At 42.2% G+C, this 524,094-nt stretch overlaps 2 protein-coding genes across 2 annotated transcripts in view; one reads left to right on the top strand and one right to left on the bottom strand.

Annotated features, from left to right (window-relative positions):
- The first annotated feature begins 43,484 nt into the window (after positions 1 to 43,484).
- CENPV (centromere protein V) lies at positions 43,485 to 329,066 on the top strand. Its single transcript, XM_044054522.1, has 5 exons — positions 43,485 to 43,871; positions 113,264 to 113,362; positions 207,742 to 207,811; positions 257,365 to 257,479; positions 328,321 to 329,066. Exons 1-5 carry the CDS (start codon positions 43,693 to 43,695, stop codon positions 328,446 to 328,448), a joined length of 591 nt encoding a protein of 196 aa, XP_043910457.1. The 5' UTR covers positions 43,485 to 43,692; the 3' UTR covers positions 328,449 to 329,066.
- Positions 329,067 to 367,112: 38,046 nt separating this feature from the next.
- PIGL (phosphatidylinositol glycan anchor biosynthesis class L) overlaps positions 367,113 to 524,094 on the bottom strand; it is an 879,462-nt gene continuing 722,480 nt past the window's right edge. Inside the window, exons 6-7 of the mRNA XM_044054521.1 lie at positions 449,508 to 449,641; positions 367,113 to 368,897 (exon numbers count right to left, since the gene is read on the bottom strand). Of these exons, the coding sequence (XP_043910456.1) occupies positions 368,757 to 368,897; positions 449,508 to 449,641 (275 nt within the window). The 3' untranslated portion in view covers positions 367,113 to 368,756. The remainder of the gene's footprint in view (positions 368,898 to 449,507; positions 449,642 to 524,094) is intronic.

Here is a 524,094-nt window from a genome sequence, read left to right as displayed (position 1 = left end):
ACACACACACACACACACACACACACACACACACACACACACACACACACACACACACACACACACACACACACACACACACACACACAAACAAAACTCTGTTTAATTAAACATTTAGAATGGTAATTTTTTTTTTTTTTTTTTTTTGCTGGGACAAGGGGTAGAATAGTCAAATGATCACACTGTGCTAGCATTACAGTGAGGATTGGGAATTTGTCCTTTCCTTGCTGTTGTATGATCTCAGAGATGGTATATATAAGTAGAAGATTGGTATTTGTGTGTGTGTGTGTGTGTGTGTGTGTGTGTGTGTGTGTGTGTGTGTGTGTGTGTGTGTGTGTGTGTGTGTGTCTGTATATATGTTTGTTAGTGCATGCAAGCGTATGGTTAGCTGTTTCCATGAAAACACAAACTGGACATGTACTCCCATAGGTCATTACATACACCCTGGATCACCCTCACCATCTTTGTCATAGCTGTGGTATTACTAGTTTGTGCCTCCACTATGGTCCAGCACATACATTAGGTTACAACCACTGACACAATCTCAGGGAGAGGGTGGTAACCCCTCACCCACCAAAGTGTACACTTTTCTGCCAGCATAACCTAGGGGGAGATTCAGACATCTGACTATGGAGGACCAGCACACTTCCCTGATTGATAGTGTCCCCATCAACCTGTCATCTCAGTGACATCTGGGTAGCCTTGGTATCCACAGGCGTATAAGATGCATCCATGGTCTGTGCTAGGCATGGAGATGTCACATTCTTTGTATCCAGCCCGTGCGCGCGCGCACACACACACACACACACACACACACACACACACACACACACACACACACACACACACACATGACCTGAGCGGAGAAAGACACACCCCTGTTTCTATAAAATAAGTGGCTGTACAAACAGCACAGCAGAGACATTTGCCTAATGAGTGAGACAGACTGATGAGATCATGGACATCAGAACGTTAGTACGAAATAAATACGGAGGTAACTGCAAAGCCCTGGACTTAGATGTGTTAACCAAAGTGAGCTGCTATATGTTGAGTAGGACACTGAATTACAGTGCCAAAAAAATTAATGCATGCCGTTTGAAAAAAAAAACCTTAAAATGGTTCATTGATAAACTGTGAGAATTTTAAAGAAAAGATGAATATTTCATTTTACAAATTCAGACCCTCTGTGTTATGTGAAAGCTAATAATGAGTGTTAAAATATGGGGATTTTCCCCTCATTAAGGTTAACTGGTCCAGAAGGGCTGGATACATTTTGATAAAAACAGTAAAGACAGCTAATAATGTGTTCTTGCTGAGTTAATAATATTGAAAAAATATCACATGTGGTGGAACATTTTGGCAAAATTCAATTTCTTCTACCAGTAGTTACCATGAAAATGTATGAAAATGCTTCTGAGTTAATTTAAGCATAAAAAATAAAATTCAGTGTGTGTACTGAAATGGCATGAGGGGGGCAACCCTCCCAAAAGAAGTACTGTTGAATGAAGCCTTAACTGACAGACAGCTCAGTGGTGTATTCTTAAGAGATGTGTGTTACATTATGGTTACAAGCTGTGAAGCAAACTTTAATTGAACTTTTCACTAAACACAATGACGTGAATTTTTAAGCTGGTTATATGGTGCTAAATAGAATCTTCGGTTTTTCCTGCCTCACCCAAAGGCAAAGAGAGGCAATAGCAGAATCTGTGATACATGAGCTAATCCCTGAGAGTGAAGTAAGTCAACAATTCTTAAACCAAGTTAAAAAAAACAACTGCACGGCATGAAAAAGTAGCAAAATTTGCTGAATGCTTCAGCACAGTGATATAAAACTGCTGAAATTCTGTTTGCTAAGAGAAGTGCTGAAAGCTTGCTTACCAAATTGTGCACTGTGAATGATCTAAACTGTTAAAATAAATGTATCAGGAGAGTAAAATGTTATTGCAGTATAAAGCAGGTACTTAAAAGTACCGATGAAAGAAATCAACGAAGCTAGGAATGAGTATGGCAAAAACTGTGGTGAAATTTAAAACCACAAATAGTGGCTTACAGCATTTCAAATAAGTTGAAAAGAGTTGTAATGTTAAATTACTTGCAACTTAAGGGAAGCTGTAGAAATTCCCCAAATGTAAGAAAGTATTGTTAGTAAATGGAAACCACGGAAATAATGCTTAAGAAAAGCAAAGTAGTAACCTGATTTAAAAGCATTAGAAAACATTGTGATCAGGGACAATGAAGTTCTAAGGAACACTGATACTCTGCATTTCTGAAAAAGTAAGTCAGACAATATTAAAGTGAATAGACTGTTTAGCCAAAGGAAAAGCATTGCACTGGATTCTTCAAAAACTTAGACAATCTGTAACATATGCACTGAAAATGGTGACTAAAACTGCATGTTATAAACGAGAGTCTTAAGCACTGTTTGCAAAGGAATGTGCGAAGTTGTAAAGAAGTTAGACGTTCAGTAGTATGGGAATTCTGAAGCAGTTCAAAAGTACAGATGCACAGTGTGATGTTTGAGAATAATCTGCTACTGTTTTCTGAATCAGAATGTAACCGATATGTGAACTGTGTGTATGCAGCAAGCAAACTAACAATATGTAGTTTAATCTGCCATAGGTGTGTTTTCAGTGGCATAAACCACATGTGAACTTGTGCCCTTTTCATATGCAATGTAAAACTACAATGTGTGTGTTTCTAGTGGCATGGAAAGAAGTGTGAATTTCCAATCTTTTACTATGAAATATTTAAAAAAGGTACATGAAATGTGTGACTGAATTTTGGAACTGCTTTCAGCTAGGAATTACAGTAATTTATAACTATGTAACTTATGCTTTTTTAAGTAAAGTATTTTTATTCATTTTTAAAAAGCTTGCATCTGGTCATCTCTTTATTTCTTTATTGATTGATAAGACAGTAGTTACTGCTAAATTGTGACAAGTTGCTGATATCCACCTCTGATTGGTCAGATTGCTCTGCTACATATTATCATTTGTGATTATAATTATTTGACTTCTTAAAGTGAAACAATAAGTAGAAAATTTTGAACCTAGTAATCTGGGATGGTGGCAGTTTACTACATTGGGCCATGACAGAAAGCTGTAATGTATGAACAGTAACACAAAATCTATTTCCCTGGTGATGGAATCAAGGTGTCAGAACTCTATTTTAAAAGTTAACATAAAAAAAAAAACTTTTATTATAATTTGTTAAGCGCTTTCATCTAACAGTAACTAGATTTCCTCAGAACAAATGACTGCCTTTAGGCTTACAATATATATAGGGTGTGTAATTAAATAATTGTTTGATTAACCAATTTGATTTCACATCATTTAAAGTGCTAGTGCAATAAAAACCTTAGTGACAATGTTAATAATAGTATTAAAAAGTTTAAAATACATGCTCTGATTTAAAAAATAATGACATATTGTATAAATAATTCATTACATTTCCACATACTTATGATTTGTACATTTTCTAATACTTATATAAACTAAACTAATATAAATACAATTACTAAAAAAAAAATAATGAATAAGTGCATATTAATGGTCACTATAGTACTCATTTCTAATAAAATCATGGACCTAATGGGGGGAACCCTTACACTTCCACTATGTGTGAAACTTGATGTCAAGTGTAACTAATACAGTGAGGGTTAATACATTTCACATTATTACATTTTATTTTGTATTATGTAGTACAGTGATTTCAGTAACCCAAACTAGGGGCAAGATAAATGTTATATAAGGTGCCAGTCATTTCTCCAACTGGTATCACCCTCACTGTATTAGTTACACTTGACATCAAGTTTCACACATAGTGGAAGTGTAAGGGTTCCCCCCATTAGGTCCATGATTTTATTAGAAATGAGTACTATAGTGACCATTAATATGCACTTATTCATTAATTTTTTTTAGTAATTGTATTTATATTAGTTTAGTTTATATAAGTATTAGAAAATGTACAAATCATAAGTATGTGGAAATGTAATGAATTATTTATACAACATGTCATTATTTTTTAAATCAGAGCATGTATTTTAAACTTTTTAATACTATTATTAACATTGTCACTAAGGTTTTTATTGCACTAGCACTTTAAATGATGTGAAATCAAATTGGTTAATCAAACAATTATTTAATTACACACCCTATATATTGTAAGCCTAAAGGCAGTCATTTGTTCTGAGGAAATCTAGTTACTGTTAGATGAAAGCGCTTAACAAATTATAATAAAAGTTTTTTTTGATGTTAACTTTAAAATAGAGTTCTGACACCTTGATTCCATCACCAGGGAAATAGATTTTGTGTTACTGTTCATACTGTTGGACTGTTTCCTTCACTTTTGGATTTAGAAAGCTGTAATGTGTGAGAAGGCTACCAGCTTTCCCTGGAAATTAGTTTGAGAGTGAGAGTGAGTGAGTGAGTGAGTGAGTGAGTGAGTGAGTGAGTGAGTGTGTGTGTGTGTGTGTGTGTGTGTGTGTGTGTGTGTGTGTGTGTAGAGTTTAACATACAGTTGCTGCGGAACATTAAGGCACTAAGACCCACAGAAAACAGTGAGAAAGGGATCTGGAGAGCTAGGCTAAAAATTTTGCTTGGTGGGATGATCAGTTTGAAGCATATTATTTGATGTAGATGGTGTAAGTCCCATACCCAAGGCAACAGTGCATATTTTCTTCATGCTCTTGAAGCTGAGCTGCACTTAGTGAGTTATTTCTTGCTTAATACGCATGTTGTGTCTTTTTTTAAACTTTAATCTTTTGAGTCCCTGTGGTATGACTCAAGACCATATCCATGGTGGCCACCAGATTTAATATATTAAATAATGATAATTTACTGCTGGTCAGTGGGTAGATAGAAATACCATAGCTCCTGTTCATTACTTATTATTATTTTTTTTTTTTTACAAATAGAATTAAACCCACTAATATCTCTATATTTTGTTGTTTGTTCTTTAACTAGGAGTGATGCCGTACTAGTAAAGTCTTGTGGCATGCAAATGAGCTGTGTGTTGAAAAAGGGAACCCAACTGTGTAAGTCTTGTGCAGTAAAAGAAAAGTTGTTTTTTTGGAAAGAAGCAATACAAAGGAGTGGGGTCCTTTGGAGTGAAAAAAAGTCATTTTGGTTGTTGAGTGCAACGCTGATAGCTTTATGCTTTGTAGAGTGAAATCTTTACTAACTGCTGAAGCAGTTCAGAATTATGGTATCGTGCAATAGTGAAAAAGAATTATTGCTTATATGAAGTAGACATTTCTTGCATTTATGGCTTGCCTTGTGTGTAAAGCAAGTGAAAAGGAAATATACTGCTTATGTGAGCCAAATATTTCTTGCATTTGTGAATGGTCCTGAGTTTAAATCCAGTGTGCTGTTAGAAAACGGCACTTATAGAAAATGAAATGAGGCTTCTTACAAGAAATATACTTATGCTACAAGGGCAAACCAAGAACAGCAGAAAGTAAATGACCGAGAAGAAAAACCACACCTCTCTGACATGGAGGAGGCCACACACCCCTTCCTATAAAAGGAATGGGGTGTTCAGTGACAGAGAGAGAGACAGCGCAAGCGCAATACTAGCCTCTCGAGACAGCCTGAGTTGGGAAGCTCAAACAGGAAGGCTGCAACAGAAGCCTTAGATTTTAGCTTACCAGCACCAGTGATTCTTCAAAAATAGAGACAGTCTACGCTGATAAAGAATGAACTGTGAACACAAAACTAACCCCTTTGGGGTCTGTGGACCTGAGCCACATTTTATTTTAATTATGTGGTAATTTTGTTTTGAATCATATGCCTTGTAAAATCATTCTGGAAATGCTTTTCATTTCCAGTCCAGTTAATGTAATTATAAGTATATAAAACTGAGTGTGCTGAGTTTTCCCTAAGAAAACAAACTGAACATATCTTAAAGTATAAGACATGTATAAAGTGCCTACTGTTTGAATTAGTAATATAAAAACAAAAAAATACAATACCTACAAAATTAGGATGTAAAGGTTCACCAATCTTCTTATGTTTTGCCTTGCCATGAAGAAGATTTCTGCAAATAACCTCAAGCAGATTATATATTTTTGGTCTTTAGTATGACCCACAGTGTCCCCCCTCCTTGCATACTTCTTTCTTCTTTTGTTTTACTTTTCCAAGAGTAATTCAACACTACTCCAGTGAAGTCTAGTAAATGAAATGGCCCTGACATGTACTTGACATAGATGACAGGCACCAACACTGATTCTATCACTAAATGAAATGAAATTAAGAAAACCTGCACTGCAAGCAGGAAAGGCAGCATCTATAGAAAATAGCCAGGAATGGAAGTTCAATGTTCATACCACTTTAAAAAATTAGATGGATCAGTATCTACCTTGCATAACTGGAAAACATAATGTGCCCCAAAAGCAAGGTGTAAAACAGAGCAAAGAATGATTGGAATACACAGTATAACAGTGTATCATAATTAAGAACAAGAAAAGTAATTTTAATGACTCCATTGTTTAGTCAGACATTATCTACTTAATTCAGTGAGGTATCCCTGCAGTGGTAAGGAGGTTTCTCCTTACATCCAGGATTGTTCAGTATTGGGTTAGTATATTTTAGAGATGTTGGGGTGGGAGGTGCACCTTTTCTTTTCTGTAACCATGTTAAAGTAAACAATCTATGCTGTTGACTTAACAGATTCACTGATTCTTGGTGCACTGCTTTATGCTTTATGTATATAGGGTCTAGTATAGGAAGAACATCTAATATGAAAATAAGAAAGTGCACCTCTTTCTGCCATGATTTATAAGGATGCATGCTATGATTTGCAATGCTCATAGACTGAGAGGTATGATGGTCATGTGTGTGTTTATTTGTTTATACTCGGACACATGTCCCTTATTTTAAGTGGCCCAATAGCACTGCCTGGTTGAGTGACAGTCTCAAAGTCACACAGTATGCAAATGGAGGCTAAGGGACTCAAACCCTGGACTGCAGAAAGCCGATAATTAACAGCTCATATCCTTAGCAACTCATATCCTTAATCCTCTCTGCAAGTTTACATACCTTTAGTTATAGATTCAAGTGATTTCCCTCAAAAGGGTGCTAAAAGATTCAGAAAAACAACCAGCAGTGGCCCGAATAAAATGGCCAAAATGTTATATGGGAGCATATCTTTTCTCATATAACATATCTAGTAACAGCTCACTGACCAAATCAAACATTTCTAACCTCATACAGCAATATTATTAACACAGTTCCTCTCACTTACATCTCCAATTCTCTGCTACCAACTTACCTCATTCTACACCAGGCTAAACTGATTTTTTTTTATAATTACAGACACTCTACCACTTCCACTCAACTTCACCCCCTATCATATAAAATAGCCCCCAGCCTGCACCCCCACCATTATCCACCAAATGAACAATTATCACCCCCTACTGCAAACCCAAATATCCAAAATTAAAACTTAGAATAAAATATAAAAGTAAATGGCTTCTATCTAACCTATTCTTACTCATGTCTCTTCAAAATGTGGGGACATTCATCCCATCCCTGGACTTACTACTCCAACACAACATAGTCCTTCCACAACCAACTTAAATAAACCAATAAACATAAAGCAACCTACCAAAATCCATAACCTTCATCTATTTAATGTTATTCTCAGAAGTATCAGAAATAACATTGCAAACTTTCATGTTTGAGTTAAAGAAACTTGGCTCAGAAAAAGATATTAGAGATGAGGACATTTTGTTAACAAGATATAATTTACTTAGACAAGATAGAACACTCAAAAAAAAACTAGTGGTGTAGCCATCTTATAAAACAACTCACTCAACCTTTCACCCCCCACTACAAATGCATCTTTCAATAAAAAATGCTAAAATTCTTATATCTCAACTCAAACAAAATAGATTCAAATCAGTTTATGTAGCTGGAATACATACATCAATGGAAACAATGCAGACACAGCTGAAGAATTGCTTTTTTTTTTGGGCTGTAGCTAATATTAAATAAGAAGGAATTATAATGGGCAACCTAAACATTGACTGGTCATTCACTGACAGAAGCCTCATTAATAATTGTATAAACTTATATGGTTTCTAACAACTAATTTCCTTTCCAACTAGGTTCAACACACAGAATAGCAGAAAGTCCACCATTGACTGGATTTTGACTAAACACTTCTTGTAAAATCATTTTCTCTAGATCCTTTCAGACTGTCTTAATGACCATTTCACTACATTTGCCATACAAGATAGAAATAATTTTCACAAACAGCACCACTATAATGTTGCCTACAATATTTTCTCGTTCAAATTAAATACTTTCATATCAGACCTAAAATCTGTCAGTTTGGAATATCCTACCTATACTTCACTTAGATGGGGCTGTTGCATTATTTGACACCACTTTCTTAAATATATTAAATACACACACTCCAGAAAGATATAAAAGACTTAAAGCAAATCCTGCCTCGCTGCTAACTACAGAAACTAAACAACTTAATTCAGAGAGATAAAGCATGGAAAATGTGGATCCACAACAAAACCCAGTCCAACCTGCAAAAATACAAGTACCTCAGAGATGGCACTAAAAAAGATTAATACAGATGCAGATAAGAAGTCCTAATATACTAAACTCCAAACAGTAAACCATAACAATCTCAAGCTTTTCTGGTCGGCAGTAATCCATGTATTTAATCCTGCCGTATCTCTCAATCCACTTCCATAGCAAACAATCACCACAAAATCATCACTACCCACTTCACTGAAACTGTAGACTCCATTTCTAAAGCATAAACTACCTTCTCCCACTGCCCAATGCACATTGCAACAAAACTTTCTCATTCCAAACTATATCCGTGTACACTATAAAAAGCTACTTCTCGGGTAAAAGACTACCACTCTTACCCCTGACAGCTTACCTGGGAAATACCTCAAAACTGCATCCATTGCTGTGGCATACCCCATTTCCATCCTTAGAAACTGATCCATCAAAAAAAGTTTTGTTCCACCTATACAGAAAAAAAAACTTCAATCTAGCCTTGCATAAAGGCAGAAATTCTCCTTACAGACCCATCCCTATCTTATCTCCCTTATCAAAACAACTTGAAAAATGCTTCCAATCTCAACTAATTAACTTCATCACAGAAAAAAAAACTACTATCTTCTACTCAGCATGGTTCCTGTACCCATCATAGTATCACCATTCACCTCCTCAACTTTGTAACATCCGTCAAGTCGTCAACCAGAATAAGAACATCAGTAATTTAGTCTCTGTGGTATTCTTAAACCTTTCAAAAGCTTTTGATACTGTCTTACACAATGTATTAATCTACAAATTATTCTTTTTTGACCTACACTCAACAGCTCTCTCATGGTTCGACAGCTACTTATCCTGTAATAGATTTCCAATGGGGATCAATGTTTGGACCTCTCATATATAACATCTTTGTAAATGACCTCCATTTAGCAAGCAGACATGGAACTATAATACAGTATGCAAATAACACTGCTCTCATCTGCTCAGCCAAGGATTTGGGTAAACTACTACAAGTAACTTGGGAATCTTGCACATCAGTTGAGAAATGGCTCTCAGATTCACAACATCCTTTGAATCCCCAAAAATCTAAACTTATTCTATTTACTCTAATACATCTCTCAACCAAAAAAAATCTAGTTTTATTCTGTCCACTACTAATAACATCACAATAGAACTGGTGTTTCATACTAAATGTCTAGGTGTTGCTTTCAATGAAAATGTAAAATTCAACCACCACATGAAAGAAATTGTAAGAAAAAAACATTAAAAACTTGACAGCCTATACAGGGTAAATCCATTTCTAACAAGCAATACAAGAAAGGCATTGTCTCAACTTTCCTACTCCCAATTCTCCATTATGCCCCCTATTTTTGTTAATTTATAAGCAGCCCAATCAAATTTTTAGAACAATGCTGCAATAAAGTAGCAAACTTTGGTACAAAACTGCCATATAAAACCCACCACTATATAGCTCTTGAGTGACTCCACTGAATAGAACTAAGTCACTGCCTAACCTTGCCTCAGCTAACCATTACCCATAACCTTATTCACAAAACTTCAAAATGCCTTAGTTTAAGTCACCCATCTAGTTCTATTGAACTACTATGCCCTTACACTTGTATAACAAATCTCTACTGGTATTAACTAAATCTCATAACACTGCCAGAGATTCTACATACTCTTCCTGCATAGCTAAAATCTGAAACTCTATACCATTAGCACTCAAACAGCCAACATCAAATTCTTCAAAAATTCAACTCAAAACACACTTGAAGGATTCATGGATATGCTCCTTCTGCACAGAAGGACAATACTAACTCCTGCTCTGACTCTTTTTTTATCTCGCAATCATCTTTATTATTGTTTCTTACATTGATGGAACAACTGCTTATACTGACAAACTTGTCAGTGTGTCACTTGTACCCTCTTGTATTTCATCATTATAAATAAATGGCTAGTCACTGTTTTATTGGACTTTGTAAATATTTAGTATTACTAATGCATTCTTAATTTATGCTGAGTAAATAGTTATTGTGCTTTCTCTTATATGTATTGTATGGTGCTTTTCTCTCCAGGCCTTCCCTGAAAAGGAACTACCACTGAATGCCCATAGGACTATCCTGGTAAACAAATGCAATTAATCAATCAAGCAAGGAAGCAATCGTTTAATCAGCAAACAAATAAATAAAAATAAAACTGTAATTCCTATCTCCAAATCTTCTTAGCAACTAGAGTGAATCTCAGATCAAAACTGTACCTCAGTGAGTAAGCAGTAGGGCTAATTCTACAATACTACAGAGATCAGGCCCAAGGCATCCCCTATCATTTAAATACAGACATATAGATACACCAAAGACAGATTATTAGGGAGGGATCCATCTGACTTTCTCAAATAACTACAGGATCCCATATATGAAGTCTTTTCTATTAGTATTCAGAGTTGATGTGAATGATTATTTATTTATTTATTTATTCATTCGTTTGCTAGCTAGCTAAGTAAACTAGTCCTTCTTGAGCCTTTTCAGGTATAACTCTGGTGACAAGGACAATGATATAGGTGGACAAGTCACATTAACCAATTAACTACCATGCTTTTGGGAGGCAAAGAAACCAGAGTATCTGGGGGTTCATGGTACTGACTGCTGGGCTGCAGCCTCTCCATTAAAAAAGAAAGAAGGAAGAAAGAAACTGTAATTTTGTATTTATTTTTTACTATAAAATTTAAATTTGCCATTACTGTTATTCTATTGGAAGTTTGCGCATGCTGGAAAAAAAAAAGAAATTACTGACTCTGCTTGTCAGGCTACTTTCAAAACAGCCTTGCAGTATGTCTACTCCATATTGGGAATAAGACGGTCACCCCTTATAACATTTTTCCTCCCTTCTGTAGAAAGTTGAAACATCACAAAAAAGCATCTCATTGGGCAGTTTGAGACTGAAAGTCAAAGAAGTAATGGAGTACTACAGAAACACCAGTGCAAGAGCAAGTCTTTTTTTTAATTCAAGTCCTTCATGTGCCAGTTACCTAGTATGTGGAAAGGTAAATACCATGTATGTGCGTGTGTTTTTATGAGTAGAACATAGATGCTCTGAACTGTCCCTGATTTCACAAAATGCTATGATTTTGTCAGATAGTTTGGTCTGTTCTTTATCAAGTTTACATTTTTCCTGGCAGATCTGTGAGCATTGCAATCACTAATGAATGACTGTCATTTGAGATTCTGACTCAATAACCTTTAGAAAAAGAATGCTAAGTCAAAGCTTGTTTATTCTAACAAGTTTCTAAGTATATAAGGGCAATATATGTCCTTGATTTTGGTCCTTTGTCACTCATTATTTTTTAGCCATCTGCTTCATTGTTATGCTGAGGTCAAAAGGCATATGGAGGTAGAGGGAACTGTAGTACATTGCATACTGCATTCTGAGTTGTGAAGATACATGAATTAACTATCACACAGGAATGTTTATTCATTTGATCACAGTCAAACATCTGAAGCACACAATTATGGTGATTTAAGTGGCAATAATTGATGATGGTCATGTGTATGATATATGTATGCATGATACATGTATGTGTTGGGGCACAGGTACTCACAACTGTCCTTGATTTCACATACTGTATCTGGTTTTGCCTCATAGTTTGGTCTTTTCCTAGTAATGTTTGTGTTTTCTCTGACAGATCAGTGGGGAATTCAGTCACTAAATACTGACAGACATTTGAGTTTCATACTTATTAGCCTTCAGAAAAAGCATACTAATGCAAAGCCTATTTTGGCAACTTTTTTAAGTATATAAAGGTAGTATCTCTCCCTGATTTTGGTCCTTTGTCCCCCATTGTACTTTATCTTCCTGCCTGATACTTCAGCTAAGAGGATGAAAGGTCAGTGGGGAGTTTACATACTGCATTCTGACAACAGTAAGCTAAAAAGATGCATTCCAGTGTGGCAGCTATTAAAACTTCTGTATTGTACAGTCACAGTCATTCATATAGCTGTGATTGAGTGTCATCATAACTCTCAACTGCCATTATTTTGGCCCTTGTATTTAGCCTTGCTCCTGCTAGAATTTACTGATTTTCTCCTAAAGTCAGCCCTACTTATGGGGACATACCTTATTAAATAAATAAACTAAGCCTATACAAAGTTTCCCCATCATTTAGTATATAGGGTCTAGTATAGGAAGAACATCTAATATGAAAATAAGAAAGTGCACCTCTTTCTGTCATGATTTATAAGGATACGTGCTATGATTTGTGTGTGATCACAGATGCTCTGAAATGTCACTGATGTTGCATCATATTTAATCTGTTCCTTGTAATGTGTGTTTTTGTGGCAAATCGATGAAGTTTACAGTCACTAAACAATAATAGACCTTTGAATTTCAAACGTAGTAGCCTTCAGAAAAAGCACATTGTGCAAAGCTAACAACTTTTTAAGTAATACAAAGGCAATACCTGTCCCCTGATGTTGATCTTTTTCTCTCATTAATTTTTAGCTTTCTTCTTGATTCTTGAACTAAGAGGTTGAAAGGTCATTGGAGGGTGCAGTGGCTTGATCAATGTATTCTGACAGCAGGTACATTCTTGTGTGGTAGTTATTTATAAATGTATTCATTCACTGAACCTGCTGAAACTGCTGGGGTGTCAGTTACAGTCATACAAGCAGCTATAATTAACAGTATGTGTGTATGTGTTTACTATATGCATTTGGGGGTTATAGGTGCCCATAACTTTACCTGATTTTGCAGAATGTCTCTGATTTCGCTTCAAATTATGGTTTGATCCTCATAACATGTGTGTGTGTGTGTGTTTTTTTCTGGCAAATCAATGAAGATTGCAGTCACTAAATAAAGACAGAAATTGTAGTTTCTGACTTAATAGCTTTCAGAAAAAAAAACATATAATGCAAAACCTGTTATTCTAGCAGTTTTCAAAGTATATAAAGTCCATAAATGTACCTGATTTTGGGAATTCATCCCTCATTATTTTTTAGCTTCCTGCTCAATTCTAAGATGTTTTCAGGTAAGTGTGAGTTGCAGTGGGTTACACATTGTAGTCTGACAGCAGTTAACTGAGCAGATCCATTCCTCTGTGGCAGTTATTCATAGATTTATTCATTTGATTGCAGTCACACATCTGAGGTGTATAGTCACAGCCATACAAGTGGTTATAATTGATGGCTACGTGTGTGTGGTACGTGTAAGGTAAGTGGGCTTTGCAATGGGTTACACACTATTCTTATGGCAGTTAGCTGAGAAGATATATTCATCTGTGGCAATTTATATATTTATTCATTCATTTGATTGCAGTCAAACATCTGAGGTATGCAGTTACAGTCATATCAGTGGCTATATTTAATGACTGTGTGTGTGAGTGTATATGTCCACGCACTCACACATTTATAGGTTGATAGGTTGGTACTAGGCTATCAGCCCTAGGGCCTATACAAGCCTAGCCATAACAATTCCCTGGCTATTTCTTCCCACACTATTTACTTCCCTGGACCCCTGTCTAGCAGGGTGACTGACATGATCCCCAGGGTGAATTTCCTTTCTCCCATCCAATTGTCAAGGTTCCTTTTGAAGAGGGCCAAAGAGGCACTCTGCTTGACATGTATTGGGCAATCTATTCCAGACTCGGGGGAGTCTCTGGGTCAGGAACCTATCCCTCCAGCATGTTTTGTTTATTGTGATAACAAGGTTTAGATCTCTGGAGTGTGTGGCTCTGAGGGATTGGGATTTATTTAAGTGTAGCATGTCCAATAGCTCTGGGTTTGACATGGCCTTGTATGTTAAGCAGAGATCGCCTCTGAGTAGACGATAGGCGACAGAGTATAGCTGGAGTTTTTTAAGACGGTCAGCGTAGGGCATCTGCTTTAGGCCTGTGATTCTTTTAGTGAGGTATTTCTGCGGCCTTTCCAGTTGTTGCAGATGTCTTGAGAGGTACATACCAAACGGGGCGTTGTATTCTATAATGGGTCTAATGAGGGATAAGTACAGTGGGACAATGACCTCCTTTTTTCTGGATGAAAAGCCCTTAGTGATGAGGTGTGCCACATAGAAGGATTTCCTGACTGTTGTGGCGATGTGGTTATCGAAGGTGAGACCACTGTCCACCTGTGTCCCTAAGTCTCTTATCATACTTTCGGTGTTTAGTGTAAACCATTTGCAATGGTTTCTGCAATAAACTGAAATGTACTCAAGTATTTGATCTCAGTCAGATATCTGAATGTGCCACTCTGTGGTGTTGATATCTGAAATGTACACACAGCTATATAATTTGCTGTAACTGGTGGGGGCAGTGTGTTTTTATAGATGTAGGTGGGTTAAAATAAATTATTGCAGCCATTTATTTTAATTTTATTAGTCTCATATCTGAGGTCTACAGTCAACAAAAATGGCTTTAATTGTTGGGGATGGGGATTGCTTGTTACTGACCCTGCTGTTATTTGATCAATTCAAATATTCATTATTTTGACTTTGCAGAACAAATATGTCAGTTGGAATACTTTACTGTGGTTACTTTTTAATATACTCAGAGACCTTACTTGCACAGTCAATAAAATCACTATAATTGATAGATAGGGGTGTCTGCGATGAAAATAACTGTGTGAGGATTTCAATGTATCTAAAAGTTGCAAGTTGGCCATAACATTTTTCACTTTCCATCACAAACATCAGTATTACCAGTATTCCACATGAGTGCCTGTTTGTGCTTTTCTAGGCAGGATGTGTGTATGATATTGCAGTGAATAGCATTGCCATCTCACATACTGGGCTAGGTTATTTGGTTGAGTCTTTGGCTGTGATTCCATCTGTGTCGTGTCTGCATGTACATCTCTCTGTCTAGGTTTTATCCAGGTGCTTTGGTTTCCACTCTTATGTGTATAATGTATGCCTATAGCCATTTGTGCTTTTATTTTATCCCAGTCTAACATAGAGGGATACAAAAAAGGCATCTTTTTCAGGACGATTAGGTAGGCACCTTACCATAAAAGATTTATATACCTTTCCAAGCAGTTGTCATCTCAGTTTATTTTATTGAGATCTACCATTTTATTAGCTTTGAACACTGTGCTTTAGACACAACTTATTTTTCTTTAAAGAAAAGCCTTCTTTCCTTACTCATCATTATTGTTTCCACTGTAATTGAACCAAAAGTTTGTTAAAATTTTAAGATTCACACCAAAGAAGCTAGAACCCTATGACTTCTGTGAATGTAGTAGCCCCCAGGTCTCCAAATTAATTAATTAATTTACTTCTTCATACTTAGAGCTTTAGTAAAATAGGGTGCATTAAAAGGATGAAGGAAAACAACTACAAAGTAAAATAGTGTGAAACAATGAGAAAGTAGTAGCCTATCTGGGTGATATGGAGCCACAATGGGGGGGGGGGTGCACAAGAGAGGTACAGAGGACCAGTGTGCAATGGAAGGACATGAGGAACTACGTCTATTGTTCCATTTTACCTAAGGCTGGCCTCGTTGATTGCAAACATCCAAGGTATATATAGTCCATGCTTTGGAACAGGATTCCAGTCTACATTAGGCAGAGCCCCTCACTAACACTCTTCAAGAGAAACCTTGACGAGTGGATGGGAAACAGAAAATTTACCCTGGGGATCACTGCAGTGGCTCTGCTGGACACAGGCACAGGGAACTAATGGCTCTGCTGGACAGAGGCACAGGGAACTAATCTAAGGGGGCAGCGAAAGCCAACACATTCTGGCTAGGCTTACAGATGCCCTCGGGCAGATAGCCTAGTACTTACCTATGAACCTATAAAGTGGCTATAATGAGCAGGTACTGAGGCAGTCTGTTGATGACATATGACTATGATACAGTGTACACTTTGCGGTAACCTTTATAAATCTGGCCTATGGTGTAAATAAATATCAGGAGAATTTTGAAGAAAATTTACATAAAGATATTGAGCATAATAGGAAAATATATGCTGTGTGTGTGTGTGTGTGTGTGTGTGTGTGTGTGTGTGTGTGTGTGTGTGTGTGTGTGTGTGTGTGTGTGTGTGTGTATATATATATATATATATATATATATATATATATATATATATATATATATATATATATTTATTAAACATAGTAGGAGTAGAGATGTACTGATTTTAGATTCTAAGATGTATTCTAAACACAACAACACAACAGACTGTAGGTAGTTATAAAATCTTACGGAAAACATTTGGATAATTTGTGCTAGCAGCATCCAGATAACTTCAAATACTAAAACTAAACTAAATGATGTTAAAATGTGCTAGGCAAACTGGGCCCAAGCAAAGTACAGGGAGAAGATGGAATTTGTATGGTAATAAATGCCCCGAAACAATTCAGCATGAATTAGCAGTACCATTATATCTGTTATTCACTAGATTATTTAAGTATGGAAAGATTATTCAAGACTGGAGACCCACACTTGTTAAACCCATCTTTAAGGGAAATGGGACAAATCCAGAATTATGTAGACCTGGAAGTCTACTTTTTTGTTGTGGAAAATTATGAAGATTATTTTGGATAAATTATTATCATAATTGGAAAGGTTGGGGCTTAAAACCATATAACAGCATTCATATGTTAGAAATAGATTTATGACTCCCTGTAACATAATGTTCTATAATATAGTAACAGCTATACGTGAAAAAGTGTGCTGTGATGTACTTTATGCAGACTCATCTACAGCATTTGATAGAGTCATACAAAAAATACTGATCGATTAATTAGAACAATCAGGTATTAATGCAATCTTGATAATACAGATAGCTACATGGCTTACAAATAGGACATGGCAAGGATCATACAACAATTAGCCAGGTGAAATTCTAGGTCACAGTCTGGGTGTCCTGTACGGTTTTGTCCTAGGCCAATACTTGTTCAGGTTTCATCTTTCTGATTCTTTTTCATTTGGTGTGTTCTGCACTCTGTGCTAAGGACCTGAAAATGAGAAAGGTGACTACTTCTGTTATGCATAGTGCATGGCTACAAACTAACTAGACTAAATTTACTTGTTGAGCATACAAGAATAATATGCTGATATATACATAAAAATAAGCATATGAGATTTGGCAGACATATACTGAGGGATGTATATTTAATACAGTGCATATAGATTAAAACTATGGATTCATTAAAGATATGTTTATATTGGCAGATCCAGCTTACATCTTTTTCCTGATCATATCAACCAATTAGGTAATGTTAGTTATAAAACTATAGGGATGTCTAAAAAAAATTATGAAGTTTAGGAAATCAGAAATGATGAAATAATTGTTAGTAATGCCCATTAGACACGAAGTACAAAATAATAACATGCAAAGCTTGTAAGAAATTTAATATGAATCAGTGAAAATATACCAAGGGTATTCATGATTGTGAAATATTAAAATATCTGAACATGTACAATGTCTCATGTAGATATTTAAAAGAAGATCTTATTCAGGTATACAGAGCATTCATAGGCAACTACTTCTGGGAATCATCAGGGTTATCAAGGAATAGTGGAGAAGCACTGAACCATCTGTGTAGATTATATAGGAATGAGAGATGCTACAAACAGGTTTTCCAAGACAGTGGCTGACACTGAAATAAATTATCACATTATATTAAAGCAAGCAATAGTTTAGATATTTTTAAGAGCAACTTGTATACCTATTACTGGGAGGACTGCTTTGGTATATTGGCAGGCTAGAAGGGCATTATTGCCCATGCCTGAAATATTTGTATGTATGTATGTATGCATTCATAGTGATTGGTTCTTCAGTTTAGTGCTCATCTGGATTTTCTGTGCTGAAACTGCATATTCTTCCTCTCTCTTTCTGCATAGCTGTTCACTGAGTACTTATTTACTCACATCCCAAAAACATTTAGGCAGTGAACTGGCAATCATCCAACTGCCCGCAGTTGTGCATGCTACGCACACATGTGCATGTCTGTGTATGCATGCACGCACACATGGATTATCATCCTAATCAGCATTAGTCTTTATGCTTAGCACCCACTGAGTGATGCCAGGATAGGCCCTGTCTTCCTATGATCTTAAACTAGGTAACACAAGTAATCAGAATGAATTTACTTGCCTCTAACACAAGTAATCAGGGAATGAATTTACTTGCCTCTGTTCAGTCTTCACCCTTCATCAAGCATAAATATTCAAGAGCTCATACTATTATAAACTTGAAGTACAGGTCTGTTGTTTCTTCCTCTTTGGCTTACCACGTGGTCTTTGCAGGTACCGTATTGCTGTGACTTCCATCTATGCAATGCTTTACCATGCTTAGTTTTCTGACCAGTACTGCCTCTGTCCTGCAGCAGTGATAGTTTCTGACATCTTACTTGTTGTGATAATGGTTCCATGGTTCACAATTATCTGTCACTAGCACCACCAACAACACATTTTTGCTGTCATTTGGTCATCTTAAAATGATCAGCTTTTATCACTTGTCTGTAAGCTCCTGTAGCTTACTATGCTTTCTGCCTCACTGTGCTTGGTTTCTGGCATGCACCATCTCACTCAGTGTTTCAATATTTTTCCAGGAACATATTAGTCGATCAAAATCTGTCATTCAAAATAAGCACCATTTACTGTTTTTGTTGACAAACTCCTATACAGATTCTGCTAACATAACTTTGTAATGTGACTGCTCATATTGCAGCAAATATTGCTTCTTGCCTACGGGTAAAATGTCAGGTCAGGTACGTGCTTTAGACAAAGACAGGGCAATGCGGATTCAGGAGCAAGTCTTGCCATAAGTCAGCAACTGAGGGAATAATAAACCACACAAGAATGAAAATCCAGTGTGGGTGACATAGGACTACTGAGGAGTTTTAGACAAGAAAAGGGAGAGATGGGTATGAAGTGCAGGGTATCGGGCCACAGTATGAACTTTATGATGTTATGGGGAAACAATATGAAATTCACTGTGTTATAGGGAGGACCAGGATGTGGGAGTTGTAGAAGGCTAGGAGAACTGAAGATATAATCAAGAAGTTATCAGGAATGCTAGGCACAAATACAGTGCTTAAGTGGGGATGAGGTGCAAAGGAGCTAAGAAAGAAAGACAAAAAAAGTGTTGGAGATAGGAATATTTCAAGAAAAAGGAGTAAAGCAACAAAAACAAACACATGATGGCAGGATACTGGCAGAGAGAAATGATACAGGTTATGAATGACCAGCAAGAAGAAAATGAAAACTGTAGACTTACAGGTGAAGCTGAGGGATGTCAAGTAGAGAAGGAATATATCAAGCAGGATGTTTGTAGGAAATATGTGGAATAAAGAAAAAATAAGTGTAAGACAGAACCCATAGAAAGGAAGGACCTATGGAACAAACTGCTAGAAAAGAATGAAAAGATTTTAGGAAATGGGAAAGGAAACACTGGAGGAAAATGCACAGGAAATTCGCATTGGAACATTTGGTGTACTCATTCTAAGAGATTCTAGTACAAAAGGGGTCAAGTTGGAAAGTAAAGTATTGAGAAGACAGTGAGTGGTATAACTTGAAAATATTAAACTATTAAAAATACTAGAAATGAAAGGATTATTTTCTATAGATAAATCTCAGAGATGGAACACATTGGAAGGTGCAAAGAAGAAGAAGAAGGTGGAGACTAGGGAGTGGTGCAAAAAAAAAAAAAAGGACAGATAATTGAGAAGAAACTAGAGATGAGGAAAGAATCCACCTGCATATTCCTAGATTTGGAGAAAGCATATAACAAGGTCCTAAAAAAGCAGACTCGGGCTGTCCTTTGATGGTTTGAAGTCTCAGAAACACTGACAGAATTAATGCAGGATATGTACAAGGACCAAAAAGCAAAGTACAAACAGTGTTTGGACTCACAGCAGGGTTCCCAGTGTGACCAGCTGTGCATCAGGGTTTAACTCTGAGCCCACTGCTGTTCATACTGGTGATGGACTACATTTGATTTGTAATTCTGTTTAAATTGTACTGGGGGGCTTTTCTCCCCAGGCCTCCGATGAAAATGGGCTTGTACCCAGTCGGACTTTCCTGGTAAACAAATGTCAAATAAATAAATTAGCAAATAGATCGGAGGGGGCAGATCAACAAAGTTTATGGATGATGTGGCATTACAGGCAGACTCTCAACAAGAACTTCAGCAAAGGACAGGGGAATGGAATGCAAAACTGAAGGCACATGGAATGAAACTGAGTACAGATAAGACAGTTGTGATGGCAGCAAATTGGGGAAATCAGAAGAAGCTGAGAATTGAGATAGAAGGGAAAATAGTGGAACAAGTTAACAGCTTCAAGTACCTGGAAGGGGTGGTTAAAGACAAGGGAAGTCTGAATGAGGAGGTCAAAGCTAGAATCAGAGGGGGCTACAGCCAACTAGCACAGCAAAGAGGAATAGTGTATGACAGAATAAACCAAAAGAAGCTTAAAAGTAAGGTGTATGAAACAGTGGTGTGACCACCACTACTGTAGGGAGTAGAAACTTGGAGATTGAAGGAAGAGCAGATGAGGAAGCTAGAGGTGATGGAAATGAAGTGCCTGAGATGAGTGGTAGGATGCACACTGTGAAACAAATGAAAAAAATGAGGACAGGTTATGGTGGTTCAGGCACATGTGCAAGGAAGCAGAAGACAATCTGGTGAAGAATATTTGAAACAGACAGAAAGAAGGCAATAGAAAACAATGGCATCCAGCAAAGAGAGTGATGGACTGTGTGCAAAAAGGCATGTGGCAGTCAGGCATGACTGCAGAAGAAGGAAGAATACTGTTAGTGAATCGAGAAGATAGCGTCAGTTGACTGATACCCTAACCCCATGCAGAAAATGGGAAAAGGATGGTTGAAGATGACTGGTGATCTCATTCAAGGTGTTGTCAGTGCCACAAGCTAGCAATACAAGAAAAGAAAGGATACTGCAGTTCAATGGCTGGCTGACTAAATGGTGTAAAAAGCAAAGGGTGAGCTAGTGGGGAGGGCTATCTGGGAGGATTAGGACCTGCATGTTATAGACTGAAAGCACTTCAGTGTAAGAGGTAATTGGATGCTGAAAAGTGGACTGTATTAGGATAAGATATTTAAACTGAAATGAAAGAGGTGCATGTAAGTGCCCCTATTGAAGTTGCAGTAAATGTAATAGTGATATCCATTTGTTAACCAGGTAGGCCCAGTGGACACACAAACACTTTTTTAGGGGTGATCTGGGAGCAATGTCTGGTTAAGTGACTTGCCAAATTAACACAGTAGGCAACGGAGCGGAGGGAATCAAATCCTGTACCACAGAAAGTACAGCTCAAAATCTTAACCCTGTACATCACCTTCCTTGAATACAGTCAAAGACAAAAAATAGACAAAAAGGGGTCAATGCAGGTGTGCAAGGTGATGCTCTGCAATGCTAGAAAGCCAAATAAGTTAACTGCATGCTTCAGTTATAAAAGAAGAAACAGATGCTGTAGTTGTTAAATAAACCTGGATTTCCTTAATTATGACCTGGGATATAGTGTTATCAGGATTCAGTATGTACAGAAAAGGGACAGCAGAAGAAATGCCAGTAGTAGATCAGGAACAAAATAAATGTGCTGAGTAAAAGATCAGAGATGGAAGAGAAGGAAAAGAAAACTTAAATGTGCCTAAGGCTGGAAAGTGAAGCTAGACAGCATCAGTGGTTTGCAATCCGCTTCTGTGTACAAGATAACAAATGCAAGTACTAAAGCTGATGATGGATTTGACAATAAATTTAATAGATGAGAAAGCAAAAAATAACTCTTGTCTTGGGTAACCTTGATCTTCTAGAATTAAATTAAAAAAATGTCTTCTACAATAAGGGAAGGAAAATTGCAGTGGCGGCTGGTGACTTCAAATCATAGGGGGGCTGCAGGAGACAGCTGGATGGGTGTGGCCAACAAGACGGGGTGTGGCCAACAAGACGGGGTGTGGCCAACAAGATGGGGTGTGGCCAACAAGACGGGGTGTGGCCAACAAGACGGGGTGGCTATGGTGCAATGGGATCAATGCTTCACATACTTATTTACATGAAATAAATGCTCAGTCAGTATGGCACATGCTGAATAGTCTACACAGCACACATTATTACATACACACACATTGGTTTGAACACTTACCTCTGCGGTATACTGCAAACAGTAGTTCATACTCAGTTTCTGCACCTGAGGAGAAGCTGTCGTGCACCTTAGAAGCTGTGGTCTGGAACACATCAGGTCATACTGGATTTCTCCCACCCCCTTTTTCATGGAGGCTCAAAGGGACAGTTTTAAGTTTCCCAAAGCAAATAATATTCACATGACCCCCAGCTGGTTCCAAATAGGTGCTTGCAGTCTTTCAGTTGTTCCAGTTAGGGGTTTGCCACATCAGATCTGTTTCCATTGGTTCCTGTCCTCTGCATCTTGCTCTGTCACCACATCACTTCCTGTACCACATCCATAAATCTAATTACAAGTCCTTCCTTTTTTCTTCCCTGGCAGCTCCATCCTTAGCATCCTTCTCCCAATATACCTAGTAGCATATACCTAGTAGCATCCCTCCTCAGCACATGTCCAAATCACACTACCTTTGGGCATGCCTTCCCCTTCTTCTAGAGCCAACAGTAGCCTCCCCCCAATTTCTGCCTTCCCCCTCTTCTAGAGCCAACAGTACCCTCCCCCCAATTTCTGCCAGCACCCTTTTGGTAAAGTGTAGTACTGGTGGTGGTGATTGTTAACTTGGGGCTCGAACAATCCTGTAACAAAATCTGTATTGCCCCACAATTTTGTCAGGAGGTTATATGTGGTGATGCCCAGGCTTCCTGATATAACCCTCCCCATTTATCCGGGCTTGGGACTGGCACAAAGAAATGCACTGGCTTGTGCATCCCCAGTGGCTGGGTTACACAAGTGCTTGTAGCACTAGTATAGTACCAAATAAGTGCCTCTTGTGTTCTTCTGTATGGTGTTCCGTTTCCTGTTCCGTTTCCTGTATGGTGTTCCGTTTCCTGTATGGTGTTCCATTTCCATTACTTATAGATGAAGTCCATTCGTCTCTCTTTATTTTGGGCCTCGACCAATCCTGTAACAAAATCTGTATTGCCCCACAATTTTGTCAGAAGGTTATATGTGGTGATGCCCAGGCTTCCTGATATAACCCTCCCCATTTATCCGGGCTTGGGACCGGCACAAAGAAATGCACTGGCTGGTGCATCCCCAGTGGCTGGGTTACACAAGTGCTTGTAGCACTAGTATAGTACCAAATAAGTGCCTCTTGTGTTCTTCTGTATGGTGTTCCATTTCCTGTATGGTGTTCCGTTTCCTGTATGGTGTTCCGTTTCCATTACTTATAGATGAAGTTCATTCGTCTCTCTTTATTTTGTGCAAAATAATCAATAACCCTCTGGTTGAAGTTGGGTATACTCTGCATTAACTCCTTTCCTATGGAAAGCATAGCCAAAGCATTTAATCTGTCTTGCCCCATTGTAGAACGAAGAAATGTTTTAATCCTTTTCAGTGTTGAGAAACACCTTTCTGCCTCAGCAGTTGACATTGGTGTGGTGGCTATAACTGACAACACTTCGTAAGTCTGTGAAAACACACGGGTTAAGGAGTTGTCCAACAAGAATTTTAACATCTTCACTGCACTGCCAGCTGCTTTAAAGTCTTCACGTTGATACACCACTCCAAGTTCTGTTCTAAGTTGTCCCCTCATCAGGAATGGATAGCTGTCCATTGTTCCTGTGAACAGATTTTCTGGAAACTCTCTCATGTATGTTGAAAACTTTCCAGGCAGAAGTAACTGAGAAGCTTGAAGATGGCCGGTTTGTTGAAATCGTGATGTTGCCTGGAACCTTATGACATCACACACTTCCTTTGCAGCAATTGACAAGGTCTCATGCAGTGGTCGGGAAGCTGATGGCCCTCGTCTACGTTTTGACCGGATGTTCTCTGTATGTAGGTACTGTTCTGCAATACCATCGATACCCGATCTGACAATGTCAATTGCATCCAAAATGTACGAACATCCTTTTCAACAGCAGTTGCATCTGTGGTACGACACTGAAGTTGCCTGTACAGAACATCAACATGGGGCATTATACAATGGAAGACAGCAAGCCAAAATTTAAATTGGTCATCTTCAATTGATTGCAGTAGCCCATTTGCTTCCAGTACTGTTGCTGCACCAGATGTAGGATTCCTGCTCAAATAATCAAAGCACTCTTCCAGCGACTCCAAGTTCTCGTACACTGCATTTACAGTACGGATGTTAAAATTCCACTGTGTTCCTGACACTCTTGGCATGCATCGTGATACTATATTATCCAGAGCAGCTTGTCTTTGAGCTGAACGACTGAAAAAGGCTGGAATTCCACCAAGTGTTACAAAAAATATCCTTGCCTCAGTATTCTGTTGTGCGGCTCTTTGCATTACCAGATTAAGTTGGTGGGCATAGCAGTGTACATAGTAGGCATATTTAAACTTTTCTCTTATGATGGCCTGGACCCCATGCTGAATACCACTCATAACCGATGCACCATCATAACTCTGAGCAATCACTTTTTCATGCTGGTCTCCCACTACTTCCTTCAACTGTTGTTCTATCACAACAGCAATATGTTGTGCTGTCTGTCCAAGTGGTGTAAAGTATCCCCAAAACGTTCCACCACCTGTCCATTGACAATGTAACGGAACACAATAGCTATCTGCCACGTCGCAGCAAAATCAGTGGTTTCATCTGCAATTACTGCTATAAATTTTGCAGTACAAATCTCTTTTTTTATTTCTTCTCTGCATACTGTCAGCATGCAGTCCAGGAGTTCATTCTGAATAGTTTTGATGTTCCTTTGAAAACAGTTGAAGCTGTCATGTGGTCTAACAACTTCTTATCAAACTGGCTGACTAATTCTACTATTGCCCGGAAGTTTCCTGGATTCCTTGACTCTTCAGACTCATCATGACCTCTGAAAGCTAGTTCTTGTGCACCACACGTCTTCATGCATTCTATTAAAATAGACAGAACATGACGGTTGTCAGCCACTTTCTTGTTGTGTCTTTCTACTGATAACTGGTATCCACTACTTAACTGAGACCGGATATCCACAGTTCCCAACACTGCTAGACTCATTTCATTGTCTAGATGTTTAGCAGACTGTTCATGCCTTCTGGACTTTTCTTCCAGTCTCTTCAGGTCATCCATACCCTTTGATGTCCAGGCTTCCTCTCCACCAAATAACAAACATGGGAAGCAGTACAAGCTGTTTGTTTCTTCACAACCACAGATCCAAGTGTGTTTGTCATACACTGACCTGTTGAAGCTGCGTGTGTATGTTCTTGACCTACTTGTACCTGCAGACTCTATCTTCAGATCAGGTGTGGGTCTTCCAGTCCTCTTGATTCTTAACTTCTCATTAAGAGTCAACTCTTTAAAATTAATAGATTTCAGATAGGCCACTGTAACACTCTGCTCACTCTGTTCACTCATTCTGGTTGTAGTTGAGTTGTTGCAACTCTGAAATGAAGATATTGCAGAAATTATTTAAGTGCCACTGTTGTATACATGTAATGATTTACAGCTTCAGAAACAGCACTCATTTCATTGACAGTGCCACAGCCATGATCTACCAACTATCTGGCTTGGCCTTGCCAGGATTAAAGACTATTAATGCATTTGTGATGCACACACTGTCACAGCTTACATTGTCTTTGCAGGACTAAAAGGGGCAGTCATTCCATTGCCTCCACTATACTTTCTGCATTGATCCTTCCAGCATTAACATATATCTGCTGCACAGAGACTGTAGTCCCACAGCCTGTATGCATATTGCTTACTCCCTCACAGTTTTGCAAAGCCAGAATTACAACACTAAATGGTTATTTCATTCCAACACTGGCGACATGAGTCCCCATCCCAACAGCCTACCAAAAGTACCTGGCTCAAAAACCTCTGAAATCAGAAAGCAAACAGTAATGAACTGCAAATGGCTGCATTAATTTAGTCCATTGCACAGAAATGGTAGTTACAGGTTTGCCCAACATCAGACTTTACCCAAACAGTCATCTTGCAAAGCCATAACTGACAGTAAACAAGGGCAGTCACCTCAATGAATTCACAAACACCCCCCCTCCCATTACCTAATGAAGTAGCTGCTTTTTACTGGTCAGGATTAAAGTACAAATACTAACAACTGCATTGCATACTTTCATTTTGCTGACAGACTCACTATCACAGCTTGTGTGCATCAGCCAAGTACACATTTAATTTTACTTACCAGACTTTCTACAATAAAACATGGTTTAACAAAATTCCTTGACCCCCGCACCACCACACACATACAAACTGCCTGCTTATTTAGATTATTCTAATGCAAGCATTCTACCCTAATTGAAAATGTTGTTATGTTTTTCATTTTCTTATAATTATAGCTACTCTCAGACAATATAGAAGTGCAGTAGTAGTAGTGGTGCTAATGACCCACCCCCTAAAAATAATTATTTACACTCAGACGTCTTGTTCTGGGAAAATGTTAAGAGTACAACAAAGAAAACTGTAACACTGCAGTGCAAGTTTAAGAGGGAAGCACATCAGCTAACTTAGATAAATGTGTCACTGGACTGCTTGCTGTTGCCAAGTTAACCACTGAATATGATCACAAGTACACTAAAACAAACACATGAAACATTAATCCTCAGGGCAGGGTAAACACCTGGACTGCCATAAACCCATAAAAGTCAGCATTTTCTGCATGTTGTAACTACCAATCTATTCAGCCTGTAGACACTCGGTCTCCAACTTCATTTAAGAGTGTGAACTTTTTATAACTTAAAGCCATTTACTTTGTGCTGCTATTTTTGGGAGGAATAGAATTCCTAGCCTTCTGATCTTCCAGAATCTAATAAGGGTTATTCTGCTCTTAAGTTAAGAGTCTCTCCACACTATATAATTAATCTGCATCCTTTCTGTAAAGTTGGTGAAATCTGAAGTGGGTCTTGGGGGAGGGCCAAATGAATGTTTAACTACCTCAGACAGTATTGTTTTGCCAGGTGTAGCCTGAAGCCAGTATGATTCACTGGAGTGTATTAATCCATTGTATTAGTCAATCATTAAAATTTGTTCATTTCCAAGACATTAGCTTAAAATACTTTCAAAATAAAAATACACACACACACACACACACATATATATATATATATATATATATATATATATATATATATATATATATATATACACACACACACATATACATATACATATACATACATACATATATATATACATACACACACACGTTACACATATCCAGGTATACACAAGCACCAAAATGAAACATTTCCCAAACACTGACACAGTAATGAATCATTTTCCCCAGTAACCCATTCATTAGTTTGTATTGTGTATTGTATTGTGTATGCACAAGCACTGAAATGACACAAATTATTTTGCCCAGTGGTCACTTCAGCTGTCTGACCATGTATGCACAAGCACTTCCCTGATACATGAATGAATTTCCCCAAGCAAAATCTTCATTACTATGTCCAGGTATACACAAGCACCAAAATTAAACACTTCACAAATACTAACACAGTAATGAATAATTTTCCCAAGTAACCCTTCATTAGTTTGTACTCTGTATGCACAAGCACTAAAATGACACAATAAATTATTTTGCACAGTTTTCACTTCAGCAGTCTGACCATGTAAGCACAAGCACTTCCCTGATACACAAATTCCCTCATAAAATCTTCATTACTATGTCCAGGTATACACAAGCACTGAAATTAAACATTTCCTAAAAGAAAAAAGACCCCCCTCAGTAAAATCTTCATTACTATGTCCAGGTATACACAAGCACTGAAATGAAACATTTCCCTAAAAGAAAAAAGACCCCTTCAGTAAAATGTCCAATTACAATATACAAAAGCACTAAAATTAAACATTTACCCATGTGACCCCTTCAATAACATACAAGCACCAAAATGAAACATTCACCCAAGTGACCTCTTCAGAAAAATGCTGAGGTATCCCCAAGCACCAAAATGAAAAGTTTGCCCCTTTCCTTCAATAACATAAAGTACAATACAACACCAAAATCATAAACATTCACCCAAGCGACCACATCAACATAACTATAAGCATCAAAATGAAACACTTATTACCCAAGCAAGTAAATGTAATAACAAGAACAGGTGTAACACAAGATTAGTCAATAAACTAAATGCATTTGCACTTTGTACTGGTAGCTGCAATACATAACACTTCAGCACAACAGGCACAATTGGAAATCAATTGTTTGACCCCAATGTATTCCTCACAGTCGCCATCCTGGTAAAGGGAGCTTCACCATTCTACCCCCCATTCCAACTCCAAAGGGGTTCAAGCTACTAGTCAAACATGCTTTGTCTGATATCAGGGGAACTACAATAGAGAGTCAATTATCCAAGCTAACTGGGACCTAGGGTAGTTTGAATAATCAAACTGTTCAGATAATCAAACATACACTGAACTGGATATGAAACTTCTAAAATCCTGTTTTTTCTGCACACAGGGAATACACTTTTCAATGATTCAGCAATTCTAGTGGACAGTAAAGAATAGTTTTCACACGAGTGGGATACAAGCTCAAAAACACAAGCAAATACATATAATGTTTACATATTTGGACTTTATGATTTTTCCTACCACAAAACTTTTGAAGGCTGTGTTCGGATAATTGTTTCAGATAATCAGCATTCAGACAATCGACTCTCTACTGTAGTCAAACTTTGATCACCTGGACTGCAGTTAGGCCTTTATTTCTCTTCACCAAAGGAGCTAGCCATGATTAATAGTCAAGTAATGGTTAATTCTGCAAAAACAGTGGCTACACTGGTGTGTGCTACCATTCACCCTTTGTAGACTACTTACCCAACTCTATCTTCCTTTGAAATAATAACATTTTTCACATCTAAAGATCTAGGTGTAGCACTTAGTAGCATTTTGACAGTAAAGGACCAGGTGCCAGCAGTCATCAATAAAACTCTCTAAATATAATAATCAAATCATAAAAAAAATATTTTAAATTATTCAATTGCCTCAACTACAGGTTTGAGCTCAATTCTGACAGCTGTAACTGGCACTGCCCCACAAGGAAGCACGTCATTGAGTTCTGTAGTTACTCACAAAGTTCCTTTAATTTCCCTACGACTTCTCTAGGTTTGTACATCCTTGCTAACAACAACCTGTGCAATGTCCTACCCACCCCCCCCCCCGGTCATAACCTGGTTTTCCAGAATTTCTTCAATACCATCTAAAAACACTCAGTCTCCATGAACTCACCATATTCTTCCTACATCAGTGCCTTTCTGTCTGCAACAAGCACACCTGATGCCTTCCCAGCTATTTTGTCTCCCTCAGTCAAATCTGACAAGAAAAAGAACCCATCCTTGGTAAAGATAGACCGCCTGATGTTCCTTCAGCATAAGAACAACCTACTGGTCAACATTAGCAGCCATGCTAATTAGGATAAGGCAGTTAATCTGCTAAGCCTCCAGCAAAATTTAGACCAGTAACAGAAGACCTGGACTATTCACCAGTGAACCACCTTCTGATCAACAGTACAGGCTCACTTTAGTTGTAAGTTTACAAAATACTGTATTTGAAAAAGTCATTCTTTTCTAATAAAAAGCAATCATCCATCATATAAGATCTCTTCTTGAAAGTAAAGAAAGTTAATCATATTCCTTTGGAAAGAGGGTTTATTAGCTCATAGGAATTTTAGTGTTTTAATTCTATGGCAATATTGATCCTACTATTGAACTCCTATGCTAGCCTGGTTTACTTTACTACCAGTTAATTCTGGGGATCCCTCTGCTAGCATTTAAATAGAGGACAAATGAGCATTGTTTCTTTTCTGCCCCCTACTAACTACGTAAATAACTAATCCTTTTTGTTAGAAGTAGTATAATGTAACAAGTGGACTGCATCTAACCAATTTTACTTAGCAGAAGACCTTTTCATAAAGCAAACTCTTCAAAATTGCAATGGGTGACCAGACTATTCCTGTGGCCATAATGACCACTACAAGGAAGTGTGTGGCTTGCACAAAATAATATAACCCACACCCAGTAATACAGCTACCCTCATCTCATTCACTAAAATGTATTATTGTGAGCTTAGTAATATATACTTATTTGTCAAGTGGGTAAATGAACTGGTCCAAAGACATTTTTCCAGCCATGAACAGGGCCAGAGTCAGAAAAAAAATAATCATATAATCAAATCATAAAAGCAATATTAATTAAATTACAAGTAGGTACCTGAAGGAATTATTGACAGTTATTAACCTGAATCCACAGGGTGTATCCAACATTTTTGGAATTATACAACAATTTACAGACTGTTGCTCTTCCCTCCCAGTGCATACCCTTGAGTGATGTGCATGCCATCCAGTGTATACATCATTCAGCATGCTTGCCCACCTAAGTGACATGCACAAATGCCTGGTACTTTGAGAATCCTTTGTTCTGTCAGTCAAACCAGATTATAAACTGTATAATAGTGGTGCAAAGGTTATTCTCACATTTCTTGGTATTTCAGTTTGGTTCTTAGCTGGAGCGTCTTCTGTTTGAATTCTGCATATCCTCCCTTTGTCAATGTTGGCTTTTGTTGGGAGCTGCAGTTTCCTCCCATATCCTAAAGGCATGTTGTTAGGTGAACTGGCAATACCATGCACACTGGTGTGCATGTGTGAGTGGATTTTTTTGTCCCGCACACTGTTTCTCTATCTTAAACAGGTTGCTTGCAAAACTAGGGTGTGGATTGCTGTGAAAATTAATAAGATAATGCTCTGTGAAAATGAATAAGATAATGCTGTCATTGAATAATGACCAAATAAAAACGTGTACACAACATTTTAAACCACTATGTGAACAAATCTGCATCATGACTGAAAAGGGTCCATCTGACATAGAGAAATAGACAAAAGGGGAACCAGACAAGCACACACAAATACACCAATAAAAATATGCCGTACACATCAGTGCGCAATGCATACAATAAAAATAGAGTAACATAATGAGTGTAAACAGTGCAAGAGTTGCAGACGAAAATTGAACGAGCAAGGTAAAAAACGGAGCACATTATTAGTCCTTACTCACCTGTTGTCGTCGATTCCACTGATGAGAAGCACTGAAGCAGCAAATGATAAATCCACGGTCCACCACAGACTAGTCCTCCTGTCCGGATTGCCTCGCCTCCCCTCGCTACTTTAAAAGTAATTTATTTACTGGACTTCACAGAAAAAAAAAAAAAATGTTTTATTAACTAAACTCACTGGTATATAGGTGTGTAGGTGTAGTCATCCAACGCCGAAAAACGACTGACTGATTCGCGCTCTTTTCCCAGCACATACAGCCCGGGAAAAGAGCAAAAACCAATCAGCAGCATTTGCCCAGCAAGCACGTCATGACGTGCCTGCGGGCGTCGCAGTCCGAGCCCCTTCCATGTCTATGCGGTTTGTGTCTCAACCGCATAGACTTCTGGGAGGTTCTGGGCATCACAATGATGCCTTCTTGGCTCCTCTGGGCTGCAATGAAAATATTGCAGCAATAATTAGAAAAAAAAAAACGCGGTTGCGATTGATGCGCGCAATGCGCATGCGCGTAATTTCGAGTTGCGGACTCGAAATTTAAATGTACGAAGAATAGATTTTTTTTTTTTTTTTTTATATTTAAAAAAAACAAAATAAACTACTCAGCTGTCTAGCTGAGGGGGCTGCAGTCCAGCAGCCCGATGCCACGAGCCGCCCCTGAAAAATTGTGAAAATAGGATTTGAATAGGTAATGGCGAAAACAAGAAAATTTGCATTCTCCGTGCGTATTCAGTCCATCTACAATTACAGAATCTTTTTTTTTTTTTTTGTGAAGTACTTTTTTCATTGTCAACTGTTTCTATCAACTAAAAATCCTGAAAAGTGAATTTTTGCCACGTGTGCTGTCTTCAAACTTTAGTACTTTGATTTAGTGGCAAAGAATTATGAAAATTGTGCATTCTGAACAAATTTGATAAATATGTACATATGTGTATTGATATTTCATTGCTAAACGTTATTTTTTCTTTTTCTACTAAAATGTATTACAGCATAAGGAGACTTAAATAGAATTAATATTTTTCATGGTTTCCTTTCCTGAAAGTCAAACACTGCCACTGGTTTCCTGTTTAAGATCTAAGGAGTCAATCTGTGTTATCCTGGCAAATTGTACCTCTAATTGATAGAAAGACAAAACAAAAAATACACATTAATTATTTTTCCTTGCATGAACAAAACTATTGCCTTAATTCTGCACTCTGCCTGACAGTCATCAAGCTATGTAATAAAATGATTACTTCTTACCCTATCACAGAAATATGAACTGGTCTCCAAACACCCAGGACAGATTTTCTGTTTACTGACCCCACCCTCAGTGATTGACAAGCACATTTATAGACATGAAGACTTGCTACACATTCCTTTGTGGGTGCTTATGTGTGTCTTCATGCTCCTGTACATTTAATGAAAGCTGCTGTGTGTAGTACACCTATCTCAAGTAGATGCTTGCACTGCAGTGCGATGGAAGGCGGCCCTCTACCCTAGGATATCCAAGCCAACATCAGCTGCTTACTCTGTCTCCATTCCACCCTCATCAGCTCCTTGAGTTGTTAGGCAATTATTCCTTATCTGGACCACAGTCGGGGCTTTATCCCTCTACACCGCTAAGCTGGCAATTATTTCCATTTTCTTTGATAAGAAAAGAAAACATGAATTATATTTTGACTGCTATTTTACCACAAGCTATATTTTGCAGCATAACATAAAATAATCATCAGAATCAAGGGAAAAGTGTGTCCATAAAGAATGCCTTTATTTAGCATAAAGAATGGCAAGAATGACAATTGACACACTGAAGGAAGAATCACCTCCCTTGTTGGCTGAAATTTTGCCTGGACTTAAAGGGACATGAAGAGGTAAAAGCAGCATATTAATCAGGATACTGTCTTCTGATCATGCCTTAAGGGCTTGATGGCAGTTTAAAGAATGTTGCTAACAAAGTTAAGTTCCGTTAAAATAAGCCCTGGTGGTGTCCACGGAAGTGGGAGAATATGAAATGACATTGGTTGATAAATGAGAAAAATGAATGGAAAATGTTAGAAGACAGAAAAGAAGATATTTGAATCAGGTTTCATCCATCTGAGTCAGAGAATTAGTAGGAGGTTAAAAAGGGGATATTGAACATTGTGAATAATTCTTCAGATTCAGATATATGGACTAGATAAAGGCACATTTTGAACAAAAATATGTTTTGGATTTAGGAACTTATCAATATTCTGAAAATATTTTTTGCCAGCCATAATAATTATTTTAGTGCTTTCTAGGAGAAAACCTGCTTAAAAAATCCACCCAGGTGACAAACAGCTACAGTTTCAAGCACTTTATTTTTTCTGGGAAAAAAGTACACATTACAGTGAGACTGAAAATTCATTCAATGAGCCATCGATTTGGCAAAATGGGGAAAAACCCAAACTATGACATAGGTGATCAGAGCACAGATAGCAGGTCAGGTGCTTGGAGCTGGCAGAGGATCACTGGCATGGGTGGCGATGCTGCCTCACATAAACTGGGGATGGTGACTCCAGCTCACCACGTGGGTAACACCTAGTGGTAGCAGTAGTTGTTACACCACCAGGAGTTCAGGCCTAGCTAGCTGTGACACTGTAAGCCAAGAGAATTTAGTGTGTCGAGGCATGCGTCCCATCAGTGGGTAGCTATGGCACAGCTCATAAGAGCAGCTGTTGGGGGAGTACTGCACTGGGAGAGACGGTAGGCCACTCCTCAAGACCAGCAAGCTGACTTGCTCCCTAACACTTGACTCTTGCAGTGAGATGGATGGGCTCATCAGGATTCCTGGACAGGAATAAATGGACTGTAGGGCTTATACCTAGTCTTGGGATGCCCAGCTCCAATCTCCTCAGGATAAAGACCCAACTCGATGAAGGTGGTGGAACTATCAGGCAGGTCCAAGGGGACATAAAAAATGCATTCACTACATTTAGTATACAAATAGTACCTCCTAAGGATGGGTCAGGTTTTGCAACAGTTATAAGAATTTGATATGTTATGTGCCTGCCACATGCACATATAAGCACAAAATCTATGGGAAAAAAATGTGAAAATCCACAAACTGTAATTACATTAGATGACAGCAGAAACAGAAATAGCAATCATACTTTTTTTTATTTATTTTACATTTTGTTAACCAGGAAAGTCCGACTTGGAACAAGCTAATTTTCAGCAGAGGCCCAGGGAGAAATGCTCCAGATGCATGTCTTTGTAATGTGGGAGGAAACTGGAGCACCCAGAGGAAACCCACACGAATGCAAGGAGGACATGCAGACTCCACACAGAAGGCACCCCGACATCAAACCAGAGAACCTCTTGTTGTGAGGCAACAATGCTACTGATGCACCATACAGAGTAATTTCAGCATTTTTGCAGACATTAATGGTAGTGAGAATATAATCCCCTGTAAGTAAGGTTGCCACCCGTCCTGTTGTCAGCAGGACACTCACGGGTTAAGCCACCTTATCCCATTGCCCGCTGTATCAAGTAGTGGGACCTGAAAAGTTCCGCTTTTGCAATCGCACTGAATTGCTGTGGAAAAGTCGCAATTACTTCCGGCTTTTTCACGGTAATTCAGTTATGTCACCAACCTGGACCTGCAGGCAAAGCTGCTGCTTGTTAGGTGTGGGTGCTTTAATTCATGCAGCAATTGGCTGCAATTCATGAAAGGGGTGGGGATTGGGGCAGGAAGAGCCCTGCAAAGATTGTGGCTGTAGGAGCACTTTGTTTTAAGCGCTTCTACAGCCGCTAAAAAAATGACCGAGATTTTTTTTTATATATATATAACAAGCGATGCAGCCAGCCAGCCATCCTCCTCCATCCAGCCAGCCAGCCATCCTCCTCCTCCTCCTCCATTCATGCAGCCAGCCAGCCAGCCATCCTCCAGCCAGCCATCCTTTATATTGCATCCATCCAGCCAGCCAGCCATCCTCCATCCATCCATGCAGCCATCCATCCATCCATCCATGCAGCCATCCATCCATCCATTCACGCAGCCAGTCATCCATTCAGCCAGGCATCCATCCATCAAGTCATCCATCCAGTAGCTACTCCCACCAACCAGCTAGCCACTCCAGCCAACCATCCATCCAGCCTCCAGTCATTCATACAGCCAGCCATCCATCCATCCATTCATGCAGCCATACATCCATTCATTCAGCCATCCATCCATCAAGTCATTCATCCATCCAGCTGCTACTCCCACCAACCAGCTAGCCACTCCAGCAGCCATCCGTCGTACCCATAACAGCATCTCCTTCACCACTTTGGTGGTGATGTCACAGTAGAGGGTGTGGCCAATGTCATATCGGCCACACCCCCATGTCCCACTTTGGCCCACTTAAAAGGTGGCAACCCTACCTGTACGGACAGTAACCTTAAAACCTGTTCTTGTTAGAAACCTACTATTAAGATAAGAACTGTACAGGCTGCTCTGTGGTGTAAACACATAAAACTTTGATTGTGATATAGATGATATGGGGTCAATTAGCATCCTAGACAAAGAAAGAGACCAAAGGGGAAGGTGGAAGTAAGGGACAAATTCCAGCTTACCCATTGTGGGGAGATGAGTGGCTGCCTCATTTTATGCATTATTGTGTCACGGCAGTCACAGCACAAAAGGCCAGTTATGTCTTTATTCACCAAGCAATATGGTGATCTGCTATCATTAACAACTGGAGCACACACATTCCCCAGGGACTAATGTTAGAGAAAGGCACTGAGGTACTACAAGAGATCCAACAGGCCAGTGGAAAAAAACTAACCACCATCTATGGATGCCTGGATGATGGCCTTTCTCCTAGGCTATCCCAACCCAAAGCACAAGCCACCAAAGGGAGGTGCACTGAATGAGTTTCCAGTAGAGATAGGTAGCCCATTCATGGGTTGATGTTGGGTGAAGTGAGGATGGGGAACTAGAAAAAGAATTGTAATGCAGATGTAGAAGATGGCTGATGACCAGCGTGCATGAAGGCAAAAAGTACATAAGAAAAAAAGACATATATAAATCAGAATGACACATTTTTGACATTTTAAGCAAGAATCTAAAACGTGTTCATAGAGGCCCTTACCATGATAGAAACTACAACTGTTTGTTGTTTGCATGCTGTAGAGCTGTGTGGATACACTAATGCATGCATCTAATTTTTTTTTACGAACAAATATGATAGCAACACTTACTAAAATTTATGGTGGTAGGTGATGCAAAAGTGACCCTTCTTTAAAATGCCATAGATTTATTTCAGTAATCTCATTTTTTAATTCAGGACAGAAAGGTCTTGGGGAAAATGACCATGAATTATCAAATGCTAAAATAATGAACAACTAATGCGGTTACTGCTGTGCCGAACATTTTGATGTTTGTTGTAGGAAACTGTGAAAACCTAAGGATGATTGGCATGCAGTAATTTTTTTTTTAATACCTAGTGGTCCAGAACCAAAACTGGCTTACCTTTGAAATAAAATGACAAACCACATACAACCTGAATCTTGCTTGAACTGTTAGCCTGAGACCTGGCTAAATTCCTTCACTGTAGAGGGCTGGAATGTTTTTGAGACAAGGAGGAAAAGCATGTGTGATGAATATGTGATAATGACCTTTTTTTAATATAACCTATTAAGTTTAGGATTCTGCCAGTGAGATTTGTTTTTAAGAGTTTGTTTTCGGCTTACTTCTGATAGGTACAGCATCTATACAGCTATTTACATGGTTGTACAGGGTTTCTGTGAACAATTCCACATAGGCTGCCGTGAACTCAGGGTTAGGAGCGGCATTGAATTTTAACAAACTATCACTTAATAGGATGCAGTTTGATTTGGAATAGTTCCTAACTGTTACACTGACACCTTTAGGTTTCTTTGCTATGTTGGCAGGTTTCTTGGTGATGTTATAGTTTACTTGCTCACTTTCAGTTTTGTGCAGGAGTGGGCGTGGCCAGGGTGATTGACGAGCAAACCAGAATATGAAATGAAAAATGACTAGCATGCCATCCATATTAGCCACTGACATCATACATACAATGAATGTAGATGAGCAGCTGTGATTACTGAATGTAGCTAAGCAGCTTTGACTACTGAATGCTCCAATGCACTTGTTTAATAAGTTTTTTATGATGCTGAATGCTTTTCTTAGAGTTGTGTCATTTTAGGAGCACTAACTTTGTCTAACATCTGAGTGAAACAGACAAGATGAGTGAACCATCTAGCAATTCCTGAATAAAATAGAGGGAGGTGGTATCATCAGGGTAGATTATGGGCACGCATATAGACTTTTCACACCAGTGAAAGTTTCATGTTTCACTGTTTTATGATTGTAGTGTAACCATTTATCAAAATGTCCCATTTATTTAACTTTTGTATTATATGTGTTGTGAGAAGGGCAGTGATTCATATTTACTCAGTGCACATGGTTTTAATTGACCATTTGAAGTCCAGGAAGACTTTCATGGAACAAAAGTAGAATTTATAAAGCTTTAGTTGTTCCTGTGCCATCCTTTCTAAAACATTGGGATACAGTATACAGAAGATATGTGTGAGTCATCCACCTTTCTCACTATGTTCTTAAGGAGAACAGAGTAGTTATGGTTAGAGCAACAAGAAGCTTACTACTATGTTGGCCTTGAAAGAGCAAGAGTCAGTAGTTCATAGGTTCGTAGGTTGGTATTAGGCTATTGGCCTTAGGGCCTATACAAGCCTAGCCATATCAATTCCCTGGATATTTCTTCACACAATATTTACTTCTCTGGACCCCTGTCTAGCAGGGCGAATGACATGATCCCCGGGGTGAATTTCCTATCTCCCATCCAATCGTCAAGGTTCCTTTTGAAGAGGGCCAAGGAGGCGCTCTGCTTGACATGTATGGGCAGTTGATTCCAGAGTATGGGGAGTCTCTGGGTCAGGAACCTATCCCTCCAGCATGTTTTGTTCATTGTGATGACAAAGTTTAGATCCCTGGAGTGTGTGGCTCTGAGGGATTGGGATTTCTTTAAGTGAAGCATGTCCAACAGCTCAGGGTTTGACATGGCCTTGTATGTTAAACAGAAATCGTCTCTGAGTAGATGATATGCCACAGAGTATAGCTGGAGGTTTTTTTAGACAGTCAGCATAGGGCATCTGCTTTAGGCCTGTGATTCTTTTAGTGAGGTATTTCTGCGGCCTTTCCAGATTTTACAGATGCCTTGTGAGGTACATACCAAATGGGGCATTGTACTCTAATGGGTCTAATGAGGGATGAGTACAGTGAGACAATGACCTCCTTTTTTCCTGGATGAAAAGCCCTTAGTGATGAGGTGTGCCACATAGAAGGATTTCCTGACTGTTGTGGCGATGTGGTTATCGAATGTGAGATCCCTGTCCACCTGTGTCCCTAAGTCTCTCATCACACTTTCAGTGTTTAGTGTACTGCCACCTTTGTAGTAATTCATGGGTACATGTTTTGTCCCAAAGGGAATAACTATACATTTCTTGGTATTAAGCTTGAGCCCATGGCTCTGGCACCAAGCATCTCTTTCTGTAAGGCCCTTTTGTAGAATATCCACATCATTTGGGGATTCAATAATGGCTCCCAGTTTGCAGTCATCTGCAAACTGTGTTAGCCAGAGTCCCTTAGTGTTGGCCTGTACTTCAGAGAAGTAGATGCCAAACAAGAGCGGTCCCAGGACTGAACCCTGAGGTACTCCACTTGTCACTTGTCTGGAGCTGGATTTGGAGTCGACTACTTTTACAGTCTGGGTTCTGTCAGTAAGCCAGTTGGCAGTCCATCGAGTAACATAGGGATTTATGCCCAGCATAGTAAGTTTATCTATGATTCCAGGGTGGGGGATGGTGTTGAAGGCCTTGATGAAGTCCAGATAGGCTGTGTGGACCGCCTTACCCTCGTCCACAGCTCTGGAGACTGATTCGAAGACGTCAATCAGGTTCAGGAGACAAGATCAGCTCTTCATGAACCCAAACTGGGTGGGGTCCAGTGTTTGAAGGTTGCCAATGTCTTTGCTTATAAGTTCCATGATAATTGAATCATAGTACCCCCCCCAAAAAAATGGATATTCAAACGTCAGTATTTGCCATTGTTTGCACACTGATGTGACAAGCATACCTCCCAACTGTGCCAATTTACTTGGTTTTTACTGAGTTTTGGGGTCCAAATAATGGGGTGCCATGATTCCAGAGTGGCACCCCTTCATTTCTGATTTTTTTTCCATTTGTTTACTTTTTTCGGTGTTTCAGCTGATGTAATCACATGCGCAATTACATCAGCGCCGTCGGGGCTGCCAGCCTATCAGAACTGAGCTCAAGGGCTCACGTGCATGCATTTCCGGCTGGGCACAATATCTGTTCAAATGCTGTGTGAGCGGGAACAGTTATCGTTGACTGCAAATCCAGTAAATGAATATAGATTTTTATTGCATTAATGGAGTCAGATAAGGACCATGTTTCATGGACAAAGAACCGGTAAGGACATTTTGTTTGGATAAGGACCGTGAAACAGTTTATGGCTGACTGGACGAGTGTGTGTGTGTGTGTGTGTGTGTGTGTGTGTGTGTGTGTGTCTGTGTGTGTTTAATTAGCAATAATAAACACATTCCACTTTTTTAACATTGTTCCATTCTGTAAGTAGGACATAAGCATAAGGGAGGGAAATGCCGATCGTACCTGCATGCACACAATTATTGCTTACAACCCTAGTGTATGTTGACAGTAAAGTTTGTTTGATTACTGCATAAATATGTAAAGCTATTATAGATAACTTTTACATTCACATTATATTGCATGAGGCATTGTGTGGGAGAGAACTGTCATCTGCCCTGTATGGCAACTTTCATGCTGACTGTTGAATTAAACTACAGTGGAGACGTAAATGTATTTCAGCACTTTTTTTAAATTTCTAGAAAGTGTGTATATTATACCTTGCTCATTCTAGTATCCCAGTAGCAGAAATATGCTTTAAAGGCTTAAGTATTTTTACGTTTTAATGGCTGTACTTCAGCTTATTTTTACACGTTTTAATATCTGTACTTCAGCTGTTTGAAACCTATATGCTTGTTTTTGCTGATCAAGCATGGCCACTCAAGATAGAATTTGCACATTGCTTTGTTTATTTGTACATATTACAGCAATATGTGTATGCTGATCGAGCATGGTCACTCAAGACAGAATTTGCACATTGCTTTGTTTATTTCTACATATTACAGCAATATGTGTGTGCTCAAAACATTTTACTTTTTTATTGAAATCCAAGATCAAACCATTTTGGAAAAACTAAGACAGTTTTGTTCATTCCAGAGTGATTGCTCTTTTATCTGAACTACAGCAACCTCGTGGTATGACTATATTTAAGTGGTATGGAACAAAGCCTTCCACATGGATATTCAGATGGTCCTGCTTATGTAAAAATACTTGCTGTAGTTAGTGTGTGTGTGTGTGTGTGTGTGTGTGTGTGTGTGTGTGTGTGTGTGTGTGAGAGAGAGAGGATTTTTGTGACAAATCACTGAAGGATTGCATTCATTAAATAATGACAGGCATTTGAATTCCAGACTTCATATTCTTCAGAAAATAAATGGAAACACAAAACCTTTTATTCTAGCAATTTTCTAAGTTTATAAGATCAGTATTTGAAATTTGTACATATTTTGGGGCTGTATTCCTCCATTATTGGCTTTGTCCAGGTTTTTTGCGCTAAGAGGTTGAGAACTATGGTGAGAAGTGAGAAATGAATTCACTAAATGATTGCCATTTAAGTTTCAGTCTTCCTATCTTTCAGGAAACAAACTGCTGATTTGGCATAGTGGTATGTTGCTCTGACTATAGTGCACAGGGTCCTGGGTTCAAGACTTGCCAATGAAATGCATGGCGGTAACACACCATTTTATTCTAGTAACTTTCCAAAATTATACAAGCAATGTTTAAAATGTGTCCCTGGTTTTTGGCCTTTTGCCCCCCCCCCCAAAAAAAAAAAAACTTAAATTGAAAATAAGTGCAAGAAGCTAAGCAAAATGTCTATGGCTTACACTACTGTCATTCTATTTTTATATGTGTATATATATATATATATATATATATATATATATATATATATATATTGTGTGTGTGTGTGTGTGTGTAAGTAAACTTACTTTTATGATGGAAATGTTTTGAATTGGGCAGTTTTGTCATTGGTTCATGCATTTTGTTTCATTGCCTACTGGAAAAATGTTCAAACAATAAATTTAAAATGCACTCTAACAAGTATGCTGTATTATACAAGGACTATAATTTAATAAAGTCAGGAAGGTATATCAAAGAACACATGTATATTTCTTGTTTTGTGTGCAAGGGGACAATGATTTGAAAACAGCCCAAGGGTAATCTTTATCCACCACTGGCCATATGCATTTTCTTTGGATGTGGTGTGGGTTTCAATGCTGTTTTAATGAATGTGAGTTTTAAGGGCAGAGAAGTTTTAATACCAATTCTATTTTCATTGTGAGACAATATTGCTTTGTTTATCAGATATCTATTAGTGTTTGTGCATTGTGCTGTAAAGTGTAAAAATAAAATCCAAGTAATCATTGTAAAAGTAAAGCAGTAAAAGTAGTGTTTATGGTAAATGAGATGAAATAGCCAGGTAATGGGACATTGGAATGGCTGCAGGAGGGCTCTGGTGCCATATTTTGGTTGTCTGTTCTTCAGTTTGCGTTTGAAAGTTGGTATCCCACAATTTCATTGGAGTGGGTGTGGTTATGTAATTATGTATGCAGATTTTACGTTAATCAGCGTACAAATTGTACTTATTTTTCATGGGCCTTGTCCAGATTTGTGATGTTTCCAGGTTGAGAGGTATGGTGACAAGCACAACACCAGAATGGGTATTACCTTACACAATGGGACTGTCACTTATACATTTATTAATTCATTCAGAAATATTCTGTTTTGTTAGAAATGCAGCACAGATATAAAATGAATGTTCATTCCTGTTTGAGGCACATCGTAATGAATATTCATTAATAGCGACTGATGTAAACCTGCTTGGGCGGCGTTCGCTACTACGCTTCTAGTGAGCCAGTACACAACATTGTCTGCATTTTTGCCTAATATTTTTAGCCGCCCTCTTCTCTTTCGGCTTTTCCCAGTTAGGGGTCGCTAGTGGATCACCAGTCTGCAGATTGACTGGCAGTGGTGTTTTTATGGTGTCGAGTTGCCAGCCTGGTGCCCAGCCTTCACAGAAGGCGCACACATACACACGTGCACCTACCTACATGTCTTTTAAAACTCACTCGACTGCAGGGAGGACATGCAGACTCCATGCAGAAGGCGCTGCTGTCAAGAATCGAACTGTTGAACCTCTTGCTGTGAGGTGACCACTCTAACTGCTGCCTCACCGCGGCTGATTTACCTAATACTTTTAGCCTGTTCCTCGTAAAATTTGAGGATTTCTGGCAAATCATTGAGGATTAAAGTCGTGATGACAAACAATTGAGTTTCAGATTTCATACCTTTCAGAAAATGCATTTAACACAAAACCTCTTATTGTAGCAACTTTATAAGTTTAAAAATGGCAGTATTTAAAAGTTGACCATATTTTGGGTCTTTGTCCATATATAATTTCTGGCTTTGTCCAAATTTCTTGTGCTACGAGGTTTCGCGTATGCACACAATAACCCATACATATTACATACACAAGCACGTGATAGTATGCGACTGGGTAATACTGCTGGCTCCCTAGGCGTGGAAATGATAACCTACCACCTAGTTATTTTATCATGTTGTTTAAAAATCAAAACTAGGAAAGGCCGCAAGATACAACGCTGTTTATATTACACGCAACCAACGAATATTACCGTACCCACAACAAATACATCTTAAGAGCTATACACTTTCACATCATTGAACAAATGTCACTCTTCCAATCCAGAGAAAAGAGCAACCCTATGAACCCTGATACAGTGATACACGCTTTCACTTCGTTTAACCAATTACGCTGTGACACATCTTGAGAAAGTGTCACTATTAAATAGAGTGGTGCAGGCGAGAATAAATGAGCTCTAGTTTGTTACAAAACGGTACATTTGTGTTTAGGAAGTATTCTGAACACGATTAATTCCTTAAACATGCCGAAACAAAAACGTGCTACCAGTCGCAGTACTGTTAACGCAAAAAGCCGCAGAATCCCCGCAAAAGCAGGTGTAACGCGCTTGCGACAACCCACAAGTTGTAGAGCGGGTGCACAAGGCAAAACGCAAACAAAAGAAGAAACACAATCCGTACCTCCTCGAGAAGACAAAAGTCCGTAAGTATCCCGTAACAAAAACACACACATTTGGAGGAGGGGGTCAAGGGGAAGTTAAATTTAGTCGGTAGCTTTTACGTACTTTGAAAAACTGTAGTGCTGGACGAATGTTAAGTGTGAAATTTATCTGATGGGTCAAATTTTAACTGGAGTGGTAATTGTAAATAAATGTATAACACTAATACTATAGACGGTGCACTGTAACAATATTTCTGTGGAGCTTTTCTCTCCGGGCCTCCGATGAAAATGGGCTTCTGGCCCAGTCGGATTTTCCCGGTAAGCAAATGTAAATAATTTTACAAGAATTGCTTTTTTTTAGAACTGCACAGTTAGTACTATGTTTCCAAGCGAACCGGTCACTAGTCTTTTTTTTCTGCTATGTTATATGTGTAGTGCTATGAATTTTGTTTGTCAGATTTAGCCTTACCCCTTATAGATTTACTCATTTTCCCTCATAAAGTCAAACTGGTTTATGGATATGTTTGTTAAGTAAGTAAACAAAGTTTATAGAAATATTGCCCGTCACTAACTGTGCATGTTTTACATACTTTTCTTCTTCTTTGCTCTGGAATTCTGTACAAAACCAACAACAATTAATTAAAAGCTCCACAATAGAGTTTTTAAATATTGCTCAAATCAACAGGTTAGCCACTAAACAGTATGAAAGGCGATCAGACAGGAGTCCCCATGCACTTTTATGTTTGCATATGACATTGTGATCTGTAGTGAGAGTAGGGAACAAGTAGAGGAGACCCTGGAGAGATGGAGATATGCTCTAGAGAGAAGAGGAATGAAGGTCAGCAGGACTAAGACAGAATATGTGTGTGTGAATGAGAGGGAGGATAGAGGAATGGTGAGGATGCAAGGAGTAGAGGTGGCGAAGGTGGATGAGTTTAAATACTTGGGATCAATAGTTCAGAGTAATGGTGAGTGTGGAAGAGAGACGAAGAAGAGAGTGGAGTGAGTGGAGAAGAGTGTCAGGAGTGATTTGTGACAGACAAGTACCAGTAAGAGTGAAAGGGAAGGTCTACAAGAGGGTAGTGAGGCCAGCTATGTAATATGGGTTGGAGACAGTGGTATTGACAAAAAGGCAGGAGTTAGAGCTGGATGTGGAAGAGTTAAAGATGTTAAGATTTGCACTAGGTATGATGAGGGTGGTTAGGATTAGGAATAATTATATTAGAGGGTCAGTGGAAGGTTTGGAGGCAAAGCCAGAGAGGCAAGATTATGTTGGTTTGGACATGTGCTGAGGAGGGATGCTGAGTATATTGGGAAAAAGATGCTAAGGATGAAGCTACCAGGTAACAGGAAAAGAGGAAGGCCTAAGATAAGGTTTATGGATGTGGTGAGAGAGGACATGCCGGTGGTTGGTGTGACAGAGCAAGATGCAGAGGACAGGAAGAAATGGAAACAGATGATCCGCTGTGGCGACCCCTAATGGGAACAGCCGAAAGATGATGAAACTATATGAAAGGCGATAATAGAGAACTCTGGACCAAGTGCAAATCCAGAATACTGAGTGACGTGGTTAAGCGAAGGCCACATTCTCTTATCACCGAAAAGTGTTAATACTTAATAAAAATGATAAAAGTAAAAACCTTTTCATTATTGCTGAGCATATCTCTCTGCTGCTCATGACATTAATTAGAAACTTTCTTAACAGTGAATGTATAATTGAGCCCTTCAGATGTGGAACAGTGAAGAACATGGATTTTTTTACAACTCAAATTAAGTAACATTCCTAATTAATGAGGTCTCTTGAGGGAGATGAGCAACAGTAGTGGGTTTTTCTACCCATTATTTGTAGCTTTGCTATTGTTTATTGAGCAAAGAAGTTGAGAGCTGAGATGATATGCAGCAGCTCCTAGATGTCACGCAAAGCTGTGCAAAAACACTGGTGCGCTCCAGTGTTATCCATTATCCCCACTATGCTTCTACCATAATACTTCAACCGTCACACAAAGACCCTTTGTATTTCAGTTGTAATTATGGCACCACACTTTGTGGTCCACGTTACTTTGTAAATAAGTGCATTGACGTATTTAAACAAACAAGTAAATAAACCAACACTAGTAAAGTGATTTGTTACTTTTTTCAAAATAAGTAATTGCAGCATGCATTATAAATGCACATAGGCTGGCCGGTTTACTATCATTTAACTGAAGTGGAGTCAATCGACTCCACTTTAGTCAAAAACCCAAACTTCGAACGTTGGCAATGTCAAACTCCGGTATTGCCGAACTACAAATCTCGCCCCTATCTCGACCCATGTTAAAACCTGTCCCTAGGTTGCAATCGACATGTAATTCGGCAATTTCGGAGTTCGGCTGCGTAGGGTTGCTGCCCTTCTGTTTTTTTTCCAGACTATTCAGAAATCAAACTGATTCTCAGGTAGTCTGGAAAACACTGTAAAAACTCCGGTATTCTGTTTCAAAAAAGGAAACACTATCGGAGTTTGTAAATCGGCTGATTTACTATGCTTTTTTTTTACAGAAAAGCATAGTAAATCAGCCGAAAACAGGTAGCAAGAACGGAAAAAGAGGGTGTTCCCCACCAGGTGATGTAATTGTGACATCACAAAATGTGTGGGAGAGGGGTGGGTGGGGTTACTGGTGATGCGAGGGGTGTGGCTTTACCCGCAACAAAAGGTGTCAACCCTACTGCTGTGTGAGTTTTTGCAAGACGTCTGTCGATGATATGATCAGTCGACCACGTCCGTTTCGATTAACTGATAGTAAACCAGGCTGGCCTTAGGTAAAATGGTAATCTACCAGTGTAGTACCTCACAGGATGCGCAGTAGCAAATCCTGCCCCAAACACGCCTTCAGCCGTGGGGAGGCAGCATCCGCATGAATATTCACATGTCTCCAGCTGTGCGGAGGCAGCATCAATATGAATATTCATTCAGTCATTCGAGCACCAATGTAGCAATGTAATAAATAGCCACAAATAAATTACATTGCACAAACCCGCAAGTAAAGAATATTAAGCATTTGGCATTACATGACAGAAAAAGTCAAAACTGTGTTTTACTGAGAAGCAGCATTTCAGTTTATTCAATCAGTAACAAAAATTCAGTTTATTCAGACAATCAGCATTTCAAGCAGTAAAAATAGCATTTCAGTAAAATAAAGCATTTCATGCTGTGGTATGCCATCAACATCATGTGCACCATAATGTTAGCCGCTATTATTCCGGCCACCCAGTTCCTGCTCATGCAAATCCTGGTACTGTTTAATATGCCCATGCAGGCGCAGGAACAAATATTCATCCTGTTTGCTGTATTTTTCATGCCACACAAACTCATCTAAGTGGCTTTCTTATCATATGCCTAGTCCCATTTATCTGCCTCAATTGTTTCTTGCATCGAGACTACATGCCCTCAACAGTGTTTGTATGTGCGCCAGTCCATGGGTCTGCAAAATTCTTACTCTGGTTTACAGTTCTGTGGGTGTAACTCATTCTGGACAATTCAGAACCCTGTATGCAGCCCATAGTCATTGTCCCCGGTAACGCATGCTGTTTGATAATTGGGAGTAAAGTGGCTGCATTCCTGTTGTCAACGAAGGTGAGGTACCTACTTTTCGGACTGTGATCGTATATGCCAAATACCCACCGGTCCATTTTGGCCAAGGCTTGACCGTGGTTATACTTTGCTTTTACAAGTAGACATTTCATCTCTCTGAACCTCCTGACCTGGCCCACCCAGCAGCGTGGTGTCCTGCAGAAGTTTCCAGCTGCAGACATCCCTTAGAAACTGTTACCAGTCCACCAGGGAGGTGTTTGACACTGCCAAGTGCTCTGCAAGCCTGCAGATGGATAGCTTTCTTGACCACCAGTACAGGATTTTGATAAGGGTATCAAGAGGCAACCTTTTCTTATGGAAAAATGTGCCAGAAAGCATTCCCGTCTTGCTTCTAAACTTTCTAGCAGTGCATCTCCAAGCGAATTAAGCCCAGTGCCAAACCAGAGATGCCCTAGATCCACACAGGTGGCAGCATCTCTCCTTGTGCACAATGCCAACCGACTGAAGAAAGCTAATGACAGATGACAGAGAAGAAGTTATGCAGGACAGGTAGCAGTCATCTATTCTGTTCATTTTCGCCGAGGAAAAGAGGTTCCTGTAGGTTAAGCAAAAAGTACCTAAGAGGTAAAGGTTTGGAAGTGGCATCCATCCTTTATATAGGGAATGCAGGAGAAAAGATGTGAATCTTAACATGGCGAAGTTATGCAGAAGAAATAAAAGAATCCATTGTGCTGGCCGACAGTTGAAAAGGTGCTAATAATCTGTAAAACCAGCACTTTGTAAGTTTTTTGTGGCACTGAGGGGGTGCATTAAACAGGTGTTACTTTTCTTAAAGAATGGTTTTGTGTGTGATTATTACTGTTTTATTATGTTAAAAAGAAGGTAACAGCTCATGCTACTAGGGAATTAAGAATGGTATTGTATGTGATTATTAGCATTTTATTATGTTAAACCATTACACTGTTAATAGAATTAGTAGGATAAGCATTTTTATTTCATTGACATGGGGAATTGTGAGTAAACGCGTATCCTGTACAACGGAGGATTTCTAATAATGACGTGACATGGAAATTAGCATGCCTATCACTCTTCCTTGGTATCGCTTGCCAGTCACTAAGGCCACGCCCAAAGCTGCGCAGAACTAACTGCGAGGTACTACACTGGTCGATTACAGGTGAAATGGCACCTTAGGAGAAGGGCTACGTGGTGCCCCTCCTCCATCCACACACACACACACACACACACACACACACACACACACACACATATCTCTCAGTTTCTTCCCCCCTCATCCCCCATGATTGCCTACTTACATCATCCCGATTACTTTTTTCTACTTTTTCTCTCATTTGGTCTTATTCTTCAGCCTTTACCTGCATCCTTTCAACATACTTTAACTGAGCTAGACTGTACTTGTAATATGGACTAAATAAACTATTTAAGCCAAGAGTCTGGGGGCTGCTAAGCTACAAGAAGCATGGGGATTCTAGATGTTCTGAGGTACATTTTCACATTTTTTTCCAACCCTTCTGATTCATTGATGGCATGATCAAACATTATGACGAAGTCAAGAAATCCGATCTTATTCTTCAGGTTTGTTTTTCCTGAATCTTTTCAGTATATCCTAATTGCCCAAGAGTGCACTGTAATATCTTTGGAGTAAATAATCAAATTAAACCAGGATTGTGGGGGCTTCTAGGCCCACCAAAAGCTATGGGGCTGTAGACACTTGCATTTTAGACCAGTTTTCCAAAATGTTGATACGATGATGGCCTGAACAAAAAACATGAGCAAGGAAAGAAATTCACACTTTTTTTATTTCATGGAAGAAATGAGTTGCATCTGAAAAAATAACAGTTCACAATAATCTGAGAAGGCCCTTTCAAAAATAGAGTCATCGTCTGTGTTTTCCTCTGATATTGGACTGAAATGAAGGCACAAATGGCCACAGTGATATATCTCAAGTAGCTGCTGTCGGACATATATACATTATGTCTCCTCATCTCTCCCCTCAAAAGGCAGTTACCTTCTGTGTATCACTCTGATGTCAGAATGGGACAAAACTGAAAGCGCAAATGGAACACAGTAGCATATTTCAACCTGCTGCTCAGACTATTATAATAGCATGGCTCCTTTCTCCTTCCCCAAAAAGGAACCATCCATATGTGCATCTGATCTTGGTCAGAAAAGTGAAAAAGAACAATCACAGTAATGTATTCCATCCTGTTGCTCCTAAACAGTACACTGCCCCCTAGACAAATTATAGTAACCCATGTGTAACTGTGAGTTCCATCAGGAAAGTTAGAGAAATAGTGACCACACTGTTCACAGCCTCAGCACAAGCTTTAGCAAGTTCTGTGTATGCCTCAGAGGTTTGAGTGTAAGGACAATTAAAGTAGTAAAATTCACATAATCTCCAGTCACCACAAGTTTCAGGTGCCTTCTGTGCACACCTCTTTGCAGGTCCAGTTTTAGACTGGATAAGGTTCAGGACAGAGGTCACTACTCAGTCTGTGTTAAAATCCAGTTATAAAGCCCAAGGTACAGGGACCATCAGACCACCCCAGACATTCTGAGAGTTTAGCTGTTCTGTGATGCATTTCATACTGAGCAGCAAAGTGCTTCAGATTGAGCAGAATGCTCCACATTTAACATTCCCAGAGACCACTGTTCTACATTGAATAGTTGTAGCTCCACTCTGCATTTTTTAATTGGGTCATATACCACAATTATACCCAATTGGCATCACTGTATACGAGTCAATTCGATAACTCATAATACAAAGTGAGCCAATGAGGAGGCACACAAAGACATCCAGTCAAGTACTGCTACAATTTTTGCACCACTAAAATACCTTCAAAAAGGGTATCACAGGGCACTGAAGTTTACTTGGAGTTTTGGACTGGAATTTACAACTAATGAGGAAAAAATTCTTCTTTGATCATTGACATCGTAGGGATATATAGACAAACTGAAACGACCAGCTGGATCTTTTGGCAATCGCTACAGCCAGCATGCATTGCAGGAAACTACACTGTCACTGACCTGATCTGAGAAAAAAGCTATAGATCCATGGTAGTCTCATATTTCTAAAGGAGTGTGATTTGCTTTATGCAGACTGGGATGGTAGTGGTGATACTTCTGCTGGGCTGCTGAGTGCTGCTGTTGAGAGCAACTGTTTGCTGGATAATAGTGGTGAGATGGTCGATTCTTTTGGATTTTTTTATTCCTGATCCTGCCTGCCTTCTATAAAACATAGGGGGTTGTCGACTTGTGGAAGAGTTACAGTGGCAAGTCACTTAACTGGATAAAAAAGGCGAGCTGTTTAATACCAAAACTTGAGTATTTGATTTGATGGTATGGTATAAAAAATAATGATGGACTTTTATTTGAAAAATGGGTATGAAAATTTAAATGAAAGAAGGAAAGGATATGCAAACAAAAATAAATGCATGAGTATATACATATGAATGGAGCAATTTTATATTGCTTATATCACTGAATAAACTACAAGTCAAGAATAATATGACATATAAGGGGTATGAGAAAGAATGTCTTTTAAAGAAATATAAAGAAATATAACGTGGAAGAGGATGAATTTCTGAAAGAGTACTGGGAGAATATAGGTGATTTTATGGGGCAGCAGATATTAAACCTGCTGATATACATACGATTTTTCCTGGCAAAAAGAACTGCAGACATGCTAATAAATTGTTAGGTGTGTGTGAGTTGGTGTATGCATATGATATACAGGAGTAACAAAAGAAAGTTAAAAGAATCGTATGCTGTGTGAGATTTTTGTTTTAAATATTCACAATAAATAATCCTGAATCATATCCGTCACCCATGTAACTTTTTATAACTATATGAATCATATCAGTCATCCATATGACTTTTTATAACGATAAAGCAACACATTTTAACCATCCTCTGATTTTCCCAATTGAAGTTGTTAGTCAGTTTTCCACATTTTGCCTACTTATTCAATATTTTGGAGACAGAAGGTTGACAGTTGTAGTTGCTTTCTACGCTTAATTACGTGGAGATAAGTGGCTGAATTTTTTTTACATTTTATGGTGTCTACTGCCAAGATAGGAATAGGGTTTGTCTCTGACTGACTTAGTAAAGTAGATTTAGTATTTCCATATCTATTTATTTATACTTGATTAATGGGATTGTCCGACTGGGTAGGTGGTCTCCAGACCAGTCATTTGTGTAACAGAACACTTTACAGACTTAGATGGTAAAAGAGGAGATGTGTAGGAATTGGAAAAGCTGATGCATGTTTGTTTTTTTAATAGCCGAACTTGAATAATGTCGTTTAACCATTTTCTACTGAGTAAAAGTGTTCTTGCATTAGCGAGTGCATTTTTTCAAAGGTTTCTGCAGATATGATTTATTTATTTTATTTACTGATATTTGATTACCAGGAAAGTCTAAATGGGTAGTGTGAATTGTCTGCTTATTGTAAAAGAACAGAAGTGTTTTTGCAGAAGTTTGTACTGAGTACTGCTTAGCAAATGTAAATTGATGCAAAACTGTTGTGGGCTATGGTTTCAACTTTGTTAGATGCAGTTTCTTTTTTAAGACAAATAATGATCAGTAATGCCATTCTAGAGTATCATGCTTCTTGTATAGTAAATGTACAGTGATATAAATATGTTCTGTTAACTTTTTAAGTGAATTACAGTGCAGTCAGTAATTGTATTGCAGTATCATTGATGCCCAAGTAAAGAGGTTTGTACTTGTTAAGGCACTGTACTGTGAACTGATGTAAAACCTGTGGTTAACTGTGTACGTTAGTTTGGCCTTCCTGAAAAACCCATAATTCGAGAGGTGTCATGCATTGTGATGAAGAAAATATAGACTGAAGCAAACCTGTTGTAGTAACTTTTTAAATTAATCAGTCTTGTCACAAATGTTATTCTAATGTTTCATAAAGGCCAGAACATGTAGGTTTCTGTAAGATGTGTTCTATAATTACGATGCAGCCAATAAGGCTTCATGCTGAGTATTGTTTAGAGGATGTATTTTGATGCAAAACCTGTTTTATTTATTGATGTATTAACTGAGTTATGGGCTTTTCAGTAATGCAAAACCTGTTTTATTTATTGATGTATAAAATGACAAATTCAGTTTCAACTTTAGCCCCTCACAGTCCCAAAAGTACCCTCAAACATAACCCTTCCAAATATACTAGGGAGCATGTACTGGCTGCACTCACTAAAGCCAAGAACATTGCCTCAGTGGGCCCCAATCACATCCCAAGATGCCTCCCAAACACTCTAAAATATGATTTATCACGACCCTTGGAGTCATTATTTAACTGCAGTCTTAGAACAGGCTTTCTGCCTTGTGAATGGAGGACTGCGACTGTCATCCCCCTTCATGAGAGAGGACCTTCGACAGATCCTGGAAACTACAGACCCATAAGTCTGAGTAGTTTTATTTGCAAAGTCATGGAAAGAATTGTCATGGAAATTGTCAATAAGGGCATAGAGGACTTCCAGACACTGGATCAATCCCAGTTTGGCATTGTCAAAGGAAGGTCATGCTTACTGAATTTGGTGGACTTCCTTGAAAAGGTCACTAAAGCAATGGAAGAGGAGAAGACGGTGCATACTACCTACCTTGATCTGACTAAAGCATTTAATACAGCACCCCACTCAGGCATTGTCAGCAAACTTACAGAACTAGGTATAAACCCCTTTATAACACCCTGGATAGATAGATAGCTGGCTCACTGATAGGACCCAGGAGGTTAGACTCAGTGAGGCCACCTCCATAAAGAGGCTGGTTACCAGTGGAGTCCACCAGGGCTCTGTGTTAGGTCCACTCTTTTATTTGGCATCTACTTCTCCGATGTCAAAGCCAATGTTAAAGGCCTCTGGCTAACCAAGTTCGCATAGCATTGCTAACTGGGAGCAGTCGTTGTATCCCCCCAAGACAAGAACGCCCTTCAGGAAGGTCTAATACAGACACATGCTTGGTGCCAAAACCATCGCTTAAAACTCAGTACCAAGAAATGCATTATTGTATCTTTGGGAAGTCTGCCACAATGGGTAGCTACATCAACAGTAAAACACCCCTAAAGTTGATTGACTAGTCTGGGATCTGGGGACTCATGTAAATGTTAACATAGTCTTCAACCAAATTGTGTCCAAGGTAGATAGAAAACCATGAAGTCATAGATTTTTACTAGGCCAACAACCCAGAGGCCTGTTTAATCCTAGCCAAGTTTTCCCGAAAGAATAATGATATCCTGTATCCAAACAGGACAAATCCTTCTATGATGCGCAACTTGTAAGCAAGAGCATAGCATGTAGGTCCAGAGAGGTCTTCATACCACTGTACTCAGCCCTCATCAGAATCATCATAGAGTATAATTCCCTCTTCTGTATGTACTTGACCAGACACATGCAGCAACTGAAATGTCCACAAAGATTCCTTAAAAAAAAAAAAAAAAAAAAAAAAATAGGGATAAATACAATGTCCTATGCTGATTACCTCAAAGCCCTGTCTCTTTACTCAGTGCAATACAGACCTGTGAAAGTGATCTTTGCCAGGCATATAAGGCATCCCTGGACCCTGTTTTGATGAACCTTCTGCACATCCAGAAAACAAACAGCACCAGAACTACTAAATTAAAAGACCTAAATTTTGCTTGTGACATAAATAGGACACGTTGTAGATGCAGATACGTTTCTCAGAGAATTCCCATTCTTTGAAGTAGGTTCCCCATCCATGAGAAGCAAAGTTCTTCCCTATCCCTATTTAAACGGAGCTTGGACCAAAGGATGGGTAACCGAAAATTTGCTCCTGGTCTGATGCCTATGCTTCTGATGGACAAAGGCAGTCAGTAAATCTCTCTCTATATAAATCAAATTTGTGGGTCACATTTGGATCGCACAGCTAGGCTTATAAGGGTTCTAGTGGCCGTTGGCCTAGTATACACCTGTGAAGCTATGAGTTATGGGCCTTTCAGTAATGCACACTAGTTGCGTACATTATTATGGAGAAAATGTAAGTTGATGCAAACAGTTGTATTAACTTTTTAAATAAATTGTGTTCTTGTCACTAAATGCCATTTTTGAATGTAATGCTTGTTGCCCAGAAAATATAGGGTAATGCATGCAGTGGTTTATAGATTCATAGGTGTTTACTAAGCTAATGACCAGAAGGGGCTTTTTAAGCCTAGCCATGAATCCAAAATCTCTGACAAGTTCTGATACCCTTGATAAGTTTAAGTATGGGCCTGGGAGATGAACCATTTAGAGGTTACCTGTGACCATTAGAGACATATGTGCCAAACCAGGGATGAATTTCCGGTTTCCGATTATTGTTTATAAAATGTAGACTGATGCAAAAATGTGCTTCATTTAATTTTTTTTAAATGAATTAGAGTAAAACCTTGCCCCTGCTTTTGACAATGTAGGTTACTGAATGAAGTGACTCATGCTGATTACTGTTCAGAAAATTTAGGATAATGCAAAATGTGTCCCATAACATTTTTAAATAAATTACAATAAAAAAAATATTCCTGCTTTCAGCACTTTAACTCAACCTTGAGCAAGGGAGTTGAGACATGAGATGTGTAATAGTACAATCAATGTTTTACACTGATTTTATTAGATTGTGACAGACCACTGCATATGGGGCAGGTCTACAATACATCTGGATTGCTGATGGGGGTAGAGTACATGTGGTACTGAAGTGATTCTGTACTTAGTAGTTGATACTGCTTAGGTACATAGTGTTTCCTCTAGGTACAGCTCAGGATTCAGTTTGCAGAAGTCTTCTGCAAGTACAGTTGTTAAGGTGGGTTTCTTCATCTTGAACATGAATGTTAAAATAGAATTAGGGGTGTTTTAAGCAGTACTCTGTGCAGATGTCATCTCTGCAAAGAAAATTATACTCTTCCCTTCTGTATCACTGGTTAGATAGGCAAGTGAGTAGCAAAGGACTGCAAGTGTCATTGTGGTGGCAAAGGAGTGACAAATCCCAGCAAGCTAAAGTACACTTAATCTGATCATGCAGACCTTTATAGTGAGCAAAAGGAGCAGAAACAAACAAAAGAAGTTGGTGCATAGGCAGTAACTACCAGTGATGTAAGTAGGTTGTGGGCCTATTGTCCTATTTCTTTCATTTGAGGAGACAGTTAATTATACTTTTTTGCAGTATAGCCACATTTCTTTCTTTGGTCATTAACACCCTTGTTTTACAAACCTGCTAGGTACAGATTGCCTGGATCAAAACGGGCAGGGATATGGATACAGATGACATTCCAAAGAAGAGGACGAGATGCACAATTTTTCAACCAAGCTGGGCAAGTGCTTTTGACTGGCTTTCTGTGAGTAGGAGTGGAGTAAAATAGGCTTTCCAAAAGCCATGCAGCACAGACTTCACAATTAATCATGGTGGATGACATGATCTGCAGGGACATGCCAGCATTGAGAAATACTGACAGAATTGCAAACATGCAACTGGAAGGACTATAGCAGACGTCTTTGGACCTCAAGAATTTAATAAGTGCAAAAGTTTTTGAGACAAAGGTTGGTTTTGTGCCACTCCCTACTAAACACAACGTCATTTGTAGTAGGGGAAACGCATCCTTAAATTTATGAAAAAATGCAGAACGGTTTCAAATGTTATCCGAAAAATGACATGGAGCAACAAAGGCAGCCTGCATTCTGGGACCTCATTACCAAAATGAAGCTGCTGCCAATTGCCAGAAATCACTATTCTGTGAGCACAGGCATGGGCAATGACAAAAAAATATACTTGTTTTCCTGCCTTTCTAAGCTAGTATAGTCCAGTTTTCAGGTTAGCGCTGAATTCAGGGCGGTTACAAAATTCTGTGTTTGCCCATACCTTACTTGGATAGAAGGAAGTTTCTCTATTCACTGTGAGAGAGTGAGCTTTGAGCAGCCTATCTGTCCCTGGAGGAGTGGTTTCAGTCCACAAATTGGTAGTTTATTGGCCATTTTGGGCTAATTTCTCTCTCTTTCATTTCCCTGCTATAAAACCCGCATTTGCACGGTTTTTCCGCTAGTATACAGCTCAGCAAGCTCCTGCCTGGTGCCCTGCGGAGTTCTACAGCAGCAGAGATACAAAAGAGAGAGACTTTGGAGTGATTATCATTTTTCTGCATTTTGCTGCTGCCTTTAGCTAATTCCGCCTAAAATGCTGATTTTCTAGAGTTTCTGTGATTTAAAAAGCTTGTTTCAGCTACATATTGTACTTATTTTACTGCCTGCACTTTAACAAAGTCGTTTTTGTGTTTAAACTACCTCTTTTTAACTGTTGTAGGCTACACACTCACGTGTGATAGCCATTTCTGTGCATTTAAAGTGTTTTTTTGATTGTATCTGCTTTATTTTCTGAAAAAAAAAACAAATCTACTTGTTTTCCCACTTTTCTAAGCTAGTATAGCCCAATTTTCAGGTTAGTGCTCTATTCAGGGCTGTGTTACAAGTTTCTGTGTTTGCCCATACCTTACTTGGACAGAAGGAAGTTTCTCTGTTCACTGTGAGAGAGGGAGCTTTGAGCAGCCTATCTGTCCCTGGAGGAGTGGTTTCAGCCCAGAAATTAGTAGTTTATTGGCCATTTTGGGCTAATTTCTATCTCTTTCATTTCCCTGCTATAAAACCTGTATTTGCGTGGTTTTGCTCGCCGGGCAGCGCCGGTTAGCTAGAGTATAACTATTCCCGGCTCCAGAAAGTCTACTCTTCAATTTTTCTCTTGGAACTAGACAAACTTTCAACTTAGGCACTCAACCCATTCACCTCTCATCCATGCACTTGCTCAAAACTCATAGCAAGCACTAATAAACCTTAGCACTAGACCCCGCTATACTGTATTGATGGACAAGGCTCTCTATTCAACCTTACCAGCCAGTCAGTAAAACAGTTCACTGTACCTATCCAGGCATGTCCAAAGGGCAGTTTCAGGTGTACTCTCCGGTCCAACTGGTGAATCTGGGCATTTTGAGGCAATGTTACAATTGCCTCATGTACACAGACAACCCTCTCCTCCTTCCACCAGACACTAATATATACGAGAGATGCAGTTATACAGCCAAACTGAAGGCTAAGCTCTCTCAACCCAAGACTGGACCAGGCAGTCAAGTGAAGAAGGGAATTACTTGCATCACACCACCAGTCTCACATAGACCTATGAAACCAGCACCAGCAAAAAACACACATAAATACATGAAAACATACTCAGAGGCTCTAAATAAAAATCTGCAAAAGCAACAGAGACCTCCAAAGCAGACATCCAAGCAACCTCCACCCCCCAACACAAACCATGAAACACATACTTCACAAAACCAGTGTGCAAGGCAATCACAGCCCTTAAGGAAAAATAACATACCCAACACACTAGTAATATGTATAGTCAGGCACACTCATGTCCCACTCATTAAGCTGAACAAGGAGAAGGTTACTGTTAGCTGCCTGTCGGGTGCCAGGATCCACCACATAACACAAGCACTCAGGTCACTCCAGAACAAGTACAAATATGACTCTGTCATTGTCCATGTTGGTGTGAATGACCTGAGCCGTACCTCCCTGGACTACATGAAGAGAGACACGGAGGAGCTCGCTGATCACATAGCCCAGGCCAGTATGACCCTGACCCTGAGTAGCATCCTGCCCTCACCAAGAATGATACCACGGTATAGAGAAAAAAAATATCAATTTCAACAATTGGCTAAGCTTCTGGTGTCATTCAAAGAGGATCGAGGCACTCCTCAGTATGGAAAAAATTGATATATGTGCAGTAACAGAAACCTGGTTTAAGGCTTCAGAGAGCACCCCAGCACTACCAGGCTACAACTCATACCTTACATTTCGGCCACAAAACCCGGATCAAAATACAAAATGCGGGGGAGTAATCGTATTCATCAAGGATACCCACACCTCCAGATTAGTGGCACAGCATGATGCTTCAGAGATCATCCATGTGCAACTAGCAATGGGCAAAACTGCTATTCAAATTATAGCTTGCTACAGATCACCCACCATGTCCCAGGACCTCCACTCTGCATTCCTGTAAACACTGGGAAACACAAAGATCCTACCAAACACCCTGATATTGGGTGATTTCAATTACCCAAACATTAACTGGGAGAACTACTCAAGTACAAACTCCCTTGCCCAACATTTCCTAGAATTTATAAACTCAAATGCCCTGGATCAACTGGTCAACACCCCCACCAGAGGTGACAACATATTGGACCTGGTCATCACCAACATGGACCAGTGTTCCACAGTGGAGGTCAACCCCTCGCTGGTTAGATCTGACCATAAACTAATCACTCTGGATATCCACATTCCGCCACCACCCCCAGTCAAAGAAACCACCGTGAAAAACTTTTCAAAAGCAAACTTCACATTACTTAAGACCGAGGTGGGAAGTTTCAAAGCCCCCATGCTAAAGGATAACACTGTCCAAGCTGCAAAATCCTTTACTAATACACTCTGCGGGCACCTACAAGAATGCATGGATCATGCTATCCCAAACAAAACCAAGCCTCACTCCTCCAAGAAAAGGAAACCAGTCTGGTGGACCTCTGCCATAAACAAGCTATGCAATAGGAGGAAACTAGTACAGAAGAGAGTAAAATCCCAAGAAGGGAAGACATCCCTGATCAGTATTAGCAAGAAACTACGTTCCCTCATAAAAACATCCAAGGCTAGCTTCGAAAGAAAAATTGCCATAGACTCCAAAGATAACCACAAGGCATTATTTAGCTATGTCAAGAATCTAAGTGGCAATTCTCAGATCTGTTCGGAGTTAGTGCAGAATGGCACAAAGTACACTGAACCAACCAATATAGCCAGCATCCTGGCAGACAGGTTCATTGCAAACTTCATCCCCCTCTCACCCCCAAAAGGGCCCATAACTATACCAGAAGAATGTAGTGCCCCTGAAATCACAGACACTCAGGTTAAAACAGCCCTCTCCAAAGCCAGAAACACAGCATCAATGGGACCGGATGGTGTCCCAGGCTGCACCCTACACGAGCTCAAAGATGAACTAACGCCTCATCTAAACACACTGTTTAAACTCAGCCTCTCCACGGGCTACGTGCCCACATAGTGCACACAGCAACTGTTATTCCGCTTCACAAAGGTGGAGCCACAACATACACCGGGAACTATCGCCCTATAAGCCTGACTAGCTTGGTCTGCAAAGCTATGGAGCGCATTATCATGGATCTCATTAACAAGAGACATTGGGAACCTCCAAACACTGGACCCTACCCAGTTCGGCTTTGTTAAGGGCAGATCATGCCTCCTAAACCAGGTGGACTTCTTCGAGACAGTTACCAAGGCTATAGACGAGGGAAAGGTGGTTCACACAGCCTACCTAGACCTTGCAAAGGCCTTTGACATCATTCCCCACTCGGGTATTATAGACAAGCTCACCAGCCTGAACATAAACCCTTATGTCATGAGATGGGTTGGCAACTGGCTCATGGACAGAACCCACATGGTAAGAGTTGCGGGAGCTAGGTCTGACTCTAAAACGGTTACAAGTGGCATTCCCCAGGTCTCAGTCCTAGGATCCCTCCTGTTTGGCATATGCTTCTCACAGGTACAGGCAAGCACAGTAGGACTATGGCTGACCAAGTTCGCAGACTACTGCAAACTAGGGGCTATAATTGACACTCCGGCCGACACAGACATCCTCCAAAAGGGTCTCACTGAGACAGATACCTGGTGTCAAAACCATGGCCTCAAGCTAAATGCCAAAAAGTGCATAGTCATCCCCTTTGGAAAAAACAAAGTACCCACAAACTACTACATAGATGGTAGCCTCCTAAATATGGAAGACGTAATAAGGGATCTGGGGACCCAAGTAGATAGTAACATCTCCTTTGATAATCACATTGCCAGTGTGGTTAGAAACTCCTTCTGTGTGGCCCACCTAATCACAAAAGGGTTTGCATCCAGATCGAAAGAGGTCATTGGGCCCCTCTACGCATCACTCATTAGACCCATCATAGAGTACAATGCCCCTTTTGGGATGTACCTTGCAAGACACCTGCAACAACTGGAAAGACCACAGAAGTACCTCACCAAGAGGATCACTGGCCTCAAGCAGATGCCCTGTGCAGCTCGACTGAAGAAACTCCAGCAGTACTTGATTGCATACCGCCTACTCAGAGGTGATCTCTGCCGGACATACAAGGCCATGTCCAACCCAGAATTGATGGACATGCTCCACCTAAAGAAAACCATATCCCCTCTAGTCACATGCTCCAGTGATCTAAATCTCACCACAACAATAAATAGGACGTGCTGGAGGGATTGATTCCTATCCCAGAGACTTCCCATGCTCTGGAACAAGATTCCAGTCTACATTAGGCAGAGCTTCTCACTAACCCTCTTCAAGAGAAACCCCGACGAGTGGATGGGAAACAGAAAGTTTACCCCAGGGATCACTTCAATGGCTCTGCTGGACAGATGCACATGAAACTAATCTAAGGGGGAGGCGAAAACCAACACATTCTGGCTAGGCTTATAAATGCCTTTGGACAGATAGCCTTGTACCTACCTATGAATCTTTGCTGATCCATGTTGGTTGCCTAGACGAAAAGGCAGGCAAATATGTAATTTAGTTCCTTTAGATGCCAGAAAATGTGTTAGGAACTGAGCAAGCATTATTTGATGCTTTAATGCCCACTCTGACAAAATGTAATATTCCAATTTCTAACGTTGTGGGCTTTTCTTCTGACAGTGCTACCTGAATAAGTGGGAAGCACAATTCTGTGCTATCTCTTTTAAAGGAGGTGAAGCCCAACATTATTAATATGAGGTGTCTCTGCCATCTGGCAGATCTATGTAGTAAGGCTGATGTAAAAGCACTACAGTTATCAGTTGAAGAAGTTGTATCATATGTGTACTGTCATTTCGGTTCCAGTGCACAGAGACAACAAAAACGTAAGAATTTGATTTGTTACAGACCTTGACCATCTCAAGATTATTAGGCATGCACCTACTAGATGGAGTCTTGGGAAGGTCAGTACAAAACCCTGGGCATGTGGCCAGCCCTCAATTCATATTTTTTCTTCACAATCTTTTGAAATTAACTTAATTTGCTACCACCTGCAGAGTCATGAATTGCATATGATTTTTATGTTTCTCAAGTGTGCACTGGAACCTTTACTTGAACTCAACATTCTGCTTCAGAACCGAGAAAGTCAGCTACTTTCACTACATGATACTGTTCATAAACTCCTGCAGAAGTATGATGGCAGACTCCTGAGACCTGCACCTACTGACATTGCATGCCATTGTTCATAAACTCTTGCAGCAGTATGCTGGCAGACTCCTGTGACCTGCAGCTACTGACACTGCATGCTGCTGTTCATATACTCCTGTAGCAGTATGCTGGCAGACTCCTGAGACCTGCAGCTGCTGTCCTACTTATCAAACGCAGTGATGTTTCCATGCTGACTGACATTGGCTCTTTTCTTCCAGTCCGCTGCATATTGGCTTTGAGGTCAAGCAGTACATGAATAGCTGTGAGGAGAATATTTCTGGGACCGTGATAGAATTTAACTTTTATAAAAAGTAGCTTTTTACACTGCAGTGCTGCAGAAAATGGATAGCAAGTTTCCGATTCAAGACCATTTAATGAAAGATGCTGCATTTCTTTAATCCTGCTAAAAAATTGGATGTAACTTACGGACTTGTCGGGAATATTGTTTTTCATCTGGGTGACTGTGGAAATTATGCTGAGCCTGAACAATTAATTGATGAGTTTACCCAGTATTAGCTTGAGGACACAGGGAACCTAACAGGTCCAGGAGATTGGCCCCCACTCCTGTGTATGCAAGTACTAGGCACAGCTTCTGAATGACCTCTGTGGTGATGGGAAAATGCCACTTTTCAACAGTTGATGCTAACTTTGCTTGACACGTTCAAATGCAGAAGCTGAACAAGTGTGTACCATGGTACAGAATGTAAAGACTGAATTGCATCAGTCCCTCAATGTAAAACTATTGAACTGTTTTAACAGCAATAAAATAAAGAACTGAACTGCTACGATCTTAAGTATCCAGCATAGTTTAGGTACTGCTAAGAAAGACAAAGCAGTATACAATAAGTGTGTATCCCAAGTATGACAGGTTCATATTTCCATACTGAATGTTCAGGTGCAAACAACATGGAATCAGTTGTGTGAAATCTATCTAGAAAATATACTTCAGCCTTGTAAATGTAGTAGGAAGTGGTATTAATGAGCAGTTATTGTAGTTTGATTCTGTATAAAAGTGCTGTTTCATATTTAGTTATTTATGGCTTTGTTATGGTGTTTTTGCAGATTATAAAATTAGTTTTGGGTTTGAATCATAAGTGTGTTTTTATTGAATTTTACAAATGTGCAATATTCACTTGTGCTTGATATAAACTTGAACTTGATTTTGTCAGAAGGCTGATTTCAACCAGGCCACATGGAAATGGTACTTTCTGCACAGTTTGAAAATAGGGTGTTCCACATTTTGATTGTTTGTCACACATTGCTAGGGTCTGTTTCACATTGGCCTCTTAAGAGGTAGAGACCAATGATTTCATGCCTTAATTTTGAAATATAATGACTTGCTGTTTAACTGCTACCTAGAATAAAGTTGTGCATCTACCTGGCAATGTTGTGCATGCCAACAGAAAATATTGGATTGTTTTTCACATATACACACATACACATACACGTGAACAACAATGCCCCTGAAATTCACACAAGTAAACATATACTGGCACTGCCTCTGACAAACCAGGTTTATTACAAGATGCACAAACACACAGAAACGTACTAGATGCCTACCTACAGACAAATAGGAGGAACACCAGTGCGCCCACATCAAATCTTTGAGGTGTTGGAAGAAACCAGAGTACATGGATTAACCCCACACACAGATACAGGAAGGGCATACAGACTCTGCATAGAAGAAAATATAACCAAAAATTCAACCAGAGTTATAGACTGTGAGATGCCAATACTACTTACTGTGCCAATGAAAAGTTACTTTCACACAAATCCTGCTCCTGCCAGACCACCAAAGATACTCATATATGCAGTACTGTTGCTTATCCTTCTCTAACACATATAACAAGCAGGCAGGGGATTCATTTAGATGCTTTAATACATAGAAGCACATCAGGATGGATAGCGGCATCATAAAGTATGAAGGAACTAGTTAACAGACGGACCTTGCATACATACATACATGTTTACATCTCAACAGCTTACTACAAAGTGGCAGTCTAGCTTGCTCAGTATTTATACACTTGTGCGAGCCCTTGGATAGCTTCTTAAAGGTACATACACACACATTGATCTACATCCTCCTTCTTAAAAAGATTGCCCTTTGAAAAAATAGAGTCAGACATGCATTACTATATATATTAGAAACAAAACACAATGTTCCTGTCCAAGTTGCTTCATATCTGCTACAGGGTTTAGAGATGCAACCATATCTTGTAACATAACAGTGCTGACCAAATTTAGCAATAGGGACAGTGTGCGGTGCACAGCTCATATCAGGAACTTCTGGATTTGTCACAGGAATGGGAATGTCCTCTGGAACTTCCTCAGGAATTGGAACACTGGACAACTTACTCTGAGATAGTCTTTCTCACAGGCTATGTGCTGTGGTATAGGCTCAGACACAGGTCTCAAATGTTTCCGATTCTGCATAGAGTCTGCTCCTTGTGATTCCACAATGTATGATCTTGGCTCTGGACAAATATTCTTCATGAAGCCAATCCGATCATAACCTTTTGTCATCTGCATCCTTACCACTTCTCCTTCTCGTAATAGATTGAGCGGTTTGCTGGTTTTATAGTAGTAGGACTTCTGGGTTAAATGCTTCTTCAGCAGATTGGCTTTTAATGACCTGTTGTTTTTGACACATGGAAACAACAATTGACTAGTGATTGGTAACATGGTTCTGGTTTGTCTCGGCAGAATTCTCTTAGCAGGTGAACCAAGATGTTTATCACAAGGAACATATCTGAGATTAAAGATATTCAGGAAAACATCACTGCTATCTCATTTTGACTTTTCTGGTAACTGTTTTACACTTTGAACTGCACATTCTGCCAAACCATTTGACAACGGGTACTTAGGGCTACTTGTGACATGAGTAAAGTCCCATTCTTCGACAAATTTTTTGAACTGTTGACTTGTAAACTGCGTGTCATTGTTAGAAATAACTTTGTACGGACTACCGTGCACAGCAAAATGACGCTTCGTCTTGGTAATGACTGTATTGGATGCTAGGTTAGGAGCAAGTCAATCTCGAACAAATTAGAGTAAGAGTATACTAACACCAAATAATGGTGACCATTACACTCAAAGATGTCTGTGACTACTGTTGACCAAGGTAGTTACGGAATCTGCTTTAGCTGAAGTGGTTCTTTTTGTTGATGTGGCTTAGTGCTGTTACACACTGAACAAGATGAAAGTGCTCTCTCAATGTCTTGTGATGTAGAAGGCCAAAATACTAGTCCTTTCGCCCTTCTTTTGGTAGAATTGACTCCTGGGTGACAACGATACAAGATAGCAATATACCCTTGTTGCAAGGACTTTGGAACAATTACTTTCAGACCTTTCCTAATGATACATTTGTCAGACAAAATCTCATCTCTATATGGAAAATAAGGTTGCACTTCTTGAAGGTAAACTAGGTTGCTTTGACGGCCATCCTTGATTGATAAAGTGGTTGAGCCTTTGTAAAACTGGATCTGTAGCTGTGTGATCTCTTAACTCTTCAAGATGTGTGGAAGAAAGATTTCTCACTTCCATGACTCCAGAATCAAGGTTCTCATTCTCCTGCTGTTCTGTGGTGCTTCTGGGTGATCTGGATAATGTGTCAGCAAGATAAATAAGTTTGCCTTTCTTGTAGACAAGATTGAAATTATACTTTCGCAATTTCAGCATCATACATTGTAGTCAGGTTGGAGCTGAATGCATAGGCTTTCTCAATATAGTGACTAAAGTGTGGTGGTCTGTTTCAAGCTGGATAGATCTGCCATAAACGTTATCATGGAACTTCTAACATGCAAACACAATTGCCAACAATTCTTTGTCAATCTGGGCATACTGCATTTCAGTTTGGATAAGAGTTCTCAATGCATAGGCAACAGGTTGATCTTCTTGGAGAATGGCTCCACAAGGACCAAATTTCAAAGCCTCACAGGAAAGTGTAACTGGCTTGTAAACATCGTAATATCTGAGAGTTGGTGGACTAGCAATTCTCTGTTTCATAGGTGTGTACTAGGCTAATGGCCCTGGAGCCTTTACAAACCTAGCCCATAGGATTACCCTGACATCGTGCCACCCGACCTTAGTTCCCAGTGCCTCTGTCGAGTAGAGCCTCTGGAGTGATCCTCAGGGTGAATTTTCTATTTCCCATCCACTCATCAAGGTCTCTCTTGAAGAGGGCCAGTGAGGTGCTCTGTTTGACATGTATGGGAAGTCTATTCCATAGCAAGGGCAGTCTCTGGGTTATGAACCTGCCCCTCCAGCACGTTCTGTTGATTGTGGTAATGAGGTTGAGGTCACTGGAGCGTGTGGTGCAGAGGAATTGGGATTTCTTTAGATGTAGTATTTCTAACAGAGCTGGATCAGACATGGCTTTATATGTCAAGCAGAGATCGCCTCTAAGTAGGCGATATGAAACAGAGAATAGAGTTTTTTGAGTCCGTCTATATAGGACAAGTGTTTAAGGCCTAGGATCCTCTTTGTGAGGTACTTTTGCTGCCTCTCTAGTTGTTGCAGGTGTCTAGTGAGGTACATGTCAAATGGGGCATTGTACTCGATGATTGGCCTAATGAGGGAAGAGTAGAGGGAAACGATGACTTCTTTCTTCCTGGATACAAAACCCTTAGTAATGAGATGTGCCTCATAGAAGGACTTTGACCACAGTGGCAATGTGGTGGTCAAAAGAAAGGCTGATGTCAACCTGTGTTCCCAGATCTCTTATAACACCTTTTGTGTTCAGTGGACTACCATCGATGTGGTAATTCATGGGAACTGGGTTTTTCCCAAAGGGGAAGATGACACATTTTTTTTTGCACTGAGCTTAAGGCCATGGTTCTGACACCAGTCGTTGGTCTGAGAGAGGCCTTTCTGTAGGATGTTAACATCATTTGGGGAGTTAATAGCTCCCAACTTGCAATTGTTTGCAAACTTTGTCAGCCAGAGACCCTTTGTGTTGGCCTGGACTTCAGAGAAGTAGATACCAAACAGGAGAGGACCCAGGACCGAACCCTGTGGGATTCCACTCGTGACTGGTCGGCAGTCTGTCTTGGAGTCCACTACTTTCACACTGTGGGTTCTATCTGTGAGCCAGTTTGCAACCCACCTAGTGATATAGGGGTTGAAGCCTAGCTTAGTGAGTTTTTCTATGATTCCTGAATGGGGAATGGTATCAGATGGCTTGGCCAGATCAAGGTAGGCTGCATGAACCACCTTGCCTTCATCCACAGCTCTGGTGACTGACTCAAAGAAGTCGACCAAGTTGAGCAGGCATGATCTACCCTCCACAAAACCAAACTGTGTGGGATCCAGAGTTTGAAGATTCCCTATAGCCTTGTTTATTAGGTCCATGATGATGTATTCCATAGCTTTGCATATCAGACTCGTCAGGCTAATGGGGTGATAGTTCCCAGGGTCTGTAGTCGCTTCTCCTTTGTGGAGATGGATGACTGTAGCACTGCGCCATTCAGTAGGGACAAAGCCTGAGGTGAGGCTGTGATTGAACAGGTGAGGTGCCAATTCACTCTGTAATTCATGTAGAACACAGCCAGGGATATTGTCAGGTCCCATGGAAGCTGTATTCTTGGCCTTGGACAGTGCTGTTTTAAACTGTGCAGCAGTAATACTTGGGTATCTGGCAATCTACTGGTATTGTGATTGTTCCTCCGGGGGGGGGGGGGGTGATGTTGGCACTGAATCTGTCAGCCAATATCTGTTGGCTCGGTGTAGCAGGTACCATTCTGCAGTAGCTCAGACAAATCTGGGTATTGCCATGGAGATTCTTTACATAACTATAGAAGGCCTTGTGGTTGTTCGTACTATCTGCTGCAGTTCTGTTTTCATAGCTAGCTTTAGAGGATTTGATGAGGGACATCAACGTTTTGTTGAGGCTGTTAAGGGAGTTTTTCCAGTCTTGGCACTTCACCTTATTCCGCAGGACATCAAATGTTCTTTGGTGTTGCTCTAACCAAGACAAGGATACATCTTTATGTGTCAGCTCTCTTGAGTGGTGCTGATAGCTGGCTGAAGTCTGGAATGAACTTGCCTAGGTAGTTGACCATGCCAAGAAAACTTTGTAGGGCTTGAACATTGTCTGGAACTGGCATCTTGAGAATGTCTGATTCCTTAGAAGGGTCTGGTTATAGGCCTGAACTTGTAAATAAATGACCAACATAAGTAACTTCTTGTAGCCTGAATTTGCATTTCTGTAGATTGATTCACTTCATGTGCCCTTGTTAGAACTTTTCTGAGGTTTCCGTCATGTTCAGCTTCATCATGATCTCCTACTAGTATGTCGTATACTGTAATAGCACAAGGATACCCAGAAAAAAATTGCTTCATTGCACATTGAAAGACATCACTTGCAGAATTTATCCCAAATGGCATTCTCATAAATCTGTACCTGCCAAACGGAGTACTGAAAGTAGTGAGCAATGAGGATTTCTTGTCAAGCTAAATTTGCCAAAATGAACTCTTTGCATCTAAGACAGAAAAAATAGTGGCATTTGGTGTCAAGGCTGCAACTTCTTCGAATGTGCACATTGGATGATGAGGTCTTTTTAGTGCTTTGTTCAGATTTCGTGGATCAGGACATATTCTGATGTCATCCGAGCTTTTCTTATGAGCTACCTCTGTGGAAGATACCCATTCATTTGTTGTTGTAACTGGACAAATCACACCATGTCACGCCATTTTATCTAGTTCAGCTTTGACTCTGTCCTGCATGACTATTGAAACTTTCTGTGCTGGCCTGACAACTGGGTCTAACTTCATGGAGAACATGCCTAGTTTGTTGTCAAAAAGATCTACATAGGTAGAAAAAAATATAATGGGCGAAATTAAAGCAGTGATCTTTTAAGCTAACCTGGTGGACTTCCTTACTAAATGAAAGCAGTCCCATTTTCAAACTGTTTCTGAGCCCTAATAATGACTGGACGTGCCCATTGACCACACAAAATAATCATAGCTTCTTCCAGCAGAGTAACATGAAAGTACTACTGAGCCTTCAGTCTGAATTTCTTCACCTCTATAAGCAACAAGCTTCACAAACCTTGCCAAATCAAGCCTTTCACCTTTACACACACTGACAAATGTTTCTGCTGACATGACATTCCATTTGAAACCAGTATCAACTTTGAGCTGTATGGGTTTGCCATTTATCCAAACAGTACAAAATACTTCATTTTTTGCCCTTAAATCTACTGCATTAACTGTTTTATGAAGTACTGACACACCATCCACGTAAAGAGCAGGGTTGCAGCTCTCTAATTGACCAACTCGTTTCTTAAAATGTTCCCTTTTAATAGAATAATGTGGGCTTTTTGGTTTGTAAAACCTTTTGAAATGATTTCACTTACTGCATTTGTGGCATTGTTGACCAAAAGCTAAACATTTCTCCCTTTAATTTCATGACTTCCACCACAGTTATGACAGTTGGCAATGAAATTAGGCCGGGGCTCAAGCTTTGAGTTTGCTGACTCACTCTTATGCTTCACTGAGATTGTGCGATTTCCAAGGTTCACTTTAATACTTGCTAGAAGGTTCTGGGGTTTATCAATGAGTGCTATTTCTCAGGTCAGTTATATATGCTGCAAAAGTTTCACCAGCCTTTTGATCCCTTTTATAAAATAAGTGCCTCTCCATAGTAACATTTGTCTGGGGGGGGATTACACATTTCTCTAAATTTACATTTAAACCACTCAGAATAAATTCCTTTGTACAGTCATCTTTATCAGAAAGTGCAGCCTGTATGAAAATGTCGTACTCTTGCTCAAACCCTCTCTAGTTCTCAGCAATATTACTGTCAAACACAAGTGTACTGTGCTTTTGAAATCCATGTGCCATGCCCACAAAGTATACACAAAGACACTGAAAATATGGCCCTTGTAATTAAATAAGTGGACTTCTTTGAGAAGGTCACCAAAGCAATGGATGAGGGCAAAATTGTTGACACTGTCTACCTTGGCCTGGCCAAGGTATTTGACACAATACCCCACTCGGGCATTGTTGACAAACTCAAGAGGTTAGGTACAAACCCATATGTCACCAGGTGGATAGCCATCTGGCTTACAGACAGGACCCCAGAAGTTAGGACTGGGGAGTCCACCTCTACAAAGAAGTCAGTCACAAGTGGAGTCCCTCAGGAATCGGTCCTTGGAGTGCTCCTTTTTGGCATTTATTTTTCAAAAGTCAAGGCCAATGTCAGTGGTCTCTGGCTGACTAAATTTGCAGATGATTGCAAATTAGAAGCTGACATAGAATCTCACACTGACATAAATGTTCTCCAGGAGGGGCTGACACAGACAAACAACTGGTGTCAGGGCCATGGATTAAAACTAAATGCCAAAAAATGCATAATCGTATCCTTTTGGGAAGTCATCCATTCCTGGTAACTATCATACTGACAACACACCCCTTAGAGTTGACCCAGTAGTCAGGGACTTAGGGACACACACAGATAGTAATCTAGCCTTTGACCATCATGTGTCTACATTGGTGAAGAAATCATTCTGTATTGCACAACTTGTAAACAAAAGTATGGCATCTAAGTCCAAGGAAGTCATTGTTCCACTGTATTCGGTATTCATCAGACCTGTCATTGTGTACAGTGCCCCCTTTGGTATTTACCTAACCAGGCATATCCAATGATTGGAACATCCACAGAGGTTCCTCACTAAAAGAATACAGGGAGCAAGTAAAATGTCCTTTGCAGACTGCCTCCTACAGGCTTTTGAGGGGAGATCTATGCCTGGCATACAGGGCATTGTCAGACCCCACTCTGGCCCTCCTGCATATTCACAAAACAAACAGCACCAGAATTACCTGTTCTAAAGACTTAAACCTTGCCTTTGATATAAATAGGACCTGCTGGAGAGAGAGGTGTGTATCCCAGAAAATACGGGGCCTATGGAACAGGCTCTCCATCCATGTGAATCAGCGTTCCTCCCTAACCCAATTCAAGTGCAACTTGGACAGTTGGATGGGAAACTGGAAATTCATCCCTGGTTTGGCACCTATGTCTCTAATGGACACAGGTAACCTTTAAATGGTCCATCTCCCAAACTCTTGCTTACCCTTATCAAGGATATCTGAACTTGTCAGAGATTTGGGATGCATGGTTGGGCTTAAAAAGGCTTTTGTGGTTGTTAGTCTAGTAAGCATCTATGAACAAACAAACTGTTCTGTAAGCTTGTAATAACATTCAAATGCTCAATAAACTCTTCAAAATACTGTACTTTGCAAAATATGCTCTGTAATGGCTGTATTCTGCAAAATATGCCTTGCAATGGCTGTACTTTTGCTTTACTGTAACACTGCAGAAACATGCAAACGCTTTATGCACTTCATCTAACTCTGATATCTTTGCTTAATATGAAAAATATATGCTTTGCAAAAATGCTGCTGTTTCCCCATTTTTTTATTCGTTTCATGCAAATCAGACTTTATTTCAAACATTTTCCGTAGTAATTTGAATATTTTTAACAATATCGTACATATCAGTTTATGCGAATATCATTTAGAACATTCCGTATGTCTTGTTTCATATTTTGCAAAAAAGAAATAGTGCTGAGCAAGTTTTAATACCTGAAATTCTGACCTGTTTTGCGAAATATGCACATTTTAGGGCATTTTAGGGATGATTCACTCTTGTATATTCCACCAGTCCCAAGCAAGTGCCTTAAGTCATTTTAGCCGTGCTGCCTCTAACTTCATGCCCTTTAGACATGCCGCTCCTGACTCCATGTCCTTTTAGACATGCCACTTCTGGTACCATGTCGTTCGTCCTTCTCTAACACATATGACAAGCAGGCGGGGGATTTCATTTAGATGCTTTAATCCACACAAACACATCAGGATAGATAGCATCAGAAAGTATGAACAGACCAGTTAACAGCCAGACCTTACATATATACATGCTTACATCTCAACAGCTTACTACAAAATGGCGTCTAGCTTACACGTGCTCAGTATTTATACACTTGTGCAAACCCTTGGATAACTTCTTAAAGATACATACAATACACACACATTGATCTACAAGTACTAATGATTGTGATGGAAAGTGAGAGAAATTATGGCCAACGTGGTACTCTAAATACATTGCAACCTCCCACACCATACATATGTGTATTAAGTCATTGTAATGATACTTTTACACTGATTTTAGCAAACACATTGTTTGACACTACTCCTGTCATCAAAAATAAAGGGCAGCTCAAGCACATAAAATGAGCCAATTATACCAAAAAAAATAACCATCACCAATAATAGAGGTTACGTCATAAATTTATTTAATCAAGTTCACAACTTGATTGGTGGACTTGATTAAAGACATTTATAATATAACCTCCATGTTACTGGAGCCTGTTATTTGTTTTGACTAGTCTTGCCATGCCAGATCCGTGATTACTGGGTAATGATGATTAGACAAAAGCAAGGACAAGTCGCTTGCATCCACAGATGGCCTCTATACCCACCAATTACATTCACTTTACTGTGGACACCTCAGACATCAGATTGTGGTAAATTAGTAAAGTAAATAACAGTCACAGTAATAACGCATTCATTCTTACTTCACACAAATATACATCAGTCTTGCAGTGCCAGATCAGTGACTGTTAAACAGTGATTTGAGGGTCGCTTAGTTTCAGCCATAGACAGCTTCCACACTCACCCAGCAGTTATAAACATTTTCTAAGCTCTTCAGACAACTAATTGTCATAAAAGATATGGACAATGAATTTCAGTTTTGTTTCAAACAGCAGCTGCGCACAAAGTATTCCAAGATGCTTCAAGCAAATTACAATAATCCTGCAAAGGCAGAATAATGAGCAAACAACCATTTGTCATTTTTCTCCACAGATAGCCCCATCAATTATGGATAATTTGTGTATTTCTCAAATGTCCTACTCTTTATTAAAAATCATTTCTCAACTTCCTAGTGAAAAAAAATCAAGGACAACAAAAATATATTAAGAAAACAAAGGCCCAAATCAGGGACATAACTTAAATGTTTCTCTTATATATTTGAAGAATTGATAAAGTTAACAGGTCTGCACAGCATTGATTTTATGAGTGATCTAAATCAAAAACTCAAATGTCTGTCATTATTTTGTGTTCAGAAAATCACAACCTTTACTACACAAATCAAAAATACAGGCAAACTCAGGGACACACTCATAGTTCTCAACTTACTTGTTTAAGAATTAGAGGCAAAGACAAAAATAATTGGGGGGGGGGGACGACCTGGGATAATTTCTAGCCATTGCTCAAATTCATATAAACGTTAATAGAACAACAGGATTTATGTCAATATTCATTTTCTAAACAATAAGTACAAAACTCTAATGGTTGGCATTATTGACTGATCATAATTCACATAAAATTTAATAGAACAAAAGCCTTTGCATCCAAGTGCATTTTCTTAACAATAAGGATTATGAAACTCTAATGACTGTCATTATTGACTGATAGTAATCCTCACTGATTTATTAGAAAAATGAAAGATTTTATGAGGGGATAACAAAAATACAAATCAATACCAGAGACATTCTGCAAAATCAGAGAAAGCTGAGTGGAATGGGAACAGTCTGTGAAATCGGGGACCATTGGCAGTGGACTTATTTGTAAAGGAAATGGAGTACATGTCTGGCAGGTTCTCAGTTTGCCATGCAAATGTGTACATTGGTCATATCTAGTTTTCAACCAGGATTAAAACAAATGGACAGAATTTTTTTTTGTATTTTTTTATTTTGTTGAAAGTTCAAGGGAAAGATAGTGGGGATGACTGGAACAAAATTTTACTTTACAGGAAATTATTTTGGTAGTTGACATGCAAGTTTGACAGACCACCAGGACTTAATGAAAATCTATTCAGTAATAATCTGTTATGAAATAAACACAATTGTATTAATTCATTTCATTAGTTATTTTGGTATCATGTGATGTCTTGGAACCATTTACAAGGAGATGTTCAGTAATTGTATGTTATTTTGATGAGGTCTTTGTATCTAAAAGACAAAAGTGCTTAATTTCAATAAAACTGCTGCAGACTCGGACCAAGTTTTGTTATTTGTTTCATATTTTCTTAGCCTCAGGCTTAGTTATGACATTTATGTTTTTTACTTATTTTTTTTTAAACCTGTTTCATTTTTAGTGTCAGGATTCACAATACTGGGTGTCACACTTCTGATATGGAGATGCCTAGGTACACCCATGAGCGGCACCATCAACATTTCTGCTTTGTGAAATGGAAACTGCCATCCATACCTGCTTTCGCTGTAGCAGTAAATTAAGGCATAAAGACCTAATTGCTGGGGGGGGGGGGGTTACAATACATTCTCCTTCCCCTTAAGGCTATATTTCATATAATATTTTGCGCTATACTAAAAACTAAGCCAACACAAGAATGGAAAAAGGAGATTGTTGCCAATAGGGATGACAGCAATTGGCAATACAGAGAATAGGCAAGAGGGGGCTGGAATTTACTGGAAAAAACTGGCAAAGGAGCCAAGGTATTTGGGAGTAAGTAACTAGACAGGGAAAGGTAACAGAGTGGGAAGAGACCAAGAAAACATTTGGACTGCAGCTACAGACTGCCTCCCTATCTGGGACTTATATCAGAGAAAGGGATGGGGGGAATCTTAAGTGAAAGACCTGCTCTGGTAGAGTTTTTAGTTTAATCTAAAACAGAAGCTGCTGTTAAAAAAATGGATAATTAATAGGGTATTTAAAATATTGCATTATAACTGTAGGAACCAATCAGAAGCATTTAGAAAGGATTGGGAAGAGAGATTGGATAAGCAATTCACAAGGAAACAATGAGACGACATATGTATGACTCCCAGATATGCAACAAGGTCTAGAAGATTTAGGATTTTTGCTTGGAAGTGTTTGCAGAGGTATTTTATGTCCCAAGCAGACACACAAGAATTTTTCCTGAGGTAGATGCCAAATGGTGTGATGGGGAAGAAAGAGGTGACTGGAAACGTATAATGTTATGTAGTCCAATCTCGCCTACATTCTTACCCGTGGGTTCGGAGCCAAATATCAGCTCTGACTCTGCCAAACATTTCTAGTTCGAAGTCTTGTATTGGCTGGGCTAAGCAGGTATCCCATGCTGCACTGCTCCATATCCCCAGATCTCATTTGCCACTCGTATAGCTGGGATGTGGTCTCGCTTTTGGCTGTGGCTAAGTACCCTTTTTTTCTTGTATTCTGAGAAAAATACTTATAAACAAAAAGCTATTTTCATAGCTATTGTCCTTTTGGTGGTGTATTGGTTTTAGGTAGTGTGTTTGTGGTTTTTGGTATCCCGCTAACTGTTTTTTCGGGCTAGGCCCGCTTCAGTTAGAGGACTTAGTCCTCTTGTCCTGTGTTTTTTGCACTAAACCGTTTAAGTTAGAGGTTTAGTGTCGGTTTCCCTGTAGTATTCGTGGTCAATAAAAAAGTTTTAGTTAGAGGTTTTGGCCTTAATTGTCTCAGTGCTTGTTCCTTCTGAGGTTTGCTTGTGTGCTGTGCAGTATACAAAACTTGTTCCTGCGTTTTGTGGTGGTTGTGTGTCTGTGTCCTTCTTGTCAGACAGTGACTTGTGCTGTGTTGGTTTTTCGTGATTTCTTGTGGAAAAATGTCCAAGGATTCCAAGGAGCACAAACCTTCGGGTTTTAAAAAGTGCTGTAAGTGTGGTTACAAGATGTCCATCACCGATGGGCATTCGATTTGTGTTTATTACCTGGGAGCCATCCATCTGCAGGAGTCCTGCAGCTTCTGCCATGCTTTTAGTCCCAGAGTGCTCCAAGAAAGAAAGAATAAGCTGATTTTAAAGGGACTCTTGAATCCCTCGTTCGAAGAGGACATGGATTCTTCTCCCAGTTCTAAATCTAAGTCCTCTAAGTCAAAAAAGAGATCTCCGGCTCCTTCAGTTTCCTCGGAGCCACCGGAGAAAGTCACAAAACTTGCTTCGACCTCCTCGGCTCCACTGTCCTCGGGGCCGCAGGAAGTGTCGGTGTTGATGGAGCCGGTGTCGGCTCCAATTATATTGGAACCTCTTCGGAGCCGATCGCCCAGTCTTAGACCAGTTTCACCTGAGAGGAGATCTCAATCTCCCTCCCTGTCCTCCAAATCCTCCAGGACTCTTTCAGATGTGGATGTTGATAGGGTGGTGCAGAGGCTCCTCCAGTCACCAGTTTTGGCAAAATTGTTTTCGGCTCCGTCCCAGTCGGCTCCGGAGCCCGTCCCGACACCTTCGATCATTCCTCCTCCGAGTGCATCTCTGTCTTCGGAGCCAGAGTGTTCCGCTCCGTGTGATGTTCCTAGGTCAGTTCTGATGGCCCCTCCGGGCCTATCGGTACCGACGTCTGCTCCGACCCCGTTAGCTCCGTCCACGGGGTTCGGGACTCGGGATTCTTCAGTCAGGCCTGAGGGGGACATCTCGGGACATATTTCGGTTCCGAGTCTCCCGCTCGGTGCCTTGGCTCGAGGAACCCCGACTCCTGTCATGGTTTCGGAGGCTGGCCGGTCCTCAAACTCGGGGGGGCTGCCTTTGAGGCCATGCGGACGGCGCTGGCCAGATCGTCAGCTACATTATGTGGGTCGGTCATTCTGTCCCCCACCACTCTGGTGAGAGCCTCTGATCACCACCTATCCATAGACAGCCGAGCACCAAGGCCTAGGGATACCCCACGAGTGGTCCCCAAGTTTCTGAGGGCCCTTCAGAGTTTGTGCCTGAGGAGCCCCCTAGAAAGAAAACGTGCAAGAGGAAGCACATAGACTCCCAGGATGAGCCTCTCACCTCTGATACTGACCTCGAGGAATTGGAGGGGTCCCCCAAGTCATCCTCTGATGATGTTTCCTTCTCCAACATCCTGGAGATATTGAAACAAAGAGGTGACTGGCCGTCCAAAGCCCCCTCCGAGGAGGAGTCGGTCTTCCTTAAGGCTTTTGGTGCTCAGACCTCTGCCTCCTGGGTGTCCCCACCCTTCGATGAGCTCCTGGATTTAATTTGTCGGAGGGTGTGGGAAAACCCTGATTCTGTGAAACCCGTATCAAGGCATCCCAATAAGTTTCTTTCTGCTCCCCCAGGTAAGGAGTTTCTGTCCAAAGGAGTCCCTGTGGATGCCATGGTGGCCACTCAGAAGGAAGTAGCAGAGACTTCTTCCTCCATCCATCCTCCTAACAAGGAGTCTAGGACCATGGACCGGTACAGGAAGCGTACCCTCTCGTCAGCAACCTTTACCTTATGGTCGCTGAACTATTTGTCTCATTTTACTCTGCTCCAGAGAGATCTCCTCAAGGAGTTAGGAGATACTCTTGCGAGTAACGTTCCTGAGGCGGTGGCCCAGACGGTTAACGCCCAGGTGTCTACCCTCAATTTCATCATCAACTCCTCCATGCGGCTCATTTCATATGCAGCCGATGGAGCGAGTAGGGCAGCAAGCTCAGGAGTCACCCTTAGAAGGCAAGCCTGGATGCGCCTTTGTCATTTTGCGGAGGCCTTCAAGTCTTCTTTCACTGACACCCCCTTTGATGGTTCTTCTTTGTTCGGAACCAAAGTGAAAGACACCCTCACCAGGTGCGAACAAGAGGGAAAGACCCTGTCTGCCATAGGGGTCCATTTTTCCCTTCCCTCTAGACCTTACCCCAAGGCCCAGCGGGGTGGGAAGATGTGGTTCAAAAAATCAGAGGTTTTTTCCTGCCGCACAAGGTGAGTCCCCCTCCAGAGGCAGAGGAGGGGGAGGTTATTCAGGGAGATGCCGCCCTAGAGGCAAAGGGTGCCCCCGCAATTCGGGAGACCATGATTCCTTTTGCGGCTCTCCCTATTCTCGTTTCTGATGGAATGCTCGACTGTGCTTCTCCGGAGCCATTCGGGGGTCGAATATCGTTATACCCGGAAGCCTGGCAAAGCATCACCCAGGACCGATGGGTATTACGAGTAATTTCCGGAGGTTACGTCATTCCCTTTACGTCAGACCCCCCCCCCCCTTCAGTCAGAAAAATCCCGGATGTTCCACCCAGTCAAAGGGATCATGCAGCTTCAGAGGTTTCAAAGCTGCTAGGAAAGGGAGCCATCCAGTGTGTCCCCTCAGACCAAGTCAGATTAGGGACTTACTCAAGATTCTTTTTGGTGCTGAAAAGAACAGGGGACCTGAGACCCATATTAGATCTCAGCCAACTGAACAACTATGTACACAAGTCCAAGTTCCGTATGGTCACACTACAGTTGATTCTCCCATTGGTGGGAGAGAAGGTATGGATGTGCTCCATCGACCTCAAGGATGCTTACTACCATGTCAAAATGGACAGGGCATCCAGGAGTCACCTACGCTTCCAGCTGGGAGCCAGTCATTTCCAGTTTTGAGCCCTTTGGTCTCACCACAGCCCCCAGGGTGTTCACCAAGTGTATGGCGGTGGTGACTGCTCACTTGAGACATCAAGGATTGCAAGTGATGTTCTTCATCTCACATTGCTGCAGTCCTTACACTTGGGTAGTCCGCTGTCCTCGGTCGGCCCGAATATCAAAGTATAAGGCTGACGTCGGTCAAGGCGCATTTGACTGACATCAGGACGTCAGGGTACAAATGCGCATGACCGACGTCATATCCTCAGTCTTTTTTGCCGCATGGTCCGATGCAGAAGCAGCATTGCAAGTGCCGGTTGGCGTTCTGAAAATTTTTCGATTTCGGGGTTTCAGACCGAGTCAAAGTTGGCTAAGTACCCCGTTGGGGAATATTTTAGTTTTTTCTTGCCTCAGTGGTTTACCGGATGTCAGAAAAAGTGAATAATTGTATTTCTTGTGGGAAACAGATACCGCATAGAGACTTATCATACTTTGTGTATTCCTTGTTTAGGGCCTGAGCACGACGTTGTTGGGTGTCGCTCTTGTGCTAGATTCAATAAGCGCACTATAAAGAGAAGGTTAGATTGTGCCAGGTTAGTCTTCGGGAAGCGGTGCAATTATAAAATGCCGTCGGATGGTCAGACGCCCGCTTCTTCGAAGAAGCGCAAGGACAAAGCAGTTAAGCCTAGGCTAGAAGAACCGTCCGTACCGGACGCCGGTTCTTTAGAGGTGTCGGTGGAGCCGGTGGTTCCACCGGAGGTTTCTTTGGGATCCCAGGGAGAGACTTTGTTATTGCAGGATGTGGCCTCTCAGGAGGCAGGTCAGGCTGATGGGGCTTTTCAGGTTACTATACTCCCCTCCCTTCCTAGGGTGGTTAGGCCCTCTCCTTCTGTTTCCAAGGCTTCTTCCAGAGGCAGGCCGGGTTTAGCTTCAGTTGGTGTCACCCCTAGTTCTTCAGGAACTGTGCCCAAGAAGCATATGCTTAAAATGGCAGAAGATTTGATTACTTTGATTAGGGGTTCTTTGCCCCCTCCTGATAAGAGACCTAGGGTGGAGCCTGAGCTAGGGAGTTTTGAGCAGGCTTCGGATGTTTCAGAGTCTTCGGCTGAAGACTTGCAGGAGTACTCCCCTTATTCTGATTCTGATGTGGATGATTCTACTCCTTCTGCTTCTCCTCCTGAGGATTTTTCTTTTTCAGAAACTCTTCATTCCATGAGGGAGCATTTTAAGTGGGAAGGTCAGGAGTTCTCTGATTCCAGGAAAAGGCTTAGGAAATTTTGTTTTACCCCAGCATAGGCCTTTGGCTATACCTCCTGTTTTGGATGTGGTGGAAGATGTTTTTACAGAGGCTTCTCTTAATCCTGATTCTTTGCCTCCTGCTCCTGTTAAACCGGATAGGTATTACAGGGTGCCTGAAGCTCATAAGTATCTTTTTAAGAGTCCTAGGGCAGATCCAGAAACTGTTAGTCAGGGGCCTAAAGGTGTTAAGGCTTCTGTTGTCAAGAATCTGGTTCCTACAGATAGAGGCCAGGGCCTTGGATAGATGGGGAAAGAAAGTTTATACTTCTTCCACTCTAGCTATGAGGGCTTTGAATTGTCAGTTTCACATGTTGAAATACCAAAACTATCTCCTTTCACAATTGAAGTCTAAGGTTGATGCTCTGGCGGAAGGTATTGATTGTAAAGAGTTACAAGATTTAGTACATGTTTCTGAACAGGTGGGTAAGCATTCTTTGCAATGTGGTTTTGATGCTGTACAGGCCTCGTCTAGGGTGGCGGCCACTGGGTCAGTTCTTCGCAGGCACGCCTGGCTGAGGGATCAGAATTTATCTGACCATGTTAAAACGCGGATTTTAGATGCTCCTTTGCAATCTGATGTGTTGTTTGGTTCTCCTGTTGAGGCAGTTTTAAAGAAAATGGAAGACAAGGCTAAGTCTATGCAGACTGTTAAAGATTTTTTGCAAGTTCAGCCTCCAAAGTTTAGTAGAAATTGGCCTACTAAGGGGTGGACGTATCCTTCTTATGATTCCCAGTCTAGGGGTAGATCTAGACGTGGTAGGGGCAGAGCTCAGGGCTCTTTCAGGCCTAGAACAGGGAGTTCTCCTGCACAGTCTTCGGTGAGGGCAGGGGTCAGTCCTTTCGTAAACAGACCCAATGACCTACCTTTTCAGCTGCCAGAGCCTTCTCGTCTGGCAGCACCTTTGGGAGGAAGGTTGGCACTTTTCAAAGAAAATTGGAGTTTAATTACCCAAGACAGATGGGTATTGGATATCATACACCACGGTTACAGGTTTTATTTCCATACCTTGCCTCCTTTCAAAGGCATGCCAGACGTTCCTCCTCAACAAAGAATAGAGGCTCACAAGCAAATTTCTCTGTTACTCCAAATAGGGGCCATACAGCCGGTCCCTATGCCAGAAGTGGGCCTAGGATTTTATTCTCGCCTGTTCCTAGTACCAAAGAAAGGGAACATGTGGAGACCAATTTTGGACTTATCTATTCTCAACACTTATCTGGACATTCCCAAGTTCAAAATGTTGACGTTACAGCAGCTTTTACCTCTGCTGGGCAAAGATCATTGGATGGTAACTTTGGATCTCAAGGAGGCTTATCTTCATGTTCCTATCAGACTGAGTTGCAGGAAGTATCTGCGTTTTCGAGCTGGGACTTCTCATTATCAGTTCTCTGCATTGCCCTTTGGCTTATCTACTGCGCCCAGAGTGTTCACGAAAGTTCTGGCTCCAGTGATAGCTTTCCTCAGGTTAAAAGGAATACAGATCTATCCTTATTTGGACGATTGCCTGATTCTGGCTCAAGGAAGGGACAAGCTTCTTCATCATTTGGATTATGTGATAGCAGTGCTAAGATGCCTGGGGTATTCTGTGAACGAAATAAAGTCCAGTCTAGTACCCTCTCAGGACATGTGCTTTCTGGGTGTGAGACTGAATACAGCATCCCAGATGGCCTTTTTGACCCCGGACAAGCAAAAGAATCTTTCCCTTTACTTTCATCAGTTGTCTCATCAGTCCAGGCTGACTGCAAGGACAGTCCTTCAAGCCTTGGGGTTCATGGCATCTTGTATTCTGGTGCTTCCCAATGCCAAACTGCATATGAGGAAGCTAAAATGGTATCTCAAAAATGTATGGACACAGCACTGCCAGGATTTGGACACTGTCATTCAAATAATACCTTGCATTCAAAAGGAATTGTTGTGGTGGGCTCAGGAATGTCACCTAAACAAGGGACTCTCTGTGACCCGGCCAGAGGCGAGTCAGATTCTAACGACAGATGCCTCAGACAAAGCTTGGGGAGCTCATCTGAATGGAAAGTGGATACAAGACAAGTGGCCTGCCAGACTACAACATCTACATATCAACTTGAAAGAGATGTTAGCAGTCCAGTTTGCATTAGTAGCTTTCAAGGATTTACTTCTTCCAGGGCAGGTGTTGATTCTAACAGACAACACAACTGTCATGTGGTACATCAACAAGCAAGGCGGAACACATTCTTATCCTCTATGCAGGCAAGCAATGATTTTGTGGGAGACTGCTCTCAGTTTACAGCTAAATCTTCAGGCAAGGTTTCTGCTGGGAGCACAGAACTCCTTAGCAGATGTGTTGAGCAGACAAATTATGGATCCCCACGAGTGGAAATTGGATCCTCATGTATTTCAGAAATTGACAGTGTCATGGGGAACTCCAGACATAGATCTGTTCGCTTCTCCACTAAACCACCAGCTGCCAAAGTTTTGCACAAAAAGGTTTCATCCCACAGCTTGGAAAGTGGATGCTCTTTCTTTCAATTGGAGCAATCTTCATGTGTATGCCTTTCTGCCTCTGCCTCTCCTCCCAAAGGTACTACTAAAGGCCAGACAAGACAAGCCAAGGATGATTTTGATAGCTCCAGATTGGCCTCGACAGCATTGGTACCCATTACTGAGAAGCCTGGTACGGAAGCCTCCATGGCCTTTGCCTTCGATTCCACACCTGTTGTCTCAGGAGGACAGTCATTTGCTCAATGTCAAGCTTCACTCTCTGCACCTAACAGCCTGGCATATTCTGTTTTGAACCATAGTGGGCCTCCACTTCCACAGCAAGTTTTGAATGTTATTTTGGAAGCTAGAAGGCCTAGTACAAGGAAAGTGTACGCAGATAAATGGAAGAGATTTTTATTTTGGAGTGCAGCAAAGGATTTTGATGTTTCTGAGCCTAATTTAAGTGTGGCTCTTCAATATCTTACTGAGTTACTGGACAAAGGTTTGTCCTTCTCTTCTATTAAGGTTCATGCTGCAGCAATTTCGCTCACTATGATTGTGACCCACCATTGTTTTCTCATCCTTTGTTCAAGCAATTTCTTAGAGGGGCAAAGAATATAAGACCCCACGAAGAGCTCCTACTCCTGCTTGGGATCTCAATTTTGTGTTGGAGAAACTCACTCTACAACCTTTTGAGCCTGCAGCTACTACTGAATTAAAGTTTTTATCATGGAAGACTGCTTTTTGTTGGCTATTACCTCTGCAAGAAGGGTTTCTGAGTTGCAGGCCCTTATGGCGGTTGAGCCTTTCTTAATTTTCCATAAGGATAGGGTATCTTTACGTACTAATCCTTCCTTTATGCCTAAAGTGGTTTCTAGTGTGGCTTTAAACCAAACTATTCATTTGCCTACTTTTTATGCAAATCCCCAAAATCAAGGGGAAAAGATTTTGCACACTTTAGATGTACACAGGCAGTTGCGATATTATTTGGACAGAACTAAAGGGTTCAGGCAGTCTCAGCAGTTATTTGTTTCTTTTGCTTTGAGTTCTCAGGGCAAGCCTGTGTCAAAACAAACTATTTCTAAGTGGATTGGGTTTTGCATTACTTTCTGTTATTCCCATCATGGCAAGGAGATTCCAGCTGGGATTAGGCCTCATTCCACTAGGGCTACTGCCACTTCGACAGCTTTTGAGGGGGTGGCAACTAAGGATATTTTGGAGGCAGCTACTTGGAGTTCAGTGCATACTTTCTCTAGGCATTATCACCTACCACTTTACTCTAAATCCAGTTCTGGTTTTGCCACTGCTGTTTTGCAGGGCATTTTGGCAGCTCCTGCTTCCTTATAGTTTGGCCATCCTCCCTTACCTCTGCTTTGGGATTCTACCCAAGTGTAAGGACTGCAGCAATGTGAGATGAAGAACATAGTACAGTTTTGTACCTACCATAAATGTAGATGTTCGAAGATCCACATTGCTGCAGTCCAATTTACCCTCCCTCCTTCCCCTCTGTAGTTAGAGGCGGTTGTGTGGGTTGGGTTGTCAATATGATGTATATTGTATATATTGTACATATTTTTAGTGCTAGGAAGGTTGGTTGTTTGTTTGCTGTCTTTTGGTTTTGACCTTTATTTTTAGGGTCTTCTGACATCTGGGGCAAGAAAAGACTGAGGATATGACGTCGGTCATGCGCATTTGTACCCTGACGTCCTGATGTCAGTCAAATGCGCCTTGACCGACGTCAGCCTTATACTTTGATATTCGGGCCGACCGAGGACAGCGGACTACCCAAGTGTAAGGACTGCAGCAATGTGGATCTTCGAACATCTACATTTATGGTAGGTACAAAACTGTACTTTTCCGTATCTGGACGACTGGCTCCTTACCGCCCCCACCAGGCGTATACTAATCCAAACCAGGGACGCTACCATCACTCTCTGTCAACAGTTGAGCATAACACTAAATTGGGAAAAATCTGCCTTGTTGCCCTCATAGCGTGTCACCTTTATTGGCGCAGAATTAGACACCGTTCGCATGCGAGCATTTTTGCCGCAGGAAAGGATCAGAGTCTTACAGCAACAGGTACATGCCCTGATGCCCCTGAGGAAAGTGAAGGCAAGATGGTTTCTTCAACTCCTGGGGACCATGGCAGCAACAATTATGTTGGTCCCTCTTGCGAGATTGCACATGAGACTTCTTCAATGGTTCCTCTTTGCTTTTCCACTTTCTCACCCTATTTTTCTCACGGACAGATGCAAACAGGATCTCAGTTGGTGGCTCTGCACCAACAATCTGGACAGGGTAAAACCCTTCGTTCCACCCATCCAGGTTGCTACAGTGACCACGGACGCCTCCCAGATGGGGTGGGGGGGCATTATCTCGGCAGGACAGTCCAAGGCACGTGGCAAGATCGCGAGATACATCTGCATATCCACGTCCTAGAGATGAGAGCGGTGCTACTTGCGTTGCAGGCACTTCAGAGCTTTCTACCTCTAGGGGCGATTGAAATACACTCAGACAACATGTCAGTAGTGTGGTATCTGAACAAGCAGGGGGGAACCAGATCTTACCCCCTGTGCAGAGAGGCCATGCGAGTGTGGCAGTGGGCAGTATCTTCCCAACGGTTTCTGGTGGCAACGCACATTCCGGGGAAGTCCAACGTGATAGCGGACAGGCTAAGCAGAGCTATTCCGATGCCTTATGAGTGGTCCCTGAATTGTCTAGTCGCAGAACGAATCTTCAGCAGATGGGGTCAGCCTTGATGCGACTTTTTTGCCAGCCCCCTCAATGCCAAATGCAGCAGCTACTTCACACTGATCCTCCCATAGGGGGAGTCGCCCAGGGACGCTCTAGTTCACGATTGGCCCTCCGTTCTGCTTTATGCTTTCGCTCCGTTTCCCTTGCTATCAAAAGTGATTCAGAAAGCAAAATCCTTGGGAAGCAGAATGATTCTGATTGCTCCACACTGGCCTCGTCAAGTCTAGTTTCCCTTTCTCCAACCCTACATTGTGGACACTCCGTGGATTCTGGACCCACAGCCAGATTTACTGACACACATGTCGGGACAGTTCCACCCCTCTCTGATGACCCTCCGGTTGACAGCCTGGCTACTCCACTTCCATTGTTAGTTAGGCTTCATCACTTTTCACCGGAGGTAGTTCACATTTTATCTTCCTCTCATAAACCCTCTACTAGGAAGATTTATTCTAGCAAATGGAGGAGGTTTTCTATTTGGGCGCATACCCAAGGAATTGATCCTTGCACAGCCCTGATTGCTTCAGTCTTGGAGTTTTTGTCTATGCTGTTCCATCAGGGTTCAGCGTCAGCTACCATAAAAGTTCAATTGGCAGCGATTTCTAACTTTCATGTTGCTAATGAGCCTAGTCTGATGGCTCACAGACTCTGTAAGGCTTTCCTGAAGGGCACTCTATTACTCCGTCCTCCGGTCTTCGAACCTATCATGCCCTGGGATCTAAATTTTGTTCTACAAGCCCTTACCTCACCACCTTTCGAGCCTGCAGCTACCTGTGATTTGAAATTCTTGACCTGGAAAACAGCCTTTTTAATAGCAATCACTTCAGCCAGGTGAGTTTCAGAAATTCAAGCCCTTTCTATCAAACCTCCATACTTGATCTTCCATAAGGACAGGGTTTCTCTTAGACCTAACCCTTCTTCCCTTCTTAAAGTGGAGTGGCGTCCTTATCTAATCTTAATCAATCTATTGAGTTGCCTGTATTCTTTCCACATTTTTCAAACAAGCCAGAATTTAAATTTCATCAGTTGGATGTACACAAGAAAGTTACATTTCTATCTGCACCGAACAAAAGATATCCGAAAGTCTGATCAACTATTTGTCTCCTTTTCGGAAAACAAAATTGGGTCCCCAGTCTCTAAAATCACCCTATCCAGATGGATATCCAGTTGCATCTCTTTCGCTTACTCCGCAGCAGGAAAAGACCTGCTGTTTCCGGTCAAGGCTCACTCTACTAGGGCTGTTTCTACATCTACAGCCTATCAAGCCAGATTGTCGATGGATGATATATGTGCTGCAGCTACTTGGGCTTCTCCTCACACATTTGTTACTCATTACAAATTGGATGTGGTATCTAGGGGCAGGTCGTCCTTTGGTTCTACAGTACTCAGGAGTATTTTCCTATGAGCCACCCAGGATGTAGGTGCTAGGGACACTGTCCCACGGGTAAGAATGTAGGCGAAATTGGACTACATAACATCAAGAAGTTATGTACTCACCATAATGTTCGATGTATGTAGTCCATCTTGCCTCACATTCTTACTTACCCTCCCACCTTCCCCCTTCCTGGAGGATCTGGAGGTTAGGTTTTTATTTACAGAGTTCCCTTCACCTTTAGCTTATTCTTTTTTACCTGGATGGTGTTATGCATGGGGTATAAATGAGTGTTCGCAGCAAACTAGATCTGGGGATATGAAGCAGTGCAGCATGGGATACCTGCTTAGCCCAGCCAATAGAAGACTTCGAGCTAGAAAAGTTTGGCCTAGTCGGAGCCGGTATTCGGCTCCGAATTCATGGTAAGAATGTGAGGCGAGATGGACTACATACATCGAACGTTATGGTGAGTACATAACTTCTTGTTTTGGGAGTATGAGTTGTCAGACTTAAAAAAAATCCCTACCAAGTACTTTTTCAGAAATATTGGGTGAGCAAATGGGTATAACTAAGGAAATTATTTTTTTGAGCTAGGATACAGGATCTGAACTGCAGAGACGTAGTAAGGCCTTGCTAATTTAATTCTGGTGGCTGTCAAAAAACAATTACTAGAAAATGGAAATCAGAGTCTAAATCAACTGTATTTGAAGTACTGAATATTGTAACAGTGATAAAAGAAATGGAAGTGGGAGCTTTAGAAAAGGGTATGAGAAAATTACATAGGAAAAAAACTGAAGTTGTAGGAACAATACATGCAGAATAATGTTTGGAGGAGGGGTGAGGTTTAGGGGAAGGCAGGAATTCAGCAATATATTTAATGTTGTATTGATGATAGTTATACAAAAATACACGTGATATATAATGTTTGTAACTGGGAACATGTTAATATGGTTTGTTTTGTTTTATATAAATGTATGTTTGCTTATGTTGCAAGTGATAATTCAGTAATGGTGTTAAAAATACTTGTGCTGTAAATTTGCATTATAGAAGCCTATGTAAATTATGCAAACAAAAAAAAGCTCAACAGTGATGTCTGGGAGGTACATGTAGCCGTTGCCAAGTAACCCTGGTGGACTAGTAACGGTCTTGTGTCACTTGGCGCTTAACAGTTCATTATTTTTTTAGCCTGTCAAAAGACATAATAGCAGTGTCTCAGTATTCTGTACACCCACCTTTAAAATGGCCATAATATGATGCATTTAATCTCTGTTACATTGTAGTAAAGCAAATACTTTTCAAGGGCAGCTAAACATTAACAATATGAATTCTTTACATAATATACATTGCAGCAGAGGACAACATAGAAATAAGCTACTGGACATCATATAGTCTGGGGTTAAATTATCAGTAAATAAACCATGATGAAATCTAACACCACGTGTCAGCTTAGAAGATTTCTGCTGTTTTAACAGACTGCTTGGTTGCTCTTCTACTAAAGTAACCTTGTCTCAAAAAAAAATTGCATGTGTGTCTATGTGTATTAATCTTTAACACTAAAACCAAATTTGTGGAAATGAACAAAAAAAAAATAATGAAACCAACTAGCAAAATCATTCTAAAATGGAAACAGCTTAAGGCACCAATTGATTAACACTTTCATTCTATTTAATAGTAGTAATGGCTGAAGCGCCTTTTGTGTGGAGTCTGCATGTTCTCCCCGTGGTCGAGTTGACTTCTAAAGACATGCAGCTAGGTGCATGTGTGAATGGGTGTGCCTTCTTTGAAGGTTAGGTGTCGGGCTGGCAACTTGGCAAAGTAAAAATCCACTGCCAGTCATTAGCAGACCAGAGATCCGCTGTGGCGACCCCTAAGCAGGAAATGCCAAAAGACATTAGTTTTAGTAATGAAGTTCTACTATTAAAGAGAACAAAAGTGCTAATCATTTGTGGCCTTGAACTGTTTACATTTTAGAATGTTTTTGCTAGTTAATCTTTAACACTGTATAATAGCAATCATCTGTGGCAGATTGGCTGTGAATTATTCTGAAATTTACTTATGTCTGGACAGAACATTTGGTCGTTGGGGAAAAAACCTTACCAAACCTATTTAAGTTCCATGGTAATCCACACCACTTTTATTATTGCTTTAATATTTAAGTAAAGTGATCTTTCCCATTTGTGATAGATCCACACAGTCTACCAGTCTTTGTTATGCCTCGAGCCACATATCACTGTGTATGTTTAATTATTGCTAGATCTGACATGCCACTACTTCACTATATGCTTCTAATATTGTAACAATTCAATATACTTAAGAGCAGGCCTTGCTCACTGATTACTGGTATTACTGAACTTTTGTTAACCTATAAGTTGTTTATCAGCTTAAAAGATGTTTACCAGAATGTGGGGATTTCAAGGAGGAACTATATCACAAGTTTGTGAGCTAACTGTTCTTTGAAAAAGGGAAGTAAGGCATAAGACCAGACATTATGAGACTTGTTTACAACTTGGGAAATGATCTGTAATTTTCTAAAATATTCCATCAACTCATGATGATCTTATAATGTCATATTTTCTACAATATTCCATCAACTCATGATGAGCTTGTGATCAATATGTCATTAGGTGAACCTGTTGACCCTGTTGTTTGTTCAAGATTATAAAAAGCTCAAAGGCTAAAATGGAAATCATCATCCGGATTTGATCACAGCACCAGCCTGAACTGAGCTTAGAGCCATTTTGCCAGTGTCGGCCTTGCCTTGACTGAACAGATAGCTGCACTGGATAGGATTGAAGTCTCCCTATCAGTGCAAAGATTATTTTGTTTATGCATATGCTTGTAAGTACATGATATATTAGTCTTTTCCTGTTTATTTAGTAAGTTTTTATTTAATAAATTAAGTTTGAGCCTTGGTGTCTTGTGTCATTTCTAATTATGTATTAACCTCAAACTTTAAAGTAACAGACTAGTTCATTTGGCGCAGTGAGCAGGATCTGAGGTTTACAGTGGAAATGTCACAACAACCACCAATGTTTTTTCCTTTAAAACATATAGGCATAGGTAAGAAGGATGTTGTGTCAGGCACCTCAAATAAGTTGGGCGTTGATACTATGATGCCAGCATTATTTGGGAAGTGGGATCCTCTTGCTAAAGTATTAAGTCAAGTTTCACCCCCTCCTTCCCCAAAACCTTTGCAAGAAAGACCCAAGGCAGACCCTGATAGTCTAGCTAGAGCTTTATTGGAGCTAAAATTGGATGATAAGTGGAAAAAGGTGAAGGAAGGGGTGGGAGCAGCTGAATGGATGTTCTTTGAGGCATTTCAGAAATTAGGTAGAGATGTAGCGAAACTAAAAGAAAAAATCCTAGAGTTAGAAGAGCAATGTAAAGAACGCACGCATACACAGAGATTGGATAGAGATGCCTTGGAGAAGGCAAATATGGCACTTGTTAAAGTAGGAGAGGAAGCTGAACACTGGAAATCTAATTCAGTGACTCTAGCTACTCGAATAATTCAACAGCGTAGACAACTAAATGGGAGAAAACTAGCCATTTGCCCTCACGGCCTCGGGTTCGTGCTTTGCTGTGTAAGGCAGAGTTTGATCCTGAGAAGTGGGAAGGTGCTCTCCCCTTAACTGATGAGGGTGATAGTGATTTTGAAATAGTAAATTCCCCATCAGTGGGGGCACGCCCTGTTATTGAGAAAAAGGGACAGTATACTGGGGGAGCGGCGCCACAACAATGGGTTGAGGTGCGGAGTTATACTCGAGCTGGATTATTGAATGTAATCCAAATCTATAAGCAAAAGCCAGGGGGAAACTGTTTTAGCATGGTTTCTTCGGGTTTGGGACACGGGGAGAAGCAGTGTCTCTAAATGCTGAAGAGATGCACCAATGTGCATGTTTGGTGTTCCACCCACGTTTAAAGCAAATAGTAAACAATATGAACCATGATGATCCCCAGGTGAATACACTGGTGGTGTGGTTAGCCTCGGCTTTCCGAGCTACTTGGCCTGATGCTACAACAGTAGCTGATGAACATAAGCCTTGGAAGGCAATACAACAGTTAAGAGAAATGGCTATGTTGGCTACCATTTATTCATTGGAATTAAGGAATGGGGCATTAGTGCTTCCGAAAGGGCCAGATGCATAAATTATGACCAGCAATATGAGGAGTAAATTGATCAAAAATGCACCACAATGGTGGAAAGGGCAGCTGATGGCTACCCTGGCAGGCTGTGTAGGTCATCAGATATGGGATGTACTAGCCACTCTAAATCAAATGGCAGAACTAATGGAAGAAAAAGAACAGAGAAGACCTAGAAAGGCAAATGCAGAGAAATCAAAAGATAAATCTGGTGAAAAAGTTACAAGAAAGCAAATGTTTCTGGATCTATTAAGGTGGGGGGTAGAAGTTGCAGAAATAGATGGGATAGCTACTGAGGAATTATATAAAAAATGGAAGCAAAAACAAAAGGAGAAAGGCTCAGGCTCTGCAGGTAAAAAGCAAACCCCTACAAAAAGTCCAACCAGAAGTACCACTGAAGGGAAGGTAGGGTGGAATCAGTTATATCCTGACGTCCCTACTGATGAGGAGCTAGCACAGTGGCAAAGGGGGGAATTTAATGATGAGAGAGATTGGGGAGAAAAAGAATGGAGAACCCCGGTTAAAAAAACAGAGACAAATTGACTAGTAGACGGGTCCCTATTAGCTAGGGGTACAGTAAGAGCAATTACACCTGGGGACCGACGCCCTTACATACCCCTTACCATTTTTTGGAGGGGAGGGCCACAACATGTGATGGCTCTGGTAGACACAGGATCAGAAATAACCATTTTTGCAGGCAACTCCCGTAAATTTCGTGGACAATATGTAGAGATTGATGGTTATGGAGGGGCAGAAACACTAGGTACCAAAACCAAGGTTAAGATAGCTTTTGGGATGGTATTCCTATTTTCATTGAAGCAGTAATAGTTCCAGTACCTGAGCACATTTTAGGAATAGATGTGTTAAAGGGTAGAACCTTGGAAACCACTGTAGGGCCATTTAGGTTTGGAGTGCAGCATTGTTTAGTCAACGCAGTTAAGGCTGTAGTCCGAGGCAATGCTAAGTGGGAACCGCTTTATATTCCCGCACCTAAAACAATAGTAAACATCAAACAATATCGTATCCCAGGTGGGCACGCTTAGATCACTGAGATGATCCAAGAACTGCTTTGGGGTGGCATACTTGAGCCAACAGTGAGTCCATTCAACAGTTTGGTATGGCCAGTAAAGAAACCTGATGGATCATGACGGATGACTGTAGATTATCGAGGTCTGAACAAGGTGGCTCCACCCTTAGCGGCAGCTGTTCCAGACATTGTTACGATCGTGGAAAGATTGTCTTCATCTGCTGGACCATATCATGCAGTTTTGGACTTAGCAAATGCCTTCTTCTCCATTCCGATAGCAGAAGAAAGCAGAGCCCAATTTGCTTTTACCTGGGAGGGGAGACAGTATACCTTCCAAGTGTTACCACAGGGATATCTGCACAGCCCTACTCTGTGTCATGGACTAGTGGCTAGAGACCTAGCCAAGTTACAGCTGGACAAAGTGACTGTTTTCCATTACATTGATGACATAATGATTACTGGAGAAAAATCTTATGTGGATATTGCACTAAAAACTGTAATTCAGCACCCTCAGAACAGAGGGTAGGCTATAAATGAGAATAAAACACAACAAGGGACATCAGTAAAATTCTTTGGTATGATTTGGAATGGAGCGAAAAGGGAAATTCCTGCAGCAGCACTAGAGAATATTCAGAAAATTGCAGTCCCAAAAACGAAACAGCAGGCACAGGCCTTCTTGGGAGCAATGGGCTTTTGGAGAGCATTTGTACCTCAACTCGGACTGATTTTGCGACCCATTCACTATGTAACAAGGAAAAAATGTGACTTTCAGTGGGGTCCCAAGCTGCAAACGGTTTTCAAAGAAGCAAAAAAGGCCCTACAGCAGAGTGTGGGGCTAGGCCCAGTTGATCCACAGCAGCCTTTTATCCTTGAAGTAACAGTTGCTAATAATGTTATGTCTTGGGGGCTCTGTCAGAATGATGACACTGGGAAAAAGAGACCTTTGGGATTTTGGTCTAAATCCTGACTGGAGCGCAGGTGAGAGATAGCCCCCTTGAGCAGCATGTGCTAGCAGTGTACACAGCACTGATTCATGTGGAAGGAATAACTAAACAACAAACAGCGACAGTTAAGATAGACTACCCAATCCAGGGGGTGGTTACGAGATAATAATTTGATGAAAATTCTGATAGCACAATCTTCGACTGTACAGAAGTGGAAGTGGTATTTACAGGAAAGGGTCAACATTGTGCCTGGAGTATCTCAAGTACAACAGTTGGCTGGACTGGTAATTTTGGATGATGCTGATGTGACAGAACAACAGCAACACGAGCTTCCAAAATCCCCAATCACTGAAGCATTACCATTTGATAATTTAGATGCAGAAAAACAGAAACATGCATGGTTTACTGATGGTTCTGCCAAAATTGGATCAAATGGTAGGACCTAGACTGCGGTGGCTTATTGCCCACGAACAGAAACTGTGTTATTTGATGAAAGCACTGCCGGTTCAAATAATCAGGCAGAATTACGAGCTGTTGCCCTGGTCATCGACAGTTTTATCACCTGGAGATGAAGTATATATCTATACTGACAGCTGGGCAGTTTTTAAGGGACTGACAACCTGGTTACCTGCCTGGCAACAACAGAATTGGAAGATCCATGGCAGATCTCTATGGGGAGGTAAAGAAGACTGGCAACAGATTTGGGAAAAAGCTCAACAATGCAAAATCAGTGTTGGACATGTAGATGCCCATGCATCACTTGTAACAAATGAAAGGATGCATAACTGGCAGGTAGATAAGATGGCTGCAGTATGTGTTGCTGAAGAGAAAGCCGAAAGTGCTAACATGGCAAGATGGGCCCATGATCGGAGTGGGCACTTGGGAAGAGATGCAACAATAGAATGGGCACGAAGGCATGGTATGCAGTTGAATAAGAAAATAACTACAGATGTTATAAAGCAGTGTGAAATCTGTCAAAGAAATAAACAAAAGCAACTGCAAGCAGAAGCATGTGGACACATTCACTAAGGCAGTCGTCCAGCACAAATCTGGCAAATAGACTTTATTGGTCCTTTACCACTGGATCAAAATTAGCAATATTGCCTAACGGTGGACACTTATTCAGGATTACTAATGGTGTCCCCATGCAAAAAGGCAAACCAGCAAGCAGTGGTAAAAGGATTGAATAAATTATGTGACACATATGGGATTCTCAGTGAAATCCAAAGTGACCAAGGCAGCCATTTTACTGGAGCAGAGGTTCAAGAATGGTCAAAGGAAAATGGAGTTTGATGGGTGGTGCATATCCCATATCATCCTCAAGCTGCTGGTTTGATTGAAAGGTATAATGGGCTCCTTAAAGAACAAATCTGACAGAATACAAATGATGGAACGTTACAAGGCTGGGCAAAGGTATTAGAATTAGCTGTGAGCCAGCTGAATAATAGGCCTCGAAAGCATCAAGGAACCCCTTTGCAAATGCATATGAATGACATTCGATCCAACTGTTGTATTTTAAAACTAGAAAAGTTGAACCCAAATGCCATATACCCTCTTTTGACAAATACTGATCAAACTCGGTTCTGGCTATGTGCATTGACTGAATAAAGAGTACCAGCATAAAATATAGTATTAGTTGAGACAGGTTGGAAACTCTTTCTCCCAGAAACTTGGCACTGGGGGCAAAAAGGACTATTAGGAGAAAGTTAGGAGGTTTTTACATTATGGGAGCCAGAACGAGAAGTGATAGTGAAGGCTATCAATTTAAATAACAAGACACAGATGATTCAAAAAGGGCAACCTTTAGTAGAAATTTGTATGCATTAAGATGCTGTTCTTTTACTACAAGACCGTGATATTAAACCAAGCAAATGGCTGGGAATGAAAGTTATAGTTACCACACCCAATCAGCCAAATGAACATGGGACTGTGATTTGTGATGGACCTGGTGATACTGTTTTAGTATTACTTGATTCTGCTAAACAACCGTTGTACTTTCCTCGTCATAGATTATTGCCACTGTTTGGGAAGGCGCCACCCTTTTCCGACGACAACACTTAGATGGACCATATGACTGTCTTGATCCTATCCCTCTATTCGAAGAGGAAGATGTTGCAAATTTAACGGCGGACTGTGACTTTTATTGGAAATTGGGAGATCATCTATATGCAGTGACACCTAAACCTGCCTTAACTTGGAACATCACTCAGACTGAGAACATTACAACTGTATGTAGACTGAACTGTGATAGACATCCTGAAAAATGTGTTTCCAACCCTTTTGGAGGTTTATACCAAAGGCTAAATGAGTTGGGATTTCCACTAGCCAAGTATCCATTAGATTCCTCCTGCATAGCTGAATTTCAAAGGGAAAATGACACTGCAGAAACCTTTATCTCAGAGTTTGGAAATATATGCCATGGATAATAGTTCAACTGTATTGATGGTTTGGGACATGTGGTAAGGTATACAAGAGGATGTAAAACTGTAAGTAGTGCTAGAGTTATGCAACGTATTAAAATGATAGTCAACATGTCAGCAATTGATATTACTACCAGGTGTCCACATTGTAAAATTGTACAATTATGGCCTGTTAATTCTTTGCATGTCAAATACAGACATTACAAATATAAAAGGAGTAAACGTGATGTTACAGGTATTCTTGGTACTGCACTATGTGCAGTCGGAACAGGAACTGGATTCCTAAACAGTGTAGACATAGATACCCTATGTAGCAAATTGAGCTGTTTGGGCACTGAGCTAAATATGGCCTTTAAGCTACTAGCAGACCATGATCCCGAGCTGGGACAAAGAACTGTAGATGGTATTTTAACTCTAAGTGTCTTGTGGAGGTGGATTGAACATAGAAATACATATACAGAACAGATTTTAAATAACCTCACAGCAGAAGTAAATCAGACCTTTTGAATCTTATCTCAGTTAGCTGCCAACCAGCAATATTTGCAATTCACTCAAACTTGGGGGGCTAAAAAGGCAGCCCATTGGCAAAGGGAACTGCAACTATATCATTGGTTAAAGGCAATAGATTTTGCATGTGAAAATAAGTCTTGTATACTGATTTTTGACTATCTTGCTAGTAAAAAAGGGACAAAGCAGGTCTGTCCATTTGTTACATTGCCCTTGCAATTTGGAAATAATTGGTGGGTACCTCAAATTGAATCTACTTTGATTGATTATAATGATGTACCCATTGATGTGGCAGGTTGTGAAACCTGGCCCCAGGGGTGGGTATGCATGATGGTGAAAAGGAAGCCTCACCCATGCTTATATAATGGAACTGGGGAATGCACCTGGCACAGGTATGTAGTAAATGGTACAGACATCTACCAACTAAATTATACCACTGTTTTTTGTGATATCCTCCTGTAAATTAGCCTGGAGTGATGGGATAATCACAACTGGTGGAGCATACTGTAAAAGTAATATCATGCAATTATTGATTTTTGTACTGGAGAACTTATTAGACTGACTAGATGGATGGACGTCACATTTAATGCTAGCATAGAACCATTACACACCTTTAGATGGCCATCTCTAGTCCACCCGGACTTTCAACAGATTAAGTAGGAAGGACAAAGTGTTGCAACTTTTAAATAAAACACTAAATGATGCGCATCAAACAGTGATTAAAATGATTAAAGACAAAGGTACCATTGTAAAAATTGCAAATGAAATACAGGATATAACTGTTTCACATTGGTATATTTTTATGTGGTCATTTAAGGCTTCAGTGTGGTTTAATTTGTTATTGCATCCTTTGCTCTTGACCACAATAGTTCCAGTGTTATTTTGCTTAATATGATGCTGCATTTACTGTAAAGTGATGAGAAGGTACAAATTGATGTTGTCAGTTTTAACTCTTATAAGGGATACACAGCATACGTTGCTCGATGCAAGGGGTGGCCTGTGACAGATCCACACAGTCTACCAGTTTTTGTTATGCCTCGAGCCACATATCACTGTGTATGTTTAATTATTGCTAGATTGATTATTGCTAGATCTGACATGCCACTACCTCACTATATGCTGCTAATATTGTAACAATACAATGTGCTTAAGAGCAGGCCTTGCTCACTGATTACTGGTATTACTGAACTTTTGTTAACCTAGAAGTTGTTTATCAGCTTAAAATATGTTTACCAGAATGTGGGGATTTCAAGGAGGAACTATATCACAAGTTTGTGAGCTAACTGTTCTTTGAAAAAGGGAAGTAAGGCATATAAGACCAGACATTACGAGACTTGTTTACAATTTAGGAAATCTGTAATTTTCTAAAATATTCCATCAACTCATGATGATCTTGTAATGTCATATTTTCTACAATATTCCATCAACTCATGATGAGCTTGTGATCAATATGTCATTAGTTGAACCTGTTGACCCTGTTGTTTGTTCAAAACTATAAAAAGCTCAAAGGCTAAAATGGAAATCATCATCATCCAGATTTGATCACAGCACCAGCCTGAACTGAGCTTAGAGCCATTTTGCCAGTGTCGGCCTTGCCTTGACTGAACAGATAGCTGCACTGGATAGGATTGAAGTCTCCCTACCAGTGGCAAAGATGATTTTGTTTATGCATATGCTTGTAAGTACATGATTTATTAGTCTTTTCCTGTTTATTTAGTAAGTTTTTATTTAATAAATTGTTAAGTTTGAGCCTTGGTGTTTTGTGTCATTTCTAATTCTGTATTAACCTCAGACTTTAAAGTAATGGACTAGTTCACCATTTAGGAGGCAAGACTTTTCTTTCAATACATGTCATCAAATAAAGATCATCACTTGTATGAAAATAAAGAGCAGTCAAAGGTATAGCCATGCATATTTATTTTATTTTACATTTGTTAACCGGGAAAGTCCGACTTGGAACGAAGCCAATTTTCAGCGGAGGCCCGGGGAGAAAGGCTCCAGATGTATGTCTTTGCATATGCCACAGTGTGCAATTTTTAAAAATAATTTACTTTTGTGTAGTGAGATGCTATAATTTAAATAAAAAAGATGTGGCAGATGCATCATGGTTTAAGTAAGGTTATTTATTTTGATAAATTGCTTTGTTTTCAGAATTCTTAGTTTCCTTTTTTTGGTTGGGCTCATCATAGAAGGACCTTTTTCATTATTGAAAATGTAATACTGTCCAGAAATATGCACAATTTGGTTCTTTAGGACTAGTGGAGTACATTTTGGAAGTTATTGCACAAGCTGATTTACATTTCAAAAATTCTGGCTTCCTTCCTTATAAGACTTATGAGCATAAACTGAAGTATTGCTAAATATATTTTATCATATCTTGATTGATCTGTTAGGTAGCAATCAAGTTTGTGCTTCAAACTGAGTGGTTATCCCTACTTTATAACCTTATTGTATCCCAAACGTTATGGTGATGGCAGCCATATAGACTTCATTTTGTTCTTTTCAGGTGAGACATGGCAAGGCATTTTCTTCTCACAATGCATTGTGTCACTAAGTATGAAACCTTTTGACATTTGTTCTGTTTTAGCCTCCTACTTTCTGTACTGGATTAGAATGCAGATACTCTGAATTATTATGTTCTTTAAGTATATCTTTAGACTGTCATTTTCCAGTAGCTCATTTTAGTTTTGTTAGTTGCATGCTTCTAAAAAAATATTTTGGTTCTTTTTCAGCAAGAAAAAGTCATCAAATTAGTTGCTTTTGTAATAGTTCTAATGATCTCATTTGTAAAGTCAAAGTCAATGTAAACTTTACTGTCATTCAACAAGTGCAGTGTATCACTGGATGAAATTTTGTTACTTCAGGCTCATGTGCATTGAAAACAGTTTTCGTAAGAGGGTGAATGAAGCACATAATGGAAAAAATACTACATAGTACAGATATATGTAAATAGACATATAGATAACTTATCACCACCAAAGATGATAGCAGCATAGCAAAATTCACAGTTCCTGTACTTGTGCAATTAGTAATTTATTTCAGATTGCATAATTTAGATAAATATAATTTAATTGTATGACAGTAAAGATAATCCTGTTGCATTTATGTTGTTCTCACAGATTGAAGGATTGTTGACATTGTGAGGTTGGTTGTTCAACAGTCTTATCACTTGTGGAAAGAAACTATTCCTGAATTTTGATGTTCTACACTTGATGCTATTGTATTGTTTCCATGAAGACAGGAGGTGGAACAGTCCGTGTGTGGGATGATATTTGTCCCTTATCAGCTTCACGACCCTGCCGTAGCATTTGCAAAAGCAATGGCCCTGTAAAGACTTGGAGGTTTGATCCTGTGATCTTCCTGGCCTGGTTTACGACCTTCTCTAATCCCTTGCGATCTGCGGATGAGCAGTTTCTGTTCCAGACTATGATGTTGTTAGTACACTTTCAATCTTAGCCTGTAGAAGGTCATGAGGATGTGGGAGGGGAGGTTTGCTCTGCGTAGTCTCTGGAGGGAGTGGAGATGTTGTTGAGCTCTCTTTACAAGGCTGGAGGGGTTTCTTGTCCAAAAATCATCTGAGATGTGCACCCTTAGGAATTTGATGCTTTCTTCCCTTTCCACTGCCGTACCACTGATGGTGATGGGTGTGTGAGACCTTTGTTTCTTCCTGATGTCAACAATGATTTCTTTTGTCAATATTTAGTGCTAGATTGCTGTTGGTGCACCATCTGGTGAGTTGGTTCACTTTCTCTCTTCCATTCACTCACTGTCTCAGCTACATGCATGTCAGGTTTCATGTCATTTCTGCTTCTTCTTTGACTACTGCCCACTCACCTGTTTTATACTAACTTGTGACACAGCTTTCTTCATTGCACCAAATGAAGTGTTGCATGCTATAGCAAGTTCAAGAATAAAATAACAGCAGATTTTTATAGCCAACGTGGTATGTAGGGAGATTGCAGAATCGGGAAGAGAGAAACTGGGGAAAAGCACAAGTCTTGCTTTATTTAGTGGCATATCCCTTGTGCTTCCAAAGCATATGTTAAATGTTGATGGCTGACTGGGAAACCTCAACGAAAGAGAGAAATTCCTAGTAAATAGTTTAAGGTTAGTAAGTACCTGTGTTAAATCAGAACTCTTTGCTGGAACGCTACTTAGTAGGGCATTTTGTTCTGGAGTCAAAGTAACTGATGAAATATTGAAGACTAAATCATTTTTGTTTTGCTGCTTGAAGTTATTCGAGTGCAACTCTCCATTGATTGCTGTTTGTGATGTACACTTCCTCTCCTTGACTGACTCCGGATCTCTCTTGTCTGTGATCCATAACTATAAGGAGAGGCTCCTGTAGAGAAAAAAGAGGGGTATTGGTAGGAACAAGATGCAGCAGCTACCATCAGTGGTATACTAATATAGGTATTCTCATGACCAGAAGATATCTCAGATGGAACAGCATTGTCAGTTGTTGCATTTAAGGTATTTTCAGCATGTTCCATATTATCATTTGCAGATGTCAGTCTCCGTTCCTCCCTTGGCCACACAAAAAAAAAAAAAAAAAACATACCTCTCCAAAAATCCATAATGGTTCGCTGTAACTTCAATTTGGTGGCTTGAAGTCTTTTTTCAGTTTTAATGTAACAGGAAATAAAGTGTAGTATTTACCTAGTACTTTAATAATACAGGACAATAGAAGCACTTAAAAACTGGGTGTAGCCAAAGACTTATTTTTTATGTGGATCTGATGAGCATTAGGAAATTAATGTGAAAAGAGACTTTGATAACAGTCTGAGCAGAGGGGACAAACTTTTATTAACTGTAAGATAGAGTGTTGGAAATGTCATAAAACAGGGCATTTTGGTGTGGATTGTGATTTAAATAATACAGAGCATGTTCATGATGATTTGCTTGATGAAAAAAATGAAAATGAAGAACAATTGCAAGTTGATATTTAGGGTTGAAAGTGAGGCAGAACAAAAAGAAATAAATCAACAGTACGTGATGTCTAAATACGGTTACCACCCATCCCGTTGTCAGCGGGACACTCACGGGTTGAGCCTTGTCATCCCGTTGCCCACACTGTCAAGCAGTGGGACTTAAGTCCCATTTTCCAATACACGCTGAATTGCAGTGGAAAAGCCGAAAACACTACCGTTTTTTCCACAGCAGTCCAGTTACGTCAACAACCCGGACCTGCAGGCTGATGTATTCCCTGTTAGGTCCGGGTGGTGTAAATCATGCAGCAATTGGCTGAAAGGATTGAAGGGGGCAGGGATCGACTTGCAAGAGCCCTACAAAGGTCACAGCTGTAGAGCGGTGTTGTATTAGCGCGTCTACAGCTGCCACTTGATTAAAGGACTGAGATTATTTGCTAGCTATTGAGCCAGTCAGCAAGCCAGCCGGCCAGCCAGCCAGTCTAGCAGGTAGGGAGCCTGGTAACTAGCCAGCCAGTGCAGCAGGTAGGGAGCCTGCTAGCTAGTCAGCCAGCCATTCCAGCAGGAAGGAAGCCAGCTAGCCCAGTGAAGACTGTGATAGTGGTAAGTACATAGTATTTTGTGGCTTTGGTTATTTAAAATGGGAATATTGTGGTTTATTTAAATTTAAGTTTTTAATGTTTAGGGGTAAACGGGGGTGTAGTATGCAGTGTTTAAACCTGTGCAGTGGTAATTTTGAGATTTCCAAGTAGTACTAGTTTAAAATGGGAATATTGTGCTTTATTTAAATTTAAGTTTTTAATGTTTAGAGGTAAATGGGGGTGCAGTACACAGTATTTACATCTGTGCAGTGGTTATTTTGAGATTTTCAAGTAGTAGTTTTTAAAGGTATAAAAACTGTGTGTGTATGTATATGTAATTATAATTGTTGTGGTTGTTTGGGTATGATTCGGAAGTGTTACTTTTTAAAGGTGAAATGTGTATAGAAGTTTTGTTTATTTCTGGTGGGGGGCAGTCTTAAAGATAAATGTAGTGCGATATATTTCTATTGTTGTAGCTTTTTCAGGGCACTTTCTGTTTACAGATAAAAAATTTTCGAGCATAGTTTGCACTTTTTTGTGTGGAATTGTGTGCAATTTAATGCTGTTTTCAAGACGTTAGGATATATTGTTTGGGTATTTTTTTCTATTAGTTCTTGGAAGTCAATGTGCATGTGGTATAAGTCTACTTTTTGAGGGGGAATGTTAATAGGGAACTTAGTGCATTTATTACTCTAGTAGGTACATGCTGCCAACCTGCCGAAGCGGTTTCAAGATCGTTTTCATTTATAGTTGTAAATGTGTGCATTTTATTTTTATGCTGTCTTTAATAAGGTTAAAATGTCCTACTTTGCTTGTAATGTGAATATAGGTGTGTTGCTTTTACTCGGTCCTGTTTATTGCATCATTGTGCTGGGTAAATTACTGTTAAAAGTTTATTTTTATTTCTCTTAATTGCTATGTTTTGAGGTAAAAAGGGTCCATAAGGTCTGCCGTGCATTGTAGTTTATTTTAGCTGCTCTTGCAAGAAGTACTTTTAAAAAATGTTTATGTACTTTTTTTTTTGTGAATGCTTGTTCAGAAGTTAATGCAGTGCATTTGGGATTGTACTAAAACATGTCATCGTTTCAGGATAGTTTGCTTTTATAAGTGGTAAAGTTTGTATTTTGTTTTTTTTTCTTAACTGCTGTGGTCAAAGGGTAAATCGGATCTATGGTGTCTGCTGTGCATTTTCATTCATTTTAGAGTGGATTTTTGGTACAGTGAAAATGTGTTTAACTTTATTTTCATGAGGGGTGGGGGGCATGTTCTGTGGTAAACATAATGCATTTTGTTTTCTACAAGCTGTGTTAATGTCAGTTTTCAAGGGCCAAAATGCCCCCTACGTTACCTCATTTATTATTTTACCTTTTTTAAATGGTTTGTAATGTTAATTCTCTTCCGCTCCATTCCTCAGTTCTTTCATATGCCAATGTTTTGTAAACCAGTTCTTTCATATAACAACCAGTTCTTTCATATGCCAGTACTGCATCTCCTTCAACACTTCTGGTGATGTCATGGTGGGGGTTTGGTCAGTGTCATTGGCCACACCCCCATGTCCCACTTTGGCCTTGTTAAAAGGTGGCAACCCTATAAAATGAGGCTATAAATGTACATACTGAAAGTAAAACTAGTTGTTAGATGGGCAGGAAATTGAAGAAAGTAGTGAAGAGTTGAAATAGTTAGAAATAAACGTTGTCTAAGAAGGGTGAAAAGGTAAGTGTTGTTAACCAGTAAGATACAATCCTAAAATTGTTTCTGTGAATGTGGACAGCATTATTAGTGATACTAGAAGGCCACATGTGTTAACTGTAGCTTTGTTTTTTGAAGATCCATTTTTTACATAATGGTAAACAAAGCTGGTTTGAATTATCACAAAAAAAGGAGCTGTTATGGAATTTTGGGGTGGAATTGTGTTCAAGTATAACAATATTGTTTTAAAGAAGTTTTAGATTACCTGATGTTTTAGGTATAAGGAAGTATTTGCAGCCTATGGGAATAATATATGTACATATGAATTCTAATAAGAAAGAAAAGGAAGACCTTTTTGAAGAGCTGAAAATAACATATAGCAATTTATGCATGGAGAAGGAGAGAAAATATGCATGCCTCATAACAGCATTGGAAACGGAACTAATTATGCAATTTTTTTTTAAACATTACAAGAAATATAAGGGAGGAGTTTTGTTACAGGATTTATAACCCATCTGGCTGTTTGGGCTTTGCCACAAAATAATACAGATGTAATGATAAAAGGAAGGAGTGAATAAATTTGAGAGTCAAAATGTGAATGAAGAGATATTAAATGAATACATGAGGCAAGTGTGGAAGGATCATATTGCAGAAGCTGCTTTGTAATTTTTTTGGGCAGAGTGGTGAGAAAGTTATAAAAAATATACAAAGAATATCTGAGGTTGAGAAGACTTGCAAAATAAGAAAAATACAGAAGTTTGGTTAAAGAATTTAATGAAATGATGAAAGAAGAGAAAGATAGATATACAAAAGAACTGACAAAAAATTAGGCAGTGTTTTCACTTTTTAGCAAAGAAAGTTAGAAAAGAAAGATTCATTATAAGAACTGGAGAATAAGAATGGTGGAAATGTATGAGGTCAAGAAAAAATAAAGTAACTACAGGAGAGCATCCTGTCATTAAATGCAAAGAAAGGAAACCTATTCAACACTTTGGTTTTTTGATCGTGTGTGACACACTTGCTCGTTCTCTCTCTGTGTATATATTTACTTATTTGTACATACATAATATGTATACACACACACACCTTATCACTTAACTCAGCTCCTTTTTAAAACCATAGAGGAATGCCCAGATGCCCACACAACCACTTTATCTCGTGGTTGACATAACATTAATAACTAAAGGCCCTTCTCTCTTCTCTGCCTGCAGTCCTGAATACGAGAAATCACTGTTTCAAATCAGATTTAATAGTACTTTAACAGAAAATGTGTGCTTTGCCCAGAAGGGCACACATTCAGGGGAAAAATATAGCTGTACTTACTGATGACATTTCTGGACTTATGGAAATTGATATGTTTGTCCTAGGCTTAACTAAAGCTTCTGACAGTGTCTCCCACTTGCTATTTCTCAACTTAGCTACTGCACTTAGATAGTGAAGGTACAGTATATCAAATGTTTCACACTTGTCTAAAACAGCAGCATCAAATGAAGAAAACCAAGTCATCACCCCTGCCCACTGTCATTAGACTCCAACATGTTTCCGTCCTTAGCCTCTTATTTTTTCACATTTTTTCTCAACCCTTTTGTTGTTTCAAGTTGAAATTAAATTTCATGATCTGATTCAGTCACTTAATTACAGAGACATTTCTTCTTTGCTTCTTCTGCTTAATCTTAATGGTGGTTTGCCAGTTAGGTAGTCACTAATATCTGGTCATGTATTGATCTTTGACATGGGGTTCTCAATTTGCTCTATCATCTTTTCCCAACCTACCCACTGTAGGTAGTCAGAGAGAGTACAACAATTGCTTCATACTTGATGACAATCACTTAGTTTTATTATTTGCTTGTACTCCATGTGAGGGGTGTAAATACTCGTTAAATTTAGAGTCTAACCTCTCCCACATAACACTTTAGTAAGCAGCTTATCACTACATGAGATCCATTTTGCTGATGTTTTTAAGAAATCATTACTTAAGCAACATATAATAAGTTGAACTAACTCCAGGCACATAACACTACACACTCAAGCACATCTTACTTGCATCTTCATCTACAACAAAAGCAAGACACTCTGGTTCCATGTCTGCTGCCAAAAGGACTCATGGTGCTATAGCCACACATGGTAATGCATTAGCTATAGGTGACACACTAGTTAGCAGTGCTAATGTTCCACACACTAGGCTGTGTAAGAATATGGTCACAGTCAGCTAATGTCAGGCAACAGGATTTTGGATTTGACCAGGGCATTTGGGTCCATTCAGGATGAATAATCCAGAAAAATATGACTGAGCTCTTAATGCGTGTGTCTGAGGCATGTAAAATCTTTACCCTGAGAAGTATCTTGCTTTCTGTGAGAATGAGGCTACAATTTCAAACAAAAAAAAAGTGATTTCAAAAACTGCCTTCTTAACTAGAGTTATTCCAGGGGGATCCAGGGAGAGCCGTTGTGTATCGGCTTGGGAGGTGATTGACAGACCATCCTGCTTTTCAGTGAGGGCCATCACCTCTCTTCTCAAGGCTTTTGCCTACAGGTTTGATCTTTTCTTAGTGTACTATAAGGCAAAAGTGGCTGAATGAAAAATTGAATGATGCTGATTATTTCCAAAACTAAGCATTACAGGAACGGAAACCTTGGTTTTACAAGATTATTACTGGTAGTAGATCTTCATATCCACTTCACCACATGCCATTTAACAGTAAGACTCTTTGGCTACTCCCTTTAAAAGCTTTGTATTCAACCCATTTTCCTCCCCTAGGGACTGGAACCAGATATGATTAGCAACAGGCTTTTCTTTTCAAAGTGAGCCTTATGAACTTTGACTTACAAGGTAGAAGGAGGAGAACAAGGAAATTAGATAATAGAGAAGTTTTTTAAATAAAAACAACAAGTATCATAACAGCAGCTGAAATAGCACTACAGCAAACAGTCTTCTTCTTCTTTCGGCTTTTCCCAGTTAGGGATTGCCACAGCGGATCACCATCCGCTCATGATTGGCAGTGGAGTTTTATGGTGTCGAGTTGCCAGCCCGAATCCCACGTGACCACAGGGAGGACATGCAGACTCCGCACAAAAGGCATCCCAGCTGAGGATCGAACCAGAGAACCTCTTGCTGTGAGGCGCCAACGCTAACCGCTGCACCACCGTGGCCACCCACATTACAGCAAACAATTCAAGTACAAAATCAAACCATGCAGTGTTATAGCAGTCTCTTAATTTGCAACTGAGTTTTGCAGTAAAATATAGATCTTAATATCTGTTGCAATGTATAATACATTAATAGCTGGCTTTACACACTATATTTTGCTGTAGCATTCTGAAGGTAGTGTGATACCTAATTTCTGTGTCTAGCAGTTAGCACAGAGGATTAAGGCTATAATTTGTTAATGAAGTATATCCCGTAGTACAAGGTTTGATTCCGTCAGCCTTCATTTGCCTGCTAAGTGACCTTGAGCAGATCACTTAGCCAGACGGTGCTTTGGGGCAGTTAGGAATTTGGGCTAGGCTCTTCAGTAGCCTACTGGACAACATGCCTAGTAAATGTGTGTGAACCTATGAACCTGTAAGGGTGTGACTGATACCATTGATTGGGGGGTGGTCATTCTGCCCATGCCACTTGTCTTAGTCTTCCAAAGGTATTTGATATAATTTTTCCATGCAGGCATTGTTGATAAACATACCAGCTTAAATATTAAGCCCTGTATTATTCAGTAGATTGCTAATTAGCTGTCTGATCATACCCACAAGGTGAAAACTGGATGGTACCTTCTTATCTAATAGAGTAGTCACTTTGAGTCACTTGGAGCTCTGTGCAGGGTCCCCTTCTCTTTGGCATCCACCTCTGTGATGTGTAGATAAAATGCCAAAGTTTGTGGTTGACCAAGTTTTCAGATGACTGCAAACTGGTTGCCATAATTTGTCCCCTGACATACTCTTATATTCTCCAAGAAGGGCTAGGTACAGTCCTCACCTGGTGTTCTAATAATGGCTTTAGACTTAATGCAGAAAATGTAGTGTAGTCCCATTTGTGAGACATGCCCCCCACCACCGATTATTACATAAATGAAACACCATTTAAGGTCAGCACGTTCCTTAGAGATCTAGGCACTTTCATAAACAATGAATACCAAATATTAATTATATCAAGGAGATATTTTACCATTGTCCATTTAATTATCAAATGTATATATATGCTCAAGATCTGAAGGTGTCATAGTCCCCCTAAATTCTTCCATTATTAGGCTGACAATTGAATAAAATGCTCTGATTGGTATGTATCTTACCAAACATGGATTTCATTTTTAAGACACCAGTATTACCAGTGTTTCCTAAGAGAATCAAATGACTAGGCTGTCTTAGCTATCCAGATGTCTTCCTAATCAAATTTATAATTTTATCGGAAAATGCAAATGCTTCTATTGCCATGCTCATAATGTCCCAGCTTACTTTGTCAAATGCTTTCTCTGAACCAAGACCCACCAACAGTAGTGGTATTTTCTTACATTCTGCTTTCCTTTGGAGCCTGTCAAATGTTTGCCTCCCCTCTGTAAAACCACACTGATCCATATCTATCAATTTTGGCATCATGTTTGCTATTCTTTTAGTCATTATAGACATAAACACTTTATAATCATGGTTTAGTATTGAAATGGGCCTATATGAAGCTATATCTGATGGATCTTTACCCTCTTTAGATATTACAACTATCACTGCTTTCTTCTGGGATGTTGGTGCTTATTCTCCTCTTAAAATGCTGTTTAAACAAAACCTCCCAGATCTGTATCAGTTTTTTTCCCTCCTTGCTTCTAAACTTAAACAGGAATACCATCTATTCCTGGGGACTTTCCTGTAGATTATTTATACATAACAATTTTATCTCATGTCATCCTATCCTAACTGTTAGTAATTGAGCCTTGCCTACCTCTAATCTTGGAATATTTAATTATTACATACAGATTTCAGTTTGTACCTTTTTTTTGATTTCCATGTTTCTCTGCTTTATACAGACATTAACAGAATTTCTGAAATATTTCTAATACTTCTACAGGATCTCTTGTTATCCTCCTTGTTATAGACTCCCTAAGCTTGGCAACAGCCCTTTCTATTGCCTGAGTCATTTTGCTAAAGGTTACTTGCTAGAGAAAAAGCTGTATAATGTTAAATATTTATCATTTACTAGCTTTCTGTTAAAATGTATTACTAGATCAAGCTAGGGGCCTTAATCCAGTCATTCCCCCTATGCACGAATGAGAAAAAGCACACTAATTTTTATTTTGTCATTTTATTTTAACCAGACTTTTGTTTTTTTCTTTCTTTTTTTACTTTGCAATGCCTACATTTCTTAAAACTGAACAAGGAGAAAGAGGGAAGAAGAGAGAAAAAACAGGAGCAGCTATTTACATTAGTATCCCCATTACTCTTAAAAATAACTGAGAAAACTGTACTTTAGGGCATGCAAAGAAAATCATGCACTATGAAAACAGTACCATTAAGAAAACATTTGTTTTATTTACAGTTTACTTTCTTTACTTTTAAGTATTTTTTTCTGAACATAAATAACATGAAGTGGGTCATATGCGTTAGACTCCCGTATAAGTTTAACAAAGTCCAAAAGAGTCCAATATTTCCAGATTTTCTTGTTCTGTCATGTTTCACAAACACAATTATTGCTTTGTCGCCACATATTTGTCAATTCCCAAGTTACTGATTTTATTCCTGTTCATCTCCAACTCCCAAGTCCTGTCTGTTTCACTTCCAGTGTACTCTGGTTTCATCTAGTCAACTCTTGTGCTTTTTTTCCTTCTCTCAATCATTTTTCATTGAAACATTGGAAAAGGTTTCACTGGCACAGTCTCTCTGTGGTCTTTATTACCAGAAGAACAAGAAGCAGAATCTCTTTCTGTTTCACAGCTCACTATTTGTTGGACAAACTTTTGTATTTCTTCCTTAGCATGTACTTCATCAAAAAATTATTTTGTCATTCCAGGGAAGACTACTTTGAAGATAGCTGGGTACAACAGTTTGAAGCTCATGCCTGCTTCTTGACTTTTCCTGAATAGTGGAATAAATTTGCTCCTCCTCTGGATGGTATACAATAAATAATCATTCTCCACTAGCACTCTGCAATCTCCCACTTTTAGTACTTTATCTTTCTGCCACAATTTTGTAAGAATCAACTCCTTCTGCTGGTAGGATTGCATATTTACTATTAAAGGTCTAGGTTGTTTTCTGGTAGTCAGGTTTGGAGCATACGCACAATGTGCCCTTTCAGTTAACATCTCCTGCTGTGGAATACCAGTCCAGTTACTTATTTGTGCTTTCATAAAATTAGTACACATTGTTCCTTCCAGCTTCTCTGGTACAGCAGGAAAGCTCCGGTTTTCCTTATGTGCTTTGTCCTCTAATTCTGTTATTTTTGAAACATCTCTTCTTGAGCAGTCTGATATTCAGCCAGCCTTTTCTTCATTTTGATCTCTGATTTTTGCAGTTTTATTACCTCATCTGAATATCTGTTTAAAGCTTCCATCATTTTTCCAGCCTTGTGTTGTTTGAGTTGATATATTCCATCAGTATGCCATTTATTTTAATTAGGTTTGTACATAGTTATCATACTTTCCTCTAGGTTTCTGGGAGTCATGTCTGGAGCTTGTGCTTCTTTTTGATGAACAACTGCAGTACTTTTCCCAGTCGGTATTTTTTCTCACCATTTGTAGCAAATTTTCCTTCGGGTCCTCTGTATTTCTTTTTTCCTGGCACCCAGGCAGTGCACTTACTAACCAGTTACTGAAATTTATCCAGAAATATAAATCCACTGGCTTTCTCTGCTAAATTTCTGTTTTCACACTTAGAACTAGAATTAAGCTGTTACTCAATGTGCAGCCATCTTGAAAGTCCCCAAACTCTGAACTTCTAAGTTGACATAAATAGGAATTCTTAAACCGATAGATGCATTATCCAAATGATTTCCTATTTGTAGAACAAGCTTCCCTTGCATTGTTACATGATGTAACACCTTCAGCTTAAGTCTTGATGATTGGATAGATTTACTTACGTCTGCTGCAGGTATTAGTAGTGCGGCCCTTGTCAAAATGGGAGGTAGACCTGTCATCCCATGGTGCATGCCTATCCTGTACTAATTTGGGACCCTATGAACCTGTTTAATTACCAGGACCTTAAATCACATTATATGCAGATGATATAACATTACTAAGATCCATTAAAATCTAAGTAGATGTTAGTAAAGAACTGCATAATAACCTACTATTACTTGACAGGCATCTGCAAAACAAAATTAACTGCATGCAAAGGTCAGAGACATGTTGCTCATTTCTACAATGTCCCTGAAAATTCATATATACTCACAAAACAGTACTCTCACTGAAGCCACAACAGCACTGAAATAGTTGGCCTACGGTTTGACCTTTAGCATGTTTTTTTACCAACCATGTGTATACCCTAATCCGGAAATTAATTATTGACTAAATGACATTTTAAAGGATTCATGATGATTCCTTGAAGGGCAAATACTTAAATTACAAGCATACAAATGGTTTCACTGAATACATTCAGAAAACTTTTTTCACCCTCTCAGCATCCTCTGACTTATATTTACCAGTTCTGCGGTTACACAACATTGGAGAAACGGCAAACTTGCTTTCAGTTATGCAGTGTTTTCAGCAAAACCATTGTACATTTGAAACTTTGAGAACTGACAGCCATAGAGTTTCATATTCCATATTTAAAGCATTTACTGCTTACTGTCTCTCAAGGGTCCAATGTTTTCTCATCATATCATATGTAAGCCTAGCACATACTCCAATTTCTGCCATGCAAAATCTGTAAATCTGACAGTGTAGAGGATCAAACCTCTAATTTCTCAAGAAACTGCTTCCTGTAGCCAAGGGTAGATGGCTTGATTCTCTCCTCCTCCATTTGCTTATTTCATGACTGAGCAAGTCACTTGATTTCCATTTTCTAATAATGTATGTTTTTTTTGGCAGCCAAAAACATTAAACCTAGCAAGGCCTTACTGTGTCTAGGCAATTGAGCTCCTATATCCTAGCTTAAAAAGAGTCATTTCCATAGTTACAATCATTTGTTCCCTCAAAATTTCTAACAAATGAAATTTTTTTTTAAATCTGCCAACTCATTACATTACCAAAAACATGTGTTCCCTATTACCTATCTCTTTCTTATCACACCTCCAGCAGTTAGCATCTACCTGAGGGAAAAAAAAAACAAAACATTCTCTAAGTCTGCTTGGGGTATAAAAAATACCTATGCAAACACTTTTGTGTAAAATTTCTATACATTCCAGACTTTGTTTTGCATAATTAGGAACCATACAAATGTGATCCCACTGTTCCTTTGCATATTGCCTTTCCATTCTCTCTTTCCAATAATTTATAACTTATTTTGGTGAGAACCCATTCTGAAAGTTCTGGCTGGATACTAAAGTAAAGAATATTGACAGAATTGTGCTAGTTCCTCAAAGTAAGCTGGGGAGGTGGTAGAACATTCCTTTATCTGATTTCTTCTTGTGAAAGTTTCTAGCTGCTATCTTGTCCAATCAAGAAAAAGTGAGGTAGGAATTTATAGCTTCCAAATTCTAACTTCCTTGAGAGGAAAAGAGATTAATCCCACATACATAAATGAAATACTCAATTCCTGCTTCCCTGCATTGCAAACTTATTCACTGCTCAAGTATTTTAGTTTAGGAGCCAAAAATGCTCACAGGATAGAGCCTTGTTATTCATCCATGCACAGCCCCTTTTTCCCATTTGCATATGGGGTCAGGCTGTCACTTCAACAGTGACAAACATCTAGAGCCAAGGTTCACACTAATGGGTGGCTAGTCCTGCCACAGATGATCTATATCACACACTCGCATGTACACTCACACCTATGCCCAGTTTAGAGTGTTCGTTCCATCTACTGTATGTCTTTGGAGTGCCTTGATTCATATATCCATTGTGTGAAAATACGGACAATGCACTCATCTATTGTTATCATAAGTACATCATATGATTTTACTTTCTTCATTCTGATTGATGTCATTTGTCCTGTGGTAAAAGTAGTCACTGTAATATTGCTGCACATAGCAGACTACACATCAAGCTATTATTTCATAATTTTAAGATGCACTGGAAACATTTTTGTTAGCTATTTTAGTTAGACTGCCGTATGAAATATTAACTAAAATATGTAAAATACAGTAAAAGATGCCACCTCAATGCTGTAGATGAATAAAGCCCTGACTGAGTTGCAGACAGTCCAGAATCATTTAGTGACCCATGCACTGCAGGAGCTGGCCAGGGAGGGTAGAGTTAACAACCAATATCCACTTGCCCGTCTTCTGTGGAGGCAACCTGGCCCACTGCACAGCTAATGCCTTCTGTTAAGATGGATGGCATAGATTATCATACAAAAGGGCCGAGAGGTGTGTAATGTATAAACTTTTGATGCATCACGGGATTGGATGCATGTGCAAAAAGAGTATGGTTATTTGAGCCTGATGTTGTGGGAGTATGTGTGCCTCAGACTGCGACAGTGAAAGAGTTAGTGAAAAAAAGAATGTTCTCCTTGCAGGATGGTGACCACAATCCTTAGATCTTTCCTCAACTATAGTGACCTAGAAAACTGGGGAAAAAAAGGGGATGAATAAGCCAGTGGAGGAAGGGGAAGTTAATGTTCAACAACAGGGAGAGGAGAAGAAAAGAATGTAAAAACAGTATGTATACACACACAAACACATATATGTAAGTTTGTGTGTGTGTTTGTGTGTGTGTGTATATGTATATATATATATATATAATATTATATATATATATATATATATATATATATATATATATGTGTGTGTGTGTGGGTCCACTTTCTAATCTCGGAATACTGAAGTCTCAAATTTCAGTATTTTGAGACTAGAATGTCGAAACCTCAAAAACACGAAACTACAAAATTATGAACGATAAAAATATTGAAAATAAAACACAAATAAATATCCGACCCTCCCCCAAAAACAACATATGAACAGTAAATAACTAAAAATAACACCAGCATACATTTCTGTGGGGGTGAAGCCCCCTGCACCCCATGCACTCCAGTTACTAAAATATACCAACGCCGAGGCCGCATTAAGTCGAAAGAAAGAAACACAAACCTTCCTTTACTTGCCCTACACTCCCATTGCACACAGTCATATTTACACTCACTAATACACAGACACACTGCACATGTACAAAAATCATTACATTCAGCACTCACACATGTACCTACCCCAACCTACGTCTACCACTCCCCACAGCAATTAAACATTAACAAATTTCTGCCAAACCTCTTAAAAATCAAACACCTACCTGAATCTCCATACATAAATGAACATTGGCCGCCATACCACACTACCCTTAAAGAGACAGAACATACTCAGTTACACACCTAAGCAAATTTAGCAGGAATTCAGGAAACTGAGATTCGACAAAGTGCAGTTTCGAACAACTGCACTTTCGACATTCTAGTCTCGAAATACTGAAATTCAAGATTTCAGTATTTCGAGATTAGAAAGTGGACCCATATAGATATATATGTATGTATATCTTATCTGTGTGTGTGTGTGTGTGTGTGTGTGTGTATGTTTGCACACGTGTAAATCTACAGTAACAGGCATCTTGAAGTGACATTTTACCAAAACATCAAGGTTATGTTTTTTTTTTTTTTTTTTTGCAATATTTGGGTTGTCATATAACTTGCCATACATGGACAACCTTGGAAATTGACTAAATACTCCTCATTCATGTGGATGTCACCATGTTATTTTTATTAGCCATATTTGAAAGGATAAGAGGGGAAAAATAGCAGAATCGTTGGTGTACTGCTTGAAAAGGGTAAAATGCTTAATAATCAAAAGACAGAAAAATAGGGAATAAAGATGACTGAACAGAGATTTTTGCTCCTGTTAAATTTAACAGTGAAAACATCCGCAGATGGCCACCACAGGAAAAAGTAATCTTCTTAAAGGAAGTTTATTTTTGAGAGCTTTCATCCACAAGGGACTTCATCAGAAAAAAGATTAAATTTACCACTTTTTACAAAGTTTAAGATGGCCAAATATTTTTATTATATCTTTTCAATGTGATTTTTTTTTTAGAGAGCACCAAGATCTCATTAAATACACAGGAGGGTGCCACTGTGGAGCTGTTCGTTTTGAAGTCTGGGCTTCGAAATCTCTCCATGTTTTTGACTGCAAGTGAGTATCATTAGATACATGTTTTAAATGTTCAGCAGCAGTGTTGTACTTACTGTTTTGGTTTAATATGTTGCTGTTAGGTTAAGAGGCTATGAAAGAAGGATCAGCAATGGTTTCTCTCACCTTCCATCACTTAACCTTTGTCGCATGATGTTTTATTTTCCCTCTGACTGCAGGGATGTCCTTAATAGGCAACAGGTTACAGTTATAAAGGCAAATCCTTAAAATTAGATTCTCTGAATCAAAAACAGACAGATGTCTCTCTGAAACAGTACTTGAGTGGCAGAGGGTTTCCCCGACACCTAACCTACTCCATTGTAGCTTAAAATATGTACATAATTTTATCTATGAAATAGCCACAACCCCTAGGGAAAAATGTATTTTAAATATTGCAACAACTTCACAGTGAAACTGAAAATAGCCCTTAGCATCTTCTGAAAGCCAGCTGGATGGGACACACTTGAGATCTCCTGTCTGCAAAGCACAGTGACCCAGGTTTAGTTAACAACTATCTTGCTAAAGGATTAGGTAGGGAATGATCAAGGCTCATCATGTCATCCCTCATGCCTCAGGGGAAGGGAAGATTTTTGTGCTATCTACTGTTACTACCTAAGGGAAAGCAGGGGGGGGTCAGCAGTTGGTAGGTAACACGAATAGTGGGACAACAATAGATGTCTCCAGCAAAGTACTTTCACTGTAGTACATACAGACTTCTGAAATTCATCCTATTGAATGCTTCGTATCCTCAATGTAGACATAAGAGCTAAGTATGGAATATTAAGAAAGGAGTAATGCCTCAAAGAGGTCCCTGCTATACCATTTTTACTTGTCCCGCATAAGAGGCATATGCAAAAAAAGAATAAATGTGTATATTTTGGATCACTGATCATTGTCCTTTGGTCAAGAGGGAGGAAAGAACCAAAAAGCATTCTAGGGGAAAAGAAGTAACAACTCTTCCATTGTTTATCAGTCACTTTTGTTCTTCATAATGTCTTGCTTTGAGCTGTTACTGTAGCTTATAAGGTATTCATTGGCCAGCCATTCAGTGAAAACAGTCTATACAGAGGCACAGCACAAGAGCAGTACTTGTGTAATGAATGACATCGCTGATAATTCTTGGATATGAGGCAAGTCATTAGGTAGCTACATTGTGTTATGATTCATTATGTGGTTATGCTGTCAGCAAACAAAGCAGAAAACAACAAAAAATCAGTCTTATCAGTTATCTGGACTGAATGTTGTGAAAATTGAGAACAGGAAGATATGGGTAATATTTTAAGGTGCAAGAAAAATAGATTTGTTTGACAGGTGTGGAAAAGACTGAGATAGGTCTCTACAGAGTGATTCCTGAATCACACTGCAGAGTTAATTTAGACTTGCCACCATTTCCAAAGAAGAGCACTGGGCTTAATGGCATTAGCTGCCCAGTCTCTAACATTTACATGCATCTTCTCCAGTGAGTCTGCTAATTGTGCTATAGCCACTGCCAGCAGAAAACTATGGCAGAATAGTGGTCTTTGAATCACTCAGGCTTACCACGATGCAGAACCCTTTTGTATTATAGCTTCTGCATCATTATAAGCCTTTCTGAATTCCAGGCAAAGTGTATATACTGTGGTGATAGTGATCCATGCAATGGGATTTGCTCAGCAAGAGGAAAAGTATGCAGCATATGAAAGAAATTAAACCACTTTGCAAAGGTGTACAGGAGTATGGGGTGCACTGCAAAAATAAATACCCACAAACTGAAGCAATGTATATATTGTTATATCTTTGTGCCAGAATCACTCTACATTTCTTATTATATTTTAATTTGTTGTACCCTTAAATGGCGTTAATGGTTGCTGTTCTTGACATGCTTTTGTTTCTCAGTCTTTGTTTCCATAAAGCATTTTGTGACATGAACATATATAACACAGTCTAGACATAATAAATTAGGTGGTTTGATTCTGCACTTAGAGTGATAATACTGAGTCACAAACTTTTTAGACTGTGTATAGAACAGTTCCAGTATTTCTTTTCATTGAATTATTCTGATTTTTGTTAGTTGTATGCTGCTAAAATCTTATTCCATGCATGCATAGTAGGTGGATTTGCAGAATTGTGTGCGTTAGTTGTATTTCATTAAGTAACTTCAAGATCCTTAACCACACTTTTTAGGTGTCAAAGCAAGTTTAACAGTTCTTCTGATTCATCTGTGACTGAGTCACTTCAAGCAGCTATGTAGATAAATGTGCTTGTAATATTTCATACCATCCTTAATTTGCTGCCTTTACAAAGATAACACAGATAAAAGAAACGTTTCACTGGCCAAAAATAGGAGTCTTTATCAGCTTCTTAATGCAGTGTTGCAGTAGAGATGTACAGCCCTGAGATGTTTGAAAAAGAGCTACAGCAGGGACTGGCTTGGCTGTCAGACCCCATTAACACTCAAGCTAATAATGTGAAATAGGTAAACGATTATATTAAGCATAATGTATATTATCTTCATACATAGATGTTTCTCAACCTACAAATATGCTTGACAGCAAATAACATGCTTTTGTACAAAGAAGGAGATAAATGTCTTGCTAATTCTTAAATTCCTTATTTAAACTATATGCCTCTGACATTTATGATGTGAAGAAGCAGCACAGGAGTTCCGTATGCAAATCAGAAGATAATGACTGTTCCCTTTGGGAGCAACACTATGAAAGTATGGATGTTTGTTCACTTCTGCTGATCTGTTATTATCAGATTTAAAAATCAGTTAAAAGGTGAGACACAATCCCAAAAACACGTGTTTCTCTTAATTGCCACCTCTCATTTCCCCAACAAGTCAGTTTTCATAAAATTTATAGATGACCTCAGATCTCAACTCTGTCTGTTATTTCATTCTTTCCTCTTTATCTACACAAATACAACCCACTGTATGCATTTCATTTTTTCAACAGTATACTGCAAATTCCTACTGCCTATGTAGTCACTGTATATTTCTATTGATTTCTTACTCAAGTGCTTGTCTGTTATTTTGTCTGTATAAACTCCTTTATTATTTCATTTGTGTCCACCTTTTGTTATTTTTTTTTGTAATTAATTCAATTATGTATTGTCATGTTTATTGGAGCTTTTCTCCCCAGGCCTCCACTGAAAATGGGCTCATTCTGACCCAGTGGACTTTCCTGGTAAACAAATGTAAATAAACAATAAATAATAAATGAGCTGTAAATGGCTGGTATTCATAAACATGGTAGACAGTTGTGCAGGGCTGGTATGCGAGTCGTATTCAAATTCAAAAACATTCTGTTAATTTAGTGCTGATCTTAAACTTCTCCTTACCTTGGAGTCCAGGTACACACTAGGATAGCAAATTAAATTCCTCCCTGTGTTGTGTGATTCACAAATGTGTTAATTGTGGAGAATAGTGTGCAGGTATACATGAATGTTCTGGGGCTACAAGTGCAAACCATGCACATCTAAAACCGTACCAATTTACATCATTACCAAACTGCATTGATTTTAAGTTCAGCATACCATGGAAGAAGAACAGCATCACTATACAATTCATACAAATTTCTTTAAAAGTCAGTGCATATGTATAACATATAATGCACATTTATGTATATATTACACTTAACACCCCATAGGTAGGGGTATAGTGCACAGCAGCTGAGTGTATAGTTTACATCACAGAGCCCCACCAGTGGGAGCTACAGCACAACTGGATCCCCCTCATTAACATATTATACAAATGTAATCAACTCTACTGTCATGGCTGCAAAGACTGAAAACTGTACGAATTTCTCCTTGCCGTGACACTGAAGCAGGGAGCACTGAAGGCATTGTGCTGTGCTGCCATCTTTACCTCTCAAAGATGAAACAACTGCAACTGTAGACTGTGGTTGTTTTTTCTTTATGCAAAAATCTATCAAGCAACTGGGCAACACTGCAGCTGGTAATGCTGAGCATACTCTGAAAGTGTTTGTCAAAGCCATACCTTCCTCTATTCTAAATTCTGATTAATTGTTACATAAATTTATAGTTTCACTACTAATATAACATAGTCTGCATTGTGTTCTGTCATATTTACATACACAGCTATGCAGCATGAATTTGGACTTCACTATGATATACATAGGTAAATATTAAGCTATCAGTGTGTAGACTATTGAAAGCCTTAACAACCAGAAGTCAGAATCAAACCCTGTACTTCGCATCTGTGAGGTAAAGACCATAATCATTATGGCATCCCCTCTTCTGTGTATTACATGGGGATTTCTGTACAAGTCTTGAGTTTTATTATTAAAAGAGGTCACACCTACTGTTCATCTTATTTTTTTCAACAAGAAACATCTTTACCTATGTCATACACGATAATTAGTCACACATTTATATAAATGAAAACAAGCCATGCTGACATAATTTGTTGTAAACATTACACATCACAAACCATACTGACATCATTTTAATTGCAGCCATTATACATCACTTAGTCAAACATTACGTATCGCATTCAAATCCTGCCTTTTAAACCTCATTCCTCCTCTGCATGTATTCCCACAATTCCCATTTTTTCTATGTAATTTGTTCCTACCGTTTTTTAAAGATCCCAGTCTCAGTTGTTTTATCTCTGTTACTATATTCACTATAGTCATTTAGACTTTGATTTCCATTTTCTAGTAATTGCTTTTTTGGCAACCACCATAATTAGACTCGGCAAGGCCTTACTATGTCTAGGAAGTTCAGATTCTGTATCGTAGCTCATAAAAATAATTTCCTTATTTACACCAGTTTGCTCACCCATTATCTCTGACAGAGTAGTCTTCAGGGAATCTTTGAAGTCTGCCAACACGTTACACTCCCAGAAAATATGGCCTAGTTACCTCTTTCTTCCTCATTACACCTCCAACATTTGCTGTTTACCTGAAGAAAAATTCTTTGCAGTCTACTTGGGGTATAAAATACCCGTGTAAACACTCCCAAGCAAAGATCCTAAACCTTGTAGACTTTGTTGCATATTTTGGAGACATACATATGCCCCCATTGTTTCTTTGTGAATTGCTTACCCAGTCTCTCTTCCCATTCCTTTCTAACATCCTTTGATTGATTCTTATAGTTATCATGTAATATTTTATACGCTGTACTGATTATTACTTTTTTAATGGCAACTTATTTTCTAGATTCTACTAAAAACTCTACTAGTGCTGGTCTTTTGCTTAGGATCCCCCTATTTTTGTTTCATTGCCTATACTCTGATATCAATCCTTGATAAAGAAGGCAACCTCCAGCAAGCAGTGCAAATAAATTCTTGGCCTCTTCCAATCTATTACCTTTCCCTCTCTGATTATTTGCTCCCAATACCTCGGTTCCTTTGCCAGTTTTATCCAATAAATTTCAGCCCCTTTTGCCTGTTGTCTGCAGCCCTAATTCAATCATCCCTATTGGCAGACTCTCCTTTCTCCATTCCCATGTTGGCTTAGTTCTTAGAATACTTTCTGCTACTTTATGAATGTAATATTCTTTATGGTTATTATTATTCTCCTAAAAAATCTACATCCACAATCCCAGTCTGTGCTTGCTCCTTGAGCTTTTCCCCATTTTCATCATCATCATCACTTCCCATTTTGAATTATAGGTGTCTGCTTGTGCTATGTAGAGGAGCCTTAACCGTGTAGTTCTCAAATACCCCTTCAAATCAGGTAATCCCAAACTGCCTATATTGGAAAAATCAGCTTATCCCACTAACTCTTGACATCTTCCCCTCCCAGATAAAATCCTTCAGCTGTTTATTAATTGCTATCCACAACTTCTCTAGTTGATAAAAAATTTCCTAACCTGTGCATAAAACTTAAAAGGACTACAACATTTTAACTGCTTGTATCTTGCTATCCATTTCCATATAACAAAGCTTCCAATTTCTCAGTTTTTGTGTTGTCTTTTTAGTCTGTTCCCACATATCCGTAGTTGCCACACCAGAATCCTTCTCAATCCACACTCCTAAGTACTTCATTTTATCATGCCCCATAAATATGGATATTGTTGAACCAATTCTTGTGTGGGTACATAATTTACAGTTATTGCCTTTGTTTTAGCTTCATTAATTTTGTATCCCAAAAAAATTTGAAACTTCCTCAGAATGTTCCACAACACTAAAATGTCCTTTTCTGGTTTAGTCAGATATAAAATAATCTCATCTGCAAATAGAGCCAACTTTTCATGACTACCATACCAATTTTATCCTTGAATTTCTGAGTTCCTTATTTTCTTTGCCAATGGTTCTAAATATAATGCAAATAAAGGGGAAAGAGGACACCCCTGTCTGGTTCCTCTGCTCAAACAGAAATTTTCAGAGAGGAACCCACACACTTTAATTTTCACCTCCAATCCCTCATACAAACTCCTAATCATCCTTATAATTTTATCAGGGAATGCAAATTCTTCCATTGCCCTGCTCATAAACTCCCAGATTAATCTTTCAAATGCTTTCTCTGCATCAAGACCCACCAACAACAGTGGTATTTTCATATAGGTATTTCCTATGGATCATCAGTATTCTGTTAATGTCAAATGTTTGCTTCCCCATCCACAAAACCACATTGATCCATATCTATCTATTTTGGCATCACCTTTGTCATTCTTTTAGCCATTATCAATATAAACATATTATAATCATGGTTTGTGATTGAAATGGGCCTGTATGAAATTGGATCTGATGGGCCTTTACCCTCTTTAGGTATTACAGCCCCCACCACTTTCTACCAGGATGTTGTTGCTTCTCCTCCTCTTAAAATACTGTTAAACAAAACCTTTCATATTTTTATCAGTTTTTCCCTCCTACCTTCCAAACTTCCACAGGAATATCATATATTCCTAGATACTTTCCTGTGGATTGTGTTTATCTTGCCCCAGGATTTAATAAAATCCATGTAGGCACTGTGTAGAGCCTACACGGAATCTATCCATGTTCCTGGTCATGGTTCCCCCTCTGCAGCGCACCATGCCTATTAATGATGGTGCGTAGCTGAGGGAGAGCTGAGGAACACGGTTATTGAATCATTGTAGGGAGACGTGTAGTGCTAACTGTGGCTGCAGATGAGTATGAGACTCCCTGTAATGTCATTTTGTTTTATTTTTATTTGATTTTTTTTTTAAAGCATGTTTGCATGGTGCGGAGCACAGCAATGCCAAGCTGCTCTCACATATAAGATAGCAGACATCTGCCAGACATCTAAAAATAGAAACCAGATGTAATTAATTATTTATTTAAAGGTGTGTTTTAAGCATGCCTGTGTGTGTTTGCATGGCTCAACGAGGTGCTCAGCAATGCTTATAGGTAGCTCAGTGGTATATGTGAAAGTTTACCAGATTTTTTAATATCTACATAGCTAAATGGGTAGAGTAGGCTTCATGTGCAGTAGGTCCAGGGTTTGAATACATGGAAGGGAAAATATGTATTTAATTTTGATATACATATTATGCAGTCAGTTGTAAAATATGGCCCCACTGTACTGTACTAAGCTCTGCTCAACAATGCTTTGACCTGCTAAGCACCGCAGAAACATGGTAACGGCTACCAATGTTTGTGCACTGCTTGGCTGGTTTGTGCACTACTAAGCTCCACTAAGACTACGGTTCTGCAAGTTTTCACACTTCTCAACTCAGCTGGGCTGGTTTGCATGGTGCTAAGTGATGCAGCAATATTTGAATGTTGCCCAATGACGTATAAGCTCAGTAGGTGGGGATAAAGCAGACTCCATTGGAGCTCTATCAGCTGAAGGTATAATATGGCTGGCAGTGGTGGTGAAGGTGCGCACTTTCAGGGGCAGCTTTGGGGCATTCTGGAGTCCAGAGTCATGGTTGGACTCCTCATGAAAAACCATGACAACAGGCTGCTGCAGGGCGGCTTCCATGACTCAGTGTAAGAGGGAGGCCTGGGACCGGCTGGCCAGAGAACTCACCAGTGTTACTGGTATCCCCCGCACAGGTGAGCAATGTCGTTACCAGCACGATGACCTGAAAAGGCAAAAGAGGCGAACCTTGGACACTTGGGTCCAAGAAACGAAGGCTGGGAATGCCCCACAAGTATGTAAGTAATTTTACCTCTGTTTTACCAATGTGTAATATGAATGTCTGCAAAACTGGTATGCACAATGGTGTGCTTCTCTCCCAACAGCTGCAGCTGACAGGGCTAGCAATGTCAAGTCGCATGCTGGGGGCTTGGCCAGGTTGAGCTGTGAATGTGGTGAGTACGAATGTATTATGCTAACTGTAGTGAAATAAGCAAAAAAGGGTAAAGCATTAACTGCAACAAAGTATATACAGTAAAGTTTGTAGTGCAATACATTTGGACTTAGAGCTGTAGTGTAATAAATGGTGCCAACTGTAGTGCAGTAAAAACATGAAAGAATACTAATAACTGCATTAATGTATATACAATAAAGTTTGTAGTGCACTAAATGTGGAATTAGAGCTGTGTTGCAATAAATGAATAATGCCAACTGCAGTGCAATAAAAACATGAAACAATACCAGTAACACCAAGGAAAATGGTGTACATCAGGAGTGTGTTGTCATAACCATTGCAATAGAGCTGTATGCATTGAGGCTGTAAGCTAAGGAGCTGCAGTTAAGTATAACATAGTAATAGCTGTAGAATGTAAATCTGATAACTGTAAATTGTATTGGTTAACTCCTATAGCACTGTTCAAGGCTGTCTCTAGGCCAGTATTGCTCACATAATGCTCTGTTACCCACAGACATCAGGTAATAAAGGTATATGGGTGAGGTAGCCCACTCCATGAGCTGATATTGTTTGTTGACTTCACAGATACGATACTGAAATATAGCTTGTCTGCTATCTGTGTTATGCTTGTAGTTCATGCATGTGCATTCTACTGTCACTGCAGTATAGTATAACACAATGTAGTAGTACTACCAGGTCATATTTTGGTTCCAGGTGAGCTCTAGGCAAATATCACTCAGTCAGTAATCAGCAGTGACTCAGCAGATCAGTTTGTTAAATGCTCTGTATATATTACATTTTGTCACAAACAGTCCAGGGTTCAAATCCAGTGGTATGTAGCAGAAAATATTACAGTAGCAGTCACATAATGCTCACAATTTCTCTCTCCAGAGGAACTACAGGTAAATGGGTGAGGTAGCCCATATTACAAGTAGATAATTGTGTGTTTAAATGTCACAGACTATTAAAATGATTATCAAGAATGTGTTCATCAGCTGTGTTCAGTCAGAAATAAAATGTGTAATCCCGGTATGGCTGTATGCCTGCAGTGTCTGTTAAAAGTTGTTGCAGTCAATTAATACATTCTATATAGATGTCACCTGCAGTCACTGCTATTAGGTTATATTCCCATGCCTGCCAACCAAGGCATGACAGCTGTTTAGTGTCTGTACTGTACACATACATGTCTCTCAAGTGTCGCGATTTCATGTTATGTATTTAATAATGCGTAATCCATCTGTCACAGGATTACCATGGAAAGTATTACCTAGGTTTCAAAGTATCACCAAATCAGCCCAGAGAAGAACTAAGTAGTTATATATGTCCACGTGATGTGCAAGTGTCCTCTGTAGTTGTATACTAGCAGTTGTTACTGCTTGGCCGATAGTGTCCCATGCAAATAGCATGTGAGGTATGTATGTGCTACATCAGCTATAGGAGACTTGTAGTCACTGTGCACATAAAGAAAATACAGACCTGTAGAGCAGATAGTACCGTTGTCAAGGAAATAACATCCAATGTTACTAATGGACTGTTTTTCTCTCTCTCTCTCTCTCCACCCCTTATCTTCATTTATTTCTTATTGTTAAAATTGGTTCTGGTTTACTATTAACATGTAATATTAACTGTATTTTGGGACATGTTTTATTATTGTTATGTATTTTAACAGCTGCATGTTAACATATCATGTTAAATTACCTATTTTGTTGGTGTTATGCTGTAACTGTTACTGGCATGCTGTTAACATACTGACTGTTATTTATTGTTATGTTTCACATAATATGTATTGATATGTAATTGGATTATTTCCAATGTTCTGCCATGCTGTTATTACTAACAGTGATTTGTTCACAACTAACCTATACTTATTGCTATACCTCCATTACCACAGCACATCAGGGTGGGCCAGTTCCGGCTGATCTGCCTACCTTGCCTCAATTGGCAGTGGCACCAGGTCCTGGCATGTCTGGGACCCATTGTTGAAACACAGTAGTGATAGTACCCAGTTTCAAACCACAAACAAAGTTACACCAAAACCAGTTTATTCGATAAAGCTTTCGGGTCTACACCCTTCATCAGTATAATTTTATAACAGAAATGAGACATTTAAGTAGGGACCCAGACTGGTGGTGCCTCCTCCACTGTCCCTGCACCATCTGCGGCATCAGGTAAGACCACCTCAGGGGACGGGGCCCGGCCTCCCCCTGGGAGCTGTGGTGGAGAAGCCATTGTCACCCAGGATCAACTGCCGGTCATGGTGCGCAGGATTGTTCATCGCAGCTATGAACACCTCGTGCACCAGACTGAGAGCATGCTGGCCAACCTGGTGGGGCAGCTTCATTGTGGCGCCCAGCCTCCAGCACTGCCTACCTCGGAGCAGTGAAGGAACAGTTCTGACAGTCCCATGGATGTAAATGTGAGTCATGCTGTTGCCGTCTGGAGGCACGTGTGACTTGGATTCCACAACACCTTCCCCATCCAAAGTATTCACCTACCTCATATGTCGTACACTGCCCCTGTCTGCTGTCTTGTCTGTCTGTGAATGCATCCTTTCCTACCCAACTTACCTCCCCACATGTACCTATGTCTCTTCCCCAACATTCCACCTTAATAAAAAAAAAAAAAATGGGCACCTGTCCCAAAAAAAATATCGCCCCATACATAGCTCTCCATTTCACGGACTTGTCCACTGGACACAAGTAATTTGGTCCAATAGGCTTGACAACACAGTTATGTTGTCATCACTTCTCTCTCTGGGGTTTGATAGTCCACATTCATCTACAAAATCTGTCAAAGTGCACAGCTGTTGCTGTACATGAAATGGATAGCTGTGGTTCTTTTCTACACCCATTCTGCACATCCCTACCTTTGACTATGTTTATCCCCTGCTTGCCCCCATTTCACCACTTTCCTATCTCCCCTTTTTTTCTTTATATTTTTTTAGCACGGAGATGTGTGGCACACCGCACTGTGCAGCTTTGCTTAGCTGTGCTAAATAGAGATTTAATTAATAAATGTGTTAACAATATTGCTAAACACGTACAAAATAGACACCTCTGACATATTTCAAACCTGAGCACATCACACCCACAGCACACTGCATTAACCCGCCATGCCATGCAGATCTTATTTAAAACAGGTGATGTTCTGTAGTCCTATCTCACCTTCATTCTTACACATGGGTTCGGAGCCGATCCTTGTCTCCGACTCTGCCTATTACAAAGCTCAGTCTTCTAGTTGGCTCGTGGCTAGGTAGGTATCCATTGGTGCACCAGTATAATCCCCAGATCTCATTTGCCGAGTCGACAAGTTCAGATGTGCTTCTTCTTGGCCATGGCTAAGTTTGACACATTTTGCTATTTTTTCTATATTACAGTTTAACTTTTCAAGTTATATGGCTTTTGCTAGTGTTTAACAATCATTAAAGAAGTTTCAGTATTGCTGAAGTGTTTTCTTTAGATAATTATTGTTGAGAACTGGTTGCCCATTGGCCTTGTTGTTCTCTTTGGTATCCTTACTGGGCCAGTTTGTTCTATTTAATGCGCGTTTTGCCCTTTGTTGTTAATTGCTGTTCTTATTAACGTAGAAAGTTTGGTAGTTCATTAGTTTAATAAATATTTAGTGCTTGCTGTTAAGGTGTGCATTTGCGCTCAATTTAACATTTCCGTGTACAGTGTTCTTTAGTGTGCGGTGTTTATTAGTGTTAGTGAGTTAGCATTAGACTATTTCTGCCTAGATATTAGTCAGATATTTAGCTATTTAGTTGACAACGGTTCTTTGATATTTCCAACCCTTTTGGTTCTACGTCATTGAATTTGAGTAAAGTTCCTCTCAGACAGTTGGACCTTTCTGGCTCATACTTTGTGTGTGTGTGTTTGTGTACTGTATATTTGATAGTTTCTGATCTTTAGTCTTCTCTTTTCTAGGTCTGTTTAAGTTAGAGGACGTAGTTTTCTCTCTTTCTCTGCCCAGGGCTAGGCCCGTTTGAGTTAGAGGACCTAGTCTTCGCAGTGGTGTGACTGTTAGTGTGGTAATGGCTAGGCCCGTTTAAGTTAGAGGACCTAGTCCTCGTTGTGTTTGGGTTGTGTAATCTTTTGCAGCATCTCCGTGCCATGTCTAAAGAGGCAAAAGATCATAAACCCTTGGGGTTTAAGAAGTGTGTGAAATGCTCTCAGAAAATGTCTGTTACCGACGGCCACAGTAACTGTGTGTATTGCCTCGGAACCGTCCATCTGCAAGAACATGTTTGTTTTGCCATTCTTTCGGTGCCAGGGTCTTACAGGAGCGTAAGAACAAAGTAATATTAAAGGGTCTCCTTAAGCCTTCTTTCGAGGAAGACTTGGCCAGTTTGTCTTCTTCCTCCAAATCTCATGCATCTAAAAAAGAAAAGGCTAAACCTTTCAAGAGGCATTCCCCGGCGCCATCCGGTGCTTCGGAACCGCCTCCTAAACTTCTGAAACCAGACAAGACTTCTCCATCTTCGGCTCTACTGATCTTGGAACCTATCGAGGTCATTGATACTATGATTCCAGTATCGGCCCCATGCATTTCGGAGCCAACTACTGATAGCAAACATCGGAGCCAATCCAGAGATCCATTGCCAGTCTCCCCCAACTTTAAGGTCCCCTATCGTACAGAGGTCCATTTCTCCCACACTGTCTTCCAGATCTTCCAGGAGCCTATCAGAAGAAGATGTGGAGAGAGTATTGCTGAGATTCCTGATGTCATCTGCCTTGCCAAAAGTGCTGTTGGCTCAAACTCAGTCAGTCCCAGAGGCACTTGAGTCCATTTCCCCTACTGTGGTTCCTCCTCCGAGCCGTGCTGGGTTTTCGGCACAGGAGTGTTCGGTACCGCTGGTTGTGGAACCCTCGGCTCTAGCTCCCCCCGAGGTTGTCTCGGAGCCGAGTTCCACTCCGACACCTTTGGTGCCATCTGGGGTGTCTAGGGGCCGAAGCTCTCCAGTCGGCCCTGACAGGGACACTTGGACCTGGGCCTCTTCGGTTCTGAATCTCCCTCTCGGTGCATCGGCTAGCGTGAGCTTGGACCCTACATCTGTCTCGGAGCTGATGGCTCTGGAGCCGATGATCTTCTCGGAGCCAAGGAGGTCTTCGGAGCCAGAGAGGTCGGCCTTCGAGATGATGCGGAGTGTGCTGTCCCGTTCATCAGCTCCACCCAGGGGTACTGGCACTCTTCCCCCATGGGCACCGACCGCCGTCTCAGCACCTACTTCCTGTCGCAACAGCAGAGACCCGCAGCCTCAGGAGCCCCCGGCTGGTGGTCCCCACTCTTCTGAGACCTCCCCGGAATATCCTTCTGAGGAGCCCCCTCGTAAGAGGACATGCAAGAAGAAGCATGTAGACTCCCAGGATGAGTCTCTTCTGTCTGACACTGACCTCGAGGAGTCAAAAGGGTCCCCCAAGTCGTCCTCTGATGTCTGATGATGTGTCCTTTGTAGACATCTTAGAGATGCGGCTAGCCCACTGTTACCCCTTCTGATGAGTCAGTGTACCTGAAGGCTTTCGGGTCTCAACCTTCAGCCTCTTGGGTGTCTCCACTTTTCGACGAACTTCTAGACCTTGTTAGTCGAAAGGTGTGGGAGACTCCTGATGCCATGGAGCCAGTCCCCAGGAGACTTAGTAAATTTTTGTCCGCCCCCAAGGAGAAGGAATTATTGTCCAAGGGCGTTCCTGTAGATGCCATGGTGGTGGCGGCAGCCACTAAGAAGAAACTAGCGGAGACTTCTTCATCTGTCCATCCGCCAAACAAGGAGTCTCGAACGATGGATAGATATGGGAAGCGTATCTTTTCGTCAGCGGCATTCACTCTCAGATCGCTGATCTACCTAACACCTTTTACAAGACTTCAGAGAGATCTCCTTAAGGAGTTGGGAGAGACTCTGCAAGGTACATCTACTGAAGGAGTCCCTGATAATGTGTCTGCTCAGTTGTCCACCTTGAATTCCATTAACTCCTCCATGAGGCTGATTTCATATGCAGCCGATGGAGCGAGCAGGGCAGTGGCTTCAGGAGTTTCCCTTAGGAGGCAACCCTGGATGTGCTTGTATAATTTTGCGGAGCCATTCAAGTCTACCTTTACCAACGCCCCCTTTGATGATTCTTCCTTGTTTGGACCTAAGGTAAAAGACACACTCACCAGGTGCAAGCAAGAAGGGAAAATGCTCTCTGCCATGAGAGTACGTTTTACCGTCTCCTCTAGACCATATCCCAAGGGTCAGAGAGGTGGTAAAATGTGATTCAAGAATTCCCAGAGGTTTTTCCCGGATGCACAGGGTGACTCTTCCTTCAGAGGCAGAAGAGGAGGAGGAGCAAATGGTAGATATTGCCCTAGAGGCAGGGGCGGACTGCAAAACCAGGGAGGCCGCGATTCATTTCGAGGCTGACCCTATCAACGCTCTGCTGTGCTTCTCTGGAGCCAGTCGGGGGTCACATTTCTTTGTACCCAGAAGCCTGGCTAAGCATCACCCAAGACAATTGGGTACAAAGAATTATCACCAGAGGTTATTCCATACCCTTTTCTCTTCCATCTCATGTTCCCAAGAGGATCCCGGATGTTCCACCCAATCACAGGGATCAAGCAACTGTAGAAGTGAGCAAGTTGCTCTCCAACAGAGTCATCCAAACTGTCCCCCGCAAACCAGGTAGGATTCAAAGCTTAGTTCAGATTCTTTTTAGTGCCAAAACGTACAGGTGACTGGAGGCCCATCTTGGACCTCAGCAAATTAAATGAATCCATAAAGAAGGACAAGTTCCGGATGGTGACACTGCAGTCTATACTCCCTCTATTAGGGAAAGACACTTGGATGTGCTCAATAGACTTCCAAGATGAGTACTACCACATAAAAATGGACAGAGCGTCGAGGAGCCATCTGCACTTCCGGCTGGGAGCCAGTCACTATCAGTTTCGTGCTCTGCTTTTTGGTCTCACTACAGCCCCCAGGGTGTTCACCAAGTGTATGGCAGTAGTGTCAGCTCACCTGAGACATCTAGGATTCCAAGTGTTTCCATACCTGGACGACTGGCTCCTGACCGCCTCCCCCAGGCATCTACGTCTTCAAACCAGAGATTCCACTATCCAACTTTGTGCCCAGTTGGGGATTACTATAAACTGGGAAAAGTCTGCCTTATCACCCTCTTAATTTGTGACACTTATAGGTGCAGAAATAGACAGTCGCCATGTTAGCTCCATCTTCCAGCAGAAAGAGCACAGAACCTCATACAAGTCCTTCGGCTACTCCCCCTCTGGAAAGTCGAGACAAAGACAGTGCTGAAACTCTTGGGGACCATGGCCTCCACCATATTGCTAGTCCTTCTTGCCAGATTACACATGCGGATTCTTCAATGGCTCCTATCGCCCTAGTGGTCCTTCCAACAACTGCCTCTATCCCACTACATCATTTTAACTGAGTCCTGCAAAAAGGACCTCCGTTGGTGGATCCAACCCAGCCAACTGACGACAGGCACCCCATTCCTTCCTCGCCAACCCGTTGCTATTGTGACCGCAGATGCTTCACAGACAGGGTGGGGGGGCATTATCTAGTCAGGACTGTCCTAGGCACATGGCAAGATCATGAGGCTCACCTACATATCAGTGTTCTAGAGATGAGGGTGATGCTTCTGGCATTGCAAGCACTCCACGACCTTCTTCCTCTTGGGATGATAGCAATACAATCAGACAACATGTCAGTAGTATGGTATCTCAACAAACAGGGGGTAACCAGATCTTACCTCCTTTGTCGAGAGGCTATTCGTGTTTGGAAATGGGTGATATCTTCCCAGTGCTTTCAAGTGGCGACCCACACCCCAGGGACAACCAACATGATAGCCGACAAACTCTGCCAGGCAATTTTGATGCCTCACGAGTGGTCTCTGAAGCAGGAAATAGCGGAACAGATTTTCCGCAGATGGGGACAGCCTTGCTGCGATCTTTTCGCCAGTCCAATCAACTCCAAATGCAGCAGCTACTTTTCCCTTATCCCCCATCCGGGGGAGTCACCGAGAGATGCACTTGTTCATGATTGGCCCCTGGGTCTCCTTTATGCTTTCCCGCCCTTTCCTCTCGTATCCGAGGTGATTCAGAAAGCAAAACTTTTGGGAAGCTGATTGATTCTCATCACTCCTTACTGGCCTCATCAGGTTTGGTTCCCCTTTCTCAGGCCTCTTCTATTAGACGATCCATGGACTCTGGACCCAGTGCCAGATCTCTTGACGCACATGTCAGGCTCTCTTCATCCCATCCTCCACACCCTCAGTTTGACAGCCTGGCTGCTCCAGTTCCATCCCTAGTCAGGCTTCATGATTTTTCACCCGCTGTGACCCACATTCTCACATCTTTTCACAAACCCTCCATTAGAAAGTTATACACCAGCAAATGGAGAAAGTTTTCTAACTGGGCTGAGGAAAGGAATGTTGACCCTTACACCGCATCCATTCCAGTGGTTTTAGAATTCTTGTCTGAACTTTTTCATCAGGGTTCTGCTGCTGCCACAATTAGGGTTCAGTTGGCAGCAATATCAAATTTTCATTTGGGTCAATATGAGTCTAATCTGATGTCACACAGATTGTGTAAAATCTTCCTTAAAGGTGCTACTTTGCTGAGACTTCCCTTTCAGGAACCAGTAGCTTCATGGGATCTAAACTTTGTCATATCCAAATTAACGTCTCCACCCTTTGAACCTGCTCATTTGTGTTTGTTGAAGTTTCTGTCTTGGAAGACTTTGTTTCTGGTGGCCGTCACATTTGCTAGACGAGTATCAGAGTTACAAGCACTGTCTATCAAGTCACCTTATTTGATTTTCCACAAAGATAGAGTGTCTCTTTGCACAAATCCATCTTTTGTCCCTAAGGTGTGCTCTCATAATAACTTAAACCAAACTATAGAGCTTCCGGTATTCTTTCCTAATCATTCCAACACAGCAGAATACAGATTTCATCAGTTGGACGTTCACAGACAATTACGGTTCTATCTACACCAGATCAAGGAATTTAGGAAGTTTTTATCCTTCTCTGACTCCAGATTAGGTTTCCTAGTTTCCAAGGTGACCCTTTTGAATTGGATTTCCAGTTGTATATCCTACATTTATTCTTCCGATGGAAAGCCTTTGCCATTCAAGATTAAGGCTCATTCTACAAGATCCCAGTCTACTTCTGCAGCCTTTCAAGCCTGGGTTCCAATTGATAATATTTGTGCAGGAGCAACCTGGGCGACCCCTCACACCTTTATTATTCATTACAAATTGGATTTGACCTCTAAGGGTAAAGCCTCCTTCAGTTCCACGGTACTCAGGAGTATTTTTCCGTGAGCCACCCAAGAATAAGGTGCAAGGGACGCTGTCCCATGTGTAAGAATGAAGGCGAGAATAGGACTACAGAACATAAAGAAGTTATGTACTCACCATAACGTTCCATGTTTGTAGTCCATCTCGCCCTTCATTCTTACGAACCCACCCGCCTACCCCCTTCCTGAAAGGATCTGGAGACGGAAAAATTTTTCATAACAGGTGAAGACCTTTTATTATTGTTGTTCTTTCTGGATAGTTTTTGTTCTGTCTTTCTATAGTTTAGCAGCAAACAAGATCTGGGGATTATACTGGTGCACCATGGGATACCTACCTAGCCACGAGCCAACTAGAAGACTTTGAACTTTGTAATAGACCGAGTCGGAGCCGAGGATCGGCTCCGAACCCATGTGAAAGAATGAAGGGTGAGGTGGAATACAAACATGGAACGTTATGGTGAGTACATAACTTCTTTTTTTTCATCAAAACATAGTGATTGCCACTTAAAGTCATTAGGCATGTCTCAGTGGAGCTGTGCGCTTCGCTGCACCATGCAGACTGGAATTAAAAATTAATGGGTAAAATGGGAGTGTACCTTGGACTCTGGTGCAATAATACACCATTAGACAGCCAAAGACATAAAACTGGATATAAGTGAGGCCTGCAATCACAGGTAAATGTGCCCTTGTATCAGCAACATGTAGGAAGACCCCTGCTAAGGCACAATCAGTGGCAAAGAACATGTTCAACTTGGACCCTGGTGAAGAAGTACAGCCATAGAAAGTCATGGACATACTGATGTATGCAGACATTGTCTGTCACAGCCTGTATGTCTGGCACACATACCTTGCAAATACACCTGCTGTAGCAGTGACTCAGTAGCTCAGTCTGTTAAATTCCATGCATACAGTACATTTTGCCACACACACACTCCTGGGTTCAAATCCAGTCTTGTGTTGCCGTTCAATTACGTTATTGTGAAGACAGCAATTAGTGACTGAATCATGCAATCTTTATCCACACAGATTACTGCTAATTAATGAACTACTATCCAGTTTTGCAAGTCAAAGGCCTGCAGGTAGGGACACACTGCACATATCCATATAGCATAACTATATGTCACCTGCTACTCTGTTATTGGAACTGTTGCATAACAGATTTACCTTAATCACATGCCTCGACTGGACTGTAAAGGGTGCCCTTAGCCTGGCTCTGCCATAGCAACAGGGTTGCCACAGCTGCCACAGTTACATGTACAGCTTGTTGTCCTCCAAAGTGTTTACATTCCCCCCATGTGTTCTAGGCTGCAGCAGTAGCTGCAGCCTGTAGCACATACACCTGTATGTAAAGGTAGCTACTACAGACCTACCACACCTCCCAACTCCCTAGCACAAGGAATCCGGACACAGCCATACTTAATGGGGGGACAAAGGTCCAGAGATTGGGACATGTTTTACAGTTTGCTCCTACATAGATAGTAAGTTGATAGAATAACAGATATTGCATTAGCATGCATATTCTGAGGAATATGAAGTCTGACACTCAGATTTGTCTCTCTTCCATTACTGACATCAGCCCACGGTGTTTGCCAGTGAATTGCCAGATGACCACACTATCATGGGACACTAACCACACATATGAGGCAAAACTGTGGACATACTGCATAAATTTCTACAGTTGATAGTTATGGTACCCACCCCCTGCGATGCTGTAGTCTCTACACCTCAGTAATGTCCATCTTAACAGCTAAGAAAGGGCCCAGGTCTACATGAAGGCCTTATGTATTGCACTGCGGTGGCATGTCATTGGCTAATGACAGTGCAATTTAGCTGTTGTGGCTGCAATTACCATATCAGAGCCACAGATTGGTGTGGAGGCAAGTACCTTAAAAAGGCAAACTGCTGGTTGTGGTGAACAAGTTTGTATGAGACATACCTCACACAGAGAGCATATTTTCAAAATATTACAGGAAGCAAAGTTCAACAAAGGAGTTCTGCACTCCACCAGGTATGTAATTGTAATTAATTTCTCCATATAACAGGATGCAGATGGGAGGATGGAGGTATGGGGAATAGGGATTACACCAGTAAGCCTGTCTTACATCTATGGTAATGACATGTCATAGATACTCGGTTGTCCTACATCTACAGGCATGCCTCTCAAATGTCCCTGATGTCCACTCACATCTTAGCTCCGTCCCTCTTAATCCCTCCTACAGCAGTTGGCTGTTGTAGGAAAGCTAGTGAATTACACATAGTACAGTGACAATAAGTAAAGGTGTATACTCCTATAATGTCAGAAGATGTACACTAATTCATCTCCTCTCATTCTGTCATTGTCTCACATAAATAGTTGTAACATTTTAAAAAGTGTCCCTGATTGTCCCTGATCACTATGGCTAAATCAATGATTCTGTTGATGTTTGTCCCTGTCTGGTTGAGCGCCATGCCTAACATAGGTGTCAACCTGTCACAGCAAGAAATCTGAATAAAGCCATAATTAATGAAGGGAAAAAGGAAAAGTGAACAGAATAACAGATATAGTAACATAACTGTGCTCTGAAGGGTATGACGTCTTAAACTCAGATGTCTGTTTATTTTCTGACATCAACCATAAATGATTGGCCAACCTTTTGTTAGAAATCCACAATGTGTGAAAATGACCAAAAGTATGACGCAAACATTTTGACATTCTACAAACATCTATATAGTTGAGAGGTATGATGCCTACAGGGAACATATTCTACAGCAGATTTGCATTGTTTTCTGTCATTGTGGCACACTGGTGTTGCTGGACTGTCCCTGTATAGTGGTTGTAATAGCACACTGCTATTTGTCTGGCAGGCGCCATATGACATAGTAGTGGGAGGTTGCCCATAGGGGACACACCACAGTACACTGCAGTGCTGGGTGTAGGAACATACAACAGAATCTGTCACGGCACAATGGACATACCCCCATAGTGTTACTGTCTTCCTGGGATCCACACAGGTAGTATGTTTCCAGATTGTGGAGTATGATGTGTGGGAGCAGTGGATAGTGCAAGCCATTATGGGCATGCTGACTCTGTAAATAATGGGCGTCCATGTATCTGGCCCTTTAATGAGTTCCCCATTTGGTGTCTTTCAAGAACCATGAATCACATACGATATGCTCCCTTCTGCGCTACAGAGAATGAGGTAATAATGGATGCACTAAGGCAGCATCAGCAGATGTTGTTGTCCAGGGGGAGGCATAATCATGAACAATGAGCAGCATTGTGGGCAGACTTTGTGCAGGATGCCTGTCAGATTGGCCAGCAGGACAGGACCTATGAGCAGGTGCAACACAGAGCCACAGATATGGTGAATGTTGCACGATGAACACCAGCTGATGTTGCCAGGGACCATGCTACCACCAGTGGAGGCCCTGCAGTAGAACGACCACTCTTGGCCACAGAGGAATTTCTGGTGAACCTAGGAACCCACAACAGCTCCCAGGCATCCCATCATACCATACATTGTGGAGGCGGGTGCCACAGTGCCCCCAGCAGAGGACCATCCAGATAAACTTACTGTGGCCACCATTTTAATACTTTATCAGTCATTGTGGCAGGATGTATATACCTGTACATGGGTGTCAGGTCTATCTGCAGTGGGGGTGGGGTGGGGTTTAAGCTCAGTTGTGCACACATACTCTGAATCTCAGCAATGCAAACAGTGGCTACTGTATAAGTGGATATATGCACATATTACCCTGTATTGCTGCAACATATGGTGATGCTGGCAATACCTCTCCCTCACCCTTTCATAGGTCCATCAGGAGTTGCCCAAGCCCATGGTCCTGTACCTAATAAGCATGACACTGTTGTTTTATGAATCATATATACCCTATGAATGTTAAGGGCTGACATATTGTACTATGTACAAATGTTATGTTTAGCCAGATTGAAATATTTGTAACTACCATTCTGGAACAGTTGACTACAGTTCATAAACTGGGTAATCACAACTGTGTATTTGAATGAACATTAACAAGTTTGCACTTATAGTTATGAGTGACTACACAGCCTGGTATACATGAGGCAAGTAATCCAAGATGCCTGTTCAAACACAAAAGTTAGATGTTACATAACTGAGGCAGTGACACTAGTACTGGCATATCATTCTCAAGATAGGTGCAGTAGGTTTAATGTGCAGTTCTATCACGTGTAGTGTCATTTTGCATAACTTACAGGTAAAGTGTACTGGCAACGTTAACTGGATGTAGCTGATGTGCATGTTATAAAGGCTTTGACTTGTATGTTTATGTTGTGAGGTGCATGGGAGTGGAGATGAGAAGATGTGAGACTTGTAATGCAGTTCTGGATCCTCATTTGTATGAGTCTGTGTGGATTTCATACATAAAAGTGCAGGTAGTAATGTGCTGCTTTTGTCTTGTTTTTCACAGGTGACCAGGGGTGGGGGTTGGAGTCTGTCCCCCTCGCAAACTGATGTCAGTGTTTCATTGGACTCTTGATGATGATGGTGGCCATAGTGAGGCAAAGGTGAGGTTGTCGGTGGCTGAATCTGTCTCAGAGGTTGACATCCTACTTCTGCTCCCATTGTCTCTGCAGACAGTATGCCCACACATACGCAGACCCCAGAGGACATATATTGGACAGTCAGAGGGTGGACACATTAAACAGGGAAGTGTGGCAACTGTGGCTCCAGTGAGTTTAGACACTGGACATAGCCAGAGAGCTAGCAACATCCCACACAAGTAGACTGACAGTGGTGCTTGTAGGAGGCCTGCTGTCCATCCACCTTTTGCTAGTGTCACATCTTGAGTCACTCGACATGTGTTTCGGTCCGTCATGGAGGCACAGGCACGTTCTGAATGGAACACCAGACGTATGCTTAGGGTTATGGATGTAGCACAGTCTGACATCCGTGACTGCTTCCACTGCATTGAGGACACCCTGGATCAGTTCACCGATGCAGTATCTTGCGCTGCACATTGTCTGTGCTGGAATGTCTGGCCGGAGCTGGGCATCGGACCCATGGACGTAGGTCAGCAACACCAACTGCTGAGAGTCCACGTGGCCATGTGCAGCTTTGGTCCCGTAGTAGCAGTACCTACAGCACTAAAGAGGGAAGTGTGCTGTCTACACCACATGGCAGGCCATGGGCACATGATCCTGGACTGTCTTGCAGGGGACACAGACCCAGCTGACAGCAGTGACTGTCAGGCACTACCACCGCATCTGACCTTGGGCATGGTGATGCCAGTGCAACTCCTGGCAGAACCAGTTCCCATGTTCCTGGCCAGAGATGGTGAACTGTTCACTCTACCATGTACAGTCCACAGCTGTCCGACATACACACTTGTAGGGCTAGCACTAGGCATGACTGTGTGTACACACACATTCAAACACCACTGTCACATGCACGTCACCTACAGACACACACACGGCACCTCTCCATGGTCTGTCTAACCCCCATCCCTTCCTGAACACACATGCTGTCAACTGTTTGGCACAGCCTAGGCCTCCAGCACCCCCACACCACACCCTGTGCATGTGATGATACCTGTGCCACATCCCTGTCATCCTTGCCATCGATGCAGGGAAATGAAGCTATGTGTCTGATGCACAGGATGACTACATTACTTGACATGTACATGTGTAATGCTGTATTGTTTTACCATGCCACTTGTTGTGGTACACAACAGATACCGTATGCTCTCATGTGTCATGACTACACACCAAACTTTGTATACCTTATGTTGTATGATGTACTAGTGATAGTGTTACAGGATGACATGTGTCTCATGGACCTGTGCATGTTTCTATTCCAGGAGTCTGTGGGAATAAACTATGGACACATGGTGGCAATACAGCAGCACAGGATGTCATGGCAGCACAGCAGAAATGTGACATCTGCAAGGTAAGGCAGTATACATGCATGGCTGCCAAGGTGCATATGTTTATAACAGTCTAACAGGGACAATGGCGTCAGTCCATGTAATCATGCATTCATACTTTGTGATAGGCTCCCCTACCCTTGATACACGTCACCTGGGCTCTCTTGACTTATATCTACAAGGTGTAGTGATGGAGTTGACACATCTACAAATATCCTGTATGTAGATGTTATGTTTCCAGGGTTTGTCTCTGACACTTGCGTATACACCAGCTGACATACCAGTCTGTACATGGCATACACATTTGGCAGCATGCCCTGCTGTTGCTATAAACCTTGTCATGGCAGTCAGCAGGGATATGGTTGGGGGTACATCGGGGCATGCAACACCCAGACCGAGTCAAGCCATCTCACTGTACTGCCTGTTCAGGCAACATATACAAAGCACCCGCTTAGGTATCCACGATACTGTCAATGTGGGGGTCACTATGTGGCCCACTGATGGCAGACATACGCAACATAGGGACATCCAGCTCCAATAGCTGTTCTGAAAGCACCAGTGCTCATCAGGGCACAGTCATGGGTCCTCTACTGCTTGGACTGCATGTCTCCACAGTACATGCGAGTACTGACTGACTGTGGACAACAGTGTTGGCTGCTGCCTGGTACTTTTGAGCACTTGTACAGTCACTGTGTTATGTCAGTGTCTTGGATGATGGTATTACAGATACATGTCTGGTGACATAGTAGTGGCTATAAACCTCAATTGAATATATATGTACTATCCTTTCTATCGGGGACACCTATGTCCCCAGTTAGTAGCACGGCAGTCCCTACATGTGATGTACATATGTAGGGATGACAGACACACAGACATACAGACCCAGCCACACAGGTGTACAGCTCATGTGCCACACATCAGCATGTGTGAACACTGGTATGGCTGGATTCATATGGCATAGCTGCGGTCACAGTCGCCATTTGGTGACCTACCCATACCCTCCATATAATCCTCCCTCAGCATGCCACTATCTGGCTACAACGGCCATGTGTTGACATACTTTCCAAACTGTTTTGGCACATGCAGATGACTGTATGGCCCCTCGCAGGGTCCTATGACAGCATCAGTATGTGTTCACCACTGTTCATCCGCAATGCGTGTCAGTGCCGCCTGTGCCATTCAGCGTACTCATAGGTGATCTGTGCCATGCATACAGGACAAGGTGTGACCCTGCTTGATTGTATATGCTGCCTATCTCTAGGAAACATAGTAGATAGATTAGGCACCTTAAGGACATTGTGCCACTGTGTAACGTTACTAGCACATGCTTGTTGGTAACAGTTGTGTATCAGACGTAATGCACCCTTAACACAGACCCTCCATACTGGTACAGTACAGAGAGCACTTCAGTGCCCTTCCGTACATGCCTTCTATATGATTGGCTAGATGGATGTCATCTCAATACTAGGGGGTATGGCTGTGTCTACCGTGGACTTGGGCAATATGTGCTGTTCCTATGACGAGGGCTAGCAATGTCTCCAATTGTGACGGCTATATGGCCATCATGCTAGTGACATGCACATCTCCTTATTATTCTGTGATACGATGTGCAATGCTGTCACAGTGTGACACGCACACATGGCCACATTCAGGCTAGTAGCACTTCCACTCACTGCATACAGGACACATCATGGCGCACACACAGTGCATGTTGGCTGCATGCACAGTGGAAAACTTACCTATGTAGTGGTACATATTACAAAGGATAATACCAGATGCACACACCATGCCTCATGTCTGCTAGTACTATCCATGTAGGACACATAATGCTTGTTGATATAAGCACGCCATGTTATGGGCATTCATTTTTGAGGCCACATCACCCTCAACCATTAATATAATGCAAAACTCTACCAATGTGTACGTTACAAAGGTTATCATAAATACGTGGTATGTATGTATATACACACACACAGTGAGTTGGCTGCTGTGAGATTTGAACTCCTACCTATCTACTGTTACACACTATATAGTGCAATGAAATCGTATTTGCCCCCTTCCTTATTTCTTGTCACACTTAAATGTTTCAGATCATCAAACAAATGTAGATATTAGACAAAGATAACCCAAGTAAATACAAAATGCAGTTTTTAAATGATGATTTTATTTATTAAGGAAAAAAATATCCAGACCTACATGGCCCTATGTGAAAAAGTAATTGCCCCCTAAACCTAATAACTGGTTGTGCCACCCTTAGCAGCAACAACTGCAATCAAGCGTTTGCGATAACTGGCAATGAGTCTTTCACATCGCTGCTGAGGAATTTTGCCCACTCTTCTTTGCAGAATTGTTTTTAATTCAGCCATATTGGAGGGTTTCCGAGCATGAAACGCCTTTTTAAGGTCATGCCACAGCATCTCAATTGGATTCAAGTCCGGACTTTGACTAGGCCACTATAAAACCTTCATTTTGTTTTTTTAAGCCATTCAGAGGTGGACTTACTGGTTTGTTTTGGATCATTGTCCTGCTGCAGAACCCAAGTGCGCTTTAGCTTGAGGTCACAAACTGATGGCCGGACATTTTCTTGCAGGATTTTTTGGTAGAGAGCAGAATTCATGGTTCCATCAATCACAGCAAGTCGTTCAGGTCCAGAAGCAGCAAAGCAGCCCCAGACCATCACATGACCACCACCAAGTTTGACTGTTGGCATGATGTTCTTTTACTGAAATGCTGTGTTACTTTTACTCCAGATGTAACGGGATGCACACCTCCCAAAAAGTTCAGCTTTTGTTTCATCAGTCCACAAAATATTTTCCCAAAAGTCTTGGGGATCATCAAGATGTTTTTTGGCAAAAGTGAGATGAGCCTTTGTTCTTTTTGGTCAGCAGAGTTTTTCGCCTTGGAACTCTGCCATGAATGCCATTTTTTCCCGGTCTCTTTCTTATGGTTGAGTCAAGAACACTGACCTTAACTGAGGCAAGTGAAGCCTGCAGTTCTTTAGATGTTGTTCTGGGTTTTTTGTGACCTCTTGGATGAGTCGTTGCTGCGCTCTTGGGGTAGTCTTTGTAGGCCAACCACTCCTGTGAAGGTTCAACACTGTTCCATGTTTTCTCCATTTGTGGATAATGACTCTCACAGTGGTTCGCTGAAGTCTCAAAGCTTTAGAAATGGCTTTGTAACCTTTTCCAGACTGCAAGTTACTTTCTTTCTCATCTGTTCGGGAATTTCTTTAGATCGCGGCATCATGTCTTCCTTTTTGGGATCTTTGGCTTACCTCACTTTGTCTGACAGGTTCTATTTAAGTGAACTCTTGATTTAACAGGTCTAGCAGTAATCAGGCCTGGGTGTGGCTAGTGAAATTGAACTCAGCTTTCCCAAAAATGTGATTAACCACAGTTACTTCATGATTTAACGAGGGGGGGGATTACTTTTTCACATAGGGCCATGTAGGTTTGGATAGTTTTTTTTCCTTAATAAATAAAATCACTACTTAAAAAACTGCATTTTGTGTTTACTTGGGTTATCTTTATCTAATATTTAAATTTGTTTGATGATGTGAAACATTTAAGTGTGACAAACGTGCAAAAAAATACGAAAGCAGGAAGGGGGCAAATACTTTTTCATTGCACTGTAGCTCGCAGTACTTACTGTATACACCATGGAGTTTATCTGATATTAGACTGTCAGCCAGCACCCTTAAGGTGGATGACATCAGCAGGCCATGTAGAGGAGGCCAATTTAGAGGGCAGCAGCTACTCACAGGGCCAAAAAGTGCATAACCATTGTAAGGGGATAGCCCATAAGGGCATGTCTATTGTGCTGCAAGGGGATATATTTATACACACACACACACACACACACACACACACACACACACACACACACACACACACATTGAGTTGGCTGCTGTGAGATTAGAACCCCTACCTATCTACTGTTACACACTATAGCTTGCTGTACATATTACATGTGCCACAAATTACATCTGTTGGATATGTGATTGCAGGCACTGTACTTGTGGAGTGTGCAAAGTAGGCTGGTCTTGGACAGCATGTATGGCTTGCAGAGTGATATTGCTTTTTACTGTTATTGTATCTATTGTCCTAGGAGTAGGGTACCTGTTAATATCCCTGTTATGTGTGTACACTTACCAGTATGGCCATATTTGGCTGGCTGCAGTTATATAGGCAAACATGTGGCCAGAGACACTTTTCCCTGTTGAAGGCATGCGTTGGAACCATTATATATTACACCACCTGCTCACCTGTGTCTGTCTACATGGGTGATATTCCACAGGCACAAGGGTCTGAGGGTGAGTGGAATATGTACTGTTGCAGTGTTGGTTTAGTTCCTCTGGGCATCTGCATTGATGTGGGAGTGCAGATAACCGCAGCTTTCGTAGGGTATGTGGGGAATTCATACATCCCCCCCCACACACACACACACACACATATATACATAAATGTTTATAACAGGTTCGTCTCTGTAAATGTCACTCTGTGTGTACGTTATGTATATGTGTTATATAGATATATGTAGAGAGTCTATGTATCATTGTTATATATATATCAGTATTGTATATATTTGGGGTACATAGATACACTACTCATGTGAGTGGGGGATAGGGACAGACAGAATGTATACATAACTGTCTGTATGTACTGATGTATTTCCACATAACAGGTCTTTGTGATGGAGAGGCAACAGAATTGCACTCAAGTTAGCTAAGTGTAAGAGCATGCCTAGTGGGACTGTCAGTACATACAAGGTGACTCCGGGCCGGAGCTACCAGCACTCATGTCCAGGATTTTGTGTGCTACAATCATTGGTAGCTGCATCTGTTTCCGCAGTACAGCACTTCAGTGAACCTGTCCATGGCATTCCCCAGCTGTCTGCTGTACTTAATATGTGACTGGGGTACATAATGTAACACCACACACAGGGTGACAGTCTGCATACCTCTCACTGTACATGTTTTTGCAGAAAGTCCAGCATTTTGCTCCATATGTCTGGTCTGTTCCTTATACATTTGTGGTGTTATGGTAACTTACTGTATAATATAGTCACTGAGTACTACCTACAGACACATTTGAGTGACGGTCTTTACATCCTGCCGATATTCTGTTGTGATGCAACTCGCTGTTATACTAGCCAAATTCTAGGTTAATCAGTGCATGTGTAATGTCTGTCTGTAGTTATGGCCCTTTGTTCCCCACATTCTCTCTGACTTTGTCCAGCTTTCTTGCAGTAATAGATGGAGGGGTATGACAGTCTGTGGGAATACCACTATATGACTACCTCACATGCAAAAGATGTGGATGCAGCCCGATTCAAACCATCAAGACCATCCCCCATGCTAATGTCCCTAGCCCACTGAGCTACACAGGTCACCGGACAGAGATCTGACATTCATCACACAACCAACAACATACAGACATACATTATCATCCCTGCGTTATGTGTGACATCCAATGTGTGCCCAGGTTGTATGTCACAGCCCTGAGATTGGCTGGTCTGCTGATATATCATTGCTGACATACTGTTACAGCAGTTGTATGGGAACATTGATGTGATGGGTTTGGGGGACGAGCAGCCCATGATTTACTGGCATAGACTACGGTTATACTGGGCCTAAGTTGTGTGACTGTCCTGTGACCCCACTATTTACCATCTCCCTTGACATATGTAGTGGAAATTCCAGCCATGTGGCTTAGTGAATATTATGGAGCACATACTATTGGACTGGGTACCTGTTGTCCCACGTGGCTGTTAGATCTCTCCAAGTAGCTCAGTAGCCCAGTATATTCCCTTGCATACATGTGGCAGGTCCATACATATGCTACCATATTCTAGTACCCCTTACAAGTGGTGTATAGGTGAATGACTTACCTGGGGAATGCAGTACTTGACTGACTTGTAGTTTGAGGTTGACTCTGTCTGATGCATGCAGTACAAAGCCAATACATGGTTAGGTACAGGATGTGTGGGCTGTCTGGCATCATTTTTACGATATGTCTGTGAGTCAGAGTAAGGTGTCAGTCTCTAGGGCCCTAGGTTGTCAGTACATATGCTATGCATTGTCTCATGGCCAAGGCCAGGGTATACTGGGCACGCCTACATCTGTCTACAGGGACATCCTCTGAGTCCTGCTGTGGCTTTGGGGATCTAGGCACTGGTGAGGGGCTGAGTGTCCCTTCCTTTTGTTGATCCTGCTGCAGTTGTTTCTGCAGGATCATATTGTGTAGCATGGCATATACTGTGAACATCTGTGCACATGTGGCTGGAGAGTACTGCAGGGCTCCTCCAGATATATTGAGGCACCAGAACTGTGACTTCAGCAGCCCAAACACTATGTGTATAGGTGTATGATGTTCTTAGTTTGTGCATGTGCCTCATTATGACATTCTTCCATGGATGTGTGTGTGCATTTCTGATGGGTGTCATCATCCATGGTTCCAGTACGTAGCCAGCATCCCCCAGTAAATGGCTATGCGGGATGCTCCCTTAGCAAACATCTGGTACAGCTGCGATGTGTGCCAGAACTGGGAGTTGTGATAACTGCCAGGGCTGCCAGCACACACATTCATAATGCCCAGGGGATTGCACATGACCTGGCAGTTGATGGAGTGCTGCCCCTTGCGGTTGACATAGATTCTACTCTTCTCACCAGGTGGTGCCTTGATGTGTACATGAGTGCAGTCTATGACACCCAGTACCTCAGGGTACTGTGCTACATGGAAGAAGTACTGCATATTGTTGGCCCTCACCTCATGGGTGAGGGGAAAATAAATGTGCTCACTGGCATGTGGTAGCATGGCACCCAGGAACTGTTGGAGTGCCCTGGATGCTGATGCCTGTGAGACCCCCATCATGTTCCCAGTTGGTCTTTGTAAAGTGTCTGTGGCTAGTATCCTTAGAACCGCACATACCTTTGTGTCCACTGGGATGGGTTCCTCTCTGTTGGCTCTGGGTCTGCGTTGAGGGCGGCAGAGCTCAGTGAGTTGTTGTAGTGTCAATGTCCACCCTGAAAACCTCAGCATCTAGCACATACAGATGTAGCAGACCTGCTGCAGCAGTCTGTAGCATTCCTTCAGTTAAAATTCCCAAGTCTGTACTCCACTGGTGCAGAGTTTGGGGGGAAATCAGATTGTAGGGTGTATGCAACATTTATTGGGCTCTGTTGTAGGTGTAGGCTGTGTGATTGGCTACGCATGATGCATTCCACCTGCCAAGTACATTATTAAGCACATTAATGGCTCTAGTTTAAGTGAATCAGTAATTAATATATCATTGGCATTTGGGATACACTCAGCACTATGGCACTCCATGCAAACACGTGGAAACAAGCGCCCCAAAGGTAAACAAAGCTCAGCAGTCATTGTATACTCCCCATGAAAGGGCATCCTCAGCACGGCAGTGTGCCATGCAAACACACTGAAACACGCGCCCTGAAAGTAAACAAAGCTTAGCAGTGAGTATACACACCCCACTGCTAAGCACAGCGGTGTGCAGCGCAAATAGGTGCAGCTAAGCTCCATTGAGCTTATAAGTCCTCAGACACACACCCTTGTTGATGTCATCTACCTCTTCTGTGAACACTGACTTGGTTCTGTGCCTACATGGAAGGGATATGCGGACATGGATACCCATTTGCATAGGGCTCCGTGCACACAACCTGAAAACTACGCGGTTCCAGACCCTACCTTGTTAGCAACAGCACCATTCCAGCATTGTGGATATTGCACATAGCATCCTATACTACATTTCTGTCACATGTTAGAAATTTGTTTTTTCCACAATTTTTTATTTTTATTTTTTCATAACTAAGTTTGTGCACAACTTATGTCCCTTACATTTTTGGACACATGGTGGATAGTTTTGCACATATCTGTGTGTGATAGGCTGTTTCTGTCCATCTAACTGCACTTTTACAGCCCCTGTTGTCTGTTTAAAATCCTGTATATGGAATTTTTCCGTGTACACTACGGACACCAATACGGGGTCTGCAGGGCTGCCTCTCTGCTTGCTGGATCGCTCTACCTCCCTCATTTGCATGAAATTCACCTGCTTATGTGGTGATTTACACGCCACGTATACTTCCATGTTGGTACATGTGTGCTGCCCGGCTCTGTTTACTGGATCGCAAACCTGCTTACTTTCGTGTAAGCAGCGTGCCACAATGTCTACACGGTAAATAAGATTGTGTAGGCTTTTTAAATTCCACTCTTGGTTTTGATTAAGATATTCTAGTGACACACAAGCAGTCGAACAAATTATCTCCAATAATATGGAAATACTAACTAAACTGGTAAACGTTTAGTGTATAGTAAATCCTCCCAGTTTAATAAAACTTTGGAAAAGAGGATGTAGCTTTATACAGAAGAGAAGACAAAAACACATTTTGACACTTTTGTCCTAAACCTCAGTTGCTGAGAATTGTTTTCCTCTCTGCTGGTCAGATGTTAAGTGCAATGGTAATTGTACAAAAGGTCATATGTTTTCATTTTGACATTAGTTTAGTTGCCATTTGTGAATCCTGCTAATGTCAAGACTGGGTACAAGTAAAGGGACTAATGTGTGATGGCAATGCATTCACTGTGTAGGAATACCCTGCTTCATTAAGTCAAATGACCTTAACCAACACTTTTTTAATGCAGCCACAGAAATTTCTCATCATTCTCAGTATTCTGATATCCATAAAGACACATTTTTAGATATGTCTCCATATCAGTATATACTAATACTATAATATTATATTATATTATGCTAGTTGTTAATCATAAAATTTGCAGTTGCCTGTGCTTTGTAAAGTAAATATCTTGTGGCATTAATACAGGCATTTCCACCAACACAAATATTTTTAATGGACTTGAAATTTCAGACCAGAAGTTCAAAGTTTATTACATGAATATCCAAGAGCATTACTACAAAACAGTTTGCTGTATACTATGTAATAGTACAGTATTCTAATTGTTAATATGGGTTTGAGATTGTGCATTCTGGAATCTAAGCCTGGAAATTAAAACAAAAATCATTACTTCACAGGTTTTTAATATATAAAATGACATCATGAAATTCCACTAAAGAGTATAGAAAAGGGGAAACTCAACCAACCCAAGAATCTGATATAGTAGCTCACTTAAAAAAAATGTCTGCAGTGATAAAGAAAACAGTAGCTTGACATTTGTAAACAGCCTACGATATGTAGTAACCTGTGGTTTTCGAGTCATCATGTCAGGAGAACTGGACAACCTGAGAAGACTTAAGATTGCTCTACTTTAATGACTAGCAGCTGTTACTACAGTTGTAGTAGTACTGAAAACAAGAATTGCTCTTGCTGAATCATGATAACCAAACAATCTGAAGAATGTTAAACTTAATCCCCAATTCATTGTGAAAAAAATAACCGATTAAACTGTGCAAGTAAGTACAAAGATACTTTCTTCACTGGCTGATTCCCCTAACTGTGAAAACCAGGTAAATATAATATATGCAGAAGACTCAGTCCTCCTCATTAATCACCTTTAAGATGTCCATACTGAGAATCTGCTGACATAGGCATTACACTGGTTATGTATTTATCATCTTTATGCTGTTCATAACTGTGTAAAGTATTACCATATTGTCTTGGGTCATGCCTGAAAAAGATCCTTAAACCATTGCTCCTACCTGGTTAACAAAAGGTAAGTAAGTAAATGCACACATAAATAAGTGACTTATAAACCTTAAACTGTTTTTAAAATGAAAGAAAAAGGGTGCACAGATTATTTACTATACCAAGTAAGTTAAGCAAGGACTGTAGAATTACTAACCCAAGGAGATTTGGGATGCATTGACGTAGTAAACAACTGGAATTTTTTAAATCAATTATTAATCACAAGCTAAGTTTTTAAGACCTTGTAGACTCTGCGGAAAATTAGATGAATTACAAACTAGCAGTCTTATACCATGTAAAAAAACACCTGGCGCTAGAAGCCGAAAATCAGTGGCATGAACTGTACTTCTCCCAAAACTACTTCACAGGTCTGTAATTTTCTTGAGTCTAAGTCCACTTTGAGTGAGTTAGAAATGATGTACATTAGGAGAGCCTGATCTGCTATGATTGCAGTGACCAACAAATAACACTTGTAAATCTAGGTTGAATGAACCTCAGGGACCACATAATGGGTAACCAGTTAAATCTTGCTTTCATTCTTAAATACAAAGAACATACTGTGATCTAACATATAATTTGAGCTGCACTACCCAAACAAGGCATCTAAGTTCAGCGTGTATATTTAAATTTAAAAATAAATAAATAAATAAGAACACTAAACCGGATGGCAGATTGCCTAGGCACAACATAGCTTACCTAGTGAAAAGGCTTCCACCCAATCTGAGGCAGACTACTTCTCTTCAGTTTGAGTAATATTAAACAATTCTACCCAGCCATCTGAACTGCTAATACTATATAAAACCCCTTCTTTTGTAAAGAAACTATTCTGACATATGTACTATTATACAGAAATATGTCAGACTAGACACCCGGCAGTGTGAACATCATCTGTAGATGATTGCCATTGCTGAAGTGACACCCTGACCTCATGTGCAAAGAAAGGAAAAAGGGGTTGTGGGCGGATGCCATGCTGTAATAGAATTATCATCACAACTACAACAAACTAAACCATTCAATAAAGATTATTAGTTTTACTATTGCATATTACAGAATTATTGTCCTGTCTGTTGTAATATTCTGTGTAACTTATGTTTAAGTCAGGTCCAAGAGAATTTTAAGCAAACCTAGTTAACAAACTTTAAATGTAAACTTAACATTGCTCCCAGTAATGACAAAGCACATCAACACTGCTTCTTTTTTTGGAATGACAGTGCATTGACAGCCCAGTATATGGATATTTAGCAGTTTAACTTTTAAACATATAACTTTGCTCTCATCTCACTAGTGGCCAAAGGGCGGGACTCCTATAGGAATGGAAAGTAGAGGTTTGGAATCCAGTTAAAAGGACAGTAAATAAAAATGTAGAATAAGTACAAAAATTGTAAGCCAAAAAATTATTCTGTAAAAAAAAAAAAAAGTGTATTGTGCCACCAAATGTGGTTCCTTTTTATAGTACATTAACTAATTGGCCTGAATGTTTTCCCTGTTTCCTGTAAGACATTATATTGCTTAGTTCCAAGGGCACACTCGCTAAATGCGACTTTCCAGGTGGAGACTGGATAAACCACTTCTTGTACTTCAGGAGTAGGGTTGGGGATGTTTGAAGGAACACCCTTCCAGAAATGAGGTGGTTGTCCTTATTTTTCAGCCCATTGCATGTCCCCTACCTTATGCTTAGCTGAGTGTGCGGAGGTTGTTAGGGCAGAAAATAATCATGAACTTCCCCTGATGACTTCCTCAGTGATGGACTCTGGTGATGGAGAAGGAATGGGCTGATTAACCAAGAGGGAGAAGAGAAACATCCATAACTGCACTGTTCACCCATCTCATGCTCATATACACAAAACTAATTTTGGAAGAATAGAACTTGAAAATATACAATCAATTTCCATTTCAATTAAACCAACAAGAGAAAACAGTGAATGTACCATATACCTGCATACATATGTAGAAACAGAGGTTGTCTTTTCTGTCTGACTCAAGCAATGGGGTTACTAGATACAAATGGATCTGCCATTATCTTTTTTTAAGCTGTTGGATCCATGGCTATAGCTCTACCCTTGTAACTGCCTGTTACTTGGTAATTCTTGACTTTTTCACCTTTTTCCAAAATTTTGAGGAGCGTCCTTCCCACCCTTTCTCCAGTACCTTCAAAGGGAAAAAAAAGATAATTTTTCTATTAGTATTTATTATATTATACAAGCATATGTATATATATATATATATATATATATATATATGTACGTATGTATATATATACATGGATCCCCCTTTGAAACGTCAAAAGCCCAAATACCCGAACTGCATTTTCTCAAGACAAAAATGGCAAAACATTACATACCTGAATTACAAATTTTTCCCAGGGCAAGTAAATACTTGTTCAGCGTGCTCTTTTCTCCACTGTAGTGCGATCCCGAAGTTGGTAAATATAGTTGGGGGGGCACAGCCCCCCACCTTGTTGGGATTTATTTACTCCAGTGTATGTTTTGTTGAAGTTTGGGCAAGTATTTACTTGCCCATATATATATATATATATATATATATATATATATATATATATATATACACACACACACACACACACACACACACACACACACACACACACACACACACACAGTGGTCTCAAAAAGTCAGTGGCAACTGATTTTCAGTCACTGGGGCAAGCCATGCTGCAATCTTTTCAGTTCCCACCTGAACACCAAGTGTAGCATCTACTTTGCCTTGATCCCCTGTGAGTGGCAGTCACCAAGCGATGCTGTAGACCTCAGTTTGCCCCCAAGTCTTTTGTACGTATTTTTACCCTTTCCCCCATAACCAGATTTCTACAGATAGTCATCAGGTGAAAGGCAATGGTGATTTTCATTGCCCCTTTGTGGCCTTAACAGGTCTGGTTTCTCTTCTTCTGCCATCATTTGAAAACTCTCCCTGGGTGCTGGACCCTCTTCCACACCTTGTACCGTTCCTGTCTGGTCAGCATCACTGAGACTTGAAGGCCCTGAAACTAACCACATAGTTCCTCCACTTCCAGTGATGGCCAGGAATGCTAGCCTTTCCACTTCAGTTGTTCACATTGCATCTTTATCACATAAACTGAACATGATGAAAATTTATAAAAGTAAGTGGAAAAGGTTTGCTATTTGGGCATCCTCTACAGGCTTGTATCCTTTCTCAGCACCCTTAAATTTTTGAGGGGATTTTCTGGTGGGGTTGTTCCAAGAAGGTGCTAGTTTTTCAACAATTAAGGTTCAGCTAGCAGCTATATCCAACTTTCATGTGGGAGAAAACTATAACCCCATTGCTTCCTTAGGCATTTTTAAAGGGAACTTTTCTTAGACCCCTTATCAGAGGTCCATTTCCTCCTTGGGATATTACCTTGATGCTTTGGCCTTAATGTAACCCCCCCCCCCTTTGAATCAGCAGCATCAGCAGAAATGAAGATGTTCATCGTGTTACACTGCTGCAGTCATTACACTTGGGTTATCCTGCCGTCAGGCGGTCCCGCAGTCGGCCTGAGTTCCAACGTCTTGGTCTGGCGTTGGTTGCTGTCTCTTCTTCCCTGACGTCAGTGCGCCAGGGGTATACAAGATGCACCCAACGCCATTTTCTTCAGTCTTTCTTGTCGCGCGGTGCCCGAAGCAGAAGCAGTTCGCAAGTGCCGGTCAGCCGACTCTTGAGATTTTCGAAGTCGAATTTCAGATCCGAAGTCTTCAATAAAGCTAAGTACCCCGTTGGGGAAACTTTTTTCTTGAGGATCCAAAAGGGGTTAAGGCTTCCATTGCAAAAAATCCAGTACCCTCTAACAGAGATTCCAGAGTTTTGGATAGATGGGGGAAGAAAGTATACACTTCTGCAACTTTAGCAGTAAGAGCTTTAAATTGCCAGTTTCACATGCTTAAGTACCAACAATATTTAATGGCTCAGTTAAAACAGAAAATGCTTGCAAGCTCAGAAGCTCCTGATTGTAAAGAAATGCAGGATTTATTTAATGCAGTTGAACAGGTGGGAAAACATACTCTGCAATGTGGTTTTGATTCTTTAGAGGCCTCCTGTAGAGCCGCAGTTACAGGTTCTGTGATTCAAAGACATGCGTGGTTAAAAGAACAAAGTTTACCTGATCATGTTAAGGCAAAATTATTGGATGCTCCTTTACAGCATGATACCTTTGTTTGGTGTTAAGGCAGAAGAGATGATAAAGAAAATGGAGGATAAAGCTAAATCTATGCAAACAGTCAAGGATTTCTTACAGGTACAGCCACCTCGGTTTAGCAGAAATTGGCCAGCAAAGAATTGGTCCTTTCCAGTGTCAGACAGGCCACAGAGAGGGAGATATAGACGCCCAAGGGGCAGATCTCAACCCCAAGGCTCAAACAGACAGTGACAGTGGGGCACCTCAACCCCAAAAGGTGGTGAGGACAAGTCTCAACCTTACAGGAAACAGTCACAATGACTTTCCCCTTCGTATGCCAAACACGTCCCTTTTGGAAGCCCCCTTAGGGGGAAAACTAGCACTTTTTTCTCAAAACTGGCAAATAATCACCCAAGACAAATGGGTCCTGAATATTGTGTCTCAAGGTTACAGATTCCACTTTCATACTTTATCAAGGCTAAAAGGAATGCCAGACCTGCCACAAAATCAATGGGCAGAGGCACAAAAACAAATTTCAGCTCTCATGAACATGAGAGCTATTCAAAAAGTACCACAACAGGAGCAAGGACAAGGATTTTACTCAAGACTCTTCCTGGTCCCCAGAAAGGACAAGGCCTGGAGGCCCATACTAGACCTTTCAATTCTGAATACTTACCTGGATATTCCAAAATTCAAAATGTTGACATTACAGCAGCTTCTACCCATGCTGGGCAAGAAGGCTTGGCTTGTTACTCTGGACCTCAAAGAGGCATACCTGCATGTCCCTATCAGACAAAATTGCAGAAGATACCTCAGATTCAAAGCTGGTACAATGCACTACCAATTCTCTGCACTACCCTTTGGCTTATCTACTGCGCCCAGGGTCTTGCAAAGTGCCTGGCACCAGTAATTGCATTTTGCAAACAAAAAGGAATTAAAATATATCCATACCTGGACGACTGCCTAACTCAAGCAGAGACAAAGGACATTCTTCTACAACATCTGGCATTTGTAAAAAGGTTGCTAATTTCTCTAGGGTACACAGCAAATGAAAAGAAGTCAAAACTAGTGCCCTCGCAACAGATTATATTCCTGGGTGCCAGCTTAAATACAATGGCCCAGATGGCTTACCTCATGGCAGACAGACAAGTTCAACTAACTCAATATTTTCAGTTACTGGCAAGAAAGTCCCATCTCCCTGCAAGAAAAATTATGCAGGCCCTGGAATTCATGGCATCCTGCATACTACTAATACCATATGCCAGACTGCATATGAGGAAATTACAATGGTACCTGAAAAGTGTTTGGACTCAACACTCTCACAGTTTAGAAGCAGTAATACCAATGATTCCCTGCCTACAACAGGAGTTTCGATGGTGGGCACAGGCATGTCACCTAAACAAGGGTCAGCCTTTTACCCAACCCCCACAGCCAGGCAAACTCTAACAACAGATGCTTCGGATTATGCCTGGGGAGCACACATGGCAGGAAAATGCATTCAGGGCAAATGGACCACAGACCAGATGCATATTCACATCAATCAAAAAGAGATGTTGGCTGTTCAAAATGCCCTAACAGCTTTCAAGGACCTCCTACAGCCAGGACAATTATTACTAAAGACAGACAACACCACAGTAATGTGCTACATAAACAAGCAAGGGGGCACTCACTCTTATCCCCTATGCAGGCAAGCCATGACCTTGTGGAACACAGCTCTAACATATCAAGTTCACCTGCAAGCACAAGTCCTGCCAGGAAAGAAAAATACTCTGGCAGACGATCTAAGCAGAAATGTCATGGACCCTCACAAATGGAAATTGAATCCACAAATCTTCAGTATGGTAAAGCAAAAATGGGGATGCCCAGACATAGATCTTTTTGCCTCCCCACTGAATTGCCAACTACAAAAATTCTGCACAAGGACTTATCACAAATAAGCATGGAAAGTGGATGCTCTTCTGTTCAGCTGGAAAAACCTAAAAGTTTATGCCTTCCCGCCACTGCCTCTCCTTTCAAAGGTACTCCTAAAAGCCAGACAAGAAAAACCACAGATGATCCTGATTGCTCCAGACTGGCCACGCCAGCACTGGTACCCTATCTTAAGGAACTTGGCTCAAGGCCCACCATGAATTTTGCCTCACATTTCACACCTTCTGACTCGACAAAACAATCAGATCCTGCACGGTCAGCTCAAAACCCTAAACCTGGCTGCATGGCAGATACATTAGTCAAACAGGCAACACCTCTCTCTAAAGCTGTTATGGATGTCATTTTGGCGGCCAGGAGGCCTAGCACCAGGAAAGCTTACTCAGAAAAATGGAAGAGATTCTGCGCCTGGAACCAGGCTCAAAACTTTGACCCTCTTGTTCCAAATATTCCTCAGATTTTACAATACCTAACTGAGATGCCGGACAGAGGCCTATCCTTCTCATCAATTAAGATCCACGCCTCTGCCATTTCAGCACATTACAACACGGATCCTCCTTTATTCTCTCATCCCTTGCTAAAGCAGTACCTCAGTGGGGCTAAAAACATTAGACCGTCCCGGAGAGCACCAACACCAACTTGGGACCTCAACTTTGTTTTGAAAAAACTGACCTTACCACCTTTTGAGCCAGCCAGTACAGCCGATCTAAAATTTTTATCATGGAAAACAGCTCTGCTCCTGGCAGTAACTTCAGCACAAAGAGTCTCAGAGCTACAGGCATTAATGGCAGTGGAACCTTTTATAATTTTTCATCAGGACAGGGTATCTTCAAGGACAAACCCTACCTTTATGCCAAAGGTGGTATCTAGTGTGGCTCTTAAGCAAACCATCCATTTGCCCACTTTTTATCCAAATCCCCAGAATAAAGGGGAGAAACTTCTGCATTCTGTGGACATACACAGGCAGCTATGCTTCTACTTGGACAAAACAAAGGCTTTCAGGAAAACTGAGCAACTGTTTGTAGCATATGCTGCAGGATCACAGGGCAAGGCTATCTCAAAGCAGACTATTTCCAAATGGATAGGACACTGTATTCGGTACTGCTACACACACCATGGAAAATCAGTCCCAAATAATATTAGGCCACATTCCACCAGTGCAACCGCCACTTCAACAGCCTTTCTCAGAGGAGTACCTACCAAGGAAATTTTGGAGGCTGCAACTTGGAGTTCAGTGCACACCTTTACCAAGCCTTACCACCTGCCTCTTTACTCTAAATCCAGAGTAGGCTTTGCCACTGCAGTCCTGCAGGGCCTGATAGCCAAGCCTAACTCTTTATAGACCAGCCACCCAACCTCAGCTTTGGGATTCTACCCAAGTGTAATGACTGCAGCAGAGTAACACGATGAACATAGTACAGTTTTGTACCTACCATAAATGTAGATGTTCGAGTGTTCACACTGCTGCAGTCCAGGTTACCCTCCTTCCATCCCCTCTGAGCTAGCTGGAATTATCTATGCCTTTCTATCCTATACAACCTTTGGGGTGTATTTGCTGGTAACTGAAACTATTGTTTTATTTTATATGTATATTTCTGATTAGCAATATGTATTGCCTTCCTACATGGGGGCAACTGACATCTGGGGCAAGAAAAAATGAAGAAAATGGCATCGGGTGCATCTTGTATATCCCTGGCGCACTGACGTCAGGGAAGAAGCGACAGCAACTGACGCCAGACCAAGACTTTGGAACTCAGGCCGACTGCGGGACCGCCTGATGGCAGGATAACCCAAGTGTAATGACTGCAGCAGTGTGAACACTCGAACATCTACATTTATGGTAGGTACAAAACTGTACTTTTCTGTCTTGGAAAACTATTTTCCTAGCAGCTTTCACATCAGCTTGGGGAATTTATGAATTACAAGCCTTATCATGCAAACCTCCATACTTGATTTTTCATAAAGATAGGTTATCCCATCAGATAAATCCACAATTTCTTCCTAAAGTGGTCTCGGAAGTTACTCAACTACTAATTAACTTACCAGTTTTCTTTCCAAATTTTTCTAAAACAAGGAGACTATACCTTGCACTTGACAGATGCTCACTGACAGTTGAAGAATTACCTGCATTGTACCAGGTCATTAGGAAAACAGATAAGCTTTTTCTTTCCTTCTCAAGGTCATGATTGGGCCAGGGTGTTTCTACAATTACTTGTCCAGGTGGCTCTTTGATTGTATTGCTTTTGTCTGTAAAGAAAATGTATTGGTTCTGCCACAAACCCAAGATGAGATGTGTGCTGCGGCTGCTTGGTCTACTCTTCATGCCTTTGTTTCTCATTATAAGCTGGACGTGCAGTGTAGATGCTGTGTATCCTTTGACTCTGCCATTCTTTTGAATATCCTTCAGTTAAACCACTTAGAGTTATTAGTAGCTTGGGAATCTGCCTCATCCATTGAGGCAGATGGAAAATGTAACACCAGACACAAAAGTTATTTAATTGCCATAATATTAGATCTGTGTTGTCTTCTTCTATCTGGCTTAACTTGTATAAGTCTACTCTGCCATGTTGTGTCTCTTGACTGATAGAATGTACCTGTCCAGGGCCTTGTCAAGTATTCAGTCTTGAGTTGACTTCTCACCCTTCTCATGACTGAAAGACTATTCAAAAATATTTGTGCCTTTTAGATAGTGTTAGTAAAAGCAGGCAGACTCTACCTGAGGTATTGTAGGGACAAAGGGGAATTGTGGATGGAAGAGGAACCTGAGGCCTGGATCCAAGAACTTGAAAAAAGATGCCAAAATCAGATATGATCAGATCCAATAACTATCTGCTGAGCTGGATGGAAGAACACAGCCTGGACCTAACATTATGGTAAATACATAACTTTTGTTTTCTTAACTAATACAGTCTACCTCCTTACGAGATGTAAAGGAGGCCTGAATCCCAGACAGTGGTGCAGTCAAACAGACCCAGTAAAATGTATTTATAGATTAATATAACAAGTGGTGGACAGCTTGAAGCATTTTGAATACCAACTACAGAAAAATTAGAAAGAAATGAAGCAGTTAGACACAGTTGCCTTAAATGTGTTTATTGTAATGATCGTGTAGCTTTGCATGTCTTACACTATTTTAGCAACTTTGTTAAAAATGCTACTTCTAGAAGAGCCTGACATTTAAGTTGCAGACTATAAGTTGAAATTCATGATTCTTAATTCTTCCATACTTACCACACGTAGATGGCACACCAGCAAACACAGCAAGTTCTTATTTACCAGAGAGGTTAATGAAGACAGTGATTCAAATTAATATGGGCATGGTTTCATCTGCATGTATCTTGATGCATATGCTGACTGTTTTGTTTCTGTTAACGGATCCTTGCCTTCCCTTTGTGCATGCCATACAATAACACCTTCTCTTTACTCTGAGATGATGAGTACATGACCATAATCTTCCCAATCAGATCAGTTTCCACTTTCCCCTTTTAAATTAAATTAGGGTTATTGTGGATCACATGGCAGACCATCCATATCAATGAAAACAGTCAAGTCAGTTTTAGAATAAAAAAAAATCTCAACTGAGCAGTAGTAATCAAAACAAAAATGCAGTACTTATGTAAATACTTGTCTTTACGTGTTTGGCACAGCATCTAAAAACAAGTCATTGTTGTCAAGAAAATTATACCTGTGATACCTTCCTTTATATTCTTTTTACATATAACTTGTGTCTTCCTCAAAACTCATAAATTCTCATTTTGTGGAAACCGTAAACAAAGAAAACGTGTGTGTTGCTTATGGGAATGTTTGACTTGGAGAAGTGTTTTGTTTTGTACTCATCAAAAAACAAGGAATCTAATCTTGTGATGCCTTCCTTTATATCTTTTATCACCAACTTTAGGGTTTTTCTCCCTCACAACTGGTAGATTTTCTACTTTATACATTCATTTTTCTTCATCCAAACACCTGCACTTCTTTTTCCAATCTGCAGACAATCTTCCTCTTCCTTGCAGTTGGTATCATCCAATAAAATCTTTGGGCACACAGTTTACACAGCTCATCAATTAACTTGGGTCATTCAGGCCTCAACTGCTCCCATCTCCCTGGCAATCACAATGTTTAGTAATATGGAAGATGGGCCTATGACTGCATTAGTCTTCACAGGCCTTAGGAAAGCCTTTTGAGTTTGCTTCTCATCTGCTCCTCCTGAAGCCCATGGTCTGAGCACTACAGCTCAAGGAATGTTGCCAGTGACAGTGCACGACAAAGTCTCCAATCTGTTCTTTTCCACAAATAGACTGTATGGGGTTATTTCTTGTGTCCTTTCATATTTTTGCCTTTACACATTACGATCCCATTCTTAAGTCCTAAAGGAGCATGCTATTCACTTATTTATTTGCTAATCTATCTATTTACATTATTTTGACAAACTTAACCAGATTAGGGTTAGGTCAGTCATTAACTTTGACATGAAACATGATGTAGCTAACCACTTTCTCTTCAACTGACTTTTCAGCAAGTGGTTTACTATAAACCTTGAAAGTAATAACACAGATCGTGCTGTTTGGCATAGCTACAAGGTGGACTTCACTACTATTCAAGTGGGTTATTCTTTCTTCCTTTTCCTGTCCCCCTAGAACCCACTGATTTCTGTAAATGCTTACATGTCCTTCCAGACATAACCGTATCCATCTGATAACATGACAGAATAACCCAGAATATATTGTTTTACAATGTTCAAGGCCTGCCAGTATGAAACCATGTTTTTCACATCTGCAACATGCTTAGTACTTTGGATACATTTATTATCTTAGGAAAATGGACTCCCTTTACATTCTCTAATTAATTCCAGTATTTCTAGACAATACTGCACACAGTGCATTCCAAAGCCAAGAAAATGGAATACACAGACTATGGCAGAACAGGGTCTTCATCCTGCTACTGTCATCCCACCATGCTGAATTCCATGCAGTCATGGTATGCAGATGGACCCCATCACTGCCTTACTCCTCTAATCTGTCAATCATTGATCAGTATGCTTAACCATAGCACAGCACACTGGTTCTATGATGGTGAGGCCATACTCCATCGATAGGCATGAAACTGTTTCTAGGGGTATTTGAGCAAGTCTGGAAATTGTGTTTACAGACTTAACAGTACAATATCTGTCTTCTATGGGTTCAGGCTAACTGCAGAAGGATAATAGTCAGTGATTATGCGTCTCTGACTCCAAATCAACTGAGCATAAATAACATACTCAGCTAAATGTGTTATTTCATATCTATATGGATTTGGTGGGGATTGCCTGGGTCAGCCTGTTTTCATACAGTAGAGCTTATGCAATTTTTTGTACAAACTACATTTTGTGTGTGTGTTTTTGTGTGTGTGTGTGTGTCTTTGGGGGGGGGGGGTCTGAAGAATTGTTCTGTAATTTGATGATGGCTTATTGTGAAATAGTCCAAGAGTACCCGTGGGCCATAGAAGAATGCACGTGATGTAACATCATTCATTGTACATCAAGTCCCTTTAAATACAGCATTTGGCAGAGCTGGAGCTGCTTAGGAACATTATAAAGCACATCTTTGTATATTCAGTTAAGCTTGAATAGAATTAAGCTCTCTTGTAAAGTTATAAATGCTTCAGCCCCAATTTGTCTCTTACTCAAGTAAAACATTCAGCACTGTCCACTGTATTCACCCCACTGTCACCATCACTATGTGTTTTGCACATGGAGTCTGTATTGACACTGTATTTGGTTGATTTTGTCCATGACTTTTTCAACACTGTTTTTCCCTTAGGATTATCTGCAGTCTGCAGAAATACAGGTAATCTAGAAGACTTCATTGTTATGGGACTAGTTCAGTTGGCAATTATGTTAATATGGGACTGGATACCACAATGAACAATTTGTAAGTTCATTGCAAACTGTTTTTCAAACACAAACGGTGTAAATAAAAGAAGCGTATAATTTACGTTGTTAATATTTTCTGCTGTACAAATAACCCTTCCCCTAAACTAGTGAAACCAGAGCTCTCAGACTACAAACAGCCTAATGTAAACAGTAGGATCACATGATTTAATCACCTTACCAAAATAATGAGGGGAATAAAACAAAATCTTGACACAGTCCCTTCAGTTTCACTAGCACACCTTCAGTTTCAAATCCAACTTTATTTCATGCTTCTATTCCCTAAATGTGAACAAATACCTATTCATACCTTACGCCTCCGTATACTCCCTTCTTCACTCACTTCTTTACTTCTATCAATTTCCGTTCCCTGGCTTTCCCTCTAAATATAGCATAAGCCTGCTTTTCTCTCACTTATATAGCAATTCCTGTTTGTATTATACAAATTTACCTTTAATTTCTCTATAAATTGGCTACATTTCTCTAAGTATTAATCATTGTTATATAACTTGTATCTATTTTTAACAAATGTTTTCAAATTATGCCTAATTTGGTATAATTACGTAAACTGTAGTTGTTTTTGTATTATTTTTAAAGATTGTAAAATTATTGTTCTTAAAATGTTTTGTAATACTTTGAAGCTTTTCTACCCGAGCCTCCTCTGAAAATGGGCTTCTACCCAGTTGGACTTTCCTGATAATCAAATCTATCCATACATCCTCAACCCCTTTTTCTCATTTTGAACATGGGGTCAGGGTGTCACTTCAGCAGTGACAATCATCTTGTGCCAAGGTTTACACCATCGCATGGCTAGCCCTGCCACAGTAGTTCATTCATACCACTTACTTGCACACACACACTCACACCTATGGCCAATTTCGTGTGTCCAATCCACCTACTACATGTGTTTTGAATGTGGGAGAAAACCCATATGACCACATGGTGGACATACAGGCTCCGCACAGAAGGCACCCCAACCGATAATCAAACTGGCAAACCTATTGCTGTGAGGTGACAGCTGTAACCGCTGCACCACCATGGCTACCCTTTCCCAGTAATCAAATGTCAGTAAATAAATATAGTGAAGTACTTGTTATCCTGTAACCACTTTCTAGGGACAGGGCTGCATTGCTATATCCACCTCCATTGCAGGTGAACATGTAAGACAAATAGGGGTTGGTCAGGACACAGGTGCAGCCAACGAAATAGGACAATAAGTTGGCAGTGAGTGGAGTCATGCAATTCTCTGTCTGTTCGGTGAGTGATAGCAAAACCCTTTACAATAGGAAGGGAGGAGATGTGATCTGTTTACATTCCTATCTCAAAATCTATGTGGCACACTGCAAAGCTTTCAAAACCAAAAGGTACTGACTAGACTGTACACTACTAGAAAATCACCATGTAGAAGTTTGATTCACTTTTTTTTTAACTGTGTATACTAATACCTCATAGAATACACCTGTCAATCTTTGGCTTTTCTGTAAGTAGGAGATCAGTCTAGTTATGCCTCTTATTCAAAGGAATACTATTTCATCTACATGAGTAAGTGTCTCATTTATACATCAAGCCCTCACAGTGCTGCATTCCTCATGCATTCTGACTATGGTCATAATGTAGCATTTAACAGCAGGTGTATGGTATATTTGAGCTGAAAAACTGGTATCCCTCAAAAATAAATGTATATGCTATGACTCACATGATAATTGATTTTCTACATTCATGGCACATTTTCTATGATTTTATTTTTTTATAATATTACACATTTTGCAAAATTACTTTTTTTTTCAGAATGCAAGGTTGGCTTTTTTGCTTGGCATTTCATTTCAGGATTATATTTATTGCAGCATTAAAAATGCTATGATATCTAGAAAATTGTGCCATCTGTGGAAGGTAGTAGGGAAACTGCGTTTAGGGAAAAGGTACATTATTAATGTCAGTGTATGGCCTCAAAAATCCTAACTACATTCCTGATGTAGAGTTCTAAAAGAAGACACGCTGCAGCAATTAAAATAAGTGAAATCACCAGCATGAAGGGGGAAAAAAAGCATATGCTGTAAACCTCACTCCATTACCTCAGTAAGGCATTACATTTATTTATTTATTGTTTACTGGGAAAGTCTGACTGGGCACAGGTCCCATTTACAATCGAGACCCAGGGAGAAATGCTCCATGAGAAATGCTCCATTTAAAAGAATGAGTAGAAGGCAGATATACAAGATTTACACAGTAAATGTACATATACACATACATGGAATAGTAATGATTTGACAGTTAATCAGAATAATAAATGGACATTGATAGAATAGTAAATGAACATACAAAGTTGATAGATGATAGTGAATGATATTTAACTCTCTGTAGCTTTTCTCCACAGGCCTCTGCTGAGAATGGGTATTTATTATCCTGTTGGAATCTCCCAGTAAACAAATGTCAATAAATAATAGAAGATGAACAAACACATAGAATAGTAATGACATGACAGTTAATGAAAGCATGACAGTTAAAACAAGAATACAGTAAAATATTAGTTAATATCAAGCTTCTAAGAGTTTAGATGTGAAGTTGTTCTATCTCGCTGTTCATTCTTACAGATGGGTTCAGAGCTGATCCTCAGCTCTGAGTCAGCCTGCTACAAAGCTCGAGGTCTTCAGATAGCTCGAGGCCAAGTCCCTATCCCATGATGCACCTAGAGTTACCTCAGATCTAGTTTGCCGCTACAATAGATCGGAGGTTCCCGCTAGCTCGGGCCAGTAAAAAAACTTTCTTTATTCAAAATGTCTGATATTTTTCATAAATAATTTCTGTTTTGTATTTTAGATAAGCTCTTGTAGCTTTGTGTAGTTTCCTTCCCTTGGTGTGCACCTTTTCTTTATCTTGTATTTAGCTCTCTTGGCCTCGTTTATTTAGGCCTAATTTAGTCTTTATTAGTGCTTAGATTTAGTCTTAAGAGTTAAAAAAGTGACCTTTCTGTCACAACTTTAAAATACATTCTCTTAGAGTTTGGGTAAAGTGTGTGCATTAGTAGTTTAATAGTTGTGTGCATTTATAGAGTGACTTTCCTGTCACAACTTGCTTATATTTAGTCCTTCTACAATTTAGACAAATAGTTTTGTATGTGATTAATATTTAGCCTGTAGTTTTAGAAAGGCTTGTTGTTGTTTAATTGTTGTTGGGTGTGTCTATTTTTTTACAGCACTCTATTGGCAATGAGTATTTGAAATGGCTGATAAACACCCTAAGTCAGGGTTTAAAAAATGCCCTAAATGTGGGCAGAAAATGTCTGTCATTGACAGTCATGTTAACTGTGTTTATTGTTTGGGAGCATTGCATCTCCAAGAAAGCTGCTCCATATGTCATTCTTTCTCTTCTAGGGTTCTCCAGGAGAGAAAGAGAAAACTGATCGACAGAGGTTTACTTAAACCTTCATTCCAAGAAGCTTTGAGTGACCAAGATGGATCCAGTAAGTCCACAAAGTCTTCCAAGACTTCTGAGAGTAAGAAATCTCAAAAGCCTTTGACGCCGGTTCCACAGACATCGGAGCCGACCGTCTTATCCTTTCGGAGCCGGTCCACAGTTTTGGAACTGGTATCCGAAGTGCCTATGTCTCCACTCCTACAGTCGGTACCACCTTCTATCCACTCATCTCAGTCTTCAATTAGCCTTTCTGATATGGATGTGGATTGTCTGGTGCAGAAGCTTTTACGAGCACCGGCCTTTGCTAAATTCTAATCGGCTCCGACCCAAGCGGCATTGGAACCGAAGACCATCTTACCCGCTACTACTCTTCCTGCTCCGAGTCATACCGGTCCTTCGGAGCCGGAGTCAGACTTGTTGATGGTGGAGCCTTCGGAGCTGAAGCCTGCTCCAGTGTCCTTGGTGCCGATCAAGGAATCTAGGAGCTGACACTCCCTGGTCAGGTCTGGGGAGGATAGTTGGAATGACTTGTCGGTTCCGACTCTGCCTCTCGGGGATTCAGCATGGATGAGCTCGGCTTCTACCTCTGGCTCAGAGCCCACTGTCCCGGTGCTGGGGGTATCGATGGTTTTCTCGGATCCGTCGGTCACTTCACATTGGAGCAGGGATGCCTTTCGAAGCCATGAGGAGCGTCATGTCTCCTAAGACATCTTCAACTTCAGGTCCAACTACCTCCTCTCCAAAAGCACCTGTGTCTGCTTCTGCTTCACAGATCCTTGCCAAGTGTAGAGACCCAGAGCCTCAGGAAGCCCCTTTGGGTGGCTCCTGCTCTTCCGAGACCTTACCAAAAGCCCCAACAGCTGAGGTTCCCAGGAACAGAATCTGTAAGAGGAAGCATCTAGACAACCCACAGGAGTCCCTGACATCTGATACCGACTTGGATGACTCAGAAGGGTCCCCACAGTCCCCCTCTGAGGATATCTCATTTGCTGAGATATTAGAAATCCTTAGGCAGAGGGCTGACTGGCAGTCCACCAACCCTACTGAAGAAGAGTCTGTTCTTCTGAAGGCTTTCAGGTCTCAGCTCTCCACCTCTTGGGTGTCTCCACCCTTCCATGAGCTTATGCAGCTGGTCTCATGAAGGGCATAGGAGTCTCCGGACACAATGGAGCCTTTCCCCAGGAGGCCTAATAAATTTCTCTGTGCTCCCCAAGACAAATCTTTTCTGACCAAGGGTGTGACAGTTGATGCCATGGTGGTGGCGGCAGCTACCAAAAAGGAAATTTCAGAAACTTCCCCTTCTATCCATCCTTCTAACAGAGATTCTAGGATCATGGATAGATATGGGAAGCACACATACAGTTCAGTGACCTTTGCACTCCATTCGCTCAACTAACCCATTTTACTAGACTGCAAAGAGATCTCCATAAAGAGCTGGGAGATACTCTTTAGGGTACAGTAGCTGCAGGAGCTTCAGATAAAGTTGTCTCCCAGCTTGCTACCCTCAATGCCATAGTTAACTCGTTCATGCGCCTCATTTCGTATACAGCTGATGGAACGAGCAGGGCAGCGGGTACAGGAATTGCTCTTAAGAGACACTCCTGGATACGCTTGTGTTCCTTTGCAGAGCCCTTCAAGTCATCCTTTGTAAATACCCCTTTTGATGGCTCTTCCCTTTTCGGGCCCAAAGTTAAGGAAACTTTGACCAGGTGTGAGCAGGAAGGAAAGACTCTAGTCTGTCGTCAGAGTCCGTTTTTCCACCCCTACCAGACCCTACCCCAAGAGTCAAAGGGCAGGGAAGATGTGGTTCTGAATAGCCCAAGGAGCCTTTCAGGAAACACGTGGTAAACCCCCCTCCAGGGGCAGAGGAGGGGGCAATAATGGAAGGCAGAGGGGGTCCACAAAACCAGGGCAACAGAGATCACTTCTTTGGGAAGCCCTACCAGTGCTCCTGAAAGGAGGCCTGACTGTCCTACTCTGGAGGCAGTCGGGGGTCGGTTATCTTTGTAGCCAGACGCCTGGCTCAAAAATTATAAACGACAACTGGGTACAAAGTATAATTTCCAGAGGATAATTCATTCCTTTCGCCAAATCCCCTACACTGACAAGAAAAATCCCGGACGTTCCACCCCAATTACAGGGAACAGGCAACAATAGAGGTCCAATTGTTGCTAACAAAAAGAGTCATCCAGCCAGTCCCAGCAGACCAGATAGGATCAGGAACTTAGTCAAGATTCTTTTTAATTCCAAAAAAGACAGGGGACTGCAGACCTATATTGGACCTCAGCAGACTAAACAGATCTGTCAAGAAAGAGAAGTTTTGGATGGTTACACTTCAGTCGATACTTCCCTTTTTAGGGGAAAGACAATTGGATGTGCTCGATAGATCTCCAGGATGCGTACTACCACATAAAAATGGCCAGACCGTCTAGGGATCATCTGCGCTTCCGGCTGGGAGCCAATCATTACCAGTTTCAAGCCCTGTCCTTTAGTTTCACTAGAGCCCCCAGAGTGTTCACCAAATGCAAGGCAGTGGTCACTGCTCACCTAAGACGTTTAAGATTCCAGGTGTTTCCGTACCTAGACAATTGGCTCCTCACCACCACCACCAGGCATCAACTCATTCAAGCCAGGGACACCACTCTCTTTCACTCTGCAGCCAGCTGGGCATTACGATAAACTCAGAAAAATCTGAGTCGTCACCATTGCAACATACCGTTTTTATCAGAGCAGAATTAGACATCACCACCACCATGCTGAGACTTCCAGTAGAAAGAGTCTTACTACTCCATCAGCAGGTCCGCAATCTGATATCCAAAAACAAGGCTCCAGCATCAGAAGTACTAAAATTGTTAGGCATGATGGCAGCTGCAATTTTGGCCATACTGCTGGGTTGCATGCACATGCGGATTCTGCAATGGCTGTTGTTCACTCAATGGACTTACCAAGAGCTCCCAATGTCTCATCTTATAATGAACACGAATTCATGCAAAAAGGATCTTCAGTGGTGGTTGACCTCTCCATGTCACGATAGGTCGTCCCTTTATTTTACCCCCTCCAACGGCCACAGTGACCACGGATGCTTCCCTGATAGGGTGGGGGGCATTTTCATGGAAGAACAGCCCAAGGCACATGGACCGATCAAGAGACACATCTGCATATCAGTGTCCTAGAGATGAAAGCAGTACTTTTAGCGTTGCAGTACTTCCAGGACTCTCTTCCTCTGGGTACAATTGCGATTCAGACAGACATGTCAGCGGTCTGGTACTTGAACAAACAAGGAGGAACTAGGTCCTACCGCCTTTGTCGTGAGGCCCTAAGAGTATGGCAGTGGGCTATATCCACCCAGCGCTTTCTGTTAGCAATGCACATCCCGGGGAAATCCAACGTGATAGCAGACAAGCTGAGCAGAGCAATTTTGTTGCCTCATGAGTGGCCCCCCAGGAAAGAAATAGTGGACAGGATATTCCGCAGGTGGGGCCAGCCTTGCTGCGACCTTTTCACCAGCCACATGAACACAAAATGCAGAAGGTACTTTGCCCTGATTCCCCGTCTGGGAGAAGCCCCAAGGGACGCACTCATACACGATTGGCCCCCAGATCTCCTCTATGCATTCCCACCAATTCCGTTGATACCCAGGGTACTACAGAAAGCAAAAGCCCTGGGAAGGACCATCATTCTAACAGCCCCTCATTGTACTCGTCAGATTTGGTTCCCCTTCCTTCGACTTCATCTTTTAGAGGACCCTTGGATTCTGGACCCAGTTCCAGATCTTCTGACGCACTCGTCGGGGGAACTTCATCCCTCTCTTCAATCCCTGAAAGTGACAGCTTGGCTGCTCCAATTCCCATCATAGCCAGGTTCCATAACCTTTCTAATGAGACAAAGCAAATTCTCATATCCTCTCATAAATCCTCTACGAGGAAGCTATACCTTAGCAAGTGGAAAACATTTTCTATATGGGCCCCTCAAAACAACACTGATCCCTACCAAGCCCCTAGGGCCTCTATACTAGAGTTCTTGACCATGATATTCAACAAAGGAGCTGCAGCAGCAACATTTCTTTTTCAGCTTGCTGCCATTTGTAATTTTCACCTTGGATTTGAAGGGTTGAACAGTATGTCACACAAACTATCCAAAGCCTTTCTCAAAGGGACCTTTCATCTCAGACCACCTGTGAAATCTCCCTATACCCCATGGAATCTAAATTTTATGCTTTCTCGCACTATTCTCCCTCCATTCGAACCAGCTTCCTCATGTGACCTCAAATTTTTGTCATGGAAGACTATCTTTTTAGTAGCTATCACTTCTGCTCGCAGAGTATCAGAGCTTCAAGCCTTGTCCATTAAGCCTCCTTATTTGATTTTCCATGCTGACAAAATCTCATTTCGAACTAACCCCTCTTTTTTGCCTAAAGTTTGCACTGAAGCTAATCTTAATCAAATTATTGATTTGCCAGTTTTCTTCCCCAATCACTCCAACAATTTAGAATATATGCTTCACAAACTTGATGTTCATAGACAGCTCAGATTTTACTTGGATAGAACAAAAGATTTTAGGAAATCTAAACAGCTTTTCGTCTCCTTTTCAGACTCCAGGAAAGGTATGCCAGTGGCTAAAACAACTCTGTCCAAGTGGTTATCTGATTGTATCACATTTGCTTATTCAGCTGCTAATATGCCCTTACAACATAAAATTAAGGCTCGCTCCACCAGAACAGTGTCTACATTCTCTGCCTTTTCTGCCAGACTTCCTATAGATAACATTTGTACAGCAGCCACTTGGTCAAGACCTCATACTTGTATCCCTCATTACAAAGTTGACAGGGCCTCCTTTGGGTCTACTGTCCTGAAAAACATACTCCCGTAAGCCACCCAAGATAGATGGTGCTTGGGACGCTACCAGAACAGCAAGATAGAACAACTTCATATAAAGAATTTATGTACTTACCATAACGTTCCATGTGAGTTGTTCATCTCTCCTTCATTCTTACTTCCCACCCTCCTTACCCCTTCCTGGGTTTTTCGAAGACCGAGATGCTGGATTCTTCCTGGTTGCTCAACCCTTCTATAGCTTTCTTTTATGGAGTGATAGAATGACATATGGTATTATTATATGCAGCAAACAAGATCTGAGGTAACTCTAGGTGCATCATGGGATAGGGACTTGGCCTCGAGCTATCTGAAGACCTCAAGCTTTGTAGTAGGCCGACTTGGAGCCGAGGATTGGCTATGAACCCATCTGTAAGAATGAAGGCGAGATGAACAACTCACATGGAACGTTATGGTAAGTACATAACTTCTTTTTTTTTTTTTCATATGGAATCATCTGAAAACAGATACTGAGTTGGAGACAGTGAAGTAATTATAGGATGAGGATGGTTACAAATTATGAAGGAGTACTGAGGAGGTCCTGGTAAAAGGGAGATAGGGATAGTGGTAAATGATAGATTGTGAGGAAGTAGCTGTATTATGGTCAGATACATAAGAGTGGTGATAGTAAGGGTTTTGAGATTATCCAGGGACATCACATGTTCAGAGATGGTAACTGTGTACGTAGGACTTAAAATGACCTTTAAAGGAATTTAGGGAGTGTTCTTGTCATACAGCTAGTGGGATGGAGTTCCAGGATTTAGCAAGGTGGTGGAAGAGAAGTATTTTGCCTGAAGAATTGTTGGGTTTTGATACATGTAATGGGTATTTGTCTAATGAATATAGTGGCCTGGTATATTTGTATGAGGCTGGAAATGGATGGACAGTTGTTAGGTTTATATAAAATATTATGAATTTGAGTAAGTTGTGATGTTTTACAGTCATACCAAATCACCAAACCAATAATATCCTCGTTCTGCTGTAGGCTGTCCACTTAAACCAATATTGTCAAACTCATAGGTTCATAGGTGTTCACTAGGCTAATGACCACAAGGGCCTTTTTAAGCCTAGCCATGCATCCCAGATATCTGACAAGTTCTTATAACCTTGATAAGTGCAAACACAGGCTTGGGAAATGACCACAACTCCTGGCCTCTGGGTCATTTGCATCTAGAGAACATTGTTAATTTTGACCACAAAAGTTTTTTCCAGACTTAATTATTTAATTACATTATAAAAGTCTAGTTTCCAGCTCAGAGATGTGCCTGCAGGTTTTGCGTGGATGAGTCCATAGCTACATTTCTTGAAGGGGGTGAGCTTCATAATTCCTTGATGGTGTTGTTCTCCCCATGCTTGGATTTGTCCAACACCAGACAAGAGTATTGTTGCCTTTGGGGAGTTGCGTTTGTTGTGGAGCAGTAAACACAGTAGCTTTCTTTTTTGTTTGCAGTATACAAAAATAAAATTATAATTAGTATTACTAGCGGTTTCTTGGGTTCGTTTTTTATAATGAAAACTGGAGCATAAGTTGCAAGTAAATAAGAAAAGGTCCTATTTTAGCTGGTCTGGGAGAAGGCGGCTACTTGTTTCAGATAAGGAGAAGAGGTGCTTTGGCTGATTTTGACATACATATTTTGTTTGCAGTATAAAAGTATCTGTATTAAAATATGGTCAAAAACAGTACACTTTCTTCTGCAATACAGCCTTTGTCCATAATAAGAAGTTATGTACCTACCATAACGTTCCATGTTAGTTGTCTTCTCTCGCCTTCTTTCTTGCTTGATGGGTTCGGAGCCGATCCTCGGCTCCGACTCGGCACTTGCTAAGCTCGAGAGTCACTTTTACCAGCTCGAGGCAGCCCCATATCCCATGATGCAAGGCGGTAAGTACCCAGATCTCGTTTGATGACAAAGGGCAATAGCACCAAGCATAAAAACACTTCCAAAAGGAAGAAAGAAAACTTACAGGATGGAAGAATGACCAGGTCTGAATGGTCTTCAGCATAATAATTTCTTATAGAAAGGTCTGTCCAGGCCTGGGGGAAGGAGGGAGGGTCGCAAGAAAGAAGGCGAGAGAAGACAACTAACATGGAACGTTATGGTAGGTACATAACTTCTTAATGTTAAGTTGTCAATCTCGCCTTCATTCTTGCTTGATGGGACCGCGTCCCTAGTACCTCTATCCTGGGTGGCTCAATGGAACAGACTCTTGAGGACTGTAGAGCCAAAACTGGCTCTGTCCCTGGAGGCCAAGTCCAATTTGTAGTGGGAAACAAAAGTATGAGGAGTGGCCCAAGTGGCGCTGCACAAATAGTGTCTAAAGGAAGTCTAGCTTGAAAGGCTGTAGAAGTAGCTAAGCTCCTAGTTGAATGTGCTTTAGGTTTTGAGCACAGCTGTTTTCCCCTGAGCAGATAAATTTCAGAGATGACCGAAGAAAGCCATCTAGACAAGGTCACTTTAGAAACAGGAAGGCCTTTCTTATTATCCGCATAGGAAACAAAAAGTTGATCAGATTTCCTAAATTTTTTGTTCTGTCCAAATAATATCTGAGTTGACGGTGGACATCAAGATAATGTAGTTTTGTTCGGCTCTGTCTGAATAGTTTGGGAAAAATACAGGAGATCAATGGATTGATTCAAATTGGTCTTTGAGGCGACCTTAGGCAAAAGGTCGGATTAGTTCTCAATGATACTCTGTCTTTGTGAAAACCAAATAGGGGGTCGAACCGATAGAGCATGAAGTTCAGACACCCTCCTGGCCGATGTAATAGCCACTAGGAATAAAGTTTTCCAAGAAAGAAATTTCAGGGAACAAGAAACAGCTGGCTCGAAGGGGAAGAATCAAGGATGTCAGCACTAAATTTAGATCCCACTGAGGAGGAGGATTCCTGATTGGCGGCTTTAGCAGGAAAATTCCTTTCAAGAAGGCCCTGCAGAGCCTATGGGACATAATATTGTGATCTGCGATCCCGACATGAAAGTTCGAGATAGCAGCCAATTGAACTCTGACTGTGGAAGAAGAGGAGCCTGCATGAAAAATCTCTGCTAAGAAGTCCAGGACTGCCTGAACAGGGGCAGTGAAAGGATCAATACTCTTGGCCTTAGCCCAATAAGAGAAACGTTTCCATTTGCTTGCATAAATCCTCCTGGTAGAGGATTTTAAAGAAGCTACTATGATGTCTCTAACTGGGTTAGAGATCAGAGGAAGCCTGGCTAAGGAAGGAAGTGGAGCAACCATGCTGTGAGGTTGAGAGAAGGGATAGACCGGTGCAGCTGACCGGATTGGTGAATCAGAAGATCTGGCACTGGGTCCAGATGCCACGGCTGCACCAAAAGATGATGATGGAGGAACGGGAACCAAACTTGTCGAGGCCAGTAAGGGCCAATGAGAATCAATTTGGCTCTCAAAACGGTTGCCTTCTGGATAACTTGAGGGATCAGAGGAAATGGAGGGAAGGCATAAAGAAGTCCTTGGGGCCAATCCTGGGTCAGAGCGTCTCTGGGGGGATGGCCTGGAAGAGGGAAGAGAGAGAAGAAGTCTGGGCATTTGCTGTTTTGGGGAGTAGCAAAAAGATCGCAACATGGACGACCCCATTCCAGAAAAATCTCTTCCGCTATAGATTGCTTGAGAGACCACTCGTGTGGCATGAGAATAGCTCTGCTCAATCTGTCCGCTACAATGTTGGTTTTCCCAGGGATATGCGTTGCTACCAGAAACCGATGAGAGGAGATTGCCCATTGCCATAGTCTGAGCGCTTCTCGACACAAGGGGTAGGACTTGGTTCCGCCCTGTTTGTTGATATACCAAACTACAGACATGTTGTCTGTGTGGACTGCAATTGTCCCTACAGGAAGAAAGTCGTTGAGGGCTTGCAACGTTAAAAGCACTGCTCTCATCTCCAGGACATTTATGTGCAGGTGGTATTCGAACGGCTGCCACGTCCCATGAACCATCCTGCCCTGATAATGACCCCCCCACCCGATCAGGGAGGCATCCGTGGTGACAGTGGCTACCGGGGATGGGGGTACAAAGTGTCTGCCTTGGTGAACCTGGGGAGATGTGATCCACCAAGCAAGATGATCTTTGCAAGTCTGTGTCACCAGAATCTGGTGACGCATTGGAAGTTGTTGGTACGACCACTGTGTGAACAGCATCCACTGAAGAGGGCGCATGTAGAAGCGAGCCAGGGGAAGAAGAGTAATGGCCGCAGCCATGAGGCCTAATACCTTTAGAACCGTTCTGGCCTGTACCTTCTTGTTGGCTAGAATGATCCTGACTTGACTTTGAATGTCTGAAACTCTTTGATCTGTAAGGGTAGCTGACATCCGAACAGTGTTTAAGTTTGCGCCTATGAAAGTAATAGACTGGCAGGGCGATAAGGATGACTTTTCGAAGTTTATCGAGATGCCCAAAAGAGTACAAAGCTTTATTGTGTAATCCCTGGCTTGAATAAGCTGATGCCTGGTGGTGGCTGAAAGGAGCCAGTCGTCGAGATACGGAAACACCTGGAATCCTTGACGTCTCAGGTGAGCCGTGACCACTGCCATGCATTTGGTGAACACTCTGGGGGCTGTAGTGAGACCAAAGGGCAGGGCTCTGAACTGGAAAAGACTGGACCCCAGCCGAAAGCGGAGAAATCTCCTGGAGCGTCTGTGGATTTTGATGTGATAGTACGCATCCTGAAGATCTATTGAGCACATCCAGTTGTCCTTCTGTAAGAAGGGCAGAATTGACTGAAGAGTGACCATTTGGAATCTTGTCTTCCTCACAGACTTGTTGAGTCTGCTGAGATCCAATATTGGTCTCCAGTCTCCCGTCTTTTTGGGGACCAAAAAGAACCTTGAGTAGATTCCGGCTCTGAATGATCTGTCGTAACTGGCTGAATGGCTCTTTTTGCAGAAGTTTTAAGACTTCTAACTCTGCAATTTCCCTTAGACCGGGTGGTACATCTGGAAGGGAATTTGAGTGATAGAAAGGATTTTCCTCGAAAGGAATTTTGTAACCCTCGGATATGATCGACTGTACCCATCTGTCTTGAGTGAGGGAACGCCAGGCTTCTGGGTACAGCGATAGTCTTCCCCGACTGCCTCCAAGGATGGACAGCCGGGCAACATCTCAGGGATGCTGAAAGGGCTTGTCAGAGAGAGGCTCTCTGTTTCCCTGGTTTTGGACCCCTCTGCCTCTAGAGCGGCGTCTGTTGTTACCCCTCTGCCTCTAGGGGTAAACTGACCACGTGAATCCGGCGTGACTCCTTGGGATTTGCGGAACCACATTTTGCCACCTTTCTGTCCTTTGGGGTAAGGTCTAGAAGGGTGGAAAACGGACTCCTACGGCAGAAAGAGTCTTGCCGTCCTGCTCACACCTGGTCAAAGTTTCCTTCACTTGAGGGCCGAACAAAGCTGACCCATCAAAGGGAGAATTTGTGAAGGACGCCTTAAAGGGATCTGCAAAGTCACATAGCCGCATCCAGGCTTCGCGCCTAAGGGCCACCCCTGTACCTGCGCCCCCACTCGCTCCATCACCGCCATATCATATAAGCCGCATGGAGGAGTTTGCAATGGAATTAAGGGTTCCTAGCTGCGAAGCAATTTTTTCCTGAGCTCCAGCAGCTGTAGGATCCTGTACAACATCACCTAGCTCCTTAAGGATATCCCTTTGGAGTCTGGTGAAGTGACATAGGTAATTCAGCGAACGATAGCAAAGGTCGCTGAGGAAAACATCCGCCACCGCATCTATCCATGGTCCTAGAGTCCTTATTAGGAGGATGGACGGCACGGAAGGATCTGCAAGTTCCTTCTTGGTGGCAGCAGCCACCACCATGGCATCAGCGGGACACCCTTAGTGAGGAATTGCTTATCACACGGGCAGTAATAAATTTTGAAGGCCTCCTAGGGACTGGCTCTACAGAGTCAGGAGCAGCCCACGCCTTCGGGCAATAACTTGCATAAGGGGTCGAAGGCGGAGACACCCAGGAGGTGGAGGGCCGAGATCCAAACGCCTCTAGGTATACTGACTCATCCTCAGAGGGATTATTGGTGGGCCAGTTTCCCTCTGTTTAAGGAGTTCTAGGATGTCTGAGAAGGAGACATCCTCAGAGGGGATCTTGGGGATCCCTCTGACTCATCTAAGTCAGTATCTGAAGTGATAGACTCGGGAGTCTATATGTTTCCTCTTACAAGTCCTCTTTCTAGGAGGATCTCCCGAAACATCAGGAGAATCCTCGAAGAGGGGATATTCCCAATGGGGAAACCTGAGGCGGAGGATCTCTGGGTCCTGTAGCAAGAGAAGTGGCAGAGATGTCAACAGGCACTACAGAGGGAGGAGCTAAGGGAACAGACTGCTGGCTGATACCAGTGGCCAGCACACTCTTCATCACCTCGAATGCTCCCCTCCCAGGAAGGTCCGAGAGAACCCGTTCAAGAGCTAGGAACTCCAGGGACCACCGAAGGGAAGTCTCCGAGGCAGATGTCGGAGCAGAGCTCACCAAGGCCGAGGCTCCAAGGGGAAGAGCGGTTCGGACAAGGGTCCGATGCCACTCACCCCCTCAGAGGAGACCATGGAAGCCCGGCCACGAATCCCTCTAAGGAAGGTCTCAAGAGGAGATAAGAGTAGAGGCTGAAGGAACAGAAGGGGTATCTGTCCCTCAGCCGTAGCAGTAACCATTCGAAGACTCCAACTCCAAGCTCTGGGGTAGAGTTGAAGGAGGAACTGCAACGGGTGTGGACCAATAGTCGCCTGTTGAGACGGACTATGTAACATTTGGGCCAGTGCCTGTGACTTAAGTAATCTACTGACCACTCTCTCTAAATCATGGTCAGAAAGCCTGGATGACCTTGAAGATCGGCTCCGATGGTTCCGTTCCGAGAGGAGAGGTGAAGCCGGAGCCGAAAGTATCGGCTCCAAGGAAGGAGACCTAGACCTCTTCCTCGAAGGAGCCATCGGAACCGATGAAACCATTGAACCTGTCGGAGCCGACAACTTATCGGAGCCGACAGGTAGCCTCGATGCATCGGCTCCAGCCGGAGCCGATACAGCCACAAAAGTAACGATGTCGGAGCCGATCGGAGCCGACACCGATGCCTGAGCCACATGGTGGTCGGAACCGATCGGAGCCGACACCGAAGTGGTCGATGCAGAATCGGCACCAATAACCATCGGTGCCGAAGGCTTAGTTAAGCCAGAATAGGCTCCAGCCGGAGCCGATCTCGACTCAGAACAAGTCGGAGCCGAGGCCGCAGGCTTGGACACAGAAGCCTGGGCCTTGGAGGACTTAGCAGTCTTGGATGGAGCCGACTTAGCCGGAGAGCCCTCCGGCTTAAGAAGGCCCCTCAAAATCAACTTATTCCTTCTTTCCTGCAGGACTCTCTGGCTGAAAGAATGACAAATAGCACAGGAGTCCTGCAGGTGAAGAGGCCCCAGGCAGTACAGGCAAGAAGTGTGACCGTCTGTCAGAGACATTTTCTGACAGCACGAGTCACACTTCTTAAAGCCTGAGACCCTTTCTTTAGACATGGTGCAACACAGACACACACACCAGTCAAAGAAATTAAATTAAATATACCGAAAGGTATAACTACAAAAACACACACACACACCCTAACAGGGGGGGGATGGGATGGGAGAAAGTCTGACTAAAAAAATAAGAAGAGACAGTAAACTTTCTGTCAGAATATGTTTAAAACTAAAATAAAACTAACAATAAAGGGTTTTTTAGTTAAAAGGGGCTAAAATAGCGAAGTAGCAAATCACTTACCAGGAGCTGGTAAAAGGAGGACCTCATAAGCGAAGCGGCAAACGAGATCTGGGTACTTACCGCCTTGCATCATGGGATATGGGGCTGCCTCGAGCTGGTAAAAGTGACTCTCGAGCTTAGCAAGTGCCGAGTCGGAGCCGAGGATCGGCTCCGAACCCATCAAGCAAGAATGAAGGCGAGATTGACAACTTAACATTATTTGTTTACAATTATGAAAATAAAAAAATAGTATTGTGTTGCAGTGGTTACAAATAAATAGCTTCACTTTAGTATAATGTCATATTAATTATGAACTTATTTTAAATGGCATGTTACTTTACCTGCTAATGTACTTTGCAGAATACATAACACCACTGTGCAACTTAACTGTATTAGTGATCATTGCCCCATCTCTATATCCTTATCCTTCATCTCTTCCATGCCCCACTTCAAACTTCTTCAGAACAAATACTTCCCTGAATCCAAGGAAGACAACCTTGCTGCTGTACTATAAACCACAGGCTGGGCTCCACTCTACCCTGAAAATGATCCAAACATAGCCTTAAAGACCTTTACAAACATGTTAGCCCATGCTCATAGTAACATTTACCCCCTTAAATTTAGAATGGTTTAAGGAAAGCAGCTGTCCCTGGCTTGCCTTCTCTATCAGTCAAGTTATCTAATCTTGGAATCTGGCAGGGAAAGCAAAGAAAAAGTCATTTCTTCATTCTGACCACAACTCGTCATACTTTGAGGGGAAAAAAGGAAACTTAAAATCATGGAAGCCAATGCCTGCTACCAAGAAACAAACCATAACAGAAGGAGTTGCATTGTGTTTTTGTAGACTTAGAGACAGCATATGACAGGGTGCCTAGAGAGGAGTTGTGGTATTGTATGAGGAAGTTGGGAGTGTCAGAAAAGTATGTAAGAGTGGTTGCAGGATATGTACGAAGGTAGTGTGACCGCGGTGAGGTCTGCGGTGGGAGTGATGGATGCATTTAAGGTGGAGGTGGGATTACATCAAGGATCAGCTCTGAGCCCTTTCTTATTTGCAATGGTGATGGACAGGTTGACAGACGAGATCAGACAGGAGTCCCCGTGGACTATGATGCTTGCAGATGACATTGTGATCTGTAGTGAGAGTAGGGAACAGGTGCAGGAGACCCTGGAGAGATGGATGCTCTAGAGAGAAGAGGAATGAAGGTCAGTAAGACTAAGGCAGAATATATGTGTGTGAATGAGAGGGAAGATAAATGAATGGTGAGGATGCAGGGTGTAGAGGTGGCGAAGGTGGATGAGTTTAAGTACTTGGGATCAATAGTTCAGAGTAATGGTGAGTGTGGAAGAGCGGTGAAGAAGAGAGTACAGGCAAGATGGAGTGGGTGGAGAAGAGTGTCAGGAGTGATTTGTGACAGACGAGTACCAGTAAGAGTGAAAGGGAAGGTCTACAAGAGGGTAGTGAGACCAGCTGTGTTATATGTGTTGGAGACAGTGGCATTGACAAAAAGACAGGAGTTAGAGATGGATGTGGCAGAATTAAAGCTGTTAAGATTTGCACTGGGTGTGACGAGGGTGGACAGGATTAGGAATAAGTATATTAGAGGGTCAGCCCAGGTTGGAAGGTTTGGAGACAAAGCCAGAGAGGCACGATTACGTTGGTTTGGACATGTGCTGAGGAGGGATGCTGAGTATATTGGGAAAAAGATGCTAAGGATGAAGCTACCAGGTAACAGGAAAAGAGGAAGGCCTAAGATAAGGTTTATGGATGTGGTGAGAGAGGACATGCAGGTGGTTGGTCTGACAGAGCAAGATGCAGAGGACAGGAAGAAATGGAAACAGATGATCCGCTGTGGCGACCCTTAATGGGAATAGCCGAAAGATGATGATGATGATGACGATAATGTTTAAAGACGCAAAATGCCTGCTTCTTTTCAAACAAAAAGCGTTTGCATGCATCTTTATGCTTGCAAACACTTTTTTGTATGAAAAGAGCATTTTGTAGCCTTTAGGAAAACAACTTTTAAATATTGCTTCAGAGCATAGAAGCCTAAACATAGTAAGCTGTGTTTATGCTACTAATATTCATGGGAGGGCAGGGGGAGGTTACATCATTCTGGGTGCAGCTCTAATAGTGCTGGATTAGTGTAGGTAAGTAATTGTAAATTAGTGATATCACCAAACTGTTAGTTTTCTGCCAAACTGTTAATTTATGTCATTTGAAGCAACGGTGGGGAATTAGTATAATAGAAGTTAGTGTAATACAAACAGGCATTGCAATATGAAGTGGAAGAAAAACAGGGTTATGGCATATTTAGACAGAGAGTCAGGAAGAGAAATTGATTGAAGTAAGCAAGCAAGTAAGTGAAGAGGGCAGGAGTAAGGTGGTGTGTGGTATTAATAGGTATTTGTCATGCCTGAAAAGGGTCGCTTAACCATTGCAGTTACCCAGTAAAGAAATATAAATATATATATTCATACATACACACATGCATACATAAATAAATAAATTCGTTTAATATTTTGGAGGGTTTTCATTAAAGATAGAGAAACTAGATTCAGTTCATACACTAGAAGGCTCCACATCATGTACTAAACCTGATTTGATGGGGGTGCCTGAGGAGTTTATACTTCTAAAAGTTGCTGCTTCTTGACCAGTTTGTGTAATATTCATGTTTAAGTCTCAGTGTATCAGCGCACTTAACAGAACAAGGTAGTCAGAAATATCCTTAAAATGATTTTGCTGTCCTATATTCATTGTATAACTAAAAGGGAATGTATCAGGTGGAACTTTTTTGCGTCACAAATTTAAGTCTTAGTACTTAAGACGTGGTGTTGGAAAAAGAGAGATTCTGTCTGGCAGTACTAATTAGCCAACATGGGTTAGTCAGTTAGTGCAACAGAGATAATCTCTGAGTCAGAGGTGTGGTAAAGCCAAACTTAGAACCTCGTTAGTGGCTCATTAGTATGTCTGTGAATTGAATACAGTTTTGTCAGACATGACTGCATTAGTGTTCTTCCTAGCAGCCAGTGCATTGCATTCACAAAGGAACCCCCCTACATGTACATACATATGTATTCACATGTGCACACTCACACATACATATGCAGCCCCCGTGCACATACACTCTCAAGCATTTACACACACACATATTCATTCAGCCACATTCATGCCCCCTACAGACATACATCCACATGTCCACATACGTGTGTGTGCACCCACAGCTCTGCTGTACTTACCTGTACCACGAGTAATCCCATAAGAGTGAATGGATGAACACTGTTAAAAGAGGGCATTCATTTTTTTTTCCTAAAGTAAAAATCAATTGCTCACTGAGTTAATCTGAGCTGTGGACATTTCAGGAGGAGATAGCATGGCTCATTAGCATTAGCCACTCCCCCTGGACTATAGTGTAGGCATGTAGCTTCCCCTGTGAGACTAACTGTGCTAAGACCCAGATGAAGGGAAAAAACACAGGTGTAAATCATTCTCCACCTTACTTGTCTTTCATAAGTCAGTGTGTATGATAGCATTGACTGTAACCTGTTTAACAAATTGTCCTAAGCAATTGAAGTGTTGCAGAAAACACAATACACATGACCATTTTAAGTACAACAAAATACAAACCCTTCAGTCAAATGACCCCAATAACATGCAACAAACATAACCTTGGCTTATACATTTCTGAATTACCATATTTCCAGGAGATGTCTAAAACCTACATAACTGTACATCTAGTAATCTCACACTGTGAGGTGAGCATTTCCACTGATACATATCCTCTTGCCTTTCAGTATCACAGTAACAGGATGTTAGTTGCACAGTGAATTTAGGACAGCAAAATAATTTTAATGTATGTTACCACATTTTGGTTTACCTATACTTTGCTGGTGGTTGTTCCATTGGTATTCTTTATTTTGAAATTTCATGCCACCACAATTTTTACCACAGTGTATTGAATATTGCAAGCTGGCAGTTTCCTTTTGAGGGTTGTTCCCCTCTCTCCACTCGAATGTGACCCTGGATCTCATATATAATTTAGGGGTGTGGGGGATGCAGGAGGAGGATCTGCTGCCCTACAAAAAAATTTTTTTTTTGCTTTTTATTGTTTTTTTTTTTTTGGAATTTATCTTTCAGAAAACTGTCAATTGAAGTAATGTAATGTGTTTTGATGGAACATAAACCCAATGTGCCCTGACATAGTGATACAAATATACATATGCAAATAAACCTCCAAGAAGCAACAGTTTTAAACAAAGTGAAACCTTGTTAGTAAGAGTAGTCTGAAGCGTACTTATTGCATATCTGTTTATGTGGCACTAAAACAACACTGCAAGGTTAAGCATTGTCCCATGTACAAAATTTGTCCTGTCTTAGCTTTCAGTGTCACAGTAACAAGCTTTCAGTTGCATAATGAATGCAGACCAGCAAGATCAGTTTTGAAGGACATTACTGACTGACTTGTTCCAAATAAGCACCCCAACACAGTGAGACACAAACATATATGTGTATGTACACCTTCCTAGAAGAAAAAAAAATACTTTATTACCAGGAAGCTATATTATTCATCTGGCAACAAGTCAACAGTGAGGCCAGCAGATGTATCTGACACAAAATACATTCCCTCTTGGTTTTCAGTACCATAACAACAAGCTTTTGATTGCACAGTGAATGTAGGACAACAAAATAAGTTTTTAAAGATGGTCTTAAGTGTCTTGTTCTAAAAAGTAATCTATTACAATGAGACACAAGTCTACAAATGTGTATGAACCCTTCAAGCAGCAACAATTTTAATTAATACAAACTGTTCAGGCAACTCCCCTAACCAGGTGGAGTTAGTGCAGTACTTAGCACTATACATGTGTATCTGTCTCCAGTTTCTCCTGATTTTGCTGTCTTTAGTGAAATCCTCTCTCAAAAAAAAAAAAAAAAAAACAACTTCTACAAATTCAGTGGTTGTAAGTATATAGGGTCATAATTACTATAACATCATGTTAACATGCCTCCACTGCAAACCTAATGCAACCTTTTGCTTTCATAACTGTCATCAAATAGTATGGAAAAGGCTATACCATGGAAGAAAGCATACAGCCTTTTGTCTGTAATACTTACTTTTTATACTACAAACAAATACACTGAAAAACAGGTGCCTCTATACTTGGCAAGTAGTTTTTAACTTTCAGGATACCAAAATGTATTACATCAGACAATTGTCCACCATTTCACATCACTGACATCAAAACAAACTCTATTTTAGTGAATATAAACTTAGATCATATTTCATCAAGTTATATTAATCATAACTGGAACCAATTCAAGTATCTAGTAATTTTATTAACATGTGAGCTCAGTAATACCATCCAGACAAGCTATGATCAGATTCTAGAGCATTTTAATACAATTATTTCTAAACAGAAAAAAATGTTTTACCTTTGAGGATAAATTGCAACAGATAAAAAAATAAATAAAAAAAAGGAATTTTACTACCAAAAATATTAAATAGTTTAACAATGTATTTTCACTACCAAAACATGTACTAGGAGAATAAAGAAGATATTTTCTTCCGTTACTTAATATCCAAATAAATCAACAACTGCCTTTAAAATTACATTAGAACCTGGAATAATGGATGTGAAAGTATACTGGACATTGAAACACGTATAATGGCCTCAATTTTTAAAATTCTAGTTCACTGGATTGATATTTCTTACACTCTTAAATGGAAAGACCTACATTTTATTTTATGCTCTGATTTAATGTTTGTTTGTGTCTTTCGGCTTTTCCCGGTTAGGGGTCGCCACAGCGGAACTCCGGTCCGCTAATGCTTGGTAGTGGATTTTTACGTACCGGGTTACCAGCCCTGACGCACAACCTTCAACGAAGGCACGCCCCATTCACGTATGCCTCCACACAGAAGACGCTCTAGCTGAGAATCGAACGGGACAACGTCTTGCTATGAGGCGACAACGCTACCGCAGCACCAGCACCGCAGTACTATGCTCTGATTTAATAAAAGCTAAAATATTGAAAAAAATATAACGATATCGGTTAACAGTTAAAACCAATTATTAGGAGTTGTGGTATTGTATGAGGAAGTCAGCATTGTCAGAGAAGTATGTAAGAGTGGCACAGGATATGTACGAGGGTAGTGTGACAGCGGTGAGATCTTCGGTGGGAGTGACAGATGCATTTAAGGTGGAGGTGGGATTACATCAAGGATCAGCTCTGAGCCCTTTCTTATTTGCTATGGTGATGGACAGGTTGACAGACGAGATCAGACAGGAGTCCCCATTGACTATGATGTTTGCAGATGACATTGTGATCTGTAGTGAGAGTAGGGAACAGGTGGAGGAGACCCTGGAGAGGTGGAGATATGCTCTAAAGAGAAGAGGAATGAAGGTCAGCAGGACTAAGGCAGAATATATGTGTGTGAATGAGAGAGAAGATAGATGAATGGTGAGGATGCAGGGTGTAGAGGTGGCGAAGGTGGATGAGTTTAAGTACTTGGGGTCAACAGTTCAGAGTAATGGTGAGTGTGGAAGAGCGGTGAAGAAGAGAGTACAGGCAGGACGGAGTGGGTGGAGAAGAGTGTCAGGTGTGATTTGTGACAGACGAGTACCAGTAAGAGTGAAAGAGAAGGTCTACAAAAGGGTAGTGAGACCAGCTATGTTATATGGGTTGGAGACAGTGGCACTGACAAAAAGGCAGGAGACAGAGCTTGACGTGGCTGAGTTGAAGATGTTAAGATTTGCACTGGGTGTGACAAGGATGGACAGGATTAGGAATAAGTATATTAGAGGGTCAGCCCAATTTGGAAGGTTTGGAGACAAAGCCAGAGAGGCAAGATTACGTTGGTTTGGATATGTGCTGAGGAGGGATGCAGAGTTTATTGGGAAAAAGATGCTAAGGATGAAGCTGCCAGGTAACAGAAAAAGAGGGAGGCCTAAGATAAGGTTTATGGATGTGGCGAGAGAGGACATGCAGGTGGCTGGTGTGACAGAGCAAGATGCAGAGGACAGGAAGAATGGAAACAGTTGATCTGCTGTGGAGACCCCTAACAGGAGCAGCCGAAAGAAGAAGAAGAAGATATACTCCCACAAATTCCTGATATGTAAATGTTGTTTTTCTTCCGGCTTTTCCCGGTTAGGGGTCGCCACAGCGGAACTCTGGTCCGCTAATGATTGGCAGTAGATTTTTACGGTGCTGAGGTGCCAGCTCAAAGCCCAACCTTCAACGAAGGCACGCCCATTCACGCATGTCTTTCGAACGCTATTCAACTGCGGGTTGGACATGCAGACTACACACAGAAGGCGCTTGCTGTGAGGCCACAATGCTACTGCTGCACCACCGCGGCTTAAATTCCTGATATGTAAATAATATTTTTAAATGTTTCAAAAACCTTATTATACATGTTCAGTGTTAACAATCTGCCTTTTTTCTTTGATTCATTTTTGTGCAACAGTAGGGTTTAGAGAAGGAGCTACAGCAGATATAATGATGGACTAGAAACGGGAACTTATTTTACTGATGCAGTTCTTTCTTTAGATAAGACAAAAGTAATGTCAACTTATAATATTGTTAATAAATATGTATTAAAGTCTGATGTGTGGATATTTGTTAGGAGTGTGAGAAATGTCTCAAAATTGAAGTATATTTATATTAATGATATTAAAGAATATCCTATTTTTCAAATTTTCAGCACTAATTTTATCTAACAACAAAAATCTAAGTCAACTTTATCCAGTTTATGGAAAATGCTGATAATATAAAAACAGCCTGTTTTGGATATGTAATTTTTAAACATGTGACACTATTTCTGACATTTCTGGCAAAGAAAAACTCTTAAGTTCACTAGCACAAACTAATTCTTCTCCATTTTGAAAATTATTCAAGTACAAATTCCTACATTGAGCCTTTTTATATCTCTGACTGTATTAGATTTAACATACATTTTCCCAACCCCGAGTGTTGGAGATGTAACATTTGCAAACACTGAATGGAAATATGTCTTTATGATTGTGCACCAGTGTCTGGCTTTTGGACAGATTTTCAGTCATCTGCACAATAATTCTGATTGGACAAATTTTTATTAACAGAATATCTTGCTTTAGGTAATGCTCTGAACCCTTCTTGTATACACAAGGATCAGATGTTCATCGTGTTACACTGCTGCAGTCATTACACTTGGGCTATTATGCCGTCAGGTGATCCCGCAGTCGGCCAGAGTTCCAAAGTCTTGGTCCGGCGTTGGTTGCTGTCGCTTCTTCCCTGACGTCAGTGCGCCAGGGGTATATAAGATGCATCCGACGCCATTTTCTTCAGTCTTTCTTGCCGCACGGTACCCGAAGCAGAAGCAGTTCGCAAGTGCCAGTTGGCCGACTCCTGAGATTTTCGAAGTCGAATTTCAGATCCGAAGTCTTCAATAAAGCTAAGTATCCCGTTGGGGAAACTTTTTTCTTGCCTCAGACCGATGTCAGAAAAAGTTAATAATTGTATTTCTTGTGGGAAGCAAATACCTCATAAGGACTTCCACTCTTACTGTATTCCATGCCTAGGCCCTGATCACGACGTCACTAGTTGTTGGTTTTGTGCTAGATTTATTAAACGCACTATAAAAAGACATTTTGATTTTGCTTTGGGCGAAGGTTCAATTATGCTATGCCGTCGGATCAACCGACGACCGCAATACCGAAAAAACACAAGGACAAGGATAAAGACAGGCATCCTAGGCCCAAAACCGACGACAAAACTTCTTCTAGGCCAGTCGCTGGTTTGCCGGCTCTCAGTGAGGCACTTTCGCAGCCCCTGACACCCGCTACCTCAGAGCCACAGGCCACCTCTGACTCCCACGTGGAGACAACTAGGCCTCTGGAAACTCAATGTGTTGGGCCTACGGAAACTAATCCCTCAGATGGGTCTGGAGTCGCTGAGCAGGCATCGGCTTCTGAGGGTGTTTTCAGACCTTCACAACTTACCATTAAAACAACAGCCAAGACAAAAGTACCATTAAAGATAAAGAAACAAGTACAGCATTCTCCTGGACAGTCCTCCATGCCTAAGAAACAGATGCTTAAAATGGCCGAAGACCTCATTACTCTAATCAGGGGTTCCCATCCTCCTCCTGAGAAAAGGCCTAGGCAGGATACAGACTATGATTCCTCTGATCAGGTTTCCATTTCATCTGATTCCTCTTCAGACCAGGGATACTCTCTACCCCCCTATGAGGACTCTGATGCTGAAGAATCTATCCCTTCAGCCTCTCCTCCTGAGGATTACTCTTTTGGGGAAACTTTACATACCATGAGGGAGCATTTCCATTGGGAAAGTCAGGATTACTCAGAATCCAAGAAAAGGCTCAGGGATTTCCTTTTATTGCCTCAGCACAAGCCCATGGCTATTCCGCCTGTGCTTGATATTGTGGATGATGTGTTCTCTGAATCCAACTTATCTCCTGACTCTTTGCCCCCTGCACCAGCCAAGCCAGATGGATATTATAGAGTCCCAGACTCTCACAAGTTTCTTTATAAAAACCCTTCGGCGGATCCAGAAACTATTTCCCAGGGTCCAAAAGGGGTTAAGGCTTCCATTGCAAAAAATCCAGTGCCCTCTGACAGAGATTCCAGAGCTTTGGATAGATGGGGGAAGAAAGTATACACCTCTGCAACTTTAGCAGAAAGAGCTTTAAATTGCCAGTTTCACATGCTTAAGTACCAACAATATTTAATGGCTCAGTTAAAACAGAAAATGCTTGCAAGCTCAGAAGCTCCTGATTGTAAAGAAATGCAGGATTTATTGCATGCAGTTGAACAGGTGGGAAAACATACTCTACAATGTGGTTTTGATTCTTTAGAGGCTTCTTGTAGGGCTGCAGTTACAGGTTATGTGATTCGAAGACATGCTTGGTTAAAAGAACAGAGTTTACCTGATCATGTTAAGGCAAAATTATTGGATGCTCCTTTACAGCATGATACCTTGTTTGGTGTTAAGGCAGAAGAGGTGTTAAAGAAAATGGAGGATAAAGCTAAATCTATGCAAACAGTCAAGGATTTCTTACAGGTACAGCCACCTCGATTTAGCAGAAATTGGCCAACAAAGAATTGGTCCTTTCCAGTGTCAGACAGGCCACAGAAAGGCAGATACAGACGCCCAAGAGGCAGATCTCAACCCCAAGGCTCAAACAGATAACGGTAGTGGGGCAACTCAACCCCAAAAGGAGGTGAGGACAAGTCTGAACCTTACAGGAAACAGTCACAATGACTTTCTCTTTCGTACGCCAAGCACTTCCCTTTTGGAAGCCCCCTTAGGGGGAAAACTAGCACTTTTTTCTCAAAACTGGCAAACAATCACCCAAGACAAATGGGTTCTGAATATTGTGTCTCAAGGTTACAGGTTCCACTTTCATACTTTACCAAGGCTAAAAGGAATGCCAGACCTGCCACAAAATCAATGGGCAGAGGCACAAAAACAAGTATCAGCCCTCATGGACATGAGAGCTATTCAAAAAGTACCACAACAGGAACAAGGACAAGGATTTTACTCAAGACTCTTCCTGGTCCCCAGAAAGGACAAGGCCTGGAGACCCATACTAGACCTTTCAATTCTAAATACTTAACTGGATATTCCGAAATTCAAAATGTTGGCATTACAGCAGCTTCTACCCATGCTGGGCAAGAAGGCTTGGCTTGTTACTCTGGACCTCAAAGAGGCATACCTGCATGTCCCTATCAGACAAAATTGCAGAAGATACCTCAGAGTCAAAGCTGGTACAATGCACTACCAATTCTCTGCACTGCCCTTTGGCTTATCTACTGCGCCCAGGTTCTTCACAAAGTGCCTGGCACCAGTAATTGCATTTTGCAGACAAAAAGGAATTCAAATATATCCATACCTGGATGACTGCCTCATTCAAGCAGAGACAAAGGACATTCTTCTACAGCATCTGGCATTTGTAAAAAGGTTGTTAATTTCTCTAGGGTACACAGTAAACGAAAAGAAGTCAAAACTAGTGCCCTTGCAACAGATTATATTCCTGGGTGTCAGCTTAAATACAATGGCCCAGATGGCTTACCTCACACCAGACAAACAAGTTCAACTAACTCATTATTTTCAACTACTGGCAAAAAAGTCCCAACTCCCTGCAAGAAAAATTCTGCATGCCCTGGGATTCATGGCATCCTGCATACTACTGATACCATATGCCAGACTGCATATGAGGAAATTACAATGGTACTTAAAAAGTGTTTGGACAACACTCTCACAGTTCAGAAGTAGTAATACCAATGATTCCCTGCCTACAACAGGAGTTTCGATGGTGGGCACAGGCATGTCACCTAAACAAGGGTCAGCCTTTTACCCTACCCACAGCCAGGCAGACTCTAACAACAGATGCTTCGGTTTACGCCTAGGGAGCACACATGGCAGGAAAATGCATTCAGGGCAAGTGGACCACAGACCAGATGCATCTTCACATCAATCAAAAAGAGATGTTGGTTGTTCAAAATGCCCTAACAGCTTTCAAGGACCTTCTGCATTCAGGACAATTATTATTAAAGACCGACAACACCGCAGTAATGTGGTACATAAACAAGCAAGGGGGCACTCACTCTTATCCCCTATGCAGGCAAGCCATGACCTTGTGGAACACAGCTCTAACGTATCAAGTTCACCTGCAAGCACAATTCCTGCCAGGAAAGAAAAATACTCTGGCAGACTATCTAAGCAGAAATAACCCGGACCCTCACGAATGGAAATTGAATCCACAAATCTTCAGCATGGTAACGCAAAAATGGGGATGCCCAGACATAGATATTTTTGCCTCCCCACTGAATTGCCAACTACAAAAATTCTGCACAAGGACTTATCACAAGCAAGCATGGAAAGTGGATGCTCTGTTGATCAGCTGGAAAAACCTAAAAGTTTATGCCTTCCCACCACTGCCTCTCCTTTCAAAGGTACTCCTAAAAGCCAGACAAGAAAAACCACAGATGATCCTGATTGCTTCAGACTGGCCACGCCAGCACTGGTACCCTATCTTAAGGAACTTGGCTCAAGGCCCACCATGGATTTTGCCTCAAATTCCGCACCTTCTGACTCAACAAAACAATCAGATCCTGCATGGTCAGCTCAAAACCCTAAATCTGGCTGCATGGCCGATTTATTAGTCAAACAGGCAGCACCTCTCTCTAAAGCTGTCATGAATGTCATTTTGGAGGCCAGGAGGCCCAGCACCAGGAAAGCTTACTCAGAAAAATGGAAGAGATTCTGCACCTGGAACCAGGCTCAAAACCTTGACCCTCTTGTTCCAAACATTCCTCAGATTTTACAATACTTAACTGAGATGCTGGACAGAGGCCTATCCTTCTCAACAATTAAGAGCCACGCCTCTGCCATTTCAGCACATTATAAAACGGATCCTCCTTTATTCTCTCATCCCTTGCTAAAACAGTACCTCAGAGGGGCTAAAAACATAAGACCGCCCCGGAGAGCACCAACACCAACTTGGGACCTCAATTTTGTTTTGGAAAAACTAACCTTGCCACCTTTTGAGCCAGCCAATACAGCTGATCTAAAATTTTATCATGGAAAACAGCTCTGCTCCTAGCAGTGACTTCAGCACTCAGAGTTTCAGAGCTACAGGCATTAATGGCAGTGGAATCTTTTATAATTTTTCATCAGGACAAGGTTTCTTTAAGGACAAACCCTACCTTTATGCCAAAGGTGGAATCTAGTGTGGCTCTTAACCAAACCATCCATTTGCCAACTTTTTATCCAAACCCCCAGAATAAAGGGGAGAAACTTCTGCATTCTTTGGACATACACAGGCAGCTACGCTTCTACTTGTACAAAACAAAAGCTTTCAGGAAAGGAAAACTGAGCAACTGTTTGTAGCATATGCTGCAGGATCACAGGGCAAGACCATCTCAAAGCAGACTATATCCAAATGGATAGGACACTGTATACGTTACTGCTACACACAGCATGGAAAATCAATCCCAAATAACATTAGGCCGCATTCCACCAGGGCCACAGCCACTTCAACAGCCTTTCTCAGACGAGTACCTACCAAGGAAATTTTGGAGGCTGCAACTTGGAGTTCAGTGCACACCTTTACCAAGCATTACCACCTGCCTCTTTACTCTAAATCCAGAACAGGATTTGCCACTGAGTTCTGCAGGGCCTCATAGCCAATCCTAACTCTTTATAGACCAGCCACCCAACCTTAGTTTTGGGATTCTACCCAAGTGTAATGACTGCAGCAGAGTAACACGATGAACATAGTACAGTTTTGTACCTACCATAAATGTAGATGTTCGAGTGTTCACACTGCTGCAGTCCAGGTTATCCTCCCTCCATTCCCTCTGAACTAGCTGGACTTATCTATACCTTTCTATCCTATACAACTTTTGTGGTGTATTTGCTTGTAAATGAAGGTATTGTTGCTATTTTTATATGTATATTTTTTATTAGCAATATGTATTGCCTACCTACTTGGGGGCACCTGACATCTGGGGCAAGAAAAACTGAAGAAAATGGCATCGGATGCATCTTGTATACCCCTGGCGCACTGACGTCAGGGAAGAAGCGACAACAACCGACGCCGGACCAAGACTTTGGAACTCTGGCCGACTGCGGGACCGCCTGACGGCAGGATAACCCAAGTGTAATGACTGCAGCAGTGTGAACACGCCAACATCTACATTTATGGTAGGTGCAAAACTGTACTTTTCCTTTCTTCTGATGCATTTTGGCTGTAGCTAGGAAATCAATTGCAGGAAAATGGACAAAGTCTTGTTCTTCTATAACTCTCCACTCCTCAGTCATCCAGTATGCAGACAACTCTACACTAGTCTCTGCCTCCTCTTCCTTACAGATACTACAACATCAAATTCAAGCTTCCTTTCTCTTTATCGAATCTTGGCTCGCTCACCACCAATTAATACTTAACCCAGACAAAACAAAAAGTACAGTTTTGTACCTACCATAAATGTAGATGTCCGATAGATATGCAACTGCAGTCCTGACATATGGGTTGTCCTGCCTCAGGCAGCCCTTCGGTCGGCCAGATTCCAAAGTCTGGGTCCGGCGTCGGCCGATGTCGCCTCCTCCCCGACGTCAGAGCAGCTGGAGTATAAAGGCATCCGCCGACGCCATCTTCTTCAGTGTTTCTTGCCCCAGATGCCAGGTGCCCTCCAAGGAAGGCTAAATTTTGTGAATGGATAAGCAAAAATTTTCAGACATGCACAACAGTAATAAACAGATACACCATAACAGATATCCCCAGCTAAATAGGAGAGGGGTAAAGGACCGAAGGGGAAAAACAGAGGGGTAGGAGGGAGGGAAAACCTGACTGCAGTTGCATATCTATCGGACATCTACATTTATGGTAGGTACAAAACTGTACTATGTCCTTCAAGAATGCAACTGCAGTCCTGACATATGGGTTGAATACCATAGCCAAGCTGGGGGTGGTAGGATCTAAGCAAGGGATGGTGTAGCTAAAAGACCCTGCAGGACTGCAGAAGCAAAGCCTGCTCTGGATCTGGAGTATAAAGGCAGGTTGTAGTGTCTGGTAAATGTATGCACGGAGCTCCATGTAGCAGCCTCTAGAATGTCCTTTGTAGCCACTCCTCTTTGAAAGGCTGTGGATGTGGCTATAGCCCTGGTTGAGTGTGGTCTTATATTGGCTGGCACACCCTTCCCATGGAAGGAGTAACAGAATCTGATGCAGTGTCCAATCCATTTTGAAATTGTTTGTTTGGAGACTGCCTTTCCTTGCACTCCGGCAGCATAGGCTACAAATAGTTGATCAGACTTCCTGGTGGTCTTTGTTCTGTCCAAGTAGTAGCGTAATTGTCTGTGTATGTCTAAAGTATGCAGCAGCTTTTCCCCTTTATTTTGAGGATTGGGAAAGAAAGTAGGCAGGTGACTTGCTTGATTTAGAGACACCCTGGATATCACTTTTGGCATAAATGAAGGATTGGTCCTTAGAGAAACTCTGTCCTGATGGAAAATGAGAAAGGGAGGTACTGCCATGAGGGCCTGTATCTCCGAGACTCTTCTTGCTGAGGTAACTGCCAACAGGAAGACTGTTTTCCAGGAGAGCAATTGCATTTCTGAAGATGCTGCTGGTTCAAAAGGAGAAAGAGTTAATTTTTCCAAGACGTAGTTGAGGTCCCATGCAGGAACTGGTGGTTTTCTGGGAGGTTTGATATTCTTTATCCCTCTTAGAAACTGTCTTAGCAAGGGATGCGAAAACACAGGTGGGTCACAGTTGTAATTTGCTGAGATTGCTGAAGCGTGGATTTTAATGGAAGAATATGAGAGGCCATTATGAAACATTTCTGCCAAGTATTCTAATATCTGAGGTATGCTCATCACTGATGCATCCTGTCCCTTTTTGCCATTCCAGATGATGAATCTCTTCCACTTTGCCGAATAGGTTTTTCTGGTGGAAGGTCTGCGTGCTTCCAGCAAGATTTCCTGAACCTTTTCGGAGAGGGGGACATGGGACAAAGTCATGGAACCCTCCAAGCTGTCAGTTGTAATGTTTGCAGGTTTTGATGAACAGTCCTGTAATTGTGTTGAGTTAGGAGCAGAGGCCATTGGGGCAAGGGCCACGGTTTGGTGTGAGTTATGCTCAGTAGCAAGGGATACCAATGCTGTCTCGGCCAATCTGGAGCTATCAGTATTCCTTTTGGTTGTTCTGCTTTGATCTTCAGTAACACCTTGGTCAGTAATGGTAGAGGAGGGAATGCATAGATTTTTAGGGTATTCCAGCTGAAGGAGAGAGCATCCGTTCTCCAGGCTAGAGGATGGTGTGTCCTTGAGCAGAACCTGTCCAGGTGGTGATTGAGATGAGAAGCAAATAGATCTATGTCCGGTCTTCCCCATGCAGTTGTTATTTGTGAGAAAATGTGTGGATGCAGCATCCATTCGTGTGGATCCACGAAATTTCTGCTCAACCTCTCCGCCAGTACATTGTCCTTGCCCGGAACAAACTGGGATTGCAAATGGATGTTCAGTTTCAGGGACTTTTCCCAAAGAGCCATTGTTAGTCTGCAGAGGGGATACGAGTGAGTGCCTCCTTGTTTGTTTATATACCACATGACTGTGGTGTTGTCTGTCCTTATTAGCAGATGGCCTTGTTGCAGAGATTTTCCAAAGGCTTCTATTGCATGCATCACTGCCAACATCTCTTTTTGATTTATGTGCAGAGGAATTTCCGTGGGAGTCCACTGACCTTGATTGCATCTGTCCTCCATGTGCGCCCTCCATCCATGATCTGAGGCATCTGTTGTAATGGTTTGACTTGCTTGAACTTTGTTGAAGGGCATGCCTTGGTTTAGATGGCTTGCCTGAGCCCACCACAAAAATTCCCTTTGCAGGCATGGAATGAGTGGTATTACGTCTTCTAGGTTGTGGCTGTGTTGAGACCATAAGCTTTTTAGATACCATTGTAGCTTTCTCATGTGTAGTCTTGCCAGAGGGATCAGAAGGATGCAAGATGCCATGAAACCCAGGGCCTGCAAGATCTTCCTTGCGGTCAGCTGGGTAAGTTTTGCTAGGCTTTTGAAGTAATCTGGTAAATGCTGTTGTTTCTCCTCTGTGAGGAAAGCCATTTGTGATTGTGTGTCCAGTTTGCTCCTAGAAAAAATAATTTCTTGGGATGGTAATAGTCTTGATTTTTGAATGTTGACTGTGTATCCCAAAGCCTGTAGCAACTGAATGACATAGTCCAAGTTTTTTATCAATGCTTGTTTGCTGTCTGCTTGTATGAGGCAGTCGTCCAGGTAAGGGTATATTTGAATCCCCTGGAGTCTGCAATGTGCAACTACTGATGCCAGGCATTTCGTGAATACTCTGGGTGCAGTAGATAAGCCAAACGGCAATGCTGAGAATTGATAATGCTCTGTTCCTGCAAGAAATCTGAGGTATCTTCTGCAGCGGTGTCTGATTGGGACATGCAGGTATGCCTCCTTGAGGTCCAGAGTAACCAGCCAAGACCCCCTTGCCCAGCATGGGAAGGAGTTGCTGTAAAGTCAGCATTTTGAATTTTGGCACAATGAGAAAGGTGTTTAGAACAGACAAGTCCAGTATAGGCCTCCATTGCTTTTCTTTTCTTGGAACAAGGAACAGTCTTGAATAGAATCCCTGGCCTTGTTCCTGAGGAGGAACCTTTTCTATAGCTTTTATTTGTAACAGCTTTGCAACTTGTAAGAGAGCCTCTGCCCTTTGATTTTGTGGCAGGTTTGGCATGCCTTGTCTCGTTGGTAAGGCGTGGAAGTGGAACCTGTAACCTCTGTCTATTATGTCCAGAATCCATTTGTCCTTGGTTAAAATGTGCCAGTTCTTTGAGAATAAGGATAATTGTCCACCTAGAGGTGCTTCTCTTTGAGCCTTGGTAGGCGGAGTGATAGTCAAGTCATTGTGATTGTCCCTGTGGTGCAGGTGAACTCCCTGCGCCACTTCTTTGATTTGGTGGTTGCCATTGGCGGCCCCTGTAGGAGCCTCTGTATTGCCCTCTACCTCGAGCACGCCTGTTCTTTCCCCTTTGAAACTTGCCTGAGTCTGGAAAGGACCAATTCTTAGAAGGCCAATTCCTGCTGAATCTGGGAGGCTGAACCTGGAGGAAATCCTTGACAGTCTGTACTGATTTTGCCTTTTCCTCAATAGACTTCAACACATCCTGTGCATTAGCACCAAAAAGCTTCTGTTTTTCCAGATGTGCATCCAGGAGCTTAACTTTAACATGGTCTGGCAGTGGCTGTTCTTTCAACCAAGCATGTCTACGTATAACGGCCCCTGTCATGGCTGCCCTACATGAAGCTTCCAATGCATCATAACCACACTGAAGAAAATGATTGCTAACCTACTGAGTGTTATGTACCAAATCCTGCAATGCCTTTCTATCTATAGGCTCAGGAGAGGCTAACATTTTCTGCAAATCATCCATTAAGTAATCCTGGTACTGAAACATATGAAAAAGGCAGTTGAGTGACCTCATGGCAAGGGTGGAAGAGGTATAAACTTTTTTGCCCCATCTCTCCAGGGACCTAGCTTCCCTGTCAGCGGGCAGAGGGCTTTTGGCCGAGGAAGAAGCCACTGCCTTGGGGCCCTGTGAAATAGTCTCTAAATCCTCAGAGTGGGCCTTAAAGAGATGCTTATGGGTTTCAGGGACCCTGTAATATCTGTCAGGTTTGACAGGAGCAGGAGGGAGAGAATCAGGCGAAGCACTGGAGTCTGAATATACATCATCAAGGACATCCAACACTGGAGGAATAGATAAAGGTCTGTGTTGGGGTAGCTTAAGGAAGGTACGTAGCCTTTTCCTGGAGTCAGAGAATTCCTGACCCTGCCACTGAAAATGTTCTCTCATGGAGTGGAGAACTTCACCAAAAGAAATATCCTCTGGAGGGGAGGCAGAGGGAATTGAATCCTCAGCATCCGAGTCCTCATAGGCCTGGAAGGATTCTTCCTGGGTATCTGAGTGCTCTGAATCCCCAGAGGCTTCATCTGAAGAAAGGGTGTCTGTCTGCTCAGTTCTAGGCCTTTTATCTGCAGGCGGCTGAGAACCTCTGTCTGGGTACAGCTGAGAACCCCTGATAAGAGAGATTAAATCTGCAGCAAGAGTCATGATCTGTCTATCTGAAGAGGGGCCCTGAGCAATAGGCTTAGGATGGGCCTTGGCCTGGCTGGCAGCCTTAGCACGTGCAAAGGCCTTGATGGACATGGATACCGGAGGCCTAGCTGCCCCACGTGCAGGGGTAACCTTGTCCACAGGAATGGTGTCGGGTAAATCCAGAACTTCGGTTTCTGGAGGAAAATCAACAACCAGCACCGGTGAAATCTCCGGGACCGAAGAACGCGTTAAAGCGGTGTCGTCAGCCTGGGGCGGTAGAATTACCACTTCCGAAGGGACCGAAGCACTCGCGGAGGGCTTAGGTGTGGTATCGGTGGAAGACGCGGGCCGAGGATGTCGGTCCCGGTCCTTGCGTTTTTTGGAAGATTGAGCTGTCGGTTGTTCCGACGGCATGATATAAGCGAAAGATTCGCCAAAATAGTCTTCGTCAAATTCTGCCCGGCGCCTGAGTGTGCGCTTATTAAAGCAAGCACAGGCAGCACAGGCCGAGACGTCGTGGTCTGGGCCCAAGCAAGGGAGGCAGTAAGAATGGAAGTCCTTATGAGGTATTTGTTTACCACAAGACAAACAATTATTAACTTTTTCAATTTTTTCTGACATCGGCTGAGGCAAGAAAAAATGTTCCCTAACGGGGTACTTAGCTTTTAGATGACTTCGGTAACTGAAAACACAGGAGCTGACCGACCGGCATTTGCGAACTGCTTCTGCTTCGGGCACCGCGCGGCAAGAAAGACTGAAGAAGATGGCGTCGGCGGATGCCTTTATACTCCAGCCGCTCTGACGTCGGGGAGGAGGCGACATCGGCTGATGCCGGACCCAGACTTTGGAATCTGGCCGACCGAAGGGCTGCCTGAGGCAGGACAACCCATATGTCAGGACTGCGGTTGCATTCTTGAAGGACATCTTATCTTCCAACCTACACAACATACCAATCCTAACCTCTCATTTAACATCATATCCAAAAACAAAACTACCACAGCTCCTGTTGCCCACACAAAGCTTCTTGGCATTGAGATTGATTGTAACCTGAAATTCAATATCCATACCTCCCTCACCATAAAGAAACACCACAAGAAAATAGGAACATTGTATAGAAATAAACAGATGTTCTTCGTGTTTCACTGTTGCAGTCATTACATTTGGGTTATCTGCTTGCAGGTAGCCCTCAGGCCTGATTAACAAAGTCTTGGGTCCTGCATCGGTTGCTGTCCCTTCTTCCATGATGTCAGGTCGTCAGGGGTGTAAAACATGCAGCCAACGCCTTTACATCAGTCTTTCTTGCCGTGCGGTGCCCGAAGCAGAAGCAGTTCGCAAGTGCCGGTCGGCCAACTCCTGAAATTTTCGTTTTCGAGTTTCAGAACTGAGGTCTTCAACTAAAGCTAAGTACCCCGTTGGGGAAACTTTTTCTTGCTCCTTTTGTCAGTAAAAGTTAATAATTGCATAACTTGTGGAAAGCAAATACCTCATAAAGATTTTCATTCGTACTGTATTCCTTGCCTAGGCCCTGACTGCGATGTACCTTGCTGTCGGTTTTGTGCTTTATTAATCAGCGCACTATCTGTAGTCGGTATATTTTCGCCTGTAAATATTTCAGTTCTTGGTTTAATTATCCAGAAATGTCGTCTGTTAGCTATCTGACTACCGGGATTCCGAAAAAAAACAAAAATAAAGACAGAGACAGGCCGCCGAGGTTCAAAACTGCCGATGATGCTTCTCTTAAGGCAGTCGCCAGTTCGCCGGTACTCAGTGTGGCTCTTTCGCAGCCCCTGATACCCGCTACTTCTGATTCACAGGCCTCTACTGAGACCCATTTGGAGTCTGCGAGATGCTTCAACTATGGAACCCGCGGATGTCTCTACCTTGGATGGGTCCGGAGCCGCTGTGCAGGCTTCTGAGGGTGTATTCAGGCCTATGGACTTACATATTAAACCGATGCCTCCTTCTTCTCTTAGGCCTAAATCTCGAACCATGCCTAAAAAACGATGCCCAGGCCACATGCTCAGGGCTCTATGCCTAAAAAACAAATGATAAGAATGGCTGAAGATCTAATAACTCTAATCAGGGGTAGCCAACCCCCCCCCCCCCCACCACCATTTCTAAGAGGCCTAGGACTGAAGTGATTTATGAATCTTCTGACCAGGATTCTGTTTTTTTCTGATTCTTCTGATGATTTGGATTTGCCCTTATCTACCTATGAGGATTCTGATGCAGAGGACTCCATTCCCTCTGCTACCCCTCCAGAGGATTTTTCTTTTGGGGAAACCTTACATACTCTATGGGAGCATTTGCACTGGGAAAGCCAGGATTTTTCTGATTCAAAAAAGAGGCTTAGGGATTTCTTACTCCTACCTCAGCATAGGCCTTTAGCTATTCCTCCTGTACTAGACAATGTTGATGATGCATTTTCGGAATCTAGTTTGGCCCCTGATTCCTTGCCTCCTGCTCCCAGAACACCATACAGATACTACAGGGTTCCTGAGTCACACAAGTTTCTTTTTAAAAATCCTACTGTGGATCCAGAGACTATTTCACAGGGGCCCAAGGGCATTAAGGTTTCTACTGCTAAAAATCCTACCCCTTCTGATAGAGACTCCAGGGCGTTGGATAGATGGGGTAAGAAGGTTTACACTTCTGCAACCTTGGCCATTAGGGCTTTAAACTGCCAGTTTCATATGTTAAAGTATCAGCAACATGTTATTGGATTGCTTAAACAGAAAATGATGTTGATTCCTGACTGTGTGGAAAATAAAGAATTACAGGATTTAATGCATTCTGCTGAAAAAGTTAGAAAACATACTTTGCAGTGTGGTTTTGATTCATTAGAGACCTCTTGCAGGGCCGCTGTTACTAGGTCTGTGCTCAGAAGGCATGCTTGGCTTAAGGAGCAATCTTTGCCTGATCATGTTAAAACTAAATTTTTGGATGCTCCCTTAAATCAGGACCGCCTGTTTGGCAACAAGGCTGAGGAAGTTCTTAAAAAGATGGAAGATAAAGCTAAATCTATGCAAACTGTTAAAGATTTCTTACAAGTTCAGCTTCCTAGACTTAGTAGGCACTGGCCTTCTAAGAATTGGTCCTTTCCAGCCCCTTCCAGGTCTTCTCAAGCCAAACCCATACACAGCAAAAAACCCAGGTTTCAGTCCCAGGGGACACACAAGACCAAGCAGTGGGGGGGTCTCCCACTTCTAAATCTAGGAGTAATAAGACTCCCCCCTATGGTAAACTGCCCCAATGCCTTCCTTTTAAAATTTCCAAGCACTTCTTAGCTGGCTGCCCCTTTGGGGGGAAAGATTGCTCTTCATGCAAAGAACTGGGAGCTCATTACCCAGGACAAATGGGTTTTAAATATAGTGTCCCAGGGATACAGATTTTACTTCCATAAGTTGCCAACATCAAGCGGGTGGCCGGACCTACCCCCAAATCAGCGGGCAGAGGCCCAAAAACAAGCACTTTCTCTCTTAAGCATGGGGGCTATTCAGCTGGTACCAGAAGAGGAAAAGGGACAAGGATTCTGCTCGAGACTTTTCCTGGCACCCAGAAAAGACAATTCATGGTGTCCTATCCTGGACCTGTCTACTCTAAACACCTTTCTTTAGATTACAAAATTCAAGATGCTGACTCTTCAACAATTACTTCCTATGCTAGGCAAAGATGCCTGGCTGGCAACGCTAGATTTAAAAGAAGCATACCTGCACATCCCAATCAGGGAATCTTGCAGAAGATACCTACGCTTCAAAGCAGGCTACTTACACTATCAGTTCTCTGCACTGCCCTTTGGCTTATCTACTGCGCCCAGGGTATTCACAAAGTGCCTAGCTCCAGTCATTGCATTTTGCAGGCAAAGAAATATTCAAATATAGCCATATGTGGACGATTGCCTACTTCAGGCAGAAAGCCAGGACATACTTTTGAATCATCTGGCCTTTGCACAAAGGGTTCTAACTTGTTTGGGATACATCCTAAACGAAAAGAAATCACACCTGGTACCTGCCAACAAATTATATTCCTGGGAGCAAGCTTAAATACAACTTCCCAGGTGGCCCACCTCACGCCAGAGAAACAAATTCATTTGACAACCTATTCAAACAAGTGGCCACAAAGACCCTGCTATCTGCAGGACAAATACTGCAAGCCTTGGGGTTCATGGCCTTCTGCATTCTTCTAATTCCATATGCAAGACTGCATATGAGGAAACTACAGTGGTATCTAAAAAGCCTATGGTGTCAACATTCTCAGGATCTAGAAGCGATGATTCCTATCATACCTTGCCTATGCCTAGAATTCCTTTGGTGGGCAGAGGCCTGCCACCAAAACAAGGGACTACCTTTCACACCACCCCCTGCCGCGCAAACCCTAACAACAGATACATCAGACTATGCATGGGGGGGGGGGGGCTTACCTGGCAGGGAAGTGCATTCAGGGCAAATGGAACCCAAGTCAAATGCACCTGCATATCAATCAAAAAGAAATGTTAGCTGTACAGAATGCTCTGACAGCCTTCAAGGACCAAATTCTTCCAGGACAACTAATGGTAAAGACGGACAACATCACTGTTATGTGGTACATAAACAAGCAGGGGGGCACACATTCTTACCCCCTCTGCAGACTAGCCATGGCATTGTGGAACACAGCCTTGAGCTACCAAGTGCACATACAAGCACAATTCCTGTCAGGAAAGTTAAATACACTGACAGACGGACTAAGCAGAAACCTTATGGACCCACACGAGTGGAAACTGGAACCAAGGATTTTCAACATGTTGACAAGCAAATGGGGGGAGCCCAGATATAGACCTGTTTGCCTCTCCCCAGAACTACCAATTGGACAAATTTTGCACAAGGACTCCCCACAAACAAGCCTGGAAAGTGGATGCTCTGTCCTTCGGTTGGAAAAACCTATCAGTCTAGGCCTTCCCTCCTCTGCCTCTGCTCTCCAAAGTACTAATAAAAATCAAACAGGACAAACCAAGGATGATTTTGATTGCTCCAGACTGGCCGCACCAACACTGGTACCCCCTCCTGCGCAGTGTGTCATGGTTATCCCCATGGCACCTGCCTCAGACTCCTTCCCTGTTGCCTCAACAGGAGAACCACATTCTGCACCCTCAGCTTCTAACACTGAACCTTGCAGCCTGGCTAATTACATAATCTCTCCTTTACCACCCCTCACTAAACCTGTTGATGGATATCATTTTAGAGGCAAGGATGCCTAGCACTAGAAAATCCTATGCTGAAAAATGGAAAAGATTCTGTGCCTGGAACCAATCTCAAGGGATGAGCATAGCAGAGCCCAATTTACCTCAGATTTTACGATACGTAACTGAGATGCTTCACAAGGGCCTGACTTTTTCCTCCATTAAAATCCACGCCTCAACCATTTCAGCTCATTATAACACAGAACCCCCCACCCCTTCTCTCATCCACTGCTCAAGCAGTTCCTCAGAGGGGCCAAAAATTTAAGACCACCCAGGAGAGCTCCAACTCTAGCCTGGGACCTTAACTTTGTTTTGGAGAAACTCACTCTACCTCCTTTCGAACCAGCTGCTACTGCAGCCCTAAAATTTCTTTCTTGGAAAACAGCTTTCCTTTTAGCAATCACTTCAGCTAGAAGGGTATCAGAATTACAGGCCCTTATGGCAGTGGAGCCTTTCATCATCTTTCATGCGGACAGGGTGTCTCTCAGAATCAATCCATACTTCATGACCAAGGTGGTATCCAGTGTGGCTCTTAATCAGTCCATTCATTTGCCAACCTTCTTTCCCAATCCACAGAACAAAGGAGAACGGATATTGCATTCCTTAGATGTACACAGACAACTCAGATTTTACTTGGACAGGACTAAATCACAAAGGAAATCTGAACAACTGCTGGTGGCATTTGCTGCAGGGGCAGAGGGGAAGGCTATTTCAAAGCAAACTATTTCTAAATGGATAGGCCATTGCATTAATTTCTGCTAAAAGCAGCATGGAAAACCTATCCCCCAGGGGATCAGACCTCACTTCACCAGGGCTGCATCTACCTCTACAGCCTTTCTCAGAGGCGTCCCTACCAAGGACATCCTAGAAGCTGCTACCTGGAGTTCTGTACATACTTTCACCAAGCATTACCATTTGCCAATTTTCTCTAAATCCATAGCTGGCTTTGCCACTGCAGTCTTGCAGGGCCTTATAGCTCGTCCTAATGCTATCTAAATTCCTCCTCCCAACCACAGCTTTGGGAATCTACCCAAATGTAATGACTGCAACAGTGCAACACGAAGAACATAGTACAGTTGTGTACACTTACCATAAATGTAGATGTTCAAGTGTTTTCACTGTTGCAGTCCTGGTTACCCTCCCTCCAGCCCCCAATTTCTTTTGGCTATACCTCTACTTTCCTTTACTATGCTTAAAAGCCTTTTTGGTATATTTGCTTTTTTGTTGGAGGTATTTCATTGTACTTTTATATTTAATTGCTCCCCATTTGGGGGGCACCTGACATCTGGGGCAAGAAAAACTGATGTAATGGCATCGGTTGCATGTTTTATACCCCTGACATCATGGATGAAGGGAAGCAACCGACGCAGGACCCAAGACTTTGTTAATCAGGCCAACTGAGGGCTACCTGCAAGCAGATAACCCAAATGTAATGACTGCAACAGTGAATGCACTCTAACATCTACATTTATGGTAAGTGTACACGACTGTACTTTCTTAACAAACAGTATTAGGGCCACTATTGCACACACACATCTCATTTCTACATTACTGTATGCCTCTCCTATTCTCACTAACCTTAGAAAATCTAACTTAAGCAAACTAGAAGCCTGCTACAATAACCAAATTCGCTACTAACTGTACTTATAGATCACACCACTGTCTACTTCTCATACAGCTTAATTGGCTTGAACTACCTCAACTACTTATCTATAACCAACTTGCCCAGTCACACACAATTCTATATCACCCCAAAAAAGCCCCAGTACTACAAAACCTGATAACACCATACTCTTGTACCAGAAACTTGTACTCCACTAATAAACTCCTCCTCAAAGTAACTAAAGAAAATAATGCCACCGGGTCATCCCTCTGCTCTAACACAATAGCCAAACAATGGAAAGAACTTCCCCTCTCATCACTGCAATAACATCCACACATGAATTTAAAAAGTCCTTAAAATTACATTTGATAAACTCATGGCTTTGCAACTGCAACAGTCCAGGCTAACACTACAAACCTTCCTTCTCTCACTCTGTCTCCATATCACTGTAACTCTTCTATCACTCCTTCATCCTCTACTCAATATTTCTGTCCTTATCTTTTAAACCTTTAATGCATACTTTTTCCCACTTCATATTTGCTGTTAAATGTAGCTACATGTCCTTACTCTGGATGTAATCATTGACAGCTGCAAATATGTAACGACTACTTTCTATTGAAACTAATATTTTAAAAATTATTAGTGCTAGTATACGATTTATGTCCTATGTCAATTTATGCTGTTGTCACTATGTAGTATAATGTGTGATCTCATAATGATACTGTTATTCTGTGTATAAATGTTATTTGTGGAGCTTTTCTCCCTGGGCCTCCGCTGAAAAAGGACCAATGTCCAGTCGGACTTTCCCAGTAAACAAACGTAAAGCAAATAAAATAAATACATTTCAGAATTTATTGGTTTAACCATCTTTATACATGAGAAGGCGAGATCAGTAGTATTTTATGAGAAAAAAAGCTCCTGTGGTTAACTATATTGTTTGGCCTAAGTTAATTTCTTATTAGGCAAGTATAGAAATAATACTCTACAGTACAACAGCAAGAAAAGAAATTCCATTCTAATCTGGGATGCATTATAGTAATAGCGATCTATTTTTACTAACATGATTGAAGGGAAATCTAATATATGTATATAGTTAGATTAGTTAGTTATTTTGTTGTACTATATTGTAGTCCATCTTGAGACTTTTATTATATTTGGTAATATATACTGCAGGTTTACACTTTTCATGTAACTTTATATTTATTTTGTTATGATGTTACAAGTTAATAATGTCCTAACTTTAAATAAAGGGGGAAGGAAAGGTTTACAGCTGACTTTGAAAAGATATCTCTACAAGTGGTCAAAAGTGAAATTCCCTAGATATCAGTTGCCCGAAGCATAAGACATTAAGGAACATCATCACCGTTTCCCATAGAAGATCACTGCCAGTGGGATTTGTAAGTGAATACCACTAGTTATTCCTTTTTTTTTTTGGGGGGGGGGAGGGGGGGTTCTCTTTTCTTTAAATTGATGTGACTCTGGATTTGATATTAAGTTCTGGGCGGTTGTCCCCACATTGGGAGATGCAGCTTGCTTTCCTCGCCACAAAAATAAGTTGCATTTAACTTTGTTTACCCTTCTGTATTTCAGGAGTTAGTTTTCAGAGTTTCTAATGCTTGTGGTTTTGTCATATGATGTTTTCATAGTGAAACTGATTGCAAAAGTTGTAAAACTGACAACACAAAAGATGTGGCATGGGAGCAACATATTTTCATGATGCTAAGGGGATGCAGAAGTGCCGTGCACCCTATTACAGATGTGATATCAGCTACCTTGATGTTTACTCACATAAAAATGATGTTCCATCTGTGGTGCAAAGAAACTGCTCAGGATGACAAGCTAGATATGTCAAAAACAGAATAAAACAAAAACAAAGGATGATTGTAAGAGACAAAGAGGAGCGGTTTTGAAACAGGATAGACAGTGTTGATGAAAAAGGTAAGACAATAAAAACATTTTTTTTCTATTTTTCAGAACCTTAAGCAGTCAAAGGTATAGATGGATGCTGTGAAAAGACACTGATCATTTATAAAACTTTTTGATAAACACCAACAAAATATAAATGTGACATGTAATCTTCCTTGTGATGATTATACACTGGAACTAGACACTAAATGGGATGCCTTATAAGTTTAAAATTGTAGATAGAATGTCTAGTAATGGAATTATGATGGTTTACATAATTACATTATTGTCAAAATGCAATCTACCAATTACAGTTCAAATGTATTTTCATTAAAGTGCAAGTATTTAGAATTTAAACTAATTGAACCTTATACCCAGTACTTCATTAATAGCCAAACTGCCAAGTGCAACCAAGAATACATCGACAGTGCTGAAGATAAGATTTCACACTGTGACATTTATGACCCGCAGTAGTGGTGCTGCGGTAGCATTGTCGCCTTACAGCAAGACGTTGTCCCGTTCGATTCTCAGCTAGAATGTCTTCTGTGTGGAGGCATGCATGAATGAGCGTGCCTTCTTTGAAGGTTGTGCGTCAGGGCTGGTAACTCGGCATGTAAAAATCCACTACCAAACATTAGTGGACCGGAGTTCCGCTGTGGCGACCCCTAGCCGGGATAAGCCGAAAGACGCAACAACTGTGACATTTATACACAGGACAGTCACTGCCTACATATATTAATTTCACCATTGAAATCTGTACCACCATATCACATGACAAACTTACCTGTAAATATACAGAACAACTCCACCCATTCCCATAATAACAACAACAACATAGAATAACACTATAAGCAAGTACCTGTTACAGGCGGAAAGCCCTTTTGCAGCCCCATACGTAACTTACATATATACCAACTCTGAAGTCACACAATAAGCATTCTAGTCCCACTGTACAAGAACATGGGGAACATTCCCAATTGTGGACAGTCTCAAACTCCTGTCACTTTGCATAAAAATGTTGGAAAGGGAGACTGAAAAACAAATTTAGAGAGTAATAGAAAGTAAGATGGGAGATGAGCAATTCAGATCAGGTTGCAGCACAACTGACTTGATATTTGCTGCGAGACAGATAGTTAAGATGCTAATGATGAGGAAAGAGTCCAACTGGACATTTCTAGACTTGGAGAAAGCATATGACAAGTTCCCAATTAATCCAATTTGGGCAGTCCTGCGATGGTTGGAAGTCCCATAAACATTGGTAGAGTCAGTGCAGGCTATGTACAGGGATAAAGTGACACAAGTGCAAAGTGTTCAGACTGAGAGAGGGGTTTCCAGTGGAAGTTACTGTGCAGCAGGGTTCAGCTCAGAGCCCGCTGTTGTTTATACTGGTGATGGACTACATTAACAAACAAGTCAGAGGGAACAGATCAACAAAGATGCTGTGGCATTACAAGCAAACACAGAACAAGAACATCAGCAAGTGATAGGAGAATGGAATACAAAACTGAAGGCAGATGGGATGAAGCTGAGTACAGGCAGGACAATTGTCATAGCATTAAATGGGTAATTAGAAGAAGCTGAACAACTGAGATAGAATGGAAAGCAGTGGAATAGGTTAACAGCTTCAAGTATCTCGGAGAGGTCGTTGAGAATAATGGAAGTCTTGAATATAATAAGGAGGACTGCAGACAGCTGGCACAGTGTCTGGGGTAGTGTATGACAGAAGAATTCCAAAGAAAATAAAAAGTGAAGTCTACAAAGCAGTTGTGCAACCTGTACTGCTGTACAGTGCAGAATCCTGGGCAGTGATGGCAGAGCAGTTGTGGAAGCTAGAGGTTAATAGAGGTGAAGTGTCCGAGATGGGTGGTAGGATGTACACTGTAGAACAGATGAAGACATGAGGACATCAGAGCAGAAGCCAAAGTAGCTCCAGCTGCAGAGAAGGCCAATGAGAACAGATTATAGTGGTTTAAGCATATGTGCAGGAAAGCAAAAGACAATCTCATAAGGAAGGGTTGGTAATGACAAGAAGAAGACGGTAAGAGAAAACAAGAGCATCCAGCAAAGAGATTGATGGATTGTGCGAGAGAAGATCTGTGACAGTCAGGCATGACCACTGAATCAAGAAAGATGAGGACAGTTGATGTGACATCCCAACCTCATGTAGAAAATAGGGGGGGGGGTGATGATTTGAGATGGCATGACCTTGGAGAAAGGGTAAACTTCCCATCACTGCTATACTCCAGTTGTACATATGGTATTACTGACATGTTCACAGAGAAAAAAATACTCAGTTAAGAATGCCCTTTGATACAGTCACAATTTAACCACTTCACTATTCAAGTAATATAACAAACCTTACAAAATTTTGTTGAATGTGACATTCAACCACAAATAGACTACCTTTAGTAGAATACAAATAAAAACACTGTTACCACTGCTAAAGTTGCTGAGGGAAGTGAAGAAAACTGCGAGTAGAACCTTCGGGAAACCACCACAGCTCTGCTGTTAAAGCAAATGCTTTAACCAACGTATTAACAGCACAAAGTAACAAAAACTGTTAAATAAAACAAAGAGCAGTGAGACAGTTAAATTATACACATTTAAAGGATTATATGTGCTATGAAGCTACTTGATGTCCTTATTCATACATGACACTTCTATGCATGTGTGTCATCACAGTTATTTTCTTTAAAATGCAATAAGGTCTACAGGGACTTGCTCAAGCTCTTTTCCTTGATATTCAGTTGCTTAAGATGCTTTTATTTTTTTTCAAATTAGTGGTACCTTGTTATCTGTTGTTCTGTATATTCTCTGCGTATTGTACTGGTGTGAAGAGGTTCAAGGATGTGTAAATTGTTATCTTCTCTGAGGTCAAAAGGTACAGGGGAATTAGTGATTATTATTTACACTGTACAGCAATAATTGTTGTGCTGAGTAGGAGCATCTTCATTTTAAGAATATGTAAGGGGGTGTAGGCAGATTGGCACTTCATATGGGGAGGGGTATAGGTTATACTGCTCTCTACATGAATGATTATTTTAGTGTATACACATTTCCACAAATTCCTGATATGCTCAGGAGCATGTATGTACACTTTACATGTACTGTTGGTAATAGTATTTGTGGTAAAATGCCATGAATCTGATTAGAACTCATAAATTTCAGGGGAACATAGTATAGTCATGCTGCATTATGTGACAAATTATATTTTTCAGTTCCTAGTTTATTTGAATGTTTACAGCATTAAATCATATAACAATTGTAGAAACATATTTGTAAAATAAATACATGAATGCATTGAGATGAACATTATAGAAATGTATGAAATTATGAAGTTCCCTTTTGTTAAAAAGGGGTGGTGTCATACACTGAAAAATTGTGGTACTCAATGCATCAAGACGGCCAATTTAATTTTAAGTTAAAGTTAATAGATTCTGTGTTGGCACAGTGACACAGTGGTTAGAGCTGCTTCCTCGCAGTGCTTGACTCTTGGCTGAGTGGTCTTCTGTACAGAGTGCACAAGTATTTTCTGTGTCTGCATGTATTTTTGGTGTGTGTGTGTGTGTGTATTATAACATCCATCTGCCTAATGTGCACTGACAAATTCTTACAATTTCCAGACGATTATGATGTGTGACCATCAGGCAGGCAGTAATAGTTGCCATGGCAATGGAAATCCTCATTTACTGTATTCATCAGTATATATATATATATATATATATATATATATATATATATATATATATATATATCCCCTTGTATCAATGTTTGCTTGTCTTGTGTTCTGAAAATGTCCTGTAATTCAACATTTTTAATTAGTTGATGAGTTAGCAGTTGGAAGGTACTGTTGCAGAGTAAATCTGAGTATATATGATTAAACATATTTATTATACTTTATGTATGGCCGAACATTTTTGAGTAAATGATCTTTTCAGGCATCTTTGCTAATAGGTAAAGAGTAGTTATTGGTTGATTGTTCTATACTGAAGTTGGGCACATAACTTTGGAATGTGGCTGGCTCACAGAATGATTACAGGATGCTAGAAATAATTCTGAGGTCAGCAGTTTGAGTGAATAAGTTTTGCAGCGACAGGCATAGCAACTTTATGTGCAGTGCCATGTTAGTTAATGTAGTTAATTAATATTGAAATCCTGGACTGTCGGTGTGGTTGGTTTTGTTATAGTGACTGCTTATTTGTTTGTAATGTATTATAGTGTTATATATGCTGTCTTTGCTCACCTATAGTTACACAACTTGTAGTCTAAGCAAGTACTTTATACAAAACAGCCACAATATTGACCTGTGATGAAAATACGACACTGAGAAGTAATCTGCCAGCTGTTCTGTGCTGTTAGACAAAATGGTCAGCTTCAGAGATGCCTGCATCAGTCTGAAGAATGATTTTGCTCTGGGAAGTTACAGTAAAATAGTGCAGGTGAAACACGGAATGATTTTATAAGTCTCAGTATAAACCAGAAGCTTAGCATGTAAACAAAAAAGTGTATAAAGTTGTAAAACAGTAGATGAACTGTAAATAAACAATGTAGCTCCTTGTTTTCACCACACTAAATTTCACTGCAGAATATCAGAATTTTCCATGTAGAATTGAACTTATGATATTGCTGCAGTGAAGTTGGTTGGGTTAAGTGGGCTGCATTGGTTGTAGATGTTTTTGTTTAAACCTCAGAATAATGCTTGCATAAAGTGTTACTCACAGACATTTTTTATTGGGTGAAGCAGCCTCAATGCCCTTTGGTACTACTGGTTAAATTGAGTTCAGACCCATTCATTACCTGTTAGCTACCATCCTGTCCTATTCTTGAAAACACCAGCAATCAGGTGGCTCACCATGCTTTTAAACAGAAAGTAGTTTGCAGTGGGTTAGGTTAGGCATATCAGCAGACCGGTTTCACCTCATTGGTGTCATCAGTGTGTCATGTTTTTTCTTCAGCAGCACTGAATAGTGCTCTTTTGTAGTTTGTTTGATGCCTGCTGGTTTAAAATGTAACAATTTGTTATAAGGATGTCATTCTAATGTATTTTGTGCACTGGTGAGATTAAAACTGAGATGTTTAAAAGGAAGCTTCTGGATATATCATTCCATGCTGAATTAACTGTTTGAAAACAGTAACTACTCTGAAGTCATTTATTATGAAGTTTAAAAGGAACTTTCTGGCTACATTTTTATGTAGATTTTCTGCTTGATAACAGTCGGCATTTGGAAATAGACTCTTGCATGATGCTGCATTATAACAGACTTTAGAGATATTTATATGAGTGCTGAATATTTTTTTGCTATCTGTGTGTGTGTATGTGTGTGTGTGTGTGTGTGTATATATATATATATATATATATATATGTATATATGTGTGTGTGTGTGTGTATGTATACATACACACACACACACACACACACATAGGTGTGTTGATACATACAAAGAAAACTTTGTAGTGAGGTACAAAGGTATTCCAGCCTTAGGGGGTAAAATGTCTCCTATCCTTAAGGAAAAACATTACACCACAGGGAAAAGTGGTACTTGAGCATCAAAGTTGCAACTAAGCCTCCTTAAAACTCTCCACAGGGATTCTACAACAGAAACAAGTGCTCCCCCCTTTCTCCCCTGAAGAGTAATGAGCAGGCAGAGTTGTATCACTCCTACCTTCCTGCAACAGCTCCACTAGGTACCTGAGCTGCAGTTCATACTCTGGTCACCTGGCTCACAACCAGGGCTTTATCCCTGTACACCAGTAGAACTGGCTATGCTTGAGACTAATTCTTTTTGAAAGCTGAAGTGGTTAAGTAAGACTTTAACAAGTGGTAGTGTATACAGAATTGTTTCTGTGCCAAATGGTAAGTAGAGGTTACATCTGTTAACAAATTTATTGGCCATTCACTGCACACATAGCCTATAGTATATGAACTGTGTTAATGCTTCTTTATTAACAGCTGCATTTTATATAATTTGTCTTTTATTTCTGGTGTACTAAGTTACATTCTGCTTTAACAGCTGCAGCATTTGTACGAAGAAGCAGAATCGGCACTTCATTGTGCCAGCATCTAGATTTCATCTACTTAAGGTAACATTTATCATACATGTATGGGTCGGGAAATGAGAAGCATGTACAAGATATGTCACACACTAGAAGATATAGTGTCACTATTTCCATGTATCTGTGATTTCTGCAATACCAGTTAGTTCCACTGCACTAACTTCTCCCCTACCCCTCACTGTCATCACTCTGGTTTAAGATGAGATTCACTTAATAAAGCTTTGGAAACACAGACTGCTGTAACAGACCAGCATCATCCTGTCCTTCAGCTATTTCTCCTCTATCTTTTTTTACTGTGGTTGTGCTAGCATTTAATGGTGCAAATAACCAGATTTTGTGTACTTCTGAATTACCCATATCCTTCAGTATTTTCTAATTTAGCAGTCCAATAACCACTGCTGGTATAGACTTTTAATTCCACTATGTAAATGTTGTCGTCCTCCTTTCTGAGTAGGCAACAGTGATCATTTTGTAGTAGCAATTCAGATCATCAGCTCAGCAGAGAACAAGACACATTACTGAGTTCGTATTCCACTGGACTAGATGGAAGTCTTTTAAAGTGAACATTATTTTAATTATTGTTTTCTAATTATAAAAAAAACTATGTATTAAGCAGATGTGTTGTAATGAAGCTTTTGCCATACTCAGTGGATTAGTGTCTGAATTTTTGCAGGTGACCCCTTTTCAGTACTACACTTGGGTCACTGGGGGATGAACTGACTGAAGTACAGAATTATTGGTCTTTCTGTTGAAAAGTGTCTTTAATCAAGCTTTGTTTTTTTTTTTTGGGGGGGGGGGGGCTTAGCCAGTGCCACAGTGCTGTCTTTTCCTTGACACCAGACTTGGCCATATTTTGAAACTCATTTTTTTGAGAGTCACAGGAGTGATTTACAGCTCTTCCAGTTGCAATGCCACACTTTGTGTGTGTGTGTGGGGGGGGTTGATATCTTCTCCCATTGTCTATATGCTACCAAAAAATGTTCACTGACTGCCTAGTTCTGTGGTGGCAGTTAGTCCCAGCTTTTGGGGGAAACTAGTACATGAGCACAGTATGGGGATGTGAAGCAACAATGAATCACAGCAGATGTCTCAAGAAAAGTGTCAAACCCCAAAACAGAGTCACTTTGTTTATATTTTTATACTTTTTAAGTAGATGTCATCAGACTTTGTAAACTATGTTTAAGAAAGTGTCTTTGAATATTGATTTTTATGTAGTGTGCAGTGTTTTTTGCCCATAACAAGTTCATAGGTGTGTACTAGGCTAATGATCCTGGAGCCTTTACAAGCCTATCCCATATGATTACCCTGGCATCGTGCCACCCAACCTTAGTTCCCACTGCCTCTGCCGAGTAGAGCCACTGGAGTGATCCCCAGGGTGAATTTTCTATTTCCCATCCACTCATCAAAATTTCTCTTTTTTATCTACTGTCTGCCTTTTTTCACTCTGGATATTGCTCTCTCACTTGGCCAGGTTTGTTCCCTCATTCATTCTTGGATTCCTGCTTTGTCATCTTCTGGATTTGAGGGTACAGTGGATCCTATCCCACTAACCAGTGGGTGTAAGGTATAGAATCAATTCTGGATGGGAAGGCAGTCTATTCTAGGATGCATACATACAAAGAGAATGACACACCACAATCATTCACACATTGACACAGCACACTACACAGGCACCTATAATCACTTTAGAGGCTCATTCTGCAAGGAAACCAGAGTACCTCGCCAAAGAATAAAAGATTCACATAGAAAGCAAGCGCTGTGAGCCAGTAATATTACCAGGTGTAGCACTGTGCTGCCCTAAGTATTAAGCAACTTGTGATGGTGTGAGGTACTCCCATCTGTGCCAGGGAGAATGTGGCGGTGCATGTATGACAAGCCAGCATGTTTGGCTGGATGGTGGTGCATGTGTGACATGCCAGCATGGTTGGCTGGAGTTTTGTGTCATTTGACTGTCACACTGACTTGTACAGGTGCTTGTGTTAAAAATGTATCAACAGTGTTGTTATAACTGATTAAATGTTTATGTTTAAACAATGAATTCTGGAAGGGAAGAGTAGAAGTTTTTGAAATATAGCTTTCTGATACTGCAACAGATCTTAGCAAAGCTGCGAGTGTGTATTGTACCAGAGTCAGGTGATCAAATGTGATGTCATTCCATAACCACGACTGAGAGGATGGAACTCGCACATCATTTTGTTTTGTTTTGCTTTCTTTGGAACCTGATATAAAATCTATGACAGTTATTATAGTCAGTTCAGTCAGTTGGAAGCTCATCACCTTGCCATGTGGAAATTCCCAGCATCTATTCTTGCTTTGCTGTATTAAGTTAGCTAGGGAACAGTTATCCCTTAGACAGTTAGGAAATTGTGAGATTAGTTAAGTAGTATTTTTCTGTATCTGTTTGAATCTGTCCAACTGTGTATTTTTATTTCTCCTGTGATTTGAAACTCTGGTGTTTACTGTACTTAGATATTTAGTATTCTCATGTTTTGCATTTTATTATTTATTAAATATTTTTATATCTTTCATTGTGGCTGGACTTTTACAGAATACTTTTAACATCTTGAGAGTACTTGTGCTTATTATAGTGATGCCTCAGCCACTCCGAAAAGCCTGGCTGCTTTAGTTACACTCTACCATTTATGTTAGTATTGATTTTATTCCATATAATTGGATGCCCTTGTAAGAGCCTGAGAGTAGTTTACTGGTGGTAGCGTAGTTACCTTATAGTCTGGGTAGAAGGAGTACAGTTAGTAAATATGTGCCAACCTTTCCCTTGAGTGTGTGTGTGTGTCTGAAAGTCAAATACCCAGGTGTGGGTGTGTCAGCTACTTGGGGCTGGGACACAGTGCTTGCCAGCCTTTCCCTTGAGTGTGTGTGTGTCTGAAAATCAAATACCCAGGTGTGGGTGTGTCAGCTACTTGGGACTGGGACACAGTGCTCCAAAGTGATCTTGTTTGGGATCTGGAGAGACAGAGAGTCCAGTCCCAGAGATAGAGCATGTTCCTTGTGCGCTGTTAGGGGAAATTGTGCTTGATGCAGACAGCTGCATTTGAAAATACTGTGTAAATCCATTTCTGTTCATAGTGACAGTCTCTTACTGAATTTAGTGGTGAGGATTGAGGCTCTTTGATTACTGGCCCGGGGAAGAGAGGCCATCACACAACTAATCATCATAATTTATGTTTGCATTTCCCTTTATGTTTAGTCATCCCAAGTCACTGTTTCACTGCTGCTTCATACTTTGCCTCACGTAAGTGCACTGCAACCAAGTTAATTTCAAAACTTTTTTTAAATGGATGCAAAATGTTTATTAGTATTTTGGTACTTTGCTGACTTTATATTCAGTCATCACTACTTGCAATGCTTTAACACTATGCTATTCCAGAAGTAACTTGACCAATGAATTGAGTAACCAGCATTATTCTGAGGGCTATAATAAGCTACTGCATTAGAATTAGCAGACTAGAAAATAGCCATTCTAATTCTAATGCAGTAGCTTATTACAACCCACAGAATACTGCAGGCAGCAATATCCAATGTACCAAAATACACAGTAAATATACTGATACCATATTATGTCCTACACCACTCCTTAATCCGTGGAGTGAACCTAACCAGAAAGGTCATAGATTCATAGGTAGGTACTAGGCTATCTGCCCGAAGGCATTTATAAGCCTAGCCGGAATATGTTGGCTTTCGCTGCCCCCTTAGATTAGTTCCCTGTGCCACTGTCCAGCAGAGCCATTGAAGTGATCGCTGGGGTAAACTTTCTGTTTCCCATCCACTCGTCTAGGTTTCTCTTGAAGAGGGTTAGCGAGGAGCTCTGCCTAATGTAGATTGGAATCTTGTTCCAGAGCATGGGAAGTCTCTGGAACAGGAACCTATCCCTCCAGCACGCCCTATTTATTGTTGTGGTGAGGTTTAGATCCCTGGCGCGTGTGGCTCGAGGGGATATGGTTTTCTTTAGGTGGAGCATGTCCATCATTTTTGGGTTGGACATGGCTTTGTATGTCAGGCAGAGATCACCTCTGAGTAGGCGGTATGCAACCAAGTACAGCTGGAGTTTCTTCAGTCGAGCTGCATAGGGCATCTGCTTGAGGCCAGTGATCCTCTTGGTGAGGTACTTCTGTGGTCTTTCCAGTTGTTACAGGTGTCTTGTAAGGTACATCCCAAATGGGGCATTGTACTCTATGATGGGTCTGATGAGTGATGCGTAGAGGGGCCCAATGACATCTTTTGATCTGGATGCAAACCCTTTTGTGATTAGGTGGGCCACATAGAAGGATTTTCTAACCACTTTCTCAATGTGATTATCAAAGGAGAGGTTACTATCTACTTGGGTCCCCAGATCCCTTATTACGTCTTTCATATTTAGGGGGCTACCACCTATGTGGTAGTTTGTGGGTACTTTGTTTTTTCCAAAAGGGATGACTATGCACTTTTTGGCATTTAGCTTGAGGCCATGGTTTTGACACCAGGTATCTGTCTCAGTGAGACCCTTTTGGAGGATGTCTGTGTCAGCCAGAGAGTCAATTATAGCCCCTAGTTTGCAGTAGTCTGCGAACTTGGTCAGCCATAGTCCTCCTGTGCTTGCCTGTACCTCTGAGGTGTATGCCAAATGGGGGGGGGGGGTCCTAGGACTGAGCCCTGGGGAACACTACTTGTAACCGGTTTAGAGTCAAACCTAGCTCCTGCAACTCTTACTATGTGGGTTCTGTCCATGAGCCAGTTGGCAATCCATTTCGTGACATAGGGGTTTATGTTCAGGCTGGTGAGCTTGTCTATAATACCTGAGCGGGGAATGGTGTCAAAGGCCTTTGCGAGGTCTAGGTAGGCTGTGTGGACCACCTTTCCCTTGTCTATAGCCTCGGTAACTGTCTCAAAGAAGTCCACCAGGTTTATGAGGCATGTTCTTCCCTTAACAAAGCCGAACTGGGTAGGGTCCAGTGTTTGGAGGTTCCCAATGTCTCTGTTAATGAGATCCATGATGATGCACTCCATAGCTTTGCAGACCAAGCTAGTCAGGCTTATAGGGTGATAGTTCCCGGGGTCCGTTGTGGCTCCACCTTTGTGGAGCGGAATAACCGTTGCTATGCGCCACTCTGTGGGCACTTAGCCTGTGGAGAGGCTGAGTTTAAACAGTGTGTTTAGGTGAGGGGTTAGTTCATCTTTGAGTTCATGTAGGACGCAGCCTGGGACACCGTCCAGTCCCATTGATGCTGTGTTTTTGGCTTTGGCTTTGGAGAGGGCTGTTTTAACCTGAGTGTGTGATTTCAGGGGCACTACATTCTTCTGGTATAGTTATGGGCCCTTTTGGGGGTGAAGTTTGCACTGAACCTGTCTGCCAGGATGTTGGCTATATCAGTCGGTTCAGTGTATTTTGTGCCATTCTGCACTAACTCCGAGCAGATCTGAGAATTGCCACTTAGATTCTTGACATAGCTAAAGAATGGCTTGTGGTTATCTTTGGAGTCCATGGCAATTTTTCTTTCGAAGCCAGTCTTGGATAATTTTATGAGGGAATGCAGTTTCTTGCTGATACTGATCAGGGATGTCTTCCCTACTTGGTATTTTACTCTTTTCTGTAATTGTTTCCTCCTTCTATTGTATAGCTTGTTTATGACAGGGGTCCACCAGACTGGTTTCCTTTTCTTGGAGGAGTGAGTCTTGGTTTTGTCTGGGATAGCACGAGCCATGCATTCTTTTAGGTGCCCGTATAGTGCATTAGTAAAGGATATTGCAACTTGGACAGCATTATCCTTTAGCATAGGGGCTTTGAAACTTCCCACCTCGGTCTTAAATAACGTAAAGTTTGCTTTTGAAAAATTTTTCATTGTGGTTTCTTTGACCGGCGGTGGTGGCAGAATGTGGATATCCAGATGTGTGCTCCACGAACTCAACGAGGAATTAAACCCACAGCTAGGACAGCTGTTTAATCATAGTCTCATCTCTGGATACGTACCCAGGGAGTGGCGCACTGCGACTGTGGTCCCACTTCACAAAGGCGGTGCTTCCACCGACCCTGGAAATTACCGGCCCATTAGCTTGACAAGCCTTATCTGCAAAGCCATGAAGAGGATCATAATGGACCTCATAAATAAAGACATAGGGAATTTGCAGACTTTGGATCCAACCCAGTTTGGCTTTGTCAAAGGCAGATCATGCCTTTTAAACTTGGTTGACTTTTTCGAAACAGTCACCAAAGCCATTGATGAGGGAAAGGTAGTCCATACAGCCTACCTCGATCTGGCGAAGGCCTTCGATACAATACCCCACTCGGGTATCATTGAAAAACTCATCAGCTTAAATGTTAACCCATACATCACAAGATGGGTTGCAAACTGGCTGAGTGACAGAACCCACAGGGTCAGAGTTGCTGGCGCCATGTCAGACTCAAAACCTGTCACAAGTGGTGTCCCACAGGGCTCAGTCCTGGGCCCACTCTTGTTTGGCATCTACTTTTCCAGTACAAGCAAACACAGGAGGGTTATGGCTGACAAAGTTTGCAGATGACTGCAAACTGGGCCGTAGTCGAAAACACATCTGACACAGATATCCTTCAGAAGGGTCTCACAGAAACGGATAACTGGTGCCAGAGCCATGGCCTAAAGTTAAATGCCAAAAAATGCATAGTCATACCCTTCGGGAAAAACAAGGTTACCCCTAGCTACCATATAGGTGGCAACCCACTGAGCACAGAAGAAGTTATCAGGGACCTGGGGACCCAGGTTGACAGTAGCCTGTCATTCGACACCCATGTAGCTAAAGTAGTTAGGAAAACCTTCTACATTGCCCACCTTATCATGAAGGGATTCACATCTAGATCAAGGGAGGTCATAGTCTCCCTATACTCATCACTCATCAGACCAATGATTGAGTACAATGCCCCATTCGGAATGTATCTGACCCGACACTTGCAGCAGCTGGAGAGGCCACAAAAGTTCCTCACCAAAAGGAAAATCTGTCCTATGCTGCCCAACTGAAAGAACTCCAGCTCTATTCAGTCGCTTACCGCTTGCTCAGAGGTGACCTTTGCCTGACATACAAGGCCATGTCAAACCCAGATTTGATGAATATGCTTCACCTCAAAAAATCTAGATCCGTCAGAGCCACAAGGGCGGGAGACTTAAACCTCGATACGGCTATTAATAGGACGTGCTGGAGGGATAGATTCATCACCCAAAGACTCCCTATGCTGTGGAACAAAATCCCGGTATATGTGAGGCAGAGCACCTCGCTGGCCTTGTTCAAGAGAAATCTTGACCAATGGATGGGAGATCGCAGATATACCCCAGGGATTACCTCAGTGTCACTGCTCGACAGAGGCACAGCAAAATAATGGGTATAGTTCCCCATACTAAAGGGGTGGCGTAAGCCACAAAACTATGGGCTAGGCTTGTAAATGCCCTCGGGCAGATAGCCTAGTATGAACCTATGGTCAGATCTAACCAGCGAGGGGTTGACCTCCGGTGTGGAACACCAGTCACCCATGTTGGTGATGACCAGGTCCAATATGTTGTCACCTCTGGTGGCGGTGTTGACCACTTGATCCAGGGTGTTTGAGTTTATAAATTCTAGGAAATGTTGGGCAAGGGAGTTTGTACTTGAGTGGTTCTCCCAGTTAATGTTTGGGTAATTGAAATCACCCAATATCAGGGTGTTTGGTAGGACCTTTATGTTTCCCAGTGTTTCCAGGAATGCGGAGTGGGGGTCCTGGGACATGGTGGGTGATCTGTAGCAAGCTGTAATTTGAATAGCAGTTTTGCCCGTTGTTAGTTGCACGTGGATGATCTCTGAAGCATCGTGCTGTGCCACTAACCTGGAGGTGTGGGTAACCTTGATGAATATGGATACTCCCCCACCTTTTGTATTTCGGTCATGGTTTTTATGACCAAAATGTATGGTATGAGTTGTAGCCTGGTAGTGCTAGGGTGCTCTCTGGAGTCTTAAACCAGGTTTCTGTTACTGCATATGTATCGATTTTCTCCATACTGAGCAGTGCCTCGAGTGCGTGCATTTTGATGTTTAGACTTCTGGCATTGAGTAGCATTACCCTCATTTTTTTGTTACTTGTGCTATTTACGGCGGTGGGTTTGTCTTTTGAGCCTTGCCTAAAAAAGGCACTATGGGGGTGGCAAGAGCCTTGGCCGTATTCGAAAGCCTAAGGGTGACAGGTGCAAGCTGTCTCTAGCGAAGCAGCGTGGCTTGTCGAGCATGTCATCCCAGGCTGACAGACACTGGATCCCCTTTGAATGACACCAGAAGCTTAGCCAATTGTTGAAACTGATATATTTTTCTCTATAACGTGGTATCATTCTTGGTGAGGGCAGGATGCTACTCAGGGTCAAGGTCATACCGGCCTGGGCTACGTGATCAGAGAGCTCCTCCATGTCTCTTTTCATGTAGTCCAGGGAGGTATGGCTCAGGTCATTCACACCAGCATCGACAATGACAGAGTCTTATTTGTACTTGTTCTGGAGTGACCTGAGTGCTTTTGTTATGTGGTGGATCCTGGCACCTGACAGGCAGCTAACAGTAACCTGCTTCTTGTTCAGCCTAGTGCGTGGGACGTCAGTGTGCCTGACTATAGAGTCACCTATTACTAGTGTGTTGGGTATGTTATTTTGCCTTAAGGGCTGTGATTGCCTGGCACACTGGTTTTGTGAAGTATGTGTTTCATAGTTTGTGTTGGGAGGTGGAGGTTGTTTGGATGTCTGCTTTGGAAGTCTCTGTTGCTTTTGCAGATTTTTATTTTGAGCCTCCGATTATGTTTTCATGTATTTATATGTGTTTTTTGCCTGTGCTGGTTTCATAGGTCTATGTGAGACTAGTGGTGTGATGCAAGTAATTCCCTTCTCCTCCTGACTGCCTGGTCCAGTCTTGGGTTGAAAGAGCTTAGCCGCAAATTTGGCTGTATAATTGCATCTCTCGCATGTATTAGTGATTGGTGGAAGGAGGGAGAGGGTTGTCTGTGTACATGAGGCAATTTTAACATTGCCTCAAAATGCCCAGCTTCACCAGTTGGACCAGAGAGTACACCTGAAACTGCCCTTTGGACATGCCTGGATAGGTACAGTGAACTGTTTTACTGATTGGCTGGTAAGGTCAAATAGAGAACCTTGTCCTCTACAGTATAGCGGGGTCTAGTGCTAAGGTTTATTAGTGCCTGCAATGAGTTTTGAGCAAGTGCAGGGATGAGAAGTGAATGGTTTGAGTGCTTAAGTTGAAAGTTTGTCTAGTTCCAAGGGAAAAATTGAAGAATGGACTTTGTGGAGTCAGTAATAGTTATACCCTAGCTAACCTGCATGCAAAACCACGCAAATGCGGGTTTTATAGCAGGGAAATGAAAGAGAGAGAAATTAGTCCAAAATGGCCAATAAACTACTAATTTCTGGGCTGAAATCACTCCTCCAGGGACAGATAGGCTGCTCAAAGCTCCCTCTCTCACAGTGAACAGAGAAACTTCCTTCTATCCAAGCAAGGTATGGGCAAACACAAAAACTTGTGACACAGCCCCGAATTCAGCACTAATCTGAAGACTGGACTATACTAGCTTAGAAAGGTGGGAAAACAAGTAGATTTTTTTTTTCAGAAAATAAAGCAGATACAATCAAAAAAACACTTGCACAGAAATGGCTATCAGACTTGAGTGTGTAGTCTACAACAGTTAAAACAGGTAATTTAACGCAAAAATGACTTTGTTAAAGTGCAGGCAGTAAAATAAGTACAATATGTAGCTGAAACAAGCTTTCTAAATCACATAAACTCTAGAAAATTGGCATTTTAGGTGGAATTAGCTAATGGCAGCAAGAAAATGCAAAAAAATGATACTTCAATCACTCCAAAGTCTGTCATTTGTCTTTCTCCTGCTGTAGAACTCTGCAGGGCACCAGGCAGGAGCTTGCTGAGCTGTATACTAACGCAAAAAACTCGCAAATGGGGGGTTTATAGCAGAGAAATGAAAGAGAGAGAAATTAGCCCAAAATGGCCAATAAACTACTAATTTCTGGGCTGAAACCACTCCTCCAGGGACAGATAGGTTGCTCAAAGCTCCTTCTCTCACAGTGAACATAGAAACTTCCTTCTATCCAAGTAAGGTATGAGCAAACACATAAACTTGTAACACAGCCCTGAATTCAGCACTTACCTGAAAACTGGACTATACTAGCTTAGAAAGACAGGAAAACAAGTATATATATATATATATATATTTTTTTTTTCAGAAAATAAAGCAGATGCAATCAAAGAAACACTTTAAATGCACAATAATGGCTATCACACTTGAGTGTGTAGCCTACAACAGTTAAACAGGTAATTTAAACACAAAAACGACTTTGTTAAAGTGCAGGCAGTAAAATAAGTACAATATGTAGCTGAAACAAGCTTTCTAAATCACATAAACTCTAGAAAATTGGTATTTTAGGCGGAATTAGCTAAAGGCAACAAGAAAATGCAGAAAAATGATACTTAATCACTCCAAAGTCTCTCTGCTGCTGTAGACAAGTCAAACAAGTAATACTTGAGCCTAAGTACTTTGCACTGAAAATAGTTAATTGTGTTAACAGATAAACAACATTTAGGTTAAAAAATTACTAGTTGCTAGTTGACTGCTGGAAGATCTTCATGAACCATTTAAATAACTGGGATTTCACCAAGCAGCTGGGCAGTCTTATATTATTTGAATATCTCTTGTAATATACTGGACATCCCTTACACATGAAGAGGATAGCTGCTTCCATTACATTTCTAAGGATTTTTAAGCTGTTAACATGAAGTGAGATATGAGTTTCCATTATTTTGAGCAGGTGCATAGCGTATCAATATCCTGTTATGAGCAGTTGTCCTTTCAGCTTTATCCTGTCTTGCTATAACCTGTGAAGAATACTTGGAATTAATCCTTTAAACTCTGCATGACCAGAACAGCACTTCATTTTGTCTTCCCATTCTTTTCCACATTTACACATAGTCCAGGTATCAGTTTAGCAAGTTTTGTGGAAGAACTGATGAAAACATTACCAAATTAAATATTTGAGCTTGTTAATATCAGTACATTTAAGAAAAACATCAGTAATATATATCTGCCCTTAAATTTAAGTAGTGCAGTTGAAATGAAGGAAATAAAATACTTTTGTTATAAACAGATCACACTAAGACTGTCATCTGGCTTCCACCTCTATAAAGAATAACTGCATTTTGTGCATCTATGATGAAACGTACCCTCTAACTAGCCGTGTCTCTGCATAGACCCTAGGCAGTGTGAATTCACATAGCGGTCTGGGCATTGAAAGAGCTTAGCATGATATAGGAGTGAGTAGCTGATACTGAATTGCCCATCCTGGGTGAGGGGTTGGCACATTTTAGGAGCACTGTCTGAGGAAAGATCTTAAATGTATATGGGGATGTAACCATATTTACTAGATATTCAGTCCTGTCCTATCAGCATGCTAATGAAAATAATGTATTTGCCTGGCATAACTGCACTGCAAATTACTGCTGCCTTGGGTCCCCATTACCCTTGTACTCAGCAGTCTTTTTTTTTTTTCAAAAGTGATTTCATCAACTTTTAAACTGAGTTCAAGCTTTGTGACATAGAAGTTTTGGCCCTAACTAAGATTAGATGTTCATCGTGTTTCACTGTTGCAGTCATGATTGTAGGGTTCTCCCCTGCCGGCAGGCAGTCCTCGGTCGGCCAGAATCCCAAAGTCTGGGTCCGGCGTCGGCTGTTCAACCATGCTCCTTGACGTCAGAGCATCAGGAGTACAAAGCTGACAGCCGACGCCATCTTCTCCAGTCTTTCTTGCCGTGCGGTGATAGCAGTTCGCAAGTGCCGGTCGGCTGACTCCTGACGATTTTTTTGATAAATTTCAGTCCGAAGACTTTCTTCTCCACTCAAAGATAAGTACCCCATTGGGGAAACCTTTTCTTGTTCCAGTCCGATGTCAGAAAAAGTTAATAATTGCATTTCGTGTGGGAAGCAAATACCTCATAAGGATTTTCATTCTTACTGTATTCCTTTCTTAGGCCCTAACCACGACGTAGCTAGTTGTCGGTTTTGTGCTAGATTCAATCAACGTACAATTAAACGAAGGTACGATTTTGCTTTTCATTACTTCGGTAGGCACTTTAACTACAAAATGTCGTCGGATACGGTTCCGGCTACCGGAGTTCACAAACGTCGCAAGGATAAAGACAGGCCTCCGAGGTCCAAATCTGATGATAGTGCACAAGCGGAGCCAGCTTCAGGTTCGGCCGTCGTCAGTGAGGTGCTTTTGCAGCCCCTGTCATCGGCCATTTCAGAACCGATGGCCGAAACGGACTCTCATGAGGAGCCAACAAGGCCTTTAAATATCTCTATTGCAGGACCTTCGGACAATGCTCCTTCGGACGGGTCCGGAGCTGCTGTGCAGGTACCGGCTTCTGAAGGGGTTTTCAGGCCTACTCAGCTTACAATAAAGGCAAAGCCAAAGACAAAGGCAAAGACTCCTTCTAAATCAAAGACTGTAACACAGGCCTCTTCTGAACCGACTCCCAAGTCACAGAAACAGTTACTCAAGATAGCGGAGGATTTACTTACTATGATTAGGGGTTCACGTCCTCCTCCAGATAAAAGGCCAAGGCAAGATGTTTATTATGATTCCTCTGATCAGGCTTTTGTTTCTTCAGTTTCCTCTTCTGACCAGGAATATTCTTTCCCTCCTTATGAGGATTCTGATGCTGAGGAATCTATTCCCTCAGCTTCTCTCCCTGAGGATTTCTCTTTTGGGGAAACTTTGCATGAAATGAGGGAACATTTCCACTGGGAAGGACGGGAGTATTCAGAATCTAAGAAAAGACTAAGGGATTTTCTTCTTGTCCCCCAACATAGACCCCTGGCTAGTCCTCCTGTTTTGGATATTGTGGATGATGCTTTTTCGGAGGCTAATTTAACCCCTGATTCTTTTCCTCCTGCTCCTGTCAAGCCAGATAGATATTACAGGGTTCCTGATTCCCACCAGTTTTTATACAAGAACCCTTCTACTGACCCTGAAACCATTTCTCAGGGCCCTAAGGGAGTTAAGGCCGCTTCTGCCAAAAATCCCATTCCCACTGAAAAGGATTCTAGATCTTTAGAAAGATGGGGCAAAAAAGTGTACATTTCTGCTACTTTGTCCATCAGGGCTTTAAACTGTCAGTTTCATATGCTGAAATACCAGCAATTCCTCTTGTCTGTTTTATAACAAAAGCTTACTTCCATTTCTGCCCGTGCAGATGATAAGGAATTACATGATTATTGCATGCCACTGAGCAAGTTGGAAAGCATGGTTTACACTGTGGATTTGATGCCTTGGAGGCTTCTTGTAGGGCTGCTGCCTCCGGCACAGTCATTAGAAGGCATGCATGGCCAGAACAAGTGAAAGCTAAATTATTGGATGCTCCTGTTCAGCATAATGTCTTGTTTGGATCAAAAGCTGAAGAAGTGATTAAAAAGATGGAGGATAAGGCGAAATCCATGCAAACAGTTAAAGATTTCTTACAAGTACAGCCACCAAGATTTAGCAGAAATTGGCCTTCTAAAAATTGGTCCTTTCCCACTTCAGATAGGCCTCAGAGGGGTAGATACAGACACCCCAGAGGAAGGCCTCAAACACGAGGTTCTTATAGACCAAGACAGTGGACTGCTTCCACCCCTAGGGGAGGAGAGGACAGGTCACAAACTCATAGGAAACAAACTCAATGACTCCCTCTGTTGGGCTGCAGGAACTTCTTGCCTGGAAGCCCCTCTCGGAGGAAAACTCTCTCTTTTTTATCAAAATTGGACTCGTATAACCCAAGACAAGTGGGTTCTGGATGTGGTTCTAAGAGGTTACAAATTCCATTTTCATACTCTGCCAAGGCCAAGCGGATGGCCAGACCTTCCAAAACATCAATGGATGGAGGCCTTAAACCAGGTGGAAGCTCTTTTGGCTATGAAAGCCATAGAACTGGTTCCACTTTCCGAGATGGGACAAGGTTTTTACTCAAGGCTCTTTCTAGTCCCCAGGAAGCAAAACTCATGGAGACCCATTCTGGATCTGTCAGTCTTGAACACCTTTCTAGAGATTCCAAAATTCAAGATGCTTACTCTACAGCAGCTACTTCCAATGCTGTCCAAAGATGCTTGGATGGTAACTTTGGATTTAAAGGAGGCATATTTACACATTCCCATCAGGAAAAAATGCAGAAAATACCTCAGGTTCAAGGCCGGATCGAGGTACTTTCAATTCTCTGCACTGCCCTTTGGATTGTCCACTGTGCCCAGGGTCTTCACCAAATGCCTGGCTCCAGTAGTAACTTACTGCAGACTCAAGGGAATTCAAATTTACCCTTATCTGGACGATTGTCTAATTCAGGCAGACAGCAAGGATGTCTTACTCCAGCATCTAGAATTTGTTCAGAACCTCCTCAAGTTCATGGGTTTCTCTGTCAGCATAAAAAAGTCAAATTTGACACCCTCACAACAGATAACTTTTCTGGGTGCTCTTCTAAACACCACAACCCAGATGGCATTTCTAACATCCGAAAAACAGTTACAGCTGGCTTCAACTTTCAAAACCTTGGCAACTTTAACTCAGCTATCTGCAAGGAGATTCCTGCAGGCTCTGGGTTACATGGCCTCCTGCATCCTTCTCGTACCATATGCAAGACTACACATGAGGAACATACAGTGGTGCCTAAAAAGTGTATGGTCTCAGCATTGCCACAGTTTAGACATACTGATCTCCGTCCTTCCTTGCCTTCAAAAGGAATTTCTTTGGTGGTCCAGGGCATGTGCTCTAAACAAAGGGAAACCCTTCTGTCTGCCTCCTGCCACTCAGATTCTAACCACGGACGCCTCGGATTATGCTTGGGGAGCCCATTTTCAGGGCAACTGTCTGCAGGGCCTTTGGACAAAGGACCAGAAGCATCTGCATATCAATTTAAAGGAAATGTTAGCCGTCCAGGAAGCTCTACTGGCCTTCAGGAATCTTTTACACCCAAGACAACTACTAATACGGACAGACAACACCACAGTTATGTGGTACATAAACAAGCAAGGGGGATCTCATTCCTACCCCCTTTGCAGACTAGCCATGGATCTATGGAACACAGCTCTAGCTTGCAATCTGGACCTTCAAGCTCAATTTCTACCAGGGAAGCTAAACTTCCTGGCAGACAGTCTGAGCAGAAACCTTTCAGATCCACACGAATGGATGCTGGACTCCAAAATATTCAGGATGATAACAGCAGTCTGGGGATGTCCTCACATAGAGCTCTTTGCATCCCACCTCAATCATCAACTACAGAATTTTTGCACCAGGACTTTCCACAAAGAAGCTTGGAAAGTGGATGCCCTATCATTCAGTTGGAGGAACCTTTCAGGATATGCCTTTCCACCTCTTCCTCTTCTTCCACGGGTATTATTAAAGATAAAACAGGACAAGCCCAAGATGATAATCTTGCTGGCCCCAAATTGGCCTCGACAGTTTTGGTACCCAACTCTGAAAAACCTATGTTTGGAGCCCCCTTGGGTTTTACCTAAGTCTCCGAACCTTCTGTCTCAACATCAGGGTCAGGTTCTACACTCTCATGTCAGAACTCTCAGCCTGGCAGCCTGGTTAATCCAGGGCCTTTGATTTCTTCTTTCCTACCCAAGCAGGTTATGGATGTAATTTTGGAAGCCAGACGTCCTAGTACTAGAAAACCTTATGCAGGAAAATGGAAAAGATTTTGTTCCTGGATGCAGGCTCAGAATTCTGATCCTCTTCTTCCGAACATTCCTTTAATTTTACTTTACTTGACAGATCTCTTACATAAGGGCCTCTCTTTCTCTTCCATTAAGATTCATGGTTCTGCTATTTCTGCTCATTATAATACAGACCATCCAATCTTTTCCCACCAGCTCATGAGACAGTTTCTCAGGGGAGCTAAGAACTTAAGACCTCCTAGATCTCCTTCCATTCCTGCTTGGGATCTCAACTATGTTTTGGAAAAATTGACCTTGCCTCCTTTTGAGCCTGCCGCCTCTTCTGACATCAAGTTTTTATCTTGGAAGACAGCTATTCTGTTAGCCCTAACCTCTGCCAGGAGAGTTTCAGAGTTACAAGCTCTTATGGCTGTGGAGCCTTATATTATTTTTCATCAAGACAGAGTGTCTTTGAGGACTAATCCTACCTTCATGCCTAAGGTGGACTCCAAAGTGGCTTTAAATCAGACTATCCACTTGCCTACCTTTTACCCCACTCCTCAAAATAAAGGGGAAAGGATCTTACATTCCTTGGATGTACACAGACAACTACGTTTTTACTTGGACAGAACCAAGGACATCAGGAAATCAGAGCAATTGTTTGATGTTAAGTTGTCTATCTCGCCTTCATTCTTGCTGGATGGGTTCGGAGCCGACCTCGGCTCCGACTCGGCCACTCTAAAAGCTCGAGAGTTGGTTCCACCGGCTCGAGGCTCCCCTTATATCCCACAATGCTAGGCGAGAGTTACCTCAGATCTCGTTTGCCGCTACAGCGATCGAGGTGTTGGTTTTCTACCGGCTTGTTGGTAAGTGTATTTTTCAGTGAAGATAGATACTTAAACCCATATATTTTTAAGTTTAACTACTTTTCCCTTAGTTTAGTGGATTTCTACCCCTGTTTTTCAGAAAATCCCGTTTTTCTTTCCCACAAGAACTTAAAAGTTCTCCCTCGGGCCTTCTGGCCTTCCCCCATTCCCTAGTGGTGTGTGTGTGTTACTCTTAATTAAAACTTTTAGCTATAGTTTTATTTTTTGAGTTTTAAAATAAGATAGTGTAATCAGTGTGTCTGACTGAGTGTGTGTGGTTACACTTTCTTGTTCTAGGATGTCTAAAGACACAAAGGTCTCAGGCTTCAAGAAGTGTGATGCGTGCTGTCAGAAAATGTCTCTGACAGACGGTCACACTTCTTGTGTCTACTGCCTGGGGCCTTTACACCTGCAGGACTCCTGTGCTGTTTGCCACGGCTTCAGTCCCAGGGTCCTGCAGGAAAGAAAGAACAAGTTGATCTTAAGGGGTCTACTTAAGCCTGAGGATTCCCTTTCTGTTTCTGGGAAGCCCTCTAAGGCATCTAGGTCCTCGGCTCCAGCTACTGAGCCGAGACCTAAGGTTGCTAAACCTCGTCTGCATCGGCTCCGGCTGGAGCCGATGAGTCTACAACTTCTGTGGTTCCTCGGCTCGGCTGGAGCCGAGGTATTAAAATCCTTGTCGGCTCCGACCAGACCTTGAGCCGACATCTAGGAAGAGATCTAGGTCACCATCCCTTGGCTCCGTTCACTCGGCTCCAGCATCTCCTCTGCTGTCTGAACGGAGCCACAAATCTCACTCCTCTAGGTCATCGAGGCTGTCGGATCATGACCTTCAGAGGGTAGTGAGTCGACTTCTTAAGTCCGAGGCACTGGCCCAAATGCTTCAGAGCCCGACTCATCAGTCGATGCCTGCCCCTGTCCATCAATATGTTCCTCCTCCGACTCCGTTGAGCTCGGAGCCGGGCCGTTTCGGTACCGAGACTGTGGTAGCGTCGGAGCCGATACAGATGTCTTCGGCTCCGCCGTCGGCTCCGATTTCTTCTTTCGAAGAATCTCGGCGCCGGACTTCCCTCGTCGGCTCCGAGGGGGTGAGTGGCATCGGACCCTTGTCCGACCCCGCTCTTCCTCTCGGAGCTTCGGCGCTGGTGAGTTCGGCTCCGACATCGGCCTCGGAGCCATCACTGTCGGTGCCGAGGGAGGTTCTCAGCTTCTCGGAGCGGGGACCTCTGGCTCTGCCTGACAGGGGTGCGTTCGAGGTCATGCGGAGTGTGTTAGAGCCTGGCTCTACTCCACAGTCGGCTCCATCCGCCCCTCCCTCTACGGTGCCTCAGGTCAAGTCGACTCACTCCCTCATCCCGGACCGCAGAGAGCCAGCTCCTCAGGAACCCCCTGTGGGATATCATCCTCTTCGAGGCCTCTCCTGATTTGTCAGAAGAGCCCCCTCGGAAGAGGAAGTGTAAGAGGAAACACATTGACTCACCTGAGTCCATTACATCTGACACAGATTTAGAGGATTCCGAGGGTTCCCCCCGTTCCCCTTCTGAAGATGTCTCTTTTGCAGACATTCTCGAAATCCTCAAACAGAGGGAAATTGGCCAGCCCTCAACCCTTCGGAGGATGAATCTGTGTACCTTGAGGCGTTTGGCTCTCGTCCTTCCACCTCCTGGGTGTCTCCCCTTTGACCCCCTCATGCAGGTGGTAGCTAAAGGCATGGACGGCTCCTGATTCAGTGGACCCCACTCCCAGGAGACCCTCAAAATTCATAACGGCACCAGCAGACAAACAGTTCTTGACAAAAGGAGTTTCTGTGGATGCTATGGTGGTAGCTGCTGCCACTAAGAAGGAACTAGCTGATCCTTCAGTACCTGTCCATCCACCTAACAAGGAATCTAGGTCCGTGGACAGGTGCGGGAAGCGGATGTTCACGTCAGCGACATTTACTATCGTTCGCTGAACTACCTGTGCCATTTCACTGCCTTCAAAGGGACTTGATTAAAGAAGCGAGTGACATGTTGAAGGACCCTACAGCTGCGGGTTTTCAAGATAAGATGAACACTCAGCTGGCTACCCTTAACTCCATAGCTAACTCCTCCATGCGCCTCCTTTCTTATGCGGCTGATGGAGCGAGTAGGGCCGCAGGGACAGGTGTGGCCTTACGTAGGCATGCCTGGATGCGGCTATGCAATTTTGCGGACCCCTTCAAGACGTCTTTCACTAACTCCCCGTTTGATGGATCATCTCTCTTTGGTCCTCAAGTGAAAGAAACCTTGACTAGGTGTGAGACTGATGGCAAGACTCTTTCTGCCGTCGGAGTCCGTTTTTCTACTCCTTCTAGGCCTTACCCCAAAGGCCAGAAAAGTGGGAAAATGTGGTTCCGTAAACAATCTCAAGGGACTTCGCCTGGCGACAAAGTCGTTTCCCGCCAGAGGCAGAGGCGGGAATAACAATGGTAGACGCCCTCGAGGCAGGGGCTCCATGAACCAGGGCAATCGAAGCCTTCTCTGATAAGCCCTTTCAGCATCCCTGAGGTGTTGCCCGACTGCCCACCTTCGGAGGCAGTCGGGGGAAGATTGTCACTGTACCCAGAAGCCTGGCTATCCCTGACTCAAGACAAATGGGTACAGTCCGCCATTTCCAAAGGCTATTCTATCCCCTTTCTTCGCATTCCGAACCAATCAAAAATCCCTTCCAGATGTTCCACCGCTCAAAGGGATCTAGCGGTTTTGGAAATTTCAAAACTGCTTGCAAAAAGAGCAATTCAGCCAGTTCCAGCAGACCAGCAAGGATCCGGAATCTACTCAAGGTTCTTTTTAGTTCCAAAGAAAACAGGGACTGGAGACCAATTTTGGACCTCAGTATCCTGAACAGAACAGTCAAGAAAACAAGATTTCGGATGGACACGCTGCAATCCATCCTTGCCCTATTGGGAAAAGGAAACTGGATGTGCTCTATAGACCTTCAGGATGCGTGCTATCACATAAAAATGAACAGACGCTCCAGAAGATTCCTCCGCTTCAGGCTGGGAACCAGTCATTTTCAGTTCAGGGCCCTGCCCTTTGGTCTCACCACTGCCCCCCGGGTGTTTACCAAATGCATGGCAGTGGTAGCTTCTCACCTGAGACGACAAGGATTCCAGGTGTTTCCATATTTGGACGACTGGCTCCTCACAGCTCCCACCAAGCATCTCCTTCTGATGGCCAGGGATTACACTTTTCGCATTTGTCAAAAGTTAGGCATTTCAATAAATTGCAAAAAGTCTGTTTTGTCGCCTTGTCGTACTATTACCTTCATAGGCGCAAATCTAGACACAGTAGACATGTCTGCGAGACTAACAGATCAGAGAATAACAGACATACACAAACTGGTCTCACTCCTTTTCAACAACAACAGAATCAAAGCCAGGTTAGTTCTGAAAGTGTTGGGAATTATGGCGGCGACCATACCTCTGCTTCCATTAGCCAGATTCCACATGCGGATCCTTCAATGGATGCTCTTTACACAATGGTCATACCAGCAACTTCCAATGTCCCACACCATTATGATCACGCACGCGCGCAGAAATCATCTCATGTGGTGGATGTCTTCCCCTCAGCTCTTGTTGTGAAGACCCTTTGTTCCACCCCCTCCGGTTGCTACTCTGACAACGGATGCCTCCCTGATCGGGTGGGGGGGGCATTATCAGGGCAGGACGGTCCAGGGCACATGGCAACCAAACGAATGCCACTTGCACATAAATGTTCTGGAGATGAGAGCAGTGCTTTTAGCGTTGCAAGCCCTTCAAGACTCTCTTCCCTTGGGAACGATTGCAATCCAGACAGACAATATGTCTGTAGTGTGGTACATCAACAAACAAGGCGGAACCAGGTCCTACCCCCTGTGTCGAGAAGCACTCAGATTGTGGCAATGGGCGATTTCTTCTCAGCGTTTTCTGATAGCAACGCACATCCCCGGGAAGTCCAGTCAAATCGCGGACAAGTTGAGCAGAGCTATCCTCATGCCTCACGAGTGGTCTCTGAAAGACTCTGTTGTGAGAGAAATTTTCCTCAAGTGGGGTCAGCCTTGCTGCGATCTTTTTGCTACTCCCCAAAACAGCAAGTGCAGAGATTATTTCACTCTATTCCCTTTACCAGGCCAACCCAGCAGAGACGCTCTAGTCCAAGTTTGGCCCGGGACTTCTGTATGCATTTCCCCCCTTCCCACTAATCTCTCAAGTGATACAGAAAGCTATCGCTCAGAAGGCCTCATTGATCCTCATTGCTCCTTACTGGCCTCGACAGGTGTGGTTCCCCTTTCTACATCAATTTCTATTGGGCGACCTTGGCATCTGGACCTAGTTCCAGATCTTTTGATCCATCAGTCGGGTCAGTTACATCGCTCCCTCCCCTCTCTGAACCTCACTGCTTGGTTCCTCCAGTTCCAACCTTAGCCAGGCTTCCTCAATTATCTCACTCCGTTCGAGATATTTTGATAGCTTCCCATAAATCTTCCACTCGGAAGATTTATTTGAGTAAGTGGAAACGCTTCACATATTGGGCTCAAGGAAGGGACATAGATCCTTTCACTGCTTCCATCCAAATAGTCCTTGATTTTCTAGCTGAACTCTTCCATGCAGGTTCATCTCCTTCTACTCTTAAAGTTCAATTGGCGGCTATTTCTAACTTTCATGTGGGTATTTCTGAGTCTGCCTTAATGTCCCACAAGCTCTGCAAAGCCTTTTTGAAAGGAGTTTTTCTTCTCAGGCCTCCTATAAGAAATCCTACTTCTCCTCGGGACCTAAATTTAGTTCTTACTTCTTTGATTCTTCCCCCTTTCGAACCTGCAGTCTTTAAAATTGCTATCATGGAAGACTCTCTTTCTGGTAGCTATTACTTCAGCTAGAAGAGTTTCAGAACTTCAGGCACTCAGCTGTCGACCTCCTTATCTATTGTTCCATAAGGACAGGGTATCCTTACGAACCAACCCGTCCTTTTTGCCTAAGGTAGTCTCGACGTCAAACCTAAATCAAAGCATTGACCTCCCTGTCTTTTTTCCAGAATATTCCAATAGGGCTGAACAAAAATTACACTGGCTAGATGTTCATCGTCAGTTGAGGTACTATTTGGACAGGACAAAACAATTCAGAAAATCTGACCAGCTGTTCGTCTCCTATGCAGAAGGCAGAAAGGGACTTTCAATTTCAAAGGTATCATTATCTAGATGGCTAACATCTCTGATTTCTTTTGTTTATGAAATTAGACACCAAAAGCTGCCTAATAAACCTAAGGCCCATTCCACCAGAGCTTTGGCTACTTCTTTAGCCTTCCAAGGCAGACTGCCTATTGACACCATTTGTGCAGCGGCTACTTGGGCTACTCCTCACACTTTCATTTCTCATTATAAGTTGGATTTAGCTTCTAGGCATAGAGCTAACTTTGGTTCCACTGTTCTCAGGAGTCTGTTCCTTTAGGCCACCCGGGACAAGGTGCTAGGGACGCGGTCCCATCCAGCAAGAATGAAGGCGAGATAGACAACTTAACATATAGAAGTTATGTTCTTACCATAACGTTCCATGTTAGTTGTCTTCTTCTCGCCTTCTTCTTAAGCCCACCCTCCTTCCCCCTGGCCTGGACAGACCTAGAGGAGTTGTGATTGTGACCTCTCTTTCTACCACCTCTTTTATTAGGCATATGCTGTTGTGCATATTTCCTGGATGAGGATATAGGTCACCCTTCTTTCTCCCTGGTTAGAGGTGGACTTTGTTTATAGCTATTCTGATACTATTATAAGCTGGGGTTAGCTTACAAACGAGATCTGAGGTAACTCTCGCCTAGCATTGTGGGATATAAGGGGAGCCTCGAGCCGGTGGAACCAACTCTCGAGCTTTTAGAGTGGCCGAGTCGGAGCCGAGGTCGGCTCCGAACCCATCCAGCAAGAAGAAGGCGAGAAGAAGACAACTAACATGGAACATTATGGTAAGAACATAACTTCTATTTTCTTATGCTTCAAGTTCCCAAGGTAAAGCCATTTCAAAACAGACCATTTCTAAATGGATTGCTCATGGAATCAGATTTTGTTATTCTCACCATGGAAAGCAAATCCCAGGGAGTATACGGACTCATTCCACCAGAGCTGCTGCCACTTCTGCGGCTTTTCTCAGGGGAGTTCCTACCAAGGACATTTTGGAGGCTGCAACTTGGAGTTCAGTGCATACTTTTTCTAAGCACTACAATCTACATCTCTACTCTAAGTCTAGGGCAGGCTTTGCCTCTGCAGTCTTGCAGGGCCTTTTAGCCGCCCCTTCTTCTTTATGACCACCTCCCTTTCTTTCAGCTTTGGGATTCTACCCTACAGTCATGACTGCAACAGTGAAACACGATGAACATAGTACAGTTGTGTACACCTACCATAAATGTAGATGTTCGAGTGTCTTCACTGTTACAGTCTGGGTTTCCCTCCCTCCTATCCCCTCTTGTTTTTACTTTTGTGTGGTTCCTTTTTTCACCATTCTTCTGAGGTGTATTTGCAAAGGATATGGGACCTTTTTCATTTTGGGACTCCTGACATCTGGGGCAAGAAAGACTGGAGAAGATGGCGTCGGCTGTCAGCTTTGTGCTCCTGATGTTCTGACGTCAGGGAGCATGGTTGAACAGCCGACGCCGGACCCAGACTTTGGGATTCTGGCCGACCGAGGACTGCATGCCGGCAGGGGAGAACCCTACAGTCATGACTGCAACAGTGAAGACACTCGAACATCTACATTTATGGTAGGTGTACACAACTGTACTTTGCTTTCTATTTGTGGTCAGACATTGTCAGAGCTTACCAGTAAGTGATGGAAGTGAGTGAAATCACCAGATGTCCTTCCATTTCACTGTTGCAGTATTCATTACATTAGGGATCCCCTGCTAAGGGCGGCCTGACATCTGGCCATTACACCAAAGCCTTTAGGTCGCTTTAAGGTACACAGTGTAGTGTAGGGCATAAAGGTAATGTCTGGACATACCATCCTCAGAACAGCTTTGCTGCCAGTCTGAATGCCATCTCTTGATTGGCATTCTGAATGCCCATTCCGTTGCTGGTTTACTAACCCAGTACAAATAAGTGCCCCACTGAGGTTTTCTCTTATCTTTCTTTTACTGTTTTGTTGCTTGTGGGGTTTCATGTCATCCAAGGAGGGTAAGTGCCAGTGTGGGAGACAGACTCCCCATAAAGACCATCATGAATAGTGTCTGTTTTGCCTTGGTGATTCGCACGACCGTACATCCTGTTCTGTCTGTCAGGCCTTTGTTCCCAAGACCCTTCATAGTAGGTTTTCTTCTTTAGCGTTTTATCTTGAGAATCAATGTCTTAAGCTTCTGGCTAAAGATACAATAGAGGGAATTTCCCACTCTGAGAGACAGCCATCTGGGAAGAAGGCCAAGAAATCTTCTGCTGTACAGCCTTTGCCGGACATCTGTCCTGAGGCGGGTGATAGCACTGCGGTTCACCTGGCTTTATTGTTGGATTCTTCTGGCACAACCGTGTTGAAGACTGGTGGGGATCCGACCTTAGGCACGTCCGAGGAGGCATTGCAGATGTCCATTTTGGACATTCAAGGAGCACCATGGCTGATTATCTCAGTGGGGCCTAGAGGTGTTCCTAAAATTTTAATCAGCGAGGTCCCTACTACAATTAAAGAATGCCGCCTGGGGTCAGAGCCTTCTAAATCCCACTGAAGAAAAAGCAAAAATCTAAGTATATTTCTTCAGCTCCTAAGGATCCACAAAGTGAATGTCAGTCCTTCACTCAAGGGTTGTTTAGTGCTCCGATGGCTTTAAAACCTCCTCAGGGTGTTTCCAGCCCCCACCCCCCGGTCCTCTGCCCCCTTAAGAGACCAGAGAACAGTATTCCTCTGAGTAGGAGGCAGATTTAGATGAGGAATCCCTTGCTTACTGCTCCCAGATTACCTCTCCTTTGGATTATGAATAGGAGAAAGAGGAATCTACCAGTCCTGATTCTCCCTTTGAAGAGATTTCTTTTGGTGATACTATCTCTAGGATGAAGGAGTTCTGTAAATGTGATTGTGCTCAAGTTTCTGAGATACAAAACAAAGTATTGAGAGCTCCCACAGACGGATTCTCCCAGACCTTCTGCTACCCCTCCTGTCTTAGCTGCTTTGTTGGATGCCTTTTTTTAATGCCTGTAGGACTGCAGATTCTCAGCCCCCTGCCCCAAGAAACCTGATGGGTTTTATAGGGTGCCTGAGGACTGTAAATTCTTGTACAGGTGTCCCCCTGCTGACCCTTCGGTGGTGTTTGTTACTTCTGACAACCATCTCCATTGCTTCCTTCTCCTAAGTTACTGCCTTCTGATAAAGATAACAGAATCATGAAAAGGCTGCTACATTGGCTTTTAGGGCTATTAGTTATCAGGACCATATGTCCAGGTGTTTATTGGCTCTTCTGTCCCAGGCATGTCAGGTTATTTGTGATCTTCCAGACTCTGAAGGTAAAATTTATGTCCTTTCTCTGTTGGGGACTTCCTCCTAGGTGGCTCATCATTCCATCAGGTGTACTTATGATGCAGCAGATACTTCCTTTAGGGCTGCTGCTTTTGGGTCAGTGATGTGGTATTCTTGGCTTCAACTTCAACCATTGCCTGATGATATTAAGGCTAAGTTGGTGGAGGCCTCTCTAGATAATAAACACCTGTTTGGCAAAGCTGCTGCTGCTTTGTTTAAATCCCTTCAGGATAAGGGCAAGGCTTTACAGGAACTTAAACATGTGTGTGTTTTTCCTGTGCCTAAATTTCAGATAAATTACCCCAATAAGCCAGCCTTTGTTCGGGGACAAACTCGCCCTCCTTCTAAGGGTGGCAAGTGGGCTCCTCCTGCAAAGGCTACTCAGACTTCTGTGCCTTAGAAGTCTCCTTTTCCTGATAAACCAGGTGCTGTCTGACTATCCTATTCTTCCCAGCCAATTTCCTCTTTCTGTTCATCTATGTTTCTCTTTCTTCCAGTTTGGCTAAAGATTACTAAGGATTCCTTGGTTCTATCCATTATCCACCAGGGGTATTTCATGGTCTGGAAATCTCTTACCCCTTTTATGGGAATTCCTCAACCCCCTCAGGAACAGCTGTCTTTCTTTCCAGGGTGTGCTTTGAGATCTTTTGACTCAGGGTACTTTTCAGAAGGTGCCTGTATCCCAAAGGGGGATGGGGGTTTACTCCAGGGTGTTTGTAATGCACAGGAAAGAGGGTACCTGGAGACCAATTCTAGACCTCTCTCATCTACTTTTCTGAAGGTGCCCTCCTTTTGAATGTTGTCCCTTCAGACTTTATTCTCTCTCTTGCTTCCTAATGCTTATATGGTGTCTCTGGATCTCAAGGATGCTTATCTCCATAGCACTATCTATCCCCTTTTCAGGAAGTTTTGATGTTTCTTTGTTGCTTCCTTGCATTTTCAGTACTCTGCTTTGTCCTTTGGCATTTCTACTGCCCCAAGGGTATTCACCAAATGCCTCGATCCTATGATTGCTTTTTGCAGGTTTCAGAGGATGCAAGTCTTTTCTTACTTGGGCGATGACCTATTTCAGGCATCCTTTCCAGAGATCTTGTTGCAAAATCTTTATTTTGCCACTTCCCTTCTGCAAAGCCTGAGGTTCACAATAAACTTCAGAAAGTCTTTACTGACTCCTTGCGAGGACTATATGTTTCTGGGGTGCAGGATCCAGACTTTGCATATGCTGGCATCCCTGCTTCCTCCCAAGGCCTTAACTCTCATTTCCTTTTTTCAAACTCTTCTTCTGGCCTCTATAACAGCCAGGGAGTTTGAGAGCTCTGGGGTTCATTGAGTCCAGCATTCTGAAGCTCTCACTGGCTAAACTCCACATGAGAAAGTGTCAGTGGTTTCTAAAGTTAGGTTGGCTTCAACATGCGCATCCCGTCAAATTTCTAGTTCCCCTTCTGCCTTGTTTCAAGAAAGATCTTCAGTGGTGGATTCAGAAATTGTCTCTAAATCCAGGGCTCCCTTGTTATCCCCTCTTCCCTCTCAGGAGCTGTTCATAGAAGGATCAGATGTGGGATGGAGAGCAGTATCTAGCTCCCTAAAGGTGCAGGGTGTTTGGTCATCCCTTCAACACAAAGGACACATCAGTGTCAAGGAGATGAGAACTCTTCTGTTGTCTCGTCAGGCTTTTAATCTTCTCTTTTCCCCGGCACCTCTCAAGGTGTTTACAGACAATACCACAGTGATGTGGTGTGTACACAAATGGGGGGGGGGGGTCAAGATCTTATCTTCTTTGCCATTTGGCACTCCTGGAGTGGGAGCTGGCTATCCAGTATCAAGTGACTCTTCAGGCAGTTTACATTCTCTCAGGTCAAAATATTGTGGCATACGCTCCGAGCAGGTACTTAACTCAGTCATATAAATGGATGCTTCACAGGGATCTGTTTCTGGATATTGTCCACCAGTGGGGTACTCCTCAAATAGATCTTTTTGCCTCCCCTCTGAACAGACAACTTCCTCTTTTTTGTGCCAGAGTCCAGGGTCCTCTGGTTTAGAAGGTAGATGCCCTCTCTTTTTCTGGGAAGGGGATATTTCTTTATACTTTTCCTTCCCTTCCCCTTATTCCGAAAGTCCTGTTCAAAATTCAACAGGATGTTCCCAAAATCTTGTTGGTTACTCCTTTTTGGCCGAGACAGCATTGGTTCCTTCCCTCCTCTTCTGCATTTAGCCAAGGGCAATCATCACAAGTTACCTCACAGGTTGGACCTACTCACACAAGACAGGGGATCACTCATCCATCCCCACTTGTCCAGTCTTCACCTGACACTGTGGGTGATAGGATTTTGATCCCACATAGACACATTTTTTTCTGAGGACGTGCTTAGGGTCCTGCAGGAGGCCAGGAAACCCAATACCAGGAAATCTTACTTATCCAAGTGGAAGAGATTTTCTGTTTGGTGTCTTTCTCATAACCTGGATTCACTTTCTGTGGATGTTCCTCTGGTTCTCTCTTATTTTTATGAATTGCTCAATGCTGGATTGGCTAATTCTTCTGTTAAGGCCCACTTATCAGCTATCTCTGCTTGTCTGCCTTTATTCTCCTCCTTTGGCTTCTAGATTTGAAACAAAACAATTACTTAATGGTGTCCTTCATATTAGACCTCCCAGGAAGCTTATTCCTCCTCCTTGAGATCTTAATTTTGTTTTGGAAAAATTGATTCAAACTACTTTACATCCTACAACTTCAGCTTCCTTGCAGAATTGTTCTTGGAAATCTGTACTTTTGTGAGCCCTTACTTCTGTCAGATGGGCATCTAAGCTTTAAGCTTTTATGGCTTGTCCTCCTTTTTTGGTGTTTCGTAAGGACAGGGTGTCCTTGTGTACTAATCCTTCTTTTATGCTCAAGGTGGTGAATGAGTTTTCTATTAGTCAGTCTATTCATCTGCCCACTTTTTTCCCTTATCTGCAATCTACCAGAGAGGAGATACTGCACACGGATGTGCATGGAGAACTCAGATTTATTTGGATAGGACTAAGACTATTAGACAATCTGATCAGCTCTTTGATTCCTTTCATCCTAGGTCCTTAGGATTAGCTGTGTCCAAGCAGACTATGTCTGCTTGGATCTCTAAAGTTATTTATTTTTGTTATTCCTTTCATGGTTAGAGCCTTCCCTACTCTGTTAAGGCTTATTCTACTAGAGATGTGGCTTATTCTGGTGCATTTTTCAAGGATTTGGATACTAACTTAATTCTTGAGGCAGCTACCTGGACATCTGTCCATACATTTACCAAGCACTACAAGTTGGATAGAATTTCCGGAGCTAGAGCTGGTTTGCTAGGACCATCCTTCATGGCTTCCTAGAGGGCTGTGCCAGTCCTTCCTCCTCCCCCCTCTCTTCTTCATGAGCTTTGACACTGTCCTTGGTGTAATAAATACTGCAACAATGAAATGGAAGGACATAGTACAGCTATGTAAAATCTTACCACAACAGTAGATATCCTTCTCTTCACCGTTGCAATATTCACCCCCTCCCTCCTCCCCCTGGTCCATTTCTTTTCTGGATATACTGAATACCTATTTTTTCCTTGGACTGGTGTTCCTACTAGGGCTCTCATTTTTGAGAATGGTATGGCTGGACGTCACCTTTATGCCCTATGCTAAACAAGGTGCATATGTAAGACACGCAGCGTACCTTAAAGCAACCTAAAGGCTTTGGTATACTGGCAGGATGTTGGGCCACCCTTGGCAGGGGATCCCTAGTGTAATAAATACTGCAACAGTGAAGGGAAGGACATCTACCACTATGGTAAGATTTTACACAACTGTACTTTCACTTCTGCCATGCTGGGAGAGGGAATTAGCCGAATCCCACAGCAGGAGCACCCTCTGGGTGAAGTTCTTGAAATGCAGTTGCTACATTAGTGGGACTCCAAGGAGAGTGAGTCCATTGAGAGTGTCTAACATTCTAGCATGTATGGTGTCCTTTCCTTTCCATTTCCAGCTACTGATATTGTATTGTGCGACTAAATTAGGGTATAGTCTAATTATATTTTACAGTTTGCATCTAACTTTTTATCTGCTATCTGCATTTTTTTCACTCTGGATATTGCTCTCCCTCTTGGCCAGGTTTGTTCCCTCATCCCAGCTGCTGCAGGCCAGCTAAGTGTTAATCCAGAATTGTGTGTTTTTTCTTTTCAGGTAGTAAAAGGTATAGGTATATGGACTAAGCAGTCATAAGGGACCAGGTTTCTACTGGATCATGCATCACAAATGTCCATATGTACACTATTTTATGCTTCCAACTAGCTCCAGTGAAATACATTTTCAATTTAGGATTCTTATTTTATTAGTCTCCGAGAGGCTGCATTTAACATATATTTTTCTAATATATTTTTGTTTTGTTTGTGTGTAGGGTATATTTGTGGTTGTTTGGGTTTCTTATACGTTTGTTGGTTTTAGGAGGTTCATACTCATGTTTTATTTTAGTATTTTTGTTTGCTTGGTTCATGTGGCTAGTGCTTTATATTGTTGACATTGGTTTGTCTACTGTACATCCAGTTTTGTGCTTTTGGTTCCTGCATAGTTTAGTTTTCTTTTTCCATAGCGAGTCACTGAGTGTGTATCCTCTTCTGTGTTTTTACTCTTATTTTTGATTTTCATGTTATTCGGCGGTCTCCTAGTGGTTTTTGGTGTTTCCTCAGTTTTTAGGGAACAAAATCAGTCAAAAATTCAACGTCAACATATCTTTATGTAGCCAGAGAGGAAATGATGCTTATTTTAATTCCGTGGCAAACTTCAGTGTTAATCACTCAATGAAAATAACTCAATCATGCATTGAAAATAGTTATCTGAGTTATTTTCACAGTTTGGGTAGCATTTTTACAGCAGTAGCTGGAGGACCAAGATTTTATTCATAAAAGTAAGTGTGCACCGTATGTGCTTATATTGCTTGGGTTAGTTTCCCAATGCTACAGTACATGTGTACATGTAAAGTACATGTGTACTTTTAATATTACAACAGATGTTAAGAAATTATACTAAGAAATGTTTGCTATTATTGAGTTTTGCATCATTCTAAAATTACAACTTGTACTCCTTTTGAATACGTCAAGAAAATATAAATACCTCACAACGGTTAGCTGCACTAAACCAAACAGTCAGCAGGTAAAAAAACAAGAAAAGTGCAGTTCCACGGCTGATAAGACGAAATTCCAAATCCAGTGTAGTCAAAAAGTTTAATGAAAAAGATGAGCGCTTTCACAATTCAAACAATTGCTTCTTCAGATCACAAAAAGACCAAAAAAAACCACATATTTAAATACTCCATCAATTAACAATAATTAGTCATGTGATATGTAAAACAGTAGTGAATGTGCTCAAGAAGAGAATTATTTAAAAAGACAACCACAGTAAAAAACATCCTTCATAAAAAACATATATATATATATATATATATATATATATATACACACAAGATTCATAAAAACTATTAAAAATCTACAACATTCTAAATAACCTGAAAATCTAGATATACTTAAATATATTTTTTAGATATGTTGTTTATGTTCATTATGTTAACCAATGTAGTGTAAATATTATATAAAATTACTTTCTCAAACCCCTGTCCTTTAATTCTGGTTTCAGGGGAACTACATCATTTAGACCGGAGCCTTTATGCACTCTAAGTCTGAGAATCCGTCTAGTTTCATTGCGTTCAGTGTTATTAATAATATCACCTAATCTCATATCAGTCCTGGTAACCTTCAGTACCTGTAAGGTAAATTTATGCTGACCCCCTTCCTGTGCTACATGTTTAGCAAGTGGCGCTGTACTCTAATCTTTTACTAATACAATATAAATGGTCTCTTATCCGTTCACGGAGACGTCTGTTAGTCTTGCCAACATAAAACTTTTTACATGTCATACACTTAGCTAAATATATTAGATTTTTGGTGTTGCAATCTGCTTTAACATTAAGCATAAACTTATGCCCAGAGTCAGGATGTATAAAGTTCGGATCTTCATTTATACTGATACAAAAATTACAAGCACCACATCTCTTAGTGCTTGTCAGTATATAGTTCATATCTTGCCCTTCATATTTAGGGTAACATAACTGTCTTAAAGATTTTTTATTCCTGTAAACAAAAGAGGGCTTAGATGTTCATCGTGTTTCACTGTTGCAGTCATTACACTTGGGTTATCCTACTGGCAGGCTACCAAAGTCCTGGTCTGGCGTCGGTTGCTGTCGCCTCTTCCCTGATGTCAGTGCGCCAGGGGTATAAAAGATGCAGCCGATGCCATTTTCTTCAGTCTTTCTTGCCGCGCGGTGCCTGAAGCAAAAGCAGTTCGCAAGTGCCGGTCGGCCGACTCCTGAGATTTTCAAAACCGAATTTCAGATCTGAAGTCTTCATTAAAGCTAAGAACCCCATTGGGGAAACTTTTTTCTTGCTCCAGACCGATGTCAGAAAAAGTTAACAATTGTATTTCTTGTGGGAAGCAAATACCTCATAAGGATTTTCATTCTTACTGTATTCCTTGTCTAGGCCCTGACCACGACGTTGCTAGCTGTCGGTTTTGTGCTAGATTTAACCAACGCACTATTAAGCGTTGGTTCGATTTTGCCTTTCATTACTTTGGCCGAAGATTTAATTATATAATGCCGTCGGAACAGCCAATGATCGGAGTTTATAAAAACGCAAGGAAAAGGACAGGCATCCGAGGTCCAAAACTGACAACGAGGCCTCTGCTAGGCCAGTCGCCGGTTCTCAATGAGGCGCTTTCGCAGCCCCTGACGCCCACTACCTCAGAGCCACAAGTCGCTTCCGACTGCCACGTGGAGCTGACTAGGCCTCTGGATACTCAAGGTATTGGACATTTGGAAACTATTCCCTCAGTTGGGTCCGGAGCCGCTGAGCAGGCATCGGCTTCTGAGGGTGTTTTCAGACCTACACAGTTATATGTTAAGCCAACCTCAGCTTCAAAGACAGAGACTAAAGCAGCTCTAAAGACAAAGAAACAAGTACAGTATTCTCCTGCACAGACTTCCATGCCTAAAAAACAGATACTTAAAATGGCCGAAGACCTAATTACTTTGATCAGGGGTTCCCATCCCCCTCCAGATAAGAGGCCTAGGCAAGAGACAGAATATGAATCTTCAGATCAGGTTTCCATTTCCTCTGATTCCTCTTCTGGACAGGGATACTCCCTTCCTCCCTATGAGGATTCTGATGCTGAAGAGTCTATTCCTTCAGCCAGCCTCTCCTCCTGAGGATTATTCTTTTGGGGAAACCCTTCACACCATTAGGGAGCACTTTCACTGGGAGAGCCAAGAATACTCAGAATCTAAGAAAAGGCTCAGACACTTTCTTTTACTACCTCAGCACAGACCTCTTGCTATTCCACCTGCTCTAGACATAGTAGATAATGTATTTTCAGAGTCCAGCCTGTTCCCTGACTCTTTATCCCCTGCACCGGTTAAGCCAGACAGGTACTACAGGGTTCCAGATTCCCACAAAATTCTATATAAAAACCCTGCTGCTGACCCAGAAACTATATCTCAGGGTCCCAAAGGGGTCAAGGCTTCCACTGCAAAAAACCCTGTCCCCTCTGATAGGAATTCTAGGGCACTGGACAGATAGGGGAAAAAAGTTTACACTTCTGCTACCTTGGCTGTAAGGACTTTAAATTGTCAGTTTCATATGCTTAAATATCAGCAATATTTAATGTCACTGCTAAAACAGAAAATGTTGACAAATTCTGAATGTGCAGATAACAAGGAAATGCAGGATTTGTTGCATGCAGCTGAACAAGTGGGAAAACATACTTTGCAATGTGGTTTTGATTCACTGGAGGCCTCTTGCAGAGCCGCTGTTACAGGTACTGTCATTAGAAGGTATGCTTGGTTAAAGGAACAAAATCTGCCTGATCATGTTAAAGCAAAATTATTGGATGCTCCTTTACAGCATGATATTTTATTTGGTGTTAAGGCAGAAGAGGTCTTGAAGAAAATGGAGGATAAAGCTAAATCTATGCAGACAGTCAAGGATTTCTTACAGGTACACCCACCTAGATTTAGCAGGAACTGGCCTTCAAAGAATTGGTCCTTTCCAGTGTCAGACAGGCCACAAAGAAGCAGATACAGACGCCCTAGAAGGCAGATCCCAGCCCCAAGGCTCATACAGGCCTAAACAATGGGGTGCTTCTACCTCCAAAAATGGAGAAGACAAATCACAGCCATATAGAAAACAGTCCCAATGACTTTCCTCTGCCAATGCCAAGCACTTATCTTTTGGCAGCTCCCTTAGGGGGAAAACTAGCACTTTTTACACAAAATTGGCATATAATCACCCAGGACAAATGGGTCTTGAATATAGTGTCCCAGGGCTACAGGTTCCACTTTCACACACTGCCAAAGGCAAAAGGTATGCCAGACCTGCCACAAAATCAGTGGGCAGAGGCACAAAAACAAGTTACATCCCTCATGGACATGAGGCCATTCAGCGAGTACCACAACAAGAGCAGGGACAAGGATTCTACTCAAGACTATTCCTGGTACCCAGAAAGGACAAAGCCTGGAGACCAATACTGGACCTGTCTATTCTAAACACTTTTCTGGACGTTCCAAAATTCAAAATATTGACTCTGCAGCAGCTTCTGCCCATGCTGGGCAAGAAGGCTTGGCTTGTAACTTTGGACCTAAAAGAGGCATACTGCATGTCCCAATCAGACAAAATTGCAGACGATACCTCAGATTCATAGCTGGATCAATGCACTACCAATTCTCTGCACTACCCTTTGGCTTATCTACTGCGCCCAGGGTCTTCACAAAATGTCTGGCACCAGTAATTGCTTTCTGCAGACAAAGAGGAATTCAGATATACCCTTACTTGGACGACTGCCTTATTCAGGCAGAGAACAAAGACATTCTACTGAAGCATCTGGCGTTTGTAAAAAGATTACTAATTTGCCTAGGTTACACGGTAAACGAAAATAAATCAAAACTAGTACCCTCTCAAGAGATAATATTCCTGGGTGCAAGCTTAAATACAACTGCCCAGATGGCTTATCTCACGCCAGACAAACAAAGGCAACTGACCTTTTATTTCGAAATGTTGGCAACACAAGACCCAGTTATCTGCAAGAAAAATTCTGCAGGCTTTGGGCTTCATGGCTTCCTGCATTCTACTAATTCCATATGCAAGACTGCATATGAGGAAACTACAATGGTATCTAAAAAGTGTTTGGATTCAACATTGCCACAGCCTGGAAACATTAATTATCCTCATTCCCTGCCTGCAACAGGAGTTTTGATGGTGGGCACAGGCCTGTCACCACAACAAGGGACAGCCGTTCACTCTACCCACGGCCAGGCAAACACTAACAACAGATGCATCAGATTATGCCTGGGGGGCCCACATGGCAGGAAAATGTATTCCAGGGAGCATGGCCAGCAAGCCAAATGCATCTTCATATCAATCAAAAAGAGATGCTAGCTGTTCAGAATGCCCTGACAGCCTTCAAGGATCTACTTCATCTAGGACATCTGCTGGTAAAGACGGACAATACTACAGTCATGTGGTACATAAACAAGCAGGGAGGCACACGTTCCTACCCCCTCTGCAGACTGGCCATGACTTTGTGGAACACAGCATTGACTTATCAAGTACACCTGCAAGCACAGTTCCTGCCAGGAAAGACAAATACTCTGGCAGACGAACTAAGCAGAAATCTCAAAGATCCGCACGAGTGGAAACTAGATCCACAAATCTTCAGCATGATGATAAGAAAATGGGGATGCCCAGACACAGATCTATTTGCCTCCCCGCACAACTCCAACTACAGAGATTCTGCACAAGGACTTATCACAAACAAGCATGGAAAGTGGATGCCCTATCATTCAGCTGGAAAACCCTTACAGTATATGCCTTTCCTCCACTGCCTCTCCTCCCCAAGGTACTCCTAAAAGTCAGACAGGAGAAGCCAAAAATGATATTGATTGCCCCAGACTGGCCACGCCAGCAGTGGTACCCAATCCTAAAGAGCTTGTCTCAAGGCCCAGCCTGGACATTACCCCAAATTCCTCATTTGCTGACCCAACAAAACAATCATCCTGCACAGCCAACTCAGAACCCTAAATCTGGCTGCATGGCTGATTATTTAACCATTCAGAGCACACCTCTCTCTAAAGCAGTTATGGGTGTTATTTTGGAGGCCAGGAGGCCCAGCACCAGAAAATCTTATACAGAAAAATGGAAGAGATTCTGTGCTTGGAACCAGGCACAAGGAATGGACGCGCTTGTACCAAATATTCCTCAGATTTTACAATACCTAACTGAGATGCTGGACAAAGGTCTATCCTTCTCATCAATTAAGATCCATGCTTCTGCCATTTCAGCTCATTACAATATGGATCCACCTGTTTTTTCACATCCACTGCTAAGGCAGTACCTCAGAGGGGCCAAAAACATAAGACCTCCAAGGAGAGCTCCAACACCTGCATGGGACCTCAATTTTGTCTTGGAAAAGCTCACACTGCCTCCTTTTGAGCCACCAATACAGCTGAGATAAAATACTTATCATGGAAAACAGCTCTGCTCCTAGCAATAACCTCAGCAAAAAGAGCCTCAGAGTTACAGGCACTAATGGCTGTGGAACCTTTTATTATTTTCCATCCGGACAGGGTTTCTCTAAGGACAAACCCAACATTTATGCCTAAGGTAGTGTCCAGTGTGGCTCTTAACCAAACCATTCAATGTTAAGTTGTCAATCTCGCCTTCATTCTTGCTGGATGGGTTCGGAGCCGATCCTTGGCTCCAACTCGGCACTTGCTAAGCTCGAGAGCTAATTTTACCAGCTCGAGGCAACCCTATATCCCATGATGCAAGGCGGAGACTACCCAGATCTTGTTTGCCGCTTCGCTAATGAGGTGCCTCTTTTACCAGCTCTAGGTAAGTTTTTTTTATAATAAGACTTTTAGTCTCATCCCTTTTATTTTTCATAACCTTAGTAGTTTTGTGAACTTTAACATTTATTTTAACCCTATTCCCGTTAGTGTTCCCTTTTTTTCGGGTTATTTATCCCCTTCCCTAGGTTAGGCCTTAGGCCTTTCCCTTTCCTAATTTTTCCTGTCAGGGATTTTTGTGTCTGTTTGAGTGTTGTATCCCTGTTAAGTTTAGATTTTTGGATTGGGTGTTATTTGTGTGTGTGTGTGTTTGTGTTTTTTCCTGTCAACTTGTCTTCCCTCGACACAGCTATGTCGAAGGACACAAAGGTCTCAGGCTTCAAGAAGTGTGACTCGTGCTGTCAGAAGATGTCTCTGACAGACGGTCACACTTCTTGTGTTTACTGCCTGGGACCTCTGCACCTGCAGGACTGTTGTGCTATCTGTCATGCCTTCAGCCCTAGAGTCCTGCAGGAGCGCAGAAATAAGTTAATATTGAGGGGCTTATTAAAGCCTGAGAGCTCCCCGACTAAGTCGGCTTCGGGGAAGCCCTCGAAACCTGTTAAGCCTTCGGCTGCAAGTCCCAAGCCGTCGGCTACTGGTTCAACTTCTTTAGTGTCGAGATCGGCTCCGGCTGGAGCCGATCCTTCCATGCTAGAAGTCACAGTATCGGCTCCATCCGGCGCCGATACTGCCAGATCTGGACACTCAGTGTCGGCTCCGGCTGGAGCCGACGTATCCTCGGCTCCACCTATCTCTAAAAAGAGATCTCGATCCCCCTCATTGGAATCGATACGTTTGGCTCCGAGATCACCCTTGCTGTCGGAGCAGAGCCATCGGAGCCGTTCTTCTTGGTCGTCCAGGCTGTCTGATCACGACCTCGAGAGAGTGGTGAGTAGACTATTAAAGTCTCAGGCATTGGCCCAAATGCTCCATAGCCCGTCTCAACAGACGGTAGCTATTTCACATCCACCTAACATTCCTCCTTCGACTCTCTTACAGAGCTTGGAGCCGTGACTGTTGTAGCTTCGGAGCCGATACCACCCCTTTTGGCTCCGTCGTCCTCTGCTCCGATTTCCTCCTTGAGGCCTTCATTGGAGGGATCCGGGCGTCTGGTCTCTCTCGTCGGCTCTGAGGGGGCGAGTGGCATCGGACCCTTGTCCGACCCCGTTCTCCCTCTCGGGGCTTCAAGCTGGTGAGCTCAGCCCCGACATCTGCCTCGGAGCCTTCCCTCTCGGTGAGGCCTGGAGTTTCTATCTCTTCGGAGCGGGAACCTTCTGGTCTCTCTGATGGGGGAGCCTTCGAGGTGATGAGGAGTGTACTAGCCCCTTGGCGTAGTCAACGGTCAGTTCCATCAGCTCCTCCCACTACAGTGCCTGCTGACGTCTCTTCCCACTCTCTTGCTCCCAGGCTCAGAGATCCAATGCCTCAGGTTTCCCCATTGGGAATGTCTTCCTCTTCCGAGGCTTCTCCTGATCCGTCAGGTGAACCTCCGCATAAGAGGACATGTGAGAGGAAACATCTAGACTCCCCTGAGTCTATTACATCTAATACTGACTTGGATGAGTCGGAGGGATCCCCAAGGTCCTCCTCTGAGGATGTCTCTTTCTCAGACATCCTTGAACTCCTTAAGCAGAGGGGGAACTGGCCCTCCCTTAATCCTTCCGAGGACGAGTCAGTGTACCTGGAGGCATTCGGATCTCGACCCTCCACCTCCTGGGTGTCTCCGCCTTTCGACCCTCTTATGGATGTAGTGGCTCGGAAGGCATGGATGGCCCCGGATTCGGTGGAACCTATTCCTAGGAGGCCTTCTAAATTTATTACAGCCCCACCAGATAGGCAATATTTGACAAAAGGTGTCCCGGTTGATATCATGGTGGTGGCTGCAGCCACCAAGAAGGAACTAGCTGATCCTTCAGTACCTGTCCATCCTCCTAACAAGGATTCTAGGACTATGGACAGGTACGGCAAGCGGATTTTTTCTTCAGCGACCTTTGCCATGCGATCGCTGAACTACTTGTGTCACTTCACCCGCCTTCAAAGAGATGTTCTTAAAGAGTTGGGAGAAGTTTTACAGGATCCGTCAGCTGCTGGGTCTCAGGATAAGAATAGCTCACAGCTAGGAATCCTTAACTCCATTGTTAACTCCTCCATGCGGCTCATTTCTTATGCAGCCGATGGAGCGAGTAGGGCCGCAGGCACAGGAGTGGCTTTAAGGCGTCAGTCCTGGATGTGGCTTTGTAATTTTGCAGACCCCTTCAAGGCGTCCTTCACAAACTCCCCTTTTGATGGTTCGACCTTGTTCGGACCTCAAGTGAAAGACACTTTGACTAGATGCGAACAAGATGGCAAGACTCTTTCTGCCGTAGGAGTCCATTTCTCCACCCCTTCAAGACCTTACCCAAAAGGTCAGAAGGGAGGGGAAAATGTGGTTCCGCAAATCTCAAGGAGTCATGCCTGACGCACGAGGTCAGTTTACCCCCAGAGGCAGAGGGGATAACAACAGACGCCGCCCTAGGGGCAGAGGGGGTCCACAGAATCAGGGTAGCAGAGAGCCTCTTTCTGACAAACCCTTCCAGCATCCCTGAGATGTTGCCCGATTGTCCACCTTCGGAGGCAGTCAGGGGAAGATTATCGCTGTACTCAATAGCCTGGCTTTCCCTTTCTCAAGACAAATGGGTACAGTCGATTATATCCGAGGGTTACAAAATTCCCTTTATTCAAACCCCAATTCAGCAAAAGGGAACCCTTCCAGACGTTCCACCCGGTCTAAGGGAACTAGCAGTACCAGAGATATCAAGACTCCTAGCAAAAAGAGCCATCCATCCAGTCCCAGCAGACCAAATAGGATCCAGAATCTACTCAAGGTTCTTTTTAGTTCCAAAAAAGACAGGGGACTAGAGACCAATATTAGATCTGAGCAAACTAAACAAGTTTTTAAGAAAGCAAGATTCCGGATGGTCACGCTTCAGTCCATTCTACCCTTTCTGGGCAAGGACAATTGGATGTGCTCGGTAGATCTTCAGGATGCGTACTATCACATAAAAATTCACAGGCGCTCCAGAAGATTTCTCCGCTTTCGGCTGGGGACCAGTCACTTCCAATTCAAGGCCCTGCCCTTTGGACTCACTACAACCCCCAGAGTGTTCACCAAATGTATGGCAGCGGTTACGGCTCACCTGAGACGTCAAGGATTCCAGGTGTTTCCATATCTAGACGACTGGCTCCTCACTGCCACCACCAGGCATAAACTTCTCCAGGCCAGAGATTACACCATTCACATTTGCAGAGGGCTAGGGATTTCTATAAATTTCGAAAAATCTGCCTTGTCGCCTTGTCAATCTATTACTTTTATAGGCGCAAAATTGGACACCGTACAACTTTCACAAAGTTAACAGACCAAAGAATCTTGGACATTCAAAGTCACGTCCAGGTGATTCTTCTCAGCTACAAAATTCAGGCCAAATTCGCTCTGAAAGTATTGGGTCTTATAGCGGCTGCCATAACACTTCTTCCCTTCGCCCGTTTTTACATGCAACTACCCATGCGTCACAGGATCATAATCACTCCAACTTGCAAAAGGCATCTGACCTGGTGGATATCGTCCCCTCAAGTCCATCAGGGCAGACCCTTTGTTCCTCCTGGTTACATCGGACGCCTCCCTGATCGGGTGGGGGGGGCATTATCAGGGCAGGATGGTCCATGGCACTTGGCAACCTTACAAATACCATCTGCACATAAATGTCCTAGAGATGAGAGCAGTGCTTTTAACGTTGCAAGCCCTCAACGACTCTCTTCCCCTGGGAACTATTGCAGTCCAAACAGACAATATGTCCGTAGTGTGGTATATCAACAAACAGGGCGGAACCAAGTCCTATCCACTGTGTCGAGAGGGTCTCAGACTTTGGCAATGGGCAGTCTCTTCTCAGCGGTTTCTGATAGCAACGCATATCCCCGGGAAATCCAACATCATAGCGGACAGGTTAAGCAGAGCTATTCTCATGCCTCACGAGTGGTCTCTCACACAATCAGTGACAGAAGAGATTTTTCAGGAGTGGGGCCTTCCTTGCTGCGACCTTTTTGCTACACCTCAAAACAGCAAATGCCCAGACTTCTTCTCTCTCTTCCCCCTTCCAGGCCATCCCCCCAGAGACGCTCTAACCCAAGATTGGCCCCGGGGACTTCTTTATGCCTTTCCCCCCCTTCTGCTGATACCTCAAGTAATTCAGAAAGCAACCGCCTTGAGAGCCAAATTGATTCTCATTGCCCCTTATTGGCCTTGACAGATATGGTTTCCGTTCCTACATCGTTATCTCTTGGTACAGCCATGGCATCTGGACCCGGTTCCAGATCTTCTGACCCACTAGTCGGGGCAGCTGCACCAATCCATACCTTCTCTCAACCTCACTGCTTGGTTGCTCCACTTCCATCCTTAGTCAGGCTTCCTATGATTTCTAATCCCTTCCGGGATATCATAGTAGCTTCCCTAAAATCTTCTACCAGAAGGATTTACACTAGTAAATGGCAACGTTTCTCCTTCTGGGCAAAAGCTAGGAACATAGACCCCTATACTGCTCCAGTTCATTCGGTCTTGGACTTCCTAGCTGAGATTTTTTATTCAGGATCCTCTTCCTCCACAGTAAAAGTTCAGCTGGCGGCCATTTCGAATTTTCATATAGGCCTTTTGGACCACAACATTATGTCACATAAACTTTGCAAGGCATTCCTTCGAGGTATCTTTTTACTTAAACCTCCGATTAGAGACCCCCCCACCACAGTGGGATCTAAATTTAATTTTAACATCCTTGATTCTCCCCCCTTTCGAACCTGCGACTGCCTGTTCGTTGAAATTTCTTTCTTGGAAGACACTCTTTCTAGTCGCCATTACTTCTGCCAGGAGAGTATCTGAGCTTCATGCTCTCTGCATTCGTCCTCCCTATTTAATTTTCCACAAAGACAGGGTATCTCTAAGGACTAATCCGTCTTTCTTACCCAAAGTGGCATCACAGATGAACCTAAATCAATCCATTGATCTTCCAGTGTTTTTCCCAAATTATTCTGATAGAGCGGAACAAAAATTACATTGTCTTGATGTTCACCGCCAGCTCAGATATTATCTAGACAAAACTAAACATTTTGGGAAATCTGAATCTGATCAACTGTTTCTATCCAATGCAGAGAACAGGAAAGGCCTTCCAGTTTTCAAAGTGACTTTATCTAGATGGCTGTCTTCTTTGATTACTTACATTTATCAGCTCAGAGGCAAAGAGTTGATTTCTAGGCCAAAAGCCCATTCTACCAGAGCTTTAGCTACATCTACAGCTTTTCAGGCTAGACTTCCAATAGACACTATTTGTGCAGCAGCCACATGGGCCTCTCCTCATTCCTTTGTTTCACATTACAAATTAGACTTGGCCTCCAGAGACAGAGCGAATTTTGGTTCCACCGTTCTCAAGAGTCTGTTCCATTGAGCCACCCAGGATAGAGGTGCTAGGGACGCGGTCCCATCCAGCAAGAATGAAGGCGAGATTGACAACTTAACATTAAGAAGTTATGTACCTACCATAACGTTCCATGTTAGTTGTCTTCTCGCCTTCTTTCTTCGCCCCCTCCATCCCCCCTAGCCTGGTCAGACCGAGAAGATTATGCCTCTTCTATTAAGAGGCTTTATCCCTTTTTCTAGCTAATCAGCTTCTAGTGTCACTAGATTAGGTTGATCCTTTCAGAGGATTATGATGATTATGATTGTCATTTTTAGTATTGTTACTTTTCTTCCTCCTTTACAGTTGGACGAATATATTCCTAATTTCCTTAGCTACCAAACGAGATCTGGGTAGTCTCCGCCTTGCATCATGGGATATATGGTTGCCTCGAGCTGGTAAAATTAGCTCTTGAGCTTAGCAAGTGCCGAGTCGGAGCCGAGGATCGGCTCCGAACCCATCCAGCAAGAAAGAAGGCGAGAGAAGACAACTAACATGGAACATTATGGTAGGTACATAACTTCTTATTTGCCTACCTTTTATCCAAACCCACAGAATAAGGGGGAGAGACTTATGCATTCTTTGGACATACACAGACAGCTACGCTTCTACTTGGACAAAACTAAAGTCAGAAAGACTGAGCAACTCTTAGTGGCATATGCTGCTGGATCGCAAGGAAAAGCTATTTCAAAGCAGACTATTTCAAAATGGATAGGCCACTGCATTCGTTTCTGCTATTCACAACATGGCAAATCCGTGCCCAAGGGCATTAGGCCACATTCAACCAGAGCAGCAGTCACTTCCTCAGAGGAGTACCAACCAAGGACATTTTGGAGGCTGCAACTTGGACTTCAGTGCACACTTTTACCAAGCACTACCACTTACCTCTTTACTCTAAATCCAGAGCAGACTTCGCCACTGCAGTTCTGCAGGGCCTCATAGCCACTCCCAGCTCTATCTAGGCCCAGCCACCCAACCTCAGCTTTGGGATTCAACCCAAGTGTAATGATTGCAACAGTGAAACACGATGAACATAGTACAGTTGTGTACCTACCATAAATGTAGATGTTTGAGTGTATTCACTGTTGCAGTCCAGGTTACCCTCCCTCCATCCCCCTTTCATTGCTGGGACTTATCTGTACTTCTCTATTCTATACAACCTATGTGGTGTATTTGCTTGTAGATGAAGGTAATGTTTATGTTAGTGCATGCTTTTATATGAGCAGAATTTTTAGCCTACCCTTTTGGGGGCACCTGACATCTGGGGCAAGAAAAACTGAAGAAAATGGCGTCGGCTGCATCTTTTATACCCCTGGCGCACTGACGTCAGGGAAGAGGTGACAGCAACCGACGCTGGACCAGGACTTTGGAATTCAGGCCGACTGCAGGTAGACTGCCAGCAGGATAACCGAAGTGTAATGACTGCAACAGTAAATACACTCGAACATCTACATTTATGGTAGGTACACAACTGTACTTTCCAAGGATCCCAGCTGTATTTTCATCAGTTTGCAAAACATGCCACTGTTTACTAACTGTATTCTTAAAAACATTGACTTCACTACTGTATATTAATTAAAACAAAATTTTTTGTCTCTAAATCTGTGGTTTGAAACATTTCTTCTCTGGGGTGAGGAAAAATAAGGTTTACCAAGATTTTTCCTCTCCTTCCTAATTACTTAACTCGTTTTTTGAATCTCAGTGCTATCGTAACCCCTATGTTCAAAATCTTTATGAGTTTAACCAAGCTCTCTTCAAAATCTGAATCATTAACTGTTAATCTTGAGGCACGTAACATTTGTCCCTTCATAACATTGGGGAATATATGTCCCAGATGCATACCATCTCTATGCAGGTAGGAAGGTACATAACATTCTTTCCTATAAACATTTGTGGAAATACTGCCATCTTCTTTATCCCGCTGTATTTGTACATCCAAATAATGTGAAAACTCAGAAGAGTATTCAAAAGTAAACTTCAGGAAACTGACTCTTGTGTTCACATAATCAAAGAACTGTAAAAGTTCTGCATCAGTTCCTTTCCATAAAAGGAAAAGATCATCTACAAAACGACAAATTAATACTATATTCTTCCCTAATAGGCCTTTAATATATTGGGATTCCCATTCTGCCATTACAAGGTTGGCGTAGCTATTAACACAAGAAGTGCCCATAGCTACGCCAGCCAATTGCAAATAATAATGGTGCTCAAAGATAAACACATTATGTTCTAGAGTCATTTCCAGCAAAAAATATATAAGGTCAAGGTGCTGTACACTGTATTCACTATTTCTTAAAACAAATGCTTTCATCATTTCTATTCCTACTGAAATGGGAATCATGGTGAATCGAGATACAACATCCATGGTAACAAAAAAATCAAAATCACAAAATTCTGTCGAATTCAAGTACAGATAAAGCTGTTCACCAATCCCTTCAAACTCTCCAGCTCACAGCTTGGTTACTCCACTTCCAACCTTAGCCAGGCTTTCCAGTATCTCCCCAGCAGTCCGTGATATTATTGTTTCCTCACATAAGTCTACTACGAGAAAAATGTGTTCTAGTTAAATGGAAACGGTTTTCTTACTGGGCAGAATCTAGAAATTTGGATCCTTTCTCAGCCCCGTCCATGAAATTCTTGAATTTTTAGCACAACTTTTTCATTCTGGTGCGGCTTCCGCTACCATTAGAGTACAGCTAGCTGCCATTTCTAATTTTCATATCGGTATGTTTAATTCTAGCATAATGTCTCATAAGCTATGCAAAGCCTTTATGAGAGGAACATCTCTTCTTAGACCCCCCAGTTAGAGATCCTCCTCCTCCTTGGGATCTCAATTTAGTTTTAGCTTCCTTAATTTACCGGCAGTATCATGTTCCTTAAAATTTCTTTCTTGTAAGACACTTTTTCTAGTTGCTATCACTTCAGCTAGATGTGTCTCAGAACTTCAAGCATTATGTGTTCATCCTCCTTACCTGGTGTTTCACAAGGACAGAGTTTCTTTGAGGACCAGTCCATCCTTTATTCCTAAAGTCTGCTCAGAGAACAATTTAAATCAATCCATAGATCTCCCAAATTTCTTTCCCAATTACAGCAGCAAGGCAGAGTACAAGCTCCACCAAACTGGATGTGCACAGACAATTGTGTTTTTACCTCCATAGAACTAAGAAAGTCAGACCAGTTATTTCTTTCTTATGCTTTCAACAAACAAGGCCTTCCAGTTTCTAAGGTGACCTTATCCAGATGGTTATCTGATACTGTTGCCTTTATTTATCGGTTACGAAATAAAGAGCTACCAGCTAAACCAAAAGGTCATTCTATTAGAGCATTAGCCACCTCTGTAGCCTTTCAGTCTAGGTTGCCCATAGACTCAATCTGTGCAGCTGCCACTTGGGCAAACCCTCATACTTTTATCTCTCATTACAAGGTGGATATGGTCTCCTGGAGCAGAGCTTCCTTTGGTTCTACTGTTCTGAAGAGTCTGTTCCAATGAGCCACCCAGGATTTTAGGTGCTAGGGATGCTGTCCCAAACAGCAAGAATGAAGGTGAGATGGACAACTTAACATAAAGAAGTTATGCACCTACCATAACGTTCCATCTTAGTTGTCTTCATCACGCCTTCCTTCTTGCGTCCCTCCCTCCTTCCCTCTTCCTAGAGGATTGAGAGGAGTTCCTTTTGTTTTCACTGGCTGAGTATCTTTTATTACTTCACATGCCAGGTAATTTATGACTCTTTCCTTGTTTAGGTGTATTGGACAACCAGTTTTTAGGTAACTGGTTACTCTACTTATGTCTAGTGTGCGCTATCACAAATGAGATCTGGGTAGCTGACGCTGGGCATTCTGGGATAAGGGGTAGCCTCGAGCCAGTAAACAGCTCTCGAGCTATAGAAGATGGCCGAGTCGGAGCCGAAGATCGGCTCCGGCCCCAAACAGCAAGAAGAAAGGCGAGATGAAGACAACTAACATGGAATGTTATAGTAGGTACATAACTTCTTTTTTTTTATGAAGGATGTTTTTTACTGTGGTAGTCTTTTTAAATCATTCTCTTCTTGAGCACATTCACTACTGTTTTACATATCACATGACTAATTATTATTAATTGATGGAGTATTTAAACCTGTGTTTTTTTTGGTCTTTTTGTAATCTGAAGAAGCAATTGTTTGAATTGTGAAAGCGCTCATCTTTTTCATTTTGAATACTCTGAACTACTTTCTTAGAATTTTCTAGTTTTGTCTTTAGTAGTGATTCATGCAAGATGTACTTAAGAGAGTGCAGCAACAATCAACACCAGGTACTGACAGTGTGAGCAACTGAAATCACATTCCAGATTTAGCATGCAAAAGAACAGACACCAACAAATTCAGTCCAAGAACTTCAGCCAAGTATGAGACACCGACAAGTTGTTTAAGCGCTTTCATTCACATTTAATGCAGAGTGAACTTCTTCAGAAACAACTTCAACATCCCTACAACTCTATTATATACACATAACAATTAACAAAATGAATGAAATTTACATAATTGATTGTCATCAATACGTTAAAGGCACATACATAGTGTCTCATTTAAATACTAGTAAATAACAATAGTAAAATCCACATTTGGAATATTCAGATGTATAAACAATACATAGTAAAGTTAAAAATGAGAAAGAATACAAATATATTAAAAAACATATTGAAATGTGAATTAATTAATGTTTTTGTTATAATTAATTATTTTTTAAAAAAACATTTCAAATTTATTACTTCATTGAGACCTGGGGCCCTATCGGCTCCTAGGTAAAATTGCCAGAAAGATTCTTTGCATTCTAGCAAAAGTTTAACATTACCACTAAATGGATTATTTTGCACACTGTCCAAGATAGAAAAAGTGAACTTTTTAAAAACATTACAAGTAACAGAGTGTCTAGCTAGTGCATTGTTGGGGTCTTTCTTTTTGATGGCTAGAAGGTGTTCACGAATTCTAACTTTGAATGCTCTAGTGGTCATACCTACGTAATAACTTGGACATGTCTGACACTGAGCTACATAAACTACCATCATACTGTGACATGTAAATAAATCTTTAGACCAGTGTGTATAAGAAAGGTGTGGAAAATATACAGAAGAAGAATTACTAACATATCTACACTGTTTACATGTGTGACAAGAATAAGTCCCTTTCGTGTTCATAATTCGTTTCTTGTCATTAGCATAATTATTGTCTTTGGTCTCCAAAATAGTTTTTAAATTAACCACCCTTTTAAAAATAAAATGAGGTTTTCTACCTATAGCATTGGTCAGATCTTGATTACCTAGTATTATTTTCCAGTTGTCCAAAATTATATCTTTAATCAGCCACATCTCATTACATATAGGTAAAATAAATGCACATGTGAACTCTTTCTTGTTGTTAGAATAAAGATTATAATTAGAATTGGATCTAATCAATGATAGTCCTGATTTAAGAATAGGTCCTATTCTGGTATCACGAAGTAAAGAAACTTCCTTTTCAATAGATAGAAGCCATGATTCTTGATACCCTCTGTGTAAAAAGAAACTTCTCAACATGCTCATTTCTCTGTGGAAAACTTCAGTGTCTGATGTCAATCTACTAAGACGGATGTATTGACCTTTCACTACTCCCTTCTTCATATGGTGAGGGTGTAGACTATTATTGTGTAAATATTGGTTAGAGAAGGTGGACTTTCTATAAATTTTACTGGAAAAATTCTGCATAGTAAAATCATAACTCAAAAACAAATCCAAAAAGGAAATACTGGTACCAAATGCACCAGTGGTAAATTTTAAAAAAATGGTGGTATTATTTAGGTACAAAACAAAATCATTGAAATCTTCAGCTGTGCCATTCCATAAAAAGAATAAATCATCAATGTAACGGGTGTAAAAAACGATCTTATCCGAGAATGCACTATTTTCAACAAACCTATTTTCCCAGTGGGCCATCACCAGATTTGCATAGGCAGGAGCAACACGTGCACCCATTGCCACACCAGAAACTTGTTTGTAGAAAATATTGTTGAATTTAAAAAAATTATTATCTAAAATTAACTCCATAAGTGTACAAATAGTATTGATTTTGATACCCCCAAAATCAGTATACTTGACAAGATATTCTCTCAAGTATTCAATACCAGTTTCATTTTCTATACTGGTGTATAATGATTGCACGTCCAAGGATGCCATTACAAAATTGGAAACTGGCAACTCTAATTCTTTTAGTTGTTCCAATAGGTGCCAAGAATCCTTCAAGTAGTATTTGGAACTTTGCACAACTGGATTTAAAATATAATCCAGCCAGATGGAGATATTTTCAGTTTTATATTTTGCTGCCGATATTATGGGCCTAAAAGGAGGCGTTAGTAAATCTTTTTGAAGTTTCGGTATGCCAAACATATTTCCCATTTTTGGAAACTCAACCTGTAAAAAACTGTATGTATTGTAATCAATTCCTCCTTGACTAAAAATGTCAAATAAACATACATCCAAGTTGGAAAAGTTTCTGTGAATTTGTGCACAATCAACTACCTGATATGTGGTGTTGTCCTTTAACAAATCCTCCATAGAGTGAATATATTGTGTGTTGTCCATTATAACAATTTTGCCCCCTTTATCTGCCTTCATGACTCTAATTTCTTTATTGGCTTTTAGCTCTTTTAAAGCCAGTAATTCAGGCTCACTTAAATTGTAGTTGTTAATGATGGGATGTATTTTCCTTATAGCATCCTCACTTATGTTTTGAAACGCATGCAATGTATTAATAAGTGGAGGGTTGTATGTGCTGGCCTTTCTAGGGCCTTGATGAGTAGCAGTACATTCTATATCCTGCATGATGTATTTTAAATTTAACTTCCTAAGAGTTAGTCTGAAATCAATAATGGTTCTAGCCTTATTGATATTGTTGGAGGGAATAAAAGAAAAACCTTTTCTCAGGAGATTGAAAGTATCACTTGAAAAACAGGTGTTAGACAAATTATGTACCTGTATTTCATAATCATCGTTACAGTGATAATCTACCATCTTTTTTTGGTTTTTTTTGTTTCTCAACCTCCCTATTCTTGTCACACATGTAAACAGTGTAGATATGTTAGTAATTCTTCTTCTGTATATTTTCCACACCTCTCTTATACACACTGGTCTAAAGATTTATTTACATGTCACAGTATGATGGTAGTTTATGTAGCTCAGTGTCAGACATGTCCAAGTTATTACGTAGGTATGACCACTAGAGCATTCAAAGTTAGAATTCGTGAACACCTTCTAGCCATCAAAAAGAAAGACCCCAACAATGCACTAGCTAGACACTCTGTTACTTGTAATGTTTTTAAAAAGTTCACTTTTTCTATCTTGGACAGTGTGCAAAATAATCCATTTAGTGGTAATGTTAAACTTTTGCTAGAATGCAAAGAATCTTTCTGGCAATTTTACCTAGGAGCCGATAGGGCCCCAGGTCTCAATGAAGTAATAAATTTGAAATGTTTTTTAGAAAATAATTAATTATAACAAAAACATTAATTAATTCACATTTCAATATGTTTTTTAATATATTTGTATTCTTTCTCATTTTTAACTTTACTATGTATTGTTTATACATTTGAATATTCCAAATGTGGATTTTACTATTGTTATTTACTAGTATTTAAATGAGACACTATGTATGTGCCTTTAACGTATTGATGACAATCAATTATGTAAATTTCATTCATTTTGTTAATTGTTATGTGTATATAATAGAGTTGTAGGGATGTTGAAGTTGTTTCTGAAGAAGTTAACTCTGCATTAAATGTGAATGAAAGCGCTTAAACAATTTGTCGGTGTCTCATACTTGGCTGAAGTTCTTGGACTGAATTTGTTGGTGTCTGTTTTTTTAGCATGTAAAAGCATGACTCTACATTGTGACCCAGCAACTCTGCATATATATTCACAATGGAAATGTCATTCAGTAGAAAGGATGGGCTGGTATTCTATGTTGGTAATAGGTTAGGCTTAAGATCTTCCAGTTGCAGACCTTAGTACATGAATGTGCCCTGAGAATTGGCATATAAGCACTACAGGGATATTGTGGAAATAAAAACAGAAAGCTGGAAAATTGAAGTGATCAAATAAATTAAACCTGAAATGTGCTTTTTTTATACATAGGGCGCAGAGAGTTTAACTACATACACTTTCCAAACTCGCATGGCTAAGCATACTTTCTGCAAGATCTGTGGAGTTCAGAGTTTTTACACACCTCGTTCCAACCCTGATGGCTATGGTAAGTATGAAAAATTAGAGGAAAAGTACAGTTATGTACACTTACCATAAATGTAGATGTTTGAGTGTATTCACTGTTGCAGTCATTACATTTGGGTTATCTGCTTGCAGGTAGCCCCCAGTTGGCCTGATTAACAAAGTCTTGGATCCTGCATCGGTTGCTGTCCCTTCTTCCATGACGTCAAGTCATCAGGGGTATAAAACATGCAGCCAATGCCATTACATCGGTTTTTCATGCCCCAGATGTCAGGTGCCCCCCTAATGGGAAGCAATTAAAACTATAAATACAAGGATATACCTCCAACAAAAAAGCAAATACACCAGAAAGCTTTTGAGCATAGTAAGGAAGAGTAGAGGTATAGCCGAAAGAAGAAAGGGGGCAGGAGGGAGGGTAACCAGGACTGCAACAGTGAATACACTCGAACATCTACATTTATGGTAAGTGTACACAACTGTACTATGTTCTTCGTGTTTCACTGCTGCAGTCATTACATTTGGGTAGATTCCCAAAGCTAAGGTTGGGAGGAGGAATTTAAATAGAATTAGGACCAGCTATAAGGCCCTGCAAGACTGCAGTGGCAAGGAATACTGTAAGAATGAAAATCTTTGTGCGGTATTTGCTTTCCACAAGTAATGCAATTATTAACTTTTACTGTCATCGGTAAGGAGCAAGAAAAAGTTTCCCCATTGGGGTACTTAGCTTTAGTTGTAGACTTCGGTTCTGAAACTCAAAAATGAAAATTTCAGGAGTCTGCCAACTAGCACTTGCGAACTGCTTCTGCTTCGGGCACTGCACAGCAAGAAAGACTGATGTAATGGCGTCAGCTGCATGTTTTATATCCCTGAGGACATGACGTTGTGGAAGAAGGGACAGCAACCGATGCAGGACCCAAGACTTTGTTAATCAGACCGACTGTGAGCTACCTGCAAGCAGATAACCCAAATGTAATGACTGCAACAGCGAAACACGAAGAACATCAACTCTTTAATCTGTCCTAGTAAGGTTGAAGCTGAGACAACCACTGCTGTATCTGCTTTGATATAAAACTAAGCTGTACTCTTTCAGAAATGATATGTATGAGACCATCTTTGCTGATCATGAATCTAATGAGTACTGTATGTGGGTAACACTGTTACTGATGATAGAAAAAGTAGGACACAGCTAGAGTTGCTGGGGTGTGGGTGGGTTAGGGCGGAAGCTTCTTAGAAATGTTCTGCCTCTGCAGGGAGAGACCACTTCATTTATTTTTTTATAGACACTGTGAAGGCAGAGTTACAGGTAAAGACGTATGGAAGCGTGCCTTCATAATGAAAACAGTGACATTATGATGTCAGTGGCTAAAGTAGCTTCAGAAACATTGGAGATGATATAGCCCAGAATCTCCATTGTGACAGTTGTTTGTCTATCATCCTTACACAAAGATATATTGACATTGTTGTGTACTATATGGTAATCCTATGTAGTATTAAACAGAGCCTGCTTTAAAGCAGGAAGTTAAGAGAGATTCAGGAAGTAGGAATAGTGGTACTGTGGCAGCCATAACAAGGGTTTAGAAAAGAAAGATATAAGCAGTGATGTTATGTGGTCCTATCTCACCTACATTCATTACTGATGGATTCGGAGCCGACAGTCGGCTCCAACTCGGCCGACTATTTTCTAGCACAAAGTCTCTAATTGGCTGGGCTAGCTGGTATCCCAGGATGCACCTCTCCCAAACCCCCAGATCTCATTTGCCGCTCGTTGAGTTAGGACGTAGTCTCGAGCTTGGCTGTGGCTAAGTACCTTTTTTTGACTAAAACTTTCTAAAGTTTTTATACCTTTCTGTGAAACAAAAGCTATTTTCATAGCTATATTGTGTTTGTGTGTGTTTGGGCTTGTTGCAGTTTTGTGGAGAGTGTGTGTGGATTCCCTCGTGTTTGGTGGGCTGGGCCCGTTTAATGTAGAGGGACCTAGTCCTCTCCTTCGTCTTTATCAGTGTTTTCTCTCGTCGATCCCTAGGAGCATTTAAATTAGAGTTCCTGTAGTGTACCCCGCCTTCCTATTGTTGTGTTGAGTGTTTGGAATTTGTTGGACATGTCTAAAGAGCAAAAGGAGCATAAACCGTCCGGGTTTAAAAAATGCTCAGTGTGCCTATAAAATGTCGATCACAGATGGGCATATGCCATCTGTGTTTATTGCCTTGGCGCGATTCATTTACAAGAATCCTACAGTGTCTGCCATTCCTTCAGTTCTAGGGTACTGCAGGAAAGAAAAAATAAACTGATTTTGAAAGGCCTGGTCAAGCCCTCTTTTGAAGAGGATATAAAGTCTGCTTCTTCTGTTGGCAGATCCAAATCCACCAGAACTAAGAAATGATCTCCGGCTCCATCTAGTTCCTCGGAGCCCCTGGAGAAGATTTTGAAGATAGTTACTACTTCCTCGGCTCCGTTGGCTTTGGAGCCGCAGGATAGGAGCTCTGTTTTGGATTCTGCTTCCTCGGCTTCATTGTTTTCGGGGCCGCAGGAGGTATCGGTGATACTGGAGTCGACCTTGGCTCCGATCATTTTTGAGCCGATTTGGAGCCGGTCACCCAGTGTTATACAGGAATCAATAGGTAGGAGATCCACCTCTCCTTCAGTTGCCTCCAAATCCTCTAGATTATCCGATTTGGACATGGATAGGGTGGTTCAGAGGCTCCTTCAGTCGCCGGTGTTAGCCAAATTGTTTTCGGCTCCGACCCAGTTGGCTCCGGAGCCTGTTCCCTTGCCGGTACCGATGATTCCTCCTCCGAGCATTGTGTCATCGGAGCCGGAGTGTTCGGTGCCGAGTGATGTCCTTATGCTGGCTCCGGTACCCCTGACGGATTTATCGGAGCCGTCATTGGCTCCAACCATTTCAGTTCCGTCATCTGGTTTCGGCACTCTGGTTTCCTCGGTCGGGCCCGAGGGGGATACATCGGGACTTCTGTCGGCCCCAAGTCTCCCTCTCTGTGCTTCGGCTACGGGGATCCGACTCCGGTTGTGGTCTCGGAGACGGATCGCTCCCTCGGATTCGGGGGGACCCGCTTTCGAGGCCATGAGGAGCGCACTGGCCAGGTCATCAGTGACATCACTTGGATCGGCCACTCCATCCCCATACACCCCGGCTAGAGCCTCTGACGCCCCTCTGTCAGTGGATTGCGGAGCTCGAAGGCCTGAGGACACCCCCATGAGCGGTCCCCAGCTATCTGAGGGCCCCTCAGAGTCTGTGCCTGAGGAGCCTCCCAGGAAGAAGTTGTGCAAGAGGAAGCACATAGACTCCCAAGACGAGTCCATCACCTCAGATACCAACCTCGAGGATGCAGAGGGGTCCCCTAAGTCGTCCTCCGATGACGTCTCCTTCTCCGACATCCTGGATATTTTGAGGCAGAGAGGTGACTGGCCTTTTAAGCCCCCCTCTGAGGAGGAGTCGGTATTCCTCAAGGCCTTTGGAGCTCAACCTTCTGCCTCCTGGGTGTCTCCACCCTTCGACGAACTATTAGACCTGATTTGTCGAAGGGTGTGGGAGCACCCTGATTCCGTGGAACCAGTGCCGAGCTGTCCTAATAAGTTCCTGTCTGCTCCCCCGGGGAAAGAGTTTTTGACAAAAGAGGTCCCTGTAGATGCCATGGTGGTGGCATCAGCCACTTAGCAAGAAGTTGCAGAGGCTTCTTCCTCCGTCCGTCCTCCTAACAAGGAGTCCAGGAGTATGAATCGCTATGGGAAGCATACCCTGTCTTCAGCGACTTTACACTGCGGTCTCTGAATTACCTTTGTCACTTTACTCGGCTCCAGAGAGATCTTCTCAAAGAGTTGGGAGATACCTTGACGGGTAACATGCCTGAGGCGGTAGCGCAGACTGTTAACGGCCAGTTGTCTACCCTTGGTTCCATTGTAAACTCGTCCATGAGGCTCCTATCCTATGCAGCTGAAGGGGCGAGTAGGGCAGCTAGCTCACGCTTGGCTCTTAGGAGGCAAGCCTGGATGCGCCTATGTCACTTCACGGAGGCCTTCAAGTCTTCCTTCACGGACGCCCCCTTCGATGGGTCCTCTCTTTTTGGACCCAAAGTAAGAGAGACTCTCACCAGGTGTGAACAGGAGGGTAAGACTTTATCTGCCGTAGGGGCCCGTTTTTCTCTTCCCTCTAGGCCTTATCCCAAGGCTCAGAGAGGAGGGAAGATGTGGTTCAAGAAATCACAAAAGTCTTTCCCAGCCACTCATGGTGAGCCCCCCTCCAGAGGCAGAGGTGGGGGGAAATATTCTGGAAGACGCCGTCCTAGGGGCAGAGGAGGCCCCTGCAATCTGGGAGACTGCGACTCCTTTCGCGGATCTTCCTATCAGCATCCCTGAGGGATCGTCCGATTGTGCTGCTCCGGAGCCAGTCGGGAGTCGTTTTTCGAGGCATCTTCAAGCCTGGGAGAGCATCACTCAGGATTGATGAATGCTTCGAATAATCACCGGAGGTTACACCATTCCCTTTGCTTCACCCCCTCCCCTAATCAAAAAATATCCCAGAAGTTCCACCCAGTCAAAGGGATCAAGTAGTGCTAGAGATATCAAAGCTGCTAAGAAAAGGAGTCATCCAACCAGTCCCCTCAGACCAGATCGGATCAGGAACTTACTGAAGACTCTTTTTGGTGCGAAAAAAACAGGGGACCTGAGACCCATCCTGGATCTCAGCCGATTGAATCACTACGTCCTGAAGTCCAAATTCCGAATGGTCACTCTTCAATCCATCTTCCCATTGTTGGGAGAGGGAGTATGGATGTGCTCCATCGACCTCAAGGATGCCTATTATCACATCAAGATAAACAAGGCATCCAGGAATCATTTACGCTTCCGGCTGGGAGCCAGTCATTTCCAGTTTCGAGCCCTGCCCTTTGGTCTCACCACAGCCCCCAGGGTGTTTACCAAGTGCTTGGCAGTGGTGACAGCTCACCTGAGATGTCTAGGATTCCAGATTTTCCTTACCTGGACGATTGGCTCCTTACCACCCCCACCAGGCGTCTCCTCATCCAAGCCAGGGAGGCTACCATAAACCTTTTTCAAAGGTTAGGAATTACACTGAACTGAGAAAAATCTGCCTTGCTGCCTCACAGCGTGTTGTATTTATAGGTGCAGAGTTAAACTCAGTCCTAATGAGGGCCTTTCTACCTCAAGAAAGGATAACAGTGTTGCAATCTCAGGTCCAGGCTCTATTGCCCCGGACGAAGGTCCAAGCCAGGTTAGTTCTTCAGTTATTGGTTTCCATGGCGGCGACCATCATGTTAGTACCCTTAGCCAGGCTACACATGCGGATCCTCCAGTGGCTCCTTTCAGTCCAGTGGTCCTATCAAAAATTACCCCTCTCTCACCCGATTCTCCTCACAGAGCATTGCAGGCAGGATCTCCGTTGGTGGCTATGTTCCTCCAACCTGGACAAGGGGAGGAATCTACTCCCCCTCTCTCCTGCTGCCACAGTGACCACGGACGCTTCCCAGATAGGGGGGGGGCATTATCTGGGCAGAATGGTCCAAGGCACTTGGCAGGATCACGAGGTACACTTACACATCAATGTCCTGGAGATGAGAGCAGTGCTATTAGCGTTGCAAGCACTTCAGAGCTCTCTTCCCCGGGGAACAATTGCTATTCATTCAGACAGCACGTCAGTTGTTTGGTACCTGAACAAGCAAGGGGGAACCAAGTCTTACCCCCTTTGCATTGAAGCCATGAGACTGTGGAATTGGGCAGTGTCTTCCCAACGGTTTCTAGTGGCAACGCACATTCCGGAAAAATCCAATGTGATAGCAGACAGGCTAAGCAGAGCTATTCTGATGCCTTACGAGTGGTCCCTGAACAACCGAGTTGCGACTCGGATCTTCAGCAGGTGGGGTCAGCCTTGCTGCGATCTCTTTGTCAGTCTCCTCAATGCCAAATGCAGCAACTACTTCACTCTGATCCCCGCACAGGGGGAGTCACCCAGGGACTCTCTAGTCCACGGTTGGCCTTCCGGTCTGCTCTATGCCTTTCCTCCGTTTCCTCTGTTACCAAGAGTGATTCAGAAAGCCATTCACTTGGGAAGCAAGATGATTCTGATTGCCCCACACTGGCCCAGCAAGGTCTGGTTCCCCTTCCTTCAATGGTACACAGTGGACGGTCCTTGGACTCTGGACCCAGTGCCAGACCTTTTGACTCGTATGTCGGGACAGCTCCACCCCTCCCTACAGTCCCCCAGGTTGACAGCCTGGCTGCTCCACTTCCATCGATAGTTAGAGTACATTCCCTTTCACCTGAGGTGGTGCATATCCTTTCATCGTCTCACAAGTCCTCCACCAGAAGAATTTACTGTAGCAAATGGAAGAGATTCTCCATCTGGGCTCAGTCTCAAGGCCTGGACCGTTTCACAGCCCTTATATCGGCGGTCTTAGACTTTTCAGCTATGCTTTTCCGACAAGGCTTTGCTCCCTCGACCATTAAAGTGCAGCTGGCGGCCATTTCTAACTTCCATGTGTCCTATGAGCCCGCTCTCATGGGCCATAAACTTTGCAAGGCCTTTTTGAAAGGTGCCTGGTTACTGCATCCTCCTGTGTCAGCACCCGTCATGCCATGGGTTTAAATCTGGTATTGTAAGCCATCACTTCTCTGCCCTTTGAGCCGGCTGCCACTTGCGAACTAAAATTCTTGTCCTGGAAGACTGCTTTCTTAGTGGCCATCACCTCAGCTAGAAGAGTATCAGAACTTCAAGCATTGTCCATTAGGCCCCCATATTTGATATTCCATAAGGACAGGGTTTAAGCCACGAAAACAAAACGTGGAAACGAAACAAAGCAAGCCACTGGTGAGCACACAGGCTGTTTATTGAAATAGTCAGTAAGCGCTTTCGGTGGGAGAAATAAACCCACCTTCTTCAGACTGAAACATTTACAAATGTCAACCACATCATTTAAATACTTAATTTAAAAACAATTAACCAATAGAATCTCCCATCTTTGTAAATGCATCCTAGTAATGTCTCGTTTATGTAAGAAACCATAATGTCTTATTTAACTTAAAATGTTACCAAACCAAATAAGCATCTGCAATTCCTGATTTAACATAAATGAAAATGAAACTAATAATGAAAGAAATAATGTGTTTCCTTATATAAAAATGTGTGTGTATGTGGGTGTATATATATATATATATATATATATATATATATATATATATATATATATATATATATATATATATGATTAATGTATGTGGACCATATTCACAAAACAAAAACTTGATTGTAAATTAAAAATGACCTGTTTTTGAGCCCTCCCATATTAATGCGACTGTTGTAGACTCAAATTGTATGTATATATATATATATATATAAATCTATTAAAATGTAAACTGTTTGGGAATATAAAGATACATGTATTGATAACCAATGTATGACAATTGAATGATATTCTAAAAACTAATGTTTTCCAAAACGAAAATCATTTCCACCTTTTAGGATTTTTGTTAGATATGACCCTCAATATTAATATGAAAACAACAATCATGTTTTTTAAAGGAAAGAAAATCTCTAAAAGTGATTTAGTTAAGCTCCCATATAAAAAACATCTAAAATATGAAAATATGAGAAAACCAGCTAGATCTAAATATAAACATAGACTATGCCTAGATCTGAAGTATGTTTAACTGTTGTTCCTTTTTATTATTCTTGTGTACTTTTTATTATTTTTTAAAATTATTTTTATGTACTTTTTGCTCCTTTAGCTTTTCAGAGCTCTAAGCTTAAGAATGCATTTTATTGAGACCGCCTCATTCAACCCTGGAGGGACATAGGCAGAAGTTCTTATCTGCCAAAATAACTCCTGCTCCTCTAACCAGAGTTGCCACGGACCCCCCCTGATGGTGGGAACCACTTGTTGAATGACTGTGAATGCAAAACTGTGGTCTGGATGGGAAAAGATGTGTTTAGCTAATGCATTATTCATGTCAGATTTACTAATGGCATAAAGATGTTCGTATATCCTTTTCTTAAGGGGTCTGTCGGTCTTGCCAATGTAGAATGCCGAGCATCCTCTACAAGTGGCTGCATACACGACCCCCTTAGAATCACAGTTATACTTGCCATTAATTGAAACTGTTTTCCCATTGATGTTTATCCTCCCACCAGGTAGAATATGTCTGCAATATGTGCACATACCACATTTTGTCGTCCCACTGTTCCCCCTGTTATTATTAGTGGCTTTGGATCTTTCGACCAAATTTTTTAAGTTACAACCTCTCCTATAAGTGAAACTAGGCTGAGTTCCAATAGATTTAAGCAAGGACTTGTCCTCATATAAAATTCTCCAGTTTCTAGAAATTATTTCCTTTATTGATTTAAAGTCAATGCAATAAGTGAAGAGAAACCTAATGGGGGGGAATTTGGGTTGAAATTATGCCATCTGGGTTTGAAATACTCCCCCCATCTAAGATGGGACGAAAATGACCGTTTCCCCTTTTAGTCACCACCTCTTCTTTGATTTCTTGTATGAATGTTCCTGGGTAACCTCTCTTTAAAAACATGTTACCCAAGAAGTCACATTCTACCTTGAAATCCTCATCATCTGAAACCATTCTTGCAGCTCTCACATATTGTCCCTTTACTACACTACGTTGCTGGTGAAATGCAGATAACAATTGGAGAATGTGGGTTTTCTAAGGACAGGGTTTCCTTGAGACTTAATCCGTCCTTCCTCCCTAAGGTGTCGTCTACAGTTAACCTCCACCAATCCATTGAGTTACCTGTGTTTTTTCCCAACTTCTCCAACAAGGCGGAGTTCAAATTTCATCAATTGAATGTGCATAGACAACTAAGATTCTATTTACGCAGGACGAAAAAAATCGGATCAATTGTTTCTCTTTTTCGGAGAATAGAACGGGTAGCCCTGTTTCCAAGTACACAATTTCCAGGTGGATTAAGGATTGCATGACTTTGTTTACTCATCAGCAGGCAGGAACTTACCTTTCCCAGTCAAGGCTCATTCCACTAGGGCGGTCTCGACTTCAATAGCATATCATGCCAGGCTTTCCTTGGACGACATTTGTGCAGCTGCCACATGGGCTTCTCATCACACCTTTATCTCTCATTACAAGCTGGACGTGGCATCTAGAGGCCGGGCTTTCTTTGGTTCCATGGTTCTCAGGAGTATTTTCCTATGAGCCTCCCAGGTTAGAGGTGCTAGGGACGCTGTCCCATCAGTAATGAATGTAGGCGAGATAGGACCACATAACATCAGTTAGTTATGTACTCACCATAACGATCGATGTATGTGGTCCATCTCGCCTACATTCTTGCGTACCTCCCACCTGCCCCCTGCCTGAAGGATTTGGAGGAAAATTGCTCTGAGACCCTTCAGAATCGGTTTATTCCCTTTTCCTGGTGGATGATATTCCTCTTAGTGAGGTTGGTGTATGTGGAGTGATTGCGATGTATGCAAACAAGATCTGGGGGTTTGGTAGAGGTGCATCCTGGGATACCAGTTAACCCAGCCAATTAGAGACTTCGTGTTAGAAAATTGTTGGTCGAGTCGGAGCCGATTGTCGGCTCCGAACCCATCAGTAATGAATATAGGCGAGATGGACCACATACATTGATCATTATGGTGAGTACATAACTAACTGTTTGTCTTGTTGGCTTTTCCCGGTTAGGGGTCCCCACAGTGGAACTCTAGTCCGCTAATGATTGGCAGTAGATTTTTTATGGTGCCGAGTTGCCAGCACGACGCCCAACCTTCAGCGAAGACACGTCCATTCACGCATGTCTTTTGGAGGCCACTCGACTGTGGGGAGGACATGCAGACTCCACACAGAAGGCACTCCAGCTGTGAATCGAACAGGAGAACCTCTTGCTGTGAGACCACGCTACCGCTGTACCACCGTGGCTTCAGAAAAGAAAGATAACAAGCTTGGTGCTGGGTCGAGAAGTATGAGTTAGGGCTATAATTATGTTTTTGAAATTGTACTGCAAGGTTTCAGCATTTTGTTTTTTAATTATTGCTTGTATCTTTCTTTCAGAAAAGAAAGATATAAGCAATAATTTTAAAAAAATGCTGAAGCCTTGCAGTACAGTTTCAAAAACGTAATTATAGCCCTAACTCATGCTTCTCGACCCAGTACCAAGCTTAGATCACACCAGATGCTAATACAAGTCCTCATAAATATACTGACTAGAAAATATTCATTAAAGTAAAACCACTGCAGAATTGTGACCCAGAATAGGCAACTGGAGTAACAGAAATACCAAGGGGAATTAGAGAACAGTTTTGTATGCTAATGTAAGACACATCTCATGTCTTGTGCTAAGATTTTTAAATATGTATCCCATTTAATGCATAGCTTTATTACTTATCCATTGAGCATGTGTGGCAAAGGAAAGGTCAGTGTTCATAACTGCGTCTTTATATTGCATTGCCTCCTTTAGCAGATGTTCTAGTAGATACACAGGCAAATGAACTGCAACCTTTCCAAAAACATTTACATTTGTCATAACTAAAATGTTTACCTATGTTGTGTGTCTAATCACCGATCTGTCTTATATAAGAATTTAAATACTCAGTATCAGGGTCATTTTATGCAGTGAACCCAATCTTACAAATGTCTGCACACTTATTTATCCAACATGTCTTAGATCTAGGTGTGCTGATGTGAGGTAATGACAGCTATGCCAGAGAAAGTAGGGCAGTAGATGTGTAACATGTGCTAGCATAGCTAGCTGAAGTTTTGTAAAGAACTGTATGTCATTTGTATATCAAACTGATTTGTACATGTTGAAAAACACACATTCACCAGCACATCACCAGTATCTCTTCTTTATTTCATTAGCGATCTGGTACCTCGGCATTTCGCCTTCATGGATCACAATACAATCACATTTTTAACAGATATATATACTTACTCACTCCAAATTATCACCAACAACTGACATTAATTAGCTAATTATTATATTAAACATTTAAAGCAACAGAATACATATCAATATTATATATAGTGAATAAATAAATAAATTCAATTAGTCAGTCTAAACTACTAAACTACAAAAATAAAAATTTTAATAAATATAAATATGAAATGTTAGGTAATAAAATATTAAATACCCAATTCTTGATTCAGACCACTATATATAATATTGATATGTATTCTGTTGCTTTAAATGTTTAATATAATAATTAGCTAATTAATGTCAGTTGTTGGTGATAATTTGGAGTGAGTAAGTATATATATCTGTTAAAAATGTGATTGTATTGTGATCCATGAAGGCGAAATGCCGAGGTACCAGATCGCTAATGAAATAAAGAAGAGATACTGATGATGTGCTGGTGAATGTGTGTTTTTCAACTATATTCTTTTGCTTGCTGGTGTTTTTTTTATTTGTACATGTGCTTGTGTTGAAAATGTATTTGTAAAGCTGCTTGTGTTAAAAATGCACCAACAGTGGGTCTTGCTGGACAGAAAAGAAATAAACCCGTACATCAGACTGTATTGTAACTGTTGAAATGAATATATTGTAACAGAAGATACTGGAAGAGAATAGGTTAATCTCAGTCTAACTAACTTTGAAAAATAGTTTGAAATTAAATTACCTGGTTTAGACCATAAAGATTGTATCTTACAGTTCTGATTGTAGTCAGAGATAAAATGTCTGTGCAAACCAGGACTGGGAATCCTAATGTATTGTCCTTAGGGGTGAACTAATTGCAACCCTGGAAGGATGAAACTTTTTGAAATGGTTTTATAGCTCCCAGATGCTATAACACATCTTAGCAAAGTTGTGTGTGTATGGTAACACGTATGTGCAAGATTCTGGCTCAGATGTTCATCGTGTTTCACTGTTACAGTCATCACGGTAGGGTTCTTCCTGCCGGCAGGCAGCCCTCAGTCAGCCAGAATCCCAAAGTCTGGGTCCGGCGTCGGCTGTTCAGTCATGCTCCCTGACGTCAGAGCGCCAGGAGTACAAAACTGCCAGCCGACGCCATGTTCTCCAGTCTTTCTTGCCATGCGGTGGAAGCAGTTCGCAAGTGCCGGTCAGCTGACTCCTGATATTTTTTCGTGCTTCAGTCCGAAGACTGACTTTTTCTTCACAAAGCTAAGTACCCCATTGGGGAAACTTTTTTCTTGTTCCAGTCCGATGTCAGAAAAAGTTAATAATTGCATTTCTTGTGGGAAGCAAATGCCTCATAAGGATTTCCACTCTTACTGTATTCCTTGTTTAGGCCCTGACCACGACGTAGCTAGTTGTCGGTTTTGTGCTAGATTTAACCATCATACTATTAAGCGGAGGTACGATTTTGCTTTTCACTACTTTGGCAGGCGATTTAATTATAAAATGTCGTCGGACACGCTTCCGACTACCGGAGTTCACAAATGACGCAAGGATAAGGACAGGCCTCCGAGGTCCAAATCAGACGACGTTTTACAAGCAGTGCCAGCTACAGGTTCGGCCGTCGTCAGTGAGGCGCTTTCGCAGCCCCTGTCGGCCATTTCAGAACCGATTGCCAAAACGGACTCCCACGAGGAGCCAACTAGGCCTTTGAGTACTCCAGCTGCAGGACCTTCGGACAATGCTCCCTCGGATGGTTCCGGAGCCGCTGTGCAGGTACCGGCTTCCGAGGGGGTTTTCAGGCCTACTCAGCTTCTGATAAAGGCAAAGCCAAAGACAAAGGCAAAGGCAAAGACTCCTTCTAAATCTAAGACACCAGCCCTCTTCTGATCCAGGACCCAAATCTCAGAAACAGCTACTTAAAATGGCGGAGGACTTACTAACCATGATTAGGGGTTCACATCCCCCTCCAGACAAAAGGCCAAGGCAAGAATTGGATTATGAATCCTCTGATCAGGCATCTATTTTTTCAGTGTCTTCCTCTGAACAGGAATATACTTTCCCTCCTTATGAGGATTCTGATGCTGAGGAATCCATTTCATCAGCTTCTCCCTCTGAGGATTTTTCTTTTGGGGAAACTTTACATGACATGAGGGAACATTTTCACTGGGAAGGACAGGAGTACTCTGAATCTAAGAGAAGGCTTAGGGATTTCCTTCTTCTTCCCCAACATAGACCCCTGGCTATTCCTCCTATTTTGGATATTGTGGATGATGCCTTTTCTGAGGCTAATTTAACTCCTGACTCCTTTCCTCCAGCCCCTGCTAAGCCTGACAGATATTACAGGGTCCCTGACTCCCACCAGTTCCTTTACAAAAATCCTACTGCTGATCCAGAAACCATTTCTCAGGATCCTAAGGGTGTTAAGGCCGCCTCTGCTAAAAACCCTATTCCGACAGATAAGGATTCTAGAGCTTTGGAGAGATGGGGCAAAAAAGTGTACACTTCTGCTACTTTATCTATTAGGGCTTTAAATTGTCAATTTCATATGCTAAAATATCAGCAATTCCTGCTGTCTGTTATGAAACAAAAGCTAGGTACCATTTCTGCATGTGCAGATAATAAGGAATTACATGATTTGATGCATACTACTGAGCAAGTGGGGAAGCATGGTTTACACTGTGGTTTTGATGCCTTGGAGGCTTCATGCAGGGCGGCTGCCACTGGCACAGTCATTAGAAGGCATGCTTGGTTAAAGGAACAAAACTTACCTGATCAAGTGAAAGCTAAGTTACTGGATGCTCCTGTTCAGCATAATGTTTTGTTTGGGTCTAAGGCTGAAGAGGTGATAAAGAAAATGGAGGATAAGGCAAAATCCATGCAAACGGTTAAGGATTTCTTACAAGTTCAGCCCCCAAGATTTAGCAGAAATTGGCCAACTAAAAATTGGTCCTTTCCCAGCTTGGACAGGCCTCAGAGGGGTATATATAGGCGTTCCAGAGGGAGGACCCAAGCACAGACCTCTTACAGACCTAGACAGTGGAGTGCTTCCACCCCCAGGGGTGGAGAGGACAGACCTCAATCTTACAGAAAACAGGCTCAATGACTCCCCCTGCATGGCTCCAGGAACTTCTCTCCTGGTAGCCCCTCTAGGAGGAAAACTCTCTCCTTTTCAACAAAATTGGACTTGCATAACCCAAGACAAGTGGGTTCTGGATGTAGTTTCAAGAGGTTACAAATTCCACTTTTCATACCTTGCCAAGACCAAACGGATGGCCAGACCTACCAAGACACCAATGGGCAGAGGCATTAAACCAGGTGGGATCCCTCATGGCTATGAGGGCCATAGAACTGGTTCCACAATCAGAGACTGGGCAAGGCTTTTACTCAAGGCTCTTTCTAGTTCCTAGAAAACAAAATTCATGGAGACCCATCCTGGATCTGTCAGTCTTAAATACTTTCCTGGAGATACCAAAGTTCAAGATGCTTACTCTGCAGCAGCTTCTGCCAATGTTGAGCAAAAATGCATGGATGGTGACATTGGATTTAAAGGAGGCTTACCTACACATCCCTATCAGACAGGAGTGCAGAAAATACCTCAGGTTCAAGGCCGGCTCGAAACATTACCAATTCTCTGCGCTGCCCTTTGGCTTGTCTACTGCGCCCAGGGTCTTCACCAAATGCCTGGCACCAGTAGTAGCTTATTGCAGACTCAAGGGAATTCAAATTTACCCTTATCTGGATGACTACCTTATTCAAGCAGTCAGCAAGGATGTCTTACTCCAGCACCTGGAATTTGTTCAAAATCTACTCAAGTACCTGGGATTCACTGTGAACATAAAAAAGTCAAATTTGACACCCAGACAACAGATAACTTTTCTGGGTGCTCTTCTAAACATAACAACCCAGATGGCATTCCTGACATCTGAAAAACAACTACAGCTGGCTTCAACTTTCAAAACCTTGACGTTAATGTCTCAGCTAACTGCAAGGAAATTCCTGCAGGCTTTGGGTTACATGGCCTCCTGCATCCTTCTCATACCAAATGCAAGACTACATATGAGAAAAATACAATGGTACCTAAAAAGTGTATGGTCCCAGCATTGCCACAGTCTAGACACACAGATTGCTGTCTTTCCTTGCCTACAAAAGGAATTCCATTGGTGGACCATGGCATGTCTTCACAACAAAGGGAAAGCCTTCAGTCTGCCTCCAGCCAGCCAAGTGTTAACCACGGGCGCCTCGGATTATGCATGGGGAGCCCACTTGCAGGGGAAAGGCCTGCAAGGTTTTTGGACAGAGGATCAGAAGCACCTACATATCAATTTAAAAGAGATGTTAGCTGTACAGAATGCCCTCTTGGCTTTCAGGGATCTTCTACAACCAGGACAACTACTGATACGGACAGACAACACCACAGTTATGTGGTACATAAACAAGCAAGGGGTTCACACTCCTACCCCCTTTGCAGACTAGCCATGACTCTATGGAACACAGCTCTAGCTTGCAAAGTGGATCTACAAGCTCAGTTCCTGCCAGGGAAACAAAATATTCTGGCAGACAGCCTGAGCAGGAACCTGTCAGACCCACACGAGTGGATGCTAGACACCCAAATATTCAAGATGATTACAGAAGCCTGGGGCTGCCCGGACATAGATCTATTTGCATCCCCCCTCAACCACCAGTTACAGATTTTTTTGCACAAGGACATTTCACAAACTAGCATGGAAAGTGGATACACTTTCATTCAGTTGGAGAAACCTCTCTGGGTATGCCTTTCCTCCACTACCTTTTCTTCCCCTGGTGTTATTAAAGATCAAGCAGGACAAACCCAAGATGATTTTACTGGCCCCAAATTGGCCTCATCAATTTTGGTACTCAACACTGATGAATCTATCCCAGGAGCCTCCTTGGATTTTACCTCAGATTCCAAATCTTTTGTCCCAACACCAGGGCCAGGTTCTGCACTCTCATATCAAAACTCTCAGCCTGGCAAATTCAGGGTCTATGATTAATCCTACCCTTCCCAAACAGGTCATGGATGTCATCTTAGAAGCCAGACGGCCTAGCACTAGAAAATCTTATGCAGGTAAATGGAAGAGATTTTGCACCTGGATGCATGCTCAGGATTCGGATCCTCTCATTCCTAATATCCCACTGATTTTACTTTACCTGACAGACATGCTACATAAGGGTTTATCCTTCTCCATAAAAATACATGCCTCAGCTATCTCTGCACATTACAATACAGATCCTCCAATCTTTTCGCATCCACTTCTGAAACAATATCTCAGAGGAGCAAAGAATTTAAGGCCCCCTAGGACCCCCCCCCCCCATACCTGCCTGGGACCTCAACTATGTTCTGGAAAACTCACTCTGCCTCCTTTTGAGCCTGCTGCCACATCTGATATTAAGTATTTATCATGGAAGACATCTATCCTACTCGCTTTGACTTCAGCCAGGAGAGTCTCTGAGTTACAAGCACTCATGGCTGTGGAACCTTATATTATTTTTCACCAAGATAGGGTGTCTTTAAGGACTAATCCTACTTTCATGCTTAAAGTGGTTTCCAAAGTGGCTTTAAATCAAACTATTCACCTGCCAACTTTTTTCACTAATCCACAAAATAAGGGGGAAAGGATCTTGCATTCCTTGGATGTACACAGGCAACTTCGTTTTTACCTGGACAGAACCAAGGATATCAGGAAAACACAGCAACTGTTTGTTTCTTATGCAACAAATTCCCAAGGCAAAGCTATTTCTAAACCGACCATTTCTAAATGGATTGCTCATGGAATCAGATTTTGTTACTCTCATCATGGAAAGCAAATCCCAGGAAAAATTAGGACTCACGCTACCAGAGCTGCTGCTACTTCAGCTGCCTTTCTTAGGGGAGTACCTACCAAAGATATTTTGGAAGCTGCAACTTGGAGTTCAGTGCATACTTTCTCTAAGCACTATAATCTCCCTCTTTACTCTAAGTCTAGGGCAGGCTTTGCTTCTGCAGTCTTGCAGGGCCTTCTAGCCGCCCCTTCTACTCTATAAAGTACAGTTTTGTACCTACCATAAATGTAGATGTTCGAAGATCCACATTGCTGCAGTCCTTACATATGGGTAGTCCGCTGTCCTCGGTCAGCCCGAATACCAAAGTATTAGGCTGACGTCGGTCAAGGCGCTTAAAACTGACATCAGGACGTCAGGGTACAAAAGCGCATGACCGACGTCATTTCCTCAAGTCTTTTCTTGCCCCAGATGTCAGAAGGCCCTAACAAGACAGGCCAAAGCCAAAAACCAGCAAAACCCAACCAACCACCCGTGCACTAACCATATTTACAATATGTACAACACAAACCACACCACCACCTTCAACAACAGAGGGGAAGGAGGGAGGGTAAATTGGACTGCAGCAATGTGGATCTTCGAACATCTACATTTATGGTAGGTACAAAACTGTACTATGTTCTTCATCTCACATTGCTGCAGTCCTTACATATGGGTAGAATCCCAAAGCAGAGGTAAGGGAGGATGGCAAAACTATAAAGCATTAGGAGCTGCCAACATGCCTTGTAAAATTGCAGTTGCAAATCCTGCCCTAGATTTAGAGTAAAGTGGAAGGTGGTAATGCTTAGAGAAAGTATGCACTGAACTCCAAGTAGCTGCTTCCAAAATATCTTTAGTAGCCACCCCTTAAAAAGCTGTAGAAGTGGCAGTAGCCCTAGTGGAATGAGGCCTAATCCCAGCTGGAATCTCCTTACCATGATGGGAATAACAGAAAGCAATACAAAACCAATCCACTTAGAAATAGTTTGTTTTGAAACAGGTTTGCCCTGAGAACCCAAAGCAAAAGAAACAAACAACTGCTGAGACTGCCTGAACCCTTTAGTTCTGCTCAAATAATATCGCAACTGTCTGTGAATATCCAAAGTGTGCAAAATCTTTTCCCCTTTATTTTGGGGGTTTGCATAAAAAGTAGGCAAATGAATAGTTTGGTTTAAAGCCACACTAGAAACCACTTTAGGCATAAAAGAAGGGTTAGTACGCAAAGACACCCTATCCTTGTGGAAAATTAAGAAAGGCTCAACTGCCATAAGGGCCTGTAATTCAGAAACCCTTCTCGCAGAGGTAATGGCCAACAAAAAACAAGTCTTCCAAGATAAATATTTCAACTCTGCCGATGCTGCAGGCTCAAAAGGTTGTAGAGTGAGTTTCTCCAACACAAAATTGAGATCCCAAGCAGGAGTAGGAGCTCTACGTGGGGGTCTTATATTCTTTGCCCCTCTAAGGAATTGCTTAAACAAAGGCTGAGAAAATAATGGTGGGTCACAGTCATAGTGAGCAGAGATTGCTGCAGCATGAACCTTTATAGAGGAGAAGGACAAACCTTTGTCCAATAACTCAGTAAGGTATTGAAGCGCCACACTTAAATTAGGTTTAGAAACATCAAAGTCCTTTGCTGTACTCCAAAATAAAAATCTCCTCCATTTATCTGCGTAAACTTTCCTTGTACTAGGCCTTCTGGCCTCCAAAATAACATTCAAAACTTGTTGTGGAAGCTGAGACCCTCCAGGGTTCAAACCAGAATATGCCAGGCTGTCAGATGTAGAGAATGAAGTTTGACATTGAGTAAATGACCGTTCTCCTGAGACAGCAGGTGAGGAATCAAGGCAAAGGCCATGGAGGCTCCTGTACCAGACTTCTCAGTAATGGGTACCAGTGCTGTCGAGGCCAATCTGGAGCTATTAAAATCATGTTTGGCTTGTCCTGTCTGACCTTCAGCAGTACCTTTGGGAGGAGAGGCAGAGGTGGAAAGGCATACACGTGAGGATTGCTCCAATTGAATGAGAGAGCATCCACTTTCCAAGCTGAGGGATGAAACCTTTTTGTGCAAAACTTTGGCAGCTGGTAATTTAGTGGAGAAGCGAACAGATCTATGTCTGGAGTTCCCCATAACACTGTCAACCTCTGGAATACATGAGGATCCAATGTCCACTCGTGGGGATCCATAATTTGTCTGCTCAACACATCTGCTAAGGAGTTCTGTGCTCCTGGCAGAAACCTTGCCTGAAGATTTAGCTGTAAACTGAGAGCAGTCTCCCACAAAATCATTGCTTGTCTGCATAGAGGATAAGAATGCGTTCCCCTTGCTTGTTGATGTACCACATGACAGTTGTGTTGTCTGTTTGAATCAACACCTGCCCTGGAAGAAGTAAATCCTTGAAAGCTATCAATGCAAATTGGACTGCTAACATCTCCTTCAAGTTGATATGTAGGTGTTGAAGTCTGGCAGGCCACGTGTCTTGTATCCATTTTCCATTTAGATGAGCTCCCCAAGCTTTGTCTGAGGCATCTGTCGTTAAAATCTGACTCGCCTCTGGCCGGGTCACAGAGAGTCCCTTGTTTAGGTGACATTCCTGAGCCCACCACAAAAATTCCTTTTGAATGCAAGGTATTATTTGAATGACAGTGTCCAAATCTTGGCAGTGCTGAGTCCATACATTCTTGAGATACCATTGTAGCTTCCTCATATGCAGTTTGGCATTGGGAAGTACCAGAATACAAGATGCCATGAACCCCAAGGCTTGAAGGACTGTCCTTGCAGTCAGCCTGGACTGATGAGACAACTGGTGGAAGTAAAGAGAAAGATTCTTTTGTTTGTCCGGGGTCAAAAAGGCCATCTGGGATGCTGTATTCAGTCTCACACCCAGAAAGCACATGTCCTGAGAGGGTACTAGACTGGACTTTATTTCGTTCACAGAATACCCCAGGCATCTTAACACTGCCATCACATACTGTAAATGATGAAGAAGTTCGTCCTTTTCTTGGGCCAGTATCAGGCAATCGTCCAAATAAGGATAGATCTGTATTCCTCTTAGCCTGAAGAAAGCTACCACTGGAGACAGAACCTTCGTGAACACTCTGGCGCAGTAGATAAGCCAAAGGGCAATGCAGAGAACTGATAATGTGAAGTCCCAGCCCGAAAACGCAGATACTTCCTGCAACTGGGCCTGATAGGCACATGAAGGTAAGCCTCTTTGAGATCCAGAGTCACCATCCAGTGATCTTTGCCCAGCAGAGGTAAAAGCTGTTGTAACGTTAACATTTTGAACTTGGGAATGTCCAGATATGTGTTGAGGATGGATAAATCCAAAATTGGTCTCCACGTGTTTCCTTTCTTTGGTACTAGAAACAGGCAAGAATAAAATCCTAGGCCCACTTCTGGCAGAGGAACCGTTTGTATGGCCCCTATTTGAAGTAGTAGAGAAATTTGTTTTGAGCCTCTAGTCTTTGCTGAGGAGGAACGTCCGGCATGCCTTTGAAAGGAGGCAAGGTATGGAAATAAAACTTGTAACCCTGGTGTATGATATCCAATACCCATTTGTCTTGGGTAATCAACATCCAATTTTCCTTGAAGAGTGCTAACCTTCCTCCCAAAGGTGCTGCCAGGCAAGAAGGATCTGGCAGCTGAAAAAGTAGGTCATTGGGCCTGTTTACGAAAGGACTGGCCCCTGCCCTCACCGAAGATTGTGCAGGTGAACTCCCTGTTCTAGGCCTGAAAGAACTCTGAGCTCTGCCCCTACCACGCCTAGATCTACCCCTAGACTGAGAATCATAAGAAGGATACGTCCACCCCTTAGCAGGCCAATTCCTACTAAACTTCGGAGGCTGAACTTGCAAAAATCCTTAACAGCCTGCATAGACTTAGCCTTGTCTTCCATTTTCTTCAAGACTGATTCCACAGGTGAACCAAACAACACATCAGACTGCAAAGGAGCATCCAAAATCCTTGTCTTAACATGGTCAGATAAATTCTGATCCTTTAGCCAGGCGTGCCTGCGAAGAACTGAGCCAGTGGCAGCCACCCTAGACGAGGCCTGCACAGCATCAAAACCACACTGTAATGAATGCTTACCCACTTGTTCAGAGACATGCACCAAATCTTGCAACTCTTTACACTCAATGCCTTCCGCCAGAGCATCCACCTTAGACTTCAATTGAGAAAGAAGAAAGTTTTGATATTTCAACATATGAAACTGGCAATTCAAAGCCCTCATAGCTAAGGTAGAAGATGTATAGACCTTCTTTCCCCATCTATCCAAAGCTCTGGCTTCTTTATCTAGAGGAACCGGATTTTTTACAGCAGAGGCCTTGACACCCTTAGGTCCCTGACTAATAGTTTCTGGGTCCGCCCTAGGACTCTTATAAAGATATTTATGAGCCTCAGGCACCCTGTAATACCTATCCGGTTTAACAGGAGCAGGAGGCAGAGAATCAGGATTAAGTGAAGCCTCTGCAAACACATCTTCCACAACATCCAGAACAGGGGGTATAGCCAAGGGCCTATGCTGGGGTAACAGCAAAAAACTCCCTAAGCCTTTTCCTAGAATCAGAGAAGTCCTGACCTTCCCACTTAAAATGTTCCCTCATAGAATGAAGTGTCTCTGAAAAAGAAAAATCCTCTGGAGGAGAAGCAGAAGGAGTGGAATCATCTGCATCAGAATCAGAATAAGGAGAATACTCCTGCAAGTCTTCAGCTGAAGACTCTGAAATATCCAAGCCTGCTCAAAACTTCCCAACTCTGGCTCCACCCTAGGCCTCTTATCAGGAGGGGGCATAGAACCTCTAATCAGAGTAATTAAATCTTCTGCCATTTTAAGCATGTGCTTCTTAGGCACAGACCCTGCTGAACTAGGAGTGACACCAACAGAAGCTGAAACTGGCCTGCCTCTGGGAGAAGCCTTGGAAACAGAAGGAGAAGGCCTAACCACCCTAGGAAGGGAGGGGAGTACAGTAACTTGGGAAGCCCCTTCAGCCTGACCTGCCTCCTGAGAGACCACCTCCTGCAAAATCAAAGTCTCCCCCTGAGATTCCAGAGAAGTCTCCGTCGGAACCAGCGGTTCCACTGAAGCCTCTAAAGAACCGGCGTCCGGAACGGACGACTCATCTTGCCTGGGTTTAACTGTTTTGTCTTTGCGCTTCTTCGCAGAAGCGGGCGCCGGAGAATCCGACGGCATATTATAATTGCACCGCTTCCCAAAGACCAGCCTAGCACAATCCAACCTTCGCTTAATAGTGCGTTTATTGAACCTAGCACAAAAGTGACACCCAACAACGTCGTGCTCAGGCCCCAAACAAGGAATACACAAAGAATGATAATCCCTATGCGGTATCTGTTTCCCACAAGAAATAAAGTTATTCACTTTTTCTGACATCCGGTAAAACACTGAGGCAAGAAAAAACCAAAATAATCCCCAACGGGGTACTTAGCCAACTTGGATTCGGTCTGAAACTACGAATTCGAAAAATTTCAGAACGCCGAACGGCACTTGCAACGCTGCTTCTGCATCGGACCATGCGGCAAAAAAGACTGAGGAAATGACGTCGGTCATGCGCTTTTGTACCCTGACGTCCTGATGTCAGTTTTAAGCGCCTTGATCGACGTCAGCCTAATACTTTGGTATTCGGGCCGACCGAGGACAGTGGACTACCCATATGTAAGGACTGCAGCAATGTGAGATGAAGAACATCCACCACCCTTTCTCTCAGCTATGGGATTCAACCCTACAGTGATGACCGCAACAGTGAAACACGATGAGTTGTGTATACTTACCATAAATGTAGATGTTCGAGTGTCTTCATTGTTGCAGTCTGGGTTACCCACCCTCCTGTCCCCTCTTATACTTTCATTAGTGTGGTTTCCTACTTCACCCTTCTTCTGAGGTGTATTTGCTACAGGGTATGGGGTTTGTTGTATGTCACATTTTTGTTTTACTATTAGCCTTCACTTTTGGACACCTAACATCTGGGGCAAGAAAAACTGGAGAACATGGCGTCGGCTGGCAGCTTTGTACTCCTGGCGCTCTGACGTCAGGGAGCATGACTGAACAGCCGAGGCCGGACCCAGACTTTGGGATTCTGGCCGACCGAGGGCTGCCTGCCGGCAGGAAGAACCCCACAGTGATGACTGCAACAGTGAAGACACTTGAACATCTACATTTATGGTAAGTGCACACAACTGTACTTTTCTAGTAAAGGGAGTAGTGTGGGAACCAGAAGTCAAGTGACCAGATGTATGTGATGCCATTTTGTAATCCAGCACTGAAATGATGTTTTAGTACTAGATGAGACAGAAGTCTCAGGGCAGTATGTTTGTGAAACCTGACAAAGAAAGAATCACTCACCCAGTTCATCTTGCCTTACTCTATTAAGTGAACTAAGATACCGTAATTCTTTAGAACAATCAGGAAAATATTGTGAGATTAGTTATGTATTGTTTTTCTGTATCCGTGTGATTCTTTCCATTGGTGCTATTTTTAATATTTATTGTGATTGAAATACTGGTGTTTATTGTAAATAGATATTTAGAATTTACATGTTCTTTTATTATTAAATATATTTAAACTTTTAATTCGGGCTGGCCTTTTAGAGAATATTTTAATCCTTGAGAGTACTTACATTTACTTGGTGACACTGTGGCCGCTCCTGAAAGCCTTGCTGCATTGGTCAAACACTACCATTCGTATTAGTACTAATTTTACTCCATATAACTGGGCACCCTTGTAAGAGCCTTAGAGTAGCTGGCTTTGGAGTGTTCTGGTGGCAGTATCTACCTTATAGTCTGGGCAGAGGGGGGCATACCTGATAATCTGTGCCAGCCTTTCCCAGGTGGGTGTGTGTGTGTGAAAATCAAATCTCAATGTGTGTGTGTCAGCTATTTGGAGTAGAGACACAGAACACTGGTTTCACAGAGAAGCTAGTGGAGGATTAGTTTGGAACAGTTGGCTAAGGACTCAACTCTACAGCTGTGTCAGTGGGGAGACTTATTTAGGAAATGGATAGAGATGAGGAAACTGAGCCGCAAGACTGTGTATGCTTTCAAGGGAAATTGTGCTTGGTGCAGAGAGCTGCATCTGGAAATACTTTGTGTATCTATCGTTGTTTCAAGTGAATGTCCCTCACCTGTGTCCATGGTGAGGATTGGGACTCCTTGATTACTGGCCCAGAGGTGGGATGTCACACTAGGAATAGATTCAGATACAATATTAAATAATATTGGTCCAAGAATCTTGCCTTTTGGAACTCCAGTATGGATAGGAAAGGAGTCAGAGTTTATGTCTTGTATCACTGTATATCGGGATCTATCAGTTAACCATGACATAATCCACTTTACCAGGAATATATTGACCTTGGTTTTGGTAGATTACATGGTGAGGAGGGGAGTGAAAGGCCTTGGTTAGTCTAACAAACTTAGTCCTCATGAGAAACCTAGATCCACAGCCTTAGTAAATGTATCATAAAAAACTTAATAAACTTATCAACATAGATCTACCCTTTACAAAGCCAGGTCCAAAAGTCCAAAATGGCAATATCTGCATTGCAGTATTTCAATAATACATCTTTCAAAGCATTTATTCAAAATAGAAGTAAGGTTAATAGGTCTATAGTTTTTATCATCACTTTTATTATCTTCTTTATATATTGGTATTATGGGCCCTGTTTGTAATAGCTCATTAAATATTATATGTAATACTGGTAGTTTGTAATTTTCAATTGTTAGTAACTGTATAGGAGATCAAATCATGGCCCACAAAAGTTGAATCCTTTATTTTGCTAAAAGGTATTTCTTTCTTTCTTCCTTCCCCTGACTTATAGTAGGACAAGTTGAACTGTCAGGAATTACTATTTTAGTTCATAATCTGTCAAAACTAGATCTAATAGTGAGCAGTGTTAGTGGAACAAATGTGCTACCTTCAAATGATCATTTATTATACTGCCTTCAGATTTTACAGTATTTACTGGCCGATAAGAATTCATGATACTATTAATGCACATATAAAATCTTTTTCTTGATATTAATACCCACAGTAAGTTTGTTTTCAAAACTTATTTTATCCATTCTTATTTTTCTCCTAAGTGATCTACTGATGTTATTAAAAATTCTCGTTTGCTATTGTTGGGTGTTTCGTGTATACAGTTTACAAAGATAAAGAAGTTATGTACCTACCATAACGTTCCATGTTAGTTGTCTTCTTCTCGCCTTCTTTCTTGCTGGTAGGGTTTGGAGCCCATCCTCGGCTCTGACTCGGCCATCTTCAAAAGCTCGAGAGCTGCATACTGGCTCGAGGCCACCCTATATCCCATGATGCCTGGCGCTAGATACCCAGATCTCGTTTGGTAAGTCTAACTGCAGACATAATAAGGAAAGGATCCTATCCTGGAATATATAAAACCTCCAGAGAGATTACTAGACAGAAAAGGAATAGCCAGAGAAGACGCAGCCAGTGAAAAAAAACATAAGCAACTCTTCTCTGTCTACAAGGATAGGGGGATGGAGGGTGGGACGCAAGAAAGAAGGCGAGAAGAAGACAACTAACATGGAACGTTATGGTAGGTACATAACTTCTTTATGTTAAGTTGTCTATCTCGCCTTCATTCTTGCTGGTTGGGACAGCGTCCCTAGCACCTAAAAACCTGGGTGGGTCATCGGAACAAACTCTTCAGAACAGTGGAACCAAAATCTTCTCTGTTTCTGGAAACCACATCCAACTTATAATGCGAAATGAAAGTATGCGGGTTGGCCCACGTAACCGCAGCACAAATAGATTCCATGGGCAACCTAGCCTGAAAGGCCACCAAAGTGGCTAAAGCCCTGGTGGAGTGAACTTTTGGTTTAACAGGTAAGTGTTTATTCCTCAGTTGATAGATAAATGTGATGATAGATGTCAACCACCTGGACAAGGTTACTTTTGAGACTGGAAGACCTTGTTTACCCTCAGCATAAGAAAGGAAAAGTTGGTCCGATTTCCTGATATCCTTAGTTCTATGTAAATAGAAACGTAGTTGCCTGTGAACATCTAACTGATGCAACTTATATTCCGCCCTGTTGGAGTGGTTGGGAAAAAACACAGGAAGGTCTATGGACTGATTCAAATTATTTTCTGAAGAGATCTTATGAAGGAAGGAAGGATTAGTCCTGAGAGCAACCCTATCATTGTGGAACACTAGGTATGGAGGATGGGTACAAAGATCTTGCAGTTCCAAAACTCTTCTGACTGAAGTAATGGCTACCAGGAAAAGAGTTTTCCAAGATAAAAACTTCAGGGAACAAGAAGCTGCAGGTTCGAAGGGAAATATTAGAGAAGCTAAAATCAAATTTAGATCTCATGGAGGTGGAGGATCTTTCACTGGAGGCCTGAGCAGAGAGTGGTCCCTTTGAGAAAGGCTTTACATAGCTTATGCGACATATTATTTCCCAACAGGCCAATGTGAAAATTTGAAATTGCAGCTAACTAAACTCTAATGGTAGCGGAAGCGGACCCAGAACGAAAGAGTTCCGCAAGAAAATCCAAAATGTGGTGTAAAGGGGTCTATACTCTTAGTCTCTGCCCAGGAATAAAAACGTTTCCACTTACTAGCGTAAGTTTTCCTAGTGGTAGACTTGTGTGATGATAAAATAATTTCCCGCACAGACGGGGAGATATCTGTAAGCCTGGCTAAGGTTGGAAGTGGAGCAACCAAGCAGTGAGCTGGAGAGATTGCAGGGATTGGTGCAGCCCGCCTGATTGATGGATCAGAAGGTCTAGAACTGGGTCCAGAGTCCAAGGCTGCTCGAGAAGATGATGATGCAGGAATGGGAGCCATATTTGTCGAGGCCAGTAAGGAGCAATGAGGATCAATTTGCAGCCCAAAACGGTAGCTTTCTGTATCAGTTTTGGAATAAGGGGAAACGGAGGGAATGCATAAAGAAGTCCCTGAGGCCAATCGTGGATTAGAGCGTCTCTGGGGGAATGTCCGGGAAGTGGAAGGAGAGAGAAGAATTTGTTGCACTTGCTGTTGAATGGGGTGGCAAAAAGGTCGCAGCAAGGCTGGCCCCATTTGCAGAATATTTGGTCCGCAACTACTTGATTCAGAGACCACTCGTGAGGCATGAGAATTGCTCTGCTCAGCCTGTCTGCTATGACGTTGGACTTCCAGGGATGTGCGTTGCGATCAGAAACCGCTGGGAAGAGATCACCCACTGCCAGAGTCTTGAGTGCTTCTCAACATAGGGGGTAGGACTTGGCTCCACACTGCTAGTTGATGTACCACACTACTGACATATTGTCCGTTTGAATTGCATTGGTCCCGGTAGGAAGAGAGTCCTAAAGAGCTAGCAACACTAGAAGCACAGCCCTCATCTCCAAGACGTTTATATGCAGATGGTACTCGTGAGGTTGCCAGGTGCCTTGGACTGTCCTGCCCTGATAATGCCACCCCCCCCCCCGATCAGGGAAGCGTCCGTGGTAACCGTAGCAACTGGGGGGGTACAAATGGTCTGCCTAGGGGTACTGATGTGGAGACCATCCACCATGCAAGGTGCTTTTTGCATGCTTCTGTGATCATGATCATGTGACACATGGGAAGCTGTTGGAAGGACCGTTGGGTGAAAAGCAGCCACTGGAGGATCCTCATGTGAAAACGAGCTAGAGGAACAAGTATGATCGCTGCTGCCATGAGACCTAGAGTTTGGAGGACAAACCTGGCTTGAATTCTCTTGCATGCTAATAAGACCTATACATGTTGGTGGTGCTGCGGTAGTGTTGTCGCCTCACAGTAAGACGCTGTCCGGTTTGATTCTCAGCTAGAGCGTCTTCTGCGTGGAGACATGCGTGAATGGGCATATCTTCGTTGAAGGTTGTGCGTCAGGGCTGGTAACTCGGCACGTAAAAATCAACTACCAATCATTAGCGGACCGGAGTTCCGCTGTGGCGACCCCTAACTGGGAAAACCTGAAAGACACAACAACATGTTGACGAATCACTAATACCCTGTCTGGTGGAAGGCTCGCTGACATGTCTTTTGTATTTAAATTTGCGCCTATAAAGGTGATAGACTGACAGGGCGACACTGCAGACATTTTGAAATTTATTGAGATACCTAGTCTGGAGCAAGTCTCGTTAGTGTAGTCTCTGGCTCGCAGAAGGTGATGCCTGGTGGTAGCAGTAAGGAGCCAGTCGTCTAGATATGGAAACACCTGGAATCCTTGCTGTCTCAGGTGAGCGGCAACTACTGCCATACATTTGGTGAACACCCTGGGGGCTGTGGTGAGACCAAAGGGCAGAGCTCTGAACTGGTAATGGCTGGCTCCCAGCCGGAAGCGAAGTAATCTTCTGGAGCGTCTGTCCATTTTGACGTGGTAATACGCATCCTGAAGATCTATAGAGCACATCCAATTGTCCTGACCCAGAAAGGGCATAATGGACTGTAGCGTGACCATCCGAAACTTGGTTCTTTGTACAGACCTGTTCAGTCTGCTGAGATCCAGAATGGGTCTCCAGTCCTCTGTCTTTTTTGGTACCAAAAAGAACCTTGAGTAAATTCCGCATCCTTGCTGGTCTGCTGCTGGATGGCCCTTTTTCTTAGCAGTTCTGAAATTTCTTGTACTGCTTGATCCCTTAGATTAGGTGGAACATCTGGAAGGGACTTGTTTGACACTACGGGAGTGCGAACAAAGGGTATTCTGTAGCCTCCGGATATAACTGTCTGTACCCATTTGTCTTGTGTTATGTCTTGCCAGGCTCTTGGGTACAGTGATAATCTTCCCCCGACTGCCTCTGTAGGTGGTCAGTCGGGCAACCCATCAGGGATGGTGGGAGGGCTTCTCAGAGAAGGATTCTCTGCTGCCCTGGTTTTGCGGACCCCCTCTGCCACGTGTGCGGCATCTATTATTGTTCCCTCCACTGCCGCTGGATGGAAACTCACCACATGTGTCCGGCAAGGCTCCCTGAGATTTCCGGAACCACATCTTTCCACTCTTCTGACCCTTGGGATATGGTCTGGAAGGAGTGGAAAAATGGACTCCCACGGCAAAGAGAGTCTTGCCTTCCTGTTCACACCTGGTAAGGGTGTCCTTCACCTGTGATCCAAAAAGAGAGGCACCATCAAAGGGGGTGTTGTTGAAAGATGCTCTGAAAGGTTCCGCGAAGTTACATAGCCGCATCCAAGCGTGTCTCCTCAGAGCAACACCTGTGCCTGCAGCTCTACTCGCACCATCGGCTGCATAAGAAATGAGCCTCTTGGAGGAGTTCACCACTAAATTAAGAGTCGCCAGCTGGGAGGCTGCCTTAGCCTCAGCTGATGGATCTTGAAGGGTATCTCCAAGCTCTTTAAGGAGATCCCTTTGAAGGCGGGTAAAGTGGCACAAATAATTCAGAGACCTCATAGAAAAGGCAGCTGAAGAGAACATCCGCTTCCCATATCTGTCCATCGTCCTGGACTCCTTGTTAAGGGGGATGGACAGATGAAGAAGTTTCAGCCAACTCCTTCTTTGTGGCCGCCGCTACCACCATGGCATCAACAGGAACACCTTTGGTCAAAAACTGTTTATCCTGTGGTGCCGTTATGAATTTAGTGGGTCTTCTGGGGGTGGGTTCCACTATGTCTGGAGCTGACCATGCCTTCCGAGCCACCACAGACATCAGGGGGTCGAAAGGCGGAGACACCCAGGAGGTGGAAGGTTGGGATCCAAACGCATCCAGGAATACAGACTCATCCTCAGAGTGGCTTAGGGTAGTCCAGTTCCCCCTCTGCCTAAGCATCTCAAGGATGTCTGAGAAGGAGACATCTTCAGAGGGGTATCTCGGGGACCCTTCCAAATCCTCCATAGGTTCATAGGTTGGTACTAGGCTATCAGCCCTAGGGCCTATACAAGCCTAGCCATAACAATTCCCTGGCTATTTCTTCCCACATTATTTACTTTCCTGGACCCCTGTCTAGCAGGGCGACTGACGTGATCCCTGGGGTGAATTTCCTTTCTCCCATCCAATCGTCAAGGTTCCTCTTGAAGAGGTCCAAAGAGGCACTCTGCTTTACATGTATGGGCAATCTATTCCAGAGTCTGGGGAGTCTCTGGGTCAGGAACCTATCCCTCTAGCATGTTTTGTTTATTGTGATGACAAGGTTTAGATCCCTGGAGCGTGTAGCTCTGAGGGATTGGGATTTCTTTAAGTGTAGCATGTCCAACAGCTCTGGGTTTGACATGGCCTTGTATGTTAAGCAGAGATCGCCTCTGAGTAGACGATATGCGACAGAGTATAGCTGGAATTTTTTAAGGCGGTCAGCGTAGGGAATCTGCTTTAGGCCTGTGATTCTTTTAGTGAGGTATTTCTGAGGCCTTTCCAGTTGTTGCAGATGTCTTTAGAGGTACATACCAAATGGGGCGTTGTATTCTATAATGGGTCTAATGAGGGATGAGTACAGTGGGACAATGACCTCCTTTTTTCTGGATGAAAAGCCCTTCGTGATAAGGTGTGCCGCATAGAAGGATTTCCTGACTGTTGTGGCAATGTGGTTATCGAAGGTGAGACCACTGTCCACCTGTGTCCCTAAGTCTCTTTATCACACTTTCTGTGTTTAGTGTACTGCCACCTATATGGTAATTCATGGATACATGTTTTTTTCCCAAAGGGGATAACAATACATTTCTTGGCATTGAGCTTGAGCCCATGGCTCTGGCACCAAGCATCTGTTTCTGTAAGGCCCTTTTGTAGAGTATCCACATAATTTGGGGATTCAATAATGGCTCCCAGTTTGCAGTCATCTGCAAACTTTGTTAGCCAGAGTCCCTTAGTGTTGACCTGTACTTCAGAGAAGTAGATGCCAAACAAGAGCGGCCCCAGGACTGAACCCTGAGGTACTCCACTTGTCACTTGTCTGGAGCTGGATTTGGAGTCGGCTACTTTTACAGTGTGGGTTCTATCAGTAAGCCATTTAGCAACCCATTGGGTGACATAGGGATTAATGCCCAACTTAGTAAGTTTATCTATGATTCCAGAGTGGGGGATGGTGTCAAAGGCCTTGGCAAGGTCTAGATAGGCTGTGTGGACCACCTTACCCTTGTCCATGGCTCTGGAGACTGATTCAAAGAAGTCAATCAGGTTCAGGAGACAAGATCGGCCCTTCATAAACCCAAGCTGGGTGGGGTCCAGTGTTTGAAGGTTGCCAATGTCTTTGTTTATAAGTTCCATGGCCTTGCAGATAAGGCATGTCAGACTGATGGGACATGTAGTTTCCAGGATCCAAGGTGGATCCCCCCTTGTGGATTGGGATAACTGTAGCTCTGCGCCACTCAGTGGGCACGAAATCTGAGGTGAGGCTATGATTAAACATGACACTTAGGTGAGGTGCCAGGTTGGTATCTGATGTAACAGACACAGGGGAGTCAACATGCTTCCTCTTGCATTTCCTCTTACGAGGTGGCTCCTCTGAATGATCAGGGGAGGCTTCGGAAGAGGAAGATACATCCAAGGGGGTGTTCTGGAGCGTTGGTTCCCCACGCTTGGGGTCTGGAGGAGGGACAGAGGCAGATGCAGGCACCATAGTGGGAGGAGCCGGTGGGGATGATCGTGGGGCTGACTCAGGGGCTAGCACACTCCTCATGACCTCGAAGGCATCCCTGTTCGGATGCCGAGAAGGTTCCGGTTCCGAAGAGACCGGAATCCCTCTCCGCACCGAGGGGGACAGCTCCAACGCCAATTTAGGAGCCGAGCTCACCTGCGCCGAAGCTCCGAGAGGGAGAACGGGGTCGGACAAGGGTCTGATGCCACTCGCCCTCTCTGAGCCGACGAGGGAGTCTTGGCGCCCAGACTCTTCCAAGGACGGTACCAAAGAAGTGATCGGAGCCGACGATGGAACCAAAGCAGAAGGTATCGGTGCCGACGGCTCCACGACCCGAACCCCAACGAACTCCGCTTCCGAGCTCAAGGAAGGAGTCGGAGGAGGAATAAATAGAAGTTATGTTCTTACCATAACGTTCCATGTTAGTTGTCTTCTTCTCGCCTTCTTCTTGCTGGATGGGTTCGGAGCCGACCTCGGCCCGACTGCCACTCTAAAAGCTCGAGAGTTGGTTCCACCGGCTCGAGGCTCCCCTTATATCCCACAATGCTAGGCGAGAGTTACCTCAGATCTCGTTTGTAAGCTAACCCCAGCTTATAACAGTAACAGTATAACTGTAAAACAGACTCCACCTCTAACAACAGGAAGAAAAAAGGGTGACCTACATCCTGAACCAAGAAATATGCATAATAGCATATGACTAAGAAAGAGGTGGTAGAAAGAGAGGTCACGATCACAACTCCTCTAGGTCTGTCCAGGCCGGGGGGAAGGAGGGTGGGACGCAAGAAGAAGGCGAGAAGAAGACAACTAACATGGAATGTTATGGTAAGAACATAACTTCTATATGTTAAGTTGTCTATCTCGCCTTCATTCTTGCTGGATGGGACCGTCCCTAGCACCTTGTCCCGGGTGGCCTAACGGAACAGACTCCTGAGAACAGTGGAACCAAAATTAGCTCTATGCCTAGAAGCTAAATCCAACTTATAATGAGAAATAAAAGTGTGAGGAGTAGCCCAAGTAGCCGCTGCACAAATGGTGTCAATAGGCAGTCTGTCTTGGAAGGCTAAAGAAGTAGCCAAAGCTCTGGTGGAATGGGCTTTAGGTTTATTAGGCAATTTTTGTTGTCTAATTTCATATACCAGGGAAATCAAAGATGTTAGCCATCTGGATAATGATACCTTTGAAACTGAAAGTCCCTTTCTGCTTTCCGCATAGGAGACAAACAGCTGATCAGATTTTCTGAATTGTTTCGTCCTATCCAAGTAGTACCTTAATTGACGATGAACATCCAGGCAGTGTAATTTTTGTTCAGACCTATTTGAATACTCTGGGAAAAAGACAGGAAGGTCAATGCTTTGGTTCAGATTTGATGTTGAAACCACCTTAGGCAAAAAGGACGGGTTAGTTCGTAAGGAAACTCTGTCCTTATGGAACAAAAGATAAGGAGAACGACAACTGAGTGCTTGAAGTTCTGAAACTCTTCTAGCTGATGTGATAGCCGCCAGAAAGAGAGTTTTCCATGATAATAATTTCAAGGAACATGAAGCTGCAGGTTCGAAAGGGGAAAGAATCAAAGAAGCAAGAACTAAATTTAGGTCCCAAGGAGAAGGAGGATTTCTTATAGGAGGTCTGAGAAGAAAAACTCCTTTCAAAAAGGCTTTGCAAAGTTTGTGGGACATTAGGGCAGATTCAGAAACACCCACATGGAAATTAGAAATAGCCGCCAATTGAACCTTAAGAGTAGATGGAGATGAACCTGCATGGAAGAGTTCAGCTAGAAAATCAAGGACTAGTTGGATGGAAGTGGTGAAAGGATCTATGTCCTTTCCTTGTGCCCAATATGAGAAGCGTTTCCACTTACTCAAATAAATCTTTCGAGTGGAAGATTTATGGGAAGCTATCAATATATCTCTAACAGAGTGAGATAATTGAGGAAGCCTGGCTACGGTTGGAACTGGAGGAACCAAGCAGTGAGGTTCAGAGAGGGGAGGGAGCGATGAAACTGACCCGACTGGTGGATCAAAAGATCTGGAAGTAGGTCCAGATTCCACGGTCGCTCCAAAAGAAATCGATGTAGAAAGGGGAACCACACTTGTCGAGGCCAGTAAGGAGCAATGAGGATCAATGAGGCCTTCTGAGCGATAGCTTTCTGTATTACTTGAGTGATCAGTGGGAAAGGAGGAAATGCATACAGAAGTCCCCGGGGCCAAACTTGGACTAGAGCGTCCCTGCTGGGTTGGCCTGGTAAAGGGAATAGAGTGAAATATTCTCTGCACTTGCTGTTTTGGGGAGTAGCAAAAAGATCGCAGCAAGGCTGACCGCACTTGAGAAAGATTTCTCTCACTACAGAGTCTTTCAGAGACCACTCGTGAGGCATGAGTATAGCTCTGCTCAACTTGTCCGCAATATGATTGGACTTCCCGGGGATGTGCGTTGCTATCAGAAAACGCTGAGAAGAAATCGCCCATTGCCACAGTCTGAGTGCTTCTCGACACAGGGGTATGATCTGGTTCCGCCTTGTTTGTTGATGTACCACACTACAGACATATTGTCTGTCTGGATTGCAATTGTTCCCAAGGGAAGAGAGTCTTGAAGGGCTTGCAACGCTAAAAGCACTGCTCTCATCTCCAGAACATTTATGTGCAAGTGGCATTCGCTTGGTTGCCATGTGCCCTGGACTGTCCTGCCCTGATAATGCCCCCCCCACCCGATCAGGGAGGCATCCGCTGTCAGAGTAGCAACCGGAGGAGGTGGAACAAATGGTCTTCCCGACAGGAGCTGCTAGGAAGACATCCACCACATGAGATGCTTTTTGCACGCTTGCGTGATCATAATGGTGTGAGACATTGGAAGTTCCTGGTATGACCATTGAGTAAAAAGCATCCACTGAAGGATCCGCATGTGGTATCTGGCCAATGGAAGGAGAGGTATGGCCGCTGCCATGATTCCCAACACCTTCAGAACTAACCTGGCTTTGACTCTGTTGTTGTTGAGAAGAAGTGACACCAATTTGTGAATGTCTGATATCCTTTGGTTCGTTAGCCTTGCAGACATGTTTATAGTATCTAAATTTGCCTATGTAGGTAATAGTACGACAAGGCGACAAAACAGATTTTTCGCAATTTATTGAAATACCCAGTTTTTGACAAACGCGAAAAGTATAATCTCTGGCCATCAGAAGGAGATGCTTGGTGGGAGCTGTGAGAAGCCAGTCGTCCAAATATGGAAACACCTGGAATCCTTGTCGCCCCAGGTGAGAAGCTACCACTGCCATGCATTTGGTAAACACCCGGGGGGCAGTGGTGAGACCAAAGGGCAGGGCCCTGAACTGAAAATGACTGGTTCCCAGCCTGAAGCGGAGGAATCTTCTGGAGCGCCTGTTCATTTTATGTGATAGTACGCATCCCGAAGGTCTATAGAGCACATCCAGTTTCCTTTGCCCAAAAGGGGAAGGATGGATTGCAGCGTGACCATCCGAAATCTTGTTTTCTTGACTGATTTGTTCAAGACACTGAGATCCAATATCGGTCTCCAGTCCCCTGTTTTCTTTGGAACTAAAAAGAACCTTGAGTAGATTCCGGATCCTTGTTGGTCTGCTGGCACTGACTGAATTGCTCTTTTTGCAAGCAGTTTTGAAATTTCCAAAGCTGCTATATCCCTTTGAGCGGGTGGAACATCTGGAAGGGATTTTTTTGACTGATTTGGAAAACGAAAAAAGGGGATAGAATAGCCTTCGGAAATGATGGACTGTACCCATTTGTCTTGAGTCAGAGATAGCCAGGCTTCTGGGTACAGTGACAATCTTCCCCCAACTGCCTCCGAAGATGGGCAGTCGGGCAACACCTCAGGGATGCTGAAAGGGCTTGTCAGGAAAGGCTTCCCGATTACCCTGGTTCTGCGGACCCCCCCCTGCCCCTAGGGCGACGTCTACCATTGTTATTCCCACCTCTGCCTTTGGTAGGAAAACGACTCTGTGCGTCAGGCGAAGTCCCTTGAGATTGTTTACGGAACCACATCTTCCCACCCTTCTGGCCTTTGGGGTAAGGCCTAGAAGGAGTCGAAAAACGGACTCCGACGGCAGAAAGGGTCTTGCCATCAGTCTCGCACCTAGTCAGGGTTTCTTTCACTTGAGGACCAAAGAGAGATGATCCATCAAAAGGGGAGTTCGTGAAAGACGCCTTGAAAGGGTCCAAAATTGCATAGCCGCATCCAGGCGGGCCTACGTAAGGCTACACCTGTCCCTGCGGCTCTGCTCGCTCCATCGGCCGCATAAGAGAGGAGGCGATGGAGGAGTTAGATATGGAATTAAGGGTAGCCAGCTGCGTGTTCATTTTTTCTTGGAAACCCGCAGCTGTAGGATCCTTTAACATTTCACTCGCTTCCTTGATCAAGTCCCTTTGAAGACGAAAGTGAAATGGCACAGGTAATTCAGCTTAACGCATGGTAAATGTCGCTGAGGAGAACATCCGCTTCCCGTACCTATCCATGGACCTAGATTCCTTGTTAGGTGGATGGACAGGCACTGAAGGATCAGCCAGTTCCTTCTTTGTGGCAGCAGCTACCACCATAGCATCCACAGAAACTCCTTTTGATAAAAAATTGCTTGTCTGATGGAGCTGTGATGAATTTAGAGGGTCTCCTGGGAGTGGGGTCCACTGAATCAGGAGCCGTCCATGCCTTCTTAGCAACCACCTGCATGAGGGGGGGGAGGGGGGGGGGGACACCCAGGAGGTGGAAGGATGAGAGCCAAACGCCTCAAGATACACAGATTCGTCCTCCGAAGGGTTGAGGGCTGGCCAGTTTCCCCTCTGTTTCAGGATCTCCAGAATGTCTGCAAATGAGACATCTTCAGAAGGGGAACGGGGGGAACCCTCAGAATCATCCAGATCTGTGTCTGACGTGATAGACTCAGGTGAGTCAATGTGTTTCCTCTTGCACTTCCTCTTCCGAGGGGGCTCTTCTGCCAAATCAGGAGAGGCCTCGGAAGAGGATGAAATCCCCACAGGGGGCTCCTGAGGAGCTGGCTCTCTGCGGTCCGGGATGAGGGAGTGAGTCGACTTACCCTGAGGCAGCATAGAGGGAGGGGCGGACGGAGCCGACTGTGGAGTAGAGCCAGGCTCTAACACACACCGCATGACCTCGAATGCACCCCTGTCAGGCAGAGCCAGAGGTCCCCGCTCCGAGGAGCTAAGAACCCCTCGGCACCGACAGTGATGGCTCCGAGGTCGATGTCGGAGCCGAACTCACCAGCCGAAGCCCGAGAGGGAGAGGGGGTCGGACAAGGGTCCGATGCCACTCACCCCTCGAGCCGACGAGGGAAGTCCGCGCCGAGATTCCTCCAAAGAAGAAAACGGAGTTACGACGGAGCCGAAGACAATTGTCTCGGCCCGGCAATCACAGTCTCTGTTCCGACACGACCCGGCTCCGAACTCAAAAGAGTCAAGGAGGAAAGAGTTGATGGACGGGGCAGGCACCGACTGATGAGTTGGGCTCTGAAGCATCTGGGCTAGTGCCTCGGAGTTAAGTAGTCGACTCACCACTCTCTGAAGGTCATGATCGGACAGCCTCGTTGACCTAGAGGAATGAGACCTTTGGCCCGCTCAGACAGCAGGGGAGATCCTGGAGCCGAATGAACGGAGCCAAGAGAAGGTGACCTAGACCTCTTTCTAGTTGTCGGCTCCGGAGGTCTGGTCCGAGCCGGCACGGTACTCAATAACCTCGCCCGCCGAGCCGAGGAGCCACAGAAACTGTGGACTGAGATTTATCGCTCCAGCCGGAGCCGATAAAGGCAAAGGTTGAACAACCTGAGGTCTCGGCTCAGAAGCCGGAGCCGAAGACCTCGATGCCTTAGAGGGCTTCCCTGTTGAAACTGACAGGGAATCCTCTGGCTTCAATAAGCCTCTCAGAATTAACTTGTTTTTCTTTCCTGCAGGACCCTGGGGCTGAAGCCATGGCACACAGCACAGGAGTCCTGCAGGTGCAAAGGCCCCAGACAATAGACACAAGAAGTGTGAGCGTCTGTCAGAGACATTTTCTGACAGCACGCATCACACTTCTTGAATCCGGAGACCTTTGCTTCTTTAGACATTTCCCTAACTGACAGGTGTACACAAACACACACCCAAACACACAAGTTATACCCTGTCAGGAAAAATAATAATTTTAGTAGTGAAACTAGAATTTAAAGTACAATAAAATTAAAGTAAACTACACAAACACTCCACTAGGGAAGGGAAGGCCTAAGGCCCAAAGGAAGAACCAAAGGTTCTTTAGTAAAGAAACGGGAAAAATTAGGGTCGGGGATAAAGTTTTGTGATCTACACTAATCTAAGAAGAATTTAACTTAAAAAGGGGTAAAAAGAGTAACTTTTAGAAGAAAAAGCTAACACTCACCAGGAACCGGTAGAAGCAACCAACCTCGAAGCTGTAGCGGCAAACGAGATCTGAGGTAACTCTCGCCTAGCATTGTGGGATATAAGGGGAGCCTCGAGCCGGTGGAACCAACTCTCGAGCTTTTAGAGTGGCCGAGTCGGAGCCGAGGTCGGCTCCGAACCCATTCAGCAAGAATGAAGGCGAGATAGACAACTTAACATCTGTAGATATGGATGGAGCAGACACCTGATGTGGGTGGCTGGACAACATTTTTGCTAGGGCCTGCGATTTTAACAGCCTACTGACCACTCTCTCCACGTCATGATCGGATAGTCTTGAGGACCGAGAAGAGTGGGACTGATGACTGTGCTCTGACTGGAGCAGAGGAGACCTCGGAGACGAGCGTATCGACTCCAGGGAGGGAGACCTAGATCTTTTTCTACTCCCCGTTGGCTCCGAAGGGAGAGTCGGAACCGACTGGGAGACAGGTAAATCAGTTCCGGCTGGAACCGAGGCTGAAGGAACAGCTTCACCCATCGACGGCTCCGAACTGGGAGCTGAAGATTTAGGTGGCTTAGAAGCCTTCACGGGCTGAGTCTTAGCCGGTGAATCCTGTTTAAGTAATCCACGTAGGATTAACTTATTTTTACGCTCCTGCAGGACTCCTGGGCTGAAGGCATGGCAAACCGAACAAGAGTCCTGCAGGTGCATGGCTCCGAGACAATAGACACAAGAAGTGTGACCATCTGTCAGAGACATCCTCTGACAGCATGAGTCACACTTCTTGAATCTGGACACCTTAGTATCCTTGGACATCCCCGAAAAGGAATTAGAAAAACCAAGGACAACACACTAAAGAAATTAGGATGTAACTACTACCACATACACACAGTTAAGACACCCAAAACACAGCCAAGAAAACTGACAGTATTGTGTAGATATACAAGTTAAATAAAACTAAGTAAGAGCTAAAAGTTTTTTTTTTTTTTTTTTTTTTTTTTAGGATAGAGAAAGTGAAAAAGGTTAGCCTCTAATTTAAATGGCTACCTAAGAAAGTGAAGGGGGAGGGGAAAACTCTCTAACTAAAACGAGTTTTCTGAAGGGATAGGGGAAGGTTAAGAAAGAATTATAGATACTACAAGTATATATATATATATATATATATATATATATATATATATATATATATATATATATATATATATATATACATACAGAAAGGTTAACTAGTATAAACAATCTACACTAACAACTATAAATTTTTTATCAAAAAAACGAGTAAATAATGAAAAAATACGACCTGAGTCAGTAAGACAACCTCGCAGCCGAAGCGGCAAACGAGATCTGGGTATCTAGCGCCAGGCATCATGGGATATGGGGTGGCCTCGAGCCAGTATGCAGCTCTCGAGCTTTTGAAGATGGCCGAGTCAGAGCCGACGATCGGCTCGAACCCTACCAGCAAGAATGAAGGTGAGATAGACAACTTAACATCTAAATTTCCCCATGGAGAAAATATATTTAACTGTAGATTCAAGGCTGTTAAGAAGTAAATAATGCATGCAAAGTGTTGCATCTAAAATTTTCTTCATGATTCAATAAACAAGTGCCAATCTCTTAACTGTACCGATTCTATAAAAGTCCTATAATTGATTCTTTTATAATTATATTTTTTATGAACACTTTGTGCAGGGGTCTATATTTATATCTATACATATTTTTAACTGAAACTTTAGTGAGTTGTGATCTGAAAGTCCAAGGGGTTCCTCAACTGTTAAGTTGTCAATACCATGGTTTCATCAGAACCAGATCAAGAATATTAGTCCCTTTGCTGCCTTCAGTGACAAGTTGCAATATATCGATAAATTCTCTTTCATAAATATGCCTAAGAAAGTCAAGGTAATTGAAGTTGCCCATTTGTATAATGCCTTTCATTTGTAAGTTGTAATTTAAATAAGATAATCCCAGTGTTTAAGTGCATCTATACTATACTGCAGTAACAAAGAACAATTCTAAAGGATTTACCTGATAAAAGATCCAAAATCTGAACAATTATACATTCTATCCCATTAAATTAATTCACATATAAAGATGGAATATTGTTTGAATCCATAATGTTACTACCTCACCCCTGGAATTCTGTCTTAAGGCATTCATAGTTTCTGTAATTTGGAATTGGTACTGCTAATATATTCTAAGATCCAACAATTGCTGTTATTGTGAAGTTATGTTCTGTAACTGTACCATTTCATCAAATGTGTTGCCCAAACTTTGTACACTGCAATAAAAACATCTTAAAGTTGTACGAAATCTTCTGTTTACTGGGTTGCTAGAAGGTGATGTGTCAGACTGCCTAAAAAAGATCTGATGTTGTATTTTCATTCGTTCCTCAACAATTGGGTATTGGATATGGGTCTATGTTCGCACATTAAAAAAATTAGAGAACCACTAGTAATTAAACATTAAACAGTTAAAGTTTTAACATAGCAAAAAATAATTCATCAAATGGCATAGTTGGCCAACATTGTGAACGTAGCCAACTAAGGTGGGGTGGGTGAACCCCCCCCCCCCACACACACACCCCCTAACTATATATACCAACTCCAAGATTGCACTACAGTGGGGAATAGGGCAAATTAAAAAAAAAAAAAAAAGTTTCCTTTGCTTACCTTATGCATCATGGTTCTTCCTGGTTGTTGGCCAACTATAGCCATGTGATTAATTTCTTTTCGCAGTAATTTTTTTTTTCAATGCAAGAACACAGACCCATAGGATCCGACTCCTCTGCATACACTATAGGTTCAAGGTAGGTACTAGGCTATTGGCCCGAGGGCCTATATAAGCCTAGCCAAAAATGTACCCTGGCTTTCGCCACCCAAGAAAATTATTTTCCTGTGCCCCTGTCGAGCAGAGCCACAGAAGTGATCCCTGGGGTGAATTTCCTATTTCCCATCCAATCATCAAGATTTTTCTTGAAGAGTGCTAATGAGGAGCTCTGTTTGACATAGATAGGTAGTCTGTTCCAGAGTATGGGAAGTCTCTGGGACAGGAATCTATCCCTCCAGCATGTTCTGTTTATTGTGGTGACAAGGTTAGGTCCCTAGAGTGTGTAGCTCGGAGGGATTGGGATTTCTTAAGTGAAGCATGTCCAACAGCTCTGGGTTTGTCATAGCTTTGTATGTTAGGCAGAGATCGCCTCTGAGTAGGCGATATGCGATGGAGTAAAGCTGGAGTTTTTTGAGACGGTCTGCGTAGGGCATCTGTTTGAGGCCAGTAATCCTCGTTGTGAGGTATTTCTGTGGCCTTTCCAGTTGTTGTAGATGTCTTGTGAGGTACATACCAAAAGGGGCATTGTACTCTATAATGGGTCTAATGAGTGATGAGTGGAGGGGAACAATGACCTCTTTTTTTCTGGATGAGAAACCTTTTGTGATGAGGTGAGCCACGTAGAAGGATTTCCTGACCACTGTGGCGATGTGATTATCAAAGGAGAGACTACTGTCCACCTGTGTCCCAATGTCTCTTTATCACATTTTCGGCGTTAAGTAGACTACCAGCTATGTGGTAGTTCATGGGTACAGAGTTTTTACTAAAGGGGATGACAATACACTTTTTGGCATTGAGCTTCAGGTCATGGCTTTGACACCAGGCATCTGTCTCAGTGAGGCCCTTTTGTAGTATGTCCACATCGTTAGGAGTTTCAATTATGGCTCCTAGTTTGCAGTCATCTGCAAACTTTGTTAGCCAAAGACCTTCTGTGTTAGCCTGTACTTCAGAGAAGTAGATACCTAACAGGAGAGGACCCAGGACTGAACCCTGTGGTACTCCACTTGTCACTGGTCTGATGTCGGATTTGGGGTTCTGCTACTTTTACAGTGTTGGTTCTGTCCGTGAGCCAGTTGGCAACCCATCTTGTGACATAGGGATTTATACCTAGTTTAATGAGCTTATCTATAATTCCAGAGTGGGGGATGGTGTCGAAAGCCTTGGCGAGATCTAGGTAAGCTGTGTGAACCACCTTACCCTCCTCTATGGCTTTGGTGACTGCTTCAAAGTCAAGTTTAGGAGACATGATCTGTCTTTTACAAATCTGAACTGGGTAGGGTCCAGTGTTTGGAGATTACCAGTGTCTTTGCTTATGAGTTCCATGATGATACGTTCCATGGCCTTGCAGACCAGGCTCGTCAGGCTAATGGGGCGGTAGTTCCCGGGGTCCATCGTGGCTTCCCCTTTGTGGAGAGGGATAAGTGTCGCGGTGCACCATTCAGTGGGCACAAAGCCTGAGGTGAGGCTATGATTGAACATGGTACTTAAGTAGGGTGCCATTTCATTCTGTAGTTAATATTGTCAGGTCCCATGGATGCTGTGCTCTTGGCTTTGGAGGGTGTGTTTTTTACCTGTGCAGCCGTGATTACAGGAACTTTGCATTCTTCCGGTATAGAGATGGGCCCTCTAGGGAGTGAGAGGGGGGTAAGGTTAGCACTGAACCTATCTGCCAGGATGTTGGCAATATCAGTTGGTTCTGTATATTTAGTGTCACTGTGCTGTAACTCAGAGCAGATCTGAGTGTTGCTATTGAGATTCTTGACATAGCTATATAATGCTTTGTGGTTGTCTTTAGAGTCAGTGGCAATTTTGTTTTCGTAACTAGCTTTGGAGGATTTTATGAGGGATCTCAGCTTCTTACTGAGGTTGACCAGGGAGTTCCTCCAGTCATGGAGGAACAAATTCCAAATTACAGAAACTATGAATGCCTAAACGTTCAGATCCTACTCACGAGCTCCTCCCTCTACCCATAATGCCCCAGTCAACTAGCAATACCTCAGATATCATTTGTCACCAGCTAACACAGAAGCAGATCCTTCTCTAAGAGCTATTTTAGGTATTGTTGGAGTTTTTTGTGAGTAGCAAATCTTTTAAAAGCATCTTCTATCCTTATCTAATTATACTTCCCTCTTCTAATTGTTACATTTTCAGGTTTCTTTTCCATTTGCCTTTTATTCCCTTTTTTTAAATATACTTTTTGGTAGTTCTGCGTACCATTATTCTTTTCTTTACTAATTTTTCTACCCTTGAGAGGGTATTCCTTCTACCATTGCTGGTAGTCTGCTTAAAAAAAAAAAACTTTACTTTCCATTCTCTAGGCCATTGCCTATTTCTTACAAATGGGTGAAAAAAACAACAGTTTTTAAAAAGTACACTTCCTGTGGGCATAAGATTCCAAACTCTGATGCCCACAGGGAGTGTCACACCTCATTTGATTGTTCCATCTGTGCTGCATTTAATTTTACACACTTAGTGATCAGCGTAATAAATTAGTGCTTAAGGGGATGCTGCTGCCTTCTTCCTTTTCTTCTTCAGCGACTCAAACCCTGGGAAAAACCTGCAAAATCTTCTCTGGAGGTGAGAGTGTCTCATAAGAGATCCCCCACCTGTTCTCCGAAGGCTACTATATCAACAGGGTCTTCTTTGGAGCCTCCTCCACAAAAAATTCTGAAACCATTGGATCCAACTTCTTTGGATCCTAAGAGAAAGCACTGTGATCCCATGCCCTCAGATCTGACTGTTCTCTTAACTAAGTCTCCTCAAACCCGCTCCCCCAGGTTCAGCATTGCACCAGTTTCTCCTCACCTCCATTCCCCTTTTCTCCAAATGACACAGAGGAGAGAGTTTAGGCCCCAATCACTTATCACTTCCATTATGTCCTCCACAAGTCTTTCTATGTTCTGATGTGGATAGGATGATGTGGAAACTCCTCAGATTCAGATGGGGGTTATTCCATCTCTGTCTACCATCAGATCAGTAAGGCTCCCATCTACGTCTCGCATATTGATCTCTCTTTCTCCAATCTGTCCCACAGTTTCACAGCCCTTGCAGGTGAGCTCCTTGATAATGTTGGCATTGATCCAAAGATGACAAGTTCAACTCCGATGGCCTCCCTGACTAGTTCCACTCTGATTCCTTTGGATTGGGATGAGGATCCAGAGGTCTGGGTTCCAGTCCAATATTATCAGAGCTGTCCTTGCCCTTTTGAGCTTCAGCATTGGATGGCACTGATCCGGGCAGGGTCGAGGCTTGGTAGATTCGGGGAGTTTGGCTCTGGTGCAGCTAGCCACAGATTCTCCCAGTCCATCTGCCTTCAAGGTAGTGGAGAGGGCTTTCTTTCGACTGAGAGGTTTGACTACTGTCTCATCCTTGGAGCCTACATCCATTCCTCCATTGGGACTGCACTGTGATCCTTTCCGGCCTACTTCACAGTCCCTATTGAGGGATTTCCCCTCTCTTCAGATACCTCTCCAGAGCATCCCACTGAAGAAGTTCCCCAAAAGAGATTGTGCAAAAGGAGAGAGACACACACAGATTCCCCTATAGAATCTCTCACTGAAGATACTGACTTCGATGAAGTGGAAGGGTTCCCCAGGTCTGCACCAGATGACGTCTCCTTCTCAAAGTCCTAGAGCTCCTTAAACAAAACGGTGGATGGTCTTCATACACTCCTCCTCCAGAGGAGTCCATTTTTCTTGAAGCTTTTGGGTCCAGCCCATTGGCGGATGAGCTTATCGATTTAATCTCTCACCGGGCTTGGAAGGAACTAGATCCTGTTGAACCAATTCCCTGTTGACAGATAAAGTTTTGGCACTGCTGAAAGATAGTTTACACTGGGGCAAAGGAGTCCTTGTTGATGCTATGGTTGTGGTAGCAGCCACTAAAAATGAGCTAACAGAGCAGAACTCTTCACTCCAGCCCCCTAATAGAGAGTCCAGAGCACTGGACAGGTTTGGAAAGTGCATTTTTGCTTCAGCAACCTTTGCCTCGAGGTCCCTGAATTACTTAGCACACTTCACAAGACTACAGTGGGATTTAACCAAGGAACTCTCCAAATCCAAGATGAGGTCCTCTTCACAGCCGGCCACTCATATTATCCATTTCCAATGCATCCATGAGGTTAATATCCCATACTGCGGAAGGGTACCTCATGGGCTGCTGGTTCAGGCATATCCATTAGGAGACATGCCTGAATGCAGTTATGCGACTCTGTGGAGCCTTTCAAGTCTTCTTTCATCAATGCTCCTTTTGATGTGGAACATCTTTGGCCCTACTGTGAAAGAAATGCTTTCCCAGAGTAAACAAGATGGAAAGACCCTGTCTGCCATAGGGATGTGCTTTTCTAACCCTCAAAGAGAAAGCAAGAAAATATGGTTCTGTACACCCCAAGGATCTTTCCAGGATTCATGCAGGGACAACTCCACCAGAGGCAGAGAGCAGAGTTAAAATGGAAGATGCCATCCTCTCAGCAGGGGATGCCTGCAAAATCAGGGTTTCCGAAATTCCTTTTTGGATAAACCCTGTCAGTGCTCCTGAAGGGCTGTCCCACTACCCACCTGTGGAGGCAGTATGGGGGCTATTTGTCTTTGCACCCAAATGCCTGGGCTTCTATAACAAAACATTCTTGGGTGCTAAAAATAATATCCAGAGGCTATTTCACACCATTTTTCCAGATCCCCCCAACCAAAAGAAGGCATCCCGAGATTCCACTCAGTCGGAAGGAAGCGGCAGCTCAAGAGATTCAGAAGCTGCTAGAGAAGAGAGTCATTAAGAAGGCCCCACCAGACTACAGATGATTTGGAACTTTCTCAACAGTCTTTTTAGAGCCTAAGGAGGCTGGGGACCTGAGACCAATTTTAGATCTAAGCAAACTGAACCAATTAGTGAAGAAGTCAACGTTCTGAATGGTCAAGGTTCAGTCCATTCTGCCTTTTTTACACAAGGATGATTGGATGTGCTCAACTGATCTTTGGGACGTGTACTATTACATCAAGATGAACATATGATCCTGAAGATTTCTGCACATTCAGTTGGGGTTCCGTCACAGTCAGTTCAGAGCCATGCTCTTTGGCCTCACCACAGCCCCCAAGTGTGTTTACCAAGTGTATAGCAGTAGTAGCAGCTTACCTGAGATTGCTCGGATTCAGAGTGTTTCTATATCTAGATGACTAGCTCCTCATTGCCCCAATCAAGCATCGCCTAGAGCAGTCTAGGGACTATTTGCTTCAACTTTGCCAAAGACTAGACATTTCAGTCAACCTCTCCAAATCTCATCTACAACATGTACAGAGCATGGAGTTCATAGGTGATGAGTTGAACACGGTAAGTCAGATAGCCTCTCTTCCTTTACATCGTGTGACACAATCAGGTTTCAGGTACAGCTGATTCTTGTTCATCCTTCTCCTCCAGCTAGACTTGTCCTTTAGGCTGTGGGTTAAAAGGCAGCAACCATAACCTTAGTTCAATGGCCATTTTTATGTGCATATTCTCCAATGGACTCAAGCTGTTCAGTGGTCTATTCTGCATCATCCCTTGTCTCTTCCAGTCAAACTCATTCGAGTCTACAAGGATCATCTTCGTTAGTGGATTCAGTCGGACAAAGTTTACCTAGGCTTTCCTTTTATTCTGTCCCCTCCACTAGCCATGGTGACAATAGATGGCTCCCAGTTGGGGTGGGGGACAGTTTTTTGGACACATGGTCCCCCCAAGAGACCAATTCACATATCAGTGTCATAGAGATGACAGCAGTTCTACTAACATTGTATGTCTTTCAAGATATTCTTCCTCTGGGGACCATTGTGGTACAAACCAACATGTCTGTGCTTTGGTGCATCAACAAATGGGGGAACCCAGTCTTATCCCCTTTGTCAAAAGGCAGTTAAAGTGTGGAGGTGGGTGATCTCCCCCAACCACTTTCTTATGGCAATGCACATACCAGAGAAATCCAACTTACTAGCAGACAAACTCAGCAAGTCTACTCTGAAGCCTCACAAGCAGTCTCTCAATTAATCAGTGGTGGAGAGGATTTTTCTTCATTGTGGCCAACCTTGTTGCAGTCATTTTGCATCTTCCCACAACAACAAATCCATCAGATTCTTTGCCCTAACCCCCCCACCCTTAGGGGGGAGTCACTGAGAGATGCTATAGTCCACTTTTGGCCTTCCAGTCTCCTTTATGCTTATCCTCATTACCTCTGATTCTGAAATTCTTAAAGAAAGTGCTTTCAGTGAAGAGCTCAGGTATCCTCATTGCCCCCCTTTTGGCCTTGCCAAGTGTGGTTCCCCCCTCCTTTGGTCTCACCTTCAGTATCCTCCATGGATACTGGACCACAGTCCAGACCTCTCACATCCCCGGCCTCAAAATAACCGCATGGTTTCTTCAATTCCACTGATAGCTAGATAACTCAGGCTTTCCTCCCAAGTCAGACAAATACTTCTATCTTCCAAGAAAGCTTCTACAAGAGTAAATGGAAAAGATTCTCAATTTGGGCTTTTCAGAAGGAAACTGACCGTTTCACTGCTCCTATATCTGCGGTTCTAGAATTTTTAGCATCTATTTTTCAAGAAGGTGCTAGTTTTTCTACAATCGAAGTACAATTAGCAGCTGTATCTAATTTTCACTCAGAAGAAAATACTTAATCTTTAGCTTCTAGCAAAAAGACATTTATAAAAGGCAGCTTCTTAATTATACCTCCAGTGAAAGACCCATCACCTTCTTGGGATTTAACAGTTGTACTCCAAGAGTTGACCCAGCAACGCTTTGAACCATCAGCAAAGTCTGATTTACAAGTTTTGTCTTGTAATAGCTGCTAGGAATGCTGTTTTCTATTAGCTAGGCAAATTTCTGAACTCCAGGCTCTATCTTACAAACCCCCTTACATTATTTTTCACAAAGATAGAGTCACTTTACAAATAAACCCATCCTTCTTGCCAAAGGTAGCATTTGACTCAAATATCAAACAATTCATTTTTCTGTCTTCTCTAATTTTTCTAATAAGGGAGAGTACATGCTACATATTTTAGATGTGCATAGGCAAATATTTTTATCTCCACAGAAGAAAAGATTTCAGAAAGTCGGAACAGTTCATTGTTTCCTTCTCCCCAAACAGGTTGGGATCACCAGTTTCTAAAGTTATCCTTGCCAAATGGATTACTGATTGCATTACTTTGGTTTATACTCAGCAAGGTCTCGCCCTGTCAAACCTCCTATAGCACTATATATATTGGGTAGGTTTCATTTGCTTCGGTTTGTTGTCGAAGTGCTGCTGGACAAGTGGTTCGTTTCCCGGAGTTATTTTACTGTGTTCTGGGTGTTCGTGAAAATACATCTTTGGCAACTTTGTCTCGGTGTTATAAAGTTCGACAAAGTGGGATTTCGATAAGTAGAAGTAGATATACAGTGGATATAAAAAGTTTACACACCTCTGTTACAATGCCAGGTTTTTGTGATATAAAAAAATGAGACCAAAATAAATAATTTCAAAACTTTTCCCCCCTTTAATGTGACCTATAACCTGTACAATTCAATTGAAAAACAAACAAATCTGTTGGGGGAAAAATATAAAAAATAAAAAATGTACAATATGCTGGTTGCATTAGTGTGCACACCCTTAAACTAATACTTTGTTGAAGCACCTTTTGACAATTACAGCATTCAGTCTTCTTGGTTACGCACCTGCCATCAGTTAAAGAGACTCTGATTAACCCCAAATAAAGTTCAGCTGTCCTAGTAGTATTTTCCTGACATCTACTCAGTTGCCTGTTACAGCAAAAGCCATGGTTCACAGAGAGCTTACAAAGCATCAAAGGGGTCGCATTGTTGAAAGGCATCAGTCAGGAGAATGGTGCAAAAACATTTCCACAGCATTGGATATACCATGGAACACAGTGAAGACAGTCATCAAAAAGTGGAGAAAATATGGGACAGCAGTGATGTTGAAAAGAACTGGATGTCCCTCTAAAATTGATGAAAAGACAAGACAAAAACTGGTCAGGGAGGCTGCCAAGAGACCTACAGTAACACTGAAGGAGCTGCAGGAATTTCTGGCAAGTACTGGTTGTGTACTATGTCACAACAATCTCCTGTATTCTCCATATGTCTGAACTATGGTGTAGGGTTGCAAGATGGAAGCCTTTTCTTACACAGAAAACCATCCAGGCCTGGCTAAAATTTGCAAAACAATACATCAGGTCTCCCAAAAGCATGTGGGAAAATGTGTTTTGGTCTGATGAGACCAATGGTGAACCTTTTGGACACAATTCCAAAAGGTACGTTTGGCACAAAAACAACACTTTGCATCACCAAAAGAACACCATCCCCACAGTGAAGCATGGTGGTGGCATCATCATGCTTTGGGTTTGCTTTTCTTCAGCTGGAACTGGGGCTTTAGTCAAGGTGGAAGGAATTATGAACAGTTCCAAATACCAGTCACATTTGGCCCAAAACCTTCAGGCATTTGCTAGAAAGCTGAAGATAAAGAGGAATTGTACCTTTCAACATGACAATGATCCCAAGCATACATCCAAATCAACAAAAGAATGGCTTCACCAGAAGAAAATTAAAGTTTTGGAATGGCCCAGACATAAATCCAATAGAAAATCTGTGGGGTAACATGAAGAGGGCTTTGCACAAGAGATGCCCTCACAATCTGACAGATTTGGAGTGCTTTTGCAAGGAAGAGTGGGAAAATATTGCTAAGTCAAGATGTGCCATGCTGATAGACTCCTACCCAAGAAGACTGAGTGTTGTAATTAAATCAAAAGGTCCTTCAACAAAGTATTAGTTTAAGGGTGTGCATACACAACACAGTATTAGTTTACGGGCATGCACACTTATGCATTCAGCGTATTGTACGTTTTTCATTTTTTTTATATTTTTCCCCTAGCAGATTTGTTTTTCAATTGAATTATACAGGTTACAGGTCATATTAAAGGTGGGAAAAGTTTTGAAATGATTTATTGTGGTCTCCTTTTTTTTAATATCACAAAAACCTGGCAATCTGATGTTGTTAATCTTCGTTCATTCCTTACTGATGGGTTATTTGTTCCGTCCTCGGAACCGAGCTGGCCTTATATCAAGCTTGCATCAGCCAAAAACTCTCGAGCCAAGACCTACTCAGAATGCTCTGCTCCCTGTTACCCCAGATCTTGTTTGACGCATTGCTGTACAGCCCTGTCAAGCCACTCTCTCTCAGCTAAGTGAATAATTTTTGAAAGTTTATATATTGTTAAAAGTTTTTCAATCGGTTACTTTTACTATACTACTACCCTATCATATCTTTAAGACTCTCTTCCTATAGTCTCTCTTTTATTACCTTTTTTCTTACCTTTGAGGTAATTCCTCCATCGTTGGTAATCCTTCCTTACCCTTCTGGGTAGTCTTTCTTTACTCGTTGGTACTGTCATTCTTCTCCACATCATTATGTCAGATAAGAAAAGTAGTGTTGGTTTCAAACAGTGTAAGGATTGCGGCCGTAAGTTACCTCTTTCAAATGGCCATGATTTATGTGTCTATTGCTTGAATGTCTCCCACCTTACTGTGGATCCCCGTGTGGGACTTGTAGAAATTTTTCGACCAGGACTCGTAATGAAAGAAAGAACAAGTTAATCCTAAAAGGACTCCTCAAATCTCCTTTCTGTGAGGCTATCTCTGGGTTGGAGGGCTCACACCCTCCTGCTAAATCCAGTAAGAGGCGTTCTTCTATTTCCTCATCAAGGTCACTCATGCAGGGAGTTGACTCATAAGAAAGTGAAAATTGCTAGTCATGTGCTGCCACCTGTGACCCTTTCGGCTCCAGGCACGGCACCACCCCAATTGATTCTTGCTCCAGCCATGTCCTCCTTATCGCCACCTGCGTTCCCGGTGCAGACACTTATGGCTCTGACAGTTTCGTCGCAGCCTTTACTGCCCCTGTCCCTGCAGGTACAGTCTCCTTTGGAACCGTTGAGGCAACCCCCTTCAGCCCCAAGTCTGACGATAACTGTCCTCCATGGTGCAGACACCTTCGACACCGACATGCTCTTCAGTGCAGTCCTTCTTGGCACCATCATTGTTACCAGTACAGACACCTTCCTTGACGGCATCGTACCCCATCGGTGCAGACACTTGCTTTTATGGCACAGACACCTTCGACTTCTATGGTGCTGCCTTCGTCGGCGCAGACTACCTCGACACCATTTTCCTCGGTGCAGACATCCTCGGTTCCAGGCTCTGCACCACTCGAACTAGCAAGGATCAAGTACTCTCCTTCTTTGGATCCGTTTGTTGGTAGCCAATATAGTCCTTTTCTAGAAAGACCAGAATCGCCTTCAGGCTTTTCTATGAGGTCGACCAGGAGCCTCTCTGAATAAGATGTGTTGCGGCTTGTTGACCAGTTGCTTGTGGCCAGGGGTCTCTTTCAACCATCTAAACCTACGTTCTCTCCTTCAGGTGAATGTATTTCTCCTCAAACTCCAATGTACACTTCTCCTTCAACTTCCACCCAAGCATTGAAGCTGCCTCTGACAGCAGCTTCCCTCCCTCCCACCCCAATAGTGGACCTCACTTTGGAGCCGGAGTTGTTCTTGTGGCCCTCGGTGCACTGGACATCGGGTTGTTCTCAGGTTAGTGGCTGTGCCGTGGGGGAGGGCTTTCTTGGTTCCACGTCGATTTTTTTCTATGGCACCCTCCAGGAATCCTCCCTCTCTCACACTCCACAGCCCTCTTGAGACTCCTGGTCTGGGGGTTGGCTCGTCAGAGCGGGGTGTGACCCCGGTTCTGAGGTTGTCGTGTTCAGTTCTGGGCTCCCATCCCTCTTTGGGCGGGCCGGCCTTCCAGGCCATGGAGAGGACGCTTGACTCCGCAGGCAAACTCCCCATGTTGGAGTCCTCCCCCCGCCTCTGTGCCACAACTGTCACAGGCCACAACTACCAGACACTGGGCACAAGGGCCTCAGGTTTCTCCCCCTCGAGACACCCCCTCTTTGCAGTCTTTCCCAGAACTTCCCACTGAGGAAGTACCTTGCAAGGCTTCGTGCAAGAGGAAGCACATGGACTCCACTGAGGAGTCTTTGACTGAAGATAAAGACTTTGATGATGGGGAAGGGTCCCCACGGTCACCCTCTGATGAGGTGTCCTTTGCTGATTTCCTCGAGATCCTTAGACAGAGGGGTGACTGGAAGTTCTCTAATCCTTCCTCAGAGGAATCTGTATTCCTGCAGGCCTTTCGTGCCCGGCCCCCTACCTCCTGGGTTACCCCACCGGCCAATGAGCTTTTCCAGCTCATCGTCCAGCGGCTCCTGACACCCTGGAAGCTATACCGCGGAGGCCTGACAAGATCTAATCTCTCCCAGCTGAGCATCCCCATTGGTCAAGAGGTCTTCCAGTAGATGCCATGGTGGTGGCGGCTGCAACCAAGAAAGACTTGGCAGAAGAGAGCCAAACTGTCCATCCGCCCAACAAGGAGTCCTGGGCAATAGACAGATTCGGGAATTGTGTGTTTGCTTTATCGACCTCGGGACATTTCAATAGATTTTATTAACATTGACGATACAACGAGAGAGAATTTAATTGTCAGGAAAGGTAATTTTACTATTTTCAAATTTACTGAACTGGCCCTCACAGATGAATATTTTGATTTATTTTCCAGAGGGTTTCAATATGTCCCTTCTCGACCTGGGGTAATTGCCAACACTCTGATTTAAAACTTTTCATTAGACAGCTTAATTTAAATATTTTGCTTAAGGGACAGACTCAGGATGGTCCTATCCTGACTAGGAAAAGTGTATTTAACCCCCCCCCCACCCACCCCTCTCTCAAAGTATTCGAATAGTTGGTTGAAAGAGACATTAGGACATGTGAACGGAGGACTGGGCTAGGTCCCTCTATCAACATTAATGATAAAGAGATGGAATTGATCGAACTCTTGAAACATGAAAGATGTAGAGTTATGAAACCAGATAAGGGGGGTTGGATTGTGTTAATGTACACAGTTATGACACACATTTATACAATTTATTACAAGACTCGGACAGTATGGATTAGTTTCCCTTAATGGGATAAACATTGCCTATGCTAAGATAAATTACTACTTGTATGACCACTTATTGTAAGGTACTATCGATGAACGATTGTATAATTATTTACATGTAGTAAAACCAAAACTTCCAGTGATTTTTGGAATTCCTAAGACACACAATGGTATCAATCCAATTAGATTTAGGCCTATAGTATCTGGGGCAGGTAGCATTACCGAACCTTTGGCGAAGTATGTTAACCATATTGTTAAAAATGTTATAACTTCTATTCTACACATTAGCAAAGACTCTTGGGACTTTCTGAAAGGCATAGATCAAAGTATATTTAATGTTGATATCCTTATGGTCACCATTGATATTACAGAACGATTCTCTAATACTCCACACTCAACTGGTTTAGAATGGTTTAGTGAGGTATTGGTGACGAAATCTAGTCTTGACAGGAACATTATTAATTTAATGGTCGAATTTATGGAAACTATTTTGGATAATAACTTTATACATTTCAACGGTGAATTTTACCAACAAAAGAAGGGAGTGGCAATGGGTGCCCCCTGCGCCCCACTTTATGCTAACTGTGTTTTATACTATTGGGAGCAGAGGTTTGTGCTACAAACCCATTGGTCTGAATTTATAGGGTACTATACGAGATACCTGGATGACATCTGTCTTCTATGGAAGGGTACGAGGGACAAACTAAGAGGAATTTCTAGTGTACATTAACAACAGTACTGAATTTTTGAGTTTTACACACAACATTGATGAACACATACTTAATTACTTGGATGTCACTATATATAAAGATTATGACAGCCAATGTTTTCAATCTAAATTGTTTAGGAAAAGTACGTTCTCCAACTCTTACTTACATTTTAACAGTGGACACCCTTTTTATCAGAAAAAGGGTATTGTAAAGGGCCAATTTATTAGAGCTTCGAGGATGACTAGTACTCTTGAATGTTTTTTAGAAGAAGTTGAAATTATTAAGACACTATTTGAAGAGAAGGGATACCCCACAAATTTGATTGAAAACATGAAAGGAGAAGTGATAGAAAACAGGGATTCCAAATATTCTCCCTTGTTAGGGATTGGGCAGATGACCACTAACAAGGAATCACCACTGGAGACACTTGGATTCAAAAATAATTTTATACACACCTTTTCGTCCACTTCTTATCAAGTAGAGGAGATTATATTGAAACATTGGCCAATTATAACTTTACAGGATGATATCAAAAACTACATTCCATTAGTCCCCGAATTTGTGAGGAAAAGAGATGTAAATTTGAAAGAACTCCTGGAGAGGAGTTCGTTAGCTAAAAAGAGCTTGAGTACACCAAAACTTGGTACATACAAATGCGGGACTTGTCAGCAATGTAGGTTCATGATAAATCAAGGCACAATTTCCACTCCTTCAAGAAGATTTACGTTTAAACCTACTAACTATTTTAATTGTGCAATGAAAGGGGTGGTGTACCTAGGTTTATGTGTAACTTGTGGCAGTTTGTCTGAGACAGTTTAGAAAAAGAGTGTATGAGCATATATATGATGTTGTCAAGGGCAAGGACACAAATGCTTTTTTTAAGCACTCCCAAGTTTGCAAACAAATGGAATTAAAATTTACAATTTTGGAACAGGTGGTTCCAGACCCTAGGGGGGGTAATTGGGAAGCCAGGTTGGAGTACCGTGAGCTGCTCTGGCAATTGAGGCTGGACGCAGCGAGGGCCCCAGGGTTGAACGATAAAATCAACATTAGCAGTGTTCTAAAATTAAGAGCTGCCGCTTATAAAATAAGCACATTATGCACCCACTCTTTGGTTTGATAACAAGTTTGCACATACATGCACGTATTTATTGAACATTTAATAATATTTAGGTTGCAAGATTTAGTTCAATAAACATGGTCATTATTCACGGTCGGGTTGAAATACATATATGGTTTGATTTTAGGTATACTTCAAAAAGTTGCGTACTGTAATTATTTCCTATGATAATGTTTTCATGAACACTGGTTTATGGTTGGTTTAGTATATTTCACATAACACATTTTTTATATTTCTTACATTAATGGATATTATTTTATTAGTTGTACATTTCTTGATTTTATTGTAACATTCTGGATTTATTTATTTATTATTATGATTAGTTAGGACTATTCGAACAATGTATTTTTATTTTGATAATAGCACCTTAAACTTTGATTAGTGAGGAAGAGCCAGGTGATTACGATTTTGTATTTAAGGATTGTCATGGTTGCTATTTGCTGTTTGTTCTGAGGAAGCTCGGTATTAACCGAGAGAAACTGCTAAACCTTTGTCTGGTTTTATGTGGAATAAAGTGATTGTTGTCTAGTCGAGACAGTGATATTTTCTTTATTGGAACCCGGATCCTGTGCTGTGTGGGCAGTCATTTTTCTTGGCAGAAGAGAGCCAAACTGTCCATCCGCCCAACAAGGAGTCCTGGGCAATAGACAGACACGGGAATCGTGTGTTTGCTTTATCGACCTTCGCCATAAGGTCTTTGAAGTATTTAGCACACTTTGCAAGGCTCCAAAGGGTTCTTATCAACCAACTCTCTGAAACCTTGGCAGGAGCTGTTTCTGATGAGGTCCGTGATAACGTAGCTTCTCAGATAGCGACCCTAGAATCCATATCCAATTCTTCCATGCATTTTATTTCACATGGAATGGAAGGAGTGGCTAGAGCAGCAGGCGCAGGTATAGTCACGAGATGACATGCCTGGATGCGCCTTTGTGAACTCCTTTAAGGCTTCCTTTATGAACGCCCCCAATCGAGGCCACTTCTTTGACCCTAAAGTTAAAGAGACACTGGCAAGGTGCGAACAAGATGGCAAGACCCTATCTGCCATTGGTGTCAGACATTCCACTCCTCAACAATTCTACTCCAGGAATCTGAGGAGCGGGAAGATGTGGCACAGGAAATCATAGGGCTCTTTCCATGATGCATGTGCTGAGTTCTCCCCTAGAGGGAGAAGGGGAAACTCCAATGGAAGACGCCCCTTTCAGGGCAGAGGAGGTCCCCAAAACCGGGGTTCCAGAGATTCTTTCTCTGGCCAGCCCTATCAGCGCTCATGAAGCGTTGCCTGACTACTCACCTCTGGAAGCGGTCGGGGGTCGTTTTGCCTTGTACCCCACTGCCTGGTGAAGCTTAACCACCGACTCTTGGATACAACGGATAATATCCAGAGACTATCACATCCCCTTTCATCTCTGTCCAACCTCATCCAGAGACTTACCTGACGTTCCACCCAGTCAAAGGGAAGCAGCAGCACACGAAATTCAAAAGCTGCTACAAAAAAAGAGTCATCCAAACGGTCCCCCCAGACCAGATAGGATCCATTTTTTACTCAAGGTTCTTTTTGGTGCCAAAAAAGACAGGGAACTGAAGACCAATTCTGGATCTCAGCACACTGAACAAATTTGTAAAAACAGAGAAATTCCAGATGGTCACGGTTCAGTGTATCCTTCCTCTTCTGGAAGAAGACGATTGGATGTGCTCTGTAGATCTTCATGATGCGTTTTACTATATAAAAATGGACAAGCACTCAAGAAAATACCTCCGCTTCCGCATAAGAGCCAGTCGCTACCAATTTCGAGCACTGCCCTTCAGTCCCTCTACAGCTCCCACAGTGTTCACCAAATGCATGGCAGTGGTCATCGCTCACCTGCAACTTCAAGGATTCCAGGCGTTTCCACATCTAGACGACTGGCTCCTCACCGCCTCCACCAAGTGCCTACTGGAAGAAGCCCTCACAACACAATACCTGGAAATCACTATAAACTGGGAGAAGTCCAACATGACCCCAGCACAGTCTTTAGAATTCATCGGGGTGCTGTTGGACACGAGGAATTGCACAGCATCTCTTCTGGATCACAGACGTCAAAGAATAAGACAACAGGTTCAGACACTGCTCTGTCACCACAAATCTTTCGCTTTGTCCATACTACCAACTCTTGGAGTCAATGGCAGCCTCTATCACCATTGTTCCTGTGGCAAGATTCCACATGAGACTTATCCAGTGGTTGCTCCTCACTCAGTGGTAGTCTCTTCAACACCCCTTGTCTTTTCAGATAAGTGTAACTCAGAGATGCAAGCAAGATTTGCTCTGGTGGACATCTCGAAACTCCCACCAATGTTCTCACCCCTTTAGCCCCCATCAACCGAAAGCCACTGTGACCACGGATGCCTCCCTGATGGAGTGGGGGGCTGTGTCAGGGAAACTTGGTCCAAGGCACCTGGTCGGAGACAGAGGCCCTTTTGCATATCAGTGTCCTGGAACTGAGAGCGGTGCTACTAGCATTGCAAGTATTCCATTCCATCCTTCGTCAGGGACTATTGCGATCCAATCAGACAACATGTCAGTGGTCTGGTACAGCAACAAGGAAGGAGGCACCACCAGATCTTATCTCTTATGCTGAGAGGCCTTGAGAATATGGCAATGGGCGATAGCTTCCAACCGCTTTCTAGTTGCAACGCACATTCCCGGGAGCTCCAACGTGATAGCGGACAAGTCAAGCAGGTGCATTGTACGACCTCACGAGTGGTCCCTCAACCCTGTGATAGCGGAAAAGTTTTTCAACCGCTGGGGTTAGCCTTGCTGCGACCTATTCACCTCCCCAACCAACTACAAATGCAGCAACTATTATGCCCTGATCCCCCCAAGGGGACAGTCACCGAGAGACGCTCTAGTCCACGCTTGGCCCTCAGGTTTACTTTATGCTTATTCCTCCTCTCCCAATTTCTGAAGAAAGCATGGCATTTGAAAAGCAAAGTGATCCTCATTGCTCCATGTTGGCCTTGACAAACTTCACCTTCCTCTAGCTTCACCTGCTGGATCGACCATGGATCCTCAATCCATCCGCAACGTTGATCTCCCATCCACAGGGTCTGACTCACCCCAATCTAAGAACCCTGAAGCTGACAGCTTGGTTTCTCCACTTCCAATGATTGCCAGGCAAGGTAACCTCTCGTCCCCAGTGTGCAATATTCTTATTGCATCTCATAAATTGTCCACCAGAGTAATCTATCTCAATAAATGGAAAAGGTTCTCTCTATAGGCAGTGAATAAACAATTAGACCCCTTGTCAGTCCCAGTTTCAGTGGTTCTGGATTACTTATCACATATTTTCCACTCTGGGGTGTCTGCCTCTACTATTCGTGTTCATTTAGCTATGATTTCAAACTTCCACATTGGTTTTCTGGATTCTTCACTGATGTCACATAGACTCTGTAAAATTTTCTTGAAGGGGGTTCTTCATCTAAAACCTCCTTTTAGAGAACCAGTACAACCTTGGGATTTGGCCTTGGTCCTACAAGCCCTAACAGCTCCCCCTTTTGAACCTGTGTCTTCATGTGATTTAAAATATCTGTCTTGGAAAACTTTGTTTCTGGTTGCAATCACATCGGCCAGACGGTTGTCAGAACTTCAAGCCTTATGCATCAAACGTCCCTACCTTATCTTCCATAAGGATAGAGTATCACTGAGACCTAATTCTTCCTTTTTACCAAAAGTGTGTCAGAGCGGTCTATCAACCAATCTATTGACCTTCCAGTATTTTTTCCTAATCATTCTAACAAGGGAGAGCATCGCCTGCACTCCCTGGGTGTTCATAGGCAAATATGATTCTGTCTGGACAGAACAAAATCTAACCATAAATCAGACCAACTATTTCTGCCCTTTTCTGGACCAAGACTAGGTCATCCTGTCTCAAAAGTTACATTGTCATCATGGTTTAGGAATTGCATTACCTTTATCTACAACAAGAACAATATCACCTTGCCTCACAGAGTGAAAGCACATTCTACAAGGTTTATGGCAACTTCAACAGTTTTCCTCAATGATATTTGCTCAGCTGCGAATTGGGCCAAACCTCATACTTTTATTCTTCATTACAAATTGGATTTGGCCTGCAGAGGTAGAGCTTCTTTTGGCTCCATGGTGCTCAGGAATGTTCTTCATGAGGGCCACCCAGGGATACAGGTAGCTGGGGACTCTGTCCCATCAGTAAGGAATGAACGAAGATTAACAACATTAGATAAAGATGTTATGTCTTACCATAATGTTCCATCTGTGTTGTTGATCTTTGTTCATTCATTACTCCCCACCCTCCATCCACCTCAGGAGCTTCCTGGTTAATCTCATATACTCCTTTACTGTAGGTCTGTTATGACCAGAGGTAGCCTCTACTTTTGTCTATCAACTTGCAAACTCAATCTGAGGTGACAGGGAGCAGAGCATTCTGAGTGGGATCTTGGCTCGAGAGTTTATGGCTGACTCGAGCTTGATATAAGGCCGGCTCGGTTCCAAAGACGGAACCGATAACCCATCATTAATGAATGAACGAAGATCAACAACACAGATGGAACATTATGGTAAGACATAACTTCTTATGTTATGTAGTCCTATCTCGCCTACATTCTTACCCGTGGGTTCAGAGCCGAATATCGGCTCCGACTCGGCCGATTTTACTAGCTCAAAGTCTCTCATTGGCTGGGCTAAGAGGGTATCCCATGGTGCACTGCTCCATATTCCCAGATCTCGTTTGCCACTTGTGTAGCTCGGACGTGGTCTCGCTTGGCTGTGGCTAAGTACCTTCTTTTTGCTATTTCTCTTAGAGAAATTTGTTAGTTCATACCCAAAAGCTATTTTAATAGCTATTTCTTGTTGCTGTCGCTGTGTTTGAGTGTGATAGTTGTGGTTTTGGTATCCCTAACTGTTCCAGCGGGCTAGGCCCGTTTTAGTTAGAGGACCTAGTCCTCCCCTCTGTTGTTAGATAAACTTTTTTGTGTGATTGTGTTGTTCTGTGTGTTCCCTAGAAGAACCGTTTCAGTTAGAGGTTCTTAGAGTGTGTCTAGTACTGTTTTTCTGGTGTTTCTAAATTGTGTGTTATTCCCGCCCTTTTTGTAAGTTGCGTCTAAGTGGTTTCGCTAGCTTTAGTTATAAAATGTCTAAGGATCAGAAGGAGCATAAGCCTTCTGGCTTTAAAAAATGTTCCAAATGTGGATATAAGATGTCCATCACAGATGGACACTCTGTGTGTGTTTACTGCCTTGGAGCCATCCATTTACAGGAGTCGTGTAGCTTTTGCCATGCGTTCAGTCCTAGGGTGCTCCAGGAGAGGAAAAATAAATTGATATTAAAGGGACTTCTAAAACCATCATTCAAGGAAGCTATAGACTCGGCTTCTAGTCCTCAGTCAAAATCTAAAGCTTCTAAGGCTAAGAAAAGGTCTCCGGCTCCATCTGCCACTTCGGAGCCTCTGGAGAAGATTACTGTTTTGGACTCTACCTCCTCGGCTCCACTGTCCTTGGGGCTGCAGGAGGTATCAGTGTTAACTGAATCGGCGTCGGCTCCTATTATTCTTGAACCCATTCAGAGCCGTTCGCCCAGTGTGAGGCATGGTTCACCTGACGAGATCCCAATCTCCATCGCTCTCCTCCAAATCCTCCAGGCTTTCTGATTTGAATGTTGATAGGGTGGTGCAGAGGCTCCTGCAGTCGCCAGTGTTGGGAAAATTGTTCTCGGCTCTGACCCTCTTGGCTCTGGAGCCAGTTCCTATGACAGTTTTGATGATTCCTCCTCCGAGCACATCCTTGTCGTCAGAGCCGGTATGCTCCGTTCCAAATGATGTTCCTGCGCCGGCTCCAATACCCTCTCTGGGTCTATTGGTGCCGACCTTGGCTCCAACCATGTCGGTTCCGTCCACAGAGTTCGAGACTCGGGTCTCTTTGGTCGGGCCCAACGGGGATACTTCGGGACATCTGTCGGTTCCAAGTCTCCTACTCGGTGCATCGGCTCGTGGGACCCCGGTCCCTGTCGCGGCCTCAGAGGCCGGTCAGTCCTCGGACTCTGGGGGACCTGCCTTGGAGGCCATGCAGAGCGCGCTGGCCAGATCATCAGCTACATCACCTGGGTTGGTCATTCTGTCCCCCACCACCCTGGCGAGAGCTTCTGACACTCACCTATCCATGGACAGTAGAGTGCCAGGCCCTGAGGATACCCCCACGAGCGGTCCCCAACTTTCTGAAGGTCTCCCAGAGTCAGTGCCTGAGGAGCCTCCTAGAAAGAAATTGTGCAAGAGGAAGCACATAGACTCCCAAGATGAGTCTCTCACCTCCGATACTGACCTTGAGGAATCGGAAGGGTCCCCCAAATCTTCCTCTGATGATGTTTCCTTCTCCGATATCCGGGAGATACTGAAACAAAGAGGAGACTGGCCTTCCAAAGCTCCTTCCGAGGAGGAGTCAGTATTCCTTAAGGCTTTTGGTGCTCAACCCTCCGCCTCCTGGGTATCTCCACCCTTCGACAAACTTCTTGTCCTCATTTGTTGAAGAGTGTGGGAAAACCCTGATTCTGTGGAGCCCGTGCCCAGGCGTCCCAACAAATTCCTGTCCGCACCCCAGGACAAAGAGTTTCTGTCAAAAGGAGTCCCTGTAGATGCCATGGTGGTGGTGGCAGCCACCCAGAAGGAAGTTGCAGAATCTTCTTCATCGGTCCATCCCCCTAACAAGGAGTCTAGGACCATGGGCCGGTACGGGAAGCGTACCCTATCTTCAGCAACCTTCACGTTACGGTCACTGAATTTTTTCTCACTTCACTCTGCTCCAGAGAGATCTCCTCAAAGAGTTGGGAGATACTCTTGCGGGTAACATACCTGAGGCGGTGGCTCAGACGGGTAACGCACAGGTTTCTACCCTCAACTCCATCGCTAACTCGTCCATGCGGCTCATTTCGTATGCAGCCGAGGGAGCAAGTAGGGCAGCAAGCTCAGGGTCGCCCTTAGAAGGCAAGCCTGGCTGCGCCTGTGTCACTTTGCGGAGGCCTTCAAGTCTTCCTTCACTGACGCCCCATTTGACGGTTCCTCCTTGTTTGGGGCCAAAGTGAAAGACACCCTCACCAGGTGCGTGCAAGATGGAAAGACCCTGTCTGCCGTAGGGGTCCATTTTTCCTTTCCTTCTAGGCCTTATCCCAAGGCCCAGCAGGGGGGGGGGGGTGTAGTTCAAGAAATCACAGAGGTTTTTTCCTGCCGCACAAGGTGAACCCCCCTCCAGAGGCAGGGGAGGGGGGGTTACTCAGAGAGACGTCGCCCCAGAGGCAGATGGGCCCCTGCAATTCGGGAGACCGTGACTCCTTCCGTGGCTCTCCATACCCTCATTCCTGAGGGTGTGCCCGACTGCGCTTATCCGGAGCCAGTCGGGGGTCAAATTTCCTTATATCCGGAAGCCTGGGAGAGTATTACCCATGACCGATGGGTATTACGGATAATTTCCGGAGGTTACCTCATCCCATTCTCTTCAGTACCCCTGCCAATCAGAAAAATCCCAGACGTTCCACCCAGTCAAAGGGATCAAGCAGCCTCAGAGATCTGTCAGCTGCTAGAAAAAGGAGCCATCCAACGAGTCCCCTCAGACCAAATCGGATTAGGGATTTACTCAAGATTCTTTTTGGTGCTGAAAAGAACAGGGGACCTGAGACCCATACTAGATCTCAGTCAACTCAACAATTACATACACAAGTCCAAGTTCCATATGGTCACACTACAATCGATTCTCCCATTGTTGGGAGAGGAGGTATGGATGTGCTCCATCGATCTCAAGGATGCTTACTACCATGTCAAAATGGACAAAGCATCCAGGAGTCACCTACGCTTAAGGCTGGGAGCCAGTCACTTCCAGTTTCAAGCCCTGCCCTTTGGTCTCACCACAGCCCCCCCGGGTGTTCACCAAATGTATGGCAGTGGTGACGGCTCACTTGAGACGTCAAGGATTCCAGGTGTTTCCGTACCTGGATGACTGGCTCCTTACCACCCCCACCAGGCATCAACTAGTTCACACCAGGGACGCTACCATCAGTCTATGTCACCAGTTGGGCATAACAATAAACTGGAAAAAATCTGCCTTATTGCCCTCACAGTGTGTCACCTTTATAGGAGCAGAGTTAGACACCATTCGAATGCGAGCATTCTTACCACAAGAAAGGATCACAGTATTACAACAAATACACATGCTGATGCCCCTGAGACAAGCGAAGGCAAGACTGGTTCTACAACTCCTAGGGAGCATGGCAGCAACTATCATGTTGGTCCCTTTAGCGAGATTACACATGAGACTTCTTCAATGGCTCCTCTTTGTCCAATGGTCTCTCCAAAGACTCCCACTATCTCATCCCATCTTACTCACAGACAGGTGCAAGCAGGACCTCCGTTGGTGGCTGTGCACCAACAATTTGAATGGGGGAAAGCCCTTCGTTCCACTTGTCCCTGTTGCCATGGTGACCACGGAAGCCTCCCAGATGGGGTGGGGGGGCATTATCTCGGCAGGACAGTCCAAGGCACGTGGCAGGAACACGAGATACATTTGCATATAAATGTCCTGGAGATGAGAGCAGTGCTTCTTGCTTTGCAGGCACTTCAGAAAGTTCTTCCTCTAGGGACTATTGCGATACACTCAGACCAACATGTCAGTAGTGTGGTATCTCAACAAGCAAGGGGGAACCCGGTTTTACCCTCTATGCAGAGAGGCTATGCGAGTGTGGCATTGGGCAATAGCTTCCCAACGGTTTCTGGTGGCAACGCACATTCCGGGGAAGTCCAACGTAATAGCAGACAGGCTAAGCAGAGTGATACTTATGCCTTACGAGTGGTCCCTGAATCGTCTGGTCGCAGAGCGAATCTTAAGCAAATGGGGTCAGCCTTGCTGCAACCTTTTTGCCAGCCCTTTCAATGCGAAATGCATCAACTACTTCACGCTGATCCCCCCACAGGTTGAATCACCCAGGGACACTCTGGTTCACGATTGGCCCTCCGGTCTGCTGTATGCTTTCCCTCCATTTCCCCTCCTCTCAAGGGTGATTCAGAAAGCGCAATCCTTGGGAAGCAGAATGATTCTGATTGCCCCACACTGGCCTCGTCAAGTCTGGTTCCCCTTTCTTCAACCATACATTGTGGACACTCCTTGGATTCTGGACCCTCTACCAGATTTACTGACACACATGTCGGGACAGTTCCACCCCTCTCTGAGGACACTACGGTTGACAGCCTGGCTACTCCACTTCCATCGCTAGTTAGATGTCATACTTTTTCACCAGAAGTGGTCCATATATTATTGTCCTCTCATAAGCCATCCACTAGAAAGATTTATTCTAGCAAATGGAAAAGGTTCTCTATCTGGGCACGTACTAGAGGCATTGATCCTTACACAGCTCCAATAGATTCAGTTCTGGAGTTCTTGTCTATGCTGTTCTATCAGGGGTCCGCATCAGCCACCATCAAAGTTCAGCTGGCGGCGATATCTAATTTCCACGTAGCGAATGATCCTAGTCTCATGGCACACAGACTATGCAAAGCATTCCTAAAAGGTACTCTGTTGCTTCATCCCCCAGTGTCTGAACCTGCCATGCCCTGGGATCTCAATTTTGTTCTTCAAGCCCTTACTCTACCACCATTTGAGCCTGCAGCTAATTCTTGACATGGAAAACAGCATTCTTAACAGCAGTCACTTCAGCAAGGTGGGTTTCAGAAATTCAAGCCCTTCTCCATCAAACCCCCATATTTAATTTTCCATAAAGATAGGGTCTCTCTTAGACCAAACCCGTCGTTCCTTCCTAAAGTGGCTTCCGTGTCTAACATGAATCAGTCCATTGAGCTGCCTGTGTTCTTCCCCCACTTCTCTAACAAGGCAGAATTTAGGTTTCACCAATTGGATGTACATAGACAGTTACGCTTCTATCTACACCGGACAAAAGATATCCGGAAATCTGACCAACTCTTTGTCTCCTTTTCGGAAAACCGATTGGGTTCTCCAGTATCCAAGGTCATGCTGTCTAGATGGATAGCCAGTTATATCTCTCATCTATCAGGCAGGAGGTAAAAATTTGCCATTTCCAGTCAAAGCACATTCTACTTGGGCTGTTTCTACATCCAAAGCCTATCAAGCTAGATTGTCAATGGATGATATATGTGCTGCAGCTACTTGGGCTTCTCCTCACACCTTTGTTTCTCATTACAAATTGGACGTGGTCTCCAGGGGCAGATCTTCCTTTGGCTCCACAGTTCTCAGGAGTATTTTCCTATGAGTCACCCAGGATGTAGGTGCTAGGGACGCTGTCCCACAGTTAAGAATGTAGGCGAGATAGGACTACATAACATCAAGAAGTTCTGTACTCACCATAACGTTCGAAGTATGTAGTCCATCTCGCCTCACATTCTTACTTACCTTCCCCCTGCCTGGAGGATTTGGAGGTTAGGTTGTCACCTGCAGAGTCCCTTTGATTAGTTAATGTTTATATGGATGTGAGGTGTGTATGGAGTACAAATGTTTTTTCGCAGCAAACTAGATCTGGGGATATGGAGCAGTGCACCATGGGATACCCTCTTAGCCCAGCCAATGAGAGACTTTGAGCCAGTAAAATCGGCCGAGTCGGAGCCGATATTCGGCTCCGAACCCACGGGTGTAAGAATGTGAGGCGAGATGGACTACATACATCGAATGTTATGGTGAGTACATAACTTCTTGTTTTTAACAGTGGTGTGTAACCTTATATGTGCGTGTGTGTATGTATGTATGTATATATATATGTATATCAAACAAATACGTCTTCACTGAAGGTAGGGAGAGAAAATGCAATAAAAATAGCCGAACCAGTACTTAGTGCTTTTGTTCCTTTACTCCAGTGTTAAGATCTTCTTCAGAAATAATAATAATAATGCAAGGAGTAGGACTGTTGTTATATAGAGACAGAATACAGTAAAAATGTAAAGTAACCAATGGGAAAGTATTGCATGCATAAAATAAAATGTATCATGTGTAAGACAAACTCATAAAATCAAAGCAACCAGCAACAGAAAGCAATAAAACCAGTAAAAAGGTGTAAATGCAAATGTGGCAGAATTGTTTCAAGTGACTTTGTCAAAGATGACTCATCTGGCCCACTATAGAGCGCTTTTAATATTTAAACTTTCATTAAGTCCTGGGAATGAATCTACTCCCTAATGCCACTGCCACTTTAATTCCTAAAACATTTAATCTAGTGTCAAAATCCCCAAAATGTAAATATATGTATATATAAGGAGAAGGTTACTGTCAACTGCCTGTCGGGCGCCAAGATCCGCAACATAACCCATGCACTCAGGTCACTCCACAACAAGTACAAATATGACTCTGTCATTGTCCATGTTGGCGTGAACGACCTGAGATGTACCTCCCTGGACTACATGAAAAGAGATATGGAAGAGCTCTCCAATCTTGTAGCCCAAGCAGGTATGACCCTAGCCCTGAGTAGCATCCTGCCATCGCCCAGAATGATACCGCAGTACAGGGACAAAATGATTGACTTCAACAATTGGCTAAGCTTCTGGTGTCATTCAAAGGGGATCCAGTATTTTTCTGCCTGGAACGACATGGTCTACAGACCAAGATGCTTTGCCAGAGATAGCCTGCACCTGTCGCCCCTGGGATTCCTGATACTGGCTAAGAGTCTTGCCGCCCTTATAGTGCCTTTTTTAGGCAAGGTTCAAATGACAAATTCACCACCATAACCGGAACAGGCAAGCAAAAACTGAGGGTAATGCTACTCAATGCTAGAAGTCTAAATCTCAAAATGCACTCACTCGAGGCACTCCTTAAAATGGAGAACATCGATATCTGTGCAGTGACTGAGACCTGGTTCAAGGCTCTAGAGAGCACCCCTGCATTACCAGGCTATAATTCATACCACACTTTTCTGCCATCTAACCTGGACCAGAACACCAAAGGCAGAGGTGTGTCCATATTCATTAAGGATATCCACACCTCCAGGCTAGCTGCGCAGCATAATGCATTCAAGTGCAATTAACTCTGGGCAAAACTGCAATCCAAATTGTAGCTTGCTACAGATCCCCCATCATGCCCCAGGATTCCCACTCCTCTTTTCTTGATATACTGGAAAATATTAGGGTTCAACCAAACACCCTAATAATGGGCAATTTCAACTACCACACCATTAACTGGGAAAACTACTCATGTACTTAACTCCTTCACTCAACGCTTTCTGGAATTCATAAATTCCAATGCCCTGGATCAACTTATCCACACCCCCACCAGGGGCAACAATATCCTAGAGCTAGTCATTACCAACATGAGTGACCGGTGTTCCACACCTGAAGTCACCTCCTCGTTGGTCAGACCCGACCATAAGCTAATCACCCTAGGTATCCGCATCCCACCCCCACCCACCATTAAGGAAACCATGCTAAAAAAATTTCTCCAAATTCAATTTCATGCTTCTTAAGACAGAAGTGGACAATGCAGATGGACAATACAATTACGACTGCTAAATCCTACACAAATGCACTCTATAAGCACTTATACGAGTTCATGGATCATGCTATCCACCAAAAAAAGGAAGCCAATCTGGTGGTCTCCTGCCATAAACAAACTCTACAAAAGAAGGGAGAAACTGTTGCAAAAAAGAATAAAATCCCATGAGTGGAGGAGCTCCCTGGTCAGCCTCTGTAAGAAGCTGAGATCCCTTACATGATCCTCCAAAGCTAGCTACAAAACAAAATTGCCACTGATTCGAAGGGCAACCAGAAAACATTCTATAGCTATGTCAGGAATCTCAATGGCAACACCCAGATCTGCTCTGAGTTAACAGCACAATGGCACGAAAATTACAGAACCAACTGATATTGCCAACATCCTGGCAGATGGGTTCAGTGCTAACTTTACCCTCTCTCACCCCCTAAAGGGTCCATATCTATACAGGAAGAATGCAGAGTCCCTGTAATCACATCTATGCAGGTAAAAGCTGCACTCTCTAAAACCAAAAACAAAGCATCCATGGGACCGGACAACATCCCAGGCTGAGTTTTACACCAACTTCAGACCGAACTGGCTCCCCAACTAAGCACCATGTTCAGTCATAATCTCACGTCAGGCTTTGTGCCCACTGAATGGCACACAGCAACAGTTATCCCACTCCACAAAGGGGGAGCCACCACTGATCCTGGGAACTATTGCCCTATTAGCCTGATGAGCCTGGTCTGCAGGACCATGGAATGTATCATCATGGAACTCATAAACAAAGACATTGGTAACCTCCAAACTCTGGACCCCACCCAGTTCGGATTTGTGAAAGGCAGCTCATGCCTTCTGAACCTGATCGACTTCATTCAGGCAGTCACCAAAGCCGTAGACAAGGGTAAGGTGGTTCACACAGCCTATCTTGACCTCACCAAAGCTTTCGACACCATCCCCCATTCTGGAATTATAGCCAAACTCACTAAACTAAGTGTAAATCCCTATGTCACAAGATGGTTTGCCAACTGGCTCACTGAAAGAAACCACACTGTAAAAGTTGCAGACTCCAAATCTGACTTCAAACCAGCGACAAGTGGAATACCACAGGGTTCAGTCCTGGGACCTGTTCTGTTTGGTATCTACTTCTCTGAAATACAGGCTAACACAGAAGGCCTCTGGCTAACGAAGTTCGCAGATGACTGCATACTAGGAGCCATAGTCGAGTCCCCAAATGATGTGGACGTCCTACAGAAGGGCCTCACCGAGACAGATGCCTGGTGTCAAGGCATGGCCTCAAGCTCAATGCCAAAAAGTGCATTGTCATCCCCTTTAGTAAAAACTCTGTACCCATGAACTATCACATAAACGGCAGTCTACTTAACGCCAAATGTGTGATAAGAGACCTTGGGACCCAGGTGGACAGTAGTCTCTCCTTTGATAATCACATCACTACAGTAGTCAGGAAATCCTTGTATGTGGCACACACCACCACAAAAGGGTTCTCATCCAGGAAAAAAAGGTCATTGTTCCCCTCTACTCGGCACTCATTATAGAGTACAACGCCCCTTTTGGAATGCACCTCACAAGACATCTGCAGCAGCTGGAAAGGTCACAGTAATACCTCACAAAGAGGATTACTGGCCTCAAACAGATGCCCTACACTGACCATCTCAGAAAACTCTAGCTTTACTCTGTAGCATATCGCCTACTCCGAGAAGATCTCTGCCTAACATATAAAGCTATGTTAAACCCAGAGCTGTTGGACATGCTACACCTAAAGAAATCCCAATCCCTCCGAGCTACACGCTCTAGGGACCTAAACCTTGTCACCACAATAAACAGTACATGCTGGAGGGATAGATTCCTGTCCCAGAGACTTCCTGTACTCTGGCACAAGCTACTCATCTATGTCAAGCAAAGTTCCTCATTAGTATTTTTAAAGAAAAATCTTGATGAGTGGATGGGAAATAGGAAATACACCCTGGAGATCACTTCTTGTGGCTCTGCTCAACAGGGGCACAGGAAATTAACTTTCTTGGGTGGCGTAAGCCAGGCAACCTTGTTGGCTAAGTTTACTTAGGTCCTTGGGCCGATAGCCTAGTACCTACCATTGAACCTATATGTATGTATCATACCTCACAACTGTCCAGATTTTCGACACATATTTTGTCTGTTCCTCATAAAATTTGTGTTTTACTGGGATGATCTGAGGATTAAAGTCACTGAATAATGACATGCATTTGAGTTTCAGACTTCATATCCTTCAGAAAATGTACGTTAAAACATATCCTGTTACTCTAGCAACTTTGTAAGTTTATAAGAGCAATATTTAAAACGTGTCCCTATTTTTGTTGCCCTTTGTTCCCCCATTTTGTTGGGCTTTGCCCAGATTTCTTGCAGTAAGAGGTATGATGTGTGTGTATGTATGTATATATATATATATATAGATATAGATATATAGATATAGATATAGATATACACATACATATAAAATGTGTATATAAAACAAACTTCTTTCTTATAAACTAAAAGAAAGACACTCGAAGGTAAAACTGATGCTAAGCTCTTTCATTCTTTAATGATATCTAGAACTGACAAAATTTAAAAAATACAAGGTATAAGGTAGAAAGAGAGAGAGAGAGACGTAACTGTGACAATAACATATAACTTCTGAGAACACAGTGAGGAAAAAATTAACCAATCAGAATCTACACATTTTGTACAACTGTATATACATTAAATATTAGTATAAACTGGGAGTGGTCAGACTCCCCATCTCAACGCACATTTAACATTCAGGTTTTCATGGAGTCCAGGAGGGGTCTCAGCATTAAGTACTAACTGCCATCGCAATATTTTCAATTCAAGCAAAGTCTCACAATTTCCAAAAAATTGGTTAACTTGTATTTACAATATTAATAATTTATATTCTTCATTTACGTTAGTTTTATTTTATATATATATATATATATATATATATATGTGTGTGTGTGTGTGTATAGTAAACTATTGTTTTGTCAGGTTTGATCATTAAGTCTTGGGCACAATTTACTTCTTCTTTGAAATCGTGATGTGTTTTGCTCCGCCCACTATTGCTATTGGATTAAGAGTTTGGGAAAATGTTCTAAAATGCACCCCAGAGCATCTATAACCCTTTTGTTTCTAGAGGTCCCTGCTTAATTAATTTCTAAGTGATTATTATTGTGCTGGCTTGGTCAGGAAAGATGCATTGAAAAAATGCAAGAAAAGCAAAAGTTGAACAGCAACAATGAATTTCTTTCCTTAATCATAATTTCTGTCCAAGCCATAACTGAATGAAGAGGTTGTGTATTAAAAAAGAAACTGTAAATTGTACTTTAGAGTATATAGAAAGTCATAGCCTCTTGAAAAAGCTGAAGAGTAAGGCAAAATGTGAGTAAAGGAAGAAAGTGCACTGTGCACAAAGTGGGGGTACAGAGGGTGCCACTGGAGGATGTGTGTGTGTTGTGGAGGGGGTAAAATAGTAGGCAGTGCCCGGGGCACCATTTCACCTAAGTCCACTGCTGTACACTCTGTTGTTGTAATGTATCACTGTTGCAACTAAATGCCAGTAAATGTGAATTGCCCCTCTGTGAGATGGGCCAACACAGCATGGTACACAGGCCTGTCTTAATTAATGTAAGAGCATTGTAGCTACAGTTGTCTGTGCAAACTACTCCTAGAAGCATGAACTAAAATGTTCCTTAAAATGGGTAGTGGTGATAGGGTGATACTTAGACTGGAAGTATCCAGGTGCCCCTGAATTGATATTTGTTAACATTGGCCCTGTTTCATTGTGACATAAAGTCAGCTTAACAGTTCAAGCTGCAGTGTTTTTCTTATTGTGCTACATTTAGAGTATGATCTGTTTGGATATGTGTCAGAGTTAAAAGTGTTATAATAATGTTATTATATATTAATAACGTTATGGGTTGGATATTTGTTACATTTTGGAACTGTGCAATGCACTCAGCCCTCCTGGTTCTGAACCACTAATTACGTCTGATGCAGGGAATGGCACTCAAATAATTTGCAAAAAGAGTACATCTTACGGAGTAGAAGTGAATTTTACTTCACGTACAGTTGTATGTTTCTGTTTCCTCATGTTTATCTTGTATCTTACTTAGGTGTGGCTCCTCATTGCCTTGACAAGGGAGAAGAAGAACCTGTTATCACCTTAGAATATTTCAATGGCAATGAATGGGAAAGTAGCATGGCACAACACAAAACTATCAAGGATATGTCAAAACTGTGAGATAACACTGTTTTCTCTGCAATGAAATGGAATGAGTCAGCAATTCCAATATTAACTGAATGTTCACATTATATGTTAATTTACCAAGGAATCAGTGCTCCAGTTAAAAGGACTACAAAGACAATCTAATTGGCTCCTTTTTTTCCCTAGAGTTCTCATTCCTTCCATTTATAGAAGATAACCAACTCACCGTGTTGATGAAACTCTCATTTGAAAGAACATCAGTTGTCTGTGTAACTAATATTTTTGTTTCATCCTGCATAGTACAGTAGAGAGTTGATTATCTGAACTAATTGGAACCAAGGGTAGTTCAGATAATCAAACATAATTGAATCGGATAAAAAACTTCTAAAAAAGTTTTTGATTAACATTAAACAAGAAAATAAAAACAAATACACTAAGTACAAAACGGTATAGTATATTATTGTAGTACAAGCTCAAAAAATACTCACAAGCGAATACATACACCGTTTACATAATCAGTCTTTACGATTTTTCCTGCATGAAAACTTTGGAAGGCTGCATTCAGATAACTGATGTTTCAGATAATCGTTGTTTGGATAATCGACTCTACTGTAATAAAAAAAAATCATCTTTTTAACAATTTGTGATTATTAATCACGCTACATGTTCTTTTACTCTACCATGTGAAACTGCTAAGATATATGTGATACAAGTGTTAACTCCTCTTGTAATGTTAACACTCAGGCAGTGTCACAAACAAAAACACTATTGACTGCAAAGGTAATATGTAGAGGGAATACAATCCATGTGTCAAAATGTAAAAATGATGGCTAGAATGTGGAACTCAAGCACTGGTATGGGGGGAGTAGCTTGCATTTAGTTTTATTTCTCACAGGTTGTGAATGCCACATTTTAGATTTGGATTTGTTTCTATGTGTTTCACTGCAATGTCTTACTTACCCAACCTGTAGTCCTCCAGACCGTCCCTAAACGCCTTCCTTTGTACCAGGTGACTAGGTTTACTTTTCCAAGCCTGCTGTCCCACCAACCAGATCCAGTGGCTGGAGAACCTGTGCAATATACAGGAGATGTATGTGTACTAGCAGGAATTTGATTCTTCAGAAAAGGGCCTGCTCAGTGGAGTTTTGGCACATTCAGCTATCTAATCTCTGACACAGAACACTATTTCACAGCACACTATTCCTTATTTAAGGAAACCTATTATTATTGCAAGCGTTTCTAGACTGCCTACCCAGCACTGTGCCATAAAGGGATAAAGCCCTAAGTATGGCTCAGGCTACCTGGGTTTGATTAGTGGCTTTAGAGTCTGAGGTACTGGCAGGGAGGGATGAACATGCTCACGTCTAGGTGTTTCCTGTGGGAAGGTATGTTCCTTATAGCGAATGGGACTAGCCCACGGCAGCAAGGATGGTGTGTGTTCCTGGGACACCGTAATGATCCTTGTTTGACCCATATTTGGTAAAGTCTGAGGGGAGATTAGAAGTGGTAGAAAGACCCGACATAGAACAGGAGCACTAGCTATGTGGGAGGGGGAAAAACATTTCTAGACTGCCAGATGGTCAATTTTATTTTCAGAATACAGTTGTCAGTTCTGCAGGTAGTGACGCCCTACAGTAATTTCACTGTGCATGTCTGTACTTAACTTATTCTTCTTTCGGCTTTTCCCGGTTAGGGGTCGCCACAGTGGACCACCTGTCTGCTCATGACTGGCAGTGGAGTTTTACAGTGTCGAGTTGCCATCCCGGCGCCCAACCTTCCACAGAAGGCACACACACGCACACACTCATGCCTGGGGCCAATTTAGAGTGTCCAATCCACCTACAGCATGTCTTTGGGATGTGGGAAGAAACCCACGCAACCACAGGGAGGACATGCAGACTCCACACAGAAGGCACCCCAGCCAAGGATTAATACTTGGTCTTCTGTCCTGGTTTTGCCTGTGGCAGAAGATAATGGTTTGTAAACCCTTTTGTAATGTGTGTCTGAATGCTTAATGTTGAAAAGACAGGATGAACTTCTAGCCTCCATGAAGTGTTTTTTTCAATCCAAATTTCAAAAAGGAATGTGCACCAAACTGCATGCCACTGTCTGTAGCAAAGCATCAGAAGTAAAGATATATACTCCATGTACTACATTTTGTTTTAGTTTTGAAATACATTTTTATTTCCTCAGATACAAATTATTTTGTATAATTTCAGATACATACTTTTTATACATACTATTTATTTTATTTACTTATGTTAACACCCACTTATTAACCTGCCTAATCAAATATTGGAAAATTATTCCTCTGCTATTACTGGGTACCCCAGAAAATGGGCAACCACTCAGCATGATTAACACAGTCAGCAAATCAGAAATGTAAATAAAATAAAGTTATATTTATTTATACATATTCTATGGTGTCCATACATTACACTGATTATTTTAAATTAACCTTAACTCTGCAATAAGTATGTAATTTTCTGTACAATGGTTTGTGAGCCATTTCTACCTGAACTTCTTAACAGTATTGTTGACAGCAATTTTTTTCTGTATCAGTACATATGTTGTGCATTACCCATAGGCAACAGGACTGTTTTCCTGCAGGATAACTGCTCCTACACCACTATGACCTGCATTAACTTGTAAAACAGCTGTCTTATTCACATCATAGTACCTTAATGTTGGAGCATCAATGACCGATTTTTCAACCATTTCAAAGCTCTCTTCCTGTTTATATCTCCAGTTCAACTTACAGGTTTTAGAGGCATGGTTATCTCAGACATATTAAATGTAAACTTTGCATGATACTGCATAATTTTAAATCTCTGTAATACCTGTTTGTTTTCTGGCCTTGGTATCTGAGCAAATGCTTGAGGTTTTTTTTTTTTGCTCAGATTTCAGTCCTTCTGACATTAAAATATGGTCCATGTATTACAGAGCTGTCATTTGGATTTTATATTTGTTTTGTTTAACCTGAAATTACATTGTATTAATCTATTCAGCATCTGTAGCAATCTTGTAATTTTTGTGTGTGTCTGACATATTCTAATAGATCATCAGTTATGACTACAATACATCTCAAGCCATCAGTTATTTGTAAAAGAACTCTTTGGAACACCTCTGGTACTGAAGAAATATCAAGCAGAGGTCTATGAAATCTTCAGCTTCCTAACTGGGTATTAAATGTATCCAATCAGAAGTTTTGTTTTTTGTAGCATTACCTGTTACAGACTTTAGCGTAGAGAAAAACTTAGCAATTTGGCATTCCTGAGATGATTACTTCATCAGTAAGCAATTGGTAATTGTGTCTTTTTATGCAAACAAACCTCACTCTTGACACAACAACCAGCTGTAAAAAATAAAATGTCCAAAAAAAGCAGCACAGGTTCCAGGCACAGCTGAATGCATCAATATTTAATGAAAACACAAAGAAACAGGGGTAAGCGCTTTCACAGATCAAAACTCCGCTTCATCAGACTATAATAGAACATTACAACTGTTGCTCAATATTTAAATGTGATACAGCCAATGAAATTCACACTTAGAAATTATGCAATAATTAAGGTTTATTAGTTCATACATAGATAATAAAAGTTAATAAAACTACCTAAACTATTTGATATTTTAGCCATTCCTAATATAATATATATACAACACTATAAAATAATAATACATATTATGATATGAAATATATGATTAAGACATAAAAACATAGAGACTTAGTTAACATGAGAATAAAAATAAACAGGAGGCCCAGTTGTCAGGGTACAATCTACAAAATAACTAAACCGGGCTAGTTAAAACTCATTAATGCTTCAAAGATCTAGCTCTTAAGAATGGTTTCAGTGACACTCTATTGTTCAAGTCAGGATATTTATCCGATTGTAATTTTAAAATCCATTTCTGCTCCACAGATTCTGTTCTGTTTCTATGATCTCCTCTTCTAATATTAGCATATAAAAGTTTTATGGCTAAAAACTTAAACTTATGATCACATCCTTCCTTCATAACATGCATAGCTAGGCATTAGACTCTTTCGAGTTCCTAATGTCTCGTAGATGTTCTATCTTTCAGAAGTCTGTTCGTTTTGCCAATAGCATAGCACGTAGTACAAAAACTAAAGCAAACCAAATTCTTTGTGTGACAGTCGGCATAAAAGACAGATTGTACCTAGAGGGCTGAGAGTCCTAACAATGCCTACATATGGCTCTACATATCCAGAATTACTTAGACGCTGGCAGGTGCTTAACGTAGAATGTAGTGCAAAATATATGCAACTACTGATTGATTTTTTTCAGACCTGAAGAGGTGGACTTATGTGCACGGATTGAAGCACTGCAGAATAAAATATATGAAACCTATCCGATGGACATTTTAGGTGAGAAGATGGATACTTTGAGAACATTTCCTCTTATGATAAAAGGCTCTCTAATGTTAAGACTAGGAAACTGATTTTGAAAAGGGTAACGTCTTCTCCTGGTCTCGAGACATTTCGACACAGAATACAGTATCGCAATGCCATACGGGAAATGGGTTGTACCCTGAGCATGCACGCTTTGTCGAGTCATATAGAGGAGACACACAGAGGCAACTGAGTGACCCTAAGACCTCTATCAGTAATTTGAATCAAATTGGAGTGGGAGTTAATGACATGAATGCTACTAAGAACAGCTCGACAGCTGTTCCCAACAACACCGTCTCTGTTAAACCCAAATTGCCAATAGGTGCACAAAGTAATTCATCTAAAGCCATTTTACCGCCACAAGAAACAGAGATAATGGATGTAGCAGGGGTTTCTACATCTTCTTTTTTACTGAAAAAACTGCTGCGGATACAAGGGAGGTCCAGGAATCGTTTTCAGAACCCCAGGATTCGACATATTCAGAGCGAAGAAGACACAACGAGGAGTGTAAAAAGAACCAAACAGGTTTAGTATATAATATATCATCTATCACGTTAACTGAAACTCAGATTTCAGTGTTAAACAGAGGGTTGACTTTCATACCTGCACAGAGAGCAGTTTTAACTGACGTTTTACAGGATTTACATATGTTTAGCAGGACCTTGACCTTGAAAATTATGTTTAAGAATGATGCCTATAATGACTATGTTTTTTAAAAAAATGAGTTTATTTGTGCCCCCACCTAATTCTACTATTGAGTTGTTTATAGATGTTTGTGATGGACAACTCGGACAGAAATTTATGGATAAGCACAATGACTGTTTTTTTAACTTAACTTACGATGGAAGGCAAGCTCTATCAGACGTGAAATGTTTAAACAGTATTGAAATAAGACCAGCTGATAAAGGTGGAGCTATAGTTGTGCTTGATAAATGTATTTATATTTCACAAATGATGGATTTATTAGCCAACACAGATACTTATGTTTCTATACCATTAAATACACTCACTGGAATCACTGAGAAAGTAGAGTTTTTAGTTTTTGATCTCTTGATCACAGGTTTAATAACAGAACCATTATTTGAGTATTTTAAAGTAGATAATCGTACCATCCCAATATTATATGGCCTCCCGAAGATACACAAAGATCTCTGTAGACCACCAATGAGACCCATAGTATCTAGTAGGGGTTGGCTGACAGAACCCTTGTCCATTTTTGTGGAAAAGAATCTTCGCACTGTTTTGAATGAATGTAATATAGTTTTGAAAGATACAAAGGATTTTCTCTCTCAGCTAACTAGCCAGCTTGGAAATATTACAGGTTCTTGTTTTTTTGTTACATTGGATATAGTTTCACTCTTTATTGTGTTACCCAATGATTGGGGGATAGAGAATGTTAGGTCTCTACTATATGCCCATAATGTATCTAATGATAAAATCAGACTTTTATGTAGTTTATTAGAAATTATTTTAGAGAACAATGTTTTTATTTTTAATGATGTACACTACTTGCAAAAGGTTGGCGTGGCTATGGGCACTGCTTGTGCCAATAGCTATGCCAGCCTTACTTTGGTTGGATGGGACAATATATTCTTTCTTACGATAGATATGGTACCTCAGTTGGCTGGTATATACGTTTTGTTGATGACATTTTTTGCTTTGGAAAGGGACTGAACAATTATTAGAATTCTTTCAGTATATTAATGGGATGAATGATTTTTTAAAGTTTACGTATAAATACTCATGTACTAAGACTGATTTTTTTTAGACGTACAAATAAATAGAGATATGCTAGATTCAGTTACTACCAGTGTGTACAGGAAGAGTGTGAGAAAGAATAGTATCCTGCACAACAATAGTATGCACCCTAATCATACTAAACGGAACGTCCTTAAAGGACAGGTTTTTCGTATGATGCTGATATGAATATTGCTCTAGCTTCTCTGAAAGATGAATTTTTAAGCAGGGGCTACAAGAGTGATAGTATAGATATTCAGATTTCAGAAGCTTGGAAAGAGAGGATGGGCAGATGTAGACCATTTTTTGGTACAAATTCAAATATAGAGTCTATGCAGATTTCTAATGACATAGATGAGTTTGGATCTGTGAACAGTACTGATAGAACCAGATTGAGAATGCCACTGACTTTTGCTAGTAATATTAACATGGTATGTGATGTTATCAGTACAAACTGGGACATCTTATTAACAATACCAGAGTTACGTGGAGTTATTAATAATAAACCAGATTTTACGTTTAGGAATAATAGATCTCTAAAGAAGCAATTGTGCTATAGACCCCTGAATCCAACTACTCATGTGCAGTCAGAGAGAGTTGGTACATTTGCGTGTAGGAGGTGCAAAGCCTGTACTTATATTTATTCAGGAGGTAGTTTTTCTCATCCGTATCTTGGTTTTGATAATAACCACTGACTTTTATGCCGATTGTCGCACAAAGAATTTGGTTTACTTTAGTTTTTGTACTACATACTATGTGTATTATACTGGCAAAACAAACGGACTTCTGAAAGATAGAATATTAGAACATCTGCGAGACATTAGGAACTCGAAAGAGTCTAATGCCTAGCTATGCATGCTATGAAGGAAGGATGTGATCATAAGTTTAAGTTTTTAGCCGTAGAACTTTATATGCTAATGTTAGAAGAGGAGATCTTAGAAATAGAACAGAATCTGCGGAGCAGAAATGGATTTTAAAATTACAATCAGATAAGTATCCTGGCTTTAACAATAGAGTGTCACTGAAACCATTCTTAAGAGCTAGATCTTTGAAGCATTAATGAGTTTTAACTTGCCCAGTTTAGTTATTTTGTAGGTGGTACCCTGACAACTGGGCCTCCTGTTTATTTTTATTCTCATGTTAACTAAGTCTCCTTGTGTTTTTATGTCTTAATCATATATTTCATATCATAGTATGTATTATTATTTTATAGTGTTGTATGTATATATATATATATATATATATATATATATATATATATATATATATATATATTATATTAGGAATGGCTAAACTATCAAATAGTTTAGGTAGTTTTATTAACTTTTATTATCTATGTATGAACTAATTAATCTTAATTATTGCATCATTTCTAAGTGTGAATTTCATTGGCTGTATCACATTTAAATATTGAACAACAGTTGTAATGTTCTATTATGGTCTGATGAAGTGGAGTTTTTATCCGTGAAAGCACTTACCCCTGTTTATTTGTGTTTTCATTAAATATTGTTGCGTTCAGCTGTGCCTGGAAAATGTCTTTTTATCACTGTATTCATATTAATAAACATATCAATCTTGTCTTTCTTCACAACACCGAATATACTTTTTGACCATTTTGTTTAGTTTAATTGCTTCTTAGTGACACTTAACCTTTCAACTGTCTTTACTCCTGTTCAACTCTTACTTTTGAGAGTTACATGTGCTTTTCTGGAAGCCTAAATCTTTGCCAATGCACTAGGTTTTATTTGTACATAGCATTCTCCTGGGAAGCTTTCTAGCCCAGTAAATACATTAACACAGTCATACAGGATATCAGTGCTATGGCCCTACACAGGTCTGAGATGTCCCCAATTTCTGTAGGACCTTGTGCTCTTGTAAATATTTTTTAATAACTGGCAATTTCTTTGGGGGCTGAAATAATCACAGATATTTTTCTTTACGTGCTTTATATTTTCTTCTTCTGCAGCACACAAAAATTAAGTACACTATATCTGTTCAGACTTAATCCATTTGCATTGAAGAATAAGTCAATTTTTTTGCTCCAAAGCTTGAAGTAAAGGCAACTATATACAGACACACGTGGTAAGAAAAAGAGGGAGAAGAGGAAAACCTGCCCACCTTCGCCAGTGATCACAAAATAAAGAAAAATGAGGACGGTGTAATACTGCATCAGTGATCAGTCTGACATCTATTGTTATGGTAAGTTCTTCCACAACTGTACTATGAACTTCCTTGGATCACTGTTGCAGTATTAGCAACTGATGGAAAGACTTCCAAAGCTACCTAAGTTGAATGGGAGATGGAAAAGCTTAGCTGAGATCTAAGATACCTTGAAGGCTGGATCTAACAAATCCAACTCTAGCCCGGAAAAAAACCCAGCAATCTTATATTAAGTAATAAGCCTTGGTGACTTTAGTAAAAGTGTTGACAGAAGAAGATGTAGCTGTTTTCAGAATGACTTTAGAATCCATATCTTTGAAAAAAGTACCAGAGGAGGCATCACCTCAAAGAATGGGTTGTAACAAGACCAGGAAGCTTTTTTCCATGAAAATAGTAAAAAAAAAAATCAATTTAGAAAATGTTTAAAGACTGCAAGCTCTAACTTACTGTCCTGAAAGGAAACAAAAAGTGATTAGATATTTTAATGCCCTTGGTTTTATCAAGGTAAATATATGAGTTGTCTTTGAACATCCAAAGAGTATAGGAGTCTGTCTCCTTTGCTTTGAGGAGATGGAAAAATGTGGGAAGACTAATGGATTTATTCAGGTTGAACTCCCTGACCACCTCACTCAAAAATAAAGGGCTACTCCTAATGGCTGCCTTGTTCTTCTGGAAGATGAGAAAACCTGTTCATAGGTTCATACTAGGCTATCTGCCCTAGGGCATTTATAAGCCTAGCCAGAATGTGTTTGGCTTTCGCCACCCATTTTAAATTTATTTTGCTATGCCCTTTTTCGAGGTTAGTATACTGTGCCTCTGTCTAACAGTGACACAGAAGTGATACCCGGGGTAAACCTACGATCTCCCATCCACTCATCAAGATTCCTCTTGAAGAGTCTCAATGAGGGACTTTGCCTAACCTGGACTGGGATTTTATTCCAGAGTGAGGGGAGCCTCTGGGTTATGAATCTGTCCCTCCAGCATGTCCTATTTATTTCAGTGCTGAAGTTCAAGTCTCTCGAGCGCATAGCTCAATGGGATTTGGATTTTCTGAGGTGAAGCATGTCCATTAATTCCGGGTTGGACATGGCTTTATACGTCAGGCACAGATCGCCTCTGAACAGGCGGTATGCCACTGAGTAGAGCTGGAGTTTCTTTAACCAGGCAGCATATGGCATCTGTTTGAGCCCTTTGATCCTCTTGGTGAGGTACTTTTGGGGTCTTTCCAGTTGCTGCAGGTGTCTGGTAAGGTACATCCCAAAAGGGGCAGTGTACTCAATTATGGGCCTGATGAGGGATGAGTAAAGAGGCACGATGACCTCCCCTGATCTAGATGTGAATCCCTTCATAATTAGGTGGGCTTTATAAAATGTTTTTCTAACCACTTTGGCCACGTGGTTGTCAAATGAGAGATTGCTATCAACTTGGGTCCCCAGGTCCCTAATTACTTCTTCTGTACTTAATGGATTACCACCTATGTGGTAATTTGTGGGCACTTTGTTTTTGCCAAAGGGATGACTATACACTTTTGGCATTTAGCTTGAGGCCATGGCTCTGGCACCAGTTGTCTGTTTCTATGAGGCCCTTTTGGAGGATGCTTGTGTCGGCTGGAGAGTCGATTATGGTGCCCAGTTTGCAGTCATCTGCGAACTTGGTCAGCCACAGTCCTTCCGTGTTGGCCTGTACCTCCGAGAAATATATACCGAACAAGAGAGGTCCCAGGACTGAGCCTTGTGGGACACCACTTGTAACTGGTTTGGAGTCTGTCATGGCTCCAGCAATTCTAACCATGTGGGTTCTGTCCTTGAGCCAGTTTGCAATCCATCTAGTGACATAGGGGTTTATATTTAAGCTGGTGAGCTTATCTATAATGCCCGAGTGGGGTATTGTATCAAAGGCTTTTGCGAGGTCCAGGTAGGCTGTGTGGACCACCTTCCCCTCGTCAATGGCCTTGGTGACTGTTTCAAAGAAATCAACCAGGTTTAAGAGGCAGGATCTGCCCTTAACAAAGCCGAACTGGGTAGGATCCAGTGTCTGTAGGTCCCCAATATCTTTATTTATGAGGTCCATGATGATCCTTTCCATAGCTTTGCAGACCAAGCTAGTCAAGGTTTATGGGGCGATAGTTTCCAGGATCCGTTGAGGCACCACCTTTATGGAGAGGGACCACTGTTGCTGTATGCCACTCTTTGGGCACATATCCTGTAGTAAAGGCTGAGATTGTGTAGTAGTTTTATGTTTGGGTTTAGCTCTTCTTGGAGTTCATGTAGGACGCAGCCCGGGACACCGTCTGGTCCCATTGATGCTTTGTTTTTTGCATTGGAGAAGATGGCTCTTACCTGAGCATCTGAGATGTCAGGGGGGCAGCACTCTGCTGGGATAGATATTTGCCCTTTTGGTGGGTGGGGGGGGAGAAGTTTGCGCTGAACCTGTCAGCTAGGATGTTGGCAATGTCTGTGGGTTCAGTGTATTTTTTGTCATTTTGGACTAATTCTGAGCATATCTGGGAATTACTACACAGGTTCCTAACATAAATAAAGAAAGCCTTGTGATTATCCTTAGTGTCCTGTGCAATTTTTCTCTCGAAGCTGGCCTTAGACAATTTTATGAGTGCCCGTAGTTTTTTGCTAATACTGATCAGTGATGCCTTCCCTTTTTGGGATTTTGCTCTATCATTTAGTAGCTTCCTCCTTCTATTGTATAGTTTGTTTATGGCTGGGGACAACCAGACAGGACATCTGCCTTTGGAGGATTGGGTCTTGGTTTTATTTGGGATCGCATGATCCATGCATTCCTGAAGGTGTTCATAGAATGCGTTTATAAAGGATTCTGCGGTCTGGGCCGTATTTTCCACAGGCCTGGGGCCTTTGAAGGATTCCACCTCGGTTTTGAGGAGTGTGAAATTTGCTTTAGAGAAGTTTTTCAGTGTGGTTTTCTGGGCAGGGGGTGGGGTCGGGACGTGAATATCCAGTGAAATTAGTTTGTCTGATCTTACCAGTGAGGGATACACTTCTGGTCTGGAGCATAGAGTCCCCATGTTGGTGATGATCAGGTCCAGTATATTTTCCCCTCTTGTGGGAGTGGTAACAAGTTGTTCCATTGCATTTGAGTTTATAAATTCTAGGAACCTTTGGGCTAGGATGTTGGAGCTAGAGTAATGCTCCCAGTCTATGTTTGGGTAGTTGAAGTTACCCAATATAATGGTGTTTGGAGAGACCTTCATATTTTCCAGTGTTCTCAGGAAGGCCGAGTGGGGTTCCTGGGTTTGGGAGGGTGGTCTGTAGCAGGCTATAAACTGGAAGGCAGTTTTACCCACTGTTAGTTGCACATGGATAGTCTCTGATGCTTCGTGCTTTGCCACCAAACTGGAGGTGTGGGTATCTTTGATGAATATCGATACTCCCCCTCCTTTTGTGGTTCGGTCCAAGTTTTGGGGCCGAAAAGCATGGTATGAGGTATAACCTGGTAGTGCTGGGGTGCTCTCGGGAGCCCTAAACCAGGTTTCTGTTACTGCACAGATATCGATGTTCTCCATGCTAAGGAGAGTTTCGAGTGCGTGCATCTTGAGGTTTAGATTTCTGGCGTTGAGTAGCATTACTCTTAGTTTCATATCCCTTGTGATACCTATGGAGGTGGGTTTGTCTTTTGAGCCTTGCCTAAAAAAGGCACTATGGGGTAGCAAGAGCCTTTGCCAATATCCGAAAGCCCAGGGGTGACAGGTGCAAGCCGTCCCTAGCGAAGCATCGTGGCTTGTCGAGCATATCATCCCAAGCTGACAGGCATTGGATCCCCTTTGAATGACACCAGTACTTAAGCCAATTGTTGAAATTGATCATCTTGTCTTCATATTGTGGCATCATTCTTGGTGAGGGTAAGATGCTACTCAAGGTCAGGGTCATACCGGCCTGGGCTACATGCTGAGAGAGCTCCTTTGTCTCTTTTCATGTAGTCCAGGGAGGTACGTCTCAGGTCATTAACACCAGCATGGACAATGACCGAGTCATATTTGTACTTGCCTTGGAGTGACCTGAGTGCTTATGTTATGTGGCGGATCCTAGTGCCCGACAGGCTGCTCACCGTGACCCTCTCCTTGTTCAGCCTGGTGAGCGGGACGTCAGTGTGCCTGATGATAGAGTCACCTATTACAAGTGTATCAGGTGCGTTGTTTAGTCTTAAGGGCTGTGACTGTTCGGCACACTGGCTTTGTGAGATATGTGTTGCACGTGTTTTGTTTTGGGGTAACGGTTGCTTGGGTGTCTGCTTTGGAGGTCTCTGCTGCTTAGGCAGACCTTTATTTAGAGCCTCCGAGTATGTTTTTGTGTGATTATGTGTTTGGTTTGCTGTAGTGGTAAGTCTATGTAAGACTGGAATTGTAATGAGTGTGGTTTCCTTCTCCTCCTGACTGGTTATGCCAGTACTGAGTTGAGAGAGCTTAGCCTCCAGTTTGGCTATGTGGTTGCATCTCTCACATGTGTTGGAATTTGTTGGGAGGAGGAGAGGGTTGTCTGTGTACATAGGCAGTTGTAACATTGCCTCAAGATTCACCAGTTGGACCGGAGAGGAGATTGACAACTGACCTTTGGACATGCTAGAATAATATTGGGAATTCCCTAATAATTGAAAACAAAGGCCAGTGGGGAGTGAGGGTGTAGTGCTTTTAATTTTTAGTGCTGACTTATATAATTGCTTTAGTGAGCAAGTGCCAGGTAACTTAAGTGCAATGTGTTACAGGTAACTTAAATGCAAAAACGACAAACAGTAACTTTCTTTCAAGTGAAACAAGGAAATAAGTACAGTAAGCAATGCAGATATCACTAGTGATCCACAGAAGGGCTGAGAAGCCGCGTATTAAGTGGAATTAGCGATCCAGGGAAATAACAAGCATATAAACAAAGCTAGATTCAGCAGGCCTGGATCTAGTCTATGCTACAGCAAACAAGGTGTACCAATTTCAGTAAGATACAGTTCAAATATTCAGGCACTATAAACCTTTAACCAGAAATTCCCAGCTCAGAAGGGCAGAGTCCAGCCTCTTCTCCCACAAGAGTGCAGACCACGAACCTTCTTAATGTAAAGTAACTGGCCTGAAGCCCAAGTGCTTAAACCAGAACTAATACACTTTAAGAAGAACAGTCACTGGGCTCTCAATCAGCAGTTCCCAACATAGAAGGATGAAAGCTACCTGTCCTGCCACCACAGTGCATGCCACAAACCTTCCTAATGTAAAACAACTGGTCTGAAGCCCAAGTGCTTAATCCAAAAGACTTAGAATGATAGCTACACTTTAATCAAGTTACTACCAAGCAGTAATAAATACAATTGAATACTTTAGAGAATGCCTGGATTAGTGCTCAAGTTACACAAACAAAGCTAGATCCAGCATGCCCGAATCCAGTCTATGCCACAGCAAACAAGGCGCACCAACTTCAGTAAGAAGCAGTTCAGATATGCATGCACTATAAGCCTTTAACCAGAAATTCCCAGCTCAGAAGGGCAGAGTCCAGCCTCTCCTCCCACAAGAGTGCAGACCACGAACCCTCTTAATCTAAAATAACTGGCCTGAAAGCCCACGTGCTTAAACCAGAATTAATACACTTTTAGAATAACAGACACTGAGCCCTCAATCAGCAGTTCTCAACCTAGAAGGATGTAAGCTACCTGTTCTGTCACTACAGTGCAGACTACAAACCCTCTCAGTGCAAAACAACTGGTCCGAAGCCCAAGTGTTTAAACCAAAAGGCTTAGAATGAGTTACACCAAGCAGTAATAAATACAATTGAGTACTTTTAAGATGATGCAAAAGTAAAATAAAGTAAGTAGAAACACAAGTACAGTAAAAGCAGATGATTTTTTTTTTTTTCTTAACATGTGCTGAAATCAAAGAAACAGATTTGAGTGCTGAAACTAGAAAACTGGCTAGTTATAAGAAAAAAAAATTAAGCTAGAAGGCTTCCCTCCAACACAGAAGGGCTTGGGGGCTCAGAAGCCTACACATAGTCTATACCACTTAACAGGAAAGGCAGGAAACAAGCTTAAATTTTTTCTGTTTCCCAGATGCTGTCTTTGTACACAGTAGGAGTGCATGAAATCAGAATATGATCTCACTACACTCAATTGAGTGAGCAAATGAGATGGTCCCAGAAGGAGTATCCATACACAAATTTACAAGAGGGACGGGCAGTTTCAAGGCCACTAAGATTAACACCAAAACAAAAACAGGGAGGGTGGGTGGGACTAACTGAAGAGCAGAGTCAAAACTTCCAGTTCAGTTAATATTCCTGCAACACAGTTAAAATCAATTTAAATACTGTATTTTTTGGGGAAAAAAGTGCAGATAAAGGAACTTGAATTCTCTTATACGTCCAGTTTAATACAGCAAGTTCTTAGCCGGCCAAAGCTGAGGTTTTTAAGCAGAAAATATTTCACACTGTACCACTTAAATAGGCAAGGACAGGAAATCAAAGAATGTGGCTACCCCCACACCTGTAATTACTAGCAAATAACAAAATTCAGCAAACACTGACTAACTTCCAGTTCAGTTAATATTCCTGCAACACAGTTAAAATCAATTTAAATACTGTATTTTTTTGAAAAAAAGTGCAGGTAAAGGTACTTAAATTCTCTTATACGTCCAGTTGAATACAGCAAGTTCTTAGCCGGCCAAAGCTGAGGTTTTTAAGCAGAAAATATTTCACACTGTACCACTTAAATAGGCAAGGACAGGAAATCAAAGAATGTGGCTACCCCCACACCTGTAATTACTAGCAAATAACAAAATTCAGCAAACACTGACTACCTTCCAGTTCAGTTAAGATTCCGGCAACACAGTTAAAATCAATTTAAATACTGTATTTTTTGGGAAAAAAAGTGCAGATAAAGGAACTTAAATTCTCTTATACGTCCAGTTGAATACAGCAAGTTCTTAGCCGGCCAAAGCTGAGGTTTTTAAGCAGAAAATATTTCACACTGTACCACTTAAATAGGCAAGGACAGGAAATCAAAGAATGTGGCTACCCCCACACCTGTAATTACTAGCAAATAACAACATTCAGCAAACACTGACTAACTTCCAGTTCAGTTAATATTCCTGCAACGCAGTTAAAATCAATTTAAATACTGTATTTTTTTGAAAAAAAAGTGCAGGTAAGGGTACTTAAATTCTCTTATACGTCCAGTTGAATACAGCAAGTTCTTAGCCGGCCAAAGCTGAGGTTTTTAAGCAGAAAATATTTCACACTGTACCACTTAAATAGGCAAGGACAGGAAATCAAAGAATGTGGCTACCCCCACACCTGTAATTACTAGCAAATAACAAAATTCAGCAAACACTGACTACCTTCCAGTTCAGTTAATATTCCTGCAACACAGTTAAAATCAATTTAAATACTGTATTTTTGAAAAAAAGTGCAGATAAAGGTACTTAAATTCTCTTATACGTCCAGTTGAATACAGCAAGTTCTTAGCCGGCCAAAGCTGAGGTTTTTAAGCAGAAAATATTTCACACTGTACCACTTAAATAGGCAAGGACAGGAAATCAAAGAATGTGGCTACCCCCACACCTGTAACTACTAGCAAATAACAAAATTCAGCAAACACTGACTACCTTCCAGTTCAGTTAATATTCCTGCAACACAGTTAAAATCAATTTAAATACTGTATTTTTTGGAAAAAAAGTGCAGATAAAGGTACTTAAATTCTCTTATACATCCAGTTGAATACAGCAAGTTCTTAGCCGGCCAAAGCTGAGGTTTTTAAGCAGAAAATATTTCACACTGTACCACTTAAATAGGCAAGGACAGGAAATCAAAGAATGTGGCTACCCCCACACCTGTAATTACTAGCAAATAACAAAATTCAGCAAACACTGACTAACTTCCAGTTCAGTTAATATTCTTGCAACACAGTTAAAATCAATTTAAATACTGTATTTTTTGAAAAAAAAAGTGCAGATAAAGGTACTTAAATTCTCTTATACGTCCAGTTGAATACAGCAAGTTCTTAGCCGGCCAAAGCTGAGGTTTTTAAGCAGAAAATATTTCACACTGTACCACTTAAATAGGCAAGGACAGGAAATCAAAGAATGTGGCTACCCCCACACCTGTAATTACTAGCAAATAACAAAATTCAGCAAACACTGACTAACTTCCAGTTCAGTTAATATTCCTGCAACACAGTTAAAATCAATTTAAATACTGTATTTTTTGAAAAGAAAAGTGCAGATAAAGGTACTTAAGTTCTCTTATACGTCCAGTTGAATACAGCAAGTTCTTAGCTGGCCAAAGCTGAGGTTCATTCTTGCAGGTCTGACACACTCTTGGCTGGTCGATGCCACAAGCAAAAAAGCCGTCCATATGCAAAATTTAAGAGATGAGGCAGAAGCAGGTTCAAAAAGAGCAAAAAATTAATGTTTTTCTAAAACATAGTTCAGATCCCAAGAAGGAGCATCAGATACTCTTGAAGGTCTAATGAGCACAGCACCTTTCAACAACTACGTGACCTTAACACATGTACATAATGGTGGACTTAAGGGCAGATAGGCAGCTACAGCTGACAGATGTGTTCTGATAGAAGAAAATATCAGTCCAGAACTGAGCAGCTCACACGAGATAGAATATCAGGAATACCCATTTGATAACTGTCCTGTTTCTTCTTGTGTCATCAAATAGAAAAGCTTTCTATTTGGAAACAAGATTTTTATAGTAGGTTTTCTAACCTCCTGTAGCACATCCTCTGAAGAAAGGTGCGTAGGTGGAATCAAAACCTAATCTTCCAAATGGTTAAGCACAGGATCTGGACATTTGGATGAATTAGAGAGCCCTTGAACTGGGTGAGCAGGTACATGCTGTGAGGTAATGTCTGGTCACTACCCCTGGCCTTGTGAAAGAGAAAGGTGAATCAGTGTTGACTGGGCCAAAAGGGAATCACCAACAAGACTGTGGACTTGTCCTTCTTGATTTTGAGAACAACTTTAGGAAACAAAGGAATCTCTCCTTCCACAAGAAAAAAACATGGTGTCCATCTTCTAGGCTTCTAAGCATGGTACTCTGGAACAGAGCAACCTGAGTTGCCTGTTCTGAGTGGAGGCATACTGATCTATTTGTAGAGTACCCCACTGATGAACAAGGTCTGGGAAGACCTCTCCTTTTAACATCCATTTCTGAGGATCTGCTGAAGAGGTCTGTCACTGTGCCCCTCTTGGATGGGAGGCATACTCCCTGAAAAGAGTGATTGTACTGGACAGCAGTGTGACAAGACGTCATGGTGAATCTGCATAGATGATAGGACTTTGACCCCCTCTTTTTTTATAAACCACTTCACTGTTGTGTTGTTTGTGTAGATTCAGGGAGGACCTGGGGATCAAAGATGGTTCAAGGACTGAAGTGCCAGAAAGAAAACCTTCCATTTCCTTGACATTTATGTTATCCATTCTATCGCTGATTGTTCAAACACCCTAGACCTTTGTGTTCTTGGAACATGCTCCCCATGTCAGGTTGGATCCAGCTGTATAAAGCTTCTGGCTGGGTTTGGGGGGACATACAACATGAACCAGTAATGGTACCCATGGAGTGAGAGAAATCTGGTTGATCCACAGTAAAAATTAATTTGTGAAGAAGGGCAAAAGAGGAATTTGAAAGTTCAGAGGGTGGCAGTGTGAGTCCAAACTGACTTGAAATACCACTGAATCTTCCTCATTTGGAGTCTGGCAAAGGGTGTAATATTAACTGTCGGTGCCACGTAACTCAGAGCCCTCAAACTCTGTCTTGATGAGGTCACATCCAAAGGTAGAAGGGACTGAAAATACTCCTTCAGGAACGGGACTTTTTCTGGAGGAAGGAAAGCCATCACAGATGAGAATAGACCTTGCATCCTAGGAAAAAATCAGGTTCTGGGATGGAGTCATAAGAGGCTTTTGAAGTTTAAGGTGAACTCCAAATGATGCAAGAGGGTCATTATGAAAGGCAAATCCTTCAGCAGTATTTCCTTTGAAGAAGTCAATCAAAAGATTGTCCAAATGAGGGAAATCTGAATCCCCTGAAGTCTGCAAAAGGCAATAACGGGAGAAGGGCAGTTTGTGAAAATCCTTGAGGTAGTGGAAAGGCCAAAGAGTAAAGCAGAAAATTGAAAAGTGAAGTAATAATGCATAAAAACTTAAGAATTTCCTGCAGTTTGGGTGACTGGGAAAATCTAGGTAATAGTCTATTATATGTAGTGTCACTAGAAAAGCCCAAGGAGGAATAATTAGAAACAAGGATTGTAGGGACAACATTTTGAAACCTGGAACCCTTAGAAAGAAGTTGAGAAAGAACAGATGCAAAAAGGGTCTCCATTTGCCCTCCTGTCTGGGGACAAGAAATAGTCAAAATAAAACTGCCTTCCCTGGTGGTGAGAAGGAACTGATTCTATTGTTACCTGAGAAAACAGGATCTAAAGGAATGGAAAAATTACAGCAGCCTGGTTTCATGGGGCTGAGGGATTCCTGAACAAACTAGAGGCACAATCCAAGACATTCTTAACCTTTCTGAATGATGGTGAGGGCCGATTTGTCTGCTGTTATGGATTCCCAAATGAAAAGAGATGGGGATAATTTCTTGGAAAGAGGAACAGAGGACTGACCAATGTGGGGAGGGGGAAGGCACAGGAGGAGAGTCATAAGGGGGCTGGCTCATCAGGAAAGGGGATTTAGATCCTCTTAAATACCTGTTGAGATGTATCTTGGAAATTCTTTTAGAGGACTTTTTTTTCCTTTTCAGGTGAGTTTTTGATCTTTTTGAAAAAGATGGACCAGCCTTGGAAGAGTAGTTCCTCCAAAACTTTGGGACAAGAGGAAAGAAAGAACAATTTGTTTGAAATCCTACATTAACTTGTCTCTGTCTCCTGTAAACTTTTGAAAATATATGTAGTAGGTCCAAACTAGGTGTTCTTTGTCCAGGGGAAAGCCAAAAAGTTTGGACTTAACATCTTGTGTTAAAAAACTGAAGCCTTAGCCAAGAGAATTTTCTTGGTATAGAACCATTAGCAGCTGCTGTAGAAAATGCATCAACTGCACTTAAGGGAGTGTCTAGCAACTTGAGAGGCTGAATTATTTGGTATGCTGGCTTGGACATACAGCTGTCCTTTGCAGGATATCCCATCAGTCAGTAATACTGCAACAATGATCCAAGAAAGGACTTCAGTGTGGTTTGGATAGGCGGCAACTGGGATTACAGGCAGGGCTGTGCAGTTTTGTTAGTGAGAGATGCTTCATGGCAAACATACATACTTGGAGACATGGCCAAAGGATGAAGGAAAGAGGTAAAGGGCCCTAGGTGTCTATCTTCTACAGGCTGAATAACAAAATAACCTAAATGGTGAAGGCCAACAGGACACTGAGCTACAAAGATCAGGAAATGGATTAATGAAAAACTAATGTCATCCCTTCATTATACAAAACACTCAAAGCCAAAGGATTACTATAGACAGTTCTGATGGCCATAGCAAAGAAAGTTGATCAGGCTAGCAGAAGGCATGCTACACCAACATACCAAAATAATGATGGAATTAGATTATACAACAACATTTGAGCAACTGACAATTCAATGTACTGCTGAAAGGCAAATCAAACAAATGGAGTTCAAAACAAGGGCAGATGGAGACAGAATGGGCCATGGGTAACAAATAGAAACAGGACAGCTCAAGACATGGAACAGGAAATAACACTTCTTGTAGAAGGTAAAAGGGCCCTAGATTCCAGTACCTGAACAGCAGTGCAGTGTATTAGAAGGGCTGATAGATGCTAGTGGTACAAACAAGAAGGAAATGTGTAGCAGTGTAGTACAGGCACTCATAGCACTAGTGTAAACTGTGAAGACTACAAGTCATCTTGCACCAACATCTTCACACGGTCACCTGTACTATCCTTTATCCCTTACTAGCTTCCCTACATGCATGTTCAACATGTCTTAACCACCAATTACAGCTTATGGGTATTCCACCAGCATCTTCACGCCTTCTCCTTTGTTACAATTCATCTCAAACAGCACCATAAATACAAGTCCAACATTTCTTCACCACAAATTATTGCTCAAGTGGGTTGGGTAGGTCATTGGTCTCCGAGAAACTCTTCTGCCAAACAGCCAAATTTTGTGAATTTTCCCTTATTGTAGTGCTACAGTGACAATTGCTAATTCCTCATTAATACCAAAGCTATTTACAAGAAAAAAAGGACAGGGTGTACTAAAATCAATCCTAACCTAGAAAGCACAGGAAATGCACACAGAATCAAACTAGTAACCAGTGATTAAAGAAAACACACTGGGTATGCTAAAGAAAATATAAAATTAGATACAGTACTTGTATAAGCATTTACATGCCTTTATGCAATGATGGGTATTCAGTGACCTCCTACTATCCAAGGAAGAGCAGCCACAAGAGTAGCTCCTAAGCTGCTGTGCATAAAAAGAAAAAAAAATGACACCACCTTGGCTGTTGTTTAATTTGCATGATATGCCAGAGTTGCCTACAGACAAAGCTGTACAGGTTTTGCTGGGTACCACTCCTCCCAAGTTAAGAAACATTTTCATTTGAAGGCACAGGACTTACAAAAGAACTCTTCCTAGCAGTCTCAAACAATTTTGGGACTTCTGGTAGCATATCCAGCATGATTAGGGGGGGTTTACATCTGGATCCAGGCTCTGTGGTGCAGCTGGAAGTCCTCCTAGATATGGATAATATCAGTGGCTACGTCCAGGTGAGTTTCTTGTGCTGCTACAGACTCAAGCCCAAAACCAAGCCATTCCTGATTGTGAATGGATGGCAAGTGTGAGTTTTGGTCTTTAGTCCTTGAACTCTGAAATGAAGCAAGGGATCAGTAGGAAAAGTGAGAGACAGAGAACTCATCAACAGCCAGGTCCCTCCTGACCTGTTAAAGCAAGCAGAAAAAGGGGAGGACTGCATTCTCCCAGACAAAAGGCCAATCTCAAAGACTTCACTTCCAGAAGACCTTAGCCAGCACATATCTGAATCTAGAACTCAAGGGGAGGACTGCAAGCCCACTTAGGACATCTAACAACAGATTAACTTCTTTCTGAATGTGAATTGCTGAGAGAATAGTACTCCATTCTGTGACCTAATGCCAGATGATTTTCACCTTTCTGCACAGGAGGCACGAGCTTCAGCCACCTTGCGTTTTTAGATACAACATGATGAACTGTCTAATCACAGAAGAAGACAACCTGGAAGAAGCTGTAACCCTAAGGCTTTCAGGGCCAGAAGCACTGCTGTTAGTTCCCAATGGTTGATGGCACATCCCCCTCCAGAGGTGTCATATTTCTTGCACCATGTGGGAGCCTAGGTAAGTTCCCTAACCCACAAATGAAGCCTCTATCACCGACAGCTGTTATAGTTTCAGCTATAAAAACAGCATCCCCAGAAGACGATTTGTACAAATCTGCAAGAACTGTCCACTACATAAGACCCCACAGACAAGGGTATAACACCAACAACAGATCCAAAAACATAAAGTGGCTTCTAAGTCACAGACGTCTCAAAGCTCACTGCAATGCTTGCTGTGTAAATGGGTATCATGATGTCTGTAGCAGCCATCAGGTCCAAAAAGCAGAGTCTACACTCTGAACCACATTTTCATGCAGATGGCCAAAGCCATGTCCTGCTGATCTCTATCCATTGCTAAAACAGGACTGCTCTTAAATGCACAAGTGCTCTAATTCTGCACTTATTACTGCTTGTTAGCAGCTTTATTAATTTGCATGCTATTTTAAGCATCTTAGTTTTGGTTTTAGCACTTGTGTTCAGGCCAGTTATTTTACATTTAGGGTTTTTGTGGAGAAGCCCTGCTCTCCCTAAGTCCACCAAGTATTCAAAGCACTATGTCTGGACAATTCCCATCAGTTTCCCCCGCCAGTCTGGTTAACGTGGGCATACTGAGACAGTGTAGCAAAGTACAGTTGTGTACACTTACCATAAATGTAGATGTTCGAGTGTATTCACTGTTGCAGTCATTACATTTGGGTAATCCTGCTGGCAGGTTGCCCTCAGTCGGCCTGAATTCCAAAGTCCTGGGTCCGGTGTCAGCTACTGTCGCCCCTTCCCTGATGTCAGATCGTCAGGGGTATAAAAGATGCGGCCAACGCCATTTTCTATAGTCTTTCCTTGCCCCAGATGTCAGGTGCCCCCTAAAAGGGTAGCAAAAATTTATATATATATATATATATATATATACATGCACCAATATAAACCTTACCTTCATCTACAAGCAAATACACCACATAGGTTGTATAAATCAGATAAGGGAAGATAGGTTCCATCAGAAGAAAAGGGGGATAGCGGGTGGGTAACCTGGACTGCAACAGTGAATACACTTGAACATCTACATTTATGGTAAGTGTACACCACTGTACTATGTTCTTTGTGTTTCACTGTTGCAGTCATTACATTTGGGTAGAGTCCCAAAGCTATGGTTGGGAGGCTGGAGCTAAACAGCATTAGGAGCGGCAATGAGGCCCTGCAGAACTGCAGTGGCAAAGCCTGCCCTGGATTTAGAGTAGAGTAGCAGATGATAGTGCTTTGTAAAGGTGTGCACTGAACTCCAAGTAGCAGCCTCCAAAATGTCCTAGGTTGGTACTCCCCTGAGAAAGGCTGCTGAAGTGGCTGCAACTCTGGTTGAATGTGGCCTAATGCCCTTAGGCACTGGCTTGCCATGGTGTAAGTAGCAGAAATGAATGCAGTGGCCTATCCACTTTGAAATAGTCTGCTTTGAGATAGCTTTTCCTTGTGATCCTAGATAGCTTTTCCTTGTGATCCTACAACATATGCCAATAGTAATTGCTCTGTCTTTCTGAAAACTTTGGTTCTGTCCAAGTAGAATCTAAGCTGTCTGTGCACGTCCAAAGAATGCAGAATTCTCTCCCCCTTGTTCTGTGGATTTGGATAAAAAGTTGGCAGATGAATAGTTTGGTTAAGAGCCAGACTGGACACCACCTTAGGCATAAATGTTGGGTTTGTGCTCAGAGAGACCCTGTCTGGATAAAAAATGATAAAAGGTTCCACAGCCATGAGTGCCTGTAGCTCTGAAACTCATCTTGCAGAAGTTATTGCTAGGAGCAGAGCTGTTTTCCAAGATAAAAACTTTATATCAGCAGTAACAGCTGGCTCAAAAGGAGGCAGGGTGAGTTTTTCCAAGACATAGTTGAGGTCCCATGCAGGCATTGGGTGATCTCCTTGGAGGCCTTAAATATTTGGCTCCTCTGAGGTACTGTTTTAATAAGGGATGAGAAAAGATTGGTGGCTCTGTATTGTAATGAGCCGAAATGGCAGGGGCATGAATTTTAATATTCATGTGGGGCGGCACAGTGGTGCAGTGGTTAACATTGTCACCTCACAGCAAGAGGTTCACCGGTTCGATTCTCGGCTGGGGTGCCTTCTGTGTGGAGTTTGCATGTTCTCCCTGTGTTCGCGTGGGTTTCCTCCGGGTACTCCGGTTTCCTCTCACATTCCAAAGACATGCATCTGGAGCATTTCTCCCCGGGCCTCCGCTGAAAACAGGCTCTGTGGAACCTAGTCAGACTTTCCCGGTCAACAAATGATAAATAAATAAATAAATAAATAAATAAAATAAATAAAAATAGATGAAAAAGATAGGCCTTTGTCCAGCATCTCAGTTAAGTATTGCAAAATCTGAGGAATATTTGGCACAGCTGTATCATTTCCTTTTGCCTGGTTCCAAGCACAGAATCTATTCCATTTTCCAGTATAAGCTTTTCTAGTACTAGGCCTTCTGGCCTCCAAAAGGACATCCATCACAGCTTTACTGAGAGGTGTGCTTTGTATGACTACATTATCCGCCATGCTGCCAGGTTTAAAGTCCTGAGTTGGCTGTGCAGGATCTGATTGTTTTGCTGGGACAGTAAATGAGGTATTTGAGGTAAGGTCCAAGCTGGGCATTGAGACAAGTTCTTTAGGATTAGAAACCAGTACTGGCGTGGCCAGTCTGGGGCAATCAGTATCATTTGTGGCTTCTTCTGTCTGACCTTTAGGAGTACCTTGGGGAAAAAGGCATATACTGATAGGTTTTTCCAGCTGAAAGATAGGATGTCCACTTTCCATGCTTGTCTGTGATAAGTCCTTGTGCAGAATCTTTTTAGTTGGTAGTTGTGAGGGGAGGCAAATAGATCTATGTCCGGGCATCCCCATTTCCTTGTTGTCATGCTGAAGACTTGTGGATCCAGCTGCCACTCATAGGGATCCATGAGGTTTCTGCTTAGTTCGTCTGCCAGAGTATTTTTCCTTCCTGGCAGGAAATGTGCCTGCAGATGTACTTGGTAAGTTAATGCTGTGTCCCACAAAGTCATGGCTAGTCTGCTTGTTTATATACCACAAGACCATGGTGTTGTCTGTCTTTATCAGTAGTTGTCCCGGATGAAGTAGGTCCTTCAAGGCTATCAGGGCATTCTGAACAGCTAGCATGTCTTTTTGATTGATATGTAGATGCATTTGGATTGAAGATCATGTGCCCTGAATGCATCTACCTGCCATGTGCCCCCAACCCCCCCCCCACCCAAGGCATAATCTGATGCATCTGTTGTTAGTGTCTGCCTGGCTGGGGGTAATGTGAACGGCTGTCCCTTGTTTTGGTGACAAGCCTTTGCCCACCATCGAAACTCCTGTTGTAGGCAAGGAATGAGAGTAATTAGAAGTTATGTACTCACCATAACGTTCCATCTGAGTAGGTGTATTCATTTGTCTGCAACCTGTGGGTTATGGATCCGATATCGGATCCGAACCGGCATGGTTTTCCAGCTATGGATCCAAGCTCTCAGCTCCTCCCCTCACCCATAATGCCCTGCTCTACCCTCATGACCTCAGATCGAGTTTGCCAAAGCAACAATACCCTAAAAAGGGTAACATAGAATATGCAGGAAACTGAAAGGCCAGGGGGATAGGAGGGCGGGATGGTTGCAGACAAATGAATACACCTACTCAGATGGAACGTTATGGTGAGTACATAACTTCTAAATCTGAAGTAGGATATTCATTTGTCTGCAACCTGTGGGACAGAGTCCCCAGCTACCTGAATCTTGGGCGGCCATCATGGAAGGATATTCCGGAGCACCGGAGCCAAAGGATGCTCTACCTCTAGATGCAAGATCCAACTTATAGTGGGAAATAAACGTATGAGATGAAGCCCACGTGGCTGCTGCACAAATATCATCTAGAGGAATCCTAGCCTTGAAGGCTGCCAGGTAGATACTGACCGGGTTGAATGGGCATGAACACCCTCCGGTGCGGGCCTTCCTGAAGCTTGATAAGCCAATAAAATGCACTGTGAAATCCAGCGGGACAGAGAAACTTTAGAGATTGGCTTGCCCAAATTGAATTTTGCAAAGGAAATAAACAGCTGGTCTGATTGCCTATGACCAGCTGTCCTGTTCAGATAAAATCTAAGTTGCCTGTGAACATCTAGTGAATGAAGCTTATATTCACCTTTGTTTTCATATTTAGGGAAGAAAACAGGGAGGTTAATGGACTGATTGATGTTTGCTTCAGAAGCGATTTTAGGAAGAAAGGACGGGTTGGTCCTGAGGGAGACACGGTCTGGATGAAATACCAAGTAAGGAGGTTTAGCTGATAATGCTTGAAGTTCAGACACTCTCTTGGCCGATGTAATGGCTACCAAAAAGGCTGTCTTGTAGGACAAGAATTTGAGATCCACCGTAGCCGCTGGCTCGAAAGGGGGGGCGGTCAAGGCCTGTAGAACCAAAGAGAGGTCCCAAGGAGGAACTGCTTGTTTTATAGGGGCCTGAGAAGAAAAGTACCTTTAAGAAAAATTTTACACAATTTGGCTGACATAAGAGGATTAGAGTCATGGCCAATGTGATAGTGAGAAATTGCCGCCAGTTGTACTTTGACTGTGGAACTGCTGGCACCATCGTTAAAGAGAGTGGTTAGAAAGTCAAGCACTAAAGGAAGAGGAACCGTGAAGGATTCAGGCCTTGCCGCTCCGCCCACAAAGAGAAACGTTTCCACTTGCTTCGTAAACCTTTCTAGTGGATGGTTTATGAGCTGCCACCAAAATTGCTTTAACCGGTGATGAAATACCGAGTCCTTATCAAGAGTGGAACTGGAGCAGCCAAGCGGTCAGCTTCAGGTTGTCCAGATTCGGAGGAGGAATGCAGGATGGATGGGATATCAGATCCGGGATGGGATCTAGAATCCAAGGAGGATTCACCGAGTGAGACCTTAGGAAGGGGAACCAGATCTGTCGAGGCCAGAATGGAGCAATGAGAATCATTCTGCAACCCACCCGAGAGGCTTTCTGAAGAACTTGGAGCATCAGAGGCAAGGGTGGATAGGCATACAGAAGACCGGGTGGCCAAGCATGCACCAGAGCGTCTCTTGGGGTACCTCCGGGAGGAGGTATTAGAGCGAAAAAACTGTCGCACTTGGTGTTTGAGGGAGAAGCAAAAGATCGCATGAAGGGTTCCCCACCGTGCGAATATGCGTTCCGCTACTTGACAATTGAGAGACCACTCGTAAGGGGTCAGAATGGTGCGACTGAGCTTGTCCGCTAGGATGTTGGACCGACCCGGAATGTGCGTTGCTATTAGAAAGCGATTGGTGGAGATTGCCCATTCCCAAACTCTCATGGCCTCTCGACAAAGAGGGTAAGACCTTGTTCCCCTTGCTTGTTGATGTACCAGACAACAGACATGTTGTCCGATTGAATTGCAATTGTTCCCAAGGGAAGAAAGTCCTGAAGTGCTAGCAACGGTAAGAGCACTGCTCTCATCTCTAGAACATTGATATGCAGTAAGGTCTCTGAATAGTCCCAAGTGCCTTGGACGGTCCGGCCCACAAAGTGCCCCCCCCCACCCGAGGCGGGAGGCGTCCGTGGTCACCGTGGCGAGAGGGGGAGAAGCACAAAATGGGCGGCCTTTGTGGAGATCCGGGGAGTGGAGCCACCACAAGAGGGACCGCTTGCAAGCCTTGCTGATCGCTATGGGATGATGCATGGGGAGAGCAAGGTATGACCACTGTACTAAGAGCGTCCATTGTAGAATGCGCATATTGAGCCTGGCAAGAGGAAGAAGTGCTATAGCCGATGCCATGGACCCTAGAGCCCTCAGGACCAACTCCGCCGGAACAGAACTTGACTGGAGAATGGCCCGCACCTGGAGCTGCAGATTTAGAACTCTGTCTGCAGTGAGGAAGGCTCGTAAACTCCTTGTGTCTAGCCTGGCCCCTATAAAATCTAAGAACTGTGTGGGCGCCAGGTTGGATTTCTTTGTATTTATTGTGATGCCCAGAAAGGGAGCAAGATGGAGAAAGGAGTCTCGCGCCAATAGAAGTAGATGCCTTGTTGGGGGAAAGAAGCCAGTCGTCCAGGTAGGGAAAGACCTGCACCCCTGAAGCCTCAGGTGGGCCGCTACCACTGCTAATACTTTGGTGAACACCCTGGGGCTGTGGTGAGACCAAAGGGAAGGACCCGAACTGGTAGTGACTGGCTCCCAGCCGGAAGCGGAGAAACCTCCTGGAGCGCCTGTCCATCAGGATGTGGTAGTACTCGTCCTTGAGGTCTATCGAGCACATCCAGTGATTTTCTCCCAGAAGCGGGAGAATAGATTGCAGAGTGACCATTCGAATTTTTCTTTGGGGACTGCCAGATTCAAGAGAGAGAGGTCTAGGATTGGTCTTAGTTCCCCGTCTTTTTGGCACTAAAAGAATCTGAGTAGAACCCTGATCCGATCTGGTCTGGGGGAACGGGCTGGATGGCTCCTTTCTTTAGCAGATGGCCAATTTCTGCCAAAGCGGCCTCCCGTTGACCAGGTGGGACGTCTGGGAGGGACTTCAACTTTGGAAGGTGAAGGAAAGGAATGCGATATCCTCTGGATATGATTTGGAGAACCCAGCGGTCCGATGTTATGGACTCCCATGCCGCTAGGTGCCCCGAACGCCCCGACTGCCTCCAGAGTAGAGCAGTCGGGCAACCCTCAGGGTTGCTGCGCGGGCCGTTCAGAGAAAGGTTCCCTGGACCCAAGTTTCTGGGAGCCCCTCTGCCTCTAGGGCGGCTCCTCCTGTCCTCCTCTGCCACGGAAGGACTGGTTGTCCGAGCAGGCTGGGACTGCTGCGACTTCGAACCACATCTTCTTCTGACCCTTTTGGTTCCTAGAATAGGGCCTCTGGGGTGCAGAGAAGCGGATTCGACGGCAGACAGCGTCTTCCGTCCTTTCGCTCTGGGTCAACGTCTCGAACGGTCTTGCCAAACAGAGCAGAACCATCAAAGGCGTTAACGACGCTTTGAAGGGCTCAGAAAAATCGAGGACGGAGCCAGGCCTGGCGTCTAGTGACCAGTCCTGTCCCGCAGCTCTAGCGGCGCCTTCCGTTGCATGGGAGAGTAGCCGCAGAAGTATTTGTAACTGACCTAAGAGTGGCCATACGGGTGGAGTGCAGAACTCTGTCCTCCTCCGAAATGGACTCAGGCGGGGATGCAGCGTATTCCTTAATAAGATCTCGCTGCATCCTAATGACATGTGCCAAATAGTTCAGCGCCCTTACCGAGAAGGTCGCCGAACTGAACATCCGCTTCCCCAAGCGGTCCATCATCCGAGACTCCTTGCTCGGTGGGTGGACTGAGGGACTCTCCTGAGCCAGTTCCCTCTTTGTGGCCGCCGTCAACATGGCATCTACCGGAGGCCCCTTACTCCAATGGGTCCGGTCGGATGGCGGACTAAGGATCCTATCCGGTCTCTTGGGAATTGGCTCCACGGTGTCCGGTTCCTTCCACGCCCTGGTGGTAATAAGGTCCACCAGGGGTCGGCAGGGGGACACCCAAGAGGTAGACGGGCCCGCTTCAAATGCCTCCAAGAACACGGACTCGTCCGAGGAAGACTTGGGGCAGACCCCCTTATACTGAGCATTTCCATGATGTCTCCAAAGGAGACATCCTCGGGGTGACCGTGGGGAGCCTTCCCTTCCTCCAAGTCCGTGTCTTCTGTGAGAGACTCGGGAGTCAATGTGCCTCCTTTGCGTATGCTTGCGAGGGACCTCCTCTGGGGGCTGTCAGAGGAGTCCTCGCAAGCAGCAATTTGTTCCATAGGAGCAACTTGGGGCACAGAAACGGGCTGTCCCAGGGGCCGGATGGTGGAAGCCTGGCCCAGTGCAGAGGGAGCGCGGGACGGAGCCGAACCAAGTGCCGGGGTCCGGAGACCCTCAACAGAGCCCTCTCCACTACATCAAAGCCGAAGGAGCCGACCTCGACCAAAGGATCCGACAATCGGCTCCCCTCGGATCCGAAGAGTGGACGGAGCCGGCGCGGCGCCGGATCCGGCGGGACAGTACGCCCGACACAGACGGCGCCGGCGAGCACTGATCCCCGGATCCGAGGCTCGGATCCAGGCTCCGAGGTCGGATCCGACGCACTCGAGGGCAGGGTCGGATCCGGTACCAAGTACTATCGGCGCCGACCCACCCCGCCCGGCTGCTCGGCTCCAGCTGCTCCGAACCCGGATAGCGGGTCGGAGAAGGAGCAATAGGCTTAAAAGGGTGTTGAGCTCCCCGAGGGGAGGCAAGAGCACTCCCATCTGCATCTGGGCCTGGATGAACCTTCTCATCATCCGGTCCAGATCAGCATCAGAAAGGCTATGTAGATCTCGGCGAGGCTACCGAGGTAGGCCTGGAGTGCCTCCTCGATAGCCTCGACGGAGATCGGGTCTCCTCCTCCTCAGGACCCGGTGAAAAGCACACAGGGGACCGGGGCCGAGGAGGAGACCGAGCCGACGGAGCCGGGAGAAGCCGCTTGGCTGGCGGGCCGAAACAGGGTCTCGGCCCGCCGCTTGTGGTGCTTCTCCTCCGGTCCTTTTTCTAGCATCCGTCTCCTCTCCAGAAACGGGAGGTTGAGTCCCAGGAGCAGGAGGGGGTGCCACAGGGGGAACAACCGTAGCCACAGTTGTACCCGAAGGAGCGGAGGCCGAGCCGAGTCTGGCGGTAAAAGACCCGCCAAGACAAGCTTGGACCTCCGCTCCCTCAGTGCCCTGGGGTTGAACCCTGCACAAATGGAACAACCAGATGTGAGGTGTTCAACCCCGAGACACTTAACACACCGAGTGTGGCCATCAGCCGGTGAGAGCTTATGGCCACACTCGGAGCATTTCGAGAAAATAGATTTAGGCTGATCAGCCATAATCTATAAAGCTACTAAAAGTAACTTAAACAAAAGACACACAGGCCCAACACACACACTCTACGCAACAGCGAGGGGAGGGAAAAAAAATTACTTAATTTAACTCAAAATAAAACTATCAAAGAGGGAAACCTAAACTTTCACACAGAAAAACCAAAAAAACTTTAAATTTTCTGTTTTAACAAGTAATAAATGACCACTTAGCTGAGAGCTATGAATACAAATCCAGTCACCAGCGCGGCAAACGAGATCTGAGGTCATGAGGGTAGAGCAGGGCATTATGGGTGAGGGGAGGAGCTGAGAGCTTGGATCCATAGCTGGAAAACCATGCCGGTTCGGATCCGATATCGGATCCATAACCCACAGGTTGCAGACAAATGAATATCCTACTTCAGATTCATTGTTTCCAGGCTGTGGCAGTTTTGAGTCCAAACACTTTTTAGGTACCATTGAAGTTTCCTCATATGCAGTCTTGCATATGGAATTAGTAGGATGCAGGATGCCATGAAGCCCAAAGCCTGCAGAATTTTTCTTGCAGATAACTGGGCCTTTGTTGCCAACATTTTGAAATAGGTAGTCAGTTGCCTTTGTTTGTCTGGCGTGAGATAAGCCATCTGGGCAGATGTACTTAAGCTTGCACCCAGGAATATTATCTCTTGAGAGGGTACTAGTTTTGATTTCTTTTCATTGACTGTGTACCCTAGGCATGTTAGAAGTCTTTTCACAAATGCCAGATGCTGTAGAAGAATGTCCTTGTTCTCTGCTTGAATTAGACAATCATCCAAGTAAGGATATATTTGTATTCCTCTTTGTCTGCAGAATGCAATTACTGTTGCCAGGCACTTTGTAAAGACCCTGGGTGCAGTAGATAAGCCAAAGGGCAGTGCAGAGAATTGGTAATGGATTGAGCCAGCCTTGAATCTGAGGTATCTTCTGCACAATTGTCTGATTGGGACATGCAGGTATGCCTCTCTTAGGTCTAGAGTCACCACCCAAGCATTCTTGCCCAGCATGGGCAGAAGCTGCTGCAAAGTCATCATCTTGAATTTTGGTATATCCAGGAATGTGTTCAGAATAGACAGAGGTCCAGTATTGGTCTCCAGGCCTTGTCCTTTCTTGGTACCAAGAACAGTCTTGACTAAAATCCTTGTCCCTGCTCTTGCTCTGGTACTTGCTGAATGGCCCCCATGTCCATGAGGGATGAGACTTGTTTTTCTGCCTCTGCCCATTGATTTTTTGGCAGATCTGGCCAGCTGTTTTGCTTTTGGCAGGGTATGGAAATGGAACTTGTACCCTTGTGACATGATATTTAGAAACCACTTGTCCTGGGTTATAATGTGCCAATTTTGAGAAAAAAGTGCTAATTTTCCCCCTAAGGGTGCTGCCAGGAGATAAGTGCTTGGTGCAGGCAGGGGGAAGTCATTGGGACTGTTTCCTGTATGGTTGTGATTTGTCTTCTCCAACTTTGGAGGTAGAAACATCCCATTGCTTTGACCTGTAGGTACCTTGAGCCTGGGATCTGCCTCTAGGGAATCTGGATCTGCCCCTTTGAGGTCTGTCTGTCTGACACAGGAAAGGACCAATTCTTTGTAGGCCAGTGTCTACTAAACCTAGGTGGCTGTACTTGTAAAAAAAAACCTCCTCTGCCTTAACACAAAAGTATCATGCTGTAAAGGTGCATCTAATAAGTTAACTTTTACATGACCAGGCAGATTTTGTTCATTTAACCAAGCATGCCTCCTAATTACAGAACCCGTAACTGCGGCCCTGCAGGAGGCCTCCAAAGAATCAAAACCACATTGCAAAGTATGCTTTCCAACTTGTTCAGCTGCATGCAGTAAATTCTGCATTTCCTTGTTTTCTGCACATTCAGAGTTTAATAACATTTTCTGTTTAAGCAATGCCATGACATGTTGCTGATATTTGAGCATATGAAACTGAGGCCCTTATAGCCAAGGTAGCAGATGTGTAAACCTTTTTTCCCCCATCTATCCAGTGCCCTAGAATCTCTTGTCAGAGGGGGTAGGGTTTTTTGCAGCGGAAGCCTCAACTCCTTTGGGAGCCTGTGCAATAGTTTCTGGGTCTGCAGCAGGGTTTTTAAAAAGGAATTTATGAGAGTCAGGAACCCTGTAATATCTGTCAGGCTTAACAGGAGCTGGAGGTAAGGAGTCAGAGGTAAGACTAGACTCCGAAAACACTTCATCTACAATATCTAACACAGGTGGAATGGCTAGTGGCCTGTGATGAGGTAGTAAAAGGAAATCCCTGAGCCTCTTTTTAGATTCTGAAAAATCTTGGCTCTCGCAGTGGAAATGCTCCTTCATGGTATGCAAGGTTTCCCCAAAAGAATAGTCCTCAGGAGGAGAAGCTGAAGGTATAGATTCTTCAGCATCAGAATCCTCATAGGGGGAAGAGAATATTCCTGATCAGAAGAAATAGAAACCTGATCTGAAGATTCATAGTCAGTCTCTTGCCTAGGCCTCTTATTAGGATGGGGATGGGAACCCCTGATTAAGGTAATTAAGTCTTCGGCCATTTTGAGCATCTGTTTTTTGGGCATAGAGGCCTGTCCATGTGGCTCTTGAGTTTGTTTCTTTGCTTTAGAAGGTGCTTCAGTCTTTGCCTTTGAAGCTGAGGTTGGCTTAATGTAAAGATGTTTAGGTCTGAATACACCCTCAGAAGCCGGTGCCTGCTCAGCGGCTCCGGACCCATCTGAAGGAATAGTATCCGAGGCTCCAATACACTGAGTTACCAGCGGCATGGCCGACTCCACGTGGGAGTCAGTAGCGGCCTGCAACTCTAAAGTAGCGGGCGTCAGGGGCTGCGAAAGCGTCTCACTGAGAACCGGCGACTGGCTTAGGAGAAGCTTTGTCGTCGGTTTTGGGCCTCAGTTGTCTATCTCTCTCCTTTTCTTTGCGTTTTTTTGTGAACTCCGGTAGTCGGATGGCTACCTGCCGACATTTCTGGATAATTAAACCGGCGTCCAAAACAGTTTAAAGCAAAGTCATACTGACGCTTAATAGTGCGTTGGTTAAATCTAGCACAAAACTGACAACCAGAAACGCTGTGATCAGGGCCTAGGCAAGGAATACAGTAAGAATGAAAGTCCTTATGAGGTATTTGCTTTCCACAAAAAATACAATTATTTATTTTTTCTGACATTGGTCGGGAGCAAGAAAAAAGTTTCCCCAATGGGGTACTTAGCTTTATTGAAGACTTCGGATCTGAAACTCAAACACGAAAATCTCAGGAGTCTACGACCAGCACTTGCGAACTGCTTCTGCTTCGGGCACCGCGCGGTAAGAAAGACTAAAGAAAATGGTGTTGGCCGCATCTTTTATACCCCTGACGATCTGACGTCAGGGAAGGGGCGACAGCAGCCGACGCAGGACCCAGGACTTTGGAATTCAGGCCGACTGAGGGCAATCTGCCAGCAGGATTACCCAAATGTAATGACTGCAACAGTGAAACACGAAGAACATCTGCCTCATGTTCACAGACAGTCCGCTTTTCCTAGCACACAATTCTTCTACTTGCGAGAGATGCATCTACATCAGTAAGCTGGAATGCATGTTCTCTCACACCACATTCAGTACTCCTGACAAAGAGGAGGGTGCCAGCACAAACACCACACCACCCACATCAGAGTTACACACCCACCTATGCAGGGGTCCTCAACAAAAACTTAACTAAACAACAGAGACTCCCAAAATACACTCTCAAACATTACACACACAATGCCAATCACATCGCACACAGTAGTCAACACACCACTGTCTCACAAACACAGCCCATTAGGCATAACAATAAACCAACGCAGTCCATAAAGCATAACAATAAACCAAACATACTAGTCATTGGCGATTCAATAGTGAGACACAATGATGTTCCTCCTCACCAGGCTCAACAAAGAGAAGGTCAAAGTCAGCTGTTTGTCAGGTGCTAGAATCCACCACATCACGCATGCATGCACTTAAGTCTCTCCACAATATTAACAAGTATGACTCTGTCATTGTCCATGTTGGTGTGAATATCTTGAGACGTGACTATATGAAGAGACACATGAGCTCTCAGACTATGTGCTCCAGGCTGGTGTGACCCTGGCCCTGAACAGCATCCTGCTTTCACCAAGAATTATGCCAAAATACCAACAAAAATTGATCAACTTCAACAGTTGGCTTAGTTTCTGGTGTCTTTCCAAGGGGATCCAGTATCTGTCTACCTGGGATGACATGGTTGAAAAGCCTCAATGCTTTGCCAGAGATGGCCTCCACCAGTCACCCCTGGGGTTCCGGATGTTGGCCAAGGCTCTTGCCTCTCCCATTGTGCCTTTTTTAGGTTATGTCCCAAAAACAAATCTTCCAACATGAAAGACCTGTCAAAAAGCAAATTGAAGGTCATGTTGCACAATGCCAGGAGCCTTAATCTGAAAATGCACTCACTGGAGGCTCTTCTCACACTGGAAGATTTTGATGTCTGTGCAGTCATGGAAACTTGGTTCAGGGCTGCAGAGAGCACCCCTGCCTTACCAGGCTATACCTCATTCCACACTTTCCAACCCCAAAATGATGAGGTCGGAAAGACTAGGGGTGGTGGAGTCCCTATCTTCATTAAAGACAGGCACACCTCCAGACTGGTTTACCAGCAAGATGCACTGGAATTATTGCAGGTGCAAATGACAGTTGGCAAGACACCCATCCAAGTTATAGCCAGCTACAGACCCCCCCCTCCATGTGTCAGGACACTCACTCCTCCTACGTGGACCTACTCGACTCCATCAAGGTACCCCCTAACACCCTGATCCTTGCTGAATTCAACTACCCCACCATAGACTGGGTGAACTATTGTTGCACTAATGCACTCACCCAACGATTCCTTGACTACTTCAGTTCTAACGCACTAGACCAGCTGGTCTCATTTCCCATGAGGGGAGATAACATACTGGACTTGGTTCTCACCAACATGGGTGACCACTGCACCACTCCCATAGTATGTTCTTCCCTGGTGAGATCTGATCATCATTCTGTCTCATTCGAAGTTTCTATCCCACCCAATCCCTCCCCAGCCATAACCAGTCTAAAACACCTTCTCAAAAGCTGACTGCACCCTCCTAAGGGAGGGTATCAGCAGTTTCACTCCACCTCAGAGGATGCAGACAACTATGCTGAACAGTACACCAGTGCAGTAAACAAGCACCTGTACAACTGCATGGACTCCGCCATACCCAACAGAACTGATACCTGCTCCTCAAGGAAACACAAACCTATCTAGTGGACATCCTCTATCAACAGGCTTTACAACAAAAGGAAGAAACTATTGTCCAAGGGTAAAAAGGAACAAATCCCATATCAGAAAATCTCCATTCTCCAACTCAACAAGCAAATTAGATGATTAGTGAAAAACTCCAAAGCCAATTATGAGTGGAAACTAGCCTCTGAAACAGAGGGAAACCACAAGTCCTTCTTCAGTTATGTTAGGAACCTCTATGGCAAAGCCCAAGTTTGTTCTGAATTAGTACTTAATGGTACCACTTACACTGATCCTGCTGACTGATAGGTCAGTGCAAACTTCACCTTATCACCCCCCTCCCCCCAAGGCCCAGTTGACATCCCCGATACTTCTCCCACATATCCATAGATCAAGTGTTAAAGGCCCTATCCAAGGCAAAGAATACAGCTTCCATGGGACATAATATCTCAGGCTGTACTCTGCATCATCTCCAGCAAGAACTAGCTTCGCTATTGAGCACCCTGTTCAACCACAGCCTAATTACAGGCTTCATTTCAGCAGACTGGAGAACTGCCATTGTCATCCTCTTGCACAGAGGTGGTGCCACTACTGACCTGGGAAACTATCACCCCATTAGCTTGACAAGTCTGATCTGTAAAGCCATGGAGCATATTATTGTGGATCTCATAAACAAGGACATATGAAATCTCCAAACATTTGACCCCACCCAATTCGGATTCGTCAGGGGCAGATCTTGCATACTGAACCTAGTTGATGTCTTTGAGACTGCCACCAAGGCCCCGGATGAGGGAAAGTCAGTAAATACAGCTTACCTTGACCTGGCAAAGGCCTTTGACAAATCCCCCACTCGGGCATCATCGAAAAGCTAACACAACTCGGTGTTGATTCCTATCTTGTCAGATGGGTGACCAACTGGCTCACAGATAGGACCCACAAGGTTAAAATAGGCACCACCACCTGCAACAGCATACCTGTCACTAGTGGTGTTCCCCAGGGATCTGTCCTGGGACCCCTACTGTTTGGCATCTACTTTTCAGCGATCCAGGCAAAGACAAAAGGCCTGTGGCTGACGAAGTTTGCAGATGACTGTAAGTTGGGTACTGTCATTGACTTTTGACGTTAACATACTGCAAGAGGGTGTCACAGCTACAAATAACTGGGGCCAAAATCATGGCCTTAAGAAAAACGCAAAAAAATGTATTATCATACCATTTGGCAAAAACATGGCCCCTACTGGTTACCACATCAATGGCAACTCCCTAAGCGCACAACCTGTGGTGAGAGACCTGGGTACTCATGTTGACAACAATCTCGCATTTGACCATCATGTGTCGGCAGTGGTCAGAAAAGCCTTTTACTTGATTCATCTCATAAGTAAAGGGATTGCATCCAGAAAAAAGGAGGTTATTACCTCTCTGTACTCCTTCATTCATTGGACCCACAATTGAGTACAACACCCCATTTGGTATGTACCTCTCCAAACACCTGCACCAACTGGAAAGGCCACAGAAATACCTCACAAAGAGAATCCATGGCCTCCAACACCTGTCCCATGCAGACAGACTCAAATCACTATCACTTTACTCAGTATCATCCAGATTGCTCAGAGGTGATCTGTGTCTCACCTACAAGGCAATATCGGACCCTGCCCTACTAGAGATGCTCCATATCTGTAAGTCTAACTCCTTGGGTATTACCCGCTCAATAGGCCTAAATCTAATGTGCGACATCAACAAAACCTGCTGGAGACAGGTTTGTCTCCCAGAGGCTGCTCTGTCTCTGGAATAGACTTCCCATGCATATCAAACAGAGTACCTCACTGACCCTCTTCAAGTGCAACCTTGATGAGTGGATGGGAAACCACAACTTTTGCCCCAGGGGTTCCACCTTTGTCCCTCATTGACAAGGGTGGCAGGTGTTGACTGAGGTTTAATTTTTTTGGGGATAAACTCTTGGCTAGGTTTGTAAGGGCCCCATGGCCATTAGCCTAGTAACATCCTATGATCAACAGAAACATGGAAGTTGTGGGGAATTTTAGTTGGCTACAGGTAAGGATACTGCAAAAGAGCCAGTCACCACTAAAAATTAAATACCACTGGTGTAGTGTCTGGGAATAGACCTGGAAGACACTTTTGCAAATAACTGTCAGGAGGGAAAAGCTAGATCATTAGTTGAAAGAAATAACTTTCAAACAAAAAGTTCTGTAGTCTCAGATGAGGAAATGTCACCTGGTCAACCAGGGATACAAAGATATCCACTACAGCCAGGTACTACATCAAAATAGACCAAGCAGTAGTAGTTTGTCAGACCATACAAGGAGGTTGTGACTGTGTATGTGGAATGAGGACCTATACCACAGCTAGTTAGAAGATGGAAGCCAGACAACTGGGAAAAAGAATATGAAACTACCAGTGCAGATCTACTGACAACCTCAAGCTGGTTAGAAGATGGAAGCCAGACAACTGGGAAAAAGAATATGAAACTACCAGTGCAGATCTACTGCCAACCTCAAGCTGGTTAGAAGATGGAAGCCAGACAATTGGGAAAAAGAATATGAAACTACCAATGTAGATCTACTGTTATTGCAAGAGTGTAGCTTTCAGTTATGCATCATAATCCCATTAAAATATACATAGAGGTAGATACAGCACATCTGTGGGTCAGTTTAATGGACTACTATGAGGAAGGGATCGAGGAACATCCTGTATCTACAGTGCCTTACAGTAATATGTTGAAGGAGCACTTACATCAAAAAGAAAAAAAAAATGATCCGCTTCTTCACAAAAAATACAGTCCAACCCTTTTACTTTTTTTTTTAAACCTTATTCTTTGGTTTTAAACCAAACTCAAATGCAGAACAAGTAAATAATTTTTGCATATGAGGTTATGATCCAAAATAAGTTGCACATGTTTAGTTCAAGTCCACTCAATGGTTTTACATCAGGGATGATGAAACACAACTACAAAGTTATTCAACTTCTGTTTATGATTTATTTGTTTACCCAGTCTTTTACAGAGAATTTCAGCACTATAACATCAAACAAAAATGCCAGTACATCCCCCCCCCCTCTTTTATACATGTGCAGACACTGTCTAATAACCACCAGTAAAAGCCTAGCATCATCCTTCTCCTAAAGTCTCTAGTCATGAGATATACTTGGGCCTACCCAAAGACAGATCTATCCAGACAGCAATTGAATAGTCCTTAGGGATAATGGCAAGAAGTGAACTGGAAATAGTTATGTCATGCAACATCATTCCCAAGATGGTATACTTTTGTCCTTTTAGATAAGGGCAGATATTCAGTGATCCCAAAATGCACTCACCAAGGGTCCTTGACTCCTTATAAGCTACACAGCCAGGCTTTCAAAGAAGAATAGCCATTACTGGATGATTTACCCTAAAATACACAACTGGTTCCTCAACCATAATTCTAGTCAACCAGTAATACAGAGGAAAAACAAGCAGCAGCGTAGGTAGGCTTGTTTGTGATACCACAGTCTTAGAATAAGTGAGAGAAAAGACAGCCTGGTGTACTGAACATTCAGTGTACATCTTTAACTGTAGGAATACCAGAACAAAAGTTGTAAGGCAGCTGATAATGTCCACTAACCATCACGGGGAATTACCACATGCACATGTAGCATACTCACAGCTGTTGCCAGTGCCATATAACTGCTTTGCTCAGAAAGTCGTCCTAGTACTGCAGATTCAATAAGTGAAGATTAAATCTTGGAAAACTTAAAAGGCGTAAAACATCAAACCTGTAGAAAATGTAAACCTATAGTAAACTTAACCTTAATTTACTTCCATTTTCGTGGACAGCTGAAACAGATTACTTTTGGAATGGACAGTGTGAAGTCAGGAATAGAATAAAACCTGATTAAAAAAACTACATCAGTCATTTCAAATAACTATTAAATGAAACTTCTGCAGTATATCCAGCACATACTGAAATATAATAATAATACTCCATATTTATAAAACTAATAACCATACAATTCAAAATGTAAGCTTCTAAAACTGAACAGAATCCAGTATTAAACATTAAGGATTAAGCAGGAATGCATTGTTAAAAAAACAGGTATGATAAACAGCATTTTTTTTTATTTATGTAGAAAAGTTTGTGAAGAGCACCATAGAATTCATTAAAGATAAGGCATAGTAACGTACTATTGGTGTGCAGTTTCAGAACATAAGGAATGAACTTAGTAGATCTAGCTGAAGAAACAAAAGTCAGTTTCACAGAATACAGTACTTAGGAAAGTCAGCACTGACAATGCTGATTTTTGTGAAGTTTACAAAGACGAGTTCACAGAATACAGTACTTACGAAAGTCAGCACTGACAATGCTGATTTTTGTGAAGTTTACAAAGACTAGTTATCTTCCTGGTGCTCTCATCACAATCAACTGTTGCTATGTTTAGCACAATGTCTAGAGTGCTTATAAGTCAGTAAAAGCTGTCTCTTGCACAAATGAAGACTCCACTGTCTTATTCCTTTAAAAAGATGCTTTAGGACTCCAAAAGTATGATAAAAGACAGCTCTCCTTATCGGTATTGTGCAGAAAGGTACTATGAATTGAGATCATGCCATGTCTGTTGAACAATAAGCATCAGCTTACATTCTCCCTGCAACAGACTATTCCATCTTCTCTTGGCATGAGATGCAAAGTGTTGATAAACATGTATCTTGAAAACAGCAAATAGAGGTGTCGGAACCACAGCAACTGACTTTTATGGCACTTCATGGCATTCTGAAATAGACAAAACATCAATAAATATATCTTTTGAAAGCACTACACATTTTGTCCATCTGATACTCTTCTTGCCTATAATGTGTCATTTAAAAAAGTAAGGCATACTGAGCTACTAAAGCTTTCTTTATGAAACAGTTTTCAAGTTAACACAGTCCAGCAAATGACTCACTTTCAAGGTGACTGAATGCAAACTCCTTCTAGCCTCTGTAAAAGGCAGGGATAGATTTGACCATTCAACTCTCACAAGGAGCCCTCATGTATATAAATAGTCTTTTGGCTTTTCTCGGTTAGGGGTTGCCACAGCAGATCTCTGGTCTGCTAATGATTGGCAGTGGGTTTTTATGGTGCTGAGTTGCCAGCCCGATGCCCAACCTTCAAAGAAGGCACACCCATTCACGCACATACCTACCTGCATGTCTTTCAAATGTCACTCGACCGTGGGGAGGACACAAGGCACTCCAGCCGAGAATCAAACAAACAGGAGAACTTCTTGCTGTGAGGTGACAAGGCTAACCGCTGCACCACCATAGATCTCATGTATGACATTTTAAATAGTCACCACACAGAGTGCTAAAGCTAAATGCCAGCTGATAGCTGAAAAGTTCTAAGATCCAATTGTGGATCAAGTTTTAGGGACAAAATTCTGCTCCAATTCTTTATCTAACAGTATCAGACTCTCATTTCCTCTTCAAAAAATATGGTGCAAAGTGAGTCATTAAAACATCTGCCTGTGCTGGACTAGGTGGTAAACCTGTAGCTTCCATCAAATCCCTGAATATCTACAATGATTTTCCTTCCTCTAAGACAACAGTTAGAATGTGGTTTAGTCTATATGATGATCCTTACTTCAAACACATTTCTGAATACTGGGTGCTAACAGCATAAACAGATGCTATGCTTGTCTCAGCCTACAAGATGGAATACAATGCAACATTTCCTTTATGATGAATGGGACAAAATCCAATTCTGCTGGCAGTAGTGTAAAAGCAGAAATGAAGAAAAAACAGAATGTAAGGTGGTTCAGGGTACACAACAGTTCTACAGAGAGTCTACTGCCACAAGTGACAAGACAACTCACATTACAGGCAGTACAGAACTGCCATTTTATTTTGGCACACCAGTGTAGGAAGCTAATGGCTCATCACTGCATCCTATTTAAAAGTACTTGTAGCGTAAAAAGTACAGTTTTGTACCTACCATAAATGTAGATGTTCGAGGATCCACATTGCTGCAGTCCTAACTATTGGGTAGTCCGCTGTCCAGTCGGCCCGAATACCAAAGTATATGGCTGACGTCGGTCAGGGCGCATTAGACTGACGTCAGTACGTCAGGGTACTAATGCGCATGACCGACGTCATATCCTCAGTCTTTTCTTGCCCCAGATGTCAGAAGACCCTGAAAAGATAAGGCCAAAAACAAAAACTCCCAAAATACCTGCACCAAAAAATATATATACAATATATACACAATTAGCAGAATATAACCTCACCTACACAACCACCCCTAAACACAGAGGGAAGGAGGGAGGGTAAATTGGACTGCAGCAATGTGGATCCTCGAACATCTACATTTATGGTAGGTACAAAACTGTACTATGTTCTTCATTCCACATTGCTGCAGTCCTAACTATTGGGTAGAATCCCAAAGCAGAGGTAAGGGAGGCTGGCAAATCATAAGGAAGCAGGAACTGACAACATGCCTTGCAAAATAGCTGTGGCAAAACCAGCCCTAGACTTAGAGTAGAGAGGAAGGTGATAATGCTTAGAGAAAGTATGCACTGAACTCCAAGTAGCTGCCTCCAAAATATCCTTAGTTGCCACCCCTTAGAAATGCTGTGGAAGTGGCAGTAGCCCTAGTGGAATGAGGCCTAATCCCAGCTGGAATCTCCTTGCCATGATGGGAATAACAAAATGTAATGCAACACGCAATCCACCTAGAAATAGTTTGTTTTGACACAGGCTTGCCCTTTGAACTCAAAGCAAAAGAAACAAACAACTGCTGAGACTGCCTAAAATCCTTAGTCCTGCTCAAATAATAACGCAATAGCCTGTGTACATCTAAAGTGTGCAAAATCTTTTCCCCTTTATTTTGGGGATCTGCATAAAAGGTAGGCAAATGAATAGTTTGGTTTAAAGCCACACTAGAAACCACCTTAGGCATAAAGGAAGGATTAGTGCGTAAAGATACCCTATCCTTATGAAAAATCAAAAGGCTCCACTGCCATAAGGGCCTGCAACTCAGAAACCCTTCTTGCAGAAGTAATGGCCAACAAAAAGCAGTCTTCCATGACAAGTATTTCAATTCAGCAGTAGCCGCAGGCTCAAAAGGTTGTAGAGTAAGTTTCTCCAACACAAAATTGAGATCCCAAGCAGGAGTAGGAGCTCTACGTGGGGTCTTATATTCTTTGCCCCTCTAAGAAATTGCTTGAACAAAGGATGCGAAAACAATGGTGGGTCACAATCATAGTGAGCTGAAATTGCTGCAGCATGAATCTTAATGGAAGAGAAAGACAAACCTTTGTCCAGTAACTCAGTAAGATATTGAAGAGCCACACTCAAATTTGGCTCAGTAATCTCCAAATTGTTTGCTGCACTCCAAAACAAAAATCTCTTCCATTTTTCTGCGTACACTTTCCTTGTACTAGGTCTTCTGGCTTCCATAATCACATTTAAAACTTGTTGAGGAAGCTGAGACCTGCTGTCTTTCAAAACAGAATATGCCAGGCTGTTAGATGTAGAGAGTGAAGCTTGACATTGAGCAGATGACCGTCCCTCTGAGACAACAGGTGTGGAATCAAGGGTAAAGGCCATGGAGGCTTCCTTACCAGACTCCTCAGTAATGGGTACCAGTGCTGCCGAGGCCAATCTGGAGCTATTAAAATCATCCTTGGCTTGTCTTGTCTGACCTTTAGAAGCACCTTTGGAAGAAGAGGCAGAGGTGGAAAGGCATACACATGAAGATTTTTCCAACTGAAAGAAAGAGCATCCACTTTCCAAGCTGTGTGATGAAATCCTTCGTGCAAAACTTTGGCAGCTGGTGGTTTAGTGGAGAAGCGAACAGATCTATGTCTGGAGTTCCCCATGACACTGTCAATTTTGAAATACATGAAGATCCAGTTTCCACTCGTGGGGATCCATGATTTGTCTGCTTAATACATCTGCTAAGGAGTTCTGTGCTCGGCAGAAACCTTGCCTGAAGAGTTAGGTGCAGAGTGAGCGCAGTCTCCCATAAAATCATTGCTTGTCTGCACAATGGGTAAGAATGTGTTCCCCTTGTTTGTTGATGTACCACATGACAGTTGTGTTGTCTGTTAGAATCAACACCTGCCCTGGAAGAAGTAACTCTTTGAAAGCAATTAATGCAAACTGAACTGCTAACATCTCTTTCATGTTGATATGTAGATGCTGTAGTCTGGCAGGCCACTTGTCTTGTATCCACTTTCCATTTAGATGAGCTCCCCAAGCAACATCTGAGGCATCTGTCGTTAGAATCTGACTTGCCTCTGGCCGGGTCACAGAGAGTCCCTTGTTTAGGTGACATTCCTGAGCCCACCACAAAATTCCTTTTGAATGCAAGGTATTATTTGAATGACAGTGTCCAAATCCTGGCAGTGCTGTGTCCACAGATTTTTGAGATACCATTGTAGCTTCCTCATATGCAGTTTGGCATTGGGAAGCACCAGAATACAAGATGCCATGAACCCTAAGGCTTGAAGGACTGTCCTTGCAGTCAGCCCGGACTGAAGAGATAGATGATGGAAGTAACTGGAAAGATTCTTTTGTTTGTCCGGGGTTAAAAGGCCATCTGGGCTGCTGTATTCAGTCTCACACCCAGAAAGCACATGTCTTGAGAGGGTACTAGACTGGACTTTATTTCGTTCACAGAATACCCTAGGCATCTTAGCACTGCTATGACATATTCCAGATGCTGTAGAAGATCTTCTTTTCTTGAGCCAGAATCAGGCAGTCGTCCAAGTAAGGATAGATTTGGATTCCTTTTAGCCTGAAGTAAGCTATCACTGGAGCCAGAACCTTTGTGAATACTCTGGGCGCAGTAGATAAGCCAAAGGGCAATGCAGAGAACTGATAATGAGAATTTCCAGCTCGAAACGCAGATACTTCCTGCAACGTAGTCTGATTGGCACATGAAGGTAAGCTTCCTTGAGATCTAAAGTTACCATCCAGTGATCTTTGCCCAGCAGAGGTAAAAGCTGTTGTAACGTCAACATTTTGAACTTGGGAATGTCCAGATAAGTGTTGAGGATAGATAAATCCAGAATTGGTCTCCACGTGTTCCCCTTCTTTGGTACTAGGAACAGGCGAGAATAAAATCCTAGGCCCCTTTCCGGCACAGGAACTGACTGAATGGCCCCTATTTGGAGCAACAGAGAAATTTGCTTGTGAGCCTCTGTCCTTTGAAGAGGAGGAATGTCTGGCATGCCTTTGAAAGGAGGCAAGGTATGGAAATAAAACCTGTAACCGTGGTGAATAATATCCAGAACCCATCTGTCTTGGGTAATTAAATCCCAATTTTCTTTGAAAAGAGACAGCCTTCCTCCCAAAGGTGCTGCCAGGCGAGAATGTACTGGCAGCTGAAAAGGTAGGTCATTGGGTCTGCTTACGAAGGACTGACCCCTGCCCTCACCAGAAGTCTGAGCAGGGGAACTCCTGTCCTAGGCCTAAAAGAACCCTGAGCTCTGCCCCTACCACGTCTAGACCTACCCCTAGACTGGGAATCATAAGCAGGATAAGTCCATCCCTTAGTAGGCCAATTTCTACTAAACTTCGGAGGCTGCACCTGCAAAAATCTTTAACAGTTTGCATAGACTTAGCCTTGTCCTCCATTTTCTTCAAAACTGCTTCCACAGGCGAACCAAACAACACATCAGACTGTAAAGGAGCATCCAAAATCCTTGTCTTAACATGCTCAGCTAAATTCTGATCTCTCAGCCAGGCGTGCCTATGAAGAACAGAACCAGTGGCAGCCACCCTGGAGGAGGCCTGCACAGCATCAAAACCACACTGCAAGGAATGTTTACCTACCTGTTCAGACACATGAACTAAATCCTGCAACTCTTTACACTCAATACCTTCAGCCAGAGCATCCACCTTAGATTTCAACTGTGAAAGAAGATAATTCTGATATTTTAACATGTGAAACTGACAATTCAACGCCCTCATGGCTAAAGTGGAAGAAGTATACACTTTCTTTCCCCATCTATCCAAAGCCCTTGCCTCTTTATCAGGAGGGACAGGATTTTTAACAACTGAGGCCTTCACACCTTTAGGCCCCTGAGAGACAGTTTCTGGGTCTGCCCTAGGACTCTTAAAAAGATACTTATGAGCTTCAGGCACCCTATAATACCTATCCGGTTTAACTGGGGCAGGAGGCAAAGAATCAGGATTCAGGGAAGCCTCTGCAAACACATCTTCCACCACATTCAAAACAGGAGGTATAGCTAAAGGCCTATGCTGGGGTAAAACAAGAATTCCCTAAGCCTTTTCCTGGAATCAGAGAAATCTTGACCTTCCCATTTAAAATGCTCCCTCATGGAATGCAGAGTCTCTGAAAATGAAAAATCCTCAGGAGGAGAAGCAGAAGGAGTAGAATCATCCACATCAGAATCAGAATAAGGAGGGTACTCCTGCAAGTCTTCAGCCGAAGACTCAAGCCTCCGAGCATTGCTCAAAACTCTCAAACTCAGGTTCCACCCTAGGCCTCTTATCAGGAGGGGGCATAGAACCCCTAATCATAGTAATCAAATCCTCTGCCATTTTAAGCATATGTTTCTTAGGCAAAGATCCTGAAGTACTAGGGGACACGCCCACAGAAGCTAAACTTGGCCTGCCCCTCAAAGAAGCCTTGGAAACTGAAGGAGAGGCTCTAACCACCTTAGGAAGAGAGGGAAGAACAGCCACCTGAGAAGCCCCCTCAGCCTGGCCTACTTCCTGAGAGGATACATCCTGTAACAGTAAAGTCTCTTCCTGAGACTCCAAAGAGACACCTGGCAAAACCTCCGGCTCCACTGAGCCTTCCAAAGAACCGACGTCTGGGACTGTCGGTTCCTCCACCCTAGGCTTTGCTGCTTTATCTTTGCGTTTTTTAGCCGAAGCCGGCGTCGGAGCATCCGACGGCATTTTATAATTACAACGCTTCCCAAACACTAACCTGGCACAGTCTAACCTTCTCTTAATAGTGCGTTTGTTAAATCTAGCACAAGAGCGGCATCCAACAACGTCGTGCTCAGGCCCTAAACAAGGTATACACAAAGTATGGTAATCCCTATGAGGTATCTGTTTCCCACAAGAAATACAGTTATTCACTTTTTCTGACATCCGGTTAAATACTGAGGCAAGAAAAAACCAAAATATTCCCCAACGGGGTACTTAGCCAACTTTGATTCGGTCTGAAACTCTGACTTCAGAAACTTTCAGAACGCCAACCTGCACTCGCAAAATTGCTTCTGCATCGGACCATGCGGCAAAAAAGACTGAGGATATGACGTCGGTCATGCGCATTAGTACCCTGACGTACTGACGTCAGTCTAATGCGCCCTGACCGACGTCAGCCATATACTTTGGTATTCGGGCCGACTGGACAGCGGACTACCCAATAGTTAGGACTGCAGCAATGTGGAATGAAGAACATCAATATATTTTTTTAACAATGTCCATCTGAAACAATCTTTTAGGCCCACTGAATAAAAATAAATCAAAAAGCTAATGTTAGAATGGTCTTCTACTCTGCCACTTTACAAACATCCTGTCGGTCAAACTCAGGGAAACACAAGACCCAGTAATGTAAAATTATTTTTTTGGCACTACGCATATATCCTGCCCCAACTCATGAATTAATTTAATCAGTTCTTCTCAAGCCTTTTCACAGTGAACTTATATTGAGACAAAATAAGTAATATATTCAAGAAGACTTTCTGCTCAAAATTTCACAACACAGTGTTTATAAACTGGCTCATTTCACAGTAAATTAAGCAACAACTCATATTATAACCCATAATGCTTCCCCTTATTTACTATAAACACAATGTATCAGCAGGAACACAAAGTGAAAGAAGATACGGACTGCTTCAGCTCAATTAATCTGTTCAAACCCCACTTTATGGAGAAACTGACATTTATAATAAGTTTATTCCTATCTTCAAATACAGCTTTGCCTGGACTTCCAAGATGGCTACACACTGATCAATAGCTTAATTTCAACATTCCCAGTGTGAAAACAGAAACAAAGAATAGGGAGCCAATGAAATTATCATTTTGGGTAAAATTCAGTTACTGGCTAGGAAGTAGACTGCCTCCTTGCCAGCAATGAAGAAATTTAGAGAACCTGAAAGAAAATCAACAAGAAAACGGGAAGAAAAAACACTGTCTAGGAAGAATCCTGCAGCTGTTCAGCAAAAAGCAGTTCAAGCTGCAGCTCAGGTGCAAGAGCTTGCTTCCAGTAATTTATACGAAAAATAAATCAAATTGACTCAGGTGATTTAAATACATGAAACATTGAAGGAAAATATCAACTAAAATAATAAAAGGTTGGAAAAATAGAAAAAGCTTTAACTAAGTATTCAGTAAACTGATAAAACTGCAAAAATCGGATGCTGAAATGAAGATAAGTATGACTGAGTATGAGGCGTCTCAATAAAAGCTATTTCAAAAATAGTAGAGGTTGAAAACAGAGCACACAGAGAAAACCTAAAATTTTCTGCTGTACCAGAGAAATTGGAAGGAGCAAACTATATTAACTTTATGAAAACATAGACAAGCAACCAGACTTGTGTTCCACCAAACCAAGATTACTTACACTGCCATTACATCTATTATTCACTAGGTCATATAAATATGGGGAGATTCCTCAAGATTGGAGACATGCACTTATTAAAACTGTCTTTAAGGGAAAGGGGAGTAGGACAAACCCAGAATCATACAGACCCTTAAGTCTACTGTGGAAAAATAATGGAGAAGGTAATATTGGATAAGTTATTGTCAGAACTGGATAGGATAGGACTTGAAACTATATATTAGCATGCAAGTGTTGAAGAGAGATCTACTATCACCTATAACAAGATAATAACAGCTATGAATGCAAAATTGTGATGTGATTTATATAGATTTAACTTCAGCATTTGACAGGGTCATGCACAAAACACTGATCAATAAATTTGTACAACTAGGTATTGATGTACTGTTGATAAGATGGATAGCTGCATTGCTTACAAATAGGACATGGCAAGTATCACACACCAAATGGACAGGTGAAATCCTTGGTTACAGTCAAGGTGTTCCACAGGGCTCTGTACTAGGCCCTTACTTGTTTAGATTGTATCTTTCAGACCTTACTTTTTCATCTGAGGTGTTCTACAGTCTATATGCTGACAACCTGATACTGGGTAAACTGATTGCAAGTGTTACAGATAAGGCATGTCTGCAAAATAATTTGACTAAACTGACGATTTGGGCACAGGAGAATAATATGTTGATAAATACACCAAAAACTAAGCACATGAGATTTGGGAGACATAAACTGAAAGGTGAATATTTAATACAGCACACACTGATTGAAACTGTAGACTCATTTAAGGACCTGGGTAAATGGGCAGATTCAGCTATGAGTTTTTCTAATCATATCAACCAATTGGCTAATGATAGTTATAGAACTATAGGTTGTACAAAAAGATTTATAAAGTCTAGGAAATCAAACATAATGAAGTCATTGTTTGTTAGGTACATTAGACCCAAACTTGACTATGGAATAACAATATGGAAACCCTATAGGAAAACAAGCATGAATAAACTGGAAAGAGTACAGTGGAAATATACTAAGGGCAACCATGGATGTGAAAATCTAAGTTATTATGAAAGACTAAAATATCTGAACTTGTACAGTGTCTCTTGCAGATATTTAAGAGGAGGTCTTATTCAGGTATATAAGGCATTTAGGGACAACTACCTCTGGGAATGTTTGGGGTTATCAAAAAGTACTAGAGAATCGTCAAATAACCTATGTAGAAGATTCTATAGGAATGAGAAGTGTACTAATTGATTCTCTGACAGAGTAGCTGATGTTTGGAACTGACTACCAAATTACATTAAAGCAAGTACTAGTTTAGATATTTTTAAGAACAGCCTGGACATGTATTGTGAGAACAAGTGTTTTGGCATATTGGCAAGCTAGAAGGGCTTTAATACCCGTGCTTGAAACATTTGTATGTATGTATGTAAGATTTATCTGAAAGGGCACAGAAAAAGTTGATCCTGACAAACCTCTGGCAGAAATGTAACTTGCTTCTGTCCAGCCTTTCATACATTGTTATAGTGTACAGTCTACATTTAAAAACTGGAGACAGCAGAGTATGGAAAATGATTATGCACTACACACCAGGCAGAAGAGAAACAACTTTATCCCAACAATCAGGGGATGTCAAGAGGCAAGTGTGAAATTCAAGCTGTTGTATCTAGCTGTCTTCAGAATATTTTTTCATGGAGGACCAAAGTTATTTTTGGATGCAGAACAGGCTAAGGAGGAAATAATAGGATCATAGGAGATTACTATGCTATCGACCCAGAGTCCAGCCATTTCATCCCAATGTAATACCATAGAAATGCTTGTCAATACCAAAGACTGCATTTAATGATAACTGCCCATGTCCAGAAGGGTTGTGGGCTCTATCCCCGGTAAGAATTTACAGTGCCCCATCCACTTATCCAGGTTCCTCTTGAACAGTTTCATAGAAATGGTCTGTTTCACATGAATTGGTAGCCTGTTCTAAAGATGCAGCAGTTGCTGGGAGACAAGTCTGTCCCTCCAGCATGCCATATTTAGGTCCCTGGAACAGGTAGCCCTAGTCCCATTTGATTTATTGAGATGCAGCAAGTTCAACAGGTTTTGGTCTTGAATTGCTCTGTAGGCCAGGCACAAGTCTCTCCTTAGAAGTCTATATGATATGGAGTATAGTGACAGGGACTTTAGTCGGTCTGTGTAAGACACGTTCTGGAGTCCCTTGATCTTCTTTGTTAGACCTCTGAGGTCTCTCTAGCTGCTGTTGGTGCTCAGTATGGTACATGCCAAACTGGGTGTTACACTCAGCTATGAGTCGGATAAGTGCCAAAACAGGGGGGCTATAACTTCTTTTGCTGTTGAGGCTATGTCTTTACTAATCAAGTGTGCTATGTAGAAAGCTTTCCTTACTACAGTTGACACATGGTGGTCGAAGTTAAGGTCGCAGTCACCATGTGATCCCAGATACCTTACCACTTCATGGGTACTTAGGGTATAGTTGATTTGATAGGAAATGATGATGCATTTCTCTGCACTCAGTTTAAGACTGTGACTAATACACCAGTCGATCTGCGTGAGACCCTCATGGAGTATACTGACGTCATTTTGGGATTCAATGATTGCACCTAGTTTGCAGTCATCTGCAAAATTGAGTAGGCACGACCCCTTAGTTTTAACCTGAACTTACAATACAATAGCTTTGGAGATGCACTATATAGTAGTTCAGTGGCTAAAAAATGGAACTCTGTCCCTACTAGCATTCAAAATACATCATCCAAAGCCTCTTTTAAAGACCTCATCAGGCAACATCTCAAGCAAAGTTGGCAGTGCCATGACTGCTCCCCAGGCTAGTGAAAGTGGATAACATATACATACTAAATCTAAAGCACTTGATAATAGTTTTCAATCTTACTCACAAACACTGGCTAATCAACAATGTATGTACTGTACCTTATTACTATGCATGTATTCTACCTATGTTCCAAATTTCAGCTGTATACCACAAATCTATTAATTACCTTTATTTTTAAAATTAATATTTTTTTGTTTGTTCTCTCCACTGGAACTGTTTATGTGCCGCATACCACTGTAAAAACATGTCTCTTGTAATTTGTGTGTATACTGATCATGTCTAAATTACTAAATGTGTCTGTAATTTTTTTTGTGGAGCTTTTCCCCGGGCCTCTGCTGAAAAAGGGCCTTTTCGGCTCAGTCAGACACCCCCGGTTAACAAATGTAAAATAAATTAAATAAATAAATAAACTTCTGAGAAGTAAGAGACCCAGGAGTGACCCTTGGGGCAGCCCACTGGTAACAGGTCTGCTGGTTGATGTGGAGCCACCACATTGATAGTGTGTGTCTGGTTTGTGAGCCAGGTGGCAACCTATCTCACAACAAAGGGGTTTACATTCAGCTCGCTAGTTTATCAGTAATGCCTGAATGTGGGACTGTGTCGAAAGCCTTTGCCAGGTCGAGGTACGCTGTGTGCACAGATATGCCCTCAGTCACATTTTTAAAGAAGTCCACCAGATTTAACAGACAGGACCTACCCTTCATGAAGCAGAACTGGGTAGGATCCAAGGTTTGGAGGTCACCTATGTCTTTATTTATGAGGTCCATAATGATAAGTTCCATGAAATTTCGGGAAGTAAATAAGAGATAGTATCCTCTCCAGCAGCCTTAATACTTTAATAGAACAATACACAATTTAGTTTTATTTAAAGGAAGCCTTTGCACTTTTTCTTAGGGATACAATTTAATGTTTCTATAAGCATGGAAGCTATGTTTTGAATTTGGGAGGGGAATACAACTAAGAAAAAAACAGAAACCAATCAGTGTAAGTGTGAACACCGGCTTTAACATGCACTATGGTATAGGTAACCTTAATGTCAGATTAAGTAATGTCTGTGGCTGCAGCTGTCAATTTATGCTGGAGGGCTGGTGTTCACAGGTTCATAGGTGTGTACTAGGCTAATGGCCCTGGAGCCTATATAAGCCTAGCCCAAGAAGATTCCCTGGCATCATGCCATCCAAAGTTAGTTCCTAGTGCCCCTGTCAAGCAAGGCCACTGAAGTGATTCCCGTGGTGAACTTCCTATTGCCCATCCACTCATCAAGATTTCTCTCAAAGAGGGCCAGTAAAGTGCTCTGCTTGATGTGAATGGGAAGCTTGTTCTAGAGTATGGGAAGTCTCTTGGTTAGAAACCTGTCCCTCCAGCATGTTCTGTTTATTGTGGTAATGAGGTTTAGGTCCCTGGAGCGTGTGACACGGAGGGATTGGGATTTCATTAAGTGTAGCATATCTAGCAGCTCTGGGTCAGACATGACTTTGTAGGTCAAGCAGATATTGCCTCCAAGTAGGTGATAAGAGATAGAGTATAGCTGGAGTTTTTTGAATCTGTCCGTACAGGGCATGTGTCTAAGGCCTAAGATCCTCTTAGTGAGGTATTTTTGTGGCCTTTCCAGTTGTTGTAGGTGTCTACTGAGGTACATACCAAATGGGGCACTGCATTCTATAATAGGTCTAATGAGGGACGAGTAGAGAGGGATTATGACCTCTTTCTTCCTGGATGAGAAACCTTTTGTAAAGGGAAGTGCCACATAGCCGGACTTTCTGACTACAGTGGCAATGTGGTTATCAAAGGAGAGGTTGCTGTCCACCTGTGTCTCCAGGTCTCTTATCACACCTTCAGTGTTTAGTGGACTACCGCCTGTGTGGTAGATCATGGGCACCAAATTTTTCCCAAAGGGAATGACAATGTACTTTTTGGCATTGAGCTTAAGGCCATGGTTATGGCACCAGTCATTGCTGTCAGTGAGAACTTTTTGTAGAATGTCTACATCAGTTGGAAAATCAATAATGGCTCCCAGTTTGCAATGCGAACATGGTTAGCCAGAGTCCCTTTGTGTTGGCTTGAACTTCAGAGAAGTAGATGCCAAACAGGAGAGGACCTAGGACCAATCCATGTGGGACACCACTTGTAACTGGTCGGTAGTCAGATTTGGAGTCCGCTGCTTTCACAGTGTGGGTTCTGTCAGTGAGCCAGGTGGCAACCCATCTTATGACATAGTGGTTTATGCCTAGTTTAGTGAGTCTATCTATGATTCCTGAGTGAGGGATGGTGTTGAAGGCCTTGGCAAGATCTAGGTAGGCTGTTTGAACTACTTTGCCCTCATCCACATCTCTGGTGACAGACTCAAAGAAGTCTATCAGGTTGAGCAGGCATGATCTACCTTTCACAAACCCAAACTGCATGGGGTCCAGAGTCTGGAGATTCCCTATGTCCTTATTTATAAGGTCCAAGATGATGCACTCCATAGTCTTACATATCAGGCTAATGGGTCAGTAGTTCCCAGGGTCTGTAGTCGCTCCCCCTTTGTGGAGTGGAATGACTGTAGCAGTGCGCCATTCGATAGGAACAACGCCTGAAATGAGGTGGGATTGAACAGGGTACTCAGGTCTGGTGCCTGTTCACTTTATAAATCATGTAGAACACAGCTAGGGATATTATCAGTTCCTATGGAAGCTGTATTCTTGGCTTCGGATGGTGTGGTTTTTACCTGTGTAGCCGTGATAATAGGGATTTGGCATTCCTCAGGTATTGTGATAGGCCCTTTAGGGGGTGAAAGGGGGGTAAGGTTGGCCAAAATGTTGGCAATATCAGTTGGTTCTGTATATGTATTGCCACTGTGCTGTAACTCAGAGCAGATCTGAGTCTTGCCATATAGATTCTTGACTTAACTATAGAATACCTTGTGGTTGTCTTTAGAATCTGCAGCTATTTTGTTTTCGTACCTAGCTTTAGAGGATTTGATGATGGATCTCAGTTTTTTTACTGAGGCTGACAAGGGAGTTTTTCCAGTCGTGGGACTTCATCCTTTTCTGCAACCGTTTTTTTCCTTCTGTTGTGGAGTTTGTTTATGGTCGGGGACCACCAGATTGACTTCCTTTTTTGGAGGAGAGCATCTTGGTTCTGTCTGGTATGGCCCGTTCCATGCACTTGTGTATGTGCTCATACAGTGCATTGGTGTATGATTCAGCAGTCATGCACCTATTTTCCATTTGCATGGGTGTCGTGAAGTTAGCCACCTCTGTTTTTAGAAGTCCAAAATTGGCTTTGGAGACATTTTTTACAGTGGTTTCCTTTGGGGGGGGGGGATATCCATGGTGATTAGCTTGTAGTCAGATCTGACCAGGGAGGAGTTGATTACTGGTGTAGAGCAATGGTTGCCCATGTTAGTAATGACCAGGTCAGGGATGTTTCTACCTCTGATGGGTGTAGGAATGAGTTGGTCCAGGGCGCTGGAATTAATGAATTCCAGAAAACGTTGAGCAAGTATGTTGGTACATGAGTAATTTTCCCAGTTAATGGAGAGGTAGTTAAAGTCTCCCAGTGTAAGGGTATTGGGTTGTACCCTAATATTTTCCAGTGTGTTTAGGAATGTGGAGTGGGAGTCTTGGGACATGGTGGGGAATCCATAGTAGGTTACAACCTGGATTGCAGTTTTACCTAGTGTTAATTGTACCTGAAGTACCTCTGATGTGTTATGTTGGGCTACTAGTCTGGAGGTGTGCATATCCTTTATGAATATGGAGACACCACTGCCTTTAGTGCTTCAGTCCAGGTTTAGGGGCTGAAAGGTGTAGTATGAATTATAGCCTGGTAGTGCTGGGGTGCTTTCCGGAGCCTTGAACCATGTCTCGGTCACTGCACAAATGTCGATGTTCTCCATTTTAAGGAGTGCTTTGGGCAAGTGTGTTTTGAGATTTAGACTTCTAGCGTTGAGTAGCATAACCCTCAAATTTCGTTTGCTTGTAGCTGTTGTGGTGGTAATTTTGACTTCAGGACATTGCCGAAAAAAGGCACTACAGGGGTGGCAAGAGCCTTGATCAGTATCCAGAATCCCTGGGGTGACAGGTGCAAGCCATCTCTGACGAAGCATTGAGGTCTGTCAATCATGTCATCCCAGGCACAGGATACTGGATCCCCTTAGAATGACACCAGAAACTTAGTCAGTTGTTGAAGTCAATCATTTTCAGCTTCTACTGTGGTATCATTCTGGGTGATGGTAGGATGCTACTCGGAGTTAGTCATACCTGTTTGGGCTACAAGATCTGAGAGCTCCTCTATGTCTCTTTTCATGTAGTCCAGGGAGGTACGTTTCAGGTCATTCACACCAACATGGACAATGACGAAGTCATATTTGTACCTGTTGTGGAGTGACCTAAGTGTGTGCGTTATGTGGCAGATCCTGGCACCCGACAGGCAGCTGACTGTAACTTTCTCCTTATTCAACCTAGTGAGTGGGACATTGGTGTGCTTTACTATTGAGTCACCTATGACTAGTGTATTGGGTAAGTTGTTTTGCCTTATGGGCTTAGGTTGAGTGGCACACTGTTTATGTGAGCTATGTGTCTCATGGTTTATGCTGGGATGTGGTGGTTGTTTGGGTTTCTGCCTCGGAGGTCTCTGTTGTTTGGGCAGATTTTTATTGAGAGCCTCCGCAAAAGTAGGTGTGTGTTTTGTGTTACTATATGAGGGTTGTGGTGGTGTATGTTCTGGAGGGCTGTGTGTTGAATGTGATGGGGTGCAGGTGTTAACGTTCTCCTCTTGACTGGCTAATCCAGTCTTGGCTGGAGAGTGCTTGGCTTCCAATTTGGCTATATATGTGCATCTCTCACAAGTCATAGTGTTGGCAGGTAAGAGGAGAGGTTTGTCTGTGTACATGAGGCAGTTGCTACATTGCCTCAGGATGCCCAAGTTCACCAGGTTGACAGGAGAAAGCACAAGGAACTGACCTTTAGACATGCCTGGATATGAGCTCAATATATTAAGTACTGAAGCCTTTTACAGAAAAAATGTCACTCAATGTGTCTGAGTTAGTTAAGTTTCATATGTTGAAAATGTACATAGTTGTGTTTGTTTGTTCTAAGTTAATAGGGAATGTTCTTAAAATGTTTTAGTTATTTTGTTTGAGGGTTTTCATTAAAGCAAAAAGTTCTGTAAAAATGTGACACAGGTTCAAATGGAGAAGAGAGGAAATGACTGCATGAAGGTATCAAATAAAGAAGAAATAACTGAATGAAGGTTTAAATGAAGACGAGAAGAAGTAACTGCATGAGAGATGAGCCTGCCATACAGTGTTATGTATTGTAAAGTTGGAAATACACATTCAGAAAACTGGCATGTAAAATAGGTGGGAACAATAACCTTTTAACATAATGCCTGCTCTATCCATACCATCTTGGAATGTGAATGATCTTACAAGTACAGACAAAAAGGAAATAGCACTGAATTATATTAAGAAATCCAGAGTACAGATAGCAATGTTGCAAGGGGCACATTTGGAAAGAAATGGACATGTGAATTTGACAAAGAAAGGATTTCAAGATGGCTGTTCAGCAAAATATTAGGGACAAAAGAAAAGGAGGCTAATAATACTGATTTCTAAATGGGCTCCAACAGCGACAGTGGAGGAAAAAAGATAGTAATGATAGATTTGTGGTAGTAAGGGGCTATTTGCAAAGGAGGAGGATTACAATGAAGTATATTTACATTCTACCAAATACTGCTATTATAGAGCTTAAGAATTATTTGGGAGAAATAATCAGCTTTCAGCAGGGAATATTATTTATACATGAAGATGTGAATCCTTCTACGTGGCACACCTCATCACAAAATGTTTCTCATCCAGAAGAAAAAGAGCTCATTGTTCCCCTCTACTCATCACTCATTAGACCCATTACAGAGTACAACGCCCCTTTTGGTATGTACCTCACAAGACATCTACAACAACTGGAAAGGCCGCAAAAATACCTCACAAAGAGGATTACTGACCTCAAACAGATGCCTTACGCAGACCGACTCAAAAAACTCCAGCTTTACTCTGTCGCATATCGCCTACTCAGAGGCGATCTCTGCCTAACATACAAAGCTATGTCAAACCCAAGAAAAAAATTTTGGACCTTCCCTACTGGGGACTGATACCAGAATACAAACAAAAAGAAAGGGCTACGAGTGAGAGACCTACAGAGATTTTATTTGCATTTAGAACAGAATCTGCTGTGAAAAGGGTGATAATTAGTTGAACATATTAAAAATTGCAGGATAACTGTAAGAATCCATCACAGGAGGTTAGAAAAGATTGAGAAGTCAAGACAGTGTAAGAAACTTCTCTGTGTGGAAGATTTTCAGTCCATATATTTCTAGTTAATCACTGTATATTAATCAGATCATACAACAGTAGTAGAAGTAGCGAACTTAAACTTGTCTCAAGTCAAAACAAAACAAAAAATAATAATAGAAAATATATAACTGTACAACATTACTAAGTATTCGAGCAAGGCAGGCAGTCTGTTTCCAGTCGAAAATCCTTTATTAAGTACACAGACAAGCAATCCAAGTAAAACATAAATAGAATAATAATTTCCTCACAAACTTTCTAAATATATATATACTTTTTATCAAGCATGGGAGTGGTTTATTGTGCTGTAAAACAAAGTGTTTTTGGTACACATGTTAAATTCACATCCCTTCCCCCATCATTGTGACATTCGAGCTGGTCCTGCCCTACTTAGTAGCTGTCATAATAGTATATAACCCTTATATACTTTAAATCAAATTTATAATGATGTGGAACCTCTTATTTAACCAGATTATTAAGTAGATTATTAAGTCTGTGATTTTACCCAAGACAATATATTACATGGCTGGAAATATGTCAAAGTTAGTTCATTTGGCAATCAAAAAATATATATAAATATATACATATACATTTTGCATGTAAAAATCAATTTCTATTTTCATAACCTATTGTTAACAAAGATCGCATTTGTCCTTCTAAACTTCTTCAGGTCTGTGTATAAGAACCCTAAAAACAATCTATAAAAATATATATAATTGTATAATTAGCTAGTATTGTTATTACATATCATTTTGAATAAAGTGGAAAAAAGAACCAGAAAAAAATTAAAAATAAGAAAAAATATATGTATGATGATGGAAACAAAATATACACTTACATTTCAACTGATTTAAAATGGTATTTAAAACCAATTTGTAGAATAAAATAAAATACAATTATTCATGTAAACAATGTGGCAATTTTCTAAGTTCTAGTGCACTTTTAATTGAACATTAGTAGTTTAGTCCAGGCTACCTAAAAGAGTTCAGCTTTAATTGCCACACGAGTTCATGAAGTGAGACAGGAAAAGCAAAGGTAGTAGGACATATGTATGGCTCCTAAGTGAAGAGGGGAAATTCATCCTGAATTGACAAACACATAACAATCTACAAAAAATTTAACCATGTAACCTCTGCAAACTATATACAATGGGGGGGGGCTGGTACGGCTACTGCAGCAGTGAGGAATTCAAATATCGGTGGTGCAGCGGTTAGCGTTGCCACCTCACAGCAAAGCAAGAGGTTCTCCGGTTCAATTCTTGGCTGGGGTGCCTTCTGTGCGGAGTCTACATGTCCTCCCTGTGGTTGTGTGGGTTTCCTCCAGGTGCTCCAGTTTCCTCCCACATCCCAAATACATGCTATAGGTGGATTGGACACTCTAAATTGGCCCTAGGTGTGTGTGCCTTCTGTGGAAAGTTGGCCACTGGGCTGGCAACTTGACACCATAAAACTCCACTGCCAATCATTTTGCGGACCGTTATTCTGCTGTGGTGACCCCTAACCGGGATAAGCTGAAAGGAGATGATGATGGGTAAATGTTACTTACACAACTGTACTGTACTCATCGATCTTACTTTTGCAGTAGCCATGGCTAGACTACTATAGCTTATCCAACCTAGGAGGAAGAAGGATAAGAATCCAGGATGGTCTGACTGAAACTGTTGCCCTTTCATAGCCTCAACATAAGCAATAAATAGCCAATATGCTTTTCTAAAGGGCTTGGTTTTGCCAAGATAGTACCTGAGCTGCAAATGGATCCCCAGAGTATTAGTATTTATTTTATCTATGATACTGAAGGGTTAGAATGGAACATTTGGGAAATTGATGGCTTGATTTATCTCTGAAAACTTTGGGCCCGAGTGCGGAATTAATTCTTACAGACATGGTATCCCAAACGCAAACCAAAAAAAGAGTTTACCAACCAAGACAGATTGCAACTCAGATACTAATCTTGCAAACGTCAAAGCAAATGAAGAATAGATTTCCATGTGAAGAACCTTAAAAGTGACAGCAGTGCAGGTTCAGATGTAAATGTGGTTAAGTTTTCCAGCGAAAAGTTAATATCCAAGAAAGAAGACACCTGTTTGCAAGGTTAAACTCAGGTGAAAACTTATATCAAAAAATGCTTCACTAAAAACTTTTAGGAAAAAAAAGGGATTGATGGGCAGACAAATTAAAGTGCCCTCCAGCTATACCTTGACAAAAGGGAATACATAGGTCAGAGGCTAGTAACTCACAACTACCTGTGCACCATTGCTACAATCCTAGATGTGGCCCTGCTTATTTAGGTTCACAAGTGTGTACTAGGCTAACAACCACTGGGGCCTTTTTAAGCCCAGCCATGCATGCCAAATCTGACAAGTTCTAGTACCACTGGCACGTATAAGCAGGGGCCTGGAAAATGAAACATTTAGAAGCAGAGGCCTGGGAGAGGGACCATTTACAGGCTACCTTTGTCCATTAGCGACACAGGTGCCAAACCAGGGAGGAATTTCCTATTCCCCATCTAACTGTCTAAGCTGCACTTGAACTGGGTTAGGGAGGAACTCTGTTTCACATAGATGGGGAGCCTATTCCTCAAAAGGGGTAGTCTCTGGGATACATACCTGTCTCTCCAGCAGGTTCTATTTATATCACAGGCAAGGTTTAAGTCCATAAAATGGGTAACTTTGGCACTGTTTTGCAGATATACATGAGTTCCGTCACAGTGGATTTTGACAATGCCTTGTATGCCAGGCACAGATCTCCCCTTAACAAATTGCAAGAAACAGAATACAGGGATAGAGGTTTGAGACAGTCTGCATAGGACATGTTATTTAGTCCCTGTATTCTTTTAGTTAGGAACCACTAGGGGCATTCCAATTGTTGGATTGGCCTGGTAAGGGGTATAACAAAGGAAGCATTGTATTCAATGACAGGTCTGATAAATGCAGACTAAAGTGGAAAAATTACCTCCTTGGACCTGGATGCCATAACTTTATTTATAAGTTGCACAACACAGAATGATTTCCTCACTCTGCAGACTGTCTACATGTGACCCCAAGTCCCCAACTACTGGGTCGACTTTTAGGTGTATGTTGTCAATATGATAATTACTGGGGTGGTTGACTACCCAAAGAATACTATTATACATTTCTTGGCATTTAATTTTAGTCCAAGGCTGTGATACTAGTTATTTGTATGTGTCAGCCCTCCTTGGACAACTTTAGTATTGGTGGGGGATTTTAAAACCGCTCGTAATTTGCAATCATCTGCCAGAGGCCCTTGACTTCAGAGAAGTAGATGTCAAAAAGCAGCAGTCCCAGGACTGATCCCAGAGGGACTTTGCTGGTGACTGGTCTCTTTGCAGAGGAGAATCCCTAATTCTAACTTTCTGGGCCCTGTGAGCCAGCTGGCTATCCACCAGGTGACATAAGGCCTTATACCCAATCTTTTGAGTTTAACAATGCCTGAGTGAGTTATTGTACAAAATGCCTTGGGCATGTGAAGACAGGCAGTGTGAACCTTTTTGTCCTCATCCACTGCTTTGGTGACCTTCTCAAACAAGTCCACCAGGTTGAGTAGACATGACTTGCCCTTGATGAAATCAGACTGGGTTGTCTGCAGTTTCCAGAGTATGTAGATGGCCAACCCTTGTGGTAGGCACCAACTACAGAAATCTTGAAAGTATCAAAGTAAGATTTCTTAGTAGCAGGATTTACTGCCTCTTTTATTACCTGCTCCACATCATAAAACAGTGCCTAAAAGGTATCAGAATCGAGGCAAAAAAAAAAAAATTAAAAAGCCAGATTGGCGGTTATCAACTGCTTCTGTCTTATGGGAGTAGATCCAGATAGCGGGAAAACTTGTGGTAATTGCCCTTGTCCAGTTCTATAAAGAAGAGAACCAAAATTTCCTAATCCAAGAGGGGTTCACCACAAATATTCTTTAGCAAATTCTTCTGAATATTTAGAATTACCCTAGGTAGTGACAGAAAAGAAATGTATAAAGTACATTCTCAAGGAACAGAATGAAATTTTGTATTTGTTTGGAAAAGTAAGATAGCAGATGTGATTAACGTGTTCCTCCCAAAACTGGACCGATACCTGGAAAACCCATCATTCAAAATGTATACGTAAGGGTCTGTCCTGGTTCATCTTTGTTTGTCTGCCACTTTGTTTTGCTCTGACAGAAAGAAATGTGCTTGATGGTTAGGGGGCAGATTAACAACAGTTCTTTAATGTAATTTGGCCGGGTAAGATAGTTCTAACATTTACTTTATTTCTGTTTGGTACAGAGTGAATAAAACATCGGGCATGGTATGAATTAGCCCAATTACTACTCACTATACTGTTCTCTAAGAAGGTAGCACTAAAAAATAGAAGCAAAATGATCTGCACTGTTTCCACAGAGATATAAATGATTATAGAATTGTTAAATTCAATCCTTCACAAGGTTACAAAGGGTACAGACAAAAATAAAGAAAAAAGTAGACACTTCAGCTACTGGGTGTTCCTAAAAATGACATGGTAACTGAAAGAAATTAGGGTTATGCAATGTCTTAGGTGTTTAGGTATTCAAGGAAGAGTAGATTAGGCCAGAGAAACAACTTGATGGAATTGTATGATGGCACAAAAAAGTACATATTTTGTTAACTGATAAAGAAATGAAAAGACTGTCCTCACCAAGCAGTAAACCAGGATAGATATTATCCTTAAAGTTGTCAGAAATTGTTTTTATAATTGCATGCTATTTGAACTTTGTTTATGTAGTAGTTCTTTCAGTTCTAATTATTTGTTCTTTTCTTTAGATTAAATAGTAGTAAACATGCCCTAGCAGAACCTCTAAGTTAGCTTGGCTACAGGGTCAGTAACAAAAGTATGACATACAGATCTGGTGATGCCACTCCATAAAGGCGGCTACTGCCAACCTCAGAGACTATAGGCCCATCAGCCTGATGAGTCTCACTTGTAATGTCAAAGGAAGATCCTGTCTAATGAATCTGGTAAACTTCTTTGAAAAGGTAACACAAGTTGCTGATAGAGGTTACATTGTACACACAGCCTACCCTTGATATGACCAAGGCATTTAACACTATTGCCCATGCTAACATAATTAATAAACTAAATACATTACAAATGGATTCTATATAGTAAGAAGGATAGCAAACTGGTTAAAAGACAGAACCCACATTGTGTGGGTGGCATGGTCACCATTCAAAAAACATGAAGGTGAGCAGTGGTGTCTTGAAGTTCTCAGTGTTGGAACCCATTCTGTTCAGTATTTACTTCGCTGACCTACAGACTTAAAATCAAGATCTATGGCTAACCAAGTGTGTGAATGACTACACTGGGCGTCATTGTCAAATCCCTCTCTGTCACAGAAGCCCTCCAGCAGGAACTTACACTTATAAATGACTGGTGTATTGAAAATGCAAAAATATGCAACACTGTCACATTTGGCAGACAAACCATTCTCCCAGCATATAGCATTGAACAATAACCCACTTCAAAATGAAAGTCTAATTAGAGAACTTGGGTTTTGATAATTCCCTCTCATTTGATTACCAAGTAGCAACAGCTGCCTTCCACTAGATGCAGCTGACTGCCAATGGAATATCATCTAAACTGAAATACATTATTAGTCCCTTCTATTCAGCACTGATTAGACTAGCAGTAGAATAACACACCTCCCTTTGTGATGCACCTCACCAGATATATAAAACAACTGGAAAGAAAGAGGAGAGTAAACTTACCATAACAGTATCAGTTCTAACAGAACACTGTTGCAGTAACCTGAACTATTTAGGTCCTACCCAGTGACCTGTCAGCTTTCAAAGCTTAAGGTCACCTTTCACAAACCGTACCTGTCAGGAACACAATGGGAGCTCCAAATACAAAGACACAGTGCTAAATTATTCACAGTTCATTACCTAGAAATTTGAGACAAAAGCCCTAAAAGAACAATGCTAGGAAACTACCCCCAAAGGTACACTATATACACAAGGGTCTATACAGCCACACCCTGGCAATATAAAAGCAGGAAAGCCAAAATAAGGGGTTGGAGGTTGGGGTGGCTACTGCAACAGTAATCTATTATAACATCTACTGTAATGATACAATGATACAACTGTACTGTGTTCAACATTTAGATCATTCTTCATAGGTGCCGGAAGCTGTTGAAGATTGAGGGGGGGGGGGGGCACTTGGTGTTCTAAAAAGGGCAATTTTTTATAATTGTTTAGTACAACAACATAGGTTCACTTAGAGGACATTTTAAGCTTAGCCAATTCCCTTTTGGTGCTTGAATTAACATTTTCTGATTGGGCTTACCTATCCCATGGCTAATAATTGTATATTAGCCCTAGTGAGAATAACTGTGATCATACCACAAATAATTTGAGGGGACCCATGTAAGGGATACAGCATTTAGGAACTGCCTCTATCCATTAGTGGCATGAGGGGCAATCCTGGAGTACATTTTCTATTACCCATCCTTAGATCCAAGTTGCATTTGAATTTGGACAAATGAGCTTTGTTTTATTTTTACGGATAGTCTGTTCTGGAACAGTGGTAGCCTGTGTGATATATATCCTTCTCTCCACAACATTCAGTTTAGATACCTGGACTGAGTATTTCTGATGCCATTTGACTTGCTGACGTTCAGTAGGTCCATCTGTACTAGATCGGAGGATACCTTGTATGCCAGACATGTCACCTCTAAGCACTCTGTAGGACACTGAGTATAGTAATAAATCTTTGACGTGGTCCATGCAAGACCTACTGTTTAGGACTTCTATCATTTTAGTAAGGTCTCTCTGAAGGTATTCCAATTGTTGCATGGGACTGGACAGACACATGCCAAAGTGGGCATTATACAAAATGATTGACCTAATGAGAGCTTTGTAAATGGACAACACCATCTCTAGATCTGGTCACAATCAATTTGTTTATAAACTGTGCAGTATAGAAAGACTTTCTTATGACTCTGGACACATGTTGGTCAAAAGTTAGGTCACTGTACACACAAGTTCCCAAATGCCAAACAATTGGGTCAGTTCTCAGAGGGCATTGTCATGACTTTGACACCAGCTACTATTTGGGACAAACCTTCTTGCATGATGGTTAAGTCATTTAGGGATTCAATAACTGCTCCTAGCTTGCAATCATCTCAAACTTAGCCGGCCAAAGCCCTTTGGTATTTCCTTTTACTTTTGAGATGTATATGCCAAACAGAAAAAGTCTCAGCACCGAACCCTGGGGGACACCATTTGTGACTGGTCTCTTCCCCTATTTTGATCTCCTGCACCCAGTAAGCAAGTTGGCAATCCAGCTAGTGATGGAAGTGTTTTCTCCTACATTATTCATCATTTGTAATATACCTGAGTAGGGGATTGTGTCAAAAGGCTTGGCCAGGTCAAGGTAATGTGGTGTGAACTGTTTTACCTTCATCCATTGCTTTGGTAACACCAGTACAGCTTAAAATTTGCCCATGATTTTGAGCCTTTCACACTTTCCTCGGATGTTTTCAAACAAATTTTTAGGGGCATGCATACATGTGTGCATTATCTGAATCACCTTCCTGACTGTATTAAATTATATTCCTTGTATAATACAGCACCAGTTGTTAGAATGAGTTTTAAATTTGTAGTTTGTAATAGTCTTCTAGTAAGCAATGAAACAAAATGTATGAACCAATAATGACAAAACTACCCACTTCTGAAAATTTCAACCATAAATAGCCACTCAAACTTCTGTCATTACAGTCCACCAATATTGGTAAATAAACAAAATCTGTGCAGAATTAAGTCATCTAAATAATTCCACATTAAAGGGAACTCAACTAATGAAGAGGTTGCTGCTAGGAAACAACTTTATATTTCATTGTTTCATTTACAAACAAAGTGGCTGTTGCCCTTGAAGAGTAAATTGCCCATGTTACATTAAAAAATAATAAGCTAGTAATATTGCAATAGGGAATGGATGGCTAACAGGTTCATAGTTACTAGGTAACTCCTCCAAAGGAGGACATTCACAGGACTGCAGCATCCACTCCCTTTAAAGTACAACACAGTACAGTATCAGCGATCTATCTGCATACTGTGGGAGTAGAACCCACACCACAGCCTTTTGCATCAAAAGAAAAGCTACTACCTGTTGTTCTACTAACAATGCAAACACACTTGCAATAAGCAGTACTAAACTTCTCTTCCCCCGAAGCTCTCAGCTCCTTGTAATTTTTTTTATTTATTTAACATTTGTTTACCAGGAATGTCCGAATTGGAACAAAGCCAATTTTCAGTAGAGGCCCAGGGATAAAAGCTCCAGATGCATGTCTTTGTAACATGGGAGGAAACCAGAGCACACAAACACAGGGAGGACCATACAGGCTCCACACAGAAAGCACCCCAGCCAAGAACTGAACCAGAGAACCTCTTGCTGTGAGGCAACAACACTACCACTGCACCATCCATCTGACGCATCTAAATCTCTCAATTTCACAGCAGAAGAAATCTGGAAAAAGCCAAAATTTATTGGGGGGGGGGGGGCAAAACCAGGGGCACATTTTAAATATTGCTTGTATAATCTTAGAAAGTTGCTAAACTAGTATTTTGTGTTACCATGAGTTTCCAAAAAAAGATAGGAAGACTGAAACTTAAAGCACTATCATTATTTAGTGAATTCTGTTCTCAGTGATTAATTTAGATGGTTGAGAGCTATGGACTCTACTCCCTGAATCAGATGTGGTGGTGTGGGTAGAGAATGCAGGCTGTTGTACCGGGTTTGAGCCTAGGTAATCCTACCCACCAGCACTAAATAACTGGGACATCACACACAAACACTGACGTTTTCCTTCTAAATGTTTTATTAACAAGGCGACTATGCCTCCTTCTTCACCCCTCCATTCATCTACACAATTTGTTAAAGCTCTATTATGTATATCCAATTTCATCATATTAGATGAATGTAAGTGTTCAATTCACATTAAAAAAAATAACATTCAGTCAACAATATTAGTATTTTTTCCCATGGAAAAGGGATATATAGCTGCATTCCAGTCTGGGAGTAAACATGTAAATGCACATGCATGTGCTTACCTGCAAAGTAATGGGGCACAAGACGGAATAGGTAGTTATACCATGATTTGTGCAAGAAAGCTTTACTGAATGAGCTGAAAAAATGATGTGCTTTAACAGCAGTTTCACTGTATCATTAAATTAAACACAGACTACAGCAAGCCTAAGGTTTCCTAGAATCTGTCCTATGTAACTGCAATCAGGCCTGATAACAGCCATCAAAACAATATCAACTAACCTTTTTGTAAGACATTAACAAACTACCTTCTTGTTTAATGACATAGCTTACAACTAGAGTATGTCAGGGGTCATCGTACAGGAACAACTGTCCCTGCACCACAATTAATACCTCTGGGCAGCTTAATTAATTCTACAGAGCCTGTTTTTCACTGTGTTGAAGGCTTTATATGCTTGAAACTACATAAATATTCTAAGATGGTAACACTTGCTGGTAAGGTTGATAATTAAGTTACTCTGACTGCCTAGTAAGAGTTGATTTTTTTTTTTAAAGAAAATTATTCTCTCTGTCTCACTCACACACACACACACACACACAAAATAAAATGGAGACCAGCAGTTTCACTGCATAAAACAGAGCCCAGCAGTTTCATTACATTGCATAAAACGGAGCCCAGCAGTTTCATTACATTACATAAAACAGACCCCAGCAGTTTCATTACATTGCATAAAACGGAGCCCAACAGTTTCATTACGTAAAAAAATGATAGTCCTTACTGTGGGTAACTCTGGCAGCAACACGCACATTTGTGTTTAAAATTCATGCGATGCATGCATGAGCCTTCCGTTGGGTCCTAAAACAGGTCTTGCAGCTGTAAAAGTGTGTGGGGGGGTGCTCCCTCCCCTTCGCTCTATGGTTCCAGCACCTATGTACACTGTTGCAGTAGCCTAAGCTATTTGAGTTGATTACTGTAACTTAGAAACTAAGAAGGGAAGATGAAAAATAAATTAAGAATCCAGGAGCCCCTGAAAATGATCCAGTAAAGCTTGTTATGGACCTGGAAAAGGATTCCAGTTTGTAGTGCTTTGTAAAAGTATGTAAAAAAATACCAAAATGCTGCCTCACTGGAATACTACTAGAATCCACTCCTTTCCAGGAAACCAAAGCCTGGGTAGAAAGGGCCCTAAACCTGTCTAGAAGTGGTTTATTACAGTGAGTATAACAAAAGGCAACAGTAAGAGACAACCATCTGGAAACAGTCTGCTTTGACATGGATTGTCCTTTCCCTCTTACCTTCATAGACACAAATACCTAATCAGCTTTCTTGAAGGCTTGAGTTTTGTTTAGGCAGTATATGAGCTGCCTGTGGACATTCAGAGCATGAATAATCTCTTCTCCTTTTTTCTTGGATTCAGGGAAGAAGACAGGCAGATTAATAACCTGGCTTAAAGTAAACTCTGGGACCACTTTAGGCATTACAGAAGGGTTAGTTCTCAAAGAAACACTGTCCTTCTGAAAAATAAGGTGTAGTTGACTCACCATAAGATCTTGTAACTCAGATACTCTCCTACCAAAAGTAAGAACAATGAGTAAAACAGTCTTCCATATCAAAAACCTCAATTCGGCCTGATGAGCTGGATGAAATGGAAGAAGAGTAAGCTTTTCAAGCACAAAGCATTACAGCAGTAATCTAAACAGTGGACATCACAGACTTAAAATCTCTACACTATCAGGAAAGACTAGAAGCACTAACCGTCCTTTCTGTGTCTTACAGGCACCTCAGAGGATTCCTATGTCTTGCTTTCTGAGCAATCAGGGACCTGTAATTTAGGATCTCTTGTGCCTTCACAAATAAAGCAGTCCCACAAATACCAGAACCAGGGATATAAACCTGATTCAGCAGATCGATAGAAAAAGTGGAGAGAGAGAGACAGAGACTTGTTATTCAACATTTCCTTCACATCTGGAATAGACTTCCCTTGCAGATAAAGCTGTGTGACACACCAACTTCCTTCGAACAGGACCTGCATAACTGGATGGGTGTTCATAAATTCACCCTGGGCTTGACTGGCATAACCTTTTTTGAAAGGGGAAATACATAGCAGGGTGGGAACTGGCAAGGTGTAATGGTCATGTGGCTCAGTAGCCTTGAGATTTAAATGATTCCTATGATCTCTCAACCTCTTAGCACAAGAAATCTGAACAAACCCTAAAATATGGTAGGAGAAAGGCGCAAAAATAGGGACAGATTTTAAATATTGTGCTTATAAAGTGAGAAAGTTGCTAGAATAACAGAATTTGTGACAACATGCATTTTCTGAAGGATATAGGTCCATAGGTGTTTACTAGGCTAACGACCACAAGGGCCTTTTTAAGCCTAGCCATGCATCCCAAATCTCTGACAAGTTCTGATACTCTGGGAGATGAATCAATTACAGGTTATGTGTGTCCATTAGAGACACAGGTACCAAACAAGGGATGAATTTCCAGTTTCCCATCCAATTGTCCAAGTTGTACTTGAATTGGGTTAGGGAGGAACTCTGCTTCACATGGATGGGTAGCTTGTTCCATAGACTGGGTAGTCTCTGGGATACATACCTATCTCTCCAGCAGGACCTATTTACATCACAGGCAAGGTTTAAGTCTTTAGAATGGGTAAGTCTGGTGCTGTTTGTTTTGTGGATATGCAGGAGGTCCAGAGTGGGGTCTGACATTGCCCTGTATGCCAGCCATAGATCTCCCCTCAAAAGCCTGTAAGAGATAGAATACCGGGATAGGGCCTTGATGCGGTCTGCAAAGGACATATTGCTTATTCTTTTAGTGAGGAACCTCTGTGGACATTCCAGTTGTTGGATATGCCTGGTTAGGTGCATATTAAAGGGGGAATTGTACTCAATGATAGGTCTGATGAATGCCAAATACAGTGGAACAATGACTTCCTTGGACTTAGATGCCATACCTTTGTTTATAAGTTGCGCAACATAGAATGATTTCTTCACCACTGTAGACGCATGATGATCAAAGGCTAGATTGCTATCTATTTGTGGCCCTAAGTCCCTGACTACTGGTTCATCTCTAAGGGGTGTGTTGTCAGTATGACAGTTACCAGGGATGGATGACTTCCCAAAGGATACTAGTATGGTTTTCTTGGCATTTAGTTTTAATCCAAGGCTCTGACACCAGTTGTTTGTCTGTGTCAACCCCTCCTGGAGAACATTTGTGTTTGTGAGACTCAAAGACGGCTCCTAATTTGCAATCATCTGCAAATTTAGTCAGCCAGAGACCACTGACAATGACCTTGACTTCTGAGAAGTAAATGCCAAAAAAGAGTGGTCAAAAGACTGATCCCTGAGGGACTCCACTTGTGACTGGCCTCTTTATAGAGGTGGACTCCCCAATTCTAACTTCTTGGGTCCTGTCTGTGAGCCAGTTGGCTACCCACCAGGTGACATATGGGTTTATACCTCACCTCTTGAGGTTGTCAACAATGCCAGGGTACTGTGTCAAATGCCTTTTCCAGGTCAAAGTAGGCAGTGTGAACAATTATGCCTTCATCCATTGCTTTGGTGACCTTCTCAGAGAAGTCCACCAGGTTGAGTAGGCATGATATGCCCTTGACAAAACCAAACTGTGTTATGTCCAGTGTCTGGAGGTTTACTATATCCCTGTTGATCATCTCCATGATAATTTTTTCCATGGCTATACATACAAGACTAGACAGACTTATGGGTCTGTAGTTTCCAAGATCTGTAGATGGCTCACCTTTGTGCAGAAGGATGACTGTGGCCTTTCACCATTCATGAGGTATTCAGGCTGTTTAGAGGCTACAGTTAAATAGTAATTCCAGAGGCCCTAACAAGTCATGTTTCATGCTATTTAGAAGGCATCCTGGGACACTGTCTGGGCCCATTGATGCAGTCTTATACAGAGCATTAAGGACTTGTTCCCTAGTGATAGTAGGGGGAGTTATATTTGATGATATTTCCTGAGAGAAGGTTGAGGGGGAGAGAGGTGTAAAGCTGGAGCTGAATTTATCAGCCAGGAGGTTTCCTATATTTTCTGACTCAGTACAGATGGCTCCATTTACAATGAGTTCTGCACACAATTGTGTACTGCCTTTGAGGTTGCGGACATAGCTAAATAATGCTTTGTGGTTGTCCTTGGTCTGGGAGGCCAAACTTACCTCAAATTTTAGACCATTTGTCCTCTGAATTGTTTATTTAGATGAGAATGCTTTTATCCTGCTGGGTGCTGCACCTCCTAATTTTTGCCATGATTTTCTTCCTCCTATTATACAGCCAACTGATTTTGTGTTTCCACCATCATGACTTGTTTTTTGAGTTAGATCTGTATGAAGTCTGAATCTCAAATGTATGATCTGATATTGTTAATCCTCGTTCATTCCTTACGCATGGGTATCAGTTCCGAGCTCGGAACCGAGCCGGCCATTTTCCAAGCTCACGTCAGCTTCAAACTCTGAAGCTAAACTCTTACCCCCAAGTCCCCTCTCCCTGTTACCTCAGATTTCATTTGCCGCATTGCCATCCGGTCGTGTCAAGCTACTTCTCTTGAGCTAAGTACATTCAATTGTTGTTTAATTGCTTTACAAATGACCTTTCTGTCAGAAAAGTTGATATTTTATTATTGCCCTATCGCATCTAGCGTTCATAATTTCCTCAGGTTTTTTTCTGTCCTTTACTTACCCTTTTTACCGCGAGGTAATTTTCTCCTTACCATCGTTAGTAATCCTTTTCCCTTTCACACCTTCGGGTACTCTTTTGTACCATTGTTGGTACTTTTCTATTTGTTAATATGGCAGATAAAAAGGGTAGTCCGGGGTTTAAGCAGTGTTCTGATTGAGCACACAAACTGCCTACTTCTGATGCACACTCTTTATGTGTTTATTGTTTGGGAGCTTCCCATTTATCTGTTAAACCACCTTGTACTATTTGTGAGAACTTTTTTCTAATAGAACTTTATTAGAAAGGAAAAACAAGCTGATACTGAAGGGACTTCTAAAATCTCCCTTTTCAGAGGCTATTTCTGGGTCAGAGGTCTCAACCCTTCCTAAAGCCCATAAGAAAATGGATGTTTCTACTAAGGCTACATCCTTGCCTTCGTCCCTGGCTGGGGACTCTCACAAACCAAGATCTAAAAAGGCTAAAATTTCGGCTCCGGAGCTCTCTCAGTCAGCCCCAGGGCTTTTGGTGCTCAGACCTTCGGCACCGAGGCCTTCGGCTCCATTAGTTATTTCGGCTCCGTCCTCTCCTGCAGCCTTCTACATATTGGCACCGAGGGGCTCCTCGGTTCAGACCATTACCACTGTATCGGCACCGACTGTTCAGTCGGCACAGACCTTAACTGCGTCGGCTCTGAGATCTTCCTCGGGACCGAGGCCTTTATTGTTGACTCCAGATGTTCATCGTGTTGCACTGTTGCAGTCATCACACTTGGGTTACCCTGCCGTCAGGCGGTCCCGCAGTCGACCAGAGTTCCAAAGTCTTGATCCGGCATCGGTTGCTGTCGCTTCTTCTCTGACATCAGTGCGCAAGGGGTATATAAAATGCATCTGACGCCATTTTCTTCAGTCTTTCTTGCCGCGCGGTGCCCAAAGCAGAAGCAGTTCGCAAATGCCAGTCGGCCGACTCCTGAGATTTTCAAATCGAATTTCAGACCGAAGTCTTCAATAAAGCTAAGTACCCCGTTGGGGAACCTTTTCTTGCCTCAGTCAGATGTCAGAAAAAGTTAACAATTGCATTTCTTGTGGGAAGCAAATACCTCATAAGGACTTTCATTCTTATTGTATTCCTTGCCTAGGCCCAGACCATGACATCACAGGTTGTCGGTTTTGTGCTAGGTTTAATAAACAAACTATTAAATGTCAGTTTGATTTCGCCCGACATTATTTTGGTAGGAAATTTAATTATACCATGCCGTCGGAGCAACCGACAACCAGAATATATAAAAAATGCAAAGATAAGGACAGGCAGCCAAGACCCAAACCAGACTCCAAGGCCTCTGCTAGGCCAGTCGCCAGTTCTCCGGTTTTCAGTGAAGCACCTACGCAGCCCCTGACGATTCCAGCTTCAGCACCAACCACCACTTTGGCACCAATCCCTGTGTCAGTGCAGACAATGACATCAGCACCAATGACTTTGGTGCAGACTACAGTAGTTCAGTCTTTCTTAGCACTGTTGTCCTCGGTGCGATCAGATGAGATGGGCACCGAGTCTGCCTCTTTTGTGGACAGGCCTGTTTCTCCCTCAGTCTCCGTGAGGTCCACTAGAAGTCTTTCTGAACATGATGTGTTGCGACTTGTGGACCAGGCTTTCTTGGCCAGAGGTATTCCAGCCCCTAGGAACTATCCTTCCTTGGGAGGTGATCACCCATCTCCAAAGACACCTTCTTATTCTACTCCTTCATTACCTTTGAGATCCATGGATATAGTACAGTCTTCCCCTTCTGCGGTTCCCTTTATGGATCTCACTAAGGAACCGCAGTTGCCTTCGTGGCAGGAAAGTTTTGCGACGACCCAGGATGTCGGCTGTGACACACATAGCTTGCTGCTCCACAGCCATCCAGGGTCTCCGAGTCCGCAGGCTGAGCCACTTAGGGGAAGAGTGCCCCCTGTCCTAGACATACACTCCCGACCAGCCTTTCAACTGATGGAGAAGGCTTTTGCTGCTGCTGGCGATACCGGACTGTCTATACCTCTGCCCTCCTCTGGTACACTGGTTTCACAAGTCGCACCTAGCGGACACCGGGTGCAAGGGCCTCAGGACATATTCCCTCAGGAATCCCCTTTTCCATTGGCTTCTCCTGTTGAGGAGGTTCACCGGAAAAGTTTGTGTAACAGGAAGCACATGGACTCCACAGAGGAGTCCCTTACCGAAGACACAGATTTCGATGAGGGGGAAGGATCCCCTCGGTCACCCTCTGAGGTATCCTTTGGCGATATCCTTGAAATCCTGAAACAGAGAGGTGACTGACAGCCCTCTAATCCGACCCCTGAGGAATCTGTGTTCCTGCAAGCCTTTCGCGCCCAGCCCCCTACCTCCTGGGTTACTCCACCTGCCGATGAACTTGTCAAGTTCATTGTGCAGCGTGCTTGGAAGGCCCCTGATACTGTTGAAGCTATTCCCCAGAGGCCAGATAAGATCTTGTCCCCTCCTGCTTCAGATCCTTATTGGTCCAAAGGTCTTCCTGTAGATGCTTTGGTGGTGGCGGCCGCAACAAAAAAGGATCTGGCAGAAGAAGAAAGCCAGACTGTCCATCCGCCTAACAGAGATTCCCGGGCCCTGGACAGAATAGGGAAGTGAACCTTTGCTTCAGCGACCTTTGCTTTCAGGTCCCTGAATTATATGGCACATTTTACCAGGCTTCAAAGGGATCTGGTTTCTGAGCTCTCTGAAACCTTGGCTGGTGCAGTGTCTGATGAGGTCCATGACAAAGTGGCCTCTCAGCTGGCCACCATTGAGTCTATATCTAACTCCTCTATGCGACTGATATCTCACACATCAGAAGGAGCAGCTAGAGCGACGGGTTCAGCTGCCGCCTTGAGACGACACGCCTGGATGCGCTTGTGCAACTTCACGGAACCTTTAAAGTCTTCCTTTCTTAATGCCCCCATTGAGCCCTCCTCGTTGTTTGGGCCCAAAGCTAAAAGCACACTGGCCGGATGTGAACAAGACGGTAAGACCCTTTCTGCCGCAGTTGTCCTTTAATCTTCCCCTCAACGTGCTTTCTCCCGAAACCAAAAGAGTGGGAAGATATGGTTCAAGAAATCTCAGGGTCCTTTCCATGACACACAGGCCGAGTTCTCCCCCAGAGGCAGAGGAGGAAACTCACAGGGAAGATGCTCCTTTCGGGGAAGAGGAGGACCACATAACCAGGGTTCCAGGGATTCTTTTCCTGGTCAATCCTACCAGCACTCCTGAAGAGCGGCCCAACTCTTTTCCTCTGGAGGTGGTTGGGGGACATTTCTCCTTGTACCCTGCTGCCTGGCTAACCATCAACACCGATTCTTGGGTACAAAGGATCATAACCAGAGGTTATCATATCCCCTTCGATCTTTGTCTCGTCCCTTCAAAAAACTTCCCGAAGTTCCACCCAGTCAAAGGGAAGAAGCAGCACTAGAGATAGAAAAGCTGCTAAGAAAGCGTCATCCAAATAGTCCCTCCAGACCAGATAGGATCCGGATTCTACTCAAGACTATTTCTGGTGCCAAAGAAAACTGGGGACTTGAGACCAATTTTGGATCTCAGTGTATTGAACAAGTTTGTGAGAGTACAAAAATTCCGGATGGTCACTATACAGTCTATCCTCCCGCATTTGGAAAAAGACGATTGGATGTGCTCAATAGATCTTCAAGATGCATACTACCACATAAAGGTGGACAAGCCATCAAGAAGATTTCTGCGCTTCCATGCGGGAGCCAGTCACTACCAGTTCACAGTACTGCCCTTCGGACTCTCTACAGCCTCCAGCATGTTCACAAAGTACATGGCAGTTGTCACAGCTCATTTGCGACTTCTAGGATTCCAGGTGTTTCCATACCTAGACGTCTGGCTCATTTCTGCCCCCACCAGACATCTACTGGAAAAAGCCCTGGCATACTCTCTCCTCGCTGCTCAAAGGCTAGGCATAACCATAAACTGACAGAAATCCAATCTCACCCCATCTCAGTCAACAGAATTCATAGGGGTTATCTTGGACACAAAAAACTGCAGAGCTGCTATTCCAGAGCACAGAATTTTAAGGATAAAGCAACAACTAATTCCAATCCTTTCAAAGGAAAAATCCGCGGCTCACTCTGTTCTACAGCTGTTGGGTTCCATGGCAGCCTCCATCACCATTGTTCCCCTGGCCAGGTTTCACATGAGGCTTCTACAATGGCTACTGCTCACCCAATGATATCTTTTTCAGCATCCTCTTTCAGCCATAATTCGAGTAATCCACAGGTGCAAACAGGATTTAAATTGGTGGATGACACACAATCTCTCACAATGGTCTCGCCCCTTTTCCCCCCAGCAACCCAAGGCCACAGTGACCACGGACATCTCCCTGATGGGGTGGGGGGGCTATGTCAAGGACAGGCAGTCCAAGGCACTTGGTCCCAACTGGAGGCCCATCTGCATATAAATGTTCTAGAGCTGAGGGCGGTGCTTCTGGAGTTGCAAGCATTCCATCCCCTGCTGCCGTCTGGGACAGTTGCGATTCAGTCAGACAACATAGTGGTGGTCTGGTACATTAACAAGCAAGGTGGAACCAACTCTTACCCCCTTTGTCGAGAGGCCATGAGGATATGGCAATGGGCGATGGCTACCAACCGTTTTCCTTCTAGCAAAGCACATTCCCAGGAGTTCCAATGTGATAGCAGACAGACTCAGTAGGAGCATTCTTCAACCTCATGAGTGGTCCCTGAATCCCTTGATAGCGGCGGAGATCTTCCACCGCTGGGGCCATCCTTGCTGCGACCTCTTTACATCCCTGACCAACTACAAATGCAGCAACTACTTCACCCTGATTCCCCCTCCGGGACAGTCACCCAGGGACACTCTAGTCCACGACTGGCCCTCAGGTCTCTACGCATTTCCACCCTTTCCTCTCATTCCCCAATTTCTGAAGAAAGCCTGGCGGTTGAAGAGCAAGATAATCCTCATAGCACCATATTGGCCATGACAGATTTGGTTCCCATTCCTTTGGTCTCACCTACTAGATCGACCATGGATTCTCCATCCAATCCCGGAGTTGATCTCACACCCACAGAACCGGATTCATCCCAACCTGAACAGCCTGAAGCTAATGGCTTGGTTACTCCAATTCCCTTGATTGCCAGGCAGAATGATCTTTCTTTACCAGTACGTGATATTCTCATTGCTTCTCATAAATCTTCCACTAGAATTACGTTTCTGAGCAAGTGGAAAAGATTTACCTGTTGGCTGAAAAATAAACAGGTCGACCCCTTTTTAGCACCAGTGTCGATAATACTAGACTATCTGGCCGACCTGTTTCAATTGGGTCTATCGGCCTCCACCATTAGAGTTTCATTTGGTTGCAATGTCTAATTTTTATGCGGGCGTCCAAGATTCCTCTCTTATGTCCCATAAATTGTGCAAGACCTTCATAAAAGGTGTGAATCATCTGAAGCCACCTTTTAGAGAACCTATTCAACCATGGGATTTATCATTAGTTCTACTTCTTCTCGGACAATGGCACCTTTTGAACCAGCCTCTTCTTGCAACCTCAAGTATTTGTCATGGAAAACCTTGTTTTTGGTCGCTATTACTTCTGCCAGATGTATTTCTTAACTTCAAGCTTTATGTATCAATACTCCATACTTGATTTTTCATAGAGATAGAGTGTCTCTGAGAACTAATCCATCATTTCTGCCTGAAGTGATCTCTGAAATGTCCATTAATCAAGCCACTGAATTGCCAGTTTTCTTTCCCAACCATTCAAACAGAGGACAGTATTGCCTACATACCCTAGATATACACAGGTAAATCCTTTTTACTTAAACAGGACTAAACCCTTTCATAAATCTGACCAATGATTTTTGGCCTTTTCTGGATCTAGATTAGGATTGGCTATTGCTAAGGTCACATTAGCTAGATGGTTGAAGGACTGTGACCTTTATTTACACACAACGTAATATTTTGTTGCCTACTACCATGAAAGCTCACTCAACAAGGTCGGTGGCAATTTCTGGTGCCTTCCATGCCAGAGCTTCTTTACATGACATCTGTGCAGCTGCAACTTGGGCTACGCCTCATACCTTCATCAATCATTACAAATTGGATTTGGCCTCCAGGGGAAGAGCATCTTTCAGTTCTATGGTGCTCAGGAATGTCCTTCCATGAGAGCCTCCCAGGAATAGAGGTAGCTGGGGACTCTGTCCCATGCATAAGGAATGAACGAGGATTAACATTATCAAATACAATCGAAGAAATAGTGTTTAAAACTGCGACAACGGATTTAAAATGAAATAAACACTATAGTGTGCCTGAAGGAAGACACACTCTATAAGCTATAATATGACCTGTTTAATAGGCAATAACAACTCTAAACATACGGACAGATAAAATTGGCAAACGGATCAAGCGCTTTCATCCACCCAGCATGTGGACTTCATCAGAATCAATTATACAATTACCTAAAACTAATTATACTTTTTTTGGCGCCGCAATGATAAAACCATTTAAAATGATACAGCCTTAAAATACCAAAGTATACATATTCAAGTCAGTTGCACTCAAATGAATCCATTAGTACATATATATTAAAAAAATCAAATGAATTTATGAACACATCCACTGCAACTAGTTCATTAATAATAAGTTGCATCAAAATAAAATACATACATGTACAGAGAATGTATAGATTATGTATAGGAGTTTCAAACCATTTATATTTTTATTTTTTTATATTTTTATATAAAGTTAAAATCCTATGGGAAGTGATTTAATACATGAACTAGACATAAAATTAAAATATCAAATATATACCTATAAAAAAGTCTCTGAATGACCAAAATAATTATTGCACATAAAACTACAGCAATTACAAAATGTATACAGTTAATGTTACTAATTCGTAAACTGCTGTGATATAATTCATGATGTCTTGTATCCAATACTCATACATCCTATACCTGTCTATTATGTCTATCATAAAGGTATAAAAAGTCTGTATCCTACCATTTAAAGTACTGTCACATAAATGACCATATGCATATCTATCACCTACTGTGACTTTTGTAAAATGGGTTTGATAGTAGTGTAATCATTTAATCCTGGTTTGGTGGATGCACATACCTCTCAACCCGGAAACATCAAAAATCTGGACAAGGCCCATGAAAAAGAGGTACAAATCTGCAAGCTGATTAGCATAAAAGTTGCATACATAATTATGTAACCCCGCCCACCCTGATGGAATTATGGGATACCAACTTTCAAAAGCAAACTGAAGAACAGACAACTAAAATATGACACCAGAGTCCTCCTGCAGCCATTCCAATGTTCCATTTACCATAAACACTAATGTGCATACTGCTTTACTTTTACAATGATTATCTGGATTTTATTTTTACATTTTATAGCACAATCCACTAACACTAATAGGCATCTGCTAAACAAAGCAATAATGTCTCACAATGAAAATAGATTTAACAGTAAAACTTCTCTGCCCTTGAAACTCACATTCATTGAAACATCCAAAGAAAATGCATCTGGCCAGTGGTGGATAAAGATTACCTTTGGGCCGTTTTCAAATCATAGACCCCTGGCCCTTGCATACAAAACAAGAAACATACATGTGTTCTTTGATATATCTTCCTGACTTTATTATAGCAGTGTACACAAGCTGAAAAAATGTAAAACATCAAAAGGGAGCACACATTATAACTCCTTAAACTAGCAGATTTATGACATTAATGCTTAAGATAAATGATTAAGGTAATGGGGAAACACAAAAATTAAAAAGAGCAGAGATTGTGCCACTGACAGCATCTTCCTGGGTCAACAAGGCACCTGCAAGAGGATGACACTGCAATAATCTGGTTTTAAAGCTAAATATGGAGATGAATTTTGGGGAGGAGGGTTTTTAATATCTGTGGGTTGTGGAAGTGAGTTTTATACTGGTATTAAAATTTATGACAAAAATCTATTCTAACAATATGTACAACAACACTTTGTGACATTAAGGTGTGATGAAAGGATTAAACATGAATTTGTTAGTTAATGGAGGGTAACAGGCAAGGCTTAGTAATTTGTAGTTTGCTGGGGGTAGCTAAGAAGGTAGCGCTATCAGTAAATGGAAACCAATTAGCATTTTGCAAAGACAAACAGTGATGCTGTCTACCAGGAAGTTAATATGAAAAGTCAAACGGCTGTCATAATACTGTCCAGGTTTATATGGCAACAATATTAAAACAAAACTGTGTAATGCACATACCTTTGCATTCTGCCAAAGGGGTCCATAAGTTCTCAACCACAGAGTTGTACAAGCCTGGTGATTTACCCCCCCCCCCAAAAAAAATGATTTTTCACTATCCCAGGTTACACACACACACATGCGCAGCACACACACACACACACACACATATATATATATATATATATATATATATAAAATAAACACAAAATGGATGAGAAATGTACACATTATTTGTCTCACAAGTACACAAAAATTTAGTCAATCCCTCCTATGACTTCATACACATTCTTTCCTTTTTAATTCAGAGTATTTTTTTAATTAAACAATTCAACAGAGTAGAAGCAGAGAATAACTAGGTATGATATACTTACATGTGACAGTAGGACATAAAGTCTGTTGTTAGTGTTTTGAAGTTTGCAAACTTTAGCAATACTTTCACAGTTAAACAAAAATGTGCACCCAGAAGTACTACAAAGCCTCAGTAACCTACTTGGTCCATATTTCTTCAAAAAGAACTTAAATTGGCTAACTATGGAAGATGACAAAAATTGGATGCCAGTCTGATGCTTAATATTACTGTTAGCAAAAGATATGTTCTTAGATGTGCCACAGGCCCATATTAAATCAGTCTGTCTTACTTTCAAACAATATATTCTTTTTAATATAACAACTCACAACATACACTGAACCAGCCAGTCCCCAAGTCTGTTCATAGTATTCATAAAGTGTATCATGGACAGGAAAGATGAACTGTGCACAGAATTTCACCTTACAAATCCACTGTCTAATTTAAACAACACACATACCTCCTGTCTTCACTCAGAATAAACATGTTTCCTTCCTACTTACTTCAGCCGAACACTTACAAAACATGTTTCTTACTTCAGCTGAATAACTCCGCTTTCAAGTGCTAGATACACCACCCAGTATCCATTTGAATGTGTACACTTGAATTAATGCGAATGCGCATTGCGTACACTTGAATAAATGCTCGCAAATCCATTTGAATGTTTCCCGCTCACAGATCCAGCGGAAATGTGTGCACTGAGCTGAATTCCGACAGGCTGGTAGCACTGAAGGACGTCAGTTCAAAAACAGGAAATAAAAATTAAAAAAATAAAAACAGCTCTAACTACTACACCACCACCAACAGTATTAATCTATTCTTCTAATCTAGAGTTCAACTTGTTAGTGTAGTGTGCGACTGCAGTGCGAGTGAGTGTGAGAGAGAGTGTATAAACTGTAAAAAGTGTGTGAATGTGAAGCTGTGAGTGTGAACACTACAGTGTGTGTGTGTGTGTGTGTGTGTGTGTGTGTGTGTGTGTGTGTGTGTGTGTGTGTGTGTGTGTGTGTGTGTCAGACACAGGCAGAGTGTCCCAGATACTCGACTGGTCTCTCTCACTTTACTACTATAATTATATAAAAATAATAATATGCAAACAAAGCGCCAAAGCAAATATGCTTGCATGCATGTATTTTCTTGTGTTTACGTTGCCTCAGCCTGCAGGGGACGGGAGCTGGGCGGGGGTATAATCAATGTGTATTTGATTTAATTTTTGACTGAATGAATGATGATGATTGACTTGTCGAATGTTGTTGACTTACTTGTTAGTGTGTGAGATGCATGTGATTCATTTGTGTTGTGCTTGTGTGTGCGACTTATGACTTTACTTTAGTTGTTTTAACTTGTTTGACAGTAGTAGTGGTCTAATGGACTAGCGTGGGCGGCCCTGCCTCCTCTTCACTCCTCCTCACTTCCTCAGCCCTTAGTTGTAATCCGACAGGCTGCTCACATAGCTGACGTCACCACGCACACCTCCACGTGATGACGTCAGTGTCAAAAAGTAGCCTGGAAATCGGAAATAAAGGGGTGCCACTCGGGAATCATGGCACTCCTCTATTGGGACCCCAAAACTCGGTAAAAACCGAGTAATTCGGGATGGTTGGGAGGTATGTGGATGCATCAGTTAAAATTTGCCATCTTGCTTCTTTCTCAGCCAAATATACTTTTATGTTTTCTCCTCTACTATTAATTTTTGCTTGTTCTAAGATGGCAAATTTGAATCTATGACTATTACCAGTAGCCTCTATATGTCAGTACAAAGCATTAGTACTGTCATTTTTCCTTATTGCATATAGATGATCATAAATTCATCTTTTAAACATTCGTTCAGTTTTCCCAATGTAAAAACCAGTACATGCTAAACATTTGGCCATATATATATAATAAAGCACTCAGAAATATGAGATGTTGCGAAGCGAACTTAAACAGTCTCAGAAATGAACCTGTCACAAAATGCAAGCGATCCACAAATGTTAAGACTCCACAGATTTATTGTTCCAGAAACAAACTTTGGATAAGCGCTTTCACTACAAATAGCTTCATCAGATCCTTTTCATAGTAACTAAAGCAGGACCTTACACATATATAGCAAATAAACCAATTAAAACAATTAAACAATTAACATCATTATAATTAAAGAAAAGTATTGTATTTAAAGTGATATGTTTAAAAAAGTGCATAAATGTATCCTAGGCACTTTTAAAAATATTACATAGAATAATTTAACAAACTTGATAAAAACTATACTTATAAAATATATGTATAGTAACTATACAAAAATATATATGCTAAAACAATTGTACTCAGTAGGTACAATGTATAGATATGCATGTCTAAGTATTACATATATGCATATAGTCTTATTTGTATTATGCATGCAAACTTAGATATTACTATATTATGTATAAGGCATGAAAGTCATTTCACATTCCTCCGCTGTCTTAATTTGGGTTTTATGGAGGCTATTTCATTGAGCCCAGACCCTTTATCAGCTCTTAACATAACTATCCATTCACTTTCCTTACTTTCTGTGAGGTTCCTGATATCTCCACCCCTATTACTGGGAGTCACAACCTCAAGAATTCTAAACAAAAAACTGTGTGATTCCCCAAATAATGTTATGTGCTTGGCCAATGCATTGTGGCTCGATCTTTTCCTGATGTGATATAAATGCTCACGTATCCTGTCTCTGAAGGTACGATTCGTCTTACCCACATAAAAAGACAGGCATACCTGGCATACTGCTAAATATACCACATTGATGCTCATACAATCAGCATCTGCATTGGTTCTAAATATAGTTTTTAAATCAGGGTGAAAAAAGTTGTATTAGTGTCTATGAAGGGCAGAAATTACAATGGCCACAAGGCTTGGTATGTCCATATCCCCTAGCTCCAATTTCAGATTTAGTGGAACATAATATTCTCTTCAAGTTCTTCTTATTCCTGAATAAAAAACGTGGCCTATCACCCACTATCTCTTTCAGGTCACTATCAACCTGCAGGATATCCCAATGTTTTGTGATAATCCCCCTTATTTCAAGATAATCCAAACAGAAGGGTGTTGTAAATTTGACATATCTATCAAAGTTATTCTCTTTAGTTATCCCATTAATACTATGGGGTCCAAAATAAGGTGTAGCTATAGATGAACGTAATTCATTGGCTTCTGCCAAATGTACCATTATTTCATTTGTATGGTATCCTCTATCTATCAACCTTCCCTTCAGTCATCCATTTCTGACATAAAACCTTCATCAGTGGGATTCAACCTGGAAGCTCTGATTGCTTGACCTTTCATAACATTCTTGAAAACAAAAGGTGGGTGCATACTTGATCTCAGGAGTAAAGAATTACTGTAACAAGCTTTGCGGTATACACCAATATTTATAAAACCATTAGCTAGTCTCTCCACAAATATATCCAAAAATTCTATTTTATGAGTAGAAAATTGCATTGTGAATTTGAAGCAATTTGTCAAGTTATTCATTACAAGGAAAATTGATTCTAGTTCATCTATACTCCCATTCCAAAGAATAAACAAATCGACAAAACATCGATAAAAAACAACATGCTTTCTAAATAGGGTTTCAGAAAAGAGAACATGTTCTTCCCAATGGGCTAAAACCATATTGGCGTAGCTATTGGCACAAGGCGTGCCCATTGCTACGCCATCTAGTTGTCTATATGTGACATCCTTGAACATAAATAAATTATTCTCCAAAACAAGTTCTAAGAAATGAACTATAAGGTCTATGGATACTGTGGTATAATCACTGTGTTCTTTTAAATAATCAGTTATATAAGCAAGTCCTAGGTTGTTGGGAATAACCATAAATAATGATTGTACATCAAAGGTGGCAAACAAAAATGTATCAGTGCTGTCAAATTGCTTGATGTTCTCATATAACTCAACTAGAAACTGTTTTGAGTCTTTTAATACAAATTTATTGTTGTTCAATACCCTTCCTAGATATTTCTCCGTATAAACGGATAAATGCTCAGTAACCCACCCACGGCCTGAAACTATTGGTCTCATGGATGGGTTATGAGCGTCCTTGTGTATTTTAGGTAGACCATTTATAATGGGAATCACAGGTATTTTAATGACTAGATAATCATATAGATCTTTATCTATTTGTCTGCTCTTATGGATATCAAGTAAAGTGTCCTTGACGTATCTAATTATATCCTATACTGCCTCTGTAGAAATGGGTTCATAATAGATGTCATTAAGCATGCACTCCATAGACGTCTTATAACTCTCAGTGTCCATCACAACTACTCGACCACCCTTGTCGGCTGGTCTGATGGTGATGGTTGTATCATTCTGTAGTTTCATGAGACTAATTCTTTCCTTGTATGTCAGATTGTCCTTCCTTCTAGCCCCATTTTTGGTGTTACCATTACCATGATATTTATGTATCTCATCCTCTGTTAATTTCGAGAATGCCTCTATGAGTGGGTGTTGTATGGGTACAAAATCACTTAGGTTTTAAAGGAAACTCTCTTGTGTTATCTGTCCCATTATTCTCTCCTTTATGCAAATACTTCAACATTACATTCCTACAGAATATTTTTAAATCTATAACAGTGTCAGCCAGTCTACTCTTGCTCCTAGGTATAAAGTTAAGTCCTTTACTCAATAAATTAATATCATCTGAAGTCAGCGTAACACTAGATAGATTATAAACTAATTTTTGCTGTTCCACATTTTCTTTAGAGTGTGATGGGGTTGTGGTTCCCCTGAGTATTTCCTCTTCTGCCTCCCCCTGCTCATGGACTGCGTTCTCCGTGGTCCCTTCTCTAATCGAATTGGGAGGGGAAAAGAAATATCAGTGTTATTCAATTTATCTGGGTGACCTTTCGTTGTTTTTGGTCTGACTACTGTCTCAGAGCCTTGTTTAGTTATGTCAGGTTTGCTTTTAATTATCTGTATCTCAGGATATAAATTACTATTGGATTCCATACAGGGATGCATCAAATGTATAACGTCAGTAGAATCTGTATTTAAACAAGCTGACTGAGCAGAATTGCTCTTACTGAGCTCATTCCCTATAGACTTATCAGGTACTGGACAATGTCTAGCCTGATTCAAATGTAATTGCTCAGGATTCGATGCTAGAGTAACAACACTGTTATGCATACTATCATTGATTATATCATCACTAGAGGTAGTTAAAACCTCTTCAAATCTAGTATTTCTATCAACCTGTCGTGGAACAGGTAGCCTTTCAAAAACAGTTTCATTAACATTCTTAGTGTCAATATTCAACATATTTTGTCCATTTCAAGGCCACATGAAAACGTGACCTAATTTAAAATAGTTAATGTCCCTGACAGCTTTGTGTCTCTTTTGTTGTAAAAGTTTACGCTCAAAGGCAGAAATGCCATCCAGAAGATTTTCAAAAAGAGGTTCAACAAGAGTAACAGGAAATTCCTTATAGATTATTCGTTGCACTCTATTTATGTTGGTAGTTAAAACAGCCTCTTCTGGTAAAAAGAAGTCTATGAGGAGCTGTAAATATTTACGGCTTACCTCTATATTAAGTTTTTGCCACTTCACAAGCAATTCAGGATATTCCCGTCCTTGACTGGGCATATTAAAGACTCGTAACCCACGAGGAATAATTTTCTTATCCAGACAGAACTGGAAATTAATTCTCTGTGCCTGAAGACGTTTTAATTTTAAAAAGTCCTTCTCCATCTCCTCAAACAGCTTATGCAGCCTCTCCATGTCGTCAGTCGTATTAGTGACATCATCAATAGCAGACAAGCTGTCAAAATGTAGCGTGGCAAATTCAGAGTCCATGAGATATTGTTTAAACCTTTTCTGAAGCACACTGTTCCCTTGGTCTTCACCTCTCGGGGTATAATCTAATTCTATGTCAGCCATAGCAAAAAGAAGTCTGTAATATAATGTAACTCGCTCCGGATAACAGTGGTAGAAAAAATTGAAATAACACAAGGAAAATACACCACCGTTGAATCTGGTAAACGCAACTGTCCCAATAAGTAATAAATAAAGCACTCAGAAATATGAGGGATGTTGCGAAGCGAGCTTAAACAGTCTCAGAAATGAACCTGTCACAAAATGCAAGCGATTCACAAATGTTAAGACTCCACAGATTTATTGTTCCAGAAACAAACTTTGGATAAGCGCTTTCACTACAAATAGCTTCATCAGATCCTTTTCATAGTAACTAAAGCAGGACCTTACACATATATAGCAAATAAAACAATTAAAACAATTAAACAATTAACATCATTATAATTAAAGAAAAGTATTGTATTTAAAATGATATGTTTAAAAGTGCATAAATTTATCCTAGGCACTTTTAAAAATATTACATAGAATAATTTAACAAACTTGATAAAAACTATACTTATAAAATATATGTATAGTAACTATACAAAAATATATATGCTAAAACAATTGTACTCAGTAGGTACAATGTATAGATATGCATGTCTAAGTATTACATATATGCATATAGTCTTATATGTATTATGCATGCAAACTTAGATATTACTATATTATGTATAAGGCATGAAAGTCATTTCACATTCCTCCGCTGTCTTAATTTGGGTTTTATGGAGGCTGTTAAACATATCACTTTAAATACAATACTTTTCTTTAATTATAATGATGTTAACTGTTTAATTGTTTTAATTGGTTTATTTGCTATATATGTGTAAGGTCCTGCTTTAGTTACTATGAAAAGGATCTGATGAAGCTATTTGTAGTGAAAGCGCTTATCCAAAGTTTGTTTCTGGAACAATAAATCTGTGGAGTCTTAACATTTGTGGATTGCTTGCATTTTGTGACAGGTTCATTTCTGAGACTGTTTAAGCTCGCTTCGCAACATCCCTCATATTTCTGAGTGCTTTATTTATTACTTATTGGGACAGTTGCATTTACCAGATTCAACGGTGGTGTATTTTCCTTGTGTTATTTCAATTTTTTCTACCACTGTTATCCGGAGCGAGTTACATTATATTACAGACTTCTTTTTGCTATGGCTGACATAGAATTAGATTATACCCCGAGAGGTGAAGACCAAGGGAACAGCGTGCTTCAGAAAAGGTTTAAACAATATCTCATGGACTCTGAATTTGCTACGCTACATTTTGAGAGCTTGTCTGCTATTGATGATGTCACTAATACGACTGACGACATGGAGAGGCTGCATAAGGTGTTTGAGGAGATGGAGAAGGACTTTTTAAAATTAAAACGTCTTCAGGCACAGAGAATTCATTTCCAGTTCTGTCTGGATAAGAAAATTATTCCTCATGGGTTACGAGTCTTTAATATGCCCAGTCAAGGACGGGAATATCCTGAATTGCTTGTGAAGTGGCAAAAACTTAATATAGAGGTAAGCCGTAAATATTTACAGCTCCTCGTAGACTTCTTTTTACCAGAAGAGGCTGTTTTAACTACCAACATAAATAGAGTGCAATGAATAATCTATAAGGAATTTCCTGTTACTCTTGTTTAACCTCTTTTTGAAAATCTTCTGGATGGAATTTCTGCCTTTGAGCGTAAACTTTTACAACAAAAGAGACACAAAGCTGTCAGGGACATTAACGATTTTAAATTAGGTCACGTTTTCATGTGGCCTAGAAATGGACAAAATATGTTGAATATTGACACTAAGAATGTTAATGAAACTGTTGTTGAAAGGCTACCTGTTCCACGACAGGTTGATAGAAATACTAGATTTGAAGAGGTTTTAACTACCTCTAGTGATGATATAATCAATGATAGTATGCATAACAGTGTTGTTACTCTAGCATCGAATCCTGAGCAATTACATTTGAATCAGGCTAGACAGAGTCCAGTACCTGATAAGTCTATAAGGAATGAGCTCAGTAAGAGCAATTCTGCTCAGTCAGCTTGTTTAAATACAGATTCTACTGACGTTATACATTTGATGCATCCCTGTATGGAATCCAATAGTAATTTATATCCTGAGATACAGATAATTAAAAGCAAACCTGACATAACTAAACAAGGCTCTGAGACAGTAGTCAGACCAAAACAACGAAAGGTCACCCAGATAAATTGAATAACACTGGTATTTCTTTTCCTCCCAATTCGACAGAGAAGGGACCACGGAGAATGCGGTCCATGAGCAGGGGGAGGCAGAAGAGGAAATACTCAGGGGAACCACAACCCCATCACACTCTAAAGAAAATGTGGAACAGCAAAAATTAGTTTATAATCTATCTAGTGTTATGCTGACTTCAGATGATATTAATTTATTGAGTAAAGGACTTAACTTTATACCTAGGAGCAAGAGTAGACTGGCTGACACTGTTATAGATTTAAAAATATTCTGTAGGAATGTAATGTTGAAGTATTTGCATAAAGGAGAGAATAATGGGACAGATAGCACAAGAGAGTTTCCTTTTAAAAACCTAAGTAATTTTGTACCCATACAACACCCACTCATAGAGGCATTCTCGAAATTAACAGAGGATGAGATACATAAATATCATGGTAATGGTAACACCAAAAATGGGGCTAGAATGAAGGACAATCTGACATACAAGGAAAGAATTAGTCTCATGAAACTACAGAATGATACAACCATCACCATCAGACCAACCGACAAGGGTGGTCGAGTAGTTGTGATGGACACTGAGAGTTATAAGACGTCTATGGAGTGCATGCTTAATGACATCTATTATGAACCCATTTCTACAGAGGCAGTACAGGATATAATTAGATATGTCAAGGATACTTTACTTGATATCCATAAGAGCAGACTAATAGATAAAGATCTATATGATTATCTAGTCATTAAAATACCTGTGATTCCCATTATAAATGGTCTACCTAAAATACACATGGACGCTCATAACCCACCCATGAGACCAATAGTTTCAGGCCGTGGGTGGGTTACTGAGCATTTATCCGTTTATACGGAGAAATATCTAAGAAGGGTATTGAACAACAATAAATTTGTATTAAAAGACTCAAAACAGTTTCTAGTTGAGTTATATGAGAACATCAAGCAATTTGACAGCACTGATACATTTTTGTTTGCCACCTTTGATGTACAATCATTATTTACGGTTATTCCCAACAACCTAGGACTTGCTTATATAACTGATTATTTAAAAGAACACAGTGATTATACCACAGTATCCATAGACCTTATAGTTCATTTCTTAGAACTTGTTTTGGAGAATAATTTATTTATGTTCAAGGATGTCACATATAGACAACTAGATGGTGTAGCAATGGGCACGCCTTGTGCCAATAGCTATGCCAATATGGTTTTAGCCCATTGGGAAGAACATGTTCTCTTTTCTGAAACCCTAATTAGAAAGCATGTTGTTTTTTATCGACGTTTTGTCGATGATTTGTTTATTCTTTGGAATGGAAGTATAGATGAACTAGAATCAATGTTCCTTGTAATGAATAATTTGACAAATTGCTATAAATTCACAATGCAATTTTCTACTCATAAAATAGAATTTTTGGATATATTTGTGGAGAGACTAGCTAATGGTTTTATAAATACTGGTGTATACCGCAAAGCTTGTTACAGTAATTCTTTACTCCTGAGATCGAGTATGCACCCACCTTTTGTTTTCAAGAATGTTATGAAAGGTCAAGCAATTAGAGCTTCCAGGTTGAATCCCACTGATGAAGGTTTTATGTCAGAAATGGATGACCTGAAGGGAAGGTTGATAGACAGAGGATACCATACAAATGAAATAATGGTACATTTGGCAGAAGCCAATGAATTACGTTCATCTATAGCTACACCTTATTTTGGACCCCATAGTATTAATGGGATAACTAAAGAGAATAACTTTGATAGATATGTCAAATTTACAACACCCTTCTGTTCAGATTATCTTGAAATAAGGGGAATTATCACAAAACATTGGGATATCCTGCAGGTTGATAGTGACCTGAAAGAGATAGTGGGTGATAGGCCACGTTTTTTATTCAGGAATAAGAAGAACTTGAAGAGAATATTATGTTCCACTAAATCTGAAATTGGAGCTAGGGGATATGGACATATCAAGCCTTGTGGCCATTGTAATTTCTGCTCCTTCATAGACACTAATACAACTTTTTTTCACCCTGATTTAAAAACTATATTTAGAACCAATGCAGATGCTGATTGTATGAGCATCAATGTGGTGTATTTAGCAGTATGCCAGGTATGCCTGTCTTTTTATGTGGGTAAGACGAATCGTACCTTCAGAGACAGGATATGTGAGCATTTATATCACATCAGGAAAAGATCGAGCCACAATGCATTGGCCAAGCACATAACATTATTTGGGGAATCACACAGTTTTTTGTTTAGAATTCTTGAGGTTGTGACTCCCAGTAATAGGGGTGGAGATATCAGGAACCTCACAGAAAGTAAGGAAAGTGAATGGATAGTTATGTTAAGAGCTGATAAAGGGTCTGGGCTCAATGAAATAGCCTCCATAAAACCCAAATTAAGACAGCGGAGGAATGTGAAATGACTTTCATGCCTTATACATAATATAGTAATATCTAAGTTTGCATGCATAATACATATAAGATTATATGCATATATGTAATACTTAGACATGCATATCTATACATTGTACCTACTGAGCACAATTGTTTTAGCATATATATTTTTGTATAGTTACTATACATATATTTTATAAGTATAGTTTTTATCAAGTTTGTTAAATTATTCTATGTAATATTTTTAAAAGTGCCTAGGATAAATTTATACGCTTTTTTAAACATATCACTTTAAATACAATACTTTTCTTTAACTATAATGATGTTAATTGTTTAATTGTTTTAATTGGTTTATTTACTATATATGTGTAAGGTCCTGCTTTAGTTACTATGAAAAGGATCTGATGAAGCTATCTGTAGTGAAAGCGCTTATCCAAAGTTTGTTTCTGGAACAATAAATCTGTGGAGTCTTAACATTTGTGGATCGCTTGCATTTTGTGACAGGTTCATTTCTTAGACTGTTTAAGCTCGCTTCGCAACATCCCTCATATTTCTGAGTGCTTTATTTATTACTTATTGGGACAGTTGCGTTTACCAGATTCAACGGTGGTGTATTTTCCATATATATATATATATATATATATATATATATATATATATATATATATATATAATGTTTTTAGTATTGCAATTACCATTGCTATAGGTAATTCTAGTCCTATTAATGTTCTCTAGGACAATCCCTTTGTCTTCTAGTATGACTTGACAATATCTACAACATCCACATTTTCTGGTTCCTTTGTACTGTGTACACATGCAGTCTACCCTATTGCTCCTCTCAAAGACAGACTTCAAATTTGTTCCCATTTTATATACAAAAATAGGTGCATCCCCTACTATTTCTTTTAATGCACTGTCTACTGTGAGTATATTCCAATATCGGTTTAAAATTTGTTTTATTTGTGTGACCTGAGGAGTATATTCCAATATACATGCTCGCTTATATTCAATAGTATGTTCATTCGCTATAATGCTGTTGGTAAGAGGTTTGCCCAAAACTGGGGAGAATTTATTTCCCCATTCCCCTATCACATAAGTTTTTATCTCATTCATTAATTTAAAGTGATATCCCCTAGTACTAAACAAACTACAAATGAAGTCAATTTCATGTAACATTTCCTTATACATGGAGGTCATTCAGGCAGCGCGAATGCACTGCCCCTTAAAGATACTCTTCTTGGTTTTATATGGGTGATTGCTTGTGTACTCCAAGTAATTATTAGAAAAAGTATTTTTCCTATAAATTCGGGATTTAAAACCATCTTTATTAGTAGAAACAAATGTATCTAGATACACAATTCCCTCACCACTATTGTTGTAGGTGAATTTTAGATAGTGACTAGTACTGTTCAAATACTTAATGAATTCTTCTATTTTGGTTTCGGGTCCATCCCATAATATGAAAATATCGTCCAGGAATCTCGTGTAATGTCTTATAAACCTAAAATATTCACTCAAACAATTTCTTAGTTTCCCAATCCAACATAACCAAATTTGCATGTATGGGGGCACAGGCAGCCCCCATAGCCACTCCCTGAGTCTGCTTATAATATTCCCCTTCGAAATATATGTAGTTATACTCAAGGATAATTGACATAAGTTCCATAATTAAATTTATGTGGTCCCATTTCAAATGTGAATACCGGCGAATGCTACTGCAAAAACTATCTAACCCCTCTTGCTTTGGGATACATGAAAATAAGTCAATAACATCTACTGTAATAAATATAATTCCTTCTTTCCATAATTGTGGTGTTAAATTCCAAAGAAACATCCAAGAGTCTTTAATCAAATGTGGTATTTTGTCATAAATGTGTTTTAGCCATGTATCAATGACTACTCCCAAAGGGAATGTTTTTGATCGGCTACCTGAAATTATTGGCCGAAATGGTGGATCACATAAGTTTTTATGTACTTTCGGAACTCCTACAACAGTAGCCAGTGTAGGATGTTCCACAATCAAAAATTTAAATATGTCTAAATTGATTCTTCCATCCAAAAAAAATTCCTCAAGGAACATGTCAATTCGTCTGTACCCAATATTAATTTCATTCACAGATACAGACATATAATTCCAGGACTCTACCAATATTTCGAGCATCTTGTTGTTGTATTCATTTTGGTCATATAATACAACTCCACCCCCTTTACCTGGCTTCATAATTCTTACTGTATTGTCATTTGTTAGCCGTTGAATTAATGAAAGCTCTTCCATAGTTAAATTACTTTTCTCCCTTTTGAAATTGATTTCATTCTTTAATAGATATATATACTTAGTAACTAATTTCCCATACATAGCTACGTTGGGGTGGGTGGGTGGTATATAAATGCTTTTTTTCTTTAATTTTATTTTCTCACCCACATCGGACTTATTGTTAAAGTGAATAGCTAAGTTTATCTTCCTGAGAAATTTCTTAATTTCAGTAATGCAATCCACTACCTGAATTTTTTTTCTAGGGACATATTTCATTCCCTTAGAAAAAAAGTGTAAAAAATGCATCGCTTAACTCCATTCCTGTGTAGTTAAAAATATTGAATCCATTCTTACTAACTACCTTCAATATCAGCTGTTTTGACAGTGGGGCTACTGTTCACTTCTAATAAACTGTTATTGATAATCTGTTCACCATTATTCTCTATTAGTAATATTCCCTCCATTCCTGGTTGTAGAAATGCCTCTGTCCCCATCCCTGTCTGTTTTTTCTCCATTTCCAATTCTTTTGCCAATTTGTCCCTACATTTTGATTCCTCCCCCCATAAAAATTTCCATTCTCTCTATTGGATCGATAATTTCCATTATTCCTCTCTGGACCCGATCTATCACTCATTTCAGCAGTATTTCATATTCCCTTTTTTCCAAGGGTATGCTAAGTTGTTTCTATAATCTGTCGATTCCCTCTCTATCTTCTTATGTTTCTTTTGTACTATACTATGTGCTTTTCGGTCTGCCTCCGTGAATTGTTTGTAATATAAACTCTCCCATTGTTCAAACAATAAATCATCAACTATGAATTTATTAAGTTTTTCTACTTTTTCAATTAGTTTACATAGTTTCTCATCATTCTTCCTTATCAAAAGTTTCATAAATTCATATCCAAACTGATTAAATAATACATCAAATTCTTCACAAATTTGGTCATTCAATAAAATTCCCTTAAGTTTTTTAAAAAAATCTTAGTCCCTTAGGGACTACTTTAAGTGCCAAACATTTATTTAAATATGCATTATCGATTTTAATTCCCCTGATTATGCTGAGATTCTTCCCAAATGCATAGATTAATTCCCGTAAAGTGCCAGTAAAGGTTTCGCTTGATAGATCTTTTGAATGAACTGTCTGTCTTACTTTATCAAAGCATATATCAGCTGCAATAAAATTATCCAGTTTATCAACTTTATAATTCTTCTTACTGTTAATATTAATCGTATTAACACCAGCTCTAGGACTAGAGCTGTGTCATACAGTACCTTGCTCATTGTGTCCCTGAAACACTGCAGAAGAATACGTTTTCCCAGCCATGAAGTGTTCTGGTTTAGTCCCTGTGCGCCTAGATTCATCATCAATATTATACAAAGAAAAATCAAAAGTAAACTCCTTATCAGTGAGTCTACTATTGTCCGGTCCCTTTCCAATAGCATCCATCGTGTTCTTGTGTGTGGATGCAATTGTTTTATAGTTCTGTCCGTTGGGTAACTCAAGTACAAAGTCACTGTCACTTAACCGTTCGCTCGTTCCCTTCTGCGAACAAAGTTCCTGCTGTTTCGGCTCAAATTGGGTCATCAAGTCCAGTAACCGAGTTACCTCTCCCTTAAGTGACGAGACTTCCAATCAAAGTCTCTTTAATTCATCCTGCTCTCCAGGCATACACTTAATGGTGACTGCTTCCTCCTGACTCTCCATACCAAATACAATCGAAGAAATAGTGTTTAAAACTGCGACAACGAATATAAAATTAAATAAACACTATAGTATGCCTGAAGGAAGACACACACTCTATAAGCTATAATACGACCTGCTTAATAGGCAATAACAACTCTAAACATATAGACAGATAAAACTGGCAAACGGATCAAGCGCTTTCATCCACCCAGCATGCGGACTTCATCAGAATCAATTATACAATTACCTAAAACTAATTTATACTTTTTTTGGCACCACAATGATAAAACCATTTAAAAAGATACAGCCTTAAAATACCAAAGTATACATATTCAAGTCAGTTGCACTCAAATGAATCCATTAGTACATATATATTAAAATAATCAGTGGTTAGAAAAACATTTTATATAGCCCACCTAATCATGAAGGGATTCACATCTAGATCAGGGGAGGTCATCGTGCCTCTTTACTCATCCCTTATCAGGCCCATAATTGAGTACAATGCCCCTTTTGGGATGTACCTTACCAGACACCTGCAGCAACTGGAAAGACCCCAAAAGTACCTCACCAAGAGGATCAAAGGGCTCAAACAGATGCCATATGCTGCCCGGTTAAAGAAACTCCAGCTCTACTCAGTGGCATACCGCCTGTTCAGAGGCGATCTGTGCCTGACGTATAAAGCCATGTCCAACCCGGAATTAATGGACATACTGCACCTCAGAAAATCCAAATCCCATCGAGCTACACGCTCGAGAGACTTGAACCTCAGCACTGAAATAAATATGACATGCTGGAGGGAGAGATTCATAACCCAGAGGCTCCCTTCACTCTGGAATAAAATCCCAGTCCAGGTTAGGCAGAGTCCCTCAATGACTCTCTTCAAGAGGAATCTTGATGACTGGATGGGAGATCGTAGGTTTACCCTGGGTATCACTTCTGTGTCACTGTTAGACAGAGGCACAGTATACTAACCTCGAAAAAGGGCATAGCAAAATAAATTTAAAATGGGTGGCGAAAGCCAAACACATTCTGGCTAGGCTTATAAATGCCCTAAGGCAGATAGCCTAGTATGAACCTATGAACCTAATTCTGAACACATACATTGCAACTAGTTCATTAATAATAAGTTGCATAAAAACAAAATACATACATGTACAGAGAATGTATAGATTATGTATAGGGAGTTTCAAACCATTTATATTTTTATTTTTTTTATTTTTATATAAAGTTAAAATCCTATGGGAAGTGATTTAATACATGAACTAGACATAAAATTAAAATATCAAATATATGCCTATAAAAAAGCCTCTGAATGACCAAAATAATTATTGCACATTAAACTACAGCAATTACAAAATGTATACAGTTAATGTTACTAATTCGTAAACTGCTGTGATATAATTCATGATGTCATGTATCCAATACTCATACATCCTATACCTGTCTATTATGTCTATCAAAGTGGTATAAAAAGTCTGTATCCTACCATTTAAAGTACTGTCACATAATAAAGATGATGTGTGTGCATATGACCATATGCATATCTATCACCTACTGTGACTTTTGTAAAATGGGTTTGATAGTAGTATAATCATTTAACCCGGTTTGGTGGATGCATCAGTTAAAATTTGCCATCGCACTTCTTTCTCAGCCGAGTATACTTTTATGTTTCTCCTCTACTATTAATTTTTGCTTGTTCTAAGATGGCAAATTTGAATCTATGGCTATTACCAGTAGCCTCTACATGTCGGTACAAAGCATTAGTACTGTCATTTTTCCTTATTGCATATAGATGATCATAAATTTGTCTTTTAAACATTCGTTCAGTTTTCCCAATGTAAAAACCAGTACATGCTAAACATTTGGCCATATATATAATGATTTTAGTATTGCAATTACCATTGCTAAAGGTAATTCTAGTCCTATTAATGTTCTCTAAGACAATCCCTTCGTCTTCTAGTATGACTCAACAATATCTACAACATCCACATTTTCTGGTTCCCTTGTACTGTGTACACATGCAGTCTACCCTATTGTTCCACTCAAAGATAGACTTCAAATTTGTTCCCATTTTATATACAAAAATAGGTGCATCCCCTACTATTTCTTTTAATGCACTGTCTACTGTGAGTATATTCCAATATCGGTTTAAAATTTGTTTTATTTGTGTGACCTGGGGAGTATATTCCAATATACATGCTCGTTTATATTCAATAGTATGTTCATTCGTTATAATGCTGTTGGTAAGAGGTTTGCCCAAAACCGGGGAGAATTTATTCCCCCATTCCCCTATCACATAAGTTTTTATCTCATTCATTAATTTAAAGTGATATCCCCTAGTACTAAAACTACAAATGAAGTCAATTTCATCTAACATTTCCTTATACATGGAGGTCATTCTGGCAGCGCGAATGCACTGCCCCTTAAAGATACTCTTCTTGGTTTTATATGGGTGATTGCTTGTGTACTCCAAGTAATTATTAGAAAAAGTATTTTTCCTATAAATTCGGGATTTAAAACCATCTTTATTAGTAGAAATAAATGTATCTAGATACGCAATTCCCTCACCACTATAGTTGTAGGTGAATTTTAGATAGTGACTAGTACTGTTCAAATACTTAATGAATTCTTCTATTTTGGTTTCGGGTCCATCCCATAATATGAAAATATCGTCCAGGAATCTCGTATAAGGTCTTATAAACCTAAAATATTCACTCAAACAATTTCTCAGTTTCCCAATCCAACATAATCAAATTTGCATATATGGGGGCACAGGCAGCCCCCATAGCCACTCCCTGAGTCTGCTTATAATATTCCCCTTCGAAATATATGTAGTTATACTCAAGGATAATTGACATAAGTTCCATAATTAAATTTATGTGGTCCCATTTCAAATGTGAATACTGGCGAATGCTATTGCAAAAACTATCTAACCCCTCTTGCTTTGGGATACATGAAAATAAGTCAGTAACATCTACTGTAATAAATATAATTCCTTCTTTCCATAGTTGTGGTGTTAAATTCCCAAGAAACATCCAAGAGTCTTTAATCAAATGTGGTATTTTGTCACAAATATGTTTTAGCCATGTATCAATGACTACTCCCAAAGGGAATGTTTTTGATTGGCTACCTGAAATTATTGGCCGAAATGGATCACGTAAGTTTTTATGTACTTTCAGAACTCCTACAATAGTAGCCAGTGTGGGATGTTCCACAATCAAAAATTTAAATATGTCTAAATTGATTCTTCCATCCAAAAAAAATTCCTCAAGGAACATGTCAGTTCATCTGTACCCAATACTAATTTCATTCACAGATACAGACATATAATTCCAGGACTCTACCAATATTTCGAGCATCTTGTTGTTGTATTCATTTTGGTCATATAATACAACTCCACCCCCTTTACCTGGCTTCATAATTCTTACTGTATTGTCATTTGTTAGCCGTTGAATTAATGAAAGCTCTTCCATAGCTAAATTACTTTTCTCCCTTTTGAAGTTGATTTCATTCTTTAATAGATATATATCCTTAGTAACTAATTTCTCATACATAGCTACGTTGGGGTGGGTGGGTGGTATATAAATGCTTTTTTTCTTTAATTTTATTTTCTCACCCACATCGGACTTATTGTTAAAACGAATAGCTAAGTTTATCTTCCTGAGAAATTTCTTAATTTCAGTAATGCAATCCACTACCTGATTTTTTTTTCTAGAGACATATTTCATTCCCTTAGAAAAAGTGTAAAAAATTCATTGCTTAACTCCATTCCTGTGTAGTTAAAAATATTGAATCCATTCTTACTAACTACTATACCTTCAATATCAGCTGTTTTGACAGTAGGGCTACTGTTCACTTCTAATAAACCGTTATTGATAATCTGTTCACCATTATTCTCTATTAGTAATATTCCTTCCATTCCTGGTTGTAGAAATGCCTCTGTCCCCATCCCTGTCTGTTTTTTCTCCATTTCCAATTCCTTTGCCAATTTGTCCCTACATTTTGATTCCTCCACCCATAAAAATTTCCATTCTCTCTATTGGATCGATAATTTCCATTATTCCTCTCTGGACCCGATCTATCACTCATTTCAACAGTATTCCATATTCCCTTTTTCCAACGGTATGCTAAGTTGTTTCTATAATCTGTCGTGTCCCTCTCTATCTTCTTATGTTTCTTTTGTACTATACTATGTGCTTTTCGGTTTGCCTCCGTGAATTGTTTGCAATATAAACTCTCCCATTGTTCAAACAATAAATCATCAACTATTAATTTATTAAGTTTTTCTACTTTTTCAATTAGTTTACATAGTTTCTCATCATTCTTCCTTATCAAAAGTTTCATAAATTCATATCCAAAATGATTAAATAATACATCAAATTCTTCACAAATTTGGTCAAAGTTTAAGTCCCAAGGCATAACAGGTTCCGATACCGGAGGAGGAAGTAACAAAGTGCCCATCAGGAAAGCCTTACAGAGTCTATGTGCCATCAAACTAGGTTCGTCTGCGACATGAAAGGTAGAAATCGCTGCCAATTGGACTTTAATGGTTGCGGCCGCTGAACCCTGGTTAAAGAGCATAGACAAGAACTCCAATACAAGTGAGATTGTAGCTGTGTAAGGGTCAATCTTTCTGGCATGTGCCCAGATTGAAAATCTCTTCCATTTGCTGTAATAAATCTTCCTGATCGAAGGCTTATGAGAGGAAATAAAATATGAACCACCTCCCGCGAAAATTGATGAAGCCTAACCAATGATGGAAGTGGAGTAGCCAGGCTGTCAACGCGAGGGTCCGAAGAGAGGGATGGAGCTGCCCTGACATGTGCATCAGTAAGTCTGTTTTTGGGTGCAGAATCCAAGGAGCGTCCATGAGATAGGGATGGAGAAAGGGGAACCAAATTTGACAAGGCCAGTGTGGGGCAATCAGAATCATTTTGCTTCCCAAGGATTGCGCTTTCTGAATAACCTTTAACAGCAAGGGGCCCGAAGGGAAGGAATACAGTAGACCGGAGGGCCAATTGTGGACTAGAGCGTCCCTGGGTGACTCCCCCTGAGGGAGATCTGCTCCGCAACTTGACAGTTCAGGGACCACTCTTAAGTCATCAGAATAGCTCTGCTTAGCCTGTCTGCGATCACATTGGACTTCCCCGGAATGTGCGTTGCCACCAGAAAACATTGGGAAGACAATGCCACACTTGCATGGCCTCTCTGCAAAGGGGATAAGACTAGGTTCCTCCCTGCTTGTTCAGATACCACACCACTGACATATTGTCTGAGTGGATTGCAATAGTCCCGAGAGGAAGAAAACTCTGAAGTGCTTGCAACGCTAGTAGCACAGCTCTCATCTCCAAGACATTGATATGCAGATGCATCTCGTGCTCTTGCCATGTGCCTTGGACTGTCCTGCCTAGATAATGCACCCCACCCCATCTGGGAGGCATCCGTGGTCACCATGGCAACCGGGGGCACAGGAACGAAGGGCTTTCCCGCATTGAGGTTGTCTGTGCAAAGCCACCAACTGAGATCCTGTTTGCACCTGTCTGTGAGTAGAATAGGGTGAGAAAGTGAAAGACATTGAAGAGACCACTGAGCAAAGAGTAGCCACTGAAGGAGCCTCATATGTAACCTTGCCAGAGGGACTAACATAATCGTAGCAGCCATTGTCCCCAACAACTGGAGGACCCATCTTGCCTTCACTCTTCTCAGAGGGAGTAAGGCGTAAATATGTTGTTGTAGGACTCTGATTCTTTCCTGTGGTAGAAACGCTTGCATGAGGATGGTGTCTAGTTCAGCGCCTATAAAAGTGACACGCTGTGAGGGCATCAAGGCAGATTTTTCCCAGTTCAATGTGATGCCCAACTGTTGACATAGGTTGATAGTAGCTTCCCTGGTCTGAAATAGTAGATGCCTGGTGGTGGCAGTAAGGAGCCAGTCGTCCAGATACGGAAACACTCAGAATCCCTGACGTCTCAAGTGAGCAGTCACCACTGCCATGCATTTGGTAAACACCCTGGGGGCTGTAGTGAGACCAAAGGGCAGGGCTCGAAACTGAAAGTGACTGGCTCCCAGCCAGAAGAGTAGGTGACATCTGGATGCCCTGTCCATCTTTATGTGGTAGTAAGCATCCTTGAGGTCGATGGAGCACATCCACACTTCTTTTCCCAACAATGGGAGAATAGACTGCAATGTGACCATTCGGAATTTGGACTTTTGCATATGGGTGTTTAATCAGCTGCGATCCATAATGGGTCTCAGATTCCCTGTCCTTTTCGGCACCAAAAAGAATCTGGAGTAAGTCCCTAATCCGATCTGGTCTGAGGGAACATGTTGGATGGCTCCTTTTTCTAGCAGCTTTGAAACTTCTGAAGCTGCTTAATCCCGTTGACTGGGTGGAACATCCGGGATTTTCTTGATTGGAGGGAGATTTGACGAGAAGGGAATGACATATCCTCTGGAAATTATTTGTAGAACCCATTGGTCCTGGGTGATATCTTGCCAGGCCTCCGGGTATAATGAGATTCGACCCCCGACTGGCTCTGGAAACACACAGTCGGGCCCTCCCATCAGGAGCGGCGGTAGGGAGAACCACAAAAGGAATCGCAATCTCCCGAGTTGCGAGGGCCTCCTCTACCCCTAGGGCGGCATCTCCCTGAATAACCACCTCCTCCCCTGCCTCTGGAGGGGGACTCACCTTGTGCACCAGGAAAAAACCTCTGTGATTTTTTGAACCACATTTTGCCAACCCTCTGGGCCTTGGGATAAGGCCTAGAGGGGAGGGAAAAATGGACTCCTACGGCAGACAGAGTTTTTCCCTCCTTCTCGCACCTAAGGAGAGTGTCTTTCACCTTGGTTCTGAACAAAGAGGAACCATCAAACGGGGCATCGGTGAATGAAGACTTGAAGGCCTCCGCGAAATGACAAAGGCGCATCCAGGCCTGCCTCCTAAAAGCAACTCCTGAACTTGCTGTCCTACTCGCTGGCTCGGCTGCGTAGGAGATTAGCTTCATGAAGGAGTTTGCAATAGGACTGAGGGTAGACATCTGAGCATTGACCATCTGGGCCACCGCCTCACAAACGTTACCCGTGAGAGTATCTCCAAGCTCCTTGAGGAGATCTCTCTGGAGTCATGTAAAGTGTGCTACGTAATTCAGTGACCATCAGGTAAAGGTCGCTGAAGAAAACGTACGCTTGCCATACCGGTCCATAGTCCTAGGACTCCTTGTTAGGGGGATGGACGGTGGAAGAAGTCTCAGCTAATTCCTTCTGGGTGGCAGCTGCCACCACCATGGCATCCACAGGGACTCCCTTAGACAGAAATTCCTTATCAGGAGGAGCAGACAAAAATTTATTGCGTCTGCTGGGGGACTAATTCCATAGAGTCAGGGGTTTCCCACACCCTTCGACAAACCAAATCCTGAAGCTCGTCAAAGGGTGGAGATACCCAGGAGGCTGAGGGATGAGCACCAAAGGCCTTCAGGAAGACCGACTCCTCCTCGGAGGGGGGCTTTGGATGGCCAGTCACCTCTTTGCTTCAAAATCTCTAGGATGTCTGAGAAAGAAACATCCTCAGAGGATGACTTAGGGGACCCCTCCAATTCCTCGAGGTCAGTGTCTGATGTGAGAGACTCATCCTGGGAATCTATGTGTTTCCTCTTACACGTTTTCTTTCTGGGTGGCTCCTCAGGCAAAAACTCTGAGGGGCCCTCAGAAATATGGGGACCACTTGTGGGTGTACCCTGAGTCCTTGGGGCTCTGCTGTCCAGAGAAAGATGGTGATCAGAGACCTGCACCGGTGTTGTAGGGGACAGAATGACCGACCCGTATGATGCCGCTGATGATCTGGCCAGCACGCTCTGCATGGCCTCGAAGGTTGGTCCTCCCGGATCCAAAGAACAACCAGCCTCCGAAGCAGAGACAGGAGTCAGGCTTCCCCGCGCCGAAGCGCCGAGAGGGAGACTAGGAGCCGAGAGATGTCCCGAAGCCTCTCCCTCGGGTCCAACCAAAGAATCCTGAGTCCTGAACCCCGTGGACGGCGCCAATGGCATCGGAGTTGACGTTGGAACTGATAAGCCCGGAGGGGCTGTCGGAACCGACCTAGGGACATCACACGGAGCCGAGCACTCCGGCTCCGAAAGCTGAGATGTGCTCAGAGGAGGAAGTATCAATGCAAGTTGAGGGACCGGCTCTGGAGCCGACTGGGTCAGAGCCGAGAACAATTTTGCCAGTACCGGTGACTGAAGAAGTCTCTGCACCACTCTATCGATGTCCACATCTGATAAAGTCCTGGAATATTTGGAGGATAGGGAAGGAGATCGAGACCTCCTCTCTGAAGGGGACCTGCGGAGGAGGGGATACTGGCCTAATGCTAGGTGACCGGCACCGAACAGGCTCCAAGAAAACTGGAGCCGAAGCAGGTTCCATAACCACAGACACTTCCTGCGGCCCCAAGAACAATGGAGCCAAGGATGTCGATGAAGACTTTGTTATTTTCTCTGGTGGCTCCGAGGAGACTGATGGAGCCGGAGATCGCTTTTTTGCTTTTGAAGATTTAGCCTTAGAGCTGGAAGCACTCTCCAGACCCCCTCGAAGGAGGGTTTCAGAAGTCCCTTAAAAATCAATTTGTTCTTCCTTTCCTGAGCACGCGAACTAAAGGCATGACAGAAACTGCACGATTCCTGGAGATGAATCAGTCCCAGACAGTACACACAAACCGAGTGTCCATCTGTAATGGACATTTTATAACTGCATTGGGAGCACTTCTTGAAGCCCGAGGGCTTATGCTCCTTAGTATCTTTGGACATAGTTAACCAACAAGTAACTCACTGAAAAAAATAGACCAACGGTCAAAAAAGTTACAAGCGCGGGAACAAGCCGAACAACAGACATAACATCGCAAAGATCTCTAATTCAAATGATTCTCAGACACAAATACAAGGGGGGGGGAGATAATTCCTCTAATTTAAACGGTTTTAGTCCACGGGGAAAACTTTAGCACACAAGGAAAGTATGGGGACAGACTAGGTCCTCTAACTGAAACGGGCCTAGCCCGTTGGAAACAGCTAGTGGGATACCACAGAATACGCAATCAAGAAAAAACACAACTTTTCCACAATACAGACAAGAACACACACAACAGCTATTAAAATAGCTTTTTTGCAAAAAACTTCTGATATAAGAAGAAGAAGGGTATTTAGCCACAGACAAGAGCAAGACCATGTCAGAGCTACACGAGCGGCAAACGAGATCTGGGGATAGAGAGCAGTGCAGCATGGGATACCATCTTAGCCCAGCCAATAGAAAGGCTTTGAGCTAAAAAGTATGGCCGAGTCGGAGCCGACATTCGGCTCCGAACCCACGGGTAAGAATGTAGGTGAGACTGGACTACATAACACCACTTTTTCTCCACTCCTCAGGCATCCTCTGACTTTCCAAAATTTCATTAAACAATCTGGTTAAAAATTCCACTGCCATTTCTCCTAAGCACCTCCATGCTTCCACTGGTATGTCATCTGGGCCAACAGCCTTTCCATTCTTCATCCTCTTCATAGCTGTCCTTACTTCCTCCTTGCTAATCTGTTTCACTTCCTGATTCACTATCCCCACATCATTCAACCTTCTCTCTCTCTCATTCTCTTCATTCATCAGCCCCTCAAAGTACTCTTTCCATCTACTCAACACACTCTCCTCGCTTGTGAGTACGTTTCCCTCACTATCCTTTATCACCCTTACCTGCTGCACATCCTTCCCAGATCTGTCCCTCTGTCTAGCTAATCGGTACACGTCCTTTTCTCCCTCTTTAGTGCCCAATCTCTCATACAACTCTCCATATGCCTTATCCTTAGCCTTCGCCACCTCTCTCTTTGCCATGCGCCTCATCTCCTTATACTCATGTCTACTTTCTTCATCTCTTTGACAATCCCACTCCTTCTTCGCCAGCCTCTTCCTCTGTATACCCTCCTGTACTTCCTCATTCCACCACCAGGTCTCCTTGTCCTCCTTCCTCTGTCCAGATGTCACACCAAGCACCTTTCTAGCAGTCTCCCTTACTAGCTCTGCTGTAGTTACCCAGCTATTCGGTAACTCTTCACTGCCTCCCAGTGCCTGTCTTAACTCTTCCTTGAACTCCACCTCACAATTACCCTTTTAACTTCCACCATTTAATCATTGGCACTGCTATCACACTCCTCCTCCTCTTCTTGATCAACGTCATCCTACAGACCACAATTCTATGCTGCTTAACTACACTTTCCCCTGTCACCACTTTACAGTCTCCAATCTCCTTCAGACTGGCCCTCCTACATAGGATATAATCCACCTGTGTGCATCTTCCTCCACTCTTGTACGTCACCCTATGCTCCTCCCTCTTCTTAAAATACATACTCACCACAGCCATGTCCATCCTTTTCGCAAAATCCACAATTATCTGACTTTCTGCATTCCTCTCAACACCATACCTACCCATCACTTCCTCATCCCCTCTGTTCACTTCACCAACATGCCCACTGAAGTCCGCTCCAATCACTAGTCTCTCATGCTTGGGTACACTCACCACCACTTCATCCAACTCACTCAAATTTTTCTTTCTCATCCATCATCTCATTCATCATAAAGCTTAAATCTGGACATTCTGCGAAATCTAGACAGTTGAGAAGTATGCCAATAATTCTTGCTAGTTGTATCTCTTATTTTTTCACAGTACACATTGTTTCTGGATTAGATCTCTTTATCATATTTGATAAGTACAAATTTTATACTCTGAATTGTAATGTAAAGCAATAATTTTGAAGTGCTTTAGTAAGATGGGAGTTTTATTTAACAATACTATGGATTCATTTATTTCAATTGGTTTGCAATACTGGCCGCACGTCTTAAGATACAGAACGCTTATAAATTAAAAAAGAGCTAATATAATGTTATGGCATAAAAATGTTTTCCCCTTAATCTGACTTACTGCAACTTCAAAATAATTACTTTCAGAGTACCCAAACTTCATATGCAGCAATTCTCAGTTTACAAATAGTCACTTTGCTTCTCTAGATTCTATTAGTTCTATAAATCCAAAAACATAATCAAATCTTTTTTTCTGCATTTTCGAGGAAATGAAGCAAAAAAATCCAGATGACCACCACGGCTTAAAACAGGATTATTTAAACAAACGCTGCCACGTAGAACAAGCCACGTTTTCTCAAGTCTTCAATAAAACAGTAAAAATCCCTACACATTTTATATCAAAAAGCACTATCAATCAATTAAATACATCATTAAAATAAGTTCACCCTTAAAATACATCAATTAAGTCTTCACCTAGTATTACATCTTATTCGAGTTTCTAGCTCAGGTTTAATGCAGACGTAGTTGTTCAGCCCAGGGTATACATGAGCTTGCAGCTTTAATGTCCACTTTAATTCAATTATTTCAATTAAGTTTTTTAAATTACCCCCTCTCTTGTCATTATTAACATTTTGTAGGACTCTAAACCTAAAATTATGTGAAGGGAATTCCACTGTATGCTTAGCTAAAGTATTTAATTTGTTGTTATTTTTTACATCATACATACTCTGATAGATTCTGTCTCTGAGCCGTTTCTGTGATGTTCTTCATGTTTCACTGTTGCAGTCATTACATTTGGGTAATCCTGCTGGCAGGTTGCCATTAGTCGGCCTGAATTCCAAAGTCTTGGGTCCTGCGTCGGCTGTCATCGCCCCTTCCCTGACGTCAGGTCATCAGGGGTATAAAAGAAGCAGCCAACGCCATTTTCTTCAGTCTTTCTTTCTGCGCGGTGCCCGAAGCAGAAGCAGTTCGCAAGTGCTGGTTGGCTGACTCCTGAGATTTTCGAGATCTAATTTCAGATCCGAAGTCTTCTATAAAGCTAAGTACTCCATTGGGGAAACTTTTTTCTAGCTCCAGAACCGGTCAGAAAAAGTTAATAATTGTAATTTTTGTGGGAAGCAAATACCTCATAAGGACTTTCATTCTTATTGTATTCCTTGCCTAGGCCCTGATCATAACTTTCTGGGCTGTCGGTTTTGTGCTAGATTTAACCAACGCACTATTAAGCGTTGGTATGATTTTGCTTTGAACTACTTTGGACGCAGGTTTAATTATCCAAAGTCATCCGACTACCGGAGTTCACAAAAAATGCAAAGAAAAAGAAAGACACCCGAGGCCCAAAACCGATGACGAAGCTTCTCCTAAGCCAGTCGCAGGTTCGCCGGTTCTCAGTGAGGCGCTTTCGCAGCCCCTGATGACCGCTACTTTAGAGTCACAGGCCGCTACCGACTCCCACGTGGAGTCAGTCATGCCACTGGAAACTCAACGTATTGAAGCCTTGGACGCTAATCCTTCAGATGGGTCCGGAGCCGCTGAGCAGGCTTCTGAGGGTGTATACAGACCCAAACATCTATACATTAAACTGACTTCAAAGGCAAAGACTAAAGCTCCTTGAAAGGCAAAGAAGCAAATTCAAGAGCCACGTGGACAGGCCTCCATGCCCAAAAAACAGATGCTCAAAATGGCCAAAGAATTGATTACCTTGATCAGGGGTTGCCATCCCCCTCCTGATAAGAGGCCTAGGCAAGAGACTGACTATGAATCTTCAGATCAGGTTTCCATTTCTTCTGATTCCTCTTCTGATCAGGAATATTCTTTTGCCCCCTATGAGGATTCTGATGCTGAAGAATCCATTCCTTCAGCTTCTCCTCCTGAGAACTATTCCTTTGGGGAAATCTTACATACCATGAGGGAGCATTTCCACTAGGAGAGCCAAGATTTTTCAGAATCTAAAAAGAGGCTCAGGGATTTCTTGTTACTACCTCAGCACAAGCCACTAGCCATCCCTCCTGTGTTAGATATTGTAGATGATGTGTTTTTGGAGTCTAGCCTTACCCCTGACTCTGTGCCTCCAGCTCCTGTTAAGCCTGACAGATATTACAGGGTTCCTGACTCACATAAATTCCTTTTTAAAAAACCTGCTAAAGACCCAGAAACTATTTCTCAGGGTCCCAAGGGAGGTAAGGCTTTGCTGCAAAAAGCCCTACCCCTTCTGACAGGGATTCTAGGGCACTGGATAGATGGGGAAAAAAGGTTTACACATCTGCTACCTTGGCTATAAGGGCCTTAAACTGTCAGTTTCATATGCTCAAATATCAGCAACATGTTATGGCATTGCTGAAACAGAAAATGGTGTTAAACTCTGAATGTGTAGAAAAGAAGGAAATGCAGAATATATTGCATGCAGCTGAACAAGTTGGAAAGCATACTTTGCAATGTGGTTTTGATTCTTTAGAGGCCTCCTGCAGGGCCGCAGTTACAGGTTCTGTAATTAGAAGGCATGCTTGGTTAAAGAAACAAAATCTGCCTGATCATGTTAAAGTGAAATTATTAGATGCGCCTTTACAGCATGATACTTTGCTTGGTGTTAAGGCAGAAGAGGTGTTAAAGAAAATGGAGGACAAGGCTAAATCTATGCAAACGGTCAAAGATTTCTTACATGTACAGCCGCCTAGGTTTAGTAGGTACTGGCCAACTAAGAATTGGTCCTCTCCTGTGTCAGACAGACCTCAAAGGGGCAGACCCAGACACCCTAGAGGCAGATCCCAGGCACAAGGTTCATACAGGTCAAAGCAATGGGTGCTTCTACCTCCAAAAGTGGAGAAGACAAATCACAACCTTACAGGAAACAGTCCCAATGACTTCCCCCTGCCTGCACCAAGCACTTATTTCCTGGCAGCACCCTTAGGGGGAAAATTAGCACTTTTTTCTCAAAATTGGCACATTATAACCCAGGACAAGAGGGTTCTAAATATCGTGTCACAGGGCTATAAGTTCCATTTCCATACCCTACCAAAGGCAAACAGCTGGCCAGATTTGCCAAAAAATCAATGGGCAGAGGCACAAAAACAAGTCTCATCCCTCATGGACATGAGGGCCATTCAATAAGTGCCAGAGCAAGAGCGGGGGACAAGGATTTTACTCAAAACTGTTCTTGGTACCCAGAAAGGACAAGGCCTGGAGGCCAACACTGGACCTATCGATTCTGAACACATTCCTGGATATTCCAAAATTCAAAATGTTGACTTTGCAGCAGCTTCTGCCCATGCTGGGCAAGAATGCTTGGCTTGTAACTTTAGACATAAAAGAGGCATACCTGCATGTCCCAATCAGACAAATATGCAAAAGATAACTCAGATTCAAGGCTGGCTCAATGCATTACCAATTCTCTGCACTGCCCTTTGGCTTATCTACTGCATCCAGGGTCTTTACAAAGTGCCTGGCACCAGTAATTGCATTCTGCAGACTAAGAGGAATACAAATATATCCTTACTTGGACGACTGTCTCATTCAAGCAGAGAGCAAGGACATCATTCTACAGCATCTGGCGTTTATGAAAAAACTTCTAACATGCCTAGGGTACACAGTCAACGAAAAGAAATCAAAACTAGTACCCTCTGAAGAAATAATATTCCTGGGTGCAAGCTTAAATACAACTGCCCAGATGGCTTATCTCATGCCAGACAAAGGCAACTGACTACCTATTTCAAAATGTTAGCAACAAAGGCCCAGTTATCTGCAAGAAAAATTCTGCAGGCTTTGGGCTTCATGGCATCCTGCATCCTACTCATTCCATATGCAAGACTGCATATGAGGAAACTTCAATGGTACCTAAAAAGTGTTTGGACTCAACATTGCCACAGTCTGGAAACTATAATTACTCTCATTCCCTGCCTGCAACAGGAGCGTCGATGGTGGGCAAAGGCTTGTCAGCAAAACAAGGGACAGCCATTCATATTACCCCCCAGCCAGGCAGACACTAACAACGGATGCATTAGATTATGCCTGGGGGGCCCACATGGCAGGAAGATGAATTCAGGGAACATGGACCTCAAACCAAATGCATCTACATATCAATCAAAAAGAGATGCTAGCTGTTCAAAATGCCCTGACAGCCTTCAAGGACCTGCTTCATCCAGGACAACTACTGATAAAGACAGACAACACCACGGTCATGTGGTATATAAACAAGCAGGGGGGCACACATTCTTACCCCCTTTGCATACTAGCCATGACTTTGTGGGACACAGCTTTGACTTACCAAATACATCTGCAGGCACAATTCCTGCCAGGAAGGAAAAATACTCTGGCAGACGAACTAAGCAGAAATCTCATGGATTCCCACGAGTGGCAGCTGGATCCACAAGTCTTCAGCATGATAACAAGGAAATGGGGATGCCCGGGCATAGATCTATTTGCCTCCCCTCACAACTACCAATAAAAGAGATTTTGCACAAGGATTTATCACAGACAAGCATGGAAAGTGGACGCCCTATCCTTCAGCTGGAAAGACCTATCAGTATATGCCTTTCCTCCTCTGCCTCTCCTCCCCAAGGTACTCCTAAAGGTCAGACAAGAGAAGCCAAAGATGATACTGATTGCACCAGACTGGCCCCGCCAGCACTGGTACCCAATATTAAGGAGCTTGTCTCAATGCCCAGCTTGGACATTACCTCAAGTACCGCATCAACTGTCCCAGCAAAACAATCAGATCCTGCACAGCCAACTCATGACTTTAAACCTGGCAGCATGGCAGATAATGTAGCCATACAAAACACACCTCTCAGCAAAGCTGTGATGGATGTCATTTTGGAAGCCAGAAGGCCTAGTACTAGAAAATCTTATGCTGGAAAATGGAAGAGATTCTGTGCTTGGAACCAGGCACAAGGAACAGATACAGCTGTGCCAAATATTCTTCAGATTTTACAATGCTTAACTGAGATGCTGGACAAAGGCCTATCTTTCTCATCTATTAAAATTTATGCCTCTGCCATTTCGGCTCATTACAATGCAGAGCCACCAATCTTTTCTCATCCCTTATTAAAACAGTACCTCAGAGGAGCCAAACATTTAAGGCCTCCAAGGAGATCACCAATGCCTGCATGGGACCTCAACTATGTCTTGGAAAAACTCACCCTGCCTCCTTTTGAGCTAGCTGCTACTGCTGATATAAAGTTTTTATCTTGGGGAAAACAGCTCTGCTCCTAGCAATAACGTCTGCAAGACGAGTTTCAGAGCTGCAGGCACTCATGGCTGTGGAACCTTTTATCATTTTTTATCCGGACAGGGTCTCCCTGAGGACAAACCCAACATTTATGCCTAAAGTGGTGTCCAGTGTGGCTCTTAACCAAACCATTCATCTACCAATTTTTTATCCAAATCCACAGAACAAGGGGGAAAGAATTCTAAATTCTTTGGACGTACACAGACAGCTTAGATTCTACTTGGACAGAACCAAAGTTTTCAGAAAGACAGAGCAATTACAAGTGGCATATGCTGCAGGATCACAAGGAAAGGATATCTCAAAGCAGACAATTTCAAAATGGAAAGGTCACTGCATTCATTTCTGCTACTTATACCATGGCAAGCCAGTGCCTAAGGGCATTAGGCCACATTCCACCAGAGCTGCAGCCACTTCAGCAGCCTTTCTCAGGGGAGTACCAACCAAGGACATTTTAGAGGCAGCTACTTGAGTTCAGTGCACACCTTTACAAAGCACTATCATCTGCCACTCTACTCTAAATCCAGGGAAGGCTTTGCCACTGCAGTTCTGCAGGGTCTCTTAGCCACTCCTAATGCTGTTTAGCTCCAGCCTCCCAACCATAGCTTTGGGAATCTACCCAAATGTAATGACTGCAACAGTGAAGCATGAAGAACATAATACAGTTGTGTACACTTAACATAAATGCAGATGTTGGAGTGTATTCACTGTTGCAGTCCAGGTTACCCACCCGCCATCCCCCCTTTTCTTCTGATGGAACCTATCTTTCCTTCTCTGATTTATACAACCTATGTGGTGTATTTGCTTGTGGATGAAGGTAAAGTTTATATTGCTGCATGTAATTTTATATATACATAGTTTGGCTACACTTTTAGGGGGCACCTGACATCTGTGGCAAGAAAAACTAAAGAAAATGGCGTCGGCTGCTTCTTTTATACCCCTGACGACCTGACGTCAGGGAAGGGGCGATGACAGCCGACTCAGGACCCAAAACTTTGGAATTCAGGCCGACTGAGAGCAACCTGCCAGCAGGATTACCCAAATGTAATGACTGCAACAGTGAATACACTCGAACGTCTACATTTATGGTAAGTGTACACAACTGTACTTTTTCCCTATATAAAAACATGTACATCCTATGCATGTTGCCATTTATATTAAACTAGTTGTTCTACAAGTAGCATAGAATCTAGGCTGAAATAGGACAAAATAGGGTGTTTAAATTCCTGTACATAAGAAACATATTGACACATTTTGCACTTATTGCAAGGATATGTTCCAAGCTTCAGTGGGGAGACAGTATTCTTTAGCCGATCGTTGCAAAGTAACTGTTTTAAATTGCTCTTGTTCTTATATGCAAAACTGGGTACTCTACCTATAACATTTTCTGTTTCCTTATCAGTTATCAGGAAATGCCAGTTGTTCTTAATTATATCACAAACCTTGCTAGTATCACTAGCATAGTTGGTACAAAATGTAATTATCATTATGCTTGGTTGCTTTTTACAGTTGCATTCACTGCTGGCTTTACACTGATAGAATTAATTCCTTTACTGTGAGCAGCAGTTTCATTCTTTACAGTTTGAAACACAGTTTTATCATACCCCCTCTCCAGAAATACTTGGTGCAAGTAGTTAACTTCTTTCCCTTTATCAGTTTGCACATTGCATATACTGCTAGCTCTAATTAATTGCCCTTTGAAAATATTTGGGAATATGTGCTTAGGATGCATACTGTTACAAACTAAGAAACTATTTTTCCAACAGGCTTTTCTAAAGAGCCTGGTATTGATTTTACCCAAACTGTCTCTATACACAGAGACATCTAAAAAGTCTATTTCTATGAGTGAGAAGGATGTTGTAAATCTCAAAAAGTCCGTTGTAGATTCCAAGTACTTACTGAAATCCAACAATAGTGATGGCTCCTCCTCCCACAGCATAAAGGTGTCATCGACAAAACGTCTGTACATCTTAATGTATTTACTGTACACACTATTAAATAAATACTGTTTTTCCCAATAATAAACTACCATGTTCGCATATGTGTTTGCACAGGGGGTGCCTATGGCAACCCCCCATTTTTGTAAATATATATTGCTATCATATACAAATATACTGTTAGATAATATTAAATCTAATAATGTGCCGATCAACATAATTTCATTTGTATCGCTGCTCCCCATTTCTTTCAATTCACTTCTTATTGCCTCAACCCCATACTCATTGGATGTACAAGTGAACAGACTTTGTACAAGGGTGACCATATAGCAACTACTTAGCCCTGGTGTTTCATTTAATCCCCTCAGATCTTTTAAAAAATGGGACGTATCTTTCAAAATGGTGGGAAGCTGCCTTACTATAGGTCCTAATTTACTCTCCACATATATCGAAAGGGGCTCTGTAACCCAGCCCCCTTCATCTACAGTTGGTGTTAGTGGTGGTTTGTCCAAACATTTACGTATTTTGGGCAACCCTTTGATGTAAGGTATTCTAGGGTAATCAACTGTGAAGAACCTATATAGCTGCTCATCTATCGGTTTTTCCTACGTAGAAAAGTACAGTTTTGTACCTACCATAAATGGAGATGTTCGAAGATCCACATTGCTGCAGTCCTTAAACTTGCCTTCCGCTGTCCTTGGTCGGCCCGAATATCAAAGTATTAGGCTGACGTCGGTCAAGGCGCTGAAGACTGACATCAGGACGTCAGGGTATAAATGCGCATGACCGACGTCATATCCTCAGTCTTTTCTTGCCCCAGATGTCAGAAGACCCTAAAAAGAAAGGTCAAAACCAAAAGACAGCAAAAAACAACCAACCACCCTTGCACTAATCATATGTACAATATATACAATATCCACAATATTCAAAACCCAAACCACACAACCGCCTCTAACTACAGAGGGAAGGAGGAGGAAATTGGACTGCAGCAATGTGGATCTTCGAACATCTACATTTATGGTAGGTACAAAACTGTACTATGTTCTTCATCTCACATTGCTGCAGTCCTTACACTTGGGTAGAATCCCAAAGCAGAGGTAAGGGAGGATGGCAAAACTATAAAGCAGTAGGAGCTGCCAAAATGCCCTGTAAAATTGCAGTGGCAAAACCAGCCCTAGATTTAGAGTAAAGTGGAAGGTGGTAATGCTTAGAGAAAGTATGCACTGAACTCCAAGTAGCTGCCTCCAAAATATCTTTAGTTGCCACCCCCCTTAAAAAAGCTGTAGAATTGGCAGTAGCCCTAGTGGAATGAGGCCTAATCCCAGCTGGAATCTCCTTACCATGATGGGAATAACAGAAAGCAATACAAAACCCAATCCACTTAGAAATAGTTTGTTTTGACACAGGCTTGCCCTGAGAACCCAAAGCAAATGAAACAAATAACTGCTGAGACTGCCTGAACCCTTTAGTTCTGTTCAAATAGTATCGCAACTGCCTGTGTATATCCAAAGTGTGCAAAATCTTTTCCCCTTTATTTTGGGGGTTTGCATAAAAAGTAGGCAAATGAATAGTTTGGTTTAAAGCCACACTAGAAACCACTTTAGGCATAAAAGAAGGATTAGTACGCAAAGATACCCTATCCTTATGGAAAATTAAGAAAGGCTCAACTGCCATAAGGGCCTGCAATTCAGAAACCCTTCTCGCAGAGGTAATGGCCAACAAAAAAGCAGTCTTCCATGATAAATATTTCAACTCGGCAGTAGCTGCAGGCTCAAAAGGTTGTAGAGTGAGTTTCTCCAACACAAAATTGAGATCCCAAGCAGGAGTAGGAGCTCTCGTGGGGTCTTATATTCTTTGCCCCTCTAAGGAATTGCTTAAACAAAGGATGAGAAAACAATGGTGGGTCACAGTCATAGTGAGCAGAAATTGCTGCAGCATGAACCTTAATAGAAGAGAAGGACAACCCTTTGTCCAGTAACTCAGTAAGATATTGAAGAGCCACACCTAAATTAGGCTTAGAAACATCAAATTCCTTTGCTGTACTCCAAAATAAAAATCTCTTCCATTTATCTGCGTACACTTTCCTTGTACTAGGCCTTCTGGCCTCCAAAATAACATTCAAAACTTGCTGTGGAAGCTGAGACCCTCCAGGGTTTAAAACAGAATATGCCAGGCTGTTAGGTGAAGAGAGTGAAGTTTGACATTGAGTAAATGACTGTTCTCCTGAGACAGCAGGTGTGGAATTGAAGGCAAAGGCCATGGAGGCTCCTGCACCAGACTTCTCAGTAATGGGTACCAGTGCTGTCGAGGCCAATCTGGAGCTATTAAAATCATCTTTGGCTTGTCCTGTCTGACCTTCAGGAGTACCTTTGGGAGGAGAGGCAGAGGTGGAAAGGTATACACATGAAGATTGCTCCAATTGAATGAAAGAGCATCCACTTTCCAAGCTGTGGGATGAAACCTTTTGTGCAAAACTTTGGCAGCTGGTAGTTTAGTGGAGAAGCGAACAGATCTATGTCTGGAGTTCCCCATAACACTGTCAATTTCTGAAATACATGAGGATCCAATTTCCACTCGTGGGGATCCATAATTTGTCTGCTCAACACATCTGCTAAGGAGTTCTGTGCTCCCGGCAGAAACCTTGCCTGAAGATTTAGCTGTAAACTGAGAGCAGTCTCCCACAAAATCATTGCTTGTCTGCATAGAGGATAAGAATGTGTTCCCCCTTGCTTGTTGATGTACCACATGACAGTTGTGTTGTCTGTTAGAACCAACACCTGCCCTGGAAGAAGTAAATCCTTGAAAGCTATTAATGCAAATTGGACTGCTAACATCTCCTTCAAGTTGATATGTAGATGTTGAAGTCTGGCAGGCCACGTGTCTTGTACCCACTTTCCATTTAGATGAGCTCCCCAAGCTTTGTCTGAGGCATCCGTCGTTAGAATCTGACTCGCCTCTGGCCGGGTCACAGAGAGTCCCTTGTTTAGGTGACATTCCTGAGCCCACCACAAAAATTCCTTTTGAATGCAAGGTATTATCTGAATGACAGTGTCCATATATTGGCAGTGCTGTGTCCATACATTTTTGAGATACCATTGTAGCTTCCTCATATGCAGTTTGGCATTGGGAAGCACCAGAATACAAGATGCCATGAACCCCAAGGCTTGAAGGACTGTCCTTGCAGTCAGCCTGGACTGATGAGACAACTGATGGAAGTAAAGAAAGATTCTTTTGTTTGTCCGGGGTCAAAAGGCCATCTGGGATGCTGTATTCAGTCTCACACCCAGAAAGCACATGTCCTGAGAGGGTACTAGACTGGACTTTATTTCGTTCACAGAATACCCCAGGCATCTTAGCACTGCTATTACATATTGTAAATGATGAAGAAGTTCGTCCTTTCCTTGGGCCAGGATCAGGCAATCGTCCAAATAAGGATAGATCTGTATTCCTCTTAGCCTGAAGAAAGCTATCACTGGAGCCAGAACCTTCGTGAACACTCTGGGCGCAGTAGATAAGCCAAAGGGCAATGCAGAGAACTGATAATGAGAAGTCCCAGCCCGAAAACGCAGATACTTCCTGCAACTTAGCCTGATAGGAACATGAAGGTAAGCCTCCTTGAGATCCAGTCACCATCCAGTGATCTTTGCCCAGCAGAGGTAAAAGCTGTTGTAACGTCAACATTTTGAACTTGGGAATGTCCAGATAAGTGTTGAGGATAGATAAATCCAAAATTGGTCTCCACGTGTTCCCCTTCTTTGGTACTAGGAACAGGCGAGAATAAAATCCTAGGCCCACTTCTGGCAGAGGGACCGGTTGTATGGCCCCTATTTGAAGTAGCAGAGAAATTTGTTTGTGAGCCTCTAGTCTTTGCTGAGGAGGAACGTCCGGCATGCCTTTGAAAGGAGGCAAGGTATGGAAATAAAACTTGTAACCTTGGTGTATGATATCCAATACCCATCTGTCTTGGGTAATCAAACTCCAATTTTCCTTGAAGAGTGCCAACCTTCCTCCCAAAGGTGCTGCCAGGCAAGAAGGATCTGGCAGCTGAAAAGGTAGGTCATTGGGCCTGTTTACGAAAGGACTGGCCCCTGCCCTCACCCGAAGATTGTGCAGGTGAACTCCCTGTTCTAGGTCTGAAGGAGCTCTGAGCTCTGCCCCTACCACGTCTAGATCTACCCCTAGACTGTGAATCATAAGAAGGGTACGTCCACCCCTTAGCAGGCCAATTCCTACTAAACTTCGGAGGCTGAACTTGCAAAAAATCTTTAACAGCCTGCATAGACTTAGCCTTGTCTTCCATTTTCTTCAAGACTGACTCCACAGGTGAACCATGATCCAGTGGCAGCCACCCTAGACGAGGCCTGTACAGCATCAAAACCACATTGTAAAGAATGCTTACCCACCTGTTCAGAGACATGTACCAAATCTTGTAATTCTTTACACTCAATGCCTTCCGCCAGAGCATCTACCTTACACTTCAATTGAGAAAGAAGATAGTTTTGATATTTCAACATGTGAAACTGGCAATTCAAAGCCCTCATAGCTAAGGTGGAAGAAGTATAGACTTTCTTTCCCCATCTATCCAAAGCTCTGGCCTCTTTATCTGGAGGAACCGGATTTTTTACAACAGAGGCCTTGACACCCTTAGGTCCCTGACTAACAGTTTCTGGGTCCGCCCTAGGACTCTTATAAAGATATTTATGAGCCTCAGGCACCCTGTAATACCTATCCGGTTTAACAGGAGCAGGAGGCAAAGAATCAGGATTAAGTGAAGCCTCTGCAAACACATCTTCCACAACATCCAGAACAGGTGGTATAGCCAAAGGCCTATGCTGGGGTAAAAGCAAAAATTCCCTAAGCCTTTTCCTGGAATCAGAGAAGTCCTGACCTTCCCACTTAAAATGTTCCCTCATGGAATGAAGAGTCTCTGAAAAGAAAAATCCTCTGGAGGAGAAGCAGAAGGAGTCGAATCATCTGCATCAGAATCAGAATAAGGAGAGTACTCCTGCAAGTCTTCAGCCGAAGACTCTGAAACATCCGAAGCCTGCTCAAAACTCCCCAACTCTGGTTCCACCCTAGGCCTCTTATCAGGAGGGGCAAAGAACCTCTAATCAAAGTAATTAAATCTTCTGCCATTTTAAGCATGTGCTTCTTGGGCACAGATCCTGTAGAACTAGGAGTGACACCAATAGAAGCTAAACCTGGCCTGCCTCTGGGAGAAGCCTTGGAAACAGAAGGAGAGGGCCTAACCACCCTAGGAAGGGAGGGGAGTACAGTAACCTGAGAAGCCCCTTCAGCCTGACCTGCCTCCTGAGAGGCCACATCCTGCAATATCAAAGTCTCCCCCTGGGACTCCAGAGAAGCCTCCGGAACCACGGTTCCACTGGCGCCTCTAAAGAACCGGCATCCGCACGGACGACTCTTCTTGCCTGGGTTTAGCTGCTTTGTCTTTGCGCTTCTTGAAGCGGGCGCCGGAGCATCCGACGGCATATTATAATTGCACCGCTTCCCGAAGACCAACCTGGCACAATCTAACCTTTGCTTAATAGTGCGCTTATTGAACCTAGCACAAAAGCGACACCCAACAACGTCGTGCTCAGGCCCCAAACAAGGAATACACAAAGTATGATAGTCCCTATGCGGTATCTGCTTCCCACAAGAAATACAGTTATTCACTTTTTCTGACATCCGGTAAACCACTGAGGCAAGAAAAAACTAAAATATTCCCCAACGGGGTACTTAGCCAACTTTGACTCGGTCTGAAACTCCGAATTCGAAAAATTTCAGAACGCCGAACGGCACTTGCAACGCTGCTTCTGCATCGGACCATGCGGCAAAAAAGACTGAGGATATGACGTCGGTCATGCGCATTTATACCCTGACGTCCTGATGTCAGTCTTGAGCGCCTTGACCGACGTCAGCCTAATACTTTGATATTCGGGCCGACCGAGGACAGCGGACTACCCAAGTGTAAGAACTGCAGCAATGTGAGATGAAGAACATCAGGACCATTTTGTACATTTGGCCAGGTATACCACATGTTGTGTGCGACAGCTGCCATTCTGGAAGGTTAAAAATAGACTGACTAATGTTGTTCAATTTTAGCGTGGCTACTTCCATGATTGCATAGCACTGATTATAATTACCACCCCCTCCCTAACTCCATTCTTTGCATTATTGATCTTCATCTCAAATTTATTCTTAAGGTTAAAACCTGTTTTATAAACAAAAATGGTTGCTTCCCTATTAACTTGTAAATATTGTCTTCGGATTTCAAGATGTTCCAATTGCGTGTAATTACATTATGAATATCCTTAGCAAAATTTCCATACTGTACTATACATGCCCATTGGAATTGATTCTGATTCTCTGAGGCTCCAATACCATTATTCTGTAAATTCACAGTCCCCCTTCCTAAGAGTGGTGTATATTTGTTACCCCATTCGTCCTTTACATACTTTATAGTACTTTCTATAAGGTTGCTGGGGTAACCCCTTTTGGAGAACATATTTTCAATAAAGTCAAGTTCTTTAATCATATCGTTAAACTCAGAAGTCATTCTTGCTGCCCTAATGCATTGTCCCTTAATGATACTGGCCTTTTGCTTGTAGGGATGACAGCTAGAATATTGGATTCTTCTAATTTTAGAATTCATGAAAGCAGTTTTAAAATATAATTACATTTTTTACGAAGGAGAATATTACAGACAATGTAATGGGGTAGCAATGGGTGCAGCTTGTGCACCCATTTTTAGTAACTTAGTATTACTCAACTGGGAAGAGGAATGTGTGTTTCAAAGTAAGTGGAACACGGTAATCAAGTGTTATGTCCATTTTTTATTCGACATTTTTATTTTATGGAATGGATCCAAGCAAGAATTGGAGGTATTTATGGACTATTTAAACAAGTCTAGTGAATATTTAAAATTCACTTACAAATGTGACATTAAGGGCATTTCCTACTTGGACACATTTATTTATATAGAGAATGATCACTTTGGTTCCAAAATACACAGAAAAAGTATGTTTAGTAACACATACTTACGGAGTATTCTAGCTGTCATCCCTACAAGCAAAAGGCCAGTATCATTAAGGGACAATGCATTAGGGCAGCAAGAATGACTTCTGAGTTTAACGATATGATTAAAGAACTTGACTTTATTGGAAATATGTTCTCCAAAAGGGGTTACATCCCAGCAACCTTATAGAAAGTACTGTAAAATATGCAAAGGATGAATGGGGTAAAAAATATACACCACTCTTAGGAAGGGGGACTGTGAATTTACAGAATAATGGTATTGGAGCCTCAGAGAATCAGAATCAATTCCAACAGGCATGTATAGTACAGTATGGAAATTTTGCTAAGGATATTCGTAATGTAATTACAGGCAATTGGAACATCTTGAAATCCGAAGACAATATTTACAAGTTAATAGGAGAGCAATCATTTTTTTGTTTATAAAACAGGTTTTAACCTTAAGAATAAATTTGAGATGAAGATCAATAATACAAAGAATGGAGTTAGGGAGGGGGTGGTAATTATAATCAGTGCTATGCAATCATGGAAGTAGCCACGCTAAAATTGGACAACATTAGTCAGTCTTTTTTTAACCTTCCAGAATGGCAACTGTCGCACACAACATGTGGTATACCTGGCCAAATGTACAAAATGTTCATGTTCTGAGGAGCAGGATATATGATCATTTTTATTGTATAAGGAAAAAAGACGAAACTAACGCTTTATACAGACATTTGGTCAAAAGTCCTGGATGTGATGAATTTAAATTTGCCATACTAGAGCAGGTGAGAGGAAATCCTAGAGGGAGATCTATTACTAAGAAATTAAATGAGAGAGAATCTAGATGGCAAATACTATTAAACTCCACGGTACATCCTGGCATAAATGACGGTATATCCATCAAGGCCATTCTGGAATCTAAAGTGTGATTTTACTATTTATTATTATTTATTAGGTTTACATGTTACTTAATCAAATTGTGAAAGGTATTGATGTATATGTTGCAACTACATATACGATTTATTCATACACATTTTATTTAGCATTTGCACTTTAAGAGGACGAAGTTATGTATTAATTATTTGATTAGTTTATGGAGCTGATTGGTTAATTTTACTATTTAAACCATCATGTCATACAAATTGGTGTTCTGATGAAGTCTATACGATAGATGAAAGCGCTTAACCACTACAGTTTTTATTTTTAAGAAAGTGTTTTTTAATAAACTTTTGGAAAATTACTCATAATTGAAGAAGATTTCTTGGATCTGGACACCCCACTCTGCAGAATATGAAATAAAATGGAGTCTGCATTTATAGGCAGACACTGCTGTTTTATCAGATGGGGGTGACAAGGTAAGGCCTCATGAGTGGCTCACTAAAGAGGCCTATACAGAAAAAATATAAACCCTTTTGTTTCATCTGAGCAGTAAGATGAATATTCAAACAAGGGTGAATCACTTGAAGAAGGTAAAAAATTGACTAATACAAATGCAATTACTGAGTTAATAGAATCCATTCTAAACAATGGCAGACATTTGAACCCTAAATTTCAGACGTTTACCAGAAGTGAGCTTTGGAGTTTGTACCCTACAGAAAAAAACAACTTGGCAGAGGTAAACAACAGGTCTATATACTTTAAAAAGCTAATATATAACTTATACAGACCCCAATATTTTGACATTATCCATACCATCCAAGTTTAAAAACAGTAGCCATAAAATACACATACCGAATTCTTGATCACTGCAAAAAACACCTCCAGAATAACAAGACAAACACTCTGACTAGCTAACCCAAAACGCACAATCCAAACTGTAAGACTTCCTTCGAAAACAATTAGTCTGATTTCAGGCTTTCATAGAGGTCAAGTCCAAACAGTAGATGCATTATGAAGCACTGTAGGAAGAGTTCACAGTGCTGATGCCTCTTACCTTGACTTTAATGTACTCCTTTAGAGTTAGGGCAAAAAAGATCTCCTCACTATGAAGCCAGCTGAGTGGCAGATCAAAGAAGGATATATACTTCCTTAAAATATTTATGGTTTCCAAAGTAAGAACACAGCACCCTGTTTAGGAAAGAAAAAAGAAAGAAAGAAACGACATATGAGACACTGTACAGATTGTTTTTATAAGTAAACTTGGTCTAATAATCCCTTTACTTCCTAACATCATACACCAAGTTTGATTATTTTTTTTAAAGAAACACTTATGAGTAATGATTAAAAAAAAAAAAAAAAAAAAAACTATTGGAAAAAGTCACCAGTTGCAAATACATTCCTTACACTATGTCAACTCATACAGACGTCTCCTCAGGATCTGAAAACCTGTAGCAATGATCCTTGCACAACTCTTACCCATATTATTAGTGTCTTAAAACTGCATTTCACCTTTAGATGACTGCTGATTACCCTGATGTTCCCATCACCTCAGATCTAACTTTCAAGGTGTTCCGAGTCATCCGTTTTCTTTGGGTCAGTCTCGCAGTTTCAGACAAAGTGAGTTCAATGAGCTCTAAGCACTGCCCTGGCAGCCTGTTACAGTACCTGTTCCTTCACTTGCATGCCAACCACCACTAGAGACCAGCTCCACAGCAGAACACACAGATCTCACTTCCCCCAAGAAGGCATTGGCTTGTTATTCTCCTCTAGCCTAGAGGAGGTCTCCAGTGAAAGGGACTTAATTTCAAACTAGAGTTACCAGACAGAAGTGAAAACTTTTAAGTTCTAGTAGATCAGATAAGAAACATACTACAAAAGAAAATCTGGAAAAAAGTAAGCAGCATGGTTTTGGCCAGATTATGCATCTCTGTGTGTAATATCTAACTATGTACTTAATATTTACTTGCACTGTACCTGATTCAAAGAACACTTTTCTGTTATAACTTGAACTAAATTTGCAGTGAATAATAACATCTGCTCAGGATTCCGGGAAAGCTTACTCACCTGTTCACTAGGTGGAGTGTGTACTCATGTGGCCTTCCAAAATGGTCGCATTTAGTGTACTTCTGTAGTCTCTCTCATTCAGACAATATGCAAAAACGGCCACCCACTACTACTTTACAACATATGCAAAACAGAACAGATATCTCAAACCCAAATATATTTAAACAGGTTACAGCAGAGTACACTGGTTAGAGATGATTGGTAAAGAATCTGAGAAAACATTTCTCACACTAGACATACCCTTCTCTGTAGAACAATAAAAAAATCAAGTCTGAAAGGATATAACTGACATGCATCCAATATAGACGAAGCAAATTTACTGCACACGGTCCATTCGCCAATATTTTTGATTTTTTTTCCATAATTAGAAGCCGCAGTGGTACAGCGGTTGCGTTGTTGCCTCACAGCAAGAGGTTCTCCTGTTCGATTCTTGGCTGGAGTGCCTTCTGTGTGGAGTCTGCATGTTCTCCCCACGGTCGATTGGCCTCCAAAAGACATGCGTGAATGGGCGTGCCTTCGCTGCAGGTTGGGCGTCGGGCTGGCAACTTGGCACCATAAAAATCTACTGCCAATCATTAGCGGACTGGAGTTCCGCTGTGGCGACCCCTAACCGGGAAAAGCTGACAAACAAACAAGTATACAGTTTCCCATTATTAAAAAAATCAGGATTTTCTTAACATCCTTTTCTTCATTTAAAGTAACAAAAAAACTTTTAGGTTACCTTTCTTCTAGGTACCTCATAACTCACAACGTAAGTCATGCTATCTTTTATTTTCTTCCCTGGTAACTAATAATCTTGTTTTTCCCCTCCTGTAACAACTTTAAACAACCATTTAAATCTTCTTTTTTTTTTTTTTGACAAAGAAACCTAGGAATACGATGGGAGTATAAAGTAGACGTATATGTCTCTGATTCCTGATGTCTGTTCTTTTACATTTGTACATTAGCTTCATGTGATATGTTCCAAAATTTATGGTGTCAGAATATTCTTTTGCACAAGATATTATTTTCTGCCGTAAATTAAATCTGAAGTTATACTTTGAAAATTCTGAACCTGGTGCTGCAGGTATACACACCTTTAGGTTTAGGACTTCAACATTTGTACCTCCTATGAACAAAAATGTAGCCATTTTTCAGACTTTAGTATTGAAGGAATTACACTTTTCCAATGTTAAATATGCAGAGTATAATCAGGACAATATCACAAAAGATGAACGCATGGCTTTATAAAGATTGAGCAGAAATAAGGATGTAGTTATTAATCAAGCAGACAAAGGGGGAGCAGTGGTAGTTTGGGATTGGCATATGTACTATAATGAGGCTATCAGCCAACTTTCAGATCAGCAATACTACCAGTGCTTGGACTTGGACCCAGTTAGTATTTTCAAACAGGAAAGAGATAATTTTCTTACTTTGGCTTGTGAAGAAGGTATCGTATCTAAGTAGAATAAACATCACTTAACTGTGGTAAGCCAAGTCAGACAAATCTTTTACATGCTACCCAAAATACGTAAAAATTATGATAAACCTCCGGGTAGACCAATAGTGTCAGGGAGAGGATCCTTGACAGAACCTATGTCAGAATATCTGAAAAAATATTTGAAACCTCTTTAGGCACATGTAAGAGCACGAATTCAGGATGCCACACAATGTTTGAACATAACAGATAACATGTAGTTAGAAAAGGGTTGGTTATTATGCACGTTAGATGTTAGTGCATTATATACAAATATTCCACACTGGGCAGGTCTACTGGCATTGGAGTTTTAGCTCTCAAGAATTTCCGTATACTCACCAGGATTTAACACATTCCTCCAATGTCTAACAGAACATGTGCTGACAAAAATGTCTTTTATTTTGACAATGTATGCTACTTACAACTGAAGGGTACTGCAATGGGAGCATCTTTCGCTCCTATTTATGCGGATTTGTTCATGGGTTTTGTGGAACACTACTTAATATATGATGCCAGTCACAATTTATATCTTGGGGAGATTGACATCTGGTGCCGCTACTTAGATGATTGCTGGCTAATCTGGTGTTCAGATGAGCAATATTTGAGGGAGTTTGTGGAGTATCTCAATGAAAACAAATGGGGATTCAATTTACACTTAATTACCATCTGGAGACCATCACCTTTTTGGATGTTGCGGTTAAAGTATTGGAGGATGGTACACTTTGTAGTAATGTTTACAGGAAATATTCCCAGTTCAATAATTTATTGCATGCTTCCAGATGTACTTCGTGTTTCACTGTTGCAGTCATTACATTTGGGTTATCTTGCTGGCAGGTTGCCCTCAGTCGGCCTGAATTCCAAAGACTTGGGTCCTGCGTCGGCTGCTGTTGCCTCTTCCCTGACGTCAGGTCGTCAGGGGTATAAAAGATGCAGCCGACGCCATTTTATTTAGTCTTTCTTGCCGCGCGATGCCCGAAGCAGAAGCAGTTCGCAAGTGCCGGTCGGCCGACTCCTGAGATTTTCGTGTTTGAGTTTCGGATCCGAAGTCTTCATTTAAAGCTAAGTATCCTGTTGGGGAAACTTTTTTCTTGCTCCAGTCCGATGTCAGAAAAATTTAATAATTGTATTTCTTATGGGAAGCAAATACCTCATAAGGACTTTCATTCTTACTCTATTCCTTGCCTAGGGCCTGACCACGACATTGCTAGTTGTCGGTTTTGTGCTAGATTTAATCAATGCACTATTAAGCGTCGGTACGATTTTGCATTAAGCTATTTTGGGCGAAGATTTAATTATACAATGTCGTCGAATAGCCATCTGACTACCGGAGTTCACAAAAAACGCAAAGAAAAAGAAAAGGACAGGCAACTGAGGTCCAAAACCGACGACGAAGCTTCTCCTAAGCAAGTCGCCGGTTCTCAGTGAGGTGCTTTCGCAGCCCTTGATGCCTGCTACTTTAGAGTTGCAGGCCGCTACCGACTCCCACATGGAGTCGGCCAGACCACAGGAAACTCAATGTATTGGAGCCTCGGAGACTATTCCCTTAGATGGGTCCGGAGACGCTGAGCAGGCATCAGCTTCTGAGGGTGTATTCAGACTTAAACAATTATATATTAAACCGATTTCAAAGACTAAGACACCTTTAAAGGCAAAGAAACAAGTTCACCAGTCACAATAACAGGCCTCCATGCCCAAAAAACAGATGCTCAAAATGGCCGAAGACTTAATTACCTTGATCAGGGGTTCCCATTCCCCTCCTAAGAGGCCTAGGCAAGAGACAGACTATGAATCTTCAGATCAGGTTTCCATTTCTTCTGATTCCTCTTCTGATCAGGAATGTTCTCTTCCACCCTATGAGGATTCTGATGCTGAAGAATCAATTCCTTCAGCTTCTCCTCCTGAGGACTACTCTTTTGGGGAAACCTTGCATACCATGAGGGAGCACTTCCACTGGGAGAGCCAAGATTTTTCAGAATCTAAGAAAAGGCTCAGAGACTTCCTTTTACTACCTCAACACAGGCCTCTAGCTATTCCACCTGTGTTGGACATTGTAGATGATGTGTTCTCGGAGTCTAGTCTAACCCCCGACTCTTTACCTCCAGCTCCTGTTAAGCTGGACAGATACTACAGGGTCCCTGACTCTCATAAATTCCTTTTCAAAAACCCTTCTGCAGACCCAGAAACTATTTCTCAGGGTCCAAAAGGGGTCAAGACTTCTACTGCAAAAAAATCCTACCCCCTCTGACAGGGATTCCAGGGCTCTGGATAGAGGGGAAAAAAGATTTGCACATCTACTACTTTGGCTATAAGGGCCTTAAATTGCCTGTTTCATATGCTCAAATATCAGCAATATATCATGACTCTGCTTAAACAGAAATGATGGCAAATTCTGAATGTGCAGAAAACAAAGAAATGCAGGGTTTACTGCATGCAGCTGAACAAGTTGGAGAGCATACTTTGCAATGTGGGTTTGATTCTCTGGAGGCCTCCTGCAGGGCCGCTGTTACGGGTTCTGTCATCAGGAGGCATGCTTGGTTAAAGGAACAAAATCTTCCTGACTATGTTAAAGCAAAATTATTAGATGCTCCTTTACAACATGATACCTTGTTTGGTGTTAAGGCGGAAGAGGTGCTAAAGAAAATGGAGGACAAAGCTAAATCTAAGCAAACGGTCAAGGATTTCTTACAGGTACAGCCACCTAGATTTAGCAGACACTGGCCTACAAAGAATTGGTCCTTTCCAGTCTCAGACAGACCTCAAAGGGGCAGATCCAGATGCCCTAGGGGCAGATCCAGATGCCCTAGAGGCAGATCACAGCCGCAAGGATCCTACAGGTCTAAGCAGTGGAGTGCTTCTACCTCCAAAGGTGGAGAGGACAAATCACAATCATACAGGAAACAGTACCAATGACTTCCCCCCCTGCCTGCGCCAAGCACTTATCTTCTGGCAGCACCCTTAGTGGGAAAACAAGCACTTTTATTTCAAAATTGGCACATTATAACCCAGGACAAATGAGTTCTAGACATAGTGTCACAAGGCTACAAGTTTCATTTCCATACCCTGCCAAGGACAAATGGTTGGCCAGACCTGCCAAAAAATCAATGGGCAGAGGCTCAAAAACAAGTCGCAGCTCTCATGGACATGAGGGCTATTCAACAAGTACCACAGCAAGAGCAGGGACAAGGATTTTACTCAAGACTGTTCTTGGTACCCAGAAAGGACAAAGCATGGAGACCAATAATGGACCTATCTATTCTAAACACTTTCCTGAATATACCAAAATTCAAGATGTTGACCTTACAGCAGCTTCTGCCCATGCTGGGTAGCAAGGCTTGGCTCGTGACTTTAGACCTAAAAGAGGCATACCTGCATGTCCCAATCAGACAATCATAGGTTCATAGGTTGATACTAGGCTATCTGCCCTAGGGCATTTACAAGCCTAGCCAGAGTGTGTTTGGCTTTCGCCACTCTTCTTAGATTAGTTGACTGTGCCTCTGTATAGTAGGTCACAGAAGATAGCCCATTTAAGGTTAGTTTACCATGCCTCTATCTAGCAGTGACACAGAAGAGATCCCAGGGGTAAATTTACGATCTCCCATTCAAACGTCAAGATTCTTCTTGAAGAGGGTCATTGAGGGGCTCTGTCTGACATGGATTAGTTGACATGGATTTTGTTCCAGAGTGAGGGGAGCCTCTGGGATATGAATCTGTCTCTCCAGCATGTTCTATTTATTTCTGTGCTGAGGTTTAAGTCACTGAAGCGTGTAGTTCTGATGGATTTGGTTTTCTTGAGGTGGAGCATGTCCATTAATTCTGGGTTGGACATGGCTTTGTACGTCAGGCACAGATCGCCTCTGAGTAGGCGGTAAGCAACTGAGTAGAGCTGGAGTTTCTTTAGCCTAACTGCATAGGGCATCTGTTTGAGTCCCTTGATCCTCTTGGTGAGGTACTTTTGGGGTCTTTCTAGTTGTAGCAGGTGTCGGGTAAGGTACATCCCAAATGAGGCACTGTATTCAGTTATGGGCCTGATGAGTGATGAGTAAAGGGCACAATGACCTCTCTTGATCTAGATGTGAACCCCTTTGTGATAAGGTGGGCTATATAGAATGTCTTTCTAACCACTTTGGCAATGTGATTGTCAAAGGAGAGATTGCAATCTACTTGGGTCCCCAAATCCCTAATTATTTCTTCCGTACTTAATGGATTACCACCTTTGTGGTAATTTGTGGGCACTTTGTTTTTCCCAAAGGGGATGACTATGCACTTTTTGGCATTTAGCTTTAGGCCATGGCTGTGGCACCAGTTATCCGTCTCTGTGAGACCTTTTTGGAGGATGCTTGTGTCAGCCGGTAGTCGACTGACCCCAGTTTGCAGTCATCTGCAAACTTTGTCAGCCATAGTCCTCCTGTGTTAGCCTGTACCGCAGAGAAATATATACTGAACAAGAGAGGTCCCAGGACTGAGCCTTGTGGGACGCCACTTGTAACTGGTTTAGAGTCTGACATGGCACCTGCAATTCTGACCATGTGGGTTCTATCCCTAAGCCAGTTTGCAACCCATCTTGTGACATAGGGGTTGATATTTAAGCTGGTGAGCTTATTTATGATGCCCGAGTGGGGTATTGTGTCGAAGGCTTTTGCAAGGTCAAGGTAGGCTGTGTGGACTACCTTCCCTTCGTCTATGGCCTTGGTGACTGTTTCAAAGAAATTGACCAGGTTCAAGAGGCAAGATCTGCCCTTAACAAAGCCGAATTGGGTAGGATCCAGTGTTTGAAGGTTCCCAATGTCTTTGTTTATGAGTTCCATGATGATACGCGCCATAGCTTTGTAGACCAGGCTAATTAGGCTTATAGGGCGATAGTTTCTGGGGTCCGTTGTGGCACCACCTTTATGAAGTGGGACCACTGTTGCTGTACGCCATTCTTTGGGTACATATCCTGTTGTAAGGCTGAGACTGAACAGTGATTTTAAGTGAGGGTTCAGTTCTTCTTGGAGCTCATGTAAAACGCAGCCCGGGACACCATCCAGTCCCATTGATGCTGTGTTTTTTGCTTTGGAGAGGGCAGCTCTCACCTGTGCATCTGTGATGTCAGGGAGGCTACACTCTGTTGGGATAGTCATTTGCTCATTTGTGGGGGAGAAGTTTGCACTGAACCTGTCTGCCAGGATGTTGGCAATGTCTGTGGGTTCAGTGTATTTTTTGTCATTTTGCACTAACTCAGAGCATATCTGGGAGTTTCCACCCAGGTTTCTGACATAACTAAAGAAAGCCTTGTGATTATCTTTAGCGTCTTGTGCAATTTTTCTTTCGAAGCTAGCCTTAGATGATTTTATGAGGGATCGTAGTTTCTTGCTAGTACTGATCAGAGTTGCCTTCCCTTTCAGGGATTTTGCTCTATCATGTAGTAGCTTCATCCTTCTGTTGTACAGCTTATTTATGGCTGGGGTCCACCAGACAGGTCTCCTGCCTTTAGAGGAGTGTGTCTTGGTTTTATTTGGGATAGCACAATCCATGCATTCCTGTAGGTATCCATAGAATGCGTTTGTAAAGGATTCTGCGGTTTGGGCCGTATTTTCCACTGGCCCTGGGGCTTTGAAGATACCTCAGATTCAAGGCTGGCTCAAAGCATTACCAATTCTCTGCACTGCCCTTTGGCTTATCTGCTATGCCCAGGGTCTTCACAAAGTGCCTGCCACCAGTAATTGCTTACTGCAGACAAAGAGGAATACAAATATATCCTTACTTGGACGACTGCCTCATACAAGCAGAGAACAAGGACATTCTACTACCGCATCTGACTTTTGTGATAAGACTCTTAACAGGCCTAGAGTACACAGTCAACAAAAAGAAATCAAAACTAGTACCCTCTCAAGAGATAATATTCCTGGGTGCAAGCTTATATACAACTGCCCAGACGGCTTATCTCACTCCAGACAAACAAAGGCAACTGACTACCTATTTCAAGGAAATGGCAACAAAGGCCCAGTTATCTGCAAGAAAATTTCTGCAGGCTTTGGGCTTCATGGCATCTTGCATCTTACTAATTCCATATGCAAGACTGCATATGAGGAAAATTCAATGGTACCTAAAAAGTGTCTGGACACAACATTGCCACAGCCTGGAAACAATGATTACTCTAATTCCCTGCCTGCAACAGGAATTTCGATGGTGGGCAAAGGCTTGTCACCAAAACAAGGGACAGTCATTCTCACTACCCCCAGCCAGGCAGAGGATGCATCAGATTATGCCTGGGGGGCACACATGGCAGGAAGAGGTATTCAGGGCACCTGGTCCACAAACCAAAAGCCTCTACACATCAATCAAAAAGAGATGCTAGCTGTTCAAAATGCCCTGACAGCCTTCAAGGACCTACTTCATCCGGGACAACTACTGTTAAAGACAGACAACACCACGGTCATTTGGTACATAAACAAGCAGGGGCCACTCATTCTTACCCCCTGTGCAGACTAGCCATGGCTTTATGGGACACAGCATTGACTTACCAAGTTCCTCTGCAGGCACAATTCCTGCCAGGAAAGGAAAATACTCTGGCAGACGAACTAAGCAGAAACCTCATGGATCCCCACAAGTCTTCAGCAATGATAACAATGAAATGGGGATGTCCGGACATAGATCTATTTGCCTCTCCTCAAAACAATCAACTAAAATGATTCTGCACAAGGACTTATCACAGACAAGCTTGGAAAGTGGACGCCTTATCTTTCAACTGGACAAACCAATCAGTATATGCCTTTCCTCCACTGCCTCTCCTCCCCAAGGTACTCCTAAAGGTCAGGCAGGAGAAACCAAAAATGATTCTGATTGCCCCAGACTGGCCACACCAGTACTGGTATCCGATCTTAAGAAACTTGTCCCAGTGCCCAGACTGGACCTTACCTCAAATACCTCATCTACTGTCCCAGCAAAACAATCAGATTCTGCACAGCCAACTCAGGACCCTAAACCTGGCAGCATGACAGATAATGTAGCCATACAAACCACACCTCTCAGTAAAGCTGTGATGGATGTCATTTTAGAAGCCAGAAGGCCTAGTACTAGAAAATCCTATGCTGGGAAATGGAAGAGATTTTGTGCTTGGAACCAAGCTCAAGGAACTGATACAGCTGTCCCAAATATTCCTCGGATTTTGCAATATTTAACTGAGATGCTGGACAAAGGCCTATCTTTTTCATCAATTAAAATCCATGCCTCTGCCATTTTGGCTCATTACAATACAGAGCCACCACTCTTTTCTCATCCTTTATTAAGGCAGTACCTCAGAGGAGCCAAAAACTTAAGGCCTCCAAGGAGAACGCCAACACCTGCACGGGACCTCAATTATGTCTTGGAAAAACTCACCTTACCTCCTTTTGAACCAGCTGCTACTGCAGACATAAAGTTCTTATCTTGGAAAACAGCTCTGCTCCTAGCAATAACTTCTGCAAGACGAGTTTCAGAGCTGCAGGCTATCATGGCTGTGGAACCCTTTATCATTTTCTATCCAGACAGGGTCTCTCTGAGAACAAACCCTACATTTATGCCTAAGGTGGTATCCAGTATTGCCCTTAACCAAACAATTAATTTGCCAACTTTTTATCCAAACCCACAGAACAAGGGGGAGAAAATTCTGCATTCTTTGGACGTACACAGACAACTTAGATTCTACTTGGACAAAACTAAAGTTTTCAGAAAGACAGAGCAATTACTAGTGGCATATGCCACAGCATCACAAGGAAAGGCTATCTCCAAGCAGACTATTTCAAAATGGATAGGTCACTGCATTCGTTTCTGCTACCCACAGTATGGCAAACCATTGCCTAAGGGCATTAGGCCAGAATCAACCAGAGCTGCAGCCACTTCTGCAGCCTTTCTCAGGGGAGTACCAACCAAAGACATTTTGGAGGCTGCTACTTGGAGTTCAGTGCATACCTTTACAAAACATTACAATCTGCCTCTTTACTCCAAATCCAGGGCAGGCTTTGCCACTGCAGTTCTGCAGGGCCTCATAGCCGCTCCTAATGCTGTTTAGCTCCAGCCCCCCAACGATAGCTTTGGGACTCTACCCAAATGTAATGACTGCAACAGTGAAACAAGAAGAACATAGTACAGTTGTGTACACTTACCATAAATGTAGATGTTCGAGTGTATTCACTCTTGCAGTCCAGGTTACCCTCCCGCCATCCCCCCTAATTTTTGCTGGAACTTATCTTTACTTCTCTAATCTATACAACCTAGGTGTTTTATTTGCTTATAGATGAAGATAAAGCTTATTTTGGTGCATGTATGTTTTACTTGCATAACTTTAGCCTACCTTTTGGGGGGCACCTGACATCTGGGGCAAGAAAAACTAAATAAAATGGCATCGGCTGCATCTTTTATACCCCTGACGACCTGACGTCAGGGAAGAGGCAACAGCAGCCGACGCAGGACCCAAGACTTTGGAATTCAGGCCGACTGAGGATAACCTGCCAGCAGGATAACCCAAATGTAATGACTGCAACAGTGAATACACTCGAACATCTACATTTATGGTAAGTGTACACAACTGTACTTTGTCACCCTCCCCCAGGGAGACGTATGTATTTGTTTATATTCTTGGCCTATTAAAATCCTTTACAGCTAGGCCCAGTTAAAGTATTGGGTCCTGTGCGGTTTCCGAAGTAGATAACAAACAGTGGACATATGTACACAACTGTGAAAACAGAGAGGCATGGAGAAGCTACCCTGGCTGCAAAGGACTTTCTGGATGACAGAACATGATCCATCAGTTTGCTTCTTGACCTAGGTCATTTACAGTAAGAGATGGTACAGATGATTCCTTTTTTGCCTTACTATACCACCACTGCAATGCATATACCCGACATGTTAGCCAAAGTGATTTCTACTTCTGATATACCACCTCCTCAGTATAAGGCCTAGAAGACTAGTGGCTGCCTGCATGTCTGCCACCAAAGGGAATTGGTAGAGGCTGGCAGATGTAATACCAGTGACTGGGAAATTGTCTTATGAAACACTGTCCTCAGGCCTTCCTGATGCTGTCTGATCAGCCTTCCACGCCATCAAAGTGTCTGTCTTGTAGGTTCACTCTACCCTGACATCCTTATGGTGTTCCTCTTTCCTGTGTGCTCTTTGGGAGGTAGAAATGTTCCCATGAGCTTGGGTAACCTCTCAGTGGCCTGAATAATGACCTCCAGTTTCTTCTGTGTCAATCATGGCAAAGTGTGGTTTCTCTGTTTCTACAGGTTATATGAATAAACCACACAAATTTGGAAGTCTCATGGGTTGGGACTCTAACAGACAAAATAAGAATTTAAATATAAGTTTTTGTGTGGGATCTTGTGCCTTCAGCTAAAAAGGCTTTAGGGCCTGTATGAAACATGCCCCAGGAAGGAAAAATGACGTCTCTGAAAATCTTTCATTAGCAAAACACCAAAAATTAACCAATGTATGAATGTAAGGAGAAAAAAATATGTTCCTAACTAGGAACTTAACTCTGTTCATTTCTCTGGAAAGGAGCTTGGTAGCTGAGACTGAACAAAGTGACCACCAATTTTCTCTCTGAAATAGAGCATACTCCTCTGACACAAACAGATGTGAAAGTGATATGGGCTAACTGTTTTATCCAGGATATAGGCTTGTGTCCCCATGTTAGGGAACAGTCATCTCAAACTGAGATGACTACAGACCTCTGCAGTTAGCACAGCTTGGCATCTACCCGCAGCTAATTGTCATTGGACATAAATACTGTTGGAAGTGTGATTGATATGAAGAACATGTTGTATTATAACAGAAAACCAGAACTCTTTCTGAACTGAAGGAAGGAGAAAAAATAACAATTCAACAGAGTAGCCAATACAAGCAATCAGCAACCATCATCATTCGTAGTTACGTCTTTGGATAGTGAAGTACCGAAAAGTGACATATGCTGAAAAAAACAAGCTGAGTCTTTGAGAGAAAAAAGGGACATACAGATAACTCCGCAGTCTGTTGAGATATCCAGAAGCACTTTTAGAATGTTGACTGAAACTCTTCCTTAAATATAAATAAATGTTGATGTCCAGGTCTAAGGATGATCACATGTCCTTCTTTGAGAGGGACAGTCCCACTTTGGGCAGTTGTGTCCTGCAGAAAGCCTAAAAAATGGCAAATGTCCTGAGATTTTAAGACAAAATATATTTCTTACAATTTCTTTAATAGTTGCATAAAACAGTTATTTTCTGAAACACATAAATATTAGGTGGAATTCTCTTCCACCTAGTCTCACCAATTCCACCTCCCTAAATACATTCAAGAAAGGCCTCTCCCACCACTTCAAATCCCACTGGCTTTGCCAATGTTCCAATCCAGACTAATCCATTTTTTCCCCGTCCATTTCCTCAGTAATGTTACTTTCCACCTAGGCATTAAGCCATCTACACTCTACCTGAAACCAACAACATGAAGGTCTTGTTTCTTTTTTACAATTGTTATTGTACATACCAGTGAATTTTTTCCCATCTGTGTATTAAATGTATAATCAACAACTGTATGTTATCTGTCATATATTGTTGTAATCTACTTTGTCCTATTGGAGCTTTTCTCCCCAGGCCTCCTCTGAAAATGGACATGTGTCCAGTCGGACTATCCCGGTCAACAAATGTAAAATAAAAAATAAAAATAAATAAATATTATTTGAACTAGCATAATCATCTCAAATGCTACAAAAGTAAGCTCTTATTTTGACAAAAAATGAAGTTCATAGGTTCATAGGTTCATAGGTTCATACTAGGCTATCTGCCCGAGGGCATTTACAAGCCTAGCCCATCGTTTTGTGGCTTAGGCCACCCCTTTAGTATGGGGAACTATACCCATTATTTTTCTGTGCCTCTGTCGAGCAGTGACACTGAGGTAATCCCTGGGGTATATCTGCGATCTCCCATCCATTGGTCAAGATTTCTCTTGAACAAGGCCAGCGAGGTGCTCTGCCTCACATGTACCGGGATTTTGTTCCACAGCATAGGGAGTCTTTGGGTGATGAATCTATCCCTCCAGCACGTCCTATTAATAGCCGTGTCAAAGTTTAAGTCTCCCGCCCTTGTGGCTCTGATGGATCTAGATTTTTTGAGGTGAAGCATATTCATCAAATCTGGGTTTGACATGGCCTTGTATGTTAGGCAAAGGTCACCTCTGAGCAAGCGGTAAGCGACTGAATAGAGCTGGAGTTCTTTCAGTCGGGCAGCATAGGACAGATTTTTGAGACCCTTTATCCTTTTGGTGAGGAACTTTTGTGGCCTCTCCAGCTGCTGCAAGTGTCGGGTCAGATACATTCCGAATGGGGCATTGTACTCAATCATTGGTCTGATGAGTGATGAGTAAAGGGAGACTATGACCTCCCTTGATCTAGATGAGAATCCCTTCATGATAAGGTGGGCAATGTAGAAGGTCTTCCTAACTACTTTAGCTACATGGGTGTCGAATGACAGACTACTATCAACCTGGGTCCCCAGGTCCCTGATAACTTCTTCTGTGCTCAGTGGATTGCCACCTATTTGGTAGCTAGGGGTAACCTTGTTTTTCCCGAAGGGTATGACTATGCATTTTTGGCATTTAACTTTAGGCCGTGGCTCTGGCACCAGTTATCCGTTTCTGTGAGACCCTTCTGAAGGATATCTGTGTCAGATGTGTTTTCTACTATGGCCCAGTTTGCAGTCATCTGCAAACTTTGTCAGCCATAACCCTCCTGTGTTTGCTTGTACTTGGAAAAGTAGATGCCAAACAAGAGTGGGCCCAGGACTGAGCCCTGTGGGACACCACTTGTGACAGGCTTTGAGTCTGACATGGCGCCAGCAGCTCTGACCCTGTGGGTTCTGTCACTCAGCCAGTTTGCAACCCATCTTGTGATGTATGGGTTGACATTTAAGCTGATGAGTTTTCAATGATACCCGAATGGGGTATTGTATCGAAGGCCTTAGCCAGATCGAGGTAGGCTGTATGGACTGCCTTTCCTCATCAATGGCTTTGGTGACTGTTTCAAAAAGTCAACCAAGTTTAAAAGGCATGATCTGCCTTTGACAAAGCCAAACTGGGTTGGATCCAAAGTCTGCAAATTCCCTATGTCTTTATTTATGAGGTCCATTATGATCCTCTCCATGGCTTTGCAGATAAGGCTTGTCAAGCTAATGGGCGGTAATTTCCAGGGTCGGTGGAGGCACCGCCTTTGTGAAGTGGTACCACAGTTGCAGTGCGCCACTCCTGGGCGTATCCAGAGGTAAGACTTTGATTAAACAGCTGTCCTAGCTGTGGGTTTAATTCCTCATTGAGTTCATGGAGCACACAGCCGGGGACACCATCAGGTCCCATGGATGCTGTGTTTTTGCTTTGGAGAGAGCAGTTCTCACTTGGGCTGGAGATGTTTGGGGGCTGCAATCGTTTGGTATAGATATCTCTCCTTTTGGGGAGGGGAGAAGTTTGCACTGAACCTGTCAGCCAGTATGTTGGCAATGTCTGTAGGATCAGTAATCTTCACATCATTTTGAACTAGCTCTGAGCATATCTGGGAGTTTCCTCCCAGGTTTCTAACATAGCTAAAGAAGGCCTTATGATTGTCTTTTGAGTCTTTAGCTATTTTTCTCTCGAAATTTGCTTTGGATGATTTTATGAGAGCTCTTAGTTTTTACTTATAGTGATCAAGGGTGTCTTACCTTTTAAGGATTTTGCTCTATCTTGTAGTAGCTTCCTCCTTTTGTTGTAGAGTTTGTTTATGGCTGGGGTCCACCAGACTGGATGCTTGCCTTTGGTACAAAGAGTCTTTGTTTTGCTTGGGATTGCCTTATCCATGCAGTCCTGCAGGTGCTGGTAGAAGGCATTTGTAAGTGATTCAGCGGCTTGAGTACTGTTTTCCGCCGCTCGGGGCCTTAAAGGAGACCACACTAGTCTTTAGAAGTGTGAAGTCGGCTTTTGAGAAGTTCTTTACTGTGGTCTTTTTATTTCAGGTGGGGGTGGGATGAGGACCTCCAGCGAGATTAGTTTGTGGTCTGATCTCACCAGTGAGGGGTACACCTCCGGTGTTGAACATTGTGCTCCCATGTTCGTGATGATGAGATCAAGTATGTTATCTCCTCTTGTGGGGATGGTGACTAGTTGTTCCATGGCATTTGAGTTTATGAATTCCAGGAACTTTTGGGCTAGGGTGTTTGGGCTTGAGTAGTGTTCCCAGTCTATATTAGGGTAATTGAAGTCACCTAGTATGATGGTGTTTGGTGATACATTTATCCCCTCTAGTGTTTTCAGGAAGGCCATGTGAGGTTCCTGAGTTTGTGAGGGTGGCCTGTAACATGCTACAATTTGCAGAGCAGTCTTGCCTATGGTTAATTGCACCTGGATGGTCTCCGATGCATCGTGCGTTGCCACCAGTCTTGAGGTGTGGGTGTCCTTGATGAATATGGATACCCCTCCTTTCTTGGTATTGTCCAGATTTTGGGGCGGAACGCATGATATGAGGTAAAACCTGATAGCCGGGGTGCTCTCAGGAGCCTTGAACCAGGTTTCTGTCACAGCACAGACATCGATGTTCTCCATACTGAGAAGGGCCTCGAGTGCGTGCATTTTGAGATTTAGACTTCTGGCATTGAGCAGCATTACCCTTAGTTTTTTCCTTTTTGTGTTCTAGGGTGGTAGGTTTAGAATTTGAGCCTTGCCTAAAAAGGCACTATGGGGTGGCAAGAGCCTTTGCCAATATCCGGAATCCCAGGGTGACAGGTGCAAGCCGTCCCTTGCGAAGCAGCGTGGCTTGTCCAGCATGTCATCCCAGGCAGACAGACACTGGATCCCCTTTGAATGACACCAGTGTTTAAGCCAATTGTTAAAGCTGATCATCTTATCTCTGTATTGTGGCATCATTCTTGGTGAAGGTAGGATACTGCTCAAGGTCAGGGTCATACCTGTCTGGGCTACATAATCAGAGAGCTCCTCAATGTCTCTTTTCATGTAGTCCAAGGAGGTACGTCTCAGGTCGTTTACACCAGCGTGGACAATGACTGAATCATATTTGTACCTGCTGTTGAGAGACCTGAGTGCTTGCGTTATGTGGCGGATTCTAGCGCCCGACAGGCAGCTTACTGTGACCTTCTCCTTACTCAGTCTGGTGAGCGGGACGTCAGTGTGTCTGACTATGGAGTCACCAATGACTAGTGTGTCTGGCATTGTGTTTGGCCTTAAGGGCTGTGACTGTTTGACACTCTGACTGTGAGGTCTATGTGTTGCAGGTGTTGTGTTCTGAGGTGGTGGTTGTTTGGGTGTCTGCTTTGGTGGCCTCTGCTGTTTTGGTAGATTTTTGATCAGAGCCTCCGAGTATGTCTTTGTGTGTTTATGTGTATGATTTGAGGTTGTAATGGTAATATGTGAGACTGGGTCTATAGTGTGTGTGGTAACCTTCTCCTCCTGACTGGTCTTGCCAGTCCTATGTTGAGAGAGCTCAGCCTCCAGTTTGGCCGTGTAGTTGCATCTCTCGCATGTATTTGTGTTTTGTGGGAGGAGGAGAGGGTTGTCTGTGTACATGAGGCAATTGTAACATTGCCTCAATATTCCCAGGTTCACCAGCTGAGCAGGAGAGGACACTAGCAACTGATCCCTCGACATGCTAGAAGGAATAGACAAAAACTTTAAAAAGATTCCGGGGACGTGGGTGACCGAGAAATGGGGGTTGCCTTTTGGGGTACTATCTATGACAAGAGTGCCGTATCAAGGTAATAAGTACTGTAGGAGCAAGTGCTACGTTTAACAGATAGAGAATAGTCTACTTGGAGTCAAGTAGAGATGATCTTTTAATTATAGGATACGCTGATTAGATCAGTAGTATAGTTCGAGGAAGGTAGTTTTAAGGGAAAATTTGAAGAGTGGACTTTAGGTAGCCCGAATAGTTTAAACCTGCTTAACCGGCGCTGCCCTAGTGTGCAACAGTAGCAACTCCGCTAAATCGGGCTAAATCGGCTAAATCGCTAAAGCGTGCTTTATAGCAGGGGCTGGAAAAGACAGGAAATGACCCAAATTGGCCAACAAACCACAAGTCACTGCCCTAAACCACTCCTCCGAGGACAAATGAAGGAGTTATGGAAATGACCCCTAGTGGCCAATAAAACTACAGTTTCAAGTCAGTAACCACCTCTCCGGGGCAGGGAAGCTGCTCAATGTTAGTCACTCCCACTGATAAACACAGAGACCCTCCTTCAGCCCAAGCAAAATGGCCTCACAGAAACTTTCAAACAGTTCAGGAACAGCAAGCCTGTAACTGAACTTTTAACTCTCAGAAAAGTGGGAAAAAAGCAAGATTTTTTTTTTGTTTTGTTTTTACAGAGATAGCAGAGGTTCACAAGTAATATCAAGTTATAACAGTGCAGTAAATGACCCCACACAAGAGTGCTAGGTCAAGGACAGAAAATATGCAAGTTTTAAGAAAAAACGATTTAAAATTAAGTGCAAACAGGAAATTCAGCAAACAGCTTTTGGTTGTGCTCTAAATACAGCTACTAATACAGAAATCAAGTTTAACAAGCCAGAAAATGCTCAAGCTAGGCAGCTATGCAGAAAAACTTAGCAAATAAATAGAGAAAAATACTTAAAATCTCAAAAGTGGCTCCCTTCTTCTCTCAGCGTTTTTCCTCTTGGAGGGTGCTTCACCAACAGCCAACAAGCCTGAAAAGACGCTCAAACCACGAGGCAACTAGGTTTTAAGAGAGGAAGATGAAGGAGTTATGGAAATGACCCCTAGTGGCCAATAAAACTACAGTTTCAAGTCAGTAACCACCTCTCCGGGGCAGGGAAGCTGCTCAATGTTAGTCACTCCCACTGATAAACACAGAGACCCTCCTTCAGCCCAAGCAAAATGGCCTCACAGAAACTTTCAAACAGTTCAGGAACAGCAAGCCTGTAACTGAACTTTTTAACTCTCAGAAAAGTGGGAAAAAGCAAGATTTTTTTTTTTGTTTTTGTTTTTACAGAGAGAGCAGAGGTTCACAAGTAATATCAAGTTATAACAGTGCAGTAAATGACCCCACACAAGAGTGCTAGGTCAAGGACAGAAAATATGCAAGTTTTAAGAAAAAGCGATTTAAAATTAAGTGCAAACAGGAAATTCAGCAAACAGCTTTTGGTTGTGCTCTAAATACAGCTACTAATACAGAAATCAAGTTTAACAAGCCAGAAAATGCTCAAGCTAGGCAGCTATGCAGAAAAACTTAGCAAATAAACAGAGAAAAATGCTTAAAATCTCAAAAGTGGCTCCTTCTTCTCTCAGCGTTTTTCCTCTTGGAGGGTGCTTCACCAACAGCCAACAAGCCTGAAAAGACGCTCAAACCACGAGGCAACTAGGTTTTAAGAGAGGAAGATGAAGGAGTTATGGAAATGACCCCTAGTGGCCAATAAAACTACAGTTTCAAGTCAGTAACCACCTCTCCGGGGCAGGGAAGCTGCTCAATGTTAGTCACTCCCACTGATAAACACAGAGACCCTCCTTCAGCCCAAGCAAAATGGCCTCACAGAAACTTTCAAACAGTTCAGGAACAGCAAGCCTGTAACTGAACTTTTTAACTCTCAGAAAAGTGGGAAAAAGCAAGATTTTTTTTGTTTTTGTTTTTACAGAGATAGCAGAGGTTCACAAGTAATATCAAGTTATAATAGTGCAGTAAATGACCCCACACAAGAGTGCTAGGTCAAGGACAGAAAATATGCAAGTTTTAAGAAAAAACGATTTAAAATTAAGTGCAAACAGGAAATTCAGCAAACAGCTTTTGGTTGTGCTCTAAATACAGCTACTAATACAGAAATCAAGTTTAACAAGCCAGAAAATGCTCAAGCTAGGCAGCTATGCAGAAAAACTTAGCAAATAAACAGAGAAAAAATACTTAAAATCTCAAAAGTGGCTCCCTTCTTCTCTCAGCGTTTTTTCCTCTTGGAGGGTGCTTCACCAACAGCCAACAAGCCTGAAAAGACGCTCAAACCACGAGGCAACTAGGTTTTAAGAGAGGAAGATGAAGGAGTTATGGAAATGACCCCTAGTGGCCAATAAAACTACAGTTTCAAGTCAGTAACCACCTCTCCGGGAGCAGGGAAGCTGCTCAATGTTAGTCACTCCCACTGATAAACACAGAGACCCTCCTTCAGCCCAAGCAAAAATGGCCTCACAGAAACTTTCAAACAGTTCAGGAACAGCAAGCCTGTAACTGAACTTTTTTAACTCTCAGAAAAGTGGGAAAAAAGCAAGATTTTTTTTTGTTTTTGATTTTACAGAGATAGCAGAGGTTCACAAGTAATATCAAGTTATAACAGTGCAGTAAATGACCCCACACAAGAGTGCTAGGTCAAGGACAGAAAATATGCAAGTTTTAAGAAAAAACGATTTAAAATTAAGTGCAAACAGGAAATTCAGCAAACAGCTTTTGGTTGTGCTCTAAATACAGCTACTAATACAGAAATCAAGTTTAACAAGCCAGAAAATGCTCAAGCTAGGCAGCTATGCAGAAAAACTTAGCAAATAAACAGAGAAAAATACTTAAAATCTCAAAAGTGGCTCCCTTCTTCTCTCAGCGTTTTTCCTCTTGGAGGGTGCTTCACCAACAGCCAACAAGCCTGAAAAGACGCTCAAACCACGAGGCAACTAGGTTTTAAGAGAGGAAGATGAAGGAGTTATGGAAATGACCCCTAGTGGCCAATAAAACTACAGTTTCAAGTCAGTAACCACCTCTCCGGGGCAGGGAAGCTGCTCAATGTTAGTCACTCCCACTGATAAACACAGAGACCCTCCTTCAGCCCAAGCAAAATGGCCTCACAGAAACTTTCAAACAGTTCAGGAACAGCAAGCCTGTAACTGAACTTTTTAACTCTCAGAAAAGTGGGAAAAAGCAAGATTTTTTTTTTTGTTTTGTTTTTACAGAGATAGCAGAGGTTCACAAGTAATATCAAGTTATAACAGTGCAGTAAATGACCCCACACAAGAGTGCTAGGTCAAGGACAGAAAATATGCAAGTTTTAAGAAAAACTATTTAAAATTAAGTGCAAACAGGAAATTCAGCAAACAGCTTTTGGTTGTGCTCTAAATACAGCTACTAATACAGAAATCAAGTTTAACAAGCCAGAAAATGCTCAAGCTAGGCAGCTATGCAGAAAAACTTAGCAAATAAACAGAGAAAAATACTTAAAATCTCAAAAGTGGCTCCCTTCTTCTCTCAGCGTTTTTTCCTCTTGGAGGGTGCTTCACCAACAGCCAACAAGCCTGAAAAGACGCTCAAACCACGAGGCAACTAGGTTTTAAGAGAGGAAGATGAAGGAGTTATGGAAATGACCCCTAGTGGCCAATAAAACTACAGTTTCAAGTCAGTAACCACCTCTCCGGGGGCAGGGAAGCTGCTCAATGTTAGTCACTCCCACTGATAAACACAGAGACCCTCCCTCAGCCCAAGCAAAAATGGCCTCACAGAAACTTTCAAACAGTTCAGGAACAGCAAGCCTGTAACTGAACTTTTTTAACTCTCAGAAAAGTGGGAAAAAGCAAGATTTTTTTTTGTTTTGTTTTTTACAGAGATAGCAGAGGTTCACAAGTAATATCAAGTTATAACAGTGCAGTAAATGACCCCACACAAGAGTGCTAGGTCAAGGACAGAAAATATGCAAGTTTTAAGAAAAAAACGATTTAAAATTAAGTGCAAACAGGAAATTCAGCAAACAGCTTTTGGTTGTGCTCTAAATACAGCTACTAATACAGAAATCAAGTTTAACAAGCCAGAAAATGCTCAAGCTAGGCAGCTATGCAGAAAAACTTAGCAAATAAACAGAGAAAAAATACTTAAAATCTCAAAAGTGGCTCCCTTCTTCTCTCAGCGTTTTTTCCTCTTGGAGGGTGCTTCACCAACAGCCAACAAGCCAAGTTATGTCCTTTGCACTGGCTGTGAGTAGGTTTTGTCCTGCAAAATTTCACGTTTCTACACAAAATGTCCCACTTTGGGCATTTGAAAAGGTGGCAACCCTACTGGGTCTGCCTTCAGCTGGAAGAACCACTAGCATGACAACTATCATTAACACTGAAAAAAAAATGCTTTGTTGAAACTGTAACACATGAACTTTCACTGCAGAGCGCTTTTTAATGTCAGTCTTCCATATGTGGAATATTTAGTGACAGAAGAGATTAATGCATGCTTCTAAGTAAACAAGTAAAAGGACCCTTACTGAAATATCAGCACTCTCAATGCTGAATCCCAAGCCGCCACCACCACCACCACCAAATGAAAGTACAGGAGAAAAGTGAGTAATGATCATTGCTCTTCTCCTTTAAACTTGCTTCTTTTTGCAAGCTCCCCTGCACTCCCGATGCTGAGGGCAAGCCCTTATTATCCTTTAAACTTGTACATACCAACTCCAAGAACCCCATACCTCACAGAAAAGGGAATATTCTGAGAAATGGCACTCTCAGACTTACTGTATGTAAACTAGATTTTCAGTCAGTCTGCACATTACACGACTCAGCATTTTGAGTCCTGACATTTCAAGTGGTTTTCCAAATAAACTCATGCAGAATACTTTAAATGTACTGAAATAAATAACAGTCTGACAAGTACTGTCACCACTGACCAGCTCCCTACTCTTTCACTAGCTCTCTCTGTTTACTAACTTCTCCTTCCCCAGTTCTCCTGTCTCTCTCCCTTAACTGCGTTCTTCTAAAATCTCCTTATATCTGCCTGTCAATACCACTCCTTTCCCTTAACTTTTTTCTTTCAGATAATCCTAAAATTCTATTAATCTAGATTTCCTCCTCTACTAATTTCTCATCAGTGTCATTTCTAGTATTTTTAAACTTACCTCGATTCTCTCCAGATGACTCAAGCATGTATATATCTTGTATTGTAGACTTTATGCATCTCATTCATTTTACACTGTATATTTTTACTTTATTTAGTATACTGTATATATATCTCTCAAAATGCCTTTTGTACTTGTTCAATTTGTATTTGTGGAGCTTTTCGCCCTGGGCCTTCGCAGGCCCAGTCAAACTCTCCTGGTAAACAAATGGAAATAAAATAAAAAATAAGTACTGGAGTACAAAATACAACAGCCAATGTGTTCAGTTCGAAGAATAAGGAGAACATTTACAACTGAAAAGGGGGAAATAGTATAATTTCTTTAAATTATCATGGTTTCTGTATTAGAACACCAAGTAGCAGCCTAGTCATATGTTCTAATTTCTCACCGTATCACAGCTGCAAAAGCAAAAATGAACTCGTAGTATATCACCTCATTTTTTAATAATAAAACACTGCCAAGTCACGGCAAAGAGCAAAATCAACTAAGATGCATTATTCTTAAGTGCTTTCATTCATTTATTACAGAACTTCATCAGAACATCAAAACATCACAGATCATTTAATTTAAATTCCCTAACAATGTCCATTAACAATTATATTATCCAATTACATCACAAGACAGAATTAAAGAGAAGATTTAAAGAACGAACATCACAGATCATTTTATTTACATTCCCTAAAAATATCCATTAACAATTCTATTACCAATTACATCAGAGAACAGAATTAAAGAGAAGATGTAAAGAACAAATTTAAAGACATCCTATTTATTATTAAACAAAAGGGCTCAAACAACTTACACAATACTTTAATGAAACCCTTTGCAAAAATATTACTGTATAATATATCACCTCGTTTTTGATTCTTCATTTTTTTCTGAATACTTTTTGCCCCAACTCGCCATCAAACATGCCCCAGTTCTGTGGATGGTATCATCAGGCAAACATAGAGGTTGTCCTAGCAATGAAGACATTTATCTATTAAGTCTCTTACCCCTTCCTTTGGGCAGGGTGATAACTATACTTCCTCATGCACATGCATGCCTTCATGAACCTGCTCAAGAAGACTACTGGATTTACAGTTTGGTGAGATGAAAGCACACCCCAGGACAACTTCTAAGCATCGCCACCCCTTGAAGGCACCGTGTCATAGGACGACTATTCTACCCCTTTTTCTCCTGTGGACAGGCATTCACAGCTTGCCCAAAGCAGCTGCAGCAGCCACCCATGCTCAGTAGCATAGCTAGAGTGGGGCAGGAGGGGCAGTTGTCCCAGGTGTAAAGTGTCTGGGGGTACAATCAGCTGATCATGATCTTTCTTTAATGTAATACCAGCTTTCTGGCTTTTAAAAGCGGGTACTGCTTTTGTGGCCAAACCGGAGCACTACAGCACTTTGTATGTGGTAAAAACTGTCCCACCTGTTTACTACATTTGTAGCAAGTAGTTTGCTACAGTTTAAAAAGTACATTTTTTTTTAACTAAAACATGAGCGCTGTAGTGCTCTGTGCAGGCAGGATATAAAGTGTAGCAACTGTTTGCTATATTTGCAGCAAGCAGTTTGCTAAAGTTTAAAAAGAAGATTTTTTTCAAAACTAAAACAAGAGCATTTTAGCACTCTGGGCTGGCAGGGTATAAACTGTAGCAACTATATGCTACATTAACAGCAAGCAGTTTGCTAGTGTTTAAAAAGAAGAATTTTTTTTTAAAACTAAACCATGACAGCTATAGTGTTCCCTGCAGGTAGATGTTTTCTACATTTGTAGCAAACAGTTTACTATAGTTTAAAAGAAGAAATTATTTTTTAATAACATATAAAGGAGGGTTGGGGTGTGACACCGGCGCACTGGCCCAGTAATCAAGGATCTTCAATCCTCCCCACTAGCACCAGTGAGGGGTGTCCACATTGGGAAGGATAACAAATACACACAGTAAAGTACAATTTCCCTTAAGAGCACACAGAGATCACAGTCAGTCTGGGGTTGGTTTCTCCCTTTCTCTCCAGATCCCGAATAAGACTCCCCACTGGCACAGCTATAGGGTACAGATCTCAGCTGAGTAGTCAAACCAAAACCTCCCGTGCCCTCTCTGTCCAATCAGTGCTTCGTGTTCCTGCCCAAGTAGCTGGCACACACACACACACACACACACACACACACACACACACACACACACACACACACACACACACACCTTGAGATTTGGTTTATATACAAACACACAGACACTCCTGGGGAAGGCTTGCACAGGTTCTCCAGCTATGCCCCCTTCTTCCAGGCTATAAGGTAGTAATCACTGCCACCAACTACTCTTATCAGCTAATAAAAAGGCCCTAACCAAATGGTGTCCAATTACTTCTTTTCAATATTATTATCCAGTTAGTAAGTGTGACGAACAGCAAGGCTTATTTGGAGTGGCTTTGTAAAGTATCACTATATACATGCAATGTACTCTAGAGCTTAAATTATCTCTTCACAAAACAGCCACATTTGAAAGGTTTAAAATATTTAATAATAAATAATAAAAACACAAGACAAATCTTCTCAATTCAATACAGTGCTAGTCAAAAGTTCAGAAATCACAGGAAAAGGCTTAAATTAATACTGTAGAATAGTCTGACATAAATATAGAAAACAGCTAGACTAAATCTGACTAAATTCCTATCTAACTCTAACAACAATCACAGTTCTAAATAAACTTACATATAGAGCAAAGGTAGAGTACTGGTGAGTGGTCAGTTCTGAAGACAAATGCAAAATGCTCTCTCACTCTGAGGAAGTCTTAAACATAATACATCACTGCTGACTCATTTTATATTACATCATTCTTCTCTGGTTCCCAGGCTAACAGAAACTCAGAGTTTTAAAACTTCTTTGATCTTGCACCTGGCCAGGAAACTACAGCAATAAAAGACATTATATACGTAAAATCTAGCAATTAAATCTGGTCTCAAAACAATACAAGGAATTCCTCAGTTCAGACATTATGTCTCCAAGCTTTGAGATCAGTCATACAATGCTTGACTTATCAGCTTTTTTCCGGCAGAGTTCACTGTGGTTGCATTTTTGAAGTTCAACATTTAACACAGTTTTCTTACATTTAAGAGGACAAGTCTGTGGATTATATTCATATTTACAATGACATAGAATTATCTACAAAATTCTATCTAGCTAGGCTGGCAGCCTTCACATATCTTCACGGGGGGCATGGCATAGAAGGAATCTGAATGGGTGGGGTGGCGTGGCGTGTTGCGCATCTGGCCACCTGGTTGGTGTGTCAGTGGAAGAGCTGAGAGGGAGGGCATAGATCTAATTGTAATAAGTCAAAATGCTTACAATGCAGTGATCAGCTTATTACAGCAAAGTTTTTTTTGCTCTTCACTTTAAGACCTGAAGGGGTTGTGTGTTTTGATTGAACCAGCTATGCTTCTGCCCATGCTAACAATCAAATTTGGATCACCTGAGTCGTATACAGCACTTTCCTCCTCTATGCCTATGAAGCTGGCTCACCCTCATCATCTTTTGGCATAAAAATCCAAATCTTATACACTGCAGGTGCTAAACATATAAAATGTGGGCCTGTGCCAGCAGGGCAACCACCAGGGTCAAGGCAATATTCTCCCTAATCCCAGACTCTGGAAGGATTTGTAAAGCAGCCATCTCTACTGCTAGGTCATCCTGGAAGATGGGCAAGTGGTATGCACAGCTGATGGCCCTAAGCCACAACATGGAAGAGGAAGGCATTTCCCTGACAGCTCAATCCCTTCTCAAACCAACCTGTCAACTAATCTGTCTATTTCTTGGGCAGGAGTGGGGCATGGCCTCAGGGAGCTCTTGAGTAATCCCTAATACTAAGGAGAGGTCAGCTTTGAGATTGAGAGAAAGGGTTTTGCTAAAGTCCTACAGAAGTTAATACTGGACATCAGTCCTCCTGATGGCAAAAGCAACAGAGTTGAGTACCTCCAAGCTTGCAAAATAGCATCAACAAAGGCAGACTTCATGGGAGGGCAAAAAAAAAAAAAAAAAAAACAAGCCACCAGGACATGCTTCCCAGACTCACTTAACCTAGATTTAAGCAGGAGCCCAAGTTCCACGTAAAGTCCTTAAAAGACTACTAATCACATGAACTGTCATAATGCAGAGACTTCAGTTTTGTCTGTATCAGAAACAGTGACCAAGCTGTTCCAAGGAAACAAATGTGGAGCAAACTTTGAGTTGCCATACTCTGGGATCTAGACTGTACCATGACTCAAGAGATTCTGAGTTCAAGATCTGCACATGTAGGATGCCAGTGTGGGAACAACCTTTATGCAGGTATCAAGGGTGGTACACAACACGGAGAGGGCTCCAGCAAGCTAAGTCTGGCATCAAAAAGAAAGAGCAAAAGGTGAAATCCTCACCCATGACTCTAGATTGAACCAAGATTGAGAAGTGCCTGTGTCACAGACCTTGGTAAGGATTTATCCTGTGTCTTCTCATAAATTTGAGCCAACCACTCCAGATGTACTGAAGGGATGCCTTAAGACAAGAAGCTTTAATCCTAAGTAGCAAGAATCAATTATCAGATAACTCGAGGGGCACTCCCTGCAATTAGAATGGAGAACAAACCAAGCTGGCAGGAGAAAGACACTATAAACACCTTGAGAGGCAATGCAGTGTAAGAAATGGTGCAAGGTTTCCCAAAGTAATAGAGGGGCAAAGTGGAAATGAACCCCACTTCTTCAAGATGATACTCGTTACTTTGAAACCCATGAGATTGCGGTATAGGTGGACAGACTACTAAGAGACAGCAGCCACAGCCAATCTTCCAGGCAGAATCCCCTGGTGAAACTCTGACAGTCCCATTGACATTCAAAGGAACCTTCTCACTGGACATGAGAAAACCATTTTTTTACCATTCTTGAATTTGAAAATATTCACCACTGAGATAGAGAACAGGCATATGTATGCAGGACATATTTTTCCCCAGACATAACAAGGTTAAAGATCTGAATTACATGAGTGGCAAAATAAAAAAACAAACTAGCAAGCATATTGATATGAAGGCAAGTATATTAATGTAATCAGTGTCTGTGTGTACATTACAACAAGGTGTTGTAATGGGTGCAAATCCATTCTCAAGCACAGGAATATCTGAAACATTATGCTGTAAGCTGACTAGTGAACAAGATAAATACAAACATAGGACCCATCAAGGAAAGCTCTTCATGGTAGCTTGTTTAACACCAGAACAGCTGGGACTGCAGAACTTCAAGCATGTATTCACAACAGTTTACCTGGGTGACTAAAGCAATAAACCAAGAAGCAGCTGAGTACATGAGTTATTTCTGGAGGATGGCAAGGCATATGACACACAATGAAGCAATGCAGCTTTCAATCAGGCATTGTGGAGGTAACCTAGTTAGAAGTAAGCTCCATGGTAGATTAGGAAGACTGAAAGTACACAATGTCTATAATGAGAAAAATGGGAATTGCCACTAGAGATCCACAAAGGTTAACACTTCAACCAGAAGGAAAAATGGAGAAGAACCCCTTGGCCAGGAGGACAAGAAAGAACAGACTAGAGAAAAGGGGGAAGTAGGGAGGGAGTGAATACTGCAGCAGCGAAGAGAAGGGCAACTGCTGTTGTAGTAAGATGTTTATGAAATGCGACAATCAAAAGGGCTGGAAAAAAAGGCATGTGCCCCTGCAGATGATACTGAAATCTGTAACACACGAGGTAAGCCCGAAGGAGTGAGGACAGAAGAAGACCTGGCAAAATGACTAGAATGGTATTATTTAAAGCAGCTTAAACACACTGTAGAGTAATGTACTCTGGAAGGGAAAAAAATGAAGAAAAAGACTACACATTGACAGTTAAGTACTGTTAAAAACAGCTTTGGTGAGAAAATAGGGTAATTATTTCAGATGACCTGCATGTGAAACAAAACTGTGAAAAGATGGTATGAAAAGCTTGGGAGAGCTTGAAAAGAAAAGACAGAAAAGAGAGAAAAGTGTTACCAGTAGGAAAAGCCACAGAAAGGCTATATATTAAAGGGTGAAGTAATGTTAGAAACAACTGGGGAGAGAATATGGGGTAATTATTTCAGGTGGCCTGCAACTGAAACAGAAGTGTGATAAGACGATAGAAGAAAATATGTAAATCTTAAAAAATAGAAAAAGAGAATTACAAGCAGAAATGTGTAGGTTATAGCTCCACTAAGCAAACAATTGGTAAGATCATTCCTTAAGTACTGACAGGATATAACTATAACTGAGACTACTCAGAGGAATGTTAGCAAGATGGTACAAAGTCTGTACATGAAGTCTTACAAGGAAAGAGTAAAGAAAAGTACAGTTGTGCACACTTACCATAAATGTAAATGTTCGAGTGTCTTCATTGTTGCAGTCATCACATTTGGGTTACCTTGCCAGGGTAGCCCTCGGCCGGCCTGAATACCAGAGACTTAGTATTTTTGCATTGGTTACTGTCACTTGAGGACTGATGTCAGATCGTCAATGGTATAAAGGAAGGCAGCCAACACCATTCCATCAGTTTTTCTTGCCCTAACCTGTCAGGAACCCCCAAAGTAGGAGGCCAGACTATGGTGGCAGAACCCTACCAGTGGAAAATAAATACCAATATGTCCCCTGTAAGGAAAGTAGAACAACAAGGAAGAAAGGTAACAAAAAGAAAAAAGGGGGATGATGGAGGGAGGGAAACCAGGAACTGCAACAGTGAAGACGCTCGAACATCTACATTTATGATAAGTGTACACAACTGCACTATGTTCTTCATGTTTCACTGTTGCAGTCATCACATTTGGGTAGATTCCCAAAGCTGAGGAAATGGGTGGAGGCAGTCAAGGAAGCTAAGGGCTGGCTATCATGCCCTGCAAGACTGCAGAGGCAAACCCTGCCCTGGATTTGGAAAAGAGAGGCAGGTGATAATGCTTGGTAAACGTGTGAACAGATGTTCAGGTGGCAGCCTCCAGGTTGTCCTGGTGGGGACTCCTCTGAGGAAAGCTGCAGAGGTGGAGGCTGCTCTGGTGGAGTGTGTCCTGACCCCCTTGGGGGGAGGCTTGCCATGCTGTTTGTAGCAGAAATGGATGCAGTGTGCTATCCATTTGGAAGTAGTTTGCTTGGAGATGGCTTTGCCCTCTGCCACTGAAGCAAAGCTAACCAGCAGTTGATCAGACTTTCTGAAGGGTTTAGTCCTGTACAGATAGTATATGAGCTGTCCGTGCACATCTAGAGAGTGCAGAATAGTTTCCCCCTTGTTTTGAGGGTTAGGAAAGAAGGTGGGAAAAATGGATTGATTGGTTGAGATCCACAGGGGAACCACCTTGGGCATGAAGGATAGGTTAGTTCTGAGGGATACCCTGTCTGCATGGAAGATGATGAAGGGTTCCACAGCCATGAGTGCTTGCAGCTCAGAGACTCTTCTGGCTGAAGTGATGGCCAGGAGGAAGGCTGTCTTCCAGGAGAGGAATTTTAGCTCTGCAGAAGAAGCTGGTTCAAAAGGAGGCAGGGTGAGTTTTTTCAAGACAAAATTAAGGTCCCAAGCTGGTGTTGGTGCCCTTCTGGGGGGCCTCAAGTTGCTAGCCCCTCTGAGGAACTGTTTAATTAAATGGTGTGAAAAAAGAGGCTGCTCAGTGGGAAAATGAGCAGAAATAGCAGAGGCATGAATTTTTATAGGGGAGAAAGAGAGACCACTGTGTAGTAGGTCAGCTAAGTAATCCAGGATGAGAAGGATGGAGGGCTGTGCCGTATTGGTCCCCTTAGCCTGGATCCAGGTGCAGAACCTTTTCCATTTATCTGCATAAGACTTTCTGGTGCTAGGGTGTCTGGCCTGTCTGTTAACATCCAGAACCTGTTTACTGAGGATGGCAGATTGGTCAGGGGTTAGGGTATAAGCCAAGCTGCCAAATTGAGTGTCTGCACTTGGGGGTGCATGAATTCACCTTCCATCTGGGTTAGGATGTTTGGAATCTGAGGAAGATTCAATGGAGGCAGTGTGGACAGTCTGTGCAGCAAGGGGTACCAGTGCTGTCTGGGCCAGTCTGGAGCTATGAGAATGGTCTTTGGTTTTTCTTCCCTTATTTTGAGCAGTACCCTGGGAATGAGAGGTAGGGGAGGAAAGGCATAGACCGAGAGGTTTACCCAGGGGAAGGACAGGGCATCCACTTTCCATGCCAAGCAGTGATGCTCTCTGGTGCAAAATTTGCTGAGCTGATGGTTGGTGTGGGAGGCACAGAGGTCGACCTCCGGGATTCCCCATTTCTGAGTTATTAGGAAGAAGGTGTTTCTGTTGAGCTGCCACTCGTGGGGGTCCAAAAAAGCTTTCTGCTTAATTGGTCTGCCAGGGAGTTGAGAGAGCCTGGCAGGTATTGTGATAACAGGTGTAGTTGTATGGAAGAGGCTGCAAACCAAAGGGTCATGGCCAGCCTGCACAGCAGGTAGGAGTGAGTCCCTCCCTGCTTGTTGATGTACCACATCACAGTGGTGTCTGTTTTGATCAGGAAAATGCCTGGAGAGAGAAGGGGTTTGAAAGCTATCAAGGCGTGCTGCACAGCCATTATCTCTTTTTGAATTATGTGCGGGGGGAGTTGCTGGGGGTTCCACTAGCCCTGAATGCACCTGTCATCCAGGTGTGCACCCCAAGCATAGTCTGATGTGTCTGTGGTGAGGGTGTGGGCTGAAAGGCAGTCCCTTGTTGTGGGAGCAGGCTGTTGCCCACCAAAGAAATTCCAAGAGTTTCCAGATCTTTAGAGTGTTGACACCAAAGGCTCTTTAGGTACCACTGAAGTTTCCTCATGTGCAGTCTGACATATGGAATGAGGAGTATGCAAGATGCCATGAACCCCAGGGCTTGCAGGATTTTCCTTGCAGAAAGCTGGGGCCTGGTGGCCAGTTGAGAGAAGTAAGCTGATAAGAAAATTTGTTTCTCTGGTGTTAAGCATGCCATCTGGAATGCTGTGTCCAGACATGCTCCCAGGAAGATTATCCTTTTGGTGGGTACCTGTTTGGATTTCTTTTCAATGATTGTGTACCCTAGAGAGGTTAGTATGTCCTTTACAAAGGTCAGGTCTTTGAGCAGCTTTTCCTGGCAGTCATCTAAGTAGGGGTAAATTTGAATATTTCTTTGTCTGCAAAAGGCAATGGCTGGAGCCAGGCATTTTGTGAAAACTCTGGGAGCACAGAGAACTGAAAGTGCTGAGACCCTGCCCTGAAGCGGAGATATTTTCTGCAGGACTCCCTGATGAGAATGTGGAGGTAGGCCTCTTTTAGGTCCAGGGAGGCTATCCAAGCGTCCTTGGAGAGCATGGTTAGCAGCTGCTGGAGGGTGAGCATTTTGAATTTAGGGATCACCAGGAAGGTGTTTAGAATGGATAGATCAAGGATGGGGTGCCAGGTGCCCTCTTTTCTGAGCACCAGAAAAAGTCTGGAGTAGAAGCCTTGATCTATCTGCTCCGCAGGAACGTGCTCTACTGCCCTTAAGGAGAGCAGGGAATGGATATGCTTTTGAGCCTCTGCCCACTGATTTGGTGTTAGATCTGGGAACCCTTTTGGGGTTGGAAGAGTGTGGAAGGAGAAATTGTAGCTGAGACAAAATGTTCAGAACCCATTGGCCCTTGGCAATGGTAGCCCAGGTGCTCGAGTGAAAGGAGAGTTTTCCTCCTAGGGGTATGTGAAGGTGGGGAGGAGAAGCATGGTCGAGAGGGGGTGAGTCATTGTGAGTTCCTATCATTAGGCAGTGGCTTAGAACTCCCTAGTTTTGAAGTGGAGGTAGTCCACTGCTTAGATCTCTGCAACCCCTGGGACTGCTGTCTGGGAGGTCTGTTTCCACGGGGCCTAGGCTGGCCCTCTTTACTAGGAACAGGAAAGGACCAGTGTTTGGAGGGAAAACGACTGCTGAATCTAGGGGGCTGTACATGCAAGAAATCTTTAACAGTCTGCATAGATTTTGCTTTTTCTTCCAACTTTTTTAAGACCTCTTCTGCTTTAGTACCAAATAAGTTATCTTTGTGCAAGGGTGCATTCAACAATTTTGATATGACATGGTCTGACAGGGTTGTTCCTTAAGCCATGCATGTCTTCTAATGACAGATCCAGTGATTGCTGCCCTGCAAGAAGCTTCTAAGGCATCAAAACCACAGTGCAAAGTGTGTTTAGTTACTTGACCAGCAAAATGCATTAGCTTCTGTAAATCTTTAGATTCTGCCCATGCAGGAAAGCAGAAAATATTTTGTTTAAAGAGTTTCAAGGTATGTTGCTGGCATTTAAGCATATGGAACTGACAATTAAGTGCCCTGATAGCAAGAGTAGAAGGGGTGTATACTTTTTACCCCATCTAGTGCTCACGAATCCCTGTCTGGGGGGTGGGATTCTTAGCTAAGTTTGGGTTAATCCCTTTTGGTCCTTGAGTAATGGCCTCAGGGTCCGCTGTTGGATTTTCAAAAATATATTTGTGAGAGTCAGGGGCTCTGTTGTACCTGTATGGTTTTCTGGGAGCAGGAGGGAGGGCATCTGGAGTCAAGCTGGATTCAAGGAAGACATCATCTACCACATCTAGGACTGGGGGAATGGCTAGGGGCCTGTGTTGTGGAAGGTCCAGGAATTCCCTGAGTCTCTTTTTAGACTGTGGGTAGTCTTGACTCTCCATTTGAAATGCACCCTTAAAGTATGCAGGGTTTCCCCAAAGGAAAAATCCTCTGGGGGAGAGCCTGAAAGAATGGATTCCTCTGCATCAGAATCCTCATATGTGGAGAGGGGCTGCATGTCTTCATAGTCATATACATCGGATTAATCTGACTCTTGTTCAGACAAAACTACTGGGGACAGATCTCTTTTCTTTTTGAGGGAGTGGTATGGCTTCCCCTAATCAGCATGATAAGGTCTTCTGCCATTTTAAGCATTTGAGACTGAAGCAAAGGAGCAGGCACCTGAGAATGGGTAGTCATTTTTTTTGGGGGTGGTTCAACCCCTGGGCCTAAGGAACTCGGCGGTTTTCGAAAGAACGGTAGCCGTGAAAGAAGGCGTCGGTTTATGTCGGGATTTGGTGTTGCAAAGGACTTCCTCGGAAGCCGGTGCCTGCAGAGCGGCTCGGGACCCATCCAAGGTAGGGATGACCACAAGATCCTTAGACGAAGAAGAGTTCTGCAGCATACCGGACTCCGAAAGGGTCTCAGTAGTGGCCTGCAAATTAACTAAAGCAGGCATCAGGGGCTGCGAAAGTGCCCCACTGAGTTCCGGAGGACTGACGACCAGCTTAGCGGAAGCATCGTCGGAAGGTTTGGTCCTGGGAGGTCTTGTCTCTGTCTTTATCTTTACGTTTTTTCAGAAGATCTGCTGTCGGATGGCTTACTAAAGCCATATCGGAATTCAAGGACTGTAAACGGAAACATCTGGCTACAATAAGGGCCCATTGACGAATAGTTCTGGCATTAAACAAAGTACAGAACCGGCAACGAGGGATGTCGTGGTCTAGGCCTAGACAAGTGATGCAGTAAGAGTGGAAGTCCCAGTGTGGTATTTGCTTTCCACAGGCAAGACAATTATTAACTTTTTCTGACATCACTTAGTGCAAGAGAAAAGGATCCCCAACAGGGTACTTAGCTTTCGAAGACTTCAACTTCAATTCGGAAATGAAACTCAGGTAACGGCCGACCAGCACTCATGCAAACTGCTTCTGCTTCGGGCTCCATGGCAAGAAAAACTGATGTAATGGCGTCGGCTGCCTTCCTTTATACCACTGTCGACCTGACGTCAATCCTCAAATGACAGCAACCAACGCAGAAATACTAAGTCTCTGGTATTTAGGCTGGTCAAGGGCTACCCTGGCAGGGATAACCCAAATGTGATGACTGCAACAGTGAAACACGAAGAACATCTTCATTCATGTGTTTTTGGAAGAAAGGATACACAGGAGACATATGATAAAAGTTTCAGCTATCTAGAGATATCAAGTTCAGCTAGATAGCATCTTTAATAAAAATAAATTATGCATGAATAAGAAGAATAACTTACAAAAAAGCAAGAACAACTGAGGAGGAATACAAAGAAATATTTGTTTACTGAGAGAGTGGTAAGTGCACACACAAACACATGCACACATAAATACTGGTGATTTGGCAACAGTTGGGAAACTCACTGTGATACAGAATAGATACAAATCTATAGTAAACGAAGCAATAAGCAGGGTGCATTTTAGATTACAATGAATGTCTCTTCCTAGAGCGGTTAAAGGGTAGACAATAAGGGTTCAAAGCTGTCTTTATGTGCCCCCAACCCTCAATGTTTTTTTAAGACTTTCTCATGGTAAACTACTTTTCTAAATGTTTAATATGGCTATGTATCAAGTCCTAATCATTTAAAAAACAGTTTTTTCCTTCCAGCACAGGCCATTACAATGTGTACAATTTAACATGAAGTGGCACATTAAAGCAGAGCAAACACTGTCCATAAAATTACATTTATGAGTTTTCTAAACAGCAAACATATTTTCAGGGTAACTATCCCTAGAAGGCACTTGGAAACTATGTTGAGTACTACATTAATCAGTACAGAGGGATGCCCAAAAAGACATGTTGAATTTTCTTACTTCACAGCAGTTGTCTGCACGGCTAAAACATTCATAAAGTCTCCAGCAGGTAGCACTCCAAATCAGGTCAGCCACAGTCACACAAGACTAAAGATGCCGAAGTACCTAAAGGCCCAGTACATCTATGATAACACCACTAAGTTCATAAAGCTGAAAGCATCAGCTTGTTCTAGTAAAACAAGACATACTGATCCAACCAAAGCTATTTTGCCTCTGTCTCACTCTACCCGTGTGTACAGCATGTTAATAAACTCTTGTAGCCCACGCTTATAATAATGTACTTTAAACAGGACTGTCATCTTTACAGATACACACAGTGGCATATTTTTTTGATAAATAAACTGGTTTGCTGGATAAACCATACCAACAATCACTGTAAAATACTGACTTTCACTTTATTATCAAAATAAGGGCTTGCTGCCCTAGAATTTTACTTGTTTCTATAATTTTATAGTGATTTTGACTACATAGTCTAAGTTCTTTGTAATAAGCAAAAGTAATAAGGAAAATATGTACTGTCCTAAAATCACAGAGTATTTACCATAAGGTAAATAAACTCATGTCGCATTTACACCATAGCACCTGTGATCCTTTTCACAAATGTAAAAGTAATTTCCATTCCCTTACCACCCTATCCTGAAATGTTCCCTCATTAACTCACAGTGGTATTTGCATACTTCTGTAATTTCAATACCTTTCCGCTTTTCAAAGAACATATTATTTAAACTTTGTAAGCTATTCTCATGGCAGCTACTGAGCAACTTTCTACTTCTGGACTGACTTTAAACCTTGCTTTTAATATCCAAATGACAAGAAATGGGTGCAGTATCTCAAATAAGAGCTCTTCACTATCTGAAAAGTTGTTGTCTTTCGGCTTTTCCCAGTTAGGGGTCGCCACAGCGGAACTCCAGTCCGCTAATGATTGGCAGTAGATTTTCACGAACACCGAGGTGCCAGCTCGACGTTCAACCTTCAATGAAGGCACGCACATTTACGCATGTCTTTCGAACTCCCACCCAACCGCGGGGAGGACATGCAGACTCCACACAGAAGGCACTCCCCGCACTCCAGCCGAGACTCGAACGGGAGAACCTCTTGCTGTGAGGCAATCTGAGAAGTACTAGTAGCAAATGCTCTCTCTCTCTCGAGCATTAAACCCCTACCATGCGTTTTTGGTCCCAGTTTGCCGTGTCTGGCCTGATTCCTCGGTGGGCCGTGCAGATCCTTCAGACTCATGCACTGAATTCGCTGAGTCATGCATTGGCAGTGTCCTGCATGGCCCGCCGAGGAATCAGGCCAGACACGGCAATCTGGGACCAAAAACTGTTAATCAAGTGATGAAAATCATTGACTCATTAATGTCTTTTTCCAAAGTCTCTAACACAATGTTATTATGCTTAACTGAAACTTTGAAGGCTTGTTAACCGGCTTCATTAACAACTGTAATGAGATCTTTATAAAGAAGAGAACTAAAAATTGTCCTATTCGGAAAAGCTGAGACTCTATAAGTCCTTTTGGCACCAGTGAGGTATAAGTCATCATAGTCAATGTTTTTAAAAGAGATCAACAGCTTTTCTAATTTAAAAATTAAGTTCTTGCACGTGTTTGCATATCCCATTGTGTTGTTGCTGTTGTTTTTCATGTCAGACACAGCCTGCCGACTATTAGGGTCCAGAAAAGGATTAATCCTGTTATGGGTGTTTAGACTGTTCGAACGTTCATAGATTAAACTGTTTTCCTGTGTCGACATTTGACTAAGCGAAGAAGATTTTGAACATCGTCATTTGGCAAGTCATCGTGGTTGAAGAAATGGGCAAGACCTCTAAATAAATTTGTTGATTTGGACCGGGTAAATTAGGCTGAGGTTCTCCTGTTAGGTCCTGGTTTTGTGCAGGTCTTCCTGACTGTGGCAGTACAGTATGCATTGTAGGCAATGCAAAGGAATAGAAAATTGGGATAGATCCCATCCCGTTTGGCTGGTGCACCTGCGTCCACTTAATGTCTCTTCAGACTTGGTAACCAGAAGCAGAAAATATATTAAATAACAAATAAACTGTTGTAGTGAAAGGATCACTACAATAAAAACTTAAGAAACAGGGCAAAACATGGCAGCCCGAGTCCCAACACGCATGGTAGGGGTTTAACGGAAAAGTACCGTATAAACTATATACTATACATTACATGGTAGCTACGTGTTACATTATATATCCAGTGCTCCAGCCGATGCTACAGAGTTGAATCTGACTTCTACATTGACTCCATGAACAGTGAGTGCCATCCACAGAGTTTAAAAGATAAGTAAGGAACAGAAGTAGACTGCCAGGCAGAAGCCCTACTGTTTGTTGCATGATAGCTGATCGACTTTCAGAAATCTAAACCTTAAAGATCACCAGCATCTTGTCATGATATCCAGATTCTCAGAGAATGAGAAGATCAGTTTTAAAATTTTCCCCACTTTCTCCCTCTTATTCAAAGTTCTGTGATCTCAGATATATATATAGTTCAAGGTTGGGGGGGGGGGGGTGCCTCATGTCAGACGTGCAAAGTAGTTTATCCCCTACCAAAAAAAAAATTCTTTGTGTACCTTAGACATACCCGTTTTGACAAGCAGAGTCCTATGTTTTACATATTATGAATCATAATAATAATGTGTTGATTAAATAGGATGCAGTTATTCATTATGGACCATTGCCAGGCCTTTCTTCACATACTTATGGACAATTTAAAGTTGCCAGTACACTTACTGAATGTCTTTGGGATGAGGAAATTATAGTATCCAAAGAAAACCCATGTAAACCCAAACACATATACACACTTACACATATACACACACATAAAAAGGCTTCTAAATTTGAAGACCAGAAAAAGGGAATTGTAGAAAACAACTTATGTAAGCTCCTTGCCACCGGCACTAATACAGACGCACACGCACAAAAAAAAAAAAAAACTATGACTAAATACATTTATTTAAGCAACCAGGATATCAGCCACCCCTCCTTCAAAGAATCCTGGTACTGTACTTGTGCACAATCAGCAACTACCAATCATGCCCACTAACAGCGTGTATCCAGGGAAGTCCCCCTTCACCCTCCTTATTTACGGCTCTCAATGTGGAGCTTTTCTCCCATGGCATCTGCTGAAAAAGGACTTTGCCTCGTCAAAGTTCCTGGTAATCAAAGGCAAATAAATTAGTAAGACTGGCAAATACATTTAGACATGATGAAAGCATTTGCTAGCAAACAGCTTTTTTTTTTAAAGATGTATGTACATTTAGAATGGAAACTCTATAGTAGTGTACATAACTCACATTAAGAACAGCACTTTCACTGCACAGCCTTCAATGTGAATGGCTGTCAGAAATGATGACAAGCCAACACAGTCTTTATAACAAGGATAACAGAAAGACTGCCTCATGAGTATAAAGTAAGTGTTTCCCACAATGTTATAAACTATTTTACATAATACTGAAGTTGGATGTAGAAGTCTGGCTAACAGCAGTTGAACTGTAATATCTGTAAAGTACAGTATCACTTTATCACCAGTAAATGAAGTCACCAACTGCCCAGTTGGTTTACATTCTATCATATGAAAATGCGGTATGCTGCTTGGTGATGAAGTAACACACAAGTATCATACACCACTATATCATTATAATCTTCAAGTAAAGTTAGTTTAAGCTCTTAACAATTTTTTCTGAAATAGTATCTGCGGTGGTGGTGCTGCGGTAGCGTTGTTGCCTCACAGTAAGACGTTGTCCTGTTCGATTCTCAGCTAAAGCGTCTTCTGTGTAGAGACATGCGTGAATGGGCGTACCTTCGTTGAAGGTTGTGCGTCAGGCCTGGCAAGTCGGCACGTAAAAATCTACTGCCAATCATTAGCGGACCGGAGTTCCACTGTGGCGACCCCTAACTGGGAAAAGCCAAAAGATACAACAAGTAAAGGAAGAGCTCAACAAAACAGAGGCAAGAGAAAAAGATTTTTGGTAGTACAACAAACATGATCAAATGCACAACACTTATAATTGACTAGCACGTGTTTTTGATGTTTTGGCACAGGTCTAAAGATAAACAACAGAAGTTATTTTTTAAAAGCAGACACATTATATATACCAATCACAATACTGGCATTAAAAATAAATAGCTCCAGTGATAAAAGGCAAGACATAGTAGTCGGTCTTCATATAAGGCATTGATTTTGGTTTCTGTGGGTGTTGGGTATGCAGCAGGAAAGACAGCACCTTTGGCTGATGCAGTAACCAAGTGATGAAAACAGTTCAAATAGCTATGATTTTTCCTGTTTCTTTTTTATCCCCACTGTATGGCAACCATCACTTCACCCCCTCCTGCAATCAACTGGCCCATTCATTATCAGAGTCATCATCCAGGCAGGCAACAGGATTTTCTACTTTTATACAACCTAAGCCACATGGGTGGCCACGGTGGTGCAGTGGTTAGCATTGCCACCTCACAGCAACAGGTTCTCCTGTTCAATCCTCGGCTGGGGTGCTTTCTGTGCAGAGTCTGCATGTCCTCCCTGTGTTCACGTGGGTTTCCTCTGGGTGCTCCAGTTTCCTCCCACATCCCAAAGACATGCTGCATGTGGATTGGACACACTAAATTGACCCTAGGTGTGAGTGTGTGCGTGTGTGTGCCTTCTGTGGAAGGTTGGGCGCCGAGCTGGCAACTCGACACCGTAAAACTCCACTGCCAATCATGAGTGGACAAGGTGATCCGCTGTGGCGACCCCTAACCGGGAAAAGCAGAAAAAAGAAGAAGATACAACCTAAGTCACATCCCTGGTGGCTGACATGCATGCTTACAACATAAGGGCCAGAGAACCCTGCTGTCTTCTCTGTCTACCAAATGTATGCATGCTTCAGCACATACTCCTCCTGGAATGCTACTGTCACACTGCGGTTAGGTAAAGTCAAGTGCACATTAAGTTATGGCCTCACTTCACCATGATCACCACGAAAGTCATTCCTGAAGCAGACCTGATGCCTCCCTCCCTCCCTCCAGGATGAGCAATTTGGCATCAGCCACTCAATCCCATCCTACCAGATGGCTCCTCCAGTACAAAGGCAGCAAAGTGGACCCAGGTCATCTGGTGCACAGTCCAGGCTTTATCACTATACACTATGCAGCCAAGAAACAGTTAAGAAAGTCTTACTTTTTTCAAAAGCAACAGATTTGGTTACCTTGTAATAGAAGGTAGCTCAGCATTAGCTAATGGTGTCCCTCTTCCATTTTTTTTTTGTTAAATATGCACTACCACTGTTTACAGGTGTAGACCACAGTGTATATGTGTCTTTAAGAAGCGTAGCAAGTGATGAATGTGCACATATAAATACCAGGCATATGTTATACCTAGTGCAACCAGAGAGTAAGCATGTGAGAATGAATGTAGTTAGTTTGTATACAAGTCATCAAAGTTAAAGTTAATAGCTATAATCGTAATGTGTTTGTACATAATAAAGCTGCTTGAACAGAACCCATGAAGACTCGTCTATTATACCGAGACAAGACGAGTGACATGGTGTCAGAACCAGGATTCTAGAGATAGATATTTGGAGCCATGAGGTGCAGAGATAACAGTACAGGTAAACTAAGAGAAACGAACACGAAAAACAGCCAGAAAAGAACCAAAGGTAATAAAAACTTGCACAGTTTACTTTATAAAAGAGATAAAACAGAGCATTACAAGGGCACAAACCACATTATTAAACAAGTGAGAGGCATAAAAGGTTTATTAATTGAAATGTTTAAGATTAAGATATCTGATGAAACAAATATGTTTGAAGCAAAACAAGTATGTGTAAAGTGAAACAAATGTGTTTAGAGCAAAACGGGCATGTTTAGAGTAAAACGAGCACAAGAAAAGTACAACGGGGATGAAAAGAGATTAAACAAGCAAAACAAATATAACAAGGGTAAAAAAGGGCACATTAAGCAAAAATAAAGCAAGGCGACTGCATGGTTTTTGGTAAAATGCTGTGTTTTGGCATAACTACAACTTTGTATTGTATCAAGGGCATAACTAGATTTATTCGAAGTATAACAAAATGTGTAAAAGTGCTTACAGTGTTTAATTGTGTGGAAAGTGCAACGTGCAACTATTTCGTAAAATGCAGTCAAATACTGCCATTTGAAAAGTTTCTTGTGGTGGGTCTATTCGCAAAGTGTTGCCATTACAGACTGTTTCTTGCACTGTAAAGAATTATCTAGCAAAGTGCCGCCATTTTTGGAAGTTTCAGTGTGTCGTGTACTGTCTACTCGCAAAGTGCAGTTATTTCGAAATGTTTCTTACTCTGAGCTTCTCCTGCCTAATTCATTCACATAGTTCAGTTATTTGAAAGGTTTCTCAAAATGATGATAAACGATCATCAATATATGAGGGACAAAGTGAAAATCGTCATATTATTGTAGAGGCTGAATCAAGGGAAGACCCCAAGTGTTTGAAGCGCAAGTTCAGGGAAATGTGCAATCCCCAGACAAATATTACATTACAGAGGCATTTGTTTTACACAAGATATCAGAAACCAGAGGAAACTTTTGCAGCTTATATTACTGACCTGAAAAACAAGGCCAAAGCGTGTCAGTTTGATGATTTAAAATATGAGTTGATAAAGGACAGGCTTGTATGTGGTATTAGCAGTGCTGCTATGAGAAAGATTTTGCTTTGTGTCAGTGATTTAACATTGAGTAAAGCCACTGAGATTTGTCAAATCCATGATGTTACAGAAAGGCACACAAGTATGCTTGCAAATGACAAGAGCATGACTTCAGCAGGTTCCAGAGCAAAAGTAGGCAGCAGGCAACACTTGGTAAACAGAAGGAGGCCTAAGCACATGACAGCCACAGCCACTGCTGGTTCACCAGGGAAACCACATAGTTTTCCAGCAAGTTCTAAGAAAGGAACATGCTCAGTGCAGTACAAGTATGAGTCAACAAAAGCCATATTTAGCTCTATTGCTAACTGTCCCAATTGTGATGCAAATCATGAGTCTAAAAGAGAAAAATGCTTAGCATTTGGTCAGCAATGCCACAATTGTAAAAAATGGAACCATTTTCAAAGGTTTTGCAAATCAAGTAAACCTCGCACAGTTACAAAGAGAGGTCACTCAAAAAAGCAAACTGATCAAGTAGAACTGCAGCAGTCTACTTTCTATGTAGATGATGCATCAGTAACTGGTGAAAGGGTCGACAAAGTGAATTTACTGGCAAGGAACAAAGTGTTTTGTACCGTCCACGTCAATGGTAAATCCACCGAACTCAAACCAGACACTGGTTCAAAGTGTAATGTTATATTAGCATACACATTTGCTAAGGTGAGAACTAATGAGCAACTCAATGTGACTAGTAGTGAGAAACTTGTTGCTTATGGAGGTGAAGAAATTCAAACCGAAGGCTCAGTGGTAATTTCATGTCATTTAGCCACGAACTGTTACAACTTGTTATTCTTTGTAGTTTGAAGACCTGTGCAGTCATTACTGGGTCTCAGAGGCAGTCTGAGAATGAATCTGCTTTCTTTTACCAAAGAAGTTCATTATATAAGCATATATTCTAGTTCCAATTTTTCTGAAGCCATTTTCTCAGAATAAGCCGATGTTTTTGATGATAAGTTGGGCAAATGTCCAGTTGTGTATTCTATGAAGTCAGACCCAGAGGTCAGTTCAGTAGTCAGACCAGCAAGAAAAGTTCCAATAGCTATGCAAGACAAAGTCACTGCTCAGTTGGATAAAATGGTGCAGCAAGGTGTAATTTGTCCAGTTAAAGAACCAGCTGAATGGGTGTCGTCAATGGTAGCAGCCCATAAGAAAGGCTCAGACGAAATCAGAATATGTACTGATACAAGAGATTTGAACAAAGCGTTAATGAGACCACATCATCCAATGCGTACAGTCAAAGAGGTCGCAGCCCTAATACCGAATGCTACTGTTTTTTTCTGTCTTAGATGCAAAAAGTTAATTTTGGCAAGTGATGCTTGATCGCAAATCCTCAATACTGACCACTTTTGGTTCCCCGTTTGGCAGATATAGATTGCTAAGGATGCCATTTGGAATAAGTTCTACAAGAGAAGTCTTCCAGCGTGCAATGGAGCAAAATATTTCAGGTTATCCTTGTGCCATAATAGTAAATGATTTACTGGTTGGAGGCAATGGTGAAGCGGAGCATGACAGAAACTTTAAAAGAGTTCTAGACAGAGAGCATGAAGTGAACTTAAAGCTCAATCCACTCAAGTGCAAATTCAAACTACCAAAAGTTACACATGTAGGTTATTTATTTACCTGCACTGGCTTAAGACCAGATCCGTCCAGGCAAGCAGCTACTCTTGAGATGTCAGCACCAGATAATATTCAAGCTCTACAACATTTTCTAGGCATGGTCACTATCTAGGAAAGTTTATACCAGACTTCAGTGACTTGACAGTACCTTTAAGATAGCTAACACGCAAAAATGTTACATGGTCTTGATTGAAACAGCTCCAGAAGGCATTAGAAGATCTTAAGCAGAAAACTGTCACTCCACCTACATTAAGATACTATGATGTAAATGAACCAGTCACTCTTTCCTGTGATGCTTCAAAATTTGGTCTTGGCGCAGTTATTCTTCAGGAAGGCATACCAGTAGCCTACACATCTAGAACACTTACCCAAACAGAGATGCAGTATGCTCAAATTGAGAAAGAACTTTTGGCAATAGTACTTACATATTCAAAGTTTCATGATTATATCTACGGTTGAGCAATTCAAATTGAAACTGATCATCAACCTCTAGTTACCATTCTGAAGAAGCCTAAGCATTCCGCTCCAGCAAGATTACAAAGAATGATGCTCAAACTGCAAAAGTACAACTTCAAAATTGTATATACAAAAGGCAAACTTCTTTATCTGGTTGATACCTTATCCAGATCCCTCAGAAATACAACGGAACAGCTTGACACAGAGAATTTTGACTTTGATGCAATGGCAGTGCGTAATATTTCTACCACAAGACTTGATGAGCTGAGAGATCATATAAAGACTGATCCAATTTTGTAAAAGCTCAATCACTACATTAATGTTGGATGGCCATAAAAGCAATCTAGTGTACCACTGGAAGTGCAAACTTATTTTCCTAACAGAGACGAGATGCTGACGGAAGATGGCATTATTTTCAAAGGTCCTAAGATTGTTCTTCCTTACAACATGAATATATCCAGATTTTGCATTGTGGTCACCCAGTTTCCAACTCTACCAAAAGAAGGGTGAGAGAACTAGTATTTTGGCCTTCACTAGTGAAAGACATTGATAAAGTACTTTCTTCTCATTCGGTATGAAATATTACTAAACCACATTTACAAAGAAAACCACTTCAGCTAAGTCAACTTCCTCAACTACCTTGGTCAACAGTTGCCAATGACATATTCGAGTGGAAGAATCAACATTACTTAGTACTGGTAAACTCTTATTTGAACAGTTTGAGATTGACTTACTACCTAATCTAACATCCACTACTGTTAAAAGCAAGTTGAAATGTCATTCCTCAGTCCATGGTAGTCCACACAAAGTTGTTTCTGACAATGGTACTCAATTTACTAGTCAGTTATTTCAGAAATTTGCAAGAAAATGAGCCTTTGTACATGTTACTAATACTACAGAATATCCACAATCAAATGGACTAGCTGAACATGCAGTACAGAGTGCAAAGCAATTACTGAAAGGCTAAAGCGTGACATTACCAATATCTTCTTGAATCTACTTACTCTCAGAAAAATACCCTGTGACAATATACTTGGGTCGCCTGCTCAGAGACTTCTATCCAGGCAAACCAGAGCAACATTGCCTATTAGTTCCAGTTTACTGAGGCCTAAAGCTAAAAACATTAGAACCATCAGAGCCCAATTGTTCAAGAAACGTTCTATCCAGAAGTCCAGTTATGACAAATGTAGCAGATTTCTTCATCCGTTGAAAGAAGGAGAGACAGTGAAGACACAAATGGCAAAAGGTTTCGATCAAACTGGACACATAACAGGTGTTTGTACCGAGCCAAGGTCCTACCTTGTGGACTCCGAGGGTGTGCAGTACAGGAGGAATCGCAGGCACCTCCTTCCTGTACCAGAATTGTTACTATGGCATACAGACTCCAAGTCTCAAAATCACTCAGACAATGTTCCTGTTCCAGAACATGTCATACCATCTGATTCCAGTCCTAAGAATGTTTCCACCACTCAGAAGGTTGAACACTAAAAAAATAAGTCCAGTTGCTAAGCCTGAATCCCAGTTTTACATCACACGATTTGGTCGTACGTCCAGACCGGGTGTGAGATACATGGCAACTTGAACATAACTGTATATACATACACAGTTTTGTATAATGCATGACAGAAGCTATTTGTACTACTTGCATGTTAATTGATAGCCTCTCTATCAAGTTTTCCAAAAAGAGGGAGGATGTAGAGCACAGTGTGTGTGTGTGTGTCTTTAAGAAGCATAACAAGTGATGAATGTGCACATAATAATACCAGGCACATGTTGTACCTAGTGCCACTTTGAAAGTGCAGCCAGAAAGTAAGCATGTGAGAATGAATGTAGTTAGTTTGTATATAAGTTATCAAAGTTAAAGTGAATAGCTATAATCTTATTGTGTTTGTACATAATAAAGCTGCTTGAACAGAAGCCACAAAGACTCGTCTATTATATCAAGAAAAGAGGCAAATGCATAAAAACTATTAAATGAATTCTAAAGAACAAAAAACAAAATTTGCCATTTAAACACAAGTGGGCCACAAAGGAAGCATTGCTGTCACATTGGCATACCCTGGCTTAGGCAAACTGACTGAGAGTCCCTACTAGGATTAAAATGCTCAATAATCTTCAAAATACTTAATCTAGAACACTGTATGACATATCTCAACGTATTACTCTAAGGCTGATAATGTCGAACAGATCCTTTAGATCAAGCAGTCAATCCGAAATCAATTCTGGCATTCCACTGCAACTCCTGCAGTGCTCTCCTAGGTCCTTTTCTGTTCTAGGAGTTCTGTGGTAGATGTCTCTTCTGGTTGTAATAAAACAAAGTATATATTGTACTTTATTTATACTGTATTACCAAGGTAAGTGAATCGGTCCACGGACCCTTTTCAGCTACAATCCAGGCCACAATGCCAAAGACACTAACAAGTAAGGACTGCATGTGCCATTAAGACATTTGACAAAGATTGAAAAACTGCATGTAAAATACAAGGTGTGACAGTAAGTAAATTAAACATTTACAAGAAAGCATTCATTATTAATGCTTAAATATGTAAAGTACACTTTACTATAAACACAATTATATGAAAGCGTAATGCACAGCTCACAGCACTGAAAGATGTACAAAAAAAGTAAGTAGAGATGGGGATAATTACATCTGCATCACTCTTTTTTATGGAAGCATGAAACAGGCTAAACCTGCAAAATTTGGAATGGAAGCAATAGTGAAGCCTTTGAACTAGTGTACCATTATATTAGCCCATATCTCTATAGCACTTGCATTTACTTTTATGAACAGGTGCACTAGTTGTACTTGGCAGTAAAAAAAAAACAAAAGATAAAAAAAGGTCTTCCACTTTTTATACTTTACTACTACATCACAAGTTATGCTGCATGTTTGCATTGTTCATAGGTTGGATTGTCATACTTATGACATCATTTACTGCCCTTCAAGGAGCTGGACTGCTGGACCTCCACTTCCCAAACATACACATGCATATATATTTACGTGTGTGTTTGTGTGTTTTTTTAACTGATGGAACTGTAAGGGGCAGCTTATTCAATGTACCCACATTTGTCATGTTTGTCTATTATATATACATGCATTTTTAACAACAGGCTCTCTGATCTGATGTTACCACTCAGAGCAGCACATTCCAGATACAGGCTTTCAAATAGAATCAGATCAGACACTGCCTTATACACCAAGTACAGATCACCTCTTAAAAAAAAAACTATTAAAAAAAAAGAATGGGACCATTCCTGAAGCCATTCTGAATAATTAAAATTTTCCAGCCCTATGATTTTTCTAATAAGAAATTAACATGAATTTTCAAGTTGTTTCCACTCACTTCTTCAGAGGCTAAAAAAGCACTATATTCAGTAGTGGAATGGATCACTGCGGCATATAGCAGTACAATGTTCTCCTTGAAGTGATAAGCCAACCCGCTTTAAAATTATATGAGCTTTAGAATATGCTTTTTTTTTGTTTTGCACTGTGTTTTTCCTCTCAGTCTAATAACTATCAGACCTGTAATCAATCATTCCATTCATTCCCCTGTTGGGTAACAGCCAAATGAAGGAGGCCATCATCCATGCAGTCATCAGTTTTTTCTAGTACGGATCAAACTCTCTCCAGCTGCTGACGGGCACACCTGTATAAGGTACGGCCTGCTGTGTTTTACTTTATGGAAGTGGATATTCCTGCACACACCCTATACAAGTTAGAGCAAGAAAATGGCTTGGCAGAGCCAAGTACCCAGCTCTAGCTCATAGGCTGCATATCACATACCTTTCTCCAACAGATGCTAGCAGTGCACCTCCCTCCTCCTCCTACTGGAAGGGCAATTCAGCATTGGCCACTCACTTCCACCTTCCCCCACATAACTCTTTCAGCTCCTAAGCCACTAACTAATCCCGAGTCATCTGGGTCGTAGTCAATACCTCATTACACCATGCAGACAGAATATTCTTTTCTGACTTTCATACTGGTCAAAGTTTAATTTGCTATCTTATCAGTGTCTTTAGCTCTTTAGTGATGGTTAGCATTTTTCATGATTCAGCAGTTTATTTTGTAATTATTAGTTAGGTCCTTTATGCCAGTCTCATGATGTGATATTTAATTAAATTAAAGGAGAGGTCATTATTACTGTAGCAGGTATGTGATTTTTGTAGACCATCTTTAAGAGCTGTGACATATTTTACTGAAGTAATCATGTTGCATGCTCTGCAGTCATCAGAATATTTGGTTATCTAAAGCACATTTCCAAAAAGATGCAACCTCAGTAGCAAGTCCTGTCAGATGTCACACGGAATCCCCATTGGGACAGACAGGTAACACCACCCAGACATCTTGCACCCTCCTCCTCAACTTGTGTTTTACCCAATAAATTACATATAGATTGAAATTCAATGCCTTTAACTTGTCAATCATTCCAGCTTGTGGAATACTACTGAATGCCTTACCAAGGTCAAAACAGGTAGTATGCACTGTCAGATCTTCATCGAGTGCTGCTTTTATGTCCTGAAATAATGCCACAACATTCAAAAAGCAAGCCTTCCCCTTACCAAAACCATGCTGTTCCATATCTAACATTAGTAAGTCCCCTGTGCCATTTTGAAAAAAAGTCTGTTGTAACTCTCCCTATGAATTTACTTACAAAACTTGTAAGGCTTATGGGTCTAAAACTCTGAGTCGGATGTGACTCCCCCCAATAAAACAGTACCACTGCAGGGTGTTGCCATAAAGCAAATATATATTCACAAGCTAACATTTTGTTTAACATGATTTACATGTGCTTTCCGTGATTCTATGTAGAAAACCACCACGTATGTTGTCTGCTTTTATGAAACTTACGTTTTTCACTTTGTGTGGCAGCAGTTTTCATACCTATAGTTATATATGTATCCCCTTATTTCTAAGGCACTTTGATATATTCCTTTGCTTTTTGCGAAGTCTTTACAAAATTTCTCCGCAACTACATTCACTATGTCCTGCAACTGGTTAATCACATCATTGTTTACTGATAACATACCAAATTCACAACAGTATTCTGCACATTTTGGTGTCATTAAAAAATAATTTATTGCTGCTTTCAACATCTGCGATTGAGTTCAGTTCATAGTTATATCTGGAAAATACATAGTATGAAAAAAAGTAATCTCTGTACTTTATTTACTCTACATTTATTTGTATGATTAGAACATTTCTGAAACCAAAATAGTATCTCTTGTTTCTGCTGTATACCATATTCATTCTGTAATTCCATCACATATTTTTTGTCAAAGTACCTCTATATTTGTGCCTTACCAATACATGCTGATGAATGCAGTAGTTAACAATATCATAGAAGTCACTGGTAGTATCCAAATGCTGAATTATTTCGGTCATTGAACATAGTATCCCAGCCTGTTTTCAAAAGTATGTAATTCATAACATCAAAATTTCAATTGGTAAAGTCTATGAAGGATTATTTATAGTGGAGTTTGATTTTACTATCAAGTTACAGATGACAGTATAATGATCTCTGTGATGCCCTTGCACTGGCCCAGCAATCAAGGAGCCTTAATCCTCACCACTAACACCATTCAGGGGCGTCCATATAGGGAAAGGATAATAAATACACACACAGTGAAGTACAATTTCCCTTAAGAGCACACAGAGATCACAGTCAGTCTGGGGCTGGTTTCTCCCTTTCTCACCAGTTCCCCAGTAAGACTCCCCACTGGCACAGCTATAGGGTCCAGATCTCAGCCTAGTGGGCAAGCTAAAACCTCCAGCACCCTCTCTGCCCAACCAGTGCTTCATCTCCCTGTCCAAGTAGCTGACACACACACTTTGAGATAAGAGTTATATACAACCACACAGACACTCCTGGGGAAGGCTGGCACTGGTTCTCCAGCTGTGTTCCTTTTACACAGACTATACGGTAGTACCACTTGCCACCACCCACTAATATTTATCAGCTACTAAAAAGGCCCTTAACAAAGAGTGTCCAATTATTACTGTGCAATGTTATTATCCAAATGGTAAGTGCAACTGAACAGTCAAGGCTTATTGGAGTGGCTTGGCCTGTATCACTATATACATGCAATGTACTCTAGAGCTTAAATTATCTCTAGACAAAACAGCCGCAGCTGAAAGGTTTAAAAATATTTAATAATAAATAATAAAAACACAAGACAATACTTCTTACTACACAGTGCTAGCCAAGAGTTCAGAGATCACAGAGAAATACTTAAAATAATACAGTAGGAAAGTTTTGACATCAATACGAAAAAAAAAATACTAATCTAATCTTCCCAGTTCCTAGCTATATTTAAGAGAAAACACAGTTCTAAAATAAACTTACATATAGAGCAAGACAGTGCTGGTGATGTTGGATGTTCTCAAGACAAATGCTCAAATGCTCTGATTCTCTCTGTCCTTAAATTGATAACACAGTACCACTGATTCATTTCAGATTACATCATTTCTTTCTGGTTCCCAGGCTAACCCAAACTCAGAAGTTAAAAGCCCTTTTGATCTTGCAGCTGGTCAGGAAGCCAGAGCAATAAAAGAAATTACACATGCAAATTCTAGCCATTAACTCTGGCCTCAAAACAACAGGCAGAATGCCTCCTTCTAGACATATTGACTCTGAGTTTTAGATCAAAGAATTTCAGGAAATGTTTGGCTTATCAGCTTTCTTACAGCAGTGCACTGTTGTTACATTTTTTCAGTTCAACATCCAATACAGTCTTTCACATTTAAGAAAACAAGCCTGTGGCTTATATTAATATTTACAAATGACAGAATTATCTACAAAATTCTATCTAGCTAGGCTGGCAGCCTTCACCTATCTTCACACATCTTCCCCCCTGGAGAACTCAAGCTAGTTTTTCAAGTGGCCCTTGAGAAACGTCGCTTGAGAGGGTTACGTCTATCTGAGTATACCTTATCCCGTTCCCTGTCTTGAGAGCCCATCTGCATTGGCATTGCTAATCCCACTGTGGTGCTGCATTGACATCTCATATGGTTGCAACCCTAAGCTCCATCTTAGCAACTTGGCATTTTGCTGGCTGGGTCTGTTTAACCATGTTAGGGGATTGTGATCTGTCACTACAGTGAATTTTCTTCCATAGAGATAAGGCTAAACTTTCTGCAGTGTCCACACTATGGCTAGACATTCCTTTTCTACAGCTGCACAGCATTTCTCGCTGGGTTAGAGCCTATGACTGAGATAAACCACTGGGTGCTCTTCTCCCTCTGAAGAAATCTGGCTAAGTACAGCCCCCACTCTATGGTTCGAAGCATCCACCTGCACAACAAATTCTTTGCTGTAATCTGGACTGGCTAACACAGGGGTCCTCCCAAAGCTTCTTTAAGCTTCTGGAATGCCTGCTCACATGCTGTGGTCCACACTAACTTATCTGGCCTGTTCTTCCTTGTCAGGCCTGTGAGGGGAGAAGCTATGGTACTACAACTGGGAAAGAACTTTCTGTAGTACCCTGCTGTCCCGAAGAATGCCCTCACCTGCTTTTTGGTAAAAGGTGCAGGCCATGCCTGAATGACTTCTACTTTGGCAGATTCTGGCCTGATCTTACCACTCCCCACTCTATGTCCCAGGTAGGAGACCTCTGCCATACCCACCTGACATTTGCTGGGCTTAATGGTCAACCCTGCCCTCTGTAGTCTCCCCAGCACCTCCCTGACATGTTGAAGGTGCTCTTGCTAGGAATGGCTGTTGATGGCCATACCATCTAGACAAATAAGGGCAAACCTTCCTGCTCTTGCTAGGATGTGATCTACCAGCCTCTGAAAAGTTGCTGGGGCATTTGTCATCCCAAAGGGCATCTTTGTGAACTCATACAAGCCAAAAGGAGTCACAAAGGCTGACTTCTCTCTAGCACTGGGCGTCAAGGGCACCTGCCAGTAACCCTTGGTAAGATCAATAGTTGTAAGATACTTAGCCCCACCTAGCTGCTCTAGGCTCTCTTCTGTCGTAGGCATGGGGTAAGCATCTGACTCTGTGTGACTATTTAATTTCCTGTAGTCCACACAAAACCTGGTGCTGCCATCCTTCTTTGGCACCAGCACCACTGGGGAGGCCCAGGGACTCTTGAATTACCCCTAGTTCCAACATTTCCTGTATCTCCTCCCTCAGAGTCTGTTTGACTCTCTCAGGCAGTCTATAAGGGACCTGCCTAATAGGCCTTTGGGGTCCTGTAGCCACCTGGTGCTGCACCAGGTGGGTGCACCCTGGTTTCCCAGTGAACATGTCCCCAAACTCCAGTAACACTGCTCGGATTTCTCGTACCTGGGTAGGAGATAGCTGCTGGGACACTGCTACCCTTTCCACTAAGGTGTCAGTCCGAGCCTCACTGAGGAGATCAGTCACCAGATCTCCCTCAGACTCTGCCTGCAATCCGCTGCAAATGCTCAGCACAAGGACCTCCCTATCATGGTAAGGTTTCATCATGTTAACATGTTACAATTTGTGCTTCTGCCTAGCAGTTCTACCATGTAGTTATCACTTACCACCTTGTAGGATCTCTCCCAAGCTGCTTGTAGCTTGTTGTGTCTGACAGGAATGAGAACCATTACCTGCTGCCTTACAGCATTCTCTCTAGCTTGAGTATTCCTGTCATACCATACCTTTTTCTGTTGTTGGGCTTCTGCCAGGTTCTCCTGGGCTAAGTCCATGAGTTCCCAGTGCCTTGTCCTGAGGTTTAGAATATATGCCACAACAGACTCCTGGTGGGATTCACACTCACCTTCTCACTCTTCTCGAATTAAATCTAGAGGTCCCCTCACCCTATGCCCATACAGCAACCCAAAGGGTGAAAGACCTGTGATTCCTGGCGAACCTCTCTGTAAGCAAACAGATGGAGCAAATATTTGTCCCACTCCCTCTTTAACTGGTCGCAAATGCCTGTAGCATGGACTTTAGTGTAGAGTTTAACCTCTCAACAAGACCATTAGTCTGGGGATGGTCTTCATGTGCTTCACTCGACAGTATTTCCACAGACACGCCAGTAGGCCTGAAAAGAAATTGGCACCTCTGTCAGTAAGTATTTCCTTTGGGAAACCTACCCTGCTGAAAATCTCTAACAAAGCATTTGCCACCTTTTCTGCCTCAATAGAGGACAAAGCCACTGCCTCAAATGTATCTTGTAGCATAATCCACTACCACTAGGATATACTTTTTCCCTGTGGAACTTGGGGTACTCAGAGGCCCCACAATATTCATAGCTAACCTCTGAACTGGCTCCTCAATCACAGGCAAAGGCATCAAAGGAGCTCTCACCTTGTCTCCTGCCTTACCTACCTTTTAGCACTGTCAGGTCCTGCAGTACCCTGCTACATCTCTGGAAATTCCAGGCCAATAGAAGTTATTCATAATATGTCTCTTTATACGTTTTATGCCCATATCACCTGCAAAGGGAATATCATGGGCTATCGCTAGAATCACCAGACGGTAAGCTCTAGGCACTACCAACTGCTGTACCCTCTCACCTTCTAGCCCTCCCTTGGGAGTCCACTCTCTATACAGTAACCCTTTGTCCCAGTATAAAGATTCCCCCTTCCCTTGAGAATCAGGTGCCCCACTAGCTACCTGCCTCAGGCCCTGCAATGTAGGGTCTGAGAGCTGAGCCTGTCTCAACTCTCTCTTTGCAACCCTTCCCAGCTCCCCTTCCACAGGAAGTCTGGCATCCTCTGACAGTGGTGCCTCACTGTCAGCCTGGGTACTACTACTCACCTCTACCATTGCAGTCACTCTGTCCAAGGGAGCATCAGTACCCACAAACAGATGGGGCTCACATTCAGTCTCACTGCTACAGAGTAGCTCCCTCCTTGAAGTAACCACCTCACCAGTCCTGGCTGCAAGTATGCAGTCTATCTGGGTCTCCCCCAGGCTACCAGACCCACATCCTCCTTGTCTCCTTGCCTGACTGAGTGTAACTGCATAAGCACATGGTACTGCCTCATCCAAATCCTTCCTTATCAGGACATCTGCAGGATGGTAGTTCGGTACCCCTGTTGTCTCAAGTCAACCTACTATTGGCATTTTGTCTTCCCCACACTGGCTCCCTAACCTTTTGTTCCCTACCTTGCCTCCATGGACATTTGTATGCCACATGGCCCCACTGGTTGCATTCAAAACATTTAACCCTAGGTCCCGGAAGTATACCTGGACTATGACTTCCCCTGCTACTGGCAGATTCTATTGGGGCAGTCTGTGCTGCCCACCATGGTTTCCTTTAGACCCATAAGCAGTACTGGGAGTCCCTTTCCTGTGCAGGGATTCCCTGCTTGCTAGGTATATGTCTCCCTTCTTCCCAAATCATCTGAAGAAGCACATTGTCTATCAGCTAACCAGATCCTCATGTCCTCAGGCAAAGTGCCAAGGGCTTGTTCCCTCACCAAAAGGTCTGCCAGCCCTTCAGAAGTGATGACCTGACATCCACTCACCCACCTATGAAAATAAGTGCTCAGTTTAGCAATATATTCACACACACTTTCATCTGCCTTGCGTATATACTCACAAAACTTTTTCCTACACGTTTCAAGTGTTAGCTTAAAAAATTCTAACAAGCAGTTCTTAACAGTAGTATAATCAAAACATTCTTGATCAGAAATTTTAGACAACACAGCTACAGCTTTACCATGGAGTAAGGGGGTCAGGAACCATACCCAGAGCCTTTGGTCAACATCATAATGTTTACATACCCTCTCAAACATGTGAATGAAACTATCAAAATTATTCCCCTCTGAAAGCTGAAGAAGAAATTTACTGACCTTTTGTGCTTCTGGGCTCCAGTTACTCCCTTCCCCATTACCTCCATGACTCTGGCGAAGAGTCAGAATCTCCTTCTCATGCTGCCACTCCCTTTTCCTCAGCTTCCTGCTGTAGAAGTTTCTCATTCTCCTCAGCCTGCAAACGTTGCAGTTTCTCCTTGTCCTCACTCTCTAGACACCTCAGTCTCTCAGCTGCTTCTATCTCCAAATGCCTGGTCTCCAACTCAAGTCTCTTTAGCTCCAGATGAATTTTTAAGTCCACTGCAGAAAGGTTGAACTGTCAATTCCCTGAGTGTGGTACATCTCCACTGCTAGTCTGATCATCTTCCTGGTTGCTGTTTACTGATGCAGCTGTGACCAAAGCTGCAATCATGTCTGCCTTAGTCAGGATTCCATGCACCAGTCCCTTAGCCTGGCATATCTCAGCCAGCTGGCTCCTTGTCAGCTTTCCGTACTCCTCTGCTGACATGCTGCCTTCTCTCCCTGACTAACTAAGCTAACAAAAGAAATAAAACAATTGTGATCTGAACTCTTGAGTATTCGCTGCATGGCTGATTTAGAGTACAGAAACACCTTCAGTGATCACTGTACACAAGCCACAGGAATTCACACTACCCACAACACTACAAGCCAATTAGTATTTGCCAACCATTTAATATGTGGTGTGGCTATCCCACCATTGCCAAACAATTAATATGTGACGCCCTGGCCCAGCAATCAAGGAGCCTCAATCCTCACAACTAACACCAGTGAGGGGCGTCCATATAGGGAAAAGATAATAAATACACACACAGTAAAGTACAATTTCCCTTAAGAGCACACAGAGATGACAGTTAAGCTAAGTTTAGCTAAGCTGGCAGCCTTCACCTATCTTGACAGTCTCTACTAATGGGTGTAAAGCTGCAAGATTATAATTTTATAAGCATGATAACCACCAAGATAGTGTCATCCCTAGGATTCTGCACTGTTAATAGTCTCTCTCTCTCTCTATATATATATATATATATATATATATATATATATACATACATACACATACATACATATACAGTTCTACTTTACAATCGCGAAATACTGAAGTCTCGAATTTCAGTATTTCACGACCATAAAGACGAAACCTTCAAATACCAAACCTTCACAATCCTGAAACTACAAATCCCGAACACACAGCATACACCATACCACACCACACATAAACCACAACACCCACACTACAAAACAAATAAGCACAAAAAAACAAAACACCACACATCCACATACTTACACTACACATAAGTGGGGGGCAAGCCCTCCTGCGCCCCCCACCCCCCCCTACTTATATATACTAACTCTGAGATTGCACAAACAGTAAAAGACAGTACACTCAGACCCACACATTCCACAGTCGCACACACAAACACGACCCACAGACAAATACCAACACATCCAACAACTACATACTCATACCTTCACCTTCCTACCCTAACCCACACATACAACTTACAAACAATCTCACATACACTCAAACTCCCACCCAAAACCCTTACAAAACACTCACTTACCTGAGATTCCACATAAATCCATACACTACGCCGAACAACATCCAAATCAAACAGCGCACGTCACATAATGTAAAGCCATAACTGCAAATTCAAAATATTCGAATTTGTGATTATGCACTTTCAACATTCTAAAAATTCGCCTTTATGGTCGCGAAATACTGAAATTTGAGATTTCAGTATTTCGCAATTACAAAGTGAAACCACATATACATACACACACCACACACACACACACACACACATTATATATATATATATATATATATATATATATATATATATATATATATATATATATATATAGACACACACACACACACACACACACACACACACACACACACGAGTAGTTTTCTCAGTCACAAGATAGTTAAAATTCCCTTTAAGGACTAATTTCTTCATAAATTTTACATCCTGGAATTTAGTAAGAAATCCTCATGATCTGCAGGGCATACACTGTGTAATACATTCCTATAATGTTATCTTCAGTGCCACTGCTATTATATAGTATGAGCAATTTCTACTCCTGAGGCTTCTGGCTTTTAGCTATTCTTTTTACAAATACTGACACACTACTTACGCATCAGATCTGTAATAACAGTAAAAGAAGGTACACATTTGGAAACTTGTGATTATGCACTGGATCTTTAAGTCATGTTTCAGTAATGGCACAGATATCAATGTCTTCAAGCAGAGAAAAAATTCTAAATCAGTCTTTTTTGCTGAGACTTTTGGCCTTTTACAATTATTACTTTCACTTTAAAATCAGTTAATGTATCTTTTCACAAATGCCTTACACATCCTCTTAAGCTTAATGTTAATAACATTCTTACTTTTCCTGCCATATGTTTACTTTTACAAGAGTCCACACAACCATCTTTCAGGGTATACTTTTACACTTACTATTGTTATATTTCTTTATCGAAAGAACCTGCATATTAATCATGCATACTTTCTTGCATCTCTTTGAAGTTCATTTCTCATCTGGGCTGAAAATAAGAAGTTATGTACTCACCATAGCATTCCATCTGAGTAGGTATCTTCATTTGTCTGCAACCTTTGGGATACGGATCCTATCTCGGATCCGAGCCGGCAACTTCTACCACAGCATAGAGCCGAGCTCCTAGCTCCTCCCTTTACCCATAATCCCCTGCCAACCCTGACTGACCTCAGATCAAGTTTGCCCAATATAACAACTGTTACTGTGCCCCGGAAGGGGCTTATCTAAGACAGATCCTAAACAGAATCATATAGGTCAGGGGGAAGGAGGGGGGGATGGTTGCAGACAAATGAAGATACCTACTCAGATGGAACGTTATGGTGAGTACATAACTTCTTAATCTGAAGTAGGCACTTAATTTGTCAGCAACCTTTGGGACAGAGTCCCCAGCTACCTGAATCCTGGGTGGCCGTTATGGAAGAATATTCCGGAGCACTGCAGAGCCAAAGGACGCCCTACCTCTGGAGACAACATCCAGTTTGTAATGGCTGATAAAGGTATGAGATGAAGCCCAAGTGGCTGCGGAACAAATATCATCCAAGGGGACCCTAGATCTAAAAGCCAAGTAGCGGCCCTAGTAGAATGAGCGCGGACTCCCTGAGGTGCAGGCCTTCCCGAACTCTGATATGCCAAGAGGATACAACTAGCTATCCACCGTGACAGGGTAACTTTAGAAACTGACTTGCCTAAATTGGTTTTGGCAAAGGAGACAAACAACTGGTCAGATTGCCTATGACCAGCAGTTCGATGAATATAAAAGCGTAATTGTCTGTGCACATCCAAAGAATGCAGTTTGTACTCTCCTTTGTTCTGATAGTTAGGAAAGAACATGGGAAGATTAACAGATTGATTAATATTAGCTTCCGAAGATACCTTAGGCAGAAAGGACGGACTGATCCTGAGGTAAACTCTATCCTGATGGAAGGCCAAATACGGCGGTTTAACACAGAGAGCCTGAAGCTCAGAGACCCTTTTAGCTGAAGTAATGGCCAACAGGAAGGCCGTCTTCCAAGAGAGGTATTTAAGATCAACCGTAGCCGCCGGCTCGAAAGGGGGGCTTGTCAAGGCCTGTAGAACCAAAGATAAATCCCATGGGGGTACTACCTCCCTAACAGGAGGTCTGAGAAGGAAGGTACCCTTGAGGAAAGCTTTACAGAGCTTGGAGGTAATTAGAGGGCCCGATTCATGCCCTACATGATAATGCGAAATCGCTGCTAGTTGTACCTTGACTGTAGAGCAGCTAGCCCCCTGATGAAAAAGGGTAGTTAGAAAATCCAAAACCGACGTAAGAGGCGCCGTGAAAGGATCTAAGCGATGGTGCTCCGCCCAGATGGAGAAACGTTTCCACTTACTCCGATAGACCCTTCTGGTGGACGGTTTGTGTGCTGCTACTAGGATGGCTTTGACAGGTGAGGAGATTCCAGGAGTCCTTATCAGGAGTGGAACTGGAGCAACCAAGCCGTCAGCTTGAGGTTGACCAGGTTGGGGGTCGGAAGACCCAGAGGGTGAGTAATGAGATCCGGGAGGGGATCCAGAATCCAGGGTGGATGAATAAGATGAGACCACAGGTACGGGAACCACGTTTGACGAGGCCAGAATGGGGCAATGAGGATCATTTTGCTCCCCAACCGACTGGCTTTCTGTAAGAGTTTCAGCATCATGGGCAATGGAGGGTAAGCGTAATGGAGACCGGGACGCCAAGCATGTACTAGAGTGTCTCTCGGGGACTCCCCCTGAGGGGGGATTAGAGCAAAGTAACTGTTGCATTTGGTATTTGAAGGACAGGCAAAAAGATCGCAACAGGGTTGCCCCCATTGGGCAAATATTTGCTTCGCTACTAGAGGATTGAGAGACCATTCGTATGGGGTCAGACTCAAACGACTGAGCCTGTCTTCTAGGATGTTGGACCGTCCCGGAATGTGCGTTGCAATGAGAAAGCGGTTGGTGGATATCGCCCATTCCCACACTCTCATGGCTTCGCAACAAAGAGGATAAGACCTGGTTCCCCCCTGTTTGTTGATGTACCAGACAACTGACATGTTGTCCGTTTGTACCGCAATCGTCCCAATCGGAAGAAGGCTGTGAAGTGCCTGCAACGTCAAAAGCACCGTCCTCATCTCTAGGACATTAATATGCAAGGAGGTCTCTATGTCGTTCCACGTGCCTTGGATCGTTCTGCCTGAATAGTGCACCCCCACCCCAGGCGAGAGGCGTCCGTGGTCATTGTGGCGACGGGGGGAGGCATTGAGAATGGTCGTCCCGTGTGAAGGCTCGGGGACTGGAGCCACCACACGAGCGACCCCCTGCAAGCCCTGCTTAGGGGAATGGGATGGGACAGGGGGTTGCGAGACAGGGACCATTGCACGTTGAGGGTCCACTGCAGGACCCTCATATTTAGACAGGCTAGGGGCAGCAGAGAAATTGCTGCCGCCATGGACCCTAGAGCCCTCGGGATCAATTCCACCGGTGGAGCAGGAAGTTGGAGCAGAACCTGAACATGCAACCTCAGGTTCTGAAGCCGATTGGGAGTCAGGAAAGCAAGCATTAGTCTGGAATCCAATCTCGCCCCTATGAAATCTATTACCTGTGTAGGAGCCAGAGAGGATTTGGCCATGTTGACAGTCAACCCTAGGCGTGGAGCAAGATTGAGGAAGTAATCCCTGCCTGAACAGAGCAGATGCCTTGTTGGGGCGATGAGGAGCCAGTCGTCCAGGTACGGAAAGACCTGAATTCCCTGAAGCCTCAGGTGGGCCACTATAACCGCCAAGACTTTGGTGAACACCCTGGGGGCTGAGGTGAGACCGAAGGGGAGGGCCCTGAACTGAAAGTGACTGGCTCACAGCCGGAAGCGAAGGAACCTCCTGGAGCGTCTGTCCACAAGAATGTGATAGTACGCATCCTTGAGGTCTATCGAGCACATCCAGTCATTCTCCCGTAACAGGGGGAGAATAGATTGTAGCGTGACCATCCGGAACTTTTCTCTGGGTACTGCCAGGTTCAAGAGAGAGAGGTCGAGGATGGACCTCAAGTCCCCCGTCTTTTTTGGCACCAGAAAGAACATGGAGTAAAACCCTGATCTGAGCTGATCTGGGGGGACGGGTTGGATGGCTCTTTTTTGTAAAAGCTGCTGAATTTCTGTAGCAGCCGCCTCCCTCTGATTGGGTGGTACGTCGGGGAGGCTTTTGGTTTTGGGGGTTACAATAAAGGGAATTTGGTAACCTCTGGATATGATGCGAAGCACCCAGCGATCGGTTGTTATGGACTCCCACATTGCTAGGTGCCTCAAAAGACGCCCCCAGACTGCCTCCAGAGTGGAGCAGCCGGGCAACCCCTCATGGGTTCTGAGTGGGCCTCTCAGAGAAGGGTTCTCTGGACCCAAAATTTCTGGGACCCCCTCTGCCTCTAGGGCAGCGTCCTCCCTGTCCTCCTCTGCCACGAGAGGACTGGTTGTCCGGAGCAGACTGGGACTGATGCGATTTCTGGAACCACATCTTCTTCTGACCCTTTTGGTTCTTGGAAAAGGACCTCTGGGGAGCAGAGAAGCAGACTCCGACGGCAGACAACATCTTCCCGTCTTTCTCGCTCTGGACTAAAGTGTCGCAAATGGTTTTGCCAAACAGTGCAGAACCATCAAAGGGGGCATTCGCGAATGACGCCTTAAAGGGTTCCGAGAAGTCACAATGTCGGAGCCAGGCTTGGTGCCTCATTACCAGGCCGGCTCCGCCAGCTCTAGCGGCTCCTTCCATGGCGTGAGACAAGAGCCACATAGAGGTGTTAGAAATGGAATGTAGAGTGGACATTCGGGAGGAGTACAGCTGCTTGTCCCCTTCCGACATGGACTCTGGGGGGGAGGCAGCGTATTCTTTTATTAGATCTCTCTGCATCCGGATGACATGTGCCATATAGTTCAGCGGCCTCATGGAGAAGGTTGCTGAACTGAAGGCCCGCTTCCCAAGGTGGTCTATCGCCCGAGACTCCTTGCTCGGTGGGTGGACCACGGAGCTCTCCTGAGCCAACTCCCTCTTGGTGGCTGCCGCCACCAACATGGCATCCATGGGGGGACCTCTACTCCAGTGGGTTCTTTCTGCAGGGAGACTCAGGATCCTATCTGGGCGCTTGGGGACTGGCTCTACAGTGTCCGGCTCCTTCCAAGCCCTGGTGGAGATAAGGTCCACCAGGGGGTTGGGGGGAGGGGACACCCAAGAGGTAGATGGCCCTGCTTCGAACGCCTCTAGGAATACGGACTCATCGGAGGAAGCCTTGGGGACAGACCACCCTCCCCTAATCCTGAGCATTTCCATGATGTCTCCAAAGGAGGCATCCTCGGGAGCTGACCTTGGGGAGCCTTCCCTTTCATCTAAGTCCGTATCTTCCGTAAGAACTTGGGGGAGTCCACGTGCCTCCTCTTACACTTAACCTTGTGAGGAACCTCCTCGGGGGGGCTGTCCGAGGAAGTCTCACCAGCAGTGTCATGTTCCAAAGGAACATCCAGAGGCGCTGAAGCAGGCTGCCCCGAAGGCCGGGTGATGGGAGCCTGAACCAGCTGAGAGGGAGTGCAGGGGGGAGCCGAAGCCAGGACTGGAGGCCCAGATGCACTCAACAGTGCCCTCTCCACCACAGCGAAAGCCGAGGGGCAGCCGCCCTTGATAGGATCCGAGAGTCGACTCCCACTCGGATCCGAAGCGGGGACCGGACCCGGGGCCGAGACCATCGGATCCGAAGGACCCGTGTGCTCCAGCCGGGACGGAGCCGAAGTCACACCGAATCCCTCGGATCCGAAGCTCTGTCCACGGCTCCAAGAGGTCGGATTCGACAAGCTCGAGGGACCAGTCGGAGCTGAAGTAACAAGTACTGTCGGCTACGACTCACCCCCGAATCCAACGCGGCTCGGCTCCAAACGCTCCGGACCCGGAAAGCGGGTCGGAGAAGGAGCGATTGGAGTAAAAGCGGGTCGGAGAAGGAGCGATTGGAGTAAAAAATGGGGTCGAGAGCTCCCCCCCGGAGGGGGGGGGGGCAAGAGCACTCCCATCTGCAACTGGGCCTGGATGAACCTCCTCATCATCCGGTCCATGTCTGCATCTGACATGCTAAAAGTGGACCTCGAAGAGGCCACCGAGGCAGACCTAGAGTGCCGCCTCGATGACCTCGACGGGGACCGGGTCCCCTCCTCCTCGGGTCCCAGTGAGAAGCAAGGGGACCGGAGGCGATCCAGAAGCTCTGGAGTGAGAATCTCGTTTGGCGGGCAGGGCAGAGGAGGAGTCCTCGGCCCGCCGCTTATGGTGCTTCTCTCTCCGTTTGGCTTTCCCAGCCTCCCTCTCCTCCAGAGCCGAAACGGGAGGTTGAGTCCCGACCGGAGGGAGGGAGGCAGGGGTGGCTGCCACCGAGGGCTGGGTAGCGGCCACAGAAGCACCGGAGGCCGGAGCTGAATCCGGGGGCAAAAGGCCCGCCAGAATCAGCTTCGACCTCCGGTCCTTAAGTTCCCTGGGGTTGAACGCCGTGCAAATCGCGCATCCCGAGGAGAGGTGTTCAACCCCAAGGCACCTAACGCACCGGGTGTGGCCATCCGCCGGTGAAAGCTTATGGCCACACTCGGTGCACTTTGAAAAGATGGCTTTAGGGGCCTCCGACATAGTAGCACAGAAACACACTCACTAGGCCCCTACACACACCACAAACACACACTACGACCAGCGAGGGCAGGGAGGAAAAATAACCACAAATTAAATTAAATTAAATTAAAATGTGCGAGATAAAGGGCTATGGGGTACCTAAACACTCGCTCTCACTCACACGAAGAAAAGGGGGATAAAAATAGAAAAATTTTCTCACAAATCTTCACTAAGTAGCAGGAGCTCGAAAATCCAGCTTGTAGCTTGAAGCGCGGCAAACTAGATCTGGGGTCAGTCAGGGTTGGCAGGGGATTATGGGTAAAGGGAGGAGCTAGGAGCTCGGATCTATGCTGTGGTAGAAGTTGCCGGCTCGGATCCGAGATCGGATCCGTATCCCAAAGGTTGCTGACAAATGAAGTGCCTACTTCAGATCTGGATTTATCTTTTGGGAACCAATACACTTTACCAACTACCTCTTCTGTAATATCATTTAACTTTCCTTATATATCTCATTCTAAGTCAATTTAAACTGTTACAGAAAGGGTAGGAATCCTTTCACTGACATCAAAATATGTGAGACACAGGATGGGGTTTGAATCTCACCACTGTCACCAAACCAAGAGTGGTACAGGGTTTATGGACCCTAAGCCTACACCACTGGCAACTAGTACATATGAGGGGTGGTGGGGGAGGGAAGTAGTGATTGGCTTTATGAATTTATGGTAAGTGTGCACTAGCACCTGCCATACTCAGACATGCTTTAGACCATTATCTTCAAAACTGGATTCTAATCACTGGATCCTCAGTATTTTACCTGCCTCAGTCTGAATTCAGTACCTTCGAGTGAAGTAGTGCGTGTGTGTGTGTGTGTGTGTGTGTGTGTGTGTGTGTGTGCGTGCGTGTGTGTATGCGTGTGTGTGTGTGTGCGTGCGTAAAACACTCGGATTTAACCAACAATTTTACACACACACGCGCGCGCACACTCACTCACTCTATGCTTCAAAGAAAAGGCTACTGATACCTTCCACTGGCAGTGCCTTTTTTCCTGCATTCATCGTACAGTTCTACCAATCAGATTACTAAACTCTTACCAAGATCTCAGTTACTTACTACATTTCCAGTGAACCAACCAGTAATGAATTATAACAGCTGATGGCCAAACAACCTCCTTTCAAAATGGGTGGATATCAGTGTCACACATCAGTGCTGTTGCCAATCTTAGGGAACCTATAACAATGAAATTAGCCAGAGATCTTGTAGAGGCATTTGAAATATTTTATACATTTTATGAAAATCTATATAAAGCAGAGAAATGTGGAAATCAAGGAAAATGTACAAATGGAAATATTTATGGAATAATTAAATATGCCAAGGTTAGAGGTAGATGAGGCTCAATTACTAACAGGATAGGAGGAGGTGAAATAAAAAATGGTGATGTGTAACCAATGTACAGGAAAGTCTCCAGGAATAGATAGTATTTCTGTGGAAATTTGGAAGCTAGGAGGGAAGAAAGTGATAACGATCTTGAAGGTTTCGTTTAACAGTATTTTAAAAGGAGGAGTAGCACCAGCATCCTGTTAGAAAAGCTGTGGGGGGCTGTAATATCTAAAGATGCCAAAGACCCAACAGATCCAGCTTTATATAGGCCAATTTTGACTCTAAACTGTGGTTACAAAGTATTTATGTCAATAATGGCTAAAAGAATGGAATAATGATGATCTAGAGGGAAGCAGAATGTAAGAGGGTTTTGATGCAGAGAAAGCATTCAAAAGAGTAAGATGTGATTTTATAAGTATGGCAACTGAAGCATTTGCATTCCCTGACACAATAATAAGGCTAATTAGGAGAATATCAGAGGAAAAATTAAAGTGGGGATCCTCTCTAATAAGTTATGTTTCAACAAATGTAAAATCTGTGTTATATTCAGAACCATTGGGAAAGAGCATAAGGGACTCAAAAATTCAAGGGCATAACTGCTACGGTAATCAAGAAAAGTAGGCTTTATTTGCAGATGATATTATTTTGTACTGGATAAAAAACAGAAAAGGACATTAAAGTATTGTGGAACATTCTGAGACAGTTTCAAGTCTTTTCAGGCTACAAAATTAATGAAGGTAAAACAAAAGCAACCGGTGGAAACTATGTACCCACACACAAACTGGTTTAACAATATAAAGAAGTTATGTACTTACCATAGCATTCCATCTGTGTTGTACAATTTTCATTCCTTCTAGGATCCGACTCGGCCTTTGTAAAAGCTCTTGGCAACCTTGAACTCTCGAGCTTCTCCCTTACCCAGAATGCACTCCCCCATTACCTCAGATCTTGTTTGCAGATTATTGCAAAATATTAACACTTTTCTCAAATAGAAAAAAAAATGAAGTAGAAGTATAGCAGATAAAGGAGCACAAAGGTATATGTGGATTTAAAAAGGCAAGGTAAACACCCCAAGACTGGATCTATCTACTCTCTCTTCACATAACAGTGGATGGGGGTTGGTGGGTGGGGAGTTGAGGAGGAATGAAAATTGGACAACACAGGTAGATAGTTATGGTAAGTACATAACTTCTTTATCTGATGTTATCAATTTTTATTCCATCCTTGACTATAATCCCACAGTAGCCTCAAGGAAGGATATTCCTGAGCACCACTGAGCTAAAAGATGCCCTACTTCCAGAAACTAAGTCTAGCTTGTAATGAGATATGAAGGTGTGAGATGAAGCCCAAGTTGCTGCATAAATATCATCCATGGAGGCTATTGAATGAAATGAAGAGAAGGCTGCTAAGGATCTTGTAGAATGAACATGCAATTGCTTAGTAAGTGCAAATTCAATTTACAGTAAATGAAAGAAATGCAATTAGTGAGCCATTTGGCTAGGGAAACTCTAGACAGGGGCTTGCCCAATTTCTTTTCTGCAAATGAAACAAATAACTGATCTGATTTTCTGAAGTCCTTTGTTCTGTGTAAGTAGAAACATAACCGTCTATGCACATCTAGGAAATATTTTGGAAGAAAACTGGAAGGTTGATAGACTGGTTGGATTCTGATACAAATTTGGGCAAAAAGAATGCATTAGTTCGCAACATAACTTTTATCTTTAAGAAAAATTAGGTAAAGAAGTTTCACCGATAAAGCCTGAACTTCTGAAATTCATCTAGCCGAAGTAATGGCCACCAAAAATAGTCTTCCAAGATTGGAATTTGGGATAGCAAGTATTTGCAGGTTCAAAGGGTGGAAGAACCAAAGCTTACAGTACCAGCATTAAGTCCCATGAGGGAGTAGGATCTAACAAGAGGCCTCAACAGAAGTATTCCACGTAGAAAAGTCTTACAAAGTTTATGCGAAATAAGAGAAGAGCCATCAAGGGGGACATGGAAAAAGGAAATTGCTGCTAACTGAACCTTTATCGTAGAAGAACTGGCCCCTTGGTCTAAAAGCAATGATAAAAAGTCCAGGATAGCATGAATCGGTGCAGAAAAGGGATCCACATCATTTTTAAATGCCCAATGGACAAATCTTTTCCATTTATTAGGGTACGTTTTTCTCATTGATGGTTTGAGCGAAGATAATAGAATTCGTTAAACTGGGAAGGAGAGCATAGGTTGTCTGGCTGTTGCTGAAAATGGTCAAACCAAGCTTTGAAAGATACAGATGAATGATTTATGTTGGGTGAGATAGAAGATCTGGAACTGGATCCAGAATCCATGGTTGATGGAGCAAATGAGGCCATAGGAAGTGGAACCAAATTTGTCGAGGTCAAAAGGCAACACTGAGAAAGTACAGTTGTGTACCTACCATAAATGTAGATGTTCGACTGTATTCACTGTTGCAGTCATTACACTTGGGTTATCCTGCTGGCAGGCTACCCGCAGTTGGCCTGAATTTCGAAGTCGAGGTCCGGCATCGGTTGCTGTCGCCTCTTCCCTGATGTCAGTGCGCCAGGGGTATAAAAGATGCAGCCGACACCATTTTCTTCAGTTTTTCTTGCCCCAGATGTCAGGTGCCCCCAAATAGGTAGGCTGAAAATTATGCCAATAAAGTATGCATGCACAAAAATAAACATTTCCTTCATCTACAAGCAAATACACCACATAGGTTGTATAGGATACAGAAGTACAGATAAGTCCCAGCAAAGAAAAAGGGGGATGGTGGGTGGGTAATCTGGACTGCAACAGTGAATACACTCGAACATCTACATTTATGGTAGGTACACAACTGTACTATGTTCATCGTGTTTCACTGTTGCAGTCATTACACTTAGGTTGAATCCCAAAGCTGAGGTTGGGTGGCTGGGTCTAAATAGGATTAGGAGAAGCTATAAGGCCCTGCAGAACTGCAGTGGCAAAGCTTGCTCTGGATTTAGAGTAGAGAGGTAAGTGGCAGTGCCTGGTAAAAGTGTGCACTGAACTCCAAGTTGCAACCTCTAAAATGTCTTTGGTTGGTACTCCTCTGAGGAAGGCTGCTGAAGTGGCTGCTGCTCTGGTTGAGTGAGGCCTAACGCCCTTAGGCACTGATTTGCCATGCTGAGAATAGCAGAAACGAATGCAGTGGCCTATCCATTTTGAAATAGTCTGCTTTGAGATAGCCTTTCCTTGTGATCCTGCAGCATATGCTACTAAGAGTTGCTCAGTCTGTCTGAAAGCTTTAGTTCTGTCCAAGCAAAGAATGCAGGAGTCTCTCACCCTTATTCTGTGAGTTTGGATAGAAGGTAGGCAAATGAATGGTTTGGTTAAGGGCCACACTGGACATTAACGTCGGGTTCGTCCTCAGAGAAACCCTATCTGGATGGAAAATGATAAAAGGTTCCACAGCCATGAGTGCCTGTAACTCTGAGACTTGTCTTGCAGAGGTTATTGCTAGGAGCAGAGCTGTTTTCCAAGATAAGAACTTTATTTCAGCTGTATTGGCTGGCTCAAAAGGTGGCAGTGTGAGTTTTTCCAAGACATAATTGAGGTCCCATGCAGGTGTTGGTGCTCTCCTTGTAGGTCTTATGTTTTTGGCCCCTCTGAGGTACTGTCTTAGCAACGGATGTGAAAAAATTGGTGGTTCTGTATTGTATTGAGCTGAAATGGTAGAAGCATGGATTTTAATTGACGAAAAGGATAGGCCTTTGTCCAGCATCTCAGGTATTGTAAAAACTGAGGAATATTTGGTATAAACGTGTCAATTCCTTGTGCCTGGTTCCAAGCACAGAATCTTTTCCATTTTTCTGCATAAGATTTTCTGGTACTGGGCCTCCTGGCCTCCAAAATAACATCCATCACTGCTTTAGAGAGAGGTGTGTTCTGAATGGCTACATTATTCGCCATGCTGCCAGATTTAGGGTTCTGAGTTGGCTGTGCAGGATCTGATTGTTTTGTTGGGTCAGTAAATGAGGAATTAGAGGCAATGTCCAGGCTGGGCCTTAAGACAAGCTCTTTAGGATTGGGTACCAGTGCTGGCGGGGCCAGTCTGGAGCAATCAGAATCATTTTTGGCTTCTCTTGTCTGACCTTTAGGAGTACCTTGGGGAGGAGAGGCAGAGGAGGAAAGGCATATACTGTTAGGGTTTTCCAGCTGAATGATAGAGCATCCACTTTCCATGCTTGCTTGTGATACATCCTTGTGCAGAATCTCTGTAGTTGGCAGTTGTGAGGGGAGGCAAATAGATCTATGTCTGGGCATCCCCATTTCTTTATTATCATGCTGAAGACTTGTGGATCCAGTTTCCACTCGTGGGGATCCGTGAGGTTTCTGCTTAGTTCGTCTGCCAGACTATTTGTCTTTCCTGGCAGGAATTGTGCTTGCAGGTGTACTTGATAAGTCAATGCTGTGTCCCACAAAGTCATGGCTTGTCTGCATAGGGGGTAGGAATGAGTGCCTCCCTGCTTGTTTATGTACCACATGACTGTAGTATTGTCCGTCCTTATCAGTAGTTGTCCTGGATGGAGAAGATCCTTGAAAGCTGTCAGGGCATTCTGAACAGCTAGCATCTCTTTTTAATTGATATGAAGAAAAACCCGCAGTGGTGGTGCTGCGGTAATGTTGTCGCCTCACAGTAAGACGCTGTCCGGTTAGATTCTCAGCTAGAGCATCTTCTGCGTGGAGACATGCGTGAATGGGCATACCTTCGTTTAAGGTTGTGCATCAGGGCTGGTAACTTGGCACGTAAAAATCAACTACCAATCATTAGCGGGCCGGAGTTCCACTGTGGCGACCCCTAACTGGGAAAAGCCGAAAGACGCAACAACAGCATGCCTTTGGCTTGTGGGCCATGTGCCCTGAATACATTTTCCTGCCATGTGGGCCCCCCAGGCATAATCTGAAGCATCTGTTATTGACTGCATGGCTGTGGGTAGGGTGAATGGCTGTCTCTTGTTGTGGTGACAGGCCTGTGCCCACCATCGAAACTCCTGTTGCAGGCAAGGAATGAGAGTAATTAGTGTTTCCAGGCTGTGACAATGTTGAGTCCAAACACTTTTTAGATACCATTGTAGTTTCCTCATATGCAGTCTGGCATATGGAATTAGCAGAATGCAGGAAGCCATGAAGCCCAAAGCCTGCAGAATTTTTCTTGCAGATAACTGGGTCTTTGTTGCCAACATTTTGAAGTAAGAAGTCAGTTGCCTTTGTTTGTCTGGCATGAGATAAGCCATCTGGGCAGTTGTATTTAAGCTTGCACCCAGAAATATTATCTCTTGAGAGGGTACTTGTTTTGATTTCTTTTCGTTTACTGTGTACCCTAGGCAAATTAGTAATCTTTTTACAAACGCCAGATGCTTTAGAAGAATGTCCTTGTTCTCTGCTTGAATAAGGCAGTCGTCCAAGTAAGGATATATTTGAATTCCTCTGTCTGTAAAATGCAATTACTGGTGCCAGGCATTTTGTGAAGACCCTGAGCGCAGTAGATAAGCCAAAGGGCAGTGCAGAGAATTGGTAGTGCATTGAGCCAGCTGTGAATCTGAGGAATCTTCTGCAAGATTGTCTGATTGGAATATGCAGGTATGCCTCTTTTAGGTCCAAAGTTACAAGCCAAGCCCTCTTGCCCAGAATGGGCAGAAGTTGCTGCAGAGTCAACATTTTGAATTTTGGAACGTCCAGAAATGTATTTAAAATAGACAGGTCCAGTACTGGTCTCCAAGCTTTGTCTTTTCTGGGTACCAAGAAAAGTCTTGAGTAAAATCCTTGTCCCTGCTCTTGCTGTGGTACTTACTGAATGGCCCTCATGTCCATGAGGGATGAAACTTGTTTTTGTGCCTCTGCCCACTGATTGTGTGGCAGGTCTGGCATACCTTTTGCCCTTGGCAGGGTGTGAAAGTGGAACCTGTAACCCTGGGACACTATATTCAAGACCCATTTGTCCTGGGTGATCATGTGCCAATTTTGAGAAAAAAGTGCTAGTTTTCCCCCTAAGGGGGCTGCCAAAAGATAAGTGCTTGGTGCTGACAGAGGAAAGTCATTGGGACTGTTTCCTGTATGGCTGTGATTGGTCTTCTCTGCTTTTGGAGTTAGAAGCACCCCACTGCTTAGGCCTGTATGAGCCCTGGGGCTGGGATCTGCCTCTGGGGCGTCTGTATCTGCCTCTTTGTGGCCTGTCTGACACTGGAAAGGACCAATTCTTTGAAGGCCAGTTCCTGCTAAATCTGGGTGGTTGTACCTGTAAGAAATCCTTTACTGTTTGCATAGATTTTGCTTTGTCCTCCATTTTCTTCAACACCTCCTCTGCTTTAACACCAAATAATGTATCATGCTGTAATGGAGCATCTAATAACTTTGCTTTAACATGATCAGGCAGATTCTGTTCCCGTAACCAAGCATGCCTCCTAATGACAGAACCCGTAACTGCAGCCCTGCAAGAGGCCTCCAGAGAATCAAAACCACATTGCAATGTATGCTTTCCCACTTGTTCAGTTGCATGCAATAAATCCTGCATTTCCTTATTTTCTGCACAATCAGAACTTGAAAACATTTTCTGTTTTAGCAGTGACATTAAGTATTGCTGATATTTAAGCATATGAAATTGACAATTTAAAGCCCTCACAGCCAAAGTAGCAGAAGTATAAACCTTTTTTCTCCATCTGTCTAGTGCCCTTGAATCACTATCAGAGGGGATAGGGTTTTTTGCAGTTGAAGCCTTGACCCCTTTGGGACCCTGAGAAATAGTTTCTGGGTCAGCAGCAGGGTTTTTATAAAGAAATTTATGTGAATCTGGAACCCTGTAGTATCTGTCTGGTTTAACAGGGGCAGGAGGTAAAGAGTCAGGAGAAAGTCCGGACTCTGAAAATACATCATCCACAATGTCTAACACAGGAGGAATAGCCAAAGGCCTGTGCTGACGTAGTAAAAGAAAATCTCTAAGCCTTTTCTTGGATTCTGAATAGTCTTGGCTCTCCCGGTGGAACTGCTCCCTCATGGTATGCAGGGTTTCCCCAAAAAAATAATCCTCAGGCGGTGAGGCTGAAGGGATAGATTCTTCAGCATCAGAATCCTCATAAGGAGGAAGAGAGTATTCCTGTTCAGAAGAGGAGTCAGAGGAAATGGAAACCTGATCTGAAGATTCATATCCTGTCTCTTGCCTAGGCCTCTTGTCAGGAGGGGGATGGGAACCCCTGATCAAGGTAATTAGGTCTTCGGCCATTTTGAGCATCTGTCTTTTAGGCATGTAGTCTGTCCAGGAGAATGCTGTACTTGTTTCTTTGTCTTTAGAACTGCTTTAGTCGTTGCTTTGGAAGCTGTAGTAGGCTTTACATATAACTGTGTAGGTCTGAAAACACCCTCAGAAGCCGATGCCTGCTCAGCGGCTGCAGACCCATCTGAGGGAATAGTTTCAGAGTGTCCAATACCTTGAGTATCCAGAGGCCTAGCTAGCTCCACTTGGGAGTCGTCAGCGGCCTGTGGCTCTGAGGTAGCGGGCGCCAGGGGCTGCGAAAGTGCCTCACTGAGAACCGGCGACTGGCTTAGCGGAAGCCTCGTCGTCAGTTTTGGACCTCGGATGCCTGTCCTTTTCTTTTTCCTTGTGTATTTTATAAACTCCGGTCGTCGGTTGTTCTGACGGCATTATATAATTGAATCTTCGGCCAAAGTAATGAAAGGCAAAATCGTACCGACGCTTAATAGTGCGTTGGTTAAATCTAGTGCAAAACCGACAGCCAGCAACGTTGTGATCAGGGCCTAGGCAAGGAATACAGTAAGAATGAAAATCCTTATGAGGTATTTGCTTCCCACAAGAAATAAATTTGTTAACTTTTTCTGACAATGGACTGGAGCAAGAAAAAAGTTTCCCCAACGGGGTACTTAGCTTTAATGAAGACTTCGGATCTGAAATTCGTTTTTGAAAATCTTAGGAGTTGGCTGACTGGCACTTACGAACTGCTTTTGCTTCGGGCACCGCACGGCAAGAAAGACTTAACTCATTACAGCCGAGTGACATCTCCAGGCGTTTCTGCAGTTACACCCTACTGCTCCTCTAGGCGTCAAATATTGCCTGTTCATATTTGCATTAATAATTCCAAAACCATGTTACATACAAGGTACTGGAAAATTTTATCTTGAAGCATACATGATAGAAAACACAATTGTATTGATATATGACCTCTGTCAATGGGTATTTGTTAAAAATGTAAGGTGATAACTTCAATTTTTAAATGCTGAAGCCACGCCCACTAGGAGTTAAACATACACACTAAAAAGAGCTCTACTGGAGGGAATGATGGAGTTGGCTGCATCTTTTATACCCCTGGCGCACTGACGTCAGGGAAGATGCAACAGCAACCGACGCCGGACCTAGACTTTGGAATTCAGGCCGACTGCAGGTAGCCTGCCAGCAGGATAACCCAAGTGTAATGACTGCAACAGTGAACCACGATGAACATTGACCTTGCTCTTCAACCTGGCTGCTCTCTAAAGGAATTTTGATATCAGAGAGATTGGAGGATAAGCATACAGTATCCCAGGGGGCCAAACGTGAAGTAGAGCATCCCATGGTGACTCCCCCTGTGGGGAGGATAAGGGCAAAGTAGCTGCTGCACTTGTTTAGGGGAGAAGCAAAAAGATCGCATAAAGGCTGGCTCCACTTGTGGAATATCATGTCCGCTACTTTCTGGTTGAGGGACCATTCATAAGGTAACAGAATGCACCTACTCAGTTTGGCTACCAGTATGTTGGTCTTTCCTGGACTATGTATTGCTAAGAGAAAGCGGTTGGAAGAGATTGCCCACTGCCACACTTGTATTGCTTCTCGACAAAGAGGGTATGATCTGGTTCCACCTTGTTTACTAATGTACCAAACCACTGACACATTGTCTGTTTAAATCGCAACTGTTCCTGACAGGAGAGCATCTTGAAAGGCCTGCAGTGTTAAAAGCACTGCTCAACTCCACAATGTTGATATGCAAATTGGTCTCTTCAGGGCCACCACATGCCCTAGACTGTCCTGTCCAGGTAATGCCCCCCACCCAAGGTGGGAAGCATCTGTGGTCACTATGGTCTTGGACTGAGAAAGGACAAATAGTCAGCCTTGTAGTAGTAGTTCTGACTGGGTCTACCACATATCTTTCTTGCACAAGTTGGTGATTTGAATTGGGGCAGATACAGGTAGCTGAAATATCAACCATCGAGATGCCAACATCCACTGAAGAATCCTCATGTGAAATCTGACCAGCAGAACAAGAGGTATCACTGCCGTCATCGATCCTAATGCTTGTAGGTCCAGATGAGCGGGTGCTGTGCTACTGCAAAGTATATTGTTGACTTGCGATCTTATGGTTTGAACTCTGGAAAGAGGAAGAAAAGCTACTGTTGACCTTGTGTCGAGTAGCGCTCCTATGAACTCTATAGTTTGCGATGGTTGAAGATGTAACATTTTGAAATTTAAGTTATGCCTAATTGTGCACAAATCTGGATTACTTTTTCTCTTGCCATGGTAAGTTGATGCCTGGTTAGAGTAGAGATGAGCCAGTTGACTAAGTAAAGAAACACCCAGAATCCAAGCAGTCTCAAGTGAGCTTCTACCACTGCCATATATTTTGTGAACACCCTAGAGGCTGTGGTGAGACCAAAGGGCAGTATTCTAAACTGGTAATGACTGGCTCCTAGCCAGAAGCGTAAGAATTTTCTGGATCATCTGCTCATTTTTATTTGACAGTACGCATCCTGGAGATTTACTCAGCACATCCAATTGTCTTTTTCCAGAACTGGAAGAATCGACTAAATTGTGACCATCTGGAACTCTGTCTTCAGAACACAGTTGTTTCAGGTTGCTGAGATCCAGAATTGGTCTCCAGTTCTCTGCTTTCTTTGGCACTAAAAAGAATCTCGAGTAAGTTCCAGATCCTCTCTGGTGTGGGGAGGACCTCTTGCATGACTCTCTTGTTAAGCAGTTTTTGTATTTGCTGCTTATTCCCTTTGACTGGGTAGAACATCGGGGATTTTTCTAAAGTTTGGAGGACAAAGGGAAAATGGAATTATATATCCTCTGGATACAATCCTCTGCACCCAAGTATCTTTTGTTATTTCTAGCTAGGCCATCTGGTACAGGGACAAATTATCCCCAATTGCCTCCAGAGGGGGACAATCTGGCCTCCATTCAGGAGCACTGGAAGGGCTTGTCAAAGGATTCTCTGGACCACCTGATGTTGCAGGCCTCCTCTGCCGTGAGGGTGGCATCTAACATTTAAGCTTCTTCCTCTGCCTCTGGTGGAAGAGCCTCCACGTGTTCTGGAAAGATCCTTGTGATTTTCTGAACAACATCTTTCCACCACCTCGATGATTCCTTGAACAGGACTTTTGGGGGGGGGGGGTTTAAAACCGTATGCCCATGGCAGAAAGGGGTTTTCCGTCCTTCTCACAGCTGATAAAGTATATTTTACTCTGGGGACAAAAAGACAGGCGCTGTCAAAAGTAGCATTGACAAACGTAGACTTATAAGGCTCCACAAAACCACACAAATGCATTCAGGCATGTCTCCTAATGGCTACGCCAAAACCCACTGCTCTTGAGGCTTCTTCTGCCACATTAGAAATAAGCCTCACGGACGAGTTGGAAATGGATTGTAGTGTTGCTAGCTGAGAAGTGAC

This window comes from Protopterus annectens, chromosome 13.part0 (genome assembly GCF_019279795.1).
Source record: "Protopterus annectens isolate FY-2018-M chromosome 13.part0, PAN1.0, whole genome shotgun sequence".
In the NCBI taxonomy this organism is placed as follows: domain Eukaryota; kingdom Metazoa; phylum Chordata; order Ceratodontiformes; family Protopteridae; genus Protopterus; species Protopterus annectens.
This window is presented reverse-complemented; position numbering and strand designations above follow the sequence as displayed.

Excerpts from the sequence above, each read along its gene's own strand:
- CENPV (XM_044054522.1), top strand. The coding sequence starts at position 43,693 with ATGCCGAAACAAAAACGTGCTACCAGTCGCAGTACTGTTAACGCAAAA. Across the intron at positions 43,872-113,263 it reads CCTCGAGAAGACAAAAGTCC|AGAGCACCAAGATCTCATTA; the intron begins GTAAGTATCCCG and ends TTTTTTTTTTAG. Across the intron at positions 257,480-328,320 it reads TTCCAACCCTGATGGCTATG|GTGTGGCTCCTCATTGCCTT; the intron begins GTAAGTATGAAA and ends TATCTTACTTAG.